The 543,165-nt window shown below is 42.1% G+C and overlaps 4 protein-coding genes across 4 annotated transcripts; 3 read left to right on the top strand and 1 right to left on the bottom strand.

Moving 5' to 3' along the window:
• Positions 1 to 24,596: 24,596 nt before the first annotated feature.
• Positions 24,597 to 407,228, top strand: SDK1 (sidekick cell adhesion molecule 1). Its single transcript, XM_054270739.1, has 45 exons — positions 24,597 to 25,466; positions 131,145 to 131,304; positions 136,724 to 136,830; positions 141,055 to 141,202; positions 204,951 to 205,084; positions 255,886 to 255,997; positions 256,944 to 257,134; positions 265,580 to 265,663; positions 270,747 to 270,941; positions 272,129 to 272,245; positions 272,482 to 272,649; positions 274,610 to 274,712; positions 275,784 to 275,960; positions 283,757 to 283,893; positions 290,472 to 290,619; positions 291,452 to 291,592; positions 295,139 to 295,320; positions 302,802 to 302,917; positions 305,901 to 306,093; positions 308,996 to 309,094; positions 313,708 to 313,899; positions 315,691 to 315,812; positions 323,054 to 323,163; positions 325,578 to 325,728; positions 327,820 to 328,057; positions 333,804 to 333,919; positions 334,173 to 334,362; positions 336,271 to 336,369; positions 346,486 to 346,680; positions 350,643 to 350,844; positions 352,682 to 352,785; positions 354,797 to 354,867; positions 359,098 to 359,233; positions 361,103 to 361,162; positions 363,169 to 363,270; positions 377,950 to 378,065; positions 380,142 to 380,328; positions 381,845 to 381,982; positions 385,032 to 385,193; positions 386,328 to 386,453; positions 394,542 to 394,706; positions 397,409 to 397,546; positions 399,466 to 399,586; positions 399,789 to 399,918; positions 406,437 to 407,228. Exons 1-45 carry the CDS (start codon positions 25,007 to 25,009, stop codon positions 406,710 to 406,712), a joined length of 6,819 nt encoding a protein of 2,272 aa, XP_054126714.1. The 5' UTR covers positions 24,597 to 25,006; the 3' UTR covers positions 406,713 to 407,228.
• A 13,099-nt stretch (positions 407,229 to 420,327) lies between these two features.
• On the top strand, positions 420,328 to 432,027 carry LOC128933773 (cytochrome P450 3A29-like). The gene is given in 14 exon segments (XM_054270857.1): positions 420,328 to 420,398; positions 421,233 to 421,326; positions 422,428 to 422,480; positions 423,579 to 423,678; positions 424,079 to 424,192; positions 424,781 to 424,866; positions 425,433 to 425,581; positions 426,062 to 426,189; positions 426,497 to 426,581; positions 427,236 to 427,263; positions 427,265 to 427,391; positions 427,553 to 427,779; positions 429,218 to 429,380; positions 431,332 to 432,027. Coding segments are annotated over 14 exon segments (1,521 nt in total). The 3' UTR covers positions 431,428 to 432,027.
• Positions 432,028 to 457,221: 25,194 nt separating this feature from the next.
• Positions 457,222 to 468,401, bottom strand: LOC128933809 (cytochrome P450 3A9-like). Its single transcript, XM_054270911.1, has 13 exons — positions 468,331 to 468,401; positions 465,702 to 465,795; positions 464,412 to 464,464; positions 463,200 to 463,299; positions 462,544 to 462,657; positions 462,183 to 462,271; positions 461,406 to 461,554; positions 460,420 to 460,547; positions 459,671 to 459,755; positions 459,167 to 459,327; positions 458,531 to 458,757; positions 457,552 to 457,714; positions 457,222 to 457,407 (listed from the first exon to the last, which is right to left on the bottom strand). The coding sequence occupies exons 1-13, from the start codon at positions 468,399 to 468,401 to the stop codon at positions 457,315 to 457,317; spliced, it is 1,527 nt and encodes a 508-aa protein (XP_054126886.1). The 3' UTR covers positions 457,222 to 457,314.
• Positions 468,402 to 494,399: 25,998 nt separating this feature from the next.
• FOXK1 (forkhead box K1) lies at positions 494,400 to 542,314 on the top strand. Its single transcript, XM_054270760.1, has 9 exons — positions 494,400 to 494,782; positions 521,236 to 521,433; positions 531,763 to 531,919; positions 533,181 to 533,327; positions 535,061 to 535,254; positions 536,368 to 536,534; positions 537,204 to 537,485; positions 539,626 to 539,850; positions 542,076 to 542,314. Exons 1-9 carry the CDS (start codon positions 494,400 to 494,402, stop codon positions 542,297 to 542,299), a joined length of 1,977 nt encoding a protein of 658 aa, XP_054126735.1. The 3' UTR covers positions 542,300 to 542,314.
• Positions 542,315 to 543,165: the final 851 nt, after the last annotated feature.

Here is a 543,165-nt window from a genome sequence, read left to right on the forward strand (position 1 = left end):
ACATTTGATCTGTCCAGAGCATTTTCATTTATCAGAACAGCTGGATTACAGCTCTAGTGCACAATTTTTAAAATAATGGCGTATTCATTTTAATCCTATTAAATAAACAAAATGAACAAAATGAAACTGCTCTTTGTGAAGGCAAAGGGTTTAGCTTCTTTCTTGGAGGCTTTCTGTACATTGGGATAGCAGGATTGCTTTTTAGTGAAAGGAGGCATGCCTCTTCTGAAAGGCTCCAATTAGCAAGTCTGGGGACGCTCAGCTTACAGCGCTGAGTGAAATTGGAGCTGGACTTGTGCAAAACAAGACTCCAGTCCCCTGCTCACTGGAGAGAAAATGTAGTCAACTGAGAAGAAGGAAATAAGAGGAACAAAAAGAAAAAAGGGAAAGTGGATGATAAAACCCATTCTCCCACGTGTTTTCATCTATAGAGTGTCATAAAAACCTGCTTAGGGACTTTTATTTACTCTTAAGCCAGACATTGGAGTTTTCCCTGAATATCCAATACCCCTCACTAGAAATAGCAAAACTCTTTTCATAGAGGGACAGAAATATTTCTTGTTGATTTTTATGAAATTCTAATTTTGTAAGTATTGGAAATGATGCACAAATTGATGAGTGGTCTGGGAGTTTCAGAGAAAACAGAATTACTTTCTTCTTTGTGCAAAGGAGAGGGAGAAGAGGAAAATATGCAAGATCAGTAAATATATGAAAACAGTCCAATTAGTGCCAATGGAAAGAAAGGAAATCACATGATAATCAAACCTCAGAATTACAGATCAAAGAAGATCCTAGCAAATTCCATGAAGTTGTTCTAGGTTAATCCAAACCAAGCTCATGCCAAAGCTTTCAGCTGCAGTATAGACACAGATCCTCACACAGAGACATTTTAAATGAAACTGTTCTCCCATTCAGCATTAAAGCCCCAAACTTATAAGGATCTGCCAGCCTGTATTTTCTGTTTTGCAGTGGCAAATAATAAACCAGGCCTACATATTACATGGAGTACAGTGACACAGTTAAACCACCAATTTCAATTATTGCTGTCGACTCCTCTAACCATCTCAGCAGCACCTGATATATCCTGAGGTCTCTAAAGAGGCTACGATCAAAACATTGCAAAAAAGCAATCAGAAGGTTGTGTGAGAACAGAAAGCAGCCAGGCAACAAGAAGCCAAAAATACCAAGCAGAGAGAGCTGCAGCTGGGGGCTGCCTTGGTGCCTGGGCACAGGGGCATGAAGGGGAGAAAACCTGCTGGGAATCTTCGGCAAATTATGTCCCCAGGGGATGTTCCCCAGGAGAGCACAAACCCACAGAGCAACCTCACACCTTTCTGGGAGTGTCACACGGAAGGGAGGACAAAAGCCAAGAGCAGCATTGTTCTTAGCACTGGTACTGGCAGCTGTGCAAACACAAGGAGCCATCTGCTGTCATTTCATAAGTGCAGGGGTGATCTGGGACAGCAACGGGCTAAAAATATGATCTTCCTAAGTAAGGGAGGTTGGCTCAGTTTCTAAAATTTCTGTCAACAAATCCGTGGGCTAGGTCATACTCTTGAGACATTCCCAACTTAGCTTCTGCATGGAGGTGTGACATCAATGGGTTCTATGACCATATTAGTTAAGCCCTCAGGACAATGACTGCATTTCATGGATCTTAGGGGATGATATGCTCCAACTTGGCTTTGTGGTGGATGCTGAACTCCTCTACAACCATCACTCTAAAATGACAACACACAGGAAAAAAGAACAAATAGTCTATTTGTGCAGCCTAACCCACAACAGTGTTCCATCTAAAATTCACACACTGTTTGGGGGGTGGGGGGTTCTGCTTTGCTGGCTTGCATTGTGTCATGGCAAACTGTACTGTATTAAAAACATTGCACACAGTGTTGTAATTCCTACAACAAACACACAGTTATCTCGACCTGACTATTCACTGCCACTTCACCTGCAGGAAATGTTGGCTCCTGAGCAAAACCTGAGCTCAGCAATGCATGGAAAAGAAAGATTTGGTTGTTTATAACATATAGCAAGAAGTCACTTATGTATTATTATTTCTTGTCAGTGTTGTCTTGTAGCGATTACAGCAAACACTGGCTATGTGTTTGTGAAAACAGACTAAAAAATGAGGTACATAATAGAAAACCATGGCATACAAAGGAAAGAATACAAATGTATAGACCCCAGAAAGCTAAAATTCATAGCCTAATACTGTGACTAGGTACTTCCATGCAGTTTTGCATTTCCAAAGAACAGAACAAATTGTCTAATTGATCCTCATGAATAATTTACTGTTTGAAATGGCACTGTAACCCTTGCCTTTCAGTGTATCACTGAATCTTCTGCTTTATTTTAAAACTTGGATTCTACAAGAGATACACGTAAGTACGTTTTAATCATTCAATGGAATTTCAGTTGGGCAATAGTCCGCTACAACTTAGTGGAAGCTGTTCATCTTATCACAAACTACTTGTTGATTCCTCCCCATGACGAAGTGTTCTGCTCACATAAATAAATTAAATGCTTATCTAACTGCCTAGAATATGCTACCTTTGCATATGCGTTCTGTCTGGATAAGTATGCACATGAAATCCACAAAGTTCTTTATGTTTTTAAAAAGCCCTTCCCCAATAAAACGTTGTGAACCTCTCATTAGTCTCATTGTGACTTATAATGGCAACACATGGAAATCATTGCTACAGGGAATCATTGGCTGCATGAACTCTCTACACTAAATCTTAGTCCACAATTTCAGCAGAATTCAAAGAAAGGACCAGACATTTAGACAGAAACACCCACAATTACAATGGATAGAATAAAGTTAATTATCAGGGATAAAAACTCCGTGTGGTATTTCTTTTCGACCCATCACCAATATATTTTATCCTTTCAGATGTCTGATAAATGCAGCCTTAAATGAACAACCTGTTTGATCTGCCAAGGCAATTCTTATCTTCTTAAAATGTAGAAGAGTTTTTGCAATATGCTCTGTGAAAGCCCAAATCAACTGGAATCAAGTGGCAGCACAGTAATTATATTTCTGTTTAAAATGAATGTGCAATAGAATCAATGGCATCAATAATTTAATTTAATCTATAATCTGATTTTAATTTTTATTATTGAACATGACAGTTGTGCGCAACACGCTTTATTCACTTTCACTTAGTTGATACCTAAAATGTACTAACTATGTTACCACACAAAACTTTTTATATGGCATCCATCACATGTTCTTTAGTGCACTGTATATTTTTTGAGCTCCATGTATATTTTAATAACGCTGAGTGAAAAATTTATAGGAAGCCTTTTTGCATCTTTTCAAGCATGAAACTGCCTTACTACAGATGAAGAACTATTCTGCAAACGTGCATAATGCTAGGACAGCTCCAGAATTACACCGACATCAGTGCAATGTGCAACCACAAAAGCAAAAAAGGGAAACATTCTACCTCATGTTTATATAATCCACAAATTTCTCCATTAAACTAAAATATTCCTTGATTCTCTCTTTCTGCCTCCTCCCTACACAATGGCACAAACACGATTTCAGACACACATAGTTTCTTGAACTATAAACTTTTCCCACCTGCAAAGTAAATTATAAATTACAGCCCCTGAGGGCTCACTACTGATATTCTCTTAACACACATGGCCAATAACAATATAGAGTTTCATGGCTAAATAGTAACCCTGTAATTCAATCACAGGCTCCTGCTGCCATGTATAAATTGCTCTGGCTTTTATGATGCTAGCATCACACCTTCTTTGGAAATGCAGAATGTGATTCAGACATAAAACTTGTTTTATTGTACCTGCACAAGGACTATAAAGCAGTGTCCACATAAATGTTAACCCAAGGGGAATACATTCTTGCTGGTCAGAGTTGCTGATGCAGTTCACCAGGCTGAGACCTGTTTCCTGAAGGAGGGAAAGGCAAGTACACTTACCTTATTCTTAAATGCTATGACCTAACAGAAACCAGACAAAAACCAGCTTGGATCAAAGGTCACTTTTCTCTTCTTGCTCTTGCAAGGCCTTGTAGTTTTATTGGGAGAAAATGGTGTCAGAATTCTGGCAAGCTCTGTAATGTAAGGCAGCACTGTCCCCACAAAGCAGAGTTTTTGTGTGACATATTCAATTTTCATATCCAGCATAAAATTACAGCTGGAAACCCATATGCCCACAAGTTCAGGGAAAGCCTAAAGGAAACCAGTTGAAAAGAATTAGGTCAATAAGTGAGGGAAGAAAAACAGTGAAAAGGGCAAGGTAGGTGAAAGGAGAAAAAGAACATTTAATTCCACTGCTGTGGATTTTTTTCTCCATAGATCCTCCAAGAGTCAAAGTTCAGCAAGTGTGATGTGCTGCATTATAACATCATCCTCCTTCCAAACACATCCTGGCACTGCCAGCTGACACCACAGCACAGCTATGGAGGGCAGGGACTTCAAATGTCTTTCAGAAAGAGGGTGATGTGCTTATTACAGATTCTATACACTTTGTGCTTTTTTAGTAAACATTAACTTTGTTAGACTACTACCAGAATAATCATTCTTCTAATGAGGAACCTCGAGCAAGAGGAGTTGAGAGGTTCTTGCTCCATGGACACTACTTGGTCTTTTAACAGTTAGAGGAGATGAAAAAGATGGCACTTGGTGCAGTTCAATAATTTCACTGTTTTCTTTCTTTTGGAGTTCACACTAACACCCTACTGCTCTTCAGGGAATTTTTTTCCAGGTCAATTCCAACATAACACTTCAACGTCAGCAGAATTAGCATTGTTTGTCTCTCACCCTCCCTTTCCCAGTGACCTTGGACACCTTATGATAGAATCTGCAAAATCTATAGAAAGGGGAACTACACTGAGAACTGTGGTCCCCAGGGTTTTAAAGAAAGTTTCCCTGAATATAAACGGATTCATACTTCAGATTAATAACCAAGGAGAATGAATGATGAACGGATGCGTTATGACTGTTGCAATCGAGAAAATGAAGCATAACTAAAAAAAAAAAGAAATCAGGTTAACTCTATGTGGCTACCATTGTGGTAGGAGCAATGGGAAGCACAGCCTCATACCAGATAAAATATCTCTGAAGGGAAAAGCATCACTCAAACTTTATACAGCTCCATTCATCCTGCCTGTCTTTGAGGGGACTGAGCAGCTGACCCACCATTTGACCTACTGAATTGTAATTGGAAATATATATCTCTGCTTCATTTTCTGTAGGGATATCTGTTCAGGGTCTCATATTCAGTCCTAAATCTGAAGAGAGTCAGGATACACATTCTGCATTTAAATATCTTGGGTATTCCACACAAATAGAATAAATTTGTATCTAAATTGAGATAAATCTGATTATGTGTAGCTTAGACCTCACTCTCACTGCTTGCCACATGGGTGCAGAAAGGATTGTTAAATTGCTACTGTAAAAAAACCTCCAGGACTCCATTGAATCCTACTGAATCTCTCTCAGTATATGTATTTACTCCACACAGGCATGAATGACTACAAAACCAAGAGCAACAATGACTGGGTAATTATTTCAGTTGTTACTATCTTCTGCAAATACTATTCCTACTGCAGTTCTTGCTTTCTTCAGTACATGCCCTTGCACATACAGAGCTGACAGAAACATGGCAGAGAAAACCTCTCTTTACTGAAATCCATCTTGTTTCAAAGCAGGCTCATAAGGCAAACCTCCTACTTCTAGCACATATCAATGACACAAATTGCCATCTTTCATGGGTTCACCAATACACAGTAAAGATCTTTCAGCTTTATGTCTAAGGCAATCACAGAATTATGGAACATCTCAAGTTGGATGGGAGCCATAATGGTCATAAAATTCAGTTCTCTGCTCCTCACAGGACTACCTGAAACTAAACCATATGACCAAGAATGTCATCCAAATGCTCCTTGAACTCTGACATCACTCATCTCTCTGTTTCATAGCCCTAGTTTGGGTTTTGTGCGAACTAATATTTTTATTTTCTTCCAGGCCTGTGCAGAACCCAGTGAATCCCCACTGCTCCCATTCCAATCTAATGCCAGCTGTTTTCACACAGCCTGGCTGCCAGCCAGCCCCTGGATGGGCTCTGCTGTGCTTTGGATGAACAGAGGTCGTGGAGTGAAATCCTGGGGAACACAAGCACACACTTCAATATATGCCCAACAATAGAGCGGCAAGACAATTGAACAAACATTGCTATTTCCATGTTCCTCAAGACCATAAAGGTGAGTTGGACTCAGTATAAATTCTGGGGCTCTAACTGGAAAGGTGTAAGTTTAAGTCTTCCAAAATTTCGGGAGTTATTCTGAACCTGTGATTCTGTTGGTACAAAAATTCCTCTGTTCTTCTCTTGAAGTATACAGACAAGATTCTTTAAGTCTCTGATGACTAAAATACTTTTAAATAATGCTCTTTCTCTTGCTTCTTCTTTTCTGATTTAATATTTTAGACTCAAAATGTCTTTCCCAAGGATGCAGAGTGAACAATGGAAACATCATTCAATCCAGCTTGCATACAAAGATTGACTTTGTACCACTGACACTGTAACAGGTTGATGTCACTAAAATTAATAAATTCCATCCAACAGTTGGACCCTAGCCACGGAAAAGGGTTATGAAAATGAATGATATAGCAGATGTCATATATCAGGGTAGGGAGAGTCATTGTTTTCCACTCTACTCAATGCCCATGATAACATATTTTGCAAAGGACATCAGATTATCAGGAGGTTTTCAGTGCATGAGAAAACTGGACAACATGCTTGAAACTGGCAAATTACCCATGTCTCTGAGTTTATAAGAACTATGCTTCTAAGCATATTCTCTATCTTTATAAATGCTATCAACCTATTTTCACACACACTTAGAAAGACAAGCACTGACTTAATTACATAAATACAGAATCCACGAGTTTTGTTTCCTTGATTATCTGGTGGTGGGAACATAAGGATAAAGTAGGATAAAGCTAAGCCTTAAAAATTACATTAGACTCCATCCTTATGCATAAAAAAAGCAGAAGGCACAACTACCTCCTGGGAAATTACTATCATAATGTACCCTTTCAAAAATACAATTGAAATGGGCATGTAGGTTCTTTCTACAGCTGGATTTTTTGGACTAGAATAGTATATAAACCTTTTCAATATACTCAGGTTTACTCTGCTTTTTAAATTATGGACTCATTCCATAATGTGTAAGCTATTTACAAGTAAGACAATTATAAATATCAAATTATGGCCAGAAGAACAGGTAAGTCATCTGAGTTGCACACAAACACTATTTTATATAGCAGGTTTCTGAGGCATATCCTTGTTCCTAAAGTCACAAACTGCAGGGTTAAAGGAAAGATGTCTGGTGTTTCTTACTGTACAAGGAAGTCAACTGTGTCATCTGAAGGAACTGCTTAAGCTTCACTGATGAAAGAAATCAAACTATTTTAGGGTTAACTATCAGAAAGCTAAAATACTCAAGCAGTCAAAATTCTGGGGGGTTTTGTTTCTTTGTGTTTTTTTAAACTGGGAAAAAATGTTCATACTTGATCCTAAATGTCTTCCACCTCTTTGCAATGAAATCACCCAAAGATATAAATAAACTATTCTAAATAAAGTTCAGACTGACTGCAGCATTAGATATGTCTATTAATGTATGTGACTGTCAGCCAAAATAAATTAACCTCCAATGGAAGTCATTTTCATAAAATTAATTATTCCAATGTCAGCTAAAAGAGTCAGGTGCACTCTCCCTGCTCCTTCACCTAGACTTTTAGATGAACTTCCCAAATAGACTGCAGCTAGAAAAACTTCAGAATAGTTCTATATTTGAAGGTTTTATTTTATTGCTTTTTCTAGGCTGTGAGCTTTGTTGTTAATTTTTTTTTTAAGTAAACCAAAGGATCTAACAAGAAAAAGAAGGGATTACTGAGCAATTGATATATAGTACAACAAAAATATAAGGGGAAACTCAATGACAGAATGAACATTAAGCCTCATGGACTAGAAAAGGGACTGAGATACTGGCAGGTACCCATAACTCACCTCAGGGATTTAGCTTTTGCCACTCTTCTGAAAATTTGCCCAAATTTAGTTGCTGTAAATCTGAAAAATAGAGCTTGTATAGCTCAGTGGAGACTTGGATTTTAGCTGCCAGTGCCTGCAAAATTCAACCCACGCTGGGAACAGAGCAGTGCAGTAGGAAGGGACCTACAACAATTCTGCAGTCCAAGTGACACGCTGAGCACATCCCAGCCAAACCTTCCCAGTGCAGCCTCAGCTCTTGGCTGCTGGGAACTGTTTCTAACCTCAGGCACAGACGTTTCTCAGAGCTTGTGTGGGGAATCCTGCAGACCAAGTTACTGTGCAGTCCAGGCAGACTCTGAGCATGTATGATATTCACAAAATAAGGAAGAATGTGCTGACAATTTGTGTTCATCTAAATCAGTGTTACAAACGTATTTTCATTGCAATTATGAACTTAATGCAGGGGTTCTTAACTTTAATTTTTGCCAGGGTAATGATGTTGTTTTTTTGCTGCAGCACTCTTAAGCAGCCTGAAGAACTCTACATATATTTTTCTCTCTGTTTGCATTCTTAAGTTTCCCTGAATGGCACTGAATTGCTGACAGACCATTCAGTCTCTCAACTCTACTTCCATGCCTCAAAGATCAACTTAAGCCCTAATATACTAATGCAATTTTCTAGCTTGGGAATTTTTGGGCTTGGAATAGCTATTACCTTTTCCTGACATAAACATACACCTCTCTTTGTGTGTTTTAATGACGCTAATATGTGTTTACAAAACTGTTTTCTTCCAGGGTTAGTATTTTCTGTATGGGGTAACAAAAACTGTTTAATTAACATAATGAGGGTTTGTAAGGGATAGCTGAGAGCTGGTTATGAAGAGGTTTGTCCTCACAGCAATTTGTATATAAGAACACACATTAAACATATGGGTAGGGAAAAATCATAATGCCTTAGGCAAGGCTTTGCTGTGGAATAAAGATCTATCTCCTTCTGCACAGAAACACAATAGTTTCCTAACATCACGACATTCCAAGAGAGAATTGGAGCATATACTATTCAATTTTACAAAACTGTTGAATTGTGCACTTGAGACAGTCAAAATGGACAGCAAGATAGACAGATTTTTTATTCCAGCAAAATTATTTTGTGTTGATATTCAGTGTCTATGATGCATCCAAATAGCTGCCCTGGGGCAAGACCCCAGTGCAATCAAGCTGTCAGGTTTAACATATATATTCTATGAAAACAACTTTAGTAAACAAATTAAAGATCATGGCTACTTGCAAAGAAGGTTACTTGCTCTTTTACTAGCAATTCAGACTTTTTTTATCTCTAAAATAGCAGGTTGCCATCAGATATTTGGAGCATCACTTTCATCTCATCACCAGCAGGATAAACAAAATAATGCTCCCCAACCTATAAATCCTTCTCCTGTCAATGTCTTAACAAATTCAAGACATATCAGCTACTTGTACTGTCAGCATGGTAGATGGAGTATGAGTGCTGTCAATTTGTTGGAATAAACCATTCTCTGCACACAGGTCCCAGAATGCAGCTCAGGTTTACCTGAAGCACATAAAAAAAATTTGGTAAAATGAATATCTAACTCAGCAAAGTGTAAATTGCAGGTCACAAAAATAGTATTTTCTTATTGTAGGGCATTTACATGCTCTTAATTCATTTGCATCCCAAAGGATTAAAGTTATTTTAAAGAAATAGTCCCTCAACCTCTTAAGGTGCTGGATTCTGCTATTGTTCTGCCTAAGCTGATACAACTCAGCTGGAAATAAAAATGTAACTTACAAAAAGAATATTTTCATTTCTTGGTTGCTATAATTTTCCAACAAAAAAATATACAGCTGTACTGTATTTCTCTGGGCACTCAAAGGAGAACAAAGACATGAATTGTAAGTGGGATGTAAGAATTTCCCAACACTAGGTGTTTGGGTTTTGTTGGTTTTATAGATGGAAAAATACAGACAATGAATAGCAGTAAAGCTCTGTTTTCTGGAACAAAACATGGAGCTAGCTTCCCAACGCATTTGCCTTTCTCAGAGAAATGAGGAAAGTGGAGCAATAGCAGCCACATCCTGTAGGTTCAATGGGCAGCAATGGTGCAGAGTCCTCAGTCATTTGGATGTTGTTATGGGAACTACAAAATCAGAGATCCAACAATTGCAGGCATCAGTAAAAAGCACCATTTTTCTCCAAATTCATTTTCGTTGGTCACTCTTCTCAACACTAAAAATCAATAGGTACTCGATAAAGGAGCTGCATCCGTTCCTTTCCATGGCATGCAACCCATGGCTTATATTTGATAACAGACAAATCTAAAACCTTATTTCCTCTTCTGTGTGATACCGTCAAAACATTTTGATTCTAAGCTTGAACACAGCTTCCTAAATAACCTGCATTTGTTTTTTCTTGTTCTGAAATTAGAATAGTCTATGTCAAAATGACAGTCTAGCAATTAGGGCATTACTCAATATCAATAAGATTACAAGGATCAGATCTTTAGTATGTCTATTTGAGGAATGAATTTGCATGAAGTGGAATAAAATAAGCAAGAGTTCAACCAAACTGCTGAATACATACTTAACTTTAAATGCATTCTTAAATACTATGTAGCATTTAGATCACAAAAATATAACCAAGTCTTATTCTGCAGCAATATCCAGTTTACAAATTAGTGCCCTATAAAATCAATTTACAGTAAGAGGCAGTCATAGTAAAACACAGGCAATATAGACTTTAATTAAAGCAAGACTCTAATGATGTCATCAGTAAACCACAGTTTGTGCTTTGCAAATAGCAATTGCTCCAGAACTGCGGAATTATTAACTTAATCCTATTTATCTGCTCCTTGGTATAAAGTTTTCTTGTTTAAGCTGTGAGTTACAGTCCATCATGACTTTAAATAGCATAAGCATAACAGGGAGATCTAAGTTCAATCATAAATAGAGGTCAGTTTCTACTTCAGCCACATTGGAAATATTGAGTAACTGATTTCCCAGGGATGAATTGTAGAACAATTCAAAACACACAGAGTAGCAGAATTCTTATTAATTGCTCTTTTCCTTAAACCAGTATTGATTCCAAATGCTTACATATATTGGGACACATCTATGCATGAAAACTTCCTGATGTTCTGTGTATGTGTGAACATGCGTACAAACTTCACACTTTGTTAATTTTGTGTCTAATTAATGCACAACTTGCAAACCCATATCTTATAATTAAAGTTCTTTGTCATTAGAGACACACTGCTAAGACACTTCACAAATATGTCCAATTTCATCTGCAAAGAATGACAGACTAGAAGCAGCACATTAAGCAATTTGAAAATCATTTGGGAAAAAAATCAAAACTTAATTACAGAGTTCAAATTATTGAAATTGCTCATGCTAGTGTTAAACAAAAAAAAACACAACAAACCCTCAAAATTCTCCAAGAGAAACTATTGACCACTCGTGTAAAGCTAATCTAAGAAATACAATTTGTCTTGAGGCTTTTCTTAAGAAAGCAATAATTTAAAACTGTGCTGGTCCCCAATAAGTAAGGCTCCAAGACAGTTTTGATCCATTGATGAATCCTTCCTAATATGTTCCCTGAGGTACAGTTTTCCTAAATCTATTAGACATTTACAGTCTTTCAGGATGTGCTGCCTGAGCTGCTCTATCACACTGTATTAACTTGACAAGGTAATGCAGTGCTATCTTTTATTTCCATGGAAAGAACTCAGCTTTGACCTTGGAACCACTAACAACAGTTTATTACCCCTAACCTTACTAGAGGGACATTCTGACATATTCCTGCAAATTATTACCCCAGACATATGGTCCACATTAGATACATGGAGGAAGTTATATAGGGGGGTTACTCAGGGCAAGATCCCAAACCTACTAAAAATCACAGAATTATTTCTACCTAATACGTAGTTCTCCAAGGAAAGGCAAAACAAAACAAAAGCAGTCCATGATGGTCTAGTAATTTATGAAACACAGTTACCACAACAAACCAACAGTTCCCATTTGTTGCTTAGTGGCTTCCCTAGGCTATCAGCATGGAATCATGGTACTGACTCCTCTTGGAATCATAATGGATCTTGAACCCCAGGTACAATTATTCCTCTGCCAGTAAACACACTTACATGTTTGTGGGGATAAAGGGAATGCCCAGGCCCCTCTCCCCTGCTGTGCAGTGGCCTCTGGAAGAATACCCTGAGTATTCCTGCACTGATAAAAGGATCCCAGCCACACTGAGCACAGTTGTAAACCCTCCTATGCAACAGATTGTGTGAGTTTAGGCATCACAGTAAGCTTCCAGGAAAGAGTTATTTGTGCATTAATCTTCATCTTAATAACCCCTTTGCTCCAAATAAATTAGCTATACTTAGCTGTGTCATAAGACGTTATACTGCAATGTGCTGGAAGGAAAGCTGCTCTTCCATTTTTCTTTTTCAGAATTACTCTCAGCTGCAGTGTTTATCAGGGAGCCAATGCAAAGTGTGACTATTCAGCACAGGGGCACAAGTCAAACAAGGGGTTTTTTTCACTCTTTTCTAGAGACAAATTTATGGATATTACTTTAAAATATACCTTAAAGTAACTAAACCCACAATAATTCAAAACGCTTTGTAAGAGAAAAATTCTACATCTGAGATATTTCAAGCAGCAATTTAAGAGGTATTGTTCTTTCTTTGTTCAGAGGCTTTGTAATCATTATTTTACAGCATTTTAGGATGCCTTTAAATGAATTTTTGCCTATATAATGAACGCTAAGTGACTGGAAGCCCCTGGGACTTGTTAGAGATCAAGCAAGAAAGCAAGCAAGGCACAATGTCTCCAACCAGCACACCAAGCTCTGCTCCAGGTGACATCCACTGAAACTAGAAGTGTCTGCTTAAATTAAATCCTGCAGAGATATTCATCTGCTGCAAGTTAAGCATTTATATATTACTGCTGTAATATATAGGATTTGCCCCTTGCCTGGAGTACATGTACTAAGTCCTTGCAGTATTAAGGCTTTATTTTGGATTTATATCATTATGACAAAAGGCAGAATTAGTCTCAGTATTATTTAACACAGATATATATAGTGAAAGGAGAAAGGTCACAGCTATGAAAGCTTTGCTTGATCTACTACAACTCCCTGAGATTTCAAACACCCATAACAGGATTCAGACTCCATCCAGGTATCCAATTGATTAAAGCTACTAATTTTGTAAAAAATTAATTACAACTGAATGAAAGAACTCTCTGAACATATGGTTTTGAGATTTGCCAACATCCAAGGCCAATTTATTTCTTGTTAATCTATGTATGTAAGATGTCTGAGACAGAGTGTAAATCTCCTTTTGAAAAGCTGGAGAAAGAAAAACCAAGATGTGACATTGTTCAATGAATGTCACAAAGCAAAGTTTCTCTTGTCATATAAAAGAAGTATGGAGACTCCAAACTCACTTTTTTTTTTTGCCATGCATTTTACAAATAAATGAAATTGGAAACTTTTTTTTAAGGATTTAATTGCAAATATCCTTCCTTGCTGGCTTTGTTCTTGTCATCAAAGCAACTAACACATTTCATTTTTGACAAGTCTCTCAGAATTTGGAACACTTTCTGCTGTTTTTGTTTTCTTTCTCACACATTACAGAAATTCTTTGGCTGCTGCTATGATCAACAAAGATTGCTGGATTCAGTGAAACCAAGAACAATCAACCACTGTGCAATAGCAAATTCCTTCCCTGTCTTCTCCCTGAAACTACTGAAGAGACTTCCATGGATAAGGTCAGAATTTCACTCCAGCTGGTGAGGCAACTGTTTCTCTCAGGTTTGATGAAGCAATGTTCATTTATATTGCAAACTCCCAATAACTTTTAAAGTTAAATAATGTACACAATTGTAATTTTTTAAAGTTGGAATATTAGCACAACTATTATTTCTATTGGAAAGCAATATTGAACATTGAGAAAAATATAATTGGTAATAGCAAAAAGTCTATTTACAGATTATTTTCTAAATAAGCAACATCTTCTACAGAGAGAGAGGCCACTGCATGTCTAGGTAAAGTATGTGAAGACCAGTTACCAACTGGAATGGTCTGAGTGGGTGGATCAGGAAACCTAAGCTGCTGAACACTGGCAATAAATAAAAACTACTTGAACTCGATGGTGATTATTTCATTTCAGATTTAAAAATCTCTTAAATTCCAAACCCTAGCACACTAGAGTTCATATTACTCAAGAACTATGACATCTACAAAGGGATTTATCATTCTTCAGTTTATGTTCTCTAATTTCACACTTTCAGTTGCTTTAGCTGAGCTTTTTCAAGTGTCACCATAGAGATGAAAATTCACTGTTGACAACCTCTACTCTTATTTGTGGTCTGAAATAATTTAGCATCACTTTTCAACAGTGGACTTTTTTTTACGTCCCAAAGCATGCTTTTCGTGACAGATGAAAGATTTTTCAGAATGTCATTCTTCAGCAAGGATCCTAAATAACATCAGGCCTAAAAATAGATCTGACAAAGTCCCCCCAAACACACACTCCTTCCACACACCTTTCAACCCAATGATTATTTTTGAAGTTTGCTTCAGTTTATCATTCCAATCTAAAGGGCTGAACATCAGATAACCCACTTGTTTTTAAAACCATAATCAGGCAAGACATTACGGCCAAATGAAGAACATTAAATGAAGCAATGGGGGATTATCTGTCAAGGCTGTGATGTCATCCACAGCACCAGCATTCCTGTTCAATATCTGTTTTCCATAAAAAACAGATTAATCAGCACTGATTTTTAATTCTGTTTCTACCGTTTCCATCTTAAGCAGTCTGTTGAGTGCATGGGAACTGATCTTCAATTAACATGTCTGGGATTACTTGTGGCGTCATTAACTTTAAAATATTTACACGACATTGGATTTTCCTTCCAGTTCTGGAAATTTTATTGCTAAAGACACACTGGAAGTTCATAGAACTTGTTTGGCAGTTGTTTTAAGAATCCACTGTATATCCAGGCATTATGTAATATGATATAATATTTGTATTATTTAAGCATTATAAATTTGAAGGTATTTTACATTCCTCTCAGTAACTCTTTTAAAGTATTAATTTTGACTAGCAAAGAAATATATTGCTATTTCTCTACAAAATCCACCACCTCCCATTAGCTCCTTTAGCCATCTTTATTTTTATTTAGGCTTTTAAGGTTATAAATTTCATAACTGAGTTCAGTTGTGTCTAAATGAATCCAAGTTACAACTCAATATTAAGTTTCACCCTTATCTACTTAATTTTTACCCTTGTGAGGGGGCCTGAAAGGCTCCTCTATAAGTCTGTCAGGAAAGGCAATGATAAACACTCTCAGCAAAACAAAGTAGCTCTTATTCTCATCCTACACAATCTGAAATCCACAACAGTTCTGGGGAGGAGGGGGCAAATGATAACAACACATGACTTTGGTTTTTTTCACCTTACCAGTAAAAACCAGAAGTACTGTCACCAAAATGTGCAGGGCTGTAGCAGTTGAACAAACATGCTGGAACAGAATTAAGTTCCATCTCTAGGGAGATCCAGAATGAGCTGAGCTTTACTTTATTTCACTGTAAAGGCAACAGGAGTCCTGTTCTGATCACTGAGTGCTTCACAGAGCAAGACACCTCACTCTGCAGGTTGTACCTGTTCCTCTTGGACCTATGGAGCCCTGTGGGGCTGCTCCCAAAGGGAGGTCACATCAGAGTCATCTTGGAATACTTAAAGATACACATACGAAATAAGGAATGAGATCAGATTTGAATACTAATTGAAGATTTATAAATTTTTTTTACACTATATTCATTAGAAGAGCAAAGAGGCTGCAGCATTATTGTATTGCAAATGCCACTCAGTTTAGAGTTCATTGTTTTCCTTATTTCACTAAACTCATTACTAAACCAAAAATCTCCAATCTCTTGCTGTACAAAAACTCTGTTTTAGTAGGATCATATGTATATCTAAGCCAGCTACATGAGTCAAATCATATCACAGCTCAGTAACAATTATTTTAAAAGTGTATTTATATTCATACCATATAAGCATAGTGGGTTTTTTTCTATTCCTGTGAATTATTTACACCAGAAGTGTTGATACACGAAGCTGGGGTTTCATCAAACTTGACCTATGCGAAATGCAAGCACCTGATGGAGTTCTCTGAACTATTGATTCTGCTGCATCCATCTGTCTCACTCTCACTGTGTTCTGAGTACTCTCTGAAGAATAATGCTGGCATCTGTTTTATGTATAAGCTTTCTAAATTACTGCATAGATGCATTACAGAATAGTTAAGAAAAATCAATGGTTTCTATGTAAATAACCACAAAGCTTTCCTACTTCCTTTAAAAAACAAATTTCTTCAATAAAGTTTGTTTTATTTTATTTTTACTCCAATATTTCTCCTTTACATCAGCTATGCTGTCAAAGCTATCTTGATATCCTGCTGCTGTTTAAATTTATCACGGGTGTGAACTCCTTTGTTGTGGGTGTTTTCTTCCAAGGAATATGCATTTCATATTGTCTGTATGACTGAAAAGTAACAGTGAAAAGTGAGATTGAGATTCAAGACCTTAGCACACGCTTAAATACATTTTCATTGCTTTCCTAAAAATGGTGCAAGGGTGTCACCCAAGTGGATCACTTAGAAAATATTTCAGATTAGCCTTTTAAAATAACATTTAATTGCTATGGAAATTAAGATAAAATGTCTGTAATTAGTATGCAGTCTTCCCTTCTGAGCACAGAGCAGCAATAATAACCTTGAGCTAAAGCTGTAAGAATGGTGAAATGTACTGTCCGTGCCCAAGCCTGGATTTCTACAAAATTAATTTCTGTTAGCAGAATCATGATAAGAGACCTGTGGAAAGGAAAGCTCTCCAGTGCTAATCTGAACTCTTGTCCTATCTTGAAAAGATTCAAAGATATATTATAATTGCTTTTGATCATCTTAAAAAAAAAAAAGAATAAAAAAGAAAAAAACTCATAAGAAAAGGAAGAATTACAGAACTGAGAAGAAGCAGTCTAGAAAAAGCTGTTAAGCACTGAGTAGATGCCAGTACAGTCAGTCAAGAGAAGGGCTGAGCTGATGTACACAAAGATGCAGCCAAGGAGAACAGTGGTGACAAATAAATTATTTTGGCCGCTAAATATAAGAACCTGCTGGTCAGAATCTCTGCACAGATATCTGGCAAAACATATTTTGGAACAACATTAATTTTATGCCAAAATAGCAGTACTTGTAAAAACCATCTGGCACAATGGCTCACTCACATTAACCCTCTCACTTTATTGCCCTGAACCAACAGTCTGGTCCATTTTTTATTTTTGTAAACCAGAGTTACAGAATCTAAAACTGACATCTCAACTTCAGTCATCAATAAATCTAGAACATTCTTGGCTAAACAAGTGTTCAGGAGCAAAGGATTAATAAAGCCAAAATGTCCTTAAAAGACAAGCATGGTGTCATTATGGCAGAAAAGTATCTGCTGAAATCCCCATAGTGGCAGGTTCCCCTGGATTTGAATCCTAATTTAAACTACTATTCATCAATATATATTCACATCCTATGGAGGAAAAAATAATCTATAGCTAAGGTGGCCAATCACTGCAAATAGCTTCTATTTATTCGTTAAACCTCACTTTGCCATTTTTTATATGATGGACAAATTGTAGACTGTGGCAGCAGCAACACGGCTGAGATGTTCAGTTTTCTCCCCTTTAGTGAGTGGAACTGCTCAAGCCCTTGTGGTAATTGTTTCCATCCTCCTTCTTGTTATCTGTTTGTCACACTGGCATTTTGCTTTTAAAGCTTTTCCATTTGAGTCATGTCAATCAAGTCAGAAAAATGCAGGGTTGTAATAATGAACTAACTCGTCACATCTAGCACTTTGCATCTCTCAATTACAGGATCTCAGAATATGCTATTTTTTGGAATGTGATCTCTATGCATACACTTAACACAGTTCTTCACTGTAATGGAGGAGTCACATCACAAAGTGTTCAATGGATGTCTTTGCTTACTTAAGATGTTTCTACTGCATCTGAAAATACCCTTGATAAATCAGTTTTCTGCACTGCTCAGGGACTGCAAGAAAGTCATTTAGGTCTTTATAATATTTTTGTGAATAAGGATATGGAAGACAATAACCAGTTCACTAATGACTAAACTAGCACCCTCTCTGGGAGAAACCATGGGCATATTACAGCTTCCCTTAATCAGGAAGTTCAGAAAATTGTAATCAACAGAAATCACAATGGATCTCACATGGGGTACAAGGGCTTGAGCTAAGGATTTTGTGGGCTTTTTGTTTGTTGAGTTTTTCATATCAGAGTTATTGAAAAATGGAAAACACCATGAAATCTAATTTCATTTCAAAGTGTTTAACATTTTATGTCCTGCCTGAGACATGTCATGCAGAACCAGTACTTTTACTGTTGTGAATGGGCTTTGGTTTAGTTCCAGGAAAAAAAAAAAGAAAAAAAGGATGGAGGGAAAATAGAATGCAACTAATACTGTACTTCCTACAGTCTGATGTATTCTCTGGAAGTCTTCTGCCTAGTGTGATCAAGTGTAAGCTGATGCATTAATGCATTTTACTGGTAATATTCAGCTGCTATTCAGTAGATTTCTTTTGAATTTATGGTTTCAGATTCTGCTTCATTTAGTTTTTCCTGATCAGCTAGAAAGTTGAGAAAGTCCCCAAGATGGCACTCCTCAGTACAAAGGTTAAGTTCGACTGAAACATTCAGTCTTTGTCCGAAGTCTGCCCCAGTATTTATGGGCAATTTCAGACAATTCTCAAAGCGCTCAGGTCACTCGTGCCTGGGGCATCATCAGAACCATGAAAGGGCGATCCCATGGCTGGGTAGCCAGACCCGCCGGTGTTTGAAGGCACAGACTTCTTAAGAGAAGATCTCTCTCTCCATTCTAGCCCAACTTGTCTGGAGTAGAATCATTAGAGCCCCTGTAGACTTCCTCTGGGAGGCTCTGAGAATGTTTTCAAAGTCTACATTTCAAAAACGCAAAACCTGTTGTCTTGATCCTTTATGTTACTTCGCTAACTCTCTGCTCCATAAAACACAGCAGGGCAACATGGCTGGGTCATTGTGAATTTCTTCTGATGGCTAAATGAGAAAGCCTATCGTTACCTTGGGATAATACAGGAGGTGGGATAATTCAGAAGCCACGTTAGCTCCTTGTCCTGACGGCACACACATTGCTTCCATCAGCTTAACTGTATTTGAGCATGAATACAGACGTGTTACAGCTCTAGCAGGATCCTTCTCAGGCTCATAAAAGCCATGAAACATTTCAATATATTCATTCTGCCCTCAACTTCTAAAGCTGTGCCTTAGAACTGCACCTCGCCTGTTCCCACACTCCTGAGCACAATCATATTAAGCAGCAAGCAAAGGAATTTAACTCTGAATTTGCTCGCATTTCTGAATTTAAAATCAGACGTAAGAGGTACATAAATCTAATTCTAATTTCTTTTATGTAAATTCAAACCACATGGAGAAAACAAAAATTTGTCATTCGGTTTGTTTGGGGGCTTTATAAACTGACACCATATTAAGTTATTTAAGGCCAGTAAAACTTAATGGCAGTTATTCTTGCTCTTGCAACAGTGTTTGCTGCAGGAGATACTTCCAGAAGGGCGGTGAAGTCATTGCCTAATGTCTCCCCTGAGACTTCCAGCATATAATGGGAGACTTTTTTCCTTCTCTTCCAATGTTTTTTATTGACGTAGAAGCATATTTACTTGATAAAAGCAGAGCAGCTGGCTAGTGTCCCTCGGGAATACACCCTTGCTAGGGAAGGTTTTAGCACCCTCCCAAAAGTTCATTGAATTCAGGTTGATTTAATATGCTGAAAAACCTTCCCATTTGAAAGAAAGTTACTTTCTACTTGCAAAGTCATTGTTTTCTAAAGCACTGTCCCTCTTGGGAGAAAAGGAAAGGCAATATAAAAACCCTCTGGGACTATCATGTGGTAGTCAATAAAATTGCTTGTCCTGAATTTTGCAATTTAAACTTTTGAGTGAAGGAAAATGGAAGTGTAGGAACAACCCATGGAACAGTTTTCAGGGTACCAACAAGATCCATACCTTCTATCCAAGGAATTAAAAATAGTAATTGTTCTACATTACTTATGAGGAAGACCTTACTAGAATAACAACTTTTATTTTGCCTGTCATGGTGTTCATATATCTCTCCACTTAATTTTCAAAGGTTTTGGTAGACACTTTTGCTTTACCAGTTAAATTTTCCAGGCGAAGTAAGTCATCAACAAAGAAAGTGTGCTGTCGAGAAATATCACATAAAAAATCACTGATTATTTTCTCTAAAAAATAGATATAAGAGAATGCAGTATAATTATTTGGCTTACAAGACTAAACCAGCCAAACAAACCACAGCAATTACCTGGCTAAAAACCATCACGTTTGCCATAATCTAGACCCTACCTGGGTACCACCCATCAATGACTGTGAGAAGCAGAGACTGCATGAGGAGATACAGCAGGTCCCAACAACCTGCTGCAGTGCTCAAAAACAAACAAACCAACCAAAAAATCGAACAAAGCCCCCAGCAAACAAGCAAAACCTTAAAAGCATATAAAATTATTTGCATATGAGAACACTCCGTCTGTAGGATATTAGCTAATTCCAAATGCTAAGGAGTCAATAAACTGTACCCCAGAAGATATAAAAGAAGATTAGAAGATTGTAAAAGAACATTGGCGAGATTTTCCAGTGGAAGTAGTTCCATGATTTCACTTTCTTGGCTAGAAGGCTGCCTTTCCTTAAATGGCCTCTCTTTGGTAGTGCAGCCTTTTCTTCCTTTCTCTTTTGTCTCCTTATCTCACCGCATTTACACCTCATTTCAAAACGCAATCGTCATCGATAAAAAAGACTTTAAACCTTCTTTTTTCCCACCTTTAAATAAAACTAACTACATTGCTCCTTTTGTTCCTGTGTTTACTTTTAAAATTCCTGAAAACTCATCCCGTGCTTTTTTCTGTCTTTATGACCGTCAGATTTGTTGTTTCTGCTTTTTCAGGTGGGCGAGCTGTTCTCCTACCAGTATTCTGCTGTATGTTTAACTGTTACATGCATGCAGGAGGGAGAAGTGGTAAAAAGCTTTCACTAATGTAGATAACAAGATTTCAGATAATTTTTTCAGATATGAACACTGTTAAGTACGTTTACTGTAACCAAGGTAAATAGAAAAAAAAAAACAACCCAACCATGAATATTGTCCTCTTAGACGTGCTCGTTGTTAAAAATAAAAGAACAAACTGCAAACATTTCACCCAAAATGTCAAGTATGAACGACATCATATTTAAATAAGAAAGCGAGGCCTGAATGATGAAAATAGGTTACTTTCCTGTGTTTATGTTTGTAGATTACCTTCTGATGCTCATGTTTGCATGAACAGATTTAAAGGGCTACAAGGAAAACACGTCAATTTCAAAATGAAACAAACTTCCACTGAAATTGAGCAATGTTACAGAAATGAGCATTTCTCCTTTGCAGCACCTTGGTTTCAACAGTCTGACAATGATTCTTTCAGCAGACTTTTCACAATGCTCTCATAACCACTGCAAACGGCCTCCCTTAGAACTTACGAGGAAGCACCGAGAACTTTTTCAGATATCAAACTGAATTTGAAATCTTAAACTGCAATTTCCGTGAGCAGCCCTATGTTCCTTTGTTAACGGTGCTTAAAAAAAATACCAAAACAAAACTGCCCAACACACAATTAAATATATTTTCCATTTCCAGTTAAGGCAAATCAGTCCCACCCAAAATTACTGGTTAAAGAAAAAGAGGGTTTTTTTCATGCTGCAGTATAATAACTACTGTTAATGGTGCAATGGGAGTTACAAACAGATTGTTACTTCCTTGAGGTCAGTTCTGAGCACAATCTGGGTTCAGTTTGCATTGTTCTCAAAGCGGACGTATTGCAGGGAAAATCATAAGCACCAAGTCCTGATATGTGTAGATAATTATTAATGTGGTCTACGCACAAAAAAAGGAAAGTGTGACGTGACAGGCACAACAGAATCGCTATTTTCACTCTATTTACCACAAGGAAGAGGTGGCTGGTGAATACAGCTCATATCTCATACCAGGAAAAGGTGCCACAATAAGGAGAATTTGAGTACAGCAACTTGAACACAGGAACAAGCTGGCACAGAGAGGGATAAAGGGTGGGCAGACAAGAGATGTCATAAAACTTAATAACCTGTTGGATACTAGAAGCAGCAGGGACTGGCGTAGGAGGGAATCTGGCAGACAGATGTACCTGGGAGATACAAAGGGAGGGTCAGGAGGAAAAACTGCCCTGCAGCTCTGGATGCTGATGGATGGAAAGGCTTGGATAGGGAGGCAGCTGAGGGCCTGTGTTGGGCACAGGAGACACTGCCAGGGAACCAGGAAAGTGTTCCCCTGTGCTGGGGTGCAAACTGTGAAGCTGCTTTACCTTCTTGTATGCTGTAAAATAACACAAGCTTGAGAAAAAGGTGTTTTCTTGGGTAACACACCTGTCAGACACCCATCACACCGACTGTTAATAAAAGGGGAAAATGACCTTGTGTTTGATGTGATAATATACAGTGTTTGCCGCACGGCTCCATCATCACACACGGCCTCTCAAAAAGGCAGAAGGAGCAGGAGCCAACCTCAAACTTTGGCTCTGCCAACCTGCACCCTCGCCCCCCTCCACGGGGCAGCACCGCACAGCCCAGCGCGCAGGGACGGGGTTAACTCGCACCTCGGGGCTCCCTTGGCTCTGTCACCACATTCCTGCTCCTCGCCCTCCGGCGCACGGGAAGCGCGGCCGCCGCGGGGCGCGCCCGGGATGAGGCGGCGGCGGCCCGGCCTGTCCGGGCGGGCCCGGCGTGTCCCCGCCCGCGGCACCGCCGCGCGGGCATAGGGGGCGCTGTTAGCGCGGGGACGCGGCGGCGGAGCGCCCCGCCGGGACTGCGGGGATGGGGACGGGGATGGGGACGGGAACGAACGGCGGGGACCGCGGGCCGTGTCCCCTCAGGGCCGGCGCGCGCCGTGGGGTGTGGATGGGGCAAAGGAGGGCGCGAGGCACAGCCCCGCTCGCGCCTTTGCGCGGGCGCGCGCGGCCCCTTGCGCGAGCGGCCCCTTGCGCGCGCGCGCCGGCCGCCCCGCTCTGCCGCCCAATGAGCGCCCTGGCCGGAGGGAGCGCAGGTCCCGCTGCGCCGGCGGCGTGAGGGGAAGGGGATGGCGGTGCTTGTGTCCCCCCTCCCGCCGCTGCGGAACCTGCACTGAAATACCCCCCCAGCCCCGCACCGCCCAGTCCCGGCAGTGGCACACGCGTACAGATACACACGCGTACAGATAAACACACACGCACACGCATCCCCTCAGCCCCGCGCAGGATGCTCTCCCCCACCCCTCCGCCCTTCCCAGCCCAGACACGGCCCCGCTAGTGAGGTGTAGGTCAGGGGAAGGTGGGCTGAGGCGCTGTGGGCGGGAGAGCCGTGCGGGGAGCCGGGAGGTGAGCCAGCAGCGCCGCTGCCGGTTCGGAGGGAGCTGAGGGGGAGCCGGGACGCGGGGCGGGGACGCCGAGGTGGGCGCGGGGGGATGGCGGGGGGCGCGGGCAGGGTCGCGCCGCGCTGCCGCCTCAGGCGGTGAGAAAAGTTGAGGCGGCTCTCGGGGGCGGGGGCGAGCTGGCGGGGCTCGTGTTTGATCAACTTCGCGCTTAGGTGCTTTGTTTTTAACTCGCCTTTATCCTCGGTGCACTTCTTTTATAACTACTCCTATCCTTTCCTTTCTTTTAACAAGGGGGGGAGGGAATCTCCCACGAAAGTTTTCCCTTCACGGAAGGCGGGACTGAAACAATACCCCGATGCTTTGTTCAAATATAAAACCTCCAGCGCTTGCTTTCCCTTTCCCTTTCCTTCTCTTTTTTTTTTTTTTTTTTTTTTTTTTTTCGGTTGGGTTTTATTGCCGCCGCTGCCGCTGTTGTGATCGCGCTTTCCCCCTTGTGTTTACAGCGCCTGTGAGGGAGAGACGCTCGGAGGAAGGACCGGGATCCCTGGGCTGCATCAGCGCGGAGAGCAGGAGCCCGGCTCAGCAGAGCTAGGAGGATTTCACCTTGTTGCTGTTTGTTTCGGGAGATTTTCGCTCCCCCCACCCCGGACACTGTCCAGCTGAGGGTTTGCTTCCTCACTGCGTCCACAACGGGCCAGAGAAAGAGCGCTTTCTCTGTTAGAGGTGATTTTTGTCGTGGTCTCCCTGCAAGGAAGGGATCGGCACCAGCCTTCGAGGAGGGAGACAGGATCAACTGAGGTTTTCCCTACCTCCGGCTGAACGTGAGGAGTTCAAGTGACACCGGCACCGGCCTGTGGCTGATTGACTGCACAGCGAGCTGGAATCACAGCCGGAGCTGCTCGATTTACCTGCTCGAGGACCCTTCAAACCCTTCTATTGACGGTAGAGATTTGTATTCCAAGGAAAATCGGATTAATATAAACTATGCAGAGCTTTGCGGGGATATCAGGAGACTACCCTGTCTGCATGGCTAATCTTGAAATTGTCTGAAATAAATCCTTAGCGCAAGGAATAACGAGATACTTTCAATTAGTTTTTTTTTTTTCCTTGTCGCTTTCCCCCCCCTTTCTGCGAGAATTTTTAACACTTCCATCGGAGGGTTTGTACAGGAGAATGGGACACATGCTGGAGAACTCACCACGCTCCACAAAAATGACGGGGGTAACAGTTTCCATCACTGTTGCGGTATAAAAGGTTCTCTTTGGATTGTCTGCTGGTGGCTGCTAAAATGGATCAGTTTCTCCGTGTTCCTGTTTGCGATGTGCTGAAGGATCCGGATTTACTGAAATACTGACGCCCAATGAACTTACTCCCTCTCTGCTGAAAGCATCGGATGTGACAGTGCAGAGAAACATGTGTTTCACATTTCTGACTGGTTGTTTTGGTGCAATCAATACCTCCACAAGAAACATTGACTTAGGTGGCGACTGTCATAGCGGGAGGCACACGGAGCGCTGCTCCTGGCTTGCAGGCGGAGCGAGCACAAATCAAAGAGCCCGCCGATCCTGGCAAGTGGGGGCTTCGCTTCCCCCCACAGCGCGGGGCACGGGCTCCCGACCCTCCTCAGAGAGCCCGGCCCGCGGGTGCGGAATGAGCGATGACCAAAGCGCTGCCAGGAGTGGCAGCCAGTCGGATCGGATGGGCATCAGTGAGGCAATACCGGTTGAAAGAAAGGTGGATCGCGAAATTATTGCCCGAAGGAATAGCAGGCGAGGCGGAATGATGATAAAGTTAAACTTCTGTTTCATCTTCTGTCGGGGATGGTGGGCGTTTCTGTTGCTTCAGCTCCACATGTTGCAAGCACTGGCACAAGGTAGGGCTAGAGACATTTTTGTTTATAGAAATGCTGCATCTGCCTTCTGAGAGCAAGGGAATCTTGCTCGGGTACAGAGAAACCCTTTTACTTTTATCCTTATCAGAGATAAACTGCAGAATTCGCACTGAGCTGATTCATGTAGGAATGGTCGTTTCTTACACACAATCGTTTCTTTATGGAGCAGGGATTTGCAAACTGTACCTTCATGTTTCTCTCCCTTTCTAGTCCTATCCTTATCCTATCCCAACCTCCCACGGAGAATCACAGTCCTGCTTTTTAAATGTACTTAAATGCATCCGTGCTGTTCTTTCAGGCAGCAAAAGAGTTAACTGCTGGTTTTGTGTGTGTGTGTGTCTCTGTGTCTGTGTGTGTGTGTTTAAAACCACTGTGCTCTGAGATAAGTTATTAGGAGAAGGGGAGTCATAAATCCTCCGACTAGAACTAAACCAGGCATGTAAAAGGAATTCTTTAAACATATGAGCACTATTCTATGTGAGCCTCGCTCTCAGCATTGTTCATTTCTTTTGGATTGCCAAGTAACATTTACCCGAGACAAAAACTGCAATTGATTCGTATCTGAGCATTTCCACATCAGAGATCCTTGCAGTCAAATGAGTCACTTGTAAACGAAGGGTCAGAGTCGACCAATAGACTTTAAATACCAAGTGTCAGTCACTTTGCATGTAAATTCCCTTCTCAAAAAATTGCCAAATGTAGCTTAATTCTTAATAATCCTTTGACAGAGTAAACAATAAATGGCAGGCAGAAGCATTACAGTTGGCTGCGCCAAATAACACGCTGAACAAACGCAGCTTTCACTTTCTTTGCTGGGTTGAGTTTTATTGCTGTGTGCATTGTCTGGCTGAAGTGGGGTGTGCTGGACAATGCAGAACTGTATCGAGTGGGACCAGGAGTTAGTTATTAAAGCGGAAGTTAATACTCCATGAAGGGGAATAGTCTTTGTGGTTTAGCTCTTTGTTTTCAAGTATTTCACAGGGAACAACAGTGCATTCAGTTGTAATAAGTGGATGGGGCTCATGTGTTGAGGAAGAGGAGTTGGAAGCCAAGTCTGCTGTAGTTTGTCTGCTCTGGGTTTACTGCTGCATCCTCGGAAAGTTTGGAGCCGCAGGATACAGAAGAGATTTAATCCAGTGTTTTATATGGACTCCACCCTCATAAACCTTTCTCAGTGCTTTGTTTATGCTGTCACTGCTATTCCCAAATTACTTCTGCTGAGGCCTGCAAGCCCTAACAGGGTATTGTTATCCTGAAACAAGCCATACCTGACATAATTATCTCTGCAAATTAAAATTCACGTCACTTTTTGCTTTTTCTCTTTTGGTAGTTGTTGTTGATAGGTGCCAATATGATGCTTCATGTTGGCAGATAAATGCTGATGATTCTTGCTGCTTACATTAAAAATAATTTAAAAAAATCATAAAAGGTAGTTTTAAGTGCCAGGGATTCAGGAATCACTTTAGGTGCTAGTTTTTCTATGGTTAGTAGTAAACTAGCCACTAGGATTAAAAGTGAATTGAAACTTTTGTTTAGCGCATAGTAGAGCTTCATTTTTCAATTGCTTATTTCAAGTTACTCAGCATTTGCAGTAGTGTCAATTTCAGGTACTGTATATCTCAGGGAGTTCTGTAGTGTATACAAACTATCCCCCAAAAATGTCCTTACACAAAGTTAGCTTTAAGTAACTAAGAGTACCTAACGCAAGGAGGGGAAGGGAAGAGAATAAGATATATTATTTATGAAAAATATTGGGGCAGATAAAGCTGTGAAGTGTAGAAGACATGAAACAATGAAAGATAAAACAATTATGTAATGAAACAAAATACATTGTAATTTTTATATAATGCTGAAGATTAGTTAGTCCTCTTAAGAATTATTTGACACAAAAACCAGTGTGGTGGTCTTGATGTAGAGAGCTTTTATTGGAATTTCACAAAATTTGAATTAATTTATAACTTACGGTTCTTTTTGCACTCTGAATTCTAATGGATTCTAAGACATTCATCATTTTTATGCAAAAATTTACTTTAGAAGATGACAATATAAAAGTCCTTCATGAAAATGGAAATTCTGTCACAGAAGTTTCTAATGGAATGATGTGGTCATATGCATGAGAGAATTACATGACTTCAATCTTTTTATAAGATAAAAAAATGAACATTCTAAATATGTGGGCCATGGCTCTTCTGAATGAATCACAATACAATGCTATAACCAGCTAATGTTTCCGTAATAACTATTCCAGCATTAAAGACAGAAGTATTTCAGGCATACTGAAATGCAGGTTCTTCATTCCTAGGAAACAGATCAGGTAAAGTTGTTGAGATCAAGTATCTTATACTTCAAGGTGAACAGAAGAAATGAGTTTCAGCTGCAACAGGTTGGTTGAGTATTCTCTAAACTTGAATGATCATCCATGTGAAAGCTGATCTCATGGTGAACTGTAGACAAAACCACTTGTAAATTCATTTTGTGCTTAGGTCTTCAGCTGTTCTGTCTTCTGATAGTTGCATTACATATTTCAATATAAAATTTATCTGCTTTCTTTTTCCTTTTTAAAGTGAGTTTAAGGAGTCTAAAATGTCCATTGGGATGTTGTAAGTAAGAAAGGATTCTCTTTGAACATTAGTGTTGTTGTGCATGGTGGGAGCGACTTTCAGGGTACAGAAGACAAAGGCTGTGGCCTGTCCCAGGCTGGGAATGGAGCTCCCACTCCTGTGAGGGCCAGGGCTCTGCACAGGGCCCCCTCACACTTGGGGTGTGTCTGTACTGGCCCAGTTCAGAAGAATTAACCTGTAAGAGTCCCCAAACTGTTGCACACTCCTTTGTTTGCTCAGCTCTCTCTGCCTGCTGGCCTCTGCCACCAGCCCTCTTTTCATGGCATTTTTATTAAATGATGTACGAGATGCTAGTTAGCCTCAAGTCATCATGTGTCATCAAATAGTGATGAGATGCTAATTGATAATCACTATAATTATCAAATTAGACTTTGTGAGGTGGTGGTAGGAGTGAATCATTTGGCCCCAGTGGCTGCCTACTGCACTTGGAGGAACATCCTCCTGCAGAGTCTGGCTCAGGGGTCTGCATGCCTGGGCAGAGTCCTGGGAATACACAGAGCTCCTGCAGCTTTGGAATTTATTCCTTATGTATGAGATTAACAAACACGGATGCCTACTGAGGTACAAAATGTTTACTAAACTACTGGAATATTTGTATGGAAATAGAAAAATTCTGCTTATTTAAAATAGGTTGCAAGTTGCTAGAGGCTACTCTACATGCATCTGAATGGATTTAAGTGCCTTCCCAATGTCTATCTTTTGTTGAGGAATGAAAGAATACTTTGAAATTATATTTCTTTGGATTGATAGCTGTTGTTCAGGAAGATTTTAAAATAGATAAAAGCAGAGCAAAGCTTTAAGCTTCTCCAGCAGAAGCCTGGTATCTTTAAATATTAAGAAAGACAAGCTTGTCTGATTTTTCTTAGTTTTATGGCAATGGAACCGTAATCTTTTTATGCTCCTTAATCAAATCTGTATTCAGAATTCTACAAATACCTGAATGTACATTTAAGGTGATATTGATATGCATTATGCTTTGAAAGAAGCCATGACCCAGTAGAGAGATGAAAATGTTTCTGGGGCCCAACTTCCTTAATTCAAATATTTGATCTGGTGTATTATAAATATGCTGAGTGTAAGAAGCCTTTTCAAGCAAATTTCAAATTGCATTAGGTGCAGAGATGATAAACAACTTGCATATAGAGTATTTGGTTGTTAGGAGGATGGAGAGATGGTAAAATGTTAGGGCAATACCTACTGGACAGTGAAAAAGATTATGAATTATATGTAGAAGGAACCATTTCTAATTCCAAAAGACTCTGTTACTCTTTATTGGAAACTAAAGATTTTTTCTTGGGTTTGCCTTTTGTGTTTCTTTTCTTTAGAAGAGCATTTTAAGTATGTGCTAGTCTTAAGCAGTTGACTTTTTTGTGTATATAATTATAATAATTAAGCAATTGATTTGGAGGAGTAGATCCAGTCTAAATAGAAGTGGGGTGGAGATCGTTGGCATTTTCTGTGGCCAGATCATGCGACTTCTCACTCTCTCTGCTGTGGTAACTCTTGGTTTGCTTTATATGTTTATGTTTTGCTGGAAAAGTACCTATTCTTAAGACTTCTTACAGCAAGTTCAAAGAGCTGTGAGCACATAATATTAACATTCCAAGTGCAGAGTTTCAGATGCTTCCTTGAGAGTGCAGTGTAATGGTTCTGTTAGAGCTGAAGGGAGACCATAAGTAATGGGTGTTCATTATCATTGTGTTCATGCACTGCCAGGAGATGCTCAGAGCAGGAATGGCCTGGGTGTGGAGAGAGGCTGTGGTAGCTCTGCTCTGTGGCTTTCACCTCACTTAAGGAGAACATAAGGCAAATCTGTGTCTTTGAAAAGTTGTTCTGGAAGGTTCTGCCATCTCTGTGCGTAGTCATGTATTTTGAATAATGAAGGCAAACGTTGTCCAATATTTTAAAGATTGCTTAAACTTAGAAATACTAAAAAACAATCTCAAATGAGTTATCAGGAATCTGTTAAGTGAAGGGATTGGGCTTTTGTAGCTCTGAGAGGGATTTCTTTTATTGTCTTATCACCATACACATACAAGGCTGAAACACATTCTTGACTCCAAAGATTTCCATGCATTTATCAACTTTCTATACATCTTTACCTGAACATCCCATTCTGGATGGCCTGGTTATTTGGTCCAGCTGGACCTTTGTGCTGTGATGAATCTGTGGGCTGACCAGAGGCAATTGGATTCCTCGTGGAGCAAAATCTTGTTCCTGCTGAGTTCATTACAGAAATAAGCCTTTCCTGCTCCTTCTGCATATGCCCATACATAACATGTATTTAAATAGCTTTTAAGGAACAAATTGATGATATGTTGATATTCTCAAGATTGTGTTTTCTTGAAGTTAAAACATATGAAATAGAACAAATTTCATAAGATTTGTGTAGAGATTATAAAAAGCCAGAAGTAAGGTACCTTTGCATCTTTAATACAAATTCTTAATACATGGACATTATGATTAAGTTTAAATTATTATTTTTCCTGTCTATACAGTCAGAACTGAGACTGAGTGTTGCCCACTGATCAGTTTTTCAGTATTTTGTTTCCTTGTCAGTGCTTGGCTCCATCTTTCATTTGCTTGAAATCTTTTAAATTCAGCACAAGAAGACTTTTGTGTGAACCAGAGGAAGAACTGTTAGCAGCTATAGCATGGCATTGGATTAGACTACGTAGAGTTATTACAGCTGGAGAGCAAGTAATTGGTGAGATTTGGGTTCTATTTCTGACTATCAAGTGAGTATTTTCTAGTGAATAAAGACTCTTCCATGCACGTGCTTCAAAGATGACCCTTCATGCACAGAGCTCAAGCAGAACAAAAATGTAACTTCATGGAAAGGCCTATTCCCAAAGAACTTGGGGTTTCTGAAGTTACATCTGCCCCTGGAGTAAAGGACTTTGCAATTCCTTTAACAGACATGGCCTTTGGAATGTCACAGCCCCAGAAGGTTCAAAAGGTGACAAGGCTGAGAGGGGAGGAGCCTTTTATTTTAAAGTGATCCCAACTTCATTGCTTTTAAACATACATGACTGGGTTTGTAGGATCTGCTCATGGCACAGATTCTTGACTTCTAGATGTATGTGATACTTGTGTATCATATCATGAACATTTGTATTTTTGGTTTACAAAAACAGATTTTTTTTTGTTCTGGCTTTGCTACAGAAAATAACAAATTTATTCCTAGAATAGACACTGGTCTGTTGCTAATTGTGTTTTAGCAGTGAAATGCCTCTGAGGTGCAATACAAATGTCACCCTCACTAAGATTAGAAATTTGGATCTAGGCTTTTTAAGGGGAGTGTTTTTAATGTTCAGCTGTTTGGCTCCCTGGACTAGCAAAGACTTGGGTCACACAGGCATCAGGGACAGTGCAAACAAGGTGACAGGACCTGGCTGGGCCATGACCCTGGCAGTGTTCCTATGATCAGCTTCAACTGGGGGAGAATTTTCCAACTCTGACAAAATACAAGGCAATGTACATAGCCTGACTTCTTACAAATATGTGGAGGCTGCTGCTTCTGGGGAGAAAATAGTGAAGTGAGGTGGTTTAGAAGACTTAACTTTAGTTTTTTTCTCTGAAAGTTCCTTTCAGTGAATTTCTCTCTCTGTTGGGTGGAGTCTTCCCAACCTGAGTTTATAAAGTAGATGCTAAATTTAAGTAATACGAAAATTCCTCTTAATCCCCTGATATCTCAATTCTGTAGGCTGATGATAGAACAATACTTTTTTCTTAAACAGGAAAGAAACTTTGCAACTTGAGTTGCAAATTCCACCAGTATTACTTTTTAGTGTTTCTATCTAATGCACAGATTCAGAGGGTTAAAAAGGGGAGTTGTGAACTCCAACAACTCTGATTAAAGGAAGTCTTTAACAGCACTTTATGCAGGATGTGGAACTGGATTGTACAATCTTACGTCACACCATTCAGATAACTTTTGAAGTGTCATTTTTATAAACAATAAAGCATTAGAGCTTTTTATGCAGATAATGTGATTCTTTAATCCTGTTTTTCTCATTTCCATGCTCTATTGCGGCAGCCTGAAGAGAAAGTTGATTCTGGTAGATAAATCAATGTCCCTTAGGTCTCTTTAAACCACTTTATGGTCTTTTAAGCCCTAAGCCATATATTTTTCCTAATAAACTCCTTGGTCTAACATGTTACCTAAAAAATATTTTGTTGGGTATTGCTCTCTTGGACCAGAAAGTAGAGAATGATGATAACATAGCTTCAGTGTGTGTTGCCAGAAGAGTCCCACATTGATTCCAGGCTGCAATTGAAGTTTGTAACTCATTATTACACAAAGAACCAGAAGTTCTGGTGACACTGCTTTCATCCTCAGGTTCATATTTGTCAAATTTTGTGTATTTATTAGCTGAGAATGTTGTGGCTTTGATATGTGGTTTTGGCATTGAGTTCATAGGAAATCAACTCAGTAGCAATGCTACTTTTGAAGAGAAGGTGCTAAGGGAATAATGGAACTATAGTGCAAATATTTAAAATGTTTAGACACTTAGAAAAAATTATTTTGCTGAACTAGTGCTGTTTGCTCACCTAACATTTGTGTTAAGCACAGACTCAGTTCCAACACTTTCATTGCAGTCTGGCTGGTGCATTGGGGAATGAATGTCCCTGTTTCTTATTTCTTATCTGTCAAGAAGTGCAAAGGCCATTTATGACTAAATACTTTGAAGTAACTAAATGGTATATGATTATTGGAAAAGAAATATATGGTGCAGTGCCATACCTGCAGTTCAAGGATAATACATTTATCATAACATGGACTGCATTGCTGGAGTATTGAAGTGTGTGGGTGGAGGTGAAGGAAATTCTGCATCAGTATTTCTAAATGTGTGTACTGATAAGTTTAATTTTAAGTCCTCTTGAATCTGTGCATGTAGAGGTACAACAAACTTTTCATGTTTCTGACTGTTTTATTTCCTTCAGGGTCAAGAGATTGAATAAACCCGGATCCTACCCATCATGTGAATGTAACGTTTGCAAACCAGCACCATTGTGTTTTGTTCCTCGCTGTCCCTGTTGTTGAGGAGAAAGTCATTGGCACTTCTGTTTTATGTTGTGATGCATAAAAAAACTTTTACAGCAGCTTTGCTGATAGTGCTCTGGCAATGCTGCTGTGCCATGGTGAAGGCAGCGCTGTTGTTTGTGCGCACATCCATCTGTGTGTCTCACCCTTCCTTCCCTCTGTTGTCTTTATCCCTTTGTCTCAGGCTGACACAATGTGCTTCTGCTCTCAGATTAGTGCTCCTCCGTGCTGTTGTGTACAAGGAATGCCTCCTGCCAGGGACAGGCTGAGGAGGAGGCTTAAACCCTCTGATTCTGCACTTGCAATGTGGAGCAGATCCCACCGTGATCCTCTCCCTGGGCACAGAGTGCCTTTTCTAGGACACGTGCATTGTGTTAAGCAGGGCTTTTATTGTGCTGGAGGCCTTGTCATCTGGAGAGCAGATGAGCAGGAAGATTGTTTAGTGGTAGATTATCCCAGCATTTTTTAAAAATGTTAGATAAGTCTAAGAGGCGGGAGATGAAGAATTGTAGCTCCTGTGTTTCACCTTTTGCTATTTTTATTGCCAGGAAGACATTAGATTTGTTTTTGAAGATGGAGTAGCTGAAATTAAAAACCATTTTAATGCCACTGCAAACACCAGGTTTTAAGATAAATTCTATCAACTAATTTCCTGTTTCTCTCTAGAATTTGTTTTGTTTTTACAAACATAACTGCTCACTTGTGAACAACATCAGATGTATCTTAAATGAAGAAAGATATGTGGATTATTGTTAAATTAGTTTGTTGCATTGGCATGTGCAACCATAATCTTCTAAAATGCTGTATTTTAACTAGAAAGAATACTTTCTTTTCATCTTAAACTTCAATTTTAAGGTTATGTTTTGTCTTCTCTCTTGGAACTGCTGTGCAAGGCTCTTACCTCTTAAGAGGTAGTGAGAGGTCAGTGTTTTGTTCTGGGGTTTTTTGCTCCTGTTGAAAAGAATACATATTTCATATAGTAACTTCATAAAATTAGTCAGCTGAGAGAAGGTGTTTCCTGTTCACAGAGCCTAATCATGCTAGTGCTCATTATCCATAGAACAAGGCTAAAATTTCACTTTTAGGTGTTCTGTTTCAGGGAAATGGGAGAATAGGTCAATTGACTCTAGCTTAATTCAATTACAAGATAGGCAGTGATGCTATTGTTCAATGAAATCATCAACAGAAAAATTTCAAGTGACTCTCAAGATAAACCTCCCATTCATACACAAGTTTGAAGTAGCAGTGAATAACAAAGCAAGATTTGTATTTTGAAAACTTTTTTTCAAGCTGTTTATGTAGTACCTAACATCTTCATTTCAAGTTTCTTTATACAAGTGTTGATAGCAATCTTACTCAGATTTAATTAATTATATATGGCTTATTATTAGCATTTAATGGGTCAAATATTTAGGCATATTTTTCTGAATCTTCAGTTGAGAATTCTGAGTCAATGGCACTCATGTCAAACTCAGAATTTTAAGTGCTGGTAATTCAACATTACATTCACTATGTAAATGCATCATAATTAAAATGATGCCTTGTCAATGCCATTCAGGTTTCTTGTGAGTATAATTTTCAGCTTTCACATACTGGATGTAGCTCTGTCTTCTCCTACCCAAAACCTGAACAAGACATATTTATGGTGTACTGGTGTCAGTAAAAACCTGCAGTGTTAACTGTTGTGCCTGTTTAAACTCAAAGAGTGAAAATCGTACTGATTCTGTTAAGTCCAGGTCAAATCTAAAACTTGATTTGTTTATATTTTTCAAATGGTTCAAATTCAGTATATATAAAAAATACCGGAGCAGCCATTTAGAAAAGACAAGATGTCTTTTCTAAAGATGGCTCTGCAAGTGGTCCCATGGCAGATATGCGCACTTCTCATCCATACAATTGACAAGTGAAGTCCAAGTTTTCATGCAGTATCTAAAAAAGGAGATGCTGAGTAATTTTGGATTTCGACACTTAACATGTGAACAAGTGTTCATACATGTCACAACAAATTTTGAAAGAATTCTTCATGTTCTAAGAGTCTTTCTTTAGAGCTGCAGGACATTATATACACTGCTAAACCAACTTCTGTGCAAATGGTCACTAGAGTGGAGTAAGTGCTAGCTGTCACTTTATTAAAACTAATGGCTCAATTACTCATGTTTGCTTGAAATTCATTGCAGTGTGAAGTGATTAGGCATTGGTGCTTTGGTAAATGATGGCATATTGCACATTTTCTGTAACCAATTAGTGAGTGTTGGTGTTGGGCACGTGCAGTGCACCCAGTTGTCACTCATTTCATTAACATCCAGATCTGTGCCATTACCAGAAGACTTCTGTTACTTTAAACATGTGACAAAGACAATGGGGATATATATGTATGAGAAGCTCAGAAATGACAGCAAATAAGTACAAGACAAGATAAAAGTTACAGTGCAGTTCTAAGCACATGACTGCCTTGACTGGAAAGCTTCCCAAACCAGTACTGGAGTTGCCAGATACAGCATTCTCATAATTCAGTCAAATTTTCTATTCTGAGTGAAAGGCAAATGTTGCCTTCATGCATATTTGCAGCTCTCTTCCAGACATCCAGTAGTCTCAGCTGTCTTGAAATTCTGGAGAAGTGGCTACATGCTGAAAAAAATGTGTGTTTGCCTGCTAAACACTAAAAAGTGTTTAGATGCTGCATCAAGGCAAATAGAACACCAGACACAGCTACTCAGAACTCATGTAGTAAGTTGGCAGTAGAATGTACTGTACAGATGAATAGCTGTCTGTAGTGATTGATATAATGGGGTTTTTTTTGAAGTCTTCAGTGTGTTCAAGGCTTCTGAAGTCCCATTTCTGATGCTGGTCAGAAGTTCCTTTACTGTTCTCATTTTTGTAGACAGAGTATTTTTGTGATTTAGATGCATATATTGCTGAATTTCAGATTTCTAGGCATGATTTGTGTTTAAGACTAGTTATGGTTTAAGCCCAGCTGGCAACTGAGTACCACAAAGCCACTCACTTTCCCCACCAGCAGTGGGATGGGGAAGAGGATTGGAAAAGTGAGAAAACTTGTGGATTGAGATAAAGACATTTTACCAGGTGAAGCAAAAGCTGTGTGTGCAAACAGAAGGCAACCCGAGGTGTCCCTTCACCTTGTCCTCTCAGCAGGCAGGTGCTCAGCCATCCCTAGGACAGCAGAGCTCATTAATGGTGATTAATGATGGCTTGGGAAAGCAAACCCATCATTCCAAACATCCCCCATTCCTTCTTCCTGCAGCTTCCCATGCCAGACATGACACCAGATGGTCTGGGATGTCCCTTGGGTCAGCAGTCCAGGCTGTGTCCATCCCAGGTCCTTCTGCACCTCCAGCCTCCTCACTGGTAGGGTGGTGAGAGCACAAAAGGCCTTCACTCTGTGCAAGGGCTGCTCAGCAATAACAAAATCATCTCTGTGCTATCAACAATTTCTTTTTCAGCACAAACCCAAAACACAGCCCCCTGCCAGCCACTGTGAAGAAAATTGACTCATCCCCAGCTCAAACCAGCAAATGACTGCATCTGTAAATGCATTTTCATTTTGTACCTTGTATATTGACAGAGAAACTGTATGAAATGGCATGATCTTAAATGGAGATCTTGAATCTCATAAATCTGCATTGTGAAATGTAATCGTATTAGAGGCAGAACACTTGTGGTTTTTCAATTATAGTGGTGCTTTTTCATATCACTGTGTGTGAAGCAGTTCTGTCAGAAACAAAGAGTTCAGAGCTCTCAGACGTACCATCTTTGAAGAAACAGCTAAAGGCAACAGGTTTCAAGCTCTTTTAAGCCTTTTCTCTCTGAGTCCATGTTAAAGGATGGTCTCTCATAACTACTGGTCACTTACAAATCTGTTTCTAAATTTGTGGGAAATCACATGAAGTGCATTATTGCATATTCATGTAGCACATAAAGGTTTTGTATTTTTCCTTATGTAGTGCACATTTCTATTTTATAACTTGCAGAAGTTCAGTTAATTGCAGTGAACACTTTCAGTAGGAGGAGCCATCTGAACTAATACAAAGAGGAAGGGTAACATTTGTATGAGCTAGCTGAACATGATAACAAATGTAATTATGCTAATAGAACAATGTGATGTATGAAAGCAAGAGATTTTAATTTTAGCCTACATTCTGTAGAGATTACATGTTAGGAACATTCTTTGGCATAGTGCTTTATAATTTAAACAGTTTTGAAGAGTTACAAGCTTTAAATATTTGCATTGCAGGTATAAGATTCGTAATTTTCCTTTAGACATTTAAAAGCTTCAGTTGTGTTGGGATGGTTTTAAAACTTGTTTGGTAGAAGAACTAATGTAAACAATGGGGTTTATAATAAGCATTACTGAAGTTACACAGATTTATTCCAACGAAATTCTTCAGTGTCAATGTGTAAACTGTTCTTCTCCTACTGTTACTCTTACCTAATTTTCTTTTTTTCTTCACTTAAACAAATGTGGGGGATTCTGTGTGAAAAGGATGTGTTTCAGCAGGTTTCAGGAACTGAGATATTGGTCTGTCCCCTCACTGAGACTGGTAATGGAAGTAATACACTTTACAGGTAAAAAGTCTGTTGAAATGTAAGGATTTTATGATGAAATACTTGAGTTTTGAGGTTCTTAATGAAGCCAAGGTTCAGTTCTTAATGAAGTCAAGGAGTCCCATGTTTTGATTTCAGTTTTAGTTCTATGGTTGCTTTTTTGTTCCTTTTTTGAGTTGGTTTCTTTTATGTTGTAATCTGGCTCTGTACAACAGGTTTAAGAAAATAAACAGAATCAGATTGTTGACATGATCAAAACCACAATAAGTTTTTTAAACAGAAATTTTGTTTGAACCAGGAAAAGATAAGATATGAGTTAATATCTTCATATGTATATGAAGTAAATATGTATAGTAAGAAAAAAATGTAGTACATTTTGACTAATGCTGCTTATCAAGTTGCACAGAGCAGTGTGATGGCTCCTCAAATTAGTAAAAGCCATAACCATCAATCTTCTACTGAAAATGTGTGAGCTATTTAATAAAATTAGATATTTTTTCCAAGTCTTAAATCTTACTAGTTGTTCACGAAGATGTTCCAGACAGAAACAGCAGTACTGAACTGTGGGTTGCATTTGCCTGTACTTGGCTATTCCAGATTTGTAGATCCCCTGATCTCAAGAAGGCAGTGTTTATTCTGAATTCTGGCCTTTGCTTTACCTAGATCCAAAAGAAAGATATGTGTTCTCAGTAAAACAAATATTTAGAATTGTCCAGCTTTTAGGTGTTTCACAGTCCAGAAAAATACAAGTAAATAAATGAAAAGGATTTCCTCTAGTTGTCATGCTTTCAAAAATCACTGATAGAATTAATGATATTTCATTATGTACATTTTTTTTTCTCCTGTAGAAGCTTCTTCTTGTAAATCCAAGCATTCCATATTCCCAGAGCTTTCCTTTACCCTGCCTTTGATTGAGTTTTTTGGTGTTGTTTGTTAATTTATTTCTTTCGTAGCTAGTGCAGAGACTTGGCTAGCAGAATGGATGTTCTGTGTGGGAGAAAACAGAGATACTGCATAAATGGCTTTTTCCATGCTGGAAGATGAAGGATCTTTCTTGAGTTCTTATCTATAAATTCCTGATGTCATCCACCTGGGCAGAGAATAGAACACATATCTCACATCTGTGAGGTACAGGGAAAAAAGTTCAAAAGGAGAATTGGCTGAAGCTGTGGGCTCTTGCTGAGGGTTTTCTCTCAGCAGGTCTCTGGGGGCTGTGGAGGGCAGAGCTCTGCTCTGATCCTGAGCCCTTTGCAATTGTCTCTCTCACCCTGGAGCTCCTCTGGAGCCAGGAAGTCTGACCTGTTTATCTAAATCAACATGGAATCTTTGAGATTGCAGGGAAGCCAAAAGTTCCTGCACGTCAAGCAAGGATTAGTGTTGTTACACTTTAAAACAGCACATCCCAAAACTATTTTAAAATGATACCTACTTAGCACAGACCATCTTCTGGATCCCCTCTTTTTAACACTTCCAGTTTGTAATGCTGCAGGTAGAAGAGTTTGAGTACTGTGGTCAGAATGGCAGAGGAATTCTTCATCATTTATCTTCTGTAGTGTGTTGATCACTATTTCACCATCTTGGATCTTATTCATATCATATCCTCTTCATACATCATCTACAGAATTGTTTATTAAGTTCTGAACAATTAAACAATGCAAACTCATTCAAGGCAGAATGATTGGAGCAAGTGCTGGTGGAGCACTTGCACAATGTCAATATTGCATTGATGTTGCAAATATCACTCGTTCATTCATTTTTTGTATCTGTTTGACAGCATGACATAATTTAAGAGAAGAAAAATAGATTTTAATTAGCATATTTCTGTATTACTGAACAGCTAATTAGGGAAATTAAAGTACTTTCTCAGCTATGAATAGTATGTTAAAAGAACTGTGCAACAAAAATACTCTTGTAGCTGTACTGCTGACTTCCTGGAAAGTACCCATTTAATTCTATTACAGATTATTAGTGGTGCATCATAAAGTTGTGTGAGTGCTCTCAGTTGAAGTGAAGAGAATTACAAAGACAGAAGAATCAAACCTTTGAATATGGTTTGATCAGAGTTTGCTAGAGACTTTATTATATTGATCAGTTCATAGAGTGCTAATAATATAAAAAATGTGATACTTGGGGCCTTAGATTTTTAAAATTAATATGGGGAAAACTGGCCTCACCATCCAAGGGAGTTTTACAGGTTTTTGGGTTTTTTTTGTGCTTTTGGTTATTAACTGAAAGTTATTTTTAGTCAGTTTTCGCATTTTGAAAACTTCTTCTGGGAATTTTTTATGAAGACTCCTGTATAACAAATACTTTTCCTGCTAGGTAGAATATATATTTAACTACAACAGAAACACAGTTTTCTCTGGCCTGCTATTCTAGGAGGAATTTCTTCACTGGAAGGGGCTGCTCAGGGTGGTGCTGGAGTCACTGTCCCTGGGGGTGTCTCAGAAATAACGAAGGCACTTGGTGCCATGGGCTGCTGGTCAAGGTGGTGATCAGTCTGGACTCGATGATTTTGGAGACCTTTTCCAACCTCACTGATTCTATGATTATTTTGATAGTTCAGTTTGCTAAATGATGTATTAGCAACACAAGGAATACAACAAAATTCGTGAGGAATACATTGAAGTTCCTGTTGGTCCCTCAGCTTTGCAGGGAACCACATCTCTGGGAGGCAGACAAATATTATTCTGCCTTTATTGCTGCTCTGAGAGTTAATGACCATCATAATGATAAGCATATCTTGCTAATTGTCCACTAGTTTTGGTTTTAATAACATGTTAATTTGCATATTGGTCATATGCTGAAAACACATGGTTTTAATTGTTCATTTTCAATTAGCATAGCTTTTCATACTTTTTTAATAGGCTTTAAAAAAGTTTAAAGAAGTATTGGTCTAAAAAGTTTGAATGAATTGAGACACAAATGTAAAAAAATAGGCTTGTGTCAAAAATACTGGATTTCAGTTAAAAACCTGAGGTCTGAGGTCAGTCTTGCCCTGTGTGGTTTTCAGCTTGAATGTTTTGGGCCATTATGACCATTACCAAATTGACTGACTTCTGTGTTTTATCTCTGAAAAAATGGATTATTGTTTAGAGCCCAGAATTACAGTTTGAAAGGATAAATTATTGATTGTTGGCATTTTCTACAATATCAGACATTACTCTAAGATCTTTCTTAGAGGATGAAATCTAATTTCTTTGATCTTGTAAAAGTGAAGTAGAAAAGCATACTTTAGGTTGATTTGGGGAAAAAATGCTTTTACAAATAAAAAGATGTTTTCATATTTGCATTATTTAAAATGCATTTTTTGTCTTATAAATATGCTAATCTTTATAAGCTGCTTCTGGTGTGACATATGGTTTGTAATTTTCAGTTCTTTGACATCAACCTACTTTCTATTACATAAAAATGTACAATTGGCAGGGAAAATTACTATGTTCAATGGCACCATACTTAAAAGACTTTGAGAAGTATCTGGGGTATTTATCTGTGTTATAAACAGACAGATGTTTGAAGAGGTCTTGGAAGTTCTGTTAATTGTGTGTTTGTTCCCTTTCAGACAACATTTCTTTGGGGCTGGGTCTGATGGAAAAATGCAGATAAATACTTGTGAATAAAAGAGCAAAGCTCAGTATAACATATGTTTGTATTTTAAGTAGATTTATATATCTAAAAGGATATTTAGCTTGGAAATAATCAAGATTATTTTCTCAGGGGGGATGGAGCAATGTCAGGAAAGAAAAAAAAATCACAAAACGAATTTAAAAGATTGACTGAAATGACCCCTAATCTATCAACTGGGACTTAGTCACATGCATTGTGTTAGGAAAATTAGATGATAAATTCAAATTCTGTAGGCTTTTACTAGGATAGAGCCAACGACTGAAAAGCTTGAACTAAATGAACTGAAAAAGCTCCAGGAAAAAAGAAAGTTCCCTTTGCCATCATACTGCTGTTTACATGGATGGAGATTTGTCTTTCTTTTTCCCCTTTTTGAAACTTAATGTATTACAGCTGTCACTGATCTCCCACTGTTCCCCATTCTACAGGGCTGTGCAGAGATAAATATAAATTCTGAATTGAAAAGCTGTCTTGAGTACCTTGGAATAATCTACAGAAATGGTGCAGAGTTCAAGTGTGAGGTTCCATGATCTTGTCCCTGCCCTCTGGATCACGTGTGCGATTTGGAATATTCCAGCTAACCTTATCCAAGGTTTTCCACTCCTTGGTGGAAGCAGCTGCTGAGAATCTCAAGTGCTCAGCTCTTCTCCAGTGACACTGAAGCTGGGTTCGTGATTTGAACTGCCTGAAGGAGATGTCAAAGAGCTGGGTAGAGCACAGACCCACTTGTTAGATCTTGAACAGTAGAATATATTAAAAATAGTTGCTTTTACTGTTAAGTGTTTTCTGTTCAGCTTAGCTGCAATTAAATTTTTTTACATGTACACTTCTGCCTTTTCTAAACGGCAGTGTACATTCTTTTCTTTTCTCCATCTTAGCAACATGAGAGGTACTTGCTAAGCCAGGGCAAGACAGCTACAGACAGTTTGACCTGACTCATGGTGTGAAAGGGGTCTTTGCTAGAAACTGATGCTGAAGAACATTTCCAATAATTAATTCATTATTTTTGGTTTTGGAAGGCTGATTTGATTATGGTTTTCATTTTGCTAAGTCCCATCTTCAAATCATTGAGCAATGATTCCATACAATTTTATTAAAACAAATGAAATGAATACTCTTTTCATAGGCCAAATTCAGTGTGGTACTTCAGCTAAAGCTTAATTTCGGCTACATGAGAAGTGATATTATTGATAAGTCAAGCATGCTTTACCCTACTCAATTATATAATCATTTATATTTAAAAAACCCCTCTCAGTCATTTGAGGTCTTTCATAATAAAAAATTTCCATAAATTATTCGTAGTAAATGCAGAATTTCCTCTTGGTCTTACTTGGCTTTGTTTGCTCTAGATTTTTTTTGAGATTTTTGGGTGGTGTGAAAAATTTCTTGTACTTTTGGGCCAGTAGTTTAATATTTCTACAAAACCTGTCAGGAGCATCACTGAAGTCACATGTTTTTGCTCTCTAGTCAGGGCATCTTCTTTTTTTGTACCAACATCTCTAGTCTTGTTTTGACTTGACACAAAGCGATCTGCGTTTAGTAAGGTCAGAGCTTCAGGTGGTCAGAATTAGCAGCTGTCTGGAGTAATTCTGTTTGGACTGACAGACTGGAGGTGTGGTTGTGGTTCCACCTGCCATCTTTGCCTCTCTCAGTGTACACGAAGGCTTTGATCCTGTTAGGGCCTTGGGGACATTAGGTCACAATTTCCCTGAGCAGCCTCACCAGGACCCTCCATCCACATCCTCCACCCAGCTCCCTTTCAGCTTAGGGCTGGGAGTTTGGTCCCTCCCTGCTGGAGGGGTCCCAGCCCTGTGTGAGAGTTTGGATGGGCCCCTCGGATGTGCCTTGTGCCTGGTGCTGTCTCTGCACCCATTTCTGTCTGCTCTGCCCCAGTGGCGCTGTCTCCTGTCCTGCCTGGGGGTGTCAGTGGGTTCCACTCCCTGTTCCCCCTCTCCCTGCTGTGCTCAGGTGCTCTGGGGCTGCACCTGAATGCTGGGAGAAGCTCCTGGCCTGGGACCACACTTGGTCCTGCTTTGCTCTCCCTTTGGGAACAGCCAGCCTGGCTGCTGCTGGACACTGCTCCAGTGTCCTGTGTAGAGACTCTCTCAGCACTGGCAGCCAATCCTCCTGGAGTTGTCCTTCTCCATCGGTGCAGGAGTGGCAGACACAGCTCCCTGCCTCCGTGCAGTTTCCTGGCACCTTCCCAGCTCCTCACACCTGCCTCTGAGCCATCGCCTTGCTGGACTCTCCCTCTTCCAGCCTCACTCTTCCCCACCATGGCCATAAGGCTGTGAGCTTTTTGTGATCATCTGCTGCTTCATGGCTGAATTAAATATGTTTAAGTTTGAGTGTGGTTTTAAAAGATAAATTAACTAAAACACGATGATGCAGATGCCACAATTCAATGACTCCAAGAGAAGAAGAAAGCAGGGGGGCTGGAAGGGAATTCAAAGGTTCAACAGTATGTTCTCCTGGGCTATGGCAGGATCAATCATAACAGCACAATTCCTGACAGATATTTATCTAATCTGTTTTCTAAGCACTTCACTAAGGGAGATTCCAGCTATTCCATTGTCAATCTGTTCACTATTTAACTATCCGAGCTGTAAAAAACAAATTTTCTTGAGTTCAGAATCTAATTGCTTTTGCTGCTACCAGTACTCCAGATTGCTAAAGTAGATGGTATTTTGGACACCTGCTATCCATAATCCTTTTCTGTTTCATGGGTTTGATGAGCCTTTGCTGCTTGCATTGAAATTTGAAAATGGAACTGAGCTGTCCTTTGTTAGTGAAGTAAACACACATCCAAACTGTGTCCTCAAGAGCTTGCTCAGCCAAGTTTTGGAAAACTGCTTGGAAAGTCTTAAGAGTGCTGAGGAAGGGTTGGCAGTTAGGACCTTCATTAGAAAAAAAACCAAAACACAACAACAAAAACAGCCACAAGAAAACAACCTTCTGTAAGCACTGGCACTTTTGCAGCCTTCAGTCAGGAGTGATGGTGGAGTTTTGTGCTCCTTCCAGATGTGATTCTGTGCAGTCTGGTGCATTCTCAGTGCGTTCTCAAGTCAGTCACCTTTCAGGGATGTCTGGTGAGAATCCTTTAGATCTGAACATTTTTTAAGTCAGACACCCCCAGCATTCCCCTTGGTATAAATTCCTCAGGACTGCTCAGCTGGGGAGGAAACACCATTAACTCAGTTCTTGAGATAAAACTGAGTTACAGAATTTCAGTTATCAGAGACCGAAGTCCAGCTTCCTTCTTGCTTCACAGTAGTTGCATTAAGTGCTGTTCTTGCAGGGCTGCATGCTTGCAGGCCAGTTACAAAGTAAGAATCTTGAAGTGTAGAAAACTTGGGAGATTTTGGAGTTTAAGGAAATAGAACCTGTGGCTCAAGAAAAATTCTATTGCTTTGTTAATTGGAGACTTGTAGGGTTTGAGTTTCTTTCCCCAAGGAAATGCCAAGTTATTTAATTTGGAAGAAGACTGCTTCCAGCTGCAGGAAGAAGGAGGAATTTTCATTGGGGGAGGAAAAAAAGGTGTTGGAGTGGGGTTTAAAAAAAACTTGAAGTGGACCAAAAGAGAAGAGCAGGAGTGTAAGATTTTAGAATGGGATTTTTTGTTTAGATAGGAGTTCATACTTTTGCCAAAGAAAGCTCTTTGTACGACCACAGTCCACATTTCAGGACAAGCCAGGAGATCAAAGACCTAAGGCATGAAATTTACGATCCTGAATTCTCACAAACACTCAAGAATAGAAGGAAAACTCAAGAGAACTGACAATTGGAAGATAATTTTTTTTGCTTATCTTGGCATCATGCATTGTGTGACTTCTTTTAAACTGTGAAGCTACTTTGTGCTTCTGTTCCCAAATGTCCTAGAGTTAATAATCTGTGTATCAGACTGGAACTCTGGAGGAGAGCGATGCCAAAGCCTCTGCAGCCCGTGGGTGTCCTGAGCCCCCCGTGGGGCCATGGGGCTCTGTCACCCCGGCGCCGCTGCAGGTACCGGGAAGCTTTGAAATCATCACAAGAAGATGAACGGCCAGTGCTGGGGCATATCCAGTTGAAGGCAGCCAGGAAGCCGCTTGAATCGAGCGCGGCCAGGCGGGCACAGGCCGGGTGTCCCCCGGGTGTCACTCGGGTGTCGCTCGGGTGTCCCCAGGGACGAGCCCGGAGCGCGGGGGCTGCAGGGGCGGTGCGAGGCCGCGGCGCTACCGCCAGAGGGCGGCAGAGGGCGGCGCAGGCAGCGCGGGCGGGGCGGCGGCGGGGCGGGAGCGACCCCCGAGAGACCCCGAGAGAGCCCCGAGAGACCCCGAGAAAGCCCCGAGAGAGCCCAGACCCCACCCCGAGCCCGCCCTCAGACACCCCCGGCACCGTCCCCGCAGCCCTGGGTGTTATTGAAACAGGCTCGTTTGATGCAGGGCGCCATCCTCTTAGCGCACGCGGAGGGATGGAGAGCAGGCGTTGCCCTGCTCCAGCCCCAGTGGCCGCGGGAGCCGGGCAGGGATGTACAGGAGATTTCTGGAGAATGAGTGCTCAGTAAAAAACACCTTCGGTGTGGTGTAGGAGGCGATGTGTGTTTCAAGTTGGGAAGATAAAGGATTTGATACACTTTAATGTAGGATTAAGAACTTAAAATGTGAAAGATCGCTGAAGGTGATGGTTTAACGTTCCTTTTCCAGTTGAGAAATGGATTTTTCTTCTTCTTTCAGTCCAAGAGAAGTATAGACTAATCCAGCAAATAATTCAATATTATCAAAATCCATTTGATTTTTGTCAGAAAAACATGCTTGATTCAGTTTTCGTGTTCAACCTGTTGAAGGATTTGATGAGCTAAGAATTACAGGAGGCTTTCTGGATAACTAATGACTTGTTGGCTATCCAGTTGCCTTCTCAAGAGAAAATGATCCCAGAAAATGGCCTGCACATTTGAAGGAATATTTCATGCAAGACCTTCTACTACATTTAGTATATAGCTGAAGCCCCAGTGACTTTAACAGGGTCAGGATTTTATGGGAACTTGAATTCTGTGTTATCCTTCATAGATCTCTGGCTGTCTGGAAGAAGCGCAAAGGAGATACAGCATAGTTTATCTGGCTCTGTGGGGGTGTCAAAGTGAGCAAAGTGTTGTACTTGGGAGTTCAGTTCCATTAGTTTAAAAATAGGTTGTTATAGGCAAACATCAAAGCTGTGATTTTAAGAGGCCCCAACCATAAGAAACTGCATTTATCCAAAGTAACCTGTTTACTTGTTTTTGTTAAATAGTCACCAGGTATCCAATCTGATTACTTGCCACCTGCCTTGAACTAAAACTTATTAAATGAAATGCTTGAATAGACATCTCAGCTTCAAAACAAATCAGGAGAGTTCTTCCTTTCTGGTAAATGGAATGTGAAGCACTCAACTCCAGGTGCCTCCAGCAGGTGATGGACCTCAGCCTTCGCCTACTGGAGGCTGAAGCAATTCTTCGTGTGTGGCTGGTTTGTTTTGTTAGCAGGAATAGATTAGTCACATCACTTGGGTGGATAAGGAGGCTGAGTAATTCAGCCTGCTGGCAGGAACTTCCCCTGCAACAAGACTTGTCCTGTTTTATATATAATAGACAATTTAATTTGCCTTTAGATTAGATTGGTAGGGGAAATTTCTCAAGATCCTTGACATTTGGATTTTAAGCATTTTTTAATGATGTCTTAATTATATCAGTATTTAATGAAATTAATATCTTGGTGTTTTATAATTCCAGTTCCCTGATTTTCAACACACAAAGCTTTTGCTTTCTTGAAAAACTCTTTTACTGAGTTGTCTTGGAATTCTTGGTGTCTATTTCATAACAGATATTTGAGCACACAATGTTGTTTGTCTCATGGCACTTCTCATCCTTTGGTGAGGAATTTCCAGAAGCATTGCTGGCTCTGTAATTAATCCCCAGTATCCCCAGTTCATGTGTGTGCACCACAACTTTCATCTGAGGGGGACACTCAACTTCAACACTTTTCAACTTGTTAGGAAACCCAGGCAGCATCAAATGACTTTTCTTTACTTGCTCAGGGACATTTAAATCAAAATAATAATAGTTTTTATAAGGTTTTCATTTTAGTGGAAATATTTCGGAGTGTGTATTTCAAACTTTAGTTTATGGAATGCTTAAGTGAACTTCTCACCTTTAAGAAGAAAATGAAATTCAGAAGCCTCAAAAGCCTTCTGCAAAAGACAAAGTTTTTCTTAACCTTTTTAAGTAACAACATTACAGTGCTTATGAAAGCTCTTGTTTTCAATAGGAATTCTGTTGATATCTAACCTGAGGATTTTTCCTCTCTTCCAGGAGAAAAAAGACGAAGAAAGCCTGGGTTTGCCACTGAGTTTTTAATAATGTTTCTTTTTGCATTATACATCCTTGACATATCAAAGCTAGAGATGTCCTGTGCTCTCCAGTGAGTCAGAATGTCTTTGAAAAGCAGTAGAAGGTGTTTTTGGGGTTTTTTGTGTTTCTATATGTGATAGCACTTGGAACCTTATGTAAAACTTTGTGGTGCTGCAGTTCTACAGTTTCCCAGTCTCCATATTCTCATCCTTAACTTCTGAAGGAGAAAGCATGAACCAACTTTCTTGGTGTTTTCAGGAAAGCAATTGAGGGCAGGAAGACTGGGATATTTTTGAAATGTTACTGAGTTCTTTACCTCCCCAAGTAAGGAGAGGATTATTAATAGCTGTCAGGTATTCATGGTGCAAAGATGATTCATGTATTGACATTCTGAATTTTTACTTTGCAGTTCTGAAACTGCTTCTCACACCTGTGAAAGTTTTCTGGATATGGTTTTTACCTGCCTAACTCACCAAATATCCCGTGTCTGCTGGCAGTGTTCCACAGAATTCAGTGTCTCATATTCACATCATGCTCTGCTTTTTTAAACACTTCTTTTTTAGTATCATATGGGTGTGAGCCCATGGAATAATCTATTATAAATCAACACAATACTTATTTTCTGTAAATTTAATGCAGAGCACGGTACCAATGAAGAGGCTATAAAGTGGTGTGGGTTTGAATTGGAAGCTGTGGCAGATAACAAAGCTTTATTTTGTGAGGAATTAAGATTTAGCAATTCAACATCACACAGTTTTGGTGGGATTAAAAAAAATGTTAAAAAAGTATACATTTAAACTCCAATACATTTTCTCTTTTATTTTTTTTGGTCACCTGATGGGTTTCTTTGATGTGGTGGGGGCTTGGGGCTTTCTTGGTTAGAGTGAAGCTGACAGTATTAATGAAGTGCAGGAGCTAATTTGTTGTATTTTTTCTGAATTTAACCTGGTATCTACTCAAGTGAAGAATTCATCTTGGATATATGATGCCATATAATCGTGTTTCACTTGGGATCAGTGCAGCAATATTTCTCTTATTTAATTATCATGTCAAAGGAAGGAGAGTGGTCTCCCTTCTCATGTGGTGTGGTAAGGTTATATTGTGAATTTTCCATGCATACAAATCGGAGCATATTGCTGCTGCAGGATTGAGAAATCAGAGGACAGAGCACAGTGCTGGAGCAGGAAAATTAAATATTTCAGTGCTGAAATTTTCACTCACTCTTTGAAGATGGAGAGGGTTAGATAAGTGTGTTGCAACAGGGAAGGATGCAGAAGTGAAGATGAGAAGAAATAGTCTAGAAGAGCATAATAGCTTGTAATTAAAAGGGGAGGGAGAGATAAGGAAGCAGATTAGGTTCATAATGCTGGGATATTTTTATACCGTGTATTAAATTTGTGCTTACAGGAAGTATCCTCACAGACTGGGTGGGACACACTGTTGGATCTAGACAGAACATTCAAGATGGAAAATTATGGGCTAAAAAAACATTTTCGTAACTAATGGTTGTTTATTTTTCTGCAATTAACATCATAAGGATGATGTTTTTGTATGTACAAGCTGTTTGCCATTTTTGGAAAAAGAAATTCTGCAATTTAAGCTTTGCAATCAGACCAACTTTCTTCCTTAAACTAATGCCTCCCAACATTTTGTGACAGGATTCAGATCGAGAATTACTACTTTGCATTGAGGCCTTGCAAAAACCAAATAATGCTCTGCAGTCTTTCTTTTATTTATTTATATATTCTGATTAGTCCTATTTGAAACACCCAATTTTGTGGCAGCAAAGAAATAGAAGAGAGGAGTAGTTTCGCTGCTATTTTTACATATGCCTTTTGACTGGATTATCTACAGTTTTCTGAACTGGTGCTCAAAAGAAATTGCCCATTTAGGGTTGTTTTAATTTTGGATATTTAAACAGATGAACTTTAATTATTATTTCCTTCTAAACCTTGTTTACCTGAGAATACATGAGATATCCTAAAGCAATAATAGAGATTGTTTTAATACTACACAGTTGCAAGCCCTTTTCTTAACTTCTTAACCTTTACAGTCATAAGGTGCCATTGGGTCATTTAGAGTGAGCGGAGGGTTTATTAATGCCCTGTTTGATGGTAATTGAGAGAACAGAAAATACTGTCCCAAGTACAGGCCAGTGTGAGAAGTAGTTTGAGAGAAAAATGGTGGATTTGTGTTCTGTGAGTCTGAGAAGCAATGGTTGGTACTGAGTTTTAGAAAGGAAGGCTAAAAATTGCACTTTAGTTCTGTCTTAAACTCAGCAGAGTGTAAAAGCTGAGGAAAGCTCAGCTTTGCACAACTGGTGCTTGAGAACTTCTGGAGATGAGGGAGTTGAACGGATCCACCTTATCCAAATGTTCTCTGCTAGGTGAGAACACAATTTTTCCCATCCCTTCTTTTAAGTGGCCCCAAATCTCAGCTGAAGTACTGAAAATTTAAAAACTAAAGCCATTTCTTTACAGATGTTTAGGAATATGTGGTGGTTTAGTATCCTCTACCCACTCTTGAATTAGTCTGAACAGTAATTGTAATGTTAGGGGAAAACTTAATGAGGCCAGTTTGAAGTTATTTACTGAAGAATAGAGGATTCTGATAATCACTCCATAACATGCTATTACTACCACTTTATAGGCTTTTTATTGAATTAATTTTTACACACCAGAATTGTTATTACAATATCATACTCGGATCACTTGTTCCTTGAGAGCATTCGTAGTCGTGCTGGTTATAATCACACAAACTAGAACTGGATTAATTGAGTTTTTTTAAGGTAATTGCTCTGTTTCATGAGTCAAAATTTGCAACTCCTGAAAAATAGTATGTCATAGAAAAGTGAAGAGAAACATCAGAGCTCCAACCCAAAATTAAAGTTTCAGTGGTTTTTGTGGCTTCCAAAGGTGTTGCTCAATAGCCTGGTTGTGAGCTGTAGGAAAAGGGAATCAGTTTCCTGAGTGCATGGGGTTTGGGAAATATTTATTTTTCAACATGGGAATTATCAGGCAGGGCTGGATTCCAGACAGCTGGGCAGATGGTTCTTTCTTTTCAAATTGGGTTGTGCCAACAAAGAGAGACAGCTATACAAATGTTAACCCCTAAGGGATCGAGAAATCTCTGTCAATACCTCCCTCCATCCCCCCTCAACTGTCTGTTTGAAAAGAAGAGCAAAATAACAATTCTGATCTAATTGCTGAAAGATATTCTGGGTTTGAAATGTAAGTTTTCAAACTTTGCCCTTCTGAAGACACCTCTGTACAGAAATGTAATGGAGTTGATTAGCTGGTGTTTAACGTGGTTGTGTAGATAATGAAGCATGAAAATCCCAAATTTTTCTCAGGTCATGTGTGCATCAATTGCAGCATCATAGAGATGCTAACAGATATTTAAGAAAAGTGGTTACTCACTTGCTGCAGAGCTGATTTGTGCATGGACAAACTGCAAGGAGATTTATTTTCTGATGTTGGAAGTAATTTGGTTTATGTATTTTACCAAGACAGTTTGAAGTCTAAAATTTCACTTATCTAGGAAACAGACCTAAAACTTCAGGATCTTAGAAAAATAATTTTAAGAGTCACAGACATCCCCTCCAAATGTCAGGATTTAGTGGTTTTGGTAAGGTAGTGATTTAAAAACAAAGCTTCAATTTTTGGACCTGTAAAATAAATTTCATATGCTATTCAGTGCACATTCAAACCAATGTTGCTTTTATTTTCTTGTTTTGAAAATAAGAAAGCAGTTTTCTTATCTGGATTTTTATGTGGGCTTGTATTTAGATAATAAAGGCTTCTAACAGGTGTAGAAGGGAAATTTAATTTTCTGTCAAGAAAGGAATTCTGAGATATTGCAGACAGAACAAGCAGTTATTGTTTGCCTTTATTTACAAAACAGAATAAGAGAGGGAAATGATTGAAAAGAGAAGCAGAGGTTGATGGAAACTTTAGGGTTCAGAGCAGGGGGTTGTGTACAGCAGTTGAGAAATAAATAGAAATAAATAACACTTATTCTTCTTCTGGAGCATCCACTCACTGGGGTTGGAACAAGAAGAGCCCTCAGAGTGTTCTATGGGACCTGAGTTCCCCTCCTTATGTAAAGAAAAACATCCTTTGTACATTGGATTATTGTTATTAGGAGAATAATGTGAATGAAGGGCTCTGCAGTTCATAAATGTGCAATTTAGTGCCCTTTTCAGATATTTTTCCCCCTGGCTTCCATGATGTCCAGGTAATATTTCTGAGGTGCAGTTGAGCAGGAGGACAGTGCGATTCTGGTGTCCAGCACATGGCTGGACTTCTTAAAAAGGGAAAAAAAAACCCCAACAATAACTTTTTGTGGCCGTCATAAGGCAATAGATCAATATAATTTCCAAATTTCTGATGTCTCTGTGTTGAGAGAGTAACCTTGAGTTAACATCGGTCTTGATTTTTTTTTGAGCCAAATAGCTTAGGAAAATTGTGACTGTTGTGAAGCATAAAAAAATAGCTGCAGCCAGCTCTTCAAGGTTATTTCACAGTAAAAAGCTAAATTTGAAATGCTGAAAACAATTAACATGGTGTGGAAACTGCAAAATAATCCTACATAAATGTTATTTACTGTTACTATGAGAGAGGAGGGCTTATTGTCTAATTAAATAATGATATGGATGCAAGCTTACATGACATTATGTATATATACAGCAAAGTTTTTTTGAAGGACAGATTAAAAAATGTAGTTATTAAAGTGTTATTTACAGAAATTATGAGCAGTACAAAACATAGAAGAGAATTTTAGAGTTCTAGCACCATGTTTGTTATTTAAATGTGTAATTGTCATTCTCACTAGGACCTGAGTTTAATGTTTCATTTAAATTTTCTTTCAATGTGCTGGTTTTTCATTTCTGGATTCTGCTAGCCTTACTAACAGGATGTATATATCCATAATATATGAATTGTAATGTGGTAGGAGTTGAAGACAGCAGGGGTAGCATGTCAAATCCAGCCAATTATTTAAGTACTAAAACCATTCTGAATTGGTAAAGCTCATCTGCAGCGCTCAGACTCTCTTGGCTTTAGAGCAGGGAAATTAGTCTGGTACATTTGAGTGTTTCCAAGGTCCCAGCTGAATCAGGTGCTGTGGGTAGGTTGGGCAGGCAGCTCTTGGATGCTCTGAATTCCTGATTCCTGAAGGGGGTGAGAGGGCTCACACTACTGAGGCTTGGTTTCCCTTGGAACGTGCCCACCTTTAACCTCCCTGTTTACATCTCCTAAAATATTTTCCAGCATTGTTTTCATGCCAGGGCTTCTCTTACTCTGAGCAGCACCCACCCCACCAGAACTTTATAACCACCAGAAGAACCTTCCTAAGATTTACCTGCTTTGTGAAGAACAAACAGTTTTACCTGCAACAGCTGCATCCTCAATATCCAGCTGATCATTTCACCTTGATAAATCAGCTTCTTAAAAATGTATATATATTTGGTTTATTTTTTAATGGTGGTTAATCTGCTCCAAAGCAAACTTGAAGATTTCCTTGGATAGCATCAGAGTGGGTTGGAGGATGGGGAGAAGCCCTGCCCAGCTCTGGGACTGTGCAAATGCTCTGTAGTCATTACAATTCCTCCAGTTCCACTGCAGTGCCAAAAGCTCCCATCAGAGTACAAAGAAAAGGAGGAGAAAAGGACACCTGGGGAGGGTGAACCATTTTCTCAGATCCTTTTCTTTAATACAGTAAAAAATTGCCCCAGAAATTGTGAAAGGTATCTCATATTGAGGAAAATGTGATTGTTCTTTTTGTTACCACAACAGTTAGTTGTACCTTTTAAATTTGCATATTTTAAATTTACTTTAGTAGAAGATGAATCCTAAGAGTTCCATCAGCTCATTTCCAATTTTATTTGGTTATGTTAGTTATAACTGTGTGTTTATATGTAATGTAAGGCACATTATAAATGCTAATAGATTTGTTCTGCTAGCAGTATTTCAGCTCAAAATGTTTTCATTTTGGATGTTCTTATATCCTCTCTTGAATATACAAGAACAACTCTGCATTGTTCTATTAAAAACACTGGAGTAACTTGTGAGTATGGCTAAAATAGAATTTAATGCAATATCACATATCAGAGAACATTATTGTATTTCCAGATACCCTTAGAGTCTTAAATGACTTCAACACTCACTGAAGCTTTTCCTTTTTTTGCACATTGCTGCTTGACTGTTTTTATTTTTTTTGTTTAAACAGCGAACTTCACATTATATTTGGCCTATCCACTCACTTATTGCACAAATAATTTCTGCAAACTGTCAGCCTGTGGTAACCAATAGCCAACCTTCCCCATTCCTCACTTGTTTTCAGTCAGTTTTATTCTGTGTATGCAGTGGACCCATTGGCTGTGAAAGTCTTTTTTAAGATCAATTTGTGTCAGCTCCCTTGTTCTTGAACTTTTCTCCTCTGCTCTTGGTCTATGGTGAAAGAAAGAGTCAGATGGAGTGAGATCAAGCAGTATTCTTAATTTATGTATAGTTTTTCAACCCAACACTGCAAATAAAGGAATCATATTGCTGTTGATAGAGTAGAGTTTAGGCCAGTTTTTTAGTGAAAATAAGCTAGGGCAGGGCAGTGTATAGCAATTTACATTGGCATGGCCTTCTGTACCTAGAATAATTTTGGCATCTTTATCAATCACTAATTGTATTTGAGAGAAAATCAAACATGTTCTTTCTAGATTATCTTTGTCAACTCCTTATTCTCTAAACTTCTTGTGAAGTACTCCCTCCTACAAGCCTTGGTTTTACCTTATTTTCCTGTATGATTGTTACCAAGACTCTCTTAAGTTTAATTTCTTTGATCTATCCTAAAATATTGAGAAGAAGCACCTGTATGTTCTTAAATAGAGTGGTAGATTGATCCTATTTCTTTTTTTTTTTTTTGTTGGTTTCCTGCAAAGCTTTGCTTGGAATCAGGAGACAGGTGATGGAATGGGTTTACTTTATTCTCCTACAATCACAGAAAAGGAGATTTTTGTGCTTTCTTCAGTGTTGGGAAAGTTACTCCGTGGTGTTTGGAATGCCTGGTTGGGTGACTGGGTTGGGTGACTGTTCCATAAACAGTTGTTATCAATTAAGCTTCTGAGACTCCACTCCCTGGGCTTATCCTTGGCCTAGTTGCAAGAAACAGGATGCTACTCTTGTTTGATACAGTTCCCAGTCCAATAAGCAAAAACCAAAGGACACATTTTCTTTCAGACCCTTAGTTAAAAATAATTAATAATTATAAGTGAAAATCTCAGATCATGTTGGTTTGATGCATATGTATCTCTTCTGTTTTTCGTGAAGGTCCAATATTGTGACAGCAATTGATGATTTGACTCTATTGTGAAATAGAATTTAAATTGATTTTTTTTTTCACATCTGAACACAATATGAAATTAGGACTGTTCCTTAGAAAGCTTTTAGTATACTGAAGAATAAGAGAAAATGGAGCTTACTGGGCTGTGCTGGCAAGTCAGTTAGCAGGAGAGCTAGAGAACACCCCCTGCCCTCCGGGAAGGAGCCTTGACCTTCAACCAAGCCAGTGTGACGCCTTTCACCAGCTCTGCCACTGGCAAAGCACTAATGAAAGATTTCTCTGTACCTCTATTTTTCTGTAACCAGGTTGTCAAGTGGATATTTTCCCTTTATTTGTATAATTTCATGTTATATTTCATTTTCCTTTGTGCTGCTTTTTTAAGGCTCTTCGAGTGTCAAGACATGATGAACAAACTGCTTTGTTGTAAAGAGACCAAGTCTTGAGGAATATAAGGAAAGCTTGATTTAATTTTTTTTTAATTATAGGAATAGAACTGAAAAGGAACAATTCACCACATTCTTACTGTGGCACAAATAGCAACCCCCAGGACAAGGGAAAGGAGTGTTCATGTCCTAGGGTGGTTTTGATTGAGTACATCTAAAAATAAGGTCATGTGTCAGCTCAAGACTCAGATTTATTTCAAGAAAAATAGTTCTTTTCATTTGATGGTACCTTAAGTTCATGGAAGCTTTTAATCTATGTATTCATTCAAAATTCTCTGAGTTATCAAATTAGCCATCTGTGGGTCCTTTCCAAGAGGATCCAAAAAGTTAAACATCAAATATGTTAAACAGCAGATAGACTAGATTTTTAATCTTCAACCTGGATAATAAAAAATCCCCTCCAACTTCAAAAGTTTTGTATTCTTGGGAATATAACTTCTTCAGTTTTGCCATTGGTGTGATTTTTGTCACACATTAGTTTAGTGGGTTCTTTTCTTTCCTTTATAACTTTCAGTGAGGGATGAGAAGGTATGAAAATACATACGGTTTTAGTTTAGTAAGTAAGATAAATTTAAAATTATTGTGTGCAAATGTCATCCTGGGCTAAATTTCTACCGTTTTGACATCACACAGAGAGAAACATTTTTGGGGAGAAGATTATCCTATTTCTGTCTGTCTTCTGAAATGTTAATGGTAAAAGCAAGGCTGTTTCTGAGCAACTTCTGATCTCTTAAAAATACAATTGCTTGGCAAAAAAGATCCAGGGAACACATTTTGTGGAGAAGTGAGGCACAGCAGGAAATACCACTGGAGCAAGGGAAAATGTCAGTTCTAACAGTGCTTTGCTGTCACTGGCTCTGGCTCCGTTTATTTCCACAGATTTCCTTGTGAAGTTTTGTGCTGAATGCTGGAGGGTCTGGATGAGGAAGAGTGTGATGCTCCAAAGTATTCCTTGGATAAATCTCTTGTGGAGTCTTCCTGGGGACAAAAATTTCTGAATTATCTGAACACTGTTCTTATTTGTCCCTAAATAATGAACCCAAATACTTGTCTTTGGGTGTTACATCAGACTTCACTTCTGCTTTTTAAATAAAAAAATTAAAATATTGTTATTAAGTGTGCTGACAGTCCAGGAAAAGACCAATAAAAGCTAAAATGAGCTAAGGTAAATCAGAAGCCCAAACAAGTTTCAAAATGTATAATTATAGGGAGATTCTCCCCTCTTTCTTTGAAAAGCTTTTTATTTATTTGAATGCAGTAGTGCAAATTTGAGTTTTGAATGAATAGTTTTTGGCAAAATGTTGATTTTATTAATATTTAAAATATCACACGGTTTATATGAAAGCACTTGTTCTACTCAAGTAACAAAATTAGATGAAACTGTTACATCTCAGCAAAGGACACAAATATATTTGTGCAGAGAAAGATTTCCTCTGAAGAGTATAATCTGACAAGAAAATTAATTCATCCCTGACAAAGAATCATGAGACTTTGGCAGCAACATGTCTTGAAAAATGGAGATCTTGGAGATGCTTTGTTTGCAGGCAGTGAATCTGTTCACCTGAGCTGAGTGCTTTGTTCCTGCAATCAGAGCAATCCTTAGGAGAAGTGGAGAGAATAAATTCCCCAAGTAGGCAGTAATTTTCCTTTCCCAAGAGTTAGAATGTACCATCATGGAGAGAATCATCCAAAAATATATTTTTGGTCAATGGAAATACAGGAAGTCTGAAAATTCTTTGCCTGTTTTTGCCACTTTTCATTCCCTCCCTTTGGTGCCGTAGAGTTCGTTAAATTTGTTTGTGCCAAGGAGAAGCTCAGAGCCCCAGTGAACACATGGAACTCCAGATGTGAGGGAATATCCTGACTTTATAAAGTCACATGATGGAGGGGCTGAACTCTGCTGGCCTCTGAACACAAAGTCAGATGACTCCATGTAACAAAAACAGTGTCAGAAGGGCCTGAGATGTGTGATTGAAGCCCCTTGACCCTGCATGGGATTATTTGAAGGTGGGGCTGAACAAATAACAAACTTTTTTCTACATCTCAGTAAGTGGTTTTGCTAAAGTTGGTGTAAATTAAATGAGAATTTATGGTTTTGAGTGGTTTCAAGATGCAAGAAGACAGGGGAATGCCTGAGTTTGGTATCACTGCAGAAAACAAATTGTCAAAAATGTTTGTTGTGGAGTGAAGTAACCAAGGATTTGTGGGAGTGTGAAGCTGCTGATTGCTACCTGCTGGCACTGGACTTTGTATTTGAAGATAATAATGAAATTAGCTTTCTGCCTTAGGGTTCTTTACATTTATGGAGAGATATAAAAGAATAAATTGCATCAACTTCTACAAGGACAGTGAAGGGGCTATGATAGCCCCAATCCAGGGACCTCAGGGGTTTACATAAATATTAGTTGGCAACATGTGATTAAAAAATGGATCTTGGGGCTAGAGGTGTGAGATGGGAGGGAAAATTCATGTTTCCAAGATGTAAGAGCTTACTTTATGATCAACAGTGAGTGTTTCATCTGAACTTAGCACTAATTTTTTCCTTACTCAATCCTAACTCAATAATAATGTGATGAAAAAATGTTAAATATAGAATTGAATTATTGCTGCTTACAATTTGCTGACACTCAAAATGCCATCCTCAGTCTTCACTGGAAGGCTCAGGTACTACTTTATAAGAAATTCCTGGTTTATTTACATTATATATAAATATTTTGCATGTTTAAAATACTTTTTTCAAACTTAAAGAGACTAAATTGAGATTGATATTTTTTTATGTGCAGCGACTCATTGCTGCTTGGCAAGTGTTCTGCCTGGTAGTGTGCTGATAACAGGGGAAATCAGGACCTTGTAGATGACAACAATCTAGGAATTAATTTGCATTTCAGTGTGAAGTGGGCAAGGGCAAAATGCAGAAGACATGGTGGGGATCAGATCAGATTGATTGTAGCACAAAGAAAGTGGAGGTAAAGAAATGAGCAGATGCAGGGAGACTAGAAAAGGTCACAGGATAAACTCAAGTTCAGAAGATATTGCCTTTCAGCAAAACATTTCACTGAGTGTTTATTGGAAGGAAATTTTCCTTGTTCAGTTTGAGATATAGCAAAGGCAAAGGGAGTTGGTGACTCGGTGCTTGTGAAGGGGTTCTGTAGGTCAGTCCAGAACTCTGCACTGTGCTTCAGGAGGGATCCACAGACGTTCCTCAGATTGCAGTGCTGATTTTAATTACTTAAAAATCTGGAAGAGGGATGTATCTTTAAGCTTAAAAAAACTGAGGCCAGCACACCTATCAGATTTGATGTTGTCTAAACCTTTAAATCAGCTACAGAACCAACAAAATACCAGGTGACAAATTGCAGCCTTCCTATTGTTCATTTTGGGGCTTGAAAATTACCACACAACTGTCTGAAAATTAATTATATTGTATTGTTTTGTCACTAAAAAGGGATAGCTGGAAAGCTGTAAAATGCAATTTAGTCTTTTAATAGGAAAAATTACTACAAATGGTATTTTTATATTCCATAGAAGAGAATGCCCATAGCAAATCATGGACCCATTAATTTCTCAGGCAAATATCTATATAGTTGCTGATTCACTTTTAGTTATAGTAGCACTTAAGTATTTTTACTGTTATTTTAGTAATATCTAAATTGAATTTTTTTATTCCTGTAAGGTAAGAAAAAGCCGTTAAGGTCTGTAACTTAAATTTTTGCTATGTTATTTTGTTAAGAACGCCGAAGCAATGTTCTTTCTTGAAATACTTTTCTAATGAGGTCTTAAGCAATGCTTGTTTCTCTCCCCAGTGAATTTCAGTTTTGTAGAGAGTCTTGAAAAAATGGCACTTTAAATATGCAATGGAAGATCTCAGTTGGTTTCTTTCCTTGTAGAATTTCCTCCAATTTTAGAGTATCAGATCTTCTTTTTCACATCTTTAAAACTAAACAAAAAAGCCTCCTCAACCCCCCACCACTTGTAATAATCTCATGAGCCTGTAATATGATGCTTCCCAGCTAAACTCTAAGGTGATGTGTTTGCCCTCTGGTTGCCCTTAAGCCATTTGAAAATATTTACACATTGTTGGTGACCTGCAGTGTATGAAACGGTCAGTTTTCCACTGTTATTTATATAATGTGAGTTAATTGCTGATCCCTTGTGTTTGTGATGGATGTCTGTATGTGTCAGAGTGCACTCCTGGAAAGTTCAGGTCACGGGGTTTGTTCTGTTTAACCCTTACTAACAGGCAGTGATACTCAGTGTTTGCAGTGCAGAATAATTCTGGACTTTTTGGGCTGTGTGGATATGGGAGAACAAGGAGCTCCTTGCATGTTTCAGCATTAAATATTGACACATTGATCTGCTCTGCAGTTTTTTACCCAGGGAATTTTGCTGTCTTTCATATGCAGCTCTTGACAGGGCTGCTGCTCTCCTGTGTTTCTATCCTTGCTCCAGTGTGGTTGCAGAGTTTTACAGGAAACATCACAGTTGTTTTTGATGCTTGGAAAAATCTTGCCAATGTTTTGAAATGTTTCTCCAGAATTTGCATGTTACATCAAAGATCATTTCAGCTGTGTTTGTTCTGCGGAATAAACTTCTAGTTCAGTTTTATAATTCTTCCAACTATTTAGGTTTAAATTCCTATTCTCTGCAGTTTCAAGGAATTAAATACTACAGGAGAAGAGACACTTTAATATTAAAGTAATTGCTTTTACTCACTAAAGAAGTTGAGCTTCAAGTTGCTGCAGTGATTTTAATTCCCTGTTTATTCCACTGAGCCTTGTGCTCCAGTCCTGGAGCAGGGAGCAGCCAGTGCCCTGATTTTATGTATGTATCTTTTTCACAATAGGTAACTCCCTCTTTCCTATTTCTTGACAATTCTAACATGGAAGCCATTTGATTTTCCAAAGAAAATTTGTGTAGTTCTGTTGTTTTGCAGTCTTCAAGTCAGTTGGTGGAATCCAAGTGGCTGTGCTGCGATATTGCCACAAGTGCATTCCCTTCCTTAGCTAAATTAACACTCAGTGTTCCTCTATAGTCCACCCTCATGCTTTATCTTCCTCTGGAATTATTCCTGATCCTCTTTGGGCCCCATTACTTATGGAAAGAAGTAGGAACACTATAATTTAATATGCTTTAAGATTAGCTTCCTAAAGTAGTGATTTTAACATTTCCCAGCATTTATTTGCAGAGGTGCATGAAATACGAAGTGGTTGAGTTTTATCCAAGTTGATCCATGTCTTATCACTGGAGTTACATTTGGTGAGCTGGTTAAACTTTGTGTTTGCTGATCTTTCTAAGACCTATCCTTTCCACCAGGAAGCCCCATTAAATCTTCTGTATAATGCTCTTTGTATTTGATATGGAAATGGAGCTACATTTTGTAATAGATCCCAAAGGCAGAATTTTGCAATGAATTTTGTTACATGCATAAATAAATGAAAAAAAGAATAAATCTAAACCTAATAGAAATTAATAGGAGGGACAACACAAAAAATCATATTTAGTTTTATGCCTGTTTCCAGTCTTTCAGCATAAACTCATTGATTTCTCTCAAATTAGTGTCTTCTGCTATAGAACCAGATGTCATCTTCACCTAATTATGTATGCAGGCTCTAAATTCTTTTGGAAACAATGTTAACTACAAGATTTAGTTCTTCAATTTTACTATATGATGTACTAAATTATGTATTCATAGAGATATTAAATTTAGATGAACATTTTCTCTGGGTTCCTTTTCCCTTGTTTACACATCCTGACTGCTGTAAGGCCTTGAAGGGTCCTAATCCAGCCTTGAGCAGGTACTAATGCCCAGAAAACAAACTGGCAGGGAAGCTTAATTTAATTTACTATAGTGGAAGTCCTGCTGGTGTAAAGATCATGCTGTGCATGACCAGGATTCCTCCTCTACTTGGATTTTTCTTTTCTGGAGAGATTATCTATCTATCTATCTATCTATCTATCTATCTATCTATCTATTCTCTATGTATTTTTCTGATGCATTTGCCCTTATTTCTGGCCACAGCTCCTGCCTGGCAGAGCTGGGCTGCTCCACACTGGACAGTCCCAGGCCTGTTCTCTGTGCTCACTGCAAAAGCTGAATTTACTCATGGACACAACTGGACATTTTGTGCAACTTCAGTTGAAACTGAAGTCTGTATAGCAAGTCAAAATATTTTAGGGCTCTGTTTTATGAACTTCTGCCTATGTTTGGGTGGTACCTCCTGAGCAAGCTCAGAATTTCTAGGAACCTTTGAAATTCCTGCCTGTATTTCGTGCAGTAGGTGCCTGCATCTTTCTGTAGTTTAATGGAGCCAGCTGTGCCCAATAACTGAAGTATATGGCTCATGTACTTTACATCTTAAATTCTTAATTGAGGTGAAAGATGACAATGAATCACAGAAAACTTCTGTAGGGATGCAATATAATTTTATTAACTATGAACCAGTATTTCTATGGAAATGTAGAGTCTGAGCCTTGTGTTTGGCAGATCGATAATCACTCACTGTGAGCACTAAAGTCAGGTCTGGGGGAGGAAACATCCTTGGGTATTTTCTGGTTTCTTGCCCTGAGTCTGATATTTCTGCACTGACCCCTGATATATTGCTCTGCTATGAAGCTCATTTGTGTTAATGATAATTTTTAATGGTACTAATCAACCATAATCTAATATTTTTGAATGGCACATGCTACAGCAGTTTTGGCAGCATCATGTTTTCAAAATTCAGTGTGAAGAACAGGTTGCTCTGTTTTGCTACAACTTTGCCTTTTGTTTTGAACATTTATTTATAATTGTTTCTCTAAGTACATTTATTTTTAAAGCATTCCATAAATGTGATAATTACAGAAGCCACACTTACAGCTGCATGAGGTTTTTATAATTAATGTTTAGAAATATGCAATAAGACCATGATAAAATACGTGAATAACTTTGTAGAGTTTGGCACAGTTTTGACCTTCTAGATACTAAAACATTATGTTTTCTATTCCTGCTTTCACAGCAAATTCTAATCATATTCTCTAATTACCTTTTTTAAACTTAAATATTGGCATTTGCTGAAAATGACAAGCCACTTTAGAAAGTAAAACAGATAAACAGTGGCATGATAACAGTGATTTTGGGCATGGACAGAAATTTTAGTGGAAGCTTTCCATACATTGTAATCACTTCAGCATGGTTTCAAAAAGCTGGGAGTGTAGGAAGTGGTCTTCAGATGTGTGTGGTTATGGAAGGAAGAAAAAGAAGAGTTGAATATTAGGAAATCTCCTCTTTTAGTACCCCATTGTTGTTTGTGTGATGCACACTTTTACAGGTATTTTGCTTGACAGTAAATAGAATGTCTTTTTTGTAGAAAGAACAAATGGCAAAAATATTGTTGTTGGTATTTTTTTGCAGATTATTCATTAAAAAATACATCAGACAAACAGTATTTAGTTGAAATAGTGGATGCTTGACATTTAGAATTTCTGAAATGTTTATCAGTTTTTTTCTTTAGTAATTGTACCATAAGTGAGATTGAGCAGCAACATTTGCTGAAGCTGTTCCATCCACTCTGCTTTTGCCTCCCTGGACTCACCTTGGCCCTGTGGATTTGTTCCTACAGCTATTTCTGGGAGTACTCTCTGAACTGAATCAGGAAGCTGATTTGATTTAATTATTCCCTTATTTCTATTTCTTTTTTTTTCTGTTCCCAATGTGGATTAGTTCCCCAGTCACATTCACAGTGCAGCCCTGGGAACAGTTGTGAAGGGCAGAATGGGGACAAGGATGGGGAGTAGAAGGAAAGGAAAACCCCAAAGTCAGCGTTTTGCTGAGGAGAAGGTTTGTGGAGCTTCAGCTTTGTTTTAGGTACCCTGGGCTCTTTCAGTATTTGCATGTTCTGTGAGCCAGTTCACAAGGCTTGCAGTAAAACAGGAATTATCAGTGAGTAAGATTAACAGCAGCTTTTTCATACTGCCATTCTGGTCACATGTGAGAACTGTAAGTATAGGCAATCATTTCAGAAAAGAAAAATCACTTTTTGATCTCAAGGAATGATTAAAAACTTACAACATCTAAAGCTAGTTTTTCCTCATGACTTTTTATAGAAGTTCACAGATTTCTTTTTCATTTTAAAAGGTGGCTTGAACATTGTGAAAGCCTAACAACTATCAGCCTCTGCTAAGTTAATATACATAAGTACAAAATCTTGGGTAATAATTAAATATCAGTTATCTGTAACTTAACTGAGTAATGCTTGACTTAAACTCTGTTAATGCCCCTAAAATGAAGTGTTTTCAGTACCTTAGTCTGCCTCTGCTTTCTGCACATTCAACTGCCTAAAAGTCAAATCTAATATTAATTTGAGAGGTGGAAAATCCAAAGTTTAACATTTGGCAGAATTGCCATTGTTTATGTGAGTTGTTGGAGTTTTCTATTAAGGTTTTCTTGCAGTAAGATTGAATGTTGTGTGGAAAGAAATTACCAGGAAGTTGTTATTGAGCTGAGACAAAGGGGCTGTAAAGGTCATACATAAAAATATAATTATATTTCTTCAAATGAAACAAGAATATGCCCTGAGAAAGCAGAGTAGTTTGAAAGATACTTTTTTAAGGTAGGTATAGTTCATGATGACAATTTTGACTTCAACAGAAATCAAATGAATTATTTTTATTCTTAGGCCATTTCTTTCCCCTATGGCTTATTTTTTCAATACAGAATTTAGAAGGTTCAAGTCATAGATCTAAAATTGCTGTAGATCTATTACAGTTTGTTCAGTAGATTATGTTGAATTGCCCAAGAAACGTGACATAAATTTGATGGATAGCTTGGAATCCTAATTTTCCCTCCCCACTCCCAAAATGCCTAAGATCATCTATCAGCAGTGCATAACCTGGAATATTTTCATGTTGGAAAATCATATTAAAGAGTATTAATTATTCTGTAGCAGAATTTTGGCTTGCAATTTTTTTGGCCAGGATGTTTGCACAAAGCCAAATGAGAAGCAGCTTCAGTGTTGTATTCTTTGTTTGCTGAATGTGGCGACCCAGCTGAGCTATCACAGGTAGTACAGACAGAGAGGGAGCAGAACTGTGGGGCTGAGCATCCCCTCTGGATGTAAATAGTGCTCACTGCAGTTGCTTCTTTAGCTGGTAATCTGTGATTACAGTTTAGGAATGGCAAATTGAACAGTGAAATCCAAACCTGGGACAGAAAAGCGACTGTTCATAGGACGTTTGGGGGTTTTGTAGACTCAGAAAGACTATTGCCCAGTTCACAGTATTATTTAAATTTGTACTTAAGACCAGCTTTGGAATTACAGAGGAGCTAAAGGCACATAAACCTTCCAAATTAGTCCCTGCTTCCCTTTTCCTTGCCCTTCAGCACTGCTCCTACTGCAGCATTGTGGCCACTTTCCAGCTTTCCTACCTGCCTGAGGAAGCAAAGTGCTGTACCAGGTTCTGGAGTGTTATCACACAGATATCACACAGTTATCACTCCCCAGATTAGAGCCCTGTGCTGGGGGTCAGGGTGGGCAAATCTGGGCTGCCACTGGGGCTGTGCCTGATCTGCCCTGGGGAACGCAGCTGCACCTGACCATTTTAGGAAATCGTTGCTTAATGGATGGACTTAATCAAAGTATTTGCTCAAGTGTTACTCAATTGTATCTTTAAAATGGGTCTGAAAAAGCTTTCATTTAACTCCTGAGAATGCACTTTGCCTGTTATCTTCTGTGCTGTGTTTTTACACAGTGGGGCAAAGTCCCTTGTCTGGTGAGGAATTTTGTGTGCAGTGATAATATCAGATACTGAAATAATGAGGGAAGTGGATCTCCTTGAGCATGGAGAGCAAGTTCAGTTTGTATGTGATTTTAGCGAGCAATTAATTCACTTAAATTCTTGTTCTCATGTATTTCTTTGGAGTCATTAAAGCTAATGATTAGTTTTAATTAATAAACCAGTGAATTGTTTTTGTAAGTTCTCATAATAAATTTCTATGTAATATTAATGAAACTGATTCTGGTCAGTATTTAGTATAATTGAAATAAATATTCAAATGTTTTTTGTTTATTTTTCAGAAAGGGAGAATTAGTGCCTGATCCTGCTTTGCACCTCTATGAAATAACCTCAGAGGTGTTTTCCAACCTAATTGATTCTGTGAAATAGGTGGACAACACTAAATTAGACTGTAGGGGTTTTTAATAATTAAACTTGTGTGTGCTTCACAGAACTGAAAATAGCTGCCTGATCTCCAAGTCAGTGGAAAATTCACTCTGTTGTTGCAGTGGAGTTTCAGCGCAAACTTCAGTACATCTCTAATTATGGAGTCACATAATATTTGCCATCAGATCCATTTGTCAACTCCATTTGCTGTCCCAAGTTACAGATGTCAGGAATTTGTACATGTCATCAATTCATTTGTCAGAATTGTTGTATGTTAACATTAACATCAACTCTGCTAATGTTGACATCTAAATTGCCATATTTAGGTTTCAGAGTCACTAACAGATTTCAATTAATTCCATACTGATCTGAGATGTTGTGTCAGAGTGATACAGATCTAGGGAAGTCAACACTCCTTTATACTTGCCTCACTTATTGGTTTTCTTCAGAAATAAATCATAATGAAAGTGTAAAACAAAGGAATCCCAAATGTAATTTCCAGAAGTGAGAGTCTGTGTTGATGCTGGAAGGATAAGAAAGAGCTCCTCAAGTTGCAGCATGGTGTGAATTCTAATTTGAAAAAGGAAAAAAAAAAAGGAAAAGTGAGCAGGAAGAAAAGAAACTATTTTACCCATAACCTGTTATTGTAAACTTACTAAATTGTTACTCATTATGTAGTGAGCACACAGTTTGGGAAGATTATCTACACAAGAAAGCTAAGAGCTACAATTACATGTTTCTCTTTTCTTAAATGAAGATTTAAGATTGTTAGCAGGTTGTTATTTGTATTCATATCTCAGTACAAGACACTTTTAATTAAGATTTAGGGTACTGCAAAACACCATTTTGACTCACGATGTTTTGAAAAAATACTATATTGATCAAACAGAGGAAAAGAAAACAAATTTAGTAACTTGTTTCCATAAGATTCATGATGAGCTTTATTAAAATGTAGCTCCAAATGAAGTTTTATGGTTGTGCTTTTTTTGGTTGTCATTCATGACTAAAGTTGTGCAGCTGGAAGTTCCCAAAATGGTGAAAAGCTGAGAAGTGATTTTGTAGCCTGAGATGCAGCTCAGAGTTATCACATGAGTGTCATCAATAGATGCAGTATCAACAATGCATACCCAATAAATGATGTGAATTTGGCCAACCACACCATGCCCAAGTCCTTCAAATGTTGAGATAATGATCACTATTTTAAAATCAGAAGCAAATGTGAAAGGTCTGCTAGAATTTAAAAAAAAAAAAAGTTTAGCAAGGCTAACTTACAAATCTTTCTTTGAAGTGTAAAGAAGTTGACTTTTCAGATTGACGCAGTAGGTTTGTTGGACTCAGTCTTTCTCTGGAATAATGAGGTCAGGAGTTTGCAGGATATATCATGGGTTGGTTTTGTGTTTGTGTTCTGGGTGTAATTCTACCAAAGTTGTTATTTACATAAAATTCTCTATAATTCCTGGAAAAAAAACAGTGAAAAAAACCCACCAACACCAGCTGGCTCTGACACACAGAGAGGATTGACACAGAAATGGAAACTCAGAGTTGTTTTAAAGATGCCAGACTATATTTACACTTACAAAGTGTCCATGTGCAGTTATAAAGTTTGAGTTTTATTTTCTGCAGGAGCCCAGGTGCTCATTCCCTGCTCACTGAGCTCTGTGCAGGGTTCTCAGGGTGGTTGGATGCTGGTTCTGGCATCCTCTGCTGGACCATTCCTGGAGTAAAGAGAAGGGAGGAGATACCACAGGATGGGTGGAGATCTCAGCGCTCCTCATTTAGAGATTTTCTGCCTTGTGGAAATGGCAAAAAAGTACAAACCTAACACTTGAAGTGTGGTCTGCAAAAGATGTGGTAGCACGAGAGAACAGTGCAGTCATTCAAATTCTTATTTTCTGCTTCTCAGTATGTTTACTTTCCTACCATAAAAGAGGTTTATGGATCATGGGATATTCTATAGTCAAAAACTGGATGGGGAATTGTCTGAGAAAACTGTCAATAAGAATGGTACTTGTTTTTAAAATTAATAAATAATTTATAAGTGAGGCAGGCTCTTAAGTGGGAATTAAATTCTGCATTTCTGTTGTGGCCCATCTCTGCAGCTGAGGGAGGAAACAAAAAAATAGAAAACTGCTGTTATTATGAGCCAATATATAACTTTATTCAGTAGAAACTTCGTTAGTTTTAGTCACACCAGTTCCCTCAAAGGTGTCTACACACTACTGCAACTTCCACAAACCACTGTAAAAATATTTATTCATGAAGCCAGTCAATGAATAATCACAATTTTTGTTTGTGCCTTGGTATAGAATTGTGCTGAATGTGTCCAGCCAGCTCCAAGAGATCATCACCTGTTACTCCCTGAGCTGTTGGTGTGTTCTGGTGGATCAGCAATCAGAAATGGCTTTTTGTGGAGCAGGGCAGCTTGTTCTACTCCAGGACACTGCTCTTACTGTTTCAGAGTAAATGTGTTGGTCTCTGGGGAAGCAAACTAATTTTTTTTCCACTTTTGTGTTCTGTTTTGCCTTCAGAAGGAGATGTTACTCCAGGAAAAAAAAAAAAATCAGTTAATCAGTTCAGCTTTTTTGGTTGAATTGTGTTCAAGAAAATTTTATGTCAGTTGGTTTAAATAAACAAACAAACAAACAAACCCCAAAAAATGCATTATTGCTGGATGTCTGGGATTTTGTAAGAAAGCCCATGGCTTTACAAATTGCAGACTTGGAAAAATACTCTGGCCAGCAACATGGAAAGAAAAACTGTATTCATGTGTGGATATTATGAGGGATTCTTATGTAATGAAAAGTATGTGTGGTTTTTTATATTCAGTGGTAACTGATGAGGGCTCAGGTGGTTATGTGGGGGAAGAAGGGGAAGGAGAACACAGAGTGAGAGGTTCTGGTCACATAAGATAGCCAAACCATAAGAAATAGAGTGAATTAGAAAGAACAATGTAATGTGAATGGAGCTATCTGTGGAAGAGAGTGAGGAGACAGTGACTTTTAGCTGCTGTCAGCCAGTGGGAGGAGTTAATATGAATTTGTTATGGTTCAGGTTTAAAAAATGAGCTGATATGTCAGAAAATCCTGTTAAGTACTTGCCCTTCCAGGACAGTGAAGGAAATGCAAGGCAAAGCAGTGTTGGGGAGGAGGATCCTGTAAATGCCCCATGTGCATTTCAGTTCTCCAATCCCTAAGAACACTCCAATCTTCTTAAACACATCACAGGGGCTGGTTTGAGAGATGTCCTAAGATGGGCAAATCTTAGCTGATAATTCAGATTCTTCTTGGTTCACTAGAAGAGCTACAAAGAGAAGCAGTTGCTGAAGACAAGAACTTTGAGTGGGGCAGCCTGGAGTTCTCTTGAAAATAGAATGTGGGCAGAGATGCCAGTTCTTATGGTGGGCACTCCCAGTTCTCATGGTGGGCACAGAAAGGCACAGACTGGCACAATTCCAGAGGCAGTGAGGAAAACAGGTCCTGTTCCAGATACAGTTTCTATCCCTTTGGTTATAGAAGCCCAGAATTCCAGCTGTGCACATGGAGTGCTGAAAGAAATGTGAGGAAAAAAATTATCTCAGTAGTCCAGACATTTTACAAGTTCAGTGTTTTGATAGTCCATGATTGGAAGAAGAGGTAAGTATCAACTGGTAAAGGAAATAATGGATGAAGAGAAGTAAAAATTGTCTTACATGCCTTAATATGCCTTCCTAGTTGTGTTGGAAGCAAGTTGGGCTGTATCTAATTAGAAGTTAACATAGCACTGATTTTGTAAGGCAAGCATGTGCACGCAATGAGCTGATGTCTCGGGAAGGAAATGACAAGTGCACAAGAGCATAAATCAACCTCTAGCTGAAATCCCTTGGTTTTCAGCAGTGCATGAAGACTCTATAAAAAATTTAACCCTGAAGTAGTTCTTAGTTTTTGAATTTTAAGAGGGTGTTTGTAGCTGTGGAAGTCATGAATTGGCTGAAAAGTAATTCAAGATCTTTCAGTTTGTAAAAGGTAGGAACTCGCTGTCATTAAATGCAGCTGATCTGCTTAATGTAGAGGATTTGTACTTAAATGGAGTGAAGTGAGCAGCAGCCCTGCACTGATTCAGTGAGGAGAGGAGACCTGGTGTGTTAGTAGCAGAAAAAAGTATCAGTAAAAATCACCTAAGTCTTTATTAAATTCCAAGTTTTGAATGGTACTCTCAGTGAATATTTTAATGTGTGTCTTATCAATCACTTCTGCACTAAGTCTATAATTTTTGAACTCTGAGGGTGTACATGGAGTTGACTTTTTGAACCTAATGAATTTTAAACAAACAGAGCTAGCAGGGAATAGCTGCAGTAATATTTACTTTTTTGTTTGATGAATTACCAGGATGGGGGTGCTAAAGGGTATCACTGTGCCAGTGGTTTCACTACCTTTGTGTTCCTTCTGTGTTTTTATTTGGAACTCGTTAGTTCCTGTTAAAGCAGTAATTAGATTTTGGATGCAGCTGAAATTCTTAACTCTTGGTGAACCCCTCCTGTGGTTTTCCTGCCTCTTTATTTCAGTCTGTTTTAGTTTTATTACATGTCTCAACAACCTGGTGTTTATCTAGTGCTTTGTTAGGCTTCAAATTCTGTTTAAAACTATGGGTGTGTTTGATTCAAGAGTCGAGTTTATCTTTAACACTCCTTATTGTGTGAAATGAGGATGTGGGAGGCTGGAGTACCTTTACAATTTGTGCTGTTGCAGGATCTTTCCTCCTTCATTTCACATGAAGTACTTCAGGCCATTTGTGTGGCAGTGGAAAAGGTGAGTCTCTGAAGAGCTTATCAGGTTTTCTTTTTCCAGGTACTCTTGTTACTCATTGTTTTATAATCCTTATTGGTGAGAATAGAGCAAGGACATTTGATAGAATTACAGGTTTGCTTTGTGCTTTTCCACTCCTTTTCATATTCATTAACAAGCTATTCTAGTAAATTATTAGGATCCTAAAGCTCTGAAGTTCTTTAACACCTTTTCCCCATTTATTTTCTTTTTCTGCCAATGCCAAGGTAGCAAATTCATTGTCTGGTGTCACCAGGAAGAATCTGTTTTTTCTCAAAAATGAGAAAAAGCTGCAGTTCTGTCTGACTCTGTCTTTGCAATGCAGCTTCGTCTCAATTTCTTCAACCTGGAACTAGCAGCAGATTCTCCATGCAAATGATGTCTGGCACAGATTTAGGGATGTGGCTGCCAAGATTACTGATGAAGTAGATGGAGAGCTCTTTTTTCCATCATTACACAATGAGCTGTACCTTGGTGTTGGTAGTAATCCTGCTCATATTTCTAGGGACAAGGGTTAAGTTTCAAGCAAAACCATTGTTATCCGGTTTAAACAAGTTGAAAAAACTGGTTGAAAAAACTGTTTAAAAAAAGAAAAAATCAGCCTGTGGAAATACCTCAGGAAAACTCTTAATTTTATAATCTTGATTGCTTTACTTTATAGCAAAAATTGGTTGGTTGATTTGGGGTTTTGTTCATTTTTTGCCTACAGTAAACCTTTTACAGATTTTTTTTTTAAAGTAATTTTCCTTTTCTTTGAGAAAGAAAACTGGATTGGACCCCAAGGAGCAACACATTGCATATAATAAAGAATACCTAATATAAATGGTAAAGCCAGTTTAAATGCTTTTCACATTGTTACTGGGCCATAAAAAACTATAATCAGAACAAGCACGTTGTAAAAGCAAACTTGTGTTCAAAAGAATTCCTTTCTCTCAGTTCAGTAATTGTATTACTTAGCAATTATAGGGAAATCCCTTTTTGTTTAAAATGCTTTAGAAGCTTGAGCTAATCCTTCAATGGTCTGTGGAAATAAACGGAGGCATGAAAAAATAAAGAGATTCATCCAAAACTGGAGCTTATTGACAGTCAGAACTGAGTCAGAATTTTGAGTCTTAATCTCAGATCCTGTTTACCAATCTTCTGTGTTTTTAGCGTCAATATTAGATACATAATATTTGGTGTGTGGATTAATAGAGAAGGGTATGAAAGCTTTTGATTATGGCAGATTACACATTGGCAAGTCTTGCTCTTGGGCAGGAAGCTGTGGAAGAACCGCTGGGGTTTGTGTTGCACAGGTTTTGTGTGAGTTGTTGGTGGAGTGGGTGATTGCAGATTGGAAAGACATTGCCAGTGATGATTAAAATGGCATCTGATATTCTTTATGATTCACTTCAGAGGGTACCATTATGACTAAGAAAGATTTAAAAATGAGGGCATTTTGTGAATGGTATGACTCTGGCACATTCTCCAAGTCAGTAAATCCCCAGTGTTCTTCAGCATTTATAAATATTTTAGATTTGTACTGGATGTCATTGCACATAGGTGTGGGCACCTTGCTGCAGTGCCACCTGCCTTGGTTCTCCCAAACTGATCATCTGAAATATTGCTCAGCTGAACATACCTTGCTGTGAACAGAAACCACATAATTTAGATAAAAATTTATGCCACCAGATGACTGAACTTTTTTCTACCATAAAGTTATCAGGAATTAATGATAGCTGACTTATCATGAGATAAATTAAGATGATAGTCTAATAAGTGCAGATTAACAGGCATGCTACATAAATATCTAGAAAATCTCCTATCTCTATTGTCATAAATTAGTCTCAGAAATGCTCAGAAGTTCAATGCACTTCTTGTGTTCATAAAGAGAGATCTTAAAGTGATTCTGCCTTCTCCCTTTAAGTGGTGAGGGGTGTTGTATCTCAGTCATGGCAGTTAACCTTGTGTATTTGTTTCTGCTCATCTTTAACTTTCCACTGAGTTTCATTACTGTGGCCTGATGAGAATAAATAGCAAGAACACAAAGCACTTCACTTCTCATTAAAATAAAAGAAGCTTGAAATAGTGATGGGACGACTGTGGCTGGGTTGCTCTGGAGCTGTGAGGGGAGAAAAGACAATGTGCAAATTGCTGGGGTAAATAATCACCTGCATCCTGACAGCTTTCACACGGGTTGTGTGGGGCAGCTCAGGAAGGTCATAATCAAGTGTAAAGCACTGGTTTTGACATCTCTTGCTCTGTGCCTGACAGCTGGCTCAGTGTTGTCCCCAAAATGCTGTAATTTGTGGGTGAGACCACTCAGTGGTCAGGCCCTGAGTGTTTCCCACACCAGCCTTTCCTTTGCCATGCTCCCCAGAGCCCAGGGAAGCCAAGCACTTACATTTAACATGGGATGACATTTAGCAAAACAGGTTTAGAACTGACGGTTACAGTTGTCCTTGTGGAAGGAGACTGATGCATTTTTCATGGTCTTTAATAATCTCATGAAAAAATTAAATTACCTCTTAAGCTCTGGGCTGTCATATGGATCAGGCACTCCCCTTTCCCAGGCAAATGAAGCAGCTCTCTGTAGCCTCTCCTGGAAGTTCAGTGCTTGGAATGCTGTAGATCTGCACCACACTGAGTGGAAAAACATCACTCCTGAGGAAACTGACAGTGCTGATGCAGGAACTTTGATCCTTTCTCTCTCTAAGCACTACAAGATGTTCTGCTAAAGCATGTTCTTATTTTGTAAAGGCAGGTGTTCTGCATTCCACTGCACTCCAGTGTTCTGCTCATCCTCCACAGATAATGCTGCCATTTCTTAACATAAAAATAATATCGGAGAACTTCTAAAAAATTTTTATTCTGCGTCTCTTCTTTCTATTTTATGGCAAGAGATTATTTTCAAAACCTCTTTCATATTGTGGTCTCTTCATATCCTTTTTCCTCCTGGAAAAGAGGAGACTTCAGGAAATTGTTATTTGAGAGCAGGCTTGGCAGTGGAGATGGCTGAAGTCAGATACAAGAAGTTCCTGCAGGTGCCTTGGCTGTGTTATAACTCACTGTCACTCCACAATGCTTGTTGGAAGTTTTTTGTGCTTAAAAGAGCAAAAATAATAATAAGAATAAAAGAGGAAGTTGTGTCTAGTCCATGCCTTCCAGGCACTCTGCAATGCTGGTGGAGTTGTGTTTTCTGATGGGGTTTTGTTTTCTTTTGTAGAAACTCCCACCTTCTCCCTTGGTTTGCTCCTGCCACAAATGCTGCTGGCAGTTGACAATCTTTGGTTCATTTTAAATTCTAGGCAATGTTCTTTAACACTTCAAATTTAAAGGATGGTGTGTAATTTTCCTTTTATTTATGGAAATTGGTTTGCAACTGGTTGCTTTTAAGTAGCAATGAATTCCAGTGACCGAGGGAGGTAATAAGGCTGACTTAGGCATTTGTAATTTTTATTTTTCTCATTCTTATCAGGAGACTTCTCTTACTAGTGCTTTCAGAGATCTCACACTGAGATCAGGCATTTTAGATTCCCAGTAGGAAAAGAAATATCTTGATAGATAGAAAATAATGGATTTTTCCCTTTGCTTTTTTTCCCCCAAGGGAGAGTAAGAGGAAAACTTCAACAGCACCAAGAGAGTACCTGCATAATGCTAACGATGCAAAATCCTGTCTCTTTGTGGCTTTTTCTGTCAGTTTAAATTATATTTATGTGCAATCTCAGTATTGAAAGTACATATGTAAAAACAGAAGTGGTTTAGCTGGCAAGGGATTTCAGCTCCCGCTTTGCAAGCAAATGAAGGGGAAGTTCAATTATAAACTTTCCGTTTAATAAGCCACTGATGTGGTATTAGTTTTCTCATTTGTGTTGGACATAGATGAAAATAACTATTATTACTGGCAAAAAATACTTTTATCCTTTGTAGAACTTGCATTTATTAAATAAAGCCCACAACCACAATGTTTTTTGATGTTATTAATGCAGAAAGAAGAGCAGTTCTAAATAGAGGCTTCGTCGACTTTGTTTTGTAATTTTGTTACAGTTAATGTAACTACTTTTATTTTACATCAACTACTTGTGTTTCAAGATTATTCAGTTCGATAGTGGTAAGACCAGATAGTCTCTGTGAGTGTTTGAAGTAGTAATTACAATTTTTGTGCCTCAGGGGCTTGGCATCCTTGAACCTGAGATGGTTTATATCAGTGTACTTTTACTTCCATGTTAAGAAATTCATCAAGTATTTTGGATTTGTTTTTAAGGCAAAAATTTCTTATTTGTTTAGTAAAACCCCTAGTGACAGAAGTACACCATGAATATTGTTTTCCTTTTGGTTTTATATAATGATTGCAAGTTTTACATCTTGTTTTATGGAATATTGTGATTTGATTTAGAAGTGATTTGTTTTACTGGTTTTTTATGCAGAATTATCTGTAGTCTGTTCTGCTGACCTTTCATAGTTGTTTCCATAGAAGGTTCAAAAGATAAATCTTGTCCTACACATTGTGACAGCCACTTTGCAATGCAATGATCCAAAAATATAAAATTCTTCTTTGCAAGTGTTTTAGAGGATACGAAATAAAGAACATTAATAGGGACTCTCAGTCAAATTGATAATTTCATAACATTTATTTGTACAGCAAGGACCTGAATGTGCCATCTGAGCTGGACTGTGGTGGTGGCTGGTGGAGCCTGTGTGGTGCTGGGTGAGGGAAGGTGTGGTGGCCTTGACTTGTTTGGTGGCAGAACTTCCTTAAAATGTTCCATCCAAGTGCTGAATCATTTCCATTTAATGCAGCTGGGGTATTTCACAGTTCCATGTAAAATCACAGTTTAGCAGTGGGGCTATATTATTTTGTGGACTGTGGACAAAGGAATGTGATGAGCTGCCTTCCTTCTGTTGTGGTCTAGGATTGCAAATGATTCCAAATTTCAGCACGAATCCACACACCAGCTTCTTATTTTTAACTTTGCATTTCTCAGTCTTGTTTATGACACTGATATTCAGAGACTGTTTTGATGTTTGAAGATGTAACTTCTGTATATAATGAAATAAAAATTGGCTTCCAAAGTTTCTGTCAGAGAAGAAGCTGAATAGAAATTACCTATTTATATTTAATCATAATAATCGAAAAGAAAACCTGAATAATACTGCTTGAAATTACTGCAGTGGAATGTGTTGAGCGTTCTGAATACAGACAGGGATATGAGGAGCACTGAGAATATGTTAATTACTCAGTGCTTTCTTTGCAATCAACTTTTGAGGGGAAAAACTTCATTGTATGAAAAAAATACAGGTACTGCCATTAATCTGGCTTTTTGGGGGAGAGGGAGGGGACCCGAAGACAGAAATGGGCTTCTGTGTGTTAAAGGGAATGTTTTAAGCTTGTTCATAAGTTTGTATTTCTTGTTCCCAGCATTCAAGGCCTCTCAGTTTGAACGCATGGGGTCACTCACCATGGTCATCAGATGGAATTGCTCTGTGTCCCTTGTCAGAGATTTTAATGTGTACCCTGTATTCTGTTCATCCACTGGAAATGCATGCAAGTGGTAGAAAAGCTTTTTCTGAAGGAGAAAGTTACTGCCTGCTGAGGAGGAGCAGGGGCAAAGTTGAAAATTTTAAAATCAAATCTATTTTTGTTGCTGTCAGTGCAGTTAATCCCTCCATGAACTCCCCATTGTAAAAGAGATTTCTCTCAGTGATCATTCTTTGTTTCTGTTTGAGATGTGGTACAGCTAATTGAGATGGAAAACACAGAGTTACAATGTTGCTGAAATTTCTTGCAAATTACTATAATTATTACAAAATTTCCTGGGATGTTCTTCCTAGAAGAATACTGTTTGTAATCCTGATAGTCAAAACTTACCCAGTTGTGATAGGATGCAGCAGAATAATTTCTTGTTAATAATACATTATTAACCACAAGATGTGGGAAGTTAGGCTCTATTTCCATCTACTTCTACCTGAAGCTACCTGCAGCATTTTGGTTTTTTTCCCTGTCACAGAATCCTTTAATTTTCCAATCTAGGAATGCCATGCTCAATAAAAATTCATTAACCCTCACAAAGATTAGGTTATAATGTAGCTTATTAGCAATAGCCCAAGTTTTGATCCAGAAAAATAATTTCATACAGAAAAATCATATGCTACATATTCCTGAATTTATTATTAATAATATTCCACTTTTGCAGCAGCAGCAGCTCTAGTCTAATAATAATATGTAATAATCTAGTATTAATAATAAAATATTACATGTTCAGAAATACATATTCTGACTCTATACCCATAAACCTGTGGGCAGATTATTATAACAAGTTTGGGATTTTCAATACAATTCCTTTGGATCTTTAATAACCAATTTTGAATGGGAAAACTCAATAATTATCAGGTACACAGAAAAACACGAGTGCAAAACTCCACCTTTTTGGAACAGATTTATTGCAAAGCAGCACATCTTTTGAATCCTGCTGTAGGATTAATTGGAAAAGCTGGGGAGCTCTATGGGAATGTAGAAGTCAAAATCGACCTAATAATTCATGATGTGTCAATAAAATCTGACTTGGGGAAGTAAATGAGAACCAGTGCAGCTCCTGAGATGGGCTGACTTGTGTTACATGTTAGAGAACAGAAATAGAAGGAAACGGAATAGAATAAAAGGAAATGTATGTTGTTTGTTTGTTTGCTTGTTTTCTTACTCTTGCTAATAGAGCAAAACAGCTTCAACCTAGTTTTTGGAGATTATTTTTGTGGTTATAAGGTTAAAAAGATTTATTTTGAAATGAAAGCTTTAGAATCTGTAGAAAATATTGCATCTTTCAAAGTACAATTTTGGGGTCGAGTCATGCATTTGGAGCATAAAAATGCTCGCTAGAAGGTGTAATTCTTCCTGAGTTTTAAACCTACTTTAATTCTGCTTGACTTTATCACTGCCATTCATATTTGGAATTGATGTACATTTCTGCCATGTCAAAAATAGATGAGAGTAGTTTTGCAGTTTTTCTGGGAAGAGCTGATCTGTTTTTCTGAAAATAATGCTGATTGTTGTTAATCAACTTGTCAGAACTGAATAGTTTTCTTCTTTATCAAAGTGAAGAAAATTGGGACACTAAATAACAGCCTGTGTGGAACTAGGACACTGTTTGGAGACACTGCTCCAAACACTGTAGAGGATTTTTTTGACAGATAAGCTGTGTGCTTAAAGAGATAAATGTTAATCTAATACATTGGAAAACAGACAGATTACAGGGCACTGCCATGCATTCGAATAACAAGGCTAAGTTGTGTGCCCCAGCTGAGTCTGTGGCAGAAAACTCCCCAAACTTACTCTGAAGACCATGGCAGCAGCTGGTGAACTCTGGTGTTCTCTTGATACATGACTCAATATTGGCAAACAGCAGCTCAGCTGACATTTTTAATATAGAATTTTTTTTTTTTTAATTGGAGTGTTGGGAGTGTCTTCGCTGGTTTTGGCATCCTGGGGCACCTGGTACTGGACTTGCAGTGACTTCCATCCTGTGAGAATGCTTCTGTGTCTGTCTGATAGAACAGATCTAGACACTGTCCTGAGAATATGTATTAAATGCTAAAAATTCCTCTCTTGAAAGCTTAGAAGAGAGCTGGAAATGCTCTGCCTTAAGGCTTCTCCTTGAAGATGAGCTAAGAGTCTCTGTATCTTTTGGGTTTGTTTCTAATTGCTGATCCAGGAGGAAATTCTACAGTGTTTTTTCAAAAATAAAACATAATGAGAAAACATATTTTTTAAAATGAGAACTTGGTTGTTCTCACTTCTGAGAGTAGTAGTTCTCTTATCTTTCCCTGGAATAATTTATGTACATATGGATACACAAAAAACAGCAGTAAATTTTTTTTTTGGTATAAAATACAGGACTAGTCTAACAGATATAACAAGATATAACAGATATAACAAGTAGCACTTTTAGAATTTTGGCTCTGCAGCATCTTAGAAGCAAACATTATAGAGATAAATTATAATGTTCATATAAATACAAACCTGTCTAAATTTAACACTGAAATAAAGGTACAGTTGCCTGAGTAAGTGACTGGATTTTTAAACATGCTGCACAGTGAGAACTCACCTTGACTGAAGTGCTGAACTGAAATCACAGACAGCACCACTTCTGCATTTCCTCATCTTACTTCACTTCCACTACACTTCAAGATGATCACTCTCAGATAATCAGAATACATGAGTATTTGGAGGACTGGAGGTATATCTTGATGTCATTTCTTGAACTTGGGCACAGATGTTTGAAAATCCTGGTCAGGTTCTTGCCAGCAGTGAAATAAGATAAGTACAGGTTACAAATTCTGCTTTGTTTCTGGTTATTGGGCATTTAACACTGGGGTGTTGCATAGCAGCATTTTCTGAACTTTGCTGGGGGATTTTAAAAAGCACTAATTCAACTTCAAAAGGCTTGTTAAATGCAAGATTCCCAGTAATTTTAAAAAGTAATGTAATATATTAGAACTTATAAAGACCTTGGAAAGGTAAAAGCTTCTTTGAGGAGCTGCTTTTGATTCTGTTGGTGGCTTAAAAATGATGTTCAGGCTTCCTCTTGAAGGGCTCTCATTAGCATTTATGAAATAAAACAGCAGTGGATACTGTTGTGCCAATTTTCTACAGAATATTTGGTGAGCATTTCGAATTTGTAGATTCATGGTTTCCTATTTCTACCTTTAAATGCTTATTTGCAGAGAATATTGAATAGAACCATTAGAGCTGAGGGATTTTCTTGTAGCACAGTTAAAGATCTTTATGTAGCCATCACCAGCATTTCATCTCGGTACATAAATCAGGGAAATAGTCAATATACTGAACAAATTGAAAAGATGTGAGAAAGTTCATATGCCATTCCAATTTGATCTTTAACAAATGATGTCTATTATAAGAAAACCCACACTGATATTACTTCATGCAACTACCTTGGAAAAATAGTGTTGACTTAGAAATATTAGTTTCTGTCACAAATGTTATTTATTTTTCCTGCAGGTAGAATTTAGGGTGCCAACAATGTTCTGGTGAAAGTTAAAATCACTCCTATGGTGACAGCAAGTGACAGATTTCATAATGCTGCCTTTTTTAAAGATTTAAAGTTTCAATTTTAGCAATGTATAGAATAGACTTTTGAGGGGTGACAGAACTCCACTTCTTGGCTTGATGTAATTTTCAGGAGAGTGTTTGGCTCCAGTGGTTTCCAGGATGCTGCTGGATTTTTCTCTGTTACAGCAGGGTACAAATGCTCTCATGGCTTTGCTTCTGCAGCATTACATTCCCCTGTTGGAGGAGTAAAGTGATTTAAGGGGGAGAGGGAACAAAAAAAAAGGATGTATATATATATTTTTGGAGCAATTTGATGTTTTCACAAGGTATGGTACATTAATTATATTGTATAAAGAGTATAAATATTTAATATGGACATTAATTCTTGAGTGAAAAAACTTGATCTATTTTATTGCCTAAATAAATTCGTGGTAACTGACCTTGTCTGAACTCTGACTAGCATCTGAGAAGAGATTATTTGGACCTGCACATCCATCCCAGACTGGAAAAGCTTATCTTAGAATACATTATTTTAGGCTTATTTTCAATTCTAAATAAGAATTAATATACTGAGTATATCGTCAGTGTACTAGATAAATATAAAATATTCTTTCTTATCCTGAATACTCTTTTCTAGACATTCAGATTTAGTATTTTCATGGCCTGCTGACCCTCCTTGCTCAGAAATGTTCTCAGACTATTTTTCATTAAGTGGCTGCAGATTTATTTCAATTGATTGAAAGTCATCTCTAATTACAGGTAATCATAAAGCAAATGATGATAAGAAGAAGGTATCATTTAGCTGAACTATCAATCATTCTTTTTTAGTGCATTCTAATTAAATTACCAACTGTTCTTTCAGAAAAAGTCCTTTGTAATAGGCATAAATATCGATTACATTGCATGTTTGTTGGCCTGTTTTTGTCTCTGCATTTCTCTTGTTTTTGTATACCTAGACCTCTATAGTGAGTGCTGTATTATTTAAAAGCAATGTAGTGTGGGCTACTGGGAAATTAAAAACCACTAAATATTTAATATGTTAATTGTACTGTTTAATCTCCAAAGAATTTGGAAATGTCTCTCTCGTTTGAGGCTGATTATTTACTGCATACAAGTAAAAAGCTTGGAACACATAATTATGCTCTGTCATGGTGAAGAAAATTACTAGTATTTTAGGAGGTTTTACTCTTTTTGGTAGCATTAATAGTATCAGTTATTAAAACAAATAAAAGGAACCTTCCCCAGGAATTGACACCAGCTTAACCTCCCTCCCAAAAAATACCCAAAGAGTAAAACAACAAAAAAGCCAAAGCAGACAAAAAAACCTTGCTAAATTTGTTCAAATGTCCATGTTAATGTTCAGCTGCTGCAAGAAATCATGGGTGGTAATTGATTGTACTGTATGGCCCAAAGAACTTCATGGTAAATATTTTATTGAATAAAGCTTTGTATTACAAAGGGACTATTCGAGTTGTAATTATCAAGCTAAAATCAATATCACTTTCCCAGCCTGGTGCTTTAAATGTAGGGGTATTCTTAAATACAAAAGTATAATCAATAAACAAGCGGACATTCCCCATTTTCTGTAATTAACTCTATCCAGTAGTTTTTCAAGGGACCTTTTTTCCGTGGTATTAATGAGAGCTCTTCCCCTCAAAGTTTCTAAATGGAGCTAAAAAGCCTGGACAAAATGATGTTTGGGTTTAGAACACATTTAGTCTTCCACAATTCTACTCTCACTTCCTTGGGTGGCAAATCCATCTGTCCTTGCTGGAATGGAGCTGTTTGATTTTGTTTTCAAAAAGATGAATATCAAAAGAGTTTTTGGACAGGAATTGGGGAACCTTCTGCTGCACTTGGAGAGAAAGCCCGGTTTATTAATGACCCCACTGAAGACCAAGTTTATGAACCTTTGTGGCTGCTGAAAGCACAAGATGTTTGTGTTTTGTACAGGTTGGATCACACTCCATGCCCAAGCTTTGATTTCCCTGGTGCTCTGCAAGTGGCTGTCCAAAGGGTTGAGGCACAGCCTGATTCCTGATAGTCACCAACATTTCCTCACTCTAAAGTCATTGTGGCAGCTGGTGGGACTTTGTCAGGAATTGTGCTAGAGTTGCTGCCAGCCCTTCTGGCAAAATCTAAGCTCCTTGTTTAAGGCAGGAGCTGCAGCATCCCATCTGAACAGCAAACTCCCTCCCAGCTCCTTCCCATTCCATGCTGTCTCCAATTTCCCAGGGCCTTGCTGGCCCTCCAGCTGCTCAGATCAGACTTTTCCATGTCCTTCCTGCATGAGGAATGGGAACATGGACCATGGAGCTCCAGAGGTGTCCCAGGTGCTGACTGGAGCCAGTCTCACATCCCTCACCTCCTGGCCATGCTCTAGGCTGTCTCACCTTTCCTTCGGTATTTCTCCCCCAGACAGCAGAGAGGGCTCCAGCTGTGTGCCAGGATGAGGCAGTTTCCCTTCCCACCAGCATAATCAAGGTTTAAACTCTCTGTGTTGTAATAGCCTCGTGTTCTTGATGAATTGGCACAGCAGGATGGCTTTTCTGCCTTGATAAAGGGTGCAGCTGTTATCATTATTGGTGTGATTGTTTAAGAACCAAATTAAAAACTTGACTTCATTTTAGATGCTAAGCAAAGGATTCCTCAGTGCTGGAGATACTTAATTTAAAAACAATAGTTGTAAATATTCTGATACAAGGCTGAGAGTAATATTTGCTTTCAACTTTGGATCAGTGAATGTTGCTATAATTCTGATTATTTTGTTTTAATCAGCATTTGTTTTAGGGTGAACAAGTGTGAAATTGTTATTTTGAAGGATGAAAAGTTCTATGACACATTTATATTCAACAAGAATTCCATTTCTTGTATAATAAGTTAGACATAATCCATATATTGTCTTTGAATCTGGAAGAAAATTGTTATTTGTCAGAATAAGATCACTTTACTTCCAGGAACAGCAAAATGAATAGCTGAAATGGGGGAAAATCTCTATAAAGTAGTCTATTTATTAACAATTTTTTAAGACAAAGCCATTAGAACTCTGGAGGGTTTTTTAAGAGTTAGTATGAATGCAGTCCTCTGAATAGAGGAGTGCTTCAGTCCCCATAAAACCTGGGTGACCTCTCTGCTGGTTCTTATGTTCCTGTTTGCATAGAGAAGAATTCCTGCCCTCAAGGCATTCAAGATACTTCCCAAGATCCAGGTTCCCACTGCTATCCCTCCTGGCATGTGAAATTATAAATAAAGCACTCTGGTTGTTGTTTTTAAGAGAACTGGGCTGTGTTTGTGGATAACATAGAGGCTCTGGGTGTGTGGGGCCAGGAGGGGTGAGAGCACAGCTGATGCCCATGGATTTGTGTCTCTGAACCCTTTCTGATGGTGGCCTTGGTGGCCTCACAGCGAAGCAGCTCCACAACAAGGCCACTTGGACTATGTGCAGGGAAATCCTGATGGAATTGTGGAAACTGGGTGCTTCCCAGCATTTCCTTTGCTTTTCAAAAGGCACTGATTTAGTCAGTGAACATGATTCCTGCTAAGGACTGCATTTATTTTATTGCTGAGTTAGTTGAATAAATCTTAATACAATTTACCTCTGTCCCTTAATGAAGTTTTAAACATCCTTATGAATCGTTCCGTTACATGTACAGCCGTCTTCTAAGGATGTGCTTAATTGAATTTATGTCAGATGGGATTTAAAACTTTCATAATATATGCAGAGTAAGTGTAATAGGTTTTGCTTTGGAATATGATAACCGAGGGACATTTTAATTCCTCAAGATAACCCAGTGTATATAATATTTCTGTCTCAAACTGATGATAGAATCTTCAGCTTCTCTCTCTTCCCCAACCAAGAAAAAAGATGAGAAGAGCAGAAAATGAGTATTTTACAGTGGCTACTCCATTTACATATATTTCCTGCATATAGGAGCATAAAGTTCAGAAATGTCTAGGCAGGCAGGATGCTTGCAGAAATAAATACAGTAAATGCTTTTTAATGGCTCAACATAAATATGATGTACCTGACTCAGTACTGGAGTGTCCACAATTCTTTTGCATGAATTTTAAATCTGTGGCTACTCTGGGGATGAGAGAGATTTCTATTGGTGTTCTTTGGAATAGAGAAGTAAGGGAGAAGTAAGAAGAGACTGCATTGCTAGAAAGAGCAGGACAAGACTGAAAAAGAAAAAATTCCTGATGTTTTTAGAGCATTTTTAGACTTGGATTTTTTTACTAAAATCATAAAAGTTTTTACTTGAAACTAAGAATTTTTCATTGCAGATTCAAGTCCCCATTGGATTTGCTGATGACAAGTGGAATTCACAGCAAACACTGACACTTGTATAGACAAGGCAGATGGAAGGAGGATTTTAAACAGATCTATTCCTATCTTAGGTATTATCTATTAATAACTCATGCCCCATCCTTTTGGGTAGTGGGATGGAGTTAATTTTCTTTGTGGTGGTCCAGATGGTGCTGTGTTTTGAATTTGTGGTGCTGATAACCCACCAATGTTTTGGCTGTTGCTGAGCAGTGCCTGCCCAGTGCTGGGGGTTTCCCTTCCCCTGCAGCCTGGGGATGCAGCTCCGAGCTGGCCAGAGGGACACTCCATGCCATAAAACACTCAGCAACACCCCCCCCTCACTCCCCAAACCCTAGGAACAGGGTGGGGGGCTGCCTTCCATGGGTGCTGTTGCTTAGAGACTGGGGGGCACCACTCCACCTGTGGGAGGTGGTGAGTGGTTGGCTTTGCATCACTTGTTTGTTCCTTCTCCCCACTCCCCCCACTTCCCTCACTTATCAAACCATCTTTCACTGATTAAACCATCTTTATCCCCACCTATGACTTTTCTCACTGCATTCTCTGCCTCATCCTGCCGTGGAGGGAGGGAACAAGTGGCCATGTGGGTGGTTAGCTGTGTAGGGTGTAATTCCATAAGGTACAGGAAGAACAGAGAGGAAAAAAGCTACTCTTTAATTTTTGAGTACCAGAATGATCACATTTAATAACTGTAGTCCAGTATCTGGTTCACTGAAATTGCTCCACTGGAGATGCTCACATCCTAGGCCTGGCAGGATATGGTTTTGCTCAAACCAGAAATGTTGTCTCAGCCTTTTTGTCGTAAGTTCCAAGTTCCTGCACTTATCTTAGGAAGTAGGTGTAACCATCATCATTCCAGTTTGCAAGGACAGTGAAAAGCTGACCCTGGCTGTTATGTGTCTGAGATATTATTGGTCTTAGTAATGCTGCAAAAAAAATCTGTGTAAGGCCTTTTTTCTCAGGAGACTTTTGCATTAAGAAACTTGCATTATTCCTCCAGTGGTAAAATACCCAGTGTGGTGGTGGATATTTGTATTCTGCTGTTGATCAGTGCTTTCTATTGTTTCCCTTTGTTAATAAGTAGGTAAATATCTCCAAATCAAAAGCTTGCTGCTGAGCTTATTGATCTTTGGGAAGCCTTTGATTCCTGACAAAGGAATCTTTGTAGCTACAATGTTTGAAGGAAAAATTCAAGGGAATTTGAAATGTGTGTGTCTCATCATGCAGCTCACACATGGTAGTATAGTGTACCATTAAGAATTAATTTTAGCTTTTTTACCATGATGGTTATTGAATAAATAAGTTTTTTTTTTCTCCTGATCAATTATAAAAGCCTCCAATTAATATACAATATTGAAAATAGCAGAAATTCTAGGTTTGAGTATTTTATGCACTATATATAGTGTTTCTCATTGATTGTTACTGACTTTCAGAATCTTGGTCTTGCATGCTGATTACTTAGGCTTCTTGTAAGAATGTGTAGTTAAACTTGACTCTTCTTTTGATCATAGGGCAATATAAAATAGGAATATAGGCTGGAGGAGATTATACTTTATATATTGGTATAAGCCTATCATTACTACAGCTGATTTAGCAATGACTGAAGAGAATATTTGCTATATTGAAAAGAACAAAAGGCATCCCTATCTTTTATGAAGGTGTGTGCATTGTAGGAGTACAGAATTTATCAAGTAGACTCAGGCATTGTTTAATATCTTTATGAATGATGAGGAAGACGTGATGACACGAGACAGCTGTGACTTGCACAGTTGCAGGATCTGGGTGGTGGTGAAGTGAAAAACATCTGGTTCTGGCACTGGGAGGTTTCCACAGGTTTTGTTTTTTATAGATTTTGAAGTCAACAAATGTTAACTTTAAGTGAGCAGGAGGGATCCAAGTTGGTACAAATTAATTATTTTACAATTTCATGGAGCTGTTCTGACCACGATCCAGGGGTTGAATAAGTTTTACTTATCTCTATTTTGTTGTGCATGTTGATGTGACAAGATGACATCGTGGCTGAACTCTTAAAATATTATGGTGATTTGAATAAACCTGAAAGGAAGTAACTGGAAAGTCAAACTACTGTCAAATTGCTTAAAGTGTATGCAACAAACTTATCAGTGTTGCTTTGAGTTTTCAGAAATTCGGGTTATCATATCTGACATTGCTGGAGCAACTTTAAAACACAACATTATGGAAAAAATTTCAGAGTTTCCTTCTTTTGTATCCTGTCTAAAATCACGGCAGAGAATTTTCCCAGGGGAGAGTGGTAAATTCCACTCCCGTGCTTTTTAATGCTTCCTTTCTTTGGTTTACACTGTGTATTCCTGATTTATTTATTCATGTATATCTGAGGAGTGCTGTGAGCTGACAACTGACTCAGCAGGGAGGGGATCACAATAATCAGAGTAATTTAGCAAAATACATTTTTTTGTTTGTTTTTTCACATAAATAAAACAGGTTAATCTACGGGAAAAAGATATGATTCATCAGCTTGGAGTTCACTCACTAGCAGCCTGTCACCTATTCTCTCAAGTGTATTTTTCTGTGCTTCTTCAAAGGATTTTTTAGATCTCTTTCTTTTTCACTTTTATTCAGTTGACAGCGGCCCCAGCACCTACCACAAGGGCCGAGGACCAGAAATAAAGTCAAGCTCAGGTGCTGGGAGATGGGAACTCAAATCCCTGCATTGTGAGAAGGAAGATGAGCAGTGGGTTTGTGTTATCAGAAGGAGACCATGAATTTGTGTGTTGCAATAACAAAAACATGAGTTTGTATGAAAGCTTAGTGTCCCTCCCCTTCCCCTGCTCCCAGCTGGGGACACAATGCTCTTCTGACAGAAGTCTGTGACATCTTTCCCTTCAAGACCCAGTTCAGTTCTAGAATCCTGGAGGAAGATAAGAAAAACAAAACTTCTCTCCTGTGCTTTTCCATGCTGTCCTGGTTGTTTACTTTGTTTTGGGAGTTCTCTGAACAATCACCTGTCCTGCAGAAACCATTCAATAATTGCATCCAGTTTCCCCATCTGTAATTTTTGTTCGCCCTGTGCATCTTCATGCTCATTCTCTTGTCTTGCTCTCTCACACTTGATCTCTCTCTCTCTCTTGCAAGTTGAATTCTTAGCTGAAATGGGAGACAATGGGGTAAATGCTATCAGTTCTGGGAGAGCAGGAGCTGAGGGACTGAGGCTGGTTCACTCCAGGCTGCAGAGAAGTTTTGTGGATTATTACCTGGATTGGGGAGCACAGGTGCCCCAGGGCTGAGCTGGGGAAAGGAGCTGTGACTTGGATCAAGGGTGGGGTCTGCAAACACAGAGAATCCAGCAGCTGCAGAGAGGTACATGGAGACATTTGATTATTTTAACCTAGAAGACTCCAGAACCAGAGAAAAGGGAGAAGCTCAAAGATTCTGCTCAGTCTTCAAATTTTAGGATGGTCCAAGGCGGCTTTCTTGTCTTTCACACGTCTGGAGCTCACAGCATCCAGGCTGTCACATAACCAGTGCTCAACACCCTGGGGCAGGTACAGCTCAGGAACAGCTTTTGGAAGGTAAAATAAATATCAGCCATGTCCTCCCTGAACTTGAAAACACTCATTAAGCATCTGTTTTAATTTCTCTTTTACTTTGCTGGCATATGAACGCAGTTGCAAACTGTCTTGTAGAGATGGAGGTAATGTGCAATATTGGAAAGTGAACAACAAAGTCAACAATGCATATGGCACAGGTTCCTCAAAATACTGGTTAGTCTGGATAAGAACCTTTCCAGTGGGGAGGCCCTGCTGTTTTCCCTCTGCTGCCCTGCATAGCCAGAGTGAATTCTGTGAGACATTTCCAAAGATAATGAATATTATCTTGTTTTCCATCTTGAATATAAGGAATATTTTAGAAGAGAAGCACTGAATGGTAGAAACATGACAAAATTCCCTTTCAGAGCTGCCTGAATTGTACCCAGATTTTTCAGTCTTCCTGGCAGTTTGAGAGTTTGTGCCTTTGTGGATCATACTTGAGACTGTGCTATTTCAGTAATGAGGTTAATCTCACCATTAAAATTAACTGTGAAGCACCATGTTTACTTTGGGATTTATTTCGAAATGTAGGAGTGTGTCTGTGACATAAAAGATGTGTTATAAATAGCTGTGCAATTAATTCTGATTCATTCTTTTTTTTTTTTTTTTTTTTTTTTTTAATTTCCCTAGTAATACTTGCAAGTAGGAGCTTTATTTAAATCTTTTATTTCTTGTGTCTTCCTCACCTTGTGCCAGCCTTGGTTTGTCTGGAGTCACTAACACAACAGAGTAAAATGCAATGCAACACTCAAAAACCCACTCATATCGTGTCTTTATATGAATCTCCAGGCAAGCAAAAGAGAATTGCGTTCCAGGTCCTAAAACCAATACTCTGAAGTGGTTTTACACACTCTGACCAGATAACTACACAGAAAATGATATTTAAAGCATCTCCAGTAAGCCCAGGGAGATTCAGAGCCCAGTGCTATGAAGCATTACCCTTCTGCTCTGGCAGTGAGCTGTGCATGCAGTGAGGGGATGAGCCAGCCTGTGGCACCTGCCTTCAGGGCTGTGTCCCTGGAAATTCTCATTTAATGGAATGGCCAGGAAGGAGACCTGGCCCTCTGGTTAAGCTCCCAGACATAAATCTGGCTGAATTCTACTGACAGTAAAGTAGGAGTCTTGTGAGCTCTTTCCATGGCTGAGGTTCACTGGGAGCATTCTTAATGCTTTGTTCATTTCTAAGCTCGTGTGGGCAGTGGAATGAAGGGAGGGACAACACTCTTACAGTACTTGAGGTAAGCCTGGGAAGTTTTAGCTAAGACTGTTGTAATAGAGTGGTTTTTTTAAACTTTAGGATTGATGTAAAGAACTGCAACCTCATCAGGTACATTTTGGCCTACATAGAAAATAGTCTGAACTCCCAGTTACTCTTAGTAAGCACTTTGCTTTGTTGTCATTTGGAAGCCGTGGTGCAGAGTTTCAAGGAGATCTGTCAGAGATCCTGTGGAGCTGTCTCCTCCCATTTATCAGTTTAAATGGTGCTAGGAAAAGTACTCCTGCTCATCATCCAGGTATTACTTCAGTGTTTCAAAAGTAATTCTGATGTTTCAATGAAAAAGTTGCTGCAGGACCTTTCACCATATCTGCAAACAAAAAGGCTGGTGGAGGGGAGGAAGCTGGAAGTGCTCATTTGAGTAGTGCTGATATGACAGCAGGGCTTGTTGTGCTGATATTGGAGTTTTAAGGTCACCTTTCATCACCTCAGTGCTTTAGAATAAAGTACAGGCAAGTATGTGGTGTGAACTCACTCTGAAGGAAAGAATTATGTAACGAAAAATGCAAATGCAAACAGTTTTAGTTAAGGAATAAACACTTACAACACACCCAGAGCAGGGAATGTGATGAAGCTGCTCGAGGATCTCTCAATGTCATTTGCTTCCTTGGCCTGGTGTCCCCTATGCCTGGTTTTACTGCACCAGTTCTGCTGCTCCGTCTGGAAATGATGTTTTTGTAGGAAGAGATTTTGGCAGCCGTCCACGTTCGGTTCAGCCTCATGGCACATGCAGAATTGATTCAGAATCACTGTGTGTGACCAGGCCCTCGGTGCAGTACAATTGCTGCCGGCCTGGTGAGTTGGAGATGCACAGAAAATGATGACACAAGTGTTGCATAAATTCTCCCCCAGAAATCCAGGGGGAAAATGAAGGTAAACAGCACATGGGAGCCTCCTGAGGACAAATGGCAGTGCTGAGTTTATGAGATAATGTGGGGATGGGGGATAAGATCTGTTCAGATGGTAAGAGTTGATATGTGATTAGAATTAGTCTGTTAGATTCTCATTATGCTACAAAAAGACAGTTGTAATTGATTCTTATGAAGCACTGTATATTTTTTTTGTTAATTGTTTATATTAAATGCATAGTGAGGTTAATCATCTGCTCAGTTGATTTTTTAATATCCTGAGGGATTTTTTGCTGTTCTTTAAATATTTGCTTAAGCAGTAGTGCTAGAAATAAGAAACAAAAGGCATTTTATCTTGAGCAGAAACAGCACAGTGATTTGAATTTTGCATGTTTCTTGTTCTTTCGCAGCAGTTGCTGCTTTCATTAACACAGTTCTTTATTTTAGAGAAATTGATGCCAAATACAGCAAAATTCCACAGTTGGCGCTTAACTCCAGGGTAGTGGAGTTAAACAAACAGAAAAAAAAAGCCCCAACCAAAAAAAACCTTGAAGTTAACAGTCAAGATTTCTTATTCCATCTCCACTGACCTTTTTGAAGGTTTTTATCCTCTGTTCTGCTGGCTGATTACTTAGGGATTCACTGAGCAGTTTCCTTGAAGGCCATTCTTTCTGCTGGCCATTGGCATGAAAATGCAGCTGTCTGAGTGAGACCTCTTTGATCTTCAGAGAGCTTTGTAAAGATAGATTAAAAGCAAAGCTATCAGGCATTTTTTCCCAATGCAAATACTGCCTGTGTTTTCAAGTCAGATAGTTTTTTGGAGGGGGGTTGGCTGGTTTGTTTTTAGGGAATTGAGATTTGGAGTTGTGATCACAGTGTTGTTTTTTTCCTTTAAACAAAAACTGAAAATACATGAATGTGTGTTGTACCCTTTGGAAAGAAAAATAAACAAAAAACCAACCCAGCTCTCTGTGGAACATTTTATGTTCATTAAAATCCAGTGGGAGGATGAATCTAGTACCCTCTGGTCAAAATTATGTTTAAAGATACTTACAAAGGGCTTGATTCCAATAAAGTAATTGAAACAGAATATGTTTCTAAGCACTTTTTACTTTATGTTGAGGTGCTGATGTTCAGATAAATCAAAATTTGCTCTTGCAAGTTGCAAAGTCTGCTATGCTTACAAAGTATATTATAATTCAAAACATTTAAATGCTACATTAATTTGCAGCACACAAAATTACATTTACATTATCTTTTTCTTCCTTTGAGACCACATATTTGTATTGGAATTTTCAATAATTTGTGTCCTTGTTTCCCCTGAAATCAGTCACAATGAGATCAGCATATCTGTGGCTGTTCTGTGTCAGAGACATAAATGGAACCAGCTGCTCCTTGAGTGGAAAGAGAGGTACAAGAGCTTTGAGGTTTACCTGGAGGGACAGATTAGGTCTAGACAATATTAGCTTGGGTGCTTACACACACAGCATTTGACCCAGCTGTTTTCTGAGTCCTTCTGTATCAATTGTAATTTCCTCATTTTCCAACAGAAATCCTTGTTCGTCTTAGCTTAGGATGTTTTGGTTGGTGGCAAAAAATGCAGACAAACAGTCTCAGCCCCTAAAGGCTGGGGTTTGGCAAGATTTTGGTGCCGTCCTGGTCACTGGGAATTCACCACTCTTTGCTGGCATCTCTGGTAAACGTGATGCAATGGAACTGGGACAGTCCTGGGAGGGCTAAAGAAGAAGCAAATAAATGCCACTCAAAGATATTGTTTTGTCTTCCTGCTTCTAAACCAAAGCTGTGAGGTTTTAAAATATTCTCTCAATTTGTTTTTCTGACAAAACCAATGCAATTTAATCAGTGAAATCTATCAGCTCATTAATCAATCCCTCTAAACCACGAGTAAGTCACAACACTGATTTAGGTACTAACTTCAGGGGCGCAGTGTTACATTTCCATTTTTTTGGAACAGCTCCTGAGACTTTGAAAAGGAAATATTTTTAATATAATGATTTTATTTTGCTTTCATTTCTCTGATACTGTTCTAATAAAATTGCAAGTTAGGGAAACCTGATGATCCTTATTCACAAAAAGGTTTTATTACTTCTAGTGTATTACAGGGTTTATTGTCCTTAGTGTTGCTAATTAGTTAACAGAACTATTTTGATTTTTATGTGTGCGTGCTTACTAATTATTTTATCATGAGAAAAAGGATTGGGGTCCAAGTGCCCTGTTAATTCATTTCAGCCTGAAAAGTTTTTGTATAATTAGTTTGGCAAGAGGAATGAGTGAAATTAGCTACTAATGAGAAGATAAGTGTAGTAATCTTCTTGTGATATAAAACTGTGATTGTCTGTAGTTAGTAATAGGAACCAGGAGTGTATTTCGTGGGACCTTACTTGGTCCTGTGAAATCATTAACATCATCTGATATGCTAAATTGCCTTATTTCACACCTGCATTTCCATCACTGCCTGCTAACCCTCCAGCCACAGATACTGATAAGTTTTTTGCTAATTAGAGAGTCATTAATGAAGTAAAGAATATGAGCAATCAATTATGGCTTGTTTTAGTAATCCAAACAAAAACTTAATTGCATAAATTTGTCATGTACTTTCAAGTTTTGACAGTATATTTGTGAAACATGGCAAGAATGTCAACACTTTGTAAGTAGCAGGTGTGACCTAGACAAGTTTTTCTCGTGTTCAGTTGCAAATTGCTTGACTTGTGATATGCAGTGATGGATTAATGGCTTATTAAAATCCACTTCTTTCTGTAAACAAGAACTTCACATTTCCTATTCTGGTTCATTATAATTGCAGCATTTGTATGGTGAGGTTTATGATAAATAACTTATGTCTCTCTCCTATTTTTTTTTTATCCTATGGATTTGCATCTTGAACCAGTACTTTGTGAACAAAGTTAAGTATTTCCTCACCACTCAAACTCAATTGTGTTTTTTTGTGTAAAAACTGCATTTCTTGTGTTTCCTTCCTCCATTTCTGCCTAGGTCTCTATGGTAAAATAATACTTCATGTGTATTACCTCTTATTTACATTTCTTTTAAAAAGTAACAATCTCATGCCAAAGCAATAAGGCTCAAAGTGAAATAACCTTGCTGATGAATAAACATGATGTGGGAGAAGGTCGCTGTGAAGATATTGCTGGATATTAAGCTGGGTGAATTTGTAATTGCACTTTTTCAATTTATCTCGGAGGTAAAAATGAGTAACTTTTGTATCATTGCAAATAAGTGATGTGAATATGCCAAGAATGTTAAGAAACTTGTAACTTTTTCCATTTCTCAGAACTCTGTTGATATTGAGGTATGCAGTCTCAAATGTATGTCAGTATTTTCCTCTAATAAGTTCTTTCTGCCATAATTTGGATGCTTAAAAGGATTGCACTAAGGGTTTAGGTAAATAAATACCAAAATTATTTTGAGGTCACGACACACTGGTATTGCTGCTAACATCTGGAAGGGATTTGTACAGCATGAAAACACTGCTCTGTGGTGGATTTATTAACATTACTTTTGTTGCTAACTGATTAAGACACAGGGGAGGACGATGTTCTTATCATTGCACAGTCATTTTTCAGAGCAGGATTTCACACTAAATAGCTCAGGTGAGAACGAGACAGCTTGTTCTGAAGCAAATGCCCAGAGCTGTCATAGGATGTCGATGGTGTCCTTGAGAAAATGTCTTGTGCATCAGTCCTTCCCTTCAAAAAACCTCTTCCCAAATAGTTCTGTGTCTGCTGGGGATCAGCACCTGAACCCCTGACAGCAGCTGCTTGGTTTGGGGCTTATATTGGTCAAAGAACAATGGATCTGCTTTCTGTGCCAAAAAAATGGTGTCACTTCTACATTGTCTCAGGTTTGAAGAAACAAATTTTGCAAATTATTATTTAAATATCTGACAGTATTTTTTAAGAATTTCATGGTTTGAGGATTTTGATTTTCTAAAAAATCGTATATTTTTTAAAATATATAGGGAAGCTGTAGAAAAGCAACTTTATTTTAAATGATGCCATATCATTTATTTATATGAGAAGTATAAGGTGATGAAGACAGTGAAGGGGCATTAAACCATGAATGGTTAAAATTAGACACTGCTCTGTCTTTTAGCCAGAGGTGCACAACAGAAATTTTAGCAAATTGAAAAAGTCATAAAATATTTTCTTACATGAATATTCTAAGTAGGAAGCTTAAAAACGTTCTTCCCTTAAAGCCAGTTATATCCATTGGCTATGAAGCAAAAACAGTTAAAGACCTAATTGCTGGGTGGTTTCCTGTAAATGCCTTTATTTATTTATTTATATATATTGAAGCACTAATCAAGAATGATACACTATGCATTTCCATCTTGCCTGTGTTTTTTTCTTCTAATATTTGGGTTTAGGTTCCAATTAGCTGTGAAATGTGCCTTCAGTGAAATTACCACAAATGTAATTTGGGTTTGTCTTCAACTGCTTAATCCTGTAGCTGCTGGGCTGCCTCAGTGAGGCTCAGCAACTGAGCTGCTAAACGTCTCTTGAAGGGGCTGGGAATAGCTGGGGTTAATATTCCTGTTCATCAAATGGTAATTAGATGAAAGATTAATGATTTTGAGTCCTTCCCCTGTTATCTTTCAGAGGACAGCTGTCTGTCTTGCTGAGGTGTTTGAAGATTATCACACCCCAATGTGAAAAATAGGTGTTGTATCTCCATTTTTATGGCCTGCTTGTTTGCTTAGTTGGGCCTAAAGATTATTATAGGTTGTTTTCCTTGCCTCTTACAACTCTTTTTGGGTTGTAATTTTTTGGTTCTAAAACATGAACAAAATTGATGGGTGTATATCTCCAGAGAAAATAAAAGTCTCAGTGCCATTGAGGGTGCCTGTTGTATTTGTCAGACTCCACACCCCAAGTTCAGGCTATCTCTTTTCCCTAGAAAGTAAGACACCCAGAAAAGCTGCTGCTTTTAAAAACCTATGCTATAAAATAAAAACCATAGGGATAGGAGGGTCTTCCAACGCTGCCATACCCAAACCTTTAACTGCCAGCTGGTCAGGAAATCCCACACAGTTCTTCTGTGCACATTGAGCCAGGGCAAGGCAGTATTTAAAGCAAGGCTGTGCAGTATATCTTTCAGTAATCCCCTGTGGAAGCTGCAGAGCTGATTGATGAATAAATACAGCAAGGTGAGTGTCAAAGACACTCTGTGTGTTCAGCTCACCAAATGCAAACGGGAGGATGGGGATATGGCTGTGGCTAGGGCTGGTTCCAAGGAAAAAGCTGTGGTGGAAGCCACATTGTGGCAGTTCTGTGTTCCCCTTGGGATGACTTTTGCAGCTGCAGTGTGCCTGGAGCTCTGAGCTTTGTGCTTTCAAAACCCTAACCCTAACTCTAGGCAGTAAAAGCAGCCTTGGGCTAAGGCTGGTTCCAAGGAAAAAGCTGTGGAGGAAGCCACATTGTGGCAGTTCTGTGTTCCCCTTGGGATGACTTTTGCAGCTGCAGTGTGCCTGGAGCTCTGGGCTTTGTGGTTTTCAGAAGCCTAACCCTAGGCTACAAACAGGATCTGACCAGCATCACTACCTCTGAAGACTTCATGAGCCTGATTTTAAACTTCAGACAGCATCAGTTTAGCCATAAACAGCTCTAGCAGTCCAATATTCTGCAAAAGGTACCCCCAGGTCATTTAATCCAGCTCTTTCAGGTTTTCCAAATGACAGCAGCCTTGTGCTCCTGTGGATGGACTGTTAATGGTACCTGGGCACAAGGCTGAAGCTGTGGTCACAATCAGCATCGTAGCACCAATATATCCTGTCCTGCCAGTGTCCTTGGCATTCCAGTTCCAGCTTGGAAATCCCCTCTTGCATTGGAGAGACAGAGGGTGGAGAAGTCCCTTCAGCACAGGGTCCTGCCCAGCTGTGACCTGCTTCCTTCAGTGCTTCAGCTTCTCTGACTGGCATTGAGCTGCTTGCTCTGTCCCATAATCTCCCTGAAATTTCAAGATCCCATCAGTCTTTTAATGTGATTTAAGCCACTGATTTATCAAGCAGTGTTTCAGGATTATACCTGCTGAATGTGAGAGAATAAGGTTATTGACTCTAGAAAATACTTTATTCTTTTTCATTTCTGTCTTCCCTGCACATCTTCTGTGTCCCTAACCTCTCTATTTAGTAAAGTTAAACTGTCTTTTGTGTATGAATCTCATCTCTCCACCTGTGAATGAGTACTCAAACAGCTTTCTTTGTTCAAGTATCACAGAAAATATTTTTTTTTTCTTATAGTCCAGCTTCACTTCTTTTCCTGTAGAGAGAGCTATATTAGGAAAGCATCTCAAGAGAAGAATAGCATTTTCTCTTTGGAAAGCTCTTTGTGGTTAATACCTACTGAGGAGCTAAAATACATTTAAGATTTTTTTACCAAGAATAAACGGAAGTAAAAATAAAACATATTTCTGCTTTTTAGTTAGATTCTGTATCTTAATACTGACAGGGTGTTTAGTACTTAATGTCCCCTGACCATTCTGGGGCCCTAGACTGCTAAAATTCTTCCTTGGGGGAAAGAAATTAACATTCTATTCTATTCTATTCTATTCTATTCTATTCTATTCCATTCCATTCCATTCCATTCCATTCCATTCTTTAACATGCAGAAATGGGAGATTAAAGAAAACCTGTTTTGTTCAGGGTAAATAGGACTAATCAGTGGTAACAACATACAACTGGAAAAAAATTTTATCTTTATCTTCCTTTGTGTTGCATTGATGACTAATGGAAGCATGAAGTGAAGTAATAAATTTATATGTATGCTTACTAACTTATGAAATATTTTATTTCTGAAGTATTAGGAGAGAGGGTTAAATCGAAACTTTAACAAAAGCAACCAAAGTCAGTGGCTGTAGTTGTGTGAACCAGAAGCCTCATTTGATAACAAAGATCAGCATGAAATGTGTTTTCATGTTTTCAGATCTTAACCACACTTAGTGCTGCATGCAAGTGACAAGCAAGTCCCTGGTGTTGTCTGCAGGAGGCCTCTGCTGCAGGGAGCCCCCAGCACATCATCCACTTTGTTTAGACTTCAGTTTACATTTCAAAGCTCTGAAATCAAAGGCAAACCTTTCTACTGAATTTAGCAACACGTTGTACATTCTGATGTGCTTTCCATGAATTCCTCCAAGTGGCTTTTGTGCTGCTGGTGCTGTCAGTGCTTCCCTGTGCTGTCCATCGGGGCTTGAGGGGGATTTTGGGGAGGCCTCCTGTGTTCTGTGTCCTCAGCACTTGTGAATCATCTTCTGTCCCTCTACCCTGCTCCTGTGAAAAGTCCTCAGGCTCATCTCTCAGTTCATTGGATGCACAGATGCTCTTCAGAAAGCTGTAAATTGAGAGGAATGGATCAGTGGGAAGTATTTTTGTTCATTTTAAAATGGTTATTTTAAACTTCTGCACAGACATGTTAATGCAGTATTAATAAAATGGCACAGACACGTCGTTGTCTTTGAAGACATCCTGTTGACTGCCAGAGAGCCCAAACATTTTCTGGTTTTCTTGGATGAATTTTCTTCATTACTTCAGATATTTTTAGCTGTGTGAAGACAGTGAAATGAAAAACATCACCCATCTAGTTCAGTAGTGGATTATTTTGCAGAAAAATGAGCAACTTTTGGAAGTTTAGCCAAAGTGTTGCTATAATTCTCTCAGACTAGTCAGAAAAGATACATCAGTCTCTTACCATTTTAGTAAGTGAAACGTAGAGGAAATGTTCTAACTAATAAATGGATATTCACTCGTCCAAGGAATCAAGAATTGTCTTTTTGGTATTCTGCTGCTGGGAGCTCAAAGCTGGACTCTCAGTATGCATCTTCCTGGAGAACTTGCTCTTTTTTATTATCAAGAAAGGAACAAGCTGAGCAGAGAGTAAAATTTAAATGATAATTTAGTTTGAGATTAGGACATACAATGAACACCTTTCTGAGCTCACATGCTGCTCTAAGGCTCTCTAGTTTGAATGTCTTGAAGCATAACAGTCATGTTTTATTACTGGTTATGAATCTAAAAGGTTTGCAGTGTCTGTAAATTTGAGGTGTTTTGTATTGCAGACACATTGGCTATTGAAGGTACTCTGCTGTTAAACCCATAAAGTTCAATAAATACACGACAACTGGGAACACACATAAAACTTTCTCTATTAGCTGGAAGTACTAATGAGGTTTTTTAACAGTGTTTTTACACCCATGTGCTTATGAAGTGTAGCTCAAATTTCCTCCATATGTGGAGAGAACATTTATTAATGGCAGAGGACAAATGATCCTAATTTTTTGTCTTCATAGTTTCTTTTGTTCTTTTCAACAATGAAGTAAAGAACATGAAGGGAAAACAATTTGAGTCATTTACTGTATGTAAATTATGGACTAAGTGTCCCATTCAAACAATCTTTGAATATTTTAAACTGTTTCTGTGGTTAATTATTTATTAGTACTCAGGCTATGAGCACAGAGCTACTAATTCTGAAATATCTTAGGGGAAAAAACACAGATTCATCAGTTTCTTTTCAGTTGAGTCATGTAGGTTCTGTTACTACTAATGATTGTATTAGGAAAGCAAAGGAAGGCTCTAAGGCTATTAAAAAAAAAGGAAAAAAAAAAAAAGAAAAAACATGGGTTTTTACCTGTTATGATTTAATACTTATAACAAAAACTAATATTTAAACACCAAAGAAAACATCTGGGTATTTTATCTTCTTTGAAGACAGTTTGGTTTAGTCACTTGGTTTTAAACCTGTTCAAGTTTGTATTAATTCTTTTCCCCACAATGATGCCATGTACCACTGTCTATACAGTAGCAGGAAGGATAAAAGCAATGTACCTCGGTAATCACTGCTATTCTGGAGTGAGATTTTGGAGCAGCAGGAGAGCTGGTTTTACAAGTGGCTGTACAATACCAGTTATGATATAGCAGGAACTTGCAATTTCTGTCCCCTTCAAAGAGATGACATTTAATTATGGTAATAGCTTTACTGATAGCTGATACACAGTATGGTGTGCATTAAAATTATACTGTCTGTGAGAAATCACATCCAACTATTGTTTGAAAATAGGAGGCAAGAAAATACCTCCCCACGGGGGAAAATTGTTGGCAAATTCTTCTGACTAACGGCATAGTGCCACGGTTTTATTTCTCGCACCTCTCGGCGAAGGTGGCGCGAGATAATTTGACAAATGCTGTCAGATGTGGGCACCTCCTGAAATTCCTCCAGTGCACATCCCAGTCCTGGTGCTCTCTCCTCAGAGAGCTGGGCGGGTGGGGAGCGTTTCCCACTGACAGATGCAGTGACCTTATCACGCTGACAGCTCCATCCAGCGTGACAGCCTGGCCATCTGCCTCCTATTGATCATCATTGGTTTGGAGAAAGTGATCCTCCAGAGCTTGGAACCCCAAGCTAAATACGTGTTTGATGTGGAGGCCTTAACCTTTAGGGTGTTTTTCCTCTCGTTTCAATCTGATTTGTAAAATGCAATCTGAAAATATGGCTTCTGGTGGTAAAATGCTATTGTCTTTCCAAAACACAGCCTTGAATATCTGAGGCAACTCAAATAAATCCCACAAAGATAAGAGGAGAGCTGGAGTTCACCATGGTTGCGATAGCAAATAACTGCTCATTGGTCCTGAAGAGCTACAGGATCTTTTCAACAATTTTCCATAAAAGATAAATATTTTATCCAGTTCCCCAACTTTCCCTATTTTCACATAAATATTATATGTATGTAGATATTTCTGTCTACAATCTCACAATTTCTTTCAATATTTCAATAGCTGTAACTAACAGGCACAAATTGGTTGAACACTCCTGAGTATTTTTCAAACCAGAAGTAAACAGACATTTTTTTAGATGTAATGTTCTTTGTGATGACACTCTGGCATAGATTGCCCAGAGAAGCTGTGGCTGCCCAATCCCTGGAAGTGTGCAAGGCCAGGTTGGACAGGGCTTGAAGCGACCTGGGATAGTGGAAGGTGTCCCTGCCATGGCAGGGGTTTGGAACTGGATGAGCCTTAAGGTCCCTTCCAACCCAGACTGTGATATTCTATGATTTCTGTCTGAAACCTTTTAAAGCAGAATAATTTATTGCTGTGTGTCATTTGTTTTAATAGTGTTTTATGTGTGGCCCCAACGGAAAGATAACAACACATAAAATCCTACATCATGTAGATTTATGTATACAATGAGTTATTTATTTTAAAGGGTCATTAGTTAGCTGTGCAGAGGGAGCAGTTCAGGTTGGGTGGGTGGATCTAGAATGAATGCAAAATAAATAAAATAAGCATCGGTGGCCCCTCAATTCAAGAAGAATCCAGAGACTGTGGGAGGGAAGGGGTTTGGGGACAATCACAGTTACACATCCCAAATGGAGACACACTGAATGTTTAGCTGTCTGGGCTGAGTGACTTGGGCATGCATTGTGAATTTTAAATGAGAGTAATTAAGCAAGTATTAATTGTAGGTTATTGGGCTGTGGATGAATCAGGAGGAAGGTGACAATCACAAGGCACACTCTGTTCTGGAGGTAATGAATTTGGGGGTAGCTGTGCAGGTGAGACTTGTGTCCTGAGCTCCAGATAAACCCTCAAGTGTAAGTAGCCACTCTGAGTACTAATTCACTAATTACCCCTTGAGTTCTTTAATCTATTTCCAGGGCTTGATTTTTCAATCTCATTCAAAAATTGACAATACAATCCTTTCACTGCTCCTTCCTTGGGAAAGAGAGTGACCTGGGAGACTTCTGCAAGCATTGTTTATCTTTACCAGTGTGAAAAGGGAATGGAGAGTCCTAACGGACAGGATTTCGAGGCTGTCTCGAGGCTTCTCAGGAGTGTAAGCAAAATATGTTAATGCAAAAACATAAGTCCTCTGCAAGATCAGGTGTGAGCCAGGTGATTTCAGAGGGGGTTTTAGACTGGGTGTGAGGAGTCAGGTGGGATATTAAGATGCTGTCAAAAGAAAGAAGCAGCATGGGAAATGAAGGGTCAGGGTCAGTGAAAATTAAAACAGTGGGAACACAATATCCTGCAGATGCCTGCTAGTGTTCAGGAAAATATTTACTGCTGCCTCTCACACAGGCAAGTGCTCTGGGTATTACGTGCTCTAAACATTTTCCTTTGCCCCAAGCAGTCAGTTGCCAAATGTCAGTCACCTGCTTTGCCTAGGCCAAAAGTCACCTCTCATCATAATCCTGTTGTGCTCTATTATAGTTCTGCCAAGAAGTTTGTCTGTGCATGAATGTCTGAAAGTTTTAAAAGGAGGTACCTGACAGAGTGGTTTCAGCAGGGATGGCACCAAAGGGGATGGGAGAGAAAGAAACGCAGAATAAATGTTGTAAGCAAAATATTAGTAAAAGTAACTGCAAGTCAGAATGAACAAGTGTTGGTTTCTGAGATGGCTTGGTTGGCTAGAAGAAGATTTATGTACCTTCATTGAGAAAGGTTTTAAAAGACAAGGTATTATTTATAGTTGGAAAGGCACAGAATCAAAGATGATACAGGAGTAGTCAGATACCAGACTCCTTTGAAAATCTTCCAGTTATTTAGATTTTTTTTTTTTTAATGAAGAAACAAGACCTGAGCTGTGGCTAAAGAGAAATGAGGGGACAGAAAGATGTCCACTTTGTAAAGAGGGTTGTACATACCTCTGTGTGGAAATTACTGACATTACTCATTTGTCTAAATTGAGTTAATGAGCATGTAGGAAAGCACTTGGATTGTCCTCAGTGGCTGGTAATTGCCTGTACTCAAGGTTCTCTAGTTCTGCAAAGCCTGGAACTAATACCCCCATGCTGTGACACTTTGTTTTGATTGTGCTAATCATTAAATTGCCCATTGAAAAAAGAGTACGAAAATAACATTCGGTTTTAAATTCTTTTGCAGAAAAGTATTCTTACTCACAGTGACTGGGTAACTTAAACTGATAAAGAATTCACTTAGTTTTTGTTAAAATGAGATATTTCAATTTGCCGGAGAGGAAGAGGGTGGAGATATCTCCAGCCTGGTTTAAAATGTGTCGTGCAAGTTTTTATTGTACAGATGCTATAGAATGAAAAGTTCAAGGAAAGATACGTCTTTGTGAAAGAGGCCAAAGAGTCACCAAAAAGAAGGGCAGAAGTTTTACTCTTCTTTGAAGCAAGATGCCACTTATTTATAATGTGGATAAAGGCATGAAAGTGTCTTGAAAATCTAACAGAATCAGAGTCTGGAAAATAGAGCTCTGAGAAGATGGTATTTTTCAATTACTGCTGCCCCAACTTCTGTTTGGCTTGTAAATCCAATGGTCTTGTATTGATTGGCATTACTTCCTGAAGAAGTTTGTCTTAGGTGCTTAAGGTACCATCAAATTTTGATCAATATAATAATATCGATCCAAACACGCTTTGTTTGTTTGAAAATTAATATTGCAGTTTGCTCTGGCTTATCTGTAAAGACCTGAGAGAAGCTACAGTAATTTGTGTCACTCAATCACTGTGATGGTCAGCAATAACCCCAAATCCCGCTGCAGTTTGTGGGATTCTCCAGAATAGCTCCATCCCAACCATTTACGGCAATTCCCTTCAATTGCTGGATTCTGGCTGGATTTCAGAGAGAAGATGACTCTGTGAAAGTTTTGCAGGCTTCATGTGCAAGGTGGGTCTTGTCACCCTGCTGCTCTGATTTCTCTGGAATGCCTTTGGGGGATTGTTTTGAAGTAGACAATCAACAGTGAAGAGAGCCCGTTCCTCTCAGCATTCCCACTCTTCTGTTCAGCTTCCCAGGATTTTACATTTTGCACCCCCCATTTTCTCCCAGATCCAATATTCCTTCTTATGTTAAAAATTATTGGCCTTTAGTTCCCAGCCTGAAAACAATGAAGTTCTTTAAAACATGCAAGATTGAGGATTATTAGCTAAAAAACTAATGTTTTTTTATGATCACATCCTTCTAAAATGGCTTTCAGTAGCTTCAGCTGCGTGCAGTTCTAAATGCTGCACATTTGGGGTTTGGAAAGGCACTTACTGGAGTTTAAAGTTTATTTTTAGAGATAAATAAATGTTGATAGCATTTTCTGAAGATTGCATGGACTCACTAAATATGCATTTGCTTTGGTAATGGTAGGCAAGTGTTTTCGGAAGCCGTGGATGTGTTTGACTTCCTTCAGAAACATTGAAGTCACCATTTATTGTGACCTTAAGTACATTTAAAATAAGTTCTTTAACCACAGAAGAATTATACAAATTGTTTGGGCTTGTTGCTGGGACTTTTTGTTGCTATTTTTTCAGTTGCTTATTATTTTGTGAGCTGAGTTTTATGCCATTTTTGAAAAATGAATAATATGAAGTCTCCTCAAAACTAGGAAGTTTTTTAAGACTCTCAGGTTTTTTTGAGAATATATTCTGACCAGGTATTTAAAGTTTTAGGCATTTTGGTTTTGGTGTGAAGTTTTTTGTTGTTGTTGTTCTTTTTAATATAAACTTCTACATATGGAGTAGATTGCATAAAAACACATTGTTTAAAAAACTCTGCACATAGCCTGTGCTTGTTTCCCTATAATTCCAATATTGATAGCCATGGTTAGTGCATTTTTTTGGATATTGATGGCATTGGTTTATCTACAGTGTTGGATTTCTGGTAATTAAAATTAGAGAGCATTGTTGGGAAGTTTACTGCAATCATGTCCTCACTCGCAAATTATGAATGCATATAAACTAAAATATTTAAATGCTACGTAATTGCTGGGTTCTTGATTCAACTCTTTAGTTGGCTCTGGGGAGAGGGAGTGAAAAAGGAAAAATGTTCATTAGGGCTTAGGGATTCAGGCTGCTGTATTAGGAGGAATTGGATTATTCGGTTTACAGTGTTCTTAACAGATTCAATTTCAGGCAGAGATAATTGAAGTGTCGTCAGAGCTGTGTGCATCACTAAAACATACAGGGAGAGCTGCTCCCCTGGGCTCCCTAAAACAATATAGAACAATTGCAGGAGCTTTGCAGGGATTTAACTGCCCTCGTGCTGAGCCTGCTGGAAAGTATATTACAGCAAACTTCCATGAGTACAGTTTCCAGAAAATGCATATTTAGATTGTTTGAGTTCATTGTTAAAGGAAGCTGTTTGACAAGTTATTATTTTTATTAAATCTAATGCCCAAAATTGCGAATTTGTAGCAAAATTTCATCTGTTTTTCTGATGAATGTATTTCTAAACTTCTACATATTTCTTTCTCAATGTTCTCTAAAAAGGCAGTTTTGAATTTTAAGGGAATTTTTTTAACACAATGAGTGACACCAGTGGTAAAAATGCAGTTTCAGTATTGTTTAATGCTAGATCAAAATGTGTGGTTTTGAAGGGATCTGTTTCAGAGTCTTTTGATCCACTCTGTTTGCACAGGGGTTTGTGCCCTATTTGAGCTGAGTTCCTGCCCCAGTCTCTGCAGTGAATCCATCACTGCCCTGTGTCTGTATTTGGGGAGTGTCCTTGTCAGCCAGGCTCTAATGGGGCACCAGAGCCAATAAACCCCTTCCCTGAGGTTCTACAAAATGCACTTTATCATATTTACTTATGGTTATACTCTGGGGAACATTTGGAGATGCCTCTCTACAATAACTTGTAGAAAAAAACCAAAATATCCCAACAAGAGGAATGGAAATTCCATGAGATCAAGGCAGATTCAGAGTGCAGCAAAGAATTGAATGTTCCAAGACCTTTTATGAGAATTTTACATTTCAAGATCCTGTTGATCCAGGCCTGGCTGATGTGAGTGCAGGAAAAATCACTTAGTCATGACCTGCTCATGCAGAAATCACAGGAATTTCAGGAGAGATGCAGGCAGAAGCAGGTGATATAAGATAGGCAGGAGTACTAAAATGTTTAAATTAGCTTTGGAAAAGTCAGCTGCTCATTTGAGTGCCTACTTAGCCTATGGAGTTTCTTTCTAGCTAATGTTCTGTATATATTGCAAATATTTTGGTTAATTGTGGATCCCTCCCCATATTTTATTTGGTTTATTGGATTTCACATTCTCTTGGGTTTGAAACATGTATATATTATGAGTTGTTCTTATGAAAGTAACTATTTTTCTAGCCAATGCTTCAGAACATAAATACTTCTTATGAATTCTAAGCTTTTTACTTAAGAAAAAAATCCAGCAAATCCTCACTGTATATATGTATAATGGACATCAGTAGGGATTTAGTAAACCATTGGTTTTTATTGTTCTTTAGCTCTGAACGTGAGGTCATTAATTTGTATAGAAACTAGAAAAATATTTCACATTTTATAGTGATTTTTACAACTTTTAAACAAAATTTTATGTTCCATAGAATGGAATTACTTAATCTATTTTATGCGTACAAAGATGTAAGAAAAAGCTTTTTGATATCAATACAGAAAATCATCCACTAGGGCCACTGCAAAACCATTTTTAAGGAGATTTTCATAATGAAACAGATTGTTGCTTTTAGAAGGCTCCTTAAACACTGTTCATCTGGACAGAGAAAATCAGGGAGGAGAAGTATTAAACTCAGCACTGGGTCTTATATCACAGTGTGTATTACATCTGTAAGCAGAAATACCTGAAGTGTTGCTTGAAGTTATTTTACCTCTATCATCTTCTTTTTTTCTCTAATTATTGAAGTAGGCAGGATTATTATTGCAAAAGCTGAACTGATTTAAATGATCACAGTTAATTCCATATGAATTTGACAAGGTAAAGGCAATAAGGAATGGATGCACAAGATAAAACTTGGTGCTTTGTGCTGTTTTCAATTCACTGATTTCAAAGCACTTTATCAGGATTAATATTCTAAGCCTCCACACAATTCCCAGGAGGAAGTTAAGCATTATTCACATTTTAGAGATGGGTAAATGAAATCCAGAGAGGTTATAACCTGTACAAAGTCACACAGAGGCACCAGACCTCTGGAGAATGAGGGAATTTTTGCATCTTGTTACCTGCTGCTACCCTGTGAGTAAAAGATCACTTGGAAGATACAAAAAACCCCTTTGAGACTCAATAGTTTAAGTCACTTTTAACCCATTTAATGGATTTGTAAGTAAGAAGCAGCAGTTATTTCATGCAGGTCTTTAAATCCTAGTGAGCTCTGTCATATTGAATCATATCTACAAAGGAAAGGCTGCAAATACCAGAGTATCCTGGTTCATTGGCACTGAGGTGAAATGTCGTTCCTTCTGCTGCTTTGCTCTGCAAGTGCACTCAGCTAGGACATGAAAAAGCCTTTCCAACTCTTCCTGTTACACTTGGTGTAGCTCAGGATTTTAGTTCACTGTGGGGACAAAGAGATTAAAACAATGGAAAAACTTGGGGGATTTCTGTTTATTGCTGTGTGAAAAATCAGGAAAACTGTACCCCTGTAAGCTGCTAATTGCAGCGGCTGGCATAAGGAAACTGTAGAGTTTGGCAGAGGGTTTGGAGTGCTGTTGTTTAAATATGTATATTTTTATATATACATTGACATAAATTGCCTGTTTCCTGGACATATTGGCTGTTTGCTGACTGTACTTTTCTGGCTGTAATGCAACAAATCCATATGTTTATATTTTCCTTCCCCAAATACACCTTGAGATTCTGCACTGATGTTATTCTGATATTTCCATGTGGGGACTCCAGAACTATATTCTTTGGAGTATATGTTTGAAAACTTAAAATTCAGTTATGCATGAAAATGCATAATATTATTAATGAACACAATTTTATTATAATTAATATAATGCTCTTCAGACATATTGATTCATCTGCTAGGCAGATCATATTAGTGTAGCATTAGAATTTTTCCTGGGCTGTAGCAAAACTGAATAGCTGGGATAAAAGCTTGAGGTATTTTGGACCAGGCAGGATCATGCTTGGAGAAATGAATAAAACAGAGATGACCTTTGAAAGTACTCACATGGAGAAATTAATGTTTTCTTAATATCTCTTCATTCGTAGTTCTTGTTACAGGCTCGTTATTCATCAGAAATGTTTGAATATTGTGTGGTATTTCTTTCAAAGTCAAACATACAGAAGTAGGTGAATTTAAATAATAACAATAATAATAATAGTAATAATACCTTGCTCTAGGGAAGGGAACCTTTTAAAAATGACATAATGCTTTCTTGGTTACCTTTGTGTTTCAGGTTGGATAGTACGTTATTTTTGTAGCTGGAAAGAACAAAACTACCTGCATTAGAACACTTTCCTTGAATCTCCATAGCTGTTCATTTTTTTACAATATCTTTTTACTGATAAGTGTGTCTTTAGTTACAATGCAGTGATCACTGAAGGTGCAGCTTAGCTAAATACCCAGTACTTGCTGAAGATAAACCTATGAACTGTCCAGCTGACTGCAAAATAATCATTCATTGTACTGTTCAAACTATTGCCTAATTTGCCAAAAAGGAAGGTGTGATTGGCTGAGGGATCAGCTGTGTCTCCTGCAGAGCTTCCAGGAGCACAACTGATGCTGGTGTAATTACAGAGCAACCTTGAACGGGAGCACCTTGAAGGAAAGTGTTCTGCTGATGTCAGGCAGAGGCAGGGAGGTGGTAGGTGACCCTTGGGAGATGATGGCCCTATTGCCATGGACAAAATTACAAATTTTTCAGATGGCAGAACATTCTCTTCCTCAATGTCATTCATATAAAAAACCTTCTAATGAGAAAAAACGTGTGAAGTGAAGGATGCAAAGTCTTGGGCAGCAGTTAATGCCTGGCACTTTTTTGGCTGCTGAAACCCAGATTTACAAAGCCTTTGAACTCTAATGTGCCAGGAGTTACAAATAAGTAGCAAACAACATCAGAGGATGCACCAACAGCACCAACAGGGGACGGCCCCCAGTTTTTGCTTTAGGGGTCTATTGAGCTGAGAGGTGTGCTGTGCCCCAGCTCCACTGCTGAACCCCTGCTCCAGTGCAGCTCCAGTGCTGTACCCCAGCTCTCCAGTGCTGTACCCCAACTCTCCAGTGCTGTGCCCCAGCTTTGCTGGAGCCTCTCCCAAGTTCTCGTGCAGGGAGGAATCAAAGCACCAGGCTCCATGCAGCTGCCCTGTCATCCTGTGCCTCCTACCTCTGTGTGCAAGCTGATAAAGTCACATCCCCTGCCCATGGTGGGAGCTCTGGGGAGCACCCTGGGCCATGAACCAAGGGGTGAGACTTTCAGCTGTCACATGACAGTTCTTTGTGACTGGTTCTTGTATTTGTCTAGAGCTCATATTTTACTGTGTGCTTACATTCTTTATGAGAACAGATTCTTGCACATATTTTGATTCCATGTTTTCATAATGACACAGAAGCTGCTGTCTGTCCAGTTAATTATGACTTTTCAGTTGGTGATTATTGCTTTTCTTTTTTTGAGAGATAGGATTTAAAATATTTGCCTTCATTTACAGTGTCAGTGATTCCTGTTTAACATGGCCTTTGACACCAGAGCTTCAACTGTGCCTTTCCCGGTACCAATTTAAAACAGCTGGTCACTAGTGTGGGTATTGCAGTCAGCCTGGTATTTAGGTCTGAATTGAAAGAAAAATGTTGCATGTCACAAAATATGAATTTTTTTAATGAGATGACCAGTCCAGGGGTGGGAGGAGAGGTTGAGTGATATCCATGCATTACAAGTGAACAGCAATATTCCAGAAGCCTTTCTTCAAAGCCCAGAATACCCTGCCTAAAATATTGGCTCTGCTAGAAGAAGATTTGTTTCAATCATGATGTAGTAAATTTATCCTTGGGGATAGGAGGAAGGAGGGGTTCCATCAACAAGTGTCTGCCTTTCTGTCAAGATCTGATTAGTTGTGAAATTACAAGTAACATTTTAGACATGGTTACAGTAAAGGTTACAGGCACTCTTGGATCTGAAATTTCATTTTAGAGCAAAAGGTCCCCAAGGGCTGGTTTAATTTATTTAATTACATTGTACAAGTCTTGGGTAATAGTTTTAGATCGAAGTATAAGAACCAACTTCCAGGCAAATTTGTAATATAATTCAAAGTGGTAAATTGCTAAACATTTCAACAGTTGTGCTTTATGGGACAGGATGATACAAGGATATGGATTGCAATTATATAGTGCAACTCTAAGTCTTATATTGAAATCATAAATAATAAACTAGGACAAGTAATTGCCTAATTGTAATGGCAGCATATCTTTCCTGAAAAAGTTGTGCTACAAAACTGAATTAAATGGCCTAGGAAGCCTCAAGGCCCTTTAAAGTATTTCTTATCCCACTTGGTAGTTTGGAAGGGAAGATGGGCTTTAAATCTAGTATTTGAATAAGGTAATTCTATATCAAAAAGTTATCAGCCTGCAATGCAGGTAAAGTTATTGTGTTAGTTCTGTGTCTTTCCTCACTAGCTGTGTCATGGTGATGGATCAAACTTCCTTAAACTTCCATATTCCCCTCATTGTACACCTTAACTGGTTCTTCATTTCACTCTTCTCACTTCCAGCTGAAAATTTTGCACCCTTTTTCCTAGACATGATGCTTTGGGTGTTTTTTTCCCAGCTATTTTACTACCTCATGCCCTGCTGAGCATCTACAGCTGTTCCCTTGTTGGGTTTGTGATCAGCACCACGGTGAAAATGACCCAAAACCAGCGTCACCAAACAAAGCGTTAATCGCTCCTTGCTCTAAAGGCACTGAGTTTCTGAGAACCAGAGAGCACTAAAAACAACCATTAACAGATCCAGATCCTCCTCCTGCCATGATCTTCCTTTGCCAGCTCTTTTGATTTACCCTCAAGCAAACTGTTCCCCACTCTCTTGCTGGATGCAGTAACACCGCTTGGTTGGGCCGTGCCGTTCCCGTTCCCGGCGCGTTTCCTTTCTAATCACTCAATTCTGTCTGTCACTCACAGCCTCACGTCTGATTACTGACACAGCTCCAAGGCCAAGGCTCCTCTAATGCCACTCATTGCTAAAGCTTGACAAAGGAGATGGATGGCAAGGGTGGGGGCTGGCAATAAATCGGAGCTGCTGTATCTGCTGTTTGCAAGCCTGACTTTTATCTGACACGCCGTTTTACAGTTCTTACATTAAATCTTTTGATCCACAAATATATGCTACATCCATCAGAAGTTTTCCCAATTTATCATGCATGGCCTTATAGCTCTTTTTTATGATTTTTTAAAAAAAATCGACCAGGAATTTCACTGAAGCCTTCCTTTAAATAAAGGCACTTGGACAGTTTGCCGTCAGAGTTTGTAAGATCAATATCCCTCTGGAACACAGTGCACTTCCTGCTGTTTCATATTTAAAGGATAGGTCTGTTTGTTTCTCTATTGATGTGCTACTTTTTCATGGTTTCCATCTTGCATATTTACTCTTTTTGGCAGTACAGCAGTGCTGGGTTTTGGTCAGCCAGGGGACAAGTGATGACTCACCCAGGAGCTGTCTTCCCAGGAACAGCTCCCAGGGAAAATTATTCCACCTAAGGAAAAAATACCTTGCATTTTAGTATCCAAGTTCTTGTTCTTAAAAGAGAAAGAACAGCAAAAATTACATCAGATACTGGTGGCTTTTTCTAGAAGAAAAAGGAAGAAACTGATCAATTTCATGAAAAATGTTAAAAGTGTCGAAATTTGAGGAATAGCGCCAAACTTTGTTTTTCTCCACATAATTGTCTTTGTGATACTATAATTTTTAATATGGAAATATTAATTATTCTAACAGAAATACAGTAATTATAGAACTACAGTACAACTTCTTTATGCTGAAGCTCAGACATGTCTTTTCTGTTGAAGGACAGAGTGAAAATCTGAAGTGGTGCTTAGGATCTACTCCCTGGTGTCAAGGATTATCAGAGCTTTTCAAATTTTACTTCTTTTAACCATTTAGTACTAAAACTGTTCCTGATTAATACCAAGAGCTCTTTAGAAGATTCTCTGTGTTCACAGACACAAGAATTTAAGTCTGCAGGTGGCTCACTGATTTTCAAATATCTGTATTTAAATAATTCTCTTAAAATATTTGATTAGTCTTGCAACGTGCTGTTTAACATCAAACATTCAGTCAATGGCCATGATAATTATTTAAGCTAATGTCCTTTTCCCTTGTAAAAGAAGCTTTAACTTGTGGTGAAATGTTCTATTCTGTAATAAATATAATTTCCAAATGAATACCAAAAAATACACATACAGGGGCTTTTTGGTGGATTTTTTGGGTTGTATTTTGATGGTGGTGGGCTTTTCTCTTCTTAAAATATTTGAGGAAGGGGATCAGAGGGAGGGGGGCTTCACTGTATTTTTTCACATTTTACCACACAAGACTTTGAGCTATTTTTTTCTCTTTATCATTTGAACTTTGATGTTTTGAAGGACTTTTTCTTCCAAGCCTTCTCCATCCTGCTGTTTAACCTTTGTGGCCCTTTTAATACTCTTCCTTACTCCAGGCACTTTTCCCTTCTGAGACAAAAAAAATACTGTACTCGATTTTGTCATTATTATGGTAACACTTAAACCCCTGAAATCTTGGCTTAAAATAGGTCTTTTTGTGGAAACAACAAAATCCAAACTGTGAAAGGAATCCCATGCTTCTATATTAAACCATTAAAATTTAGGAAATTGATTGACATAAATTTAAAAATTTGGTTAAAAATATCACAGAGAAAGTTTGAGCAGCTCAGTATCACTTGTGGAGTATTACAGACTCCTTAAATGTTTCTAGCAGAAAGCTGATCATTTTAAGGATAAAAATCTTAACAGGAGCTAATTTGGCAGAGCTGTTAAAGTTGATAGTTTAGTTAAAAAATAGGTAAGTATCTGGATTTTTTAAAGCATAAGCTACATACAGGAAAATAATTTGATTATTATTTAGTGAAGGCAGAAGCAAACTTTAGATTTGATGGGAAGTGAAGGTGTCAGGATGTGGGGGACACCTGGGTTTTGTGTGGGGCTGGGGAATGTTACTGAGGGAGTCAGGAATGAAGGGAAGGAATTTGAAAACAGGAGAATTTCATAGGCACAAACAGGTCCATGGCTAATTGGACTCTGTTAATTCCCTGGCAGACAGAGCAGTGTCCTTGCTCTCCAGCACTTCTCAGAGTCCTACTCGAGGTGAAGGAAGATGTGCTTGGCACCGTGTTGTTTTGCTGTCTTTAATTTATCTCAGGATTTTTTGCTTGCTCTAATGAATGAACTCCAGCTGTTGGATTCCATATGGGAAATGCAGCCTGTGTAGCTCTTCCTGACAACTTGTGCCTGTGCTGTGAAAGCTGAGAATGAATCAGCATGAGAGATCTGGGAGTGATAGTCTAACAGAAAACAGATGACTGTCATCTATTATTTGGGTGGCAAGGGGAGATAAGGGGGAGGAAAGTTTGCTTTTCAAGCAGGGTTAAAGAAATGAATTTTATATCAGTTCAGTTTGTGGCTCCAATTTAGAAACAATTTACAGTCACGTGGGAAGTTCTGTCTTCAGGGGTGGAGTTGAAGGTGTGTGCCTGGGAGAAAGGAATGGTCATAGGAGCTTCCAGTGACTGTGGAAGCTGTGGGGAAAGGGGAAATAAATTTAAAAAGAGAGGAAGAAACCAATCAAAAACCCCCATTTGCCTGCCTCTAGCTGTCACTGCAATTAAAGTACTTGATGGATGTCTGTGTGTATCACCTGGCATTTCCAGTCTATGCAATTTGAAGAAATAAGTAGCAAATAAGAAATATTTTAGATTTATTAATCTCTATCTTCTACTTCATGCATGCTTATTTTCCCCTGACTTTAAAGACACACTAGTTTTCACTTTTTTTTTTTTACCAGAGACAACATGAACAGAATGCAGTTGAATTACTAGAACCCTACTTGGATTTTGGAATTTCCATGCAAAAATCTAGATCTCTGGTTAAAGCAAAGAGAAATTATGTTGAATACTGGGTATTTTAGGAGAATTAAATACAGAAAAAAAAGGTTCTTGTGAAATTTTACCAAAACACTCCTTGCTATTGCAGAGTATTTTCAGTATTTGAGCTGGTGTTCATGTAAGAATTCAAGTTGCATTTTTGATCTTTTCTCATGTCAGGCACAACTGCCTGCTCTGGGACAGCCTGATTCAGATTGTTCTTCTCTTTTTCCATCTCCACAGAGCCTGAGCTACCCTGATTTCACCCAGCCTGTTCTTCAGCCCCCCTTACCAGGCCTTTTCTGTGTTAAATGTCCACCATTATCTCTGCTGAGCTTCTTTCCTTTGCAGTTTCACTTGATGGAATTTATTTTCCTTCAGCTTCCACCTGTTCTCCAAAGCATGGGAATCTTTCAGACATCCTCAGTTTTACTGCAGTTTTCTTCCAAGAAGTGACAGTCCCATATCCCACAGACCCTGAGCAATCTGTGCTGATTTATTTGCCTATGGATTCATCTGTAATTTCAAGCCTTGGTTCTTAATGGATAAATGGATTCTTGATGTGTCCATTGACATAAATATAGATATTTTACAACTTCTAATCATTGTATCAATAGACAGAAGGATGGACTGATGAACTCTTACATTTTTCCTTAAATAGCTTGTTTAGACCAATAAAGGTTCCCATGAAAGAAAAGAGAGAAAAAAGGGTTATTTTCAGTGTTTGGTAATGAACAGAGTGCAAGTGTTGAGAAGGGTGAGAGAATTAAATGTGTATCTTGTTACATAAACCTGTACCACTGTGCTGGTGTAGCTACTCTAATTTATTTTGCCTACATATGTTTACTTTTTATGGGGCATATCTGGCTGCAGAAAACTTTTTCTTAATTGCTTGAATTTTGAGCTGGAATATTTTATGCTGAGCTGTGCTTGAGGGTAAATTTTTTTGAAGGCTTGAACAAAAATGCGTAGTTCAAGTCTTTTTGCATAGAGAAATATATGGCAGAACTATTATTGCCATAAAAAAATGAAAAACTGCATTGATTTAGATGAAGTGCAACAGTTTAAAATTATGTGTGTGCCAAGATTTATTTTGAACTCATGAAGCTTATTTTCATTAATGACCCAACTCTGTTTATTAGAAGAGTGTGATATTAATACTTGATGATCTTATCCCTGATGACACCTTCAGAATAGAAGAGGAGATTGCTCTTTTTATTTGTGTGGTTGCTGAGGGTATTTTTGATCAGGGCTGGAGATGTCTGGGCCCTTCCTGTCTCTGAGCTCCCTTCCAGAGGTGTCTCAAGGGCTGAAATGCAAAGTGGGCACCTGGTCCAAGGTGACCAAGGCTCAGGAGATGGGGCAGCCGTGGTTTTTGATGCTTCCTGTAGGTTTGGTGGTGCTGGTTGGTGTCTGAGGGCACAGAGGCCTTGCAAAAGGCATGTTGGAAGTAAATGGATCAGAAAGGAAACGTGGGTGTGGTGATGCAGGGCTCTTTCACTGAACAACGAGGAGGAAATGTACTTTTGAGTGGTTTCTTGATTCAGGTTTTCAAATTCTATCAGCACGGGGAGTCAGCAACAAGACTCACAATCAGAGCATTGTGAAATGAGCTGCATTCCCCCGAGGGGTGGAGGAGAAATGGGATCCATGGAGGTTTTATCCTACAGGATACACACAGAGACGTGACCGTGACTTGTCATGTTTGCAAAAGTCATTTGTCAATAGGCTGGTGCCACAAACTGAGTCCTCTGATGAAGGCAGGAGTGAGAGTGTGGCCTCCTGCAAGGGTGCTGTGAAAACAATTCATCTGGAATCTACTAATGAGAAATTTATTGTAAATTAAAAGAAATTGCCAGTGAGCCTCTCTTGTTTTAGGGTTAAAGATCATTTCTGCCAATTATTGACCTCCTCAGACTGAAAACTACACCATATTTCAAAACTCCCACTCTTTTCTCCCTTTCTGCTTGCTGGGTACATTTTATATTTGCTAACTGTAAGAAAATAGGAACAACATCAAAAGCTCAACTTCTTTAACTTCTGGAATTTTGGGGTTATGTGCTTCAGTAGTGTTTTATTGTTCCACTTCTCTTTCATAAAACAGTATTTCTGTTATAAATGCAGCTGATAAAATCAAAAGATCAGTTTCACTTTTAAATCTCCTGAGAGAATTTAGAGCTCTCAAATTCTCTTGCACAATTTAAAATAAATTTTCACCTACAAATTTGCAGATTCCTTCCATTTTGGCTTCCAAATAGTACATAGCTACCAGAATAGAATAAATTAATATTTTCTTTGAAGCTCAGTGTGCACCTGAAGCACTCATTAACAGTAAAAGGCTGGAAATTGTGTGATGGCTGCCATAGATTTTGTAGTTCCTTTATTTCATATATTGATATCCAATTTTAAGGCTTAATAAAACCTGCTAGTGATGGGGATACTCTTGTGACATGTGAACAGCTGGTATCAGGCAGCAGTTTGCATTAAACACTTGTAGTAAACCAAGGAATTTGCCAAGATCTCTAAAAAGTCAGTCTGGAAACTGCCTTCCACAAGGGAAACCTCAGGTCAGACCTGCACAGGAGCTAGAGTTTGGTGAACTCTACACAAAAACATTTTCAGTGAATGGTGTTTATTGCTGCTTGCTGAGGTTATGTCGGCACAGCAAATCAAATCCTTCACTTTTTTGCCTTGTTTTAAGGAAAACCACAGTTTTCCCCAGGAATGACTCTTTCAGGACTTTCAGCTAGCTTTGAAAAATAGGATTAATTACCTTGGAACACAGGCATGAGCCATTAGTCATGCAGTGTGTGGCAATCTGTTTTTGTGCTGGTTACTTCTGACTTCAGATTCTTTTTCTCTGTGTAATTTGTATTTGTTTGGTTTTGCTGTTTTGTTTTGGGGTTTTTTTTGTACTCGTGGATATTCTGACGGGAATACAGGAAACCTGGAATTCCTTTTTTTTCCCTGAGAATTCCAGGATGCTCAGCAGGAACAACATGCAGCTAAAATCAAACAAAACAGGGATATTTTTCCATTTAAGAAATCCTGTGTGCATAAGATGGATAACCAATGTCTTGTTTATCTCAGCTATTTTGCTGTGCCAGCTATGCAGGCAGAGCTGCAAGGTAGAGGTCCCTCATCCATAGATTTAATCTTTCTTCAGTTCAAAGCTTTGTAAGTAAAAGCAGCCATCTGGGCATGACAGCTGTTGAGATCCCTCTCCTACAAGCATGGTGCTGGTGCCAAAGTGAAACTCCTTGCCCTGGTATCATTGGGCCCTCATCAAAAATAAGCAGCCCAAACCCATTCTGTGATCCTTGGAATCCATTGAATGAGACACCAATTCCTGTTACAATTAGTCTTTGCTAGAGGTTCTTAACAGAGCCTCAACACACGGAGTTCAGTTCATTTTCAGCCAGTGTATGGTTAATAAGGAGTTGGTTTTGACATTTGAATGATTTTATAAATGTTGCTTTTATCCATTAGTTCAGCTGACCATTCATTCATTTATTCATCTATGAGCAAATTGCAGAATGACACAATTACAGCAGTTGTTTTCTTTGATCTCTATGATATATCTGTCCTCTTTAAAAATTTTAGTCTGGAAAAGAAGAAACCTAAGAAATTAAAATAGAAGAAAGTACAAGCATAAGGACATAATATATTTCATGAAAGAGCAGGCATTCACTACATGGAAAAAAAACCCTAGCTCAGGCATTATCAAAGTGAACAAAAATAGGAAATGAACAATGAATGAAAGCAAAGAATTGTTTTTAATATACTTGGCTGGTATTCATTTCAAAGGCACAAGAATAAGGTTCAGGTACATTTAGGAACTTATAATGGAAATTCAGTTGCTCAATGATGCAGATGATTTCCAAGTATCAAAGGGGGGAAAAAAATCTAAGGCTGTACGTTTGATTTTTTCTTTTACAATGCTTTTCCTACATCCTTTTCTGTAGTATTCTTGCCTTCTCAGTATCTGCCTTTGAAATCAATTTCAGATGTCAGGAAGAAAGTTAAAGATGTTGGCAGTAGTTGTCACAGATCAGACTCGGATGTCTCATTAAACTGAGCAAAGGGAGAGTGTGAATCACCTTTAATTTTCAGAATGGCTGGTCTTTAATGTTAAACTGAATGTGATTGATGCCTTGCAGAGTAATATGTGATAATATTTACTGAAACTTCTCTTAAATATTTGAAGATATATTTCTGTGTCTGCCTGGTAGGAATGATTTCAGTTTCCTGTGTTCTTCTTTCCTGGCCCGTGGCCTCTAAAGTGAACTTTCAGAACAAATGTAGAACAAGTCAGGCATACCCCTGTTGTGTTGATAATATCAACTTGACAAATGTATTCTGAATTTTGCCTGCAGCCATTAAAATGGAAAGCGAAGTCGGAAGTGTTTTATGGGAGGTTTTTTTTATTGCTTGTACCAGCAAATATTGTACTGGTTTTGTCAAAGGAAAACATAATTTTTATAAAGCACTTGCCCTATTGACTCCCAACTAGAACAATATATTTTAATCCATCATCATGTTATTTTTACTGCTTCATTGTTTTATTTGCCATTATTATACTTTTTCTGTTTACTTCTAAGCTGCTATAAACTAAAGGCCAAAAGTCTAAACTAAATAAATGCTATCTTAATGCTAATTTAGGCTGACTGTTTATTAATAGAACTTGGTTTCTATATATAGTATAGACAAATAACAGAGGTTGTTCTTGAACTTTACACACATAATTGTAATGATTTGGTTGTATACACAGAGGAGAAGGTCATGTCTGGCCATTGGTTTTTAGCCATTTGTGCCATTTTTATTAATTTTATTTATTCTTGTAATAAGTTGTATTTGAGATGCATTGTAAGTATTAAATAGAAAGATAAAAATCATCAGCTTCTGCCAAATGCAATGAGTTGGCAAAAAACACATGTGGGGAAGCGTCTTATGTAATTTAACTTCTTTAATACAGAAATAATAATTTTTGCTGCGAGGCTGCGGGATTGGCCTTTGTCCAACGAACGTTTCCTGTAACTGTGAAACACGTTAATTTAATGTGTTTGCACATTAAAGTGGTGTCAAAATAAGTACCTGTGGAGTACTGCTAAACAAAGACAAAAACAACTAATTTGCTTCTTAATGAGCCAGCAATAATGCACCAACATTTCAGTCTGTTTGCTCTTAAGGCAGACAGGAATTCTGGAAAAGGCTGTTTCAGAGGTTCTCCTCCATGGAGAAGCCTTTTGAAATCCATGCTGGATTAAAGACATTTTCATAAACCACATCAGTGAAAGCTATGGTTGTGAAAAATGTGTGAATAGGAGCGTTTATGTGATATACCCTTAAGAGAAGGTAATAGGAATACATCACATAAATGATATTCGGGTCAAACTATTTTTTTTTAATCAATTCATAGAATCATAAGATCACAGAATGTTTTGGGTTGAAAAGGACCTTAAAGCTCATCCAATTCCAAACCCCTACCATGGACAGGGACACTTCCCACCAGACCAGGTTGCTCCAAGCCCCATCCAAATGGGACATGACCTGGAGCTTTTTCCTGTTTTTCTCTTATTCACACCATGGTGGGAGGTAGACCAGAGCAAGTGGCCAGGAGGCTGCCCTGTCACCTCCCTCACTGGGATCACAGGGATTTCTGCTGTGCCAGGGTAGGGGTGTTCTGCCCTGCAACAGAACCTGCAAAATTAGCTTTGTTTGCACTAATGTGTCAGAGCATCACTAAAGAATCACAACTGTGTTCTGCTTCAGCAATTTTCCCCCAAATAAATTCATGTATAGAAATGTTTCCTTTTGTCTGTTAAGCTTTTCTTCCTTTTGTAAACATTTTAAAAGTTAAGAAACCATTTCTAGGTGTTTCTAGAGGACTTTTTCTGTCATTTGTTTGTAGAAGTTTTCTTGGCTGTTAAAATTTGAATGTTTTTCATGTGGTGCAGAATTACAGTTTTCTTGTAAAGCTTTAGTTTGGAAGGACAGGAAATATACCTTGATAATTTTTGGACCTGTGGCTAAAAATGTGAGGAATTGCAGAGTTAGAAAAGGGAGAATAAGTGTTATTTGGGAGGCTGAAACCTCAAACAGCCCAGCTGTTTTCCCACTGGGCTGGCATTAAGTGCCTGGTGGAAGGTGAAGGTAACTTTGTTGATCCAGTCTCACCTATTGCTTCTCTGAAACAACTCAGTGCTCCCGTTACACAAAGAACTGCTCTTTGTTTCAAAATAACTTGAAGTTGCCAGTCCTTTCAGAGAATGTAATTATTTCCTCTGGGGAAAATGACATGCCTCAGCTACTCAAAGAAAGCATTTAGGATGCCCTTTCTTGCTTTCTTTGTCCTGCAATAATCTACTGTTTCTAGGAGGAGCATTTCTGCTGTCACTATTTCTCTCTGGTGTTGCTGGGTGAAAATAAGCTCAGTGTGTGTCATCCTGTGATGCACTCCCAGTAAACTCAGGTAATAATACTTCATCTATATTTATCCTTTTCTCCCACAGAGTTTAAGAAAGGAAATTACTCTGATTAATAGTTTTTAGATGTAACAAACAGCACTGTTTGGGGTTATACATCCAGTTCTGAATTGTCAGCTTGATGATGTATGTGGATGTACAGAGCAGGAAGAGCTGACTGGAGGGACTGGGGGAATCCTGCAGAGAACTGAGCCAGCAGATTGTTTCCCCCAGTGAGCAATTTTATGGAACTTGTAATGTAACTTAAACCTGCCCAGGGCTCACCTCTTAGAGGATACAGGAGTGCTCCTGAGTGGAGGTTCTGGCTGATTCCACACTCTGTGTGCATACACATCCTCATTATTGCCAGCTTGGCCGGGCTCAGAGCGAGGAGCAGAGCTTTGCTCTCCATTTGTTCAGTTCTCTAAGCAGCCTTTGGCCAGACTCTCTGTATTTGTTGAATTGGTCTCCAGCAGGTGCTGCTGCCTGGGTGTGAGAGCAGGATTGGGATCCAGCATGGTCAGTGCTGTAGGGTTTGGTAGTTTCCTCCCTGCCAGGCTGTGGGCCAGTGGGGTGGGACAAAGGCTGGTGTTGGATTTCTGGGTGAGCACCGAGTGCTCTGGGTTAGATCTCCTGGCCAGTCTCCCTCAGGCTGTGCCTTCTCCTCACTCACAGCTCCCTGTGGGACACAAAGGTTACCCCTGCACAATTCCCACTTCTCACTTGGATGATCTTTTCTCAAGACTCAGGTGTCTGACAGCTCTCAGGAACTCCTGCAGATGTACAACCCCAGGCTGGGTATGAGGCAGCTGATCCCCTCTCTCTTTCATACCCAATCTCCTTTAACAGTTCAGAAGAGTTTTTGTGAGGAGGAGTCTTTTGTTGGATTATTTTAAACAAAATATTCCATCTCTGAAGACAACCTCATGACTTTTTGTGCATTAACTCTCAGCCTCATTGAAGGGTCTAGCAAGGTTCTGCAGGACATATGTTAGCCTGTAGTGGTTTCTTTTATAGTTTTTTTGCTTTAAAATTTTTTGTTAAATAGAATTTCATCTTTTTCCAAGGCTTGAATGCAACTTTACAAGCTTCTCTCTGACTTAGACTCACCATTGTTTTTTCAGTTTTCCCTTTTTGTTAATTATTTCTCAAACATGCTAAGACAACTCACAGATTGTAGTCATTGCTTGTTACTTCTCATAAATAATATCCAAAATTGCAGAGCTGATGGAGTAGAGCCTCTTTGTACTTCACTGAATCTTGATGTGATACAACAGAGGTCTCTTTTTATTTTCTATTCAGATAAATTACTCCAAAATATAATGATTACATGAATTACTACCAAAGGATAACACATCAAGTTTACATTCATTACCTTTTACAACTGGGAAAAGCCCATCCTCATGACAATTTTTAATGCAAAAGGACTTTTTTGTCATTCTGTGCACTGGAAATAACATATTGTACAATTACTACCTGTGTTCTGAGAAATCTATCTATAATAGAAAGAAAACAATTTCCCCTTCTATTTCAGTACATGATTATACATTCTGTAGATATACACAATTCTGATAATGGGTTTTAACCAATATTTTATTGCTTTACTGTAGTTACATACAGAGTAATAAATAGCTTTCAGTTCTTTGGGATTTCATAGTTTTATTATACTTTATGTCTTCTTTACAAATGGGACAAATGAATAATGAGAATTAGTTACCTTGTGATCTGTATCTCTCTTCAAGATGTACAGGTGCAGTAGTACTGGCTCCTAGGATGATTTTTGATTGAGTTTTTCTTTTATTACAGCTCATAATGCAGTGAATGCAGTCTTTAAAATGGATTTATGATCAAAATTTTTCATGTACATCCTTTAAAATTTTAAAGACTTTAACTGTAGCATGTTTGCAAATAGTGAAGTAGTTATCAATGACTGTTGAGGGTTTTTTATCACCTTATTTGTATGTTTAGATGGAAGTGTTATGTGCTGAACATGGGGATGTGGTTCTTTAGTAAAATACAATTGAAGTTTGGGAGGTACAATTCATTGTTCCTATATCCAACAGGATACCCAGATTTAATATAACAGTTCTGTACACAGAGCAGTCTGCTGCTGATAGCTGCAGGTCTTAGCATCAAAAGAAAAAGAACCCCACAAATCAGCCCAAATCAAACCCCAAACTCCAAAAACCCCAAACTTCCAAAAACCCAAAAAAGAAGAAAACTTTTTACATCTTAATGAAGTTAAGATGTTATTTTCAAAACACTGTTTAAATTCCCCATCTGCCTAACTGGGGCTTAACCCTGTCTGGCTTACAAATAAGTCTTTTATTTTTCCTTTACATATGCTTTTGATGTATGTCATCCATCAATGTTAGCAAGAACAGTAAATGCATTGATCTATTGCTGCACTTGACAAGTTAAATAACACTTTATGTAAGAAGTATTGATTTATAAAATCCAGTACATGTAATTAACATTAGAACTGTCAAAAGTTGAAAACAGTATTAACTTGCTGCTAATTTATAACCTAAAGAAAATTAAATAAAATATCCAGATTAATCAACTAACTTCTTTTCTTTGCCTTCAGATATGTCAAGCTCAGTTATGTTTGCTAGAACAGTGATATGTTTCTTCCCATTTTGACAAGAAGAAATTACGTTTCGTCGGCATCGCCAAAATAATTCTATAGTCTCTAGATCTGTGTATTTTCCTTGAAGTGGTGAAAGAATTCCACTTGGGTAGTTCTGAAAGGATTTGGTGTATCACCACGGAAATAAGTGGTGATATTTGGGAAAATGAAGGTGCCCAGTTTGTGTGAGCCTTCCAAAGAGCCTTTGATCCATCCTGTTGGGAGTGCCTGCACAAATACCCTGAGAGCTCTGCAATGGTCATTCTGTGCTTCTGTCTCTCACCAGGTGCCTGTCCCAGAGTTTTCTTAAGATTTCAGTTGAGTCCTGAACTTTGAGCTGTGCTTTGTTGGCATTTCTGTCCTAATCCAGCATCCAGAACAGTCCTGTCTCTGCTCAGCATAATGTGGGCTCCTGTGCTCACCACCCTCCAATTCAGTGATACCACTCAGATCCATTGAGTTTTTTTGAGGCAGGCATTACCCAGTTTCTAAACCTATTTGCATTTTTCAAGTTTAAGGAAAAAAAAAAAAGAAAACTACAAGTCACATTTAAACAAAATAACAATAGCAGTGAGCAGTAGGCATTGATTTTAACAAAGGCTTGAGCATGAATCATTTCCCCTCCAGCCCCCTTTATCAAAAGAGATGTGTTTATATCTTCTCTGGATATTCATAGCTGCTTTGCTATTTAGAAATAAATTCTCCTTGAGAACATAAATAAGTGCCTGACATGGCTTTCAGGTCTGGCAGTGCCTTTGCTCTTCCTTTGTTTCCTCCTGCTGCTCTTGTGTTTCTGTTCTGGTACTTCCAGACACTCCTCAGCTGTTTATCTTTTTGATTTTATTTATTGTCTGCACACTGAGAACGCCTCTTATAGCAGGCATGAACTTGAGGAAAGCACATTCATGTTTTCATCTTTTCTATCCTGTAACGTGTTCTGTAGGGTTTCATCTCTCCTTCGTGCCAGTGTCAATTGGAATATTTAGAGGATATATTTATAAATTGCTGGTTAGATATCAGTGTGATCAGGCTGCCCTACAGTAGTTGGAGATTGTAGATTATGTAGCAGCAACAATAGCTTCTTTTGTGGTTAAAATAATGAAGGAAATCCTGCTATATTTGGATTCCCTTTCAGCGAGGCAGCTCTGCCTTCCACCTGCTGTGGCCAAGGTTTAAACACTAACAATTTATTTCCTCGAGTCTCTGAGTGAGGCTCTGTAAACATCACTGTATGAAGAGAATACGAAAAGCACAGAGGTTGTGCTTTGATACCAAATTCAGAGGCTGGAGGTTTCTTTGGAGATTTTGTTTTGGTTTTCATAGTTAATGGGTTCTCTTTCATTTGCCCGCTTTGTACGAACGTGCCTTTTTCTTTCCATGCATTTGCAACTTTTCTAAAAACATCCTCATGAATATTTTTTAAAAAAATAATTCTTGAGCCTTTTTTGTGGATGAACTACAGTAAACATAATTTTAGAACATCACATGTAGCTTTTTGATTTCTAATCTTGCAGCAGGTAATGGCTTTAAACTGAAAGAGGGTGGCTTGAGATGGGATTGAGAAGAAATCCTTCCCTGTGAGGGTGGGGATGCCCTGGCACAGGGTGCCCAGAGCAGCTGTGGCTGCCCCATCTCTGGAAGTGTCCAAGGTCAGGTTAGATGAGGCTTGGAGCAACCTGGGATAGTGGAAGGTGTCCCTGCCATTGCAGGGGGTGGCACTGAATGGGCTTTAAGGTCCTTTCCAACCCAAGCCATCCTGGGATTCTGTGTTGTTCCATGAATTCAGAGAGCTGTGAATACTCGCTGCCTTCTGATAAACAATAAGCCAATATAATTTTTTTTGCCCCGACTGAACTGAATTATTACAGGTGATCAGAAAGTGAGACTAAAACATGAGGTGTAGAAATTAAATGGGAAAAGGAAGCCTTAGTGGGATTTTAGGTTAATACATCAGGAGCTGCTTGAGGCTCAGTTAAAACGATATCAGCTCATTATTTTTTTTTCTCCTTGGCTGGTCTGCTAAAGAAATCAATTTTAAGAAAAGAATAATACAATTGCATGTGGGAAAGTCTTTCTTGGTGTATTTGGGGATAACTGAGAGAGGTTTATGTTGAATTTTAATGGAGGTATGCTACCAACCACTGTCTTTTTTTCTTTTTTTTTTTTTCTATTAAAATCCAGGCCCTATAAAAAGTCTGCTGTAGTTCTGTTTTGAGTGTTTCTAATAAAACTTGAGAAATCTTTTCTCAAAAGGGAATTCTTCAAGAAGTGATTGTGCCGTGAATGAAAAGATGGTCTTTAAATAGATAGCAGACTGTTAGGGAGTAGATTTTATGAATACAAAGAACAGGTTATGTTTAAGGAGTTTTAAGCATCTGTGATAGTAAGATTTTCTTTTTTTATCATAAAAATCCTGCTCTGGCTTTTTTCTGTTGTCTCAGGATGCAAATGGATTTTTGTAGTTCATCTAAAGCTGTTCATAGAGAAAAATGGAAGAAGGCTGAGAGAGATAACAGGAAATGTTTGTGCCTTAAAACAGGGAAGAGAGATTGGAAATATCAAAACAGATTTTACTGTAGCTAGTCACTTCATGGTGTTTATCTTAGAATTATAGAATTTTCTAGGGAGTGCATTAGGATGTTTGTTCTTTTAAGCAATACTATGTGTTAGCCAAGATTTGGGAAAAAACATTTGGTCTGTTTGCATCAAGAAATGAGGAGCAGAGAAGCCAACTGGAATCTGCAGTGCCATTTAGGTAATTCAGAAATAGAGAAGTGATGCTTCAATTTAAAAAAAAAAAAAGAATTTTTAATTAAATCTACTTAACTATCAGTGTGAAACACTCATTCTTGCCGCTTGGGACTCCTATTCTATTGAATTGTTGAAAGCTAATCATAACTATACATTACAGAATGTTTAGTTTTCCTCTTGGGATGGGCTGCAACAGGTTTGCAATCTTTAGTTCAATATTTCCTCCATCCAAATCAAATATATGATTGGCAATTACCCAATAGCTAACTTGCCAATTAGTTATGTGAGCTGTTCAAGGCAAAAAAAGAAGTTATCCATTGAAATCTTGTCTCCCTGTGAGTGTGCATTTAAAAGAAATAAATGTCACTTATTCTAAAAATATGTGGGCTTCCTCACAGAATGTGCTGAGTCCTAAAACAATTTAATTCCATCCCCAATTAAACCTCTAAAAGCACCATCCATCAACCTTAGCTGATATCTGTATTTGCATTCAGGGATTATAATAGAGGTACCCAAAAAGAAGGTTATCTTTTTAATCTCTAGGACGACAAAAATGGGCAGCTTGGGCTCATTTACCTGATGTGTGAAATTGGGGAAGAAAGACTGATTTAAATACAGTTGCTTCAGTACTCTTCCAATATAAAATCAGATATCATCTTTGATGAAAGTTCAGGAAATCCATTTTGAGAGAATGCTTTATACCATTGTGTGAAAATTCTTAGCTGCTGCAGTATATTTGAAAAATAACCTGATATTTTAATGAAATATTCACTATGATGCATCAGTCCTTTGCAATTGAGGTTTAGAATGAGGTAGTAAAATGCAATTTAAATTTAATTGTTGGACTTGGTGATTTATGTCACACTTTCAACCACAAAAATTTGAATCTCAAAGATCCAATATTTTGGGTAAAATAGACTTCCTGCAAATCAATACAGTTAAAGTGAGTGAATGCTCTAATGTATGTTTGACATTGTTGACAGTTTATGAATAGATCATATACTAACTTCACCAGCATCTCACCAATGCATTTTAGAATATTTGAATTCAAAAGAAGATTGATTCAAATATATCTGAGTTCAATCTGACTTTCTGGTACATTTCCCAGGATTTACTGTGTTATAATTCCAAATTCATATGCCATATAATCTATTGAAGTTCATTTCCACAAGAGAATACAACTTGCATCCAGAGCTAGCCCATGTATGCATGTATATCAGAAACTCTAAGATTAGAAAACTGAGATAGCAAGACTAAAAGATCCTTTTGAAAAGGAAATAGAGAAAAACCTTTTCTATATCCAACTTGGGAATAAGAAGAAAAGCCATTTTCCCAGGAGGTTGCAGTTATTTGCTGTCAGAGCAGAGCAGCTCGTGCTCAACTGTTTGTGCTCAGAGCTGAACTTCAGTCTGGTCTGGAATGGATTTTGCTGTCCATAGTTGTAAAAATTTCTGTGGATTACTGAGAAGATTCTTCCTGTCTCTAGTTTGGGTTTCCTGACTCCAGCTGCCATTTTGCCTTTATTTTTGTATTACACATTCAATGCTCCAGACAGACTTTCTGGGATACTCTTCCCACGGCAGTCATTGTTTACCCACCTGGAGGTGGCTCAACTCTCCTTTCCTAGCAGACACTGAGAGCAAAAACATTTCTGTATTGCTGATCTCCTGGGCTGATCATTCAGTCTCTACCTCATTTTCCTCAGAGAATTCCTCAGCAATAATTCTGTTTCTTATTTTCCTGTGTCAGCTGACCATACCTTTAGAAGCATATGAAGAAACAGTAATGTGCATCATGTTTTGACTGGAGATTAATAAGCTAAAATCAATAGACATGTGCTACTTAATAAACCCATTGTGTTTTTCTTTTGAGTTTGAAAAATGTATCTCAGTCAAAACTCTCTTTTCAATATTGAACCTGTAGGGCCAATGGAGCAATGCAAAGGCAGCTCCTCACCTGGTATTTGTTAAGTGATTGAGCTGTATTTGCTCTGAATTGCTGATTTATGTGCAGGTTGATCTACTTTCAATATTCAATATTAGCTCACCTGAAAGTGACTTAAAAGTAGAGATGCATAACAAAGACAAATAGCAGTGGCACTGGGGATCTTTCAACCTGCTCTCAGCACTCCCTGCCTTTTCCCCTTTTCCTTCCCCTGAGTGTTCAGACCACAGAATCTTTTTTTCAGGAAGTGGGCACCTGATTTTGCCTGTAACTGTTGGCATCCAACTTTTCTGGAGGAAAAAAGCTGAGATTTGAAGAGGATAGTTGCAGTGGGTTTTACTGATGAGGGTGTTATGGTACTTCTCTGGAATACTGTAACTTTCCTTTTCTCTGCAGGGTAGAGGTTCTCAAGATCAAATTCTGTCTTTAATTAAAATTTATTAATTCCTCAGGGACAGGACTATGCAACCTGCTTTCAAGATCTTGTAAGACCTTGTAGTAACTGAAAGATCTATTTAATCTGACTTTGCTTTATGTGTTTTACAAATGTGAGCTCTTCAAGGGCTCAGAATCATTAGCTGAGCCTTGTTAATTTGTTTGTTAGAAGAAATGTTTGAGGTCCTTGAAATGATGCTCTCCTGTTTCTGGAGTCACATTCACTCATGCAATTCCTATGAGATTTGGGTTCCTTGGCTGTTTAATGAGTATTTACTCCTTTTTTGTTGCCATTGCGAAGCTGTCCACCCAGGCTGCCTTTTCCTTTTGCAGATCCTGGTCGTAAATTTGTGCCCCAAGGTGATTTTCAGGGAGAATGAAGCATGAGGGAGCTTTCAGTCTCCTGCTGTGCATCTCATCTGCCAGAGCTGGGGACAAGCCCAGGGTAGAGGACCCAGCACCCAGCACCATTTTGCTCTTAAATGTCAGCATTAGTCCAAGAAAAACTGTATGGTTTTGTTGAATTTAGTCCTGAATCTTTATTTTGAGGTAAAACCCATCTAAGCTTTGCATGTACCAAAGAAAGAGACTAGATGGGCCAACCCAATGTAATGAAACTCAAGCAGTTTGGAGGTGCAGAAAAGCAAGGCAGAAATGCTGTGGAGCAAATTTCCAGATAATTTTGGCATATTCAATCCTACTTCTTCTTGAGATTTACATAAAAATAAATCTGCAGCATCCTTTTAAGGACACAAGTCAGGATGTTGGCGAGTTTGGTAAGCAGACTTAATGAAAATTTACTGAAGCTGTAAATATACATGTGCCAACAGATTGGCACCTTATCCCTTTGCTCCTTTTTGCAACTCAAAAAGTTCTTTAATTACTGTTACTTCTATTACTTTTATTTTTAAATCAGCATTGCTGAAGAGCCAGAGAGGCTGGAAGTATCAACACATTTAGAAAAAGCAACAGTGTATAGCATGAATGCTTACTTAATTTTATTTTTTTTTTGGTAGGCAGAAAAATATTCTAGCCAAGAATAATAATTGCAGTATTTTATTATTTTTGGTTTTAGGACTCAGATAGTATTTTCATTAGTATTTTACTCTATTCTTGGAGAATATAAAACAAAAAATGCCTTCCTGGCTTCTAAACCCTTGGTTAGCCAAGGTTACCCTCCTGGCGAGCCCTTTCTGTAGTTAATTACTGAGTGCAAGGATCTCTTACCTATTAACTGCCCCCTTGTGTTTTCCATCCCTCAGCCAGTTAGTTCTTTCTCACAACCCTTCTGAGACAGCTTTGATTTTTTCCCTGCCAATTTTCCTGTTTCCCTGGATTCTCTATAACAACCAAACTTTTCCTTGCAGGTCCAGGTTTAAATTCTGTTTTCCATTACAGTTTAAAGCTGTAAATAAAGCCCAGGGTGCAGCCCTTGGTTCCTGAGCCTGAGGTGTGAGCAGCCCTGTGCTGCAGAAATGCCAACGTCATCAAAGCTGCCTCTCTGCAAGGAATTTTTGCTCTGTATTTTATTTTCATTTCTGCTTTCAGTGAATATTTAGTGAGCTCTGATTGCATAATTGAATTTGATAAACTGATGGTATGTGATTGATGAGAAAGTCAGGAATAAAGGATTAGAAGATAAAATTACTTCAAGGGTTTAAGTAAATCTTCCAGAGAGCCAGGGTAATTTATAAAGCATGCTATACTCTTTATAAAAATATTCCCTTAGGTCTATTAAATTTTAGCTTCTAACAGAACTGGATTGAGTTTTGAGAATAATTTTCATGTAATAACAGCTTGATTGTGATGCTTTAAATGGGAGATAGCTCTGAGTGGGCTGCAGCATCACTGGGTTTGGAATATTTGAGTAGGAAATATAGGGCTGGATGAAGACTTGTGGGCAGCACTTTGTCTTCCAAATGCATCATTTTTTTCTTGGAAAGACATAAGTTAGGAGTAAGTGGATAATTCAGAGTAAGTAATGAAGGAGGTTGTGCTGCTGAGTCTGTAAATCACTGAAAACAAGGATCAACAAATGACTCAGTTTGGTGCAGACACCACTTCCACTGAGCTCTCCCTCAGTGTCAGCACTTTCTTTGGGAGGAACAGTTTAGGGAACTCATTCCAGGAGCCTCTGTACATGAGCAGGTAAGTGTTGTTTTCAGGGGACTCAGCACGAATCATTTCACTTTACCAGCTGGGCTCTGTTATCTTCCCCTGAGCACCAGCACTGCTCCCAGCTGCTGCTTTTCCATCTCCAGAGGAAGCCTGACACCTTTAATCTTGCCAGGGTAGAATGTCTGCAGCTCCCTTGGGAGACTCCCCAAAATACCTTTGACAGGATTTAACATTTTCTCTCTTGTTTAGAAATATCTTTGTAAAAATTTTCTTTTCTCTCTGGGTGAAATAACTGTATTTCGCAGGAACATCCTCTAACTCCAAGCTAAATTTTTCTTTATAACATTTAAAATACTGGCTGGTTTTACTAGCTAGGAAACAAGGAGAATTGGGATAAGATGATTTCACAATAATTGCAGTCATTAAAACAGCAACTGAAGAGAAGCTATGCAGAATATATTTTCAGTCATGTAGTAGTGTGGAGAAGTGTAAAAACTCTCCTTGGCTTGTCTGGGAATATCTGCTAGTTTGGAGGTGTTCCAGTTTTCTCATATGTTGTATTGTTGTAGCTTCCTATACAGCCAATTTAGAGAAGATACTGCTGATCTGCACTCATCACAAATCAGTTTCTTTGCAAGACAGGTTATTTAAAATGCTACAAATCAGAAAAGGGCCCTACCCCAAACACGGTTTTTATTTCAGTTTGTTAGATTGGATTTTGTGGTTTGTTTATAAGAATTGCTTTAAGATTATGTGGTTTTTCTTTCTCCATAAATGACTGTGTTCCTGAAGTTAAATTCTAAAAACTCAGGAGAGAATGTGTCAATCCAAATCACCAGATGAGTGGGGAGCTGAGGTTGATTTATGGCCCATTGCAGGAGATATTTGGCACCAGTGGGCCTGGGGCTGCCTGGCCACGCTCAGCTGGAGCCCAGCTCTGACCCTTCAGTGATAACAAGCCTGTGCTGCCACGTGCTCTGCACGCAGAAACATCCCCTGAGCAAAGGGAAAGATAAAGGCTTGGAGACTTTGACAATCCCCAGGCTGGGCTGTGAACCCCAGGGAACACCAGGGTCACTGGGGAACCACCACCAGCACCCCTTGGCCCAAACTCCTGGGGCTGTCAATGATTCTGGGCTCAAAAATTCCAGCCTTGAACAGCACATGGGGGCACTCCAAACTGTAAAATTAGATTAAACTCTTTAAATATAAAATGCCTGAGTATATATAAAATGCCAAGTATAAAAATGAAATACAGTTATTTAAATATAGAATTCCAAGCCTAAAAATTCCGGAGATTTTTGTGTAAAATAAATGTTTAAAGGACGGACGGTTTGCAGTTTAACTGAGCCATTACTTGCACTGGGACAACATTTGTGTATCTTGGAATTTTTTCTGTATTTTATATATAAAGCACACACACACCCTGCACACTTTAGAGAAGAGCTCAGTATTGTCTACTTATTCAGTATTATTAATATTTTATAGAAAATGTTTGACTTTGAATATAACTCCTGTGTTTTATGTGTAATCATTAAATCCTGAAAGCATTCCAGGCCAGGTTGGATGGAGCAACTTGGTCTAGTGAAGGTGTCCCTGCCCATGGGAAAGGTTGGAACTGGATGAGTTGTAGCATCCCTTCCAGCCCAGGCCATTCTGTGCTAATTTTGGTTACAGAAGGTATTTGTATACTTCTAAAATTAAGTCTGTAGTTCCTTTACAGTTTCAAGTAGACATTTGACACATAAAATGTAAAAAGTCTTCGTCTTCCAGAGGTGATGGAGGTAGATCTCCAGCAGGTGTGGACTCAGAATCAATCTGTATTTGAGCAGAGCTTTGGCAATTTACCCATCAAGAATTTTACTGCTTGGAGTGTTTTATTTGTGATACTTAAGAGTTTGAGATTAGAAGTGACCCTTGCATATTACTGAAGTAACCTAATTCAAAAATCTGTTAGTGGCTTCAGGTAATATAATTTAACACATTTTGGTTTGCAAGAACATCGAAAAATACTTGTGAGGTGTTTTTTTCTGAATTCTTTTCCCTATCAGGAATCTTCATTTACCCTGAGACTTCTCCTGCTGTGATAATAATTTCTATCCAAGATTACACTTCTGGTTTCTATTCAAGAAACTTTAAAAAAAAAGGATAAAAAAAAAAGCTTTGAGTGGATTTAATCTCCAGAAAGGAGAAGGGGGGAAAAAAGCCAGTAGGGTTGTTCACTTCCTGCCACAGCAGACAATGTTGCAATTCTCATCTGGGGAAAGAGTAAACATGGACAAAAGCTTGTCTGAGTGGGCAAGGACAAAGTTTATCAAGATCTTGGTAATTCTGCCCCTAAAGATAAAGCTTAGTTATGAATGCACCAGTGCAAGCCTTAACTGAATCATGTTGTTTCTTGTTTTACCATGAATGTGTTGAGGAGAAATTAGCTAAATATCAGTAGTTTCTCCTATATTTTCCTAAATAGCCTCCAAACCCATTTTTTTTCCTTTGTATTTCAGGGGATGTTGCACCATTCTTCAAGACAGAACCAGGCTTGCCCCAGATCCACCTGGAAGGAAACAGACTGGTCCTTACGTGCCTTGCCGAAGGCAGCTGGCCCTTGGAATTCAAGTGGTTGCACAACAACAGTGAAATCACCTCCTACTCCAGTGAATACAAGTAAATAACATCCATATAGTCACCTCTGCAAGTGGAATTGCAAAAAAACAACCCCAAACGAAACCCCACCCCCTCAGTTTCCCAATGCCTCAAAGAGCTTTGTAGATAGAGACACAGGGACTTGGGGGTTTATTATGAAAGAAGAGTAGGTTTTGTAAACAGATGAGATTTCTTTGCTAAAAATGAGATTTAATGCTTCAAAACATGGTCCTAACATGGAATTTTTAAGTACCAGAGGTGCCTTTTGCTGGAGATGTAACTTCTACCTGTGTTTGTGATAAATAGGAGACACATTCCTTAGCTAAATGTTCCATATGATGTGTGAACTCATCCTTGAACAGAGCCAAGCTCACTGGGACTGTCCGTCTCCATCAGATCTAGAAGAATGTGGTCTGTCTTAAATTCCACACAAAACTTTCTGTTTCAATTCTAGCAATTCCAAAAGGGAGCTGATGTTTTAACAAACTGCTCTTTAATGATTGTGCAGTTTGCCCCCAGGACCTCCCTCCCCATCCCACAGACATTCCATCAAACAGGAGCTAAACCACAGCGTGGCTTATCAGAGCTCATTCCTGCTGATAGGCAGCTCATGGCTGGCCAAGTACCAATGTGCCAGACAGCCAAGTTTTGTCTGCTTTTCTCTCACGTGGGAGGATTGACTGGATTTTCTCTGTGCAAACAGAAATTTCTGTATCCTTACGGAAATTTAATTTTTATGCGACTTATTTGGTGCTTTCTAATTGTGTAGAATTTGCCAGGTGAGTTCAGACATTGTGAGGAGTGGTGTGTGACAGAGAGAGCCCTGGTACAACACCTGTACCTTTTGCAAAGCAAGCTAAACACTGCATTTTTGTGACACAAGGCTTAAAGTAGGGAAAAGTTATGCTCCATCACTATAGATAGAAATTACAGTATGAGTTGGTATGCAGATAATGAGATAAAGTTCTATATTGTTACACAAAGTAATACATAATTACTTTTCTCAAAGATTTTCAAAATTTTAACCCAGCACTAGTTCTGTTTTTGATGTTATTTACATTTACAGAATAGTAGGGGAAAAATTCCCTTAAAAAACTTTTTAAAACTTGTGGGAGTCATTTAGCATTTCAAGTATTTAGCAACTGTTTAAACCCAAGCATTTAGTTCTATATGAAGTTACCTAAAAATGCAAGATTTGATTTGGAGGAGCCCCCTTAGTCCTGAGTCCCTGCATCTATTCATGGTTGCTGCTTTCAAGCCTTTGGGATGTGGATTATGAGCCACACACACATAAAGAGGAGATTTGTGAATACTTTCTAGAAAATGAAAAGATCTCTAATAGCACAACAAATCACAGAATGTTTGAGCATGGCTTTGTGAAAATGCCACTTGTTTTGATCAATGACAGCAGAGTCAGTTGTAGTGGCTGGGCAGAAGGAGCTGGAAGCAGCCCTTGACCATGTGAGATGCTGAGAGAGAGGGAGGAAAAATGGTGTGGGGGGACAAACACATGAACATGGAATGAGCAGCAGGCAAAGGTTAGAACTCCAGCCCTGTAGGTGTGCTAGGCACTGGGAGATGACATTTCATGGTATTAGGAGAAACCTGGGTAAGAATGTGTGACATTTTGAAATAAGACCTGAGTGCTGTGGTATTTCTTAAACAAGTGGACATCCCAATACAAAATTGGAATTTTACTGTGCATGGCAGTGTGAGTCAGTTATTAGAACACCTTTCCCAAGCTGTGTGTGCACATACCTGCAGTCAGTCCCTTGTTTCTTATATTGCATTTAATTTGTTCTTGTGAATGTCAGGTCATGATTCCAACCATATTTATTAATATTGCATTTTTTATATTGTTATTTCTATTTCTCATTAAAAGATCTGGCGCAGAGGAAGCTGCCGGTTTATGATAATAATATTGATAGAAAATATTAATTTAGAAATTGCATCCCTACTGCTACACCACAGCCAGAGATCAGCTAAACAGGATTTTGATTCTGTAGAAATGCAAAGCTTTAAGCTTCCAAAAAATGACATAGGTGCATTAGGATGAATGAAAGCAAGGAAAAGATATGCTCAGACATAAAAATTGCAGTTGCAAAATTTAACCTTTGACCCCATAACAGTTTGCTGTGCAGTTCTCTTGGGTAAATAGCCTGTTTAAATGCACGAATCTTCCTGAGTAAGTGACTTCTGCTGCAATTTGAATCATCAATCAAAGATTTTTTGGTAATTGATATTACTTAGTGTGTCTCAGTTAAAGTAATGTCTATATTGTAACAGGCTGAAATATATTATTATAACAGCCCAAGTGAGTAAAGAACTAATTGGAGCCTTTGCATTGTGACATTGGTGACCCTGAGTGAGCAGCTCCTCTTTGTCTAACGAGGCTGGTTGTGTGCACAGCCCAGCGTTTACAGTGACTGTGCATGCACCACTTTGTGTTAAGTATTTATAAAACAACCTTAGAAATTCTTTGTGATCTGAGATCCACCTTATGGTAACAAATCGATGCTGCTGACTGCAGGAGCAATTTTGGTCGTGTCTATAGGTTAAGAGACTTTAATGTTCAGGCAGTGTCTTTTTTCTGTTTTCTTTTTTTCCCCCCTTTGTTTTCTTTTGAATTAAGTTCTGGGCCAGGTGTGTCTGTCATATTTGCTTTTGTGGCCTGAAGATATTGATTTATTGGAATTTAGGAAACTAAGGTCATGTCTAAGCAGCCATACATTCTCAACCAAATTACTTAAAAATATCTGATTATTATGTTTTAACAATAGACACATTTCAGTTTTCTTCTGTATTTTAAAAGTTACATCAGTTGATCCATAAATCTTTTGTTAGAAAGCTTGAGTAGATAAAAAGTAACATGAATATCTAATAAAACACACTTAACTTTAATTCTGTATCCATAATTATGACTATTAAATCCCATAGCCTATAGCTTCACTTTCAACTCTTAGGGCATTTAAAATTAAAATGAGGGTTTAAATTTTAGATTAGGAGTGAACTGTAAGTGTTGGCTGGGATTTCTCCTTAAGTGGCTGATGCCACTCCCTCCTGGATCTCTTTGGAAAGGGGTGATGGAGCACATCAGGCTCAGGGAGACTCCCCATGAAGCTTCTCTTTTCCGCTTGTCACTTCCCATCTCTCTGCAGAACCTTCCCAAACTCCAGGTTCTGCTTGGCTGTGCCATTTAAAATGAGGGAAAAGTCAGGGCTGACTTTCCAAAGTCCTTGCAGACATCCCCAGGAACATCAAGGAGCCTCCATACAAAACCATGACATATCTCTACAATGGGAAGATGTGTCTTCAAAGTTTGAGCATAGACAAAAATAAAGCAAAATTCTGTCTTGTCACTGAAAGGAATTGCATTAACCTTTGATTTCAGTTCATTCAGGGAAAAAAAGTCTTATTTAGAACTTAGGCTATTTATATCTCTTCGTGCCAGTCAGAAATCAAGTGGAATGGGAAAAGCACAGCACAAAAAGCAGTATCAAGGCTCTTAGGTCAATAGAAAAGTAGGTTTTAAAACAATAATAAGACATATGAGGTGCATAAACATTGTTTAAAATTGTAAACACAGAATCAGAAATTCCATTAATATTTATCCCTTGTCCAGGTTTGCAATTTTCAAGTTAGTCTCAAACAGTATTAACACATGTCCTATCTCTTTTTTCCACAGTTGTTATTTAATTCTTCTAATTTTGCTTGCTGTACCTGCACATTATACCCAGTTGGTCCACTGAGAATCCAGCTGCTCTAGGTTTTGGCTGCCTTGGAATTTCCAAAGTAGATGGGATTTTCACTGTAAATTTTTAAAAGATTTTCATTTCTTCAGGCAACATGTTAAGAATGTTTCCTGCTGAAACTTTAATAAGTCAGAAAAGAAAACCAAAGTAGGACACTTCTGATCTAATTGATTTGTTTTGTCCTGGTGGCAGCAAAACTAAATCTGCATTACTGTCCTGGTGCAGATGAATACTCAGGAAAGAAGCCTTTAATTTTGGCTTTATTTAATAGACAAGGTATTAGCCAACTAGGACACTAAATCTTCATGGGAGAAAGGAAGATTGTTGTTGTATAACTGTTGGGTAAAAAGAACTATAAAATTCATTTTCAGTATTTGTCACAATCTTCAGTTCTTTTTTTTTTTTTTTAATAATGATGTTTTCCAACAATCTTCTTGACAAAGAAGGAAATGATTTTGTAAGGATCTAGAGAAGCCTCCTGTCCTGTTGATTTCTCCCTTTGTATTTTCACCTGCTCTCTCACTCTGTTCCCCATGGTGAGGCTCATCAGGCAAGAGGAAACAACATTCCTGCTTCAGAGTCACTCTCTGTGTGCTGGGGCTGCTGTGGCTCCCATACAGAGCACAGGTTGGACTCTTCCTTTTCCTCCTGCCACAGCCACGGGAGGGAATGTGCTGGTGGCTCCTGGGCAGGTCACAGCAGTGGCCTGAGGAGGTCACAGGAGTCACAGCACAAATCCAAGGGCAGCCAGGGGCTCCTGGAAACCCCAGGGATGTCTAAAGCTTGCCCATGCTCTTGGGCTGTGGTGTGTCCCCTGTGTTTGTTGGTGTAACCCAATTGCTGCGGCGTGTTTTGTGGTGACACCAGAATCTTCTGCCTCTTTTGTTTTACGCTCCCTGATCCTGTTGAGGCATTAAGCTTGTGGGTGTGTTCAATATATTTGAGTCTAAGAAGAAATGTTTTCTTTTAGTGGAATTAAATTTAGAAGATTAAAATTCAGCAGTTTTCCTTTTCCTTATCTTCCATAAAGACTTTCATTAATCCTGCCATAATATCTCCTGAAGGTGACTGGGGGAATATGCACTTGTGATTAATGTTTGTTTAATGCAGGATTATCTCTATTATTCATGTGTTTTATTCCCATTAAAACTGTGCCTATCAGCTCATTTTCATGTTGAGCAATCAGATGTAGCTGAATGAGGAAGGTGAGATTAGTGGACTGAGTGTGTGTTTGAAGGGCAGAGCAAACACAAAGTACAGCACAAGGTGGCACTTCCAGGATTCCTGAGTTTCAGTGGTCACACAGTGGAGCTTTCATTGGAAAGCTTTGACACTTCTTGCAAGTCTTCCTAATACCTACACTTAAGCTTCTTGTGGCTTCTCTGAACTAATTACCTGCTCTCCCTTATGAATGAATGTAGAGAAAACTAGGGGAAAAAATTTAAGTCGGTCTTTCATGTGTATTTTTTATATACTTGGCATTTATCATAGGCAGAACTGAAGACTTAAAGGTATTTTATGCATTTCGTGTCAGCTGCTTTTTAAAAACCTGTATGTAACAGACAATACTGTAACCAAAGACCTGAGCTTACACAAGAATGCTGTTTGTAAGAAAAAATACAATAAGCATTTAAGACAAAGCGCAAACCAGGAAGAAGTGCTCTCTAATTGTGCCTTTTGCCCTGCAGGTACATCATCCCAGCTCTGCAGAGGGCTGATGCTGGCTTCTACCAGTGCATCGTGAGGAACAGGATGGGGGCACTGCTGCAGAGGAGATCCCAAGTGCAAGTGGCATGTATGTCTGAGTGGGGGTCACTCTGTGACTCATTAGCTTCTTTTGGGGTAAAAAACCTGATGTATGGTGACATTTGTCAGTCTGAACAGGTGTTAAATATCAGGCTTAACAAATTTTTTCAATTACTGTCTCATAAGAATTTCATACTTCATTTGTCATCTGGAAGCAGCTCAGAGTAGTGCAACACAGTCTTTGAGCTGTTCAAAGCCATGAAAATGAGATTGTTTGGAGATATCTGTAGCATGAGAGAGCTGTTAAACTTTATGGAATTAAGGAAGGCCATGCACAAAACTATCAAAACACCAGCAACAACAAGAAAAATTCTAGAGGAAAACAGCAGCATCTAAAGGGAATGGGATGGTGGAATAGCACCAGGAAGATTTCACATCCTAATCCTTGAGGTACAAAATCAGCAGTTTTACAACAAAACTTTAAAATTCTGTTCTCAACACCTTTCTTGAGCAAAGCCCCCCCCCCCGTGTTTGCCCCACTTCAGTTTGGACTTTGCAGAATTTTTGAAATCTAGCTGCCATTTGGAAAGATTAAGTTAGTTTTCTCAGGTGTTTGTGCTAGTGAACATGACATAAGAAATGATCACATACCCTTGATTTCCTTTTTTTTCAGTTAACCTATAGAAAACAAAATTCAAGTAACTTTTTTGGAAATAATAACAAATTTAGGCCTATTTTTTCCCCCAAAGTAAAAGCATAAAAGAAATTTTAAGAGACAGATTTGTGTGCTGTGCCTAAGAAGTCTCATACTGGATCAAATTTCTCCTCGTCGGGTTCGGTAACTGGAAATTCAGTAGTAGTAAATGTCAGTTGATAAGCAGAATTTAAAGAAATTGAATTATTTATTAGGTACTCAATTTGAAGGAACTGATTCAAGTTAATCAGTATGTCAATAAGGGAAATTACATGGAATTTCCTGTGTTTTAAAATAAAACCAGTTGCAAATGGCATTATGTAAGTTTTGGTATCATGTTCATCAGTTTACTGCATACAGTAGATTTTGTTACTATATCTGTAGTGTCAGTGATATCAGTAATTTAATGTTTGGTCTGCCTATTGTTTCAGAGCTGCTGGGAGCTAAAGTAAAAATAAACTGCTGCTAAAATGGGGTTTTCCTTCCCTGACCTCTGCCAGCCCTTGTGCTCCTGCTGGCTTCTGACCATGGGCTCACTCTGACCTGGCTCAGACTCTTGCATGTATTTTTCCAAATACTCCTCTGCAGATTTAGTGAATTCTGTTAGGTCACAGAGGATCTACTGCAAGCTGCTGTGAGTGAACAGAACTTCGAGTGAGGTGTGGGTTGAGCAGGGGGTGTAGAGGGGAAGGGGAGGGCGAGGTTCCTCTTCTTGAGCAGCGCTGAGCCTTTGGAGGAGCCTGGATGCCTCTGAAGCTGCATCTCCAGGTGTGGTTTCAGGGGACCAAAGCTTTGGTAGCAGTCCCAGGGAAAAATGTGCCCATTTCCTCCTGCATGCCACTAACCATTCCCACTCCTGGGTTGCAGTGGAGCTCACTCACCTTTAGGCTCAGCAGGAAAATGTGTTTGAGCAGCTGTGGGCTGGGAGACTTCTCCAAAATTCCTAAAAGAGCAACAGTCCTTTTGTTGGGCTGGTAAAGTTCTCTCCCAGCTCCTCCCTACCCAGCTGTGCAAGCAGTTGTACTGGCACAGTGCAGGGAGCAATTCCTCAGGAAGCCCTGGTGGGAACAATAGTGAGAAGGAGACACAGGAATGCTTTTCCTTGATGCTGCTGCTGCTGAAGAATTCTGTCTCCTGAAATGCCAACTTTATTGCCCTCTGAAGGGGGGAAGGCTTGCAGTGCAGAGTTTTGTCTCTCCAGGCTGGTTTGTGTGTGTTTGGCTGTTCTGGAAAGAGTAAGAAGTGCAATTTTCTTCAGTTTTAGTTTCCCCCCATTTAATTTCTCAATCTGGATCACTGAAGGAGGCTAAAAGGTTCTCTTAAATCTGTCTGAATTAAGCAGTCTATGTATTAATTCATTTATTCATTTCTTTTCACTGATGAAGACAGGGCAAAGCAAACCAGATCCTGTGTGACTTGGGAGAACTTTGGTCTTGAGCCTTTGTGACATCAATGGCTTCTGTAGTGAAATCCCCAGTCAGATTTGCACTTTATTCCTGCAGATTAAAGCATTCTACAAGTTTTAAACAACCTCTTTCCCCTTCATTCAGGGTAGCTACTGATGTCATGTGATTGTTTTCTGTTTTAATGGTTTTTATATAAGTTAATTTATTTAAGCTGAGTGGATGTAGTGAAGTTCCTGATATTTTATCATCTATTGCTTTTTGGTTATTCTCCAAAGCATATCAGAAAGGAACATTCGAAGGGTTCCTAAAATCACCTTAGCCACTCATCAAAACTTGTGGTGATCGAAATGTTAGTCCTTTAACTCAGAAGGATTCACAATAAATTATCTATTTTTGCCAGTGAGTAGAGGATGCTTCCCAACACACTTCAACTCAAGATCTCTAGTGAAAAATTGAAAGGTGTAATTATAATGGCACTGAGAAAGATCTGAGGTATTTTCCATGTCCTAGATATCTGAAGTAGCAGGGAACTTGTTAAATAATTTTAAAAATATTTCAACACATGCTAACATATTACTTAACTGAATGGGAACAGATATTTGTGAGAAAACTGCTGAGTAAATCTTAATTACAGGATGGGCTTAAAAACTCCTGTATTGTGAAAACTAAAATAATCACACGACAGTGAAGTTAATTAGATCCACCTCCGCAGTTTGAAATTTCTTTTCAAGTAGCTGATCTGATTACAGTTGTAAGGAATCTGGAGCAGCAGAGGAAGTACAATGCTGATTATGTCTGAATAAATAACTTGAAAATCACAAAGATGATTAAAGCTTCTTTAAAATACCATGTGTTTTTAATTTCTGCTCTTGTTCTGTCTCTTCTCATCTCCTGCCCATTCACAGACCTGATAGCAGTCATTTCTTTTCTGTGTCCTTTGCATCCCTTTCTGCAGCACAGAATTTGTAGAGAACCCTGTTGTCCTTAAAAAAAAAAGGGAATTCGGTGACAGAAGCTGGAGTAGTTCTCTGTTGTGCATGTGTCAGTTTCCTAGTTTAAATCAAATTAAAATGCAGAAAAGTTCTTTGGGGGGTGAAGAAGTAAGAGCCTGCAGCCCTATTCATTTTAATTGATAAGAATGCAGTACAAAAGGCAATGGAAAAACACGAAAAAAACACTCACTGAATTTCTGCAAGGTCTCCCCTGATACCTGAACTTGCCTGTGAAATAAAACCTTCAGAGGCAGGGGTTCTACAAGGGTAGCAGCATTTCTTCCATTACATCTTTTGTTAAAAGTTGCTCTCCAACACTAGGGATGCACTGTTGACCTTGAAATGTCGTGCCAGGAGAGCTGGCAGCCCCCAGCATGACCTTGGGACTCCAGGATCATTTTGGGAGCCTTGCCTAGGTCTGACTCTGTTGGCCTGGCTGCAGTGGAAGAGCTGCTTGTCTGTTTGTGTAGCTGTGGATAAAAAACAAAAAGATGACCAAAAAAAGGATGCATTTATTTACACCATGAGCATCCCTTTGAATTGCAGGAGTTTCTTTTTTATTATTAAGGATTTGTCTGGAAAAAAATCCAACCAAATGAAAAACCAAAGCAAGCAAACCTCCATTAAAACATCATTTTCAGTAAAACCCCTCAGTTACTGCCCAAGAGCACAGGGGCCGCACAGAGCTGCTCATTGATGCTCTGCCTGTGTGCAGCAGCAGCACTGGGGCACTTCATCTGCCTCTATAAGCCAAAATCCCCAAATTCCAAACTGTCCCATGAGTAATTACCAGTGCGATGTTGTCATCTTATTGCAAAGCTCCCATCCCTTCTCAGTGATTCCTCATGGGCAGCACCTCACCACACTGACTCCTTTTTCTTCACAGCACAACCAACAAACGGCATGATTCTCCTCAATGAGCTAACCCACTCTTTTATAGAACTCATCTTCTTATTGGACACAGCTGTGGCCTATTAAGGGCAGGCCTGTTCCTAATTTTTGGTGATTAGAACAGCTGCAACTCCTCAGGTGTGAGACTACCTTCTGCACTATCTTTATTTTCTTACATTCTAGCCCTCCACAGTGGCAAACATGGTGATTTCTCTGTCTCTTGAAAAGAAATGGGGAGAAAGGCAAAACTTCTCTTTTTAATTTTTTAATTTTTTTTTGATTTTTTGCAGACATGGGAGATTTCATGGACACAGACCAGAGAAAAACAGTGACTGAAGGACAAGCTGCTGTTCTGAACTTCCCACACATCCTCAGCCATCCGAGGCCCCAAGTGACTTGGTTTAGAGACGGGCACAAGATTATACCAAGCAGCAGAATGTAAGTCAGTGTAAAGCTCAAAATACACCCACCCTAAAATATGATTAATTATATTTGATAACACAGCTTACATTTTAAGTACACTAATTAAGGTTTAAAGAGAATAAAGTAGTCGTGTTCATACTAAGTTTGAGATAAATTGCTATTTTAAGACTGTCTCTGAACTTCTGAAGCAGTTTGACAAAATAATTCATGTGGTTTTAATGGTCCTGGTGCAGCATAAGGGGCTGGATGTGCAGAATGTCTGAGCTTCCTTCACGCTATTCATTTCCATGATACATTTTGGAAAAAGGAACGTTCATCTCTCAATTATGTTTACTTGAGTGCACTAACTTAATGAATTCTGAGGTTTTTTTTTTTTTTAAACTAGAATCTGTGGGGTTTGTTACAGAGTTATGCTTAGTACTATTTTCCTCACAATAAATTTCTGGATATTGTTTTTTCTTTTCATTATTTTTTAGCCAACAATGACAATTTAATTTATTTTTTACTAATTAGCAGCTCACCCCTAATGACACACTACTTGCATTTTGATTAGTTATTATCTCAAGGTGTGCTCATTTATCCTATTCTGAAACAGTTATGAAGCCAGCCCATGTTTTATCTGCACAGTTTCATTCAGAGACCGAAGGGCTTGGCTGTAACATTAAAAAATGTGGATTAAATCTTGTCTCATTTATTGGAAAGCTGTTGAAATGCCAGGAATGTTGCTAGTTAGTTTTTAACTGTGCATTACATTTTCATGTGTTCAAAGGGATAGATGTGCTAGCAAATTATGGTGATGGGATATTGCTGTATTCCAGGAGTGCTTTAGAGTTCATATTAGAGAGGGAAAACTTCTCTTAAATTTGAATTTTCTAATCTGTGCCATATATTTTACTGCTATTTGCCTTTTTGAAATCTGAAAGCTGGTATTAGAGTAGCTTTGAAACTGTTAAAATTAGTATTGCTGGGATGTGAAGAAACAATGTAATAATTTATGAATAATTTAATAGCAATTTGATGGGAAACAGCTGGAAGATGAAACAATGGGTTCCTGGGCAATCTCCTGAAGAGAGCTAAGTGACAAATCCTGAGTTATTGACCATTAAGGATCTACTTGTGCCACATTACAAATTTTGTGTTGTCGATGCTGAGAATACACAGATCAGGGATTTGCAGATAGCAACAAGGCCTTGTTATCCTGATATCTGTGAGTTTCCTGGGAACCCTTATAGGGAACAGAGCAGAGTGACCAAGCCAAGCCTGCAGGGCCTGACAATGAGATTGGCCTGAGTTCTCTTACAGTTAGGGAAAATTGCAAGTAGAGCTGTGTATATCATGTATTTGTTAATATAAAGATCCTGATTTTCACCTGCTGTGCTTTCCTCTTCCTCTTACCCCTTTGGGATTGCTGGGGTAAAATCACCTCTAACTGTGAGAACTGCAACACTGGCTATAGCAAGGCTGAAATACATCTCAAGGTTTTCATATAAATTCCATTTCCCTGGTCAGAAATTTTTGTCTAAAAGGGACACTTGAGGACATTTGTCTGATCTGTGTAGGAACCTCTGAGTACTTCAGCAGCTGAAATGCCCATGCTGGAAGTGCGAGCCTGCTTGGAAGTTTGATAGATGGTGCACAGTGAGTCTGATACGTTCAGGAGGTGACAGATTTATGGTACACACACCAATCATCAGAGCTCTCTGTGTGCAGTAGGTCTCAAAATACTGGAAAAACCAGAGAGCATCCACTCACATCTTGCTGTCCATGAAATTTGGGCAGTAAATATGGCAGCCCTGTAAATACAGGGAAGTGGAGAGGATGCATATAAAACTGTGAGAAATGGAGAAATATCTTCTGGGAACTGTTTCTTACCTGTGGAGCAAGTTGTGCATTTCACATGCATTTTGTGCACCTGGAGGGATCAATTTCCCTGATCAGTTTAGCCAGTGATCCAGTTAGGCTGATGCATCAATCTCACTGGATCTCCTGCTAAACTGATCAGGGAAATTGATACAACCACCCTGTACGATGCTCTTTAATCTGATTAAAAGTACCTTATATTGCTAAATCAATACAAAGCTTTTTTAATGCTCTTAAACAAGCTTACAATGATTTGGCTGAATCAATCAGCCATAATTTCATGTGTCAGCTGTAATAATGACTTCTAGGAGTGACATTGCTGTGGTGCGTGAGGAGTGAGGACATGAACAGTGCTAAAAATAGAGAGAACAGTGGTGGTTATGGTGAAATTCATTCAAATAGTTGGTCGAGTTAAGTCTTACTCATGCAAAAGCCTTAATTTACATGTGCTTAACACTACACCATTTTTATGCCATAAAAATGATCCTCATGTTTGTGTGTATGGATTTATCTCACAGATGTGGGAACAGAGTTGTCCTTAGGGCAGAAGTACTAAAGATCAAAAGTAACATTAGTTCTGAGAATAAAAAATAGGAAATTCTTAAGATGTTTCAAGGAATGTCATTTAATTGGCTCTGAAGTAAGGCTTTCCTAGGCAGGTTTAAGGTGCTAAATGCTGATGTATTTCTCCTTCAATGTGTACCAGTATTTAGGACACTTAGGGGAGGGGTCCTGCCAGCTCTTCAGCATCTCTGGGAAACCTGTGCCAGGGCCTCACCACCCTCATCAGGAAAGATTTCTTCCCTATATCCATCCTCTTGTAGTTTAAAACTATCCCCTCTTGTCCTACCACTATGTGCCCTTGTCAGCTGTTCAGGGTGGAGGGAGAAAAAATCAGTGAATAGCTTTGCTTTCACCTTTTTTTAGATCCTGCTCTGAGAGTGTGCATGGCTGTGACATTTTCTGGGAGAAAGTTTCCTTTGGGAAACTTTTGTAAAAAAAAACAGGCAGTTTTTTTTTAAACTGCATACTCTATTTAATTTAACTGCTGGTGTTACTCAAAGTGGAATTTGCAGTAAGTAACCACATATTAGTACCCATCCTCATGGTGTTGTTAATACTTTGTTAAAGCCTCCAGATAAAAACAGGAATGGGATGACAAGTTGCTCCTAAATGAGTGGGCATGTAAAGTCAACAAATCCCTGTATAATACATAAATGTGCAGCAAATGGCCTGCACATACTCCTGGGGTTGTTGTTATAGTTTATGACTTAAGGCAACTAACAAATGTGCAGCAGAGTCAGTGGGACATGATGGTGTGTGTTTAAAAATTTAAGTCCTAAAAGTCACTGTCGTCCCTTCCTTGCTTAGTGCAGTGTGGGTGTACATTCATTTTGGCTTTTATGCATTCTCTGTCACCAAAGCCTCAGCCTGGTATTTTCACGAGGTGTTTCTAGAACAGAATGAAGCTCTGTATGTGCTAGAAAAGCATGAAGTGGAGAATTGGAGAGGAGACTAAAAGATCAAGAACAAGAGAAAATGAGCAAGGAGAAGAATTAGGGTTTGAGGTGTTTGTTATTATTCTACATTCCCCAAGAAGTTCTAGGAGAGACTTCACATTGCACCCAGACAGATTCATTTCCAAACACACCAGCAGAGAAATGTGGAGTTACAGCTGCACTGTTATCCAGGGTCTTGGCTGATGGGATGATTTTGCCTGTTTCCCTGCACATCTTACCAAAACTAGCAGCTCTCTAAAGGTGACTGCATCAAAAGAAATTGCTACTCTGGGATATCAAGTATTCTGCTTGCCTTGCCTGCCTGTACTTCATCAGGTTTAAAAGCAAAGAACATTTAACTTTCTTTACACGAGCACAAACAGTACCTTGGAGAGGCACAAAGGACAGTGGCATCATCAAGGTCTACAATTGCCTTTCACTTGTGGCATTGAGGAATTAAATTCTTAGCACTCTTAGAGGGTTTTTTACCTTTCTCTAAGTGAAGGATTTTTCAGAGAAAAGGTTCATTCCAGCCATCAATTCATTTAATGCACTTTCTTTAAGAAGAAAACTTCTATGCAGATGTTATTACTGTCTTCATTAACTTCCTTACAGTGAAACTGCTCTTCCCCATGTAGGCTGCAGTTAGATGAATATTAACCCATGTCTTTTGACAGTGGAATTATGTCTGACACAAAACAGGAAAGTTCATTTTTGGTGTATAAAGGCACTCCTGGGGTGTCCCTTTCAGCAGGGTGGACTTTCGTCACTTCATTAACTCCTGAGGAACCAAAAGGCTTCAAAGTGCACTTCATCCCCCTAGGCAGGAATGCTGGATTGCACTGCATGCAGGTACACAAGGGTTGATATCTGTGTTCTGCACTCAGATCAATTCATTACTGGATGGATTTGGTCATTATTAACTCTTAGAGACTGAAGTTGCTGGCAGATCTTGAAAATTAAAACACATCAAGCACAAGCAACTCTCTCATGACTTGCTGTGGTTTTGAGCACTCACAATACTTTGCAAATAGGCAAAGCTGGTGCAAATTTATTCAACATTTGTTAAAGTAAAATTGTAAGTGTATTAATGGCAGCCTCAAAAAAAAAAAAGTAGTTGTAGCTAAGTAGGCATTAAAATATGAGAAAAATTAAGGTATCTAGGAATAATACATCAAATCTGGGGCTGATAATAGCATTAGATTAGGTTTTGCTTTGATGATAGCAGCTGACTTAATGTGCCATGTATATATTTTTCGCTTTAAAACAAACGCTACTTCATTTTTCTGTGAGCAGTTCTAGTGGCACAGAGCATCTCTCTGCAAATTCCAGCCTGTCATACAACTTAAGCCAGTTGCACATAATTACTTTTCACATACACTGGATAATACTTTCATTAAGATCATGATGATTATCATTACTGAACAATAAATTCATAGACTGTCAACTCTGCAATGTATTGGCTGAGCAATAATTTAAAAAATAAAATTTGCAGATCTCCTGTCTGGTAACATCATGGAGTGACACCTCTCAGCAATAAGATGTGAAAAAACCCTATAACATTTGGTTTATCTGTATGTACCTTTCACAGGCTCCACATTAAGGTCAGTACCTGAAAAAGAAAATTATTTGCTAAAATTAAATTATTCCTTTAAACTAAAATTCATCACCCCCACTCTGTAATTAATTTATTTAACCAGACTTCTGCACTGAGTAGCTTCAGGCAGCACCAGGAATCATCTTCCAATAGTTTCAGTGTTGTCCCCAAGGCCTGCATGGGTATGAAGGACTGTAGGGAAATCTCCCATCATCTCTTGGAGTGCTCAGTTTGAGGAGTCCTGGCACTGTCAGGGGCTGTGTGAGCATCATTGTCTGTCAGGGCTGCTGTGGCCATCACCGTGCTCAGCAGAGGGAAACAGCAGCACCCCAGGGAAGCAAATCCCAGCATTATTTCCCAGAGCTGTTTGAGTTGTCTGGATCCAACCTCACTGCTTTCCTCTCTGCACATCATTTGTTTGCCACAGGTTTCAAACATATGTGTCAGGAATTAATTTATTCAGACTCTCATCTTCCTGAGGTGATTGTTGTTGTTTGGTTTGATGGAGGGGGAGGAAACTGAGGTGGCACCTGGGGACCAGGGGATGCTGAGTGCAGGGTGGGTGGCAGCAGCACAGCCCTCAGAGGTGGGACAGGGACAGCAGGAAGGAAACATTGCTGCCAAGGAAAATGCCTTTTAGCAAGGCTCATTTGGAAGGGGATTCTTCCCATGAGAGGCACTCGAGCTGATGAGATGAGAGGCACATTTTGGGATTTGACCAATATGTTTCATTACAAATTTGGACCACAAACCACAGAGGGTTTTGTAATGTATGTTTTTTTCATAAGCCAGGGGAAGTTGCTGCCATTACAGTAGCAGTGTAAAATCCATATCTTTGCTAGAAAAAAAGTGGATGCTTGGAACTAATATTGTGCCTTAATGGGCCTCAGCTGCTCACAGTATCTTCCAGGACAATCTTCAGCAGCTGTAAATTTCAATAAAACTTCAAAGATCACTGTCTAGGAGGAAAATCTGACTGTTGGATATTGTTTTTCCTATGATAATCACATATAAGGAACAAAATCATTTTATGTGCTACTACCCTTATTAATCATAGATTTGGAATTTGTAAAACAAAGGCAATGGAAGTGTCACTGGAAGGAAACCTTTTTGCTCTAAGTATGATTTACTTATCACAGCTAGCAGTGAAATTGATTTATGAGTTTGTTGCTTTCTGGGGACAAATGTACTTTGAGAAAGAAAAATATGGACTGTGAAAGAAGTGTTAATAGCATTACTCTTTGAAAGTGAATTATATACTATTTTTAAAAAAACATCCTCAATCTAGAGGTGGGTAAATATGAAGACTTGTTGTCATTGTATTTTGAGGCTCACTTTTTGCATCTGCTGCATTTTCTAATCAGAACTAAAGATGATATTAGGGACAAATCATGAATATAATCCTTTAATAACTAATGTGCTTTTGTGGAAAACCATTTTTCTTTCAATCTTTGAACTACTCTGGCTACAAATGGAAATATTTTAATATGCAGCCAAGATAAGACTATTTAAAAGTGTCGCAGTCATTCTTAAGAGCAAATATGCAAAAGAAAACCATTGCTTTATGCTTAAAAAGTGGCAATTGTTCACAAATCCCTGAGAACAATTTATCTCCTGTGGCCCCTCACATATCTCTGCTTTTATGGAAATAGATGCAAAATGCTGGTGATTTATCAAATATAGCAAAGGTAATGTCTTATGTTTACCAATCAACTTTTATTAATCAAAACTGACTGAAGTAAGAGGTATCTGTCAGTACTTCTGGTTCTGTACTACAAAGGAATGTTAATTTTCTTTCAATGCAGGAAAGGACAAATTCTGCCTTGCCTCATGATTCCAGTGGATTTTTATGTGATGTGAAAAGGTGCTAAGACATATAAGTTTGTAGCTTTAAGATACAGGTTTATGTGGAATACTTTAAAAGCCTTTCATTTTGGCAGATTTACTTTTATAGTGAAAACTGCTGTGTGATTCAGGAAGAAAGAAAAAAAAACCCAAACCACAGAACCTGGCACTCTGGGGATATATTGTGGCTTTTGTGGTTGATTTGCATCAAGTCTACTTTGTTAACAGCATTCAGCTTGAATTTAAAGAATTTGCTACATGGGAGCAAAAGCGAAGCAGTTTTGCATTAATTAGTGCTGCAGGGAGAGGCAGGAGCTGGCAGCCTGTGCCTTATCCCAGAGTGGGGAGTGGAGCTGCTTTGTGCTTGGCCTTCCCCAAACAGGTTCCAAATGAATTTAAACCCATTGCAAATGTGCTGTCTGCTCTTCCAGGGGTCAGGCTGATTTGTGTGAGTGGAGGCATTTTTGGCTCTGGTGAAACTTCGCAAAGGCATCTTGGAATTAGAAGTGAGAAAACAGTCGAATTCTGCCAAAATTTGTGTGAAAACTATTTATCTGCTGCTTGTTAGTGCTACCTTTTGTTTCTTAATACACACCTGTGGCTGTTTTTATGTATTACACAGATCCCTTGTTTTACATGAAAGGACCAATTCTTAGACAAGGAAAATGTTTATTGGGGTGAGCACAGCTTGCTCAGCTTCACTCTCTTTGCTTTTCTCTCTAAATTCCTCTTTGCTTTTATCTCTAAATTCCTGCCACTCAAGTAGGAATGAGTAGAATGGATCAACCTGCTTTTCATGATAGCAAAGGGAATGGATAAGGAGTGGAAATGCTGGAGGAAATCTCTTCCTTCCCTCACCTCCCAGGAGTGTCAGTGTCCCAGCAGTGTGGCTTCACTTTTCTTTAGTTTCTTCCCCAAAAAATTCTTGCTGAGTTTCTCAACCCAAACTCACAGTAAACTCCCTGTACTGCCACTGATCCATCCCAGTCCTGTATCCCCCTGGAACTCCCCTGCAGTCTCCAGAAAACTGAACGTTGTCAGCATTTTATTTCTGTTTGTTGTGGCTTATTTGAAGAATCGGGACCTAATGTGTCATTGAGAAATAACAAGGGAACAAATATCCAGCAATTTCAAGCTTGTGTGTGCCTGGCTCCTTGAATCCTCAGAATTGAGGTCTAAAGGAGACCTTATTTAGGAAAAGCACTTGAAAGCACTGCACCTAAGGGCTGTACTACAGTATTTCTTGTATTTTTTTTCTAAAACCTCAAAGCCTATTCACTTTATAAAATGGGGTTTTGCTAGATTTTACTCAATGATTTTTCACGAAACTGCATTTGCTGTTGTCATTCAGCACCCACAACCATTTGCAAGAATTTTAACAACTCTGCTGCTGCCTGCCAGCTGCCATGTGTTCCCTCCCTGCTCCCTGCATAAAACCTCCTCGCTGCAAGAGGACTGCAATACTTTCATAGTAATCACTAGTTCAAATCACTGATTATTCTAAAACATCAAATCTCATTTTTGGCAATCCATCATCAGTTTCCATGGGAACTGAAACTGGCCTCAGCAGCCACAAGAAGCAGAGTTTATTGGGATACTTACACATTTCAATGGCTGTTGTTAGACAGCTGCATTTTCTGTTTAGCCAACAGATATTGCTGCAACAACCTCATAATGCACTTAAAAATTCTATATAGATTTCATTTTAATGCATTTATGTCTTTATTCATATTTTTCACAACTTAGCAGAAATATTATGATGGGGGAGAGGGAAATGTCAGTAATTTCCATCATATGCAGTCAATATTGGATGTTTCCATGCAGTGTCTTGACTAGTGATTTAACTAGGACTGTGACAAAAAAAAAAAAAGGAAAAATGCCCTGCCTTAAGGGGCTAAAAACAGCTGGAAGCTCCCACTTTTCAGGTGCAGCATTTTCCCTTGGTAATCTTATCCCAAAGTTTCTGCTTTCCAAAGTCTGATTTCCTCAATACCTTTTGCCCCAGAATAACCATTTCCCCAAGCCTGCAGCTCATCCTTCTGCTTCAGAGCTCAAATTCTCCTGATTCCTGCTATTTTACCACCCTTTTTAAACCCCATTGATCAAATCAGCAAGGAGTAGCAGTGTGGATTTGAAAATGTTGTTTTGCTGTAGGTTTGTGGTAGAGTATTTCAGTATCAAAAGGAGTAACTGGGCAACTAATTGATTATCGTGTTGATATGAATATGTATCGGCTTTTTTACTTTTCTTCCAACTGCTTTAGAGTGAGAATCATTATTTTGGAGTTTGGCAATATTTTGGTTCAGAGTGAAGCAGCCATTTAAGACAAATCTCAAATCTTGAACAACTGTTCTACTCACAGACCTTCTATGAAACAACCAACCTTCATCTTCTGCCATCTTCTGATACTGATTTTATCATCACAGGGGAAGCTGGCTTACAAGGAAGCATTTTGGGACAAAATAGATCATATTTACTAATAAACATGCTGGAATTAAATTCAATATTATTTGTCTTGCAAAACAGGGGGAGAGAGGGAACTGTTACATGTTCCATCTAGGGCTGAGGTGCAAGGGGAGAAATGCTGATTTTTCCAGGCTCCCACATGATCTCTAAGGAGTTTCCACTAACATAAAACATCTCATAAATCTGCTGCAGAATCTGGAAAATCTACTGCCTATCTCTGCTTGGCAGCTGCTAAATCACTGGATCTTGGTTAAGTTCAGATAAACTAAGGGAATTAATTTGTTTAATAAATTATTTGTTTTATAAATTTGTTTAATCAGTTCCCTGGGTGACCCCCCAATAAAAGAATTTCTCATTTTGCTGCAAGTCTAGTGAACCTTTGTATCTTTGGTTGTGACTCTTTCTATGCCGGATCTAACCTAGGAGGAGGTTTAGTGGAATTGCCTTGAAAATTCTCAGTTCTTGCTTCTTTCTTTGCTTTTACAGGGCTGATCTCTGATCATGTAATCACTGGTGCAGTATTTAGCACAAAAAACACTTTGTAAAGAAAATATCTGCCCTCACATCTTTGTATCAGTCTTTATCAATAATTTATTTACATTTAGCATAATTATGAACAATTCAAGCTATATTTTCACACAGATGGATTTTTCTGCACTCGTATGTAATTAAAAACCTGCTGCATGAGGGGATGATCAATAACTGGTAAGAAATGGCTGAGGGTGCACAGCAAGAACAGAGAATATTGTACAGCTGCTTTGCTGGCATCTAGATCTAGTACTGACTACACTCAACTCTGGTTTTAACAGCATTATGTGAAGAGTAAATTAATTTATTTTCAAGAATTTTAAATTTATTTTAGGAGAAACAGTGAAAATACCTTGAAGGAATCCTGTAAATAGATATTTATTGTATGTTGATTTAAAGAAATATTTCAGCACAACAAATAAACTAATATGCCACTCATAATTTAATAAAAACAGTGAGGTGGAAAAATCTTCTTGTTCCAGAGAAATAAAGAGAAGTGTCTCTTTAATATTAGAATGGCTGATAGCTTCTAATCCATAGCTGTCAGTGCTAATTTCACTAAATAAAAGACTTTATGGTGCTGAAAGGTTCACTAATCAAGATTCATAAAGGTACAATTCCAGTTGTCATCCTCTTGTCTCTTTGGGAAGCCACTTTTATACAAGAAACAATTCCTGAGTGGAAAAAATACTGAGCATAAAGTAGAAATCTGAGTGTGTAAAACACATTTTGCTTTTTCTGGTGAAACCTTGAAGGTGATGCTGGATGGATAAAGGATCTGGACATCATGCCTGAATTTTTGGAATTATTTAAGCAAAATTGTTTCATCAGTAGGAAAATTTCTGATTGAGGATGAGCTTTCAGAGCTCTCTTTTCCTTGCTGGGAGGTTTCTGTCAGTGAATTGTGGGGTGTCTAAGTGCTGCCAGTTCCTCTGAAACCTGCTGCACCCCATGGGATATTCCCTTAATCTGCTCTAACACATCCTGTGACTGGTAGGTGTGAATTTTAATCATTTCTGTAGTAAAATACTCATTTTCATCAAATGTAGCACATTTTTGCTCGTTTGATGGGTTTGTTTGAGGTGGCACAGATGGATTGCTCTCTACAAGAGGAAAGGCAACACATTCTATTGGTGCACTTCAGATTTTCTGTAACTTTCTATAAGGGTGAAAAGCACCATGGAAAAGAGTCAGCACATCAACAGATCCAAGCTACCCAATCAGCTGCCAGGTGATTTCCCAATAATTTAAACTTTTAAATTTCCTAATACATCATTTACACCTCTGAAATAACATTACCTCTCTTTGTATAACATCAAAGTACTTTCCACAAGGTTGCAATTTTAACTACCATGCAGATCTTGTAAAAAAAAAAAATCCATTGGGTCGTTCCTCAAATGCAAATGTCGAATCTCTTTTTTATTAAACTGCAAAAGGGATTTATCAGAATTATAAAAAGGACTCTGAGCTTGTGCTTTATAAATGCTAATATAAAAGCTAGTATTTTAATAAGTTTTTTAAATTTACATTTTTGAGTTCATTGAGGGAGCTTTGAAGGTGCACCCTCTCCGTTTGACATACAGTTTCTGTTCCAACACTTTCTACTCCTCTAATAGAGTCACACTTAAGAAGTTCTTTGTACTTTAATCTTTTAACCATTACAGGGAGTCACAGAAGATCTGCTTACCCTCTGGTTTACATCAGAATTGTCCTGAGCCATTTCCCTGTGTGCATGGCTCATCTTACTCTTTCCAAATCCAGCACAGGGTCTGCATCATGAATGACAAAAGGAAATGATCTGTGCTTTGGATTTTGGTTTGTTTGGGGATTTTTACCATGAGTTGTACCAGTGATGTGTTTGGTGGATTTACATCAATGTCCATTTCTGTGTTAGCACTCAAGCTTTGGAATTTTTCAGCTCCTGGAAGAGTTTCAAATCAAATGCTCTGGGTGCAGGAAACCACCTTTTTCCTTTGGATCATTCTGTGTTACTGTGCACACTTATCTTTCTGAAAGCTGAAATAATGGTAAAGGTAATGAAATCTTATGCTTCAGGGCATATGCTAATGCCTACAAATCTATTTCACATTTTGTGAGGTTAATTAGTTAATATGTGTACAGCATTTAGAACATAATTAATTTTAAATTTATGCCAAGAATTGCTACAGACTGATCATCTATGGAACTCAAGAGTTAATTTCTTCTGAATACACTGTGGAAATGAAAAGCAACATTAATTTTTTACGTCATCTGTGTTTGTTACAGACAGATCATTTGTCCCACAAGAGTAATTTCTGCTGCATTTAGTTTGTTTAAAGAACAGCTAATCCTGGTTAGCTGGATCATAAGATCACAGCTGCCTGATGAACTCTGGGAGACACTTGGAAATGCTTTGGATTCACACGTCATCCTCACCCTGGGAACCCTCCCAGTGCAGAACTAGGGCTGCTTTTCCTTGCAAGGGTGATCTTCTCTCCATCACTGGATCAAAAGTGGCTTGAGGTGGATGCTGCAGAATTTCCAGTGCCTGGAAAGGAGGATTTGTAATGGGAAGATGAGAGGTGAAGCTGGATTATATTTGTGTAGTAGAAGAGTAGATGTTCACAGACAGAATTTTGAATAGTCATAGACTTGGGGGGAAGAAATCAAACCCAATCTCTTCCCTCTGTGCTCCTTCTGTAGCAAAAAGGGTTATTCTCAATGCACTGAGTAAATAAAAGCAAATAATAAAAAAATACTTTCAAAAATTTGTTCAGGGATAACAACCTTGACCGAATTTAGGGGAAGGGCTGGACTGCTTTCATTGATAATTTTAGCTTTTCCTCCTCAGAAGGTGCATGTAACTTATCTTTGTTACTCAATCTGTGTGGATTTGTACTAGAAAAAAGACATTAATATAAGATTTTCACCCCATATTATTTTTAATTAGTACAATAGCTCAGAATGAGATTTGTAATTACAGATTGGCATCAAGTTGAAGTATGTTGAAACAAGCATTTCTCTATGAAGCTGATTTCCACAGAGCCCAAAATGGTTGATACTTGCATTACATGTTGTGCTTGTTTGTTTTATGATTTTTCCTGGAACTATGTTTGCTGTCATTTGCAAACAAGAGAGATCAGTCTGTTATTTACTGAGGCTGAGTAAATCACAGAGTATTATCCAGTTAGGAGACAGTACACAGAGTAAGCAGATCAGGAAAATGTATTTCAATGCCAGCTTCATTAAGTCGATAATCATCTCAATATATTCCCTTACAATTTCAACAATTAGTAGCCATAGTTTTCTTCTCGTGATTATCTTTAATCAGTGGCACAAAAAAAATCTCCAAGAAGAATTCCATGGTAATCGGAAGCTTCCAGAAAAATGTTCTTGATGTGTGGAGCGTTGCAGCAAGCAGTCACAGGACCCAAATTTTGGTTAATTGTGTATTCTGAGGAGAGGAATTAATCCCAGGTGCTACAACAGCAGCTCACCTCTGAGGAAACACCTCCATTTCTGTCAGAAACCCTATGTTCCTTCAAAAAATATCCTCGTTCTCAACAGCAGGACATGGCCACGTGCAGACAGTGCTGGTGGCTGGGGTGGCCACATTAGGGTGGTGTTGGGATTTAGGATTCTGTCCTTGCTTCTGTCCCCTGGCAGGATTAAGGGAAACTGCCCTGCTCTTGAAAAGCTCTTGGTGTGTTCTTAACTTTGCTCACTCAATAACTTTTGTGCTGGGGCTTCAATTTCAGTTTCTGGCGTTTCAGCCTAAGTTTCTGAAGGTTTTCTTTTTTTTTTTTCCCCCACAAAATTTCTTCAGAATTTTCAGGAATAGATTAAAACAAATCAATAAATTGATTTACAGAATACAGAAGTGAAAAATACCATAAGAAATTGAAGAAATAGCCTCTCTTGAAGTTGCCCTGAAGTGGGAGACGGTGAGGAAAACCTGGAGCTGGCTCTGCCCTGTGTCTGTCTGTCTGTCTGTCTGTCCCCAGCCCCTAGAAATCCCAAGGCCATGGCCATGCCTGGCCTGACCCAGCCTGTGGGCACAGGGCTGCTCGGGTCAGTTTAGGGACTGCCTGTACTGGGATTCCCACCCTGATTGTGTCCAAAATCCACATCTAAAGCCAGTTCTGCATCTCACAGGGCTTTGTGTCTGCAATGTTAAGTATCTTGTGGGTTTTGAGGAATCTGGATGTTTAGAATGATGACATTTGTTTCAGAAGGAAAATTCAGCAATCCAAAACTTCCTATTCTCTTTGTTCCTGCCTAGAGATGAACAAGAACTTGGTATTTCCTTTCCTATTTCAGATGTGTCTCATAATTGAAGTAAACAAATTTCAAAGGGGTCTAGAGTTGCACATACACATTAGTCTGGCTTGAATAGAGTAGTTGGATTTTTGATGTAAATCTTCAGTGAGGAATGAAGCTCCATGAGCTCAGTGTAACTGCTCGAGGTATATTATTATTTTTAGTTGACTTATAGATATTAAATAAATGTTTATGTGAGATAGAGTGTTACAGTATGTTTTGCAACGTGTCATCAGATTTTCTGAGAATTATCTGAATTGATCACACCCAGAGTGAAATACACTGATAGAGCGTTTCCATGGTGATTTCTTGTTTTTCTGATCATGTCTTTTAATTCTCTCTCTCTCTCTAATATGTTAGACAGGTTGTTCTCCCTGGAAGCTCATGGACTGCAAGAAGCTTCGGTATTTTCCTGTGCTCCCTGCTGCTTTGTGTATTCTGTCACTGGCATAGTCACTTAATTATCTGACAGGCAATAACTGCTCTCGGAGGGAGTAAAAACAACTGTTGAATTCGTTTCTAAATTATATCATATTGCTCTCTTCGAAACCTCTTTTAAATAAATGTTGAGGGTAGAACTATTGATGTGATTTTTAAACTTTAAATTTCAGTTAGTTCAGATCATTTTAAATAGTCCTTCAGCAAGAATAAATCAGTTTTTATGACTTATAACTTTCAATTACCGGCTTCGGAGGGAATAACAGAGTGTTTGGAGGAGCTGTAAAGTACAACAACAAGGAAGTGCTGCTGTTCCATTTGTGCAGGCTCTGAGCTCCTGTGGCACCTTGACAGGAGCTTTTTGGGAGGAAGCACATCCTAGAGGGATCCTCGAGTGTGTCAGTCTGAGGTGTGGCTTTGATCTCGTGTTGGAGCTCTCACCTGGGGAGCTTCCTGCCAGACCTTGGGGGGGTGGATGATGCTTGACCTACTTTGCTGTGCTTCAGCTGTTCCACAGAAATGGTCTGAGAATCTCAAGCTGTGCCCCTGAATTGCCTGGAAGGAGGTTTCCTCTCTGCAAATTGCCAACTGGTGGCTCTGATGGAGAAATTTCTGGCTTAACTAATAGCTGACTGCATTGCAAGGTGTTGGGCAGTGCAAAAGCTTTAAATTGTAGCAAATTTGAGCTAAATCAAGTATGGACCTATTGTTAGATACTTATTTAGACATAAGGGTTCTGTATTTAGAAAAAAACCACTATGGAGTTAGTTAGATGGAGAGGGAGAACCCACACAATAGTGTGGAATGAATAGAAGCCCTACCTGCTAATTGATTCTAAGTGTGTTAAAGGACCAGCTGATGGGTTCTTAGCTGAAAATGTTGGTTTTTAATAGTTCTTTCAGAGCCTGGTGAAATCCAAAGGCTTATGTGACTGCTAGAATTCCAGTCCTTAAAGAAACAAAAAGAATGACTGGAATGGGAATCTCATTAGGGGCCATCACTCCTGGGCAGAGGAGCTGAACGGCTCTGTTGGTACTGCAGCAGCAAAAAATGGTAAATTCATCCTTCTTTAATTCCTGAGAGTGTCATTTACTGATTTGCTTCTGCCTGAGCTCTGGATTTGAGTATGCAGATTCAGCTAATCAGATAGACTTTGGAAATAATGGAAAGATTGGGGTAATTTTTCTCTCCTCCTTTCCCGACTCTCCTGCCTGACGTTGGCATTGCTTGCACAGAGCACGTGTTGCTGTCACTGGGAGGTTTTTCCTGCTGGCCCAGGGCTGTACCAGGTAAATTAACTCCCCCTAGTCTCCCTTGGTCCAGCCCCAAGCTGATGGGGGCCAGGACAGAAATCAATACCCACGTTCATTTTTGGCTGTTTAGGGAGCTTTTCCTCTGACCAATCACACAATGTGACTCCTGAAAGTGTTTTACTGGTTTCATTATTTCTGCTATTGCTTTACTGAAGCAGAAATGAGGAAGCAGCTGTTTGAAAATCTTGTCTGAATTGTTTGGCTTAAAACCTCTCTGAAGCATCTTTTTCTTGTTTGCATTCCTGGCTTCCTCTGTAGCACTCAACAGGTAGGAAACTATTTTTCTTTCTGCTATGCTAATGCCACATTCTATGATCTAAGGATTTGTTTTCTTTTAATAAAGCCTTTACATATTTTTTTTTTTCTTCACTGAAACAAAGACAGATCAATGAAACCCATGAAAAAGTGGCTAAATTGGCAAATGGAACATTAATTCCAGGGTAGCTGTGTTATAGATTGACCTGATGTTGTCCCAATTTAAACTTAAGAAAGAAATTAGCATAAGTAGCAATAAGATTTGCAAAGGATAATATTTTCTTCGGTGAAATCCCATTTGGATTGTCAGGCATAGAAATTTAGTTAAGACAATACTGTCCTCTAAAACAACTTCAATGAATCAGAAAAATAAAAGTCTTGAACAGTAGAAATATGAAGAATTTTATAATACCAAATATATTCTTTTTTCCTTCCTTCACTGTTTCTGCTTTTCTTTCCCTTTTTTTCTCTCACTTGTAATACATGGATTGTACGATTTCATAATTTGCTGCATAAATCAGCATTTTACCTTTTGTAGATGATTTTTAGAAATTTGCTGGCTTAGATTCATATAATGGAATTCAAATTATGTTGTCCTGCTGCTCCAGGATCTGAGCTGCTCTTCTAAGGCTTCCAGTGCTCTGCTCTTTTGGCCCTTGATGATGCTGTTTGCACAACCCCAGAAATTACAGATTTTGACCCTTCTGAATGATGAGTTGGGAACTTGGGGATGTATTTCAGATAATTCTGTAAAATATTGCCTGAAGTAGGATGATATGAATCCCATTTCCCCACATGCCCACATCTGTTGTGTTTCCTGCATCGGAACCCTACAAGGCAAGAAGGGACCAGTTCTCCACTTCTGCATGTTGGTAATTGTCCTTAAAACAGATTATGGGAGGGGAGTTTTGCACATGAACTTGGATCATGCAGAAGGAAAAGCTGAAGAAAAATAAGTGTAAAATGGTACAGGGAAAAGCAGTCATTTTCCTTTGAATTTTCAATGAGGGACTTGCACTGAACACCAACTTCTAACTCACTGTCTCACTGTTCAGCATAATCCAAAATAATTGCACCTATAATTAGTATTCAATTAACACCAGTTACATTTCTCTGACTGCTGCTAGCTTGGAATCTCCATTTACAGATTGTCCTAACTTGATAATAATATCTGTCTTTTATGGTGTCTAATTGGCTTTTAGAAGGGATAAATTAGGTTTTCCCTTAGAACACAAGAAATGCCCTATTGGCTCAGACTAATGGCCCATTGAGCCAAACATTCTGTCCCACCACCAGGAAATTTAGATGCTCCTCAAGGAGAGCAGCCAGTTGTTGTCCCTTTTTCTGCTCCAGCATCCAGAATTTTTGGATTAGGAATGCTGGAGGGTTTATTCCTGTCAGTTCTTCTGTATTTGGTTATAGACTTGCTGTCCATGAGTTTGTCCAGTTCTCCTTTGAACCTGCTGATGTTGTCAGCCTCCATTAATTTACCTTGTTTTTTTTTCCTTTTTTCTGTCATTAAATATTACTAAAATTATAATTCACCTTTATATAATCATAGATTTGATTTGTTTAGAACAGACCACATGAGGATTATTGCAGAAAACCAGAAGGATTGTCTGTACCTTGGGCACTGAAAAAGCAAGAAATAAACCCAAACTTGGCCAGCAATTTAATGACAAAGAGGTGGCACTTTCTCTGGTATAGAAAGAGTGTTTGAGTCCAGGATTTCTGGATAGCAAAAAAAGAAAGAAAATCTTTTGTAGGAACTTTCAGGGTTATCATTGGACTCTCTAAACTTGATCCAGAAAGAGGGCAAGCTATTCTTCTCTTATTTCTCTTATTTCTTACATCTTTGCTTCTAGGCTGTTCCACAGAGGACTAAATTAGAAAAGGTTCCCTGGGTGTTACACTGAGGGTGTCTCCTAACAGATATAGCTGTGCATTAGTGATGTGGGCATGCTTATACCTGAATATTTTATACCTGAAATAAATTGTCCTTTCATCACTAAAAACCAGCCTTTTCTCAGGGTTAGGATTCACCTATCCCTCTGCAGATGTTCCTGATAGAACTACTTACACATAGTGGCTTTTACTGATACAGAAATGCCGTGAAATCTCTCAGCAAATTTACTGAGTTGACAAAAATTCTGAGCCTTTGCTGATAAAAGTGGCAGAAATGTCCCAAACTCTTTTACTCCACTGTGCATGGGCTGAAGCATTTTCCCAATCTGCCCCTGATCACTGCTGTGAGCTGATTAAGGTTTAATGTGTTGTGAAGACATTTTCCTCAGGAGGGGGATTAGCTGTGCATCAATCCATGGCAATAACTCATGGATCATCAAAAGGGGCACTGGGCAGCCATGTTTGGCATGGGATATTTTCCTGGGTTAAAACACAGTTCATCAACTTCTTCTCTTGAAGAGATTTCAAACTTTAGCAGTTCCCTGGGTTATTTGAAGGTCAGCCCTTAAAACCTCCTTGCTTGGTCAGGGAAGAGCAGATGGAAACCTAAAATGAAACAAAATGACATTTTTCTTTGGAGGAATTTATTGAATACTTATAAAACTGCATCAAAACCAGCCTGCCCCTCAGGCTGAGGGGGTTCTGCCTCTCGGCTCTGCTCAGGTGAGACCTCACCTGCAGAGCTTCCTCCAGCCCTGGGGTTCCAGCATGGGGAGGATGTGGAGATACTGGAGGGAGTCCAGAGGAGGCCACAAAGATGCTCCAAGGGCAGGGAACGTCCAGCCTGGAGAGGAGAAGGCTCCAGAGAGACCTTAGAGCCCTTTCCAGTGCCTAAAGGGGCTCCAGGAGAGCTGGAGAGGGACTGGGGACAAGGCCTGGAGTGGCAGGAGAAAGGGGAATGGTTTTCCACTGACAGACGGAAGGGTTAGAGTGAATATAAGGGTGAAATTCTTCCCTGTGAGGGTGGTAAGGCCCTGACACAGGGTGCCCAGAAAAGGTGTGCCTGCTCCATCCCTGCAAGTGTTCAAGACCAGGTTGGACAGGGCTTGGAGCAACCTGGGATAGTAGAAGGTGTCCCTGCCATGGCAGGGGTAGGACTGGATGGGCTTTAAGGTCTCTCCCCACCCAAACCATTCTGGGATTCCATGAATACTTCCATGCCTGATGATTATTTTCCATCCAAAATAGCAAAGACATCTAAGATATTATTAGGTAAAAAATTCTGGTCAATGTTGTATTTACTGCTTTCTTCAGGAGGAAGCCTTTTGGACAGTGTGACTGAATGACAGTTTCTTTAAAAACAGAGCTTGTAATTGAAATTACGTGTCTGAAATTGCAGCAGTCAAAATCCAATTTCATAAAACATCAAATGGAGACTGCCTTAGAGTGCACTTCTACCACACTAAGGAAGAGAGTGGAATGAACTCTAATTTTTCTGGTTTTTCTTCCCAGCCAGAATATTACAGTAAAGCATATTTGCAAAATCTCATACAGAAAAATTCAACAGCACGTGCTCACATGATGTGTAACTCCAATGAGTGTCAGTTCTTGTTCCTACAGGAGGAGGCTTCACCCGAGCAGGGAAGATAGAAAAGGGTTTGATTACCAAATCCCAGTATGAAAAAGGCTTTAGATCCAGAAGACATTGAGCAAAAAGAATGTACACTGATCAACATCTGGAGACAAACAGGGTCCTGCAGGAGGATGTTAGCTGCAAAATAAAAGCAAAGAGGATAATAAATGCAGATTATAAATAAACAATAAGATTAGACAAGACATTTCAGCTGTAAGCTCTTCTTAGGGCTATGAGAAAATATATTCAATTTTTTTTCCACAGCCTGAAGATGGTCTCATAGCCCAAGTGTCATCTCTTATTTGGCTTTCTTTCCTTGTGCAAATTAACCCTTCATTCAGTGTTTTTATGCTCGATACTGACGTTGAAAATTACATTAAACCATTCTATTTTTAATCTTAGCAACTCTCTCTCAGTAGCTTTCTGAACAGTCTTAAGTAGTTAATGACTTCAGAGATAAATGGATTGGCTTACACCATTCATTTACAAATGTAGTCAAGATCAGTAAGATGTACAGCAGGATATAATTACCATCAGTGGCAAATGTGTACATTGTGTAGCTTCTGTTAAGCTCCAGTGTAAGATTTTTCAGATAAATTTATTTAGAATGAAATATCTTGAACAACTTTACTTCTACCTTGCTCCAAATCTCTAATTTCTTGTGAGTACCTTTGATTGATCTGGATAAAATTATTGTTTTTATTAGAAAAAAAGGATTAATTGTATGATCAAACTCAAAGAAATCACAGGGTTTTTTTCCAAAAAGTAACATTTCCAGTGAATTTTGCTGTTATCAGGGGGTTTTATATTTATATACTTTTACTTTTTTGCTTTCTGATAGAAAAAACCAATCAATATCCCGGGAGATTTTTCTCGGTCTGTGCGTAGAACATAAGAACCATTTGTGAAAAGCTTTATAACCTCTTCCCCAGTGAAGGATCACTAAAGAGGTTTCCTCTGCTGACTGACATTGCTGGGAATGTGTTTTCTAAGCTCTACAAGAGTGTCATGGCTGTGATAAGGAACAGGAATGGGCCGTTTGCTGTGCTTGCAGAGAGACACCGATGCTCCCTCTGTTGAAGGGCATCGATTTTCCCATTTTCTCTTGCATCATAAGTAGACATTGAGAAAAAGTACCACTCAGTGATTGTTTGCATGGCAAAGCAGAGTTGAGATGCTTTTCATTTAAACAGGAATCTTGTTGCTGCATTGATTTTATCTGACTGCTGTTTGTTCCTGTGCACAGATCTAATGTATAATCAGAATCACTAAACAGGGAACACAGCAAATCGCATTAGACTTTGTTTTACAGTGGCAGAAGGTATAAGGTCACTGTTTAAAACTGTAACAGAAAATTTGGCTTTAATTTGTCCAAATAGCAATTGAAAATATGAGCAGTTCAACAGTGTGGTGACCAGGAAATGAAGATTTTGAGATATATTCACATTTTTTCCCCTTAAACACCAACTGCAGATTTCTACGCCTTCTCTTCATGTCAAAAATGTCTGTTAAATTAGGAAGACTTTTCATCTAAATGCTTTAATCATTATAAGTGTTTGCATTATAGTCAGATTCATGCTCAAATTGTCACACAGAATTATAGTGCTGAGGGAAAACAGAACTTCAAATAAAATTCTGTAGCCATGTGCCATCTCAACCAATTCTTCATGGTTTTCATTTTAATCTCCTGGGAAGAACCTTCACTTATTAAATAACATCTTCTTTCTGTTGCACCAAAAATATTGGATCTGCCTTTGTTGAGAGGAGAATTATCCCTGCTCAGGAATCTGGAGAGTATCTAGCCAGTACAATTGTGATAAGTGCACTAAATTAATTGTCATTCAGTGTCTTCTAATACAGGAAAGTCCTTCAAGGAGAGTGTCACAGGAGTAAAGGAATAAAGAACTGAAAGCAAGCAACCACTTAAGAGACATTGGAGATGTAGTTCTCATCCAGTTAAAAAGATGAAAATCTGTTTGCAAGGCTTCATTGGCTTTTAAGGAGAAAAGCCCAGAAGCCCAGAATTAGAATGAAAGATGATGTGCTAGGAAGACTTAAAGAAGTGGAAAATATGAAAAAGTGCAGCAAAAAATACTAGGATTAATTTCCAGTGCTGATAAATATGGTTTTTAGTAGTCTCCACCTTTTTTCCAGCCTTATTATATATTTGCTACTTGCTTGATTCTTACATGTCTCAGTTTTCCTTTACCTTCCACATTTTTTCCCCAGTGGCTTCTTTGCAGCCTTTGGGATGTCCTGTTCCACGACCTGCCTTGACTTTCATCTCTTCCTGGCTCCCAAGCAGGGTCAGCAGTGCCCAGTGCTCTGCTCCTCGCTTTGCCCCCATCCCAGAAGCAGCAGCACTCCTGCTGCAGTGCTCTCTGGCTTTGGAGAAGTTATTGGAAAGCTTTCATCTTAATATTAGCAGTTCTGAATCCAAAATTATGACCACACTCCTCTTCTAGGGGAGAACAAAGTCACAAATCTATGAGGAGGACGGTCCTTGTTAGAAAGCTAAAATAGAAACTAAAGGGTGTTGTGAGATTTAGTAATGATGCATTTGTTCTTTCCTCACTCCAGTTGCAGACTATAATGTGTAGCTTAAATTATTTTTGTTATACATAATTATAAGCCTTTGGTGACAACCTTGAAGATAAATCAGTTTATATGATTTGCTCGGTAAATTGAGCAGATTAAGAGGATACACAGAGTCAGCTGTCATGGCTCAGGTGACTCATGGAGACTCTCTAAGCTGCAGTAATTTGACACTTCTGATCATCTGTCTGTATGCTGAGAGATTTGTGTACTGTCCCATTGGAGCTGGAACTGTAAACACGGAAGGATCAGGGTGACAGCGCAAATATGGCGATGCATGAAATGACATTTTTGAGATCTGCATAACCAGAGGTGGTTTAAAATAAACACAGTAACTCCACATAATTTGAGAAAGATTAATGTTGAGGAATTGCAGCCACAAGCAAGTACAAATCCCAGCATCATAGATGGGTGTAAATAATAAGTGTATCAATAAAGATGAGAAAAAGACTGGTAGCTGGATCAGCATTTCTGGAAGGCTGTTCCCAGCTAAACAGGTTGCTTCTGGTTTTCTAATGGGTATGTTTATGAACACTATTTCATGTCTTTGGAAAACAGAATCCCTCTTTAATGGGCTCAAAGATATTGAGTTCTGAAACGGGCCAACACGAAAATGATTTCATGGGGTGTTACAAGGTGCACATAAGCCATAACTGAAATGAAGGCAGCCAATTTCTGTAATTTTAGAGGTCAGCTTGGCACAGTCTCCTTGCTCCTCAAAGCACTTCCTATTGGAGAATTTCTTCCCTTGCATTGCACTGGATTTGAAGCAGGAAAAGGATGAAACCAGGCTCCCTGGAGATGAGCCTGGTGGCAGCAGAGTTTGAGGGAGGCTCAAGGAGCTCCTTGGGTCTCCTGTCTTGGGGTAGTGAGGATGGAGGATGGAGCCCCATGGACAGCAGAGACATGAGAGGTGTAAATTTGTCAGCACCTCTCACTCCAGGAAGGTCACTGGGGGACTGGATTCTGTCCAGGGAAGGGAACAGAGCTGGGAAAGGGTCTGGAGCACCAGGAGCAGCTGAGGGAGCTTGAGGAGCTCAGCCTGGAGAAAAAGAGGCTCAGGGGAAGCCTTGTGGCTCTGTGCAACTCCCTGACAGGAAGGGACAGCCAGGAGCATGTCAGGCTCTGCTCCCTGGGAACAAGGACAAGAGGAAATGGTCTCAGGTTTGCACCAAGGGAGGTTTAAGTTGGATATTAGGAACAATTTCCTCACCAAAAAGGTTGCCAGACATTGGAACAGGCAGTGGAATGCCCATCCCTGGAGGGATTTAAGACATGCAGATGTGGCACATCTGGACAGGGTTCAGTGCTGGCCTTGGCAGTGCTGGGTTAATGGGTTGGGTTTGATGACCTTAGAGGGTTTTCCAGCTTAAATGCTTCTGTGATTCTATGATATTAGTTTCTGATGGTGAAAGTGGTGGAATGAAAAGCAGAACCTTTGAATCTTACAGCTGTCACCATGACAGGTCTGCTTTTTCCTTTGCATTTTCTGACAGGTTCACTCATTGTGCTCAAATGCAGTATGTTTTAATTTACTTTGTTACTGAGATTCACCTTCCTGTGCATCTTCACAAAGGGTTTTATGTAGATGAATTTCACATCTTGCAATCAACTTGTCATCTCCTACAATGAGATGATGGAAATCACAGGAATATAAATATCACTTGAACACTGTGTCTTTAGCTGATGTAAATAAAAGATCATGAAGATAAAATATCAGTTCTAAGAAATTTTTGTAAGTATGTATTATAGAGGCTCAGAAGGAGAAGGGTGGGCTGGAAGGGTTGCAGGCAGATTAAGGAGCCCAGGTGGGGATTTTAAGGAGAATGAGGAGAAGTGTGAATCAGGTAGTGAAGGTAACCTGGACTGGGTTATTATTGCAGTGACATCTAACAGGAAAGTGACTGATCTGGTGTAAGTGACCCTGAGCAGGAGCTCTGTCTTCAGGGCCATTCACAAGGGAGGTGGTTTCTGAGAACAGGAGATCAGCTCCCATCAAACAGCACCCCAAAACCACACTGGTAAATGATACCAATAATCCATTTCTGCCTTTAGTCCCTGTTCATGTTGGGCATCACCAGCTCACAGAAGCAAGAAGTGCAGCTGGGCAAATGCTGCCATCAGTGTTGTGGCCAGAAATGTGTAAAATGCCACTCCTCTTGGAGAGATTCAGTACAGATATTCTTCAGAAGACACTGCTGGTAAGCTCACAGTAGAACTTGGGTGCTTTTGTTGATGTGAAAACACATAGACACTTCTTGACTTCCTTTTTTTAACTTTTAAAATTGGTTAAATTAACCATGATCAGATGTAGTAATTAAAGCAGATTTTTGGCATTAGTGTTCCTTCTATGACATTCATAACCTATGGGAAAGGATGGTAATTTTTTCATCACAAACTCATTGTCATTCAGAATAAGGGGAAAAAAAATCAAAATTAGTTTTTCAGTGGAGTGGCATTTGATTAGGCTGTTGATGAGCCTGTGCTGATCAGCAGCTTCCTTTGCAAGTTATTGCATCTTGTAGGAGCATTTTGGTTTTTCCTTCTTTTGGTTTTTTTTGGTACTTCAGTTCCAGTCCAGTTTCAAGGTTAATGCTTCCTAACTCAAAGCAATTGTAGAGCACTTACAAACCCTTATCTGGTGGCACTTATTGTTGGCTACTCCTACAAGCTTTTGAATGCTTTTAACTTGGTCTAAAAGTTGAGGATTGTAGGAATTTTCTGTATTGAACCTTTATTAATCAGGTTAATAGAAAAAAAACCCCAGTGTTCACAGAGTTGCTGTAGTTTACTAAAGGGTAACAAAGCAGGTCATCAGTAATGACGTCAGAGAATGGAAAATTATTTGTTGCACATGGAACTTTTTATCAACAAAAAGGTCAATATATTATAGTAGTTATTAGAGTGGTTAGCACATTGTAGTGGTTAGTTTATTATAACAGTTACATGCAGCCATCAATAACAGAATCAGCAAGAGCTAAATTTACAGAAGTGATGGATTTGTGTTCAGTCAACCAAAGTGTCCAAGGAAATCCCCTCTTTACTCTCCCTGATCCTCCAAATACTCAGGACTGGAATGCAGACAGGGCAGGTGACCAGACTTATTATTATCTCTTAAAGTAGGAATATCCTCATTTATTGCTTTTAAGAAATGTTTGTTACACTGAGTTTACATCTGACTTTTGGAGTAATTTTTCTAGGTGAACACGATTCCTCAGAGGAAGACAGATCAGGACAGCTGCAGTGTCCTGCCCAGATTCCTATTAAACAGGAGACAGCAAACACTGACTGCACTGACAAAACACATAACAGGGTTAGGGGCACTTAGGACTGAGATTCGCTCTCAATAGCTTGATGTGATTTAAGAAATTCCTGATTACAGGAGTGTCTCTGCCATGTGATATTTTGCACCTTCTTCTTGCTGCCTGTGGCTGTTCAGCTGCACTTTAACACTGGGTTATTTGTGTGTGTTTCAGCTGTCTCTTAGAAACTCAGTTCTCATTTTGATATATCAAGATCAGCAAGAAAAAATGTCAGTAAATTCTTACTTTTGTTAGAAAGTAGCTCTGAACAGATTACTTGGCTCCCAGGGATGTTTAAGCCAGAGGCCTTTTTAAGCAAGTGAAAGGACAGAATTAAAACATTCTCTTGTGCTGGCAGAAAAATTCAATTGATACTTTGATATAGACTTAAAAAATTCACCTGCCTGTTAAAAGAATGCTTACATGGAAATAGGGGTTGGATTAATCCAGCTAGTCACTGTAAGGACCCAGCAAGCATATCTAGAATGTATTTACAGGGAAAACTAAATTAAAGGATAAAAATTAGAAATAGTGGCAGTCTAATGCCATATCCTGCTCTCAGTGCAATCCTTTCTGTGCATTGTTACACTTGGACTGACTGCACTGGTGGTTGAGAGCCTGGGTGACCTGTCTGACATCTGTAAGAGCATCATCCAAGCAGCCATCACATCTTCCCCACTTTGTGTCTCTTGCTCACGATCTCCAGCTTCTCTGCTTGTTGTGGATGCTGTCAGTGGCTCAGGCCATGGTCTGGTGCTGGTTCAGACACTCCACACTGTCCCACCTGCCCCAGCTGCAGCTCCAGGACAGAGCTCTGCATTGTGCCTGGTGTCGTGTGCCCAACCATTATCATCATCCCAATCACCTCTCATGGTGATGAGATCCTGATGCCTGGATTTAGGCAAGGGATTCACATCTCAAAGGGAAATCAATCCTAAACAGTTCAAGAAATGTAAATCCAAATGTCTGCAAGTATCCATACAAATAAAAGCTCCTGTTACAGCTGGTGCAGATGTGTTCTGTTACCAAGCTGCTCGAACAAGTGAGCAATTAAGAAGCTAATTAAAGAAGAGAATGAGAACAAACAGTGAGGGTACTAACTTCTTTAATCAGGCATTTAATTTGCCTCTTCACATGGACATGTCCTGTGTTACAACCATTTCATGTTATTGTACATCCCACAAGGGAGAGTGTGAGAGACACCTAAGGACTTTAGGGAATGTACAGGGTCACAATTTACACTGTGTTAAATATGAATTCTAATTTGGCCTAAAAGTACCAAATTTGCTCTTGGAAGACAAGATGTATCTCCTACTCTAAGTACTTGAACAATCAGCTTAAAGGTGACTGTGTCAATGGCTGCATTATTCAGCTCCATCTGAAATCAACTTATTTTTTCTCATTTCATGGCTGAACTCAGGATTGTATCAGGAATAATGAGAAATGTTCAATGTTTTTACCTCATTTACTGCTGTAATGGCAATATACAGAAAGGGTTCCTCCACCATTCCTTTGCCTGTAGTGTTTTGTTCATGTGTGGGTATTAATTCATGTAGTGCAGAGAAGCTGTACTTGCCTTATCACTCTCAGCTCTTATTCTCTACAGAAGAAGAACAAATACCACGTTTACAAGCACATTGGTTAATTAGTTTAAATAAATGCATCTCAAATTGACCTTATGAGACAATGTGCGAGCAGCAATTAAAATAAAATCACTCCATTGTTTTCCTTTCCTCTTCTACAGATATTTAACAGTTTAATGTTCTTACTTTTCTATACCATGGAAACCTCTTGGCATCGATGACACTGTGATCCTGCTGTGGCATTTGTTATTGTGAGAATGCAAAAGCAAACTAAACATAATGCAGAAGGAAATAATGCATACAAACATCATTTTATAGGCCATTTTTATCATTCTGCACCTCAGACTGTTGTCAGGTGACCTCATGTAAAACTCTGGTACAGAAGGTCAAAAAGGAGGATGCCACTCAGTATCAGAAATGGGGAGAGCAAACGGTTGCACTCTAAGAGGAGCAGTGAGAATTTCACAACAAAGTTGATAGATAAAACACCTCTCCAAGCACAGACGGTGATTTCATGCACTCTGCAGTTAAGGATCACCTTGTGGGACCTGCTCTCCTATGAAGAATGACACAGGTCAGTTGGGGATCTGTCTGATGCTGTGTGAGCAGGAGGGGCTGGATGCCAGTGAGACCCTGTGGGTGGCAGTGGGAGCTCAGGGTCACAGCCCTGACACAAACACAAAGCCCTGGTGCTCCTGCCCAGCTGCCTTTGCTGGTGCTGTTCCAGGGACACTGAACCCTCCAGGGTGGGGAAAGGCACAGAGCATCCCTGGGGAACTGTCACCCTGCAGGGATGGGGCTCCGTCCTCTCTGCTGGGAAACACAACCCTATCCTCAGGGAAATGGTCTGTGGTCTGTCACACGGATCCTGCAGGAGAATGGGAGTGCCACAGTGGCAGGTGATGTCCGTGGTGTCCCAGCACACCATGCTCTGTGTTCCCACTGTCACCTCCCCTGGGTGCCACGGTGGCAGGTGGTGCCCATGGTGTCCTAGCACCAGGCTTTGTGTTCCCACTGTCACCTCCACTGGGTGCCACCATGGCAGGAGGTGCCCACGGTGTCCCAGCACACCAGGCTCTGTGTTCCCAGTGTCACCCCTGTGTCTCTGAGCTTGACATTCACAACAGCAACAAACTGAAACACAAGCCAGTGGTCTCAAGAAGTGTCTTCATCTTTAGCAGAGCTGACAGGGTTGGTTTTTCACCCTCCACAGTTTCAACAAGAGCAGAAATCATAACAACCATTATGTCTTATTCACTCTTGCCTTTTATGTTCTGTGGTTAAATGATGTGTTAAGAATTCTTTAAAGAAACATATTAACATATTTATTCCAGGTTGCTGCTTCAGGTCACCATAATGTAATGTAGATACGTAGGGGAAGCTGTGTTAAATTCCAAATACCTTTAATCTGCAATGTAATTAGTTTGATTAAGACTGGTTATCTCTGTTAATTAGCATATCAGTTAGAAGCATTGACTGAAGTGCTTTTCATGATCACAACCGGTTCTTTATGAATTTAGAAATTATTTCTTTGTGTCTTTTGCTGGGTTAACTGGAAAAAGATCAAATCTCCTCAAAGCTGTGAGACACTGTCAGTGTGGAGCGAGCAATTCTCCCAGAAGACCTGGCAAATGATGAAAAGATGAAGGAATGGGATTTGTTTAGTTTGAGAAGATTAGGAAGGAACATGATAACGTTTTCTAGCACATATTAGATTATTAAGTGGATGATGTCGAGTTCTTCTCTATAGCTGGTGGGGAAAGAAGATAGAACACAAAAATAAATGAGCATAATTTATTATAAGGGAGATTTAGGTTAAGCAAGTTTTTGTAAGCAACAGAAATAATGGGTACTGATACCTTGCTGTGGGAAGAGCTTTTGACAAGGCCTTTACATGTAATTTTTGTAAGTATAAGACAAATTTCTCCTTGTGATAACCCAGGTCTTGCTGTCAGGCCCTAAACTGGAGGATTTATCCAGATGATCTCTTGTGATTGCTCTAGAAATAGCTGATTCTGTGATTCATGGCTCTCTGATTAAGAGGAATTGGTTGTTATTCATAGGCAGTTCTTCTGTCGGGGTAGGAAATTTAGAAAGGCACTCGCCTCCCAGAAGTGCTGAGTTCTGAAGTTATTATTTTATTTATATCTAATGAATAAAAGGCTCAACAAGTCAACTGAAAGAAGGAGAACAAGCAGATCCTTTTTATTTTAAAATTTTCATATCCTGAGAGCATAATTAAATAAATGTGCTTTGGAGGAACCATATATTTTGTTATTTTGGATTTAATAAAAATGGACAGGCTCGGAACATGTAGCAAAAAGCAGTGCAGGATGGCACTTTGTAGATTATTGCTTGAGGTATTCAGCACGTATAGAAAGTTTTTATTTTTCTTCTATGGTATTATTGAGAGGGTTTATGAGGTGCTTTACAAGTTTCTCATGGTTGAAAGGCTCAAATTGACTCTGCTAACTTACCTCCCGTGAGATTTATTCTATACTGCATAGGGTAGTAAATTTTTACAATCAATTTACTTAATTAATTTAGTAGATCAATTTATTTTTTTCTGTGATGTATTCCTTCAAGGGCTTTAATTTTCTTTTCTTTTTTTTTTCCCTCTTTTCTGACTGGATTTTTTTTCCTAAAGCTTTCATGACTCTCACTTTGATATTTATTTACTGAATGTACAGACTTATCACTTTAATACATTATTCCTTTGTGGTTCTAATGGATTAAATTAAAAATACATGTAAAAAGTGTTGCAAGTTGCATGCCTATTAGCATTGCCCATCAGGGGCTGGGGGAATTTTATGGCTCTACTTTGGAGCCACGGCTTCATGTTCAAAAAATTGGGAAGGCTTTGGGTAGGAAGTCACTTGATGTGTACATTTTCTCAAATCTTTTTTCTTCCCCTTTAATTTCAATTCTGCAAATATGTTCTGCTGCACTGCAAAGCTGCATCCTCAGCATTTTCCCTGTGCAGGCTTTTGGTTTTCCAGCTGTAGGGCAGTGATAGGAGGAGGAGGTCAAAGGCGCTCCTTCCATCAGATCTGGGACACTTTCACACGTGAACTCAGACTCAAGTGTCTCTGTTTTGGCTTTTCCTTCTGAGTGACAGCAATTCAAGGTTTTGTTGAAGCTGTAAGAATAAAGTTGTTGCTTTTTAAACAAGCTATGGATTCAACATAGTTTGAGATTGGTCTCAACATAGTTGAGACCAACTTCCTTGTGATTTCTTTATATTAACTCATGTTAAATCACATCTTTTTGGTCTAATTTGTTGTATCATTTCACTTTCAGTTTCTGTCCTTTCCACCACACACCAGCTCTCTTTCTTCTTTTCTGTTTCACTCCCTCCCTCTCCTGTCCTACAGGCCTGCTCCTTGTACCTGATTTAATTTTAATTTTTTATGATACCCAGGGCCTGAATGAAGTTTTGTTTGCTTGCTTGAAAATTAAAACAACACGTTTAGCATCTCTTTTTTTTCACCAGTTGTGATCAAGAGCATTTCTCCATAATTTTTAATTGCTGTGTTTAGTAATTACTGTCTTGAAAGTGCTGAGAAAAATCCTATTAATTTGCAGACTAGATGAACTATGTGCATGGCAGGACATCTTTTTATCCATTTAAGAGAAAGTGGTTTTCATGATTTCTTTAAACCTTGCTTGCCCAAAATCATCAGGACATCATCCAAGGAAAACTTGTTACTTGGCTAAGCCTGCCTGGTTCCAAACTTGCATGTGATAGATGATGGCTTTCATATAACATTAGCTTAAAACATTAAAGGCTTGAGGAGCATTTCAATCAACTTCAATATTTCAATTGATATGCCTGAGCAAGCTGCCAAAGTGTATTATTTAGGCAAATCCTTTTTATTTGGCTACAGGAGAACGAGTGCCAATGATGAAGATGGATCTCCTGCTTTGTTTATGGCTTCAGAAGTTTGGACTTTTAGAAATTGTGTCTTTAAAGTCTGAAACATTTTATAAAACTCAGTTGTTTTAAGGAATTCAGTCATAGATTTTGTGCAGGAAATTGCAGGTGAGGTTGGGCTCTTTTCTGCCCAAAGCAATACTCTGGAAAAGCTTCTTGTCCCAGGGCAAGAAAACGATGAAACTCCAGCATCTCAGTGGAAAATGATGCCTTTTTAAAAAAACTTTGCTGCTATGAAAACCAAAAACCAGTTTATATAAAACAAACCCTCTCCTATAATAATCTTTCTACAAGCATCATGTTTACGGCAAAATTTCCTGGTAAAGTTTAGGCAAGCATGTGGTTGAAAAACATTTATTTCTGAGAGCCATCTGTCCTGAGAGAGAGAGAGAGATAAAGAAAAGTCAGAACAAAAATCTGATTCAACTGATTTTAAGTATTTCTGGGACTTGGATGGTGCTGCAGCTTCTGGGGTATTTTCATCACTGCATTCTGAACTGGAGGAGGGGGGTGGATGCTCCATTCTTTGCTTCCTTGGGCAAACTTTGTTCTACTTTTCTGCCAGAATAATTTTAAACCCACATCAAGTAATTTAGCACAGATTAATCTCTCCCTTCTATTTAGGAATTTAGCAGACTGTTGTAAGTAGTGAGGGAGAAAAGCTTTTAGAAATGAGACTAGAAATGCTGGCTTATTATGGAGTGAATCATTTTAATCAGGTGCTGGAAGCTTTCCACCAGCCCTCTCTCCACGGCCCTCTGAGATAAACTCATGGAACTTCTTTTTGCTGCGAGGATAACATGGGAATAAAACAATTCCTTTCCACACCATTCCTCCCCTCTCCTGCTTCTCACCAACGAAGTTTGGTTATGCAGAGATCACTAGCAGTTATATCAGCATGACCTGGTATCCAGGCAACCCAAAACCTTGTCAGTTTAACAATACACAATGAAGAACTCCGGGATGATGAAAGCTGAGAGGCTCGTTTGACAAGATAGCACCTGTTCCGCTCTGAACAGCCAGTGTTGAAATAATGATGGCATTAGTCAGGGGAATACAAGAGGTTCAAAAGGGTTTTTGTGACTTTGAAAGCGAATGGCAGCACGGGGAACTGTCACCAGTTTCCTCTTCAGGGATGGGTTGCTGTGCCTGCTATTTATTTGTGGCCAGTTTTTTGTGGGGTTTATGATTTTATTGCCTCTAATGGCTCTGAGCTCCCAGCTCTGGCCAGGGGCAGCTGTGCTCAGGCTGATGGCTCTGAGGTAAACAGAGCCTGCTCTGTTCTGAACCTGTCCAACAATGGGAGTTATGATCAGCCATGTGAGCGCTGCTGTGTGTGATGGCAAAGTGATTGCACTGCTGGCCACGGTTCTTTAGTGAGTGCCTCTCCCCCAGGTGTGCCACAGAGCCTCTCACTTGTCTGTGTTACATTCAGCACTGACTTTTCTCCTGCTGGTTTTGCTGCTTGTGCCTGAGGTCAGTCCGTGATCTCCTGGAATGAAGAGAGCAAGGGGAGTATCCCACAGTATAAAAGTGGAACATGTGCAGAGGGGACTGAAATTATTCAAAAGACTGAGATCTGGAGGAGCAGGAGGAAACATGAAAGCAATGTACAGCAAAAGAGATGGGGAAATTATAGAAGCAACTCAGTAGGGAAGCAAAATATGTAAAATTGAAATATTCAGATGGTGGAATAAAGCAAGAGTGGTACACTACAGTGGGAAATGATAGGAAAATGAATTAATCAGGCAGCAGCAGTATTACCTTAGTGGAATTTAGTTAGGGAGACTGGAGGGGCCATGAAAGATGTTTGATGGCTCACTGGCTTGAGAAGCAGAGATTCAGAGGATGTCTCACTTCTTGTCATTCACTGACATTCAGTCAAGGCTATGAATGACCAAAATCATGTCCACATGTTGACAGCTTGATAAACTGTGAGAAATGAGTTAATGGTGTGGGGTTCTCCAGCAGATAATACTGAAATAGGTTTTAACTTGAACTTGCAGCTATGGGTATGTAGGGAATAAAGCAGTGCTGAAAAGCACCACATTCCATCCAGACATTATCATCTATTTAATTACTTTTTTAAATAATTGAAAAGATCAGTACAAGTGGTAGTAAGCAGTGTACTGAATTGCAAATTAAGCATAGAATGGAAACATGTATTGAGCAGAAGGGTAAAAGAGTGATAATAAGCTCCCTTGTCTCTCTGCTTGCCTTTAATGTGGCTCTTACTCAGAAAGGTAAATAAGGAGAAACTGTTTTATCTCCAAAACTTGAAACTGGAAACTTAAGTAGATTGATTTATTTCTCAAAGTGAAAGAATGAATGATTTTGCAATCAAAAGAACGTTGAGATGAAATGATAATTTTAAAAGCCCTCAATTTCCCACTTCCCCTCCTGCTGTCTGTCACCTCCCTCAGGTTCCACCCTGTCCCACACCTTCCTGTCTCTGACTCTGCCCACTCCTGACCTTCAGAGTCCCTCTGGAAGCTCGTGGCTGATTCCAACAGAAGCTGAAAAGAGGCAGAGATGTCTTGAATCCTAAAAAGTTTTGATGATAGTGTGAAGCTGCATGGAAGGGAGAGCTCAGTAATGCATCCAGTGTGAGAAAAGCTCCAGCCCTTTTTAGACATTTGAGTGTCCCCCTGGGAGCTCAGCCTGCAGCTGAGCTGAGCTGGGGCTCTCTCAGTTCCCTGCTTATGGAGCTGATTGTGCCCTTTTCACCTGCTACACAGGCTTTGACTCTTCTTTCCCACTTTAGTGAATTTTCTTTTTTTCCTCTGATCTCTGTACAGCCTGAACTAAAGTTGTGTTTCATCAAAAAGGGATGAAAATGTAAGTGTTGGGCAAACAGAAATTAGAGCAGTCAAAAATTAGACATTGGCAGCCCAGAAGGGTCAGGAAGGTGAACAGAAGCAGCTGAAATATTCCAGCATTGAGACAATCAGGACCTGAAAAGAGTTTGGAACAAAATGATCCAGTGACTGCACATATGGAGGAATGTCTGCGGTTCTGTCAGTTCCTTAAAGTTTAAAGTAAATATAATAATGGGCAAAAATGTCTCAACTTTGTCACTTGCCATCCATTGGTTGAGCTTCCTGTGACCACAATGAGCACAAATGTGTTTTCTTGCAACCATTTTTTTGTATCTCTCCATCTGTGACTAAATTAGGCTTTAAAAATCCATTTGCCACAGAGATATGATGGTAATTAGTGGTAAACCAGTTTTTCAGACTTTAAAGGAGTTGAAATTTAAGTTTAAAAAGATTATGTAGCATTTGCTGTACTAGAACTTAGAGAAGGAATAAATGGCTGGAAATGAAATTGTTGCTTTGCAACTTGATGATGTGGTAAATCTCAGTATTATACTCATTGATATCGAAGATTCCTTAAACTGAGCAAATTGTAAAGATTTACTTTTCTCCTAGAGGGACTGGATTATGTTTGTCTGCTGTTTGGAGCTGGGAAACGCTGAACAGTTTCAGGGATAAGCAAAGAGAAGGGATTTTGCAGATGAGTTTGCAAACTCTTCTGTCTTTCCTGGACTCAGTGGAGCTGCAGGAACACAATTCTTTGCAGTGTTGGGAGCTTTGAGAGCAGCTTAGGATCCAGCCAGCTTTTTGGATCTGCATTAAATTTCTTCTGATAGAGGAGACAATGTAGAAATCTTGTGGTAAAAAGAATTAATTTAATTTGTTTTGGAAGTCTGGCTAAAGAAGCTGAATGTTATTAATAAAACAGTCTTTAGGATTATAATTGAATTTATGCGATAGAACTAAAAGAAATTCCACATATAAATTCTTGACTAGGTTTTCCTTGGCTACTCACAGAAAAATTAAAAAAAAATTATTTTAGAGAGATTCACTGTTTCCACAGAGCTAGAACTGAGTCAGTCTCCTGACAGTATTGATCAAAAGGCAGATGACTGAATTTGGTTCATTCAAATGGATGCAATGTAGTCTCTATTTTGGTAATATTGAACAAAGTCTGACACACTGATGGGCATCTTTGCTTTATTAAAATTATGAAATTATTGTCAAATAGAAATAGATCACCTGCTGAGTATCACTATTTTCCTGCCCACTTTTTTGCTAGATATGGGACTGTTAGAACAGTTTTTGGCTTTTAGCTTTTACACTTACAAATGGATTCTCACACTTTATGATGTAATTCCATTTATAGGCATATAAAACTTGACTATCTCTTTAAGATTGGGAAAAACACATTTTTTGTCTTCTTTATAGCATTTTCTGCCATAACAGTATTATTTTCACTATTTATTTATAGAATCATAATCATCTGTTATGGTTTAGGCCTGGCAAAGCCAAGGCCCCCATAAATATACCTTTTACCTGATATCTGCTGTGAGATGTGGCCAGGAAATAAGCAAAGCAGGCTCCAACTTAAACATAAAGAGAAGTTTATTAACTAAACTACACACACAATTACTAAACTACACACACAATTACTAACCTACACACACACAGGGAAAAAAACAAGGAGAATGAAAACTACACAGAAACACTTCCTTATCCTCCTCCCACCAAATTCCCAAACACATTTACATTTCCCAAAAAATTATCCACACTCGGTCTGGCACCACCCTTTGAAAAAAAAAAATCAAATCTTCAGCTCATAAGGGATAGACGGAGTCCTTCCTTGTGCCACGGACTTCTTGTCACAATCAGCAATCCGCCCGGTATCTTGCTACCTCGTGACATCTCCTTTCCATGCCGAGGTGCTCTCACCACCTGGCATGGGATGGGGCAGGGGCCTGCCTTCAGGGCCTTTTAAGAATGCCTCGTCTCGTTCCAAGCAGAGTACAGTCACAATCCTGGGACCTCTGTCCCCCCCCCATGTCTTCTATACCCCCTGGGGCCGAGGGGTCTCAAAACCAAACTCTCTTGACGCCGAGCCTCCGCTTCCCCCTGCAATACAGCCTCTGCATCACCAGGAAACAGTCCATGGAAATACAACAAAAAAGAGTCCAGCAAAAACTGCCACTCCATCTTCCTCCATTCCTTCAACATCTCTCTTCTCCCTTTGCCAGACCCTCCTTACTGGCCTAATTTTCTTCCTTCATCTTCCACTCCTGTCCCTTTCCCAGGAAAGGCAATGTTCTGCGAAGCCTTCATTCCCCGAAGGGTTAAAGCTCTGCCAGGCGGCCGGACTGCCCGCTGCCCCCCCCTTTCTCCTCCCAGCCGTGCTGCCTGCCGGCACATGATATCAAGTTTCAAGATATACAGTTCGAGCACGGGCTGCATTCTCTGGGGGGGGGGGGGAATAAACTGGTCGCTCAAGGGTCTGCCACCCTTCCTCCGAACCCGGGCCTACCGTAGATGGCCCACGTGGCTCTCCCCTCCCCCAGCCCAGCCAGCAACTGGGCCGGGGGAGAGACTTCTTCACGCCGGAAATCCCAAGAGGGCTCCGAAGGCCAAGAGCCCTGCTTTTAACCCCTTGGGTTCGTAGTCTCAAGAGGCGGATCCAAATGTCCCACTGGTCAAACTAAGTGCCCATCTTAAATTCCAATTACCCATTGGTAATCACAGCAAAACAAAATATCCCAGATGTCCCATTTCCGGTCAAACCACGACATCATCAAATGGGAAATCTGAAGTGGAAAACCTTGGAGTAAATCTTCATTATTAATTTTTTGTAGGCCAAAGAACAAACACATCAGCTGGCAATTAATAGACCGAAACTACAATTCTCAAACAATCCACATGCACAGTTTAAAAACATTGCTTTGAGAGAGCTTGTGGGTGTTTGGTACCTTTTAGGCTTGTAATGAAAGATAAGAGGGTTGGAGTTTGCTCAGCACAATGGGATGTGGCGAGTGCTGATGTTCTGTGCTTGAAGACCAGCACCTTGCAGTGCAAAAACAAGTGAGGAGAACTTTCCTTGTTCAGAAAATCCTGCCAGTGCTTGTGAGATCAGTGTTACCTCCTTGGTATTTCATAGACATTGGAAGTATAAAATATGCAAACTCATTTTTCCTCCATCTCGGTTTGAATGCTTGGTGGGTTCATGCTTCACTAATCTGCTCCATCTCAGACTCCAAATATCATTACCTGCAAACTGTATGTCCTCCCATTCCTTGAATGTTTTATTTTGAAGATTTAAATAGAGAGTTAGCTGGTGCTGTGGGGATGGAGAAAAATGGTTTTTTGATATTCAAACATCTTTTCCCAGTGCAGCTGATGAAAGCTTTTTCAGAATCAGTTCTTTCTGCAAACTGCCTTCCTGTGAGCCTCACCTTATTCAGAGTGAGAAAGGACCAGAAATCTCTGACCCAGGAGTTTGTCAACTATGCTTTCATCTGGTTTTCTTTTGCACAAAAATAGCCCAGAAAAAAAGTGATCAGATCTTTAAATCTAAACACTGAATATTGAGAGTTGCCCATGCTGTAGGTGTTGTTTCTTTTTGGCATCATCAGAAACCACTGGAAAGAAAATATTTGTCCATCTTTTGGGTTTTTTGACCCAGTAAAAATCTGGTTTTTTAAGGTCAATAATTTTGTGAGGAGCTAGAATGAGCTGGGCAGTGCAGAGAGCAGAGCAGTGTTTCACTGAGATTTTATTTCTGTTGGTAAATGGTGACAAGGCAAATGCAGACAACAAAGGAGGAGTAAAAGGCAGACACCTTTACCTTGGCTTGTGCCCTGAAATGCAAGGTGTTGGATGGAAAGAGGTGTTGCTTCAGAAGTGAGACTTTGAGGAAGATCTGAAGATGAATCTGAGTTCTCAGACCTTAATCTTTCTGCCGGAGCTTTGCTTTAAGACTTAGTATGTAATTTTACATCTGTTTTTTGTCACTTTTCTGGGGTTTTAGTGAATAATGCTGCAATCATAGAAATGCATTCACTGTATTTTTCTACTCTCTTGTTCTCATATATCCTTCTCTCAGTCAATACAGTGGGCTGGGAATACAGAGCCATGGAACTGGGCTGTAAAGACCTTAAAGCTCATCCAGCTCCAACCCCTGCCATGCACAGGGACGCCTCCCACCATCCCAGGTTCCTCCCATGGGCATCAATGGGCTTCACTCCAGTGAAATACCAGCTCAGTTCTCTGAGTGTGCTTTGTGAACTCAAGTCTTCCTTCCAATATTCTAATCCAGTTTGGAATCTCTATACAGGACAGGAGTGGGGAATGGTGGCCACTGGCTCCTGCATTCCTCTCCTGTAAAATTATATTGTTCATAATGGAAAAAACTGGGTTATATTTATCCAATATGCTTTTCTCTCCTGAAAAAAAATGCCTCAATAAGTAAACAGGACTCTTGAGGGCATAGCATCATATCTACAAATATTTATTCAACCTTAAAATTATTTTTTTCTTCCTAAAGCCTTTTCCAAAATACATTATCATCTTCAGCAGAGTGTTCTGATGAGCTGTCAGTTAAAAGCTGGTTTATGACGCTTACCTTTCCACCCACTTATTCTAAATAAATTATGCTACTTTTAGTGATAGTATGAATTTATTCAGAACTCATCACTGAAGAGTAAGGCCTAGTAAATATTTCTTGCTCCCTGAAAATATTTGTCTGACCCTCGTCATTTATTCAACTATTGATTCTGTCTTTTGTTATCTGTATGTATTATTCACACAGCTCCTAAATCTCTGCCTGTACATTAAAATTATTCATAATTAAACTCTAGAGAGTTGATGAAACCAAGGATGCCTAAATAGACGTGTTTTTCCCCAGTTAATATTTCCATCCTGATTGACAGTGATAAGGTTTCTGCCAGGATGCTGATTACAGGCAGAAACAAGCTCAGAGAAAAAGACCCTTTGGAAGGTACCACAGTGTCAGCTGGGAAGTCAATTTAAGTTACACTTTTTTAAGATTTGAAACTACTGAAGTAAGCATTCTCCTGGGCTTGTTCAGAAATCTTCTGGAGTGCTAAGCTGTGCTGAGAACACAGAAAACATAAACTGACCTTAAAAGTGGCTGGAATATAAACTGGACCCTTTTGTTGTCAGTGGGACAGTGGGAACGGGACAGTTGTTGACAAACGATATTTGTTACTGTGAAATATATCTGGGAAAGACTGGGGATGTTTTCCTGTGCCTGAGGTCTCTCCCACCTGCTGGCTTTGCCTATAGGCAGGCAATGTTTTATCTTGCATCTCCATAGCTTTAATATTTCCTCCAAATCTTGGACACCCTGCTAGATGGACCCGTTTAAAGCAGAGCCTTTAGCAGGCAATGCCCTCTGTGCACATCCTGTGCCCTTACCACAGTGTGAGTTCTCTTTGTCTGGGGTTAAAAACTCTAGAGAATTTTTTATTGAATGTCTCACTCACATTTTTTACTACAAATTGTTCACACCACAGTCCTCAGAGCTCAGTTCTGCATGGCACAGGCAGCAGAACACTGATCTTACCACTGCAGTGCTGCTGTGTGTTTGCACTAAGTGCAGCTTTCACCTCTGGTACTATCCTGGGGACACAGTGTGAAAATGGAGATGGGATTAATTAAGCTGTGAGAGGGGAGGGAATTCTTTCTGATCATAGGTTTCCTTTCCTGCACTCCAGCCGTGTGCTGTGTAAAACCAGAATGAGATCTGCAAATCTTTATGCACCATAAAGATTGGCCATGGAAGCCAGGTGGGACTGGAAATGTACAGTTTGCCCTCACCCAGGACTTACTTCAGAATGGCTCTAAAATATCAGAGAGAGACCAAGCTGATGGCACATCACTGCCTGAATCCTCCTCTAGCAGATTCTTGTAATTTTATTAAGCATTTTCCCCCAGCTGTAAATACCATCATTGTCAGAGCAGCTGGAAGCGTGAAGAGCAGCAGAGAAAACATCCTAAACATCCTATCTTCTGGAGTCTGAACAGAAAAGCTGTTACCTTGAAACTCTGGAGAATACAGCCTTGTATTGTATAACAGGATTACTCTGCATTAACTGAAGTGGAGACACCACTCGGCAGCAGCACTCTGCAGAACAAATAAAACATCATAAAAATAAACTGCTTAGAGTTCTTGCAAGAGAAAAGCTTTAAGATAAAAAAGAGTAGTAATATAGAGGAATAATTTACTGGTCGACTGCATCCTTTTCCTTACTGAGGCTTGTCTCTCAGTTTGCTTTGACAGCAGGTTTAAACAGAGAAATTCCATTGCTGGATAAAATATGATCTTGGCTCAAGGGAGTAAGCACAATATACTTATAGCAGGATACAGTCTTGTCTCACAAAACTTAGTGTCAAAAAAAAATTAGCAATCAGTGTTGATTACAGCAATGCTGCACATGTCCCTTCCAGCTCCATACTTCGCTGTTGTCATCTTGCACATATAATTTGTTCCTAGACAAACCATGCCTTCCTCACAAGCAGCTTTCAGTTTCCTGAAAGTTTACAACAGAAATGTTTTCTTGCATGAATGAGTTAGGATTTCTCATGTGGGATTCCAGCTGCTTTGAAAATAGATTTCCTTGTGCTGGTAGGTCTTGTACCACTGACAGTTGTGCTGCCATGGGGGCTTATTCTGCTCTTTAGCTTTTCTTTTTTTTAAATGCAGTGCAAACCTAGAGCACACAGAGATTCTCTTCTTGTGCTGAACTGCCACAGGAATGGCTGTGGTGGTGGTGACTCAGTGATTCTTCTGGCACAGTTGATAAGAAACCCCACTGATGTTAAAGTGTTCTTCTGATAGTGACTGTCAGGAGGAGAAAAAGAAGAGACCAAACCCAGTCCTTAGGGTTTTGTTGAGTGATTTAGCCAAAACACCATAGGACATGACTGTAAGGAGCACAGGAAACATAAGTGGAAATAATTCCCTTTTGAAAAAATAATTTTAGTACATGCAGAGTAGTGGGGTTTCAGAGATAGATATTAATGCCAGTGTAAAGGAGGGCAGTAAATCAGGGCTTTTAGAACAGGAGCTCCATGCTCAGGATTGGGATGTGAAGAATGACCACGAGTGGCTCAGTGGCTGTGCTGAGATCATGCACAGTGCAGACAGTGATGCTGCACAGGTGGAAGCCAGCAGGGCTCAGGTAGCAGAGTTTTTATTGCTAGCAAGATGAAAAAGAGGCAGGGAAACAGCTCAGTTTAATGTTCAGTTCAATTTTTGAGTTTTGCTTTTTATGATCATAAGTCATACCTCTTTTCCATTCCAAACAACAATTGTCATCAGCGTGGGGTTGACAGATTTATGTTTGGTTTGCAAGGTTGACAGATTGATTTGCTGTATCTTGTAGCATCCTTTTCTAGATTACAATAGCATTTTATATAAAAATAATGAGTTTATAATTATATAACATAAACAGAATAAGGATGAAGGGTCCATTGGGTTTCATTACTTCAAAGTGCTGCAATGCTTGCACATTATAGACAAAATTTTACCACTAAAAACAATTCACATGAGACATTAGCAGGCAGGAATACAAAGTAGCTAAATGCTCTTAGATGAAGGTATCTGTTTGTTTTGGAGGCTTAAACTTCCTTGACACTGAAGAGAATTTGGCATCCCTTCTGAAGAGGTGCTTTTAGTACATGACACTTTAATAGAATACCTCAGTGAGTTATTTAATTAACAAAGACAACACTAAATTATTGATGTTCTTTCCCTCCTCCCTTCCTCTGCTGTCCTTCTGCCTGAACTTACCCTGTATATTCAATTTTAGGAAATAAACATTTAATCTGTCTTGCAGAGCGGTTTGACGCCCATCACTGAAATGGATTTTGGATAGAAAAAGTGCAGATATTGAGGTTGCCAAGTTGTCCATCTTAGGCTGGAGCTGTGTAAAAAGAACCAGTGATAAATCCCTGCCCTGGCGTGGGCAGGTGCTGGAGCCAGATCTGTTGTCTGCTGTTGTCTCCAGGGTCACAAATGATCCCAAGGGGCAAAAAGTGGGGATAACATGAACTCCTTCTGTAGGTATCAAAGGTGGTGTGCAGTGATTGATAACACCAACCCAGTGTATTGAAAGTTTTTCATTCAGGCTAACCTAATTTATATTATACAGTACTAGAAAATTTGAACACCTCAGTAGATCTCTCAGATTTATAATCTATGGTCACTTCTTAGTAGTGTTCCTCCACTATTATAAAATAATTCTGTGCAAGAGCTAAGCTATGTGGTGGAATACAGTAAGTCTTTGATGTCTGTGAACTCAGCAAGAGCTTTTAGTATATGCCAGAAGGTGAACAGTCTTAACACTTGTGGGAGGTGGTGTGTAAAAATAAATAAAAGCACATTTTTTCCATATGAAGCTGCCTTACTGTAGTAGCTTTCAAAGTGAGCTGCTTTTCAGTGCTGCTCATGCTATTTTCCCAAATATGTTCTCAAATTGGGTGACTTTTTATCTCACATCAAAATACCACATTCCAGTGGCATAACTCATCAGTGAGAGCTGTTTTTGCAGGTTAGGTACAAAAGGGGCTTTTTAAGTAGACAGAGCTGGTGTCAAAAGCCATCTCACATTGGTCTGATATGTAGAGAAAAATTTGTTTTGCCAAAACATCTGGAAGTCTTCCCCTCTTTTATGTTTTTTGTTGTTTGAGGGTGTTTTGGTTTTTTTTAACCTAATTATTTGTGGATTTGTTCTACTAGTTGGAATTGGAAATTGTGCAGTGACCATTAGAACTTCTGATACTCTTCCTCAAGGCGTCTCAGTCTTCCAGTCATACTGGATTGCTTATTTAAATATCACCTTTTTTATTTTAAAGAACTTAGATCTTCAGAAGCTGGTCTAGTTTCTGAAATGAAATTTTGATAAAATGGCCATTTAAGTTATTGACAATTATGATATGGAACTGTCAGAGGTGATTTTAACAGAAAGCAGAGGTTCCCCACCTGAGGTTCCCCAGGACCTGGGTGTGAGTGCTGGGAGACTTCAGCCACTGCAGCCTTGTGTCTGACTATTCTGGGTCTGTAGAGTGTGGGGATGTGTTTAAGAAGAAAAATCAATGGTTTTTTGAGTGAAAATTAAAAATGAGAAGGGTATCATCTCTGAGTCTAAGATGTGCTTGAAATATCTGAATTTTATGTGGCTGATTTGTTCATTCACAGTGCACAAAACTGTACCTTTGATAAGCAGACACTTTGAAACCAAAAGGTCTGAAACCTTTGAATATTCCTTTCTAGGCTGGACAAAGTTTTTGATTTTAATGGAGCTGCAGTAAGGATGCAGAACATAACCCCTTACTTCTCATGTGTGATACAATCCTCTCTGATCATGTTTGTTTAATATTCTGATCATGCAAAGTGTTAAATGGTCTTGACTTCCTTTAAAGTCAGGAATTGTAGCATCTGTCTTTAATTACCTGACAGCATTTTCAGAGTTCTTGTCAAATTCTGCCTTAAAGGAATGACAGTTTCCAAGCAAGTTTGGACTCCTTTGCCCTCTCTCCCTCACTTATTGTCTGTATCCTCTTCCTGCACCTCAGCTTGGGAGATGTGATGTGCACCCCCAAGAGCAGCTGCCAGGGCTGTGTGTCCTGCCCATCTCCAGGCTGGGAATGGCTGTGCTGAGCAGGGTGGTGCCTGTGCAGAAATTCTCATTCTGAAGCCAAAGGATGATCGAGGAACCCTGGCAGCAATTTAGGGAATTCATGTGCTGTGCCTCAGGCAAACACTGATTAATGAAATGGCCCCAGCCCTGAATCTGCTGAGGGAGGCTCTTTGTGGCAGATACATTGTGTATTTGGGCATTAATTGTCTGCAGTAGCCAGAAAGTTCCTGATTCTTCTGCAATTATATATATGTATGATATTATAAATGCCAGGAAAGCCAGAACACGTTCAATTCTTTCCATATGGAACGGAGTGGGACATGGAAGAAATGATGCCTTCACCTCTAATTTCCCAGCCCTGCCCTCTATAGTAAATACCATATAAATCCTATATAAAAAAAATTAAATATATATATATATAAAATATCACATACTATAAACACTATAATCCACTATTACAGTATATTTATCTGTATTCCCAGGGTGAGTTGAGTCTGACCAGCTAACTCCAGAGTCAAGCAGCAATATCTGCTTTTCAGAATCCAGATGGGCTTTTGGGGCTTCCTGGCAAGATTGCTGTGCCACAGTTGCTTTCCAAACAACTATAATAGAAAGAAAATAAATGTTAGAAGAGCACAGGATGCTTGACTTATTGCAATTCATTGCTTGTGTCCCTTTAAAAGCAAAAGCTAAAAGACCTAGCAACTGAGGGAGCTGTGATACAGGATTTATTCTGACTAACTCTGCATCTCTAAGAAGTAGTTCCTAAATTTGTAGCAGTCTGAGCAGTTCCAGAGGCAGAGTGAGCTGATTCAGCACCCAGCTTAATCCTGCATTTAAACTGAAGAGGGAATTTACTCACAGTTATTGGTGGGATTAGGAGGAGCTGTACACTGCACACTTTCTGAAGTGCCTAATTAAAAAAGGGGGAAAGGGAAATGTCTTGATTTTGTGACAGCAATAATATTTTAGCTTGTCTGTAAGCCCAGCTCTGAGTTTGCCTTTCATCTGCATGCTCTGATCAATATCTGTGAGCCAGAGCAGTTACTCGAGACTCTGCAGAAATCCCCTCTCATGCCTGATATTTCTGCTCCCAGCCTGGAAATTGAATTCCTCTCAGCACCTTTAATAACTGTATCTCAGTGCCTGCATGTGGCTCTGGGTGGGCTTTGCCTCTGTCCTTACAGATTTGGGACTTTGCCTTTGTGGGCTGCCTTCCACAGGATTTCTGATTTGTAGTTCCTTGATTTGAAACTTCTGTTTAAATCCTCATTTGTTAATTCTCCATTCCAATATTCCATTTTTTTTTTTTTGTCAAGGGATTAGATTAATTTATACAATCATATATACACTGCATACATATCCATATTGCTGTCAGCTTACATGCATAAAAGGTGGCAAAAAAAGCCCAAAACATAAATCACTGTGATTTTGAGAGTAAGCATGACTTTGTCAGATGCTAAATTCAGATTCATAATTCAGGAAGCAAGCACTTTTTCCTTAAGAGAAAAAAAAAGAGTGAGAGAGATTTCGCCCCCTCTATTATTGTTCCAAAATAAGTTTTCTATAATTTTTTATATCACACTTAGGTAAGTTTTCCCTGTAATATTTTATAGATTAATTCGTTTCCCATGTAAAATCCCCAATGATGGCCTCTTTCTGCATTGGTGAATTGTTTCAGGAGACATGCAAGAGTGCTTTGACTTTAACTGAAATCAGTATTTTTAGTTAATAGGAGTTACAGGAGGCTTTCTGGAGAAAAAGTTTGTGAAAGTGTAATTTGTCTAGATGGGGCCTCGCTTCCATGAAGTAGAATAACTTGGGCAGTGTTGCACATTATTAGCTGTGGATGGAGCTGCTAATTTACCTGGAGATTTCTAATAACTCCATCCTACTGTTGTATTTATTCAGGCTAGGGTGTACTGCAAAACACTACTGAGAACTGCAGTACCAGATCTAAATTTAAACTTATCCAATACAACCTGTTTTCCCTCTGCCTAATTTATGTGTGTGACTTAAAAATATCTCCCCATTTGCCCCTGCTAACTCTGCATTTTTAAATTCCAAGTCAAACTAGCCCATGGGAGTTTATAGTTGTAATGCTTTGTTTGGATGTTGGTGCTAAAAATAAATTTAAAAGGGGAACAATAAAACAGTGGCACTGACTGTAATAAACTGAGTAATTTTAAAGAATGAATGCATAAGAAAGCTACTTATTCAAGGCCTTCCAGAAAATGAACTATTCAAATTTATTTCCCACGGTAAGGATCTTTGAGCAGTATCTTCTCAGCAGCTCAATTGCAAACACCAGAAAGGGAATTGGAATCCTTCCACTTATGGAAACTAAGCATGGTCTTATCACACAAGATGCTTTCTGTGGAACGCAATGTTTACCATCCATAATTTGAACTTTTCTAGTCTATGAACTATTTCATTGAAATTAAAAAAAAACAATACTCAAGCAAATCCTTCATTTGGGGAAGCTCCAGACGGACAAAGTGAGCAGCCTCTGCTATGGCCATGCCCCAGTGCTGTTCAATAAAACCAAACTGCCATGAGAGAGGAAACCCAGAGCTGTCACAGAGCAGCTCCAATATCAGCAGTATCTAAAGCACTGCAAGTTTTACACGTTTCAAACTGAGTTATCTGGAGGGTTCATTCTCATTCCGTGGAGTCAGAATTCCTTAATTGATTCATCGTCTCCATAAAGAGAGCAGCTAATGAAGATTTTCTTATCTCGTGGAGTCAGTTCTTTAGAAAAACAAGGATCCCAATTTGGTCTGTCCTGATGCTTTGAAGTGCTGAGTGGTGCTGGTGCTGCAGAGTGACAAACAGGATATTGGAGGTGACTGCAGGGATATTGGAGGTGACTACAGATCTTTTCCATTAGACTTGGAGGCATGAAAGAGGCTGGGATGAAGCAACAAGTTGGAGCTGTTAGTTTAAAAATTGAGAGGGAAGGAGATAAATCAAATTTATGGCTTGGTTGGAAAAAAATAGTTTTTCTGTATTTTTAATCAAATGCATTTCATATCGGTACACTGCATAATCTAAGAATTAGTTCTCCCTTTTTACATCTACTTCCTGGAAACCCCTGATAACAGAGATATTTTTAGAGCACTACCTTCTTGAATTAGCAGATTTTTTAGGGTTCTGAAATTACATTTTGCAATTTGCTCAGGTATGAGAAAGATTTTACAGAAACAAACAGTGAAGATAAATCATTGAAAGTGAAATATTCTACAGTTTCCTAATGTAGGAACGATAATGATGCCATTATTTTGTCAAAGGTGTGATTAGAAAAATCCCTTTTCCATTCTATTTCCTTTTTCATTTGCAAATGTACTTACAAGGGTAGGGTGTATGTGCTCATAAATGCACAAATATCCAGTACAATTTTTGTTCTTCTTAAGGTAATTCTGAAATCCATTAAACTTTTATGACTGGTACACACACTGTGCCAGGTAATACATATTTATGAACAGTATATACAGCACCAAGTAATATGCAAAATATTCCACAATTATCTACAAGCCTTTAAATATCAAGTGATAGAAGGCCATGGAACAGGCCAACCTTGGATACCACAAATACTACTGATGGAAAATGTTAAAACATTCATTGCTTTGCAAAAACAAAACAAAAATGCCACTTCTGCGACCCCAGACACCAGAACTGGCTGGGAAATGGAGAGACTTTGCAAATAAGATGGTGTTCAACATCCTTTTTTTAACTCAAAAGAGTTCCTATTCCTGGCCCCAGAGCACTTGGAACTTGCTTGAAGAAATACTACTAACAACTAGGCTTGTGTAAATGGTCTCTTTATGTGCATTTAGTTACTACCTGAGTGTGGAATTTGCATCAATATTCAGTGTGTGACGTACCCAGCTGTTCTGGGGGGCTGTGTTGCTTCTCTGCTGCTGTTCTTTTCTGCCCAGAACTCCATTTGCCAATGTTTGAATGGTTTGCATGACTCTAAAGGAGGACATCAGCTGGCTTTTTGTAGTTAGAGAACAAGAAATTGATGGTCAGGAGAGCCCAGGCAATGCTAAGGAGCACATTCCTACATGTATCCTGTTGTGTTGTACCATAACCAATGAAAACAAACAGAAGTTCTCTTCATATCTCTCTGCCTTGACTTCTGTCTCTCCATTCCTCATTTTATAGAGCAGGGAAAGATAAAGTCTGGCTTCCAGACATGGTGTGTTCTGGTCTGCTGGGTCTCCCAGGACACACAGAAACCTCTGCTTTCTCCTCTTCTTTCTCCTCTTCTCCTCTTCTCCATTCCATCTGTCCTGATCACGAGTCTTACAAAGCATGGGATGAGGAAATGTCCTATTTTTATCAGCAAGCATCTAAATCACTTCCTCCCAGAGCCTGAGATTTACCTGGGGACTTGTGTTGGATGGCTGGAGTCCTCCAGATGGAGAACTGGGAGCAGCTGCAGCACAGAGCAAGCAGCAAACGCTCAGGGCTGGATTGCCATGGAGGCTTGGGAAGCATTATCAAACATCATCGCCCTTGAGGTCCCCTTCCAACCTGGGAGCCTGTGGTTCTGTGATTTAGCTTCAGTTTTAAAAAGTGAGGCATGCATTGAGGGGCTTAATTTAGTTCACATTAATTTTCTTTTTAACTCAATATCCTTTCAAGGCCACAAACCATATCCTGGGGATCAGAAGTGCTCCCTGGCTAGCTGGAATGATAGAGCAGGCGGTGTTGCTGAGGTAATAAATTGGAAATAAGTAATAATAAAAAACATGAGAACATCACGGTGCTTTTGAAAACAAGCAATATTTCATCTTTATTACATATATAACCATCCCTCGTACTTGATGTCATAGCTTAAATATTTCTTAATCAATTGGACAGGTGATCTTTATCTAGGTTACCTGGAGAAGCCACGGAATGATTTTGGAATGGTTGGCAGTTATCCTGGGGAATGAATGCAGGATGTGAGCCTGGGATGAAAAACACCAGGAAATGTCATGGCTGTTTTTAGGAAGGGGAAAAAAAAAAATGGAAATTAAATATCAGTCTGTCACCTCTCATTCCTGGAAAAATGCTGTAATAAGCAACCAAAAGAGCTAATTGTAATCTCCTAAACAAAACAATAAAAAAGAAAGGTCATTTAACAACAAATATATATTTATATGTGTCAGAAATGAGTTGTGCTAGACCCCCCTGTGGTTGGTAGATACAAGTGAAGCAGCAGATGTCACACATCTTAATTTCAGCAGGGCTTTCAATACTGCTTTGTGAGTTGTGAGAAGGTCTGGTCTGCCAGAAGTTACCAGCAAAGGGGTGGAAAATGGGGAAATTGTACTTTGAGAAGAGTTAGCAGCAGTTACATGCTGGGTGATTTGCAAGTCTCCCATCCTGATAGGATGAGCCAACCGGCACTTCTGGAAGCTGTTTCTTCTGCGTTCATTTGCAGTGATTAAAAGGTGGCTGTTTGGAAAAAGTCACATTTTAAGCAAAGCTATTGGCAATCTTACAACAGCCCAGAATGCTGACCCCCCAAAAAATCAATAAGCTGTTTTCAAAGTCTTTTTCAATATAAAAACCCAGACACCTCAAGTTCTGCTCTCTATTCAGGTAACGTGCAAAATATCATAAATCCATTGCCAGTATTTACTGTACTAGAGCCTCAATTTATGCCAAAAAATCTGGTAATTTTTCACTTATATCCTTATAAAATACTGGAAATTGTATGTCTGGTCTGTTATACTGTATTACATACCAAAACCTGAATTCTTTTCATGGTTCCTGGGTGCATGGTTTATAGAGAGGCAGCTCAGTAGAAACTCCTGAGCTTTCTGCTCTGTTGGCACTTGGTGAATCTCCCTGCCTGCTGTTCCTGAGTGCAGAAATACATCTTGGCTTGTTTCTATGAAGAATGTTTGCATGTATCCAAAGTTTTTCAGCCTCCTTAGAGACCTGCTGCTACTTTTGATGGGAAGTTCTTACAGCTGACAAGACAGAGCAGCTGCAGTTGACCACTCACAGGTCATATTTTGTTTTTTTGAGGTCAAGACGGTGGAGTATTGTTCCAAAAACTGCTGAAAATTGGCATGCAGTGACTGTAAACACACAGGTTCCAAGGCTTTGAGATTTAAATTTGCAGAAGACTCGCAGAATATTGTCCATCTCTTTCAACAGCAGACCCTTAGGAAAAAAATTATGTGTAATTTTTTCTTAATACATGAAAAATACCTGTATTTTAAGGACATGAAAGGGCTCTGAGTAAGCATATAATCATTAAATATTCACAGTGTACAAGGTTTAATGTGCACAACATTGAATACACCAAAGAATAATGCCATAATTATAGCCCCTGTAATAATTATGTTTTATTGTGGCTTCCTTACTTTTTATCCCACAGTTGGCATAAGCTTTTAAGCAGATGCCTTGGGTTTGCCCTTTGCAGCTTATAGGCAGATCACTGCTGTGTTGATTCTGCAGTCAGTCAGCTATTCAGCAATCTCATTTTTCTTTTACTGTTTTGGCAGAGATGAAAAGCAAAGTTTTTAACCTTCCCCTTTCCTGCTATTTCTTTGACTGTTGGAAGCCAACTTTAAAGCTTAAAGAGGAGCACAGGCGTATCCTCACAGCAACACATTATTTTTCTCCCTGGAGTTCTTGAAGCAACTGGCTGAAGAATGAAATGCAGGCAGTGTGAAGACACAAATGAAGGACTAGAGTAAAATGTAATTTGAGTGGTGTCTTCTTTAATTAACAATGGCTTAGACTCTGCAACACAGGTCGTCCAACAGAAAGTTGCCTGTAGATAGAGAATATGTGAACAGATTTCCTATTATAGATAGATTATCTATAGATATATCCTTTAGAGTATTTGTAGATATATTCCATAAATATAATCTGTAGCATATTAATGTCTTTCTCTATATTTCTATATATCACTTATATAGACATGGAATATATAGAGGTATAGTCAATATATGTATACAGAATTTATACCCTGGAATCAGAAGTTTGAACCTGTAGCCAGACACAAAAAAAAGTCATGTAAGCATGGATTTTGGTTATGGATCATCAATCCTCACCCCAACAAAGATAGAAAAAGCAAGCAGAGAACCCACAGCAATGCAGCTTGGAAATGGAGAGTTTTGGGATTCCTCATCCATCTTCACAGGTTCATTTAACATCATCCTTTACATTCTGGTGTTGTCCCAGGGCTGGGATGTGGACAGCTGAGCTGTGCATGCACAGAGTCACTGCTGTGTCCCAGGCTGAAGTGTGTGCAGCAGGGAAGGGTGATGGGTGGAAGAACAGCATTTCAGGGGGCTCAGTAGCTCTAATAAACCTCCAGCTGCTTTCTGTGGGAAGAGGAGAATTGTATTATCTAGGCAAATGCTTTCTATTAATGTTGTTCTTGCTATAGAGATTACCAACAAAGAGTATTTGCATAAATCCTTGAGGCATCAGAGATGCAGCTCCTGAGTAACAACAGAAACGTAGGAAGAAAATTTCCTTACAAAAGTGCTGGATTTTAGTGAAGAGTTTTTCCCTTTCTGTCTCCAGTGCTGTTGGAGTGAGGAGATGCTTTAAGAGGAAAGTGAGACAGTCCCTCTGCTGCCCTAGGAGGGAAAACAGTGCAGTGGTGTTGGTGCTGCCTCTGCTCTTGAGAGATGACTTGTGTTCTCTTCCCAAATATTCCTTTTCAGCTGCCACTCTGCATTGAAGAGTAAAGAAAGAGGGAGGAAAAGGAACACGTTCCATTTGTGACCTTTTGGGCAAAGTCATCTAAACTGAGCAGGCTGGAATTATCTGTAGAACAATATTGTGAGGTCTTAAAGCTCAATTCTGGCATGATAACAAACCCTAGCCTTGTGTAGACACTCCTGGCTCACTTGTGGCACCGAGGAACAGAATTTAAAGTCTCGACATCAAAAACCTCGGCTGTTCAGTGAGCTGAAGGAGGAACTTCAGTGCTTGAGTTGACAGAGGGATCAGTCAAGAGGCAGCTCTGACACCTCTCCTGAGATGTGTCTGTGTGTTTTTGTGGGATGTGTGCCCTCTCTCCTGCTCCCTCTCATACACAAGCACTCAATTAGACACGAGCTGTGCCATGGCTCCCTTTTCCCTGCAGTCTCTCTGACTTTGCAGAGCTGTAGTGTAGGCTTGCATGGATTGAGGAACTGTGAGCCTGCATGTCTGTGGAATGTAATCCTGAATTTCAGCTTCCAGTTACAATCCCTGGGTACCTGTTTGACTTCTTTTCTGGGTTAAATATTAACCACTTGAACGATGTGCTTTAGCTACCATGAAACAAGGAAATTCTATGAACTTGTTTGGGCCCTTTGCATGAAGATCCTTACCAAGAAATGAGACTTAAGTACCTCAAACCTGCAAGTGGCTTTCTGTTTCATTATTATTAATTTAGCAGGACTTGTTGCATATGGGTTTTTTTCTGATTGTTTTGCATGATTGAGTAAGGACTGCAATATAACCAAATATGTATTTAATCTCTTAATTACTGGGTGAAGAATGTATGGGAGAAAACAAGACATTTATCTCCCCATCCTGTATGACTTGTTCCTTATCCCCTCTTTGTTACCTCTGCTTTCAGGACTTCATTCTGAGGCTTGTGTATTGTTATTATTGGCCTCATGGACCTGGCTCTTACAAAACACTTATTTTTCATCTTAGGAGATAAGAGGTTAATTTTCCCATTTCCTTTAGCAAGGTAGCCTGCAGGGTTTATTTGAGCATTGTTTCTATTTTCCATCTTTCAAGTTCAGTAACAACAGGATTAAAAACTTGGAAGTTAAAAACATAGACGTCTGTCTAATTAAAGGAATTGGCTGTTGAGGCTGTATTTTTCTTTCTCATTAGCATTCTGTTCATTCTGTTTTCTTTCCCTATCTCCCTGTTCCCTACACACTCAGCTTGTAATAAAAGTTGGTTCTTGAATGTAAAGAGTGTGTTAATGCACCTGGGAAAAACATGTACAGGAAGGAATTGGATTTGTTTCTATCTAACCTGGGTAAGACAGAATGGAATGTTCCAGTGTTTATCTATACAGTAATAATCAAAGGCTCCTTGCAATGCTCATAAGGATTATTTAAGAAGAAAATTAAGTAAATGTATTTATTTGTTTGTTTCCAACAGAAAAAAACAATCTCCTATTTTAAGTTTATACCCCTGCAGCCAAGTGATAAGGGCATTTTAATGTTTTTCTGCATCTATCTTTCCATTTTTATGTGTGGCAGGATTAGGGGAGAGCTGATGCTGCCGCTGCGTAAATGTGAGCAAGCAGAGATCCTCATTACAGGGGAAAGTGGATAAAAAGAGTCAGTAACTGAAGGTGATGGAACTGTTGTGTCTACTGGCCATTAACTGGGTAATAGAAGCTCTCCTCCAGATGAGGGGAATCGCAGGGAGCAGCATTTTGCTGCGTTGCAGGAGCAAATCCCTAAAACCTCTGCAGCAGGAATGTCTGCAAGTACAGAGATAAATACAGGGAGACAGATTGCAGCAGAGACTTTGGGGGCATCAGAGGTTTTCTGTTCTGGTCCAGCTCTTAAGTGGAATTACTTGCACCAGCAGGGTGTGGAGCACTGTGTTCCCAGCCCTGGAATATGAGCTGGGCTGGCATCACAGATGCCTCTTCCCCAGGATTTGTGAGTTGTTCTGCCACGGAACTCAGCGAGTGTTTCTTCAGCACTGAGAATAAAAATGCCCTGCAAAGCCTCTCATAACCATAAAATCCAGGAAACCATGCTGTGTCTCCTGACACTTCAGGGTTTCCCTGGCCTGCTCGATGGGCACAATGCTTATGGATCATTCAAGATGCAAACAAGGCAGGGTTGTCCTTCATTAGAGGGAAAGTGTGGTGCTTAAAGCTTCAGTATTGGGAGGGAGTTGAAGTTCTTCACTTTTTATTTTACCTCTGGGACTATTTTTAAAGTAGAAGTTGCTGTCATTCCACTGGATGACCGGCCAGATTTACTGCAGGAGCTTTGGCCTTCTGACTTCCTTAAGCTTTACAGCCAGAAGTCCTGAATGTATTTCATTGCTCTAGGGCAAGGAAATTTGTGTCATTAGACTCAGAAGTCAAATATGCAGTAAGTCATACAAAACCACCTGTGTCTTGATTTCAAGTAATTTAAAAATCAGCGGAGTTGAAAGAGTGCCTGTGTGCCCAGATTTGGCAACACCACTCATGCTGAAAGCATAAAAATCTGTATGGTCATTTAATTGCGCGTCATTTACACTTGAGTTGGCCACTGAAGTGCTCATGATGAGTTGGAGACAAGGGCTACAACAGGGGTTCAAGCAGGACATACAAAAGGATCTCAAAAAAGAGCTTTACTTTGGAATGTCTAAAGCCTCTATTCTGGGATGTCACTGCAGGCTCACAGCCAGGTAATAATTAGCATTTTCTCCATGCTTCTCAGAAGGCTGATCAATCACATTATTATACTATACTTACTAAGAAACCCATCACCCTTACAGGCAGTCATGACACAGGTGGATCCAATTGGTCCCTGAATCCGAACACCATCACCATTGGCCAATCAAGAAACCACCCTTTGGTAAACATTTATCCATAACACATTCCACCTGGTCACAACTACAGGTGCAGCAAGTTAGGATATGAATTGGTTCTCATTATTTTCTCTGATCACCTCACAGTTTTTGCCAGCACAGTGCCTGGGGAAGTTGTGCCTTGCTCTCTGTGGCCGGAGAGCTGCTGCCACATTGGGATACTTGATTTTAAAATATTCTGGTGTTTACACTGAGGCATCACAGATCTTACTGTAGGTAGTGCTGCTTTACCTGGAACTGGGATCATCAAATGCTCAGGAGCAGGTATAGTTCTCAGTTTCTTACATAAGTCTTCTCATAGCTTTGCTTTCCACCTTTTAGAATTCCATAGTTTTGCTACACAGCAGCTTTGTCTATGTTTGGCTTGTTAATTGGAAAGAAGTATTCCTCCTTTTGTTTCTGAAAAGTTATCAATTTGTATTTTCAGGCTGTTATGTACCTTAAAAGATAAAGTGTTACTGATAGAACCATAGTTTCCAGTAGTTTACTGTGTTGTTTGACATGCTATTGACAGGAAATCATGTTTGGGCAGAAACCACAACAGAAAATGCTGCTCTGATGTTACAGAGTTTTCTTTCATTCCTGATCTGTTTGTTCAATGTTTGGTTGAATGAATCCAACTGGCTTTGGCTTTAGGTCACTACGTGGCCTATTTGTGATAGAAATAAGGAGTTGCTGCTTCCTTTTCAATTTCTGCTTATTTCTTCTCTTTAACCAGTGGCTTTTATGTTTTATTGTTGCTAACTTGAAGTGCTTGGAAATGTTTGCAGTATGGGCTTAAAAAAAAAAGTCTGTGATTGACTGGCTTGAGGTTTCTACTTCTGAATGACTGTCAGTAATAACCAGGATTTGGTGGAGTCTGTGTGTTTGTTACTGAGTGCATCTGTGCCCAGTATGACGGGGTTCTGCTGAAGGAGGTTGTGCAATTCCATGGAATTCTGGTGTTTGAAAAGCAGTGCTCACCTGCCTGGGGTGTTGAGCTAAGGAGATGTTAAAGGAGTTGGGCATTAGTGCTTCGCCTGAAGTTGTAATCAAATGCCTGACAGTCAAAGTGAAATGCAAGGGGAAGTAAAGAGTATTATGATTTAGCACTTAATAATCTTCTGCATCTTTTGAATGCCACAGGTATTAACTGTTTAAGATATATTTTTTCTGCCTAAAAAGAAACATATTCATATGCTATCCTTTTTCTCTCTTGGCAAAACCTAGAGTCTGAAAGGCTGAATAACTCACCCAAGGCTTCATAACCTAACCTAGATTTACCTGGCTCCAGGGCCTGTGCTCAATTTCTGCTGCACAGCAGTAGTGTGTGTCCTAATGGTGTGTGAGTAGAAATGACCCTACAAAATCCCTGTTTTGATGTAGACAGGAAACCTGAGACACTATAATAGCCCTGTATGATGGATCTGCAGCAGTAACACAAATGCTGGTCTTGGCAAACTGCGGTGCTGTACATAGATAGTGTTTGCTGTTCTATCGATCCGTGCCTCTAAATCTTTAATTATCTTTCATAGTAAAACTTGTCTAAATAAATTGCTGTAGTGCTGCTGCTCTCTGGCAGCAGTAGAGGTTGATGCTTTGGTCAGTGGCCACTTTTTACCATATCCTTTCTCTTTGTTTAAAGATTTGGTGCCATTAAAAGGAAGGGTAATAGATCTAAAAACTAAGGGGCTACCAGGCTGTTAGTCCTGAGGTACAAGATTGCCTCCTACAAGTTATGTCTTGTACAGCTTTTCCTATCCCTTGGAGTGTTTATTATCACCTGAAGGCACTGAGAGGCCAGGCTGGTGCTGTTCCTCTTTCTTGTAGAGCAAGTGTGGTACACCTGGATATTTATTTTGCTGGGTTTAAGCTGGAGTTATATTTTTATGGCATTAAAAGGAAACCACAGCCTTTGGTTCACACAATAAGAATATCCACTGCAGGTACTGGCCTCTTGAGGTCTTCCATCTGTGGGTTTCATCTTCAGTGATGAAAATCAGTTGCTATGAGGTTTGCTGGTTCCAGACAGAGGATTGGTGTCCCTGCTCTGTGTACTCTGGAAATCAGTTTTAAATATACTCATGTGCATGTATTTTGCTGCTGAAGGAGTTTTTCATCTGAGAAAACAGAGCAAGCACATTGACCAGCCCAAGATTTGATATTTTATTTCCAAATGGTGTGGCTATTTTAGTTGCTGTGATACAGATTTGTGAATCCATAGGACTACATGTTCCCAAACCCAGCTGTGCCAAATCTTATTCTCAACTACACCTGTGTGAAAATAGAGATGGTTCTGAATGAGAGATGTGTGAAATCAGGAATTAAAAAGGCAGAAATGATGCTGGGGCAGAGTCAGGAACATTAATAAAGGAAAGTTGGGAGCATTTAAGTAGTCACAATTGTGGCACATCTAAATACATGTGTTAAATATGCTGTTAAGAGGTTGAGGTTTCCTTTGTCTTTGTTGCATGATCAATTATCCCTTCAGGGCATTGCCCTGTGACAGGGCCATGCTGCTGCTAATTTGTTTTATAGTTAGTGCAGTTCACAGCCATGGCTTGTGTACTCTGAATAAAAACAAATGTGTCTCAGTGAAGTAATGGTATGAATATACAATATTCAACAGGAAACCCTTCCACTCATCCCCACAAAGCACTAGAGCACATACCATTATGCTGACATGTTTTATCAGAAATGAAGATATAATTTAATAACACAAGTTTTCTTTCCACAGTGAAGGAAAGGGGAACAAATCAGTGTTAAAAAAAAAACCCACAGCACCTTAAATAATCAATTCAGGAGAACTATCATAAAGTGAAGCAATATTCATGTCTGTCTCTGAAAATTGAACTATAAAATCCCAAATTATTACAAATAGTCTTTGTGCTTGCTGTCAGTGAAGTCAGCCAGCTGTGTAAATCAACAACCTATGGTACTTTTTAACTGCAATGTTTTGTTTAAATAACCCATTTGTATTAAAAAAAAAAATCCACTATTCTTGCTGCCTGTGGTTGCCAGCAATGTCCATGGCAACAGCTGGTGATGGCACAAGTGGAGAGTTCAGAGTGTTGATTATACCATAAAATAGAGAGGGAGGAAAAATAGACACCCTGCTTACAAATATCTTGAGTTCTGTAAGAGTTTTATAAGAAGAGGCAGCTGGAGAAAATAGTTTTATTTTATTCTGGATCTTTGCTTTCTGTTATTGACCAAGATGTGTGTTTTGTCTTGAAAGTCTGATTTTTTCTATTAGCCTGAGAAATGCTGCTGGCATAGCACATCCAGCCACACCTCAGTGTGGTTCAGCAAGATAACACCCAGCAGCTGGGATTTAAGCACATTCAAGTCCTTATATCAGCTGCACTAACTCTTGCTGCTTAAAATGTAATAATAATTAAAAGAAAAAAAGCAAGCAAACCAAAAAAACCAAAGAAGCCAAGTTGTGTGATAATAATTAAGCTGTATTAAATAAGAATTGAAGCTGCTGAAAACCTGGGGAGAAAAAAAACCCTATTTAAACATAAATAATGCACTTAGGAATTATTCCTGAATTTGTTGCTGTAATTCTTTGCCTCTGCATTGGCAGCATTGTCTCTCCCTGTAAGCATCTCTCTCGTGATCAATTATATAGTGATTATCTTGGGTTTGGTTTTGTGGGGTTTTTAATCTCTAGGCAGGTAATTGCTTGATATGGGCATGATTTAAAAATACACATTTGGGATAATTCATCTGAGCATCTTTTCTGGGAGCTTCTATCTCCAAAGACCAAAAGCAAGATTTCTGAGGGTGAGCTGCTAAGATATTTATAACAAGGTTCAATATTTGGTGATTCTCCCTAAATCTGAGACACTTTTTTGTATCAGTCCTATATACATATATAAGGATGATTATGATGAATTAAGGTGTTTTGGGTTTTTTTTTTTTTGTTTTGTGGGGGTTTTTTTGGTTGTTATTTTTGGTTTTGTGGTGTTTTGGTTTTGTTTTGGTTTTTTACTTTTGTTTTGTTTTGCCCTTTTTTTTGTTTTGTTTTGCCTTTTTTTGGGGGGGGGGGTTTGTTTTGGTGGGGGGTTTTTTGGTTTGTTTTTGTTTTAAGTGTGCTCCTGCATGTCACCTTCTCTGGGTGATTCTTTGGGTCAGATGGATGGGAGAGGAGAGGAGTGGATTGTTGTGACAGTGTTTTGGTGCTGTTTGAGTTTTTCCTGACTTACCACACATTTATATCTAACAGCCAGGGCTGAGTGGAGGCTGTGCTGGGTGAGAAACAGGGTTATTTCTTAGATTTCCCAGTGATACTGCTGTTTGCACACCCCCTTGTGAGGTTTGCCATTGCTCAGTCACTTATTCTTTCTCAAATACAAGGTTTTGAGCTTGTTCACTGAACTGCAAACCTCTCAATCAGAGGAGACTTGAGCAGATCTCCTGCATTTGTAATTCTGATTCTGTCTTTCAGAGTCTTTGGGACTTTATCAGCAGATTTAGTAAGTGAAATCTATATTCAGTCAACAAACACCAATGAAAATATTAAGCCAGGCCACAGACAGACCCTGTGGGTTTGTACCTGCTCTCACTTTCCAGTCAGGTTGTGGATCAGTGATGGTTTGTCAAGTGCAGTTTTCCATCCACTTCCTTTCCAGCCTTCCAGCTGCTCTGCACAGACCAGATTTAGTGTAAGGTGTTCATGAAGCACAGGGAGTGTTGTCTACAGCCTTGGTAAACCAAGACCCTGCAAGCCCCAAAACCAGAGAACAGGGAAATAAATTCTAAAATGTGGAAACGCTGCTGTTTATCTCCCTTCCTCCTGGAAATGCATCTGCTAAACCATTCAATAGCTGGTTGTCCTTCATTTCAGGGTAGTGTTTGGCCTCTGCCTGGTCATTAGGACTGTCTTGGTTCTTCTTGTGCAACCTTGGGGCGTTTCCATGACTAGAAATCCCAATCACTTCCTAGAAACATGTGTTGTGCCCTGACATAGCTAGAAAAGCAACAGATGAACTGCCCTGATTCTAAATTCAGTGCAGTTTTATTTAATATCCAGTGCCTGTGGAAGTATAAAATTTTTATTAATAGATGGCTGATTTGCAGTAACAATGTACATGGAACCTGAATAATATCCCAGGAAACTTCCATGCAGTCACAGCTCCTGGTGCTCTGTCCCTGTGGAGATGCTGCTCTGTAGCACAAACACAAATACTTTTCTCTGTGATTGAGTCCTGAGAAACACAGGCTGTTTGTGAGAGATGTGTATTTAAATAATTTTAATAAATAATTCTCTCTCAGCACCAGGAGCCATGAGGATGGTGAAATGCTGGATGGGTTAAGCTGTGCATGCACAGAGATCCCCTGGAACAGCTGTGAGTGCAGCTACAGCGGATCCCTGCTCTTCCAGGAGGGGAAACCCATGGGGGAAGTCTTGCAGTAATTATTTTGTTATTACTCCACAATCCCTCCCTTTTCTGGCAGCATCACTGGTATTCCTTGGTGTCTGGGGCATGGGGAGATGGGGCCTTGCTGTGCAGTGTGGACAGAAGTTTTTGAAAGGGGAGTAGGGGCTCTCTGGTAAAAAATATCTGGTATAGAGGGATTAATAATCGTGTTAGCTGGAGGTAATATTGGGAAAGAGGCTTTATGGAGGTCTTTGTGCTAAAATATTGCACGCTGGCTCAGAAGCAGATGGTGCCTTCTGAGAGAGAGCCTAATCAGGTTACTCTGATTTTCATTTTATGTTTTTATAACCCAGCATTATCTACTTTTTGTGTAATCTGGTAGACTAATAACATTAGAAATATCTAACTTTGGGGAATTATCCACTTGTAGAGTAGATTTTGGTATTTTCCCATAAAAAACACAATTCATCTAAATCCACCTATTTGAGAAACTGAAGGGTTCATTTGCAGCGTTAACTCCAAAACCTTTCTCTTAAAGGCTGTAAGAATGGCATCCCCTTTGAAAAATTCTTTACCTGTAAAAGTCTCACTCATGTCCCATTGATCTTAACCAAAGAATTCCCATAAGCTCTAGATCAAGCTTAGAGATTATTTACAGCAGAGTTTATAGTATTTGGACAACTTGAAAAGGTGCAATTAAAAATTCCAGAGTGCACAGAGTCATAGAATGGTTTGGGTTGGAAGGGACCATAGAGATGATCAATTCCCTGAGCCATGGGCAGGGTGCTTTACTTTATACCAGAGATCCACATGCTCAGTTCTGACTGCGGAGAGTGGGAGTGAAACCTCAGACGGTGCTGTTCTGTGTTCTGGTGTTTAGAATAATGGGCTGTACAATGATTTGTGTCCATCACTGCTGCCTCTTCCCATCCCCTCAGTCCATAACTTTTGATTAAACAGAATTCCCTAAACACAGTTTGTCATCTGCCCTCGCCTTTGTTTGAGATCAGCCTGGTTCAGCCTCCAGCTCCTGTGGTGAAGGTGCCACTGAGATGTTTTTGGGCATGACAACCTTGGATCCACCATCCCAACCACCTCCCACTGCCAGCCCTGCCTGCTGTGTTCCCTGCAGGCTCCTGCTGGGCTCCAGAGAAATCCTAAAAATTCTTCTATTAAAAAATGTGCTTTAAAATGCTCCTTCCCCAGCTTAAGAAATCCCAGAGGATCAGTCTGCTTAGTTTGCTTGCTGCTTGCTCCTGTCTCAAAAATGTTAGCTAGATTTAAGTTTGATACTGCTTTAAAAAAGCAATATTTATATTTTTCATGAGTTCTGCACTGGGTATGAATTACTGACAGGTCCACTCCATCTGCTGCAGTCATCTTCATCAAATGTGCTGCTAAACTGAGCACCCAGGAATCAGATTTTCCTTGGAACATCACAGTGGTGCTGTCAGAATTTAAAAGTTATATTAGACAATGAAAACAAACAATAAACCCAAGAAAGCATGTTAAGCCAATTTTTGGATGCTCTGTGCAGCTGTTGTGCAGAAAGTGGCTGCAACCCCTGGTAAGGGCTGGAGCCTGGAGTTTTGGGTGGTTTAGAAACATTGGCATTAATGAGTCCTTAAAATGTGAGTAATTGATTTTCCTGATGCACAGGGGCTCATGTGTGATGTAAATAAAATTCTCAGACTCTGCAGCCTGGGAGGCTCCTGGCTCTGTACCTGCCTTCACTTAATGAACTCAGGACATTGCATTTTTCACAGAACTATTAAGATATCAATAACTCATTTGTGGAGTTTTAATTTAACTTTGACCATGTAATTGATGACCCCTAAGAGCTGCCTTCAGGAGTTGCATTATCTTCTCTTTATTCCTATACAAATTAATATCAAACTTCTATGCTTATGTAGATTACTTTCTCAAATTTACTTACTTTTCACTCACAAATGTTACGTTTTGCTCACACTCCAGTAAAAAATTTGTGTATCGAAATGAAAATGGCCCACTTAATTTTAAACAATTTCGTTCATAAATACATTTTCATTTCCCTTTCTCTTGATTATTATATAATGAGCTTAATGGGTTAAGTGTCAAAAATTTCAGCCAATTTAATGCAGATAGTAACTGTGTCCATCTCAGCAATATTGAAGGATCACCTTTAAAATTTTGGGTGCAGTTTTACCTGGAATCTAAGCAGTCTGAAATGTATTTCAGTATTTTCAAAGAATCTTTCTAATGCTGCTTTCTTTAGAATTAAAGTAGAAATGAGTGCGAGTGTAATTGTCTTGTAATATTCAATTATTAGCACTGCACTGGAATTTTATCTTTATTTGCTGTATCAAATATCCTATTAATTGTATTTTATATCCTCACTCTGTAAATCTATCAGTTTCTTTGATTAATTTTCTAAATCAATTAAACTAATACAGTGTCATTGAATTTAAAAAAAAAAAAGTACTGCAATTTAATTTTTTTTGGTAGTTTTTACCATAAAAGTTGCCGAGGAAGATGTTACAAACAGAATCTTTAGGTGATGTGTGATGACTGATTTCAGAGCTGAACATTTAGCTTCATTTTTCAGCAGTTTTTTGCAATTATTGTCTGGAGCAGAAGTTTGAGCAGCAGCTGGGGGGGCTCAGCCTGGAGAAAAGGAGGCTCAGGGGGGACCTTCTTGTCCCTGATAGGGACAAGAAGCAGCCTAAATTTGCACCAGAAAAAATTTAGGTTGGAATAAAGGACAATTTCTTCACCAAAAGGATTCTCAAGCCCTGGCACAGCTGCCCAGGGCAGTGGTGGGGTCCCAATCCCTGGTGGGATTTAAAAGCTGTGTGGATGTGGCACCTGGGGACATGGTTCAGTGGTGGCCTTGGCAGGGCTGGACTCCATGATCCTAAAGATTTCTTCCAGCCTAAATAGTTCTCTGATTCCATGATAGCTTTACAGAAGTTCAGGTTTCTTTGTATCCACATCAGGAAACTGAAGTGTTATGAATTAAGTGCCTGGCTTTGAACACAGCCATGTTCTCTCTGTAATTTGTAATGCTCTCCCTATGTATAAAAACCAGTTTGCTGCACTAGCAGTGTGTGATTTCCACTGTTACTTGAGTTTTTTCAGAGCAAAATAGCTGTTTATTACTAAGGGTAACCACCCCATGGCAAAACAGGAGGATGGAAAGCAAGGGTGTTTATTATTGACTGATTAGTGCACAAATGCTTTGACTCAGTGCTGTTTCTTTTTGAGCCTATTGATGTGTGAATTTGTTTCTTCCAATATAATAATTTTATAAGTTGTTTCACCTCATGCTCAGTGCTATATCTAATAGCACAGCTGAACTCAGCATGGCTTCTCATCAAGTATTAGAAGTGGAGGGAGTTTCTTCCTCCCAGCCTTGCACTCTGATTTCCAAGCTTGTGCCTGTCCCAGGCTGCAGTAGATGAGCTCCTGGCTCCACAGGCTTTATCTTTCTGCTTTTTGAGCTTCCTGTGTCCTGTTCCTCAAACCCTTGAATATTTACATGTTTCCTCTAGGTTAATCCTTTATAGCCAAGAAATGGCCATCTAATCTATGTGAAAAGTGAAGTAGCCAAGTGTGTAAAGCTGCCTGTGAGGGAGTCCACAGAAACCTTTGTTATGCAGCAGCTCTAGGAACAGACTTGTGTTAGACAATGACATTTATTGACTCCTTCAGGAGCAGTGCTGTCCTACCTGCTGTGGATGAAAGGAAAGCCCTCCCTGTCCACACAGATCCTCTCTGTGACAGCCCATGGTCTGGTCTGTGATGAGCTGATAACCAATGATGCCAGAAATGCAGAAAGTTTACCTTTGGAGGTTCTGCTGTCTTTGATTTTTACTTTCTTATTTCAGTGAACTGTGTGTTATTGCTTGAGTGTCACTCTTTAATAGGCTGCCTTTCACTTGTTGAGAAGGTTTTCAATAAATCAGGCTTTGCAGCATCCTGATGATTGCCAGGATTGTTGTGACCCCAGAAAGATGCAGCGTGGCAGTCGCCAGTGTCATTCGTTGATTCTTGCATAACTTCTTACTGCCATTTAAACTGCCCCTGTTTCACACATTGAAGCTTTTTCTGTGTGTCACCATAAACATCTTACATGATCTAAATAGAGAAAAGGCCTAGAGGCATCTGAGCTCTTTATTTCCTGTGTGTTTCAAGTGGGGCTGGTTTTCATTCTGCAACATCTTGATTTATATGACCAGTGAATATCATATTAGGCTGTCAGGTCTGAGGTGCTGTGTGGATAACATTCCTCTGTTTTCAGTGTGACCTTTCTCTTCCCTAAACAGAGCCATCACTCTGGAGAACCAGCTGGTGATCCTGGGGGTGTCACTGATGGATGCAGGAGGTTACTATGTCCAGGCAGTCAATGAGAAGAACGGGGAGAACAAGACCAGCCCCTTCATTCACCTCAGTGTGACACGTGAGTACCCAAAGTGTGGGGCATGTGTGGCACACTGGGGATGAGGCAGAACTCACAAAGGTAATGAATAAAAACAGCCTTGCTAATAAAGGATTGGACCTTTACAGGAGGTCAGTGTTTCCTGCTTGGTTTGGAGCACTCTGAACTCCTTGTGCAAGAGAGGGACCTAAGAGAGGAGATGCCCTCCACAAATCACCCTCAGAGCCCTTTGTGTGGTGGTTTGCTTTGTGCAAGGCAGGTACATGATGATATCCCTCACTGTTTATTGTGAAGTTGTGGTTATAATTTCTTTTTAATGCAGGTGTTTATAATGTGTTGTTTTCCATTGTGCCTAAGTAAACAAGTCATCCCTCTGAGAGCAAATTTATTTATGAATCTATTCCCAGTTTATGGCATTATTTTTACCTGGAGTTATCACAGAGTCCCAGGGAACATGCATTTCATTGTTATTACTTATTATTTTACATTACATGGGTTGTATTAACACCACCACTCCAGAGATATTCCATGATTGGGTTCTGCAGCAGAGCACAGGGAAAAGCAGCAGAGCACTGGGGTCAGGGAGATGGCTGCACACTGAGTGTGCCAAGGTGCACATTCAGCAGAAGTGTGCACATTCAGCAGAAATGTGCACATGCAGGATCTTGTAAAACATCCAGTTAACCTGTTTGCATGAAAAATTAATATTCTAAACATGTGAAATGGATTGAATCCTTGGATGAAGCACTTGATAAAGGCATTATTTATGTAGCAGTGAGAAGAGGGAGAGTTAGTGCTGTGGGAATGGGGAGGTTCCTTGTTTTCCTTGTAGAGACAGGGAAGAGGTGATGGAGTAAATCACTGATAACAGTGACAGCCCTTGTAATTTGGGCTTCTAAAAGATGCAGGATTCAGCTCTGGATCAATGGCATAATGAGATGCCCCAGATCTCCTGATCTTGGGGACCATGAGATTTTGGATAATCTTTGTTGGCTCATTTCCTTACAATAGCAAATCTTGGGAGTCTGGATTTCTGGGCAGGAAATCTGGGAAACTGCTTTTGGAACAGGGCTTGTCTGTCAGAAGTTCATCTGAAACATGGTCCTGTGAAACATTCAATTTCTAAGAAAATGTCATTTTTCTGCTAAAATTCCTGATTGGATTTCAAGGAAAGCTGTTCTTGGACAATCATGGGGAGCCCTGGTTGTGGGCTGGGGTCACTGGGCAGCAGCTGCATGGCTTGACAGGCAGCAGGAGACACAAACCTCTGTCTTCTTCCAGACAAGTATCTCAACGAAATGAACTGCTCAGGGGTTTCATGTGTATCTTTCTGAAGTGGAAATAATATTCCAAATCCACTTGTGAATTCTGGCTGTTCTGTGGCACGTAGATTGTAAACATTATTATTTCTGACAGTATGAAGAGGTTTGCTAACACTTTAGTAATTTCATTTTTAAAGCAAATTTGTGTTGTTTGTATTATGTGACCAATAGCATACTTCCCACTTTAATTTCATGTCTTAATTAATGCTAGAAATAGTCTGTGATCATGCATGCATAACAAGTGCTATGCAAAGCAGAAGGTAATATGGGCATATGGAAAAGAAAACACTCCAAAATGCTCACAGGCTTGATACCATGAATGCAAAGTCTGCCTGGAATGTGGCAAATAGGAAAGATAAAATGGATAAAAGAAAATGTAGGATGAGACAAGATGGAAAGGCAGAAATGAATTTGCTTTTAGAATTAATGTCAGCCAATGAGGTTTTCAAATTGACACCTTGATATCCTGGGTGATTAAGGCTGTGTGTGTGTGCTGAAGGAAGGTACTGGCTGTAAGGCATTGGAGTCTGTAAAGAAAATTGGATTAATGTTGTTGTTCTGAACTTTGATCTGGGGAGGAAACTTATGTGTTACATTACATAGAAATGAATAAACATTTTTGGTCTGGTAACAGAAAATAATCAGGCAAAAATACAGTCCTGGAGCAATATGCAGAAAATGGTTGCAGAAAAATGACATATTTTGGAAGAGTAATAAAGAATTCAAGCAAGAGGTTGGAAACGGATTGTTAAAGGTAAAACAGATGAGGAAGATGCTGCACTGACTTGTCACTATTTGAATCTTATGGGATGTTAGGAGTGATGACACTTGTAACTTTTCATTAGGACATGTATAAAATTTAAAAACAGTTTAATCAAAATCCAGTAAACCCCAAGTAAAGCGGAATAGCCAATCTCTGTGCAAGTAGATTATGTATTAATTATTGAGTACAACCTTGCTGCATGACTCAGCATACACACTGCCACCATTATTGAGGGCAGGAGGAAAAAAACCCATAGATAATTCCCAGGGCAGCCATTCTCTGAGAACAGTGTTAGATATGCACAGCTCATTATTCCTTGAAGGAGACCAGTGTCAGATTTGCTTCAGCCTGTAAGAAAAGCATATTTGCAGAATCATTCTAACAGCTGAGAAAGCTGTAATCTGTCCTGTTCTGCTCCAAAGTACAAGAATGACAGCAGGAGAAAGGTCTGGCTCTGAGCTGAGCAGAGGATGAGTTACAGGGCCTCACATTGCAGATTAAAGTCTCTTGAATTGTGGCTGAAGGTAAATGGAGCTTGAGCATCACCTGGAAAATACACTGAACTGCCCTTCAATTAATAACTGTATTTGATACACATGGTATAAAAAGATTAGAGGATGTTGAGCATGTTTCAAAAACAGTTTAAAAGCCCCAATCACATTGAATTCTCCAGTGGGGCTCTGAGTATTAAGAGTAAAGACATGTTGTTTCTTGTCAGTCTAAACTGCAGCTCACTGAGTCCAACGCTGTGAAGTCTCACACCCACCCATCGCCCCTGATTGCAAACACGGGGGAAGTTGGGAAGCAGCTCCCACAGAAAGCCTGCAGGCTTCTCAGGGTTGCTTTGGCTGTGCTTGGATTTGCTTTTCTCCACATTCTGAGGTTGGCCACACATGGGAAATGAAGGCAGCAGAGTGCCAGGGCTTAGGGGAACGCTCAGGTTTTTTTGGGACATTTGGGAGTTTCAGATACACACCCCATCCTCATCGCCCGGTCCTTACACACCCCTAGTGCAAAGGCACTGAAGATTTATTTCCCAGTAGATCTGGTCACTCAGTGAGAGAATCCAAATATTGAGCAGTGTTTTTCCTTCACAGCTGAGTCCCCAGCTTGGCTGAACACTGTTCCACATGCCTGCCCTAAACCCAAGTGTCTGAATGTGACACAGGGCGAGGTCCACCCAGCTCTGCTTGAAAACCATGGATGTTTCTTTCAAGTGGACTCATTTGTACTGATTTCAGGGGAATTAGATCATCTCTGAGGTGACAGGCTCTGGGGAAATAAAAATTATGCCCAACAGGCAGCATATTGGGAATAACGTCACATCTGAAATTAGTGTGAGGAGTCATAAATTAGACCTAAATTTAAAATGTCTAAAAATGAGTTGAACTGTGTACTACACTAATGAAAATCTTGACACTTTTTTTTTTCCCCTCTCTTTTTAAACCATATGTCAGAGCTTTCATGTAAATAACACAAAATTTTTGGCTTGGAAAATCAGAAAGTCTGAAAGTCATGAGTTTGGCAGTGGAAATAGTAACAACACTGGCTTTGGGTTTTAACTCGCATTACTCACTTACTCCTTGTTGAGAATTCACTATTGCTGCTTGGGAAGGTTTCAGTATTAACTCCATTGCTGGAACTTCCTGACTTGATTGGAATGGTGTGAGAATTAATCTGTCTCTGGGCTGGTACAAACTTTTGGGATGTAAATGCTGCCCTTCAATAACAACAGTTGGAAAATCCTAAATATTTTATTCCTGTTTCCATCTATTGAGCAGTAGGGTTTGATGATGGCATCATGGATCCTTAATTCTTTAGGCTTTTTCTTTCATATGCCTCTTCTCCCACAGCCAGACATACTCTCCAGCACAGATGGTCAGGTCTGTTCCTAAGGATTGTGACTTGTCAGGGCATAAAGTGACATTCTTTGATCTTACAAGTGTTGGCAGGGCACCTAAAGATTGAAGTGTTTATTCAAGTAAGGCCATCATAAAACCCTCACTTCCTTGAGGGCCATTCTCAGTGTAACAGCTAAATATCTCTGCATCACAATTCTTCTGGTTGTAGTATGGAACTTAAAAAACAAACAAACAAAATCTAACCAAACCAAAAGCCCTCAAAAGTAATGATAAAAAAACCTCACAAACCCAAAACCCCCAGAAATACCCAGACAAACAAAAGAAATTAGTACATGGTACTTTGCTGTTGGCTGAGCCACTTTTGCATGAAGGTTTTTTTGAGGGTAAAGGGGAGCAGGGCCATTTAGAGCTTCTTAATGAAACCATGAGGGATTTTAGTATGTAAGTCAAGAGTTTAAGTGGGTTTATTAGTAGGGGGCGGGGGGGGAAAGAAAGATTAATGGGGAGCTTTTTATTGCTGTGAGGAGCTGGCTGAGCTATTCCCTGCAGGGCACTCAGTCCATGTCCTTCCACTTTATGATGTGACACCATGGCCAGGTTCTGGAGCCACTTGGGAAGAAATTGGCAAAGGCCTGGTGAGATATTTCCATTATTGACTTCAGCACAACGCTTTATGTCTGCACCACTGGCCTAATGCTGGAAACTTTTAACAAAGTGTTTGGCTTTTTCTGAGTCCAGCTGAAGCGTTTTATGAAAAATGTGGGCCTCAGTAAATGATTTAAATGCTGGCTTGCAGGAGGTGGGTGTGTGTAAGCTGTTGTGACAGTTTAGATGGTCCTGCTTCAATTGGTTTTGCGGCGCTAATCGTCCGGAACTGCAATTCTGGGCCCTGCTCCTGCACCTCCTTGTTAAGCTGTGAAATATTGAGATGCATGTCGCTCCAATAGATTTATTAGTAAATTAGATAGTCCCCAGACCTGTTGGTAACACCAAGAGATACAGAGTGTTCTGCAGCCTGATGTCATTTTCTGATGCAGGCTTTGTGAAAACAGAAAACAAGATTGATGAAAATTTTTAAAACCTTGCCAGCCAGCATTTCTGAAGAGTCAAAGATAATAAAGCCAATTATCATTTAACGAAGATAAATTTTTCCCTTGGGCACTGGCAATGCTTAAAAAAAAAGTAGTAGGGACAGAAAAAAGTTGGGGACTGAAAATTAAACTCCTGGCTTGGTTGCATTGCAATTAATTTAAAGTATGAGGGTGTGATGTTGTCCTGCCCAACTTCCACTTGGAACCAGAAGAATTTTATTCTGTTATGGCAGATGTTGGCATGAGGCTAAATAGACACTGTTTTTCTCTGCTTGGTGCCTCTTTTGTTCTTCAACTTAATGTATCAAGACATAAACTTTACAGAAGGCAGAAGTCCCATTTCAGGCTCACAGGGACTGAATTTACCTCAAAGCTCTTGTTTGTTTGGTTTTCTCCTATAAAAGAAGGCTCTTCTGATTGCACAGGACATTTAGGTCACTTTTAGTGTCTGTAAGAATGAAATATTCTTTATGTTGTCAGGAAAGAAAGAGGTGTGGGGGGAGTGCCCCATTACCTGTCGCTGTGTTTGAGAGGCTGTTCCTCTTGACATCCTTCTGTCAGGTGTGGTAAGAAGATAAGTTTTCAGAAGATTCTGAGCAGACATTTTCCTCCCTGGAAAGAGAGCGTTTCACTAACATGATTTTCCATATTAACCATCAGGGTTTGTTCGAGTCAGCAGATGCTGAGGATCCTTCATGGGTCTGTTTGAAGCACAAAAGGCATGAATTTTTCATAGCCAGTCCCAGCTTTTATGTGTAGGCAGGGAAAAGGAAAAAAGGAATGGGCTGGCACACGCAGGGAACAGATATTTCTATTCTGATGTCAAATTCACACAAGCTCTATAGACTTGTCAGACTGGTTTTAGTTCGTGCCAAGAGAATTGACTTCTTTTAGCCTCTCTGGGTCAGTGCTGTGGAGGTGAATTCAGTGGTTGTATGATGCTTATTTTGCATTTTGGTGTTATTTTGGTGGGGAGAAAAAGAAGGAATATGAGATGAGATGGAGTTGCAGTTCTGTGCTGTGACTGTACCTGATTTCCCAGATACTGGGGAAGTCCAACAGAGCAGAGCTCAGCCCTCTGAGAACTGGATTTAAATGGCTCTTTGAATGGATCACATTTCTTCCTCATTTCCACACAGGTTTTGCTCTCTTTGTCCAGCAGGATTTCCAGGAAGGATATTGTGGTGGGGTTCCATGAGTAAATGTGAGCCTTTGGCTTTGAGTGGCACTGAACATTTGATTGACACTAAACAAGCCTCAAATGTTAATTTGAAGGAGTCTGTGGAAGTGTTTGGGGTCTAACCTCAACCCGAAGGACACATTCTGTGTAAAAGCCATCTTTAATACTCTGGGTCAAATACTGTCAAAGTGCTTTTTCTTCTATTGTTGCTCTGTATTCAAGGACATACATTGAAATGGGGATCTTTTTCCTTACTTTGAGAATAGAGTGCAATTTACACACATCTCAAATGCATGGTTATGTATTTAAGTCAAACACATTTTAATAACAATAATAGCTGTAAGAAAAAGGACTAAATTGAGTTAGTGTTAAAGATTTGGGTTTGATATATTGGAACAAATGTTAGTTTAAGCCTTATCCAGAGCTGGCAATTTCAGTGGAGGCAGATATTCTCAGTGCTTTACCCTATTATCTACTGCAAAAAGTGACACTGTACTGCAGTGTAGACTGATTTTATATGCATTACAAAGAAGTAACAGATGATGTTCAGGATTTATCAGCCTTTTTGGACTCCAAATTTCATTGTTAGGTTTTTGTAAAGCCTCAGCCAGATCTCTTCCATAATTCTCTACCTTTCTTCTCCTTAAAGGAAAACTTTGCTCACTTTTAACTGCAGAGATAGAGAAGAAAAGCTGTGGTTAAAATGATAGATTGCTAAACTGCAGGAATAATAAAGGTGAGCCAAGAAACCTCTGTGGCAGCTCAAGATTTTTTTTCTTAGTTTTTCCAAATATGCTATCAGTTCTCTTCCTGATAAATAGCAGAAATATTGGTTGGTCTCCAGTATCATCTTCCTCTGGACTATTTTTGATAAAACTTAGTGCCACTCATGATGCATCTGCTGCAGCCTCTGCCCCAGGCAAGCAGGGTCTCCTCTGCTGGTAGTTTTTGTCATGGAAAGATGATAAACTGAGCTTTCTGTAAGATTATTTCAGTCTTCCTATTAAAGACAGCTGAAACAGCCTAAATCAGCATAAAACCTATTCAAATATCTGGCACTTAATTTTCATCATATTGCATCAACAAATGTAATGAAGCTTTAAATGCATGGTTTATGGGAAGAATAGTTATTTCCTTTCCTCCCAAGTGCAGGAGAACAACCCTGTTGTTATGGGGACTCCTCACTGGCTGGTGAAACCACAGAACTGCACCCAAGCTGAGTCTGTTCCCTCAGCAGATGCACATACATTATGCATGTTGCTCTGAAGAAACAGCAAATGCTGAGGTTTCTATAATCAAACTTATTATTTTAACATGGCTTCTTGTTACACTTGTCTGTTTATGAGGTTAGAGGGGTTACTGTGTCTGAGAGAGATCTGGAATGCACACACAAACACAACCTCCAAATCCTGGGTTGTCTCCTAAACCCTTTATTTATATCTGACACATGCAATTAATCTCTCCCTATCTCTAATCACTTTTGCTATTACATTCATCGGAGTGATTTGTATCCTATCTCTGTCACTGCTTGGTAATTGATATGTGGAGATAAGGGATTCTTAGAGGACACAAACAAGGAAAAGGGAAAATTGAATTTACCTTGCAATCATTTTATAAAATGTGACACCCATCAATTATACATGCCATCCAGGAAAATGCCATCTTGAACAAACCGCGATGATTTGTTGGAAGATCAGCAGAAGAGAAATGCCAGGAAACTTTTCTAGACAGAAAAGTATTGCTGGTTCAACAGACAGACTTTTCAATCTCATTGGTCCACCTACAGTGGTTTTAAATAATACTGTAGAATTTACAAAGAAAGTATCATTTTTGATCTGTGTTTTTCTTCAATCAATCTTGTACTAATACTTCAGAGTGAAATAACATGAAAGGGAGCTGTTAAAATAAACATTGTTTTGATCAGACATAAAAAGATGATGTTGGTTACTTGAGATTGAATCATCTTTCATGAACAGAAATGGTAAAATTGATAGCATAATCCAATTCCAATTTAACCACATTCTATCGTGAACATATTTCTATTTAGTTTCTCTTTTTCATTTCAGTGCAGTGATAAGTGAACTAATTTTCTCACTCTCATGTAAGTACTTTGTGCTCATGATTAGTTCTAATTGTTGGCATGAGAGTAGTAGCTCCTGTCCATGCTTGTAAGTTTAAGCACTACTGTGGGATCTTGCAAAAGCTTTTTAATACCTACTGATAATGTCATAAAAACTAGTATCTAGATGAATAATATAATAACAGTAATAGAAATCATAAAATGGAGCAGATTTAAGTCAAACAACATTCGGTGTTAGCAGCTTCCTGGGCCTGTCAGTCTGGCAAACAATCTTTTTCTGGAACTATTTATCTTTTTATCCTGTACACCCCAGATCCAACTGCACTGCCTAAAAACTCCCAGAGCAGCCAGAAGCTCAGTGATTTGTAGGCATTTGTAGAGGGCTTTGCATTTCAGTTCCTGTAAGGATCATAATGCTGAAGCTTTAGGAGGAGCAGCTCCTGGAGACTGGTGTATCAATTCACCCCTTTTGAACATTAACTCCTGGTTTCTTGTAAGTCTCCTTCTGCTCTGCCAAACTCCTGGAGTTTTCCAGGGAGCTGACTTGAAGTGTTTTGCTTTGATTCCCATCTTTACACAGTGAGGTGTATTTAAAGTATAATTTTCATTTATTTTAAGCTGGCCAACCCTTTTGAAGGTGCTTTTTACTAAGAAACGAAAAACCTGTAACTTACTGATGTGAGCTTGAGCTGAAATATGCTATTTTAAGGAAAAACAAACAACCTCATTTAAAGAAAAACATCCAAAATTTGGGCTTTGATGATCCTTGTGGATCTCTTTTAACTCAGATAATCAATGATTCTCTGATCTATGGTTGTGAGAGCTTTTTCCTGGTCTGCCGTGAGAAATGTTGTCCTGGCTGATCTGTGAGTGAGAGTGCAGAGATGCCAAGCTCTTGTTTAGGAAAACAGTGACAAGTATTTTCTTATGAAGAGGATAAATTTGCAGGATGAAGGGTGTATTGAGGGTGTTTTTTTAGTCAGAACTCTTCGATTTGGAAAAGAAATACTTTAGTAACTACTTGATAGCATTCTTTAAACTGTTGAGTCAGGCAAACTTGAAATCTCTTCTAAACAAAATAGATAAAGAATTGTAAATATGGCTAAAACAGATGTTTAGTAGAGTATGTTCTGCACTGAGTTACTGAAAAGCCGAAATATAGCCTAAAGATCTCTGCATGTGCCAAAGGTCTACGTAGCAGAGCTGCCCTCCCAGCATCTTCACAAAAGCTAATTTTCATCTCCAGCTTGTACAGACATATGGTTGCTTGAGGGGTTATCATTTTTGAGGCTCTTCATATTAAATATGTTTTTAATTTCTTCTCAATATACATCATAAAACAGGAAAATTGAATAAGAATGGAAAAGCCTTGGATGTCTATGTCATCCTTGTGCCAGAGAGATGTGATTTGTCCAAGTAATTGTGGGAGTGCAGACAACAGCCTGGCAATGGAAAAATAGTGATTATAACTGCAACCCAAGCATTGGAGAGTCAGGACAGGCAGGATTCAAGGTCACTCATACAGCTATAAATATTCTTTTTAGATTTTAGTAAGGACTTGCTATGAATTTTAAAGTAATTTAGAATAATTGGTCCTTCCTACCCCATTTGTAATAGGAAGAGAAGCTCAGACCTGGCCATAACCTGGGTTGCTTCACCTGATGTATGTAAAAGCTGCATTGATTTCCTGTCCCCTTGGCTGCACCCTGGGAGCTGTAAATTGCCCAGCCAGGATGTTTGTTATCCTTTAGTTTTGTCCTGCTCAGTTTCACATATTGTTGTGTGCAGCTGAGGAGTGGTTTAGGCATTGGAGCAATCCAAATTTTGATTTTTTTTCCCTACAGACTTTGCTATAAAGTGATGGAAACACAGTTTTCTTTTCATGTGCAGACTTTTGTCTACACTTTTAAGCCCTTAAAAAGGCAGGCTTTGGGATTATGGATTATTTTTGAGGGTGGATAAATCATTCCAGCAATGGAATGTGTGAACAAAGTTACAGCTCCTCTAATACTGGAGAACATCATTGTTAAATAGCATGTCTTTAAAGGACTGCAAGCTTTCTGTGATGAAGATGGAGCACAGCAATCAGGAAAATGCACACAATGTCCTGGTCTCCAAGGCCCTATTTGTGCAAAATTGTTACTAAATTTTGTCCAGCCGTGTTTGCTGTTAAATATCTCTACAAACTGAGGATGAAGTAGCTTCTGCTGTTTGTGTGTAGGGAAAACACTGCAGTGGAAGATGTGTTGGATAAAGAAGGAAAAGGAGAGTAGATGTGTCTGGTGGTTCTTTATTGCCTGCTCGTTTCTTCCTCACTAAGGAGGGATAAAAGAAAATTTTGCTTTTTCACTCCGTGTGGCTGCATTTTGATCTGCTCATAAACCTGACTTAGTAAAGACTTGGTAGAGGCTTAAAAAGCCAGCAGTGTTGTACCTTCTGCAAATGCTGGGAAAGTAACTGCAAAGCCTGTGCTGCCTTCAGCCATCCTTGTGGATTTATCAGGTATCTGTGAGTGATACTGTCAGAGCTATTAAAGAAAGTAATTGGTAGTGAGTGATTAAATTGCAGATGGCCTTTTCAAGGTGATTATGAATATTAAATCAAGCCAGTAAAAGCTAGCTAAAAAGGCCCATGAAAGCAAGAAGTGAATATGCTGAGGATAATGGCATGAAAAGAGGTTCTTGCAGGCATGCCATGCTCATCCAACCCCCCCCACCCCAGTCCATCCAACCAACCTAAAAAACCCCAGAAAGCAAGATAATGCAAGTGGGTGCATTGTGTCAAAGGAGGTGGAACTAAATAACTCCCTTTTTAGGCTGTGAATTCCCCTGTGCAGAGAACTCGGTGTATCTCACTCCTGTTTTATCCAGAGCTGTACCCCAGGTCTGTGGCTGTTGTCACAGAGCAGAGATGGCTCTGCAGAGTCCCCTGTGCCAGGTAGTGCTGTGTCATTAACAGGAAATTTTCCTGTTCTTTCCCAATTGGAAGTGATTGTGACAAATGTTTCTTTGCCACATTGTCTTGGAGCAAGGCCAAGAAATACTGTAAAGTGACTTAATTTCATTTGGTGATCTTCATCTCACAAAGCAAAGGTTATATGAGGGTTGGTTTTTAGCTGGGAAATCTAAGGTTCATTTTGTTCCATGATTTAAACTGGAAACTTCAGATGCAAACAGAGATAAAGAAAACTGAAAAATAAATATCTTCATTTTGAGCCCTGCTCAAATTAAGTCTAATTTTAATATAAGTGCAGAGTGATTTCACTGGGTCTAAATAGCTTGTGAACTTGAGGCCTGAGGGCTGTTTTTCTTGTGAATATTGTGATTATGGACTCATCACTTTTGGACCAATTTCACACTTTCAGATAGAATTTGGTATGGTTGCTTATACTTCAGCATATTATTATTGTATTGATCTCCAACATCATGCTGACCTATCTAATCTGCTCTTAAACTGTAAAACATCATGGGATTGATTCTGAAGATTTATAAAAATGTGCTTTGCAATTATTATTTATTATCTTTGGTGCAACAGGGATCATTTGTTTAATCATTTGAGGAAAGCTTTCCCCTTCAGACAATATTTCTGCTTACCTTAATTTTGTGGTCATTGTAATGTCAGTGGTTTTGTTGCATATTGATTCTTCATATAAAATGAATATTCTTTCACTTGTGAGCAATCCCTTGGTAAATTTGATAGAGAATTCAGGTCATTCCCCTACACTAACACAGTTGTTAGCTTAGGAACTGCTCTGTGACCTCTGTGGCAAATATCTGTACCTTGCCAGTATTTTAAAATATTTTTATACCATGCAAATATTTTTAAAGCTTTTCTAAAAATTGTTCAGCTTGATTACTTGGTGGATTGCTTGTCAGTGCAACAGGTGTGTTTTTTAAGGGAGAGGAGGTTTAAGCAGCTGTTCAGCACTTCCCTTTAACTGTGGAAAGACAAGTAATGCAAATAGCCAATGCCCAAGATGCTATGGGGAATTTAAAAAGAGAAGGATTTTTTTTTTTTTTACTGAAAGAAGCAATGAATTAGACTAAGGCAATATTATGTTTTTCCACCCTCAAGATGACATTTAAATTTAGCTTTTCTCTAAATTGTAACTCAAGAAGTGTCATGTACAAAATGTAAGCACAGCAAATGGGTCCAGACAGCTTAATATTGAAAGCATCCTAACAGAGTTTGGATTAACAGTTGTCACTTGCTTTTGGGGGAGGATATTGATCATTTCTTTCATGTGATAGAAGACACCACATCAAACTTGGAGGGCCTGGGGTGTTTGTAAAAGTAGCACTGTGGGCCATGGCATCATCAGCAAACATAGCCCTCCTCTAGGGAAGGTGAGGAGAGGAAGACTCTGATTAAATTGTGCCTGACAGCTCTGGGTGTCCTCTGCAGAACAGGGGGATTTGCACCTCAGAGGCTAATGGGGTAAAATATGGCATCTGGCAGATCTTTCAGGACGTGGTAGTGACTGCTGAGTGTCTGAGCATAATGCAGGATTCATTTTGAGCAAACAAGTCCAGGGTGTTGTACATTTTTGTTATAGCTTGTAACAGTGTCACTGCAGTCAGCTGGGCTATTGAGGAAGGCTTTTTTTTTTATGATTTAAAGGTGGAGAAAGCAGTGGAATTGTTAAAATTCACAGATAAATCTTTTTTTACAAGGTTGTTACAAATGCTTTCAGAGGGTGTTTGTAATGGAAGAAGTGACAGACCTCTAATTAGTGTGGCAGCATGAGGCTGCAGCAGCTGGGAGAGGATGAAGTAACACTGTTTATCTCGAGTTTATGGCTACCAGATGCAGGTAGATGGTGTTTTTCTTGGTTCATTCTTTCACTGCACATACAAGAGGAGGTGTTTTTAATTTTGTCAAAATATTTCCGAGTTGTGAGACTTAAAACCTACAAGTTATGAGTTTATTGTGAATAATGACCAAGCTGTTCTCCTGCAGCCTTTGCACACACTAGTTCTTTAAGGCAGTTTCTTTTCAGAACTATATTTTTTCTACTTTTAAAGCAATAAAGCTATTTTCTGTGTGTTTCAAGTGGAGCTTTATGAAGTCAGCTGACAAGACTTTATTGCAATTTTTAAAAGACTGAGTTTTAACGAGTCCATCCTTGGTTTGTGTGACTCAGGTACTTGATTTCACTTCCACTTCACAGTGTCACAAACAACTTTGATGACTTTTTAGTACCTTAATACCACATTTACAGATGCTTCATGGCACAGCACAGCAGCAGAATCAGGAGCACAAACCTCATTTGTGTGTTAATGCTGGAGGTGGTGTGTTTGTCATATATCCTCATCCTTAACTGAATTGCGTTCTTTAAATATTTATCAGAAGTGAATATGAATTACCTGAGTAATATTTGTGGCGTGGAAATTTGTCAGTTGCATCTTTGAATAAGAATTTTCCAAAGTAAATTTAACCTTTATGGTGAGGCATCAAGGTGTGTGATCTGTAGAAAATTCTGTCCATGAGTGCAAACACCAAACGCCAACCTTGTCTGTGCTGCTCACCCTTCTGCTCCAGAGGAAATGATCCCTGGAAAAACACTGCAATACCTCTGTAATCCACCTCATTCCAGCTATTACAGAATTGGGGGAACACAGTTTTATAGACAGGTTGTGTTATAAAAAAATAGGATGTTTGTGAAATCTGTCAGCCCTTGAAATATAGGACAGAAGTTCCTCTTTTTCTGTTTTTTAAAGGCACTGTGGTGTGCTTTAAGTGGTCTCCATGTGCTCAAGTGCAGTGAGCCTGTGGTTAGACTGAGACAAAGGTGAGCTGAACTGAATGATCAATTCTGGGGGAAGAGAGACATCAAAGTTGTCTAATGCTCACTCTGACCTCTGCAAATTCTGCACTGGGAAGGGAGAGGCTTCTCTTTACAGGCAGAGCTGTTCCTTTTGATGGGCCCTTAAGAACAATGTCAGATATTTCTGCTTTTCATCCCTGATCACCAAGAGAACTTTAAAATCTCTGTTCCAGAAGGAAATCCTGGGTAGCAGTCTCTGGAAATGTGCAAAGCTCACCAACTGCATGATAGGGAATGTGAAATCTCAGTGAAAATTGTGGATCCTGATTGAGGGAAGGAGTGCACTGAATCAGAAAAACACATCTGGCCTGGAATGCACTGGGTTGTAGATCACGGTTTTATGAGTTTGTAGAAGATAGGACAGTTCTAGTCTTTACTCTTTTTTCCCCCCTCAAGATTGTATCATTGCAACCCATTCAAAAATTGCTAAGTAAGCTGAGGAAGAAATAAGAATCCTCTGTAAGTCACAGCAGGTTGTATTTTAAGCAATTCTCATTTTGCTGTTTTCCCCTGAATTTGTCAAACAGTGAATTTTGAAGCAACATAACCAAGTTGTTTATGCAGTTAAGGATTTATGGGAATGTGATTCTCACTCACAAGGGGAGTGTGTGTGCGTTTGAATTCCTTTTTACAATATGCCACCATGATCCCGAAGTAATTCAGAGATTGATTTGTAAAACATTCTGAATCAATTAAGGCTTTAATCAGCAAGTGGCAAACTTCAGATGGCTCGTGGACTAATTTTACCATCTCCCATCAACATGAACCTAAGCTGGAAAAAGAAAACAATTAAGAGGATGTAATTATCTGTCCTGATTACTGAATTAGAAGAGTTTGTGTTTATTCCATCGCTATGCAAAGGGAAAAATCTGCTTTGAAAAACAATTTGAGGCAGCTACTAAATTGCCAAGGGGTTGCAGGGTGCAGTGTAGATATTTGCTAGGCCAGTTTTGGAAGAGGTTTGTAATCCACAGCTGTCAGACAAGTTCTGGCTGTGGAGCTTTGGAGGCTGTTGCCCAACAGCTGCGTGGTGCACCCTGCGAGTCCTTGTGCTGAGAGGATTTTTGCTCCCTGTGCTTAAAATTAGTTTGGATTTTCAAAACAGTCTCATCTGCAATCACTTGTCTAAGCACATCTCAGGGGGTCCTTATATCTGGTGATCAAAAAAAAAGAAATCTTTCTAGAAGGCAGGAATTGATGTTAAAGTTCCCATATGAGAACAAACTTTGAGAAAAGCAGGGATGTGGAAGAGCATCCCTGAGTGATCAAAGGGTCTCGTTACCCTGTGGTTGTACCCAGCAGAGTTACTTTATGTTATTGGTGTTTTGCTTGACATCAAATGGAACAAACTTAAGGAAATAGAGCAAATTATTACATAATTCTTTCCCAAACCAGACTTTGAGATTTGGTTGGATTTTTATTTTTGGCTTAGCAGAGGGATAAACACAGATTTGTGATAGACCTTTACTTGCCCTTTAATATTGCCCCAGATGTGATCAGAATCCACAAATTGCATAAAACCTCTGATAAACCCCCAGCTTACAACACTGGTGTAATTTCTCTTGGAATATTTAGCAGAATGTTAATCCTGACATATTTAGCTGCCATGCTGAAGGATTGTTGCTGCATTCTGTGCAAAGTTTAGAATAAATGCCCAGAACTCCAGTGAGTTATAGGTCAATTACAGTAATTGGAAGGAAAAGTAAACAAGAAACCTTAGTAGTATCCAGCAGGAGCAATGCCTTTATTTTTTATTAATGAGCAGTAAGCAAGCCTGTCACCAATCACTGACTTTGAAAAATGTGCCGTATAACTTACTCCTATAAATGGTATCATTTCTGTGTAGTATATGTGTCTCTGGGTAGTACTGGGTTTATTAAATACTGTTGAACAGAATTTTCAGTTGAATGAGATTAAAACTGTCATGTTAAGAAAAATGAACTTTATTTAAGCAGCAAGAGATAAAGCTGCCTCATCAAAGAATCACATAATGGTTTGGGTTACAAAGGACCTTAAGGATCATCCAGTTCCAGCCCTTGCCATGGGCAGAGACACCTTGCACTGTCCCAGGTTGCTCCAAGCCCCAGCCAGTCTGGCCTTGGACACTCCCAGGGATCCAGGGGCAGCCACAGCTGCTCTGGGCACCCTCCCAGGGAAGAATTTCTTGATGTTCTGGAAGGATTGAGTGAATTCCAGACTGTCACCTGGTTTGGATGCACAGTGCAGATGTGCTTTGTTCTCAGACCACTTAGCAGCCTGGGTGTTGCCATGGGTTTGCCAAAAGTATGGGACAATCTGGGACAGTTATGAAGGTGTTGTGCATTTACCATGAGAAGAGAGTTGGCTGTGCTGTTGCTGCAGTAACATTCTTATTTAGTGTCATCCAGAGTCCCTGTTAGGTGTTGCACCTTTGGGATAAATATTTGAGAGGAATTCTTCTGTGAAGAAGGGAGTCATGTTATTCTAGTATTTTTTCATGCCAGTTCTTAAAATAGGAAATACAGGAACTGAGGAATCTTATTCCTAAAAATTAGTTCTTAGGGATGTATCCATTGTGGGTTCCTTTGGGTTGTTAACCTGGAACTCTTACTGATCACAACTATCTTGTAAACATTCCAAAAGATCCTCCACCTCTTCATTACTATCATTTCTCAAAGGATTCAGAAATTACTGATGTAAGGGATGTGTCTGAGGGTGGCTGTATTGGTGTTTCACACAGGCTGAGGTGTGGAAGGAGATGCAGAAATGTCCAGAGCACACAGCAGAAGGAAGGGAGTAAGTTGCAGCAGAAAAGAAGTGGTGGGAAGGAGGGATCTTCTGCCAGGGCCAGCTTCCAGTGCTGTGTTAATGGACAGGCAGCATTTCAGAGAAATGTCATTGAGAGAGATGAAAGTTTCTTAGAGAAGCCAGCTTTGAAAGGCCACTTTAGTGATGGCTTGGGGAAAAGGACAGTCTGCAGTCAGTCTGCTCCTTTGGTATCCAAAGGGCAAATAAATGTTAAATCTGATTTCCCCCAGAGACAATGAGCAGATTATTGAGAATGGGAACTTTATTCAGAGCTGCTGCCACTCCTGGAGAAATCCTATCAGCAGGACACGTTTTTGCTTACCACCACTTGCCAAGGTTTCTTTATTTACCAGCTGGGTCATGATGTATGTGAACAGACATCTTGTCTACAGGAAATCCAGATGGGCTCCCTTCTCTCTCCTTTCTTCTCCTACTGGATGCAAAAGGTCAGAAGTAAAGCAGCAACAGGAATTCTTGCTGCCAGCACAAGATGCTCTTGACTATGCCTGCATCAGTACCAGAGACTTTAATTTCCTTTACACTGAACTGAGGTTAGACTTGCTGAAAGGTCATTCTCTGTGCAATAGGGTTTGTTCTGCCGTTTGTTTTATTTATTGAAAACAGCCTCTTGCCCAGGAACAAGGTTGTTTTCCCTGCTATTGCCTCCCCTCTTCTTAAGTTGCTTTTGAAAGGTGTTTCATTACTTGCTAAGTTCCAAAGTGATTTTCCTGGTAGTGATAATATCAACTTGCAGAACCTTTGAGCTGGGTGTTTTTATCTTAGAACTCCAGTGGTGCTTGTTGAATAAAGAGATGGTGACATTTGGAAGTGACCCTGTCTTTATTAACTCAGGCTTTGAGAGAACCCTGGAATTATCCTGATACCTTTCTGTCAGCTCCCCCAGATTCTGGGGATCAGCTGGAGACCAATGCTCTCATCATACTTTCCTTGGAAAGTCAAATCCTTTCTTTAATCAACAAATGTTAAAAACTACATTTTAAATCTTTCATTTCAGATTTTTGGCTTCAAAAACACACAGGTGACAAACTCTATTCTAAAATGGATCAAACTTCCTTCCTTAGAACTGTGAGAACTCCTCCTGTACAAATCTGTTGGTAAAATGCTGTCTTCTCTTCTTGGCATTCATTTTCATACTTGGTCAGACAGTGAGCAGGAATTATCTGTTTTATACCACCTTGGATACCTGGGTACTCCATAATTGTTAAAAAAACCTCGCTCTCCATTTGTGCATGCGAAGATGTTGAGGCCAGAGGTGCTTCTGAGAAGGTTTGAGGTGAGGCATAACAAAGTGTCTCTGGCAGGTTCCCTTCCTCCTTTTTGTTTCCTCATCTCCAAAACAAGATTTTTATTTATTTTGTTCTTTATTGGATTACAGCAGATATTTTTCAATGTAAAACATATTGGTTGGTTACGAATTAAAAGCAGAAATAAAAGCTATTCAACATCGGTTTTTGCAAAAATTGGGACCAACAGAATATGACAGCTTTAGGATTAAGAATGAGTTGGGTTTTCAGATGATGGAGTTCTCTGCGCAGGCATGGGAGGATTTTGTTAGATATTGGTCTTATTATATAATTCACTAAATGTGTTTATAGCTCCAGATGGCTGGATTTAAAAATAAAATTAATAAATTATCTTCCAACGCTTTTAGAGTCCCTTGTGTATAGCCAGGTATATCCAAAGCATTATATAGAGAAGTATTTATGGGCTGCTATGAAAGGAAATAGATTTATTTTAAAGATTCTCTTTGCTCAATAAAACACTGCAGAGGAGCCCACAAGAATTGTCAAATATTTTGGATGTTTTTGTAAAAAGGAGCTTATTTGGGACTGAATGATATTCTTGGGTTTCTGCCTCCCAATATAAAAGTGAAGTAACCTGGAAATTGTATCTGGCAGGGGAAGTGTGGCCTTGCATTAAAGTCATGTCTGATGATGTGAGGGAGCCTTGTAATGAGGATCAGTTTGGCTCAGGGATTGCTTTGTTCAAAGTTAGAACCCATCCATGTTTGACATTTTTTATGTTGCAATAAATATTGGCTGCTGGGGAGAAGCCTGAACAGGCTCCTCATGCCACCCAGTTTGAAAATATTTTAAATAGAATATAACAATGTCTCTGTATGCTCCGAAGGAAACAAAGACAGATTTCTCTCTCCCACTCCATTCCACGGAGTGGAACTTTCTCCCTTCCTCCTGAGGGCCAATATTCCTTAATTAAATGTAAAAAAAAAGGCCTATTCTGCTCTTTCTTTTCAAATCAAATGCCTATAAATGAGAGATTTGTCTGTGTAAGATGCAAGCACAAAACCCTGAACAGAGCTGATAATAACCCCAGCTGAAGTTCTGAAAGGAGCCATCCTTTGTTCCCAGTTGGGCACGGAGCTCTGACTCCTGTGATTCCCAGCCAGTCAGTTCCATCTCCCTTCATGTGGCTTTTCCTGTTGCTGTGCAATTATTCCCTTGTTTTTCTTGGCCTTTGCTGGGGCATCAGGCTCTGGAAGCAGAGACAAAGGTGGGGAGGAGCGTGCAGGGTGTGTGTTGGGGCCATGCTTTGTTCCAGAGTCTGGGGCAGCTCTCTGGGCGTCTCTAAAGCAGGAAGGGACCTCGTGTCCCCAGTGTGACCTCTCAGTGCCACTCTGGCCCTGCTCACACCAATGGCCAGGCTCAGTCTGTGTGTCTGGCTTGTACTAGCTTTGTTTGTGCTTAATGCAGCATGTCCCATCCTCTTCCTCCCTTCCCCTGGCCTAAAACAAACACTGCCAGGCCCAAAGGGCTCCTCTTGCTTTTAGGAAGTTACAGCCTGAGATGGAGCAGAGCAGTGATCTGATTAAAGTGATTAAAGCCAAATACAGAATGCATAATTAACCTCTGCCCTCCTGGCTGTCACGGGGAGCTGATGCTGTCTCTCTCCATGGCAGCAGGCATGTGCTCCATGGCTATTTTGTTTTAGGGTTTTTTTCCTGGAGAACTTTAATCGCTTGAGATAAAGAGCCAGGAGAGAGAGATCAGGGCTGTATTAATCCTCTCAATGGCTTTATAATTTCCCCACTATTCTGCTGCTGGTAATCAAGAAAAATAATGCTGCTTTAATCCTGGATGCCAAGGTCGGTCATCCCTGAGCGTTTTGATAGGAAGGATGTCATTATGGAAAGATTTTTTTTAATGAACGTAATTTTCCTTGCCTACTTTGGGACTGGCAATATGGAGGTGATTTCTTATTCCTGGTGGAAGAATATTTCTTGGCTGGAGCAATAATTGGCCGATTTTGATCATTGCCTAACAGCTGGCTGGGGCAGCAGGACTGGCAAAGGCTCTTTGGGGAGGTGCTGGGGACAGGGGTGTCCCCAGCCAGCCAGGGCTTGGACACAGCCCCAGAGGCAGTTCCTGGGATCAGCAGGTGAGCAGGAGGGCAGGAGGATTGGAACAATTCATGGAAAGAACATATGCCTGTCCTCATTAGGTCTGGCTTTGCCAGACAGAGGCACAAACTGGAGCCTGGATTATGTTTTCTGGTGTGACTTCAACCTGCTGCAGTTTTAGTTCTAGAAAAACCCCCTCAAACTTCAAAATTTTTCTTTTTCTGACCAGAAGTGAAGAAGTTTTTTAGCGATTTCCTGAAGGCTGATGTTAGAACACCTCACAAAGCTGCTCCTGTAAATAATGCTGCTCCCCATCACATTTAACTTAATTCTGCCAGGCTTCCCGGATTAGAGATGGTGAAAGATATGCCTGTCACTGAGACCAAAAGCTAAAAGTGCTAAAAAAGCAGAGCTGGCACACGTACAAAAGCCGATGTTAATGGTGGGCTCATCCCATGAGGAAAAGGATCAGCCACGTTCGTGGTGGGAGAAAAAAGTGTGAGGGAATTTTCAGGTTTGTCCCCTTAGCCAAGGTTTGGGTTAATCCTGGGAGATTATTCTGTGTTCTTGCTTCTCACATTCATGGTTGATAAAATCTGAAGGGGATGGAATGTGAAGAGGATATTAACACTTCTGCCTTTTGCAGAACAAACCCTTTTTTCTGGAAGCCTCTGTGAAGAATTGCTAATTTTTGACTCTGTTTTTTGCTGTGTTGCAATGCATAGTATCCAAACCGCAAATTCTCCTATTTATGTCAAGTCATGGGGAGTTCAAAAATAACAAACAAAAAGAAAACACCATTGGATACTCCATTTCATACAGATTCAGAGTGCCAGTCTCTCTCATCGCTGATTTCTTACAGAAAAATATTAAATGCAACTTAAATGCAAATACACACTAAAGACAAACAGAGTGAAATCCATCTTCACATTTTCACTTAGAGATTCAAAGAATTCAATGGAAAAGGCTTTATTGCACAGTTCTGTAAAGTTTAGTGCTGTTGTACAGGATTTGCATCCTTCATTGCTATTGCCATGATATTGCAAACATTATGCAATATTTTTGCCATTGGTATTAAAAATACTACATAATTACCCCTGTCTTAGGGGGATAAACAAAAGTCATTATCCAGGAGACTTTTTGAGATTTAACCATTGAGCTACGATGAGGTGCTCTCAGGCAACTTGGGTTTTCTGGCAAAAATATACATTGTTTTATCTCCCTGCTGAAAGTTTTTGGATTGTTTCACAGCAGTCATTTTATCCAGAGGCAAGATGAATTATATGTTCCACAACATCATTTTTTTTGGTCTAGGGGAGATGTTGTTTTACAGCATCACTGCCAGAAAAAAAAAAAAAAAAAAGAATCCCTAATGGTTTTTTGAGTGATATTTTGATGTGACCAAAACAAATGATAGTTATTCTGCACAATGCATTTTGAATGCAATGTTTTTGGGAGTAGATAGTATTTTAAATGAACCCAATTATAAAAGTAGCTGAAATATTTATAGTGCCTGACTATGGCTAGAACACAGCCCTCTTGTATTTTTAAATAATGCACTTCTCATTGTTCCTGTCCTTCCATATGGAGACTCAGTACTGGCAATCATTATTCTTTTCTCCACAAATGCATGTTCCTTTAAATTTGTTTTGGAAAGTGAAATGGAGATTAGCAATACTTAAAATCTTGTAGAGGGCATGGAGTTCAAGCCCCAAAGAGTCTGTTGGCTTTGATTTGCAGATTTTGTTGTAGAAGCACCTTAAACTATAAAGAAAGTAAAAATACACAAGTCCTTAGCTCCAAGGTTATTTCCATTGAAATGTGGAAGTTGCACTGAACAGAAATGACGGCTGCTTAGCCTGGTGTCACAATTCTGAGAACGACAAAAAGGAGCATAATTCATGTTTCATGGGGGGAAAAAGGGAGCTTTTTACCCAAATTCCTCTGCTTAGTGATTTTCACTTTCTTCCCCACTGAGAAGCAGATATGAGTGAAAATTCAGCTCCTGCTTTGGAGCCCTTCCTGCTGGAGGAGTGTTGCTGGAGGCCGTAAATACAGGTCCTTGTTAATTCCTCAAAAGTGCCAGGGGCTGAGGCCATCACTGCTCATCAAATTGATTTGGTTTGTTATTAAACAAAACAAAGCATGTTCCTGTTTTCCCATGGAGTTCTCCCTGCTTCTCAGAGGTGTGAAGAAGCTGCTTGGGCTTTCTGCAGTCATTAATAGAGACTCAGGCAACCAGGGAGGCTTCCTCCTCCTGTTCCCAGGCTGGAATTTGGTTTATAATGAAGAAATAATGTTCCTGCAAGTGAACACTGTGGTAAAGTAATGGGCTCTGGCTGGATAATTCTGAGGAAAAGAGATATTTCTGAAATACCAAAAATACTGGGTATTAAACTGTGTGACTAATGCAGCACTCTGCTTTTGGCCTGCTAATTTCTGATGCAAACTGATTAGTAATTAAGTCAGTCATTACTGTCTTTCCAGAATTAGGCTGGTTAAAAAGAGCCATGTTTATGCTTTACTTGCATCAGGTGGAAGATGAGTAAACAGGAAAAACAAAGTTTTCTCTGCAGTGCTTTATTAGGGGCTTATTCTTCTATCCAGTCCAGGGTTTAAGTGTTTGCAGCTGTTCTCTTTAATTTCCAGTAGTGAATAATACAGGTCACACATGAACAGCCTGGTGATCTGAGAGGAGTTATTAGTCCTAGAATCACAGGGTGGATGAGGCTGGAAGGCTCCTGTGGAGTGCCCCCCTTGCTGAAGCAGGGCACTCCCAGCAGGCTCTGAGGGCTCTGTTCAGGTGGGGTTTGAGCATCTCTGAGGGTGGAGAGCCCACAGCCTTCTCCAGTGTGTGTCTACCCTAGCAGTCAAGGAATGAATTCAAACTCCTTGTGCCTAAACAGAATTCTTTACATTTCATCTCATGCCTGTCTGTCATGGGCACTGCTGGGATGATAATATCAGTTTACAGTTGTTTTCCCTGCAGTTGGTGATGGAGACAGTGGGTGAGGCTCCTGTTGGTGCTGGAGTTGTTTTCCCACTGTCACCACCTGCTGAACCCTCTCCTGTACCCGGATGTTGCTGGCAGCATTCAGCATTAAAAGCAAAAAAAAAGGACCCATAATGAGCCGTGCCCTGCAGAGCAGTTATGTGGGATAATTGCACTAATAGACACTGGGCTTTACAAAGGCTTTTGCAGATGAAAATATAGGGCACATTAGTGAGTAAATCAATGGCAATACTTTAATAGACTGTGGCTCTGATCTTCCCTCAGTGAAACTACTTGATAATGACATTTTGTTCCCTATATCATTTCAAAACAACAGCGGTTTCATCACAGTTGTAATGACTTTGATAAACCGTCTCATAAATGGGAGGTTTGAAGTTGGAATGTTGAAAGAATTTGGGGATTTCAGCGTTTCCGTTAATACCCAATATCCCAGCAGCAGCAGGAGATTTGGATGTTTGCCATGTGGGATCCTGAGCAGCACAAAGCAGGTGTTGGAAAGCCTTGGAAGCTGCAACAGCAATAATGCAAGGGGCCCATACATTTATATCTTTGTGATATAATTTGAGTTCAATTTACCTGTCAGTGTGTGAGTAAGTAAAACTGGGGTAGATCTGAAAGATGAAGCAATTAAAGTCCCAATATTTTCTTTGAATTTAAATAGCACTTAACATCCAAGGATCCCAAAGCAATTTCCTATTATTAATAATAAGGCCTGATTCATATCTAATGCTTTTCATCAGTATTCCTCAAAAGTCTTTACCAAGATGCAGGTTATTAATTCCAATATCAAAATGAGAAAACTGATGCACAGAAAGATAAAAGTGATTAGCCTAAAATCACTTAGTTAGAATCAGGGGCAGAAACAAGGTTAGAAATCACATTTTGTAATTCTCAGTCCCATGATCTTCTCACTTAACAAAATTGACTCCTACATGCAACACAAGGATAATTATTTTATGGAATTTATAAGAGCTATGTCAAATAATTTCTATTAAAATACCTTAGTATCTGTCTTTTTTAGGAGACAGTGGTGTAATAAAGTAAGGCAGAAGCACTTAACAGATCAAAATTGATCTGCATTGCTCTGCTGAAGGATGATTATCAGCAGTGATTGCTTTGGGGGGGTAGACTTGAAGCCCACGTGTGCTGATCCTGGAATATCAGAGCAATTTGCACATATCATGTATTACCTTGAGTTTTTTGTGTTCTCTTAATTAACAACATTCAGAATTCTACAAAGAACAGTCCCTTTCTCTCTGATCCAGTAATCCCTGGTATATGACATGATGCACTAGGCTTTCTTATACAAACAGAGGGTCAAATTCTTTAAAAATAAATACATAAATCAAGAGAAAATGAATGGTGTTCAGATTTCATTGCAGGCAAAATATTTTACTATGGGCATTCAATTGAAATGTGATCACCGTGTCTGGTGCTGTCCATGAGGTCTCTGAACAACTTTCCCTGATGTTACAGAGAGAAAAGAAGAGAGAGATCTTGCTTTATTTCCCCTCCCAGAATGCAGTAAAGTACATACAGGCCCTTAGTTTTGAAGCTCAGCACAGCTATTTTTGATGACACAGATTCATACTTTTCCTTAGTATTTTTCTGGTAATGAGAAGTCATAGTGGAATATCTGTATTTTCAGGGAGTATTTGAATCAGCTAATGTTTTGCAGTGTATTTTCCTTGTTTTTTCCATTGCTGGACTGCACTGACTGGTACCAACCAATTATGGGAGAAATAGATATTCCTAAGTTCATCACATTGCTATTTACTTGCAAGGGGCAGCCAGCACACAATGAAGCTTTTTGGAAGGATCTAAACACTGCATTGGAAATTATAGGGCAGAGAGCAGAAAAATACAATGCTGGAAATTACCTAATGAGTAAAGAAAAGCATCAGTGACCTGAGTCTTTATGGGTGCAATTCCCATCAATGCTAATGGGAATTGTTGATATAAAACCCATCTCTGCTTTCCACCCTCCCCTTTCTCCCTATACACATCACCCAAAGCTGAAATTGCAAAATAGGAAGAAATTATTGGGGAAGAACATTTTATGTATGTGTTGAAGTGTTCACATATTGATTTACAAGCCATTTTTTAATTGCTTTTTGTGAAATGTTGAGAAGGTAATAATTACTGTCCAAGCCCCAGATTTTGCAGCTAAATGGCCTATTTTAATATGCCAGGATAATGAAGTTACAATATATTATATGGCAGTGGTGTTAATATTAAACTTTTTCAGGAAGAGGAGGCTGTATTTTCTGTGTTGACCCAGCTGGTGTGCCCTGACTGCAAGCAGAGATTCTCTTGTGGAGCTTTCAGCTTAAATCTCAGTCAAACCTCATATTCCAACCTAATTCCTTTTCACTTCTGCTTCTTCCCTGGACCCCACTGATCCCACAAAGTGATGATTCTCTGTTGTAGAATTTTGCTAGGGAAATGGGGAAGTTGTGCTGCTTGCTCCTCTTCCTTGGTGCTGGTACCAGCATGTCCCAGGAGGGTTGTGGTGCCTTGGTCATCTTGGCTGCCCACTGAGAATCCCTCCCAATTAGGATGATGATAATCTCAGGGTGCTAATTATCATCAGTGCAGGCTTTGAAGTCTCTCACAAGCAGGACCGTGAGGAGAGCTGCCTTGGGTAGGGAGGTGTTGCTCTGGATGGAAATGTGTGATCACCCCCTGTGGTGACTGTGCTTTGGGAGATGATGCTTCTGAACATCTTCATACACAGCCTGTACTCCAGGAAAACTCGAGAATGGAAAGAATAAAAGGTGAGAAAACATCACTGAAAACTAGGCTGGAAACTGCCTGCAGGGTTTGGCTGATGCAAGGAGGACACCAAGGAGCAGGTTCTCCTCTTGTTTGTACCAGTTTAACTTTATTGTCCCTGTTTGACTTTGCCATTTAGTAGAGCATGGTTTTTAGGTGAGTGTTGTTTGGGGTCTGGCAATTGCAAGGAGAGGTGAAGCTGTGTGCCTCTCTTCTCTAGTGCTGTGGACCAGAATCAGCACCAGGATGTGATTCTGTCCGGGGACCCTGGATAACTGTAGCTCCTCATTTCTATTTTGTCATTAGTCAGCACCAGGCAGGTCTGCTGAAGCATCCTGGGCTGAAATTTCTTTGAGAATTTCACCCCATTCCTTGAAAAGCTAATTGCCTTGGAGTAATTGGATATCAATTAAATTAAAGACTTGAGAAACCGGGTAGCTGGAGGATAGCTTTTGTTTTCCTGCTTCTGAGGTATTTTTATTCCACAAATGCGCTTAAGGAGCAAGACCCAGTGAGTCAGTGTTATTTGTTTACCTGCAGTGAAGTCATCCCTGTTAGAAGCTCTGACAGCCCTTGTTCCTTCCCAGGTGTTCCCCTGCTCCCTCACCTACCCATCACTGTGTGAGGAGTTTGCTCCTAATTGACACACTAACTTGTAATCTGGACAGCTTTCATTTGCTGGGGCTTTGGTTAGCATTTTGAGACTCCAGCAGCTTGTTTGAGCAGTTCCTGCACTTCTCCCTGCAGAGCATAACGAATGCATGGCTATTAGGCTGGGGTGGTTCTGAGCAGGAAGATCTGCTCTGTGTGCTTGGGCACTGGGGAGAAGCAGGATGCTCGGGGATTCTCAAATCACAGCAACAGCAAATGCTCACAGGCTGCTCTGACAGGCTCTGCAGATGACAAGAACACCAGTTCCAATGAAACCTTGCCGCCATCATTTGTGGAAATCCTGATTACAAATTTCTTACACGAAGCCCTTGCTGTGTACATTCATAGATTAAACCAGACAGCTCCTTTTCGAGTTTTACTTCATCTTTGCTGTGTTTGCTCCTGGGGCCATCTACAGCACATTTTCTGAGATTTAGAGAAAGAGTGAAAAATTACAGTGCATGTAGTGCCATAGGAACATTCTTCAAGATACTGATTTTTATGAAAAAGGGGAGAGGATGGATTGAATGCCAGTCTAGTTATAATTGCAACCACAATATTTTTCAAACTAGGGGTATTGATTGTGTCCTTGAACCAGCAGTGATTGTTTTTATGAAGCTTTATGTTAACCATTAAAACTATTTTAATATTTCTTGGTCTAATTAGATTTTTCTATAGATGGCAATTAAGCAAAGGAGTTGCAGTCAGTTATATTGATGTTAGATCAAAGTCTTGCAGCAGTGCTGAAGTTAAATGCTGTCAGCAGTGCTAATCTCAAAATTGTGTGCATTATTTATTGTGAGGTTTGTGTATCACTTGCAATCCAGAATTGCCCTAATCATGCTATGTATGATTATAAGAAGAAAATTTTTCTCTTTCTCTTCAGCACAGGTAATGTGGTAATGACATTTTTACAAAAAAAATTTGAACAGTAGTTTAAGGGCTGAAATTAGGAAGGATGGTGCATCTCACTGAACTTTCATGTGGATTTTTAACTGGCTTTTAACTAATTAACATTAATGTTTGAGCAAGAAATGTTGTGGGAAATGCAATTAAAATTATATCATGCTGTGCCATTTTCTGTTCAATCTTGGATTATTCTTCCTGGGTCCCCAATATCATCCAGAGTGTGGATTCAGTCCTCATTCTCAAAGAAATCTGAATCTCTCAGTGCACCTAAGCTGTAGCTCTGTTGGATTTTCTAGGAGTCACTTGGATGGACACTGGTAAAACTTACTTATCATTTGCCATTAGTATGAAAAGATTTTATTTAAATCAAGATTTTCTGAAAAATGTTCTATGCTATCATCCAGATCTTGTAAAATAACTTCACAATATTTCAAAGACTTGAACTAGGCTTCTTTTTTATATTTTTGACTGATAGGAAAAAGTATATATAAGGTATTCTGTAAACAAGCTGACTTTTTTTCCTTTAAATGAAAATAAAGTAAGATCATGTTTAGAATATTTGTAGAAGTGTTAATTTGGGAAGCAGTGTGAAATGTTTGACTGCCAGGCAACCCCCAGGATCAGCAGGCTGGAATGGTGATGTGAGATGGGCAGGAGAGTGAGAAGCAGGTTCTCTTTCCTCCCAGGGTACATCAGTTCCAAGTTGTGGCTTCTCCTTGGTGCTGAGGACAGAAATGTGTGAGACACTTCTGAGCCCCTCAGGGAGAAAATCTCATTCAGTACTTTGGAATTGTGAGAGGATCAGGTGACAGGCATTGGGCCCTACAACAGTGGGGGGAGGCTTTTGTGTGATTTCCATGAAATAAAAAAGTGAGATTTCATGGCAAAACCAGGCTGTGCAATCTGCATCTTAAATAATAATAGTTAAGCATTAAAGAGCCATTATTTGAGCAAGGCCTGGCTTTTTCTGGCATTGACACCAACCTTTTTAAATTAACTTTTACCTAAGGAGTGTAGAGGCTTAAAAAAGCATTGCAGGTTATATTTCTTACATCTCTAACCAGCATGAGAGCTGAGCTGCTTCACTGGGTGTTTGTCCATTGTATTGAGCTGAGCACCTTTTCATGCTTGATAACCAAAATGCTGCTTCTTCTTATGTTCTGAGATGTAATTTTATTTTTTCTTATTCCCTCTTATTTACTTGTTTAGAGCATAGAAGCTGAGCCTGTTCTTTAGTTATAAATGCCTCTCAGAGGCACATCCCAAACTGTGTTGTAGGTACATGAGCCTGGAGGTAAAATTTCTTTGAAAGCAAAGGAAGAGAGGAGATTGTAAAAATGAATATTTTGGGCAGCTGAAGAGCTGCCCAGGAACGTTGTTAATTTTCCCTGAAGGTAGCAGTGGAAGGAATGTTTGTTTCTGAGCTGTGCCATGCCTGGCTCTGAGCTCTGCTGCATCAGCAGCTTTCTGGGGAGAGTGCAGCACTTTGTGTTCAGCAAACAATGTGCAGAATTGCAGGATTAGTTTTTCTCCCATTTTAAGAGACAAAACAAGAATAGACCATCCCACTGTATTGGTGGCTCACCCTCCAACAAAAGCATTTCAAAGCCACCTCTCACAAACAAATTGTTTCTCAGGCAGACTTGCAGACACCCGGATTGTTCTCTGCCCACAGAGGTGTCTGTCTGCTGGGGAACTTGCATCTTTTAAAGCCAGTCAGCATTGTTAAAATACCAGGCTCTAGGAAGGGAAACTCTTGATATCCTAATTTTTTGGTGGCAATAATTTCTCTGTTGTAAAATGCTGGTGTTCCAGTAAGATTCCCAGTCACCCCAGCCATGTTTCCCCTCCAGTGCTCTGTTTGCTCCTTGGTTTTGTGTCCATTTCACACCTGAGGTTCTGTTTCAGCCCTTTTCAAGGACTTGCTTTCTGTGCTTTTTTGAAAGCATCCAAGGCCAGGCTGGACAGGGCTTGGAGGTACCCAGGACAGTGGGAGATGTCCCTGCCCATGGAATGGGATAGAACTGGATGAGCTTTAATGTCCCTCCCAACCCAAACCATCCTGGGCTTCTCTATGATTCTTCTCCAAACATTTTATGCTGCTTTTGGTTTTCTCAATACTCAACTACAGGAAAAAATACAGAGGAATTTTGAGAACTTGTTGCTATTTTAAGTACACAGCTTATCAAAGGTAGTTTTATATAAAAGCTGATGATAACACAGAGGCTTTTTTATCTGATCTTTTGCTTTTTGCTATTGGTTCTTTGCACCAGTTCAAGTTACAAAAGGAGTGGTAATCTCCTTGGATTCTTTAGCACATATCCCCCTTGAAATCTTGACCCCTTCTGCTTCCTTGCCACCATCCTTGCTTGATTTTCTATCAGTGTAATCACTTTCAAAGAACACCCATCTTATCCCTATTTCTTGAGGTATCTTTTTTGCCTTTCCTCTAAATCTCTAAATCTTTTTGATATATATCAGCTGCTTGTCATCCACTTTTGAAAAATCAGATTTATCTTCCCATAGCAGTCCCTGCAGATCCCACCACACCTCTTCCTCACATTCTTTGCCAGCTCCCCAGAGAATGTAAACATTCTGCTTATCCCACAGGATGGCATTGGCCAGAAGTTACTTACTGTCATCTTCTGAGATCCCTCATATTTCTTTTGTGCCTATTATTTACAAATTCATCTTACTTTTAATAGTCTTGTGATGATATAGCCTTCCCAATAAATCCAAAACTCTTGTCAAAGTTTCTAACAACTCATATCTCCATTACCAAAATGCCTTCTCCTCTCAGGTATTGCTTTGACATTTACCCTCTCATTTTGTGTCTTGCTGTTTTTCTCCCTCTTCTTCACTTTTGAGGAGATTTATGATCTTTCCCATCATGGAGGCAGCAAGGAGAGATCAGCTCCTGGCTCTCCTCAGCTGTTTCCCAGCCCCTTACCTGCTTGTTCTGTTTTTAGAGTCTCACCTGTGCTAATTCCAATGCTGCTCCTGATTTATATTCCAGGAAAAAAAATGAATCCTGTGAATTTGCCTCATTAGTGCTACAAAACGCCTTCTGGAAGTGTCTCTGTGCTGGGATGCCTACAAGAAAGTTTGAGCGTGATCCAGCAAGTTAATATGCTGTCAAATAGAGCTGAATAATTTCCTTCTGCTTTCTGGTTTGGCTGCATCATCCTTGGGAAGGGGAACTTCTGGTTTATAAGTTGCACTGCAATGTCTGTGAGGCAGTGAGTGTTTGCTTTGTGTGCTGAACTGTTCCTCTGTGAAGCCCTGCTCTGTCCCTGACAAGGCTCCATCCCAGGCTGAGTCTGTCCTGTGCTTTCAGCTGGAATTGCCCTGATTTGGGGAGCACAGCTGAGATATTCTCACCGAGGTGCAGCTTTCTCTCAAATCCACAAACCATTTAATTGCTCATTCTCTGCAAATCCCACCAATGCAAATTCCGTGTTATTTTGGGCTTCTGATTTACATGAAGCCTCAATTTTTATTGCCTGCCCAAATTCCTAAATCTTTTCTTTCCCTTTTTAATCTCGTGTCCAGGCAAGGCTGGGTGTGCTAAGTAGTGCTTCAAGTTCTGTTCTTCTATACATGCATCTGTTTCTTATTATTGTGTAGCTTCTGCAGACACAATTTTTTTAGAAGATTTATTTCATTTACTTTCTAAAATATTTTCTGATGTTTTCTCTGATGGAAAATTGTGTAAAAAAATACTACTTGAATAGATTGTATACAGAAGTAAAGAGAAAATATGAGGCTGTGACAGACTGCAAACAGAACTTTGCCAATTTAACTGAAATTTTACAGTTCTGTAACTCAAGAAATGCTTTGGAACTCAAAACTGAAAGCTTTTGAATAGCTCCATAACAGCATCTAATTGCTCCAGCTATTTATAAAAAAGAGAAATTGTAAAACATCGGAGTTCAAAAGTGAGCTATTGCACATGCCCAACAATCTTTTTCAACAATAATTTCATAATGATTTTTAGCTTGAGGACTTTGTGCTGTGCATTTGTAGCAGCCAAATTGACACAATGGAGTGTAATAGCTCCAGAGCAACCATTACAGTCTGTTGGGTAATTAAAAGCTAAATGGAACGTTGAGAAATGATCCGTACAATGGGATTGCCTAATTTCTTCACTTTTGTAAATTTAAGTCACTCAAGATGATGTTATCCTTTTTTTGAAGTGGGTTTATATTCCTTAAATCACCACGAAACCCAGTTCAACCTCAGTATGGTATTAAGGAAGACATCAGACTTTCATGGTGTAGTGAATTTCATGTACATTGTCTTCCTCCCATGAAACACTTTCACACTTCTGTTGTCCACTGGCACGGAGAAGATATTTTATCTGAAAATTCCTAAGAAATAAAACTTATTTATCAGGGGCACAGCAGCAATGAGAAGCTTCCCTTTGGTGTGATGTCCCTGCAGACAGAGCACAAACAGCCAGGAGCATTCCTCAGTTTTTCCAGTGTGGCTTGGGCAGGGCTGGGAATGGGAGAGGTGGATATGACCCCTCATTGCACTGTGTTTGTGATGCTCCACCCAGCTGGAAACAGCTGGAGCGTTAAATGGGAGGACAAGGAGATGCTCCAAGGGCTGGAGCCCCTCTGCTCTGGGGACAGGATGAGAGAGCTGGGGGTGCTCAGCCTGGAGAGGAGAAGGCTCCAAAAAGACCTCAGAGTCCCTCCCAGGGCCCAAAGGGGCTCCAGGAGAACTGGAGAGGGGCTTGGAACAAGGGTCTGGAGTGCCAGGACACAGGGAATTGCTTCAAACTGCCAGAGAGCAGGGCTAGATTAGATATTAGAGTTGCTTATTTTTAATTGGTTTTGAAATACCATTACGTTTATGCTTAACTTAAAACTCCTTCCAACTCCTGCACTTTTCTTCTCCACAACTTTACTTCTCCTAGCTAAGCAGTTCTTGCTGGCTGTTGTCAGTTCATTTTGTGGACCTGTCTGTCTCAACTCTACCTGCTGAAGGGCCACGTCGTGTCTCTCTTATTGATTCTGGGGTCCCCTGAGACATGCTCACCCTGGTAATTCAGCAGCAAACATCCTGCACTTCCATCAGAGTTTGCCCAGAACAAGCTGTTTCTGTTTTATTAAGCTTTATTAAGCTGCGTGGTTTTGCTGATCCACAGCCTGGACACTTCAAACAGGCATCATGGTGATGCTGCCCGAACTGGACTTGACAGGTATTTTTCAACCTGTCTGGTGTTAGCTTGATTTTTAGGATCATTCCAGACAGCTGTTGTAGCAAAAATTATGCTGCAACACAGGCCACTGGGTAGAGAATCCATATTTCAGGATGTAACAATGTTAGGTGTGCATTGAAAGTTGTTAAAACTCTTCTTGACTACATTAAAAAATGCTTTCAGCCCCAGTTACAAGCCCCAGAGGGAGCAGGGCTTTGCTGTCTCACTCCTTCAGGGCAGCACACACTACCTGCTCCCTGAGTTCTTGCTAGCCTCCAGAGTAAATGGTGAATTAATCTTGTGTGACTGAGAGAAACTTATGGTACATGAAATTTAGAATGCTGTCCAGACCCTTTCAGAGAGGCTTCCATCTCTTTCAGACCTCGGGCTTTAGAAAATTGAACCAAAGGAATATATGTTGTACCTCTGACAGAACTCCTGTTGTTAACTATTTCTCATCCTTTAATTTCTCTGAGTCAATAGCCTGGTGTGGATGCAGGCCAGGCTTTTGTGAGGAAAGCTGCTCTGAGACACCTGTGCCATTGAGACAGTCACCTTCATCAGCCTGGCCCTGACCTTGCTCACACTCCTGTCTGAGACTTGTGCTCCAGCAAGGGCTGAATCCCTCCATCTGCATTATCCTGCCTTCCCTAACAGCAGCCCTTGAGGATCTTTCTCCTCAGGCAGGGAAGGGCATTCTCACCAACACATAACCTGCTTGTCTGCTTCTTCACTCACAGTAATTGCTAAAGTTGTAATTTTAAATCTGACTGGTGGTATCAGAAGGCCAACTACATTGTGTTATGTGGGTCAGGACCTGCAAATCCCAGCATCTTAATTTGACCTTTGGCAATTGACTCAGTGCTGTTTTATTCCCCATCTTTTCTCCTTAATTGCAACTGCAGCTGTGTCTGGCTGCTATTACAAGAACTGAATTAGAAAAATGGAAGAAGTTATTCCATGGTGCTTTGGCTTTCGAAGTAGCTGTTTAACCCTGTGATTTTGTTAGAGCCATGCATGAAATCTATGCCTCTGATGTCTCTTCTGTCATATGTACTTATAATGCTGAGAAAGAACACTCTCAAAATGATGATAAAGGGAAAGCTTCAGAACTGTGATAATTCTGACACATCATTACTATGATTGACACGATAAATAAGTCAGGTCATAAGGAATAATGCAGTTCTAAATCCCCAACCACATAAGCTTGCTGAGAGGGAAAAAAGGGTCTATTAAATTTTCTGTATAGAGATTGCAGTCAGTGGTGCATAAACAATACATTCTATAGCAACCTGTTCATTGCTCAAGTTGTTATTGGCAGGCACTGTGGCATTTCTGCAGTCATTAAAAGAAGCTATCACTATTAATCTCCAGTCTCAAGGCAGACAGGTTTAACCTGAAGCTGATCATCAAATAATGGTAACAGGTATTTGTGCTTTGGTGAACGTTCTCTTTCATCTTTGGATGCCTTTTCTGCAATGTAATGGGAAGGGTTGAGGATTGTAACCTTCATTATAGAAGTTAGTAAGTTAATAATGTGTCTTTTAAACAGATTTTTCCCCCCAAGCCAAGGGTATTTGTGAAGGGAAGGAGATTTTACAAAACTTAGCAGCTCATTCTATGCATCCTCAGCATTCGGGGTATTTCTTACTCTAATTTTGAATTTAGAGTACTTGGTTTCATAAAAAGCCTCATCCTTGAGCTTTCCAATGTTCCTCCATTAGAAGAAAAAGGGTTTTTTGGTTGGTGAATTGAGTCCTTAAAGTGATGTCAAAGAGTGATGTACTAACTAGTAATGTATTTATGTTCCCCTTTTCCTCTTGGTGGCCTGAGGAGCTCATCCCATCCTGCAGGTACAAGAGCACTAGGGAAGGGCAGCTGTAAGGATGAATTCATCCAGTTCCTTCCTTAGAAAGTGGCCCTTGAAAGAACTGAAATAATCAAAATATTTTGACTTGCATTCTCTTTTGCTTCTCCTTACTCAAGGAAAATTGTGTTTTCCTCTGGGAAAAATACAGGAATCTGTCACCACAGACAAATGGGAAATTGGGATTCATAAAGGTTAAGGGGGAAAAATTGAATTTATTTTTTATTCTTCCTAAAGAGAAAGTCATATCCCTTCTCAAATATCCCTTAACATCCTCACAGAAATAGGATGATATCTGTCATTTAGACTCTGTGAGTACTCTTGTCCCAGTTCCAGCTTTTGGTTGTGGTAATCAAGTGATCAGGGCAAAACAAACCCATCCCAAGTTACGCCTTCAGAAACCATTTTTACGTGCAAATATAAAAATTGAATTCCTTGGTATAAATGATCTTCAGAGCATCCAGTTTCATCAAGACACAGAGCCCTCAGAGGTGGGGACAGCCCTGCCCTGTTGTGCCCCATGTGCTCATCCACTCAAAGGATCAGCAAAGCAGCAGCAGCTGTTCCCAGCCTCTCACTGAACTCCTTTGCTCTGTGGTCTGACATCAGTCACAGTGAGGGACATAGGCTGGAAAATCAGTTTAAATTAACAATTCAGATCCCCCCCAAAAGGGCCAGAGTCCCACACTGTCTGAAGGAGGAGTGTGCCAGGGACAGTGAGAGGGCAGGGCCACCTGATGGGTGTGAGCACAGCCCAGCCCCCTTGGCAGGGAGCAGGGGCTGGGGTGCAGCTGCTCTGCAGTGGGTGAAGGGCTGGGGGGAGATTTCTCAAAGCTCCTTCTCACAGAACTTTGGGTTGAGACCTCAAAGCCCACCCAGTCCCACCTCCTGCCATGGCAGGGACACCTTCCCTATCCCAGCCTGCTCCAAGCCCTGTCCAACCTGGCCTTGGGCACTTCCAGGGATCCAGGGGCAGCCACAGCTTCTCTGGGCACCCTGTGCCTCCCCACCCTCACAGAGAAGGATGTCTTTTTTATTTATAATCTATATAATCTAAATCCACCCTCCTGCAGCTTAAAGAGCAGCCAGGAGTTGATTGAGGGTGTTTGACACTGACCATGTTTGCATCCAGAGGAGATTGGGAAGGCAGAGATGCTGTTGGTTTGAATTTTGGAAGGATTCAGCTCAGGGGGTTGAGAGGAGCATCCCCCTGCCCAGGCTCCTTTCCTGGCTGGTTCCCAGGGAAAGGGGAGAGTCCTCACTGACACTTCACACCCACTGAACCCATCCTCTGCAGTGCTTCACATGGGTTTTCATCTTGGCTTTTTAAGCTTTTAATTTTGTTGGATATGTGCATTTGATTTCTGAAAAAGGACAGAAGAAAGATCTGGCAGGACATGGCAGTGGAGATGGAGGGGCAGGAAAGCAGGATTCTAACCCTGGGATGGAACCTGCTGGCTGAATGGCCTCAGCACATGTTTTGATCTGGGATTTAGGCACCATTTCTAAGGCTTGGTAAAGCTCAAGCTCAGTTCAGTTGCTGTGGTGGCAAGTGCCAGGGTCTGAGGGCAGCCGGAGACAATAACTGAGAAATGCAAATTGCCTGGTTCTTGCCTGTGGTGCAACCTGGGAGAATCCTCTGCCTTCCCCCCTCTCTGCTCTGCTGTTGACAAAGATACTGTAAATAACTGTCCAGCAGCAGAATTAAATTTAGATTGCCACATCTCATTAAGGAATTTTCCAACTGAGAACTGGCCTGAAAAGGGCTGTGAGAAGAGAGACACCTTCAGAGCCTGCAAGATCCCCAAGGATTTGTATCTTCCAGCTGAAAACTGGAAAGAAAAAACAAAATCTTCCCATCTTGTATTTGAGTGTAACCTAATATGTTAAAAGGTTGTAATAAACAGGTCAGATGCACCTGGTGCAGCCTCATTTCAGTAATGTTTGTCCTCACCTCATTTTCACCACACATAAAATGGAGATAATGGTTCCTCCATCTTCTCTAGAGGTCTCTGGTGTGCTGGGAGAAGCAGTTATTATTTTTCAAGAGCACTTTCTACTCCTTCTGCTTTCCAGTGGTAATAATTTGTACTTTTTAATGGTAGGAGTAAAGGATTTGTACAGAAATAAATCAGCTTTTTAAAATTTTCCACTTTCCCTCTTTGCTGGATTTTACATTCCATGCATTTGTATGCAAAGAGAGGAATAAGAAACAACGGAAAAATTGTTAGCAGTTAAAAACATTCATTTAAAAGCATTTTTTGTGACTCTGGCTCTCCTATATGAAAGAAACAGGTTCAGCATCATGCTATTTTTTCTTGTCTTTTACATTGGCTATTGCTATTAATTATTATGAGTGGTACTTGTGATTCACTATAAAATACACAATTTTATGTCCACCCTGCCTGTGCTGAGGGAAAAGTGAGTAGATGGCAATGATTTGCAGAAGCTTCTCGGTGTGTCTCAGAAATTTGGTCATTTTTGTCCTGCTTGTGGTTGCACACCTGACATTTGTGACCAGACAGAAACTGGGAAATGCAGAGAAAATCTTAAAAGGCCACATTTTCTAGGCTTTGGGTACACATTGGAGTTGAAGCTTGTAATGCTTTCCATGTATGTTATTTAAAATAAAAGTTAAAAAGCAAATTAAGTTGCCCCCCCAAATCAACAACAAACCCCCTCTGAAATTTGTGCATCACAGCTTCTGGATCAGGGCTGAGTGGGAAGCATGGAAAGCACAAACCCAGAGCAGTTTCCATGTTTTGGGAAATAAATTGCTTAATTCCATGTATGAAATGCTCATGAGATATGTCTGGAGTCTCTGCCTTGTGGATGGGACATGGGGCAGGACTGCTCTGCCCTGCTCTGCACCCTCATCCCAGTTCCCTCCCCAGTCCCTAATCCTGGGGTGCAGTAAATGCTTGAGTGAGGAGAGCTTTACTTGCACCTTATAGTGGGCTCTGTTACAGAGTGGCATTAAAGCATTTTGCTGAAATACCAAGTGATCCTTTTCTTTTTCAGTGCTGCTAAGTGAAAACACATTGATTTTTATTTTCTTTCAGCAACTTCAATAGCTCAAGATTATTACTATTTTTAAGAGTGATAGAGAAATGTCAAAAATGCTTCATCTGTACTTTTATTTTTATATATCACCAGGCTTTGTGTTTTTCAGGGGTTTTTTGTTTGAATTTGCAGACTTTGGGAACAGGGCAGAGAGATTACAGTTTATTTCAAAAAGCTGCTTCTATTTCTGAGTCCTCTTAGAGATTTTGTGGTTCAGTAGGTAACACATTTTATTGTCTTAAATTCAGTCTGTGCTGCAAAATTCTTTTGCTCCTGAATAGCCAAATGGTCTGGCACACATTAATCTCTTATCTATAATAATGTTTTTTGAAAGGAAGGAGGGGAGGGAGATGGAGCAGTTCATGACACTCTGTAGGGTGCTGGCAGCAGCCTGCAGAGAGGCCAGCACCAGCTTTTGACACTGCACATGCTTTATTCATTCAGCATTTCCTCCCACTGGAGGTGAGAGTGAGGTTTCAGCACCAATCCCACAGCCAAAAGCCTGGAGAGAAGTCACCGAGCAGGAGGTGGCAGGGCCAGGTTGGTGCTGTGGGTGTTTGGGCATCCCCATCACATCCAGGAGCCAGGGGCCTTCCTGGCAGCTCTGTTTTACCTGCTTGGAGTAATTTTAATCTGCTCTAGGTGCATTTAATGTGTATGTTTCAGTCATTCTAGATGCATTTAGTGTGTGTGTTTCAGTGATTCATCCTCCCCATTCTGTGTAAGCACTTTCAGGAGATGTGTGTAGGAGAGGAAGCAATCTACAGGTTTTGGGTTTCAGGTGGACCCTGCAGTGTTTGGTTTCTAGTTTAGCTGACAGCTGATAGTTCTGCTCTGACACAGCCCATCACCATCTGGAGAGCAGAATCATATTGTTAAGGTTATTTTTGGGGCAAATCTGAATAAAACGGGTTAATTAAGTTGAAACAATGCAGTTGTGTTCTGCCTAATGACACGTTGCCAATTTATTTCAAACTGACAACCCAAGGACATTTTGGGAAGTGACAGAGTGTTTCTAAACCTAGGGGTGAATTGATTTCTTTTTAAAACAAAATGAAATAGGTGTTACTTGTACCTCAACAATGTAAAAATTCATGTCTCAGACAATGGTGCATTTTCTAATGTGCACTTCATCTTCCACTTATTCCCCCTAATTTTCCTTATTAACTGTAATTCTGTTGTGACATCCGAGTGTCATATTATAATGATGAAAATTTCAAATAAGAAGCAGCATGAAACCCGAAGTTTTGGGTGAGCTGGGAGTCAAGAGCACCCTGTGGAAATAAGCTGATGGTTTTTATCACAGCAGTGAGTCCCTGTCATATTCAGGAGAGGCTGTTTACCAACCACACAGCCAAAAACTCTGACCAACCCTTGTCTGAGAGGGCAGGAAGTCAATGCAAGATTGAGAAGACATCCCACTCTTCTCTTGGCAGGGCACAGCAGAGAGGAGATCCTAAGTACATTAATGCAAAGAGCATTTGTACAGGCCAGGCAAGGTACAGCCAACAGTTTGTTTTGAACAATGCTGGCACTACCCAGACTGCAGCAGCACCAACAAAGAGCCTGGAGTAATAACTTCCCTTTAGATTTCTTTTTACAGGGCTTGCAGCATTCTCTGAGCAGCATTTATGTGCTGGGTGTAAATAGGCAGGTCCAAAACCCCATTCCACATCCCAGAAAAGAGAGAGGCTGGTTTATTCTCACTTCAGAAAATTAAATGCTTATCCATCTGTGGAATTATTTTTGAATGGATACATTTGTAGACTTTCTTTAGCTGGGTTATTGTTTGCTCTTTTGGAACATTCTTTGCTTTCAGAGTTGTTTTATTCTGGTGACAGAGGAAATGCAGCAATGTGTATTTTTCTCCCTGCTGAAGTCTGAGGCAACGTTATATTATAAAATAACCAGAGATTGATAATCACAAAGACTGCAAAGGGGAAGCTGCACTTTACTTAGGAAAAAACATCTGTGCTAGTAAGGGGAAACAAAACTTTCTTTTGTTAGAAAAATATTTCTGTGGATTCTGAGCTCTGCTGTGTGCATGGCTTTGTCCCATTATATTTTATTATTTTACAGTACTGTAAATATTATAAAGGGAATTTTATTTGATTCTGAATGTCTGTGACCTGAACAACTCTCCTTTTATTAAGGATTGTCTCCCTTTATAGAAGATAGTGGAGAAGTAGCATGATATGGTCAGGGGGATGGAGAACTTTAGACCATATGGAGTGGACCTGAGGCCCCTGATAACCTATTTCTCAAAATATTATTTTGACAAGTCATTCCATATGTTTGTTTGAGTTAGCTGCTGGAAGAAGGCTGTGGGGTATCCTCTTGTTTTTCTGATCTGTTCCCTTTATGTAAAGACTTGGAAATAGCAGACCTTTGGGAGCAAGGTAGCAATCTGGGTCCCAAAACATGTTCCTCAGATGTGTGTGTTTGTATAAAGATATAAAAATAGAATGCAGCAAGAGTTGACCTTGAGCTTAAAATGCTGCTCAGCAAGTGCATCTGGGTTTGAAGAGTTAAGTTCAACAAGGGAAACCAAGAATGCCTGTTTATTTCAGTGTTATCCTCTCTGTAGAATTGCTCTCCTTTAAGCCTTCATGAACTGTGCCCAGCCTCTGGTATCTGGGGTCTGAGGCTGTTAAAATCGGTAGGGTTGTTTTATTTCTTTTCAAGTTCAAACTATGTCTATATGTGGCAAGTTTTAATCTCAGTTCTTGGAGGGGATTTTCTGGAAAAAGATGTGACCCATACTTTGCTTATCCATCACCTACAAAAACAGACTTGCATGGCTTTGGTTGAGTGTTTTTTAAGAATATGGGAATGGGGCCCAGGTAGTGGCCTGGACACTTGCCCCGAATATCTGTGACATGAAAGCTCCTCCTTTTATTGTGAAGGGCATGTAAACTGTGGAACTCTTTCAAACTAAAAGAGAAGAGATTTAGATTATGTAGGAAGATAGGAAGAAATTCTTCCGGTGAGGGTGGGCAGACCCTGGCACAGGTGCCCAGAGCAGCTCTGGCTGCCCCATCCCTGGAAGTGTCCAAGGCCAGGTTGGATGGAGTTTGGAGCAACCTGGAGTAGGGGAAGGTGTCCCTGAACTTTAAGGATGAGCTTTAAGGTCCCTTCCAACCCAAACCATTCTGGGATTCTGTGATCAGTTTGTGTGCAGAAGTCTCTGCTTCCCATGTAATGCCCCACAATATCAGGTTCATTTAAAAAACTGCTACAGAGAAATAGATCTTGGGAACTCACATGTGATCAATTGTACATATCTGCTTTATGCTCTACAGAGCATGTTTAATTTTAAATCTTCCCTCTGAAAATAGTGCTTCCATTATTGTTGTCATAAAACAAATTGTTGAAGGTATTTCATAAAGAATTTCCCCCAAAGTCACTGCAAATGCTTTTCTTTATTTAAGTCCAGTGAAGGATTGATTATTCTCTTCTTTAGTTGTTACCACCCTTTCATTTCTAAGTTAGAGGAAGAGTTTAGACTTCTTACAAGTAAGAAAAAGCAAAAGTAGGCTGTCAGTTGTGTGATTTTATTTGTGCCAAAGTAAGGCATTTAGAAATGCATTTATAAAAAAACCCCAACATGAAGCCATATGCAAAGATGCATTTGCAAATAGAAAGCAGCATTTTATTATCTCCTATTTCTCTGTCTTTGCTGCTGCTTGACATTAAACCAGGATGTGCTGGTGAGAATTGCAGCCCCAGAAATGGCAGCAGCTCTCTGATCCCTGTGACAACAGCCATGTCCACAGCTCAGCTTTCCTCCTTCCTTTCTCCTCTCAGCTCATCTCACCACTGAATTTGCATTTCTGGACATGATTATTAAGTGACAGGTTTGGTTTCTTTAACATCCAGCTGCTGATGTGTGGCTTATTAACTTAAATTTCCCATTATTAAGAAAGCAAATGGTAAATATCCAGGTGTGTCAAGCACTGAGGATGCAAGGCCTTAAAATTTTGTCCTTAGGAGAAAGTGAGTCCTGCCTTGTGCTGCAGAAACCCCTGCAACCACTGCCAGGCCCCTCAGACCTGTTCCTCCTGCCAAATGAGGGTCTGTTTATGGTTAAAAGGATGCTTCTCATGCAATACACTAAAGTGCATCGTAAAAATATACAGCCTCTTAAAAGTAATTCCCACTAATGAGTTATTTTCAAGTCTTTTTAAACATAGCCGTGTTTTGGGAGAGATTTGAGGTTGTTCAGCCTGGAGAAGACTCTGGGGAGACATTGGAGCATCTTCCAGTGTCTGAAAGGGTTCCAGGAGAGTTGAGAAGGGACTGGAGTGCCAGGACAAGGGGGAATGGCTCTGTACTGCCAGAGGGCAGGGATGGATGGGATACTGGGGAGAAATTCTTCCCTGTGAGGGTGGCCAGGCCCTGGCCCAGGGTGTTCAGAGCAGCTGTGGCTGCCCCTGGATCTCTAGAAGTGTCCAAGGCCAGATTGGATAAAGCTTGGAGCAACCTGGGCTGGTAAAAGGTGTCCCTGCCATGGCAGGGGTAGCACTGGATGGGCTTTGAGGTCTCTCCCCACCCAAACCATTCTGGAATTCTGTGATTCCATGGGAAGCCAAAGGCTGTGGGCCTTGGCTGCTGCTCTGCCTTTTTGCCTCCTGCATCCCTTTGAAGATGACTCTGAGGCTAATAGATTCCACTGCCAGACCATGGATATTTTTCCCCCTTTTAACTGGTGTTGAATAAGATTACACACTCTATCCACTTATTTATCTGGTATTAAAGCTATCTGGTGAATTGAAAAGCCACCTGAGTGTTCTTTAGCTGGAATAGCTTGAGGCTAGATATTTTTTCATGTTAAAAGCTCTAATGATGTGCTGGATGATAAGTTTCCAGGCAGAAAGAAGCCCCTCACTGTGCATGGGGGAAGGTCAGGTCAGTGACAGAGACTGAACTTCCAAATTGCTCTTTCTGCATGAGGAGTTGTGAGAAGGGAATTGCAGAGTGTTTGAGCAGGAATTTGGTCTGCTTTTGAATTTAGCTGCTGATTCACAGGGAGCTGTGTAACTAAGCAGTGGTTTAATTTCCTTAAAACTACATGGGACAATGCTAGAAATCTATTTCTGAGGTGGTCCTGTAATACAAAGTGGGTCTGCAGACCTCAGGAAGTAGAAAAAAGAGGAATTCACCCCCCAGATAGCAGCTGCTGGGTCACCTGCACTTAATGATCTGTAGAAAGAGAGGAAAATCAAGAAAAAAGGCACATGTCCCATCCCTGTCCTCAGAGCAGAACTGGTGAACGACAGGCTGGAGGGACTGTGTCACCAGGGACCATCCTGGTCTTGCTGCCTCTCCTGGGACACTGTTAGTTACAGAAATACATTTTCCATCTTTAAATCGGTGTATTTAGGCCCTAGCCTCTCATTGTGCCCAGGAGTGGACCCTAAGAACTCTCTATAAGGTTTTAGACCTTTTCAGCCTGTGTTTTAGACTCAGTTTTATCCAATAAAATATATAAATCTCCTCTTTACTGGACTATCTACACACAAAGGAGTATAAATTGTCTTCTGGCTAGAGCTGAGTTTTCCATTAATCTTTCCCTAGGGCTAAATTAACAACGCTTGCACTCTGTGTGAAAGTCCTTACAAAGGGGGAGAAAAAAGCTGTTTAAAACGTGGCTGTTAGTTGTTTAAACATTTGGAAGCATTTACAGAGTGATGCTGGCTAGGATTTTTACTCCTACTCCTCATCTTTTGTGTGTTTTTCAGTGAATCCTTCCAGGCAGGACAAGTTTTACTTGTTTCATTAGTAAAATGAAGGCTGTGGAAGAACAGGATTGTTTTCTGTAAATGGTTTAGGATGTAAACAGAGTGAGAGAGCAGCTCTTCAGACTGTAAAGGACAGCTCTGGCAGAAGAACTAAGAGAGTGCATTGGCCATTGAAGCTGGGAATTAGGAGTGTTTGTAGCAGGTTGAGCAGAAAAGCTTCAGGAAGCTTTACAACCAAAAAAGGATCTGGACTGGTGAAATCAGCACTTGTATGGGTTAATTTCTGTGGGTAACTTTGTTTTTTGAAGTGAAATGCTTCAGAAGTGTCATTATGACAATTCAGACAATCCCACAGGCCCAGGAGGGGTGGATGGAAAAGGAGAGAGGGGAGGTTCTCAGCCTTTATGACATGGGCAATTCAGGTAAAACAAATTTATTGCAAGGCTTCTTCAACAGGTGCTGATGAAATCTCTTCTAATTGATCCTTTACTATATCCCTCCTCAAACTCTGGATGTTTAACTTGGGATCTACTTGCTCTGTATTGTTCTGAGTCTTATTATTTTATTCAATTTTTTTAGATTTTTTTTTTAACTTTTCTTGCAGTAGAAATGCTTCCTGTGTTTGTTGTGATGTGGACAAAGCTTAGTCACAGTGACAAGAGTGTAAAGAGTCAATAAATACAACTGACCTAGATCATTCACTTGTTTTGCTTGGGTTTTGTAAATCTTTTTTGTATCTGGTGTTTTATTCATATGTTGTGATGTTTGATGTCTGGTTCAAGACAAGGGCTGGATGTAGAAGAATTCACTTGCTGTGATTAATGCAAACAGCTAGACTGTTTCTTCCCTATAAATTTGATCCACAAAATTAAGTTTGTATGTTGGTCTTTATTTGCTTTTTTAGGTCTGCAGTCTGGGTTCTCAAAAGTTAAATTTATGTTAATTCTTAAATCTTTGAGGAGTCTGAAGACATTCTTTGGTACTGAAAAGTCATAATTCTTGATATAACAACTCTCTGCCATTAGTTTGCTAATTATTTTGTAACTATGTAATGTTGGCTCAAAAAAAACCCATCTGGAGTTTTTATGTTCTTCATCAAACTAAACAAATGGGACCAAGAAGCCTCATAGGAAAGTCTCTGTTATTTTCCTTTATGCCTAGAAATCAGAGCAGAGACCTGTGCAGTGACAGCAGCATCAGATTTCCCTTTTCTTGAAAATAAATAGTCCTTGCTAGAGTCAGAGTGGGAAACTGCAACAGTAACTTTGATTATCTTAATGCTCTTTTATTGTATCAGCACTTAGGAATCACTCTAATAAGCAGGGAACCAATGGACATGGTTTGGACATGGGTTTATGATTGAGAACACACTTGCTTTTCATAAATTGCATGATGTTTCTCTCTGGTGCCTGCAGGTGGTTGTCAGCATTTGCTTTTCTGTTGATCAGCCTCCAATTCCTGTTGTGCATCTTTTGCTCCAAGGGGAAGGGAAATTAATCTATTATTGATCAGGATCCCATTCCTGTTGTGTGCCTTGTACGGGAGAGGGAAAGGGGCATTAATCCACTCTGGGTTCATAATTCAAACCATCTGCAGGCTGTACCTGGCAGCAGGGAGTGTGTTCCATCAGGTTGTTTGTATTTGTAGGGTTGCTTTTTCTTCTCTCCCCTCGAGCAATCTTGAGATATTCTTCTTTTCTCATATTCTGTGTCCCAGGCAGAGATTGCACATTCCTGATGCCATAATGTTGTACTAGATGTAATATTTTTGCTATTTGTGCTGGACTCTTATCTCCTATCCTTTTTTCTAATAGGGGCGTCCATAATTTGACAGAATGAAGCTTTGCATGTATCCTCCATAGTAATTACCAAGGCATTTCTGCATTCTGTGCAAGCCTGGAAGAATGTGGTAACTTTTGGGTGAAAGTTTTCTAATATTTTTCTCTCAGGATAACTTATAAATGGTTTCAAAATTCTGTTTAAGTACTCAATTTCTCTATTATCTTGAGGGTAGGGTACTGGTGATCTCTTCTGGGGAGCTTTTTTCTCACATAGACAAATTTCATAACATGAATAAGTAAATTTATTTTTGGGTACTGATTCCTGTGGGATCCCTTCTTCAGTGCAAGCTGGACATGGAGCAGTATTTGCAGTAATTTACAGTGAGGGTAGAGATGAGGTGCAGCCAGCCTCACATTCCAGACTCTTGATTATTTGGACAATCCTCCCCCTCCTCCTGCTCACGGTCACCTTGTTTGGATTAAGCTTCTTCAGAGGGTTGGGACCTATAAGCAAGCCTCAAAAATAAACCTTATTGTTGTGCTCAAGTCTGAACTCAAACTATTATTTATTTTCAGGAGATAGAGTTTCTCTCAGTTTCTGTTGAGGCTGGCTTACCTCATATCTCTGTCACATGAATTTGAGCTCCCATTGAAGTAATACACTTAATATTCTGCACTGCAAATACAGACATAGATAAACTTTGCATGTCATAATGTAAAATCTGGAGAAGAACTTAATGTTTATGCATTTCTGAAGGGTAAAGAACCTATTGTGTCTTCAGTCATCTGGCCTGGGTGAGATTTCAGTTCTGTTGGGAAAGTTAAGCACCCTGAAGTGGTTTTGATATGGTTTGCGATCTTTATAAACTGTAAATTACAATATTTAAAATTCCCTGTACCTTACATGTCAATATATGTACAGAGATAAACACACTGTATTTGCAGAGATGATAGGGCAGTGTACATAATTATTGTATTTAAATAACAGATGAAAATTCTACAGCTCATCAGTACTAAAAAAAAAAGAAATCAGTGTTCGGCCTTGGATGGGTTTGATTCCTGATCAGGCAGGAGGAGGGAGGGAGAAGTTCAGCAGCTCAGTGATGTGCAGCCATTCACAGCCACAGGTGATAAAAACAAACAGACCATGCAAAAGTTGTTCACTCTTTCTTCTTCTTCTCTCAGTTTATCTCTGCTGTGTGGGGGATTGCCAGATTCCTGAATTCCACAGTGTGGAGAGGAGTTTATGTTCAGAAAAAAAACCCAGATCATCCCTTTCCATTTTCTGTTGTCTCAATTTTTTTCCTCTCTTTTTCTGGCTCTTTATAAAAATAACCAAACAAAAGTTGAATATGGAAAACATAATATCAATACCAATTTACCTTAATATCTTGTGCTGCAAATGGCAGCAGCTGAACTGTTTCCTGAGCAGCTGGGAATGAGGGGATGAAGGCTGGAGGACAAACTCCCTCCTGTCCCAAGTCTTTGGTGTTCCCACAGTCTTGCTTCAAAAACGGTTTGGGGTCAGTCCTGAAGGCCCTGCAGGTACTGGGCCCTTGGAGATCCTGGTAATGGCTCAGACAGTGATAAATGAGAAAGTTTAGAAGCAAAGGGGAGATTGGAAATGCTGCGAGTGCAGTGGCTAAAATGGATAGAAAGGAAAATAAAGCAGTGTGAGTTCTCTTTTGCAGAACAGTTCCCTGTTGGATTAGGCTTCTTGCCTGTGGCTGGCCTTCTGTCCAGTCATCTATTAAGGGCTAAAATCAGATTAAGAGCACATCCCCAAGTGTTTTTCAGTGTCACTCAGCCTTGTCTCTGCAGCTCCCCACAGGTTCCCCCCAGACTGATGATGTCTGATAGGGAGGCATCCCCTGGCTGCACTTCTGGGGTCAGTGTTTCTCCCTAATGCTGCTTTGCTTTCTTAGCTGAGAGGAGGGCTCAGAAAGCAGATGGAGAGGAAAGAAGGCCTTTTCTTTCCAAAAAGGTAGAATATAGCTGGGAATGGTTCCCTGTTAGTGGATTCATCTCACTGTAGCTCTGTTCCCTTGTGCATTTGTATTACTTCCCCATTTCAGTGTATTTAATATTTTCTTCAGAGAAACTGAAGTTCAATCATTAAATTAAAGGATACATCAGAAATTGAGCAGCTCTTAAATAGTGGGAAACGTCTTTAGAAGACCATGGGATGGAAAAAAGGGGAGAAAATGGCCAGAGATGCATGCAGAGAGGCTGAGGGAGGGGGAGGAGAAGGAGGAAGAGTGATAAAAAGCCAGAAGCAGCAAAGTGCTAGAAAGCTCAGGCAACAAAAAGTCTGATGAAGTAAAAAAAGGAGCAGTGAAAAGGAGGAAAATTCAATTGTTTTCGACAAAGGATTTTAAAAGAAAATGTCTGTTTACTAACAATGACATTCTGCATTGGATTTTTGTGTAGCATCAGTCAAGTAAAATCACATCTGTGTGCTGCATGTGGAGGCAGGAGAAGGATGGAGTGGCTTTATTGACAGGCAGGATGAGAAACTTGGGGAGTCTGGGTAGCTGTTCATTATCTGAGTGTTTGCAATAACTCTCTGCCTTCCCCAGCCTGATGGAAAGCTGATCTGCCACATCCCATCATCCTAACTAAATCCCAGTGTTGCTTATCTCCATTAGGATCTTGGCTACTCTGATACTCCAACCTGTGGATTTCTTACAAAAGGACAAAGTTCTCAAAGGCACAGATCCCAAGTTACAGCCCTATTGAGATTTCTACTCTCAAGTAAAACTAAGATCCTCCTTTGGTGTTTCAATTAGCCATAAAACAAAGCTGCAAAGTGCCCTCTGCAAAGAGAATGTCCCTGTGGAGTTTGATTTGGCAAGACTGGGGACAGAGTGACTTATGGGAAGGAGTTTCTTAGTGCTGCAAAGGAAAACTTGAGCTGTCTTTGAATATAAAATAGGAATATTCATGCTGCCTCCATACTGTTTAGGTAATACTTGGAAATTTTGTTGTTTCTATACATGCCGTTATGTCCATAGCTGACCTTTGTAGGTGCATTCCTGAGAATCCAAGCTCTGACACTGTTGATGAGCTCTCTGTCTCACATCAGAATCGGTTCACTCACAACCTTAGCAGGAGCCTGCTTTTCATAAGTTTATTTCAGAGATAGTACAAAATAACAATAAACACATGCTTTTAGGTTTTTGTTACAGTCACTAAGAAATCTCTGCCTTTTCCTGGTTGCAGGATGGGGAATGTGCACTTTTATTTCCTTTCTTATCTGCTGGGTGCACACAGGGCACTCATGTGGGTGATGGGGGTGACAACAAAGCCAACTTCTCCTCTTTGTCTGATTTTAGTGGGGAGCTGATAAGTCAGACAAGTGGTTTTCCTCTCTCCCAGATGGAGATAAGGAATGATTGCTGCCAAATTAGTCACTGGTTTGTTGATCTTTTAGCATTCACTGTTGTAATCCTTCATCTTGGGCAGAAGTGGTGGGGAGCAGTGATGCTGAGGTTATTTCTTCTTGTCAGTAACAACCTTCTAATCTCATAATCAGCCCTTGTTTTCTGAGGTTTTTTTGTTTGGTTTTGGTTGTTTTTTTTAATTACTAACTGGAAAATTTCTGCCATGAATACCTATAAGACCAGCACAGAAATCTTAGATTTTCTACCTGATGGCATCGTGTATTTCCAGGAATGTTGATGAGGAGGTGTAAAAGCTGCTAACAGCTTGTGTTTTGAGATCTCTGTTTCATAGAGATGCTGTGTCAGGTTGACAGAGCATATTTAGGGGAAGAAATAAATATCTGCTTACTCTTTAAGTACTATGCTTGAATGCTTGAATTTATTCAGAAGTGTGGGTGGTATTCTTTATATTTTAAAACTGTTCCACGTTTACATCTCTTGTATTACATTAACTGCTGTCAATTAGAAAATCCAAATGTAAAGGTTTTGTCATTGAGAAATCTGCTCACCTTGTGAGCTTTCTGAGCCCCATAACCAAAGTCTTTATCCATCCAACAAGTAAAAATCCAATGTCAAATGGCTTTTGGCCTGCTGGGTATGATTTAAGCAAAGAATCTTCTGACCATTTTCTGTTCTTTAGGGAATTACCTAAATTTTAAGGTCCATACCTTGCATTTTCCAATTTCCCATGCTGCTAAATGGGCATGGACTAGCCTTCTGTGCAGAAAACATTTGATGAACTGGCTTGCTTTTCCATCAGTTTAGTTTTATTTTCATTACTTTTCCCTGTAATTTGTTTATTGGTTTCCATATCCTTGAAAATTTTATTACTGTGTTATTCAAGCTAAAAAATAGCTAATTTTTCTTTCCCAAATGAGTTGCTTGAAGCAAAGTACCTATGAATACATGGATATTTTAATTCACTTACTAAATGCATACAGAGAAAATTTACAAGCTGCCTTTTTACCATTTTTTAAGTGTCTGCTGACTGTTGCATAAGCTAAATTATTTACAGTATGAAGCCTCACAAAAGAGTAACAGATTTGGGTTATTTACTTTCCTGATAAGAAAAGGGGATTGAAGTTGCTGTGATATGCTGCTTTGTTAATTTTATATTTGTTCCCCAGTGTGTAAAATCTTTTTAAAGAACTAACATGAGTATTGGCAGACTCTTTTGAAATGGTGTGGAAGGGGTAAGATTAAACAAAACATGAAAAGGTCTTAAAAATGTAAGTCAGCAAGTGTTTGATAAAGAAAAAGTGCTCAACAGTAGAAAACATTTTGGATGCCTAATTTATTTCTCTGTCTTAGAGAATATCCCTGGATGGAGGGCAGGGCCAGTTCTTGGGAGTCATGGGGTCTCGGGATCTCTGCTGGTCAGAGTGACCCCAAGGCGTTAGAAAGTCTCTTTTCCCAGCCTGGTGGTCAAAAAAGGAGTCAGAGCTCTTCATTTCTCAGTCTCAAGGTTGTTTATTGTTTCTTATCTAGAAAATTCTTTCTCCTGTCCAGCCAAGGTCTGCTCAGCAGGAGAGTCCGAGGCACTCTGCAGACTATACAATTTACAATTACTTCCTAATACCTATCACCTATGTTAGACAGTGAGCTTCTACTCTAAACCAGTCTAAAAGTGCCAACATCACCCAGAAGATGGAGGCTAGGAAGAAGAAGGAAAAAGGACAAGGCACGCCCAGATCCCTCCATCTTGCGACCCGAGCCTCCATTCTAAAAACCTCAAAATCTGTTTTTCATCCCGTGACAAACTAACTATTATTCTGCTTAAACTCTTTTGACTTGTAATTCTTCATGTAAAGGTTGGTAATTGTTTTTTCCAAGAGCTAAATCAAAGGCACAGGGCTCTTGGGCTCTGTACCAGGGGCTCAAGCCCTCCAGGGCAGCCAGAGGAATTTCCTGGGTTCCCACAGTGGGGTTTTAGTGCTGGGTTGGTTGGAACACCACTGGGAGATGCCAGCCTGTGGTGAGGCTGAAGGGTGACGTTTGCAGCAGTGCCTGGAAGGTGGCACCCTGGCTGTCCCAGCCCTGGCTGTCCCTGGCGCTCACCAGGTGTGTCTGTGCCCTGCAGGTGCCAGCAGCCCCTCGGACAGCGCGGCTCCTGCCATGGTCATCCGTCCCCACAACACCAGCGTGGTGGCGGGCAGCAGCGAGGCCACCCTGGAGTGCGTGGCCAACGCCAGGTATGGGAACCCCTCCACAGCTCTCACTGGGACTCTGCTCTCTCTAAAATGTTTTCATTTTTTTATTGTTAATAATTTGGAGATTGAAGCAGGATGCTCGCTCTTCAGAGTGACCTTATGAGTGATCTTGTTTGTCCAGCATTACTGAATTAAACCTATTGATTTTTCTGGCCAAATGAGGGTCAGGCAGGGGTGCTTTCCCACCTGGTCTTCACATGGAAAGGAAAAGAAATGCTGTTCAAGCAGCAGACATTATCTTAAGGAAAAAATTATGGTGAGGGTTAATAGCATTTCAGCTGTTGCCTATCAACAGCAGAGGTGATGCTGTTAAACAGTTGGTGCTTCCTAGTAAATAAATTCAGTGAGGATCTCTTATGAAGTCATTTTTTCAGACACTCTCATTTTGCAGTGATTATTGCTCAACTGTTCATAATGCACTGTAATACAGAATTCACAGCATTCCTCCTGTGTTTCCATCTAGCTGGCCTTGAATAGCTTTGAATTTCAGTGGAAGTGAATAGTTGAAGTCCTTGGGTGATAAGACCAAGTGATTTACTTTCCCCTCTGAGGGCAGAGATGTTCTTGATATGATTAATATTGTTTTGGTAATTGAGTTGTAATGAAAGCACTTCCCATGCAGCTGATTCCCATAGCAGTATTTACTCCTTTTGCTTGGAGAAATCAAATTATTAGCACTTAAGTTCTATTGCTGTATCAATTAGCTGTACTTGCATAATGCCACTTGAGTAGTCTGTAGTCCTTGATGTCTAGAAGTTATACATGTATTTACTTTCTAACAGTGTGTTTTGGGGATAGAGAAAAACTTAAAGAAGTTTTATAATCTGTAATATTAGATTCCTCATGTGTATAAACATATATATGCACACAGAGATTATTTTGTAGTATATATGTTTTACGATTTTATTCTTGTATTTTTTTTTGGCAGACCTCTTGAGAGGCTGAGCGTGACCTGGAAGAGAAATGGGATCAAGATCACCAGTGGCATCAGCAGCTTTGGGAGACGCCTCACTATCACCAACCCGACCTCTGCTGATGTGGGGATGTACTTCTGTGAAGCCAAACTCAGAGAGAGCACAGAGGAGCCAGCCAGAGCTAAAGCTTTCCTTTCTATCTTGGGTAATTCTCGAGGCAATGTGTTTTTTAGTAAAAAAGGCTCTGGGCTAAGGTATAATAGGAAATAAAATTGATATCTTAATATTTCATTGACCTTACATTTGAACCTTTCTTCAGAGAACAGAACAAAGGAGGGGAAGGAGGGTTATCTTCCAAATTAATTCAGCCGTTCTTCCCTGCTAATATGAATTCATCAAATAGATTTTTTTAAACACTGCTGCGATTGTAAATCCCCTGCGAAACTATACATTTAATGGGAATTTTGAGAAATACAGTAGTAAAATCCTTAATGGGCAGCTTCCCTATCTTGGCTTTTAGGTGCATTAAATCCTGATTAACTCCTGCCTTGCTTACATCCAGTTTTCATATGTCAAGTGCCTGTATTTTTGCAAGAAGGCTTTTAGGAGCACTCCTGTGCTTGTGTGCTGCGGGTGCCAGTCGGGGACAAGGACATTCTGCAGGCACAGAGCATTGCTGAGGCAACAGGACAGGGAAGCAAAAGCCATTAAAGCAGCTCTGTTTGCTGGTCCTCCAGTTCCCAGGGAAACTTTGGAATTAATTCTTTCAAAGGGGACATTGATGCCCTTTCCCTCCTGTTTCCACCACTGCCTCCTCTCCGAGTGTTGCTGTAGGGAGGAGGTTGGAATTTGGAAATGGTGGCTCCTGGCATGTCTGAAATTGTGCACATTAACACAGTGCACACAGTGTGGGGTGGTTTAGGACTTTTAGACTGAAAGAGGTGGTTTAGACTGGGGACACTGAGATGCTTTCAGCCAGATGTGATTGTGTGAAGTCAGGCTTTTATCTGTGGGAGTGTCCTGGGCAGGTTGGAGCCCTGGTAGTGCCAGCAGTCTCAGCGTTGCTCAGGGTTCAGGCACGTGCACTCCTGGAGCTTTGCAGAGGGAATGCAGCCCACGATTCTTTACATCTTTGAGCCTTCTGAAAATACAATTTTAAAGGCTGCTGTATGATTTGTATTCTGCTAAAGCAATTTGTAGTAGCTGCTGTTAAGTGAAAAAGCAGCTCTTCCCTCTGCAAAGCTCCATTCCAGATTCATTTAGAGCACTGTGTGTCTGTTATATTTATTACCTGCTGGACAAAGTTTGGTTCCAGTCTCTTTCCTTGCCCTCTGTTCCTTGGAGTTATTACCTTCTCTTTAAGGAGCAGCGATGGATTTACTTATTTATAGGTTTTGTTCAAACTCTTTCCTATTCATAAGATTTTATTGTAGCTGGTTTGCCTTTGTTGCTGTGATGTCAGATCCAGCCTAATGCAATAGTTAAAGCAGCCTCTTGGTTAATCGAAAAGATTTTTAAATACAGTTACAATAAAACTGAAAAATAATCACTGGGGAATCATATTAAACCAGCAGTGCTTTAGTAGCTTACCTGCTCTCTTATTTTTAAATGTTTTATTTATTTCCTATCCAGTTTTAGGAGGCTGTCAGGGAATGAAGTTATGAAAAGGTCTGTAGATAAGAACAAGCAGATGAAAGAAAGCAGAAACAAATTGGTTACCAATTACTTTTATTTCCTTCTGATGGAACACGACACTTCAGATGCAGGTGTTTACTCAATGTGTCAGCAAAGCCTGATAAGATTTCTTTATTTATGAGTTTCTTGAGCTTGCAGGATGGATCTCTAATTCTAAACAGGGAGCCAAATCAAAGGATTAGTAGTTAATGCATAACTTATATTCAGCTTTAGAATTCTTGGATGGATCTGGCTGTCATTTAATTAGTCAAGGGACAGGTTCTAGAGGAAAGTGCAGACAAGATTCAAACCTACGGCTTTCTGCAGTGTATCTCTCCTAGTCCATGGGGGCAGTACTTAGAGAGAATCAGGAATGCTTGTCCATTTGCATGCATAAAATATTTGTAGTGTGGATGTGTAGATTGGGAGCTGATAATGAGCTGTACTTCATGGGAGAATAACACAGCGTGGACTTAATGAGGGGTCTCAACTAACAGAAAAAGGAAATTAGCTTAAAAGAAGAGGTTTGTTTGCAGAATGGGAGAAATCAAATGCAGCCCCTCAATAGCATGGCTGTGAGAACTTCTGTGGATCAAGAGAGAAAAATATTTTGCTATTAACAGGTAGAACAGGGGTAGCAATGAAAAGATGCATCAAAGATGTCACAAACACTGAGTTAATCAAAGCTTTTTTCCAAATATATCAGTCCTTGACTTTCCCAGCTCAGAGAAGTAACACAGTTTGAATGTGGCTCAGATGGCAACCAGAGCTCTATTAGAAGGCAGTGGAACTTAGCACAAAGGCATCTACTCAACAAATTATTATTTGTGACCTACAGTATTATCTCAGAAGTTTTTCTGGATATTTCTGAGAATATATCTCAGTCTGTAAATTAAAATCACAATACTATTGGAAAAGCCTGAATCTCCAATGTATTAGAGTAGTACTGCATAAACAAGAAGAAAATCCTCTAGCTGTGTGCTGCTGCACTTTTCTTCTGAACGTGGCAAAGAGCTCCCTGACATCTTCATATTGTTCCAGAAAAGATAAACTGAGGTGGTTCCAAACCTTGGTTTTATTAGCTGCAGTTGTTATAAATTTTTAAAGGGTATCATGTTCCTCGCTTGGCAGAGTAACAGTTTGGGAAAGATTTGTTGCAGATTAGATAAGAGCACATTTGTTTTATCACTAACAGTTTGAAGATTAAGTAATTTAAAGAGTCTTCCCATGAACAAACCAATTTGAAAGCTGAGATAATCTTAAATTCTTTTGCTCCACTTCTGCAAGTTTTAGTGACAAATGGCAATAGTCATTTCTTAAATGACTGTTCTACAGGAAATTATGAATTTTAGGAGTTTTAAAAAATGGGGAACCAAACTCTTCCACTGTATGAAATCCAAACTGCTCTTTAAATTAAATGTAGTCAGACAGTAAAACCTGAAAAAAATGAGAGAAACAATTTGAAAAAAGGGCCTGGCATGATGAGTGGTTGTGCAGAACTGAGGGCTGAAGCCTTGTTGGTCTGTCCAAAGGAATACAAATGAATAAAACAGAGTCAGAGGGCTCCCCTTCTTTTGGAGAGTGTTTTGTGCCCAGAGATCTACATTAAAAGACATCTTATTCTCATCTTGGGAGAATTCAGCTCTGTGGGACCACAGGATTCAGGAACACAGAAAAATTCCAGTGGTGGCTGAAGGGCCCACCTGGCTGGGCTCTGACATGGATTGTGGGGCTGATTCTCCTCCCTGTTCTCCAGGTGTGTCCAGATGCTGAAGGGTCTTCTTTGTGCAGTTCTGCTGCTCAGGAATTTGCACTGTGTGTACAGAACTGCCAGAGCAGAAGTTATTTCCCTTTGTAGCTACGAGCACCTCAGTGCCTCGTGCTCAGATCTCTGGAAACAGCAGCAGCTCTCATGGCTCCAGCTTAGACACTTTGAAACACTGCAGATGCCTTCTTTGAAAGCACTGGAAATAATTTTTCATGTGTGGCGCTTAAGGGGAAGATCCTGATGACTGTGTTCATCTACTGTGTAAGAAAATAATAAGTTTTCAGGAAAACTATAATATGAAATGTCTTTGGACTCGCCTAATCACAGTTTGGGCTCAAAGGAAGGAAATATTTGCGGCTTTTGATTTGTCAAGCCTCAGAGGTTCTGAGATGAACACAGACATTCTGCCTTGGGCCTAAATGCAGCAGGATCTAGGAGCAGTGGGACTTCTGGACAGCCCAGCTCTGTCTCTGATATTCCCAACAAGTTCTTCCTCCTTTCAGCCCTGCAGACAGGACATGTGTTCCCTGGGCTGTTATTTCAGAACACACAGACTGCAGCTCACAGTAGGGGTAGCAAGAAACCACATGGATCTTTTCATCTCTCTCTGTTTTAACCTGATATTCATGCAAAGAAACTTCCTGCTCCAAGGAGCCTGCTGTACCTGCATCCACAATGGGGCTTCTCTCCCAGCGTGGCCAGTCTGATCTTCTGTCTGGAGTTACAGACTTTATACCTACAAGGGGCTGTCAAGCTTCCAGTTCCTCTTCCTTTAGAAGATATTCACCAAATAAATTAGTTTATGGTAATGCTGGAGGAAGGCTTCCGTGTTGAAGGTTCAATTTTCCTCTTAAATATGCAGCCCTGAGTTTCTGAGAGATTCAGGAATTTCAGCTTTGGAGGAGCCCCTGGGGCTTTCTCTGTTCTTTCTGACTTTCATGTGTGTATCTAGGATTAGGTCACACATCTCCAGTGCAGCTTGAAGGGTATGTAATGGATGCTGACTGCTATCTTTTGAATGTTAAAATCAGTGACCATGTAACTCTGCACGGTGGAAGTTAGAACAGGATCAAATTTTGCAGGCTCCCAAGGGCTTTTCTGAGACACATCTTTCTAGTGATGTCTGGAGTAGGAAAAAAAACTCCAAAACCCTCAACAACTATTAAAAACACCCATTTATATTGAAATACTCTTTTCCCCCTTGCTTGTACTTGACATTTTAGTGAAGATCAGTCAAACACCAATACAATATTTGAACAATGCAGTATCTGTTTCTTTCAGCCTAATGTGGGCTGTGACCCCTCTCGTTGCCACACACCACAGTGCCAGCAGGGTGAACTTGGAGTAATGGCTCCTTTCCTATTCTAACTGTTGAGATTCTATAATTTCCAAAAAATTTAAATGTTTGACCCGATACTGGCAAATTACTGTTATTCCTAAAAATTGCAGTGTGTGAGGACTTGTGTCTGGCACATTATATTCTTTGGAAGATGTTATCATTTCACCACACATATTAAATTTCAACACATGATTATTGCCTACAACAATAAATGTTAAATTCATACAGTGTGATTCAAACCAAGCCTTATAAATATGCAGTGGAGTCATATATACAGCCACCCAGAATGCCCCCTCAGAATGCCATCTGACCCCTATAAATAGTGCTGCATTTTTATGGCCTCTTTCTGACAGTCATTCAGCAGGTGCAGTACAACCCAAATTCAGATACTCTGAATTTCTCCGTTGCAGTTAATGCTGGGCATTCAGGCCCTTGGGCACAAAACCTGACATGCTGATGCTACATCTGACACCTCTGAAAAGTGAGGAGCTGAGGTTTCAGTTGCTCAGCACCTGTAAATGGAGCTGTTTGCTCCACAGCCTGAGTTCTGTTGACTCCACAGGACCTTTAGAGCATCCATGCTGCTGGTGAATGGCACATGGGTGTGGAAACGCTGCATGGAAAACTCAGATTTCTTTACTTGGAGGGTGACAGAGCACTGGATGAGGCTTCTCAGAGAGGTTGTGGAGTGTCATTCTCTGGAGATGGTAAAAACACACCTGCAACCTGCCCTGGATGAACCAGCTTTAGCAGGGGGAATGGTCTGGGTAATTTCCAGGGGTCATTTCCAACCCCAGCCATGATGAGGTGCTGTGTGAAATCACTCTTATTTGCTTCAAAACCCCTTAGTGTATCCCTACACCAATATTCCTGGAATTCCCTCATTCCTTGCAAGGCTAATTTTCCAGGTATGTTAGGCTTTACCACAGCTCTGGTGCCCATGTGCTATTCTGGATCTTCCAGAAATCCCTTATCAATCAGAAATTCCTTATCAATCAGAAGTCCCTTATCAATCAGCCTTGTCATCCCACCCAGGCTTGTCAGTTTTTGTCAGTACAGGCCATAAACTGCAGAGTTGCTTATGGAAGTTTTTCTGTATCAGTGCTTATCTTTCAAGAATGGGATCTGACTTGTCTGTGGGCAGCTGCTGTGTCTGTGTCAGGTGCAGCATTTGGCAGTGCCTCCAGCTGCTGGAGTGCCTGTGGACAGAGTTCAGCAGCCTTTAGTCTGGGGGAAAAGGTGAGTCTGGGCTTCAAGACTAGAAATCAAATCTGTTGGCACCAAAAGTCCTCTGGGATCTGCCTGTAGCCTTTAGATTGCATCTTTCTGCTGCTCCTGCTCTTTTTCTGTCTTGTCTGCTTCTGTTTCTCACTGCTTCTCTCAGAAAAACTGATGTGAGTCTTCTTTTTATACCATCACATCCCGTTTGCTAAGTGACAGTTGTCACTGACTTCAGGCTCTTTGTCACATAATTCAGTGCTTGATACCTGCTCCCCCAAGCATCTCTTAATGTCACAAAGGGTGTCAAACAGCCTGTGTGGGATTTAAAGGAAGGAGCACAGGTTGCAGGTTGGGATTTTGGGAGGGGCACTGGGAAAGACAACAGTGTAAATATGCCAGGGGGAACTGCAGGAGCTGTGCAGCAGCAGCACATAAACAGAGGTCATGGAACCACCAGCATCTTTGAGGTCACATCAAGTGCTTTGCAGCTGGACTGCAGGCCCACAGTGAAGATAAATCTGCAAATTTATCACTGGTGTGTGAGTATGTTGCTGATCCAGGAGAAAGTTTGAGAGCTGGTGGCTGAGGTTTGCCAAGTTTAGAGATTGGCCCGTTAAAGGCAGAATCCTTTATAAAAGGAAAGGTGCAGTCAGGACCTCCCTGAGCAAATGATAAACTTCAATGACTGGAGAGACATTCACAGAAAAAGCCCAGACTTAGAAGGGAATGTCTGGATTTGTGAGTATGTGTCTGAATGCCTTCCTGACCCAGTGTTGCTTTGTCCTCACCCCACAATCGCATCAAATTGCCATGGAATGAAAGATTCAGATTTTATTTTGGGAGATGAATGTGTGGACACAGAGCACAGATAAGGACACAGGGCTGAAAGTTTGGAAATTCAAAAAGTAATATCCAGAGAAATGGAGCACAAGGAAAACACCAGGATGGTGTGAGAGGAAGGAGAGTGCTCAGAGTGAAAACATGGACTTAGATGAATTGCAGAGGACTCAGCAACTTAGCTGATCAAACATGTCAAAGTGTGTGCCATCAGTGAATTTCAATTAAATGTTCAGCTTCTCAATTTGTTGTTGAGATTAACGCATGAGATCATATGCAATAAATCACAGCTTATTATGCATGTTTATTAATAGCTTTATATTTAGGCAGTGAGGATCAATAATGTTAACACATGTATATTATTAGAATATAATAAATCAAGTTGCTTGTTTTTATTGGTTTTGCTGGGTAAACAACTATTCCAGGCTGTTTGCAACCTCCCCTCCTCCCCTGCATGGCATGCTGAAGACTAATATTGATTGGCTTTATTTGGAATGAATACAGAATTGTAATATCCATTGGTGCTCAGACAAGACCCCAGTTCTGTACACCCAAGCAAGTATTTTATTGTAGTGAGAGGGAAGAACTGCTGGGAAAGGGGAGGTTCTGTTCTAACCTGGTGTCTCCTGATGTCACCCCACAGTGTGACAGCCACATTTGCTATACTGCAGGTAGCAACAAGATTTTGCAGGATAAATTTATATGGTTTTCATTTTATTTGCTAAAATGTAATGCCCTAGCAATAACATAACTTCTTTTGTCCAGTCATGTTTGGTGAAGAGATTTGAGAGCAGGTCAGCTCAAATGACCTTGGATCTTGCAGCTTCTTATGTATTTTAAAGCATACTCAATTTCCTTAAAATGGAAATACATATAACTCAGTTTCACAAGCTACTTGCATTGCCTTTCTGTATTTCCTAAAACTTAGCAGTAAGTTTCGTTATGCTGCAGAAGAACTGCATTTATAATCAAGTAAAATCCTTCTAAAACCAGTACTCAGATGATAATTGCATTGAACAAACTATGACGGTCTTTAGTTACCATGATAATGACTGCAACCTTAGTGCCTCTGGGACTTTGACATGATGCTCTTCAATTTTATGCTGCATAGAAGAAAGAGTTACATGCCAGCATACTCTGCAATTTCTGCAGTCTGGTCTTTGTTTAATTAAACATCTAATATCTTTTCTTTAGCCCTAATGATAAAGTGGGGATTTTTATGATTATTACTATAACTTCAATTAAGGCATTAAATCTGTTTGCTTTCTCGAAATAAAACAGTTGAGAGGAATTTCTTTTAACTATGCTGCACTTGTCCTCTAATGTCGACTCTGTGACATGCCATGGCACTTTATTTGACATACTTCATGCCTTGCTGAGGTGAAATGCGGTCTAGATACTGAAGCAAACTATCCTATAAAATGTACATTGTAAATATAAACCTTTATAAACCTCTCGGGAGGGCCTTTCTAAGCAAAAAATTAACACGTTCAATGATTCAGTCCTATAAAATGAAAAGTAGCCCCTGCTCTGGGTATTAATTTGCAGTGCAAACCCCTAAATCTTTACCTTCCATTGACTCCACTCTGGAATTCATGCTCAGCATAGCAAACATTGTCAGGCCTTATTTTTATGATGCTTTTACTACCAAAAAAACCCCACCTCCAAATAGAGACAAAGAAATCTGTTTGTAACCCCTTACATCAGATGCACCACCTGTGGAGAGATTCTGTGATGAATATTTTTTAATGAGTGCCTGTTTTTCACTTTGCTGTGGCTTTGCTTGTTGACTTTTGTTTCCTTTCCCCAAGAACCTCCATATTTCACAGCTGAACCCCAGAATGTGATTTTGGCTGAGGTGGAGAAGGACGTGGACATCCTGTGCCAGGCCATGGGTGAGTGCACAAAACTCTTCCAACCTGGATTGATGGCATGTGTCTGTCCAGTTTGGAAGAAATCATCTTATGCAAACCATCTTTGTAAGTTTTTAATGTTTAGAAGTCTCTGTTCTATTGCTGGTTATCACAGGTCCCATATACAAGGAAGAGAGTTGGCCTTTCCCTTTGGGGAATTGGGTATTTCCTGTAATTTTGTTTAATTTGGAATAATGCTGGCATGTTGATGTTTGTCTGTGGGGAGCACAAGTCCTGCTCCTGTTGCTCTGGGATCCTGCCTGTGCTTCAGAGTCATTAGAGAAGAGATTTAAACATCTTGAGCCAGAAAATGGTTTGAGGGGAGAGCGTGGTTATGGAACCCATCATTTGCAGTGCAAACAGTCCTTATTTTCAACAGTCACAATGCCCTTTCTTTTAAAACTTAGGGAACTTTTATAGTGAATAGAAATGTCTGTAACTCTGACATCTGAATGTAGTTATGAAATCTGCAGGACTATTACAGGCAGTTTTTAATTGGTAGGTGGTTTAATAATATAAAAGGCTTCAAAAGTTTAGAATTCCACCTGACTAAAATCATGTTTCAAGTTCCACAGAAATGCAATTCCCACCTATTTCAGCACTCTGGTAAGGTAGAAGATACTGTCATTATGTGTTTAGAGCAGGTTTCTCAAAGTCACCAAATTTCTGTGTGGGGACTGAACATTTTGTTGTCTCACTTTCACTGGTGCTGAGTTTAAGAAGCAGCACACATAAAATGCCATGAGGTCCTTAGGGAGAAAGATCACATCCTTGATTACAAAAGCACCCAGACCTAACTTAACAGCTTATTTGTGTGGTGTCTTCCTCCAAATCACAGCCAATAAAGACATTTTTACTGCGTGATTGTCCTATTGCCACTGTGATTTAAGCATTTTTCCTTGTGTTTTATGTAGGAAAGAGTCAGCACTGCTTTTCTAGAAGGAGTCTTTGCAAACTGTCTGATAAGCAAGTGTGTGTGTTAAGGATGCTGTGGCTGGTTTGGAATTTCAGAAGCCTGTGATGAGATCTCTTACAAAAAGCTCTTATGGAAATGAAGCTATCAGATGATACGAGACAATGTCTTCTTGTTCATTAATAGCTTTTTAAGCAAAACACAGCAGGACCTGCTGTCAGTGGAGTTCTCCAGGAACCCATCTGCTGTCTCAAATATTTTTCATGAATTAAAAAAAAAAAAAAGACAACCCAAAACCTGGGGGAATCAGGGAGACCTGAGGTTCACTTTAACTCTTCCTTTTACCTTCACTTTTTCTTTGATCAGTTTAGTTCCCAAGGAGGTTAATGGGGCACTCATAACCATTCTCACTGGAAGTATGGGAACCCTTATTAGACAAAATTAATTATTTCTGTTCAACTCTTGTAGTGCACATCTGATTTGATTATAAATGTGGTGCAGGAGCATGAAAACCTGTTTCCTTGTGGATTATTTTGTTGAGTATCTGTAACACAAATAAGGGGCAGGTACTAGAATTAAACATAGAGGAATTTTGATCAATTATTACACAAATCTAGCCATTGTCAGCACTTAAAAAGAGGGTAAATGAAGATTGCTGCCTCCTGCTCCAAGCTGGGAGAACAAAGCACTGGGGAAACTGCAGAGCTGCCCTCTACCTTTGCTGTAAATGGAAGACAGATTGTATTTCCCCTAGCCCCATCAGGTCGTGTGCACAAAGCCCATTTGCCAAGACTTCGTGCACTGTGGGTGTGTGAGAGACAGATTAATTTCACAGTATAAGCAGAGATTAACTGTAAATAAAATTGCAACTTGCAGCTTGCAGCTCCCTGCTCCCTGTAATGGAGTTTCAGGGTATCAGGCCGCAGGAACCAGGCTCTGCTGTTTATCTTCCAGCACTGGCTGATGCTGCCTGAATGTTCAATGGGTTTCCTTTAAATGCTCTTTCTGATTTGCTTGTGGAAAGTTTGGAGCTGCAGGCAGCGGTGGTGCTGTCTGGGGAGCACAGTTAATTGGACTTCAGTTCTACGTGTTTAGAGAAGGAGATGGAAGAGATGCTTTGGGGGTTCCTCAGGAGCTCACTGGGATCTAGAGGAGGCGGTTAAAAATAAATAACAAAGATGACACAGTGAATATTCTGAGTCTTTCATCGAGGTTCTTAAGTGAAATTTGGCAGAGAGTCAAGCAGCTGTTTCACAGATGGAGGAGCTGAGCCTCGGGTTCCATAAGTTATTTGCCCAAGGTTACAGAAGAAGTGGCAAAGCCAGAACCAGCGTCTCTGTTTCCTGCCTTCCCTTCTCCCCCCTGACACTCGATTAATTTGTCTGTGAAAAATGAATAGTGCTGCACACAACTGAGAAATAAGGTTATTTTATTTATTTATTATAGTTTTTTAGGCCACTCTCGCCTCCTGAGCAGCAGGGTCGGGCCGATACTGCTTGGAAAGGTAGAGTGCAAAAGGTCTTTAAAGGGTTTTCTTCTCTTCATAATTTTTTTCACCAGAAGATGTTTAGAGAAGAAAAAAAAACAAAACTCCTTTGTGTGGGGAGGAAAGGTTGTGGGGTGGGTAGAAGATGAGAAATGCTGGGTTTAACCATTTTTTACAGCCAAACAGGTAGCAAAATTACACGAGAATGTGTGTACAACTTGGAAGACAAATCTCTCTGGGAAGATCACTAAAGCCCAGATGAATGCTGCTGACAGGCATCAGAGTGCTCAGATAAGATCCTATTATTCAGACTCATAACTTTGAGTGGAGGAAGATACCCGTAACTGAAAAGTAGAGAAATAGAGATGGTAATATTCAGTTTGTCAGCTGAGTTGGTGATAGGAAGGTGTATCTCACAGTGATTATAGGATTAGAAGGTTTGCCAATACTGTTAGTAGAATGGGATTTATGGAATGACACCAGTGTTAAAGGTTTCAGTGTTCTGAATGCAGGATTTCATTATTTTCTTGGTGCCTATCAAGTCTAATGTGTGGGAAAATGGAGTTGCTATTATTTAAACTTGAAATCATTTCTGAGCTTCTCAGCATCAGGAGAACTATTCCATTTTGCATCATCTGTTTCTTCATTACTCAGTGATAATTTGTATTTGCCCAGGAGGATTTTCAAGAGATGAATAACACTCTCACCGAGAATTGTGAACATTGAAATTTACGCTAATTCTATATATGGGCTGTTGTATGAAATTTAAATTATGCCTATTGCCAGCTCCTACATCACGTCTATTCTCTATCAGACAATGCACTTCTACATAGTGAGTTTCTTCCTGAGATGATTATCTGCATCATGAGTACATTTTATTTTATCAGCAGAACAAAAGCATCAGAGGTGATTGAAGTAAATGATACGTGTTTATAAAAGTAGCAACAGCAATTGGATGTTGTTTTTCAGTCATTTCCATACATTGTTTGTACATTCCTTCCAGAGTTAATACAGTTTTGTCTGTATAAAGAGAACAAGTACACTTAGAGAAGATGTGAATGGAAGCAGAACACAGTAGTATTTAACTCTGGGAGTTTTAAAATGATAATGATGATTATATAGATCTTCCCATGGCACTTGAGCTCTCAGAACATCAAGTGACTGCCAGCATTGCAGTGAAATTCATTGTCTGCAGATGCTCAGTTCATCAGTGACATCCCATCCTCCATGCTTCAGTGACACTTCTTCTCTATTTGGGCAAATTTCACCCACCCATGAATTTAAGTTTGCGGTCTCTAACGTTATTACAAGAAATTGTGTTGGTCTGAGGTTTTAAGTGAAAAGTGTTTGAAAACACCCAAAGTGCAGTGCCCAGGTCTGGAAGGACGTTGAGGGGCTGGAGCGTGTCCAGGGGAAGGAACAGAAAGGTCTGGAGTGTAAATCCTGTGATGAGAGGCTGAGGAAGCTGAGGGAGCTCAGCCTGGAGGAAAGGAGGACCAGAGGGGACCTCCTGACTTTGCACAGTTCCCCCTCCTGTAGCAAGATGGGGGTCAGGCTGTCCTGGGAGCAATGGGCAGGATGAGAGGAAATGGTGTTAAACTGTGCCAGGGGAGGGTCAGGCTGGACATCAAGAAGCATTTATTCACAGGAAGGGCTGTCAGGTATTGCAAAGAGGTGCTCGGGGAGGTGATGATCTTGGAGGTCTTTTCCAATCTCAATCACTCAGTGATTAACTAATTATGTAATGAAATACCTGCCTCGCTTCTGATCTCTGCACCGAATCCCCAGCATTTGAGCGAGTGGGGATTTCTGGGATGTAAACATAAAATGTTGTCTGATATGAGCAGCAGGATGGGAACAGCTGTCTAAGACTCTTCTAGGCCCCTGACATCTCTTGAAGAAAAGTGAATCCTACACTATTGGTGTATAATAAATTTACAGCCACTTCATCCCAGGTGACGGGGACATGACAGCAACAAAAATATGTGTGAAATAACTGTGTCAGGGTTTGTAGAACATGCACATGAAAGAAAACAGGAATAAATGGGACTGTAACTTTTATCTAGGCTAGGAATTTTATTTCTGTTTATGCCTGCTTTTTTTCAAATAGCAGGTGAAGCTTGAGACTGAATAAAAATAATAGTAATTTAAAGCCATCCTATTGTTGACAATATGTTGTTTGTACACTGGCTTAAACTATGCTGCTAAATTGGGACTCAAGTACAGCCATATGAGCACTTCAGTTTTCATGTTTAATTTGCCATTTCCTTTGTATTCCAGCTATCTTAGCTACAGAAGCACAGAGGAATCTTATTTGGGATGGAATAGTCTTACAAACTAGCTGTGTTGCCACACTGCTGCTGTTTAAGGAGCATGATTCTGGCTTTCAACATGAAATTGCTCCAAATCTTATTTTGTAGTAGCATGAAATATGATTGGGTGAAGAAAGTAATTTGATAACGTGTTTTCTCAACATTCCCCCTTAGTATTTGCTGGTTTTATTCCCTCATGTCGTGCAATGTGTTACAACCATTGATAATGTGAGATGCAGCCTCCACTTATCTAAAGCAGCTTGGAAAAAATACAAATAATTGGTGTAGGAAAACAGGGATATGACCTAAAACATGCTCTGCAAAGATTAACAGTGATTTCTTTTTGCTTGACAGGTGTTCCCATCCCCACCCTGGTGTGGTACAAGGACTCAGTGCCCCTGAGCAGGCTGGAGAACCCCCGGTACAAGGTGCTGCTGAGCGGGGGGCTGCGCATCCACGCGCTGCGCCCGCAGGACGCCGGCATCTTCCAGTGCTTTGCCAGCAACCAGGCTGGGGAGATCCACACCTACACCTACCTGGATGTCACCAGTGAGTGGGGAGTGCTGGCACGGGGTGCAGGGGGGTCATCCCTGTAGAAATGTAGCCACCACATTTCTCAGAGCTGCCTTAGTTCAACCCGCAGAACTCTGAATTCTTGTCAAGGGTGGATGCTCCAGCTGTAAGGAACCCCAAAATGCCCCTGTGCACAGCACAATGTGCTGAATCATCTGTAAATCTCTCCATGACATCAGGAGAGCTTGGCTTGAGGTGAACTTCCCTATTTCACATGGCAAAAAGAGATCTTAGCGAAAAGAAAAAATATTAATCGTGAAATGCGTTTATCTTTCCTTCGTTTCCTTCCAATTTCCACTCTAATGTAATTCCATTCTGAACTTGAGCTACTGCTTTATGATTGTGCATGCTATCATTTCATTTGCCTTTGTCTGCAACTGCATTTGGTCAGGGAAAAGAAAGAAAGTTCAAGTTAAATGTCTTTTTTGGCCAAAAAGTCAGATTAAATGGTTTTGTTAATGAAGTGCATGCTTCTCTATGGAAGAATTACAAATCCTAGTAGTCTTTTAACAGTGATTATTAACAGTCATTTCTGTAATATTAAACTTCCCTTCAGGAAGCTGATTTTTAGCCGAAGAGCACTTTGCACATACTGACCAGAATTCCTACTGGCCTAAGAAAATAAATCAGCCCCAGTTCAATATAGATCTAGGAAACTGCAGGGAAAAAAACTGCAATAAAATGCAACTGGGGGAAAATAAGAGAGAAAGAAACTTAGAAAATGTCTTGGATAAGGCTCAGGTTCTAAATTCTTTTGGCTGACATTTAAATTTCAAAGTTAATGCCTCTCTCAAGTTGCTTTTCATCTTAAAGAACTCTGTTATGAAGATGAAGGAAAATAGTTTTGTTTATCTAGATTTCTGAAGTCCCCCCCAAACACTCATTTTGAGCTTTATCTTCCTTTTTCTTTAACCTATCTAACTTGTACAGGTACAAGCACTGATAGATTTTTATTTTCTGTGTAGGTAATAAACAGGATTAGGCAATTCCTGGGAGATGAATAAGAAAAGGTTACAGTCACTGCGGAAAGGTTTTCATGTCTTATTGTCATGTCCTTGTCCATGATCAGCTCTATAAAAGTGGATGTAAAGTAATCCACAGTAACAGTTAAAGGATCTTTCTGAGAGGTGAGGCATTGAGTTTGTTTGAATTTTTTATTCTAGACATCAAGCCAACCTTTATCCAGCCCCCAGAGGACACCACGGTCACTGAGGGGATGACTGCAGTACTGACCTGTGAGGTTTCAGGTGCTCCACGACCTGCCATCTCCTGGAAGAAAGGTAGCAAGTTATTAATGTGTAGAAGAGCTGTAATCCACATTTTCCTGTCCATTCCTGTTACTGAGATCCTGTAGATCCATTCAGTGCCTCTTTCCCCCTTCCCCTGGCCCCATGAGCAGCAGGTTCATCATGAGCCGCTGGCCTGGACAGGATGTAACATTTTGGAAGAGCTGGAATTGCAGTCCCTGATCCCTGATGTGCCTGACACTAACCATGCTGCTCCCCATGTGTTTCAGGAGAGCAGACCTTAGCCAGTGGCTCGGTGCAGATTCCTCGCTTCGTTCTCCTCGAGTCTGGAGGGCTCCAGATAACGCCCGTGTTCCTGCAGGATGCTGGCAATTACACTTGCTGTGCAGCCAACTCTGAAGGAGCTCTGAATGCTTTTGTGATGCTGACAGTGTGGAGTAAGGATAATGCTTTGTTTAAAGTCTAACTTTAATCAAGTATTAATCAGTTTTTGTTGTAGGCTCAGGAAATTTTCATTAGTAATTATGCTTTTCTCGTTAATAGCATTACTTGTATGATTTAATAGGAATAATGTGTCTATTTTAGGAAGCCTATCACAAATACCCTTTTTGTTTGGAGAATTATGCATATAAATCTCTATTTTGTGAAAGGAAGTGTATTTAAATAGATCTTCAATCACAATTACAGTTTTAGTCAGGTTTTGCTTTGGTGTCTCGCATTGCAAGTCTGAGCTTTTAACTTGTAGATTTGGCTGCTTGCAGGTGGTTTCTGCCTCCTGGAGTCTGCAGGTAGAGCAGTCTGTGCTGGTACTGAGGCAGTGGCCACAGTCACAACAGATAGGATTTTCCTCACACTTTTGTATTTTTTGTGGCTCTGGGTGCTGTTGGAAGCCAAATCAAAGTGCAGCAGATTTCAGCTAATCCCTCACGCTACAGACTGGTGTGGGACAGGGCATCCTATGAAATGGTTTTGTTATTCACCTTTTTCCCTTGATCTCTATATATTTATATTTCTTGTGTTGAGGAAGTGAGTCTGATCCAAGGGGTTCACCTGAGTAACTCCTAAGTGAGTTCAATTGAAGTATAACATGGTTTTTACTACTCAAGGTACAAAATAATGATCCCTGAGCAGGGACTGAGAGCAACTGAAAATAATGAAGATGATGAGGATTAATAAAGAAATGTTGTGGCTTCTCTCCTCTCCAGCACTTGAAGCACTGATTGTGCTGCTGATGTGTGGTGCATATTTGGCATTTATTAATCCCCAAACTCTGAAAGCTAAATCAACCCCATTTTTCCTTTTGAAATTAGGAATACTGAAAACATTCCTGGCAGTAACTGTAATGTATTTGTGTCATGTGGCCATCATGTTTGTGTCTTTTTGACAATATCAAGTTGGTAGGAATTTCAGGATGCTGTAAACTGAATGATATCCAGGTGTATGGATCAAGTAAAGGAGATCCTTCCTGTTAATTCTTAAAGCTGTGGTTCTTACAGGTATTAAAGATAGTTCCTGTTTATTTTACTGCATGAGGGGAAGAAAAGTAAATATAACCTAATGTTTGTGTAGCAACAGCACCATTATAAAGCCAGAAGTCTTACATATGTACATCAGGAGTAATGCTAAAAATTCCATGCTATTTAGAGTCAGCTTTTGATCTTGCTGATGGTCCCTCCTTGTGCATGTATGAGATATCTCAGTAGATGCTGATTATCTCTGTAGGGATTTGGGACTTATTAACATTATCCACATATCTTCCAAGCTCATTCTGGTTGTCTCCCTGCCTCAGCTGATGCTCTCTGCTGCTCCTCCTGTGTGTGACAAATAATGGGGATCATTCACACCGGATCTGGTTGCTGTAGTTACAGCAATTATTGTGTTCTGAGCCTCTAGGAGGGGCTTGAGTAAGAATGTTCTGAAACATTTGAGTAAACAACATCTTTCTGATATGGAAGATTTTTCTTCCAGGAGCTCCTCCACTGCCCTGGAGTTGATGAGGTTGTAGGTTTAAGTTTACCTCTTTCTCAATACTTTTCAAGTGTGTTTTCCTTTGTGCAGATTTTCCTTGGGTCTTGTTTGTGTTTTTGGCTCATTTCCTGATTCAGTGTTTGCTGCCACACACTCATTGAGATTTTAGGGAGCTGCCACAGACACTTGCACAAGCCAAGGTAGAGTTTGGAGACTTTTACCATTGTTCTCCACCAGGCTGAACTCATGCCCTGAGATGCTGTACCCCACATCGTGTCACAATGTCTATAGAGGGAGGGGAACCTTCACAGCAGAGGGTTGAAGAGCAGCATCCTTCTTGCTTTGAATGACAAAGAACTCAGTGGCTGCTCTCGGAGTGAATAGCCGAGGCAAAAGGCTCTAATTTCACCTGAGCTGTGCTCCTTTCAGATCGCACTTCCATTGTCCGCCCTCCCGAGGACAGCACGGTGATCAAAGGAACCACGGCCACCCTGCGCTGCGAGGCCACGCACGACCCCAGAATCTCAATCAGGTTGGTGGTGGCACTTCTCCTTTGTGTGGTTTATCCCAGTTTCATTTTATAAGCTGTATGGATAGCACTAGGTGAAAAGTTTTGGACCCCAGATTTTCACACCAAACTCCTGATTACTGCATTATAAGGTTGTACACTATGTCATTAATCATATAAATCCCATCTTCCATTTCAGCCTTATGTATTATTTACAATGAGCTATGTTCCACTTCATGACTTCAGTATAGCCTTCCATGATTTTACTGTCAAGGTTAATACACTATCAATAAAACCAACTTGTCAGAGGCTGATACTTAATGAGAGTAAAAGCCAAAGAGAAGGAATAGGATTTCAGAAGTGTTTACTCTGGGGTGCATAAAAGCCACACCAGAGATGCCCATGTTTGTGGAAACAACTCAATAACTTGGGCTTATAGTCTGTTCTAACCATGTAAAGGAAACCAGAATTTGTCTGGACTATTAAAATTTGCATTAGAGCATTTAGGCAAAACTCAAAACTTGAAAATAAATTTGCCATAAAAAGTAATGTAGTCTGAAAGCAACATAAATGAAATAAAATGCAAGGAAGACCTTGGAGAGTGCTTGAAGGGTGAGCTGCAGAAAGAACTTTGGAAAGAGAAATACGGGTATAAAAATTTCAGTTAGGGGAAATTGAGTCTGTGGCTCTCCACACCTCTGTGATGTGCTGGGAGGGGTGTTTTTGATATGTGAGCTCTTGCAAACTTTCAACAAGTTTCTGATGCTGGCAGTCCAATGTTACTGAGCTGGCCAGCACCCACCATTAACTGCAGAGTTAATGTTCTGGTGGGGGTGAACTTAAGAACTTGGATATGTATGAGTACTCCATCTTTTCCTTGTAAAATACATAATATCTCAGATGGAATTCCATTTTTCATTCTGATCACTTCACCTAAAACTGAAATTTGTAAAAGGCACTGCTCTTGAAAGTAGCTGCAGGGGCCTGTCATTTTTAACACGTGATGACAGGAGCTGATCCCTTCCAGCAAAGTTCAAATAAATCTGTTCTGGTGTTCTTACGAGTGATCAATAACTGAAGCATTGCAACACTCAGGTACCTTTGGAAGAAGGACAGTGCTGTAATAAACCCATCCAGCAGTTCCAGGATCACAGTGGAGAAGGATGGGACCCTCCTGATCAGCCAGACGTGGTCGGGGGACATCGGGGATTACACCTGTGAGGTCATTTCTTCCGGAGGGAACGACTCCAGGACTGCGCGGCTGGAAGTGATGTGAGTGCTCCAGCTTAAATATTCCCTACACTGCCTTTCAGACACCCTCAGGTATTTTTCTAACATTTCACTCTAGGTGTTGTGGAGAGCAGCAGTTCTGATTTTTTGGTGTGGTGGTTTTTTTTAAGGGAAATTAAATTAAACCTGGATCCTTCTCTCACCCCATGCTGTAGGGCTTCCCCATAAAGCCCAAGTGCTGCACTGTGATGCCAAAGTTTGAAAACAAGAAAATGTTTTCTTCCTTTTAGTATTTTTTCTCTGTTAAACATTTATCAGAATAATTGCTCCCTGGATGGGCATTGCTTACTCTTGCATTCTCTTTATACATCATTTTTTAGGAAAAAAAAATTTTATGTATGACTTTCTTTATTCCTATGGATCTTTAAAAATAAAAACAAAAACATGTTTCAAGTGCCATTCTGCTCTGGAAAAGGATTATAAAAATGTCATTACATGGTTCCATATTTTCTATTTCTGTCATTCCACTGGGGTGAAGTGCACTTCCATTTTATTTTTATCATTAAAAGCAACAGCTGTGGGTTTGGTACATGTGTGGAGCAGATCAAATGAAAAAAAAAAAGAAGGTAATGTTTTATGTACAGTTATTTATTTATTTATTTGCTTGAGTAGTACGCACGCTTTAATTCAACTAAAATTGCATCTGTTTCTGCTGGTCATGCCTGATGTCTCTGAGAAGATGGCAATTGTGTGGTTGGCAGTGTAATGAGTTCACCTCTGAGATTTGCTGTGCAGAGGGCTGTTTGATACAGCATCATTCTGACAGTGCCAAGGCTCCATCAGATGCCCATTTTCCAAGAGCGGTCATACATTCTTTTTCTAATTAAGCACTCCTCAGCTCTCCTCCCGGAGTGCATTTTACTGCTGGTTGGAATCCAAGAGCAGAAGACAATTCAGAATATATTGCAGCTACATAACCACGCTCTCTCTTCTCTGAGGCAGTTTTTGAATGGAGGACAGAGTAAAGACCAAAAAGAATGTTAAAGCTTGGACTTTGAAACAAAGCTATAAATATGTGCTAAACACTTCAGTAGCAGGACAGATTCCTAATGCTGAATAGCAAAAGCTGCCCGTTACAGCACAGGAATTGGATTTACTTGCAGTTCCCCACTAACCACTGAGGAGCTTCTTTTATGGTCCACAAAATCTGAGTTAGAAGTTGGCTGGGAGAGGCTCATCCTGTGTGCCCTGCTGAGGCACCCCAGCTGTTCCAGCTGTGCTGGCTGACTCTCCATGCACGGGGACTGCCTCTAAATCCTGCCTCTCTACTTCCTTTGATGTTCTGCTGCTGATCACCCATCTCCTGTTTTTCCTGGAGGAATTAAAGGAATCTATCAGACCCACTCTTTCAGAGGAGTCAAGTAACTGATAAGTCACTCAATAATACCTTGAATTGTGACATTTCATTTCAAAGCAGGGCTGCAGGTAGTGCAATACTGCCAGAAAACATTGCATTTCCTTGCAGCTTTCATCATTATCGTTTGGCTCAGCAGCACAGATCTGCGAGGAGGAGAGATACACGATACAACAGGAGTGAAATGAAGAAGAAAATATGTGGAAAGGAAACGTCTGAAGTAAAGCTTAAATTAAATTCCAGCTTGTATAGGAATGACAGATCTGTAACATTCCCTGTTCTCCTGGATAATTCCCTCTTGCAGAGCATTAACAAACAGGGCATGCACATTCCCATCGATGAGCACTTACACTTCAGTGCCTTGAGTAGCACTAACGGCAGACAAATGTTCAAAGGAGGCCTCTCAACCAGTTACAGACTGGAGCAGCCACCAATGGATAACTGTGTCCCACACAGCCTTGCCTGACAACTCCAAATCTCTCCTCACCTTTTCCCCCTCCAGGAACCAGCATGTTCTTTCTCCACCTCTGTGCCCATCAAGAGGAATTATCAAAGGCACAAATAATTTTGTTACTGATTTCTGTTCAAACTGATTCAATTATTTAATCTCTGAGTGTTCCAGTTCCCAAATCTCTGAAAAGAAGGAGAGAAAACTCTCTCTTCCTTTGCCTGCCCTTGCTGGAAGTCAGGCTGGGTCAGGGACAAAGGTTGTGTTCCTTGCTGGAAGGAACTGCGTGGATAGCACAGCACAGAGACATTGGTGCTGCAGACAGGATGGATCATCTTCCTCAGCATGAAAGAAGAAATAAAATATTTCCAAAGGAAAGCCAGAAAACTAATGAAGAACTTGCTAAAGTGCAGCCAAAGGTTACCTTGCTCATCAATTTTGCACTGATGGTACTTGGGCACAGAAACTAATTGCTAGTCAAGATACTCTATTCATTCATTTGTCTTCTCTCTAAATGTGTTTATTCTCCATGTACATCACTTGATTTGATTTGCATGAGGTAAAACATTTGCGAGTGATGTTTCTATTCTGCAAGAGATAGATTTTAATTTTACACTGGCTTTGTTTTTCTCCTGGTAGAATTTCTCAACTGCATATCAGAAACATTGGGTGATGAGCCCCCCGCTTCTCTTGCATCCCTGCAAGTCACAGAGTTTGATCCTGAAAGTAATTGCATGTTATGAAACATCCCAGCTTCATTTAGCTTACTTTATAGTCCTGTAAACACTAGCCTGAAATACATACAGAGGAAAAAAGGCTTGTTCCTAAAGCTGCAAAAGCTGAGTTATCACCATGTATCACTCACCTGATGGGAAACTGTGCTGATTCCAGCTCAAAGTATCCTGAGGATTCTCAGGATGTATAAATTATGCAGAATTACCACTATCTGTGCCTGATGATACCCACTGCTCAATATCAGCCTGTCTGCAGCCCGAGCTAGAGGATCTCTTTGTTGTATGAATGTGACTGCAAAGTATGGTAATGCTGCATTGTTGGAAAATCAAAGCCCTCTACAAGCCTCTGTTATGTCACAACATATAGTAAAATCTTTTAGGCTCTTTTTCTATGCAAAATATATGGGAAGGACAATGTAATACAAAAATAGGCAATTTATTCCTGGCAGCAAGTTCATCTCCTTTCTGTTCCCTTTCATCAGAGAAAAAGCTATTATTGTTCTGTCTTCTTCAAAAGCAGGAGAGGGGAGCTAACCACTTATAAAAAACCCCAGTGGGTTGCCAGGAATGCAGAGTGTTGCCTTTGTCAGCCATCTATCCGTGAATTTGGATACCCTTTTTACTGGACTATTTATAATTGCGACTTCTTCCAATTTCTTCCCAATACATCCTATAAAAATTATTGCTAAAATTAAAATCGGTGTGACAAATGCAGGGTAAGTGATAAAAAGGATGTCCAATTACAAATGTAACTTGATACAGATCCCACATCCCTTGGTTCCAATTGCCCATCTCTTCTCCTTTCTCCAGGGAGAGAAAGCAGAAGGAATGTCAAACCTGAAAATATATTATTCCTTCCTCGCTGGAAAGGTTTCTATTTATTTTTCCAAGCTCTCTATTGAGATGTCATCCAAGACTCAAGGTTCACTGCTGAGTCTGAGTGCACTTGATACTCAACGGAGAAATATCTCCCAGAAATGCATTTGGAAATAAATGCCATTGTGTCTGTTTGTCATTGAAGGTATAGCAGGAATGTAGGTGTTCTCAGCAAAAAGAAAGCATAAAATTCAAACCTCTTTCCCAAGTCATCACCAGATCTGAGCAGATTGAAATGGGAAATAAATCTGTGCACCCTGGAACTCGGCAACCCTTTAATTCCAAAAATTCCCCGTGTTACAGACCTGTGAGAGACAGAGAGCCTCAAAACTCAGGGCTGCCTTGCAGGAATTGGAGAGGATTCTTTTGCAAGAGAAACTGCAAAGTCCTGAGCAACAGTTGCCACGTTTGTTAATTTAAACCATGATAAACTCTTAGGAGCAGAGCCATCAGGGCTGAGTGCTGCATTCCCTCCCTGCCTCAGCCCTGTGCTGTTATCAGCCCTGGCAGATGAACCACCTGCTCCTGAGCAGCCCCTGCCTGCTGGACCTGACTGAGGGAGTCCATTAGAAAATAGGAGCAGGGCTTTTCAGAGACTGACAAGAAAACTTGTTTAATCTCCTGTGCCTTTTTAGTAATCCCCTCTTCAGTCGCAGGCTCTCTAATTACCTGCTGTTGGACCATTTTTCTCAAAGTCTCTCCAAACCGTGTCTGGTTTATTTTTCTTAGCAAATAGTCTGCTTTTAGCTAATTTTATAAAACACTCTATGTGTTTGCTGAGTGAATTTTTCAGCTGCCCTCTGGCAGTGATGAGCTGACTCAAAACATTAGGGTTTCTGTTTTGAGCATGTATCATCTGCAACTGGCTAATATTTCTCTCCCAGATTGTCACAATGACTTCATGTTCTTTTCTTGCAAATGCACTACTTTAATTGCTTTGTCAGAGTTCCCTCAGGTCACCTTGGTGGCAATGCCATTAACCCTGGGGTTATCTATCAATTACAGATTTTAAAGTGTCCGGGCACATATTTTGCTATCATACAATATGTTATGGAAACTTGCCTCCATGCAACTCTTCAGCATTAGAAAAATGAGGTTTTAAGATATTCTGTATTGAAAACCTTCCACATATTTCCTGTTGGGGTTTCAGTGAACAAAAGAAAGATAATAATGGAATTACACTTTGCATGTCTGGTCAAGGTCTGTTCAGTGCTCTGGGTGTTATTGCTCTAAACCTCATCCACTTTCTTGGTGCTGACCAGTCCTAGTCTGAGGTCCTCCTCACCCTGAGAAAGGGTTGAAATTAGAATGCTCTGCAATAATTTCTTGGGTGTTGGAAGCAAGGGAAAGTAATCCTCTTAAAGGAAAAATAGAAGCAATGATCTCTTTGGGGAACATGAATATTCATGATGGTGGTACAGGTCTCATTTATCATCCTTTCCACAGGGTATGTGGTAGCAAATGAGAAGGAGACGAAGTGTAAGTGCATGCTCAAGTAGAAATTACTACTTTTTAATCTCTGCTTTTGCATACTGCAATGAGAGAGGTACACTCCTGTGCTGAAATGTCTTTGTAGCTTTAAATATTCATTTCTGTCCAGGTGTGTTTCTTAGGCACTTGTTCTGTCTACCTCGAGGGGTTTAAATCTGTGAGCACCATCTGTTGCTGCTCAGCATGGACACGTTTGGGTAAAGACAAACCCAATATTTGTGATATTTGTGGATGGGGTGTCCTGGATGGAGGCAGCAGCTCACGCTACTCAATCTCTGTCTGAACAGAAAGTGCCCATTTCCCTTGTGCTGCTGCTGATTGTCCTTGTCAATCTGAGAGAAAAAGCTACTAAACCCAAATCCTAAGCAAACAAAACCTCAGGTTTTAACTCAGTCTGTGCATTTAAAAAACAGGGCAAATGGGGGGAATAAAAGGGAAACTTTTTCAAAAGTCTTCTGAGTCTTGTGCGCTTGGAAAAAGAGACTGAGCTTTAAGTCTTTCTTAATTGTGTAGTCTCTGTCTTCAAGTGAGCTGTTAATTGAGCCCTTCTAATGTATGGGACATCAAGAGTAGCAAATGCACGCCTTGAAAATACCCATAATATATACAAGGAGTGCTCATTGGCTGCCCAGAAAAGCAGACCCGTGGGGATAATCTGCTGTGAGCTCCCCCTCAGCCGTTCCTCCCACACTGCTGCTTCTGTGGCCATCATCTTCCAGGAGGAGCTGGAGCCACAGCCCCTCTCTGAGCTCTTCCCTACAGGGACTGGTGATAAATGAAGCGGGGACTGGGACTTGAGTGAGCCATGTAGCAACAAGACGTTTCACTCTTCCCTTCAGTAATTACCTTTGCCAGCTTAATCACAAAAACTTTTCCAACCAGCTTGCCTAGGACATAATGATAAATTGTGGTGGAGGTTTAATGTTTATTATAATTTAATGTTTCATTCAAAATTAAGCAGCACACTCTTGTAGTCCCTGGGTAAATGGCCGTATCTTACACCCCCATGCTTCCCAGTGACAGCCACACTCTGTCTCCCAGGTCAGCTCCCTCCTGCTTTGTTTCCAGGTCCCCCCTCTTCCCTAAATGTGTTTATCCAGAATTTCACAGTGCTCTGTTCAAAATCTACTGCCTTTGGGCCTTGCTGTGCCTGATGTTTGTTTTAGCCCCAAAGTGGCCATGTCTGAGCTGTCAGTGCACACCCAGAAAGGAGTGAGAACAGTCAACTTAAACTCCTCACCATCAAGCCATCTCAAGCAAGCAATTTAATGAAGTTGAGAACTGAATCACACCCTGAGGTGTCATTCCATGTTTACTACAGAAAGAGCCTGGGGTCACCGTGCTGCTAATTTGGTTCTGCGTTTAAAGTCAAATGAGATGAGACAAGGCTTTGAGTCTCAGGTTTAGCCTTAGGAAATATCAACCTCTCTTGCCTGGAGAGGGGTGGGCAGGGAAGTGCCTTCTGCTTCTGGTGCCTCATTAGCTGTGTGTTTTTCTTGCCACTCTTTGGCTCTTTCAGCAATTTTTTTTTTTTTTTTTTTTTTTTTTTTGGTGCTAACTCCACAGTGTGTATCCATCAGAAATGCGTAAACAAAAGCATTCGCGGCTTAACAGAAAAATAATAAAACTATTGTCTGGCTCTCCATATGTTCCTCAATCTTCCAGTAGAAACAGAAATCCAGGACATATTTATTGTTCTGGCTTGGAGCCAGAGCCTGTATTTATTTTGGTGAGTGGCTGAGGAGTTGCGGTTTTTAAATAACTCTGAGCCTTCAGTGGCAAAATACATCACAAGCAGGAATTGCTGCATTTTTAATTTAAACATGTGAGTGCCCTCGTGGCTTTCTGCTCTGGCCTGAGCTGTGCAAGGGTCACCCTCAGCCTTCCTGAGGAGGAAGGCAGATTGAATGGGTAAAACTGGCCCTCCCTGCTTTTCCTTCACTCTGAAATCCTCGTTCTCTTTAGGAATCAGGATGATAAGGAGTAAAAATCATGCTTAAGTATAATGCTGAAGGGCTTTTATCTCTTAAAATGCATCAGCATTTAAGGGTTGCAGCAGAATTTAGTGTTCTCACTTTACCATGCAGCTCCCACTTTCAGCCAATGGGTACAAATGAAATGCTTTTCCACAAATTTCCTTTATGTGTAGAAATTACACATTTTAATTGAGATGCTGTTTTGTTTTTGTTTTTGAAATGTTTTATGTTGTATTTCCATGGGGTTTCTGCAGGCATTTTCACTGCATTTTCTGGTTGGGTGCTTCCAAAAAAATCCTTATTATAGGGAGGAAGGATTCTACCCATGACAGGATAAGCCTGAATCCGTGAGTAAATCAAGCTGTTCTGTAGCCTAAGAATACATATGGTAATTTTGATTAGTCGCTCTGTGTGGATAGTGTCAATGTCTTCTGCTTCCTTGAGTATGAAAAATTCCATGTTAAATCATATCTCCCATGTGTTTTACTGTTTATACGTATCACTGCTGTCACATTGTAGGACATCATTGTAAGACAGGAGAAAAAGTGAGAGAGGAAATTTATTGACCAACTTGCTCAGTCAAAAACAGGATGAAAATTGGCTTTTTGCCACATTTAGCAACATGTCCATTAGCTGTTCTATCCATCAGCCTTGGGACTTTCAGCATAATTTTTATTTTTTTCCCCCAAACAGGATAAAATTGTGAAGAATTCAGAGATGTCTTTCACTTATTTAATTGTACAATAGCTGCTGGTGGTTTTATATCCATCATCACATGGGGCTGATGTCGCCTGCCTTTAACTGCCTGTAAGACTGGAGCTGAATGAAATATAGATTAATTTTTCTGTGCTGGTTTTTTTTTTTTTTTTTCCCCTTTCTCTCACCCTTTTCCTCTGCAGAGAGCTGCCTCACTCCCCTCAGAACCTGGTGGCCACGCTGAACTCCTCCTACAGCCGCAGCGTGGTGCTCTCCTGGGTGCGCCCCTTCGACGGCAACAGCCCCGTGCTCTACTATGTGGTGGAGCTCTCTGAGAACAGTAAGTCAAATACTTCTCTGCCCCATGGTGTCCTTAACCATTCCCTCTCCCCAGAGCTGCTGACGAAGTGCTGCTGCAGTTTGCTTAAGCCTGCACAAAGGGGTTTGGCACTCAGGTGTTTGAACGCTGAAAGAGTGGAGTGACAAAGAAGGCTGAGATGGAGGGATTGATTTACAGGACTTAGTTCTACCTCTGGTGTTGCCAGACAGACTTGAGGCACAACAGCTCATTCCTCAATACAGCAGCAGTCAGTTTGTTCCTTCCCGTGGCTTTTTCACCAGTTTCATGGATTTCTTAGGGCATTCAGAGCCCAAATTTCACCTAAAAGATGCAGAGGAGGGGATAATTCAAGGAACTGATGGTCTGTCAAAGGAACAAACTTGGATGTCAAGAGGAACTGCTGTCTTACCTCTCTGTGGGCTCATATGTTTTCTCTGCTTTCTCTAGATTATCATTTTACACCCTTCCTTTAGGTAGGTGGTTGAGGATGTTTGAGTGCAATCCAAATATCTGACTTCCTGCATTACGAACCTGGGCACTGGGAATTGCCACTTGCCAGTTTTATCATGCTGTACACCAGGCTCTCAGTCTGCAAGGTTATTCAGGGACATTGCTAATGCCTCTTTAGGAGCTGATGGAAAGATGAGGGTATATGGAAATCGGTCACCTTGGCAATACTTTCTAATCTCTATCACCCTAGGAGCTGGAAATCCAAGCTGAACAATTGATTCTTGATGAAAAAATTAAGAGCATCACTTTTTGTGACATGTTGAAATTAGTCACTGCATAACTGAATGTGAAACAGTTCTGATTTCTGATTATCTGGAGAGCAGCAGTTTGTTTTGCCACACTGAGAGCTTGAGGGGGAAACTTGAGCTTCAGATCACATACAAGCCTTTGCTTTGCAGGCTGGAGTGCATAACTTCTCAGATGTGGAGGTCCCAGAACCAATGATCTTGACAAACTGTTAAGCTAAGTGCAGGTTTCTAGTCCTAGCAGAAATCCAAAGTCGTGCCCAGGACTGCTGCCCTTAAAATAGTTCTTTTCAATCAAAGACTCTGGATCCTTTTGTAACAAATGAGTAAGTAAATCCACAATCCTGCACTCACACTCTTCCTCAAGCTTTTTACCATCACCTTCCTTTTTATTTTCACTCTCCTTCCCTCCCATAGCTACAGGCCAGTAACTGCCTGGTTTTCTTCTTTTCCCTCCCTGATCTTTTGCCCAAAGGTGTTTCCCTTCTGCTCCTTGTTTCCCAGTGGCTTTGTTGCTGACAAGTTAGTGAAATCCCAGTCTGGGAACATGATGGAAAGGTCCTAGAGCTGTATTTACACAGAGACAGCACAGAGGTGGCAGAACATGTGCACTTGGATCCTGCATCGACTGGGACAAGTCCCTTAAAGAAAAGGCAGTTCATTCAATGCCAGGAGAATTATGGAATTGTTTCATTTGGAAGGGACCATGAAGATCATCTCATTCCATCTTTCTTTTGTCATGGAGGAGTTTGGAAGGTCTTCAAGTCCTTTCTACCAAGGATGCTTTGCAGTTGTATAGGAATGGGGTAGATGTGCCATCATTTTAGAATTAATTCACTGAAATTTGTCAAAGGCTTAGCCAAAATCAACAGTAGTTCTCTGGAAAGCATGCACACAGTCCCTGAGAACACACAGCGTCTTGTGAACCACTGCTCACTCTGTGCTAGATCAAATAATTTTGGCTGCTGTCATTGCAGTCTGCCACTGAGAGGGTCTCATTGTCCCAAAGCACAGGTCTGTGTCCTGCCACAGCTCAGAGCTGCAAACAGACCAGCTGGGTTGTGAACTGAGCATTTTAACTCCCAGATATATCCCAGGTCTTGCTGTCCTTTAAATTTTTGTCTTTATTGACTTTGTTTTTATGTGCAATGTGTAAATGAGTGCCCACAGAAGCAGAACAGGGAAGAATCTGAGCCCTTGGATATTCCACTGTTGCTGTGCTTTCTTGTTCCATATACACAGAGCAGTACAGCAATGTCAGCAGTGGCTTTGGTTTGGAACACTGACTGAAATGTCTGCACACTGACACTGGCTTGTTTTGGTTTCTATTTTCCTGAAGTGTTTGTTTTTCATGGCTATTTTGATCTCAGCAGTGTGTGGTTAATATTTAGCTTCTCCAGACCTCCTGCTCCTCTGGAAATCACCACCTTCCCTTTATTCTCAGCCATCCCAAGCACTGCTTGTGCACAAAGATGGCATTTGATGTTGTGTAGGTAGAGCTTGGCCTGATATGACTCTGCAGAAACTCTCTTTGCTTTTCAAAGACAATTTCTGTTTGGGGTTTGTGCTGCAGAAGGAGTGACTGTCAGGGAGACAGGGAACACCCTCCATGAGCTCTGTCACTGTCACAGCAGAGCAATGTGCCTCCCATCCCAGTCCCCCTTCACTTTCAGATGTGAAGGAGGGACACCAGAATTAGATTTTATTTTCCCAGTCAGCAACGCTGTACAGGTTTTGTTCTTAGTTCTGTGGAGTTTGAATGTTTGGAGTTTGTGTTTTGGTTATAGGTGCTGAAAAGTAGCCTTGTTGTTTTTTTTAGCTGTTTTGTTTTGGATAACTTTCTCACAGCTTTAGGACCCATGGTAGGTTTCGAAGCACTTACCATCAATGAATACATAACAGTGTCTGCTGCAGAGAAATAGCTGAAGAGGATTCAAAATAACGAGTATAAATTTCAGGGGTTTAATTACCAGCTGCATCAGAGGGAGGCGTGTCACTCCACCTGGCATGGATTAGAACTCCTTTTCATTAATATCAATTCAGTAAAGAGATACAAAACCCTCATTTTAATTAGAGGGAAGAAAACAGTGGCAGATCGTGCACATAAATTGCTGGGAATATGAACGACTCTAGCCACCTAATTTTTAAAATTAATGTATTTGGCACAATGCAATAATTCTCAAAATACAAGTATTCACAGTAGACTGTGTCTGTGGGTGACTTGAGGCATATGGCCTTAAACATTTGGGGGCAAATTTATAATCTAATTTGAAAAACACAGTTCCAAGGAAACACAGTCATTAAGTATTCCTGCCCACACAGAGCCAAGAATGTGAACCTTGATTTGAAATAGGATTTTCAAATAAATAGTACCATGCATTGCTGTCATTTGCACTAATATAATTTTGGAAGTTTCATGACCTGTTTAGCCCCATTGCAATTTACCTCAGAATTCCAATGAAGTGTCTTCATGGAGTTAGGAGGGGATACGATTATTTTATTCCAAAGAGGTTTCGACTGGAGGAATTAATCAAAAAAATATTCTGAATAGTCTTTTAACTGAAGAAATGAATTAAGACTTGTAGAATTCTGCTGAGAACAATTAAGATAAAAGCCCATTTTTGTTTTATTGTATTCTGGGATATCTGTGCTGTGTGAGGTGATGATATAACTCAGAATCATCACGTTGTGCCAATGAGGAGATAATAAAAGCTCCTGTGGAATGCATCTGTACATGCTTAATAAAACCTATGAGTTGTCACCCTGAATTTGGTAGGAATATTCAAATGGCAAATATTGAACCCATTGATAAATCTTTGCAAAAATCCAAGTAAAACTGCATTGTCATTATGATTGTGATTCAGATCTAGATATGATCATTTTAAAAGATTCTTTTTTTCAGGCCACTGCTAGACCTTGTATAGGTCTTATCAAACAAAGGATGAACCATTTAGCTTGCATTTGGACTTTGTGCAATATCATATCGCTACAAAGGTTTGAAAGATGAATTCAGTGTATTCCAGCAGTACAGCAAATTCCTATGTTGCCATCTATGCAAAACCCCCTGGATAAGGAAAGAGATGGAAATGTGTTCCAAACCTGCAAAAATCAGCTTTCTGCAGTAGATCTGGTCAGTAACATCAAATTAGAAATGATTTTTGGGGAAATTGCAATTAATGCATGAACTGTAGGGTAGACAGGGAAATAGAGAAGAAATGTCTCTTGGCACATAGCCAGAGTTATTGAATGCGTCACAAGCGCATCCAAAAATTCATGACAGGAAAAAAATGTCATTTCTAAAACCCCAAAATGACATTGTAAACCAGAGAACAGCCTGTGAGATTCTTCATTTCCAATAAATTAAGCTGGAGAGGCAATCAGAGTTAATTCAGAATGGCCAATATTTGTAAGACGACAGACAGCTCAACATGGAAGTTGTTCAGACAGCAGCAATTACAGGGGAAGAGCAGCAGAGCCCAGAGTATGTTCTGGGCAGCTTAAGTTAAATGAAGGATTAGCAGAGTCTGTTCAGTCTAACAGAGACCTTTTTAATAGTTTGACCTGGCAAGTCTTTTGTCACCATGGGGCTTCTCCAGGCTTCCTGGGACAGGTGAGTGACAGCCATCCCTGGAGGACAGGAGAGGCGCTGTTAAAACTTTTATGGCATGTTTCCCTTGTCAGAATTGCTCTTGTCCACAGTGAAAAGAGCTTCTGCACAATCCTGGGGTTGGTTGTGTGCATCTAAAGAGGGAGATCCATTTTTTTGCAGTGTTTTGTTTATTGATTTAAAAAAAAAAAAAAAAAAAAAAAAGACTTGACATTTAAATTTTAAAGATACTCTGCAGACTCAGTGTATCCAGTGCTCCAGGAGTGAGCAAATGCTCCCTGAACCGCCCTCCTCTCTGAATCAGAGTGCCCAGGAGATGAATAGGCTTCGTTTATATTAGTTTCCAGTTTAATCTCTCTTCCTGCCAGATCTTTTATCTTCCACCAGGAGAGGAAAAAGAATTAATAAAGTATTCTACAGATGCAGCATATAAACAGAGCAAAGCCCCAAGGTGCTGAGGAGATTAATAGGGCCTGTTGTTGAATCAAACTGCTCACTACATTGAGCTGCTTGGGTTAAGCACTCTCAGGTGGTGTTTACACTGGCAGTAAACAAATGAAATGCTCTCGGAAACGGACCACTGCCCAAGTAGCTCATGCAAGGGTATTTCACTCCCCTCTTCCATTTTCCTCAGGAAGTTCCTTCAGGCAGTGCACTAGGTCAGCCATACCTTAACTCCAGCTTCCCTTGATTTGTTGCTGTGCACTCTGGCTGTAACAAGGCTGTTGGGGAAGTCTCAAGGGAAGCCTGTGAAAATTCAGAAGGAACTAAGGTGCAAAAAACTCCTAAGCAATGCTTTTCTAGATGGCACAGGTGTGCTTCCTCTAAGGGCTCTCTAAAAGAAATCCAATGTTCAGCTAAGATAAATTGGCATCATGATCTTGCAGCCAAAGTGGCTGTTGGTAAATCAACAATTGGCAAGGACAGAGCTTCACTGCTGTGCAAATGTCCCTCTCCAGCATTCCCAGTATTCTGCTGTGTCGGTTTTCCTGTTAAAAAAGACTTTGTTCTGGCAAGGCCCTTACTGGAATAAATACATTTAGAGTAATTTGAAGATGCAGTGTTTATAGCCCAACTGGCATCACACCCTAGAGGGCTTAAACTTGCTAAGGAATCTGCCAGAAAAGCACAAAAAGAGTGGCTTCTGTCTTGGTGTGAAGTTTAGCAGCCTTCCACGTTTGGGACATCTCATCTCCATTTTCAGGCAGACGTTGAGGTGACCTGCCAGGAGCCACGATACACTTCTGATGAGCAACATGCGCAGATAACGTTGCCAAAATCCACAGCGAGCTCCTCAGCAATTTCCAGAAGTGTTAGTAATTTTGAGCAGGGAGCATGAAAACAGCTGGTATTATTTAAAAACTGAACAAATCTTCAAATTGGCTGATTCCGTCGCTGTACTGTTGCAACGCAGACCAAATGTCACCTCTCCCTGACTGTTTCAGTCATGACATCAGGGAGAATATGTGACACTAGGCTATGGAGAGAAGAAGTCAGAATATTTAATTTTCAACATGTTTCATTTCTGACCTCTTTAAAAACTTGCAAATGTAATTTAGGCATCAGAGAAGTTTGATATGGCAAGAATGTGAACTGACAGCAAGGGGTTTAGAATGCTGCCAGGGCTTTCTACCAGGGAATCTTCCTAGGACAATTAGATTCCATGCTGAATAATATCACTAGGAGAAAAAAAAATAGGACTGCAGACACGTAGAATCAGCAGCTGAAGCTTTCTCAGGTCTTGCAGCAAAGGGCTGATTTGGCAGAGGCAGTCACGCTTCTACACCTGCTTGCAAGCTGGGTAGGAAGATATTCCAAACTGACTGTGAATTTCATTAGAATCCTTCCACCAGAGCCACTCATGGGTGTGGTGGTGTGATGGCCTGCCAAACAGATGGGTTGTGAAATACACAGCCCATCTGTCTTTATCATGCTTGTTTCCTCTTTTATTAAAATGTTAATGAATATAGTTTTTATTTATTATGCCATGACATGTGCAGCGTCACTTTCCAGTAGACAAATGTGCAATCTGCATAACCGTGTGGGCTGACAGGAAGGCTTCTTCTGCTGAAAAGAAACTTCTTCCCAAAGTTCCTGTGAGGGAAGCAAGCACCAAGAGCTCTGAGCAGTCAGAGGCGTTTTCTCACTTCTGCGGGGCTTTTGACAGGCACTTTCATCTTTTTTTCCTTTTTTTCCCATGCTAATTTTCCCAACAGATTCTCCCTGGAAGGTTCACCTGTCCAACCTTGACCCAAAGATGACCGGGGTCACTGTGAGTGGCCTCACCCCAGCCAGGACCTACCAGTTCAGGGTGTGTGCAGTCAACCAGGTGGGCAAGGGGCGCTACAGCACCGAGACCAGCAGGTAATGACAGCCCCTGTCTGTGTGCTGAAGGACAGAGACCTGGGGAGGGGAAAATGCTGCTTGGGAGTCAAGGAATAAAATAATCTTTTGTGCAATGATTGGGAGGGGGAGAAGTTGCCACTTCCCAGGTCTCTGGAGAGTGCCCTGCAGCTGGTAGGAGTTGGGGATGATGGCATTTGTGGGATGCAGGAGCTCAGCACATCATGAGAGAAGTGTCCTCATACTCCAGAGTATCAGTTGGAAATTACATTTTGCTCTTATGCTAAGCCCCAGCAGTTAGGCCGGGCAGGAGCACAGCTCTCACCCTGTCATGGCAATGTCACTGCTGGAATTTACCCAGATGTGACAGAGAAGGATGGCTTCATCATATTCAGTTTCAAATGCATCCCCTTTCTTCTGTGAACCAAAGCTTGCTGCAAGCTTGAATTGCAGAACAGCTGAACTCTAAATGGCTTTTTCAAAATGTAGGAGTTTGATATGAAAAATATTGAAAGAGCTGAAAGAAACAATTTGGAAGGAGTCACAGACACTGGACCTGAGCTCTTACTCATTCAGGCTTGTAATCTTTTTAAAGAGTTGTAGCAGCCTGGGTGATTCCAAGAGAATAGGGTTACCTCAGCTGTCTGTCTTGTTGCTTGCTTAACTGATTTCCTATTATGTTGATTTGTTGTAACTATTTCATGCATGTCTTCAGCAGTTTGATCAGCATTATATTTCTTTCCAGTCATCAGACTGTGATAAAAGAGTGGTTCACTTGGAGGGGATACAGGAAATAGACTGTTATTTATGATTTCTTTCAACACCCATGTCCATCACATTCTTTTGAACTTAGGTTGATGCTACCTGAGGAGCCCCCCAGTGCTCCCCCTAAAAACATTGTGGCCAGTGGGAGAACCAATCAGTCCATCATGGTCCAGTGGCAGCCTCCTCCCGAGAGTGAGCACAATGGGGTTCTCCATGGCTACATCCTAAGGTAAGTCCTTTCTTAACTTGGGAAATCCAGAGATAGGTCCAGGTGTGCACAAGGGAGTTCAAATGGTGTGCCTTAAGAGTGGAATAAAAGCTATCTCTAATTGAATTAAAGATATTAGTTATTGTGTGCAAATGTTCAGGCTGCTCTGGTTTGTCAAATAAGAGAAAACAACTCTTCAAGGAGTCACAAGGGTGCAGCCACTTAAATTCTGGCCTGTCTGTCCTACAGAGTCTGAGGGCTCCATCAGCTGTTCCAAAGGACCTGTGGAGACTCACAAAATCCTTTTATTCCATTTTCAAAGGGAAGTGAAGCACTAAGTAATGCAAGTGTTCACATGGGAGGCTGGTACAGTGCAGCCTATGCAGATGTATATTTGCTTATTACAGGCTCAGCTCTCTGCTCAAAAGGTTAATTAAATTTATCAAAGACACAACAGGGCTCCTGCCTATGGAGGAGCAGCAAAAGAATCAATAAACTTCAATTTTGTGCCAAACAAAATGGAGAGAGGGAATGACAGGTCAGATGCTTCATGGCAGACCTTGGTTTGGTTTTGAAAATCAGCCAATTGAGTAAGCTCCTTTTAGCCCTGTTTGTATTTATTAATGAGAAACACATTCAGGCAGGTAACTGGGAATCCTGCACCCATCCAGTCAGGCAGCTTACCCAGGATTCATTGTGTTAGAAAGGATGCTGCCACTTGAGAGACTTTGCAGAGATTTCCCTTAGGTGATTTTTTGGGACTCAGTATTCACTCCTATCCAATTCCACTAGATTGCTGCTCATTTGGCATCCTCCACACCCTGCAGTGCTAGAAGCCAGCTAGGGCCACACCTCTAGTGAGGGAGGCATGTTTTGTGGAAAACTCCCAGCCCCTGACATATTTCCAAGTGATGGTTACAGCATCCTGTAGGCAGGCTGCTGACATTTTTAATACAGTGTCCTCCAGAACTGTAAAAGATAACTAAATGCTGCATTTAAATGCCAACATCCAGTTCAAGCTGTGCTCCTACTTTTGCTGGCATGGATGGAAAGGCTTTTGTCATGTTAAGAGTGTTGGTGAGCTCCCAAAATTGCCCTGGGAAGTTCCTCTGTGTCTGCAGGCAGAGCTGAGTGTATTCATCTCCCTGTCACCTGCACAGAGCCCCTCAGCAGAAGGGAGCCCCTTGTGCTGCTGGTGCAAGGTTTTAGGGCTGGGCTCAGTTTAAAATGTTCTGTCAGCCATCAGTGGGGAAAGGTGCTTTAACCTCTGCCTGCAGATAGACCCTTGTCCTGAGCCTTGGGTTCCCATCTGCCAAGGGTGCAAGCATTCTTTGTGCAATTCTTGCCTTCAAACCCTACCCCAGTGGTAGGGTGAGTTCCTCAGTTATTCCCAGGGAGTCTTTCCCAGTCTCAGCATTAAGTCATGGATAAGGTTTACGAGTAGAGACATTCCTTCCATTAGCCTCTCCATTGACATTAACCACTTCTGTTTCTGCTTTTAGTGCCATGTCTCTCAGGCACATAATGTGCTTTAAAAGCAATCCCATAGGCTCCTCCTTCTGGCAATCTGTGTTGTTTTCTCCATATAGCATTTCCAATAATGTTTAACTTTGGTACTTTCTACAGTATTTATCTGCATAATTGATCCCTGACCCTGCTAGAACATCTCTGTCCATTTTAATAGTGCTCATATTCATTATGCTTAATATGTGAGCATTTTTGGTGTCTTCCTGCTTTGTCTTGACAGCAGAACAGAGAAACCATTTTTTCAACAGGAATTTAAGATTATCACATAAAAGCACAAGTCCCAGGTAATAAACCAGGCTGTTCCTCCCATTTGAATTGTGTGGTCACAGCAATATGCACTGAAGAACAGTGTTCCTGCACTGATTTCTGCAGAATCAGGGGATAGCAGAGTGAAAAGCACCAGCCATCCATAGACCCAAAGCTCAAGACATGCAAGATGCTAAATTGATGGAACACCTGATCTTTAAAAGTGAAGGTGCACTGCACAAGTCATGTGGAGTATCCATCAAAGTCCATGGTGAGAAAAATCATGAAGACATGACATTTCTGAACTGGCCTCCTTCCTCTGCCCTTTTTCTCACTGCCAATATTGCATTTAGGGGTCTGCCATGCTAACAGCATAACAGATTAAATCACAGGAGCACTTGCACCTTGTCTGCTGGGCAGGAGACAGAGCATTGCTGCACTAAGAACTGACTTGCCAGGGAGCACACACCCTGCACAGGAGGGAGAGAGAGAGAGCGAAAGGGGGAGCAAGACATTCAATAAACTCAGCTGAGGGCTGCTATCTCTTTATTTCCATTTATATTTCATAAATGGAATCACACCAGTGTAGCATTACAAATATTAAGTGTGGTAGAGATGGTCAGGCAAGCAGCAGAAAATAGAGATGTCAGTGATTAAAGAGTGATCTCTTTATAGAAAGATTTTAGAGCAAAAATGTCTGGCTGAAACACATGAAGTTGTCTAGTCATAAACATTGCAGCAATTTTATTAGATGAATTTAAAATGTGTCTGTAAGATGTCAATGAAATTGTTCTGTGTCAATAAACTTTTGGTGATTGCAGTGAAGCAAAGGATGGGTAAGAGTGTATAAAAGTTGTGTGGTGAATAAAAATACAAATGTTTCCATATTTGTCTTTTTCCTGGAATAGTAATGCCTTGTGTCCCTTATTTGGCCTCTGGTTTTTTGATTTTTTGTGAATTAGCATATTGTGAGCATCCACTGCACCACTTTCCTAAAGGAAGGAAAACAAACAGTATTATTCACATTCAGAGATTTGCAAGGTTTGTTTGTTTTCTATAATTTAGTTTTTCTCTGTAGTTTGTTGGCCTGAAGAGACACATCAAAGGGGCTCTGTTTTCTGGAATACAGTTTTTACATGAGAAAATATATTTAGTGTTTCAGCTGCTCGTGTCTCAGCAGAAAGAGTTTCAGGATATTTATCACCCACCTGTGTTTGACACAGCCCTTCTCCTGGAACTCCAGGGCTTACCCAACCCTTCAGTCTCAACTGTGTTCAATCCTTATTTTAATTATTCTCTGAAGTAAATTCTGGTGGAAGCCAGGGGTGCCAGTGGCTGAGATCCCAGGAGGTCAGAGCCCTCTGAGCTCTTACTTTTCAGATTTCAGAAGTGAAGGGAAAAAAACAATTTCTCAGGCTGATTTACAGCAGCACTCTGATAAAAATCACATCTGGGCTATTTTTTGTACTAAATCACAGCTTTTACTAGACAAGGCACATTTAAAAAGCTGTAATTTTTCTGCAACCATAAAACAGGATAAAATACCCATTTTGTTTAGCCCTGAGCCTGTAATCTCAGTGAGATCAGATTATAAATACTATAGCAGTCAAACATGATATGGTCTTATCTGGAGTTGCTATGTTCCTCCTGATTATTTTTCATTATTCTTGGTAAAATTCTGCTGTAAAACTTTGCATATTGCCTGTTCACAAAGGAAGCTATTTTGCCAGCCAGGATATTTTCTCTAATTGATAGCATCTCATTAACCAGCTAATTCTTCTCCCCATATGGCAGGTATCGCCTGGCCGGCCTCCCGGGGGAGTACCAGTACAAAAACATCACCAGTGCAGAAATCAACTACTGCTTGGTCAAAGACCTCATCATTTGGACCCAGTATGAAATCCAGGTGGCATCCTACAATGGAGCTGGGCTGGGAGCCTTCAGCAGGCCTGTGACAGAGTACACACTGCAGGGAGGTGAGCAAACCCCAGCAGGAAATCCTTGATCACCCCACAGCTTCCTCAGGGGATGTGCTGCGGGCACTCCCACCTTAGAGCCTGGGAAATCAGTGGTCACTTCAGTCAAATTTGATAGACAGCTTGGAGCAGGAGCACCTGCAAATTTCAAGTGCCTGGTCGGAGCCAAGTCTTTGCTCTATCTCTGTTGTAGCAAAAGCTGGGAGTGAAGTAAAAAATTATCTGTTTTGTTGACCCTTGTGATGATGTGTTGGCACACTTGCAGGTCAGAGTCAGCTGCAGCAGAAGTAATAAATAGAAATGCTGATGAGAGCTGGGGTCCTGGGGAATGGATTTATGGGACCTGTGACAGGCAGGGGCTGAGGTTACCCTGCCAGGAGAGTTAGAGAAAATATGGCAGGGAATTGGTTTTATCATGGCCAAGGCATGCAAGATGCTGCATATGCAATATAGGAGATAGAGTGAAGCAGCTGCATTAGTTCTGATAATCACAGAATACCTTGTTTTAGAAATACGGAATAAATTGCAAGAGAGAAATACAACCTGTGGAGAAAGGGTTCTGAAACATTTCAGGAATGGTGCAGATACTTTCAAAGGGGAAGATAAAATGATCTTTAAAGCCCTGATTTTTATGCTACAGCTCCTCCACACTTTTCTAAGTGCTTTAAGAAGAGTATAAATTACACCAACAAAAGGATATGTAATTACTTTTTACAACCAGTGTAAGGCATGTTTACACCTCTAGATTGGTATAAAAATCTGTAGGATAATTAAGTGCCAGGTCCTTAAGGCTTCCATATATTCCCATAATTGCAGGGTTGTGCTGGATGCTGAGCACTGGACAGTACATGAGCTCTACTTCGTTGGTCATAAAGCAATTATACTGTTTTAAAAACTAGCAGATTTACAGTGCATCAGTTAATTTTCAATCAAGGAAGAAGATGTAGCTGTTTGTTAATTGTTACTAGGAGTAGGTTATAACATGATTAGATACAGTTTGAGGTGTAGGGAGATCTTTAAGAACAGATTATTCATATGCAACACTAATTAACCGCAACAACTGGGGAATGAACTATCTATATTTTGTCTTAGGGCATGTAAAGTCTCATAGTTCAGAGGAGCCTAGGCACACTCAACCTCATTCTAGAAGTATTTATAGCAGACCTTGAAATGTTTTTCTTGAAGTCTTCTCGCTCAGCCAGGATTAATGTTTTCTATCCCACTTAAACACCCAAGCTCTGCAGAGAATTGGTTTGCCCACAGAATTTGAATCCCTTTTGTGATTATGCTTGTAATTCATTACCCTGTTTATTTGCACATTTTAAGCTATCATAGCACCTTAACCTTCCATCTATTAAGGCCCAGATTTGGACTTCACACTCTTTTTTCTTAAACCCTGTAATTGACTCTAATTTCCCTTGATATTATGTGCAGTTATTATCATCCTTTATTGATTGGCTGTCTGTTGTCATTTATAAGGGTATAAATCCTCTGTTATAAATTAGGTGTAGTCAGTCCTGCATTCATGTTAATCAGCAAGAGTGTTTAGACTTCAGGCCAACCTGCAATGGCCTCTTTGGCTTCATGTAATTCCTCAATGCTGGGTAGACATAGAAGAAAAACTGGATATTTCTGATTTATTTCATATTGGTATTTGCTAATAGCTGTTAATAGCTACCTCAAGGATGCTGCCACTTCCTGGTGAACCTTGCTGGGTTCATCAAAAGGATATGTCCTGTTTTAAAAAGATCTTGCAACCTTTTTACACCTAGAGCTGAAAAGGGAGACTGGCTGGTATAAATATAATTTGAAACTGGATTAATATCCAGTCTCCATATGTAATGTGCTGCGGTCCAAAACTCTGCTCCTTTATGTTTATTGTAGTTGAGCAAAGACAGGGAAATCTAGTGACTGTTTCTTGCTCCAGAATGTTTTTCCTAAACCAAACTAGCAGGAGTAAGAAAAAGCCATGTGTAAAACTGCCTTGTAAATCATATTCTGATTTTAATATGAGCAGAGATAAATGTCAAAGACACACACTCCCATCCATCCCCCTTTCCTAGTACCACACCACCACTGCTTCTGCTGTGACATGCATTAAATGATGTGAGCTGTGCTGGCAAGAACCTGTCTGTCTGCAGATGAAAAATCCCTCACACTCATCAATGTGCAGGGCAGGCAGAGCCTGGGAGGAAATGAACCCCGGGAGCAGATCAGCCCATTGGCAGGAGCACATCAGCATATTGGCACCTTTGTCATAGGGGCTATTGACTGGCCATACAAGCTGTGGATTTATACCAGGAGCTAGTCTATTAATCCCTTATTAGTCCTCTGGCATTGCTTTAGCCACTGAAAACTAATCAGCTGCTCCAAGCTCCTCAAAAATCACCAACTTCCAAAACACAGCCAAGCTCATGAGGTGCTGATGGATCTGAACTGGGGGGAAACTGGTGCATGTCAGTGAGATAAAACGTCAGGAAGACTTAGAGGCAGAGCCCTGAACATCCCAGCACGAGGGTCAGACAGGTTGACTGTCTCTAAAATCTTGAAAGTCTTTTCAGAGTGATATTCAGCCTAATCCTTTGATGCTCTGTATATATAGGTCTTTCTTCATCAGAGTTTCTCCTGCTGTTCCTTGCTTTGATGTTACTTTTCACAGGGATTCGTGCCAGCCCTCTGCAAAGGGCAATTTTACTTATTTAAGCATTGTCCTGCAGGACTTCTCATTGCCATATTAAAACCTGAGGTTTCCCAATGCCTTTTCATGTAAGAACAGCTTTGTGAAGGTATAAACATCTTTGTGTGGTGACAATATTGTCTCTGCTCTGTACTGTTGGGCATCTTTGCCTTGTTTTGCAGGTTGATTTGCTAAAGCAGCAACTTCCACCCCTTACTTTGGGTCTGTCCCTTTTATCTCACCACTGTGAATATCTCTGAACTCTCTCTTTGAAAAACTCCCACCATGTCTTAGATTTAGGCAGGGCAAGGTTTACAAGTAGAGACATTTCTTCCATTAGCCTCTCCATTGACATTAACCACTTCTGTTTCTGCTTTTAGTGCCATGTCTTTCTTTTGATGCACATCTCAAAAGCCAGTCTTATGTCCCAAAGTTCACAGATCTCAACATGTATTTGAATGTTGTTTTATTTTCTCTTCTTTATTGTGCATGGACACCTTGCCAGGCCAAGAAGGTCTGAGCAAAAGCCCTTCCTGAGTAAAAGTTACAAGACTAGTGAGTCTTGATGGTGTGGAAAGGATAAAAGCAAGAGGAGTCTGTTCAGCCAGGTCCAAAGCAGCTTCTTCCTCAGGCACTAAGAGATGAATCAGAGAAATGTGTGGAAGAGCCAGAGGAAACCAGTTAACTGAAAGCTTCCTGCTTTATGTAGGAAATAATCTTGAAAAAGGAATCCCTGACTGCAGAGTGTCCTCTGCAACCATTTACTTTATCTCAGTGAAAAGATATTTTCCTTAGTTTTCCCTCGGGTTTTCTTAGCAAAAACACCTTAAAGATCCTCTGTCTTTTCCTTTGGGAAACTTCCAACAGCCTTGGAGCACCCATGGCTGTTTGGGCCCAGCTGCTCCTGTGCAGAAGCAGGTTGGAGTTGTAGTGGCTGGGGGGTTTTATCTTGCTTAGATGTCATTTGCCATCTACTGCTTTTATTTTATTTTTAAATTATTTCCCAAGGTGATGGAATTAGCAGTTGTTTCAGAGAGGCCCCCAGCTCTTAATAAAGAAATAAAATCTTGTCTGTGTGACAGCCATGCAGGAAAGGAAGGAGACATTTCCCAGATACAAGAAGCCCAACTCAGTTAGTGCCAAATCTCACACTGCTGAATTTCAGAATTCAGGTTTTCAGATGTGTAGTGTTACACAGACCACTTTTCCTAGGCACCCACTGCAGTTCAGAGCACAGCCCAGAACACCAGCAGGGAGCAGAGGGAAGAGGCTTCCCAGGGGGAATTACAGCTCCCCATCCCCACCACTCCCATGGGATGTGCCACTCAGCACCTGAGGCTGGTGTATTAAAGGAACATCTAAATCCTCACCTAGAGGAAAACCTGCCGTTCCACCAGCCTGAGACAGGCAAGCTGCCACCTCAAAGGTCAGGAGCTCCAGAGGAGCCTTTTTTCCAAGGCTGTGCTGAAGATCTATATTTAGGAGCAGGAGTCTAGCAGTCAGAAACTCCACGGGATTTCCGTGCTGTTTGCACATGGCCAGAGACAGAATAATTCCATGTACACATGCTTAACCTCAGTGCCTTGTCTCCTCTCAATTATCTTGTCAGTGAAACCCTTTTAATGGTTTTCATCTAGAGTGCTTCCCTGACCTTTTCTACTTGGAATGCTGTACATTAACCCACAGTCCCGGGGGCTGAGCTCTCCGCAGATTTCCAAGCACATGAACTTTATCAGGAGCAAAGTAACAGTTGGTTGTGTCTGACCAATTTGATCTGCAGCTCTGAGATGACTCCCAGATGGATCTCCAGTGTGAGATGGCTTTGGAATACTTGCAGACATGATGAAGTGCAGGTTTAAAAGCTGGGAGTGTAAATACTTGGGGATTACTCTTGAAACACCTGTTTGACATTGGCAGCTTCTGTACAGCTTGACAACAAATTTGTAGGAAGAGGACAGGTACCTACCACTAAATTAGAAAATCCCTTGTGCAGACAGCCAAAGCTTCAGGAAGTTGTTCTCCATGATCTTGGAAAAGTATTTGAGTTTTGAAGTGACCAGAAGGTCAATTCTGATTTAACTTCCCTCAAACTCCTTTTCTTTTTAAAATGCCGAACTGCTCAGATACCCAAGGAAGCCTTTAATATCAGGACATAAAAGGAGAATATTATACTGGCACTTTGAAGTAAATTTGAGATTATAATGCCAATACTTTACTGATTAAAAATATAAAAATATATTACATTATGCCTTCTGCAGTATAATTAAGCTTATGCAAATCAGATGGACCATGTTCTTTCCATCTTTTAAATGTATTAATTGAGATGCAGATGTTGATTTTTCAATAAAGATAACCAAGGAGGAAATATGATATAAATCACGATTTCCAGCATTCTGAACGTTTTATGTTTTCTGTTCATAATTTTTTCCACTTTTCATATTACAGCAGGTATTTTCTCTGCTATGACCATATATTCTTGTTTCAGAAATTTATCTCCTAATGAACAAAAAATATTTCCCTTTTTAAAAGAAATAACTAATGCATTTGGTTATCCACATTCCTAAAACTGTAGTGAACCTATCCTCAAGTGTTTCCCTGAGCTCTTTTGAGAACTGTGAGGACCACAAGTGAAAACTTGGTACAGCTCAGCTGATTTGACTTTCCTGACAGGAGGAGATGAATCTATCAATGATATCCTGGTGAATTTCTGATAAAAAACTTACATGAAGACCTGTAACACAATTTTCTTCTGCAATAACAAATCTCTGACAGTTACAATATCTGAACATGCAAATGTGGAGGAAAGTAAGAATTTAGACTTTTAAAAAAAATTTATGCATGTTAACCATTAATTATACAAGGTATTGCACACAAAAGCTGATTCAAATATATCTTGTGGCTCTCATAATAAACAGTTTCATCAAGAATATGAAAAAGAAAAAAAATGCATTTAGTGGGGAACTGTAGCCAAAGCACCTCATTATGACTCTAGAGTGACTTTAATATTTATGACTGTATCTCAGGATGATTTGGTGAATCTCTTAACTAGAAAAACTTTATGATGTCTACAGGTCATTCAGATAATAGTATAACCTTCCAAAAGCACACAGGGAATTATGATACATGGCAGGAAATAGGGCCCAGATTCTAATGAAAATTTAGAGTACTATCAGATAAACTCTGCTTCCAGAACTCAATAATTATGCATAGTTCATAAATTGTCACATCAAGTTTTAAATTAGGGCAAGAAGGTTCTGACTAATACGCAGCTACTGAGGTTTAAAAAGCTGCAGAGTGAGGTTGTGGAGCCATGGCAGAATCTTCAGGAAATTTTAGTGACAGAGGGCCTGGGAGTGGATGTTCTTGTCATTTCAAACCTGACATCCTTGAGGATTTCTCCATTTTTCTGTGTTGATTTTTCTGGGCTGTGCACATCTCTGGTAAGCGTGCACTGTCCTGTCTTACTATATGGTCAGCACTAGTTAAGAATAATGCCCCTTTATGTCTCTTCCAAACAAATAATAACTTTTGGTTGGAAGAGGGGCAGTTTTGCATTTTTGAACTTCTGTTCTTTATTTCTTCTCCACACAAAGACTCATCTTCTAAAAAGTGCTTTGGAACTTGAAAAGTTTTTGCCCTGTTTTTGAAAAGGGTGGAGGAAACCACCATTTCTCAGTGGGAATCGTGGATTCTCCTTAGAAGCACAAATCATTGGGCTTTGGTAGAAACTTTCCCTTGGAAGCAGAAGGAACAAAGGCTTCCAGGCTTCAAAACCACTTGTGGATAGCTCCTCTTTCGTAGAATACAAATGCACATGGCTGTCAATAGAGATATTTTTGAAGCATTATTAAGCTTATTTTATGGGATTTAAAGTGTCTTAGTCCATTTTTTTGTACTCAGATAGCAGTTTTCTTCTTAAAATTACTAGAAGCTTGATAATTTCAGAAAAATAGGCCTGTCTATTAATATTCTTTCCTCTGAGAACTGTAGAAATGACATCTTAAAGCAGTATGTTGAAGAAATTGCTTGGAATGAGACATTTTATTAAATGGTGAAATATTTAAGCGCTGGTTTTGGTTGTTTGAAGGCAGCGTGCCTTTATGTTCCATGCTTGCTTTTGTATTGAGAAAACATCTGTCTAATTAAATCCTTGGCATAAAATGTTTATGCAACTTTTAGTAGATTAGAGGATGTATTGGCTCAGGATATATATAATCAATTCAATATACATGAATGCATATCATATCAAGATAAAATGAGAACAACTCTCAATTCCCAAGAAAAATCTTTGCTACATGTGATATGACTGGTCCTAATTCTTTAAGCAGCAGTAAATAATAAACAGATGCTGTTGCCAGATTATAATTCACAATTAAAACCTTAATTGTGCAAACTCCATGTTTTCTTGTCTGATCTGGGGAATTGAGCAGCATTAAAGGACTCAAGAAATTTTTCTGAGGAACTCTTCATTCTCCATGCACTCATGGATGACTGAAAGAGCTGTGCTCACCTATCCTTATGTGGCTCAAGTCTTTCTGAGAAACTCCTCTGCAGGATAATAAGCTGCAGAAGCCATTTCTTCTCCTCCCCTTGAAGGAATCTCCAATACAGGATGACGAATTAACCCAATTACCCAGCTTTCCAAATCACTGCTGTTGCACGGGAAGTACATCCCTCTCTCAAGGTTGTTATTACTCTGTGACTTGCAAGTGACACTCAGTGGGTTCTGTGTTCATTTCTCTTTTTCCCCTCATTCCCTCTCCTCTCTGTTTTTGTTTTGTTCCCTCTCTGCTCCTGGGAGCAGTGCCCACAGCTCCACCTCAGAACGTGCAGGTTGAAGCTGTGAATTCCACGACCATCCAGTTCTTCTGGAACCCTCCACCCCAGCAGTTCATCAACGGCATCAACCAAGGCTACAAGGTGAGTACTCACTTCAAATAATGTCTGCATTAACAGTCCTGGTGTAAACCAGAACTTCAGCCTTATGATCCCTGAATCTCCAAAGTGACTCTGTGCTTTCAGGAATGTGTTACACCTGTAATATAAAGAGAGAAGTGAGCAGATGTTGCTCCTAACAGGACTTGGAGCAGCCCGGGATAGTGGAAGATGATGTCCCTTCCAGTGGCAGAGTTTGGAACTGGATGATCTTCAAGGTCCCTTCCAACCCAAACCATTCTATGAGTCTAATATTTGCAATTTATCTAAGTTCTGAAAAGGGAATGTGTCATAGCATAGAAGTCCTCATACTTTTGTCATTTTCCTGGAGAGTTTCCAAAGCCAGAAAGCAATTCCATGTCAGTTTGGAAAGTCACCTCAGGAGACATGTCATTGTGGCACTGAAAACCAACCTTGAGGTTTCTGTTTATGCTAATGCAGAATGGCCATTCATTTCACTGGCAACCAAGGCATCGCACTAAATAATTGCCTTGACTTTCCCACTGTGATCTGAGAGATTTGAGAATGTAGAATTTATTAATCAGGCAACATCTGTTGGAGTGCACAGAGCAGAGAGTGCTTAGCAGAGCTTCTGCCCAGTGGAGTGTTTGCTGAGGAGCTGGGTAGGGTGGTTTGTTCTCAACAGAGCCTCCATCAGTGATTCAGCAGTCAGGGCATAATAAATGAAGGGTTTAAAAACCTCCATAGAGAGAACAATGAGAAATCTTGCAGGAATCTCAGAGCAGGAAAAGGGAAGTATGGTCTATGAGCAGGGAGGAGCAAGGTTGATTGGAGTGCTGGGTGGAGTGATTTGAGAAGGATGTTGTAGTTCAAAAGACAAGTTGTGAATTAAGGGATTGTACATGGATTTGAGATGTTTCAGAAGATTTGATCCTTCTCTAAGAATGTCTCAGAGTGACAGAGAACTGAGACAGAGATATGCATGGGAATTTTGGTATTTCTGCCCAAACCAATGTATTTCTCATGAGGGCCAGCAATGGTTTGAGAATCTCACTGCTGAAGAAGTAAATAAATACATGGAGATGTGTGTGTCTGCTTCTGGCAGGGATAGCTCTCAAGGTTCAGTGACTGACAGGGCTGCAGCACAATACCCTGAAACTCCAGCACAGAAATAGCACTTGGCTTCTGTTCAGACTGTGGAGAATAAAAACACTTTTGGGGTTCAGTGGACTGCAGTGCACTGTAATTTTCTGGTGCAGGTCCAAGCACAGTGAACCCATGTTTGCAAAAGTCTTATTTCAAATTTTCATTCTCTGTTATATTCAGAGTTTCAGTGTAAAGGTCCTTCATCTCATTGCATAGCTCTACCTCTAATTTTTGTTTCAATTTCTTCAGCAATGCTATAAAAGAAGTAAAATTGTCATTTGTATCTGTCAGTGGCCAATAAAACCTTCTGAAATTCACAAAATTTGTATTTCTTTGATTGCAGTAGATTGCCATAGCTTTTACCAACCTGCTTCTCCCAGGGGTTGGGAACTGCAGTACAAAGACTGCGTGAGATCATTTCTGTCACTCATTTCTAGAGTAGCTTTGTGTATGATTTATAAATTTCTAGTAGTCAAAGCCAGGCCTTTGCCTTCCTTAAGGTTAAACCCATTTTTTCCTTTAACTGACAGAATTGTTCACCTGTGTTTTCTGCACACATTTCCTCACAAACACGTGCTCAAGAGTTCAGTCTTCCAAAGTTATAAATGCCAATTGTAATGCACAGTGGTGATTTAGAAAAGAAAATAAAACTTACTTTCCGCTTCAGCCGTTATACATTTTTATCTTTTCTTTGAAATTTATTTGCATCTCAATAAGTTGTAAAGTGCACTTTCTCAAATATGAAATATTCCTAACAAAATTACTCCTAATAGTCCCCTAACTGTGCTTTCTGGTTATCAGAGACTCTAGACATTGGCTGAATGTGTCAAATATGGCTTATTAATTTCAGGTATCTATTCATGTTTATGAGCCAGAAATCAATACAGGTACCACGATTTAAACAGATACTGAGTCAGGCCTGGAATTTTAACATTCTCCTGTAAGCCACATGATAAGGATTTTTGGACAAAATAAAAATTTCATAAACACTTTCAAGTTTTAGACCCCTAAGCCTTTAAGGCGATTTCAAAAATTGTTTCAGAATTTCAAAGTCGTTTGCCAAAAATGAATTTTTTAAGTCCTCATTTAGGTACCTACACATGAGGTATTGCACTCTCAGAGATATTGATCGCCCAGAACATCCACTGAGATGAATGAAACCTGCAAGACTGAGCTCCTCTGACAAGCACCCTATTTTAAATGCATGAAAATGTCTTCAGGAGTCTAACTTTTGGGACTCAGGTGTTGAAAATTGTAGTAATCATCTTTACAACCGTTTTTCTATTCTTTCTGTAGTTCCAGAACCGCTTGAATCATTCACAGCGTGGATGTCCCCAGTCCACTGAGCCTGTAATGCTCCCAGCCTGTGAGGCAGGGCTGCTCACTGGGGTGCTGGGGGAGCTCTGGAAGGGGTGTGAGTGTCCCCATCTCTCTCCCTCTGATCCCAATAACCTCCCCAGACTGCGGGATCTTTAAAGAAAACAAGATAAAGCATTTATGACAGAGTAGCACTGAAAGTCCTTTTCTTCCTTCTGCGTGCTTTCAGCAGCAGAGACTGGCCAGGCTGATGAGACAAAAGGCTCGTGTCATCTGAATAATGATCTGCCATAATTTTGGCATTGCTCAGCAGCAGCCATGGAGAATTGCAGTGCTGGTGGATCCCCATCAGCAGTGAGTGTTACAGACATCCCTCCAGTGTCACAGAGCTGCATCCATCTGTTCAGCATCAGAGCTGACAGTGCTTTAACAGCATTGCTTGCTTCTTTGCAATCAGATTAAGATGGTTTTGGCAGCCAAACCGACTTTGATTCCAAACAGACACAACTCCTAATGAGAGCTCATCCCTGTTTGAATCTCCCAGCTCCTGGCGTGGCCGGCGGATGCTCCAGAGAGTGTGACCGTGGTCACCATCGCTCCGGATTTCCATGGGGTCCACAGTGGCTGCATCACCAACCTGAAGAAATTCACCAGCTACTACACCTCAGTGCTGTGCTTCACCACGCCAGGGGATGGCCCTCGGAGCCCTCCCCAGCTCCTGCGCACCCTGGAGGACAGTGAGTACCCCAATTTTAAACCTCTCTGCTTAAAATTCGGCCTTGGGTTCACAGCAATCTCTTCTCATGTGATCTCAGCCAGTTTTCCATGGGTGTTCTTTCAGCCTGTGGCAAATATTTGGTTTTTTTTTTTTTTTTTGTTTCATTATGGACTAAACCTGGATGAGTTTTTTTTAATATTGATGATTAGCTAAGAGCTTCATAGTCTGGTTCAGCCAACACATAATGCATTATGTCTGCAAATCCTTGTGCTCTTAAATCCATGTTCAGGCACCCAAATAAATATGAATTGATCTTCTTAGGAACTGAGCACTGGAACTTCCTGTGGAGGTCAATGATTAATTCACAATTGTTTCCTGCTGTTACTCAATAAATTGAAAATGTCTGTATCTATATTACATTGCAAGTGTTTCTGTGAAAGAACCAGGATCAAGGCAGTTTCTTGCATCCTGAAAAACTGGAGGCAGGATTAAATAAAATTAACTGAATGGTTTAGCATGTTAATTATTTCCTGCATCAGAAAAAGGTTTGGTCTCTGTGGCCAAAGTTGTTTTCTCAAGACATATTTGGGCCTAACAAGTGCAGTGTGTGTCTGATGCAGATAAATTGACTGTGTGCACAGTGATCCTGGCTCTGGCCAGTGCTTCAGGAGGATCATAAACACTGCTGCACGTTTGCAGGTTTAAACCAGAATAAAAAGTGTCTCATTCATCCATTAAGGTATTGTTTTTAGAAATACTGCTCTGCCTTAATAGGGATCCTTTGGGTTAGTCAGTGTTCCCGTAAAGGAGAATCCAATTGTCATTAACATTCACAGGAGTGAGGCTAAAGTGCTAATCAAATTTTTCATGAGATACTTTTGAAGGAACCTGGAGAAAATTACTCTTCCATGGATTTTTCCTAGTGTGGTTACTCTCCTCTATGTACTAGAACAGGTTGCCAGAGGTAGGAATTTAAGGACCAGAAATCTGTGTGATCCACTAATCTGAACTCCAACTTGTGTGTCTGGGATGAAAGCAAAAGGTGTGGTGGAAGGAGAAACGTGTATTAGGTTCCTTATTATCAGCTTTATCAGCTGCATTATCAGCTTTTTTGCCCATTTTCCTAAGGAAAATGCTTTAGCTTTAACTTTTGATGATTTGTAAATGTGTTTGAGTTCATCTGTCTTCTCTCTCTCAGCACAGTAGAACCCCATGGTTGATCTTGGTGAGTGCAGAAGGGTGAGAAACCAAAGGTACAAAACTCCTTGGATTTCACAAAAAATTTATAAGTTGGGAAGACAAAAGGGACTTTTAATATTTCTGCTGAAAGAATGGCTGCAGAAATGAACCTTAAATACTTTCCACGAAGTGGGAGCAGGGGCAGAGTCATTGCCCTGGCTCCTTGAGGCTATCTCAGGGAAATGTTGGGATCCCATGCTGATTTAAACACAAGAGAATTCCATCAGGAAACATAAACCAAGAGAGACATTGTATTTTCTAGATAATCTGAGACATTTCTTGATGTGTCCAGCTACATGCTGCAAGGAGCCTCAGCAGGAGAGATGAGCAGGGTTGATTTATTTATTTATAAACCCTGCAGAATTGTTTCTCTGGGTTTTCACAGTGTTGGAGAAGTTCTGTGCAGGATGGTGTAATGCATCTTGGCAGAGAACTCCTTGAAGCTGAGTTGCTTCTGCATTTATGTGATGGGAAAAAAGATTTGAAAGGCCTGTCATTCATGTTCACAGGTGATCATTTTCTGTCTGGATAGCAAAGTTAGGCAATCCTTTAGGAAAACAGGAATCTGTTTGCTGACAAGCTGTAGGTCAGGTAAAAGCTGGCCTGGACCCTCCTGCACCTGTGTTTCCTGATGACTTTAAAATTGGGCTGCAACTGCAGGGGCTGACTGGAGCAAAGCTTTGTGAGTGTGGTTTCAATATCTGCAGCTCCACAAACTGTGATAATTCCATGCTCTTGTCAGGCATTCCTGGGCTCAGCAGTTCTTCTGTGTGCTTTGACTACCAGGTACTGCAGAGTGGGTTTGGGAATTTTCCTCCCTGGGACTGCAGAATTGTAAATGGGGTTGTAGCTGACCTACTGGCAGGGTTTGGGCTTTTTTTGTCATAGCTGGAGGGGAATAAGAGGCTGGACTAAATTGAAGAGGAAACAAAACATGAAATTGCAGACAAGAAATTGCCAACTGATGTCAGTGGAGCTGGAGGATACTCGGGCAGGCATCCAATGACAGAAGCACAGTGAATATCAAGTGAACAAAACCTCCTTTTTCCAGTGCATCGATTGAGGACAGAACAGCATTTGGATCAAAAATCAGTCAGGTTGTCTCCCCTGAAGATCAAAATTGAGGGAGGATGGCATATTCTTGACAGTCATTCCATTTTATGCTCTTTCATTGCACACTGGGGAGCTGAAATTTTTAAGAGCTCTTGAGCTACATCATAAAAACCCTTTAAAAAGTTTCACACACTTGTATTCATTTTACAGAAGACAGTTGCCATTATGTTGGACATTTTTAGAGTTGTTTTGAGGGAATTTATCCAAGCAGTGACTCGTGACTCTGTCCTTGCTGTGACCTTGCACAGAGAAAAGGCTCTTTCCCAGGTGAGGGGATTGCTGGTGATGTTGCTGCACAAAACAGGGCAGGCAAACACCTCACAGGTATCCTTGAGGGAAAACAGCAATGCTGTTAGATCTCCACACACTTGGGATGGTGACTGGGTGAAATAATTGACATGATGATAGTCAGAGTGTTTCTTCCCACCTGGCATTCTCCTCTCACTGAGCTCTCCAGCCTCCCTTAGCCCAGCTCAGGGCCATATTTCTCCATCCCCAACCCTGCCACGTGAATCTGATCCCAGTTAAGGAGTTCACCCATTAACAGCTTTCCTTTTCTGATTTGCCAGAGCCAGGAGCTGTGGGACACCTGAGTTTCACTGAGATTCTGGACACCTCACTCAAAGTCAGCTGGCAAGAACCTGTAGAGAAGAATGGCATCATCACAGGTATCAGCTGCTACCTCTGCTTTTATTCTTTTTTTTATTCAGTGTGTGGGGGCTGGAATGTGTTGCTGCAGTGCAAATCTGTGTAGTGGAGCATTGAGGGAGAATTTGGGCTGTTGCTGGTTTCCTGGCCCCTCCTCTGGGTAATTGAGATGTCACCAGGGAGTGTTACACAAAGTACAGCTCCAATTACTGGCAGCTCATGATTGTGCTTACTGGAAAAGCAGTTTGTGTTAGAAATCAGCTCCCCACAGGGCGTCTGGTCTTGTTAAATCCTCCGTGACCTCCACCTGCTTTACTGAATTTTTGGGAATTTGTGAGGCCGTGCTTGGCCTCTGCCCCAAGGGTGGGGGGTCCCTATGCAGAGTCACAGCTGCAAAGTCTGGATTGGCATTGCTGGGGTTTGCAATCAAGACCAAGCCTGAAATCAGCAGAATCCTTCCTCTGTGATCAAGTGGTCTGGCTGTGGACTGCGCGACAGAATTTGCATGTCATTATTTAATCTGTTATAAACTATCACAAGGGCTCAGAACTCTCTTGTTTCCCTTTGATGAGTCTGCCATATGACAAGCTGTTTATCTATTTACTGTATGCCAGTCTAGATACAACAGCAGCAACTTCATTGTTTTTTTATAAAGGAAGGTATAAATACTTGAGGAAACCTCTAGTTCTTATCAACAGAGGCAATATTATTTTCAGATGGGAAACTATTGCAGCTGCACATGATGGACCTTCCATTTAACGAAGGTTTTCAAGGTTTTGAAGCACAAAAAGACTCCCAGATTTTAAATTACTGGAGGTAGTTGGGAAGGGAGAAAACAATTTCATGTGGATCAAAATATTTTGGTTTTAGAGTTCTAAAATGTTTAATTATTTTTAATTACATTACCATTTTTTAAAAATGCATTTCAGGAGTTTAAAAAATCAGGTTTTCTGACCCTTGACCACTGAAGTATTATATCAGTGTAATTGTCTGGAGGTGTAATTTTTTTGACAGGTGTAATTATTTTGATAGGGTTTCCCTTTGTCAGTATTTTCCTCTCTGTGTCTATGATGTGCCTCATTTGTAGCTGTGTGCTCTGAGCTGTTTGTGGAGTCCTCATGCAGATCATCTGCTGCCTCTCCACTGTGGAAACCTGCCTGAAATATGCCCTGATTTAAGTGGTTTGAGAATAGAACCTAATGACTCCTGAGAGCAGAGCAGTATTGATTCAGTGAGGATGGCCAAAGCCTTGCAAGCCCAAGTGCTTAAATTTAGGTACCTCCACCCAGGATGATGTAATACTGCTCCTTGTTAAGCAGCAGGTAGCAGCTCTGCAGAATTACTTTGCTAAAAACAAGCTGCCCCCTCCCAGAATGGGCTGAAACCTGGTGGAGCCAAATGATGGACTGGGTTGTATTTGGGGCAAATTGTTTCAGAAGGAATCACCTGAAGACATTCATGACAAAACACCAGTGTGAAAATGCCCAGCAGAGTCTATTAGGAAAAAAGAAACCTCCTTAATGATGCAAATTGCATTTGGGATAGAAGAACAGCAAAATTGTTCATGCCCTGAGCACCTCAAAGGTTTAGAGAGGGCTGCTTGGAGATCTGAGTGCTCAGGGAGGCAATTATTTATCATTTATGCTCATTGATGTCTTTACTGGACCTTCTTGTTCCCTGCAGGGGCACTGGGAGGAGGGAAGCACAGAGGGGGTGCCCAGCAGCCAACCTGCTCTGGGAAATTGCCCATTACTCTTGCTGTAAATCTCAGTATCTTCCTCGTTCCCTCAGCAAACGTTGATTTATGAGGATCTGGATGTGGAAGGACAGTTTGTGATTGGGTGTAGTGCTCTCGTGTAGAGAATTTACTCCACATCAACAGAAAATTATTTCTGAAACTCCTCTGGTCATTAGTTCCCGTTAGGCAGTGTTTTGTGGAGTGCCAGAGTGTGGGGAAAGGATCTGTGGCACCTTCCCTGTCCTCTCTCACACCGGAGCCAGGGGAATCCCTCTGGAAAATCCAGCTGTGCTGCCCAGGCAGGGCTCACATCTGTAACACAGGGAGTGTGTTCTCACCAGCCACACGGCCCAGAGTTCTGCCCATCTGCCACCCAGTGTGGCTGCAGTGCTACTTGGGGGTGCAGTGCTTGTTGTTCCTTTCCTTCAGCACTTTTTTTTTCCATCTGTTTTTGTTATGCCTGATTGCATTTGGCTTTGTGTCTGCTCGCTGAGTATGTACAGATTTTCTGTTCTCATCTTTTATATGACAGGAATTTAACTATGCATTGGGGACTGAAATCCCTGACAGTAAATACTGCCTCTTTGCCTTTTCTTCAATTTACACAGAAACTTGGGATATTTTTCTTGGTGAACATTTTTCTTTCTTTCCCCAGGAAATAAATACATAGGGACTATGTGCTTAATGGGCGGGAAAGCTGGGTCTCTTCTGTGGTCACAAGGGAGAAGAGATAAAATGTCCAAAGAATAATCACCAACATTTGATGTATAACCTAAGCTTATCCAGATGGGAAAGGAGATATCTCAATCACTGAAGATTGCCTGGTGTGTGCTGAGTGACAATTTCTATTGTCCATAAGCAACAAATGGATAGAGGGAGCATTAAAAGTCCCCTGCTTATCTTCCTCTGGTTATTTATTGTCTGGAACAGGCTGCACCCACAGCTGTTGAAAGAAAAGGGTGCTTGTGATGGTCCTTCTGTCTGCAACTCTTTCGTGCCTCTGACTGAGCATCAAACACAGGGGACAGTCAGCCCCCACCTTTCTGCTCACCCTCTGTTAATTCAGGCAACAGAGCCCTTTGTCCAAGTCTTCCTACAGATTACAGTCCTGTCTGTGCTACATCAGCTCTGGTCTGGCGAATGATTCTTAAGCCTATTCAAACACCACAGTGTTTCCAAGAGATCAGTAAATTACTGAGTTAATTAATTCCCACTCAGATAATTGTTTAAAACCAGTTCCAGATGAGCATTCAGGAGTTTTCCCCCTTCCCCTCTGCAGTGCAAAGTCAGAGGAGCATTTGTGGTGTAGCTGGAATTGTTGAAGCATCACCTCCCTTTATCACTGCCCCCTCACCTGAAACATAATTAGTGACTGTGTGAGCACACTGAGCCCATTCTCATGCAAAATCAGGTCAAGATTAATCCCTGTCTGTGATGGCAGCTCACAAGAGAGGACTGAGAACGTCTCACACCTCTCAGACGCTTGCAGAAATATTTGTCTCACCATGCTTTTGGCTCATGAGATGATTCATTCTTGCTGGTTAATACCATGAGGGATTTTGCTACATCAATTCATATATGTTAATCAGCTTATCATGTCTTTTTATTTAAAAAAAAAAAATTAAAAAACCCTTCAAGCCCTCCAACTGGTCTGAATTCCTCGTCCTAGATGATGGGAACAGGAACCCAGTAGGGAGTTTCTCTAGCCAGTTTGCCTTGTGCATGGTTCACTCAGTGGGATTCCTTTCTGTTAGTCCTTTTCACTCACTTCAATTTCACAGGTATTCAAGAGCTATGTGTATTTTTTTTTTTCACCCTCTGAGTCAAATCACAAAGAAAGCGGCAATCAAGCAAACTTTTCAGACATGCTCTCCAAGGACTGGCACAGCAAGGTTCACATGGGTTCAAATGAGAATAAAGTGGGACTGGGCAGGAGGAGGACAAGCAGATTTGGAGGTAAAATTGAGCAAATCAGACAGTGGAAAGTTTCAAAAGTTCTTGGAAGGCAAGTGGTTATCAAAGAGATAAAAAGGAAAGTCTGGTTATGATAGAAGAATAATATGGAGGTCAGGGCAGGTGCAGCTTTGGACAATGCATTGGCTCCAAGATGGTTTTGAAAGAAAGGATAATGATTCACCCTGCTGAAGGATTTCTGCAAGGAACAAGCGGTGGGGAGTAGAGGTTTTTCAGTTCCTAGAAGATTCCCACAATGTTCCTGCCTGCTTGTTATTGGCAGATTTCTAAGTATTTCTAGACAGGCAGCACTGAAGGTTACTTCAGCATGCAAAGGGAGAAAGCCCTGCTAAGCACATAGAGATTTTAAATTAGATATTCCAGTAGATGTTATATTTCCCAGTGTTTCTTCCTGTTTGCTTTGTAGAGTTCACAGAATGAAAGTCCACCTTTCTGTCAGGTTATTTCCAGTTTTCCAGGCCATTTCATACCAAGCATGGAAAAAAAAGACAGCTGAGACCTCATGTCCTCATGACAGGGAGATAATGCTCTGTGGGGTACCTGCATCAATTGTTTATCGGAAATAACAATATTTTAAAAATACTTGGGTATTTTAGCCAGTGTTTACTTCAAGAAGGGTTTTTTCCTGTTTATAGAAGGCGATCACAAGGAATGGCAAAAGGAACAAGGATCCAACACTGCCCACAAGCCCACGCAGGAATTCTCTGGGTTTTTGGTGCCCCCTGAGCTGTGGGTGATTGGAAATAACAATATTTTTAAAATACTTGGGTATTTTAGCCAGTGATTACTTCAAGGAGGGTTTATAGAAGGTGATCACAAGGAATGGCATAAGGCACAAGGATCCAACACTGCCCACAAGCCCACGCAGGAATTCTGTGGGTTCTTGGTGCCCCCCTGAGCTGTGGGTGATGTGTTTTGCAGGGTACCAGATCTCCTGGGAGGTGTATGGCAGGAACGAGTCTCGCCTGGCCCGCAGCCTGTCCAACAGCACCCTGGAGTACAAGATCACGGGGCTGTCCTCCCTCACCACCTACACCATTGAGGTGGCGGCCGTCACCGCGCAGGGCAGCGGCTGGGTCACCTCCTCCACCATCTCCTCTGGAGTGCCCCCAGGTTGGTCAACAAAATAAAATAAAACCTGCTGGTTCTTGGTGTTTCTGTGTTCCAAAGGTCACGGGTTACTTCAGTTCAGCGGTAATAAAAGTTATTGTATTTGTAAAGCACTGGAGTTCTCTGCCGCGTAATTTGGATTTAATTTTTGGGACAGGCTGAAATGTTAAAGTGAAGATATTTGCTGTTTGAAATTTCCAGGAAGTTGAGGATGTTTAATACAAATACCAAAAAAAAAAAAAGTGTGGGTATGACAATGGAATGGACAAAGTAATAAAGTGGATACAATACAGAATCTCTTGACATTTACAAAGTGACATCAAAATGAAGCCAGAATCAATTCAAAGTGTTCCTTTGGGACAAAAAACAGAGTTTGGGTGTTATTAAAAGGGAAAGGATTTTCCATGTGGAAGTAATATAGCTTATGTCAACTATGAGTGTTTCACTTCTATAGTGAAACTAAAATCTTATTTACAAGAATTTGAAGGTTTGGCCTGAGAAAATATTTGGGAGGAGGCAGTTCTGTCCCACATTGTCTGAGCTACCATTTGGGCACCTGTACTTTTAGCCTTTTTGTATTTTCTTTTTAAAATTCTACACTCTGCCCCATCCAGTGCAAAAAGCAAACTAAACAGCCAATTCATACCTCAAATAAGCAGTTTCAGTTAATATAGAGTTAATTCCCTTCCCCAGTATTATTTAACTTTTCTATGTGTCCTAAAGTATGTTTGCCCTTCTGTTCCCTAATCGTAGGTAATTATGACAAGCTGCAGACTGGATCAATGCCATGATATCTGATGGCAGGGTGCCTGCCAGATAACAGCATTATCCCACTTGGGCAGGGTTAGTTGATCGATCGTGGTTCCCACAAATGTGAAGTAAGAACCAAGAAATACTGGGTATTTGTGCATATCTGAAATATATGCCAAAACCCTGCCCAGTTTTGGCCTTTTGCAGTTGCACAGAGTGCCAAATTTTCATAAAATTACAGAATGGTTTGGTTTGGAAGGTACCTGAAAGATAATTTAGTTCCAACCCCCTGCCATGGGCAGGGACACCTTCATATAATTACTGATTATAATAGTTATTTCCATTTGTTATAAATGCAGGTAGCTATTGAGAATTTATTATAAACACTCTATATTTAATTTCTTTCCTGAACTTGCTTTTTGTTGTTAATCCAGATGATATTAAAAATGTAAATGCCACTGTAATCTTGACTGATGGGAGGCAAATATCTGATTAGGGCTTCAGATTGTTCCTCGTAGGAGGTCACCCTCTTTATTTGCTACAGGAATTGAAAAAAAAATCATCTACTTTATCAACATTAGGAATGCCCTGAAAAACCTAGATATTATAGGTCAATATTAAATACACTACCCAAAACTTTGAGCTTTTTCCAGTTGTAATTGTATGTCCTCTGAGAAGGAAATAAACATTATTGTAATTTAATTCTGGGGAAACAGAAGTTCAGTGGAATTAGGTGACTTGGCAGACATGGAACTGGGAAGTGCCTTCCCCCAGGAACCACCAGGGTTTGTTCATTGGGAAGGTTCTCTAAAACAGTCCCTGTAATTCTGTAGATGTGCTCTTTCTTTTCTCATTTGATCTGTAACAATGTGGTGCATGCTCAAAGAACAAAAATAGTAATACTGTGGGTAAAACTCTGCCAAAAATAAAAATAACCACAACCGGGGCAAATAGAGCCCTTTTCCTTTGGAAACTGAATGTCAGCTTGTGTTACTGACTGACAAAGAGTGTTTCTACCTCTCATTTATTTTTCTCTTTCTCCAGAACTTCCAGGTGCTCCCACCAACCTGGTGATTTCCAACATCAGCCCTCGCTCTGCCACACTTCAATTCCGCCCGGGATACGATGGCAAAACCTCCATCTCCAAGTGGATAGTGGAGGGCCAGGTATGTCCCTGAAAAAATTATCTTAATGAAGTTTCTGGGGGGTTAAAATGAGCCTAAATGATGAATTACCCTTGGGATTTCAGTTTTTGTTTCACTTTGGAGCAGAGCTCCTCTGTAAATGCTGGAGTTGCTGTCCAGAGGGTTCTGAGAAGGTTGGGATGCAGGGGAGTTTGAGAGGCTCAGTTCAGAAATGTCTGTGTCAGCCAGAGAGAAAAGGGTCAGATGGATGCTGGGACTTCTGTTCAGAAGAACAACAGAAAAAAGTGATATATAACATACAATATGTATATATGTATGTGAGAATACTTATCTTTAAATAATTCATGTGGGGTTTTGTTTATGTTCAGAAGAACATAAACAGGTACACCATAAACAGCACACACAGCAGAGCTTTGGTCTCATCTTTCTATTTTGAAAAGGATTTGAAACTTGTGTTCAGGTTCTGTGAGGTGTCTTTTCAAAAGTTTGGAATTATTATCTCATAGATTCAGAAGTATAGGAAGAATTGCACTGAACAGTAAAGATACCATTATTCATGAGATTGAGTGTATTTTTCTATCTTGTAATGGAATATATCAAGGTTTTCTATCCAGGCCTCTAGATATGAATAGGATGAATTCTCTTCTCCATCAGCTTTAAACAATATCCCTCTTTCTGCTGTCATTATGCCTTGAAGGAGTTATATATTCCTCATTTGTTCTCCTGACAGATGAGCTTTGCTTCTTCCTTTCCTCCCACAGGTCTTTATAAATACTGTAATCTGTTTTTAAGACCAAATGTTGGACTTCTTAAATCACCATCACCACTTAGACATGTTGATACAATCACTTCACTTGGTAATGAGATTGTTGTGAACAAGTTGGTACATTTTGTGCCATTTATATACACATTATGGCATATTACAGAATTAAACACCAAAATCCAATAATATGGTGGCTTAGCACATTCTGAGGAGCATTTTCCTGCTGGAGCACTGCATTTGATGTTGGTAGGAATTTGTTAATTCAGTGAGTTACAGAATGCTGCTGAAGTGAAGCAAATTTGAATGCTTTAAAACTGCAGTGATAATTACCATGAAGTTAATCTGCATCCTTGAAGAGCCCTGGGTACAAACAGTGGTTTGAACAGTCCTTGCTGTGCAGGGAGAGTCTTTCTTCTTCACAAACCCTCACCAACATCTCATGCATCATTAGAAAAGTCCAGGGGTTTTTGGTTTTGACAGATCCAGGAATGATTTGTTCCTTTTGAAGAAGGAGCACAACCAAGTCCTTGAGGAATCTGGGCATTCCTTTTAACCACAGCAACCCTACAAGTTTCTGCTGCACCAACCTCACTGCTCAGCTTCAGCACAACAAGAAATGTTGCTCCTAGTGGATTTCAGGAAAAAATAAAAACTCTTGCTCACCTGATTAATGAAAATCAGTTCAGGTATGCAGTGAAATTGGTGAGTCCTCAAGGATATAGAAAATCCTGTTTCCAGGATGACAGCTGCATATAATCCTTTGTTCACAGCCCTTTTCTGCCAGCACTCCTCTCAAACTCTTTCTCTCTGAAAGGGCAATTTCACAGCACTTTCAGCCAATCTAAAGCAGAGCTCTGGTTGTCCTGCTCCTGTTCCCTCTCCCCATCCCACTTACCAAGACTTTTCCTCCTCCTGCCTTCTATGCGCACTGACAGAGGATAAGACATGGAGCTGCTGTGAGCTTTGATCCAGCCAAGAACAAATGATTTTCAGACAGATAAGCTGTGCACAGGCTGTGTATGATCAGAACATCATTGTGAGGGGAGGGGGTGTGAACAGGACACTGGGAGCAGAGATAAGGGCAGGAATGCCTCTGTCCCCACTTGAATCTAAACTGCCTTGGACCTGCCCACCTTTCAAAGAGCTTTTGCAAAATTGTTTTTTGGTGCCAGTGCCACCCCAGTGTCCATTTCTGCCTTTGGTGTAGTCTGTTCTCAGCTGGGATTTGTCCATGCTGGGGTGAAGGCTGGTGTTGCAACATCTGTATTTTAGCATGGACAATCATAATTGTTCCTTAGGACTATGCTGGATTGGAGAGCTGTGGCTGTACAATACTGGAATGGAGGGAGAGGTTTTGTCCTTCTGGATCTTTCATTCATTGACCCATGTACAGCTTTTAATAGCAGTGTTAAGTGTTTCATGCCTTGGCATTAAATTAAAAGCCACTTAAGGGGTGGTTTTGCACACTCTGATTTTAAAGCTGATGGTATTGCCAAGGGACAGGGTGACATTCAGCTATGAAACATAATCAGTGATTTGGGCTCTTCATCTGCATCCCTCCCCCTCTGTAAGCTGGGCAACACCTTTGCTTTGGACATCCCTGATAATTCTGACTCTTCCCTTCCATCTCTACTGGGAATTTACCTTTCTCTCTCAATGTCTGAATCCTTACAGACAAAATTCAGCTGCTTTGTATTCACAATCACAACCAATCTGCCACCAACGTGTTTTTCTTCTTTGTTCCTTTATTTGGCAGAAAGCTTCCTTGGTGAGGGCAGGTCTAGAAAATGTTCCAAGTGCTCCAGTTTGGCTGAGAGCCATTTTTGAAGTCTGATACTTCATGAACAATTTGGATGAGAAACACAGCTGGGAATTCCAGCTGACATGAAATTTTTGTGCATCTGGCCTTGGTTTCTGCTTTTTGTTCCTGGGTGTAAATTCATGGGAGCCACTGTGGAACTAATTCTCAATTATGTCAATGAGCATGAGAGGAGATCAAGTCTTTAAGAGTTTAGTGTTGGTAGATACTGAAATATCAAGCATTAAAAATCCCATTTCTGTGTTTCTAGTGAAAGTACATTCTGTACTTTTGAAGGGATTTTTAAAAAATCACTAGATTGTTTCTTTTCCATCATTTTATCTAGACTCAGGACTGGAGGAAACTGGATTTCAAAACAGAGAAATATAAAAATGTACCAATGCTGTTTAAAAAATACTTCTAACATTTTTTGAGTATTACATAGAGTATAAATTAAAGGGATGAGGCTCAAATGCAGTATAAAGGTTCCACTGACCCTTGTTCAGAGGGACCAGCAGTCCCCCTGCCTTGTGGCATTGACACTCACAGGTAACTTGTTCCCCTACAAAAAATTTCAAGAAATCCTTCTAGCCATCCTGTTCTCTCAGATGCAGTTCAAGCATATATTGCTGACTTTTTTTTTTTTTTGCAATTTTCAGCCAAGAATGACTACAAATCCCTGCTGGTGTTCATGTAGTTTCATGTTTGTGCTCTCTGGCAGTTGCAGCCCAGTTTTTTCTTTTGTTGGATTTTTTCCTGGGTTTTTTTTTTTCAGGAAAAATGTGTCTAAGTTGATCATGGAATGGTTTGGGTTGGAAGGGACCTTGAGGGTGACCCATTTTCAACCCGCCCTGGCTGTGCCTTGGTGGGTGCTCAGTCCACACCATCGAGCTGATTACAGAATCTGGGGTAGCTTCTGCCCAGTCAGGTGTGTTTTTCTGGTGATTAACATTATTTGCAGGCAGCACAAGACCTGCAGAATGGCTGAAAGCTGTTTCTGAAGAGGCATCACATTTCCTGGAGCCAGGAGTGTATGGGCTATTATAGAGAGTTTTTGCTTAAAGCCTTTCTGCTGTTTTTAGAAAGGTTTTTGTATGAATGTCATGGTGAGCAGGAGCAGAGTTTCAAAGTGGTAAAACCTTTAAAGTATTATCTCTCTGTTGCCTTCTAAAGCCGTGAGTTGGGAAAGAAGTTGCAACTTTAGCCTTGAATTTGTGTGGTTTTGTGGGTGACGCCAGTGACCCAGATAGGATTCATCCTTTGCACCAGGTGATTCTCCGGGTGTCGTTTTCACTTCAGAGCTGGTAAATAAAGTGTCTGAAACTCTGACAGTTTTATGCCCTTGACAATCTCTAAATCAAAAATGGCTGAATCGATGTAAGGATTTAGTAAGAAAAAAAATTGCACCGGGGCTGACATCACCTGAACCGAATTTCTCCCAGAGCGATTTCAAATGTGTGAGTTATGGAGCTCTAAAACGAAAACTCTGGCACATCCTGAACTATAGCAGGACAAGGGCTACCTCTTTTATGTACAAGAACATTGTGTTTGCCTTTCCTGCAGTTAGTACTTCATAGCTGGAGTTTTGGAGGCGTTTCTGTCTTATATACATGATTTTTTCATGCCAAATTTGAATGTTTTGGGTTTTCTTTTTAAAGTCAGAATTCTGCAACTTTGCTCATGCTCATCAGAATATGTTGAGTCATTTTATAAAATATGTAACATTTTCCTTTTAGGAAGTGGAGAAACTAATCCATGGAGAAGCAAAAGGCTCTGACATCACTCCCAATATTGTTTTACACTGTCTCATTTCTGCAATAATGAAGGAATATGGCCTTTTATTGGATGTATTGCCTTGGGAGCAGCTGAGGGATGGCAGTGAATATGTGCTGAGCAGTGATGGCTGGTGGTTATTGAGCATTCTGTGAAGTGTCTCAGGGCACAGAGGTGTGTTTATTGTGGCAGTGCTGGGGTCCCTGGGGGCTGTGGCCCCGTGGCACAGGGAAGGTGCAGAGTGTGTTCCTCGAGGAGTTTTTCTGCTGATGGTAACAGAAAAGCAGCTGGTGCCTCATCTGCCTCCCAAAACAAAGCACCCACGGGCGTGTGTGATCTGTCAACAAACACCATCCTGCTCTGAAGTGTGCATACACTGTTATCCAAAAAAACAGCTACAAGAAAGAAAAGCCTTTAACTTCACTTGATGTTCTGCAGAGCGGCTCAGAGTGGGCTCTCCTGCCCCTCAAAGGACTCTTTTATCCCAACCAGTGCCCGTGGTTCTCTCTGCCCCGTGGGAATCCCTTTGTACTCTGATTCTTGAAACTGATAAGTTTCCTCTGATCTGACATCAGAGTGTTTCAGCAAAAATAGTTTCCTTTTCCTTCCACAGCCTGAAACTTGGAATCTGCTATAGATTTTGGGGAAGTTAAAAATATAAAGTCCATCACTGAAGGTTTTCTTCTAAGGCTCACTTCTGAGAGTACATACATATATGTATTAAATAAATAAATGAAACTTCTTCCAAGCAACACGGACCTAGTACAAAATCCTTAATATTTCCACCTTTGCAGCCCACCAGAAACTGTCTCACTGAGACAATGTCATCCCTGCTGGGCCTTGTGGTCCTTAATGTGTATTAATGACCTGCCTGCTCTGCACAGCAATTGCAACCTGTGGGCCCTTTTTTTTTTCTCTCTCATTATTTTGTTAGGTAAGAAATATTTTAAAAAGCTCTTACTGCTCTTAGAATACAAAAAAGACAACTTAGTCACCACTGGAGATTATTTGCAGCCTCCAGAGCACTGTGGATTGTTGCTATACAATTACTGCAGCACTTGGAGGTAATGCTGTTACGTGCAAAATTTGCAAAAATAAGCATTTACTATAGACTTCCTACAGTATTAATAGACAATTCATTTAATAAAAAGCGTTCTCTGTTTCCTTGACTGAAATCAACACTGTCATTCTTTCTTTGTTTGTGTAGGGCTTTTTTTTTTCTTTTAAATCTCTCTATCAATTTTTTGTTCTGCAGGTTCAGTTTAGGGATGTTATGTTTTACCATGCAGACCCATCTCAACTTGTTTTCCTTCAGCTTCCACATCCATGGGCTTCACTAATATTTATGGAGCTTAGTTAGGACTGGGAATTTTAAAAGGTCCATAATTTTCACTACCATCTATTTTATATGTTGTTTAGTCTATGGCAGTGACCTTGATCCCCCAACAAGTCTGAAAGGCCCATCAAGACCTGTCCAGCCACATCCTCCATGGGATCAGTGTTCTGCTGGGAAGATTAGAGAGGCTTCTTTCCACAGTACAATGCAGAACTTACTTCTCTGGCCTAATTTTCTTTGTGTCATTTCTTCGTGCACAAACATAAATATGCAGCACATCAAGTCCTGGGTGAGCAAAGAACTAAAACATCTATAAATAAATCAGGCTGCTTCTTCTGAAGGGAGGAAAAAAAAGAAAAGAGTGAATGAAACCTAATTTTCTATTTGAAGTACTCAGGGTATGTGAGATACTTGGGGCTGTGGTGCCTGTCGAGTGTTTGACAGTGTCTGCGGCTGTAACTCACACACAGAACTTGCAAGGGATCTGTTTAAAAAAGATTAAAGGAAATGGCTCTTTACACAGTGGGTTGTGAGCTTCTTGAATTGTTGCCACAGCAGCCTGTGGGAATAGATGGTGTCAGTAGGTTAAAAAGGGATAAGGTGCCTTCGTGGATGTTAAATCTGTGAATAGACTCTGAAGGAAGAGCTGCCCAGGTGCCCTCTGCACCCTTCAGCCCTGACTGTGGGTACCAGGGTGAGGGAATTGGGCTGCACCCACCCTTTGTGGTGTTGGAACACCAGAGGAACATGCTCAGTGCTGGGGGATTATTCCAGGGGCCTTGCCTGAGCTCCCCTGGGTTTCAGCACCTGCAAATCTCCAAAGTGAAACCCAGCCATCCAGCCCTTCTCTTCTCCCCTTCTCCACACTCATCCCATGGCACAGGCACAGCCCTGCCCACGTCTGCTGCATCCTCCAGGTCAGGCTCTGGCCTCTCTCATTCCCTGTTGGTTTCCTTTTAAGTCCTGATTCATCTTCATTTAATCTCCAGAAAGCTGCATAGAAAGCAATGCTCAATTCTCATCAGTGTTTAGTCCCTTCTAACTCTGCTGTGGCTGAGGGCCCATGTTGGGCAACATGTTGTGATTAATTACTACAAAGGGTTGCTCATGGAAAAGTCTGGTCTAAGTGCAGAGCAGCAGATGAGGTTAAAACACTTTTGTTCCTTGACTTTGTTCTTGTTTCTCTGTCTTCATTTCCATGGCATTTTGCCTCCATTGAGACTTACTTAGTATGCATCAGTTCCTGCGAGTTATTATCAAGGCTATTTTTCATTCTCTTATATTACTACTTGATACTTTTGTATTGTGGCAGGAAGATTGAACAGGGTATTATTGCTCTCATGGTGTTTTTTCTGGAATGGATCTTATCACAGGATCCAGTGAACTCCCATCAGGTACAAGGAGACTTGGCTAACTTGGCTGGGTTTTTCTCTTTACAAATAACTAGTCATATAAAAATTAGTATGAACTGAAAAATGTGTATAACAGCATTTGTGCTTTCAGTGCTGTGATGACACACATTGTAAAAGAGATTATATGTATTACATATATATAACCTACTTTGTATTCCTTCTAACCTCTCCCTTGTACAGGTTGGTGTGCTGGGTGATGAAGAAGAATGGGTGACTCTTCATGAGGTGGAGAATGAACCTGATGCTCAGATGCTGGAGGTACCAAACCTCATTCCCTACACTCATTACAGGTAAGAACAGCAGGTAATTCTCTGCAACGTGGAAAAAAAAGAGTAAATAGCAGCATGAAGCAGCTTTCCTGTTCAGAAACATCTGGCTGAGCTTTATAATCTGAACAAAAGGGAAAAGCTTTTTTGTTTTCATAGGTTATACTTAAAATTACCAATCTGATATTGTTAATTGTAATTCACATAAAATCCAGTTGAGAAGGAAATTCAAATGCTCAGTGAGACACCTTTACAAGTAGCTGCTATCCTGTGACTTCCTTCCCTGAAGAGAGCACCAGTGGAACATCAGCCAGTGACAAATCAATCGTGGTTAAACTGGTGCAAACCTGTAATTACATATTTGCATCAGCTTAAGCATCTCTTTATTGATTTAACTTAATTTGGTAACATCAGTTAGATGAAACCTTTGTTTATAGGAATTTACCAAGTTAAGCTTAATAGATATAAGCAATGCCTAAACTGATTGAGGTGACTCTGCATTGTGGGTGCACCCCAGTTAAACGAGATTGATTTTTAAATCAATCTAATCCAAGTGATGCTGTGGTATAGACAAGACTGGAGAATTTGAGGTGCTCAGCCCTGATGAAAAATACTTTCATGATCCAGCTTGCTAATGTAGAGGCTGGTGGAAAGGAAATCCAGTGGCAAGTGTTAAATCAGTACTCCAGAAACTTGTCCATTTTGTGCTGGCTGAAGGGGCTATTAACTAACCCATGTGCTGTTGTAAGCCAGGAGTAGGTGCAACCAAGGAGAGCTCATGTAATTTACAACTGACTCAGTGCTGGCATGTAATTTTTCTCCCTTGGTCACAAACTTAGCAACATATTGAATTTCTCACTAACTCTCCACTGAAGTGTTTTAAACCTCATCTTCCAGAGCTAAATGTTTTACTAAAAGGTCTTTGAAAATTTTTTTGAACTTAAGTAGAGATTTATGGTGCAGAGGTTTAGGAAAATTATCTTCAGGTTAAGAGGATTTTGCTCTCCTCATAAAGAGAGATCCTAAAGCTGAAAAGGCAGGGATGAGCAAGTAAGTGTTGGTTGTACCACAGTTCAACCTTCACTGTCCATGAAGAGTAAGGAAAACTTGCACACCCAGATACATGCATGGAGAAACATTTTTGGGATAGCAAATAATGAGGAATATGAGAAATCTGGGCTGATTGTTTTTTCCCCAGTTGTTAAACTTTTTGGTTTATTTTATTCTTACATCTCCTCATTTTCCTCTTGTATTCATTAAATTCTAGAATGGTCCCACTTATGCTGGAATCTTTCACACATCCACTTCCCTTTGACTTTTCATTTCAAGGCAGTTCCTTGAATTTTGCTTATTTTTTGTCTCTCCTGCATGCAAAGATAGGAACTTTTTTGGTTTTGCTTCAGTCTTGACCAATTTTATACAAATTTTTGAAACCTAGAAAGCTGTTGCCAAATGGATTTTGTTGTCTCCTGAACAGTTCAGTCATTGCTCACTGAGGAAATGCGTGGTGAGAGCTGATTATCAGAGCACTTCTTTACAGGCCAGTCTTCTTTTCTATATTTTGGGCCAGTGTTTGAGGGTGAAATCAGGACAGTATTTGTTTAATGTGTTTCCTTCAGTGCACTTTGGAGGGAGATCAGAGCAGGTAAATAAACACTGCTGTGTTCACTGGCTCATCCTTTTCCCAAGCTCAGTCATTAGGTCCAAAAATTAAGGGTTTCATATGAGCAGGTCATGTATTTATGTGCAAGTGCTGGGTGCTTCCAGTTGCTTGTGATGGGTGAGAGTATCTGAAATATACAGCACATCTTAATTATGTGGTGCTCCTTGTTAAAAAAAAGATTTCCCTAAATCTTTTGTGACCCAATAAGGATTTCTATTGTAGAAGAGATGGTTTCAAGCAGACAGGGTATTTTTAAAGATGCATATCCATATTAAATAACTTAATCTTTCTTGTGCAGGAAGGCTGAAAATGCAACACAGGGATAAATCAGCCTCTTTCAACACGTAATTGAGGGGAAATGTTATCACCAGTATATTTTTTATATTGACAGGGAATGAGACTATCTGAAATTTGATATTTTAATACCTTTCTGAATGTATTGTATAAGCATCACCAGAGAAAATCACTTACTGCCAGCATAAGCTCATCAGGCTTGGTATAATTAACATAAATTTCTCACACAAATACCTAAGTTTCTAATAGACCCTAAGCTAATCTCATTTTCATTTTTTAAATACCTGAGAGGATCTGGAAGCAGTTACCATCAAGCATTCAGCAGTGAATACAAAGGGGACCCGCGTGCAGCGACCTTTGCGGAACGTTTCGAAAGCCGCTAATTTGTATTTTTCCACCCGTCCTCCCTCCCTGGAGAAGCAGGGGAGCATTCCCTGAGCCCTGACGGTGACATCTCTGCATTTTTCCCCCCTTGCTGCAGGTTCCGGATGCGGCAGGTGAACGTGGTGGGCCCCAGCCCCCTGAGCCAGCCCTCGAGGGTCATCCAGACCCTGCAGGCGCCGCCGGACGTGGCCCCCGGCAGCGTCACCGTGCGCACGGCCAGCGAGACCAGCCTGTGGCTGCGATGGGTGGTGAGCAGCTCGAGGGACGTGGGGATGGAGATGGGGATGCTCCCCCAGGGCCAGGGCAGCCCTCCCCAAAGCGCCTCCTCCTCCTCCTCATCGCGTTCAGCGCAGAGGAGCAACAGCCAAATTGTTTCCTTTTCCAGACTAGTCGGAAATCTGAGCCTTGCCTTAAGTGCCTTATTAATCAAATAAATTGCCTACTGCCACTGTTTCTGCCACTTCATCAGGGGAATGTGGCTGTGTGTAAAAGCTTGGCTTTGAGGAGCTCCAGGACCACAGTCTGGGTCAACGCATAGGGCAGGGACGGGGCGCTCAAGCCAATTTGCCGCTTTCCAGGGCTCGGTTGTTTGCTCTGTACAAAACGGTCCCCAGAAGGTGCACCCCAGCCATGGGCAGCATCCTGTGGTTCTCAGAGCTGTGGTGCAGCAGCAGCGAGGCTGGCACCCCTGTGGGAAGATTAGATTTAGCTGAATCGGTGTGGAATTATGCGCTAAAATGCAGAGATAAATGATTAATTGCGAAGATGCGGCAATTGCTGACATCGCTGTGCCCCTTTACCCATCTCAGTTACCTGCAGAGTTGCCACGTTGGGATTTACTTGGCAATTAACCTGCTCCAAAATGGTTTTTCTTCACCCCTGTTAGGCAGAGTTTTCCACCGGGGTTACTGTGGTGTGAAGTTGATGAAGCACAGGTTTCCTTTTGCCCAAATGTTAGCTTTTCCATGCATAAACTCATTATGGCTGCAAGTCAAAATCAGGCTGGGAACAAGAGGGTTTTTCTCCTGTTGGAAAGGAATCATTTGAGTTTCTCAACAGGACACTGCACTTAATGCTGAACCTTGCCAGACCAAAACCTGAAGCTTGAAGGTGTCACCTCACTACCCACAGAAGAGCCATTGCAGTCCCTTTGAGAGGCCCCACACAATTCTGTCATGGCTTTTCTGTGTGAATATCATGCCCACGTTGGTACTGTATCCAGGCCTACATATCTTCCATCAAAATTAATTCCAGGTTGTTTTAAGAGTCTTTAAAACATTGATTGTGCTGCCTGAAAGCCTGTTTTCCATGAGTCAAACTGCTGGGTTCAGGAGAAGCAAGAGCCACAGCTAAAAATGACCTGATAAACGCTTTTCATGCTTAATAACATCAATATTTGAAAGTGTTTAATGTCTTTTATTTCAAGACCTGCAGGTGAATCTGTTTTCCCCTGGGAGCTGGGGATTCCTCCCTTCCTGCAGAATGAGGGTCACGCTTCTAGCCCTGCATGCCTGCGGGGTAGAGTCTTCTAAGCTGTGAAATGTTAATGTGTATCCAGCTTTCCCAGTGAATCAGAACTGAATCTCAGCCATCCGTGGCATCGTGTAGTTAGTTTTACAGCAGAAAAACTCCAAACTTCGTGAAGTAGGCTAATTATTTCATATTTTAATCTCTGAAATTGCTTGGGGAGTTAGAATACTAGAATGAATCTCTACTGATAAATGAGTAGGCAGAGAGTCAGTAAAAAAAAAGCAAAAAATGTACGATAAATGAATTTGTCACATGCTTCAGCAATTTATCATTCATTTCCATAATTAATCACAAAGCTCTGAAATATATTGTATTCATATCATCTCTGTTGATACACCCACAGCAAAGGGCTTGGTTTTGTGAGCAAACCTACTTGGCTCAAAATTAAGGTAAAAAAATCAAAAGAAAAATTCCAAGCAATGCAGAAACATAGAGATCATGAAGCATAAACCAGAAAATCAACCTCTTGATCATTTTTGCCTTGCTATGGGCTGCACATGGGTTCAGGAACAGAACCTTGTGGCAAGCTGAACTATGTAATGAAGAACAATAATTGTGCTCTTTATTTCTCATCTCTGTCCCTTAACCTAGAGACAAAAATATGGACAATTGTGGCAGCCCATTGAGATTTTTCATGGTGACGCTCATTAAGAAAGTCCTAAGCTCTGCAGGTGTTTTATCACCATTGGGTCCTGGGGTTTTTTGTTGTATATTTTTTTACTTGTGCCCCTCCTGAGGAGCAGCTGGGGTCGGTTCCCAGCTCTGGCCATGTGTCTGACGGGGCTGTTGTGTTTCCTGTCCCTGGGCAGCCGCTCCCCGACACGCAGTACAACGGGAACCCCGAGTCTGTGGGGTACAGGATCCGGGCGTGGCGCGTGGACCTGCCTTCCCCAGCGCTGCTGAAGGTGCTGCCCGACCGCCTGGCGCGGGAGTGCACGCTGGAGGAGCTGCAGGAGTGGACCGAGTACGAACTGCAGGTCCAGGCCTTCAACGCCATCGGCGCCGGGCCCTGGAGCGAGGCCGTCAGAGGCCGCACGCGGGAGTCGGGTGAGTCCAAGCACAGAAATTCATCACTTTCTGCGCTTTTCTTCAGATTTTAATTTTTTAGTTCAGTGTTTTAGTGTTGGGTGGGGTTTTCTGCTTGCTGAACTGTGAAATCTGAAATTAAATTTCGAAAAAACCATCTTGAGATGCACTGCAGGCAAAAAGACATACAGATATTTGAAGGGTTATTTCTCTTTTTTTATTCCTACCTTGCTTTTATGCACAAACCTTCAGGTTTTTTATTTAAAGCAAACAGAACAACCTCTCCCTATTTCTGCCTCAGTGTGGACAGCACAAGGAGAAGCTTGTATAAAGACTTTTCTGGCTGAGATGCTCTCTCATGCCTCCTCTTCCTCCCCAGTACCCTATTTTCCCTAATCCTCCCCTTTTCCCCATCTGCTTTTAGCTTGAAGCACATTTTCTCACAGCTGTGGTTACCTGAAATTTCATTTCAAGCACCAAATAATTCTAAAAGGCACAAGTCATGTTAGAGAGCTGATTACCCAGAGAGAAATAAAATAATTACCTGAGCTTCTGATGGCACATTTTCAAACCTGCCTTCCAAAATTGTGTGTACAAGGCTGTGTAGACATAACCTGCTCACAGACCTGGAGCAGCAGGGCTGTATTGTTGAGCTGAATTGTCCAGGCAGGCACAGAGACTTCAAATATCAGAAGGAAGCTGTCACTCTCAGGCAACAGTAAATTACTGTTAGCTCAGGAGAGCAGTGAAGGTAGATACTGAAAAGCTGCTCTCTAGCTGTTGACTTCCCCAAAACTTATTTCCAGACCTACCCTACAAGCACATGGAAAAGTTATGTTGCAAGTTAGCAACAAAATGGATGACATGCAGTTGAAAAGTTTAATAATAAATCTATTTATGACACTTCTTTGTGCAAGGTTCAATGCTGATTTTTTTTCCCTGGTTGTTTTTGCAATTTTTCTTCATTAAAGAAGTTTTGGAATTTAATCCTGTGCATGCCTGATGTGTGCATGTCTGTGCCCTGTGTACCACGCAGTGTTCCCTTGGTGGGAAGCGAGACCAGGCACAGCAGGGTTTGGTCTGCTGGTTCAGATAACTCTGCTTTGAACTAGCCAGGGAGAAAGCTAAACAAAGTCATCCCCCTCCATTGAAGTGTTGCTCTTTGGGAAGGAGTAATTGCAAAGCGATTGCCAGAGGTATTTTAAAGAAGGCTTGTGCTGGAGTTAGAGATAGCACGACCCAGACAAAGCAGTTCTGTATCGTAATAAAAAGATATCACATCCTCCACTTTCGCCTCTCCGCTGCTCTTCAAACACTTCTTTTGAAATGTAGTAAATACTAAGATTAAGTCATTTCATAAAACCTTAGGATTGCAGTGCTCTTGCTCAGCATCTAAAGATCAGAGGTTACGCGTGGATCTGGCATTTTCTCTGGGAGTATTAAGAGAAGGTTGACTTGAAACTGATTGTGGGAGGCACACAGAACCTGGGATCAAAATAACACAAAGCTGTGATCTGGGCCGTAAGGACTCGTTTGGTTTTCTCCATGTGTTTGCTTTGATACTGACATCTGATTTCTTGCATAGAGCAAGTCAGGGCTCAGACTTTTGGCTGTATCTTCCTAGATTTAGAATATACAAGATGTGCTGGCTTAGCAGCAAACTGTATGAAAGCACTTCAGGGAATCTGGAATTAACCTGTATGCACAGTCAAATGGGGTTAAAATGCAAATAAAAGATATTTAAAGCTGGAGAGAAAGGTCAAAGCACTTTTAAGTCCGTCTTTGGAACTATAAGAAAAATTCCATTTATCGCTTATGTTCTCCAAGCACTTCAAAATATTTCTTTCTCCGTTTTATAGACACAGAGTCTTAGGGAAAGTTGGTTTGCTGGTGCTGGGGGTTGTAACCATCCCACACAGCTGGCCAGAGGTGTCTTGGCCAGGATCATGAGGTGCGTCATTGGCACAACTCCTGGTTCCATGTTTTATGCCATCCAAGGAGATAAGGAGTAGAGCCCAGGCACTAAACCAGGTCATGGTATCTGATGGCAGTGCAATCACTGGAGCCCAAAATCTTTATTGAAAATAAAGCTCTGTTTGAGCATTTGTTTGCTTTAGCTTGTGCAATCACAGCACTGATAGCTGAGCACAAATGCCAACAACAATAGTGGGGCATGTCATTACAAGTACTCACTGGTTTCTGAAGCTCCTGAATATATAAAACAAATAAAAACCAAAGAAACTATGAGGGAATAAATAATGCTGTAGGTTTTGGTAACACTGGGTTGAAAAACAGTTGAGAATTCCTAAAATGAAAATGTGGGATAGGACTGCAAGCAGCTGAAGGTGGAGGGAGATGAATTAGGATTTTTAAACAGGACAGGTTCTATCAATCCAAAATGTTTTTGTAATGTTAGAAATTAAATAGCTCATTAAATTTTACGGTGTAAAATAACTGCAGAGTAACAAGCTCAGTTTCCACTCAATAAATTGACAACGACAGTAGGTCCAATATAGAGAAAGCAAGAAATTGCAGAGGCATCTGATGTATTAGAGCAACCTTGGCAGGGCTGCTTCCTCTTAGATACAGACCCTGTTGCTTTCAAAAAAATTCATCTGAGATACACCTAACCCAGTGCCTTAATGGATTTTGTGCTCTTAATATTCAGCTACATGAATGTGTACACTTGTCTTACAGGATGAGCTGCTGTAGGAGCATGGTCACACATCCATGGCAAGGATCAATCTCCCGGTGCTTGGGAGTCTGACCTTCACAGAGCAGTTACTGTGCTGTGATGGAGCATCTCTTGATAATTCAAATGTGGTCCAGTGTCACTGTGGGAATTTGTACAAGCTGAGGATTTGGCCTGCAGTACCTAATTTTATGTGTGCTGCAGCTCTGCTACTTTTGCCATCAACCTTGCTGGAAATTTGCACTTCTTAGCCAATGTCAGATATACAATGTGCCACTTTAATTTTTGCTTTCAAAAAGAGCGAGGGATTGCAGCTTAAATGAGCTGCAAAAATGCAGAGAAACCACTGCATCCCACTCTCTAGCTTTCCTAGAAAGCCAGAATACAGACTAGCTTATTAAAACCTCCTCTTGGCCCAGTTAGAGACATAAAACGACATAATTTGCTGTACATCAGATGTGGCTGTGTCAGATGTAGAAAGAAGATGCATGATTTTAGATGCCAAAGTGGATAACCTTAAAAACTTGAGCTGTTATTGACATTCCAGTGCAAAGTGCCAGTAACTCTGTGATTTCCTACGTTTGATCTTGTGAAGTGCTCCGTGCTGGCACTTTGCTGGATTAGCTCATCGTTTAGTTTCAGTGTTTCCGGTTCATTTTGTTCATGCTCTGGGATTTTTTTGGACACTGTTGCTTGGCTTCTGTGCTGTTCTTGCAGGTTACTAATGAGAACTCAGCTTTTTGGAGCTTATAACAAAGTCTTCAGTGCAACAGTTTAAGGAAACCAGCATTAGAGAAGGGAGCTTGCAGAGGAAAGAGGGATTATGTGCCTCACTCACTAATTAGTCTTAGCAAACTATAATTTCTTTGAATCAGAGCTTCCTGAGAGAGGAGACGGGTCAGAGAAATGAAGGTTACCTTTCAATTCATTCTTAAAGGGTCGATCAGAGTCTGTTACTTGATAAAAGGGCTGGCAACAATAAGATCCATAAAATCACTTGCAGTTCCTGAATTCATATTAGAATCAAAATTCTCGACACTGAGGTGAGGACTGAAGATTTAAAGCTTGCTCAATGAACACAAGGATTTTTACCATTCAGGCATTGGACTTGGATTCCTTTCCAGTGAGAGGGGGCATTCAGCTTCTCTGTCACTGGGAATTGACAGAGGTCTGAGCTAATGAACTTCCTTCTCTCCTTGTCAGCTGTCCAGTGCCCCACCAGCAGTGTGACCATCCTCACCTCAAAGCCAGGATGCCCTCAGGGCTGGCCTGGGCACAGCCTCTCTACTTTCTATGGATTCAGGAGACTTCCTGGCTGCTGATCAAAGAGGAAAATAAATATTTGTAAAATAAAGTAACTTTTTCTCTTTTGAAAGGCCTCAAACCAGATAAAACAGAAATAAATGTGGCTGGAAAGGGCTTCTTTCCTCTACACGTCCTGGTTTCTTGCGACCCACCTCCACCCTTTCTCTCTCCAGGAGTGATTCATGTGGGAGTAGCTCTTTGTGAAGATCTACAGATAAAGTTATGGCAGCTATCCAAAGACATTCATGGCTCCTGGCAATCTATTTTCCTTTAACATAATTATATCCTTGTGGGGGATAAATCTGGGAGAAGATTTTTTAAAAAAAAAAAGACACTTCTGTGTTGGAGGGGGGAAAAAATTGGATTTCAGTCTGCTGCAGTGTCATGTGATGGTGCTCTGTTTCTTATGCCCCAAATAATTAGCATCAGGGAAATTGTTTCAGAAATTACCATCTCTGCCGTTAACCTTGAGTGCACCGGGGTGGGGGTACCACGTTTTGGGGGTGGGATTTTTCCATTTTTATTAATTCTGGTGTCATACTCATTATCTCATTCATGTTGCTAGGAGCTTCAGGAGCTCGCCTCCAAAACAGCAGATCTGTTCTTTCACTCGGACAGCCAGGAAAGCTTTCCTTTGGCAGAGCTTTGGGCTGCTTTTTGTGATATATTCAGGCCCTAATCAAGCTGTACTGTCCCCAAGTGCTTGTGTAACATAACTTGGTGAATGTTCTCTGGAGGTCTGACAGGTGTAGCAGGCTTTAGAAAAGATTGTACCCTTCAGATGCTGGAAATGCCATGGGGAAAAAATGCAAAAGGGCAGCATAAAATGTGAACTCTTAAAAATAGCCTCACATCCTGCTTGCATAACGTGACATGCTATTAAGCTTGCCTACAAAAGGCTGCAGTTGTGTGGTTCTGCAGCACTTTGAGTTTTAATGGCATGGGAAAATGCAACTTTGCTCTTCTCTGGAGTCAGAGAAAATTACAGTGTTCCTGTGCCATCAGTCCTAATGATGTTTGCAGTTTCATGAGAGCCAATTTAGCAACTGAGATGAAATAGGCATCTCTCATTGACACCGTATCAATCCCTGAAAACACTCCTGGTGTTAATGCATCCATCTCTAATTGATGTCTTGCAAATGTTGAGCGCTATCACATCATCAAAAGGCTGCATAGGTTAAAGAACTTCTTACTGAAGTGGGAGTGCTATCCAGGGGGGGAATCATTGCTAGCTCTAGACAAGATGTTACAATTTCCTGTCAGATAATATAGGAAGCCACAGGGGCATAAAACTTCTTGTTAGAACAGATCATGCTATAAGATAAACTCACATTCAGAGAGAGTTCTGGGTTTTGGCATAGGGAATAAAAGGTATGGTAAAGAAGTACTGGAGGATAGGCTTCTGGAGAAGTCCAGGAATTTAAACTTGGTTCTAATTACTGCAGATATATAGAATTTGAAATTTATTCATAGCTGTCAATATTTACTGTCTGTCTGTAGACACTGATAAGTATTAAACATTTAGCTCTTTACAAACATTGTCATTTCTGAGATGAACTGGCAAGAAATTGTGAGACAGGCTGAAATATAAAGATGATGTAGAATGAATACAAGAAGAGAAGGGATTGTCTAAAACATATTCCAGCTCTTTTGGGTCTGAATACTCTTCTATGGGATCCTGGAAGATTCCTGGGCTGGTAGGGAGATGGCAAAAAATTTTCTGCTATGTCTGACCTATTTCTGCTCTTTGGTGATATTGTGTGGTTCCAGTTCCCTCTGCTCCTCCTGAGAATGTCTCTGCTGAAGCTGTGAGCTCAACCCAGATCCTGCTGACCTGGGCAGCAGTTCCTGAGTCTGAGCAGAATGGTCTCATCCTGGGCTACAAGGTATGCAACTGGAGTTTCACACTCATCTGATTTTTAGTGCATTACCAGGACATGATTTTGTATTTGTTATGTATTATTCACCTGCTGGATAGTCTTATTGTTCAAAGTCAGCTGGAGAAGATACAGGAAGTGTGCTGGCTTTGAAAGGGGTAGTTGGTGAATGTTATCTCATTTTGTACTGGGTGATAAGGAGGAATCTCCCTCTCTCCACTCCTCATGCAACTTCTGTGTCTCATCCACATTTATCCTGCAGATCCTTTACAAAGCAAGGGATTTGGACTCAGAGCCCAAGAGCCAGACAGTGAGGGGGAACCACACGCAGTCAGTGCTGCTCTCAGGCCTGAGGAAGTTTGTCCTCTACGAGCTCCAGGTGCTGGCATTCACCCGCATTGGGGATGGGGTCCCCAGCTCCCCAGCAGTGACTGAGAGAACCAAGGATGATGGTGAGTTTAAGGGTTTAAAATAACCATCTTATTTGATCCAACCTTATAATGCAGATTTCTTCTAGTGGTGCAAGTGTGGGCAACAAATATTTGGATTTTGGGGAGATTTTTTTTTCAGCTTTGAACCCAAAGGATGTTGGCTGAACCTGGTATTAAACTCAGCAGTATCCCATTGGTCATGGGCTGAGAATCTGGCAAAAGCACAGAAAACCAGTGTCCCCTATTTTCCTCCTTCCCTGCAGCTAATGAAGAGGAAGAAAACTTCTAATATTGAACTCTGTCGCTTGGTGGAGATAATTTCTATTGAAGACAATTTTAGAGACCAATTATAAATTCCTATTGAAGTTCAATCATGCTAGGAAAAAAAAAGAAGTGCTGCAATTGAAAGCAATAAACAAATCTGGGTCAGACTGGACTGAAGCAAAGAGGTGGAATTTGCAACTTCAGTAATCCACTCTCCTTTTTTTTTTTTTAACCCCAAAAGAATGAGGCATTGACCTTGGAAGATGATCCTACAAGCTTCCTTTTGCAGCTGCCTCCAGCACTTCCAGGGGGTTCCCAGTGCAGTTGGGTTCCTGAAGGAACCCAAGCAAGCACTCCCTGAGCACACTGGTGTGGTGGAAGCATTCCTGCTGATGGAATTCTACAGAAATTTGGTTCAATTCTTGAAATATTTTTGGGCTTTGCAGATGCTAAAACTGCTTTTACTTTCATCACCTTTTCAGGAATAAATAGGTTGAGATCAGTGTGAGAGGCTTCTGTTGAAGTCTCTCTCATCAAAATCTTTTCAAAGTAATACTGGAGTAAACATTGGTTTACACAAATAAATTCATTAAGATAATTTGATTGGGCTGGAAACACATTCAAACTTCTGACTTAACACATTTTCCATGCAGTGCAGGGGAGGAAGGAGTGGGAGCATGTGGGGTCAGGAACAGGGACAACAACTCCCTGACATTTTTTTAGCCTTTTTCTCAGCATACTCCCTGTGTGTGGACCTGGCTTTTCTTTGAAAGGAAAAATAAGAAAAGTTACAGTTAGCAGAACTCTGCAGGGAGAGAAAAGCACTCAATGAAATGTACATATCAGACTGTAATGAGAAATACTTAAAACTGTTTGTTTTGGATAACCCCATTATAGCAGTTCCCTGCTTAAGTGCATGTTGGCAAATGAAACTAATTGTTCTTCCATCTCCATACCCCTGACATAAATATGTTGTGTCTCCTCTGGGCTCAACTTAATTAAAAGTATCACCAGGAGTAATGCAGGTGGAATTTGTGCTGAAGGGGAAAATTCAAGGATGGTAATGTATGAATTAGCATTTCCTCACCTCTTGAACCTGGGCTGGTCAGCGCCATTTGTGTTAATGTGCCTCTCACCTGCCTCAGGTTCTCCTGCTCACACCTCAGTGTTTAAAATGCAAATGTAAAGTCAGGAAGCAGTTCAAAGCTGGTGCTGATGACACAAGGAAGGGATATTATTGAATTCCAACAGGTATGAAATGGATTCAGCTATATAACTCTCTGTAAAGACAGCTTGGTGTCTTGCTTCGTAGTGTGTTCTCAGTTACACCAGAGGTGGTGCTGCAGTGAGAAAAATCCTACAGAGCTCAGAGCTCATGGTGCAGTAAAAATCCAGTGTAGGGTGCACTGGTCTTTAATGTGTTTGGTGTCTGAGGGTGTTGGAGGCCTTTATCCATGGACAGAATGTATATTTACATATAGAATAAATTATATTGTGCACATGCACAGGTGCTTCCAACCACTATCGGAGAGCTACAGCTTAGGTTGTAATTCTGTATGGGGTGAGCAGAAAAGCTGTGGTCCCTGTGATGTGCAGTCCTTGGTGCCACAGCTGTGGTCCCTGTGGTGTGCAGTGCTTGCTCCATGCTTTCTGTGTTCCTTGCAGCCCCCGGGCCCCCCGTGAGGATGGTGTTCCCCGAGGTGAGGCTGACGTCCGTGCGCATCGTCTGGCAGCCGCCCGAGGAGCCCAACGGGATCATTCTGGGTAAGGGAGAGCAGCAAACCCCGGCCTGGGAGTGGAGGGATGGAGATCAGAGCAAGCTACAGCTGTTGGGTTTTTTCCTTTGCCTTGCACATAAGTAAATCTCTGGCTGAAGAAAAGAAAATGTGCTGCTGTCAGCTGAGGGGCTGTGGTGAGGGGACCAGTCTGCAGGGCTCTGTGCTGTGGGCTTTCATTGTCATGGACATATTTTCTGAAGAATACTTTTGCTGGGATTTTTCTCCTGAGAAGCTGAGAGGCCTCAGAAATGAAATGTAAACAATAACTATCTGCTGCTGTGGAATGCAACAGGTGCATCTTTGATTGGTCTCATGTAGATTGTTTCTACTTGATGACTGTTATGGTTTAGGCCTGGCAAAGCCAAGGCCCCCATAAATATACCTTTTACCTGATATCTACTGTGAGATGTGGCCAGGAAATAAGCAAAGCAGGCTCCAACTTAAACATAAAGAGAAGTTTATTAACTAAACTACACACACAATTACTAAACTACACACACAATTACTAACCTACACACACACAGGGGAAAAAAAAACAAGGAGAATGAGAACTACACAGAAACACTTCCTTATCCTCCTCCCACCAAATTCCCAAACACATTTACATTTCCAAAAAATTATCCACACTCGGTCTGGCACCACCCTTTGGAAAAAAAAATCAAATCTTCAGCTCATAAGGGATAGACGGAGTCCTTCCTTGTGCCACGGACTTCTTGTCACAATCAGCAATCCGCCCGGAGTCTTGCTATCTCGTGACATCTCCTTTCCATGCCGAGGTGCTCTCACCACCTGGCATGGGATGGGGCAGGGGCCTGCCTTCAGGGCCTTTTAAGAATGCCTCGTCTCGTTCCAAGTAGAGTACAGTCACATCCCTGGGACCTCTGTCCCCCCCCCATGTCTTCTATACCCCCTGGGGCCGAGGGGTCTCAAAACCAAACTCTCTTGACGCCGAGCCTCCGCTTCCCCCTGCAATACAGCCTCTGCCTCACCAGGAAACAGTCCATGGAAATACAACAAAAAAGAGTCCAGCAAAAACTGCCACTCCATCTTCCTCCATTCCTTCAACATCTCTCTTCTCCCTTTGCCAGACCCTCCTTACTGGCCTAATTTTCTTCCTTCATCTTCCACTCCTGTCCCTTTCCCAGGAAAGGCAATGTTCTGCGAAGCCTTCATTCCCCAAAGGGTTAAAAGCTCTCCCAGGCGGCCGGACTGCCCGCTGCCCCCCCCTTTCTCCTCCCAGCCGTGCTGCCTGCCGGCACATGATATCAAGTTTCAAGATATACAGTTCGAGCACGGGCTGCATTCTCTGGGGGGGGGGGGGGGGGGGGGAATAAACTGGTCGCTCAAGGGTCTGCCACCCTTCCTCCGAACCCGGGCCTACCGTAGATGGGCCACGTGGCTTTCCCCTCCCCGAGCCCAGCCAGCAACTGGGCCGGGGGAGAGACTTCTTCACGCCGGAAATCCCAAGAGGACTCCGAAGGCCAAGAGCCCTGCTTTTAACCCCTTGAGTTCGTAGTCTCAAGAGACGGATCCAAATGTCCCACTGGTCAAACTAAGTGCCCATCTTAAATTCCAATTACCCATTGGTAATCACAGCAAAACAAAATATCCCAGATGTCCCATTTCCGGTCAAACCACGACAATGACCAATCACAGTCCAGCTGTCTCTGACTCTGGCCAGTTACAAGATTTTATTATCATTCCTTTCTATTCCTTTCTAGCCTTCTGACGAAATCCTTTCTCTCTTTCTTTAGTATAGCTTTAATATATCATTTTCTTTTAATATAATATATATAATAAAATAATAAATCAGCCTTCTGAAACATGGAGTCAATATTCTCATCTCTTCCCTTGTCCTGGGACCCCTGTGAACACCACCACATTTCCTGAGCCAGAATTCAGTGTTGTTCAAGGCCCCATGTCTGAATATCATCTCCTCCCATCTGCATTTGGGTTGGTAACCTGTTTGGCTAACTGTTGGGAAAACTGCCTGGAGACCTGGATTTTCCCCACCTTTGCCAGATACGCCCAATGTTTCAGTTTTATGTGTGCTTCCATTTTATTGCTTCCTTGAGATAATATGTCTGACAGGTCATGAGGAGTTAAATCCTATTTGCCCTTTCATCAAAGGAAAGAGAGGCAGCAAGGCATGACAGGAATTTGCAGAAAGCCTTCTCACCTTCCTGCTCTCATAGCTCTTGGGTTGCCTTTGCCATATGTGCACCAGCCACTGTTGCACTTAAAGTGTGAAGACTTTTACAATGTAAGAATCTATTCCTGCCTCTAAAATTAACGCAGCTCATAGTTACCAAGCAATTTAGTGTTTTCTGCTGCTGCTGAACACATTTTACAGCAGTTCTGGCTGGTGAGTAAAGATTTGTGTCTCAATTCTGAGAACAGAAGCAAAAGCTTTTGTTTTTATCTAGTACTCAGTCTGCCAGGCCTTTCTGCTTCTAATTTCACTGCCATCATTCAGGCTCACATGTTGGCTTCCAGCAATATTCCCTAAAGCCTTCCTTGCTGGCTGGAGGGTGCCTGCTTCAAATGCTCCTGCAGAGGTGGCATTGCTTTAAATACAGATCTCATCCTGCATTGCACTGAAATCTTGAGTCAAGAACTCAAAGTGTTTGCTCAGGTGTGTAGTTTACCAAAGCGATCCTGGCATCTGAAGACACAGGGAAATCATCAAACAGCATCCAAAGGCAGACTCTGCAGGATGTTCTGAGCACGAGGAGGAGTCTGTGTGAAGCTTGGCAGTGGTGAGCTGCCAGAGATGGATCCACGCAGGGTTTCTCTGCAGCTCAAGGAAGTTTGGCTTCCAGGTTGTCTTGTGGGTTTGATTTGTTGCTTTTTTTAAGGAACTGTGTGTCCTAGAACTTGCTCTCAGCAGAGACTGAGATTTGAGTCACAGGATGTGGTTAAGGAGGAAAAAATATCATTTGATAGGAGTGATGAGAAAACACAAAAGACATTTTGCTCCCCCAACCGTGTTCCAACCTCTCACGTTGCTGCACTTTGTCAGCCTCATTTGGTGGAGTTGCTGCAAGATCAGTGGAGTAGGAACTCTCCTTTATTTTGTCTTTGCAGAGTGCTTGGTGCAGTGCATCCCCTCCACAACTGGTTCTTGCTCATTGCTGTTATAGTGATGATAAAATCATGCAAACAGGGGTGGAAGGAAAGGGAAAAGCTCTCCCTTAAAGAATCTTTAGCATCTTTATCATGTAGACCATTGTTTCTAATGTCTTCCATGCCCAGTAAGATATCCCAGGATACTTCACACAGTCCTTGACTACTCTGATGCTGTAACTAAGTCAGCTCATGCCCCACTGTTCATTCCTGCTCTTTCCCACAGTACACTTCCAGGTCAGCCAGTCCTCCTTTCACAAGAACATTCAGCTTTTTCTCTTTAAGTGTGATAATTTGCAGATGCCTTTATTGAATTTCATCTCACTGATTCCAGCCCATCTCTCTTCATTACCCAGATCTCTTTAAATGACACTCATGTCCTCTAAAGTGTGCACAGCTTGGTTTCATTTTTGGAGTTTGCAAGCAGATTGGCAATTCCATCAGCGAGGTCATTAATGAAAGTATTAAACAGGACCAGACTCATTCATGAGGTCTCATGAGAGCTTGCTATGTCCTCCCAGGTTGTTAGCAAATCATTGATAACAACATTTTGTATTTTAAGCGTTCATTTCAAAATGTGTGATGTTTTTCTTAGATTCTGTTATTGTGTTTGCTTTTGGTGGGACTGTGTGCAACCATATTAAAGCCTTACTCAAAGTCAATGTGGATCATATCTACTCTTCCCACCTGGCCAATTACACTGTCAAAATGGAAAACAGATTATTTGATATTTATTATTTGCTCCAATCAAACAGATATTGGCTGTTCCCTGGCACATTATTATCCTCATGGATGCTTGTATATTGACTCATATTTTTTTCCAGGTTCTTTCTGTGTATTGAACTTTAGTTTGATTTGTCCATAATTCCTTTAGTCGTTCTTGTCTCCTTTTAAAAGATGGTGTACTCTGTTTGCCCTTTTGTAATGTTCTGGGATGTCACCTGTCGTCCACAAGTCCTAGATGAGAATGGCTAATTATTCAGAGATGGCTCCATCTCTGCAGGGCAAATTTCATCAGGCCTTTCTGACTTGATTACATCCAGCTTAACTAAATATTCGTTAACCTGTTCTCCATTCCAGCCTGCATCCCTACTTACATTGTTGTCACTTTTAATTTGTGTGGAGGATCTTGTCAGTACCAACTTCTTGTTGTGTGTGAAAATGCAGCAATGCAGGTACCAGCCTTCCTTCCCTCTCTGCCTCACCTCTCTTGTGCTCATTTTTTATCTTCCTGCTGGCTGACCTGTTCTCCTTCTCTCCCTCAGATTTCTAATGTATTTATGAAATCTTTCTCATTGCCTTTCCTTCCCTTCAGGTGATAACTCACTTTGCTCTTTGGCCGTTCTGATTTTGTCCCTACATGCCTGTGCTGTCTATTTATACACTCCCGTAGACCTGTGTCCTGTTTCAACTTTTTGTCCAATTCACTTTTGATTTTCAGGTCATTAGTGAGCTCTGAATGCAAACATATTGGCCTCTTAACATCTTTTGTCTGTGTTGGAATAGTTGTACCATATTTTTTGTGTCTTAAAATGGTCAGCTAACCTGGATTCCTTTTTCCCTTAGAATTCCTTCCCAGGGGGATGTTACCTGCCAGTCCCCCCCATCCACCTCTTTGAAGTCCATTGTCTTTATTCCACAGTTCTCACTTTTATTTTCTCAATGGTAGAAATACTGAGGTTCCTGGAAGAAGTAGTTAGCTGCCAAAGAGAGAAAAAGGGAAAATTGCTCATGCTGGGTACTTCTGTGATCTTTCCTAAGAAGTGAACCGTGCTTCAAAAATAGATAAAAACTGTGTGTAGCGTTCTGAGGAAAGGCTGCAAATTTGGGGAGTTTTGGGGTTTTATTTTTTCCCTGTACACTTTTTACATCTCATTACTATAATGAACCTCCAAAACACCACTCCAACCCTCTGGTCAAGTGCAGCAAAGTGGAGTCATTGGGAAAAATAAGTGAATATAATTTTGTGTGCTGCCCTTCTATTTACTCCTGGGGCTCAAAAGAAAAACCACTTGCTTTGCAAGAGCAGCTTATACTCAGAGTCTTTGAACTAATGTTCCTGCTCTGGCTGCCTTGTCCTCTGAGCATACACGCACCTTTGCAGCTAACATTTTTGTAATCTATATAAAAACATGTTCTAGCATTTCAGAGAGAGATTAGCAGGATGAAATACTGGCAGGCACCAAGAGGGAAAACCACTTGTTTGTTTGTTTAAATATTTTACCATGCAAGACTGTGAGATGTTTCCCTTTTTCCTTCTGGGAATGTTCCTCCAGCCATCTGAGGTTTCATTCTGTCTTCCTCCCTGCACTCAGTTCAGCCAGCACCCACATAGTTCCTTCAAATACTATTAAAGATAAATGAGGCATTAATGTGCATTTGTGCACTTCAAGCTATGAGCTCCCCCTGAAAACGAGAGCTTAACCCACGTCCTCCCAGGCCCTGGTTAGTATTCCTCACGGTATCCTCGTATTTAGCATTTACCTGGAGCTTATTGCAAAAAACAAAAAAAAGTGTAAGAACTCCGTTGAGAATTAGAACCAAAATTGGATGTAATCCATGTTTGCAAATTCCTATTTTGATCCCGGGCTGCATTTGCACACCCGCTGGCCCTAAAACAGATAAGCAGGAAAATCAACAAACTGGATTGCTGCTCCGCCGCGCCAAGCGTAACCTCGCGGTATCGCTCAGCTCTCCCCGAGTTCTGTGACAAATTAATAATTGTTTGTATCTCAGCTGCACCGTGGCCTGCACCAACGGGTGCTGTCACTTCTTGAAGGGCTTTGTATGGTGATGAGCTTGAGAGCTTTTTGGTATTCATGGGGTGTTGTCACCCTCCCGCTGCCTGTTTGCTTCGGGGAATCCGGCGGCTGTGTTGCGGTGACCCAACATTTAACAGGCAGCTGCCATTTATTGAGTTTGGGAATGTGCAGCTCATGGAACTGCTTGCACTTGTGCAAAAAGCTCAAAAAGATGCTGAAGTGACAAATAAGCCAAGTTTTAATGAATAAATAAACTCCTGAAGACTTGGTCTTTTCGGGAGGGTTTTTAATGCTGTTTTGGCCTGGTTAGTGGCAGCACTCCCAATAGCAGAAGGGATTTGGGATCTAATGCTATATGGCAAAAAAGTTAAGAAGATAATATGAATTCTTATTGACCATCCAGATATTTCACATTCTGTAAAATATTCCTTTCCCCAAAAAGTTTGCTCCAATCACCTTTTAAAGGTTATACTTTCATTCATAGCCTTTGATTTTTAATTTTTTTTTTCCTCAGATATCTGCAACATCTTATTGTCATAATCTAGCAAGGAAAGGAAGCTGCTCATTCCTCCACTGCAGCAATTGCCTGTTATAGCCCTCGAGCATACATTAATTTCTCTTTGAACACTTTCCATTTACCTCTATTGATTTGCCTCGTTTGATTTCACTTAACATTTCCTTTCTTCTCCTATCCCTTGTTGCTGAAATTCATCAACTTAATAATTTTATCTTTTTGATCTTGCATTAGCCCTAGTTATTATCCAAGTTGTAGTTTAAGTTACTGAGTCTTCTGTGCCACTCAGAAAAAGTAAAAGTAATGCTTTTTATGCCAGTCTGGATCCTCATTGTCCCAAACTGTCTAACAGGAGATGCAGGGGTCAGATTTAAGTACTGGGTGTCTCTTAGGCAGGTTGTAGGTAGCAATAAAAGTGAGCTGAGTTCAGGTGTAGAGCTTGGATATTTGCCTTGGAATCAGACCTATGGAGGTGTTGAGTTTCTTAGGAAATCTGTTAAGGTGATGGCTCTGGTCATGTAAACCCAGGAAAACAGATATTTCCTCAGACTTTGAGCCAACAGCAGATGTAGGAGGGGACAGTGAAAGCTGATGCTGTTTTTCACAGGGATGCAAGGAAAGGGAGTTTGCAGAGCCTGTCACAGAGACAGGCTCTGACAAGTGATTTCCTCTTTCTCACAGCTAAATTAATTATTTCACTAGCCACAGACCCACTCTTGTGTAAGATATTGTAATGGCCTAGATATGTATGTGTTCCTTGGCCTAATCTGGGTGTGTTTGTAATTGCTTTCCAGCATGACTGCCACCATTTAGTAGTAAATAGTTATCTTTCTATTCCCCCCTTACATTTTAACTACACTTCATATTTTACAAAGGTTTAGAAAAGAGAGGAAATTACTCGAAAGGATATGTCCCAGATATCATACTTATCTTTTAATAACTGGATAAATCAACTTTTCTATTCTTTTAATGTTCTCTGTTTCCCTCCAGGTCTTATTCTTTGCGTCTTATATCCCTTTATCAAACTTCTTTAGCCATCTTAGTTGCTTTTTCCTTCATCTTTCTTGCTTCTGTAAAAATTTCCCTAGTGCTTTTCTTTGACTGTTTTTTCCTCCTTGTTAAGATCCTGCACTGGGGTTTTCACTCCCGCGTTCTTCACATCAGTATAAACAAAAAAGATCATATATATCAGTTCCTTCTCTCCATTGCTCTCTGTCTTTCTGTGGACTTTTAAAAAAGATTAAAATATTGCGGCATTAAGGGTACAGAAATACTTTGTTAAAATATATTGGACCAGTAATGGAAAAACTAGTCCCATGGATAAAAGGAGATAATTTGCAGGTGAAAAAATGAAATGTTGAAAGTGTAAGACCCCAAGACTTTGCTGGGATCTAAGCATACTCAGGAGCACTGAAAAATCAGGAGACTTTTTAATTGATTAGAATAGAATGGAACAGAACAGACTATTCCAGTTGGAAGGCACCTATTACAATAATTAAGTCCAGCTGCCTGACCAGTTCAGTGCTGACCAAGTTACAGCATTATTAAGAGCTTCATCCAAATGGCTTTTAAACACAGACAGGCTTGGGGCATTGCCCACCTCTCCAGGAAGGCAGTTCCAGGCTTTGACCACCCTCTCTGTTAATAAATTCTTCCTCATATCCAATCTGAACCTTGGCTGAAGCAGTTTTGAGCCATTCCCATGTGTCCCAACCAGGGAGATCATAGCACCTGGATAGTGTGGGTTAGCAGCAGTCCTTGGAAGCCATCTGGTTCAACCCCCCTGTCATGGGCAGGGCAGGGACATTCTCAACTAATAAAGGTTGTTCTGAGCCATGTCTAACCTAACCTGGAGTATTTCCAAGGATGGGACAGCCACCACCTCTGTACCAGTGTTTTGCCACCCTGGTAGATCAGCACCTCCCTCTCCACACCCCCTCCTCAAGGAGCTGTGTGGTCACCCCTCCAGACAAGACGAGCCCAAAGTCCTCAGGCACTCCTCATAGGACATTATTGCCAGCCTTTGAAGAAGTCTAAAGCTCTTCACCCAGCTGTGGAAATGTTCCTGTAGGATTAAACCAACCACAGCCTGGAGGAGCTGGGACTGAAGCCACGAGTGCTCGGAAAAGCTGGGTCACTCCTTGAGGTGTCAGTGCAAATTGTTCCACATGAAGCAGCCATGGCTGCTGCCCCATGTCCCCAAACAGCTGCCAGGGAAGAAAGGACAAGGAAACCCTGGTGCATCATCAGTGGCACTGTGAGAGTCAGCACAACAAAATTAATACCATCTGTATCCCAATTAAATTCCACTGTTTGTGGCAGAGTGCGCCACACGCGAGCAGCATCGATTCCAGGGGCTGCACGAACTCCAGGCCTTTCCTGTGAGTGGCAATGTGGCAATTGTGGCATGTTCACAGTGGGAAATAAATGTCATTGGGTTTTCTCTAATAGCCATAGGTAAGATCAGCCCCTCAGATTTCATGCACTGACCTTCCCAAATGAACCATGCCAGGTTTGGCTCCCCTTGGTCTTGTTACAGCCAAGATGTGGTGGGAGTTCAAACTCTAGCTGGGATATTAATTCCATGAGAAAGAGATGGCTCAGGTGCTGCAGACCTCTTTTGTCATTCAGAGGGTGAGCAGAGGGTTGGCAGAACTGTGCCATGACTGTTTTGTTTTCAGCTGGTTTGATTTGGATTTGTTGGCTGTGTAAGTCTGTGGAGCATTTAATCATACATTCAGCTCGGGCAATAAAACCCCACATCAGTTCTGCTATTAATTGATTTTGGAAGTCAGCTGCTGTACTGGAAGTTACCATTGAGCTCCAGAAGTGAGAGCCTGATTGAATTGCTGGGTTTACAGAATAGATTTGAACATTTGGCAGACCCTCTTTGGGGGACAGTTGTCGCTAGTGGTGCGTAAGAACCCTGGAAACCCTCCTTGCACAGTGGAATCATTAATAACCCAGGCTAAACTGTGAGCTCCTGATTGTCAGGCAGGGTGGAAGGGGGGTTATCACTTACAGGCATCAGCAAAATTGATTATTGAGACCTGCCTGGATGAAGCAGGACCACAGAGCTTGCAGGCTCCTTCCTCAGGCTCTGGGCAAGGACAGCAATGCTGAATGACAGAGGGTGGCTTTATTGGCAGTTCTGGCACTCACTGCTGAGGGAAAAGCACTTGCAGAAAGGAGGAGCAAGCTTTGACTGGAGCAGTGTGAAGGCTGCTTGGTTTGGTCAATCTAGCTGCTGGAGCTGCAGCTGAAAAACCTTGAATTTGAGCCAGTGCTGAAACTGGGAGAGGGCAGAACAACCTGTGAGCATGGGTTGGAAAGCTGGAACTGGAGCGTTGCTTTGAACCACCTCAGTCAGGTGACACATTACACCAACGCTGTTCCTTTGCTTTCCAAAAAGGTGCTAGAATGCCCAGGAAGGATTAAACTGGTTTTGCCTCTTGTTGGCCTAAGGAATGGAAAGTGAGCTCAGTTTCATGGCAGTTGTATCCAGCAGAGCCTCGTGTGCGAGTGATTTCCTTTGTAAGGTGTGTGGCATCTGCCAAGAAGCAGAGTTGTATAACACCAAAGGCAGTAAATTACTTTTCTCCCTTCAGATAAGCATGCAATTAGGATAAACTAATAGTGCTGGTGCTCTTTTGTCCCTGCTGGAGAAGCCAGCTGAGCCTTTTCCCCTCTCTGCCTGCAGGGTACCAGGTCGCCTACCGCCTGGCCAGCAGCAGCCCCAACAAGTTCACCACGGTGGAGGTTGGCTCCACAGTCCGGCAGTTCACGGCTACAGACCTGAGCCCAGAGTCAGCCTACATCTTCAGGACATCTGCCAAGACCAGGCAGGGCTGGGGGGAGCCTCTGGAAGCCACGGTGATAACCACTGAGAAACGAGGTAATGCTTGCGAGCCGTGGGTTCAGGGAATTTCTGTGCCTGTCCTGGAGCCTGCACTGCGCTTTGGGGGATTTTAATAGCAGGCTGCACCTCCTCCTTCTCACCCCATAAACCTGCCCCAGTCCATGGCAGCATCATGATTTGAGAAAGCAAGGCAGACTTTTATGAGACACAGTTCTTCTAACCTGCCGGGCTGTTGGAATTGATTTTTCCATCAGCTGCTATATTGGCCATGTGCAGCCTCTTTTTGCAGTCAGATGGGTTTCTTTTTTTTTTTTTTTTTAGCTCTCTCGTTTTCTAGAAAGATTGCAATCTTAAGAAAGTAAGTGATGGATGAATTATATTGATTAGGGAACGCAAAATGAGAGGCAGTGGTGTTGCAGAATTTCTCCACAGCTCCTCCATTGTGCCTCAGCCCTGACCTAATGTGTTTGTAATTACTCTGGCCTTTCGCTGCCACACGCTCCAGCAGAGCCTTTGCATCTGGATTGCCCAGACTTTTTCTGCTTCTTGCATCAGCCATTAAATGGCTGTTTGCATCCTGACTCTCCAGGCTAATTCTGCTCTGAAGGGAATCTAGAAGGTGGCATTTATATGTGTGTGTAAATGAAACCAGATGCTTTGATACCAAATGTACCAAAATGTGAAAGACGTGTAAGGTATTACAGGATCTGCTCTGCATCACTGCTTGTTTTTAATGCTTTGACTCAAGGAACTGCTCATTCCTCCAGTTTTAGAACTGATCTATAGAGCTTCAGTTAAAAAATTTGCATTTTCTACTTGTGCAGGAAGATTTTTAATTTTTTTTTTTTTTATTCAGAGCTAAAAGAGAATATACTGCTGGATATTGGTGGAGGACCAGAGCGTGGGTTTTTCCCTGGTCTTGCACATAGGCCATGTTCCTCTGCAAAGAATGTATCTGGTCTCTTGAGCTGGCAAAATCAAAACAAGCCAGGATAACTCTACCAGCACCTCTGGGTTTTGTGCTATGTCTGGATATTGATATTTTTTGAGTAAAATTCTCCCTCAAAATCTAGAACCATACAACTCCCATGCCTTATAAAAGTCACAGTTCAGAGAAGAGCACACTCCAGCAGGTCACCAGGCCAGACCTCCACAGACATCTTTCAACTGTTGTTAGAATTTCTGTGTGTGCTTGTGGGCCTGCTCTTGGTGCACTATAACGCAACCAATGACATTTGCTTTTAATTCCTAAAATCTGTCTTCCTTATAAGCAATCATTTGTTTAAAGTCCTTTCTACACCTTGCACATCATTAATTGCAAGAGTAAGGATCTCCCATTGTATTTGCCAACAATGTTTCCCTCATTATTTTTCTTGTAACATTTCTAAGAAGAGAGGAAGTTGATGTTCAGCTACCAACAGCAAGAGCATGTGAGGTGCATTTCAGCTACTCCTGGCCTGTTTGGTTGGGTTTAAAATTTCCTCTGGCAAAGCTCTGCAGGTCATGTGCAGCCTTCCCAGTGCATAACAGTGCAATCCTCAGAGAAAGAACCTCTGGAGATGTATTAGGAAATTGGAAGTGCCTCTGCTAAAGGTACTGTCCATCAAAGAGATTTATCAGCTCAAGGTTTCTCCCACCCTGTCTGATTGCTGTCAAAGGAGAGGTTCAAAGCCTGACATGTGGAGGCTTCCAAAAAAAAAACCCACCATGCCAAAAAATGTGAGTTCTCAAAGCTCAGAGCCTCTCCTGCTCAATAAAACGTGCTGAGCTTCCCCAGACTGTGCACAAGGATGCACAACAGCTCAAGGCAGAACTCCCAGCTGCACTGTGGGAACAGTGACCCCTTGTTGCTATCAATGCTTTAGGGTTATCTTGAGTACCCAAATCACTGTGTAACATGATCCCTTTCTCTTTTTGATGGACAGCTCTGCTGGGTTTCTACGTGCTTTGGAACCACAAGTTTACTGATCTCATATAAAGTATAATGACAACAATGTGTTTTCTCACATCAGCAAGAATTATAAAAGGGGATGATAAAGAAATTTATCCAGTGCAGCTATTTTGCTAACAAGAAATTAACCTGAAATGTGTATCCATGACAATAAATATTCTAGAATTAAAAGATATCTAATTCCTGTTAATAAAGATGTTTTTAATATCCTCATGGACCTTGATACTAAGGTAGACAGACACAAAAATTCTCTTGAAAATTAACCAAATTAGTCACTCTTGTCCTTGTAAATTCCTTGGTTAATCCCAGTATAAATCTTTACATTTTGCAGTGATGCCTGTGATTTATAGATCCCAAGTTATATTGTGGCTATATTCTCCAGAGCCTCTACTGCAGTGCTTTGAATCTACACTTCAGAATAGTCAACATTGGTGATCAGGGCAGAACTGAGTTAAAAAACTGAAATGTAGCAAGAAATTAAAAGTAGTCTGTAGAGTCATGTGGCCTTACAAGCCTGCACTGACAGTCTCACCTTAGCATTTGCTTGTGGCTAAACTCCCATAAATAAACTCTTTATACTAATGGGTTTGTACAAACAGTCAGGGAGTATATCCTGCAACACGGGAGATTTTAAGATCTCCCATTAGCAGCAGAAAGAAACCAAATCATGGGAGACTGACTGCAAGATCTGACCTGCCCAAAAGTGCAGAGCTTATCAGCAGAATGTATAAAATCCCTGCATGACTCTCCCTCCCTGGCATGGAATAACCCCACGTCCCTGTCTCCGCCTGTCAGTGTAAGGCACTGACCTTTCACGTCGTGCTGCTGCTCGCAGGCTGCTGGCACCCAGGGCTTCCTCCAGCTAATAGCTTACAAGTCTTTGGGCACTGATGTCAGCGAGAGCAGGCTGCAGAGAAATGCCAAAACATGCAGGAAATGGTTGTAGGGGCTGGCAGGGAAATGAAGCGCTGGCCGCACGGAGCTGTGAGGAATCAGGCAGGCAGAGGTGTGTTTATGGAAACAAGTGCTGATGAAGTTGAATTGAATTGCTTCTCAAAAGCAAGTCACTGCGGTGTCTCCAATCAATTTCTGCTTTATTACATGCCACACATTTTAATCAGAATCAATAATCTTCATGATAAACAATTAAACAATTATTCCTCACTCTATAGAGTTTCTCTATTGAAATCGATGGAGTGCGGAGACGCGGTGACGGGAAAGGAGATCTGTAATGAAACAGTTGGGGGCTGGCATGCTTACACCTGCATTGCCATTCCCTGCTCATCCCAGAGGTGTGAGGGTAATTACTCTGGAGAGATCTCCCTCAGCACTGCCTGGTTTGACTTTGCAGGTTCAAGGTTAGTGGGTATGAAGGGAAGAGTTGGGGAGCTCTGGAAGGGACGTGCAGCACGAGCTCCAGCCCCAGCTCTGTGCTGGTTCCAGGCTGGGGTTTGGAAGCAGCAGCACCAGGAGCTGCTGATGCCTCCTGGTTCCTTGCCTGGTACAGGAATTCAGCATCAGCTCTGTGTGCTTGGACTCTGCCACACAACAGCCTGTTCCAGCCCACCTCTTCCTCTTGCCTCAGCAGGGGGAAGGGGACCCTGCATAGCACAGAGGGAGCAGAGTTCCTGGTACCAAGGAGTAAGAACAGGTTAAAAGGGGAGCTGATTTACAAACAGATTCTGTCAAAAGAGGAATTGCAGCCAGAAGCACAGCTGAGTTTCATTAAAGATTGCCTTGCTTTGCTTGGCTATCAGTCCTGATGATTCTTCTTTAACCGGCCAGGTCAAGACCCCCCCAAGTTTGAGGTCTGCTCTGAGGAAGGTTTATATCCTATGGTGACCTTTGATGCAGGCAGATAAGAATCAGTTTTACTGCTCCCCCTTGCAGTAGAAGGTTAAGGAATGGGATGGTTGTATACTTCATGTGGCAAATCCAAAAATTCAATTCCCTTTGGTTTTGCCACTGTTAAAATCTGACAAGATTGTCTCATTTTACATTGTTTTGAATTTCCTCTCAAAGCAGCTAAATTATGGTTTGATTGCAGAGCGACCAGCACCTCCCAGGCAGGTGATGACCCCCCAGGCTGACGTGTCCTCCCGGAGCCTGGTGCTGACCTGGGTCCCTGGCAGCGATGGATCATCTCCAATCCGATACTTCACAGTCCAAGTGCGGGAGCTGCCACACGGGGACTGGCAAACCTACTCCTCCTCCATCAGCCACGAGGCCACATCCTGCCTTATCGAAAGGTACCATGTGATCCCAGGCTAGCACAGAAATTCCCACACTTTCCCACTAGTTAGGAAACCAAAACAAGCCTCACTCAGCTTCATGTTCTTTTTGGGGGAGAGAGGTTAAGTGAGGCCGCTGCTCCCATTTTAGAGGTGGTGTTATGAACAGCAGTTGAGAGATTTGCTGAAGGTCATGCAATAAATCTAATTAAAGTTGGACTGCAGTGCCTCTTTTTGAAGCCTTTCTTGGAAGCTCAACACCACAGATAACACTACTCAGGCTAAATCATATGTAGCTACACAGTGCTCTGTAAAATACAACTAGTTAAAAATCCTTTCAGTAGTGACTGATGTTAAAATCCACTCCGAATGCTGCATTGCAATTATCTCTATATAAGCTTTTCCAGATGAAATGAGAACCATTTTTATCTGTATTTTCCATACTGAAGTTTATAGATAGCATCAGAATGTTTAAACTTTGTTATTCAGGCTTCATTATATCCTCTGCAATACTGGTGTAATTAAAGTCCTTGTAACATCAGCAGAAGTAATTGAATGTCTACGAGCAGGTACTTGTTTTGCTGTCCATTTCCTCTGTTGACGAGCCAGTACAAATCAGATTATTTCTAAAAGGCTGTGAGCTTTAGGTTTTAGAATCAGATATTCCGAGCATTCAGAGAGAGATTTTTTGGGTCTGTTATTAAAAGCATTAGTGGCTGCAGTATATGGCAGCTCACTGGTTGTGTGCCAGGATCTTTCCATTCAAAACCTGCAAAAACAAGAAAACCATCTATGTCACTTATACTTGACATTGGCATGACTGAAAACAAAATATCAAAAAGGATGATTCACATTAATCAAGTTGCTGTAGGTAAGTGATTCTGTCCTGTTAGGGTGGCACTGGTGAAAGAGATTTCCTCTCCCCCTTGCTAAAAGCGCTTTCCTGTGGAAGTCCAGAAGAGTCATGGATGTGAGAGTGCTGCCCATCAGAATGCATTATCCTTGTTGTTTAATCATTCCTTACAAGTAACTTGGGTTTGTAGTCAGTGTTCCATCTGCCAGTGGATGGTTAGACACTACCAATTAATTAGTGAAATCCCCTGTAAGTTACAGCTCTGCATTTCAAACCTCTGCCTGTGACTCCAAATGCAGCCTTCCCTTCACCTCCCCTGCCAAGCCAAGACAGAATCATCTTTGCAAGGTTATGTCAGCTGGAAATCACTCTTTGCATATCTTAAAGCACCACATAGATAAAAGAGCTGCAGGGAACCTGTTGTCGCAGTCTTTATTAAATAATCCAAGTAATGGCATTAATTTGGGATTCAGCAGGAGCAAAATGCACTGATCAAGTGGTGTGGTGTAGGGGATTAGTCAGGAGCTGGCACTCTTGAATTCCAGAGCCTGCTGGGCCCTGGCTGACCCTGGGCACGTCTCCTGCCTCCTCCCCACCTGTCCTGCCCATCCATGCTCAGAGGATGGGCTGGCCCAGATGGCTTTGGAGGATATCTCAGCAAAGCACCTTGAAAGCCAGGCTCTGCACAGCCATGCAGAACTCAGATAGCAAGCCCCAGTTGTGGGTTGCTCCATGAGCTGCAGCTTCAGGTCTGTGTTCTGGTGGTCTCATTTATTCAGCAATAAATGAGTGTGTCTGGAAACTCAGGGCAGGGTTCATCTGGGAAGGTGCTGATGGCAGAGGCGTGGGAGCCAGGGGAGACTGCAGAGAAGAGGTGATGGGGAGAGGAGACAAACTGCTCAGTGACTCTGGTGGGCAGTGGGCAGGTTCTCTGTGGAGGCAAGCTGTGATGAGGGAGGGAGATTTCATCCCCTTTTCAGCCTTGTTTTCCCCATTCCACAGCTTGAACCCGTTCACCTCCTACAAGCTGCGAGTGAAGGCCACCAACGACATCGGGGACAGCGACTTCAGCGCAGAGACAGAGGCGGTCACGACCCTGCAGGATGGTAAGGGAGGAGGAGGAGAGGCACACTGGGGGCTCCCCAGGGCTCCTGGAGCCACTGCAGGGTGTTCTCCATGGAGGCTGGAGTGAAAACCAACAGCCAAAGCGGTTTTGTCCACAGGAAGTTGACACAGGTAGCAATGAGATATGGCTGAGTTAACAGGCAGCCTTCAAGTGTCCTGCTGTGCCCTCTGATAATGAATCATACTTTCAGGAGTCTCAAAATGGATTTAAACTTCATTTGATTGGCTTCCAAACTCTGCACTAACCATTATCTTTGCAGAAATTGAATAATTTACAAGAGAGCATTAAAAATAAATGTAGAGCCCTGCATACATTTGAAGAAGTTTCTTCAATTGTTTTCCCCTCACAATCCACGTCAGTCTGCAGAATGGCAAAATTACTGAGGTATAAGTAAGAAAGAGTATGAAGCTCCTGGAAACATGAGCATTTAATCCTGCAGATCAGGACTAATAAACTGTGAATGACATTGACAAGGCTTTTATTTTTAGCCTTAGAGATCAGCTTCTAATTCCTTGATTGTATAAAGTCGATGCCTGAATGCAGAAGTAGCTCTGATGTCTTGAATGGAGAAAGGAACTCTGCAAAGTAGGAAAAGCATCAGTATGTGCTTTTACCCTGGGAAATTGAGTAATCCTGGGATACATACATGGATAAACATTTATATGTGGGTGCTATGAGGTGGGAGTCAATATCTTCTCCCAAGTAAGAAGTGGTAGGGCATAAGGAAATGGCCTGGTTGCAGCAGGGGAAGTTTAGATTGAATATTAGGGAAAATTCCTTCACTGTAAGGTTCCTCAAGCACTGGCTAAGGCTGCCTGGGGCAGTGGTGGAGTCCCCATCCCTGGAGGGATTTGAAGCCATGTACATGTGGCACTTGGGACATGAGTTAGCAGTGGGCTAGGAAGTGCTGTCTTTGCCAACCGAAATGATTCTATGGTTATGTGTGTGCATATATATAAATATATATATAGTGCTAGGAATTATTTCCTGCAAGGAGTGATGAGTTAGAAATTACACTGACATATAATAGAAAGCCATTTTGCCAGGGAATGTGATCTTGAAATCAGAAGACCAGAGAGAGGACAGAGCTCAGGGATGTGGGATGTTAAACAGGAACCCATTTAGTACCTGACCAATGTGCTAAGCAGCCCCTTAAAGGCATCCTGACTCTCCACCTTCCTGCACAGCAGCAGCAGGGTCAGTGCAGCCTGTAACAGGTGCTAATGAGGCAGCACTGACTCACTGGTTTGGAATTTAAAATTTCATTTTAAGTTCTCTTTGAATTTAGCTACAGTGGATCCAGAGCTGTGCTTGGCCTCCTCACAACACAGCTGGGGAAAATCTGTGAAAGCTTCTCACCTCCTCAACAAACTGAGCATTTATTCTGCTGAGCATCCCTAGTGCTGCCACTTGAGCATTGCACTGTGGAGAGCTGTGAGCTCCCGATAAGCCTTTGCTTGGTGTCTTTGAGCTGCTGTGTGGTGTCTGGGAGTGCCATGGGCACAGGAAAGGGTTAACCTGTGGTAAATCGAGCTGTCCTGACTAAAATAATGTGTGGCTATGTGACACAAACTCCTGAATTCAAGGCAGGCTTGCCCCAAAGGTGGCAAAAAATCTCCTGAATTTTTCAGGGTGCAGTTTTCTCACCCTTTGGAGCCAGCACACAGCCGGTTTAACTTCCTTACAGATGGGCATCTGGTGCTCTGTGAGCAGCTGGCTGCTGCAGCTTCCTCCAGGTTTATGCCTTGAGCTTTTCTTGCTGTGCCCAAGCTGCCAAGGCCCCAGGTAGAGCAGAGTTTGTAAAAGGAGAGCCTGGCTTCTCCCTGGGCTGCAGCATCCACATCCACCATGCTGCTTTTGGACCCACCATGAAGCAGTTGGGCTAGATTTCCTTCTGCAGTGAAGAAAAAGAACTTGATGAATGAAAGAAAAGCTGTCCCTTTTCCACCCTCTTGCTGTAACTGCTTTTGTTTTCCTTTTCTCTTGTTTAGTTCCAGATGAACCACCCAGCTCTGTGTTAGTAACTCCCCACACGACTTCCTCTGTCCTTGTGCAGTGGCAGGTAGGTAAATGAAAAATTCTGATGTTCCTGTGAACAATTTTTTGGTTGCTTTGACTTGTTGAATTTAAGGGTACATTGCCAGGGACATTTTCTTGAGCTGGAGGTATTGTACTAACATTGAAGGACTGCAGCTACTTCCTTATTTACCTGATCTAGCATAAATTTTAGTGATGAATGGAGATTCCTGTCAGTTGCTTTCACTTTGTGCCTCACTGGGGCACTGGTAAAGGAGTGCCTGTAGCCATGTCCGAGATTGTTTCTTGTCAGATTCTTCTGCCCTTTCATTGCTCTCCATGGTTGTGCATCTTTACACAGAAAATACTCCACAGAGATGGTGTTGGTAAGATCAGGTAATCAAAAGCTCACGTTGTGCACAGCCTCCTCCTGCTGCTGGAACGATCAGAAGCCTGAGATCAGTGCCTGAGATCCCATTCATACCTCTGAGGAGCTCCACATGCCCTCTTGACTCTTTGAGAGGGAAACATTGAGTTTCTTCAGAGAAAAGAAAGGAAGTTTGAGCTCTCTGCAGTCTCTCTGGGTTGGATGGGGAAGTATTTGTGTCAAGTCTGCATTTTATATTGGCATTTCCTCTGCCTTCCTTTATCTCTCAATCCTGACCTCCTGGGAGATGCAGGAACATTTTGTGATCCAGTGCCTGAGGTTTCTTTTTGCAGAGTGGGCATTAATAGAGGGACCCCAGTGGGGCACTGCACATTATCCACAACCCATCCTGGAGAGCCTCTGCCCGCCCTGCTCCCCAGACAATGCCCCCCAAACATCATAAGGATGACTTTGGACACATTGCATTATAGTGAAAAATGTACATACGCATTTTACAGTACAGATGGGACTCCTTGCATTTTTGGAAGAAAAATATATGGATGAGGGTGTGTTTATTGGTGTGCAGCAGCACTTGAAAATCTGCCTGACTGTGCTGCTGGGTGCCTGGCCCAGCTCACACAGGAGAATCCTGAGCTGCAGAGTTGCTTACAGCATCCTGAGCAAATAGGAGAGATGCTGAGCAGTTTTGCCAGAGGAATTACGGAGAGATGCAAATCTGCCTCCCCACCTACAACAAGAGCCCCCAGCAAAGGGGAAAAATGAGCAGAAAGAGAGGACAAAGAGGATGTGAGGCACGATGGACCACAGAAATACCCGTTCCCCCAGCTGACTGATTACTGGTGTGTAGTTAATGTGAAATAGGTGGTTGTTTAGGTAATTGGATGCTTTTCATTTCATGAAAGTGAAATGGGGTTGTTGTGCCAGAGCCATCTCAAGGGAGTTGTGGGCGATTATATGCCATTACCACATGTATATTAATAGGTCCTGGTAATTCAACCGCGCTATATTTTTCAAATAAACAAAAATCTTGAAGTCCCACAATAGCCTCCAATTAAGAGGAAGTTTCACAGCAGTGTCTAAGAAATAATGTAAACTGAAAACAGCAGTCGAGCTAAATGGGAGAGTGGATTTCCAAGCAAAGCTAAATTTTTAACTTTGAGCTGTGTTAATAATTCACAAAACAAATTCTCGATGCACTATCTGGGCTTTCAGCTGCTTGGTCCAATCAGTCCATTATTTTTAAATTTAAAGGAGGAAGAAAATAAGTAATTTCCAGTGAGGTCTGTTGTATCAATAATGCAGGGTTATTTCAAATGTTCTGGAGGATGTTACACTTAACATCAGGATCATGTACTGTTCTGCTTCTACCTTAGAGATAACAATTACTCAAACTTACATTTCAGTCTTTATTTATTTATTTCTCTTTAGAAACAGCACAAAGATGTTTCTCTTACTTCTGTACAACATTATGGGCTGCCACTCATAACCATTTTACCTATTTCAGCAGATCCCCCAGGCCTTTCTACAAAATCCTAAATAATCCATTACATCAAAAGCAGAGTTTTGTCCACAGAAGACAGATAGGAAGGGGAAGACCTGACCTTTTAGCAGAGTACCCTTTCCAGGAAAAAAACATCATTTCCATGGCAAAAAGAGAGACAGTTTGCAAGCTATTTATTTTCTGAGCTTTCCTGTCCTAAATCTCAAGGAAGGAAAAGATGGAGAATCACATGATAGCATAAGAAAGCAATGTTTTCTTTTTATATATTGTTTTATATGAAAACAATAACATCAGTGTTGAGTCACAATGCGAAATAAAGCTTTACTTGTAAGGCAGTTACATGGCAAAGCAGGGAGTCACAGTCTCCTCCTCAGCTTCAGCAGGGTTTTCTTTTAGACTTCTGCAGGATATTCCACTTTGACTTTTTTTTTCTCCTAAATTTAAAAAAAATGTTTGTTAGTAATTAAAATAGGAAAAGCCTTAATTAATAGGAAAAATCAAAATAGGTAGGCAAGGACACTGCTGTGCTGTGGAGCCCTTCTCTGCAAGGGCACCATCAGGGCTAAAGTAACTTCAGTGTAATACAGAAAACAAAAAGTCAGAAGATTGGAAAAGAAAAAAGAGATACTGATAATTTCCAGTAACCCCATCTCATCCCCTTGCACAGGAGAGTGTTTCAGCTGGTCCATGAGCAGTAACATCACAGGGCAGCCCTAGAGGAACCTGGCACTTTATTTGGTCTATTTTCTTGGTCCCTTGGACAAGGGGCTCTCAGCCTGAGACTGGGAAAAGCTGTTGTACGAGAGCTTGATTTATTTGCCTTGTAAAATGCGGTCGTAGAGGGAATATGATTGCCCTTTCTAAAATACATCACAGGAGTAAACACCCCACAGGGAGAAGAACAATTTAACCCAAAAGGCAATGTTAGCACAGGAACAAATGGGTAGAAACTGGTTATGAATTATTTAGATTAGAAATTAAATGAATGTTTCTAACCACCCGAGTGGTGAGGCTGGGAACAGCTTCCATCAGGAATACTGGGAGGCTGAAGAATCAGCTCCATTTCTGGTTGTTCTGGTTTCTGGAGGTTGTTCTGTCTGTGAGAGAAGCTTTCAGCAGGTGGGGTTCCACACGGGGACCTCCCAGCCCTGATGATCCTCAAGGTCCCTCACAATCCTGTACCCACAGCATTGTTCTCCACTCAGATCCCAAATAACTGTGAAAGGTGGTCAGAGCTTTGCCAGAGGATGGAGCACCATGATGAGCATGAAATGATGAATAAGATATCTCCACCCAGGCAGAGCAAGTGAAATCTTGGGCGGGTTTGGGTTGCTTTCAGCAGGCTCTGTGCAGGACAGCTGCAAAAGAAGGCAGCTTCCTCCTGGAGCAGGTGTAGTTTCCTTATGCTCTGGTTCATGTAATTTTCTTTTTTTGGTTTCCATGAAATGCAGTCTTTCTACTTAATTCCTTCAGCCCTCACCCAAAGCAAGGTCCTTGGCACTGAGACAGGACAGTTCTCTCTACCTCTTGCCATTGTAATGTAGTAATGGAAAATTCATGTCATTTCTGGAAGCAGAATTACCAAAGATCTTCCTCATTTCTGTCGAGATGTCCTTACTTTCTTCATTAAAGTTACATGAGGCATTACCTTCTATTGTGACAGTGTTTCACACCAGCAGTTAATTTTTACACAATGCTTTTCCTTAGTAAAGTTCTCAAGGCTGGTAGGGATTTTTCTGGATTAAAGGCAAGATTATCATTAAAACCCTTTTCATTTATACTTTCAACCCCTTAAATTTCAGTTAAAGAATCTTTAGAAGGTAAATGGCTGAAGGCATCTCTTCTCTGCATTTCTTATCCTGCATTAGACTCAGGAAAGTAATTTTTTTCAAAACATAAGGAATCCCTTTGTCTCTACCTAAGCAAGCCACCCAGATACAAATCTCCTTTCCAGTGTGCCAGCTGTGTATCTGTAGCTGAAGGAGGATGTGAGGGGCTGCTGGAGAAGCCTTGCTGAGATGTTTTGTCCTTGATCATCTCCCAATATGATACTGAAAGAAAAAAACTCATATTTGAGCCATCCCATGGCTGTATGTGCCAGACTGCTCTGAGCTGTTATGGAGGAGCCCTTGGGTTCTCCTCTGTGCCCACCCCAGAGCCCATCACACTGTAACTTCTCTCTAAATGCCTCTATGAAGTTGTCATTAGACCTAGTTTTGTCTTCCTAATCAAAGCCAGAACAATTTTTATTATTCCTTTTTATTTTCCTTTTTATTTGATCATCAGTATTTCAGTACAATAATGCCAACTGAAGATTGTCCTGTGATCAGGATGTGTGTATCCATGCCCATCATAACCAGCCTGTTCTTCCCGTGGGTGTTTTGCAGCCCCCCAAGATGGAGAGCGTGAACGGGCTCCTGCTGGGATATCGCATCTACTACCGCGAGCTGGACTACGACACCGGAGCTGGCACGGAATCCAAAACCATCCAGAACCCCTCAGCCCTGAGAGCAGAGCTCACACGTAAGCCTTGGGCCTTAAAATATCCCACCATGGTAATCTGTCATTACACCAGGCACTGCACACCCCTCTTACCCCGTGGAAATAAAATGTAAGTCTAAGAGAGCTGGGAATAATTCAGGTTTTACACAATCAGTCTGAAGATGCTGAAAAATGCAAGTGACTTGAGTGTGATCAGCATTGTAATGGTCTGTGCTGATCTCTGCCAGCATGCTGGAATTGTTGGTCTGTCCCCCACGTACACTCTGATTTTCTGCTTCCCCTACCTCCACTTGATAATTACCCTGGTACACTTTGTTCTGTCTTCAAACAGGAGGCACTTCATTTTCCTCAGCTGGCAACTTTTTCCCTTCTTGCTGTTTTTTTTCAATAGTTTTTATAATTGACGTTTTGTTTTTCTTTTTACAGTATGAGGAAAACAGCTGAGAAGGATTTTAAAATAGAATTTTTATAATTTCAAAGTGCTTGTCCACATTTTAGAAGAAAATAGAAAAGATGAGCAAGAATTTTTAGGTGCCTGCTTTCCATTTTAGTCACTGGGATTTATGGCTCACATGGAAAGAAGGTGGAGAGGGAGAGGAATAATAGAAAAAAATGAAAGGCTTTTTAGATAAAGGCTAGAAAGGAAATCAGAGAGAAGAATAGGCAGAATAAGATGATGTGAGGCAGACATGTGAACACTCAGTAGCCTGAGAAATAAAGTCCAGCAATGAGATGTGCTCATGTAGGGACCAGCTTTTGTCCTCTTCGATGTCACTGGAATATTCAGAATAAGATAATACTCCAAGAGCAGCAGAATAGGGTTCAGTGAGACTATTTTAATATCTTATATCATCTGCTATGCTTTCCTGAACCCATAGAAATTATTTCTACAAAAGCAAGAGTGAATTTTAATGTGGGTGTGGATAAGTAGGTGCATTAAATATAAAGTAAGCCCCTAACTCTGACCTCACTTATGTGGTCAGAGCTAATGAGACTTCTCAGACTGAGCAGCTTGAACCAGGACAGAGATGCAAAGCTCTCATAGGTGTAGGAATGCAGAAGGGTTTTTCTCAGACAAAAACTGAATGACTTACAGTGTACATTATGAAATCATGAATTTGGATGCTCTCACAAGATGGGGAGCCTGTGAAACCAACCTGTTTTGTCTTTTCCCTCTTCTTGTCTGGCCCTGCAGCTATATTCCTAATTACTGTAGAAGAGAAAAAACAAGCTGCACCTCTCCAGGGATTCAAGAGACAGAGAGAGCAAGGGGTGGAGACAAATGTATTCTAAGATAAATTTCCCCCTTTCTCCTCATAATTCTCACCTTAGAACACCTCTGTTCCTCACTGACCCACAGTTTTGCACAGCTTAGCATATTATTACAATTCACTCACAGCAGGAATCTTGAATTCTTTCAGTGAAATCAATTTCAGGGAAATCAAATTCACGCTTAAAGAAACAGGCCCTGCCCTGATGTAAGTGTTCACATTGTGGTCCAGCTTCCAGCTCAGCACTCTGCAGCTCTTCAGGTTTTGAATTTTGCATCTCGAGAAATCAGCATGTAATGCACCACTGTGAGCTTTTGCCCCTAGAAATCATTTCAGTTTTACTCATTTGTTCTATTTAATCTAAAAGCCAGAACATCTTTGTGTTGTGTATTTGTGAGCTCCCTGTTTGAGGAGGAAATGAAACAGCCCCATGTGGGCGAGATGCTCTCGATGTGTTACGAGAGAGTGATGTGATTTTATTGCCCTTCAAGGTATATTCCTAAAGCTTAAACTGTGTATGGGTGTGCTGCCTCATTTGCCTCTGCCTCTGCTGTACATCATTTGCAATAACTATTTCCTTGCACTGTAACAAGCTTTCTGCTTTGCTTACCCTGAATAGCCCAAAGCAGCTTCAAGACAGTGAACAGCAGCTCTGCATTAACGACGTATGAATTAACACGTAAGTGCACATTGCCTTCAGTTGAGACTCTTTGTAATGGTTCAAAATATACCATGGGCAAACTCCTGTGGCTCTCCTCCGTGGATCCAGCAGAAATCAACACAGATTAATGACTCTGGCTTTCTCCAGTATCTTTTTCTTTAAGCCTTTTGCTTCCCCTACACCCAGAGACATCGATGATGCAAGTAGGTAGCTGTTGTAAAAATGTGGCTGCTGGGAAGGTAAAACATTAGTGACTGTAACAACCCAGCATTGCTGATGCTAAATGAATTTTGATTCACTTGCTATATATTCTGCAGTCCATCTGAGTTTAGCTGTATCACATCATTAGTCCTATGATTCAAGCATTGCGATGCTCGGGCATTCCATGGAGTACAAGGCCAATTTAGAAAGGGCCCAATGAATTTATGTGCATCTCCAGAGGTGTTTTCAATTGGAAATGAATAAAATAACATTCGACAGAGTTAAAAGGCAAGTTGCTTTGTGGTGCTGATGGTTCACTAGATAGGTTTTGCCCAAGGCTTTTGAGTCACAGATTGTGATGGACTAAAAAAAAGAAAAAATGAAGCCTGATCCCCACTGAAAGTTGCATGCATGAACTCTCGTGTTCCATTTTCTTCCACATCCAGTTAACACTAAAATCTCCCTTGTGACTTCTCATGGCAGAAAAAACAGTTTCCCCGTGCAAGCTGCCCAGTACTATACGTGTGTATCTTGCTATTGTTTGTTTATGAACTCAGCACTGTTATTTCTGATTTGCTTGCTCCATCTTTTGCAGTCCATCCAAATTTAGTGACATGACATTTAAAAAATTGGGGATATATTAGGTATAATTTACATTATGCCAGAGACTGGGGAATGATGCTGAAGTCACAGTCAGATATTGGAGCACAACACTTATAAACAGTTCTGGGACACTGAAATTAGACAAACTTGCTTAATTAGACTTTTTGAACCATACCAAACCAATGGCACACTGTCAGCCCTGTGTTAAGGGGACTCTGATTCATAGATAGCAGGGAAAATTATTGGCAAAGGGAGAAATTTGGACCTCTGGCCATGCGTGTCTTAATTCAATGCTCATTTAAATAGGGCAATTTATATTATTGATTGCTCTCTTACTCTAATTTCCCTGTTAAGTATTGTAGATGATAAATTTATCTGTTAGGATTGATTCTTTCATCCTGAAAATGCAAAATCTGAAACTACTCAGGCGCTGCCTCCCTCAATGACGTTGATGTGATTCTGCTCCACCCTCGTTGCATCTGTTAATTACCCACAAACAATTGGGGTTTTTAGATTTTTTCACGCTTCTCTCACTCTCCCGCCTCATCTGTCAGAGTAGTTTCTCTGTGTCAGCAAAGAAATTTGTTGCCTGGTGTCCAAATGGAGTCCAGCCTTCAAATTCTCTTTTCTGGTTGTGATTGATGGTCGGGCTGTGGTCACGTTGGAGGAGAACATCCCTGTGGAGGACCTGGAATGGTCCAGATTCCCCACTGCAGATCTCCCTGTGCACCTGCTTCAGCTGTTCTAGAGCAGTGCAGTTCCCAAATGGCCCACCCTAAATCAGCATCCCAGGGATCAGGCAAATGCTTGCCAGGCTCTTCCCTACCAGTGCAGGTCAAAATGAGACCTTATGGTGACATTCAAAGCCAAATCCTGCCATTTTCTGTACTTAAAAATGACCTAGAGATGTTCCTCTGGTTAGCTATCCATAAGAAATAGAGGGAAATTATTATTCCTCTCACTGGAGTGTCACTGTGAGGAAACTCTGGAAAATCCTGCCATTTCATCACAAATGTCTTTCAAAATGATGCAAATACTGTTGTGATGTGTGAATTCAGGAAGGCTTGAAGTAGACATTGCACTATTGTAGTGTTCTATTGCCACTGCTCTATTCTGAAAGACAAGTCTGGAGATAAAGAGGTGTTGGAGTCTAAAAGATAGCTGTAATACAGTATAAATCATAATATATAATATTAATACGTAATATTTTACCTTTTCAGAATTGAAGAAATACAAGAGATATGAAGTACTAATGACAGCATATAATGTCATTGGTGAGAGCCCTACCAGCACACCAGTGGAAGTGTTTGTGGGTGAAGCAGGTAGGTGAAAAGAAAATCAGTTGATTTCTTTTTCCAGATAATGCTCAATAATTGTCCAGGAAAGGCATTATTTGAAAAATTCCCCAGTCATTACTGCTGACAGTTTTTTGTTGCCCACTCTCCTGGAATAGGCACTGGCAGTTTCTTGCCATTGGAAAACCAGCTGGTCTGCAGGAAGGAGGGAAGAAAGGACATTTGAAAGAAAGAAAAGAAAATATTTTTGGAGTTGCAGGAGGATGACTGTTCATACCAAATTAGCTTGAGGGAAAAATTGACTCGAGTTAAAGAAGTGAAAAGTGGAGCACAGGAAAGTCACAAGGGAAAAGAAACAAAACTACAAAACAAGGGAGACTCAGAAAGCTGATCCTTTTATTTTATAACTCTCTGTGTAGAGGCATTGCCTGGCACCACACTGGCTGTGTTTTTGTGTTCTTGAAGCAAGGAGATGCGTGTCTGGTTTAGTGCTGGTTTTGGAGACAGGGCTTGGGTGCTCCCAGGAGTGTGCAGACTGTCCCTGCATCCAGCCCCGCTCAGTGGCACAGTTCAGGCCTTTGCTTATCTGGATCTGGTGCCTGAGTCCTTTTTGATCATTTTAAAATGTTTTAAAAAGATCCTTCCCCCCACTGGAAGGCTGGAGGTGGAAATGAGGACAGAAGAGTTGAGCAGACACTTCTGTGAATGCCCTGAGGAGCGGGTGCTTTGTGACAGCCCAGATAACCCCCAGCCAGTCTGCCCCCCCAGAAATCCTGGAAAAGCTGGGAAGGGCAGGATTGGAGTAGCTGCTGCCCTCCTGCCAGCAGGGCTGTGGTTGTGGTGATCCCAGCTGGAGGGAGGCAGGCGGGCTCTGAAATCCTCGTTAGTTCTGCTCTCCATTTCTGCAGCAGCAGCGTTTGAAGCTCAGAACAAGGGGAGGCAGCTCGACCCTCGCGTTGCCTGGCCCAGCACTGGAGCTGATTGCACTTTGTTCTGTGTCTCGGGGCTGTGGGATGGAGGAGCTATCAAAGCCAGCACTAATTCATTTCATTATTGCTCATTAAACATTCTATTGCTCAAAACTAAGCAAAGCTCATTTTTTAAAGAATACTACTGCGCATTTTTTTAAACTCTGCTTAACCTTTTCTTTTCAAATATGGTGCAACATTCACCATCTTTCTTTGAAAACATCATAAATTAATCAGAGCAGCGTTGTCCTGGAGAGACAGCTGGCAATATTTACATTTTTTTCTAGTTTGCTTCTGCTCCAGCTTACTTCTGCAACTGCAGCAAAGGAAGTCCCAGGTGGAGCCAACTGTATCTGGATTCAAAATACATTTTTGTTTCCGAGCTAAGTATCTCCCTACTGCAAATGTTGCCAGCACATGCACTTATACACATGTACACAGCATGGGAAATCAGCTGGGGAAAACAAGGAAATGCTGTTATACTGTGTCTTTTAATCCCACAGTCCAGATCTTGCTATCATAACTCAGGGAACAAGGCAGTGGAAGGAGACAGACTTGGGAGGACACTGAGATAATTACAGGACCCCTGAGTGTCTGAAGGAAGCGGGGCTGGAATTAGATGAGCTTTAAGATCCCTTCCAACTCAAACCATTCCATGATTCTGTGCTATCCAGGAGGCCTCCTTTCCCAGGCAGGGCTGCTGTGTCTGAAGTTGCAGTGTGTGACTTGGCTGTTGTGTTAGAGTTCCTGGATTTACCTCTGGAAAGGGACCGTCCAGGTTCACACAGCAGAGATGATGAATGTAGGATCTTCCTGCCGATTTTCACTCTTGTTGTGTGAAGTTATTACACTTTGTTATATAACTGCCTCTTCCACCTCCAGAACTGGCTGTGATTTATACTGTGAGTAAAGTGATTGGAGATGGTATTGCAATTTAAGTTTTAAATTGATTTGTGACACCTTTGAGTTAAAGTGTGCTGTGGAAATACAAGGTTTTTGCTGTTATTGTTTGCTCAATGTTCTTACCCACGGTAAAGGCAGTTAAGCAGCAAGCTGGAAAAAAATGAGTCTGCTGAGCTCCAGCAATGGGGCACTCAGGTTAAAAACAGAGAAAAGCTTCCCAATAAACAAGTGCTGACACATGCACAGCACTGGGCACAGCGTGAGTGAAGGTGGCCAGTCCCTGGGCTGAAGCTCTCAGGTAACTCTTGTCTCAGTGCCGTTAAATGGGGCCTGGTTCTGCCCTAAGCATTGCAGTAACTCTGGGAGAGGGGAGAACATTCCTCTCTGGCTCATAAAAAGGGATAAAAATGGCCTTTGTGCCTTTGGGGAAATGTGCTGGGCTTAGGCCAGCTCAGTCAAAACACCTATTTCTGTTGGGTGTTCGTGTTGCTGGTGGTTGTGCTGTTCAGCTTCTACAGAGTGGTGCAGAAGGAGGAGTGTCTGTGATTCCTTCCTTTCCTCTTGTGCTCTCCCCTGTTAGATTTGAAAACTTCTCTGTGATCAAACCTGGGTTTTACAGTAAAAGTTCCAGTAGGTAATGGAACCACCTGAAAAGCTTGGGGGGGAAAAAAGCTACTAAAACCAACCTTCCTCAAGTTTTGCCAATTAAATGAGCAAATATACCCAAATGGGGAGTTTCTCTCCAGCCCTGGAGTGCTCTTGAGCTGTGCTGCAGCCAACTGCCCCCTTGGGCAGCCTAAGCAGGTCTTCCCTGCCTCTGGCTGATGGGCAGGGGGAAATTCTGGAGGAGAACAATGGGCCAGCCATGAGTAAAAGGCCTCTGTAGCCCAACTTGCATGGTGAACAGGAAAGCTGGATGCCAGTGGTTTGGATCTTTTTGGTGGTTTTTTGATGGTGTTTTTTTTTTTTATTTTATCCTACAGGTAAAGAAAATGCTTTCCCTTTTTTGGGTAGCCCATAAGATCAAAGGCTTCCTTTTGAGTTCTGCCTGGATATTGGCAAAACTCGCTGGTGTGGAGAGCAGTTCTTCCCCAAGATGGGAGAGTGGGCTGGGAGTCCTTGAGCTGAGCACAGCTGGGAAGGATGTGCTGCCTGTTCAGCCTGAGCAGAGCCCGTGTCCTTCCCCCACCTGCCTCAAGCATCTGCATCCCTCTCCTCCAAGGCCCAGAAGATCCTCTAACTCTGCCTTTTTAGAGCTGGCTGCAGTTCTGCCCTGCTCATTAGAGAATCATGAGCATCTCCTGACAAATGACAGAAAAATTGAAAGCCACCACTTGCAGAAATTAGGAAGGGAGTCGCAGCCCCGCTGGCAAGCCCCCTTTTTGCCTTGTTAATTCATTTAACAGTTCAGCTGTCAGGGATGCTGGCTCTGATTGGGGAGGCAGGGAGTGTTCAGCAGAGGCTGGCTACTGATATTCATCCCAGCCCCAAACGCAGCTGCTACCAGAGGTGCTGTTCTGCTCCACTGAAATTAAGACTCTGTTAGAGCAGCCACTATATCAAGAGCATTATTCTACCAGGTTGCTGTCACCACCTGATTGTGTGGGGGGCTCTGGAGTTCGGGAGACTCCACTACCTGCATTTTAATTAAACAGAAATCACAGGTTTGGGCCAGGCGTGCTTCACCTAATTTGGGAAGGTGAATAAAGTAAAATGTGGCAATACAAATCCTGTGCTAACGAGCCTGCAGCCTTCAGTGCTTCTCCCATATACTGCAAAGCTGTTGTGGATGAAAAGTAATGAAATTCATCATTTCTTCCAGCAGCTGTTGCTGGAGTAGAGTGAGTGTGTGCAGAGAGGGGGTGGCAGAAGGGGTGAAGTGCTTCGAGAGACATCAGCCTTTAAACAGGTTGTAAATCCATTTGTGTGAAGAGGGGAGTGATGTGTGTCATTTTAACTGATGGTGACATTGGTGACCTTCAGAATTCACAAGAACTGATGAGGCCGGGTTGTTGTTGTTGTTCTGTTTAATGATGATCTCTGAGAGCTGGTTCTGTAATGGGAAAGGCAAGGAGTAAAAAGAGCTGGGAGACAAATCCCTTTGTTTAGTAGTCCTCCATTGAAATGCCACTTTAGTTGTACCATCGTTTTTCAGAGAACATTACCTGGCTCTCTCATTTTCTTCCAAGTGGAACTGTAGCTTGGAAAAGAGCAGGAATGGAACAGTGATGTCTGCATCTTACCTCTGCCTTCAAAAGCTGAATCCACCTCTTAGTGCAAAGCTAGCAGACACCAAACCAAATTTCTTCCTGTTATGTGCAATTATTCTCATCTGCCCTCCTGCCTGCAGCTCCACAGGTGTTCCTGGACCTCACAAATTTTATTTAATTCACCCGTAGCTGGCACAGGAAGATCTGCTCTGCCAGTAATGTCAGGGGAAGCACTTGGAGCTGCCTGGCCATCTCCAGCATTTTGCAGGCTAGAAACAGAAACCACCTGGAAAACTCCAAGACTAAAAATAGTGAAATAGGTTTGGGACAGAAAAGGCTACACTGGGAGAGTGTAGACAGAAAAGGCTACACTGAGGACAAAGAACCTGTGTAAGGAAGCAAAGACTTGACTCCAAGTACTTGGCTTCCCTTTAGAATCTGCTTCCAGAACAGAGCTCTTGTCCCTTCTTACCTGGTTATCTGTGCTGGGGCAACATCCCTTTGTGCTGAAGGCAAGGAAGGTTGGCAGGACAAGGCTCCTTTGCCCTTGGGTGCTTTAATCTCTTCCTTCAGGCTTTGCTCTTTTACATGTGCACTCCAGCTTCCCCCGGTGGTGTCACCTCTGTCCCTTTCTGGAGAAGGGGGTCCCTCAGCGCTGTCTGGGCCCCCCTTTTCTCTTACAGCACAGCAGCTTTATCTCCTGCCCTGCCCCAAAGAGCAGAGGAGATGCTGTGTGGAGTCCCCTGTGCCTCCTTGGTCTCAGGCTGGGGAGGAATGACAGGATTCCAGCACATCCGAGCTGGCAGCCTGTGCCCTGTGCAGCCCCTGGCTGTGCGCTCCTATCTCGGTGGCACACGAGGGCTGGCTGTGCCTCTGCAGATAGCAGCACGCTGCTGCTGGCACAGCTGCAAGAGCTGGGTGGGCACTGCCATCCCAGATGCCACTGGAGAAGGGAAGAGAAGGATTATCATGGCCATTTCACATTGCAGTAGTCTGAAACCTGTCAGCCTTGGGGACGGTATCTTCCCTCGATAAATAAAAAGGGATGGAGGGAAGCTATTGGGGAATGGAATGGTAAATGAATTCTTGGTTTCACATGCTCAAACATTAAACAAAGGGCAACTTTGGTGCTTTAAAAGCACCAAGCCTTTGAAATAAAAGGATGTTTGCCTTTTTTGCTGATAGCTCTGGACATCAGCAAGAGGCTACCTTTGGGGGATGGCAGGGTGTTTGAAATCGGTTGTTCTTTCCCCTTCCCTTTAAATTTAAAGAACGTGCATAGCTGTTCCGATGTGATGCTCAGTTCTGGATGAGCTTTTATCCTGTCATTCTGGGAATGCCTTGCTCTAGGAGTGACACTGGGTTGCCATCCTGTCCCCAGTGTCTTTCTCTCTGAGAAGGTCTCCTGTCAGCTTGGAGTTAAAGGTGCAAGCCTTGTTCTCCAACAACGTGCTAAAAGAGTAAAGTCAGAGCAGAGCAAGAAAGGCAAGCTGTATGAAGATGAAAGGTAAACAAGAAGTGGTGAGACATTTCTTAGTTGGTCTGGGAAAATAACCTTTTTGCAGTTCCTCCTGGAATTCAATTCATCTGTATCCCAGTAGCATCCAATTTCTGAGAGGGGGATTGGCCACTGGGCACATCCCATCAGTGTTTTTTGGTGAATTTTAAACTTCTCCAGGTTCACTCCAAGTACAAGGGCTTGTCTGCAGCAAGTCCAATTTGGATTTGTTGTTCCCCTCAATGCAGCTCCAGTGGAGGTAACAGGAGTGTTGATAGCATGTGGCTGTGGGAGCTAATCCTGCAGGGCTGTGACAGGACAGTAGAAAATAGCAAACTAAAGTGTGCCCACATCAGAGCATTAGTCACTGCTTGTGTGCTGCTGGTATTGTTACAATGCTGGGAAGTTATGGAAATGAATTTTCTCTGTAAGGCTTGGCTTCCTTTCCTACTCAAACCGGCTATTTTTTAAGGGTAATTTTATATTCTTAATCTGTTTACAGATGATGTGAAGGTTTTGCTAATTAGACTTCCAGATTTGGTGGCTTAGCTCAGTAGCTGCTCTTACAATGGCAAGACAGAAAGTAACCGTGCCAGTGTGAGTCTGTGGAAGAAGTGTCCTTAATGTCAACATGTCAAAAAGACATCCCTGCAGCTCTCTGGAGACTGAAATCTAATGTCAAGGCAGAAGGAAGCAAAGTCTGGGAGTCGTAGTGCTGTCAAAGCAAGTTATTCTACCATATAGGAGAAGGAATTTTAAGCGAATGCACTGGAAAGCAGTGTCCAGATTGAGACATAGATTTGATGGGCTTATTTGACATCTTTAATTCTCCATTGACAGTCCAAAGCTCCCTAAAATGATTTGCAATGTTTTCATGCTGCAAGTAAAAGCCGAACGCGCGCCTCATTAACAGCTCATTAAGTTGTTAATATTGGTCATCAGCAGCCTTTGGTACAGCACAATACTTTATGCAGTGCGGCAGCTCCTGCTTGGCTCGGGTCTAATTGCCTCTTTTTATCACGTCTCAATGTAGGAAAGATGTTTCTGTCCTAGCAGAAACATCCGCGGTGTTTGATGCGCCGGTCCCCGGCTGTGGCAGGGCCGGGAGGAGCTGGGCGCCGTTTTGCTCCGATGATGAACTCACAACCCCAAGCGTTTGATGTTGAAATTTTTTTGTGCCGATTTTCTGTAGCCCCCGTGCCCAAATTCATCATGAGCTCGTGCCTGTGTGCTGCAGCTGTGGGAGGGGAAGGACAGATGAGCTGTTGTGCTGCTGCAGAGCTCCATGGGCTGGGAGAGCCAGGGAAGGACATCCCTGCTCAGGGAGGAGAAACCTGACGGGGTATGCCGAGCTCCGCTGAACTCACAGCACAGCTTACTCCATTAAAAGCTGAGGAATTAACCTTCCTCTCAAAAAACATGAGCAATCAGTAATAAAGTCAAATGAAGCAGAAATTGCCCTGGTAAAGAGTTGGGGAAGCCCCTGGCTGATAACTTCTATTCCAGCAGACACAGGCTGGAGTTGGAGTGCTTTGACTAAAGGGTTATATTTGCAGCCAAATTCCTATTTTGCCTAATTGTGCAGTCCTGCTCTGCTTGTTTGCAGACATCCTGGGATATGTGAGCAAAATTTGTGCTGTAAGTATTTTCATATGGGTCTCAACTCCCGTGGCTTTGCCTCCTCTGTACAGCTTTGCTGTGAAGCCAGCTGTGGAGAAACACAGTTGGTTTTCTTCTCTGACATCTGTTTGCTGTATCCGTCGTCAATCACAGAACTGGAGGCTTTTCAGGTTGCTTGTTGTAGACTGAAAACAAAAAAGTTGCAATTTTTTCTTAAGAAAGTATGAATTAGTAATAGTCTAAAATATCTTGGCTGCAGCAGCCCAAGCACTGAGATAGAATGGAGGTGTGAAACTGCAGCAATGATCTCAGGGATGAAAAATAGAGAAAGAGAAAACTCTCACTGAGAGTCAAGAAAATTTAATCTCTCTCTCCCCAGGAGCACAAGAACACAGTCTTCTGTGGGCTCCCTGGGGTTCCCTGACCATTGCAATCTGTAAATCCTAAATTAATTCCTCATGGGGGTCAGCTACCCAAACTGGCATTAAAGCCACAGTGAAAGGTTATTCCAGGGGCAGATCTCACCTGTGCCCTTTGACTTTTTTCTGATACAGCTTTTGACATTTGGTAGATGGCAAACCCAGGGGAGGTTATTTGATACGCTCTCTTGGCTGCAATGAAGCAGAAGGATTAGACTGCAGTAGGTGCTGCCATTCCTGTTAGTGGATGTGAAGTGGGTGCCTTTGTCAGTTGCCATGAACTTGTGGTATTATGATATTCAAATGTGGCATTAACAAATTATAATAAGTGGAACATTACTACAAATAGAGGAGGAGGAATTTTGGGTCCTGGAGAGTGTGAGGAAACAATCTGAAATTGGTAATTTTCCTTCTCTAATGGGCAGATTTGTAAGAGAGCAGAGGGCAGTGCTTTCCCCTCCTGTACTGCTCCCAGTGCACATGAGAGAGGATCAGCAGCTCCTCACCATCCCTTGAACAACCTTCAGCCCCTCCTGGGGGTGAATCCTGCACTTACCAGAGCTGGCACTGCTCTCCTTGCACAACACTTTCTGCTCTTGGATGGAGAAACCCCCAAGTGCAGGGATGTGAGGGAGAGGGAGCTGCAGGAGCCATCCCTGATTTCATGGGTGTAAGAGAGAGGGGGTTTCAGCTTGCAGGCTCGTGCCTCCCTAATGCTGTCAGGCTCTTGCTGCTCATGGCCCATCTCTGCTGGCTGCTGGGCTGCCTGCCTCTGTGTTAATATCCATCCTGACATGAAAGAAATAGAGGGAAAAGCTCATTTTATTATTCCCCCTACTTCTTGTTTGAACCACCTGTACACCCTTTCCAGAGGCAGTCTGACAGTTCTGTGAGGGCTTTTCTTTGGGCCAGGCTCTCTCACTTCCTTGATGGATAATCTCAGTATGCAATCTGATAGCCTCTTCTAGGGTTGTGTTTGCTAAGTAGAACTGTGGAATTCAGCAAAAGAAAATTGTGTAGTTTTTGTTTGCCGGCTCTTTCACAGCACTGCCCTGTGGGGTTTGCCATGGTTCCAATACCCAGATCATGTCTGCCCCATGAAATTCCCAGATTGCACATGTCTCACTCACATGGGAAATCCAAACCCCCTTTAAGAGATTAGGGGTCACAGCAACAGTGTGTTCACCACTGGAAGAGTTAGTGAGGAACAGGATGAGAATGGCTCCTCAGTTCAAAAAGGGCACTGGCAAGTAAACCCGTAGATCTGTGTCTGTGGAAAAGACTCTGCACTTCTAGTCCTTGTTTCATTTCAGTTTTCAGGAATTCAGTTTGCAGGAATGCCATCTCCCCCTCCCTCCACCCCCACCTCCCTCCTGTATCTCTGCAGGTGCTGACAATACCTGTGCCAACACTGGGAAGCTTCCCAGTGCTAAGCATAGAAGCTGGGGATGTTACATTTGGGGATCATTTGCAGCTGCTTTGATTTATGTTTCTTCATTACTTTAATACCCTTAAAAAATTGATGTGGCAAAACACAGCTACTGTACTAAATGTGGTATTCAGAGGAGAGCCAAGTGTTTGCCTACCCAGACAAGATGGCACAGAGTGAAACAACTGCAGGTGTTCCAGACTCCCAAAGTTCTCATCCCTACAGCTGTTCTCTTTCTCCTCTTCACCCTTTCTTCTCCACTAAAACAGGTTTTTCTATTTTTATCTTTCTATTCTACATCTATTTTTGCATTTCTGCCCCGTCTTCCTCATGATTCAGGTGAGAGAGATGTTTTTCAAGTTCTTGTTGAGTTCACTTCCACTACATGAGGAGATGTTTTAATTCCTCTTATACAGTTCTGTGCAGTTGTGTAAATCAACACATACATCCACATCCCTTGGAAAGGAGTATTTCCAACTAAAACCTGGCTTTTACAGCTGTTTTGGCCTCCTCCCCCATCCAGCTGAATATCTGAACGATGGGGAGACAAGACTGGTTCTTTGCTGAGCCTCATTTCATGTCTCAGGGTGTCACAAACCTGGCAGAGCAGCATTGGTGCCAAATTGCTGAGTAAGAGGGCAGGAGCACTCAGGCCCAATGTAGTAAATGGATTGTGTTGGAGGGGTTAAGACCCACATCCCTGGAATGTGGCTCTGCCTCTCTTAGTGCCTCTGAAACACATCCGAGTAACCACAGAGAGCTCAGCCCTTGGAACAAGCACCGACTTCCCTCACGAGATGCAGCCCAGCCTAAAACAGGCAGAAATTAGTGGGAAGTGTGTTTTACATTCTAAATATAGCTTGTGCTGCTCTTCACAGGGGAAAGCAGCTTCGCAGTAGCTGGTTTTGAAGCACAACTGACTAATTGTTATTGAGCTAATCAGCATCCCTCACGCAGCATTCCTGATGGCACCAGGTTCTGCTGCTGGGGAAGCTCTGATCCTCCCACTGCTCCCTCCCAGACTCTGTCAGAAAATGGCCAGTAAACACTGAACATCCTTCTCTCATGCCACTTTTCCTTCATGCAAGGAGTGACTGCAGACATCTGCACATCGCCCTTTTTGGTCATTCCTGGGAGGTACCATCCTCACATTTCTTCTCTAAGTCTGTACTGCAGGAAAACCCCACTTTGCCTGTTCTGCTGATCAGTCTCACTGCTTTATCTGGTGACCTTCTGTTTGTTGTGTTGTGTTTGGCTTTAGAATCCACTAAACTATTGCTTATCTACTTGAAGGCAGTGGCTGCAGCTGAAGAAGCAGCAATCTCCATGTCACTGCAGGGATATAACTTCAATACAGTAAGGATGGTTTAGGTTAGGCATCAAAAAGAATAATATGAGAGTTGTTTTGTTCGTGTTCTATAATAGATATCCCTTTTTTGTTTATTTTTATTTTTAAAATATGGGTATTACACAAACCCCTATTTTAAGAGCTGTTGAAGTAGAAAGGTGCTGGCAGAGTTTGTGTGGGAATGGCAGCACAATCTGGAAAGAAGTCAGTGATTGAGATTACATGAAAATCTGCCCAGCAAGCTGATCCCAGTGTGACCCAGGAAGATGATGTCTGAGTCCTCTCCAAACCCTTTTAAGCCCTATTTTCCATGATTGTGTGTGCCAGGAATTACTGTGTAAACTTTGGAAGCTCAGGTGTGCAAGATTTCACCAGTTCAGCACACACTGAACTGAACACTGCTGTCCCTTGTTTTTAATCACTAGGTGGGGAAAATTACAGCTGATACTCAGAACATGCTGCAACCACCCCTCCATTGTAATGAGGAGACAGATTAGAGGATTTGGGGGCCTGGAGCTGTGTCTTTGTTCTGTGTTTATGCAGCACATTGTGCAATGAGATTCTCTAGCTCTAACACCAAAATGGCCTCTAGGTGCTAACACCAAAATGCAAACATATTGATTACTGGGGAAGAAAGGCAGGCATGTTCTCCCAGTCATGCTTTGAAGAACTTGGGGGAAACACTTGCTAGATAGAAAAGGATCAGTGGTCTTTACAAAACAGAAATTTGCTTGGGATTGTTTGGGATCAAGCTGATGGACAGAAAATCCTTCAGTCTCTTTCACTTCATTTTGGGCCTGAATCTTTACTTAAATGGCATGTGAGTATCAGGAAATCTTGTCCCAAACTTGTCTGTGAGTGTCCTGCCAGTGACACTGCCACTGCAGAAACAATCAGGAAACGAGCAGAGGAGAAATCCTCGGCTCCCAAGAAACTGGAGCAGATATAAGAGCAGTGAGGAATGCTTCACAAAACCAGTTATCAAGTTTGCCCAGTGAATCACAAGGATTTGTTGCCTACCTGTGCCACAGAGCACCGTGGTGATTGTCACTGGGAAAAGGAATAGTAGCTCCATATTGATGGAAAGCTCTGGGTGCCACACAGCCCAGAGAACAAATATCCCAAGTGAGAAAAGCTGAGGTGAACCTTCTGCAGAGCACAGAGCTCTGGAGCAGGGAGGCCACTGGGGATTTCAAGCACCTTCTCTTTAAAGGTTAGAAGCATTTGCAAGCTCAAATTGCCTGCAGTGAGAGCAGAGACTGCTCAGTGCAGCTGGGAAATGAGGGCAGTGATATGTTTAAATGTGGATTTAGATGTGTAACTTTATTTATGGGCTCGTTTTGACACTCTCACCACGTTTCTGGATAGATTTGTTGTCTTTACATGATCCTGCCAACAGCAGCCCAGCCCATATTTGTTGCTATTTGTTACTAATTACTACACAACCTGCTCAGTCTTTCTCCTTAGGTTTTGGCTGAGAGTGAGTTTCAAGGAGACAATCTCAAAGGTAAATTGAAATCAGATAAGAAAAGAAATGTTTACAAATATCTGCATGAGATTCCAAGGCAGGATACGTGCGCAGAATTCGACTTCATGAGTACACAGATGTTTTTCTCAGGGAAAGTGAAATGCTTTCCACCTGCCAAGAGCTGTGTTTGGACCCTCAGGGGTGTGTGTCGCTCCTGCTATAGTTGATAATGTCACTAACACCTAAAGCAGCGCGAGGTATGTAGCTCTAACCTTGCTTTTTATGTATTTGAGGTTTCAACAGCCGTGAAAAATCCCGAGCTCGGTAATCTTGAAGTGCATTCCTAGAAGATAAAAAGCCTTTTGAATTCACCTTTAAAATGCACTTGCTTTTATTGGCACAAGCTATCCATATATTCAGGGAATGGTTTGGGGTTGCAAACAGGTGGGGTCTTCAGGGATGTGTTTCCTTCTTTTTGAAGTATTTCACTTCACCTTTAATGGAACGAGTTCTTGCACAGAGCCACATCAAGCGTCAGCAGCACTCTTCTGCTGTCCCTCGCTGTCAACAAGAAATCTGTGCTTAGAGGAGGGGGACACATCAGCCTTTGAAAGTTGAACAGAGGGACAGACTCACAGGGCACAAAACCAAACAATTTGCATCTCGGGGAGGCTCTGGAGTAGTGAAGGGAAATTTTCTTTTTCCACACTTTTTTTTCGTTCCTCCCGTCAGATTTTCCTCCTCCGCAGCAGCAGAAATGCAGCTGCAGCAGCGAGTGTGTCGGTGCAGAGTTATCACTGGCAGGTTTTAACCACTGTGTTTCTTAGATGTGCTGCATGAAGGGGTTGAGGAAAAGCAGTGTTTTTCTGGCAGTGGGTTGTACACGCCGTCTCCTCTGATGGTCGCGTCTCAGAAGCGGTATTTGTTCCAGGCTGCCACATGGCATCCAAAGAAAAATGCTCTTGTAGATGTTGCTTCAGACCCAAGTGTTGAGAGCACTGTGAAGCTGTCAGCTCAGGACAGACGGTGTCACTCCTTAGAAAGGAAATACACTGCTAAAGGGACCATTTTCCTCTGTGATTGTAGACGTTCCTGTTTCCCTGAACGTATCATCCTGGCAGATCTCTGGGATGTGTTTTCATCTTTGCTTTTTGTGATCAGTTTGGCCTCATGCTATGGTTTGTGCTGTCAAATTCTCAAAATCTTGAGGTTTTTGGTCCTTAGCAGCGCTGCCTTGCACTGAGGGCATCCAGCCAAGCAATGAGCACAGAAGGCAGGGCAATAATTAGACAAGTGCACCCTTGTGACCAAGCTAGGGTTTACTGATGGTCACTGTCACCTCATGTATTCACCATCCAGCCAAAAAGAAAACAAAAAAACCCACAATAAATAAATAGTTTGAACCAGGCCCTGGGATAAAGGCTATTTTCAATTTTACCTTTCGCGTTTTAATTGTATAGCAATAATTTTGCAATAGAGTTGCCGATGGCAAACATGCAAAAGACATTAACTTTATTTATGTTTTGGATTATTAATGTGGCTGTTAAAATTCCTCCAGTTAGTTTTGATTGAATTGTTTTTTTGTGCGATTCTGTCGTTTAATGGAGCGGTAAATAAGAATTTCTGATAATGAGCCCAAGCATCTGTCACAACAACCTGGCGCTGGTTATTAACATTTCCATTAACGGCAGGGTGGGCAGTGATAATATGGAAACCACACAGTTAGAACAAAATAAATAGTTGGTGTCAGGCTGAGTGGGTGTTAATTACTTTTTTATTTTATAACTCTGGGGGGAGGGAGTATTGGTAGAAAAGTGTGACTTATGAAGGTCATTCTCTCTTAAGAAGGAAGTCTCCAGAGGAGCAGCTAACCGGCGCTATCCAGTGCAAGCAGTGAATATTTTATCGCTTCTATTTATGGCCCAGAAAGGGGCAGAGAGAAAAGAGACAACTTTCTCAGGGGGTCTGGCAGAAGGCTATGGCACTGTGAACACAGAGAAAGGAGAAGTGGAGCCTTTGTCCTGCCTTTCTCTGCCCACTTCTGCAGTTTGAGCAGGACACGCTTCAGCTCCTTTCCTGTGAACGGAACAGGAGCTGTTTTGTTGAAACCTGCTGGAGGCTCAGACAGCAGGTTGGGAGAACAGTGTGTCCTCAGTAGCTGCTGGGGAGGAAAATCCACCTGCACCAAGTGGGATCCTGACAAAGGAAGGGATGGAGTGACCCAGGTGCAAAGATTGGTTTTCTAGCACTGCACAATGCAAGCAAGAAATGCCATCAGGAGCCAAAGAGGGCCAGTGTGTGCATATGGAGGTGTAATCAAAGTGGAGCTAACAAAAAGCTGTACTAGCAAATTAAAAGTCATTCTGTCATACATAAAATAATAGTGCATTGATTAGCAGCTGTCTGGGTTTGGAGGTAATTTTAGGCAGTATTTTAGCCCAAAGTCTTGCTGCTGAGTGGTATTTGGGCTGATGGTGGCAGGGGATGCCTTGCTCACCAGGAGCAGTCGATTAGGAGCACCGTCCACTGCCAAAGGTGAGCCCCAAACTATCAGGGAACCAAGGCAAAATTTTCCTTTCTTTTTCAAAGCTGCTGGCAGGATTGAGTTGATTCAGTGTCTAAGGCAGCCTGTGTGGAGCAGAGCACAGCCACTTCCCGAGGCTCAGCTGCTCCTCACTCCTCTTGTGCCGAGACATCCCAATGACGCAGATACCCCGGGGCTGCCTCATTGCTGACTTGTGGCATAAACAGAGCCTGTCCTGGGTCCTCCTGCAAATGAAAAACCTGGCTGTGAGTTAATTCTGCTTGTCACTGTTAATTCTTCTGTCCTCCTTCCTCCCTAGCACCGGCGCTGGCCCCACAGAACATCCAAGTCCACTCGCTTTCTGCGAGCCAGCTGGAGCTCACCTGGGACCCTCCTCCTGCCGACAGCCAGAACGGGAACATCCAAGGCTACAAGGCAATCCTCCCATTTCTACTGTTTTCATTTATCTTGCTTGAAATTGCTATTTACTTGTGAGAGAGCTCTACAAAGTGCAGTCGCCCTCGCCGCATAAGGCAAATTAGAGCAGCGCTCAGGCTGCAGCAGGGAACAGCAGCAAGTCCCAAAACCAAAAGAAAGAGAATGAGATTGGGAGGGAGGAGGAGAGAAAAGGGAGAGTGTGTCATTATTTATGGAGAAGGAGAGCATGGGGGAAACAGGGGATGCAGATAAGGAGGCAGCTCCACTTATGCAGGCAACAGATCAGCTGCAAAATGCAGCACAGCTACACAAGAGCTGGGGGCAAGAAATGTATTGAAGAAAATTAACTGAGCTTTCCCTCCATCAAATGCTACAAGCCTTTAGGAAGAGCAGAACTTTCTCCCAACTGGAAGCCTGAGCCAGGTCAGATTTTGGAAGCGTTGCTTCATTTCCTTAACTTTAACAAAATTAAATCAGAGTATTAATTGTGTTTGGTTTGCGGGAGATGAGCACGTTGCAGAGACACGCTGCTCAGCATCTCCAGCATGAGAATGGACCCTCAGAGAGTGGGAATGGGCAAGTCTACAAACACTGGAGCTTGGCTTGGGTTCAGTGTCTGGCTCTGCCTCTCTCCATGAATTTAGATCCATAAGTGAAGGAAAGCCAAGCCTATGTGAATAGTCTGGCATCCCTTCTTGGCAGTAACAAGCATCCTTATATATCAATCCCTGTCCTTTCCCTTTTGTACGTATATAGATGGCTTCAGCAGCTTGGCTTGGAGAGCCAAGGTGGAGTCTTGCCTTGGCTTGTTCTCTCAGCTCTCTGGCTTGCTTTGGCCTGTTGTAATGCTCTCACTGCCAGGCCTGTCCAATAAGTAGGGCTGGCACCAATTTCCCGCTTGGAAACAACTTCTCTGAAGGCTAATTTTATAGCATCAGGGTAAAAATTATGTAATGGAAGAAGGGGGAAAAGCACCTCAAGGATCTTTAGGGGGAATCTTTGTTATCCTCTTCAGGAGGGCATTTTCCTGGCTGTGCTGTGAACACCAGTGGTGTGAGTGCTGTGTGGTGCAGAGGGGAGCTATGGACCATCAGGGTGTGTCAGGATGGCAGTGCTGACAGGCAGCTTGCATTGCAGGGAGTGTTTAAACTGACCTCTCCTCAGTGAACCCTGGCAGCTCATACCTGCTGTCATTAAGCCATATTCTTCAGCCTTTGCTCTATTTTTGAGTGATGTACTCAGCTATGTGGTCACTTGACTCAGAGGAATTTGCTAAGGAAAAGATTTGGCACATGCTGAAAAACCTGAGTATCCCAACTAAGGGAGGAGTCCAGGGCAGGACTACACTGTCTTTCTAGTTGTTTTGTAGCTGCAGTGGCCAAATATTTTCTAGGAGTAGGACATAGTACAACACATGACAGGATGAAGGGAATGCCCTCCAGTTGTGCCAGGGGAGGTTCCAATTAGATATTAGGAAAAATATCTTCACAGAAAGTTTGGTCAGCATGGGAGCAGGCTGCCCAGGGATGTGGTAGAATCACCGAGCCTTGAAGTGGTCCGAAGGCGAGTGGATGTGGGACTTGGGAACGCGGTTTAGTGGCAAACCCAGGGGTTGATGGTTGGACTCATGATCTTTGCAGACTTTTCCAACCTTAATTGTTGTAGTTCATTTGAGGGTTCCCGGGGAGTCCCCAAGGGCCCCCTAAGCTGTATTTGGCTGGTGGCAGCAGACCGGCAAGGAGACTCCACATGGCTGCTGAGGGTTTATTGGGGGTCCCAACCCCGGGAGCAGTGTGGTTTCTGAGGGAGAAGGAGGAAAGGGGAGAGAGGGAGAGCCTAGGGAGAAAAGGGCCAAGAAGATCTGCTTTCCCTGGCACAGCTTAACAGGGAGATTCAAAGTGGGCACAGAATAAGACTTGGGCCAGTGGTATTACAGATCCATGATACTTCAGGGGAGGATCACAGGCTTCGAATAAACCGTACATTTTCAAGGGGTGAGACAGAGCAAACCATTTAAATAAACTGTAAAACCACACTTAATAATGCTGGGATCCTGTCTCGCTGTCCCAACAGATCTATTACTGGGAAAGCGACACCCTGAACGACACGGAGAAGGTGAAGGTGCTTTTCCTGCCCGAGACTAACGTGCGGCTCAAGAACCTGACGAGCCACACGCGGTACCTGGTCTGCATCTCCGCCTTCAATGCGGCCGGGGACGGCCCCCGCAGCAGCCCCGCCACAGGCAGGACGCACCAGGCGGGTACGGGGCCGAGTCCTGCTCACCTGGGCACAGCCAGGGAAACGGGGCATGCAGCAGGGAACCGAGTCCTGCTCACCTGGGCACAGCCAGGGGAATGGGGCATGCAGCAGGGAACTGAGTCCTGCTCACAGCCAGGGGAATGGGGCATGCAGCAGGGAACTGAGTCCTGCTCACCTGGGCACAGCCAGGGAAACGGGGCATGCAGCAGGGAACTGAGTCCTGCTCACAGCCAGGGAAACGGGGCATGCAGCAGGGAACTGCTCTTTGGATTGGTAGGAAGAGTAGGCTTAGGTGAAGGTCTGCTAAGGAGAATGGAAGGGGGACTGGGGTTCAGATTGAGATTGCTAGTAGTAAGGCTGGTGTTGGGGTTGCGATAAGATTGAGGAGGATGTTGATGGTCGAATGGGTTCTTTGATAAATAGTTTTGCTCCATCTGCTAGAGGTTGTAGGAGCCCAAATGGATCAACAATGTTTGGGCCCTTTCAGCCTTGTATATAGCTTAGGATTTTGTGCTCTACTAGCGTGAGGGAGGCTACTGCAATTAAGATTGGGAGGGCATAGGAGAGGGCTATGATGAGGTCAGTTAAGAGAGGGTAGTTAGTCATGGGAGATGATTTGAGTTAAGCTGGGGAGAGGATTTGAACCTCTGAGTTAAAGGACTTTAAGACTTTTGCGTTTTCCGAGCTCTACCACACTAGCTGGTCTTTTCCTTGGATGTGGTGTGGTGTTATAGCCTTTTGTAACTTAGTTGTTTTCATTACTTAAGGCAAAGGCTTGCTTGTGGTATTGGCCTCACTATTCCTATCCTTTTGTACTGGGAAGAGTTCATCATAGGTAGAAACCGACCTGGATTGCTTGGTCTGAACTCAGAAGTCTTGAAAGTGGGGAAAAAATGTATAAAATAGGTGGAGTGTGAGGAAAGGGAGTGATAGAGCTGAAATGCAAACAGAGTGGCAGAAGGGCCAGTCCCTAAACTAAGCTGGTCCAGAAGGAAGCAGTCTGGCTTTGTTTCTGGTTTCTGCTGCCACACCTGGAAATCAGAAGGAGCTCATCTCTAGGGCCTGGAAGTTGCCCTGATGGTCCTGTGAAAGCAAAGCATTTCAGAATTCCTCCTTATTTTTTTTTTTTTTTAAGCTGGATCAGCAGCCTCCCAGTCAGGCTGAGCAGTCCCAGTGCTGGATGTGCTGGGAATGCTCTGGCACAGGGTGAAGGCAGTGCCCTTGGTGGTGGCTGTGAAGATGAGGTGGCTCCCATTGCACCCTTCTGAGAGCCCTTCCCTTCCGTGCCCTCTCTCCTTGTTTGCTCTGGAGGTTCAGTTTTGCAGCTGACTGACTGTATTTTTTGGACAGGCTGTGTTTGTGACTGATTACAGGACATTTGGATACAACTGACAAATCCCATTCTCAGCTTGTTTCCTTTAGATTTAGGCTGGGCAAATAAAGCAATGTTTTATAATATATATGTATGTTAGATTGAGTGCTGCTGCTGCAATTCAATCTGTGTGCAATCCTTTCAGCACCCAGTGCTCCCAGCTTCCTGGCCTTCTCTGAAATCACCTGCACAACCCTCAACGTGTCTTGGGGCGAGCCAACAGCAGCAAATGGAGTCCTGCAGGGTTATCGAGTTGTCTACGAGCCTCTGGCTCCTGTCCAGGGTAAGAAAGACCTCTGATCATACATATTCATGGCAAATGACACAATGGTGCTGCAGCACCTTTCATCTCTGCCCAATTTTCTACTTGCTCTCTGCTGTTTTCCAAGAGAAGCCAGGTGGCAAAGGGTAAATAAAACAATTCCACTTTTGCCAAAATGCTTCAGTGAGCCATAATATTGTGGAATATAGCTTTTGTCTTGTCTTCTCTCATTTTCTTGCACAAACTATAGTGTGTGTGATTTGAAAAGTCATTTTACAGCCTTCATTACCTGGTCTGGGCGAAGAGGAAGCTCAGCCTGAGAGTGCCTGATTGTCTCCACGCTTTGCCTTTGAAACTGCTGAGTAGGCTCCATCCCAGAATAGTTGTCAGGCACATTTGTGTTGTTTATCACATCATGTGTCACTTCTGTTATCACAGAGATTGCCCAGGCATCAGATGTGCTGGTCATCACTGCAGCACCTCTGCTGTGACAGGCAGGATAACGGGACAGAGATGTGGCTGTGTCTCTTCAGACAGAGTTTTCAGGCAGCATTTTCAACCCAGCACCAGAGTTCAGTGAAACCACAACAATGTGCAGGCCACAAACATTTCATTAATTTGCCAGAAAAGCAACAGAGAAGGATTTGGCAGTTTCTCTGAAAACAAATGTAAATTCATTCCAAAGGTGAATTAGAAAAGATGGCATAGTTTGTGGATGGGCTTATTAATATTTTTATATTCCTGGTAGATTGCCAATAGTTCAATAGGATGTCCAGCTTTGGCAGCATGACAGCAGGGAGAGTAATTTCAACCATTGCCAATCCATTTTAAACTCTTTTCCAAAGAAATAAGGATATCAATCACTTGTATTTGCTTCTCCTGTAAGGAATAATGATCTATGTTGCCTGAATATCCATGTCTCATGCACAGAGAAAGTTAAACTCAGGATTGAAAACACCAGAATAAAAGCACTGTCAGCCTTTATGGCTGGCAGGTCTCAGCACAAAGAGCTAATACAGGAAGCATTTCTAATTCTGACCAAGAAATGTGCACAGGGTATGAAGGAGGTTCAGGCTGGTCGGGCATTTCCTTCCTTTTCTTCATTCCTACAAAATGTTCAAGAATACATTTTTCCCCCCTAAAAATATGGAAGTGTCAGATCATGTTTTCTCTGCATGTATTTGACTTAACATCCTTCAGAGCCTTTGTTGTCTTTTCCTCTCTTCCCCACCTCTGCCTGTGCTGCCCCTGACTCCAGCTTGTCTTTCCTTCCCCTCTGGAGGATTTCTGATGTGATCAGGAAGGTTATGGAGGGCTCTTCCTCAGATGCAAAATATTTGCCTATATTTATTTTCCAGTCTTTGGCCACCATTTGCTCTTGTGCCAACATTTTTCTTTCAGCAAACATATTTATTCTCCTGCCATGGAAAAGAATCCCTTCCTTGATGCCATCATTTTCACAGATTCGCAAATATTCCAGGTTGGGAGGGACCCACATGAATCATCAAGTCCAGCTGAAGTAAATGGCCCATATGGGGCCAGAACCCAAATTCCTCCATGTGAGCACTGCAGACACCCACCTGGATGGGCTGGACCTTCTTTTGGAGCTTTTCTCATTCATATTTTAACTTTCCACCAGCTGAGCATCCTCCCATGGTGGCACCTTTTGCCTTCCCACTCACCAGCCACCCCTCACCTGCCCATTTTTCCAAGCTTTCCAGCAACAATCTGTTCTTTAGCACAGTCTTATCCCTGCTTGACCTTTTATTGTTTAAGCTTTACACTGTTATGTTTTACACAATAATAGACAACAAGATTGCCCCAGAGCCTTTTTCAACAGTTTTTTGGTTTGTTTTATTTTTTTTTTCCTTTTTGGAACACAGCTTGAAAATGACAAATGCCTCCTGATTTGTCTCAGAGAAATGAAATAGTTCACCTGTGGAAGGAGGGAGCACTTTTACTGCATCCTTGTTAGCCAAGGAAAGATTCCCTGAGTTATAAATTGTATCTTGAAGAAAACTTTGAACAGAAATTGCTTGGACATTACTCTTTATTTAAGTGATTAAAACTGAAAGTATCATCTTGATTTGCATAAAATTAGCATCTGGATTGAAAACCTCTTCCTTCTGCATTTTTTAGAAAGATAAATTAGCAAGCAGCCGTTTCTAGCAGGAAAAATCTTTTTTTACTTCCTATCCTACCTTCTTGGTTTGAAATGTGTCATGTACATATACAGACCCAAAAAAACCACCAGAAAGACTCTCTAAATTTGAAATTTTTATTATAAAATCTTTTATAAATCACACTCTTTCCATTGAATTGCTTCTGGAAAATTTCAGTGAAAGCCAGAATTTTTTGTTATCAAACCAGTCATTCCCCCTCTGTCCTTTGTGCAGCATTGAGAACCTAAAGGTGAAACTAGCTATGAACCTTGGTGAAGGGAACAACTCTGATTTTCACTGATCCCTAAGAAAAATTCTGTGAGAGTGAGAAGAATGGAACACAAGTCACAGCTCCAGCCTTGTTTAAGCTCTCAGTGCTTTGGTTGCATCCCCTGTTGCCATGGCATTTGGAGCCCCAAGGTCCTGGTGAGCTGCACATCCTTCACTCTGCATCCACATGGGGATGGTGGGTATGGCAGGATGAGATGAATGGAACACACCTGGCCCTTGTTCCTCCTCCAGACCGTGTTGGAGGTTATTTGGGGAAGCAGCAACAGAGAAATGCTTGCCTGCGAAGCAATCTGGAATGTGAACTCCTCTTCGTTTACCTCCTCCTTTTTTTCCCAGAATAATTACTGAGGTTACATGTAGTCTCTTGGTAATTTCCCAGATGTGTTGTAAGGTTTTTTCCTTGTCAGTACCCACTTATCAAGCTTAAACTCTAATTATACTTATCAGTGCTGAAAATTGCCTATTATCACTACTTAAACTCTCGCTAATTGTAAGAAATACTTTCTTAGCAAACTGTTAGATGATTTTACTTACCATCTAGATGTAATAAGCTCCACTTGATTTCTATTTTTTCATTGAAACTCCCTCTTGTTTTTTTACCTGTGTGGCTGCTCCAGGGGTGAGCAAGGTGGTGACAGTGGACATCAAGGGGAACTGGCAGCGCTGGCTGAAGGTGCGGGATCTCACCAAGGGCGTCACCTATTTATTCCGAGTGCAAGCCCGAACCATCGCCTACGGACCTGAACTGCAAGCCAACATCACAGCTGGGCCAGCAGAAGGTGAGGGAGGGCTATAAAAACAAATTACAGACCACAGATCACTTCTACAAACACAGGGCACCAGCAGGGAATGGTGAACTCAGGGCTTCACGTGAATTTGCAGTTCCGAGGAGAAGCTGAGTCACCGGACATGATTCAGTGCATTTCACAACTGCCCTGAAAAACATGTTTCCTTTTTTCCTGGAACCTAGAAGTTTCATGTGAATAAACAAAACACTGTAAATAAATCATAATGCAAACAGGCCAGCCAGGGATTTCCAAGCTGCAGTCTGACAGCACAGTGCATAATTCTGACTGCACTGCTCTGTAGTGGGAGGCAGAGCTGGAGTAGCCGCTGAAACCAGCAGAGGTTCCTGGATGCAAAACCAGAAAGAATTGACAATTGTTCTCTCCTGACACGTTGGTTTATGCAGAGAGAGAGATCTGTGGATTTCCTGCTGTGTCAAGAGCAGCTGCAGGGCAGCGTTCCCCGCCTGGTTCGGTGCCTGTACCCAGAGCTGGTTTTCTTATTTGATCAGTGACTTTGATAAACAGATAATCCAACAAGGTAAATGCCCTCCAATGATACCAGCCTGTCAGATAAGTCACAGAGCATCAGTGCAGTGGCCACAGCTCTGTTTGTTTCCCACTTCCAGTCTAACTCTCACATCACACCACAGACCAAGTGTAGATCAGGAATCCTTTCTAACATGGCCATGGCATCTTCCCAAGCCAGTGGGCAGTGCCTGTCCCCATGAATCTCTCCATGAACCTCACAGGCTGGTTTCACCTCTGAAATGAGAACTAGCAGCAGCAATGGGTAAAATGAGAGTCCTTTTTCTCTTGCCTTCTTAACACAGAAGGTGTAACCTCCCCCTTATTCTTGGGGTTAATCCCTATAGAGCCGCTTTGATCATCCTAGTGGGTCCCTTCCAACTCAGAATATTTTGTGATCCTATGACCTGTAAACCCCATTGAAATGTAATTGCTGGTACTGGAGCTAGTGAAAAAATCAGGTCAGTAGCCCATAGAGCTGGTTTATGTTGCATATTTATTGACCAACACTGCAAGATAATTTTTTCCCTCTCTCAGCAGAAGCAATTCATGCTGCAGTTTAATGCCACCTTCATTTGCTGCTCTCTTTTCCTCCTTCAGGGTCTCCAGGCTCCCCTCAGGAAATCGTGGTGACAAAATCTTCTTCTGGGCTGACACTGCAATGGACTGAGGGAGATTCAGGAGAAAAACCCACAACTGGCTACATTATAGAGGCACGACCCTCAGGTGAGCCCCAGGAAATGCAGGGGTTTGATGTCATCAGTTCTCCTCCTTCAGCCCCTGCTAAAGTGGAGAGGTTGTTTGTCATCCCAGTAAGGGAATGGCATTTTGTGAGAGGATGTGTTTCCAGCCAGTATTAAGATGTTACTGGTTTATTATGTAGTTTAGCATATTTTCTCCTCTTTAGGAGTAGTCACAGAAAATTACCCCGACTGCTCTAGCTTTCACTGTGCTACATCACTGGAAAATCATCCAACAGATGAACTAATATAGTTAATAATTAAAACTCATTTAAATGCTTACAGCATCTTTCAGGAGCAAGGACTAATAAGTATTTGTGAGCTGTATTTTGAGGACCACAGATAGAAATCTGTCTCCTTCTGCAGCAGAGCACAGCAGCTAATTACTGTTTTAATGTTAATAATAGGGCCAGGGCTTCAGCAGCACATACACATTTCTTCCCCCATTTGTTCTGCAGGGAGAGCACTGAGGCAGGGAGGAGGAATCCCCCATCACCACAGTTTTTCTTGGTGCTTTCCCAGAGCTCCTTTGCTTCTGGGATTTGCATCTCAGTGAAGCTGCTCTCTGCTTTTTCTCAGAATGTTTCCCCACTTGGACAAGGTAATTTTAAAAGTCAGTGTGTGCTCCAGCCTGAGCGCAGCTTGGTCCCCCTTGCAAATTCAAAAAGCACAGATTTCCTGGGAACTAAGTGATTAAGGAAAGCCAGTGAGTGCTGCCAGGCCTCTGTGTAATCTCCCTTGATAACTTCCCTCCACTCTGACAGGGGATGTTGATAACCACTCTCTGGGTACAGTTTCCAGCTGGTGGTACCTCCACCAGCTCCTTGTTCCACGCAGGCCGTGTTTGACTGTCGCCAAGTCAAAAGCTTTGCTGAAGTCAGGATATATGATGTCTGCTCTTTCCCCTCTATTGACAAGGTCTGCTACTCTGTCACAGAACAAAATTAGACATGATCTATACTTGACATAACCATCTTGGCTGCTGGTTGTTCCTTTTTCACTTCTAGGTGCTTGCATATTGCTTGATTATATATTGATTAAGTGAATGCTTATCTGTTTGATTATCTAGAAGCTTGTTTGTGTCTTGAATGTGAGGTTGCATTTAAAACCAATGATTTTACTTGTATTTAACCAGACCAGTAAGAAAATTAGAGGTCATCTCTGAAGATGCAGATTTTCATACCTGCATCTGATAGAATTTGCTCTGTAGTGAGGCTCTTCTCTGATCCTAAAAATTCTTTCTTATTTCTGTCATTTAACTTGACAATTGCTTTCAAAATAAAAGCAAAGGAAATACATACCTTCTCAAAGCACTGGGGTTTCCCAGAGTGATCAAGTTTGCTTTCAATTAGTGGAATGACACTGCTGTGCTTCTATTTCACCTACATCAGCTTTTTGAGTTCTGTGCTTATTTCGTCAAGGGTAAAAAATATTTTCTTATTTGAACAGCATCGTTAGCAAGTTAAACCAAACCTGTTCATTTAAAATCACTTACCAGTTTACATTTCCCCCAGCCAGGTTTTCTGTGAGTCATAGTATTTTAGGGGGAGACCTGCAGCCCATGTACAGATTGTCTGCATTGGAAATCCAGCCTGTGCGAGTGGTGGCATTGGGAACTCATCCCCTCGACTCCCCGTTGGATGTGAACAAACATTTCACAGCTCATGGCTGAGGATGTAGGATTTGGGGCCCACTCCTTTTGAGTAGGAAGAAAATAGTCCCTCCAAGGCAGGTCTGAGCTGCATTAACCCTGGGTCACTTCTGCTGGCCCCACTCCACTGATCCTGGAAATGCACACAAGAGGTCTTATTCTCCCCCTCTTGCAACCTGACTGTTGAGGCATTTAATTCCTCTTCAGATTATTTTAATCCTATTCATGCTGCTGTAGCAAATGAACTAGGCATTTGTATGCTGGATTCTCATCCTTGGTTCTGGTTGCAGCTGTAGGAAGCGTGAAATGTGATCCAGGAGAGGAGACAGACTAATTGGAAGATTTGCTTATTCCACCCAAGCCTCGGCTTCCTCTCTGTGCTGCTTTTCTTCCTCATCTCTGCACACAAGAGTCTGAAATCTGAATTACGAGCTTAACAAAAGCAGGAGCTAATTCTTCCTCTCAGGGCTGGTCATTCAGAGCAGCTCCTGCTTTACTATCATTGTAAGAAATTGCTTTTGCATGTTAATTTGTACAGGCAGTAGAGTGCAGATTGGAACAACCTTTGTTTTTAAGGAGGAGTTGTTCCAAGAGAAGAGCAGTTGACTTGTGTTCTTCCCATAAAATGAAGAAAGGAAAAGATATTTATCCTTCTGAGGTCAAAAAAGGGGGCGTTGAGCAGACAGATGAAAAGCTTTAGCTTGTTGCCAATATTTAAATGCAATACCACTACCTTAGTGTTTCACATCTCAAGTGTCGTCTGTTATAGGCCTCATTACCCCAAACGTTAAATGCTGTATCATCTCATTTTCCCTGCTGTAGCTCCCTGCCAAGACTCTTCCATCAGAGTAGGAGGATGGCTTTCTGTCAGAAATGGCAAACCCTACTCCTTTTTGTCACTTCCCTTTGAATTTTTCGGAGCCCTGCTGTGTCTCCCAGGGCTCCTCTGCCCTGCTGGGTTTAGCAATGGTGGCAGCAGGCAGCTGAGGCTGCTCATTTGATTTCCCTGTTCTCTGCTGGCTTTATGGAAGGTGACCAGGCTCAGTACCTCCTCTGCATTTTGAGTACACTCACACACAGGGATGAAGCAGGCAAGCCAATTTTTTTTTCTGAGTGATCTGTGCTAGAGGAAGACATTACAGAAACAGAAAAGTTTTTCTTTTCCTTCAACTTCTCTGTCCTTAGAGAAATGGATTCCAGTTTAGCTCCCTGTGCATTACAAGAAATGCAATTAAGCAGGCTCTGTCTCTGCCACTGTAAGTGCTCCCCAGACATCAGCTGGGCTGGCTGAGGAATGGGGAATAGATTGTGCCCTCAGCTTTTATATACAGAGCAAAAGACAAATGGCATAGTGATGTTAAGGAGAAGCTGGCTTCACCCCTCTTTTCCCAGCTCCAGGTCCCACCCAAAGGTTCCTGTCACTGTGCTTTAGTGGTGGGCATGTGGCCTGTGCATTCCCAGCAGCCTCACCCAGAGCTGCCTTCCCAGTGACCCCCGTCTGCCAGGGAGGTGTTTGTGAAACACCCTGGGCATCCACAGGCCAGGAGAGCCCCTGGATGTGGAGCTGCCCCATGAGACATCCATCCATGATCAGCTTGTGCAGAGCAGCTGTGCAGGTGTTGGATCCATCTGCCCCACAGAACCATTTAGATTGGAAAAGACCCTTAAGGTCATCAAGTCCAACCATAAACCAAAGTCTGCCATGTCCCCCACTAAACCATGTCCATAAGTGACACATTTTCCTGGCTTCTGTCACCTCAGAAAGAGCCTCCCTGACCCAGGACAAGTAGAGGGAGATTTCTTTTTCTGCTTCTTCTCCCCACCACAATTTTGGGCTTAGTGTGCTTTTGCCAAGCAGGGGATGATGTCAGGCAACTGGGAGGAAATTGCATCTAAATGGAATGGTCTAGATTGGAAGGCACCTTAAAGATCAGCCAGTTCCACCCTCCTGCCATGGGCCGGGACACTTGCTATTGGACCTGGTGGCTCCAAGCCCCATCCAGTCTGGCCTTGGACACTTTCAGGGGATGGGGAAGCCACAGCTTCTCTGTACAGCCTGTACCAGGGCCTCCCCACCATCACAGGGAGGAATTTCTCCCCGATATCCCATCTATCCCTGTCCTCTGGCAGTTTGAAGCCATTCCCACTTGTCCTGTCACTCCATGCCCTTGTAAAAAGTCTCTCTCCAGCTTTCAAGATGATGAGTTCCAAGAAGGCAACAGACATTTAGGGAAAGAACCCATCTACTTGGAGCGGGAATTGTCTACTTCATAAATGCTGGGCTCTGCTTCCCACGCCCTGAGGGCAGCTCTCACTTGAGTTTCCTTTCTGGTGCCTTGAGTAGTGTTTTTCTGTTTTCTTCCTTTTCTATTTATTTTTAACCAAATGAGGGAGCGCAGTGTCAGACATGGACAGGAACCAGCATAAGTCAGTAAATTCAAAGTGAAGGGTGCAGCTGCATCCCCGGCATCTGCCATGGGGCCTTTTTCGCTTCTGCTGCCGAGCGACACACCGGGGCTGACAGTTTGTCAGCCTTCACTTCCCATTCTTGTCCTTCCACTGCTTTGCATGATAATCCAGCCCTTTGCCTCTGACAAACACACAGCCCCGTTTTAATTGTGTCCTCTGTAGGAGGATCACCAGTGGCTTTCAGCGGGCCTTAACTCTCAGCAGCTTCTCCCCTCATAAACCTTCTAATGTGTAATTAGGAGGGAGCTTTATGGCCCAGTTCTCCTGCTCTGAGTGGGGATGGCTGGTGTTTAAAATAACTGACAGCTCTCTATGTCTTGGGTTGTCAGTGGCTGGATTTAGTGGAGCTGGGAGCCTCCCTTGCTGAGTGACAGCTTTATTTAGCATGGAGACCCTGATTAATGGCCTGTGATGCCGGGCTGGCCCACGGGAGCAGAGCAGCTCCTCTCCAATGTGGGTTGGACACAGCATTAGGGCAGAGGTGGCTTCACCTTCCCCTGGCACTCAGATCCTCTCCCCGTGCCTGAACCTCAGGCTCAGATGGGACAGAGGCATCGAGGCTGGGAGGTGAAGAGCAAATCTCCCATCAGCAGGAGTTAGGATGAGGCAGGGCTGGGGAAAACTGACAGAAACAAGGAGCAAAGGAAAATCTTTCTTGTTTGAGGAGTGCTTGCTTTTGCATCACATGTTTAAAGAGGCTGAGTTCCCAGTGAAAGGCCGTGGGGAGTGAAGATGGGGACTGATGTGACTGAAAAGAAAAAGCAAAGCAGCCTCCCTGGGGATGTCCCTCTGAGCCCTGCACCTGAGCCCTGTTTAGTGTTGCAAATTTGCTCTTCCCGGTGGTTTCAAAGAGTTAATACCCAGCTGATGTCCCAGCCATGGCATGTGCACCTTTCCTCCCTAGACTGAGCAGAAAATGCTGTGTATGGTGCACTAATGATCTTCCACTGAACTGAAAGGCCAGTCTTTGCTGTCACGGGTGACCTTCTAATGAATTCTCTTTCAGCTGAGCTTCTAACATTTACAGCATACCTGGTTTTGAGGTTTTGAGGATGGAGGGAGAGGTGCACTGAAGGAATTCACAAGTGTGTGTTCAATATTTAATCTCAAAGTTGACTACTGGAATAAAGGGATTTTTTAGTTTGGATATATCTGATTGTGATCATTGTTTACAAAGAGGGGTCTGGATGTTCCAGATGGATATAAGATAAATTAATTGAGGCTCTGGAATTAAAAATCTTGCTGGCCAGGGCTAGGGAAGCCACAGGCTATGCTGTGCTTAGGGTCAGCAGTAGGGAAGATGTAGGACATCTGTCCACTGTAGCTGCATCAGCACCTCTCTGGAACCCAGGGATAATGAGCTGGGTCCCATTTTAGAATCATTAAGGTTGGAAAAGACCTTCAGAGTCATTGAGTCCAACCATTAACTCAGCACTGACAGACCTACCCCAAGGAAAAAAACAAAGTTTTGACAAAGATTCTTTCAGGGAATGAAAGGGAGATGGGTCAGTGACTACATGGCCACCAGCCAGAGCATCTCTGAGTCCCTGTGAGACAGAAATGTCTCTGAAGAAACATCCACCAGCATCCTTTGCTGCCCCACACCATCACCACCATGGCCAAGGGGATGGAGAGGAGGAAATGCAATGCTGAACTCTCAGGGGTGATTTTCCCAACTTACTGCAAGCTTCACAAAGCACTTAAATATACACTTCTTGGTCTGTTGGGTTTTCTGCACTGTGCACCCTGATAGGTTTGAGAAAATGAGTGAGAAAGTGTATGTCTGAACAGTTGTGTTTGTTGTAATGAGTGCTGAACATTCACTTTTATTGTTGCTTTTTCTTCCCCTATTTAAGTGGCTTTGAATGCAAACAAATTGCTTTTCAGACAATTCACAATGGGCTCAAATTCTCTTATTGCTGTTTACAAATGTGTTTATGAAAGCTTAGGCAATTCTAGCAAATATGGCAATATTTTATAGTCGTGAGATGCATCTTCTGAGTATTGGTGGCTGCAACAATCCAACTTTGAAAATGCATCCCTCACTCCACCCTCTTCAGAGAAACTAAATCCCAAACTCTTGTTTTTATTACATTGTAACTTTATGTGGTAAAATAATCTCAGCTTCTATTGCCCTGTAAAAGGGAAGTCAATATTTTATCTCTTGTTTTACAGCCATTGTAATACCCAGCTAATACATAACAATGGTACATTATGATAACTTCATTATAGTCTGATCATGCTGGTGAATAATGTATTGGTCCGAGTTTTAAGCGTGGCAGGAAAATTACCTATTTTTATTGTTCTTTGGTGTTTCTCAAATGCAGCTGGAACAATAACAATGCAAGCCTGCTTTTTGCATCTGCTGAGACTGCCAATCCTCCTGACCAGCAAAGCTGTACTTTGGGGCTGTTACTCATTGTGTGTGTCACCAGACGTGCAGCGCGGTGCAAATCACCCAGCCAATATTTACTGGTGCCAAAGCTAAAACGTTCGCATGGAAATGCACCTGCAGTGTTAATCAATCCATCTTTGCTGCTATTCCCTGTGGCACAGGAGCAGGCTGAGGGCCAGATCTTGCTCTGTTACACCAGCACAATTCTGGAATCGCTGCAGTGACTCCAATTAGGTTACACTCAGGTAAAGGCAAAGCAAATGAGGACAGATTCCTGCCTCACACTGCAGCAGCAGAACGAGTCACAGAGGGTAACAGTGCTGCTCCTGCTTTATTGTTACCTTGATAACACCTCGAGCCACAGAAGTCCTGCTGCTGCCGAGCCACGCAGTGCAGGCTGTCTTTCAAAGCAGGCAGCTCCCACACTGAAGTCCTGTCTGTGGAGAGGTTGTCATCCTATTCCCACTGCTGTGGGACATGGAGAGCAAAATAGGTATTGTTGGAACAGCTTTGATAGCTAAAAGTAAAAGCCCAATGGGATGCTTGTGAGGTCAGGTCTGTGAGAGCTGCGCTGAGTAGGAGAGCTGAGGGTTTGGCCCCATCTGTAGACAGAGACTCCATTTTCTCAGCAGAAATGCTGGGCACCAATTATTACTGGGAAACTAATCAGTCAGATTAATGTTTGATTCCTGCCCTCAAAATTTCTGAGTGGTATTTTAAATTATAGTTGGTTTTGTTGCTGCTGGTACCAGCATCCATCTCGTTGAAAGTTCATTCCATTGTAGTCAAGTGAATGTGAGGTTACAGGTGTGGATCAGGGATGGGAATGGTGCCTGGTCAGGATGTGAATCAGGATTAATGTAATTATGGCTGTGGAGAGCCAAGATTACCCTAATGAAATGTTCCCATCAGAATGGCATTGTGCTTCTAATAATTTCAACAGCTTTATAAAAATAAACAAAACTCATTTCTGTTTAAAACTGCAGAGCACAGAGTGCAGCACCAGCTCTGTGCCATGCAAAGGACTCATCACTGTTGCTGTCATGGAGCAAGCAGCACTTCAGTGACACCAGTCCCCTGGCACCACAGAGCCTCCCAGGACTTACATTAGTCTAAGCCTCACTTGAATGCTTCAACAACAAAGCAAATGTTGCAGTGTAAAAGGCAAGCAGAACCTTTGTGATCAGGACTCATTAATGTTGCCTTTGGTTTACGTGATCTTTCAAATGCCAGATGTGCTGATGGGTGACCTAACCCAGTCAGGAGGGAGTGGCAGCTGCTCCAGCCAGCTCAGGTCTCTGTGGGTGCTGCTGCTGATTTTAGAAGACCTCTTCCATCTGGGCTATGAAAAGCTCCCATCCTGAATAAATGCATTCACAGATGGGGTGTTCAGGGCACCCTCACATTTGTGTGTACCACAGGGCAGCCTCCAGGTGAGCGTGTCCCTGCCTGTGGCTCCAGCACAGCACTGGTGACATTGGTGACAGCCTCTCTGACAGAGCAGGTGGGAGTGCCAGGGCACACAGCTGATGCCATTTCTCTCCTTGCTGCTCTCCTAGATGAAGGACTCTGGGATATGTTTGTGAAGGACATCCCTCGCAGCGCCACCTCCTACACAGTGGGCCTGGACAAGCTCAGACAAGGAGTCACCTATGAATTCCGGGTGGTGGCTGTCAACGAGTTTGGCTATGGAGAGCCAAGTGTTCCTTCTGTGGCAGTATCAGGTAATCATGGATTTATTTTAAAAGTCTTTTTCACTGGAATTTCCTGAGGCTGAGGGAGAAGAGGGGAAAAACAAACAAATCAGACTCTCTAGTTGCAGGAAATAATCAAGGGCAGCTTGTTTTAGGATAAAACTGGAGTAATACAGTGGTGAATTAAGGTTTGAAATTACAGTATGTTTGATTCTCAAGAAGAAAAATGTGCATGTGCCATTTTGAAGCTTGATAAAGAACAACTCAGACTGTTTATGTCAGATCTCTTGTCATAAGGCTAATTTGTAGAGTCTGCAATTTGTTTGCTTTTTCTCCATTCTCAGTCTGGTTTTTGTTTGCTCTGCTTTCTTTTTTTTTTTTTTTTTTTTAACTTTGGACTCTGGTAAACATGTTCTGTTACTTTGTCTTTAGCTCTCACAAATACAGAAGTGTAGTTTCACATTATTCCTGACAATCCTTTGTGCTGGCAGTCCTGTTCCAGTGTGATGCCTCCAGTCCCCCTCCACCAGAGCAGCTCATTTGTGGTGCTCTGGGGCTCTTCCCACTCTCCCTGCTCTCTGTGCTTACTCCCAGTTACAGGGCCATGACCTAAACACGCTTCCTAAATCTTTGTGAGCAGCCCAGCCCTCTGGTTTTCTGAAAGGGCTTGAATACCTTGAAAATCAAATTCCTCTCAGCTTGCCTGGGCTGGGCAGCTGGAGTGCCTTGGCCTGTGGTGAGGTGAGAGACCTTGCCCTTGGGAGGGCTTTGCTGGGTCTCCTCTTCCCCTGCTCTAGTCCAGGTTGCTTTTGAGCCATCGGTTTCATCCTTGCTGTGTCAGCAAAGACAAGGGGAATAAAAGAACCTGATAAAGCGGCTTTGTGATTCAAAATTCTGGAGAGTCCTGAGAACCTGGCAGTGCTCCAGTATCTGGAGTGGCTTTTATCTCTTTGCTGCTCCAGTGAAAGGCATGAACACCATTCAACAACTCCCCAGCAGGCAGGAGAAGCAAGTGCTGCTCTCGCCATGGCGGCTGCTGCGCTTGTCCTGACACAATTAACCACTTACCCCGCGAGAGCTTCCATGGATTTCACTGTGAGTGCTACCCCTGCTTTTCTTCTGCAGGACAAGGGCATGGACAACCCACTTCAAACACCAAGAGTCAGTGTTTTTCCTGTCTGGGGTTTCAGAGAGGCTGTAACACAGTGTAAAGGACCAGCAATCATGTCAGTCTTTCCTTTGCTCGAAGACATTATTCCTCTGAAGCAGGGCATGCGTCTCCTTGTGATGCTTTCTATAAATAAACTGCTTGTTTGTAAGTTCTCCACTTGAATAGAACTATTTAATTCGCCTCCTTTTGATGCTTCAGTGTTCCTCTCAAATTGCTGCATGAAAGTAAGAGGCTTCCATTGAGATTCACAGCCATAAAAGTATAAAGCATTTTAGGCTGGCCACTTCAGCTGGTACAGGGAGGTATAAATTGCCCTGAATCTGCTCATCCCAGCATGGCTTGTGCAGTTTGTCTCTAGGATTTTATTGGCCTGGACTGACCTCCTAGCAAAGAAGGAGCATGGCTGTTTTTCCCTGCTGCAGAATACCCAGTGATCTGGAACAAATTTGAGCTCATATCGTTGGGCTTAAAACAGATTTTTATTCAGATCCAGGCTTGGGACAGTCAGGGAAAGAGGGAAGGAGGGTGTGGTGATAGTGAGGGGTTGGGTTGTTCTCCTGGCATCACCCATTCCTGCCAGGTGGTGTTCCACCTTAAGGACTACAGGGAAATTATGTCAACTGCTGGCTCGTGCTCAGAGGCTGCACTTTTTCCCAAAGCTGAGGGAGCTCACGGGAGGACAAAGAGAATATCACTGCAAGAAAACAACAATACTTATTACTTTCAACCAAGACTGGCGAGGTAACTCCAGAAAGAGGAAGTTAGTGTCATTTTGTGTTTCCACTTGAGGTCACATGGGGTGAAATTACCTGAGACTGCACAAAATCCAGGCAATTGAATTGATATCCCTGTGCTGCACATCAGGCCTGGCTCAGTGGATGGAGAAGTGATATAGAGTAGCAGTGAATGTTGGAAGTTGGAGTTAATGGAGGTACTGAAAGATGCTGAACCAAGTGTGCTTTGTTCCCTGGCACTAGCTGTATTTTTCAAAGAGCCACTGAGCAGCATTTTGGCAAGGTAAGCATCCCAAAAAGTGGAGTAATCATGGGTCATGGCACGTGTGTTAGTGGTTCCCTTGACCCAGGAGTGCTAAACCTGCCATGGTCAATAAATGTAGGTGTGCAGAGCTGTGGGAAGAAACCTGCCTCTCTTCTCCTGGTGATAGCTTAGCTAAGGGCCTCTGGAGCTGCTCCAGGGGTATGAAAGGTGCTTGTAGAGAGGGAATTGGTTGTAGAGAAGCTGTGACTGCCGCATTCCTGAAAGTGTCCAAGGCCAGGTTGGACAGGGCTTGGAGCAACCTGGGATAGTGGAAGGTGTCCCTGCCATGGCAGGGAGTGGCACTGGATGAGCTTTAAGATCCCTTCTAACCCAAACCATCCTGGGATTCTGGCTTGGAGCTGTGATGTGCTCCTGTTCTCTGCCATCTCAGAAGGGTCAGCAAGCCCCTTGAGAGTCTGAACCCCCTCCTCTCCACAGCACCAGTCATCATTCCCTGTGGGGAACAAGAGAAAATTTTAAAGGGGCATAAAGAGGAACTGTTATTTGTTTTTTGCTCTTTCAGCACAAACAGAAGCCCCTTTCTATGAGGAGTGGTGGTTTCTGCTGGTGATGGCTCTCTCAAGCCTCATCCTCATCCTGCTGGTGGTGTTTGCATTGGTCCTGCACGGCCAGAGCAAGAAGTACAAGAACTGCAATGGAGGTAAGGCACCATCTCTGTGCTGTGCAAAAGTCTCAAAAGCTGTGGGAATTAGAGATGCCTTTCCTTTGAACCTCTGATTCCCTCAGCAGGGACTGTGTTTAGAGCTATTTTGCTTGGCAGGTGACTTGGAACTTTTTGCTGTCTGGTTTGGTAGAAATGGCTTTTGCCCCCAGCCCCACTGGATCAGAGTTTGGACACTGACCAGCTCAGACAGGACAGACTCTGGAGGTCCCAGGGACTGCAGTAAAAGCCAAGGAGTCTGGGTCAAACACTTGGCAGATAAGGAATAAATAAGGAATTAGCTGAGCCTTTGTTTAACTTTGGCATAAATCCCTGATAGACGGGGAGAAGGAGAAAGATTCTGCTTTTCCATGGCTGTACCAGTGCAGATATTCTGAACCTCTGTGTGTGAGGGCTATATCACTGTTCCTTTATATTGAGTGCCCTGCATCTCACATTCCTTCCCTAAGTCAAGCTGCAGTTGTTGGGCTGGGGGCCAAGCAGCCAGGAGGTGTCTTGGTTATCTGGACCTGTTAGATTTTAACATACAGTGAGAACCAAGCTTTGAATTTTCCTTTAGTGATGATTTTTACCAGTCTCCTTTCTTGAAAGGAAACAGGAGTTACCTGCTCTCTAACTTGGAATGTCAAATAGTCCCCTTTGAAGAAAGCCTCATTCTTGAGCTCTGAATATTGTTTTTACTTTTCTTCTCCCCACATGATAAAGTCCTGGAAGGGTTGTTCACATGTGTATTTCTCTGATAGCCTCCTCCACCTGCAGCAGGAAATTTCTCTGATGCCAGGAGGTGCCAGAAAAGGTACATTAATGAAAAGGATCAGGTGGATGGGTCTCTGCACTACCTGTTCTTAGGGATTAATGTAATGAAGTCTTCCAGGCAGTATTTAGTAATTCAGTCCCAAAGTGAAGGTCTTCTCTTTCTTTGTAATTCACTTCTAACAAGTGTTAGAAATCAGATTTCAGTCCCATGAGATACAAGATGTATGAATACCGTGGCATTTTACCAAGTTAATACTATTATATATTTGTATGCACAGCCCATAGGAAATCTCTCATCTTCTTAGTTTTACTGTGTTTGGGGGACAGACATGAAAAGGCTGGTCTGACCTGTGCTGTCAGATATCCATGTTCACAGAGCCTTAATGCAGCACTGAAATTGAAGCTGAGGATAAAGCACCTGTCTGCTGCAAAGTGGCAGCCAGCCCTTCTCCCTGGGACACGGGCTCAGCTCACACCTTTGGGATGACAAAGGATGAGCACAGCACAGAACAAGCTCCTGCTAGATTTGATCACAAGAAATAATATACTGGGCTGTATTCTCCTTCTTCTTGCCATCCTGTCCCTGTTCCTGCCTTACATTGTCTGGTGATTTCTCCCTGCCTGATCCCCATTTCAGCTGTGGCATGCTTTTCCCATTTGCTACCCACTTGCCCTTCCTCTTGCTTTTTTTCCTGCCTCTTTTCTCTCTCCTTTTCCTCTTTTTCTAGTTTTACTTTCCCTTGCTTTACTCCAATCAGTGTGGAATGGGATTTACAGCATCTGATTAAGGACATCTTCAGTAGCCACCTAAATTAGTTATCAGGTTTCTATTTATAGTCAAAAATCAAGAATAAGCATTTTTGAAGCACAGTTTATCTGTGCTATTTTAGATACTTGTCTCTGAATGAAATCCATCCATCCATCCATGACTCCTTTCTCCTCTTTTGACTTCCTCTGCCCCTTCACTTTCCTTATACATTCCTTGCTTTCACTCTGTTCTCATTTGCCAGGAGAAAAAGTAAAGAGAATTTCAAATAATTAATGATGTCATAAAACAGAAAGAAGGACAAGTTAGCTCCTGCAGTTCTATTTGGGGAAAAAGTGTTTTTGTTTCAACTGAACCTTTCATTTCCTGGCTCCAGGTAAAACCATCTCCAACGTGGAAGAGTCAGTCACCCTGGACAACGGAGGCTTCACTGCTCTGGAGCTCAACAGCAGACACCTGAACATCAAGAGCACCTTCTCAAAGAAGAATGGAACCAGGTAAGAAGCTGGGAATGCTGTGCTTTTGGAATGTCTTTTTTCAAGCGCTGTTAAGGAGGCAAAAGGGAGAGACTGAAGAATCCAGGGAGGACTTAAACACCCAAGTCTCTGCCTCAAGCTTGTGATTCTGGCTTCTAAGCACGATTTCATTAACTCCAGGGGAATAACAACATCCCAATCACTCATCCTTTGCATTTCCTAGGTCTCCTCCTCGGCCAAGCCCAGGGGGGCTGCACTACTCTGATGAGGATATCTGCAACAAGTACAACGGGGCTGTGCTGACCGAGGGCTTGGGCCTCAATGAGAAGCCCCTGGAGGTGTCAGAGTCAGAGGTAAGGATTTCCCTCTGCCTCACATTGCACAGACACCACAGATAATCATTTCCATGCTGAATCCTGGCAAGTCTTTGAAGTTCCAGTCCCATATCTGCATCATGCTGTGTGGTCACTGTCTGTCTCGGGGATTTTAAAAGGTTCAATTCACCAGGCTGTTTGCATCACATCTTAAAATAAAAATATCAAAGGAAAGAATGACAAGCAGGACCCAGCCAGGGCAGATTCCAGACCTGGCCTTGGCAGATATTCAGTTTTCCAGATTCAAGTGGAAAGATAAGTGCAATCAGTCAGACAGTGAGTGCTGACCTCTCTCAAGGATCATCTGTACACCCCCTTCTGTCTGTGGGCTATAAACTTGGAGCATTTTGGGAAAACACACATCTGCTGCAAAATAACCAGCTACTGTCTTCTGGATGAGGTTAAAGGTGAGGTGTGCTTTGCACTGTTGCACTGACTGCAGTGTGGAATTTGGTTTGCAGTTTCACAGCTGCAGCACACCCCACCAGTGAGAAGAGTGGCCTGAGTGGTGACAGCCACTGCCTTGGTTACAGAGGGAGTAGGTGGGGAGTGAGTAACTTGGTCATGGCTGTGAGGGCCCAGCATCCAGCTCTCTGAACACCCCAGCCTTGCCTGTAGACTGCTCTCCACAGAAGGTGGGTGTTTGCCAGCATTATCCATCTGGCAGGGCTCCATCTTGTGTTCCACATTCCCTGTAAGAGGGAAGAAAGTGCTTGCTGGCTGTGAAAGTCCAGCAGTGGCCATGGGTGAATAGACAGACTTCAGAGGAGATCCAGAAAGGTAAATCTGTCTCTAAAATCAGACGCTGTCAGCTGAGATCCTGATGAATCCGAACTGACAGCGCAAGAAGCGAGCAGTGGGCCAAACCATGCCAAACCTGACCCTTCCAGCAAGAAAATATCACGGGCAGCAAGTCGTGAAAGAAGATGACAGTTTTCATCTGGAGCTTTTCTGCACCTGCAGCTACAGCTGCTTTTGCTGGCTACCTAGCTCTCACCTCCTGCTAATTACCACCGACAGCCTGCTGCTTTGTGCTGCCCTGTGGCCGACCCGTCGTGCAGGCAGCTTTCCTTGGTGCAGCTCAAGCTGCTGTCTCTGCAACGCTCCAGCATTACCCTCCAGATTAAACCCACAGTGCTTTGGTCATGTCACTGTAACAACCCAGCATTAAACCTGTCATTAAAGCAGTTTGCTGAGCATGATCGTGAATTTAGCACTGGCACCTTTTGACATTAATTTCAATGTCCCGTGTGGTATTTCCTGGTGATGTGCAGAAGTCTCCTTGCAGGGTGTCATTATGCCTTCTGTATGCACTGTTTGTACAGCAGGGAATGGTGTGATTTTGGGGTTTTTTTCCTCAGGCTATTGATATTGTTTATTTACTGCTATATTGCTGTCAAGGCTGAAGGTCTCAGTTGAGATTCTGGTGTTTTTGTGAATGTGGGTGTGCACGTGAGTCTGTGCATAAAATATGCCCCTGTTTTTCCTTGGGGCTTGGAGATGCAGCCTGCCTGTATAATGTCTTTGATGCTTGTTTGGGGTTTTTTGTAGTGGGGAGTGTTTTTAGTCATGAAATGTTAATATGCTCCCAGTAGAGGTAGCAGTAGGAGATGCTGCCTTTTGATCAGCCTGGAAATGCTGTTTATGTTGGCAGGTGCAGACAGGAGGTGAGGGTGGGCTGGGGCAGAGGTGAGCATAGATGACTGACCACTCTCTTTTCAAGTGTTCCTGTACCTATTAGCTCTTCCTGTTTGTCTTTTATTTTCTTTTCGTTTCTGTTCTCAGAGGAGATCGTAATAGACAAGCTCTGTTTTCTGAGAGTTTCAGATTTTCCATCTGTCTTAGCAGGCAGAAACATTTGCCATTAGATGAAGACTTAAAGACATCTTTTCATGTGAGAGCTCTACCCGGGTTTGGTCCTCTGCAGCAGAGGGTCCTGATGCTGTTTTCCTCTAACACATCTGTGTGTGGGTCTCAAATTTTGCTTAATGTGATGCACATCAGGGCAGGCAGGGACAAAACCTGCGCCTTTGCCTTCAATCCACTTGTCACCATGTTACTGCTTAGTCTTATGCTGTTGCCTGAGGTGTCAAGATTTTATATGGAAAAGAAGGAAGCTCACTGGCTTCAAGTCTCCTGGGGTTTACTGAACATGAAGAACTCTTGGGCTGACTGACTGACTGCACTTAAAAAACATCTGCCTGGAATCATTCTTCCAAGCTCCCTCCTGGAGGGGAGAGACACACAGAAACAAAGAGGAAATCAAGTAGGACTCTTAATATTCATAAATCAAGTGGTGAACTTATTCCATGTCCTGAAAGCCAAGCACCAGTACTGTTAATGAGGTTAAAGAAGTTTAATTGGCAGGTACGGAGCAGGAGACTGCTATGAGTATAAATTCCAAATGATTAATAATAATAGGCTTTTAGTTAATGAGTGAAGTGGACAAGGCTCTGGACAGATAATCTGAAAAAATTTGGTGTTCACCATGTATAGAAATCTGATGATGTACCTGCAGTGTCATCCAGCCAAGGAAGAGCAGGAGGAGAGGGGAGGCTGGTGCACGTTTGTGTGTTCTCACGTGTCCTTGTGGTCTCCCAAAAACTGTTTCCAGGAGAAAATACTCTCATAGGGTGCACACATTATCAGTCAGTGATGGATGCTCTGGCCTTCCCACTGCTGTCTGCAATTTGACTGGCTTTGGCTTTCTCAGCTCTGTAGGAAGATACTCATTTCCACTTAACACTTCAGAGGAAACAGGGTTTAACTTGTTTCCAGTAAAGCTCTTCAGTGATTTTGACAAGTTGGCCACTATGTGGAAACCAGCTGCAGGTGACGCATAAAATAAGAGTGGATTCCCATGTCCAGAGAAATATTTTGCATACTGGGTTGTCTCTTTTACAGCATATTTATTTCAGGCCAACAAAAAAAAAAAATTCCTGCTGTTATCTACATTTTTAGAAGTAATCTTATAAGGCTGTTTCTTTTGTAGTCACTTAAAAGGATAACTGGAACTATTATCAAATTTATTATCACATTTCCCACTGACTAAGCCAGCCAACTCTGGTGGCTGACTTGCCTCTGAGCATTTTATACTATGAAAAATATACCTCAGTAGCCTCTCATTTTCTGTATTTGTTGTTTCTTAGGCATCCATGCACCTTTGGTTGACAGTGTGTAATGTCACCACACACCCAATCACGCTCCAGCCTATGGAGGTTTCCAAGGTAACACAGCCACAGTCGCAGGGAAAGGAGAAAACTGAAAACAAAGCAAAAAGCCCTGCAGCATTTCTATTTACTCAATAGTTTAAAAACCACTAAAGAGTAATCCTTTAGTATAAGCTGTCTGTATTGTCATGCTAAACAGGTTTATCTTACTTCTCCTTGATTCTCATCGGGCTGTGGAATGCCAGTTTAGAGCTTTCCTTGCTGATAAGGAGTGGTTACTGGAGTCTTGCTGGGAGCAGACCTTAGGAGATACTTCAGAAACACGGACAAAACAGTCAGTTCCTGCCTGTCCTGAAAGAAATACAGAAAAAACCTGTTGTATCAACACTAACAAGCAGGTTATCCTTTCCAGCATCAGTCTGAATGATGGTGAATGGCTGAAGTTACTGCAGCCCTATGCTTCATGACAGTCTTTCCTTCTGAAAGACCCTGGCTTTATTTACACCAAATTATTGTTCCCTTTCAGTTGGTATAATGAACTAATTAGTGGAAAAATTATCAGCAAGTGGTATTGTTTTAAATTCCCTCTTTCAGTTCATGGCAAATCTGAGCACACCATATTTCAAATGGTAGCAGCTCATCTTAAAGTGTTCCCAGGATTTCTTCTCTTTATTATGTTGACTTCTGGCAATGTTGAAAGAATTGGCTTAGGAACAGAAATTATATTAGCTTTGTGAGTGAGTGGTTTCTTTGCTTGTGATGGACAGAGCTCGAGTGGCTGCATAAGTACTATTACAGCTATAAAGTCATGTCACATGCTTCTTTGCATTTTCCAGCTTTTAGTTGGCTTTATCCAACAGACACAGAGGATCTGTGGGGACATCAGGAAGATTCATGAAGAGCCACCAGAAGTTTGTGGGGGTTCTTTTGTTCCTCATGCTTGTGCCACCTCAGCTCAGCTGTGATGCCTCTGTTCAGCAGGGCTCTGTTTCCTTGTTGGGTGGCTGAGAGTGTCTGAGTCTGTGAAAGTGATGCTGGGCAGGGGAAGGAGTCAGAGGCCATGGCAGAGCAGCGCCTTGTACCTTTAATGGAGAGAGCACAACACAGGAGCTGGAGGAGCTCACACCTCTGGGTGCTGCTTCTGGTGAGCAATCCTGTCTCTGCTCAGGATGCAGAGACTTTTCTTCCACATCATCCCTCAGCTTCCCAGGCATTTACCTTAAAATTGCACTATGGACACACAGCATCATGTTTGGAGACTGATGCAGAGTGCAATAACTTGTTTCCTGCTGAGGACAGAGTGAACCAGAGGGTTTGGGGATCTTTAGGTGAAATTGGCTGAGGACCAGCCTGAGCTGCTGCTGCCAGGCCCTGCCATGCTGCCACATCTGCAGCCATCCATGGCACTCCTGCTGGAGCCCCCTGCAAAAACAGACAGGGCAGTGCTGGCAGGATGCTCCTGGCAGCAGTGCCAAGACTCTGGAGCTGCTCTCTGCACCCACTGGCTGTGAAGTAGCCCAGATCTGGGGATATTCCAGGAATGCTGCAAAAACCACCTGTTCAGGAAGGTCTTTGGAGGGAGTCGGGTGTTGGCTTCCCAAGCCTGGCAGCTGGTGCAAAGGAGTGTTTTTCTAGGAGACAGGCTTGTTCTGTTCCTTCTGGAGTAATTATGAAATGCTGGTAGGGCTTTGTTGTATTAGTAATTACTTGTCAAGGCACCTGAAGCTTTTCATTCTTAAAAATCAAACAGTACCTAGTTCCTGAAGAGCCAAAGCCTGGGTAATAGTGGAAAGGAAGTTTTGCAAAGCTGTAAAGAGCTGCTTTGCTCACATTTGGAAAGCACTGGGAAAAATTTCTCAGCTCTGTCCATCACCCTCTGTGCTGGAAAATGGGCACGGAACAGTATTGAAGCAGCTACCTAAGCAAAGAAGGGGGATGATGGATACTGTGCCCTCTTCAAAGGATGGTTCACAAGGCATTTGAGGATTGTTCTTCAGAGACCATTAAAAAGGAGCTTTAGAGGAGGAAAGACAAGTTTTGTGGCAGGCAGGATCAAGAAGGATGCGTGTTTGCTGGGTGGTGTCATAGATCAGAACCACACCAACCTTTTGAAACTAATTGCAGCCACGAGCAGTGATGAGCTGCACTTACCTGTCTCTCTTGTGTGTCTTAGGCAGCTCCTACTTTGATATTTAATTGCCTCTAGAACTGGCAATGCAGATTATTGAGTGGGGAGGGGGAAAGGAATAAAAGCTTTTGCATGGTCTAGTTGGAGATTTTGAGGGAAGATGTGAGATGTGGAAATGCCTGGGTAAATGTTTGTGTGCTGGGTGGGATGGGGCTGTTACTGGTGGGAACATCAGTGGGAACAGAAGGAAAATGTGCTCTAAGATTCCAGGGCTGCGGCTTTGCCGTGGTCTCTGCGCTCAGCAGAGATGTACAAGCCCTCTGTGATTCCTCCAGCTGCATCCCAGCAGAAGCACTTCAGAGGAGGGGCAGATGCACAGAGCTTATCTGGTTACATCTCAATAGAGCTCCTGCTTGACATTGATGGGAGCTTTGAAGCTCTCCAGCCACCGTGCATAAATGTTTCAGGGGTGGATCCGCTCTGAGCACAGAGCTGGGTCTGACTCATCCCAAGGAAGCAGCCCCTCCTGCCTGGCAGCTCTTCTTCCCCAGATTTTGCATTCTCTTTCTTCTGTCCCCGCTGGTTGTGCACCTTGTACCACCCATAATCAGCTGGAACATGCAAATAGTGTTATTTGCCCGTAAAAAAGTCTGATTTTACTTAACTTCCTTCCAGTTATAGAACTAATTTTCAATACTTAACACCCAGAGTTTTGTGCCAGTGGCTTGGGCTGGTCACCCCAAACATTGGCCTGGCTAACCAGAGTGTTTGTGTAGAAGGCATCCCTGCTGTCCTTCCATCAGAAGAGAGATACTCAGTGGTAACTGCAATATTTCTGATTGTGATTGAAAACTGTTGGTTTTGCTGTGACCTCTCTACACTTCCCTGCATCTTGTGCCCAAGCAGGAGCTCCTGGCTGTCCCTGAACCATTCTGCAGGGAATTAGAAGGGATTTCTCTGTCACTTATTATCAGGGGACTCTCCCTCTAGCAGCAAAGTCTGGCTAAAGCAGAGCAGAGTGCTTTTCCACAGCCCAGCCTGTACCACACTTGGACTGCCATCCCTCTTACCTTAACATTACAGCTTTAGTCAGCTGGTGATGCTAAACTTGCCTCCCATTTCTTTTCCAGCACAACAGGCTAAAATTATCATCGATGCTAATGACCGATTATTGAATTCTATTTTTCCCGATGCCCCAGGTCACTGACTCGGATTACGAGGACGAGTTGCCCAAGCACTCCTTTGTGAACCATTACATGAGCGACCCCACCTACTACAACTCGTGGAAGCGGCAGCAGAAAGGGGTGAAGCAGCACCCGGCGTCCTACAGATACGAGGAGTGCACGGCCGGCGAGGCAGAGCCCTATTTCCAGACTGTCATCACCACACAGAGCTCAGGAGGGGTGTACACCCCCACGGGCCAGCCCGCGCCCGGCTCCCGGACTCCAGTGACAGGATTCTCGTCCTTTGTCTGAGCTGGGACACGGCGGGACAGCCGCAGTGACCGCGTGTGCGTGGCCGGGGCGCTGAACTCTGGGGGACCTCTCTGATCAGGGTAGAAACGGATGGGAACACACCCGAGGCTGGGTTGATGGTGTTTTGGTTGGTTTTTTTGTTGGGTTTTGTTTTTTTTTTCTTTCTGAAGACAATCAACTCTATAAAAACACGGAGCTGAACTAGCTGAATCTTTGTTTAAGAAAACAAAAAGACAAAAAAGGAATTCTGAACAGTGATGATTTTAACCACTTGTGAATAGTAGGGGTTTTTTAACCGCTTTTTGTAACACTGCTTCAGGAAGCAGCTCCCATGCCCTTCTCCTTCCCTCTTTCTTTCTCTGCCCTCCTCCTGTCCCACTGCTCCCAAACAAGCAGGTGAATTCCCTAGATGCAATGAGTGACTCTGTGATGTGATTTGAAGAGAAAACATAAAACCTCCCAGGCTCCTTTTTCTTCCTTTTTCTCTACTCTTTTATTTTCTTTTTCTCTTCTTTTTAATTTTTCTCTGTCATCAAAGTTAAGTAGTAAAACATAGAAAACGGTCACATTTTTAGGTGAAAAGCAGACACCTCTCTTCTCCTTGCTGCTCCACACATTAGGAGTACTGGCTGATCAGTGTAGGCTCAGATGTGTCACTGTGTCTGCTCTAAGCTCACTACTGGTGTATTTATATTCAATTACTGACCTGCTTTTCTTTCTTCTTCAAATGGGACCTGCTGCATTCTTTAAATATTCCAACTCCAGGGCCTTTGGAAGAGGAGATGGCTCAAAAGAGCGCTGTAGGCAGTGGTGGGTGAAGCAAGTGGGAAGAATTCAGATGTAAGGTCAGTTTATTTTTGGTGTGGCTCTAATGCTCCTTGTGGACTGTGTGTACTATTTGAATCAGTCATTTTTTAAAAGTCAGAGGACACAACCCAGCAAGCCAGAGGAATTTTTCAATTAAAATTGTAGTGACAACCTAGAGAGTTTACTAATTGATGAGGGTTTTGATCATCAGAGTTACCATGCCCTGCCAACAGAAGTTGAACATCCTTTCTCACCCAGACCCTGCAGTTCTGTTTATTGGTCTGTAAAAAAAGTACACAGTGGCAGGGTTTGTTTGATTTTATTTTTTTAGCACAAAGACACACCACACAGACTGGGTGAGTTTTGGTGTCCACAGGTGCCTTTTATTGATTCTGCAGCTTCATATCTGGGAGAAGCAAAAAAGTCTCACCAAATAAAGCTAACCAGGTTTTTCAGGCTTTGGGGTCATGAATTACCTTGTGCACATTTACAGCCTGCTCTGTGCACTTGAACCTACAGCCTTTGGAAAGAAAAGAGGAGACTTTTACTTTATTTTTCATCTTTTTGTACAGCTCACTTTTTGTTTTCTTCTTTTCTATCCTTTTTCTGAGTCTGTCATGTTTAGTAGCAAGTTGTTTACTCACAAGTTGTCAGGCATTGAAAGAATCCAAGTAGCAACAGTCCTGGGTCACCAGACTTTTTATCATAAGATTTTGAAAGATGAATTTGGAAGTAGGAGAGTCCTTGCCAAGTCAGGATCTGGCATTTTCTTCCAGGTGGATAAGCCAGGAAAATTGGTGCTTGCTTGGTCCTGTCAAGGCTCATGTGGGCGTTGTTACCACAGAAAATTGTCCCTGTCCTCTCAAGGGATGTGGGACATGTGTGGCAGGGAGAGGTGGTGTCTTCAGAGCAGGTTGTTGAAACCAGGCTGCCCAGGGGCCTGGCTGGGATTATCCTGGTGGCACCTCACCAGAACAGGTCCAAGGGCCAGCTCAGCCTTGCTGTCACCTTTCAGTGCCTCTTGGACAGGGCAAACTATCTCAGAACTGCTTTGACTCTTGGGCACTGCCTCCGAGCACTGCTGCTCTTGGTGCATGCACACTCTGCGTAGCTTTGGCACTGGATTGCTGTTCCTCTCCAAAGGTTCCAGGAAGAAAAAGTTCAAAACCAAAAACTCCAGTGGGTGTGTTTAAGGGCTTTTGAGTTTGGGATAATGATCTGCAGCTCATTAGATGGCAAGGGACTCGCAAAGATGGCTGAGCCAAAACCCTGTGAGTCATCCCCCTCTCTGCACCTGGGTAGGATGTGTGTGGGATGGAGATGGGGCTCCAAAGAGGATGACTTGGAGTGTGCTGTGAAGAGGAATGCAAAGCAAACAAAAAACCCACTGCCTTCTGTGCACTTTGACTGTTCTCTTAAGCCATATGGACTTTGCTTTAATTACTGAACTGCCAAAATTTGTTTTCAGTCTGTGTTTTTTGTTTCTTAGACAAAATTATGTACGTGACTTTCTGATTTGTTTTCCTTTTCCTTTATCATTTCCTGCATCAGATTACATATTTTAGGCATGTTGTTTTTATACATTTGATACAACAATGCAATTGCTCTTGGAATTTTAATGGCCCTTGTCCAACAGGTATAAGAGGTAGTGCTGCAGGAGGAGCCCTCCAAGGACCACTGAGGACTTTAGGGATGAAAATTAGTAGGAAGCAGATGGAACACCGAAGACTTTGCTCCAAAGGAAAGCATAGTGTAACTCCACATCTCCTGAATATTGCCTTACACTTGGTGTAAGGTACAGTTACTCCCTGGGGTTGATCTGATACCATATTGAGAAAAAAAAAAAAAAAAAACAAGAAAACCATGGGGAATAAAAGAAATGGACTTTGTGGCCACTGCTCTGCTGAAGGGACAACATGGGGAGCAGCACAATCTATATAAAGCGAGGAGAAGAGACTGTTCCTTTTTTCTCAGAACCAGCTGCACTTAAAAAGCCTGAGCTTGCTGAGGACCTGCTGAGTTGGCTGTGTGGCTCTTTTCTTCTGACTGCTGTCGAAATAACAGGTTAGGTGTGATTCCTTTAGGACCTGTTGATCCCAACAAAGGTGTTTCTGTTCCATTCTCATCCATACTGTTGTCACTCTAGGTTCTGTTGTGTTCAGGCTTTTCTGACACTTGGGTTTATTTTCGATAGGCAGCTGCAGAGTGAGGAGGTGCAGTGCCCTGCCCAGCCCTCAGCTGGGCACAGAATGTGTTTTCTGCTGTGCAGGATCGTGTGTGGCTCCATGTGTGATGCCTCCACCTTCTTGCTAACACGCTCAACTTGTAAAATATGGTTAATAGGTAGGTTTTATTTACTTCACATATCAGGGAAATTGTTTTATCTGGAAGGAAATACTCCATCAGTTAGGAAGAAAGCTCTATTTCATTGCTGCAATCTTTGGAAATTGCAGCCTTGAAATACAACTTTTAAACATTAGTTGTCATGTTACAGTAACTTCACCCATTGAATTCGTTTCCATTTCCATCTTCCTGTTTAGAATAGTCTTGAAAAATGAAGGCTTAAAAAGCCTTCTCGGGATATTTTATTTTTATTTATTTATTTCCCTTCCCCTGTTTCTCAGGTCTCTTGGTGACTGTTACTGAAAAATAAAAGCAGCATCATGAAATGACCAAGGGAGACATTTCAGGGAATGGTTTAATAGGAGCTTGTTTTTCATGCAATAGCTATAACAATATCCAGTCTCCTGCAGGTAAGAAGTGCCCAAGTCTTCACCCCCTGCAGGGCTGAGGTGACAGCAGTCACCACTGTCAGCAATGCCCCCAGCCCCAGACCTCAAGCTGTCCCTGTCATAAATCACATGCAAAAGTGCACACATGAAAGGAGCTGTGCTGTTCCAGCCCACTCTGAGTAGAGCATTTTATCCCCTCTGAAATCCGTGTCACACGTGGTGTGTCCCCACCATGACCCACACCATTGGGTGGAGTATTTTCTATTCCTGCCTTTTAATGCTCTGATGGTTGGGCAGGGCCAGCCCTGTGCAGGTACAAATGGCAGTGGTGACAAGGGACAGGAGAGGGCACTCCTTTGCTTTCATCAGTGCCAGTCTCTTATTTCCTACCCTGGGAGTCACTCATGGACTGCCCTCATGGGGTGGGCAGGGAGAGGTGAGAGCAAAGGCTTCCATCAGCAGTTACTAAAGGAATCACACTTTGGCCAGTGATCCCACTTTTGGGAGCAGTTGGCATGACTGGAGAGAAGAAAGAAAAGTACACAGAAAAGAAACTAATCTATTACTCAAAAGGATTGCTTTTCCATCTTCATTTTGAGTGTTAAAACCAGTGATGTTTTGCAGATGGGCCAAGATCTCATTTTTCTTCCTTATACCAAGGTCTCTGCCAGAAGCTGTGTAGCAATTGTTTGGACTAAAGATCTTGACATGAGGATTTGTTATCCTTGCCATTGCTTCACTCAAGAAATCCATTGGGTCATCCAAAGATTATCTAATCTGCTTTCCAAAAAGAGAGGAGAGAGATCTTTATATATACAGAGCACTGGTGTCTTCTCCCACACATTGCTTTCAGATACACAGGACAAGTTGTTGGAGAAAAATCCTTTTAGAAAAGGAATTTATCAGAAACTTTAAAAGAAAGCAAACAACCACATAAGAAAGATAACCTCTGGCAGAGGCATTGGAAATCTTGAAGTCCAGAAGCCTGTGATGTGTAAGAGTGACCAAGATGCCAAGACCTCCTGTTTTTGCTGATCTCCTGTACCAGTCGCAGCAAGAAGGACACGTGCAATGAGGGGTGATGTTTGGAAAGGAAGAACCACAGAGCTGCTGGGGCATGGGCAGGTTGTACTGCAGACAACTCCACTCATCCTGGAGTTCCTGCTAGTTCAGTCACATTCCTTAGGTTGCTTTTATAAGTTGTTATCAGCACATGTGGAATCCACACATTATCAAGGTGTTCCTAGAAGCTACAAGGTTACTGGAGGTGAGCAAAGGTTTATTGGTGTGGTGTTCAAGCAAAACCACACATGTGGTGATGTGGTTCTACAAAACCCATTGAAACCTCCTTATGGAAACTACCCTTGAATTAGGAGCATGCTCACCCCAAGACTGAACATGATGGGCCTGAAATGGCTCCACCTGACAAGTCAGAGAATCCCAGAATGGTTTGGGTTGGAAGAGATCTTAAAAATCACCTTGTTTGAAACCCCCTGCCATGGACATGGACACCTTCCACTGTGACCAGGTTGCTCCAAGCCCCATCCAGCCTGGCCTTGGACACTTCCAGACCCTTCTGTTCCTCGTATTTCTGTACTCCTTTTGTCCTCCCCCTGCCCTCCCAGAAAAAGAAAGCTGCCTTGCACTTTGTGCAGGTGGAGAGTCTGCCCTGCCGACAGCAGAGAGCCACAATGGAAAAGCACACGCGTGACACCTGGGACAGGTGAGATTTGTTTGAACAAGGAGTGAAGTACCATTAGCACTTGAGATTCAGGCTCTGACTCAGAATTTTATCTTCTCAAAGCTGCCACTTGCCCACTTTAAATGGCCTTGGGGCCTCAAGACTTGACAGGAAATTCATTATTTCAATGCTGTTTGATCACTGTGCACTTTCTTGGGGCTTGAATCACTGGATACAGAGACTGGATTGGGGTTACAGAGCTTTATATCAAGGTGTTTTCCCATTTGTGTCCAATTCACTAGATTTGGGAATTTCTGCTACCACTGAATGGTGGCATTCTGCAGGTGGGAAGTGCCACCAGGGCTCCCTTTGATATCATTACACCCCTGGGCCATGCTGGGGCCTGTCACAGTGCAGTGGGAGCTCTCAGGTAGCAGAAAGGTGCAAGAACCCCATATTCTGGTGAGTTTGTAGATAGTCACTTTGCCTCTCTCGGGCTGGAGTCCATCCTCTGGTTTGGTATCTGCTGTCAGCTATGGGGTAGGACCACCTCTCACAGCTGTGTCTGAGCTACCCTGCGGTGTACTCTGGTTATCAGATCATTGCTTTTAATTCAGTGTCTCCTTGGAGATTTGCCCTGGATTTTTGTTCCACACCTCTTGTTAGCCTCACCTTCACCACTCCACTATTTTATATGAGAAAGTTACTTCTTCTTTTGCAAACTTGCTTCTGATTAAAAGAACCCTTTTGGAAACATCTGTGTCCCTGGTACATTTGTTCTGTAGAGGGGGAAGAAAGGATTTTTCCAGACTCTTCTGTTGCTGAAGAAGTTTCTGGGTGCCTTGCCAACACGCTCACGAGTTATCGGCTCAGGACACTGAGAATGTAACACGGACTGAAATTCCTCACTGTTTGCTCTGGACTGTAAAATCTTACAACCCCTGCTGCTTCTCAGCGAAGCTGACACTCTCAAATAGTTTCCACACAAAATTTGATCAGTCTTAAATATTTTATTATTTTTCAGAAATAAACTTCCTCAGATCCTTAGTACAGGAGAGTCAAAGCCCACTCAGAAACAGAACATCATGGGGCCAACATATTTTATGCCTTTGTCCCCTCCCCAACAGTGTTGTAGCAGTTGTTAATCAGTTCTCACAAATATGCAGATGTTGGGGAGGCAGGACGAGCTCCCAGCTGGGGAAAATCAGGGCAGCTCTGTTATTCCAGGGTGGTTGGTTGTGCTTTTCACCCACTGAGGATCTGGCCTAGAGAAGTAAACTAAACACAGTCAGGTCAGCTACAGCCCTGGTGGGAGAAATAAGGACAAGAAATCAATGTTTTCCAAGTGGGAGAAGGGAAGAAAAAAATAGTCAAACTGTGAAGGAAAGAACTCTCATTCTCCTGCTCCCGAAAGGATATTATAAATAATGCAGTGTTGTATAAATACAGGCAGCCCTTTGCAGCTGGGAGTTTGTAATAACCCAGAGGTACCACTGTACCCATTTTGAAGATGAAAATCCTCCCACCACAGAATTTCCTGAACGAGACTCTATCCTGCAAAATTGCCATAAGGTGCAGAAGTGCATTTTTGAGGCCATTTGGCTCCAAAGTCTAACATCCTCCAGCTTCCAGCCCTTACTCCTCTCGGGATGTGTTTCCCCCACACGTTTTTGTGGCTAGGATTGGAGCATGGCTATAAACATGGGAGTGGATGGGAAATGTGCCACGGCATTCGTAGCCTAAACAATACCAGAGAAAACACATTGGCTTCCCGCCCTGCCTTGAACAGCACAAGCAGTGGCTTGACTGAATCAAGTAATCTGGGCTTTCATTACTGATCCTTTTCCTGCTATTTGTCTCTTTTGTTCCCTCTTTTCCCCTCTGCGTTTTTGCTCCAGTGTTATTTATTTTTCTCTTCACTCCTTTTCTTTTCTGTTTTTCTTTTGTGAGCCGGCTTCTTGTTTTTATTATTTTTCCTCTCCTCCTCTTGCCTCACTAATTATTTTCATTTCGAACCTGCATTTCCCACAAAACCAAAAGGAACTTTACGTGAACACATGTTTTTTGTTGGGTTTTTGTTCACTTCCACGGTGCTCCAGGAGTTCTTTAGCTTTGCTGTCTTGTTTACTCAGAAATGCCGGGCACATCCCTCCAAGCCAAGGCGGTGTGGCCGCTGACTTCCCAGCCTGGTAGAAACCTTCATTAAGTAGGCAATTGGCACGTTCATCATCATTTGTTAACGAGTTAGGATAATCCCAAATCAGACGAGGCTGATGTGTGAAGTCATTCTTCGAGGCTTTACCAGGCAAATTTGTCAGCAGCGCTGAAACCTGTGAAGTCTTGTGGAGTCAGAGGATCAGCACCTGCCTGTGGAGGAACAAGGAAGCTGCAAACCATGGCTGGTGACAAAAATGTGTTCAGAGGAAGAAGGGACCAACACCCAAGGTGTCACTCAAAGGTAATTCCTGCTTTGTGCAACTTCCACGGGGTTCTGTGCACCCTTTATGCTGATGACACACACCCTAGAAAGCAGCTGCAAGGACTTGTTCTTTACCCTGAGCCTCCTTAATCTGAGTTTGTGCCCTTTGCGCACTTCACAGAAGGTGTAGATCAGGCTAAAAGGCAAGATGGGGGAAAGAGGCTGTGTAATATAACCTGGGACCTCGTGCCAAGAGTGACAAAATGCATGACAAGCACAGGTGACCTCACCACAGCCCTGCCAAATTGGGAAGGATGAATATCCCACCTGTGGTAGGAGGAAATTGAGGTACAGGCCAGCTTTGCCTGTGGGACCAAGCCACAGTCTGTGTGGCTGCTATCAGTGTGCCCAAGTGGCCTTGACTGCAATGTCCTAAGCACAGGGCAAAGAAAACACATCTTTCTTACAAAACAGCAGGATGAGTTATTTTTGGGTCTTTATAAATTGTCTGTTTTCCAACACTATCATTCTTACCCTACCAGGGGAACACAACTGACCTAATTAGAGTCTAATTCCAACAGTACAAGACTCAACTTTTAAATACAAACTCTTTCAATCTTGAGTTATTATGTATGTACAAGCACATCTGATTGGTGTGAACCCCAGAGGTGGGGGGCAGGGGAGGAGTAGGGCAAGGGGAGTCATCAAAGAAGCTGATGGTGGGAAAATTGGGATAAACAAGGGTCAATTTTCAGCTGTATTTATGAGATTGACTTAATCTGCTGGGAGACTGTATCCTCTGGGATTAAACCTCACATAACCTGATGGAAATTCGGAAATGTTTTATCCCCCACCATGGGGAGGACTGGCAGAGAAAGGATTCAGTATTTCAATCCTCTGTCCAGCAAAAAACATCCAGGGTGATCAATGAGGACACTTTCATTGATCCATAGCTGTCTCCGCACCACAGAAGAAATTAAAAGGTGAGAGAAAGATGCTTGTTTTCAATGAAGCCTATTTCACAAAGCCAGCAAGGGTTAATCCAAACAGCCAAATGCTTGGCTTTAGCTGCAATAGAGAAATCCTGTGAGGTTGAGTGATAAGCCTCCAGCCATACCTGCTTGGATTCTCAAGGACTGTGCCTGAACATGTTGGGGATGGCTCACATCCAGCAGCTGCTGATAGGGAGTCCACAATGCCAAATGACTCAAAAGCCAAACAGCTTCATCCCTGCCCTGAGTGCATACCCAGCATGTGTCCAGAAAAAATGCCCAGAACCCAGGCACTGGGGACAGAAACAATGAGCTAAACTCTGCCCTTGGGCAGCGATGTGGCTCCGAGTGCTGGATCTGGCTGAACAGAGATCCTGACTCCAAAACAGATTCCAGAACACTGGATTGTTTCTAATGCGTGTCCTTGTGAGATAGGGTGGGTTTGGAGGTAAGGGGATGGTGGTAGAAAGGGCTGCATGTCATGTGTTTGGAGATGATGGTTTCAGGGTCATGTCATGATTTTTGTCGCTTCTGGCTTGACTTCTGGTTTGGAAGCGGTTCAGCAGAAATTGAGGTCATTTCAAGTGGTGCAATGACACTTTCTGAAAAACACTGGCTGCTTCATGCAGTGAGACTGAGCTACCAGCTGGGAGGTCTGAAAAGCCAGAGTTGTTCTCTGGTACAATGTGAGACAGGCAAAGGAGAAGTTGTCCTTGGAGGAGCTGGTGTCCGAGCATGAGCGGTGAGTGCACGCAGCACTTTCCAGAATTGGTTTTACACTTTAACACTGGCTGTGGCTTATAATTTTCCATTCTTGCTCAGAAATTATAGAGGAGTGAAAGGGAGATGGGTTTCAGCTGTCAACGCTTCAGGAGCATTCAGCAGCATTGCTGGATGAAAGGAACAACGTGGTCTTTTTGCTCTGCAGAGGTCTCAGAAATACCCAGGCATGAAGCCCTGTGTGGTTTTGGGCTTGGTGAGAGGGAAGGCAGAAGCTGGTGCCAGTCCTTGGTCCTCCCCTGGCTGCTGGAGCTCTTTGAAGATGGCATACATCTGGTGCTTTCTCATTTAGTCTATTCAAGAGACTCATTTGAGAGCAAGGTTTGTAAGGAAGAGCCAGGAATAAACAGCTCATGATGCCGTTTGTGGGATGAGAGGAAAATAAGAAGGGAATTGTTAAAGATGGGACAGTCAGTGAATAAAAGCCTGGTTATTAATGGGGCTGACATTTTGCTATGGCTGTTAGATTGTGTGTGTCACAACATGACTCTTCCCATAGTATGTGGAGGAAAGGAAAACATTTGGGTCTGTACCACAGCAGCTAACGAGACATTATCTTGCAAATAAGACAATAAGCATTATCTTGTTTGCAAGATAATGTCTCATTCTCTCTAACAGAGAGCCTGACATGCAGGGGAGTGTTTGTCTCCTGGGGATGGCCTTCCACCAGTGCTCTGCACTCTTGCAGGACTTCCCTCCCCTTGGCCTCATTCAATCCCACCAAGCAGACAGTCCTGAAATCACCGCTCCTTCAGGGACCCTCTAGTTAAAATTTTTGGTTTTCTCTCTCTTGGAGCTTTTATAAACTGAAGTTCTGCATGAGTTTTAACATCATCCTCTGTGCCCCATCAATTCAGTCACTGCTCTCCAGTTGGTCTAAATTGCATTGTCCCATTTTTACTGGTGACTACGGCCAGTTACCACAGTTCATGTCTCCTTCTGTTTGTGTTAGCCATGGTGACCATCAGCTTTTGTATCCTCAGGTATCTCTGTTCCTTGGCCACCTGTTCCCTCCTGGCTCTGAGGAGTGCAGTGTGTTGGCACAGCAGAAGGGTGCTGTGCTCCAGGGTTACTGACACAAACACGGGAAGGGTACCCAGGGCATGAAAGCACTCTGCCATTGCAAAGAGGAGTGGCAGATAATGTGAGTTAATATTGAACTGGGATTGTTTCCGGGCTGGCACAGCAAGAACAAACACGTTAGGAACCACCACAGTGTGAGGGATCACGTGGAGGGCAGGGCCATGGCTTCAGTGCTGCTCAGGACCATCACAGGCCACCCTGCTGTGGGGGAAGAGGGTCACACTCAGTTATTCCTCCTCTCCCCAGGGCATGAGAATAAATAGTCTTTTAATAGCACTGTGTGCATCCCCAGGGCTCCAGCAAGCCTTTTTAGAGCCCTTGGGATTTGTTATTAAGGGGAAAGCAGTGGCACCGTGTTGGTGTCAGTAAGAAGGGCGATGTCAGAGAGGCTGAGGCCACGTGTGCTCATGACCCAGAGGAGGACATTTCTTTTGGACCACTCTGGGTCCTTCACAGGTACAGGTCTCTGACCCTGGAAACATCACAAGGGCTGTGAACCAGCTCTGCCTTCTCATATATAACCAGCATATCAGAGAGGTCACTGGCATTGATGGGGCTCTTACCAATGGGGTTTAGCAGCTCTCTTGGAGGTATCTCCTATTAATAAGTTATTACCTGAAATGGGAGGGGTGGGGGGGGAAGTGACATTTTTGTGAAAGAGGTGAATTAGAAGGTGATGTCAACTTTCAGACTGCTGCTATTTTTCACTTGTTTTAGCACATTTGTTGCACAAGTGCAGTGGGGAGCACTCATCACTCCCTGTTTCTTATCACAAGATGTTTTTGCTGGATCACCAGCCTTGAACAGACGAGAGTTGTGTAGCCCAGACAATGGGCAATTTTCTTCCCTTCTCTAAGACAAGAGGCTTGGATGCCACAGCAGCCTCTCCCCTGCAGCTCTGTTGTGCAATTTGCTTGCCCACAGGGCTAAACCCCTTTAAATGTTACTAGAAGAATGATCTGGAGAGCCTTTCCCCCTGCTTTATTCCTCCTGGGTGCCATTTCAGTGATATTCACGTTAGAAAAATAGTCTCAGTAAGTACAGAGTATACCACCACATTTGGTCTAAAGAGCTGTGTAAGGATAAAAGCACCACTTTAATACATGCAATTTGTATAAAATTATCTGACAGTGAGTGTTCAGAATGGCCCCACCTGCAGCTCTGAGTCATGGCTGCAATTTTGACTGGGAGGTGGACATTTTATCAACTATGATTTTCTCACATCTGGGGAGCTGGAGAGACACAGCACTTCAAGAGACCTGCCAAAAAAAAAAAATCTAATTACTAATTTGTTTTGGACAAATTAGTAATTTCCTTGTATGCAAAGATGCTGCACAGTTTATTTACATATTTTAGGGGCTAGCTAACATTCTTTTTTTCTTCATAAGTCTTTCCTTGCTTCAGTTTCTGTGTGAGAGAGGAGAAAATACTGAACCACAAACCCACTTCTTACTGAGAAATCACAACAGCTGTTAAAAATTATTTGAAAATCAAAGGGCTTGTGTGAGGGAAGAAGCACAGCTAATCCCAACCTGGGAGTTACTGCTCCAGCACCTGGTTTCTCCTCCTGCCTTTCACTGCTGTTCTTTATGTCCTTCTGATATGGGACCTCTCAAGGAGAAGAACCAGCCTTTGGATGCAAGAGAAAGGATAACTCCCGGAGTACAGCTGCTTCAAGGTGTCTTAAAAGGGGCAGATCCCATAAAATGGAGAATAAAGTTCCTGTCACAGCACACTGCTACAGCTCAGCTCTTCCTGGAGAAGCAGGAATCAGGGATGTGCCTTCATAAAATGGTTAATTGATTACTGCCAGCCAGTGATTATGTGAATCATTGAGCACATCGTGGCTGTGCAATGCTGGAGATGTCTGAGACACTGACCTACCAAAACTGGCAGTGCTGCTGCTCAGCTCTTCCACCTAGGTGTGGAGGTCACTACTGAACCCACTGGCAGCTCAGCACATGCTGCATGTGTTTTATGAGGCAAAAGAAATGTTTGGGCAGAAGCAAAATCCACTGCTGGCCTGCAGGCAGAGCCACGTGAGATGTGACTGGCAGGTAATTGCAGAAGCACCTGGGCTTCCTTAAGGCTGAGTGTGCCAAAGGCAGGGGAGTAATGTCCGATGCAGGTGAGTGTGATGTAGAATCCTTGAGGGTCTACTGGCATCTTCAGAGAACACAGAGAAGGGAACGGTGCTGGACTGGGCAGAGGAAGAGATTTGTGGCCCTTCCCAATGTGATAGGGACCAAGGACACCACGTCCTGACCCATCCCCACCCACCAGCCCAGGGTGTTTGCATTCGCTGGAACTAAACCGGCCTGAGGTTCCACTGTGACCCCCATACAGGTAATGCACTTCCCATTTCTCTGATGGAAAGCAGCCAGTCCAGTGTCTGTGCCCGAGGGGGAAACCGAACTGCCTAAAGCCAAATGTCATCATCTTGTGCAACCTGAGCGCAGAGAGAACGCCCGGGGCAGAGGGAATGTGGGAATCCATCGCCAGGCGATGAGGCTGGGGAGTGCTGGAGATGCGGGCACGGACTGTGGGACCGACCGGCCCACGGCACCTCCTGCCCACACGGCCCGGCCCGGGTGGCTCCCTGCGGCTGGCAGGTCACCGGCTCAGGCAGCAGCTCCACCGGCACAGGTGAGACTAAAAGTTATGCTGCCACAGGATTGATCCTTCAGAGGATCTGCGTTCCATCCTAGGCAGGTGTTTGGTGCATGTCTGTCTCCTCCAGCCCGTTCCCTCCTGGACCTGAAACAGGAGATACAGGGCGCGGCACACGGAGGTGGGAGAGGAGGCACAAGGGAAGGCGCGTCTGCACAGACACCCCCGGAGCTGGGACAGACGGGACACAGGAGCAGCTCCTTGTCCCTTCAGAGGCAGCACGAGGACCTCGGGTGGTGCCGCTTGTGCAAAGCGCCCTTTCAGCAATTTGCAGCCGCAGGGGAGCGGGGACCGACACCTCGGCCCGGAGAACTCCGCTCCCGGGGGACGCGCCCGGGGCCCGGCCCTGAGGCACGGAGCGGGCGGGGAGGCGCCGCCTCCCTCACGTGATGGCGGGCACGGGCCAGGGCCGGGGCGCTGCGGTGGCAGAAGCGGGCGGACAGCGGGCACCATGCAGCTCCTGCCCAGCCTCTCCCCCGTCACCTGGCTGCTCCTCGTCGCCCTCCTGTGCCTCGTGGCCCTGTAAGTAGTGGCCGGTCCCCTGGAGGACCGGGCAGAAGTGCTCGGTGCCAGTGCGGTTCATTAGCGCTGAAACCACCCGGGACCCCCGCGCTGTCCTCAGGGCACAGAGGGTTGCTCAGGGTGTCTGTGGGAACCCGCTGCCAGCGGGAAGGAGCGAGCTGGGATCGATGGGGAGGGAAATTGAAGGAAATCCTTGACTTTTTAAAGCTTTTCCCAGGAAGGAACTTTCGGTTGTTTAAAGACAGCAGCGCCCGTGGCGTCCTTGGTCTGTGCCAGCTGGGAGCGGCGCAGGGTGATGCCGGAGCTGCTGCCAGCAGAACCCTCCCGATTAAATAGTTCTGTTGGCAAAATTTCGGCTTATATGGCTCAGGAGAGCTGTAATGAGTTATACAGGCAAAAACTTAATTTTGCTGTGGTAATTTATGTCCCTGCCGTGCCGCTGTACTGCGGCCACCTGAGCATCACAGGAGGTCTTTGCAAAGACAAACACAAGGGCAGGCCTCAGCTTCAGAACTCAGTCTCTCCGAGATCTCTCCTGAGTCACCTGAGCCACAGTTGTCTGAGCTGGGCACCTAAATGAGGCCCGGAGGTGCCCAGATACACTGGTTTGCTTAGGCTGGGCTGCAGCTCCTTTCAGCCCTTGTCTTCCATCAAAACAAACGCCAAATGATCCCGTGTTTATTGCAGAGTATCCTCAGCAGGGCTGCTGCTGGTCCTCAATTTCAGCTTTCCCTGAGTGACAGAAACCAGTTATTTGAGCAGTTCCCTATGCTTAGGAAGAAGTATCTTCTCTTTTCATTGCATAAGTGCTTCTCACATGCTCTTTGTTGGCAGCTATGGGATATGGCCCTACCGGACCTTCAAGAAGCTGGGCATTCCTGGCCCACGGCCTCTGCCATTTGTGGGAACTTTCCTGGAGTACCAGCATGTGAGTACCAGCAGCTGCTGCTCTCTAGTGTCTTAGATCCTTCTTATGGCTGGTGCTGTTTTCCCCATTCTTTGGGCATCTCTTTCCTTTGTCCTTGATTCAGTCAGATGAAAATTATGTTTTTTGGTAGGAGGCTTTTTGGACACACGGAGAACATTAAAGTTCAGGCTGACCTGAATGAGGTGTGCTGTATTTTAAAACTACTTTGTAATTTAAATTTTTTGTTTCTCCCTGTGTTTCTACCTGGTCTTGAGCAACTGAAGTTCTGTTGAAAACAAAAAAAAAAAAAAAGGATTGGAGAGATTTCTAAGACTGCTGTTTTCTGGGAACTGCATGTTTCTTTGCCCTTTTTATCACCAACATGAAGAGGCTGAATTAGCCCCAGAAATGCTTCATGCAATCACTTATTTTTGGGCCAGCCTGAGACTAAGACAGACAAATACATTTTTAAATAGAATTCAAACATTATCAAGCTACCAAACCTCATCAAATAGCAAGGCAGTAGCTGACCACAGGTAACTGGTTGCAAATGCAGAATAAGTGTATTGGCTTCAATAAAAGAGATGTTTTACTTGTATTTGCTGGGTTCACATCATTCATGTTGCTTCTTACTAATGGTTTAGTGAGCCTATTTGTCTCATAAGTTTCATTGTTACATGTAACATCAGTTAAAACCTGAATGGAAACAAAATAAAAATCTGTGTTCAGTAGCTGCAGAGGAAGATCGTATGAGGATGAGACAGCAGCAGCTCTAACTTGTTGAGCAGAAGGTGAAAGGACAGTCTGGGATCCAGTTCTGCCTCCTAACTCTGCTGACTAAAACTTTGTACCCTGTCATACATTGTCTTCATTACATTTTTAGATCAGGTTGCCTGGTAGAACTTGAAAGTGCCTTTTTATTTTTTTAATCTCTGCTCTCTTTTTTCTCTCTATTGCAAATGTCCCCCAAGCATCTACGTGATGCTTAAGAGGACCATGCACCTCCCAACCTCAACCTCTGCCACTTCCAATGGGCTGTGGGATGCACTGTGCTAACAGCTGTGGCCTGCTTTGATCACTTTTCACTGGCAAACTGTTCATTTCTCCTTTCTTCTTTTCCAGGGAGTCCACAATTTTGATCAGAAATGCTTTGAAAAGTATGGAAAAATCTGGGGGTGAGTTTCTACAGAACAAAACTACCAGTTTGGGGTGCTCCACAGCCCCAGAGTAGAATGGAAAAAGTTACACTGATGTTCTCTTCCTCAGTACTGTAATTCCAGCAGTGACAGTGTGGGATAATCAAGGTTTAGCACTGGGAAAGTCTCGTCCCATCTCTCCAAGCCTTCCTGCTGCTGGGATTTCAGTGTGGTGTGGGGCTGGGATGGTGATGGCCAGTTGATGGGGTCGTTTTCTTGCATAAGCTTTGAAAATCACCTCCAGTGCTTGGTGTCAAACTGAGCCTCCTGCCTTTGAAGCTGCTCTTCTGTGTCTGGAGCAGAAAGCAAGCTGCAGGCTGCCACAGTGTTTTTCATCTTGCTCCCTGCTTCTCCCAGAGCTGGGGCACAAGCTACCTTTCAACCTGCCTCCCTGCTCCCTGCACAGCGCTTGTTTAATGCAGAGGCCTCTTATCATGCTTCCACTGAGAACCTCTCAAACCAAAACAAAATTGCTCTGCAAAAAAATCCTGGGAGGCTTCATGAAACCTGGTGCATTTTTTCGAAAGATTAAATGTTCGCAAGCTTCTTGAAGATGGCAGCTTCCCTCAGCTGTGGCCCAGGGCTCCCTGCCCTTTAGCCCACACCACGACTTTTAAGTTTTTCTATCTCTGTTGATTGGAAAATGGAGGAGACAGATGAGGTTTTCACCTCTCAGTGCCTTGTAGGCCAGGCAGGAAATCTCTTTCCTCCACAGGTAGATTGTTTGGTGTGTGTTTCTTGTCTCCAGCCATCAGTAGTGGAAACAGCTCAGACAGCCCAAGTGCAGGGGATCAACATCGTGGCAAAAAGCTGCCTTTTATCTAAGCCCACACAGCTTTGACAACTCTTCAGTACCACAGACAATTGCTAGAAATGCTCATGCTGCCCATGTTTGTCACTGTTGTTCTTTTTCTCCTCTTTCACTACATCACAAACCAATTCCAGCCTCATCCTTCCAGCTGTTTTGTCAGAGGGCCCAAACCCTTTGTGCCATGGCTCTGGCCATGGACAGAGCAGGCTGCTTTTGTTCCAGCTGACCATGAAGGATGGACTGACTGTGGATTTCTATTGGCTTAGGTTTTATGATGGCAGGCAGCCTGTGCTGGCTGTTTTGGACCCCGTCCTCATCAAAAACATCCTGGTGAAAGAGTGCTACAGCATTTTTACTAATCGCCGGGTAGGTACCCAGTCCTGTGCTTTGCTTTTCAGTACAGAGCACGTGCAGCAAGACAGAAGGGGTTTCTTCTTGGTTTCTGTTCTCCTCTGAGCCCTTCAGCAAGTACTTGCTCTCTGATGTGCCCCAGTTTATTGATGGTACCAACATCAAAACTCTGCTAGGGAGATGCTAGGGAGGCCACTCTGGCTGGGACATTGGGCCATCAGCCTGGATGTGCCCTAGGGGCTGATGTCATTTATGACTCTTAGACTTTTGTTTCCATTTCTGTTGTTTGCTGCTTGAGGTGGAGCTGACATGACTTCAGGGGTCGAATCAATGCTCCATGGAAGATTTTTCTTTGCATTTTTGTCACATGGAAGGGGACTGTAAACCTTCACCTGTCTCCTGTTCCTCTGTGCAGAACTTTCGTCTGAACGGGATCCTGGGGTCAGCCCTCAATGTGGCTGAAGATGAGCAGTGGAAAAGGATTTGTACAGTGCTGTCTCCAACCTTCACCAGTGGGAAGCTGAAGGAGGTAAAGCACAGGCACTGGTAATTTGCATCCACAGCTGGAGGAGAACTGAGCTGTTTCTGAGTGCAGACTTTCCCCTCAAATGGGGAAGTCACCCTGTTTGCCAGGACCACATCCATGAGCACCTACATTGTTGGTACCATTCAGCCATGCAGTGTCTGGCTGCCATCCTGGGAAGGGAGTCAGGAGAAAGGGATGGGGGATGAAACAGCACACCAGGCATTGCAAGCTGAGGCTGTTGGTCCTATGGCCTGTATGTTCATCCTGCTAAACATCCCTCACACCAGGCATGTCCATTTTTCATGCACCCAGGAGCCATGTTCATCCCAGCTGGAGTGGATGCTAAGCTGGAGTGGGAGCTGTGTGTGGATTTTTGGAGGAGAGCCTTGCTCAGTCCTAGTCAGATGAGCTCTCTGGACAGGTTGTTAAAATGAGAAAAAGCAGTGACTGAGGCCTGGAAATGAGACCCTCCCCTTGCTTGCCCTTCCTCCCCAAGCCAGATGTGGCAAGTGGCAGATGGCAGTGTGGCCCAGCCTTGTTTGGTGGCAGAGAAAGAGTCCACAGTGCTTTCTGCTTTGGTTTGCATTTCAGATGTTCCATATCATTAATCACTATGGTGAAAAATTAGTGAAAAACATTGAGAAGAAAGCTAATGACGAGTTTGTGGCTGCGAAGGAGTGAGTAACTGTGGAGCTGACAGGAAAGGGTTTGTATTCAGTGTGGGGAAGGGACTGTTCTGAAGAGCCTTTTCCACACTGCAGCATGGATCCCTTGTCAGCTATGGAAGCAAACTCCACAGCAGTCATGGGCATGGCATGTTCCTCAGCACTGGGCTTGCTGTGCTCTGCTCAAATGGGAGAGCTGTGCCCTTTCCCCATTTCATTTTACTGGGGATGCATTTTGAGACAGGAAGCATTTCCCAGAGTTTTTCTAGAAGCTGCACAAGATACAGTATTTTTGGATGTCTTTTTTGCAATCTCTTTTACAGATGAAAATCAGAATATAGTTGTTGTTACCTGAGACTGCAGTGCTTTCCAACTACAGCTTAGAAAAGTTCGGGGAATTAATGCAATGGGAAAACTTCAAAAATAAAATGATGGTTACTGCCAGGTCAGGACAGATCTACTATATTAGGACTGTGAATTAAGAGAGATTCCTTCTCACAAGGATTGTTCCTAGATGGGCTCTTATTTAATGCTGTGGTTGGGTTCATCTCATTCACTCTCTCTTCTTCTCTGTTCAGCATTTTTGGAGCTTACAGCATGGATGTGGTGACCAGCACTTCTTTCAGTGTCAATGTTGACTCCATGAACAACCCCAATGACCCCTTTGTCACCAACATTAAGAAATTTCTCCAATTCAGTTTCATAAGTCCTCTGTTCTTACTTTTAGGTATGACAAACCTCATCTCATATAGCCCTGAATCAATGTCAAAGGTGCTGCATTTTCTGCAAGCTTCCTTAGTAGCTTTGAGTCCTTTTTGCCATATGGGAGATGCTCAGCACTCTGCAGGATTAGATTTACAGTCGCAGATCTGCAGAAGTATTTCCCCAGGGAAACCACAGCCAGGATTTTAACAGCCCATGTGGATCTTGGCAGCATCCTCCTATGAGGAGAGACCCTGTTTGCAGAGATGGTGGAGAGCTGCTCTATCAGAGAGCTGCACTTTAGTGTGGTATGGTGGTCATAAAGTAATATATAGAGGAGGTTCTCAAGTGCTGTTGCATCCCAACCATGGTTAGCTAAAAAGAGATGGAGACAACAAAAAGGGTCAAGGTCCAGATGTGCTGCTGCTTTCTATGCTTTGGGCCAGTTTGGATTTTCTCAGGCTCCCTTTGAGCTCAAGTGTGTTGGTCTCTTCTTTCCTTTTAGTGTTGTTCCCCTTTGTTACTCCTGTGCTGGAAAAGATGAAGGTGACTCTGTTACCCTCAGATGTCATGAACTTCTTCAAGAATGTCTTCACAAAAATGAAGAAGGAACGGGAGAAGGGCAGCAGCACGGTGAGTCCAGCCGAGGTGCCTGCTTCTCTTCAGGAAAAGTCCTGAGTGCAGGAGGAATCTGGTGGCATCTTCAGAAGCTGTGGAGCACCTGCTCTCCAAGCTCACCAAACCCAAGAAAGGCCAGAACCACACCCTGCCTGGGGGTCCAAGTGGAGAAAGTATTTGTGTTCCTGGAGGATCTGTAGTCTAGACCCTCATGTACTGAAGCCATGAGCTGTGAGTGGAGCAGGTGTCTCAGCAAGGACTTGTGCTGGGCAAGGTTTGCCTCCTCCCCACCCACATCTTCTCTGCCTCTGTTTCTCCCCAGGACCGGGTGGATTTCCTGCAGCTCATGATTGAATCACAGAACTCACATGATGGCTCCAAGTCTGCTGAGACCAACTTGGATAAAAGTATGTCTTGAGATGTGTCCTCCTCTCAGCAGAAAGCAGTAGTTCCTTATCCACTTAAAAGGGAAGTAGGGAGAGGATTTTAGTCATTAATCCCATGAAAGATTTGGGGTCTTAGTAGTGGGGCCATAATGATGTTTATCACAGATCAGCCATATTTTTATTGTATCTCATTTCCTGGGATAACTTCTGAGGTGTGCTTGTGCAACAAAGAACAAAAAGAGTGAATATCTCCTTACCCCCATTTCTTACTTTGCTGTCTCTGAAGGCCAGCAATGTTGGCTGTATATCAAAAAGCACACAAAGCACATATGCTGTGTGTACCTTGCTCACCTCTGAGCTCACCTCTGGTCCCTGTCCTAGGGGAACTGGGAGATAAAGGAACTAGGAGATAAAGGCTCAGCCAAGGCATAGTCTGTCAACTCAAGGCAGGATGCTTTTAAAATTTAGAGATGCCAGGACAGGGTATTTGTAGGACACACTGCACAGCATCCTGCACCCCTTTGTGGTACCAGAGGGTAAGCTGGATGTTTCCTTTACCAACTGTTGTGTAGCTAGGAGTAGCATTACCTAGACAGATGACTGGGATCCTGAATTCCCAAGGGTTAATTACTGTAATTTTCAGTTTCTTGTATGTGCTTCTGTGCCTTTTTTCAGCATTAAGTGATGAGGAGATTCTGGCCCAGGCTCTTTGTCTTTGCTGGTTATGAGACCACCAGCTCCACCCTCAGCTACATAGCCTACAACCTGGCCATCCACCCTGACGTGCAGCAGCGACTCCAGGACAAGGTCGATGCACACCTGCCCAACAAGGTAAAGAGGGTGGGCTTGTTCCCACCTGCCTTGCAAAGCCAGGCTGGAAACAGAGTGGCAGAGGTGCTGGCACTGAGATTCCCCTTCCCTGGAAGCCCTGGAAGAGCTGTAGGGGTGGCAGCTGCTGTGCTGTGTTCTCAGTGCTCCCGTTCCTCTCACAGGCCGCTCCCACATACACGGCCATCACCCAGATGGAGTACCTGGACATGGTGGTGAACGAATCCATCCGGCTCTACCCCGCCGGGGGCCGCATCCAGAGGGTCTGCAAGCAGACAGTGGAGCTCAATGGAGTGACTATTCCAGAGGGAATGGTGGTCATGATCCCAGCCTTCGTGCTGCACCGTGACCCGCAGTACTGGCCAGAGCCAGAGGACTTCAGGCCTGAGAGGTGAGGGCCACAGGGGGGAATAGCTGCATGTTCAACCTCAGCCCTGGGAGTGGGAATGGCAGCAAAAGTGGGCAATGCATGATTATAACATTTAAATTAGGCATTTATCATTGTCTGACATCTAGTCCCAGCATTACCGTGAGGGGAGTTTTATGATCTACATCCATAAACTGTGCATGGAATTTAATTAACTGCATTGAAGGGAGCAACAGTGAGAGCAGCTCCCAGCAGCTGTAACACTGAGGGGTTTATGGCCAGATATTAAAGCAAGAGCCATTGGGTGACTGGCACAATGCCCTGCAAATCAGCAGTGGAAGGGCAAAGATGGGTAGAAAATAAAACTTAATTTTTAACTCAAGTTCTGAAGCAATCTTTGCTTAGGAGCTCTGTCAGACCCTGCAAAATGATGCAATAGCCCAAAGCAGACCTGGGATACCATGAACCTGGTAATCTTCAGGTGGCCACCAAGACATTGATGCTTGGTCCAGAGAGAGCAGGACCAGACCTCTGCCCTTGCACCAAGAGCTGAAATACCCTTGGAAACTAATCCTGGTGTGGGGATGTGGTGACCTTTGAGACAAAACATGGAAGTGGTATCAGGCAGAAACACCTGTAAAGCCTGTGGTCACCTTGTGTTGGATTCAGAAGGAAACACCCAAATGCAAGTGCTCTGGCAGTGGGCCAGGCTACACCAGTTGCTCCAGCAGCCACATCCTTATTCCGGTTGTCAAACTTGGCATGGGTGGCTGGACAGGAGCTCTTTAGGGCTCACTTGCCTTGCTGGGAGTTCATCAGAGGGATGTGCTGGTGTCTCAGTACTGAGATACTTCACTTCTGACTTAGCATAGCTGAGGTTTGTACCTCATGCACTGGGAATGAAAAGCTTTCTGACATGAAAACCAACTGATCACTAAGAAGTATTACTGAAAATGCTCAGTGGCAAATTTCTCTGTGAAGCTGATTGTTCTTCCCTGTTTTTCATGATGAGGGAAGGAATTGGACTGGCATGTCTCAAAAGCAGCCCTGCCTTTAGTCACGCAGGGGGAGAACTCCATCTTTGTGTTTGCTCAGTCCTTTGATCTGCAGGGAAGCTGTGGAGCTGTAGACCTGTGTGGTTTAGGGTTTGAAATCTGGGTTCAGTTTTGGAGCTGAGAGGGAGTTCTGAGAAAAGAGCAGTTATGAAATCCATTAGCGTATTTCAGGTATTCCCAGGACACCCAGCGCACCTGGATTTGCACAACCAAGTCTGAGCACTGGGATGAAAGCAGAGGCATAACATATCTATTGAGACAGAAATAAGGGACTTAGCTCCTAATATGCACAGAAACACAAAAAGCTTTTCCCTTCCCAGACCCCTCATTACTTCAGATTTGGAAGCTAACACATCCTGCGACAGAGTGGCTCTTGCTAACTTGTTCTTTTTTTTTGTTATAATCAGGTTCAGTAAAGAGAACAAAGAGGGTATTGACCCCTACACCTTCCTGCCATTTGGGGCTGGCCCCAGGAACTGCATAGGGATGAGGTTTGCTCATCTTGTTGTGAAAGTGGCTGTGGTTGTCCTGTTGCAGAACTTCTCATTCAGACCCTGCAAAGACACACCGGTGAGGATGTGGGGTGATGTCTCTCATTATCTGCCCCTTACTCCCTCTGAGATGATCCTACTATTAAATGAGAATAACTGTTTAAATCTTCTCAGTTAATTGTAAGGAGTTCACCACAAGTTAATTATGCTTTTTTTTTAAAAGCCTCTACAGAAGCATATTTAATGTTGGTGGGATGTTTTAGGCTGAAATCCCTGAAGTCCTGTGCCTGTCTTTGGGTGCACCTAAATTGTGGGGTGCTCTCTCCCCCACAGTGCACTGTTGGTCTGTTTGACCCAGCTTAGGAAGACCCTGCTCTAGAAAGCAGGAAGAGAATATCCCATAGCCCGTGCCAAAGCTGTGTTTTGCAAGACAAGCATGGCTATTCTTTGTGGGACATGCCAAGACACCAAAATTCATCTCTTATGACCCAGGGAAGTCCCTAAAGGGTAGCAATCACAAAATGAGTTTCAAGCAAGCACAAAATGGGTTAAGTTTGAATTGGTGACCCTCTCCCTCTTTGGGGCTATGCAAGATCCCATCTGGCTTTGGTTTGCCCAGGATCCCAGTGAATGCTGCATACAGTACTGGTGGGATGGGCCTTGCAGGGTGGGAGTGTTTGACATGAAATAAATGCAGGAGCTGTTGGAAATGATGTGTCAGTCCAGCCCTGCTGAGAGCACAGCAGCTCCTGTGCCTCAGGCAGGCAGCACCACGGTGTTTCCAGCCTGACCCAGCTCCCTGCACTCACTGCTGCAAAAGGCTGGGCCATTATTACATTCTGTTGGTGAGGAGAGCTTGGGAAATCAGAGCAGAGGGGGCAACAAGTCACTCAAAGGACGTTTGTTGTAAGAAACAGAAAAGTCCTTATTAAATTATTACTTGGCACGGGTGCTCAGCTGGAATCTCTGCAGATTCAGATTGCAGCTCAACTGGTAACCTGGAGGTGAAAGACTGTAATAGTCCATTAACAATGCAGTGACCTATCCACCCTCCCCCAAGTCTAATGACATTTTTCTAGTCCTCTGCAATCCATAAAATTGATTCTTTTTATAACTGCCTTTAATTAAAAGGAGACAAGTTAAATATGTATTGTATTATTGGTGCCCATAGGTTTATGGGGCTCTTTCAGCCATTTTTTTTACAGAAGGTGTCATGTACATCAGAGTGGGAGGGAAAATTTCATGCTGGAACATCCCTTTGGAACATGTGTATGGAAGCTGCAGCCTCCTCTCACTGCTCCAGTGATGGCACACTGGGCTCCAAGCCATATTGCTTAAATTTCCTGAAACAAAGCTTACTGGGATATGGGGGTGAATGGCTGTTGGGCTGGGGGTGTGTCACCCTTGTCCTGGTGGGGAGAGAGGGAGCTGAGATATGAGCAGCATCCATTGGTGGGGGAGACTTAAAACACCCTTCCCTCCCTTGCAAGATGGTTCCTCCTACACCAGCTTTAAATGGTGTTTCTAATGAGATTCCCAGCCTACCCATGGAAGGCCCTTTCATGTTGAGGATGCTTTTGGTCTGAGCAGCAATTTTAGTTTTGCTCTTCCTGGAGAACTTATTGCTTCTCCAGCTCCCATTATGATCTAGCTGCCCTTAGCACTGCCACCCTTGTGCATTAAACAACATGGCACTGCATGCCCCCATTTATCTGCAGCACCCTGGCTGGGGTCTGGCTGCTCTTCCCCCCACGTGCAGCCTGTTGATGAGTGCACTGAGCTCTTTGTACCACGTAAAGCCAGAGCTCACCAACCAGTCTATCCAAGAGCTGAGGGCTGTTCAACACCTGCTGGTGGCTGCTCTGCATGAGCAATAGCGATGGTCCTGCTGTAAGTACACCTGTGAGCTGGGACATGCATTGAAAACAAGTGGTAGCTGGGATGTGTGTGAGCTGTAGGGCTCCTGTTGTCCTGTCTGTCCTTTCTCCCAGCTGATGTGGCTGTTTTGTTGTTTTTCCCTCCTGCTCAAGATCCCACTGGTGCTGGACTCAAAAGGTTTCATGCAACCAAAGAAGCCCATTGTCCTGAAGATGGTCCCCAGAGCCCAGGCTGACCTGAAGAAGTGAAAGAAGCAGGAACAGAGCAAGAGACTCTTATTTAATGGTGCCTCCTCCAGCTCTTGAGAGGATTCAAGGTTAATGTGTGCACTGCAGGAGTGTCAGGGGGGCAGCCCCCCCCATTTCATGGGGGTTTGGCCCAGCACAATTTCATGAACATTATTCTAATGAACACGAGCCCCGGGTCCTGCTGTCCCCAGTCACAATAGGCATTTTGCAAGACCATTTGCACTCCAGTTATTTGGACGTTTTTTTCTCTCTCTCTGAAGAGGCACTTTTCTAAGCAATTTGATTCCAGACACTGTCAGTCTCTTCTGGCAGTGTAATTTAAATCAAGATGGGGAGAGCAAATTGCACATAGTTAAGTAATGCTGCCGTTGCTCCTGTTCCCTCTGCCTGCTGGGTGATTCTGTGTCTCCTGGTTTTACCCTCCTGGGAATGCAGAGTTGTCCAGGGCGTTTCCTCAGCTCTGTGCTATGACCCTGACAAGTGTTAAAATGGTAACGTCCTTGCAGGACTGAATGCCTGCAGCAGATTTTCTGATGCTGATTTATTTCGATTTTGGTATGATTTTAGATGGCTTTTGTGTGATTCCAAGTGCAGATGGGTTAACTGGAGGAGCCCAGAGAGAAGCAGTTACCCCTAAGGACTGGAGATTTGCAGAGTGGAAGTGTCCCACATGTGTTTCCTGATTGTTTGCTTATTTTATCATGAGCATGCAGCCCCCTGCCATGGGAGGGATTGTCAACACAGGCACCATCCATATTGTTATCATGACACCTTTTAGTCTGATTTATATTAGGCCACTGTAAGACCAACTTAACTAAATTAATAATCATGCAAGATGCAGCACTGAGAGCCTTCAGATGTCCTGGGCAATCCTGTCTGCAAGAAAGGTGCCTTTGCCTATTTAAAGCTTCAAAATCTTGCCAAACTTTGTAATTTTTGTACAGTCTAGAATTTAATATTGTTCTTTCAAAAACTGCTGCAGGAATGCTAACTGCAATAAAAAGTTCACTTGCCTCTTCTGTGTCCAGCTGATGCCAGTCTCTGCTGCTGTGATTCTCCATGCACAAGTGACTCCATCTGTGAATCTCATCAGCCTTTGGCCAGGTGATGAAAACTCTTTTTATCCTGGATGAATCCCTGTGGGTACCATAAATCCTAGGAGCTGCTCCTGGAGGTGCAGAGCTGAAGATACAACAGCCCAAAAGGAACAGCTGAGCAGAGTCATTGAGGGTGTGAAGTGATTCCTATTGCAAAAGGAATTTTATTCACTACGTAGCAGTTTTTATATTTCTTTTATATTCTTTTTATAGAGGTAGATAGATTAAACATATGTTGTTATATATTTTTTTCATACTTACTTTCTATATTTTTAGGAATTGAGTAGAAAACCTCAGAAGGGATATAATAACCTTTCTGCAGCAAATTAAATTCCCCAGTGAAAGACACCCTTGACTGGAAGTGTAGGGGAGGAGTGAGGCTGCTTCTCTAGAGAGTCATCAATGAGCTGGGTTAGAAAATTCCCAGCAGCTCAGGCAGCCATGGCTTGCCCTTCTGCCCTCCTCACCTGCAGCACTGCAACTCCCTTCTGCCACCAATGTCCAAAGGTGACAATCCATCTTTGTTTTCAGCTGTTGCTGTCCTCTTCCAAAGTCAAGGCAGGGTCTTTGTCACAGCACATGGACTAAATGTACAGGCAGTCACACCCCTGGAGGACAGACAGCTGAAAAGTGCCTGCACCATCACAGTGGTTCATAACAAGGGGCATGGAAAATCCTCTGCCTTGAGAAGTGACCAAGAAGATGAGGGTGACAAAGTCACCTGCAGTGTCACAGGGATGAATTAATGGCCTTGCTGGGGCAAAGGCCAGAGCTTGCCTGGTGGCAGTGAGGAAAGGGTTTTGCCTCCTCACCCCATGCCCTTGATGGAATCAATCACTCACATAGAAATGTCAACACTATGGGAAAACATCCTTCAGGATAATCTCTCTCACAAAGCTGCTTAACATTTTGGAAATATACAGTTCACTTGGTATCAAGTGTCAAAGGGTTTCTGCCCCTCTCATGTCTTCAAAGGCATCTTCATCTGCTGCACCCTGTGCCAAGGGAGTGGGGGAGCAGAGCTGGGCTGGGAATGCTGCTGGACCTGCAGAGAGATGGACACAGCACTGCCTCATCCCCCAGTGCCTGGTGGGGTTCTGCCAAGAGACAAAACTGGAGTTCTGCCACACCTCATCTTTGTTTTGCTGAATTTTGTGCTTAAGAGCAGGAAGCACACATCTGTATGGGTTCCCAAGTGTCCTAGAGGGAGGTTTGCCAACAGATTTGGCTTTCTGGAGTGGTTTGGGTGAGATCTGGCAGTGGGGAAATGCTTGGATGCTGAATTCTCCAGCAGGTTCAGTACCTGGGACTGCTGTTTCTTGGGTTTATTCCAGACTGAGCAGCTGTCTGGGAGATGTTTGGTGTCAACCCTTTCTGGTCTGATTTCCAGAGGTAACCACTCCCCCATATCCAGGGGAACTGGAGCTGTGCTCTTCCACAGCCCTGTGCCTCAGTTTACCTGCACCTATAATTTTTTTAAAGATTTCCACTTAGGCAATAGTGAAATTTGATGTGTGTCCACCTTATGCCATGCTTTGATTCAGATTCCAGTGAAGTCCCAGAGTGAGCAAAAGGGTTTGCTTTTGGAGGGGACTAAAACTATGTGTTTCAGGAGCTCCCCTAATATATTCCAGCTGCTGACAGCTTGGAGCAAGTCCTTCACTCCCCCTAAAAACCATCCAGGATGACTGTAGGGCCCTCAGTGTGAGCTCCTCTGCTCTGCATATCCCCTCCTGCAGCAGAGCACTGCTTCCCAGAGCAAACAGAACTCAGCTCAGCACAGCTCCTTCTGGAACAACAGTCCCCCCTTGAGTGGCATCACTCCAATCTGCTCCCACTCATTTCTACTTCAGTTATTTTGGCTCCTGCCAAGCCAGAGCATCCATTTGCACTTCACAGGGTGCTCCCTCTCTGCAGTGCTCTCACTGTGGGCTCCCTGTGTGCCCTGGTGCTCCCTGGGCCAGGCTCAGGAGGATTAATCATGCCTGCCACAATTTACAAAGGACCTGGAGCTCTCCTGCCCCTGCCCCTGGCTTGCATAGAGGTTGTCTGTATTATTGCTGCTGGTGCTGTGCTGTACCCACTGCTGAGGAGAGACAGGCCTCCAGACACCCATATTGAATGCTCAATTTGGTTAAAATCGATGAGATAATCAGCCCAGAGAGTCTGCCCAAAGGTCAGGAAGCAGTGATTTTTTCCTCCAGCAACTTTGGTCCCGAGCTCTCGTTTCAGTGTGAAGATTGCAAACCAAAGCACTTCAGCAGGTAGGTTATCAAAGGGTTCTGAGTGCTGGTAGTTAGCTGACAGGCTGATGTAACAAGGGCATAACAAGGGCTCCTAAAACAGGCAGGTAAATTTTGGCAGTGCTTTTTTCTCTAAATCGAGCAGGAGATGGTGCAGGGCAGGCTGGAGTCCTGCAAGGCAAAATGCAAAGAGCCTCGAAGAGGAGCCCACCAATGTGGAGAAAGAGGAGGATGGCAGGAGAAGGAGGTGCTGTGGGAAGGACCAGGTGGGTATAACGCTTTTTCTCACCCCATTCCCCAGATTTCATCCCCCATCTTGTGTCTCTTCAGTCCTACATGTGCTGTCACCAGAGCCAAAGGCCGCAGCAGGGGGAGGATCCATCTCACCCCTCTCATCACTGCAGCACACGCTCTCCAGCAGCTGGACACACGACACACTGCGGGCTGGATTTGCAGAAACGCTTTGATCTTTCATCTTTAAGCTCAGTGATTCAATTCCCCACAGAGCCAAGGTAAACGGCGGCGCTGCCGCTCTGGCGGGCCCGAGGTTCCAAGTCAAACAGCAGTCGTTTAACCACACTTTTAAAGCTCGTATCATTTGAATGTCATATGTCAAACTGATGCTACTTCCACTGAAGGCAAATAGCTGTTTATTCCCCTCACAGCTGCCCAGCAGTCTGACATTCATTACCGAAGCCTTGCAGCTGCCAGGGATTGAAGCTACCTGTAGGAGTGTGTCCATCAAAGCCTTCCACCTCTTAAGGGTTATTCCCTGCAATACCAGCTCCTACAGTTTAGTTCAGGCTCATTTTACAGCTGCTGTCGTTCCGCAGTTGTTTTTTCCTATGTCTGAACAAGGTCAGGCATTGCTTTTTGCCCGTTCCCTCCCAAATTATGTCGTTAGCTCATTTTTCATGGTTTCTCCAGGGTTCAGGCTCGCTGTCACTGTGCACCAGCCCCTGAGGTTTATGATGTGAATGTTCCACAGCTTTGGGCAGCAACCAGCACACAGGACTGCCGTGCTGGTGGCCCAGTCTTGGCATCTTGATGCAGCTCCAGCTCTCCTTGAGGCCAGCACTGAGAATTCTATTTCTGGGACATAAGTTCACGCACAAAATATCTGATATTTTGTAGTTTATTAGGCACTAAAATGTTCAATTGGCTGCAGAGGAGTTTACAGAAGAGAGGGAAAAAAAAAAAAAAAGAAGAGGCAACAGAGATGATCAGATTAGTTTGCATTTAGACAGTGCCCTGAACCTCACAGAGCAATTTACACCTGTGCGAGGAATCTGCAGAGTTCTATCGAATCAGACCTGGGGCGTTTTACAGCCACTTTGCACGAGCATAAACGACAGCATAAGGTGCAAAGGAAACAGCCGGTCGGACAATTACAGAGCGTCTTCACACGCCTTATTAATCCTCATTAGAGCCCTCTGTGCTGAGACTCGGCGCCTTTCCTTCCCCGAGCAGGGCCAGCGAGGCTGTGGAGCCAATTTAGCCACCTGCCAAACTCGCGGGGTCCGACTGCTGCTATTGACGTGTCCTTGGTCCTGGGGAGCTGGAGGCTCCTTGCGAGAGCCTGGGATGCATCTTGCTAAATTACAGTGATGGAAATCTCGGCTGCCTCCTGCCTTAGCAGGACTCTGAGCAATGTGTGTTGTTATGCTCAACTCTCTGTATGTCCTGTTGTCCATTTTTTTCCTCTTTAAAGCCTAGCTGTGGGTGTCTTAGGAAGGTGGGGTGATGCTCATCTGAAAGATGAAACCCAGTTTCTTGCCTGTGCTGATACACCCGTGAAACAGCTCTGGGTGCTGTGTGTGCATGCAGGGTCGGGAGCCTCAGGACACAAGGAAATGGAGGGAAAAAAGGAGATTATTCAGGTGCTGTAGGAAGCTCTGCCTGCACGTGTGTGAAGCACTCAGGTTAACGACGCAAAATACAGCTGGCAGCACGGCTCTGTCTGCAGGGGCATTTCACGGTGCTGTGATTGTTTGCTGTAGCTCTCACGTTTATGGCTGCTACTGAAACTGCTGGAAAGAGAGCAGCTACACAGTGTTTCTGAGCACTCCCAGAGAGCTCGCCCTGCTTCCCACTCAGCTTAAAGGCTGCTAGACCTGAACTTTTCCCAGTGAAAATGACAAGAAAGACCTGGAGAGTGTGGAGCCATGCAGGCAGGAGACAGCCTGAACAGTTAGACCAGTTGTACACAGTAGTGAGATTAGCTGTCTAATGTCCTTTCTGGGAATCTTATTAATGTTATCTTATTATTTCATAATAGATATAACCCATGTGCTAGTGCTGGCAGGCTGTAATTGGGCTGTGCCAGGGAATTACTCATATTTTTCATTCTTGAAGGAATGAAGAGCGTATTCGGTTATGCTAACGACCTCATTTGTGTGGATTCCATTCACTCGCTGCGTCTGGCTCGTGAAGAATTGCAGCCAGAGTGATGATTTCTCACTCCGAGTAAGCGTCGAGGTGTCTCTCAGCAGATGCTCTCCCCTCCAGATGCTGAGCTGATGCTTTGCCGTGTTTGCCTCTCCCTGGCAGCTGCAGATTTGCCCAGTGGTGGGTGGTTTTTTTCAGCACACGTTTTGCTGATGGTGATGTCTTTCTCTCTCGGTGTCTTGGGGTGCTGCAGGAGCCGTGGAGTGTCACAGACATCTTTTCATAAAAATCTTTTCTTTAGGATTTTTCTCTTTTCTGAGAAGCTGTGGCCTCGGCAACAAAATGTAAACAATGGTTATCTGCTGCTGTGGAATGCAACAGGTGGATCCGTGATTGGTCTCCTGTGGATGTTTGGATTTACTGACCACTCACGGCAGAGCTGCTCTTGCTCTCTGCCAAGACACAGACCTTTGTTATTAATTCTTTTCTATTCTTAGCTTAGCTAGCCTTCTGAGAACTTTTCCTTCTATTTCTTTTAGTATAGTCATAATGTAATATATATATAATAAAATAATAAATCAAGCCTTCTGAACATGAAGTCAACATTCTCGCCTCTCTCTCACCCTGAAAACCCTTGTGACCACCATCACAGTGGAGCTCTTTGAAATAGTGTTATCTATTGCTGCTTTATAAATCCTTGCTGCCTGTTTAGTACCCCTTGTTTGGGCCTTGGGCCCTCGTGCCTGCCCGTGTTGTACACTGAGAGTTTTTAACTCTCCACAGGGTATAAATGATAAGTTTCAGCTGTGGAGAACCCTCCTCCCCACACTGACAATTACTTTCTGCGTGTGTATCAAAGCACAGGCAACACACCCACATCAATAAAACCTTTTCTAATTCTTTTTTATCCTCCCCAGGGGAGCCCTTAGAGCCCCACGGAACCTCGAGCAGCCCTTTAATTCCTCTCACTTTGGTCCCTGCCGCTGCTTAGGGGCTGTTGGTGGAGCAGCTGTGACAAATGCTGCTCCCCGATGGAGCAGAGCTGAGCGACACAAAACTCCACCTGCCCACGGGGACCCCGCTGCCTCCGCAGCCTCGTCAGAAATGTTCCCCTGCATTTGTTTGGAAAACATCTTCATCCAGCCAGGAGAAATGTCCCTTGAAGTCAGCTAACCAAAAAAATAAATAACAGTCAAAGACAATCCAGAAAGGAAGAAAAAAGAAAAAAAAAAAGGAAAAGGTTTCTAGAGGGAAATAAGTGATGGATTGGAAGAGATTCGGGGCTGTTGTGTCGTACAACTCCGCGCGTGATGTGACAGCAGAATCCTCACTGCGCTGCTTCCTGTCTCCCACTTTAAATGAAGTCCTAAAAATGCTGATTTAAAAGGGTTGAAGAAACAAAGTGAAATATTCTGATGTGCACTGTGGGTGTTTTTTAGCCCTTCTGAACTTTTTTCATTATATACTTGCTGGTGGTTCTGTCAAAATAAAGCTCCTCAGCCAAGGTGCAGGAGGGATGGGGGAGCTGTGAGAAGTTTTTCAGTGTTCCTGCACAAATCTGAGCAAGGAGAGGAATAATTTCACTTCCCACATATAATAATGTCCAACAAATAGGAACCCTGACCTGGAATTTGTCTTTGCTTTCCAAAGGCATCCCTGAGCCATCTGTGGAGAACAGAGGAAAATGTTGATTAATATCACTGTTAATGAAAATAAACACAGGATAACATTCCAAGGAACATGATTTCTTCTCAAAGCATCCAAGGATAGCAACAGATGCAATAAAGCAGAAATTCACTTTTGCTGCCAAGGGATAACGTTTCCTGCTTTGGACACAAGCCTTGGGGGGAACACACCACCCTTAGCAGAGCAGCCTGTGACCTTGAGGATCTTGTAGGTTTGAAAAAACGTCATCTCAGACCTGAATGATGCCAAGGGAAACTTCTCAGCCCCTGTGAAGGGCCCAATGTCATCTCCTCACCTGCCTGGGACCTGGATGCTCTTCCTGTTCAATGGAAATGTTCACTGGCTTTTTCCATCTGACTATTTATCTCATTGATTTGACTGAAGGAATCATGGGATTGAAAGAAAATTAATAGTTCCTAGCCCAGCCAGCTCCTTATTTTGATTCATTCCATTCTTGTCACTTTGAGTGAACTAAATAATTAATTGTGTTACCAAAAATAATTAAGGCTAATATCAGACCAATTACACTGGCCAATTGTAACAGTAATGTTGGTTAAAACATCTAAATAACCTGATAGGTAATTATAGTCTGGCTGTTCAGTTGTGTGTAGGTTTGGGGCTTTCTCTCCCACCAAATTTTGGCCAGCCACATTGATTAAATGGGAACTTTTTATAGCTAGTGTTCAAATTATCAAATACTTGCCTAAAGCAATCCCATTGATCAAGTGTATCATTTGTAATACAAATGTTTTTATTAGGAGGCTTTGTTCAAGATAAATGAAGGATCAAATTAACTGGAGATTGGATTGAGTAGAAAATGCTGCAGCTGGATAATTTCAAGCACTGAGGCTGAACATTTCTTTCAAATGATGAGAAGTCATCAACTAAGTCTTAATATAAAACACACACACAGAGGCACTGCTGTATTGATTCCTTTCATTGCTGTGGCACTTTTTATCAAAATACATTTGGGGTTTGTAAAATAGGCTGCAAACCCATCATCCCAGTGCAGCCAAAGCAGGCTGAGGGTTTAGTCTGGCCAGAATTAGGTGTGCTATCAAAATGCCAACATGTACCAAACCCTCCTCCTTATCCTTCATTTTTTATCCCACTTCTGCTGCCTCTCCTACCACCCAGTATTACTCTGCTCTTAACCCGCTCATCTCCTTTAACCTAGAACAAGGCAATTTTCCTCTTTTAGGAAGGAAAACCACTAGAAGAGAGCCAGCAGGAATATTTAACTATTCCAGCAGTCATTGTAGCACAGCAGAGTCTGGACATGACCGAGAGTTTATCCATGGCCAGCCAGTGGAAAATGACCAGCACTGAAATGCTGTAAGTTCATATATATATAAATACATTTTAACACAGTCTGAATTAGGAAAGCTATTTGGGATTACTTTTTTTTTTTTTTTTTTCTGCCATGTGGAGCTGTGGATGTTAAGTGATTGCTTTCTGAAATAACTCTCCCTCCTCTACATCCCAGAGCAACGTGTAAAGTGCTTGCTGATACAGGAATTACAGATGTTGGAGGAGCTGCCATAAAACCCTCCCAAGATTTACATCTCCTCCGTGAGGTTTCTCCAAGGGCTGCTTCCCAGGGAGAGGTTTTGCAGGCACTCAGGATCTTTTTGAATGTGTCCCCAGAGGTGTGTGCAATAATCAGAGGAAATCCCTTGAAGCCCATCAGATAAAGCACACAGAGTTAGGAAGGGAGCAGGGAGGTCACTTAGTCCCTGTGGAAAAAGTCCCTATTTTTGGCTTATTCTGGGACACAAAGCAAGTTTTCAACTCATGCTGAGTGCTGGTTTCATGAGCACCTGCAGATGCTTGCAGTCTCATCACAGCTCCAGTTTGTTCTGGCTTAGAGCACGAAAATAAATGTAAATCTCCTAAAACTGCTGGGTTTCTTCTGAATTTGGGGTAGAGAGGAAAAATTCAGCTCTTATACCTGGTACTGACCACTCCTAAGTGCCCATTCCCAGTGCCCCATTGATGTGGGAGGCTGGTGGCCACACAGCTTTTAGGGAGAATTATTACCTCATTCATTACTTCAGTGAAAGAAGTGATGGGCCCAGATGGAATTATAGGTGATAGTGAAAAACAGAGACTTGTTTTTCTCAAATACCATTTGAGGCCACTTCAAATACACATATATATATTTATTTATGTGTGTATGCAAGTGCCATAGGTATGTACCACAAATTTATGACAGCTATACAAAGAATTACATCTATATATGTTAGTTGTGTTACATCTATGGTTTGGAGCTGCAGGCTCTGGGCTGTGAGGCCTTGTATTTTGCTTTTATGCTCTGGCAATAACAGCTTTTGGCTATTATTTTGGCTGTGGCCAATAACAGCTTATTGCCCACATCATAAGATTTAAAGCCTGTGACCATTATGTTTGCTGAAGGAGACTTAAAGCTCCCTTTGGAAACTCCAGAGTGTTGGTGCAAGGTGTATTTTCTCCAGGGGAGCTACAGCTCTTGTAATAAAAGCAAGCAAACAATCACATTTATGACTTGCATTTAAAGAGGTGGGGAGTGAGAGCAGATTAACCCCTCTGTGGTGGAGCCAAGGCTGCAGCACAAGGACATCACAAGGAAAGGGAGGGATGAGAGCAGTGGCGTGGATGGATAATGGGTAACCTTGCACAAGTCAAGCAATTTCATTTCTGCAGGGGACCTGGGGACTGAGAGCAGCACTAATGCTGATTAACCTCCCTCCCTCTTTTCTGTCTCTTAATTTTTCACTGCTCGAAGCCCTTCCTTCCTTTTAGCTGATTTCTACTGTGTGCGTATGTCAAGACACCTCACGCTCCAAGCATGGAATTTGTGTAACACCCTGCCTTTCTTATCCTGAATCACAGTTTATACCCCTGTGCTTCTCTCTGCTAATTCTCAGATAACAATTGGGAACAATTCTCAACTGCATCATTATTTAATTACTCTTTTAGTAATCTACCACATGAAAATCTAGATCCTCCATCAGGTTGTTTCAGGTGAGATTTTGCAGCACTGGGATATGTGCTGTCTCCCACCTGTTTTCTCATCCTGGTCCCTGGTGTGAGGAACACCCCATAAACTCAAAACTTCATGCTCCTCATAGCTCCCCTCATTTCAGAAAAGCTGTTCCACCTTGTTTTCATTAGGAATGATTGGTTTGGCTTAGTAGATAATTTGATTTCAGGGGAGAAAAGCATGATCTAGGCTTGGAAATGACTCATGTTTGGCCACCCAAACATTACAACAGCTCTTTGACTCTTTCCTGTGTTGGGAAATCTCAGCTGAGCTCAATGCCCTGCCTCCAGCATCTCCTGGAAAAGCTGTGGAAGTGAGTCATGGTTTGCTTCATCCACCAAGGCCCTTAGTGACTGCTGCCGTTGCAAGAAGAGATTTCCCCATCTAGCTCGGCTGCTGTGTGCCTGAGAAAGCAGAGGATGTCTGGGAGACAGGCTGACACAACACAGAACCAGGCAGGAATGCATCTGAGGATGGAGTTTGGCAGGGAAAGTTGAAAAGGAGAAAGTGTGCAGAAATTGTGGGAGCAAAATCCTGATTTTTCTCATGTTGTTTTCAAGAGGAGGGTGATATTTCTGGGGGATGTGCCAGGGTTTTCAGTACCTGGTTTTCTTTCCTGAGAGCCAGAGCTGCTCAACAGGCACAGCGGTGAGGTTTAATTGACTGGATTCAAGAAAAAGTGTTCCCAGTTGCCAAGGAGGTCAGGCTGGATGTGCTGGATGAGAGCAGGCACTGCTCATCATCTGTGCGCACATCAGTAAGAATAACAGTAATAGAACTAACAGAGGTTCTCCTTAGCATGGGAAAATAAAAATATATGGTTTGGGAGAAAAATGTTTTGATTTCTGCCAAAAGTCATGGGTAAGAGCTCTGTCTGGGCAAAGAGACACAGAAAAACTTTGGTCAGCTGTTGTCAAGCAGAGGTTTGGGGAGAGACTTAAGTTGGGCAAGAGATTGTGAACTCTTGCAAGGAGGAGCAGCATCTCTGAGCACTGAGGTCCAGCCAGGTTGTGTTGGAGGCCAGTGGGTTTCAGACTTGGTCCTTGCTGTCACAGGAAGCATCATCTCAGTGCTGCTGAGGGGGATTTACCTCTGACTGCTCTGGGATGGGCTCAAGGATTTTGTCATGAAGCATCCACTCCTTCTGCTTTACTGGAAATGTGCACAAAGATTAAACATGATGAGGAATTTATATCCAAGGGACTGATATTTTGGATGGGCTAAGAAGTGGAGGCACATTTCTCTCCCTGGAGAGTGAGGCAAAGCTGGCTCTGCCTCTCAGCTCTGTTTCCTCTGTGCTGGCCAGGACCACAGGGCAGAACAGAAAATGGCATCACAACCACCACGGACTTTGGTATTTACTCCTCTGCTTTCCCTACAGACCCCTTCGACTCCAACTCCAATCCAAAACAAGTTTATCAAGCATCATCTCCAGAATATCCGTCAGCATCCAGGCATTGTGTGAGAAATTACTTGTCGAGCAAAACTTCAGCTGGCACTCACCTGTTCTGATCCATCTCCTGTCAACACTCACACCCCTGTTGACAAACTGGATTTCACCTTGATTTCTTCTTCCAGATAACACAGATTAACTGGAGCTGTGTCATTTTTCTGTTTGCTTTGGAGGCCTGGAGAAGGAGTGATGTGACAGAGGAGATACAGATGTTGTCTGAGGAGATCCTGCCTGCCTCGTCAGCGACCCAGACCAGAGCTCTGCTGAGACACCAGAGGCACCAGTGCCTTCTGCAGGACTTTGGGCACAGCCAATGCAAACGCTTGTGCCACTGTTCTGCTTTAATGCTGTTCCCATGCCTCCCAACCAGCACCTCCTCCAGGCTCACTGTCTCCATCCTCTCACCCCCAGCATGCGATGGTTGGCTGGGATATCTCCTGAAGTGACTCTCAGCATGTCCCTGAGCATCTCTGTGTCCTTGTGAGCCAGGCAAGGACAGCCAGCCCAGCTCAGGCAGTGCTGGTGGCTTCACATCCCGGAACAAAGCCATTTGTACTGTGCCAAGCTCAGATGTATTGCTGTGTGTGCATTCACCAGCGAGCAGAGATCATTCCCCTCACTCTATCCAGAGAAAGAGATGTAAGGAATGGAGGCTCTGATGAGATAAATGGTTATTATGAGGTATAGACATTTTTAATTAGCTTCTGCAGACACTACCACACTGCTAATGAGCCCTTGCCAAGTTTCCTGTGATTCCTCTTTACTTTTTGTAGCTCTGTAATAGTAACAATAGAGTAATTTTCTCTAATAACCATGATAAAACCCAGATAATCCCTCTATAACTCCAGCATAAGCTTCATGTAATTAAATCAGTTGGTGAAACACTTTTGGTCTGAGGGATGGAGGAATGCAGCACAGCTCTGCTGCTCCATGAAGGGTATTCCCCACATCCTCCTGCCCCCAAACAGTGTGAATCTGTACAAGATTTATGAAGCACAAGACTGGAATAGGATTAAAAAGGAAAATGGTTGTGTTTGGATCTCCAACTACCCCATTGCTGCTGAAGCAGAGGCCAGAATTTTACCAAAGCAGTGAATTTGGTCCTGAGGGAAGAGCCTGAGCTGTGCTTGGTGAGGAGGAGCTCCCAAAGCAGGGAGCAGCTCCCAGATGTGTAGGGAGGTGTGAGAAGGGATGAGGGAAAGAGACCTCACAGGAGCCCTGCTCCCACCTGTGCTTTGAGAGAAGGGGGAGTGTTCCTCAGCATTGCTGAGAAATGCAATTTACACAAATATCTGGCAGCCCCCAGGAGGACTGGATGCAGTTGCTCATGTTCCACTGCCCTGCTCTCATTGATGCCCCCAGGTAGTGTCACACCTGCTTATTCTTCCCTGCTTTTTCTTTCAGTTCCTAGACAACTTTTTCTATAATTACTCCTCTTTAAAGCATTTCTCATGCAAAAGCACACACACAATGCATAGGAGCAGCCTCTCTGCCCTCAGGTTGTGTGAATAATCACAGACCTGCTGCCCTCCTCCAGGAGCCTGGGGATGGGGAAGCCTTTTGTGGTGCTGCCTTTAGATCAGGATCTTGCTTCTTCCTTTCCTGACTCATCTTTGAGCCCATGGAGTTTATTGGCAAGCTGAGGAAACCCTGGGCAGGGACAGGCAGCAGCCTCCCACAGCTCTGCCACAGGGCAGTTCCTGCCAGGATTTCTGAGCAGAGCTTTGGAAAGCAAAGCCATCCCAAACAGTCCTGCCACATCACCTCATCCCACAAGCTCACAGTTAAAGGGGATGGGGAGATCAGCAGAGGGCAGTGAGCTTCCAAAGCCCCCATCCCACATTTCCTGGGCAGCAATCAATGCTGCAGCATGGCCCAGCCAGTGGGGCAAGCCCCAGCTGGGGACAGTGCAGAGGAGGAAGGAGAACTTGTGAAACAAACCTGATTTCACTCACTGGAGCCTCATTTTGGGTGTTCCCAAGCACCAAAATGTGTCCAGAGGTGGCTCAGGGCTATTTGGGGTGACACAGAGGACAAGGGGCTCTGGCTGCTGCCTCCTCCTTGTACTCCCCAGGGGACAGTGACCTTCTGCTGGGTTTTCAATGAGCATTTTGTACCCATTTGGAGCTGACAGTGATTGGGATGTTTTGTCTCTCCACCTTCTCCTACACCTCCACACGAGTCATTAAGCAAGACTTCAACTCCTCTGCTTTGTGTCCCTGTCCCCTGTCACCTGTAATGGCCTCATTCATCAGCCTCCCCTTGTTTTGGCTGTATTGTTGTGGTTTTTTTGGTCTGGGTGCATGAGATGCGCCAATCTCCATGGCCTGCCAGCACAGGGCAGCCTTTCACACATCCTTCTTCCGGCTTTTCTTCTCTGCTGGGTACTCCCATGCCCAGACTTCCCTTTCTCTGCTGTGACATTTTCACCTCTGAACACATTTCTTTTGCCTCGGCTTTAATAACTGACCACAAGAAGAAGTTAAGATATTTTGGGGTGTTTGTTCACATTCACCCTTTTAAGGGAAGGACTAAAGGATGTTTTTTAGGAGACAGTGAAATATGTTGTGAAATGGATACAGAGCCCTGAGAATGAAACTCCATTAGGAGACAGGAAAATTCTAACCTCAGAAATCTCTGACAGTGTCTGGACATGTTCTGGTTGGTGGAGCATCCAGATTTTACTGTTTGCAGACTGGGCTCTGTGCTGCACCAGGTGCTGAACAAGTGCTTTCCACAGGTCACCGTGTCCAACTTTATTCTAGACAGCTCCAGCCCGAGGCCAAATCACTCCTGCTATAAAAGGACTCATCTCTCCCTCAGAGAGCCACGTGCCCTGGCATGGTGCAGCTCCTGCAGCAGCCTGAGGCAGCAGGGACTCTCAGCAGGGCATCCTGGGGCAGCCTCTCCATGCAGGGTCAGTGCCTTTCTGCTCCAGTTCCTGCCCCAGCTGGGCACAGCCTGCAGGGACACCACGGTGTTCAGGGGGCACGAAAGGACGCAGGGAGCTGTCCTGGTTTAGCTGGGACAGAGTTAATTTTCTCTTCAGTAGCTGGCACAGTGTGAGAGCAGTGCTGGTGGCACCAATGGCTGAGTTGTTGCTGAGGGGAGCTGACCCCGAGCCCAGGACTTTCCAGTGTCTCAGGCTCTGCCTTGCATGGCCAGGAGAGGTGAAAAGGGAAATTCCTACCTTGGGACACCATGCTCAGTGTATAACTGAGGGACTTGGCTGGCAGGCAGGGGACAGGCTGGGCATTGGTCAGTGGGTGTGAGCACCTGCACTGTGCATCCTTTGGTTCTTTTGGGTGAGCACCTGCACTGTGCATCCCTTGATTCTCTTGGGATTTATTCCAAACTTGGAGGCCCTCAGACCTTCACTAGACAGGCCCTGAACTGTCAGGTAGGGATTTCCTTCAGCTGAGGATGGAGAGGGCTTCCTGGGTGGGGACAGCAGACCTTGCCCAGCCTCACCTGGGCTCTGCACCCCACCCACAGGTCCAGAGCCCATTTAAGCTCAGCCTGGTTGTGCTGTTCCTCTCCTGAGCTCAGCTGGAGCTGTGCAGGTCTCCAGTGAAAGCAGGACCCTGCCTCACCATGGGAGCACCTTCACTCACCTGAGGAACGTGGCCTTTCCCCCAGCATGGTAAGATGTTATATTGATTTTTTGGGGGGTTTGTGGCTTGTGCTCTGTGAGTTTGCTGCAAAGACTGCAGAATGGGAGTGAGCATCCAGCGAGGGGTGGGGACAGCCCTGCCCCAGCCCTGTGCCCCCTGCCCGTGTCTGAGCACCACAGCTGCTGCCCTGCAGCTTGGGTAAGCTTTCCTCAGCTGCTCAGGCTTTGCACAGGGCTGTGACTGCATCACAAACTCCGTCCCTTCAGGAACTGATGTTTCTGGATGTGAACAATTGTGGGACCTTGGTGGCCCCAGGCAGGGGCACGGGGAGCAGTGTAATTCCCTTCTTGCCTGCAGACATCCAGCCTTTCCTGTTTGCAGCTGAACATTTTTCATTACAATGTTCTTATGATGCTGCAGGGCTGGAAACATCAGGAGTATAAATCAGAGCCTGTCATTCACAGGCATCATGTTTATTCTACATGAATATATGCTTTCTGTTAAAATATCACAGATTCACTTGTGAACCTTGGTTATTATCAGAAGCTTATTGCAATCATTTCTCTTCCTTTTTATTTATGCACATGAAATGCTGTGTTTGATGATGAAGTGGTTTCTGACTGAAGGGATCAGGATGTTTGGGAAGTCACAGCCTGCATGGCCTCTGTGCTCTGACTTAGCAATTCTGTTGCCTCTGTTCCCCTGGGTTTTACCTCTTTTCCTGCTGGTGAAGTGAGGGAGCACAGAAAGCAGCTCCTTTACTTCACTTTAATGGCTAATATGAGACTGCAGTCTTGTCTTTAGACTAAAAATCTAGGCAGAAAAAAATAATATAAAATGTGTCTGTAGTTCTGGAAGGATTTGAGGATTTCTCTGGGGAGGCTGAGAGCTGGGAGTCCTCTCCTGCCACCTCCAGCATCTGTCACCTGTGAAATGCTGCTGAGAAAAGGCACAGGGAGGGACAGGCCTTGTTACCCTGGGCTGGCTGGTAGGAATCAGAAGGGAGGTGTGAAACCAAGTGATGTTTTTCAGCTGTGAGCCTCCAGCTGCAGCCCCTTTCCAATTATCCAGGCACATCCATATGGATGTGCAGACTCCTGCCAGGCTGAGGCCAGCTCAGCTGGAGCCTGGCATGGCTGTGCTGCCATCCCACCCCAGATGGGCACGGGGGGCTCCCAAAGCTTGCTGGAAAGGAGCACAAAACTGTCCTTGAGCTCTCCTTGCTCCAAAACGTCATCCTTGAGGTGGGAGAGCAAAACTCTGTCCTTGAGGTCTCCTTGCTCCAAAACGTCATCCTTGAGGTGGGAGAGCAAAACTCTGTCCTTGAGGTCTCCTTGCTCCAAAACGTCATCCTTGAGGTGGGAGAGCAAAACTCTGTCCTTGAGGTCTCTGTGGGCTGTCAGGCACATGAGACTCTGGAGGTTTTGGAGTGTCCTGCAAAGCCTGGAGGAGAGAGAGGCTCTGATTTCCTAGAGAGCTTTTCCTCCCCTGATGCTCTAACTCAGGTCTGTGGGCAATTAAGTGAATTCCAAGCAGCCAGGTTTGGGCATCCTGCAGGATCAGTGATGGGTTTCCTGCAGGGTGTGAGTGAGGATGCTCTTGTTTCTCAGAAGGGTTGTTAACAGTCAGAATTATCCTTTGGCTGCAGTAAAAGCTGTTAAACTCAGCTCCCATGAGTCTGATCCCAGGTTGACCACACAGGCTGCAATCAGAGGGCACAGGGGTGGGGAAGTGACCCATCAACATTTGGAAGGTGGAGAAGGGGGCTTAAAAAATGCTCTTGTCCCAGAATTTCTGGATTAGCTGCCAGATCTGGGCTTTATAAACATTACAGGAAGATCTGCTATGAAGATCGGATATGAAAAATAGATTAGGTGTTTTTTTTCTATAAGCTTCATTTATACTCATTAGAGTGCTGCAAGTAATAATACCAGGAAATAGATTTGCAGGCAGAAGTATGATTTTTAAGTTAAGGATGTTCATTTAATTTCAGCTCTTGTCTCCTAGATGTGCCTCTTCCTAATGCTCTAAATAGCTCTTCTGCCTCTTTGATGTTTACACCCTTCAAATGCATAAAGACAATTCTCTACAATTCCTCATTTTGCCAAGCAATACATACTTAGTGCTTTTCATCTCTCTCCATAAATCAATCCCTTCCCTCCAACAGGAGCTAGAATAGGATTTTTCCCTTATTAGATTTGTACTGAGAATTTCTTTTTTTGGGAACAGATAAATGATACAAGGTTTTTTCATGACAAAGCATCCTATCATATATTATTAGCAAACACTTCCACAGCAGAACAGGAATAAAAATAGAAAGTGGGCTATAAAAAAAGAATGTGTAGCAGGATAACATTTAATTTCACAGTATGGTGCTGAAAGTGGAGCATTTCCTTCACATTTCTTTGCAGATCTTCAAGGAAAGATCCAGGAGGCCTCCTCAGAAACACTTGGCATCTTTTACTTAAGATTTTCGTTAAATTCTGTGTGATCTTTGACACAGAGTTAATGAATTTTCTCCTTATTCAAAAAGCCCACCCACTGCCTGTGGTGTATTTGAAGCTTCAGATCCTTTCTCCTGGCTCAGCTGCTGCTCCCTCTTCCCAGCATCAGTTGTACCCACTCTTTTCCACAAAACTTTCATTGAGAAACCACCTGAATGATAAAAGATTTAAGATCCCACTTACCCCAAACCCAGATTTTTTTTTTTATTCACTGGTTTTTGGTGGGAGCCATCAAAGTTGAGCATTTTGGGGTTCTCACCTGGCAGGCCAGGCTAACAGGTCTGTGATGTGCAGTTCAGATTCCAGACCCTCCCCAGGGCTCAGCCCTGGGCCTGAGGTGGGGGCTGCGCTTCAGGGCTGCAGTGAGGTGAAGTTTGCCATGGAATTGGAAAACAGCCCTTCTCACGTTTCCCAGATCTCTGAAAGCAATTTTGGTTGAAGTCCAGCAACCCCTATGAAAAAAAATGGATTTGAAATGAAGTTACAGGTGAAAGATGAATACTCAAATGGATGATTTCAGCAGGTTTTTGTCAGGGAAAGCTCAGGGTTTTGAGGATCAGGCTGGGATGGAAGCACATGTGGATCACACAGCTGAGATCCACTTGCCTGATTCTTGCCTGCATTGCTCTTTCAGCTGTGAGCAGGAGCAGTGAGGAGAGGCTGATCCATGGGTTTGTTTTCCTTCCTTGTGGCTCCAGGGGTGATTTGGAGAGCAGCAAAGATCCCCTGGGGCAGAGCAGCCCAGCAGGGCCAGCTGCTGGTGCTCAAACCCACCTGGGAGCCAGCTCAGACATGGGCAAGAGACAAGAAGGTTTAAACCTCCAACGTTTTGGAGATTATATAATAAATGTGGCAAATAATGAGCTGTGCAGCTGTGGTGTGTGTTTAGGGAGGGAGCCTGCAGGGAGCTTCTAACTCCTTACAAAGGAGCAGGTGCTGCAAAGAAAACCAATATCTGAAACTTTCAGCAAAATTCCAAAGATTTCCTCTGGAGCTGCTGCCAGCAAGCAGAGAGAAGGCAGAAAAGCCAACACAAAGCCAACCTGGCTTTGTAATAAACAAACCAAAGCAGCGCCAGAAGCTGTTGTGTGCTGGGGTTTGTGACAGTGCAATTTAATTTCTCATTGTTCTCGCTGTCCTTGGAGCAGGGTCAGCCCAGCTGAGGGTCTGAGCACTTCCCTGGGGCAGCTGCTGCTTGGACACCCTGGCAGGTCCTTCCTGGCTTTGGAAGCTCTCAGTTCTGGCTGCAGAAACTTCATTGCTGCCACCTTGGGGCCTGCTGGGTGCCTGAGAAGATTTATATACTGGCATTTCCTGAAGTTTGGCTTTTGCGAGTTTTAAACAGCTCTTGAATGTGTTTTGGTGGTGGTTATAGAATCACAAATTGATTTGGTTGGAAAGGACCTCTAGGGTGAAGCCCACAATGAACTGTGTCCCCAGGTGCCACATCTACAAAGTTTTTCAACTTTTCCAGGGAGGGTGAATCCACCACTTCCCTGAGCAGCCTGATCCAATGCTTGACAGCCCTATCCATGAAGATATTTTCACCAATATCCACCCTAAACCTCCTCTGGAGCAACTTGATGCTGTTTTCTCTTGACCTACCACTTGTTACCTGGGAGAAGGAACATTGACCACTGAATGTGGTTCCTCTCATCCAACCAAAATTTCCAACTAAAAAAAAAATTAAATTTTTAAACTACAAGGCCAGTTTTTCAAAAATGCATGGTACTCTTTTGCCCCATTGAAATTGTCTTTCTGATGTGTGCTTGAATGTTTCAGTCCCTCCACAGTGAGCCTGAGAACTTCTCAGTTCTGCTATTGAACCAGATTTCTGTAACTGCTCCTACTGATGTTGTGTGGATGCTCAGCACAGCAAGGAACTGGTGCTGGGAAGGTTTCTTAAATTCAGGTTGTGTGTTATTGAAGAACCCAAATTGACCCAATTTTGTGTAAATCACAAAAAAGCCCTGAAGATGGCAGTGCTTTTGGTGTTTAAATGAGCACCTTGGTGGTGCAGAGCAGGTGAATGCTCCATGCCATGGCCTGGGCTGCAAGCTTATCACCTCAGGCACTCCCAGGTAGATATCTCAGCTGCATTTGGGGAGTCTGTCCAAAGGCTAAGATATCCTTCTGCCCTTTGGGTGTGTGGATATGCACACAAATAGAAATTTATCTACATTTATCTGCACGTGGCTGCTAAGTCTGTAACAGCCCCGGCTCTCTGCTTGCTGCAAGTTCTGTTCCTTAGGGCAACACTTATTCTGTGAACTCCCTGAAGATAAGGCTGCCTTGCTGAGTGTTTCCAACACTCCCAACCCTCCTGGGCTTTCATTTCCCGACTGGCTTTTAATGTAATGTAAAGATTAGAAATTATATCTTCCATTAAAACTTTATTAGGTGGCTCTTCCACTTAGGAGAGCAGTTTCACTTCCTCCCAGACGAATGAATTCCAGTCACTGAAAGTTAAGCATGAAAATGCAGGAGGGGGAAGGAGGAAGCCACTCGCAGTCTTGAAAAGTTGAGGAAAAATAAGAGCGGTCAGTTCAGAGGCCTGTCTGAGACACCTGGAGCTCAGTGCAGAGCCCTGGGCATAGGAGCCAGCATGGGAAACTCTCCCTTTCTTGGCAAGGAGCATCTCCAAATGCATTTTTCCCACTTGTGCACCCTGCAGATTTCCACTGGAGCTTGTTACAGTCACTGGGAGCTCCAGGCACGTGCTGGCTGCCCTGGATGTGGCTCAGGCTGCTGTGGGGTGATTGATGTGTGGTTACCCCCGAGAGCAGCCTGAGTGGCAGCAGCTGACCTTCCTCAGAGCATCTGTACCACTCCCTGCCTTCCCTCTGCCTTCTGCTGTGACCTTTGCATGCTGATTGATCCCAGATTAGTGCTTGTTAACAATAAATAGCCTAAAATTAGGATACAAGTAGACAAGTCCTGAAAAGGTTAGACAAGACTGTGGCAAATTAGTGCAAGACTGTGCTGGCCATGCTGGGAGTTTGTCTTTGTGCTCAGTTTTCCAAAAATCTTTTCTGTTTTTACTACCTCCAATTTCAAAGCAAAACCAGCTGGACAGCCCCAGGATGGGGGAGCTGTGGTGGGGCACCCTCAGCTGGGCTGCACAAACCTCTGATTCTGTCCAGCAGATGAATTGTAGCTTATTTTCCTGGGCTCTCTGTGCTGTGTGGATGGAATCAGTATTTTGTCAGGTGAAGATGGGTACATGCATCCAGCTGTGCTGGTCTGGCTTCAGCTCATAAGTGGCAGGCAAGGTTTTTCATTTTCCCTCGAACAGTTAAAGTGTCTTCCCCACTCCATTTGCAAACTTGTGGCTGCACAAGTACCTCAGAGTGGGCTAATTTATCATATATATGAAGGATATGGAAGCTGCAGGCCTTGGAACAAGAGACATTTGTATCCAGACATTGTACCCAGCCATATAGGGAAGCCCATGGAGAATATCCCTGATCATCTGCTATGAAATGGTTAAATAAGAATTTTGTTCCAAATCATCAAATGCATTTTGAGCATATTTGCGACATTTTCATGAACAAAACAAAAAAAAACCTTGGAGAGGAAAATCATCTGTGTCATGGGTGATGCAGAGCTGCATCAGTACCTATAAAGTGCCCCAGCAATACCAGAGAATTGGAGCAATGAACAAAAATGCTCAGTTAGAGCTTTTTCCATATTTTATGTTAATCATTGGTTAGAGCTGAAATTAGCTTTAATTGATATTAAGAGTTGAAAAAATGAATCCTCCAGAGAACGAGTCTCTTTAACCTTTAATGATGCAGTAAATAAAATATCCTGTCAACATTTGTGCAATAGTAAGGGCTTTCAAAATTCCATATCTGTGTGGTGAGCAATTCAATATGTCTAATTCTCTCCATTACAGCACAGAAAAGTGATGTCCTTGCATAAATTCAGCCACAGGTTTTCCATGTTCCCAATCTGTCTGGTAATTCCCTAAGCTGGCTTGTTACTTCTACCAGGGAGATGGAGAGAGGAAGAAGGGAATGAGATCAATCCCAGCCCTGCTTGTGCTGCCTTTTCCACTTGTGTCCCTTGACTTGCAGGCTCCTGGTGCCAGAGAAACTGTTCCTCTGTAGAGGTAAAAGGAGCCATGCTGCCTGTTCTTCCTTTCAGGTGAAATATGCCTGGAAATGTTTCATTCTTCACTTTAAAGGCACAGCAGAATTGCAAAAGGCTTCAATGCTTTAGGGACACTTGGTTTGCTAATAGTCAGACCATTCTTCTCTCTGTCAGGGCTCAGCCTGGTGTTGAAATATCTCATAACTGAAATATCTCATAGTTGTGTGAAGCACATGAAACTTTCCCTCACTGTTAGCAGGAAATCTGTTTTTCATAACATCCATTTGGTCATTGCAGTCAACTGGAAGCATTGCAACATTTAGGCAAGTTAGGAGTGAGGATGACTCTGCTGGGGTTAACTGGAAAACAGAAAACAAATCTCCCCACTTAAAACCACCTTTTGTCTTTCACCAGGACTGATGCAATAACAGTTCTCATCCCATGGGATACAAACCTCCTGTGGAAAGGTCCTTCCTGTGTTAAGGGGAATATGTTTCAGCATATTTACAGGAGTTCTGAGTGATGCTGGTGTTTCCCTGGGTGTGAGTCTGTTACACTGCAGTGATGTGAAAAGAACTCTGAGACAAGGTTGTAAAGCCTTTGAGAAAACTCTATGTGATTTAAAATTATGAAAAACAAAAATTTCCTTTGTTCTTTTTTCCTTCTTACTTGGGCTTTGGGAGGACTTAGGTGGAGAAGAGAAACAGAAGTGTCCCCACAATTAATTTCCACCTTACACCATTTTCTTCCTCTGATGAGACCCAGCTATTTTGGGACAATTCCACGTCCCAGGCCTGCCAAGGGTGTGTAGAACAGTGCTCAAGCACTGGCACAGGCTGCCCAGGGCAGTGAGGGAATCTCCATCCCTGGAAGTGTTCAAAGAAAGTGTTTGTGGCACCTGGGGACATGGTTTATATGATTCAGTGGTGTGTGTGGTGGTGAGTTAATGGCTGGGTTTGATGATCTTAGAGGCCTTTTCCAACTATAAAGATTCTTTGATTTTATGAATCAGCAAGGAGTCCAGATAAAATAAATGTTTTATCAGCAAAAATTGTTCAAGGGGTGAGTTAAACAGTGCTATGCCTGATTTAAAGTGGAAACAGCCAAACCAGTGAAACCTGATGGATGCTCAGGACCGGCAGACTCCAGGCCAAGTCACTTCTGAGGGGTGACCAGCAAAGCAATGGGAAGTGCTGGGAATGATGGAGGCAGCCCTTAAAAGCAGAGTATTTTTATGGAGTTAAGACACGGAGGATCTAATTTTCTTCTAGAAGACTCATTACCATGATTTTGTTACGGATTATTTATGGGCTGTTATGATAGTCCTGGCAGGTCATAATTGGCTGAAGCCGGAAAATTAGTCACATTTTTCACATTTGGAAGAATGATCTGTACAGTTGCACTTAATGACTTCATTCCCAGAGAGCCCCGTGCAGGGAAGGAGCTGCCAGGTTTGGGGTGTGGCTGGATTAACCCTTTGTGCTTCTGGCAAAGGCACCTGGGTTTGCTCATCAGGTGCCAGAATGATTTTTCATCACTTCAAAGCAGCTCTCTGGCATGTAAGTGATGTGCTGCTTTCATGATAGTTTCCCCATTCTTTCTCTTTCTTTGAACCTGAGTTAGTTTTGCCTGGCACTGGGTTTTCTACAGAAAAATGCCTTTTTTAAACTGATTTGTCCATGTTTTGCCCTCTGCCCATCAGAGACACAGCAGCATCACAGCCAGTCAGACAGGCCCAGCTCTTCCAGGGATGGTTTCTAACCCCTGGTAAGAGATGGGCAACAGATTAAACTGAGGCAGGGCCTCATTGGCAGCACTCCTCAGAGCCTTGCTGTGTACACAGCACAGCCCAAACAGTCTATCACAGATGATGAATCAGAAGGGAGCACTATAATTGTTTTATCTGCCTTTTGGGACAGCACAAGCTGCTTACTCTTGAATTAGAGCCTGGTGAATGTCGCTGTATCTTCCAGAAAAATGGACAGCTTTGATTTGGGAATTTCCAGGGATGAGGAATCCACTGTGCTGTTGCATGTCCACTCCCAAACTGCTGAATATTCATTGGTAAAAAATGGACCTGAACTGTTGAATAAATTTGTGCTATGTGGGATGACAGCATTTGGGTCATGTCACAGTTTTGTGCAAGTTTTGTGCTAGACTAAAGAGAAAAGCACATTGCCACAGGAGAAAATTACAGACCATGATCCAGCAAATAATGCCTTGGCATGAAGGGTGCCAGGAGAAAGTTACAGGGTGACTTGATTTGATTTGATTTGCAGCTCTTTATCAGTGAAATTTTGCCCAATTTGCAGGAGGAATGATGAGGAGGACTCCATGATATCAGAAGGCTAATTAATTACTTTATTGTACTATATTATTCTATACTCTATTGCACTACATTATACTACATCAAAACTGAAACTGAACAAGAACTAAACTGAACAAAATGCTGTGACTGTCTCCTGACCAACAGTCTGGACACACACTTGGCCCTGATAGGCCAAGGAAACAAAACACATCACTGTGGGTAAACAATCTCCATTTTGCATTCTACTTTGGCACAACAAAGCAGCAGCAAATGAGATAGGAATGTTTTCGTCATTCTTTTCTCTGCTTCTTTCAGGTTCAGAGAATGTGAATCCCACAGCTCTCGTAGAAACCTTTCTCATTTCACTACTGTCTGTTTTGGTTGGTAGGTGTCAAGACCAGCACAATTTACTGGGGTGGGAAACCTGGATTTGGGAGAACCTCCCACCTGCTTTTGGGAGAACCTCCCACCTGCTTTTGGATGTTCCCTGTTTAAATGGCCAGGGATGGCACGAGCCATTGGGTCAGGGCATCCTGTTGATGAGAGGAGCAGCTCAAAGCACCTAAAACCCCACCACAAGCAATGACTAAACCTCATCCATGGCTCTGGGAGCAAAGGCTCAGCTCCAGGCTGTGTGCAGGCCATTCCTCCAGGAGCACTGGCCCTCCTGCAGGGCTGTCCTCTCCTCCTGGGAGCTGCTGCTCTCTCTAATCCATCCTCTGTCACTCCAGCATGGGAAAGGGTTGGCCAGGGCTGAACTGAAGGCACCCTCTTAATCAAAGTAAGAGGTGGGAGCTGGAGTGTTTGCAAACTACTGTACAAATGGGAGGGTTTGATGGTGTTAAATGAAGGATCAGATTCATTAAATTAAGTGGAAAGCAATGTACATGGATGATTTCAAGGGTTGAGGCTGAATACGGGTTTTAAATAGGAAGTGATCAGCCACTATACACAACACAGGGCAGCTCTCAAACATTTTTAATGACAGTATTTGTACACACTTTAGTTTAATTAACACATGGCACAGGAGAGGGTTGGTAACTAGGATGTGTAGTCCACATCAGTCATCTCAATCAGAATACATGAAATTTCAAGCATCAATACACCCAGAAGAACAGCACCCGTCCCTGCCCAGTGAGGTCTGGCAGCTGGAATTTCCATCACACCTTGTGCTTTTTGGATGTGGCAGTAATTCCTTCCCTCCAGATGGAGAAGTCCCTTTTGAAGTCGATGATCAGATTCTCATTTGGATTTATTCTTGTTTTGCAATCAAAATTAAGGGGACTGTGTATTTTCACTGCCCAGTGATCCATGTCACGTTTCTGACAGTTAAGTTTATTAGTAAATATGTAGTAATTGCTTCCAGAATTAACTGGAGCTGCTCTTCTGTGTCTGTATGTGTAGGAGAGATTTCCTGAGATGTGTGATCCCTTTGTTAGCATGGCAGTCCCTGTGTGTTGGGGGCTGTGGCTGGGTTTCAGTTCTTGGCAGGCTCGGTCCGGGGCACCAATTTCAGAATAATTGGGTGCTCTGGTGTTAGGAGCCCCACTGAACTCAGCTTGATTGGGATCTGCAACAATGAGAGGGAAAGCACAGGTGGAGATGGATAAGTTAAACAGGCAGGGATGAGAGGTTCAGGCACAGCTGGATCTGCAGTGCCTGGAAGTGTGAAATGTCTGGCACTGGCACCCAGCTCCCTCCACGTGCCCCTCACCTGAGTCTCCTTGCAGGTCTGGAAGGTGAAATGCTGCAGCAGGGAGACGATGGCAACTTTCAGAATCAGGAGAGCAAATCTCATCCCAATGCAGTTCCTGGGCCCAGCCCCAAAGGGCAGGTATGTGTATGGGTCTATGGACTCCTTGTTCTCCTTACTGAACCTGGAGGATGGTTGGGGAAAAGAAATGAAGGCAGCAAAAACACAAAACCTACACATCCAATTTATCCTGGGATCTCTCACTGCTGCGCTGCAGAGCCTGGTTTGGGTTTTTCCTGAAGTGTCTCAGTCTACCCCCAAAACTGAGTGCTGTGACCAAGCCCTTGTTTGGGACAGGGTGAAGTCCCACTTGAGGGTTTGATTTTAATTCTCTCCATCCAGATTAGTGGAAATAGGAAGCAAGGTGAAAATCCAGGCAACATCCTCTCCCACAGAGACAGATATTTCCTGTCTGTGGTATTTAGAGACAGAAGAACCAGAAGTTGTTTTGGTTAGGAGCAGCCTATGGCTTCAGTTTCTCTGGGACCGAGAAGCAGATATCAATTACAAAAATAACTAGCTAGGGAAGGTTATCCTTGAAAACAAGGAGGGAAAGCAATTCTGGAAGGATCGAGTCTGGCATATTTAGTAGAAGCTTGTATGAAGGGAACAGGTTCAACAAGAAGGATTATACAGAGGATGGCCAGCAGTTACAAAACCTCCAAATTTCCCCTCTCTCAGGCAGCTTAAAAACTGGGTACAAGATCCTGTGAGATAGCAGTGATATTCTCCCAAGAAGATTATGTTGTTTGAAACCCTCCTTTAAGCACAAAGCTCAATTTCCTTTTAAAATGACATTCCCACGAGCCTGCAATTTCTCATCTGTATTGTTTGTAAAAGGATAGGAAGAACACCATTAGGAAGCTAATCAGAGATGAATGCTTAATTACTGAGAAAAAAGCAGTGTGATATTTCTTCCCTTTCATTAAGTTTTTTGTACCTTTCTGGCCTGAACTCGTCTGGGTTGGGCCAGTACTCAGGGTCGCGGTGCAGGACGTAGGGTGGAATTGTGACCACGACTCCTTTGGGAATGGTCACTCCATTTATCTCCACGTCTTTCTTGCAGGTTCTCTCAATCCGCCCCCCAAGGGGATAGACCCTGAGGGTTTCATTCACTGTCATGTCAAGATATTCCAATTTCATAATTGCTTCGTACGTGAGAGGAGCCTGCAGGACCACATGAGGAAGGTGACCAGGTATGCTGGCATCAGAACTGGATTCTCCTAAAATGGCTGTAGGAACAATAGTATCCCCAACCCCCACTGCCCCAAATTTGACTCAGACTCACTGAAGGACAAAAAGCAAGGTAGGAATTGAGCAACTGGTTTCATTTTTCCACCTCTGAGTCATGGAAATGCTTGGCAATCCACATCCTCTTCTGCAGAATGTGGCAAATGGGTTTGAGCAGTTGGGGAGGCTGGAAGGTTCCAGCTGCCAAAAGAAAACCACTGCAGGGCTGAGTTGTCTGAGGGTGTGTCTGCCAGATCTCTTGGAAAATCCATGGTGTTTAGGAGCTAAAGATGTCTCATTGCCCTGACTGAACCAGGAGGCCTTGCAGGGTCAGGGTCCTCCTTACCTTGTTGGGCAGGACTGTGTCGATCTCCTGCAGCACCTTTTCCTGCACATCAGGGTGCATGGCCAGCTCGTAGGCCAGGAAACCTAAGGTGTTGCTGGTGGGCTCATACCCAGCAAAGATGAAGATGAATGCCTGGGCCAGGACCTCTATGTCGGTCAGGGCTGTGGGGAGATGAGAAAAGCAGTGTTGGCTGATGGTCTCAGCAAGGAGCAGGCAGCAGCAGGTGGTGTTGAGACAGGTTTGTTGCAGTTGCTTTCTGATGAGGCTTTAATAACTGTTCTACCTGCCTGGAAAAATCCATTTGATAGAGGAGGCAGGTAATTTCCTGGGCATAAATAACTGACAAGCAGTCCTGCTCCCAGGATCTTAGTACCTGGTGCTGGCACCAGCAGACAGAGCTCCATCTGGAGCTGGTTGGTGAAGATGATGGTGACACAAACACCTCCCCATATTCTCCTCTTTCCTACAGCCCCATGCCCATGATGAGGATTTGGCTGTTGTTACCTTTATATGAGTTATTTGCTTCTTTGTTGTCCTGGCTGGCTGAGCGCTGGGATTCAATCATCAGCTGCAGGAAATCTACCCTGCCCTGGGAGGGAAAGCAGGAGAGTCTCTTTGGTGACAGCTTTCTTGGAGGGCTTAGATAGGCAGATTTCATAGCCTAAGCACAAGTTTTAGACTCAAGGCATCCCCAAAATGCACACTACTTCCTTATTGAAAAATGTAACACTTGCTTTTTATTTTGGAAACCTGTCTGTACTGTCCATTAAGCCATTGGGTGGAAGAGCAGTGTCTTGAGTGAATTTGGGTAAAGGGATTCAAACTCTAAAAGGCAGAATTTGGTCAGGAAGCAAGCTGCAGTTTTTGAAAAGCAAGAGGGGAAGGCACAACCCTAAAGGTGATTTTGCTATTCATCTGCTGCTTACTCTGCACTTGCTCATCCTCTGCCTAATCTTCTTCAGGGAGTCTTTCACTCTCTCATTACAAGTGCTGCAGACTGAGGTTAGTCCAATTCTGCTGAGCCTTTATCTGGATTTAGCTTCAGATCAGGGATGTACAAAGTCCCCCTGATTCTCTGCCAGGACGGGTCAAGTGGGGCTTTTCTGACAGTATTAAAATGAAGTGTTTACACTTGAGTAGGCTCAGGGTTTTGTTGAGTCATTGTACTTTGGCTTCACCTTTGATATCATCACCCTAATTATATCTCACTTCAGTGTGCTTTCTGCCACAATTGCTCTTAAATTCCCACTCACCTTGTGAGCCTCCTTTTCACGATCCTGCTTAATTTTGGCAAGGGATCTCATGAAAAAATCTACAGCATCACTGGGGAAGATGTTTACGTTCATTTTGGCCATGACAGGAATAAGGAATGGGAAAGCAACTGAAAAACAAATAGAAAATTAGATTGCACTCTTTAAATAAACCCCTCCTGATAGCTGTGGATGCTACTGGGAATTTATTTCCTTTTTTAATTTATTTAGATGAGAAAAGCATGGACTTTTTTCCTTTTTTTCCCCTCTGTTCCATTCCCTTGGAATAGTTTTTGTGTCACATGGGGACAACCAAGCTGGGTATAATCATTCATTTAAGAGAAGACCAAGGCATATTCCACCTCCTATTTCTAAGGCTCTGTTTTCTAAGGACAGGTTACTTCTGGACACAACAGGCATGTGGCTCACAAGAGAAATACTAAAAATTCTGAGTTCTTTGTTCAGGCTGAGCTGTTCACTGCCTTGCTGTGACCATGCAAACATTTTTAAGTCCCTTTCAAAGCTTTTCCTTCCTCATAGAAACTGGATCTTGATATTCTCTATAGTTTCATGAAATCAACAGCACCAGAACCTCCTCTGTGGACAGATCCAAACTTTCCCTGGGTTTCAGCAAGGTATCTGACATTAATTTAAGGTCCATTGCTGCTAAGCTGTTGCACAGGAGGAAATTGCATCTAATTACAGTCCCCACTAAGCACTCATTTCCAGAAAATGCATTTCAGATAGCAGTGCTCTCCTCAAGCCTCACTTGCTTTTCAACCTCTAAATAATTTCCCAGCACTTAACTGAATATTTCTGGGTGGTTCATAAGTTTCTTGCACTGGGGATGCCAAATGTGGAGGAAGCTTTTACCTCTCATCCTCAGGGTTTCAACATGAAGGTCATAAGGAGGAAATGATGAGACAAGGGACGGTAGGACTTCATTCCTAGCAAGGGAAGTTATCCAAGCAAAACCTGGAGTCACTTACATGACAAGATGAAGACTGGGTTAAAAAAGTCAAACTTGACCAGTTTCTTCATCTCTCTGACAAAGGGGTCCTTGGGGTTGTTCATGGAGTCAATGTTCACACCAAAGGAAGTGCTGGTGACCACGTCCATGCTGTAGCTCCCAAAGATGCTGATGAAAAGCATAGACTGTGGTTAAATATTTGGACTGAATGAATATATTTTTTTCCTCATGTGGATGTGACATTCAAATATAAAGTCTTAGAAGACCTCCTGCCTTAGGTTTGAAGAGAAAATTGGCTATGTGGCACTGAACAGCACTTCTAGAGAAGGAGATAGATTTTTAGAGAGCTTTTGTTTCCAGCCTGCACAGGTTTTGAAGTCAGCTTTTTCAAGGATTTTAGAACAGCATGGAAGGGGTTGGTGGCAGGACAGCATGTGAAATTTAGCATTTAACCTCTTGAGGAGGGGTGGCAGTACACCTTGCCTCAAACAAGCCCTGGGAGTGGTCTAGTTCCACCCAGCACAGCCCCCTGTTCCAAGCTTGGGATGGGACATCTTGGATCTCTGGATTCACAAAGCTGTGCTGGAGCATTTTCCTTCCTATTTACCTCTGGGAAGTTTCCTAACATCCAAATTTAATTTTCCCCTTTTAAATTTCCAGTCAGGCTTTTAGTAAATCCCGTTCCTCCTTTCAGAGCCCTGGCTGACCCAGGGAAAGATCTGCATTGCTGGTAGCCAATGAACCACAGCACTTTTAACAAGGTTTGCTCTGCCTGCTGCTCTTAGCCTCTACTTACTCCTTTACAGCTATTGAGCTGTTCTCTTTCACTTGCTTTTGAACATTCTTCACCAAAGCTTCCCCATAGTGCTTCATTATAGGGAACATCTGTAACACAAACCAGGCATGGTCACTTCAGGACAATACCTTTTACTCCTTTACACAGGCTCATGGAGACTACAGTGTCATGAATATTTACAAATAAGATCTCTCTGCTCAGGCTTTATTTTCAGAGTTTTCTGGTTTCAGTTAGGCATTAATCAAACAGGCCAGCTTAGTTGCCAGGCTCTGACTAAAGAAATCAGACCCCTGTGATAATCTCAGCCTGAAAACACTGCTTATTGACTCTGATTTAGTCTGTACCTGCCCTTCTGATTTACCTCCTTTAGTTTCCCACTGGTGAAGGTTGGAGAGAGCACAGTACGGAGCCTTTTCCAATGGTCATCTTCAGCTAATGAGACAGCGTTGGTCAGTACCCCGGCCAGGTCCGTGCGCTGCAGGGGAAAACAGGAAGAGTTAACCCCAGAAAAGAGAGCAGCCTCCTTGCAGGGATGGCAGTGTGGCAAACAAGCCCCTGCCTGGGCTCTTCCAGTGGCATTGATGCTGGCAGCTGCCTCTCTTAAGGCACACATCCATAAAGGAACCCCTTTCCCACACTAAACCAGCTGTGAGGTGCCATTCCCAGCCCCAGAACAAGTCCAACACCTGCATGTCTGTGTGTACCCACCATGTCCCATCCCTGCATCCCAGCTGGTGGCATATGTATACCATTACAGATTCCTGCATGCTCCCACAAACCCAAATCCATCCACATATACATAAATATATATAATAGGTGTGAGAACAGACTTGGTCTGCTCCCTCTGCCAGCCCCTGTGTGCAGTTCAGGCTGTAAGGCAGGGGAAGAGTGACGTGCAGTGGTTGTGTTCAGCAATCCCTGTAGTGCAGCCACTGGTTCCCAAAGCATGCTTGGCATGCCTCTGTCCTCCTGCACTTTTCTGGACTTTGTGGGCAATCAAAGCACTTGTGCTCTTACCCTGCGGTTGGTGAAGGTGGTGTAACAATCTTTAACCAACACAGATTTGATGATCTGGGGGTCTGTGACAGCCAGGGTGGGTTGTCTGCCATCGTAAATCCTGGTGGGGGGAGAAGAGAACCAGGTAAATAACCCCAGATAATTGAAGTGTAAGGATTGGCTGATGCCCACGAGATGCCCATGTGCCGAACAAATGTTCTTCCATCAGCAGCCTTGTTGCTCTGTTGTCTGTGTATCAAAATGTAGAAAGTAGAGATGGAAAAGGACTCCCAGACCTTTTCCCATCTGGTTTTGGAAATGGTAAAGGGGGATAAACACCCTCCAAATTCGCTGGGAAATGAGCAGGGCTCAGTTGCTCAAAGGACCAGATACTAAATGAAGCAAGTGTCTTCACTTCCTCCCCTGACTCTCTGTGTTTTTCCAGGCACTTAAACACATTACAGTATTAGAAGGAAACTTGTTCGACCCCTTTCAGGCTCTTGAGTTGGGTGTCTGGAGGCTTGGGCTGACAGCACTGAGACACCCTTAGAGATGAAACTCAGTCCTTGTTTTTGTCTTTTTAAGCTGCCAGTTCTGAAGGCTTTCCTGGAACAGATGTAGATTAAGCTGATCTGTGCTCTCTACCCATTTGTGCAAACATACATTTTCCAGACTCCATTTCTTAAAGCTGCTGTAGGGACTGGTGGATGCATCATGCAGGATATGCAAGGTTGTAGCCTAAGTTATAACAACAGTGATGAAAGCTATGGGAGGAGGTGTCTAGAACAGAAGAGCCATTACTGCAGCAGCTCCTGCTGCAGCAGGTGGGGATCAGCAGCACAAGGAATTCTTTGGATCAGCTCCAAAGGGAGTCACTCACATTCCTCTGCTGTTGGTAAACCAGAGGAACCCAACCTCCCACTTCCAGATCACACTGAAGTAAATAGTTCTGCTGATGATTTTGTTAGGGGCAGGTGAGGGCCTATTGTTACCAGATTTAAACTGCTTTTCACAGCACTGGTCAAAATAGTTTCTGTATGATGTGACAGTGACACAGCTCTGTGTCACCTGGCTCCAAGTAAGCCACCTGCAGCACCCTGTCTCTGCTGTTCTCATCCTGTTGGGACTGTCAGGGCTGCAGGTGGAGAAAAGGGAGCTTTCCTAATGAACATTTTCTCCCATTTGAGCAGATTCTAGTTTTACTCTCAGAAGAGATCAGTGGTTCATACTCACCCCCAGATTTTCCCGTATTTCTTGAAACATTCAGTGTCAAATTCCAGGAAACCCTGTGGAAAGAAATTTAAAAATTGTATTGGTCCCTCTTGTTAATGTTAATGTGGAGGTCTCTCCACAAGAAAACAGTTCTCTTGTGGCTTTTAACTTCCACAAACAGCAGCCACCTGGGGAAATCTGCAGTCATGAAATCCCTCCCATTTTCCACAAGCTTTTCCCACAGCTGTGTTTATGGGCCATGTCAGCTTCTGGGATACTGTTTTAGAGATGAGCTGCTCAAGGCAAAGGTTCTCATTATCTATTTCTGAAATCATCTTATTCCTGGGGGCTCAGGATCTTCATCACTCTTCTCTTCTCTCTTCAAAGTTCTCATGGGATCACAGCTACTTTAACATCTGCTTACTTTAGCATGGAGCCCTTTGCTCAATATCTACAATTTGAACACTTTCATCTCCCCATACTTTCATGCATTACAGGGAAAAAGAATCTTCCTCCATAGCTTTACCGGAGGATTTCAGCCCTAAGATCAAGACATCTCCTCATCCCTCCCATCTGGGACTTCCTCACTGACTTTGGTGTCTTCATGTTGCTCCTGTACACTGCCTGCATTTTGTTCCTTTCACTCGAGGGAGGACTGAAGCACTGAGAGGGTTAATATCTTGCCCAGGGCCTGCAGATGATCACTTGAGCTGGCTGGGCCCAGTAGTTTGTGGTGGGAACTCTGCCTGAGGGGGCTGAAGGCTTCTCCTCTCCCTGGCCCAGTTGTTTTGGGCAAATCTCAATGGTGGTAGAATCTTGGCCAAGCTGGCCCAGCCCTGGGCTGCTCCTGAGGCTGGCAGACCTGGCTGGGCCCTGGGGAGGCAGCCAGAGAGGGCCCAGTAGCAGCAAGATGTCAGAAATCACAGCCATGGCCTGGCCTGGCTTCAGCCCCACACACACTCCCCTCACCTGCCCAGCACCACAGGAATGGGGCCCAGCCTGCAGCAGAGGCCACCCAACCAGGCCCAGCCCCTGTTACCTCTTTGCTGACCAGAAAAGAGAGAGTTCCTAGGTTTCTTTCGTCTTTAGCATGTGTTTTTCCCAGAGGTGTGTACAGTTTTCCAGTGGTACAAACAGATTGTCCCTTACACAGAAGCTTTGCATCACTTCTGTGAATGTCTCGCCTGCAAACCCCCCACACCTCTGCACAGGCCCTGCGTGACAGAGGAGCTGGCGTTTGGAGATAACTTATCAGCATTCTGTATCTGTTCAGCTACAGCTGTGCCAGCAAAGGCAGCTTCAGGCACTCACTTTGCGATATTCCAGGGATGTCCCAAAGAAAGGCAGAGGTCTTGGCCCGGGAATGCCCAACTTCTTGAACAGACCAAATGGCCAGATCCCATATCTGTGGGACAGAAAAGAGCAGTGTTACATCACGATGGCATTGGGACTGTGAGCTCTCCTAAACATGGAGACTGCAGCAACATCCCTTGGGATATGAGGGAGAGGAGGTTGGACCAAGTGGTGTAAAAAAAGCAAGTGAAAACTGCTCTGTAAAAAACTACTTGATAACCATGGTAAGGCTCACACAGAACTTCAGGGGGATCCTTTTGGTGTGAAAGCAATTGTTTCCACCAGACCACCTGTGGAGACAGCATCTGGAAATCTTGAGCAAAAGTCCTAAAAGGGGCTCATTGTCTACTAAAGGACAGGCAGAAAACACAGCTGGAAGAAGGAACACCAAGCTCACATGTTTGTATTGAAGAGAAATCAAAGCAATGCCAGGAATTATGTCCCAAAGAGGGCTTTCATCAAACTGTACTTCAATTTCAGTAATTGTTCTCCTTCCCTTAGTCCAGCATTAGCTCAGTGGAAGCCTAGTCTTGATGGTTTTCTCTTTAGATTTTATCGACAGCCTTGCAAATTTCTTTCCTCTGAAGCACCCTTCCTGGCAGCTCTGAAGTTATTGCTCCTACCTTGGGGCTTTCTCTTTCTCAACAAGGGCCTGGGCTGCAGCCCTTTGAAGCTCATCTTTGGCTGTGTTGAAAGAGCTCCTCAAAATATTTGGTTTTAGTTAGTAGCTACAGCTTCCCAAGTGAGCAGTTCATTGCGGAAGGGAAGTAAAGCAGGGAAGGTTTGGCAGGGGGATGTTATCAGAGATCCTCTTCAGGTCAAGAGGCAGCAGTTGCTCAGACAGGATCTTGAGGACACTTATTTGAAAAGCCAAAATCTAGGTTGAGACATAGGGAGGGTCTCCCTTACAATAACCAATGTTTTTTTTTTTAAATTTTGGGGACCCCAAATGAGATCAGTGTCCCCCAGCACAGCTTCTGACTGAGCAAAAAATGCAGATCCTAACTTATGGTCCAAACAGGATGGGTGAAAAATGAGGAGCTAGATGTGTTCAGGTGAAGAAAGGATTTGCAGAATACAGTCTGTCAATGTTTAACTATTTTTTGTCAAAGGTTAATTCAGTGCTAGGAATCAAATGATTGTGGATTCTCGTTTGTAATGTTTATAGGTAGCCAAAGTTGCGGGAGGACCAGGAAATGTCAGGCTGGGCTGGTTACAAAGCCCAGAAATACTGTAGGAAAACAGGCTTGGACCACTTGAAACATGGCCAGGAAAATGTAGTCTAACACTCCTACAAGTAAAATGTGTCAGGGTTTTCTGCAGACTGAAAAGGACCATTCAGTGTAAAGCCAAAGAATAATCATTACTTCTTCCTACTATGGGTATGAATCAGAAATGCCTGAAGTTCCCTCATGTGTGAACTGGAACAGTGTTGCCCCAGCTGGACAAGAAACATCTAAACAATCTCTCTGTGTCAATGGGCAGTGAAATTTCTATTTTAGCTCTGATATCAGAGCACAGAGATCTGGGTTTAGTCCCTTTTGCCACAACAGAATTACAGGTGCCTGCAGAAGGCAGGTCTGGTAACCAACAATTTTAGATAGCCACAGAGTTACTGAAGTAGGAGAGCTTGGATCAAGATTCAGGGTGGCTTTTTTGGTTTTGTTGATTTGGTTTGGTTAGGGGTTTGTTTGTTTTTTGTAAGAGCCAGCCCCAAACAGGCTTTTCAGTGATCCAAATCACAGGAAAATTTTGAAAAATATGGCTAAAACTCTGAGCTTGCTGAGCTGCTGTGGCTGGAGTGTTGCCAGGGCAGACAAATGGGCCATGCTCATGTGCACCACGTCAGTCAAGGGTTTTTAACCAGCCTTGCCCTGCTGCAGTGCTGAATGGCACCAGCAAAGCCAAGGACAGCATTTCCTCATTAGCAGGGTTGCTCTGAAGCACTCGGGGTACATTTCTGCTGTGGAATTTTGTCTGGAAAGCCAGGAGCAGGTGGCTGACATTGCTCTGTGCTCCACTGCTTCCCCCAGCTGTGAGGAGGAACATGGGATGGAAATCAAACCTCTGCAAAGGACCCCTCCTGGTCCAGGTGCCCCTGAGGAGAATCTTAGCTGGGCACTATGGAAGAAATCAGGAGTAAAAACTGATCCTACAGATATTCTTCTCCTGGTGCCTTTCTGCTGCTCTCCAGATGTGCAGGAGGATCATATTCTATTGGCTTGCCTGCAGAGCAGCCTCAGCCAGGAAGGAACAGCTGGATGTCTGTGAAAAATCACCTGATGGATCAGGACCCTGACTGAAACCAGCACCCTGATGGTAACCAGTACCTGGCATTGTTATTATCCAATTATTTCTTTGATGCTGAGCAGTAATGTCATAACTGGGTGGGAATACTCCAAACCTTGGAGCAAGATCACTCACATGTACAGTCTTTAGACTTCTCTGCTACATCCCAGAGCCTGGTTAGATGCTGGAAAAGTGGAAATCACATCTACTCTTCAGCAGGTTAGTGGTATGAGAGTGAGCAATGGCAAAAAGAGAGAAATGGCAGGAGCAGAGAATCAATAAAGAATATTTTACTCACACTAGGAGGAGGACCACAAAAAGAAGTATAAAGGCCCATGTTTCTGTAGAGAAAGAAGGCAGAAGGTTCATTTCAGCTCTTCTCTGATTGGCTCTGAGTTCTGCCTTGACGTGCTTGTCCCTCGTCAGTAGGAAACAGGAGTGTTTCACACTGTGCAATCCTTTTTATCCAGTCATATGATTTAGGGGCCCTCCTTCTGTGACAGAGGAGGAGGAGTGGAAGGTAAAGGTAGAAAAGTCTGCTAATCTGAAAAACACCATTCATGTGATAGGCTGAACTGTCTAAGGTTCAAGTTATTTAATGCATGTGTTGCCAAACATTTCAGCTGGTTTCCCTGTTGTAAGTAATAACTGCCTTCCCATTGACTCATGCCCCTGGGCTCCTACACCAAACTAAATAAAAACAGGTTACAATGAAAAGGTAAATCCCATAGCAGGTGTCAGGGTTGGTTTACAAAAGGGAAAGAAAAGGGAAAAGGTTATTCACATATTGTGTGACAAGAGCTTTTCTAGCAGATGAATCAACTTTGACAGAATTTAAGATTTTGTTTGAAATCTCTCTCTCTCTCTCTCCCTCTCTCTGTGTTGTGAAGTGCAAGTGCTGCCTACGGTGAGTCAGAAGCAGCTTCTAACTAAGGCAGGAATTTGTCCCCTCTGAAGGCTCTTGAAGTCCAGTCCACCTTGTTTGCTGGCCTGTGGCCAGGTGTTATGTAAGAGAAATGTTGTCACTCCACAGCTGTAAACAGTTGAAGTGCCACCCACCCTTCTGCCACAGCTGAGGAAAAGGGAAAACACAAATTTTGTAGAGGCTCTCCTGTAAGGAGGGTGCTGAAAAGCAAGAGTAGGTGTGGATGTGCTGAGGGGAGATTATGGTGTGGAGAAAACTGAGCTCTTTGGATGGTGTTAGTGGGGATCAAGCCAGGGCAGGAAGTTCTATGGTTTGTATTGGCGTGCACTATAGCAATTTTAGAGCTTTATTCAGAATTCTAAAATGAGCAATTTTCTTCATATTAGCAGAGCTGCTGCCTTCAGAAGGGAGTTTACTGTCTGCATTGGGCCAAGTTGGGTGGGTGTTTTAATTTTTTGGCACATCAGTAGCCTTGTGTCTGCAAGCATGTGGCTGTGATAGACACTGCACTGACCAAGCAGTGGATCTCAGTCCACATCCCAAGGAGCATCATCTGCCTTATCTCAGCATTTGTATCTCCTTCCTCTTTTGCCCAGACTTTGCTCGGGCCTTTGGAGACAGAACAGTTGTAGATTATTTTGTAATAAGCACAGTTTGCTTTAGTTTGACGTGAACAGACAAGTTCATGACACAGCTTTCCAAGCCTATGCTGGGTTCTGCCTTTCTTGATTCAGAGATGTTGCAAGAGCATGGTTCAAGGTTCAAGAGGTGCTTTCCCCTTCAGGAAGTGGTCACAGCAGTGACTGGTGCTCCAGGGTTCCTCTTTGCCCATTTTGACACAGCCTTGAAATTTGAGTTTACTGGACACCAAAATGTTCCCAGCTGGCTGTGTTGGGAAATAGGTTAACACAGTTTATTCAGGAAATAGGATTGTTGTAGGGCTCTCCATCCTCAGTAAAAATAAGCCTCGATCTTTGTCCTCCTTGCATCATTTTTAGGGGTAATTATAGTTTCTGGGAAAATTGGTGTGAAAAACCAGAGGTGTAAAGTTTTGCTGTGGTTTTATATGGTGACCTGATGGTCTCTGCCAAATGGAATGTGCCAATTGACTTCAAACAAACAACACAACCCCGCCATCCCCTTAAAACAGCTGGTGATAAACAGAAGAACCCCATGGTGATTAATCCATGCCAAAGGAAAGTCAATGACCCAGGAAAGATTGATTGGTTGATTTTCACACGTAAGCCCAGCTCAGAGCCAGTTTATGCCCACAGGTGCACTCAACTAAAACTGTAAACCCCCAATGTGGTGTCTCCTAAACTGCTCAGGGGTGCAGCACAGCTGTTTCTTCACCCTTCCAAGTCCTTCATAATGTCTTAGTCCTGACCACCACAGGTTTTTACACCCATCCTCTGCTTCTCCTGGACATTGGGAAGTCCGCTGCATCCCCCCATGGCTTTAGGGGAGCCCTCCAGGTGTCTGGAGCAGAGGCAGAGTGCTCAGAAGCATGAGAAGATGCAACCCCCAGTTATGGCTGTAGGAACACCCTGCTGGTGACACCCCAAGTCCCACTCTTGGGTGACAATGACACACACAACACCCACCCCTTGTCATTTAGACTGCTGCCATGGAGTTTCCAGGATGGTCACAGGCTGAGATGCTAAAAAGCCAAAATTTGCAGCAAATTCAGAGGAGAACTGAGCTGCTTTCCCATTTCTAATGCCCCTGAGAAGCTCAGATTAATGGATTAATGGCTTTCAGGAAAGCAAAATAACAACAGGTTCTTATGTGCAGCTTAATGAAGGGAGTGCTGCAAATCCAGGCTGTAAACAAGGTGTGATGAGGAGAAAGGATTTTTGGGGAATAATGACTGGGGGCTGGGCAGAAAAATAGAGGAACATGTATTTCTTTCACAGGCTGTGAAACCAAAGGATGTAGGGTTGAAAGGACACCCTGGACTAGCAATTATGACTGTGGCACAGGTGTGGGGAGGAACGAGCAGCTCAGAAGAGAAAGAGCTGTGGGGGGGAAGGAAAAAAGCCCCAGTGGGTAACATCTTGTGTTCCTGATGAGAAGGACTGCACTGGTGTAGGGAAGGCTAGGCTGGAGAAGTCTGAATCTTTAGGTCTAACTCACTTTGGAGTAGGTTATGAAAGAGGTTCTCCTGAGTTACTTTGGGGAATTTGTTTTAGATTCCCAGGGCTGGACCAGTAGAGACTGTGCAGTGCTACTCAGGGTATAAATATTGCAAAGTTGTCATTATGGAGTACTTTAAACTCTCTAGATACAGATAATAAAAATTGCTGCTGCTCTTGCAGAGCTCAGCTAATCTCTGTAGGGGAGGGAGAAGGCAGATTTCTGCCCTGGACAAACATCAAACTGGCAACCAGTGGTACAGGTTTAGCCTCAGTGTTGATGAGTAATTTAAGATATTCTGAAAGAAGAATAAAGAGTAATATTACCTTGGGTTGAACGAACCACATTCATTTCGTTTAACATTAAGTGTAAACAAAACCCAAGTCTGTAACTCAGGCTCATTTTTCAAGAGGAAAAACAGGTGAAACAAACCAGTGGAATATCTCAGGACCTTCACTGTAGACTGTCTGTAACCTCCTTTTTGAAGTCAGCTGTGCTAACATTATCAACCAGTTATAGGTCGAGAGACTTTCAACTGCCTGAACAGCTGCATTGAAAGGATGCTCAGAAGAAATCAAACCAGTAGGAAGTGAAGGAAAAAAAACAACAACAAAGATTTTGCAGTTCAAAGTCCACTGTTATATATTTTTATGTTCTGGCCATAAAATCTTCTTGTTTCTGTGCCTGACTCAGAGCAGCCCAATGCTAGAACACATTGACTTGCTGGACTCCAGTTAAGGGAGGGTCCAGCAAATCAGTGGCACTTTTCAGCCCCTTGGAGAGGTGCCCCCAAACCCCTTGGTTTGTTTAGTCTGACTAAATGATAGCTGAGCTGGAAGGAGGTTGCTATGAGAATAAATGCCAGGTAGAAGACCTAGTGAATCAAATTATGATGTTGGCCCAAATACAAATGGGAATAATCCAGCCACGAGTAACTGCTAGGCTGAAAATGAGCACAGTCCCTGCCTGGAAAGCTCAGGAGTCTTTACTTTATAGGGTTAAAAGGCAGGAAAAAAGGGTCAGATAATGTAAACTGAGGAGAGATAAGGCAACTGCTGATGGGTGGAGGGAGTAATACATTAAACTTAGTGCTCCCCTGCCAGAGCATTGCAGGTTCACTTTCTACACAAAAGATGTGGAGCTGCAACTATTTATTTTCCCTGATACACTGTGGTTTAGTAACCCACAGAAAAATGTTTCATAATGAAGGTTAAAGTTTTTTTGCTGAAGTGAAAATATTGATACGTTACTGCTGAAAAAAAAAATCAATGTATTTGGAGGGTTCTCTAATGATACTTTATGAAGTTCTGTGTATAGATGACTGATACCCTCCTGCATCTATATTTCTGTGGGATTTAAAAAGCTCACAAAAAAACCTCAACAAAAACATAATTAATTCCCCTGGATGTTTTGTTCCATATACTGAGCTTTGGAATTAAACAGAAACTAGGACACTTTTCTGATGTTTTTTTCAGTTAAAGTAATATCCCTGATATATCCCAATCTTCCTTCATAATCTTTGCAATATATCATTATATTTCTTTTCATTCCAAGAAATGACAGCTACAAAAGCTGTATGAAATCTGGATGGGTAATTAACTCTGAAACTGAATTCTTTTGCCCAATCCAACACAAAAGCCTGTTCGAGGTTCTTTAACCTTTTAGAATGACTTAAGAACCCCTGCCAGCTCCACCCATGACTTACCTACAATGCAATGAAAGACAAGGTTACATTCCACAAGGGAACAGCAGCAAAAATCCCTGACAAAAGCAAATACAGGTGAGGGACAAATGCAAATATAGGTGAGATGTATTTCCAGTACAAGGGGGAGATCACGTTCTTGGTATTTTCAGGAGGATGTTTTGATGAGGAAACTGCATGAGAGTGGTGCTTTGTTGTGCCATCATTTTGGCAAAGTCATCCCAAGCAGTCATTGCCCAGCAGAGTCCTGCTTTGGCATGTCAGATTTCTGCTTTGGGGTGTCAGTTCTGCACTGGGATGTCACAGCCTGGTGAAGTCAGGGCACTTGACTCATTGAGAACAATGGATCTTTTAGAGGGTGACAAATCGGCGGGTGTGTGAAGGACTTTGCTATGCAAAGCAGTGCCCGAGCTTGTGCCCAAGGCAGGAATAACGTCATGTCTCCAGTCGGCGTCCCTGCCACCTCCCACAGGGTGACCTGCTCCCATTAGCTCATTAGCTTCAGCCTTGTGGTTGGAGTTACACTGTTAGTAAGGACCGTGAGACTCCGGTATTTGTCATGAATGAAACCAAGATCCTTTCTCAGTGTGTTTTTCACACCACAGATCATTTGCTTCCCCATCATTTGTCATGGGGAAGTTGCTCTTTGGTGGCTGGGATAGATGGGGCAGCTGTCGTGACAAAGATGTGACAAAGTGCTCAATGTCAGAGCTGGAGATGGAGCTTCATAGAAAGGGCTCTGTGTGATAACAGAGATGCTTGGGGGTTAATGCTTTTCACCTACATGGGTGTGTTTCCAAACTGCCACTCCCTCCATCAGCTCCCTGATCTGCTCCCAGACACGGGTAAAGTTTAAAAAGAAATATCTTGGCATTATTTTCATATCACATGTCAGTGCATCCTGATATGTTCTTTTTCTCTATAGTTTTCTAAACAGAAGTTCTCAGGGTCTAAAGTTTTAGCCTAGAGTCGGATTGGGTTTTTTGGGTGTTTGTTTGTTTGTGCTTGGTTTTGTTATTTTAAAAATCAGTCTCTAAAATCACCTTACATGAGCAAAATAGAGGCTTGTTGTTTGAATCACTCTGTGATAAATCCTTATGTATTTTGTACTTGTGTTAAGGGTTAGTCTGTTAAAAAAAATAGAAAGAAAAAAGTTGGATCATCATTATTTCAGATTGGAAATTACTCTGAGGGGTCAAAGGAGTTTAAATAACTCAGTAGCACAGACCTGGGTCAAAAGTGCCCTGGAATTGGCTTATCTGAAGTCAGAGGCTGACAAGAATAAGTCCTTTGGGGTGTCATGAGTTCTGATCTCGGGTCTGGGTGTAAAAACCTTTCTCTCAGTTTGCCTGGTTGAATGTTTAACCAGTCACTAAATAGTGTGGTGATGCTCACCTTGCTGAGCCTGGAAATCCCTAATAGAAGCAAGGCAGAGGATGAGTCCCACCAGAAAAATGCCCACCAGTCCCAAGAAACTGAGCAACTGTTTTTTTCTGGAGCAGGAGACTTTTATTTGGTCCTTCTGTGCTTTTATGGCATTTTGTGCCCCTCTGGCTTCTGACTTGTCCTCACCAGCTCCGCGTCCCTGGTAGGGAGCACCTTGCCTGTATAGAGAAATGCTTGCCTTGGCTGGCGGGGGCATCTCCAGCCCCAAAGCCCCAAATCTTTTGGGTGCTTATTTCCACAGCAGGCTGTTCCAGCTGTTCTTTTGATTGAGGGAGAAGTTTATTTTGGAGAATAGTTTGGCGTGTGCTCACCAGAGCGCTCCAGCTGTGGTTCCACACTGGTTGGTACCGACACCTCAGAGATGGATTCAGGTGCAAATCTGACAAGACACATATAAATGACAGGGACAGAAATAGTAGCTTTAAAACACAATTATTCCCTTAGGCTGATGCTCCTGCCCAGCAGTGTGGCAGGTTCTCAAGGAAAAGCAGCAGGAGGGAAAGCAGCTTCAAAACCTTTCTCTGAAGCTTTATGCCCTCACCCTGCAATCCTTATACGCCCAAGAAATCCTTACATCTGTGACCTGAGTTACCAGCGCTGAGTGCCTGAGTGGAGAGTGGGAATCAGGTATTAATTAAGATATTGATCACTACCAACAGTTTGGCCAATGGCCCTTGACCATCTCCATCCTGATTTACACATTTCAAGAAGAGCCACTGCTGACCCTCCCGCTATTTCATCCCTTCCCCAGGATGGTTCTTGGTGGTCAGTGCTCCTTATTTTCCATGTTAAGTGGGAGAAGGCTTTTTTTAAAAGCTTCACATTATGCTTTCCTCTCTCCTGCTCCAACGCCAGCAGCAATTCCCAGTCTTCCCAATAACCTTCAGCTTCCCCGTGCCTCTGTGTATAACAAAGGCAGACCTTTAAAATGTTGGACAGAGACCCAAACTGAAGGGCACCGTGATAAATTCTGGCAGAAGTCTGACATGATGGGAAATTCATTCCTCCCACATAAATTATTTTCTTGTGCTTTTCAGGCTTTAGCCTTTTCCTGTGCATTTTCAGCAATAAACAATGAAATATGACATTATTTACTCATGAAGCACTAATAATGTGTACACACCATAAAACCTGAGGCTGCTCTGGTGAGCTCCCTGTCACAGCACAAACACAAGGAAGCAGGACATGCTGGGGACCCCGTGCAGGGACAGGCACCTGTCCCAGCTGCTTGCCTGCTTTATTCCTCCCTGAAGCACCACTTACTGCAGACAGCCCAATTTATTCCCTGCTGACTTAGCTCCCCAAACACATGGCATGCCCTCTGCTTTAGGGTTCATCTCCCTTTATTTTATAAACACCCCTGAGCTACTCTATGGCTACCTGACCCATCTTGTTTAGTGACACAACCCCAACTCAGCAGGGATTGGGATATGGGATAAAACCTGAGCCTTGCTGAACCCCACTGCAGGGCTTGGCCATGGCTAACTCAGCATGGCTGGCTACAGGGGCGAAGCGTCCGAAGGGATTTTCAGCATGTGTGCATGGATAATGCCATAATGAAGTCCAGATGCTTGAAGTTTTTGCATGATTTTTTATTTATTTCTTGAGGCCTTTCATGTTGATGTGGCTTGACTTTGTGTCACTGAGCTTTGGGTTAGCTTAGCCCGGCTTTGTGAGTTCAGAAAGAGCCATGTCCACACCGTGTCCCCCGATCCACTCGGTGTCCTTGGCACTTGTCCTTGGCTCTGTGGGCTGGGAGCTGGCTGGATCTGCAGCAGCAGCCTCTGCTTGGAGAGCTTTGTGGGATGTGTTTATGGCATCCCTCTGGTAACTTTTCTCATGTTAGGCCAAACCAGGGAAATTTTATATTAAATTAAAGGCGAATCCTGGGGTGCTAGCAAGGCTATGAGCCAAGGGGGATTCCTGCAAAGACCCCCGTGAGGACTTGGATTGACTGTGTGGGGTAGCCAGGCCATAGTCTGTCATCCTTTTGGGTTTTGGCAGTGTGAGGAGCAGGGTTTGCCTTTGGAGCCCTCCGAATGCCCGGGAGATGAGAGCTGGCAGCGTGGTGAGCCTGCCTGAGAGCAGCGAGGAGGAACCTGGCCTCCTCCAAATAGGAGGCAGCTTTGGCCACATCTATTATCATTATTGGAGCTGTCAGCTGCGATTCAATACAAGGCTTCAGATGGATGTATCAGGGCCAGCTTCCTCACTGCCTCACCCCAGCACAAGGAGCCAGCTCCAGCCTCATTTGTGCTCATTTAATCCATTGATTTCACCCGAGCGAAGGGTGAGGAGGGAGGCAGCAGTGGGCTCTGTTGAACTGAGGTTTTTTCTGACTTAGAGATAGGGTAATTGAGAGGTGTTTTAAAAACCTATTTTTAGTTTTATGAGAAGAGTGAGATAATATAGATGTTATAATTTACGTTATTATAATTAGAAGTTAATTATTTTTAATTATAATATATTATAAGAGGTTTTTTGTTTATTAGCTTTTGTTATGCTATGCTGTAAATGCTTTAGAGTTAATTATGTAAAATTACTTTTCGTGGGTCTAAGTTTTACACCTTAACTAAAATTTAGGTTTGCATACAGATGCATACAATGTGAGCCTTCTGTCAGGCTTTGAGGATTTTCTATAAATCCATTTCCCAGAGGTTCTGCAGGCCAGAGCTCAGGGCACTGCCCTGGCTCCTGCACCTCACCCTCCATGAGCCATTCCCAGGAGATGATGGGGGAAATTGGGGTCCCAGAGTGTTCTGCAAACCCCAGAATAAATGCACAGGGACAATTCTTCCACAATCAGGTCTCTGGGAAGCTGGGCCATAACCCTCTCATCTTCTGATCTCTATTATTTTCCCTCTGCAGTACATTCTTACAGCTTGACAGTTTTGCTCCATCTTAAGGTTGTTCTGAGAAAGGGAGACTGCTCACTATTTTAGCAGAAGTCAAGCCTGTATTTCTCTGTTTCCCAGCCCATTCCACAGAGCTGCAGCAGTCAGTGTCAAACAAGCAGGGCCATGACAATTTTCTCTTATAAAAATAAAATGTCAGAAGTTAGATCCCTGTGGGGTGCTGAATTACCTCCAGTATCTCCACATTTGCATAGAAAATGAGAATATTCAGGAGGTAGCCAGTCTGCTCTAGGAATAAAACTAGATTTTGCTGTCTAGATTAATTAAAGGGCTAGAGATACTGTGAATGTGATTACCTCTTCTTATCTTGTTCCAAAGTCCATGCAATATCTACAGTGTTTCAAAGTTTATATATATGTCTTTAAGAAAATAGCGGTGGAATTCTCATTATCACCACCCTACAAATAAAGTTATATAAGAAGCAGAGGAGGAGAAACATTGGTGTGGCAACAGGCTTCACCTTCGAGTTTGCAAGCAGATTTTCCCTGTGAGAAAAATGATTGAAAATCCCAACATTTCTAATTGCCAAGCAAATAAAAAAACCCCATAATCCCCATTATCCTCTCTTGTAGGTGAGGCTTTGAGAAATGGATTTCTGAGTACTCAGGATTGGGTGCTTGAGGTGAAACAGGTGCCAGATTTTGGCTTGGTCATCAAATTCCAGCCTGTAAATCCTTCAGTGTCTTCCTCTCCCTGGACAAGGAGAGTTTAACAGAGGGTCACCACAGAGAACCTGGTAGGACCTCAGGAGTTAGAGATAAATTTGTTCTTTGGCCCCAAGAGCTGAGCACAATCACCTCAAACTCTTCCTTCCCACAAGGCGTGTGGATCTCAAGTAATAATTATTCAAATAAATTGAGAATACAGCATCTGAGAGGAGTGGAGCCTTCATACCTGCCCAGGGCAGCTGCTGGTGGCTCAGCCCCAGGCTGGGCTGGGCTCCTCCAGCCTCAGAGGGCTTTAGGCACTCACTGCCTCTGCCATCCTGGCTCTTTCAATAGCCACAGGCACAGCCTGGCTGCCTTCAGGGCTGGCAGACTCTGCCACCTGCAAGGTCAGCAGAGTTCACTGTGCCCTTTCAGCCTGGAGTGATAAACACAGGGTCACAGAAGTTCTCTGAGATGGCTCTGAACAGGATGTGCCCTTCGTTATCCAAACGAGGTCGAGTTTGTGCCAGCCCACAGCCGTGAGTCACGGAGGCTTCGATTGGGATTTCTGATTCCTGAACAAGGACTGATGAGGCTCTCTGGTAGCTCCCATTAATCTTCTTCCCTGTGAGCTCTGCATGGCTGCAGCTGAGGAGGTTTTGTATTTCATTTGCACAAAAGGTGATGGTGCAATGGGTCTGACAGCCAGGATGTGGATAGGAAGGATCCTGTCTAGGTTTTGGATTTTGGGGCAGTCCTTTGCTGTATCTCAGCAGTGCCTTGCAGGAGTGCAGGCAGAGGTCTCTCTCATGCTTGTGAGACATGAGACAGCTTCTCCAGGGGTGTGAAGGAGCTGTTCCTCACTGCCCTGGTAGGGCCAAGGCATCCCATTCCTGGGAAATTCCTTATCATGGCAGCAGGGCAAGTGACTGCCCAGTACATGATACCAGCACCCCTAAACAGCAAAGCCACCCATGCTTTCAGCTTGGGAGGCTTCCTGCTCCAAGTTGTGTGGTTTAAGTCTCTCCTTAGTACTTCAGGAAGCTTTCAGACCAATTAAATCTTTAATGATCGCTCCCAGCTCTTTGCACAGTGGCTTTACTTCTGCCTTTGTTGCAGACAAAATGTGTCTGTATAAACTGCCTCAAACCCAGCCAGACCAAGCCAAAACTTTCCCTCCCTGCTCCCTCACTCTCCTCCCCAGATCCTGCTCTGCCAAGGAGAGCAGAAACCAGCAGCCCTGTGTTCAGAGTCCCAGAAAGCCAAGGGAATCAGTTTTCTATTGAACATTTCATTCTCCACAAATCAAAACACTTGGTGGAGACGGGGCCTGTAGGGAAGCAGAGCTGCTATTTATGTGATCAATAAAAAGTTTTACACGGAGCCTTTGATGCTCACAAAAGATGGGAAAGAATGTAGCTGAAGCGGCTGTTCACATGAAAACAAGATGTTTATTGGTATTGAAACACCCTGCTAGGCTGAAATCAGATGCCAACGATGTGAGCTCAAGCCAGGACAGTTTCTTGTTGTGGAGGGGAGAGGAGCAGCCTGGCTTTTTGCATAGAACTTGCTAGAATTTCCCTGTCATTATGTGTAATAATCGAAGGATAAATGCACAGCATGGTGATAAGATTGAGGTTGGAGCCAAGGGGGACAGAGTCAATAACTTTTTATATATCTTTCTGCCATGTGAATTTTTCACACCTTGAACTACTTTTCCTTGATTTTCTTCTTCTTCTTCTTCTTCTTTTTATTGAGGCAACAGCCAATAAAAGAAACTAATGAGTTAGAAACCACGTAAGCAATCTCCCACTGAGTTTTATTCCCCACAGGCTCATTGCATCAAAGAGAAAGCAGCAAAATAGGGCGACCAAATTCTACGTAGCAATGAAAACAAGCTGGCTGCTGCCAGCTCTGTCCCCCACACAGGGCAGGTCACATTGCCTGGAGGGGCTGTTGCATTTGTGGGGTTGTGGCAGCCACCCAGGCTGGGCTGAAGAAGAAATCTGGGGGCTTTTCACAAGGCAGCAAAGCTCCTGCCATTGCTCTGCCTTAATCCATCCGCACTCCAAATGTAAATACATCTCTCCAGCTGCCCCAATTCCTCCTGTGCCACCTCCACTCTTGGAGGTGAGGTTTCTTGCTTGCTGTGATCCCACTCTCACTCTGTTTGAGTCCTGTTTTCTAGTTAGAAGGTGCAGAGACACAATTTTCCCATTAATCTCCTGCCTGCCCCTTCATCTGGAAGGGCAGTTTCGTCCCCCTCACAATGTCTTGCCCTCCTCACTCCACCTTACTGACTTTAGCCATGTCCAATTAGCAAATCCAGGCCTCCCATACAGAGCAGATATTACTTCCACCTCACTTCAAGCTTACCACTTCACCAGGTTTTGTTGTGCTCTTTTTTCCAGCACTTGGCAATTTTGCTCCATAATAATAATGGGATCAGCATCTCATAATTAGTGCAAACCATGGTACAACATCCTAGGGAATGAGACACAGTGGGAAAACACTGAGTTTCCCCAGAGGTTCCTGGGAGATGTCAGCCCTGAGTTTTGAGAGCACTCTAGAGGGAGGAAAGAGTGGCCACAGCACAGAAATGTAGGCTGGGGATAGTGCAGCATTAAATCTTGTGCTCTGGGCATGAAACCTTGCAGTCAGCACAGAGCAACAGCAGCAACACCATGTGCAACTTTATCAGGGCTCTGAAAGTTGGAAGAAAAACTTTATGAAGGGTAAAGGCTCATCCTTCCCCTAAATTTTGCTGGCACCACAACCACAGTTTGCCCAGTGGGGTGGGAAATGCAGCTCAGGGTGTCTTGCACCCATCACCCCAGCACCAATTGTTGCTTCTGCCTCTATCCAGAGATCTCCTCTCCCATCCTGTGCAGCCACAGCTGTGGAGCTGCTCTTAATTTCCTGTGTTACTCAGTCACAAGCAGTGCTGCTGTGAACAGCCTCTAAAAGGAAACAGGGGAAGAGCATTAGGAGATAATAAGTCTTATTAACAGCTTGGAGAATCTGCATTTTAGAGTGAGAACCACACTTAAAAATCAGGAGAGACAAAGGGGCGCCTTGCAAAAGTGAGTGTTGCCTGGGCAACATCAGCATCTGCATCCCTACATCCCCCCAGCCCTGTGCTTAGCAAATATCCTCACCGTGGTCCTTCCTTCCATGCAGGCTCAGATTTACACTTTGCTCCCTCTCACTCACGTCTGCATCTGCTTCTCTGAGATGAATGCACAGGGATTGGCACGCATAGTCTACATATGCTGCTGGCAAGGAATGAATCTTCCTTCAGTCTTTGGTCTTGTCCCTCCTGCTGTGCTCTGCGGAGTCCCAGGTCTGCTTGCACACAGTGCAGGCTTCACCCCACTGCCGTGCCTTCAGACAGAGCTGGGTGCACTTGTGCCCTCATCTCACATATCTGGCTGTGTCTCTCCTCAAAGTTACATTTGTGTAGTAGTTAGATTTGAGGACAGCTGCTCTTCTTCTTTTCCTGGTTTTATTTTCCCCAACACTGTAAAAGAAAATCACACTCATCTTCCAGAGTTGGGAGTTCTCTTGACAGCAGAGCAGTCTGATGGATGTGCCAGGACATCATTTCATCAGAATCTCAAACCATGAGGTTGCCTACTGCCCTTCATTCTTGTCATTTGAATCCTGTTGATGTGTAAGAGCACATTAAACCCCTGTAAGAGAGGAGTGCTGCACAGCTCCTTGGCAGAGAGAGCAGCAGCAGCAGCTCATCCATCCAGCGCTGGGACGGCCCAGGTGGATGGGAGCTTGTGGATAGTTCACTGCAATGAAACAACAAAGTTCTGCAGGTACCTAATCCTCCCCCAGCATCATTTTCCAAAGGAAAACAAGGACAACTTCTGGTATTTACTGTCTGCCATTTTCTCCACACAAATCCTTAAAATAGTTGCGTTTTTCTTTCATTTTGCCAATGGCAAAAGGAATTTGTCTTTCTTACACCTTTTACTCTTCTCTGATTGCTGGAGGATTTTTAACATCTGGAGCAGCAGGCTGGTGGCCAGATTTCTTAAGGTGTTTAAGCACCGACAGATGCACCTGGGTACCTGGAGGGATTTTCCAAAAGCATTTTGCTGTAATTGCTTATGATATTCTTCACTTCCCATCCTGATCTCCTCCGTAGCATCCCTATTCCTGCCAGTTTGGATCTCCTTCTGCAGACCTGAGTTGGATTTTGCTTCTTTTCTTACTTTTAGTCCCAGAACTCCAGGGAACTCCACAAAGAGAGCAGAAAAAAATTGCTGCACATGGTTAGATTGGGGTAGACTTTAGTATCCTTATAAATACTGATGGGATGATGAGAGAGTTTGTGCTTTCATTTACAGCAGCAGAACTTCAGTACAGGCAAGGTCTTAGCATAGATGTGATGTACAGAGAAATCAACTGCTTGCCTCCTTTGAAATGCAAAATATTCCTGTGTTGCAACAGGATGGCTAAATTTGCCAGTGGATTTTGAGCATTTGTGTGGTTTTTTAATCTACAGAGAGCTTCCTTGTCACGCTTGCTCTCTGTTCTGGGGGTCATGTTTGTGTTGTTATTAATAACCAGGTAAAAAACGGAGTGAAATTTGCCGGCAGAGCTGCAGAAATTAGTGATCTGAGCTGGTTTCCTCCGCCGGGACAAGCTGCAGGAGCCACCACAGCCCAGGGTTGTTATTCCAGAGCAGAGACGCTGCAATTTCCATCCTGCAGTGCCATCTATAGCACAGCGCAGAGCACAGCAAACCACGCTCCAAAAATCACACCACGGCCTAAAAAAACCCCAAAGGAGGCAGCAGGCTGTGCAAAACCTTCCTGCAGTGAATTAAATTGGCAATTTAGGGGCCATGGCCCATCTTGTGTAGGACTGGATGGGAGTGCATGTGTGAGTGTCACCTGCCCTCCTGTCTGGCTGACCATAATTTTTGTGGCATTTGCAACACAATTTCATCCCCTTCAAATCAATGTAGAAATGGCTCCCTTTCTCCAGGGGACAGCTCAAGATACACCAAATCAGAGGTGTGAAACCAAAACCCATTTTGACTCTGATGAGCAAAGGGAATTTCTCTTTATTTTTGATTTTTGAACCAGATGTTGCTTTCATGCTCTGGAACCTCTGAAACAGCTGAATGGATTTCTTCAGACTCCTCACATGAACAAAAATTCACCTTTGGGCAGTGAACAAGCTTAAGAAATTGCACTGTGATGGAGATTATTTTTTTCTTCCCCTCCCCTCTTCCTTTTTTTTTTTTTTTTTTGATTTTGAAAGTTAAAAGGATCCTAAAATAGAAGCTGAGAATTGGATTAAACATCTCTCTGTTAACTCTTAGCACTGCTCCAAGTCTGCAATTATCATTTCTTAAGGTGCCTGGCTCCCATCCTTCTTAGACTTCCAGCTGCCACCTTTTTTAGTAAAATAACCGCTAGAATAATGTTGAGGACCAGCTCACTGTGAAGAGGGAACTTTGCTGAGAAAACTGAGAGAAAGCCCAGGTTTGGCCCAATTTCATGTGCCTCCAAAATTGACCTGTGAGTCTAGGGAAGGAAAAGGAGATTGGAGGAGAAATCCCACGGTGCTCCTCGTGACTCACCAGCATCCTGTGGCTGGAGGGGCAGAGAGTGGCAGTGCCAAGTGCTCTGGCCTGGGCCAATGTGTATCATGAGACCTGCAATGTTAACAGAGCAGAAAAATCACCCAGGTCGCTGCCAGGAATGAATAAACACCTCACAGGCTTCTTTCCTGACCTAAATCTGGCTAGAAAGGGACAGGAGAAGTAAAGGGTGTAGTTATATCTGGACCACCTGTAGTTATCTCAGAAACCTTGCAATACTGTGGAAATCTGAGGTTTGTTCCCATCAGTTCTCTGTTTTCCAAGATCAAGCTTCCAACAGAAAGGGTCATAGAATTGTAGAATTATTTAAGTTGAAAAAGACCTTTAGGATCATTGAGTTCAATCATTAATCCAGCAGTGCCAGGCTCACCACTGAACCACATCCCTAAGGCACACATCTACATATCTTTTAAATATGTCCGCAATGCCTTATGCCAACAACAGCCTCATGGGAAGGTTTATTAATAGTCTTGGGAAATGCATATCTACCTTATAACAGTCCTTTTCTGTGTTGTATGGGAATATCTAGGTGTGGTGGATGCTTGAGGAATGTTTTCATTGACAAAGGATGAGCAAAAATCATCATCTCCTGCTCTCACCACTAATTTTCAGTGCCTCCATTTGTGCTGATGAAATGTGTTGCACCAGAAACAAGGCAGACAAAGGCCTGTGTCAGCACAGGAGGAAAGCAGGGTGGGATTTGTGAGGGTCTGAATGAGGGATTTCAGTCACCCAAGAGTGCTGGAGATGGAGGGGGAGCCACTTGTAAGCTCTGGAAAGGATTTGGTGGGAGCAGCCCTTCCCGTGGAGGAGCCAGACAGACTCTGAGCAGACAGATGTGTTAGTCAGCTTGGCCACTGGCTGTTTTAACAGAAAATGATGCGCTAAATCAAGCCCTGGGAAACAAATTGCACGCTCAGCGTGGCTGGAAGGCTGGCCTCTGGCACAGACAGCTGTTCCCAGCAGAGACACATCCACCTCCTGCAGGACCTGCCACCAGGATCTGCCTTTGGCGATGCTGCATGGAAGGAGCAAAAGCCAGACACAAGGACAGCTCCAGCACCTGGGTGCTCTGTCTGCTGGCCAAGTGTGTGTGCGCTTTTCCAGGGTTTCCTCTGAGGAAGGTGCAGCATGGTGCTGCCTCCTGGAGGTTTGGCTTGGGGAGGAAGCAAAGCAGAACTGCCCAAGGAATGATTGGAACCTGCTTGGCCAAGGGCCTTTGGGCAGCCCAAGGTGTTCCTGGAGAGATGAGATCTGGATTGTGGGAGCAGCATCTCCTGCTCTCGAGGTGAAGGCAGGAAGGGCTAAACCAGAAATTCCCTTTAGCCTCTAAGCTAGCAAAATCAGCAGTAACCCCCAGCTATTTACACCTACAGCAATTCCTCCCAAAGTTCTTGCGAGCCCAGTTCAATTTTCCTTTAATTCCTGTGTGTGTATCTGCAAATGGCCGATTACTTGTGCTAGACCCTGCCAATAAATTGTGTGCTTATTTGTTTCCCTTCCTTCCAGAGTCGCTTTGCATTAAGCACCACTGCAGCGTGCTCAGGGGTTGAGGTAACGCCTCAGTGGCCTCATAAAACAAGTTCTTATTGAGCACGGCCTCTCTTTCTCACAAAATGAGCCCTTGGAAGATGCAAGCAGCTGGAATATGGGTATTTTCATGGCCATAAAAACTTCATTTTACTTTTATTGCTATTGAAAAGCCCTGGATAGGTGCATTTCTCATCCAGCTGATTAATCTGAGGTTAGAGGCCGCCGCAGCAACAATTACACAGATATGTACCTCTGTGCATTTGGAAGCAGTGTATCTCAACCTCTTTCCAAAAGAAAATCAAAGGCAAAGTGTTGTCAGCATGGAGACACAAAGAATACCCTCTCTTTTTCATCAGAGACTCCAGCACAGGCTCGCTACGCCCACTTAAGGCTCCTTTCAGCTCCCAACGTGCCTCCGGGTTGCCTAGCAATCCTAACAATATTTTATGAGGCCTTATTCCAGAGGCACATTTTGCTAATGCTGAATTTTAGATAGAAGCTTCAGGAGAAGCACAGAGGAAGCCCGAGACAGTATCACTCCAATTTATTACAGCCAGGATGCAAGGTGGGGGGAAAATAAAATCCCAAATTATCATGCTGGGCGTTTAGCAATAAGGCCTGGCATCAGAGCCCAGGAGCCAGTGTTGCCAGGGATGGTCCTCGTGCCATGGGCAGCACAAATGGGCATCTGTGGCTGTGCCCAGGCTCCAACCAGGCACATCCCAAAGCGAATGGATGCTGCCAGCCTGCCTGCCTGCTGCAGGCTTCTGAGCAAACCTCTAACAGGAAGAAATGATGAGGGAAAACAGCTTCTGGGTGAACAGGGCAGAAAGGATTCAGTACAAGCAGCAGTGGTGCCTTCCTAATGTTGCGTGCCTCCGTGGCCAGGGGTTGAGCCCCAGGGTGAGTGATGCTGGGAATCAAAGGGGCTGAAGGGACCTGGGGCTCCACGATGCCTTGGAGAGCCTGGAGGGAGTTTAGACTCGTTGGCATCCACCCAGTTTCCACTCTGAGCTATATAGAACGTAAAGGTACAAAAATCCATAAATCTGTTCCAAATCACTTTCTCTTGATTCTCCCTTTCAGCCCAAAGCGAACACACAACCCAGCATAACGAGCCCTTGGGGTTAGAGTCAATGTTAGAGTCAACATTTCTGAAGGCTACAAAGTTCCTATTTTTATCTTTAGGTTTGGCTAATGCAAACTTTGCCCATAACCCAAACTTTCTATAAGTTACTTTTAATGGTTAGAGATTTTAAATCCTACCTTGAAAAAGGAAAATAAGATCCTCAATCCAATTAAAGATTACTCCATAATAGCCATCTCCTGTTAACGTAAACTGAATTTGATTCAGCCATTAAGTTCTTACATTATTATTATTTTGTTGATGGAGAATGACCTTCAGTCAAATTCAGCAACAGTTTCATTTCTCTAAAACATGTATTTGTAAGAAGAAAATCAATAGACATTTTCATGCTTTCCTATTTCTCTCTCTTTTTTTTTTTTGAGAAGTTTTCCTTTTTTTCAATTTCTAGGGTGCACAGGCAGGCTTTTTAACAGGTAAACATGACCTCTCCTTCCTGTAAAGCAAGTTCATCAGCATGAGGGAACTGGTGAGTGAAAAGTGCTCCAAATTGAAGTGAGACACTTGAAATGATCTCATTGATTCTTTTCACTGGCCAAACTGAAGGACAAGTAAATTGGATTTTTAAAATCCTTTCATTTTTAATACAGTATGGTATTATTAGTAATGTGAGTAAGTAACACTGTTTATAGCAGATGTTTTTCTAAAGGTGACAGTGGGCCCTGAAAGTGATGCCTGATGGTTGTAAATCCAGGGTTTCCCAGCACTTACATCAAATGTCCTTAATTCACTAACACACCTAATGAATGCAACCAACCAGAAAGGGGAGCACAGAATGGAAAAGTAGAGTTTCACCCTTAATCCAGGATTGATTTTACTGGGAACCATCATTAGTGCTGGAATAATGAACAGAAGTTGGGTTTGCTCAGTGCTTTAGAGGTATCTGAAGAACACAGGATATTTTAGGAGAGTCCCTCCTGCAGCATCTGCTCCCTGCTGGGAAGCTCCAGTGATCCCAAAAGATGCTTAGGTCCCACTGAAAGCAATTATGGTTTACAAGTGCCTTTGCTAGTCCCTCCTTCAAGGACAACCTGTGTTGACAGCCAAAGCCAAGAATAGATCACAGCAACTCAAATTTCCTCTGCTAGGATGCTACACAGAGGCTGAAGTTCAGGGATGCTCCCACATGGATCCCTGGACACCTTGGTTGTGTCCATGTCTGGGCACTGGACTCCTCTCATCTGCCCTTGATCCCCTGTCTCTTACTTGAGAAAAAACAGAGCCACATGAGCACCAGCCACCACATCATCATTCCTTTTGTTCTAATCCATCCAAAAGAGTGTTCATGGTGTGCATGCATCCCTGGGATGCTCCAGGCAGGGAGCCTTGAACAGGGTGAGAAAGGCTGGATCCAGCCTTTTCCTTATTTTCCTGGCATGGCTTGGTGGGGCTTTTTTTGTATTTAGAAGGGAAATTTTTGGTGTCAAGCAGATTAATAGGTGATAGCTGATTAAAAGAGAAAGGGAGGCTGTTTATTTTGGTGGGGGGACTTTGTTGAAGAAGCACCTGCATGCAGCCATTTCCAAAGGCTGGGCCAATGCAGGGTCTGGGCTGCTGGGTCATGGCAGAGAGGTGAGGGTGCAAAGAGGCCATTTACACACACAACGTGCTGGCTTTGGAACTGATTCCAGACCTTCCTGTTTGGTTTATGCCTGTGAAAATAGGGGAAGGATGCTGGGATCAGGTGTGACCACTGTGGTTTTGGCAGCGCATTACACAGGCTGCACCCCATGATAGATACGTATCATAGGTGTGGATCCTGATCTAGGATTGGGGACAGTAAACACACACATCCTGTGCCTTTTGTTTAAATGTTTTATAAAACACAGGGCGAATTTTGTAGCTTTTCTGTCTCTTCTTGCTTCTCAGGCAGCTTGTAAAGCAAGATATTTAAGATCAGTTGCTTCCAAGCCTCCAGACAATGCATGGAGCTTGTTTTCAGCAGAGACAGGCTCTATATGCTGCAGTGGCTCATAAAAGTCCAAAGCCATATTCCTTTTGGGCTGAAATGCTTTGTGTTTGGTATCAGATTTTATACTTACTGGTTCAGTTGTTTTCAGCTGTTGAAAAGTATTTGGTAGGGTTTTTTTTATCCTCTGTTCACATCTATGGATAATGAGAAAATGAGATCATTCAGAAAACTAAAGCAAATAATTCAGACCTGGCTTGTGTTGTGCATTTCACCCTGGTCCAAGTTTCAAGCCAAATGAAAGTTAAGTTAGCTAAGCAGGTTTAAATCTCAAAGTACACAGAGCAGCGTAAACTGTATGAATTATTTTAACTACAACCCATGAAATTGTATTGCTTTTGTAAAAGTATCTTGACAACAAATAGTCTTATTCAAGGCCTTCCAAAGTGAGGGATCATGCATCAGACAGGCGCTGGCTTGGATTCCTCAAAAGTGACAGCATTTGTGCATGGGGAATGAGCAGATCATATAATATCTTAGAGAATGGCAGAGTCTGGGCATCAGCTGTTCCTAGGTCCTTACTGTATTTCAGAGAGCTTGCTGTGAAAATATATTCTTGATAAGTGTGATTCAAAAAAAATCTCTCTGAAGCCTAAATAAACTGTGATAGAAACATTTCGAGCATGCTGGAGTTTACAGTAAACAGGACCGCAGCTGATTTAAAAATGAAAAAATTTCATTACTCTAGAAAGCACAGTCTCTGCAGGCTGTGCTGCTCTTGGGAGGGAGCTAACAGACACAGCATCTCATTTAGCCCTGTCTCTGCAGGCACCAGGCTGCTGCTCAGCACCCAGCACAGGGCACGCAGCACCTTGCAGGAGGCAGCCCTGATGAGCAGGGTTTAGGCAGTGCCCCCTCACTACAGGGCAATGTTTGCCTGCCTTTTTCTCTCTCTGATTCTGCTCCCTTCAGTTTAGCAACCTACTGGCATTAGGGGAGGAAAGGGAGGGTTTGTGTCCTTTGTGAGCTTTCAGGACTGTGAGTGCTCCCACCATATTTCTGACTCACTGATGTTGTTTTCTTCAACCTTCTGAAGAAGAAAGAATTCCTCTATCAGTGGATCACCTCCTCCACAGGCCAACCCTTTCTTATCAGCCCATTTGGATTAAAACCTGGCTCTGAGCCCCTGTGAAAGATCTGTAAAGTTGTTCTGACAGAGGGAAGGTATTTATGGGTGTCACAGATGGGATTAGTGTGCTGCTGTCCTCCCCAAACCCTCAGTGCCAGCTCACATCCTCAATGCCACTGCAAGCCTTGCATGTGTCCTTCCAGAGAGCCATGCCATGGGTGCAGTTTTGGCAGGCAGGGACATTTTTATGGCTGTCCCAGATCAGGCACAAGGATCATCACTGAGAGACATAAAGATCCAGTTAAAAGCACAGATGCTCCAGCAGAATTGAGAAAACAGGTAGAAATCCCATGGGAGGTTGAGTTAGACAACATGCAAGTGTGTGTGTGTGTGTGTGTCAGACAAATACTGTGATGTGCCTGAATATATTTCAAAACAATGAATTTTATTTAACTTCTTGCAGCTGCTTGGTTAAGAAGAAAGTCCTACCAGACATGAATAAGTGCAAACCCCTTTTTGTTCCTGTGTCACATCACAGTGATTTCCCTGAGACACAAAGCAGAATTAAAACCCACCCAGCTGGAGAGAGAAGTGAGGCTGCTCCTGAGCTCAGGTGTGCAGGGGAAAGTATCTCCACAGATCCAGGGCACATTGCTCATCACTTACACTGCTTCAAATCAGTTTGGACAAAAATCACAACAGCGTTTAAAACCTACTTGATGGCTGAGAAAAGGGAAGGGAAAAAGTGCTGCGGAGAGATTGGCTGGAATTTGAGGGAACACTGCCCTCTTCTTTTGTATTTTATCAAAGTGTTTGTGAGATGCAGGTGCTGTATTCTCTGCTTGCTTGCTAATGATGCACACTGACATCAGTGGAAGGCTGATCGCCATTAACCCCACGAGATTGGCACCGTGCTCAGGAGAAATGCTGGACTGGGCTGGCACAGAGACAGCAGACTCTCTTTTCCTTAGAGTAATTGCTTTCCTTCACTCTTCTCCTCCTCCTTCCCAGGTCAGGGCTGCACACATTAGGCTGCCTTTCATTGTGAGCATCAATGTGTTGTCTGGCTGCTGGGTAAATACATCAAGTGGCTCACGCCCAGCGTGCAGCTCTCATCATTCCTTTCTGTCCAAGCTGCTTTTCAATGATGCTTTGGTCTGGTGGTAGAACAGATTTCCTGCAGTGCTGAAGCTGGGCAGATTCCTTGCTGAATTGGGGCTTGATAAATATGTATTGAGTCTCATGAATCGGAACAGTGAGCAACAGCTTTAGAAATGCAGCATTTCACTTCTAGAAACTCAGTATTTCTAAGCAGACACCATCCAGCAGATAAAAGCAGAAATGTGCCTTTTTATCACTGTTTTTGCAAGATTTGTGTTTGCCCAATGCAGTGGTATCTGGGTGACCATAACAACCCATTACATTCATTTGCCCACAGCTGATAGCATGAAGCAGATTCTTGCTGTATTGAGACAGTCAGCAATGACACACAGCCAAACAAATATTTGACAAAGGACATTTGGGTTTCACACCACTCTCTGAGTAACCCTGACTCCATCCCAGCTATTTTCTGTTCTCACAACTGCTTTGTTTGAATGTTTGATTTCTCCTCCCAGTTCAGGTTTTCCTGTTGCACAGAGAGGTGAGGCAGGGCAGCATCTCAAAATGGCTTAAGGCATCTCTGCAAAGTTGCCAGGAGGGATTATTTCTGCATGTGCTTGTGTGGGTGGCACACCATGGTAGTGCCTGAGCACAGTTCTGGCTGGAGCAGGACAGTTTGAATGGCCAGGGATGGCCAAGGTGCCACATCCACATCTCAGGTGTCACAAGGACAATGCTTGGCTCCCTACACCTCTTGAAACCTGACAGGCATCTCCTGCCCATCCAAATACTCTGGTAGGCAACTCATAGAATTAAGAAGTTTGCCCACATCTGCTGACACATCCATCTAAAACCCTGCAGAGGAAAAGGAGCAACTATAAAGTCCAGCCATGCAGGACGAGATAAACTTAATTCAAACAATCTCGAGTGCGTTTACATCAGGCATTTACACGGGGGCAGCCGGCTTGGCTTTAAGCAGGATTAGCTGACTGGAGGAGCACAAGGCGTTGCTGTGGCTGAAGGGCCCTTGGTTTGATGCTGTTGCAGGGCAGATTAGAGCTGAGCAGAGCGTTGAAGGCTGCCAGCAGAGCCCTCTGTTAGAAGCTTAGGGAAAGGATGCCGCAGGCAGACAGGCTGCTGAGACACGGTGCTAAGCACAACCCACCAGGCAGCTCAGAGGAATCCTGTTTCTGTACACCAATTGATCACACTGTGCATGAAGCTGGGATTTATCTCAGCAGTGGTGCTGGCTTAAGCAGCAAATGCCACTCAGAAGAAATTTCTGAGTAGAAAGGAAAAGACTTGTTAGAAAAAATCTCATGAATTGGTGTGGCTGGAGTGTCCCAGTGGCTGCAGATGACCGTGACACATGTGGACGTGCCCACTGACATCACCAGCTCCACAGCCCTGGAGCAGCAATGCTGCATCAGCTCTGTCCTGAGCAGCTGGGGAGCCTCTGAGCAGGGCAAGGATCTTCCCAGCCAGCCTCACGTGTCAGCCCTCGGGTTATTCCCTAACTGGAGCTGCAGAATTCCATAGCCCGTATCGAATGTGGGAGCAGTAACAGGACCCAGCCCTGCAGTGACACGTCTCTTGGCCCTACATCAGAGGGCCACACGAGGCTTCCCTGCACCTCCTGTGTTTGGAACCAGGGCCCTGCTCCTGCCCATGGGGGGTTGGCTCCTGCCCTGACCCAGCCTGCCCGCAATGTGTTTTCTCAGGCAGCCCTAGAAACAGTTACTGACAACATCTGCTAACAGCCTCACCCTATTCCTGGTCCTTTCAGGGTCCTCCTGATCAAATTTGGGATTCAGAAACGCTTTAGACATGAACTAAAATCCCTGGCACTGGTTTCTCTTTCAATCTTTTTTTTTTTTTTTTGGCAGGTCAGGCTGCTCTGATACAAGGTCTCACCCTGCTTGCTGCCACTCACCTGCCTACCAGCTTGGGTCATTTTTAAGTTCAGGTAACAGCACTCTCATCCAGGGGTGGATGGAGTACAAGCCTGAGCCAGCTGTTGTCAGGCATCATGTGGCTCTGGCTCTACCTGATGGCCACATTTTGCTTTCTGGCCACAAGCATTTGCTGATGCTGAGCAGTTTGGGGCAGGAGAGGAGCTCAGATCTCAACTCAGACCATCTCCCTCCTCCCCTCTGGATGCTTTTCCTCCCTCTCCTGCAGCCCTGTGCTGTGCCCAGCTTGGCTGAGTCTCTCTGCAGAGCTGACATTGGTGCAGAGGAAGTGGCATTGGTGTTTTGTGCTTTTGTCTCTTCCCCTCACTTGGTACTGAGCTGCAGAGGCAAAGAGCACTCACTGAAGACGGTGTCTCGGGTGAGATGTCTAACGCAGGTCCCAGCTGCTCAGCAGTCATTAAACATCTCAGGGAAGATGTTCCAGGAAGAGGGATGTTAACCTTGTGGTCCTGGACCAATTCCAGCTCGTTTAATTACAGTTTTCATCGCTGAAATTTGCTCTGCACTTTTGACCAGTTATGGGATTTTTCCCCATCTCCTTGAAGCTGTTGAGCAGCCTTGCTATGAGCTGACACATTCCCCACACAAGCTGAAGAAATACAAACCTACAGCTGCTCCCTCTCCCAGATTCTCAAATTCATTGTATTTTCTGATTACTTAACTATTCAGGATTCTGCAAAATATACCAGCTCACCTATACAGAAACATTTTTTGTTTAATCTGGATATATGTATATATAGATATGTATGTATAGCACAGACTGTACATGAGCCAAATATATGCTGTTGTAGTACAGGACATGACCTTTATTATTAATATAAACATAGATAGAAATGTAACACATAATCATACAGAAATATAAAAAGTAATTTGAAGAAATGCTGTAATGCAAGCTAAACAACCTACACAGTCCCTTATAATGAAAAACTGTATGAGTATAAAGCTATATAAAACCACTATATGATAATATACATTCATATATGAGCATATATATTTTTATATATATATATAAACTCTACAAAAGGCCATTAAGGTGTTTTAAACCTCACACCTTTGTGGATTTGGGATCAATCTTCCCCTTCAGCAAGCCTCAGCAAACAGTCCAGGGTTATTAAGGAAGCGATCAAGTCCAGGTTGGATGGGGCTAGGAGCAACCTGGTCTAGTGGAAGGTGTCCTTACCCACGGTAGGGGTGTGGAACCAGATGAGTTTTAGTGTCTCTTCCAAGCCAAAATTCTGATTCCATAGAGAGGCAGCAGAAGGCCACTGAACCCAGCTCATGTCAGAGACCAGACCCCAGCCAGAGGATGGAGGTGCCCGTGCCCCACAGAACACCTGGAGCAGGTTGGTTTGGGCTTGGGGCATCTCTCTGACACAGAGAGTTGTGGTGGTTTGAGGTGGTTTGGAAAGAGCAGATGCTCTTGGTAGGAACTGCAGTGATAGGACAAGAAGTAATGGGTACAAATTGAAAAAAGTGGAAATTTATGTGAAATATTGGGAAGAAATTCTTCCCTTTGTGGGAGGTGAGGCACTGGCACAGAGTACCCAGAGCAGCTGTGGCGGCCCCATCCCTGGAAGTGTTCAAGGCCAGGTTGGACAGGGCTTGGAGCCACCTGGCATCATGGAAGGTGTCCCTGCCATGGCATGGACAGGAACTGGATGATCTTTAAACTTCCTCCAACCCAAACCACTCTATGATTCCATGGAGAGGCAGCTGAAGCGAGCCCATGTCAGTGACCAGAACCCCTGCCCGCAGAAATCCCGGAGCGCACTGCTGTGCGGCGGGGGCAGCCCCGCGGCTCGGGGGTGTCGGTGCGGCGGGGGCAGCCCCGCGGCTCGGAGGTGTCGGTGCGGCGGGGGCAGCCCCGTGGCTCGGGGGTGTCGGTGCGGCGGTGCCGGGGCCGGCCCGGAGCGGTTAAACCGCCGGGAGCGCCGCGCCGGGGCCGCTCCCTCACACCTGCCCGAGCCGCGCTGCCCGCCCTGGCCCGCAGGCGGCGCCGCGCGCCCGCCGTTGCCGCCCCCGCCCCGCGCCCCGGACCGCGGCGGGGCGGCCGCGCCCGGCGGAGCTGCCGGGGGAGGCGGCGGCCGGCGCGGCTCCCGCCCCGCCCCGCGTCCCCGCCATCCCCGCCCCGCCGGCCCCGCCCCGGAGGCCGGCACGCTGGCTCGCTCGCTGCCGGGGAACATGGCCGAAGTCGGGGAGGACAGTAGCGGGGCGCGGGCTCTGCTGGCGCTGCGCTCGGCGCCCTGCAGCCCCGCCGCCGCGCCCCCTCCCGGGCCGCCGCCCCCGGCCGCGCCGCCCGCTGCCTGCACCGGGCCGGTGCTGGCGCGGCTGCAGGGCCGCGAGTTCGAGTTCCTCATGCGGCAGCCGGCCGTCACCATAGGCCGCAACTCCTCGCAGGGCTCGGTGGACGTCAACATGGGGCACTCCAGCTTCATCTCGCGGCGGCACCTGCAGCTCAGCTTCCAGGAGCCGCACTTCTACCTGCGCTGCCTCGGCAAGAACGGCGTCTTCGTGGACGGCGCCTTCCAGCGCCGCGGCGGCCCGGCCCTGCAGCTCCCGCCGCAGTGAGTGCCGGGGGCCGGGGGCGGCGGGGCCGGGCCCGCTCCGCAGGGCAGGAACGGCCCCGGCGGGCGGAGAGGGACCCTCTGTCCCGGGGAGGGGATGCGGGGCTGGGCGGAGCGGGGGCTCCTTCCAGGAGGGGACGGGGAGGGGTTCCTCGACCCACGGAGCAGGCGGTGAGCTGCCCGTGTCCTGTGCAGGGGATGTGTGTCTGCCAGGAGAAGGGCCTGGGGTGATGGTGAAGGTCCACAGCTGATGAAGGAAACAGGGGTCAAGGGTCCCCCTGCCCACCAGGGGTCTCAGGGGATGGTGAGGGTCTGCCTCTGAACAAGGTGGAGGGCTTGAGATACCATTCCTCTGCTCACAGAGAGCCTTAGGGGGCAGTGAAGGTCCCAACTTGAAGTTGGTTACAGTGGGTGAAGAACACTCACCTGGTGGAGAGCTTGAGGTGCTGTTGAGGGACATCTGCCTGATGGGGTTCTGAGCATCAACATGGGATGTGCTCACCTTCCCAGCCTTGCTGCCATCTGTGGCTGAGAAAGAGGATGATGTTCATTGGGACTGGGGCTGCTCCCTCTGAGAGAGCCGTGTCTAGGGGAAAAGTGTGAAGAAGTGTAAGCCCTTCACTGGAGGATGTCCCCATGGTCATCGTCCTCCATGCTTGCCTGCAGACACACTCATGTTCAACTGGTGACTCTTAAAGGTTTCAGAAAGAGAAGAAGGAAAGACTCTCAGTGGGCTAAAACTTGTTACACCCAAGGCTTGTCTTCCTTGGAAGAGATCTAGTGGAAAAAGTTGGAAACCACTTTGCCAGAATTGCTTACTTAAGGGTTGGCAAATTAGATGTTGTTCTTGGTGTCTCTCTGGAGCAGCAGAAGAAAAGGAGTCAGGCCAAGATGGGAGTGATGCTGCTCACCAGGACAGCAGGTGTCCAAGGGTGACATTGCTTCCTTATGGAGGGGGAGAGGGATGCAGAAGGGTTTGCTTTGCCACCGGGGTCTGTGCTCTGTTAATTCTCTTGCGGCAAGAAGAATGAGGTTGATGTTATTCTACTTCTTCCTCTGAAAACATTGTTTATAGTTGCTGAGTGCTGTCCAGTGACTGCAGTGCTTCACCCCTGGGCAGCAGCATGATAGGGGTGGGTGATGTAATTCCTGTGTGCATCTCCTCAGGTTGTTCCAGACTGACTGTGCCTAATGCCATCTCTGAGTGCACTGTAGAGGCAGGAGGTTGGGGGGGTTGTTGTTTGTGTAAAACATCTGTTTTCATCTGTCACGTTTTGGCTTAGGTACTGTTTACCTCCAGCACCAGGGTCCTGGAGTTATCCCTCTCTCTCGCCAGCCTGTCGCTCAGGGGAGGTTTTTTAATTACTCATTTCCTCTGCAGGCTGCTTCATTTTGTACTTAGTAATTTACTTATAGCTCCCTAGCTGCTCACTCTCTGAGGCGTTTTGGTTTCTAACGTGTTTCATTTTCTAAAAGAGATGTCCTTTAGTGTCTGCTTAATTAATCTGGGTTTGTAAAACAAGACCACCCAAAGCCCTGGGCACTTCTGTTGTCGTTCCCTCTGGCTCTGGTATCTGTGCAAGCTCTCTGCTCCCTGTCATTCTGTTTCTTCACTTGGTTAATCATAAGCATTGTGACAGAAAACTATGTCGAACAGCAACCTCGTTGCTTACTTCTCTCCCCTTTGCTCCTGACTCCTGGAGTGGGAATGGCAACTTGCCTTCTGCGTTGCTTTAAAGGGAGGAGTTTAATGTACACTTCTGAACTCCACACAATAAGGCATCCTCATAGCTTGGCTGCTAGTTGAGCTACATAAATAAACTTGGTGCTCCTCCCTTTCTGACTTCCAGAGTAGGAAAATGTTTTGCATCAATCTAAAGGAATTTGCCCCCTTGCTTCTGTCAGGTAAACAACTCCTTACTGGCCAGTCAAGGGTTTTTAACTCCGACCAGGAAAAAGAAAATCTTGTTGAAGCTTGGCACACAGAGTCTTGATTGAGGCTTGAAACTGTCTGCTGTTGTCTCATTATCTCCACTCTTGAAAAATCAGGCAGTTCTCTCCCAGTCACCCTCTCCACACACACACACACAAAAATCTCTCCCCAGTAAACACAAAGTGCCATTTCTTTCCTGTAGAGAAGCCTGTGTGCTTACAGCTAATGTTGTCAGAAGGAGGACAAAGTGAGGACAGGTTGTAAGTACACAGATTTTACACAATGTTTTCTGCATATTATGGTAACACTCCTGCTGTGTTTGATACAGCCACACCTTTTCCGTGTACCAGCAGAATGTACAGTTTATGTTGAATATCAGGATTTAGTGACCATTCCATCCAATGTTTTAGAGAGAAGTCCTTGTGATGTGGGGAGCTCTTACTGGTAATGTTCTAAAAACCAGTTGTTTGAGTGGTTCTCCTCCCTTTTCCCCCCACACCTGTAAAGAATGGCAGAAATGTGCACAGTGCTGTTTTCTTTGGACCACTGCAGTCACTGCTGCTGTTACTTTACAAGCAGAGGAAATGCTTGTGCATCATGAGATCATGAATGGAAGCAGAGGGTTCCAGGAAAAAGTGTCTTTCAGTTGTAGTTCATACTATTCATCAAAAAATAGATGATGAGCTCATAAATTCTGTTTTCTGAGGTTCCTTCTCACTTTACTATTTCTGTGTAGAACTTCTCTTTTCTAAGTTTTCTACGTTTAGAAGTAATTCCTGAAATGTGTGGAGGATCTTGTCAGGAGGGCTTGGAAGGGAGGAAAGAGGGGGAGTTTGAGGCCTCTCTTGAAGTCTGTACTTACCTCCTGTCTCAACAGCCCTACTCAAAATCAAGGGCTTTTGAAAAGCTTTCTATCACTTCCCCCATCACCGTGGTGTGTGTGGATTCTCTGCTGTAACCAAGATTTTACTGCTGGGCAGGAGTATCACATTCCACAGCTGTGTTGTTATGGGAGGTTGTATTTCACAGATGTGATGACATAACTATACAGTGTAATTAAACAGTAATAACCAACAAAGAGGACATTTCCTAGAGGTTAATGACAGTTAGGAGCAAAGTGGGTGAAAGTGGAGGGCCTATGGTACAGCTGAAGATCCTTAATCAGTTTAATTAATAAGTGCCACACTACAGCAGACATTACAAATATAAATCAAGATGAAATGATGGAAGTACTTACATCAAAAATAAGTGCTTCAAATCAAATTAAGGATTTGTTAGAAACTCTTTTTATAGCTTGTGATGTTTTTTTAGCTGTGCTGATGGGAGCTGGAAATCTGTAGATAAATATCTGGGTATTTTTCTATAAGAAAGAGAGGAACTCAAAACTACCAGGAGAATATGCACTAGGTTTTAAAAACTCTTGATACCAACAAAAGTGTAAGATAGAGCAGGAACCATTAAGTGCAGTATTTTTTACTGTTGAAGACAGTAATTTCTTCAAATTTATGGTGTAATCAGGTGTTTACAGGATCAGGTTAATGATGAATTATTAACTTGTTCTTTGTTTTCTTCAAAATTGACTCTGTTTTAAAAATAATTGGCAGTAATAAGTTAGACACTTCAGTAACTAAAATAAGCATTTGTTTAGTTATTTATTTATTTTGTCCCCCAGAACAGAAGGAGCTGTAGCAGTTGAAAGTTTAACTTGCTAACCTGAATTTTAAGTAGCTATGAGTCAGGTCTTCAGATGCTCCTAAATACAAAAGTTCTATTGACTAAACCTGCAAGTGTTGCTTGAGCATAGCCTGATAATAGCACTTGAGCTTTTTGAACTGTGAGCTCAATAGATTGGAAAATGATGCTTGTCTGGGAACGTTTCATGGGATATTTGCTTATTGCTGCTGTGACCATTTAGAATTTTTGCAGTAGCATAATAAATGGAGCCTGAAGTTGGTGTTTTTCAGTGTAAATGAGTTCTTTCAGTATGAGGTTTCTAAGCATAAAAACAAGTTTTTAAACCTGTAGTTCTTTTAGCATTTTGGAAATAAATGGAGGAGCTTTTTTAGCTTGAGAATAAATTCAAGGGAAGTAAATATATGGATGTAGGAAATCAAATTAAAACACTGAGTTAAAATAAAAACATTATGTATATATGCCCCATAATAAATTGAAAACTTACCACGCATGTCAAGTTTTATTAAGAGCATGCTGCTTTATTTATAATAGGATTTTTCTAGGTGCTCAATAAACTTGACAAAAATAAATAGTCCAATACTCTGACCACACACCAAGGTGCTGATCCTGCAGAATTTTACACGTGCATTAATCTTTCCATATTGTGAGTACATGAGTTCCCTTTGGTGTTTGGGTAGCGGGGGTGTCTCAGCAACCAGAAAATGGAGAATTAGGTCCAATGTCTAAGGGATGTGGCTGCACAGTCTGACAGCCAGAAACTCCAGGCACTAATTCAAGTTTAGAAAGATGCCATATTCCAGGGAGATGGAGATGTGCACAGTGCAGTGCAGTGTTTTGGTGAGCTCACTGTGGTTGGAGCGGTGCCATCACGGTGGGCACGAGCGAGGGGAGGGTGTCCTTACAGCTGGGGGCAGCTGCACACCCTGTGTGCACACCAAGGAAATGCTGTGACCACAGAACCACCACTGCAGAACTAGTTGTTTCTGAAGTGCTGCATATGTATGTTGTCTCTGGTAGCTCCTCAGGTAGTTTTGCTTTTTAAATATTGCATTTACCTGCATTTGCAACAATTTTCGTGTTTTTGTTCTTTGAAATACGTTGTTTGCCGTGCTACAGCTTGTGGATGGTGGTTTTACTCTTGCTAGAAACTCTTTAAAGATTTGCTTTCTTAGTGCTTCATCTTGTATTTTTCATGCTCTTACTTAATTTCAAAGACTGTCTTTGAGAACAGGTTTTTTTGTTGCACAGCAAGATGTGATAAAGAATTACCTGATTTTAATTATGGAATTCATGTCAAGTAGTAATTTTTGGCTAAGCAGCTCAATTTGTCATGAGTTATATTAAACGTTTAAGGGAAAGTTTCTCTCATGTGAAACTGCTGCTCAATTTGTTGATTCAAAAATAGCTGTGCTGTAAGTCAGGTTGTGAATATAAACTAAGGTTATGCAAAACTCAGTGTATGTCCTTATGGATTCTTTTAAACCAGGCTTGGTTCAGCCTAGCTGATGTGTTGATTATGAAAAGATTAATCTAATGAGAACATGCCACACTTGTCTTGTACAGTTTTGTGTGGAGTCTCAGCTATAAAGTCATAAATGTGGATTCAAGTTGTGCTGGTGTAACTTCTTTGTGCTAGCAAACTCTTAATCATGGCACGTATCCTTAGGTGACTGTGGGTTCCTTCCTGTGGGCGCTGTTTTGTTTTCATATCAATCTAGAGGATGAATGAGTGTGAAAGTTCTTGCTTTTCTGAAAACGGGGAATAAAAATGATGAAATCTGTAGTAATTCATATCCTAGTTATTTTGGTGCCAGCTGTGTGAGCATACTCACGGTAGAGCATCTGTCCTGGTAACAAATCAAAATAATGCTGTTTGCTTTGTTTTTTTACCCTCCCTCTCCAGAAAACGTGATAGGCAGCCTTGCACTGAATAACTGAGGGCATAAATGACAAGCAGATTAATGTGCCTGTTGTCTTTGTCAGCAAGCTCCCAGTCACTGCTCCACTGGCCATTTGGCATCAGCGCTGTTCTGTGCGACACCAAATTCTCTCTCTCGGTGTTGCAGTTGCCTGGAGGAGTAGATGTGGCAACAGGATGTTGGTAGAGAACAGGGAACTACTTGAATTTGCCATTTATGCCATGCAAATAAAGGCTTATTGCTGGCCCAGGTGTGGTAATGAGTGTCTGCTACTGAGAGGAGTTTGTGCAGGGATGTCAGAGAGCAGAGCCAGCGAGGGTTTGGGGGCTGCTCTGTCACAGCCTGGGGTGACAGAGGGGACACAGGCTGGTGAGGTGCTTGTAAACCACTCAGAGAGCTGACAGTTCCCTCCAGCTGGCTTTCCTATTCTGGGGGGATCTCTGCTACCACTCAGCTCCATATCAGCTCCTCTGGCATGTGGTGATTGACTGAGTTCCTTCTGGCTCAGCGTCTGAGCAGGGTCTGGGTGTTCTGCCATCAGAGCCCAGGGGCTCCCTCACTAGAAATGCTTCACAGACCAAGCTTCACCTCACTGCTGGTTGGATGTGGATGAGACAGCTTTCCTTTCCAATCCAAGTGGAATTGTGGTTAAAAAAAGAAAAATCATGTGCTTTTGAGTTGGTGATGTTAATGAAAAGGGAGAAAATTTCTCATTTGCTTTTAGTACAGATTCTTTCCTTTCCTTCTCCTCAATAGCTGTCCAGAGCACAGAGGCTTCTCTCACACGTAGCCATGCCCAACACCAGCTCTGTTTCATTCTCTTTGGCTCAGTCCCTGTACATCCAGGAGTTTCCTGATGTTGAAAGACTCATGACTGAGATATCCACTGTAAAGAAAGAATATCCACTGTAAAGAAAGAATATCCACAGGGTATTGGGTGCTGAAGGTCTTTGTTTTCTTACAGTAGAATATGCTTTGCAGCAAATGCCTGAAAAGTCCTCTGAGCTTGTGCAGTGTTTTCTGACAGGTAAACTTAGGTTAAAATGTTGTTTTATGCATCTGAAATGGCTGATGGGCTCTGACTGCAAAACTGAAATCAGGAAAAATGTGGAGGTGTCATTTTTGCAGTGATTTTTTTTCTTTGACAAATTTGCAAGATGAAAAAGCTGAAGCATTTTTTTTCTGTCTCCTGAATGTGGGCTATGGAAAGGCATCTTGATGTACTTCCAGACGTGGTTAATCGACTAATTGTGAGTACAAATTATTGTCTGGTCTTAATGCATTCACTTCAGTCAATATTTCAGTATTAATCACTGAACTGTTGTTTCAAGTATTTATAAGTCTCCCTATTTCAGTTGACTGCAGACTCCTCATAAAAGCAGATTGATGAGATGCTTATAGAGCAGATGAATTTCTCCCTTAAGTGAATGTGAGTGAAAATTTCCATCCAATTGTATATTCTTTGTTTTCATAGTACAAATACAATTTTACTAATGTCAATTCACTCTTGTACACAAATGCTTTTTGCTAGTAATTCACATCTTTGGTTTCTTCAGAACAGCTCAGTAAATGCATGTGTGCATTCCTTCTGCATGGCACTTAATTTTTATGAAATACATATTTTATTGGACAGTAAAACATTTAAGTATCTTAATGGCCTAATTAATACTCTGTATCCACTTCTGTCATGTGTATTTTGCTCTTCGTTATCCTTCTGCTCCTTTTTTCATGTCCTCCTGCATTTTTCATCATAAAAATTTCAAGCAGTCTTGAGAGAGCAGTCTATTACAAGGCTGTTCTTTGAATATTCAGCAACTCTAAGATTTGATTGATAGTCCCTTTCCTCCCATCCTGTCTATTTTTAGTAACTTAAAAGCGAGTTTAATTTCTTGGGTTGTCCTTTGTTGTGCATGTGCAATTTACTTTGGTGGTTTTCCTCCCTCCTTTAAATGTACCAGATATGTAATTTTCATGTTCTTTGAGGACATCTTGACAGTTGGGGAGAAATAATGTACAAGTTAATTAGGAGCTCTGCCTTAGCTGAAGGAGCAAAGATGGACAGTCTTTGTCTGGTTCTGTTAATATATGCTGTGTGATTAGGATAGGAGGAGAAGTGGAAGGAAACTTTAAGCACATTGTTACCACTTATTATCCTGCCCCAGGAACCTTCTAGCATAAGAGCCTGATTTCATGTGCAAGTACAATCCACTCCAGCTTTTAGGACAGAATGAGGAGACAAAAAGCCTTGCAGAGGTGGTGTAAGCACTGTGGAAAAGGACATCCCTCCCCCTCTCTCTGAAATACAACCTTGGAGCTGTACCCCTTTTTTCTAATTCGTGCCACTTCAAGGAGAGCCTTGGGAAATCTTCCCACACAAACTGTTTTAATCTTCTATCTCCCTTTAGGCCACATACAGCAGCCACCAACAGTTTGTCTAAGCAGGACTGGACTCCCTGCAGAGCCAGTTTGTGCACTTGCTAAAGGAATTGTTCTTGAGCAACTTCAGGCCTTTCCTCTCTCGAGGGCATAAGAACTCTGGACTCTTACATGCTCGGAATCCTGATTGTGTGGGAGGAGGAAAGGACTAGAAACAGAAAGCAAATTTTGTCTCTACCTGATGGGTAGGCCAAAAATTATTTTGGTTTTCATGTTCAGTTTGAGGCGTAGCCCAAGCCAGTAAGGGTAGGCTCTTGGTGTGGGAGATGTTCCAACTGCTATTTATTTATTGATCTCATTCCTTTTTTTGATTGTCTCATGGCTGCTGTAACGTGGTGCTGGTGGCTGCCTGCCCACCGTGTGTAAAGGGTGTTGGCTCTCAACAAGCCTGGCAATTGGGTGGCTTTGCCTCCTTCTGCCTTGTCCATTCAGCTGGATAATTACTACAGCTCTTCTTCTCCCATCTCTCCCTCAGACACTGTCTAATGAGACAAGATAATGAAACTGTTTTAGTCCTGGGAAGACCTGCAAAGGAAGTCAAAGGCTGGCACATGCTTTGCTGCTAATGCCTTTATGGAATATTAAGGCAAGCACTGAAGTTTCGTTCAGGCATAGGAATTCCTAGGAGAAAATTCCTGATGGCCAGTGATTCAGTAAAAGAGCTGCTAGCATTTTTTGTGTGTATGATGTGTAAACAAGGCATATGCAGACAGGCTGTTGAAAATAGGCACAATCCAGTAATTAGACTTGCACATCATCTGTTTACAATTGTGTAAAAATCGCTGCAAACAGCCACAGGATGAAGTTGGGAAACAAGTTTGTTTTGGTGGATATTGATTCTGAATGTGAGGTCTCTTGTCACAAAGTGGGTGCATCCTCTTCTCCAAGAGACTGCAGTTTCTTCTCAATTTCTTCCTGCTTTGTTCTCTATTGCAAGAATGAGAATTCCTGTTAAAATCCTATAGCAGAAAATGGCCAGAATTCTGTTCCCCAAAAAGCTGATACTGCAAACTGCGAAGTTCATATAAATCTTCCACGTAAGGTACATCCACTAAAGTGTTTCCCTAATTCTGTATATTCTCCTGAAGCAAAGGGAGCATTAAACGATGCCATTAATATGACAAGATAACTCTCCAAAATTTTTGTAGTTTAAAAATAATGAAACCACTGGGGTGACAACTTCCACGTGCTGTGTTTTGCAAGAGTCATTGTCACTACAGTTGGTTAAACTCTTTTCAAGGACTAAACCCCTCAGCACAGTTTTACTGCCAGAATTTAAAATACCTTAGAAATCTTGTGATTGCTTTTATTATTTGCAATCTTAACCACATCCTGCTAGGTGGTCTTTCACAAGCCAATTCAGTACATCATCATCATCATCTGAATCATAGTAAAATTATTCTCTTTTTTAGTAGGCGGGAAGGTTGTGCCTGGGATTCTCTTTTATCCTTCATTTTAAATGTCAGTATTTGGAAGGATGCAGGTGGATGTCACTTTGTAGACACTTGTGTAAGAGACTGTTGCCCCAAATGTTTATTTGGCTCTGAGTCTAGAAGTTGTCAGCTTTTAAAACATTTAAACTACCCTCAGAGCTGTTTTAAAACAGTAATCCTGGCTTCCTCTACTGGGTATTGAATGGATTGTGAAATGTCTTCAGAGGGAGGGGAACGGACTTATGTGAACATTTTGCAAAGTTTTAACTCCATATGAGTAGTTTTTTATAACATACATTATTAGTACATTAGCTTTTCCAAATCACTTTCTAAATGAACTGAACCAGCCTCAAAGGAAAATACATCACAGTCATGCTCTGCGTGTTCGAGCCCTCTCAGAGAGCCTGATTGAATTCAAAGGTTAGTACCATCCCACACACAGGCTTTTTCTGGCATATAGATGTGGAAATTAGGAGGTTTTTCCTGTGCTTTACTGAGGTGATTTTGTTTTGCACAGCCTTTCCTAATGTGTTTATAGGTAGTTCCCTGGCTTTGGAAGGGTGAGTGTGCTAAATGACTTGTGTGAGACCTTTCAAGGTATTGGGCTGGCTACTTGATAGCAAACCCTGCTATGATGAATGGCCCATTAGAAGAAAGTTGATGGCATTGTAAATGAGATTTTACATAGAACCAAACTGCTCTAGTGTATCCAGCAAAGATGCTGAAACAAGTGCCTCTCTCTGGAAAGGTTATTAGGAGATTTTATGAACTGCTATTTTAAAACAGTTAATTTCCCCTTATTCTCCAGGGTATGAAAATTCCCCAAGAGTCTGGATGCTTGTAGTAATAAGGAAGGGTCTTCTTGAGGCAATGGGAGTTAGGATGAAAATGGGGGTAGAATTGAACTTGGCCAGACTTGTGTGGTGAAAGGGACAGGATCTGCAGCCAGCTGAAAGTTCCATGGCAGTTAAGCAAAGATTTAAAATTCTTGGTATTGAGTGAGGTATGGAAATGAATAACCAGTGCTTCTTGTAGAGGCCAACTGTGGCCCTGCAGTTGGTTCCATTCTGTCAGTACATATTTAATTCTAGGTGTACTGTTTAATTTCTTATTGAAAACAGAACTCTGTGTAGAAGCTGGTATAGGGAAGTTCCTCTGAACGTGGGTGCAGATGGGGCTTTTTTTTGGCACTGAGGTAGGTGTTAATTGTGGTTTATGATTGAGGGGGAAACATAGTTGAGTGTTTCTGCCAAGATGAGCAAAGAAGGAAAATAGTTAATATTGACCTTTTTCATTTTAACCAAGATCAGTGGGACCAGCAGAGGCTTGGAAAGACTCTCAGAAGGGCTCTTGAATTTCACAGAAGCAGGGAAGGAATGAGAGGTGGTGGCGGAGGCTGAGTCACTCTTGTGGTCTCTGCTGTGGTAGAATGGAAGCCAGACATAGGCTCTTATCTTAAGGTTTATCTTGGAGCAGGGAAAAATTGAGTGTGAATGGGGGCTAGGCAGCCTTTTCTGGTTCACTGCAGCAGAAAATGGGTACATGTGTGTGTGTTCCAGAGCTGGTGCTGAGTGTTTCTGTGCCATCTCTGGAGAGCAGTGTCAGACTCACTGCCTGGTGCTGCCATTGTAGCCTCAGTCCAGGAGCCTTGGAGCAGCCAGGGGCTACGTGTTGTCATTGGAACTGGGAGCTGTGCTTTGGCAGAGCTCCCTTAGGACTGGGGAAAGTGGGAGATGAGGAATCCTACACGTCAGACCTCTGAGCCCTTGCAAGGGATGAGCAAAACGTGTTCCTGACCCAAGGCTGTGCAGTGTCTGCCATTTCAGCCTTACAGTGTAGAACTTGATGTTTGAGGAAGGATCAGTGCAGGATGAGGTGGCCAGAGCAGAACTCAGAATTAAATGTCATCCTGCATTGTTTCATAAGAGTTGCCTTTCATTGTGCACTTGGATTTACTTAGTGGGTCACTAGTTACCATGGGGGTGGATGGACTAACCTTGTTTATCACTGTGCTGTATTTTTCCAATACCATAAAACCTAGGCTGCTGTCAAGCACACACTTGAAGTGTATTTATCTCCATGGAGTGCTTTTCTCTTTGAAACTTCTGTTCCACTCCACAGTCCTGCCAATTTGATGTGTACTTCAGCTTTGTTTAATGGCTGTTATCTGGTAGGGTTGGGATTTAGTTTTGCTTTGGCATTTTTCCCTTGAAACATCGCATTGGGATCTAAAATGAAGCTACTTTAGAACTGAACACTCAGATATATTTGTTTTTGCCTGTGTTGTTAGAGTGACAACCATTTAAACAAAGCTCTGTGTCCTCTGAATAAGCCCCAAACTTCTGGGAATGAAGAGTCCTCCAGGGCTGTGTGGAGATGCTGCCTTAAGACACATCTCAGCTCTTAGTCAGAGTAGGAGTGAGAAGTGTGATGTTGATTCTTCCAGGATGGACACTGGCTGAACAGGACTGAAATCCCCACTTCCTTGCAGCCTATTTTACAGCAGTCCATAGAGGCCAGTAATGACTAGAAGTTATTCACAAGTGTTTGAAGTGTGGAACTACTTATTCTGTCACCCAGTCTAAACAGCTACCCAGCCCCATTATAAATGTGGTTAAAATCCCTGGAGAGAGATCCTGTAAATCCTAAATACACGTTTACCACATGAGCAAGATGGGCTGCACTTGTAGAGAGAAACAATTGATCCTGCTGCCCCTGTGTTGATGTTTGTGGCTCTAGCATGTGTGGTAAGCAGGAGAGCAGGAGAGGAGTTAATTTTAGCTTGATTAGCAACACAGAAGGGAATCAAGATGACTGTTGTGAATCGCAGTGGGATGAGATCAATGAGGGTAGTTTATTTCCATGCATCTGAGTGGGTGTTCTAAGCAACTTAATTTTGCTTTTTTGTTTGTTTTTAAGAGAACCAAGAATGTTAATGCATTTAGTCCTTGAAATCCTTCCGTGGCTGCAGTCCTAGATACTTTAATGTTGTTGCATGGTCGTTGCTTTAAATGAGCACCAGGTGCTTGTGTGCTGTTCCCCAGCAGCTCTTTGTTTCTCTGCTCTCTGTTACCTGGCTCAGCAGCAAGTGGCCAGTGATTCTCAGTACTGCACTCTCCATTTTTCTCCTACTCACCTTTGTTTATATTCTGGAGCATGTTCCCAACTGTTTATGATTAAACATTGCTCAAACAGCCAGGGTAAGATTTATTGACACAAAGGAGGCTGGGAGGAGGGAGTGGCTGGCTGGTCATCTGCGTCTACTTGCAGCTGATAGTGAAGTTATTGACGTTGTCCACGTGTCTGTGCAATGGCCCTGGTGTGTCCCAGAGGCTGCTGTCCAAAATCACTGCCAGGGGCCTGATCCCTGGCAGCACAGCCTTTTTCCCTTTGTGTGACACAGTAAAAGCTCCAGCAAGGCGGTTTGTGTAGGTGATTCACTCCTTTCCCTTCAGCTTGGCCTTCTGGAAACACCCCTTGGCTCTTGAGGAGGGCTTCTCTATTCTTCTCTTGGTGGGATCTCTATTTTCTCTTGTTGATCTCCACAGAGGGAAATCAGGATTTGAAACATGCTAAAGGGGTTGTGACCTACTGGAGTTTTAAGTAGTGATCCTTTTAAAAAAGACATCTTGAAAAACATTGCTGTTATATGGAATGCACGGAAGTTCGAAATGGAAGATTGGAAAGTGAGCACTATTTAGGAAAATAAATTAAAATACAGAAATAGTAGAGTCAAAAAGAGACTGAGTTCATTTAAAAAAGCCTTTTTTGGAACTAAAGCAATTTGATTCCTGACCCCTCTTAGCTATGTACAAACCAGATAATTATTTAGCTTTTGGAGTATCTATATGTAGCATGTTAAGTTTTGGTTATTTATTTTCAAGTTACAGATACTGATAATTTTCAAGTTTTAGGAAAAAAAAATAAAACATAATATTGGCAAAATAGTAAAAAACCAACAGATTGATCAGCCTAACATGGAAAGGGATTTTTGCACTTCTAAGATTTGATGATACAAATGAGATACGCGCACGTGTTGCACGTAATTTACGTTTTCTCTGAAGATAAATATTTCTTGGCTGGTACAGAAATGGTTAAGATAGGATCTAGACCTCCACAGGTTGGAATACCTGATTAGAGCAGCCGTGGTACACAGGCTGTTGTGTGTTATATAAAGTCTCTTAACTCTCCTTATTTTTATGTATACAACCACACACACAACAAAATAACATAATAGGCTTGCTGTGTGTTACAGATGGTATCAGGCATCTGCAGTGCTGATAGTGAAACTTTCTGGTGCAGGCAGCCAACTTCATTTAAATAAAAGCCTCGTCTGCTCTTTGTGCCAGCCCACTTCTTCGGTGGCAAACTTTCATATCAGGTTTTTGATGTCAGGCCACTCGTTCTGACACATAAAACACCTCCCTGTTCCCAAGCTTCAAAATAAACAGCAGCTTTATGGTTAATTTTAGCCTTTAAGGACATCTTACTAAATGTTCTCTGCAGGTCTGTTAACACCCCTGGGAATGCAACTGCAGGGCTTTTCAGCACTGAAAAGCTGAAAGGCAGAATAAATGAGAGGGTGGAATTGTCTGGCAGAGTGTGGTGCTGGGTGAAGATGTGGCTTGCCATATGACACACAGAAAAAAATTCACTGTAACTCAACTGTGCTCAGAGACATGAAGTTGTTTATAGTAATGACTAGACAGCAGAACAGAGCAGCTTCTGTAAGGCTGTGCTGGAAGTGGGGCCAGAATTCACCCTGGGGAGCCTTTAATAAAAATAATCAAACAAAACCCCTATCCAATATTGATCAAAAGGTAGATGTCATTGATGCAGATTAATTTATTTCGATCTGAAAGCTGATTTTTGTGGGTGTAGGCAAGACCTGAGGCTCCTACATTTAGCACCTTGGCAGACTTGAGGTGGCTCTTCCCTGTCTGTACTCCATGAAATCTGCCCTACGTGCTGCTGACCTGCAGTGTGCTGGTGTGCAAAGCAACAGGAGCTCTTGGGAAGGGAGCAGGAATTTGTGTTCTGATAGTCAGCCCTGTGCCCAGTGCTCCTGCTTTGGAATGAATGGCATATTTTGAAGCTGACTCCAATGTTTTGAAATGTGAAGCTGAGGGAGGTACAATTACAGCACCACCTCTTTGTTTCTCTCTGCCCAGTGGATGGACACCCAGTAATAACCATGTTGTGTTGTCATCAGTATTTCAGAGGTGACTTTTGTGGTGGGCTTCTACAGAGACCCTTCACCTTAATGGTGTTTGTTTTAAAAGCCTACTAATTATATTCTTTTGATTATACCATGGCTTGGTTTCTGACATCAACATGCTTATAATTTGTCTGGAAATAATTGTCAAGATTTTTCTGGATCAATTTTAATGTAAGTTTTAGTCATTGAGGCTTTTTACGTTTTAAAAAGATAAGTGAATCAATCCTTATCAGGTGTGGATTGAGTTTGTAAATAACTGGTGATAGTGATGGTATTTTGAGAATACCCTTCAGCTTTTTTTGCAGACAATAAGGTGAATGAACAGACACTTGGGGCTGGCTTATGGTTGCTGCTGAAAAACTATCAGAAAGGTCGTTTTTGAAAAGGCACATTTCTGACCATTTGCACTTTGATGGCTCTCTGGAGAAGACTGGAGCAGCTTCTAGTTGGGGTTGTTTTGGCATTGGGATGAGCAGGATTATTACAAGATGCATCCTGCCAAGCTGGGGATAGTGGAATCTGGAGAAAACCTGTCGATAATGGTAATTCTTCAGGCAGGGTGGCGACTTCAGAGGGAGCCTCCTGCTATTCCTGCTGGCTCTCCATTAGCAGATTGAAACACCCTTCTCAGCAGTTCTGGCACTTTCTCCCCTGCTCTTCTGTGAGCTGCTATTTTGATACTCCATGAATTTATTCCCTGACCTTGTTGCAGTGTTTCATTACACTGAAGAAGTAGCACCTATAGTATCTTACCTGGTTTGCTCTTTTTTTCTCTTTTCTGTGCTGTTTTACTCAAAGGGGAGAATCTGAAAGTGAAGCTGTGCTTGATGTCTCAAATAATTTTCAAAGAGTGGAATCAGAACATTAATAAAGAGATGTAAGGAATGTAAAATAAAGACATATATACAAAAATACAGCTCTTGAATCTTCACTGCTAATTCTCCAGTGTGAAGCAGCCTCCAATGTTCTCACTTGAATGAAAAATTAACTCAATTTATCCATTAGCTCTCTGACAGCAATTGAAAGGGTTGCTAAAAAAGATAAGAAAATGTGGGAAAGATGTGTAGAATAAAATGACTGTTGAATCTTCACAGCATGATATCTACAGAGCAAACCCTCCTGAAGGTTTTACTTTTAGCATCCATTTGTTGGAGCCTAAAACCAAAATGCTTATCATCTTCTGTGTGCTTTTAAAAAAGATAATATATGAACCAAACCAGCATTTTGTAGTTCTTTGGCTTGGGCTTCTGGGATCTCTTTTCCTTTTTAGCCTTTCTTACCAGCCTGGGGGTGTTTATGCTCCTTCCCCCCCAGCACCTGCTTGGCTGAGTTTCACTCGCTGCCTTTTCCTGGGCTGGGCAGTGCAGTGCTGCTGTCAGGGGATGTCTGCAAGGACTGAGGGATCACAGATATTTTCTCTGTACATCTGTGTGTGCCTGCTGCTGGCAGGGAGAAGAATCCCAGAGCCTGGCCAAACTTTGCTGTGAGCTTTGCTGTCTTCAAAAGGAGTTTGCTAAAATACCTTCTTGAAAATCTGCCTCTGTGTGGAAGTGTTTCTCAATTTGTTTGAACCTTGATGAAATGGCATAGAGGGAAGCCCTGTGCAACTGTGCTCAATAGAAACATTCATTACAGCTAATTTACTTGGTGCTTTTAAGAGATGTAGCTATTCATAAGTTGTGGTTTTGCCTGATGCTGCAGGTAGTATTTGTTTTAAGTAGATACACTTGCCTGCACACGCTCTTTGCCCATCTGAAATCTTGTCTGGCTGTGTTGGGTACCTGGTTTTAAGCTTGGTGATCTGCAGTGTTAGGCAAATCCCAGTGTAACCTGGGTGCCTTCTCATTAAGGGAAAAAACCCTTTATTGTGCATACAATTCCAGCTAAACAGTAACAAGGAGCATAAAGAAAAGGTCTTGATTGTGACCAAGAAATGGCAATTTTGAATTTTCCTGAAGCATTATCCTTGTTCAGCCATCTTACTGCACTTGCTTTCTCAAGGTTATTCAGTGAATAAGCTCAGGAAGCACAAAGGCACTAAACAGCATTGATTTTGCAGCGTGCAGAGCCTGTGTATCCCATCTGAGATAAACACAAACCCACTCCTGCTCCTGCAGATGGGCCCTGCCAGTTGCCATGGGAGGATTGCCATGGGCACACGGCCACGGGAGGCTCCTGTTGGAATGCAGAAAACATTTTGGATATTTGTTTTGTCCCCTTGTACACAGCTGAGTGACTTGGGATTTGAAATAATTAGGCTGAATGTTTTTTTTAAATGGTGACTTCTCTGATTCAGGAAGTTTTGAAAATTTCCAGCCTGAGAGTATCAGCATGTGGCTGATGTGATTTGCCTGATAAAGACCAGAGCTTTTCTCAAAATGAATGAATTGCAGTTTGTTTTCTGAAAGGAGAATGCAGCCTTTGGATCATGTGTTGCTTAAATCTGAGTCTGTGGTTACGTGCTCTGTCTTTTTTATAGTCCATGACAAACCTGCAACATTTTTGCTGGTACGTTCTTCTCTCCTTTCTCTGCTTGATATTTTTCCCTCCACCTTCTCTGTGCTGGTGGTGCCATCTGGAAGGCAAGCTAAGGGATCTGATCTGCCTGGCAACTTAGTCCCACCAAAAAGGAGATGTATAAATATTCCATCACCTGGTTTGCCTTGCTGTGCAGAGGTTTGGGTGGTACTGTTGGCACGAGGGTGGGACTGAGAGGAAATGGCAGAAGAGAAGAAATGTTGGTGGAGTGAAGGAAATGCCTCTCACAGCAGAGAATCAGGTTTAGATTGTGTTAAAATAAATCTACATGAGATTGAGTGACACAATTGATATCTCTTTGGGGAGATTATTTTTAAGGCAGACAAAACCAGTGAGCCATCCATGTGAGACACAGAATTTTACCCAGTTTCCCGTTACTCATCCCAGCAAGTCCAGGAAAGATTAGGATTTCCAGCTAACTCAGATGTATTTCAGGGGAAAGACAGAAAATCCTTCCAGTAATCTGGAATTTATAGGGTAGTCAATAAAAATTCCACTGAATTGGCTATGAGGAGTTCCTGATGACTTCAGTGCGAGTTTGCCTTTACTAAAACTGGATTTACATTATTCCTAGCACAGGAACAATACCTGAGGCAATGCCAGGGACCCCACAACACTGATGTTCAGCTACTTGTGCATCTGCTGGAACATGGCAAGAGAAATAATTGCTGGAACTTTTTCTGTAAGAAATTCCCTACAGAAGAAAATTTAAATTCATGAAGTAGAAGTAAGACCACTGTTTTTGAATTGAACTAATTATTTCAAACATGAGCTCACTCTCATATGCACACAGGCAGTTCTGGTTCAGTCTTGGCTGACAGATGAACTCCTTTGTGTATCTGCAGTGTTAAACATGACAGCACATACTAAATACAGTGAGTGTGCTGCAAAGCATGCAAGGCAAGTGTTTTGTGAGCTCAGGGTAACTCTGAGGTTAGGAACCAGTCCTCCAGATCTAAACTCATGTGGTGACTTACAAATTAATTATGACCAAACATCACAATAGGTTGCTCTGTCATTGGAGCAGTGGGGGAGATCACTGTACTCCTTTATTTGCAGATGATCTCAGTGCTTTTTAAATCTAGTTTTCTGTCAGTTATGTTACAAAGAGTAACAGTGATTCTTCTAGCTTTTCCTCTCACTGAACAATAGTGGAAAATACCAGAGGCGTTTTTGCAGGCAGCTCTGCAGTTTATTTCCTTATCCTGCTGCTGTTTGGCCAAGTGCATGTCTTGCCTTTCTTCAGATTGAGTTGATTCATTACAGGAAGAACAAATGTGGGTTCTGGACTTCACCATTTACTTGCAGACCCTTTGCTTATCTCTTCATGTATACAACAAATGATTTTACCAGCCATAAGGTATTTCTCTGTGTGTTTGATAAAGGACTTTATGGGCAGGTTTTCAATATGATTTCTCTGCTTAAACTGCTCAGATCAGGAGAACAGTTGAAAGGGAAATAGCAAATGCTGAAAACCCTTTACTTTTAGACTGCGGTAATCTCCAAAATGAACCAAGCACTCTCAAAACTCTGGCACTTACACTGTCTGTGTCCCGTAGCCAAAGAGTTGTGTAAGGAAAAGCATTATAGTGACTCTTAAATTACCATGGTGATAGGCACATGCTTGTGATGTGTATTTAGACTAAAAGGAATAAAATGCATCTGTCTTCTTTCCTCCAGAACTCTCTGTAGCCTCAGTGCACTTTTTGTTTGGTGGAGATAGCACTACCCAAGTGGGTGATATAACTGGCTTCTTACTGGAATTGCTTACTGAGTGCTGTTTAGGGGAAAAATTGTAGGGTAGGGAGTGGAACAGGAAATGTTGGATGATATTATTATTATTATTATTATTATTATTATTATTATTATTATTTTATTGCAAGGGAGGGGTGAATAGTACCTAATCTCCAGTGACAGCTCAGACAGCTTGCAGAGCTTGTTGTATGGTTTTATGACAATTGTTCAAACTAATATTCATTTTAATTCACTTGTGATTGAAAGGTGGTTTTTGTACTTGTGCTTTTGCCCACCTTGCTGCTTCAGTCTGCTTAATTCCAGCAACATATTCATTTTGAGCAAAATACTTGTGTTGATTATTCCCCTTGGGATGTAAGCGTTGAGTTTATTTTTGTGAAGGCAGAGAACATTGATTTGGTTATTTTACTTACTGAAATGGGAGACATCCTTCTCAATATTTTGCAGTTGAAGTGATTTGTTTTGTACTGGGTGATGCAGTGAGGCTTTGTGCTGTACAAAAGCTGAAGTTCTGAAAAGCATTGCTGTCCCTGGGCAGAGTGCAGCATCACAAAGCAACAAGTCTTGGTCAATAAATGCTCCCAGCTCAGCTGTTGCAGAGGTCACAGCAATTCTCAGAGCCTTGTTTTTGAAGAAATTAGAATCTCAGGTAGTAATTCTTATCTCAGTCTGCTTATCTCTCTGTGGGCAGGCCTTCAGGGCTTAGATATATGTTTAGTTAAGTGAAGCAAACTGTTATCTTTTTCTAACCAAATTTAGTTTCATTTTTGATGCACAGGTGCTTAAACTTTCCCAGTGAGTCTTTTATGTTGTCCAAGGCACGTCCTTTCACACTGCTTCAAAGGGTTTTGTGAATAGGGAGTGGATTTAGGATTTTCATAGACGCAGGCTTGTGGTTCTTTTCTTAGCTGGTTACAGAAGAGAAAGAAAAATGGGTTACAGGAGGTAATTGGGCACTTTTCTGTAATGGCTGCTCTGTACAGCACCTGCACATTGATTGTAGCCTGAAATGTTGGTATTTATGGTACACATTCACTGAAAGGGTGACAATTGTCCATCTTGCCCTCCACAGAATTATGTCAGGTATCTTGAAATAGGTGGTAAGGGTGATAGTCTGACCATGAGATGACTGACAGCAAATTCTCACTTGTTCTGAGAAACCCAACATGATTTTGCAATTTTGTGCATGGAAATAGTACTGAATTCTTTGGGGTGAGCTATGTGTTATTGACACAAAACTAATGATTTTCAGAGAAATTACAGGGAACAGAGAAACAGCTGTTTCATGGGGGTTGTTTGGGATTTTTTTTTACTTTTACAAGGGTTTTTGTGGGCACTCTTGGTCAAACTTTAGCCAGTAATGGCACAGTTTTGTATCATCATGACGTGCGCTGTGGTTACAGCTCTGGCTGACCACTTCTGCTGAATCCAAGGTATTTACTGATTGTAGAGATAACTGCCCCATCCTCAAGAGCTGGACTACTGTCCCCTCACATCACAGAATTGTTTAGGTTGGAAAGAACCTTTAAGATCGCTGAGTCCAACCATTCTCCCTGCACTGCCAGTGGCACCACTGAACCATGTCCCCAAGTGTCACATCCATAGGTCTTTTAAATCCCTCCATGTCCCCCAGTGCCATATCCATAGGTCTTTTAAATCCCTCCATGTCCCCAGGTTTAGACCACTGAACCATGTCCCCAAGTGCCACATCCATAGGTCTTTTAAATCCCTCCATGTCCCCCAGTGCCATATCCATAGGTCTTTTAAATCCCTCCATGTCCCCAGGTTTAGACCACTGAACCATGTCCCCAAGTGCCACATCCATAGGTCTTTTAAATCCCTCCATGTCCCCCAGTGCCATATCCATAGGTCTTTTAAATCCCTCCACGTCCCCAGGTTTAGACCACTGAACCATGTCCCCAAGTGCCACATCCATAGGTCTTTTAAATCCCTCCATGTCCCCCAGTGCCATATCCATAGGTCTTTTAAATCCCTCCATGTCCCCAGGTTTAGACCACTGAACCATGTCCCCAAGTGCCACATCCATAGGTCTTTTAAATCCCTCCATGTCCCCCAGTGCCATATCCATAGGTCTTTTAAATCCCTCCATGTCCCCAGGTGCCACATTCACTCATCTTTTCAATCCCTCGGGGACAGTGGTTCTGCCCCTGCCTTGGGCAGCCTGTTCCAGTGCTTGACAACCCTTTAGGTGAAGAAATGGTTCCCAGTGTTCAATGTAAACCTCCCTTGGCACAAGGTTTTGTGGCTGTTTCTTCTTATCCGGCTGTTTGTTATTTGGGAGCAGAGCCTGACTCCCCCGGCTGTGCCCTCCTGTCAGGAGCTGTGCAGAGCCAGAAGGTCCCTCCTGAGCCTCCTTTTCTCCAGGCTGAGCCCCTTCCCAGCTCCCTCAGCTGCTCCTCATGGCCTTGTGCTGCTCCAGACCCTTTCCCTTCTCCGGACACGCTCCAGCCCCTCCATTCCTCCCTGAACTGAGGCCCAGAGCTGGACACAGCGTTTGAGGTGTGGACAGTCCCTGCCCTGGTCCTGCTGGTCACACCAGTGCTGATGCAAAGTCAGGGTGATGGAGGGAAAGCTTGAGATACTGAGTGTCAGCAGGGTGGTTACAGTTTCTGTTTAAAAAGAAAAGGGCTCTTGCAGACAGTCATGCTTAAGCAGGTTTTGAATGAAACCTGGGGCCTGTGGTGCTGTCTGATTCAAATTGTAAAAAGTGATATTTTTAACAGAGCACCTCCTGCAATGTTTCTCGCTCGACCTGCATCTCAGCACTGTACCACAGATGCTCCTGGTGCAGTTATACCCCCAACATTCAGGAATAACAGGATTTCATAAATTATGGAGAGATAAAGTAGACAAAGATGGTACCAACTTGCTGATTACAACACGTGTTGTAGTTCCAGCTTACTTTTCTGGTTATTTCTTTTGCATGATGAACTGGAATGATGTTTATATATAACATAACGTACTACATTATGTTTATATATATATAACAGTATATAAATATCATTCCAAGTTTTATATATGCATGTTATATGTATATTTTATATATATGTTTCACCTTGGCTTTCTCATGATTTGTCTTCTTTTGTCACTGTGCTTTTCCTCAGTGTGAATGTAAAAGCATAAATCCAGCACAGTTTCCTGCCTCCTTTTAAAATCTTTAAATAGCCTTTTCTTGCTGTCATGCAGCAGATCTTAGCAGAAGTCATTTGGTGCTAACAGAGCTCAGGGTGCTTTAACAAAGAAGTCAGTGACTGTAATAGCTTCTATTGAACCTGGTACTATGTTTTGGCAAATGCGTCTCCATTCCCTTTGCATCTGTGAGTAAAAGGTGCTTTGAGGAGGAGGAAAATGTCTGCTTTTTATAGAGCCATGCAGGGGATGCAGTCATTTTGTTGGGTTTTGTCCCCTAACCATCTTTCCTGAAGTCTGCTGTAGGGTGACTGTTTATGTAAAGTCTAGTGTTTCCTAGCACTTTATTTTCAGACTTTATGCAGATGAAATGTTTGTGGTCACTGTCACTGGTTCACCACATGAAGGATGCCTAATAGCATGGGAGCTGCTGTGCTGTCAGTGGGAGGAGCTCACCCAGGAAACTCTTGGAAAAATCTGTCTTGTGTAAAACAAGCAAACAAAGTTCTAGCAACATCTTTTATGTGACTGTAACCATGTGTGGAATGTGCACTCCTCCTCTCCCCCTTGGTCTCCAGTGTATATATAGCATGCATTCAGCCACTTGTATGGATTTGTGCACTCCAGCAGGCAGCATGGAGCCAGCAATCCATTTTCTGTGACTGTCTCCTGCCTGTAGTCCAAGAAGACAGGAATTTCTGTGCAGTTTGTGGAGGTTGAGGAGGCTGTTTGTGTGTTTTTAGTTTTAACACAAACTAAAAGAAAAGAGAAAAGCTTTCTATTCTCACTGCCTTGCAAGGCATCCTAGAGAAACTGGAACCCACAAGGAACTGATGAATGTGCCTTACTATAAATGTGATTTCAGTCCATATGATTGCTGTGGCCAGGGATTGATTGCAGCACACACCTGTCTGTAGCTGATTATTGAGTAAACTCAGCAGATCTGTAACTGAGGCAGGCTCCTCCTGCCCATAACAAGACCAAAGATTTTGCCATTAATTCATCCATCTAATCTGCTGGAAATTTCAGAGGTGTGTGAAAGAATTGCCTCTTGGGCACCCTTGAAAATACCAGTTAACTTCATTATGCTTTTTATGTTGAGTCTAATCTGTGCTTTCAGATTGATCTTCTTCTCATAATGAAAATGTTAAGCAGGAGTAAAAGTTGTTATTGCATCTTTGATAGGAATCATGCAACATGGATCAAATAGTATAACTCAGTTTAAATAACATAAATAATCTTAAGGACTGCATGCTCAGTTCTGCTTGGGTTGTCTGTCTTGTCCTGCTTATCTTCTGTAGAAGTGTAGTTCTCAGAGGTTTAAGTCCTGCACTAATGTGCCTCACTCCCAATTAGGACTACCTGGTATAATTTAAGTTTATCCTCTTGGTTGGAAAGAGGGTAATTAAGGGAACAATAGGAAAGCTTATTAAAATTGCATTCAGGTTCAATGGTGTGAAAAGTGAGCTTCCTGTGACAAGATGCTCCCAAAATCATGTTTTTCTGATTTCTCAGTGACTCGGTTCCCCAGCATTAGGCTGTATAGATTTGAAGCAGTGGCCTGGGCTGTGCTGGTGGCCCTGTTTGCATTGCTGTGGTGGTTGTGATAGACTGGAACAATAACCTTAATCCCGGGCACCTTCTCACCCCTGGGGGAAGGGAGGAGTTCCGCAGGAATTTACAATCTGCTTTGCATTGCATTTCCATGTCTTGGGTCGCAGGTTTTTACATCAGGAAAAGCTTAAATACAGCCATGTTACCCCAGCTTGGCTTTGCAGGCAGTGTCAGTACTGAAGCCAGCTCAGAGCAGGCTGCAGGACTTTCTAAAGCTGTGAGCACCCTTGCATATATCCATATATCCATATATCCATATACCCTGCTTTTCCTGGGACTGGTTCCTTACAAAATGGCCGTGTTCATGCTCATTACCATAATCCACGAAAGCTGCTTGTACATCCTGGGTTCTGCTTCAGTGAACTGGGAAGCCTGTCGGTCTAAAAACAAAATCTCAGCAGCCAAGGAATTGTTTGCTGGTGTAGTCAGCCCAGCCCAGGCTGTGTTCCTGTGCCTGGCTGCAGGCTGAGATTGTGGGTAAATCACATGGCTGGCTCTGGGGAGGCTGGCAGGGAAAGCAGGGCTGGATGGGCCTTTCAGCACGGTTACTGCCTTACTTTAGACTTCACTTCTCAGGTTGGCTCATGATTATGGAAAAGTAACAGATTTTCTTGAGATTGCCCACACTCACAGGCTGATGGGACAGCCTCTCACAGTGGTTTGTGTGCAGGTATCACTTTTTATCTAATATTAAGGAGTTAAGGAGTTACTTTACCATCACCTCAGAGCAATTTAGGAGATATGAATCTTGCATTACTGGCTCCTTCTGAGAAGGAAGACCTAAGTGGCAGTGGGATAGAGCTCCTCACTGCTCTGAGGTTGCAGAGGGGATCTCCTGGCCTCAGCAGTGCTACAGAACTGCCTTAGGGCTCTGTGCAGTCAGGCCTGTTGATCAGCAGCAGGCTGGGATTGCACTGAGCACTGCTGAGCAGGGACTGATTTGTCCTTGACTCAGGTGTTGGAAAATGCTGAGCAGTTGGTGTTACAGCAGAGAATTCCTTTGCTCTGTGACAGGCAGCTCAGCTTTTCCCTGATAAGGCCTTGAGAAATGATGAAGCTTTGCTTGTACTGGTTTTGAGCCTGAGTCCATGTGATGCTCATTGCAAATACATGTACTTTGAGCTTTTTCTCTTTAAGCAAATCCATGTAGCAGTACAAAGCTTAAAATCCAGGGCAGTGGCTCAACATCCTTGTTTCAGGTTCACCTCAGGAGGTTGATGCCTGCTGCTGGCAGACACTGCAAGGCATGGACACTGCTGTTTTGAGCTGTGCCTTCATGTTGAGTCTGCAGGGAACCTTGTTTAGAAGGGTTAGATAAACACAATTAGGTTGCATTGCCAGCAATGATGTTCTTATTTAATGCATTAATGAGTGCAGGTGGCAGGACCTCTGAAGTGAATTAAATGCAATGCAAACTCCTGCTATACTAGCAGAGCCGCTGAATGCTGAGCCAGCTCATTTGAGAGATGAGGTGGGAGATGGGAATGAGCTGCCCATGCCTGAATGATAATTTTGAGCATTACCTTACAGCACAATCTGCTTGTGCCAAAGAACCAAGAGCAAGTGAGTGTGTTTTAGAGCTGCATTTCTGTCAATAGCACCATTAAGATAAGGTGCAGATTGACTTGCTTGTCACCCTGTTCTGTTACCTGGCAGGATTCAATAGTGCACTGGTTAAAAGAATTCTGCTCAGCCCACACCAGCACTTACAGTGCTAGAACAACACCACCCAAATCCCTTCCTTTCCTTCTGTAGGCAAGATGCTGGAATCCAGCACAATTACTGTGCTCTGCTGGTCTTTCCCACGGTGAAACCTGGTTTTTATTTCCTGCTGCTTTAACCTTAGTATCAGTGAAATGATTCCTGGAAAGCTTGTATTGATTGCACATGATTGTCTAATTAAATCCAATAAGAAGAATTGCAGAACACTCACTCTTACAGCCCTGTGCTCATTGTAGACACTGTAAATTAGAAAGCTTTCTGTTCAAATATGGAAAATGTCAGTGCTTATTTCCTTTTGAATTTCCAAGCATCTCCTGAAGGCTGCACTTGTGTGATTAATTTTTTTCCTAAATAACAATTGGAAAGAAATGTTACTTAGAGAAGGAATGAGGCCCCACAGGCTTGCAGGGGCCCTGTTGTAAACCTGCTAGCTGTAACCCTAAAGGGAGGCACTTCTAAAGTAATGTATTTTAATCTGAAACCTGCTAGATGATCCTTTAAAATCATGTGCATAAATATAAATGGATATCAATTATACAATATATAGAGACAAGTCTTTAAATAGTACTCTCTGATCTTACCTGGAGGCTGTTTGTTGCTCTATCTGGACTTTATGGTTGTTTTTGTTCCCTATTGCTTGTGGTTTGATACCCTTTCTAGGGACTTGGATCTTGCTGAGATAGGTACAGTGAGCTAATAAAAAATAGATCCTAGTCCTTGATACATTGCAGGAACCCAAGAGTTTGTTGTTACAGGAGTGCATCTTGCTTAGTCACTGATTGAATACATGGCCTTGAGGAAATCACTGAACTTATCCAAATCTTCAGCTTGCATCTCATCTCTAGATGGCCATGATTCACTGGGAAGTATTTACAGAGCTTTATGAATGATCAGTAATTCTGCCCAAGACACGAGGCAGAAGGATCAGTAGAGAATGTTGGACTTTCAATTAATTAATGATGCATCAACTGCATGCAAAACCTCTGAAGTACATTCAGTATCATGTGTGAAACTGACTTTTCCCTTTCCTTCTCTTCCAGATGTACTTTCCGATTCCCTAGCACGGTTATAAAAATCCAGTTCACATCTTTATACCATAAAGAGGAAGTAAAAGAGGAAGCCTCAACACATCCCCTTCGGCCACTTTACCCTCAGATATCACCTCTGAAGATCCACATCCCGGAGCCGGATCTCCGGAGCGTGGTCAGTCCCCTCCCGTCCCCCACAGGCACTATCAGGTAAGATGTTCAGTTCTCAAAAATGTCTTCTCTGACATCAGCCTGTCTGCCCTGCTTTGTTTGGTATCCTTGGTGCAAGAAATGCCCCATTAAAAATAACTAATTAAATCTCTGATGTTCAAAATGATGGGAGACTGCTAAAAAATGGTGGCCGGCAGTAGGGCACAAGGGTTTTCTTTAAGGACTCAGAGAGTTCAAGGGTAAACTTCAGTGTTGGTTTCACACTATAGAGTTACATATAGAGTCTATATTTGGCAGTGGAATTAGAAATATTTATTGAGAGCTACCTATATGCATGGAGAAAAGAAAGCAGGCATATACTTTCTATCTTAAGACTGCCTGTTTTATTTTTATCCCAGCAATATTCTGTTGTTGCTGGGTGGTGCTGCTGTTATCTGAAGTTAGGGACGGGGTGGCCATTGGCACGTGGTTTCCTGGGAATGGAAGGAAATGGGGGTAGAATGCTGACCATGTACTGAGGGGCTGTAGCAATCTAAATGTACATCTGGGCGAGTATCCTGTTTTGTAAATGATCTGATCAGTGGATGTGCATTAGAAATAAGATGAACATCAAGTTCATGAAATATTTTCTTTCTTCTTCAGCAAAGAGTTGATGTTACAGAGTTTCAGTGAAATCTTTTAAGGTTAAATCTGTTGCTTGAAGTATCATGCATTTTGTAAAGTAAAGCAGACTTTATGGTATAGGATGATGCATTAGAATTTTAAAACATGTGGTCATCAAAATAGCAAGAGTGTGCCTGGTAATAGTAGTAGCCTTTGGGTTGTTTTCTTGTCTGTACATTTGTAAAAAGGTATAATATGCAAATCTCTTCTGACAGCACTAATTCAGTGAGTAGTATTCAAATCTGCATGGCTGAGACTGAGACTTCAGAGTCACAATGAAGCTGGTTTGGGTTTGCATGATCCAGAGGCTTGTTTGGGTTTTTCCGACCGCCTTGCAGAGCTGCACAGATGTGCAGTGCAGATATTCTAGAAAGAGGGGGCTGGAGGTGGCTGTGGTTTTAGTCCTCTGTTCAGGCACTGCTTTTGGTTTATATTTAACCTTCTCTTTTTAGATGAAGCTTGTTGCTGGGAGGGGAGGGGGATGGTTCCTTTGCCAACATATGGTAGTTAGTTTCCATTCAGTCATCTTGTGCAAAGCAGCACAGTGTGGTTTGTGTTACTAACAGAGGCTGTATCTTTTGACTCTGGCATATGCCTGCAACTGATATTTGATTCCCTGGGAATGTTTCTTTTGCATAAGGAGAAAGTGGAAATAGTAGTGTTGAATTGTGCTCGGCCCCTAACGCAGTGTTTACTGAGGGTGATTAATGATTGCATCCGTTTGTCTCGAGCAGAAGCTGAGCCAGCCAAGTCTTCAGAAAACCTCAAAAGACATCTGAGGTTTCGCTTGCTGAAGCCCTTTCATTTCCTAGTTCCTCTTACAGAGGAGGGCCTGACACGTTTGTAAACATCCCTGCTCAGCCCCTGCAGCCTTCCCCTCTCCCCCAGCAGGGTCCTGCAGCTCTCCCCTGTGGGCCAGGCTTGGGAAGTGATTTGGGTGTTTCTGCCTGAGAAGGGAATGCTCCTTTGGGAGCATGTAGCTGTGCATTCTGGCCCTCTGACTTTCAGGGCAGCTCTCTGCTCTCTTGGTGGCTTCACAGTGCTGGGTGAGGCTGGCACAGTGTCCTCTTCTCCTTCCCAGAGGCAGAGCTGGGAGGGCTGGTGGGGCTCAGCATGAAACTCAGACCCCTCTCCCACTGCTGCCTTTGGGAGGTGGTTGCTGGGTTCTCCTCCTCCTCCTTCCTCTCCCCCTTCTAGTATTTACTTTCCTAATTTGGTGCGTTTGCCTTGCTCCTCCCTGATTGGCCCATGGAAAATTATTGCAGTTTGGAAATCCTGGGCAGGGTGAAATTTCCTTTTTGGAAAGTGGCGCCTGGCCCCTTTTTCCTGCCTCCACCCTGGTGGTAGGGCAGGGGCTGTACCTGCACTCCCCCGCCCGATCCAGTCCTGCCCTGCTGACCCCCAGCCCTGCTCTGCCTCCCTGTTTACACTGCAGCTTGCTTCCCTGCAGGTTCTCCCCTGCCAGCTTCTGGGTTTTTTCCAGCCTATTTATTTTCCCTCTGCAAAGTGCAGTGCCTAGAGAGGGAATGAGCTTTAGTTAAACAAAACCAAACCTGCCACCCTCAGCAGCTTTGCAAAGCAAGATTCCTGCTTATTCCTGGGGAGAAATGTGCTCACTGTTTTCTCAGCTAGGTGTTTTGTCTCCAGGAGGGGCTGTGTGTGGATGTGTTTTGAGTGCTGTTGTACAGCTGTAAGGGAAAATGTTGGTTGGCAGCATGCTGGGAGGGTTGCAAACAGGCATGGATTATTTGTTCCTGATTTGAGTTCAAAACTCCTTTTCAAAAAAATCAGACTTGCATTTTTCTTTCCTTTTCCAGAAAGGAAAAGGCCACTGTGGTTGTAGGAGCTCAGTAGAAGCAGCCTGCCGTTTTACACAACATATGAAAGGTCAGAGTAGCACTAAATTGCTCCTCAGTAGGTTCAAGGCATTGAAAAGCTCTGTGAAAAATCATGTGGGGTTTGCTTGAATTCAGCTCTACTTTTTGGAGATAAAACTGAACAATTTCAGGAGTTAAGGAATTGTCTGTCAGTACATGGCTTCAATCTTCTGCACCTTGGATTTGGAGGCTCCTCTTTGAGTGGCAGTGGTTCCACAGAGTTTCTCACCTATGCTGCAAACACTTCACTTTGCCTGATTTTGTGATAAATGCACAATATCTGCATGTATGTGACTCTGTATTGTAACCCGTGCCACAGAATGGCTTGTGCTTGGATTATTATCAGATCTACAGAGACAAGGTGTGATGCAGGACTCTATTCCTGGTCTCAAAGTCTTACTGACTTGGAGTTTAGATTTACCATGTTTAGCTTCCTTTTTACTGTGGTCTAGTCATTGTTAATGGCCCTGTAGCAGTAACTTAACTCAGTTTACCAAATAGCATCTTTCTGCAGCCTTGCCCCTCAGAGCTGGGGTGGTTTTAATATCTGTGAAAATTAAATTCTTTCTTTCTACTTGCTTCCCTATTCTAGACATGTTCTCAGTGAGATATATGTATAAAGATATACACACACACACAGAGACAACAATATAGAAATACTAAATGTCCTACTCTGGAGGTCAGTAGTATTATTCATATTTTACAGTTGCCACTTCTGTCTTATCTCTGCACTAGAATAACTTGGGGCGTGAACGTTTTGTCTTGTACTTGTTTGGGTTTTTTTCACAGAAAGGTCATGGATTCTTAGCTCACAAACAAAGTCTTTATCAGCAAAAAAAGTTCTCTGACGTGTAGGAGTAAGAGTCCTTAGGGTCCTGTGAGAACTGCTTGAAAAGTGCCTGGTGAGGGTCAGTGTTACCAGCTAGACTGGTACATATTTGTGTGTGAAGCCAGATTGATATTTTAACTGTTAGCTCTTAATGTGCCTGCCCATGTTTGGCTGTTACTAGAAGGGTTGATAACTAGTTTGCAATGCAGTTAATGGCATGAATAATGAAAGATCAACTTCTTTTGTTCTATAAGCTTGATTGGTAAACCAGAAGGTGTCAGCTGAATTGTTTGATTTCATATGGTCCTTTTTTCACTGAGAGAAATGAGTTCAGTAGCACATTGCTTGCTCTGATAGTGGATTACTCAGAGGTAACTGCAATTATCTTGACTTAGCCACCAACTTGTTTTGTGGCCTTTAACAGGTCATTTAAATTCATTGTCTGATTTTTATGCATGCACAGTGTAATTACTACTTCATAGGCGTGTGTAGTAGATAAATTATGTATTGAGCTCTTATTCCATAAAGCATGACATGAGTGTGTGTGAGCCATGTTCCATGGCTCTGCTTTGATCCAGACTTGGCTGGGAAAAAGGAGGGGGGCTCTTTATAGGCTCTAGGATAGCCATGCACTGCTGTTTCACAACCCTTGGGATTTAGCCTGCACTTGCACGTTTACTCTGTGTAGGGGAAGCTGAATGAAGCCTGGTTTCAGTGGATGCCTTCACTCACTGGAGCAGGATGCATAAATATTCCCTGTTCCATTTCATTGAGGCTTTGCCTCTTCCCAGAGCACTGTGAGCCATTGAACTGAAGCGCTGCTGAAGAGCTCCAAGGCAGGTTTTTTGCAGGCTCTTTTGCATCATCTCAGTTATACATTACTTCCTGCACTCAGGCAGAATGCACAGCTCAGGCAACTCCCACGGTTGGACAGAGAGGTGATTATTTTTAATCACCCAAGTCTCCAAACCACAAGCCGAGGAGGATGATGCATATACATCACATAAGAGAGGCAGCAGCCTGTGCTGGGCTGGGGAGTTCCTGCGCATGTTTATTGCAGATAATGGACCGTGTGCTAGAGGACATGTGCCAAGCCATGTGCTGGAGGAAGGGTTGCAGATGTCACCAGCTACAGGAGCACTTCCTCTTCCCCAGTGAGTATGAAATGCTCACTGAATCCACAGTTGGAGTGAGGTCACTTCCTTTCCAGGGGAACCACTGGAGCACTGACGAGTAATAACAATTTCACCTCTCGTGGATAGCTCACTTTCTCTCACTTGTGGCTTGTTCGACAGCTTTGGTTTTCTTCAGCATTAAGAAGGCAGGGGAGCTCTCAGATTTCTCCTTTCACATCAAAATCCAGCTCGGTTTTGGCAGTCTCACCACTTGTGATTGCTTCTGAAACCTGTCTGAAACACACAACGTGCAAGGACTTGCCTTTCTTTAAGTTACAATTTTGGGGCTAGGCTGGGGAAGGTGAGAGCAGTGGAGGATTCTCAGCCATTCTTGCTGATTGGTGTATCGTGGAAAGGCTTGTTTCGCAAGTCCAAGGGCTGTACTTTGACCTGATTCTTGCTTGTTGCACATGAAAAGCGTCCCTGTATCTTCATGCCCCTTTTTGCAGGCTTATGAAGTGGAGTATTGTGGTTGTCAGAGGTTTGTGCTATTTCTCTAACCATAGTCCTTGTGCCCAGGGCAACACACTTCCAGCTTGCATTTGAGGAACAGACTGGGGAGGGTTATAAGAAATGGTGATTTTTTATTTTTTTTTTCTCTGTACCCAACAGGGGCTTTAAAAATGCCCATTCAGACTGGAATCTGTGTATTGGCAGCGTGGCCAAGGCTGTAACTCTTATCCCTGCTGTGTTTCTTACCTGCATCACATATGTGCACATGGGAATTTTTCAAAGGCGCTACCATGTGCATACCATAACCTAAACCAGCAATTTTGGTTTTGTTCTTCTTTAGCAGTGCAGATTCCAAGTCAGGTGAGCAATTATTTATGGGACCCCAGGTAATCTTTCCTCTTTGTCTTAGAGAGGATATGTGCTTTTCCATATACCTGGTTTAAATTTAGCCTCCATAGCTTGATCCCTCAGTTGAGTAATAGGGCAACTTTCCTGCATTGTACTACTGCCTCTCCTTCTGGGGAAGTTGGCACTGGTATTTGGGAGTGTTTTGGTTTCCAGATTGTTCACAGACTTGTAATATGACCATAAATAAATAATGTAAGTACTTGTTGCTTCATTTTTATTTTTATTTTTATTACTGCCTAGTCTATAAAACATGCCTAGTATTGAGAGACTGTGGAAATCTTTATGTGAGAATCTCAATGTGCCCAGGGAACAGATCCCTCTAGCAGTGTTCTGTCCTCAGACATGGATATCTTGGGGATTGTGTAACATAAAAACCAGAGTAATGCTGACTTAGGTGTAGTTTGCCTCCATTTTTTTGGATAGGAGACTGCTTTGGACCAGGGACTTATGACTGTCTTCTAAAGCCCTGATGGTTTCTCTGTCCTTCCCTTTCCCCAAGAATTTGTGTTCTGGCCTTCTCCATTCACACAGCCTTTCTCATCAGCCCTGTCTTACCCCACAGTCACCCCACAGTGTAGCCACAGAAATAGAAGCACTTTCTTTTGTTTTGGGCGTGCTGCTTGGTTTCATTTTGTGCTCACCATCTCTTCAGGTGCAAGAGGCCAAGAGCTACACACTTCCTGTTGGCTTTGTTTTTAAAGCTCTGTCACTTGCACCTCAGCTTCTGTCTTTAACAATTTTTTCTTGTGTGAAATCCATTCCATATCTCCAATCATCCTGCTTATCCCTGTCAGTACCTTCTCTTGATCTGCTCTATCCTTTTTCCTTTCTTTCTTTTTTTAATGAGAGTAGACAAGCAACACACAGTGTCCTGGTGTGAATGCCCCATGCACACAGTGGTACACCCTATTTTTGCAGGCTGATTCTTTGGTTAAACAAACTGATTGTGGACATTCCAATAGCAGTGCAGCACATTGTACACACTCTCCAGCAGCTTAGAGTTAATTGCTGCTAGCAAGTGCTGTGAACTTGCAGGCTGGGTTCCTCTTGGCAGGAGTTGAAAGTGAATTGTGGTGTTCCAAAGAACGTTCAAGCCCCGTGTTTAAAAGGCATCCTGCCACTTACATGGGTGAGTGTATTGCAGACACTGCCTTCAGCCCTCATCTTGCTGGCTTTCCTGCCAGAGAAGGGTTAAGTCTGAAATGGAAAACATGCTGCAGAGGACTGGTGTGATTCAGCACGTGGTTGTAGTCTGATTCTAAAGCTGAGTTCTCAGCATGGTATTTAGAGAGCTGTGGCTCAGTGGCTGCCTGCAGTCACCGTTTCACGTTGAGATGCTGAATCCTCAATGGATATCAAAGATCTCTGGCACTTGGGGCATTATCCATGGTACCATAGGATTAAGATTGTGGGTAACTGCAGCTGGGTTATTTCCATGGTCTGTGTGCTTTTCAGTGGTGCAGAACACTTGGTTCCTCTCCAAAATGCTCTCTTCAGTATCAAGCAAGCCTAACCCAAATTAGCTTGGATTGCTTGTAAGCTGAGTTTGCCAGCCTGGACAGTGAGCATGGATCACAGCAGTGTGGTGGGATGTCAGAGCAGGGTGAAATTGCAGACCTAGGGGTGCTTTTCTCAGTGAAAGGTTATAGCATCAACATGGATCAAGTTATGGGCAAGTATTGATGCCATGTTAATATCCAACAAATCATTATTGGTATCCTTGCAGTTGATGTTTGCTTTATAGCACAAACAGGTGTTTGTAGGGAAAACTCTTTGTTTCATAATATTTTTAAAGGGGGTGTGAGTGCATGCAAGCATCCCCGGCCAGCCCCTGGCTTTGGGTGGTGAGGAGAATTCCAGGAACTCCAGGAAACTGATGTCACTGCATTGTGTTTGCTTGTTTTCTTTTGACTGCACTAATGTTTAATTTTAACTTAACCCTCAGAGGGGTATTTTTAGTAAAACTGTTTCTTCACTCCTTCTGTCCCATGTGGGGAGGGGAACAGATTGTGTCTCCTTGTTTTTTCCAGTAGTCAGCTCTTTCTGCCTCCCCTCTGAAGAGCTGTGATGATTGACTGAGAGCTTGAGCACTCAGCAGCACGCGTTACCCTGTCTGTGCTTGGAGTGCCCGAACCTGGTGTTTGTTCTGTCCCCACATCTCTTGATTTGATCATTGATCCAGGCTGAAAGGAAGCAGATCTGCCTGGACAAAAGAGCTTCATTCTGATAAAAGATTAATCTCTTCCAGATCTGTGGTATCACTGTGGCTGTCCCAGGGGGCAGCTGCTTCTTTAGGGGATGATCATGATCCTGTTCTTCAGTGAATGTCTGCTGGGAGAGCCTGGCTTTTCTACAAGTTATTAACACTTTAGTTTGGAAGGGCTTTGTCAACACTCCAGAGAATCACAGCCCTGCAAGGAATGGGTTTCTCCCTTTGGTTTTTTCTTTGTTTGTTTTTTTTTTTTTAGCAAGAGATCATACTTGAAATTCAGACGCTACAGCTGGAGAGGCAAAAACTGAGCTGCTTGCTCTGCTGATCCTGAATAAAGGAATAAATTCTTTCATCTATTTTTATTTATGTATTTATTAAAAAGAGAAGGCAAGAAATACAGCTCTGCAGAGCATGGATTTATTGGAGAACTTTTCTTTCTTCCATATCTTTGTCCTGAGTTTTGGCTGCTGTCTCTGTGGTTTGCTGTTTGTGTATTTCTGCAGACAAATAACAAAATCAGAAAACTGTTTCATCCTATTCCACTTCTAGCCCGTGTGTTACAATAATTGCTTGGGTGCCAAACACAAAAACAATCACTGTGGTTTTAGTTTGTCATTGTTTCATGTATGAAAATGGCTTTCAGTTGTAATTATCTGCACGTTATAAGAAGTGTGTATGTGAAGAAGCTATGGAAAAGTGACAGCAGAATAATTAAATTCACACCAGCTCCTCATGTGAATACTAAGACATCAAGAGTGTCTTCTGTGGTTTAGTATTACCCACTTCCAAAGCTTGGAGTAGGAAATTTTCATTCATTTTCCTGCACAAATAGGTCTCTGCTCTTTGAAAGGCTGGGCAGGAAATGCCTTTATCTCTGGCAAAGGGAGATTTGTAAGTATGGGCTCATCAACATTTTATACCTTGCACTACCTGAAAGCTTTACCTTCTGCTGTGCTGCTGAACAGCATCACCCATGAATGCCCAGCACTAGTGGGGGGCACTGAAAGGGTTACCAGGGTTTGTACAAGGCTGGTATATGGGGCAGGAGTGAGCTTGGGTTCCCTGTTTCAAGGGTTTGTTGTTGCTGGATATTTCTTCTGCCTTTTCTCTGCCCCCAGCTCCCCCATTCTGAAATTCACTTTTAAAAGAAACCAGTCTGGGTTGTGCTGAGCTCAGCACTGCAGCCATTTGCAGAGACACCACAAGGAGTAGCAGCACTTCTCAGTTTACAGGCTGGACTGTGGTAGGAAATGCTCATTCCTTACACTGCCAAATTGCTTCTGCACATAAAGTATTGCCCACTGAGCAAAGAGGGGTTGTCTCACTGCTTCCTCTCCATCCCTGTGTCTATGTAGGAGAAGCTATCCAGCCAGTCACCTTTTGAGGAAGGGACCATGTTCAGGGTTTTTTCCTACAGCATTTGGTGCAGTGCTGTGATGAGTGTCAGCATTTGTTTGTCAGTTATTGGGCATTTCACCAGTAAGAGGATTGTTTATGCCAGTTTTACTGAATTCTAGTTCCAGCTGTGAGCTTCAATTTGCATCTTTTCATACCATTTGAACGGCTTGTTTTGCTATGTAAATCTTCTGTGTATTGGTTTGCTTTCTTGTTTACTGTTTCTCTGCTCCTAGAAGACATTTGTAATCCTGGGATTTGGCTGTGCATCCTGCTGTTCTGGCACTGAATCCCTCAATTCTGGACAGCACAGGACAGGGAGAGACACAGAAAGGGAACTTCAGCTTCCCAGACTTATCCCTCTCCTCCCATCCTTCCAGGCCAGTTTGGATAGGGCTTGGAAAAACCTGGTCCAGTGGGAGGTGTGCCTGCCCATGGCAGGGGGCTGGAACAAGGTGATCTTTAAGGGCTCTTCCAGTCCAAACCATTCTTTGATTCTTCCAACCCTAAAAATCAAGAACGTGTGATCCCTAGACAAGCCTTTCTAATTAGTTCTCATCTTGCAGCACTCATTTCTGTGCGCCTGAGTGATGTTGCAAATTATGGCCCCCTTTTATGTGTTTGTAGCATTTTATCACCTTTCATAGCCTGTGGTGCTCAGTCACCGTTCCTGCAATGCCATCTTGTGGTGGCCCTGCCACTCTGAATGTGCCTTTTCCAGCCAGAACTGATGCTGGGCTGCCTCTGTGTGCAGGCAGTGAGTGCAGCTCCCCTTTGCTGGGTGCATGGGTGTGGGGTGAATCAAGGAAACGCCTGTCTCCAGCTGTTTGGTGTCAGGGAAAGGCTTGTGGAGCTCAGATGTGATGTCAGGGACCTTCATGGCAGATCCCTGCCCTGGGTGCTTTAGTTCTGATGCTGTAGAAGTGTCCTTAGAAGGATTGATTAACTATGATCTGTGTTACAAGGAGGTTGGTGTGTTGTTCCTTAACAAGTCATACTAACAAACTATCCCTTTACCTAAATATTCATCCCTCATACACTGTATGTTGTTTGAAGTTTGAAGTGCTTCTCTAAACACAAAGGAGTTGTTTAATACTTTGAAACGCTGCTCTGTCGTGATTGCAGGAAGTGTATATGGCAGGGAGTGTCAGGATTTTGTAGAAATTCCAATTTTATCTCTGGTGGATTTTTTTCTCAGTCTGTCTGGGCTTTGGATAAGCCACAGGGGCAAAAGTTGCATCTGCTTCTCCATGACCAGAGAGCTTTACTGTACCTTCGGGAGTAACAACTGCATGCCTTGCTAATAAATGAAATAATAACTGTATTTATTTTTGATTTTTTTTTTTGCCTCTCCAGTGTTCCCAACTCCTGCCCAGCCAGTCCACGTGGTGCTGGATCCTCAGGATATCGTTTTGTTCACAACATTACCTCGGATCTGCAGCTGGCAGCAGAGTATGCGGCGAAGGCAGCCTCAGAGCAGCAGGCAGATGCATCTGGCGGGGACAGCCCAAAGGTTCACACAAACATTTCTTACCCAGCACTGCTCCAGGGGAGGATTATTAAAGCCTGGGGCTTTATTGCTAGTCCTGGTTAGAGTTTAAAGGGGTTTGAGAACACTCTGGCCATAAGGGTGCTGTGTACAGTGTCCTGCAGGGGGTGGAGGTCATTCCTTCCAGCTGTGCTTGGCTTAGTGGTAGTCTCTGCTTGTTTAGCTGCCTAAAATGTATTCAAATCACTCACTGAAGTGTTTAGGCAAGAATAATATTTTTGCTTATTTGATAAATCAAGATCCCATAAAGAGGCACATAAAATTCAGCATCTCATTTTCTTCTTTTAATTAATGGTATTTTGCAAAACACAGTTGGAGAAAGCAGAAGCAGGGGAAGAAGCCAGATCCTTGTCATGAGAAGTCTGTAGTCAGACTTTAAAACAAACATGAAGGCCTGTCAAGTAGGCGTTAAATGAGGAGAGTGGCAAGTGGAATCTAGATTAAAAAATAACTTGGTTAGAGTGATAAAATGTAATTTTGGTGAGCTGATCTTCAGATCAAAGTTAAAAGTTCCATATCCAAAACCACCTGATTTGGGATTGGGTGGAGGAGCACACTACTAGGTGGCTTTTTTTGTAGATTTAATTCTCCCTTGAGACAAGAAGGGTTGTTCTTGATGGAGTAATGTGAAGAGTTGGAAATACGAGATCTAGCAAACAAATTAAAGTTCCTAGAATGAAACAAATCCTGCTGGAGAAGGGAAGGGATGGGATCAGGTTTCATGTTGGGCTTGTTGCTGGGAGGAGGGCTGATAACATACAGCCTCAAACCTTTCTAGCAGAGTGGAGCTGCAGCTGGGCAGAACTGAAGGCTTTAATTCATGAGCACAGAAAGCAGTGAATGTACCCATACTCTATTTCTTGATTCCAATTGCCTGTCTTGACCCCTTTCCTTGTGCTGGTGCAAGCATGTGTGGGACAGTCAGTGGGGAATGGAATCAGATTGAAGTTGGGATTTATGTGTGTTTGTGGGGAGATGGAAGGAGATACTTTGATCTGACTCAGCCCTGTAGCTCTGTTTGAACACAAATGCTTGTGCAAAATGGGGTGGTGGCAGCATAAAACAGCCATGGGAGACCTGATGCTGTCTTAGCTGCCCTGCTGCTCTCTTGGCATCAGTGAAAATTACAGCCCAATGTGCTTTTTAAATTTGGATTGTGGTACACTGCATCGTAGGAATTCTTTGTTAGTAACTAAATTTTTTTTGGTTTTTTTTCCTTGCTTAGGATGAATCCAAGCCACCCTATTCTTATGCTCAGCTCATTGTGCAGGCTATATCTTCAGCACAGGACAGGCAATTAACACTAAGTGGGATCTATGCCCACATTACCAAGCATTATCCATATTACAGGACTGCTGACAAAGGCTGGCAGGTGAGTTCTTGACACTGACAAGCTTTTAAACTACTTTGACATGGCTTATCTGCTTTGAAATGCATTTATTAAAGATTTGGGGCACTGGGAATAGAGCTGCTTTGACTGTTCCCAGAGTGAATTTGTTTAACACAGCTGACTAGTTCATTTGTGGGTGATTAGTTTTCTTGGGGGTTTTTTGAATACTTTGTAGGGCAATGTAGTGTGTTACTGTTGGGCTCTCTAGTTCCTCTTTTAATGCTGTAGTCATGTGTCTTTCATTTTGTATTTTATTTCCCTACATCCTTGCTATCAGTCACTCCTCTGCCCAGATATTTGCTTAATCCTTCACCTCATCTTTGACATGATTTCTCCAAGCAGAGGATATCCAGGGATATCCAGCCTAAAACTGAGGCTCCAGTTTTTAATCATAGCACCTTAAATCATTACAGATGTTTTGTTTTCCCAGTGTATCAGCTGCATTGCCTAAGTCACAGTTTGTAAGTTCTGAATTTGAGTGGGAACTTGGGAAAATGGGAGTCCATGGACTCTTTGTGGTACTCAAGGAAACCTGACCAGCTTCAGAGGAGAGTTTGGATGTAGTTAACACGTGCTAAATCAAACTTCAGTGTTCACTTGAGGGCTGCTTCCAAAGGTTCAAGAACCTCAACTCCACCTGCTTTCAGACTTTTTCTTGGCATCACACCTCTGCCATGGGTGTTGCCATTTGAATGTAATACACTAGTACAGCTGCAAAGGCTCTTGCAGCTGCTGATTTCACTGTGTGCAACTGGCAGGAGCAGCACTGCTTGGTGCACTTTGAGTGCAGTTGGAATAAATACATTTCTGCCTCCCTGGCTTTTCCCTGCAGTTCTAATTAATTGTGGAATTCACTTCCTGCCCTAACCTGCTCAGCAGAGCTGTGCTTTGTGAACCGCTTGCTGCATCCTGCTTCAGAGAGCTGCATTTCAGCAGGGAGTGAAGTTGCCTTTTTCTCTCCCCTCCAGTGGCATTGTGAGGCTTCACCAGTGAAGAGATTGTCTAAACCTTCTAGAGAAGCTTAGGTTTTGTTTTGAAAGTGGAAGAGGGACGAGTTTGTGCACACAGAGGCTTGCTGAGCCCTTCCCCAGCCCAAAAGGCAGCCCTACACCCTGTAAGGGGTGGGCTGTTACAATGGAAAGGATAAACAGTCTTGTCATCATCCAGAGAGCTGCAGAGTGCCACAGAGCTCATGGATTCCTCCCAGAGCTGGCTGAGGGCATGTTGGCTGCCTTGCTTTGTGATTACTGTGAGATGCAGTGTCCTCTAGGGCATGTTTGGGCACCCTGGTAATCGTTTGGCAGGTGAGCAGTTAGCACAGGCTCAGGCAACTTTTTCCACTTGCCAAGAATAAAGCCTGTCTTTTGAGAGAGTTCTGATGTGGTTTACAGTGATTTCCCCCTGCCTCAGCAAAAGCTCTGCTTTCATGGCTTTCCACAGAGAAGTCACTGCTCTGGCTCCAGATGTATTTAAGTAATGGTTGGTACCAAGCAAAATTATCTTTCAGCTTGGTCAGGAGAAATTCTGACACTTGCCCCCAGGTTTTCTCCTGCTGTTCTCCTGCGACTTTGGAGCTGTGTGAGTTGAGTGACTTGTTTCTACCTTCAACACTGATTCTGGCTGTGTGGATTTATTTTTCCAAGCTGTGTGGTGCAACTCATTTGTCTTTGTTACTTCGTGGCAAAATAATCAGCTCGTTCCTGTGCTTCCTGCAGAATTCCATTCGGCACAACCTCTCCTTGAACCGTTACTTTATTAAAGTCCCACGCTCCCAAGAGGAGCCTGGAAAAGGCTCCTTTTGGAGGATTGACCCTGCCTCTGAAGCCAAACTTGTAGAACAAGCATTTAGAAAAAGAAGGCAAAGAGGAGTGTCCTGCTTCCGAACACCTTTTGGGCCTCTCTCCTCCAGGTAACTTCAATTTCCTCTCATCTCTGTGCCAAACTCATTACAAAGAAAATAAACTAAAACTTCTCCTGAAGTACAGTGAGTATACTTTGCTTCTGTTTATAGTTTGAGAGGTGATATAGTTAGTCCTGAGGCATAATCTGAAAATTGTTCTGACTTCTTAAGTGTTTAACAGAAAAAAAATCCAGAAGCCAACTACAAAAATGCATCAAATAACGTATCTGTTTTGGCATCATTTCAAAGAAATTCAAAGCAGTTATCACTGGACTGAGTGTTTTCAGATGCCAATCTCTGATTTCAGGAAAGCTGTGTTTAGATGTGGATTAGATCATAGTGGGAATAACTTCTGTGGTATTTAAAACAGTCTCCTATAGGGAGATCAGGTTGGTGGTGGTTGTCAGCAGTGGAGCAGCAGGAGTTCTGTGCGGCTGCTCCAGTCAGCTCCACTGCCTTGTGCACTGACAGCTTCTTTGAGCCCTGTAGCTGTGAGGAGAAGACTTGGAATTCAGCACTAGCTGTAGCAATTTCATGGAACATTCCTCCCACACCTCCTATTTTCTCTGTTAAAATGTGGGGGAAACAGGAGGAGAATTTTTCAGCTTTTTATTCTGGTTTGTCAATAAAGAAATGTACAATTCCTCACGTGTTTGGGACCAGAGGTGGGAACCAAGTGGTTGTGAAGGGAGGCAACAGGGAGAAGGGGAAGCAACTGCTCTGCAAGCATGTGCAGGGCCAGTCATTTGCCTCTGCTTGCATCTTTCTTCTTCTCCCTGCCACTCTCAAACTCTGACACAGGTTTTTTGAGAATGACTTGAAGTTGTAAAATTGATCTGGGTGTGCAGCATTTGGGGATTCTCTGTCAGCAGTGGGTCTAACAATGAAATCTGAAGGGTCCAGTTTCCTTCAGCAAGGAATAACACAACAGTATTTGGATCTGGAGTGTTTGTGGGGTCCCTGTGTACCTTTCAGCTCTTCCCAGCAGGACTGCAGTGGGTGGTGTGGAGGAAAGGCTGTCCTTCCTAGAGAATCCTCTCCTGGACAGAACTCTGGGTCTCTGCTGCTGTCTCGTGGTCAAAATACATCTGCACTTGCCAACGCTGTGTTTTGGTGTTTCAGGAGTGCTCCTGCCTCCCCTACTCACCCTGGCCTGCTGTCCCCTCACTCTAGTGGCCTACAGACTCCAGAGTGCCTGTCACGGGAGGGCTCACCCATTCCACACGATCACGACTTTGGCTCAAAGTTGGCCTCAGTTCCAGAGTATCGCTATTCCCAGAGCGCGCCCGGTGAGTAGCTCCTGTTCCAGAGCCTGCTGTTCACTTGCCCCACGTGCCATGCTGAGGACACCACAGGAAGGCTTCTGCAGTGGTTTTTTGGATGATCCAAGACTCTCTCTCCACTTTGTTGTTAGAGACTGATGGTGCAAGTACAACTTCAAACCATTTTCCTGACTCCTCTTTGGATGAGGGGCAGAATGTGCAGAGACAACTGATCTAACCTTGAGCTAGGTGGCTGTAAAGATCTGACAGCAAAGTAGCCATGGCAACACAGCTCACTTCTCTCATTTACCAGCCTCTGGATAAGATCAGCTTGGCTACACCAAGCTCTGCTGCTGTGGCCAGGACCTGGTAAATATCTGATTGTCAGCTGTGCTGACCTGAGGTGTAGGGTGAGGTTGGAAGGCAAAGCTCATTAAAGAAAACTTGGTTTGGGGTATTTTCTTATGTTTATTATGGCTTTTATTCACAGAAATGTGCTCAGATGACAAGTAGGGATTTTGTACATGAGGAAGGAGAAGTTTGAGGGTGGTATTTTTGAAGACTTGATTTTGTTTGTTTGTTTCTACCTCCATTCCTGCTAATGGTACAGCACTGAGTAGGCTGGAAGTGCACAGATGAAATAAATGGGGATCTTTTCACCTCTCCTGTTAACTTGTGCTTCTCTTTTCTGTTCAGGGTCTCCAGTGAGTGCCCAGCCAGTGATTATGGCTGTTCCTCCCCGACCATCCACCCTGGTGGCCAAGCCAGTGGCCTACATGCCAGCATCCATAGTGACCTCCCAGCAGCCCTCGTGCCACGCAATCCACGTCGTTCAGCAAGCCCCCACTGTCACCATGGTCCGAGTGGTGACCTCCTCTGCAAACTCTGCAAATGGATACATCCTCACAAACCAGGGCACAGCAGGAGGAGCTCATGAAGCTGCAGGAGCAGTGTTGGACTTAGCTGCTGACCACCGAGGTAGCGTTCACCTCCCTTGCTACTCTGCTAATAGGTCTTGAAGGTTTTCACTCACTGGGCACTGAGCCATTAAAAAAGATGTTTCTCCAGGTAAAGCTTAAACCAAATGAGAGCTCATCCATTTTTTGTCTCCACCAGAGAGCAGAATAACTGTGTTCCCTCGTCTCCTGGGGAACAAAACTAACAGACTTCAGAGCCTGAGAAAACATGCAGTGCTTAAAATTTGCTTATTACCATAGAATCATAGAATGATCTGGATTGGAGGGTACTTTGAAGATCATCTCATTTCAATCCCCCTGCCATGGGCAGGGACACCTTCCACTATTCCAGGGTGTTCCAAGCCCCATCCAGCCTGGTCTTGGACACTTCAGGGATGGAGCAGCCACAGCTGCTCTGGGCAGCCCATGCCAGGGCCTCCCCACCTCCACATGGAAGAATTTCTTCCCAATATCTCATCTATACCTGGTGTTTCAGCTTGAAGCCATTCTCCTTTGTCCTGTCTCTCCATGCTTTTGTGATTATCCCCAATACCAGCATTATGCCTGTGTGTTGGCTATGAAAGCATGTGCACTTTCCAGCCAAAAGAGAGAGCCTGGGAAAGGCTGCAACTCTGCTTCAGGATGGTTTTGTAAATAAATGATTGAGCCCTTCTTTTCTGCAGGTCTGGATTCCTAGAGGAAAGCATGTGCTTCTGGAAGTGCAGGCAGTGCCCCATTAAAGCAATCTTCAAAAACCAGTTAGAACAAAGGCCTTTTTTTGTCCCAAAGCTGGAAATTCAAGCCTTGGGGGATTTAGTGAGTTAAATATTCTCTTGCTGTGATCTAGACAACACCTTGTCTGCTCCCCATTTCAGAAGGTCCTTGTGCTACAAGGTCAGTGTCTGTTGTAGCAGCAGTAAGGCTGGTTTCTGTGACTGCTTTTATGTGGGCAGAGGGACAATGGTCCCTCTCTCTAAGGGAAGGAAAAAATGACAAAGAGCTTCCCCTCTTGCAACAGCAGGACCCCTGGCATTTTTAGTTCAGCACTGGTTATCTTGCTTGAGTTTCACTTGCATTCTGTAGAAATTCCTGTCTGGATCCCATGCATGTTCCTGAAGCACTAAGTTGCAGCTGCCTGTCACCTGCTCCCTTCTTTCATTCACTGGTTCTTGCTGTTGCCTGTTCTTTCCCTACTTGTCTCACTCATATCCTTTTCTTGTCTCTACTTTCCCTGTTTGCTGCATTTTCCTTCCTGAACTCCTTCCTTTCCTTGCCTTTTCTCTCCCCATTGCCATCAGCTTGCCTGCAGGTTTCACCTCAGTGCTGATGTCACATCCAATTCCTCTTGTTGTGTGCAAGTGTTGAAATGGGAGAGGCCTTCTTTTCCTACAGGACTAATGAGATTGTGCTTCCTGCCCTCTGTCCTTTGAGACCCACAGAGCCCCTGGAAGAGTGGCTCCTCTCCTTTCCTGCTGCCTGGCAGGATGCTGTCCTGTATCTGTGGCATACCTGCTGAATTGACCCCTTACTTATCCTGGGAAGTGAGAAAAGTGCTTTAGTGCTCTCAAGCAGTTACCTCTGTCCAGAAACTCTGCTCTCCTTTTTATTTTTTCTCCATCCTGTTTTTTCTCTGTACTTCCACAGCAAAATCTGGCAATTGTGGGAAGACCTCCTTGTAAATCAGCCTCCATGCAGGCCTGACAGCAAGCTGCTGCAGACTTTTGGCTCCAGGCATTGTTTAAGATCTTAATGCCTTCTCCTGCTGTGTGGTATTGAAAGTCAGGCCGGTTTGTTTGAAATTGCGAAGTAAGCTATGAGATTTGCAGTGCTTGCTGTCCATATCACAGCTGTGATGTGCCAATAAGGGAGGTGATGCCTTTTTAGGGCAAAAGGTCAAATTGATGGGTTTGATTTTTTTCAATTTTTCTTGTGGCTTATGCTGTGGGAAAAACGTTTTTAATATTGATAGAGTAAATGTACAATAGAGAATATTTTAATGTTTCCAAATACTCATCCCTGACCTTCTGTGGTGCCTGAGGTATTGTAATCCTGGGATGTGTATCCCTGCTAATTAATTCTCATTAATCCCTGGGTTAATGAGAATAAAACCTGCCTCTAAGCCAGGGCAGTGACTGATCCTTGTTCTTTCTGCCCTCCCGCAGGCATGGACGAGAAGCCGACGATCGCGTTTGCCACCATCCCCACGGCCAGCCGTGTCATCCAGACAGTGGCCAGCCAGATGGCCCAGGGTGTCCCTGGTCAGACTGTCACCATCCTGCAGCAGGCAGCCCCCGTGGCCCTGGGGCAGCACCAGCTCCCAGTGCGGGCAGTGACCCAGAACGGCAAACACGCCGTGCCCACCAACAGCATCGCCGGCAGCGCCTACGGTGGGTCTGCTCCCCACTTCTGCCTGCCCCTGCTCCCCCAGCCCACCGCCAGGGGGGAAAGCTGCAAGGGTTTCTCCTCTTGTTTCTGTGTGTCAAGTTGTTCCATGTGTCCAGCTCAAAGATATTGCAATTTTTCCATTTCTAGAGCTGTAAATCAGGGGGAGGTTCCCTTCTGTCCACCTCTGCTGCCTCTCCTGGGGGAAAAGCCCTGCTCTCTGTCCTTCCTTTGCCCTTGGCTATGCAGTTATTAGTACTGAGACTCTCCACCTCTTGAGGTTACTTGTTGAAAGTGTTAGTGATTCTTGTGGAAAGCCTGTTTTCATTTATTTTCTTCTGATCAACAGCCTTTGCTTGCAGCATGCCAAATAATAAAATTTCCATGGTGCTCTGTAGATCTTGTGAAACATGACTTGGTAGAGTAAATAGAAAATAACATACTTTCCCATCTTACAATCTTAGAGCCTGAGAGAAACAAGATCTATTTCACCAGGTGAATGAATGTAGGATTTTTGTATACACAGGATGTGTTCTAGTCATTTGTCAAGCATGGTTTTTTGAAATTCCATACAAGCCATGTCTTGGCAGCCTCCTCTTGCTTGCTCAGCACCTCAGATTTTATTCAGTTGGGATGGGAATATCCAGGTTTCTTATGGCTTTTTTGTCTGAGAGGCCAAGCACTTCTGCTGCCTCAGGGTGGTGCTTTTGGGAGTTTGAAATGAAGGGCACTGCTGGGCTTTGGAGGCCTTTCATGAAGGTAGGAATGTTTCTACAGAATTTTCTGCCACATCTCTTCACAGTTATCACCTGGCATGCTCTTCAGTTGCAAGAATTACTTTGGAACTATGAAAAAAATACAGTAATAAGGTTTTTCTCCAATTATTAGACAATATTAATAGATCAGATAGGTCAAGCTTCTGCTAACCAGCATTAGCATTTGTCTAATATAGAATCAGACGATTTTTTATTTAACATTTTTATGTTAAAATATTTTAATCTCACCAGACTTTTTATCTCTCACCAAATGGGAAGTATTCCAGTTGCATCTGAGTTTTTTTGTAAGTGGCAGTAAATTTTCTAGTTCACAAAACAAAGCCTGAGTCTCTTGACTCTCATCTGTACTAAGTTAAGTTCTCTTCAATTGCATGATTTAGGTTCTCTAAGTCACTAAGCTGTAATTGCTGACTGCCCTCATCTATGCCCTATTTTCTCCCTTCATCCTCTTGATACTCTACAGCTTTCTTCTCACGCCTTGGTAGAAGTTATTGGGCTTTGAGGGCCTTTGTTCTGTTGGCTTTGTTTATTTATCCTAGGGCTCCTTTTTCATGCATTTAGCAGTGAACACAGCACTGATGTTCAGTCATTCCATCCTTTGCAAATGAGTCTGGAGGGCAGAGGATGTGCTGTTTCCTGAGTCCCCTTTGGCTTCCTCTCTGATTGATGCAGAGTCCAAAAACTGCATGTGTTTTGTTTTCCAAGCAGTGGTGTGTGCCAAAGTCAGTGTGTAAGCACATTCTCTGTCTGGAACTAGGAATTGTAGACATTTTTACAGAGGGTTGCTACTTAAATAATGTTTTTTCTTACCACTTTTATTAATGGGAGGGTGAGACCTTGTGTCAGTAATGCAATAGAAGATTGGAAGCCAGAAATTCCTTTGTTCTGATCCCAGTTCTGATGGGAGCACATGTGGTTGTCTGGGGTAAGCTTTTTCCTGCCCCTTTTACAAGTGGGACGTCAGTACACTCAATATTTGGATTCTATTTCCCAACAGCCTGGATTGTTCTTCCTGTGTGAGCAGGGCTCAAGAGAGACTCTAAACCTCCAAATACAAAGCCCAGCACATGGATGTTGGAGTTCATGAGAAATTCTCTGGCCACCTACAGTCAGAACTGCCTCTCAAAGAGATGTGTTGTAATTTTAGCTAGAGCTTGATCCTCCCCTGAATACTTAGCTAGCAATGCTTTGGTTGATAGTGCAGGGGAAGCAGGAAGTTCTCCTGTGAGAGGAGTTGTTGCTGGTTTGGTAAACTTGAAAAGCTGAGGTTATGGAGGGAGAGGGAACGACAAGGCAAGCCAGGCTTTCAAAATGCACTGGGAAGCAACACTTGACCCTGTGCCAGCTGTTGTACTGAACAGTGGGATTTTCTTTTCTTGCATTGCCTGGAATAGCAAACACTTGCTCTGTGTCACCCCACTAATTGTGCTTCTCTTTCTTATCTTCCTTGCCAGCTCTCACAAACCCTCTGCAGCTCCTTGCAGCCCAGGCCAGCTCGTCCACCCCTGTTGTGGTGAGCCGGGTGTGCGAGGCAGGGACCGAAGAGACGGCGGCAGCAGCGTCCAACAGCGAGCCCGAGGTGAAGAGAGCACGGCTGGAGGAGCCCAGTGCAGCAGGGCCAGCCCAGGCTGCTGTCATCACACCCACAGTGCCACAGGGACAGGCAACCAGTGAATGAAGAAGCGGTGGGAGGAGCGGGGTGGGCATGGGAGGGCAGGAGCCCTAAAGCAGCTTTCACAGGAAACCAACCGCAACTGTAACAGCTCAAAACACAGCTGATAAAGAGCTCTTTTTAAAGGCAGATTTTTTTCAATGGGAGGACAACAGCTGTTATAATCACAAGGTGCCAAAAAGAATGGAAAATCCCTCCCAAGAACCCATATCTGGAACTCTGTTCTGTCTCTACTTATGGGATTTTTTTTCCTTTTTTTTTCTTTTTTTTTCTTTTTTTTTTTTTTTTAAGATTCAAAAAAAATACAGACAACTGATTGTATGACTGCTGGGATATTTTTAACTATCTTTTCCCCTTTTGGCTCCAAGGGGATGGGATTTGCAGTTCAGAATCTAAAGGAATGTAATATAAATACAATCTGCTCCCTGGAAAGAAAACTCCTCACGTTCTATGCCTTAATACCACGCTTCTGAGAGCTTTGAACCATAGGACCATTTTAAAAAGATCACCTGAGGCAATCAAATGCTGAAAGATGGGTGCAGTATCTCACAACAACATTAAAGAAACATGGTACCAAGCTTAAAAAAAAAAGGCAAATTATTCTGGTTTTCTAAAATAGAAAATTCTGAATATAAATGTTTATTTATGTGGGGATTCAGGAGGAAGAGTTACTGGGCTCAGCCACCTGGATTTCCAGATGAAATTTCTTTCCATTCCCTCTGAGGGAGAATAGGATGACAGAGGAACTGTATTAACTTGGTTCCTGTAAAGATGTTAAAAACAAAGGGGTTTGTATCTTAACAAATAATTTCTTACAATTATTCATCACTTGCTCTGGACAACAGCCAAAGTATCTTGATGCCTGAGGATCC

Source organism: Melozone crissalis, unplaced genomic scaffold (genome assembly GCF_028551555.1).
Source record: "Melozone crissalis strain CALT ecotype California unplaced genomic scaffold, PUWL_Pcris_2 ptg000012l_1, whole genome shotgun sequence".
Taxonomy (NCBI): domain Eukaryota; kingdom Metazoa; phylum Chordata; class Aves; order Passeriformes; family Passerellidae; genus Melozone; species Melozone crissalis.

Bases quoted from the DNA above. Each gene is read 5' to 3' on its own strand.
- FOXK1 (XM_054270760.1), top strand. From the start codon at position 494,400: ATGGCCGAAGTCGGGGAGGACAGTAGCGGGGCGCGGGCTCTGCTGGCG. The intron at 494,783-521,235 runs GTGAGTGCCGGG...CTTCTCTTCCAG, and splicing joins GCCCTGCAGCTCCCGCCGCA to ATGTACTTTCCGATTCCCTA. The intron at 537,486-539,625 runs GTAGCGTTCACC...GCCCTCCCGCAG, and splicing joins CTTAGCTGCTGACCACCGAG to GCATGGACGAGAAGCCGACG.
- SDK1 (XM_054270739.1), top strand. From the start codon at position 25,007: ATGTGTTTCACATTTCTGACTGGTTGTTTTGGTGCAATCAATACCTCC. The intron at 272,650-274,609 runs GTAAGGATAATG...TGCTCCTTTCAG, and splicing joins TGTGATGCTGACAGTGTGGA to ATCGCACTTCCATTGTCCGC. The intron at 290,620-291,451 runs GTAATGACAGCC...TTTTGAACTTAG, and splicing joins TACAGCACCGAGACCAGCAG to GTTGATGCTACCTGAGGAGC.
- LOC128933809 (XM_054270911.1), bottom strand. From the start codon at position 468,401: ATGAACCTTCTGCCTTCTTTCTCTACAGAAACATGGGCCTTTATACTT. The intron at 463,300-464,411 runs GTGAGTATGAAC...TCCCCCCACCAG, and splicing joins AAATACGGGAAAATCTGGGG to GATTTACGATGGCAGACAAC. The intron at 460,548-461,405 runs GTAAGTGACTCC...TTTGTTTTTCAG, and splicing joins CCCAGTCTTCATCTTGTCAT to TTGCTTTCCCATTCCTTATT.